The sequence below is a fragment of the Podarcis melisellensis genome (genome assembly GCF_964234715.1).
Source record: "Podarcis melisellensis genome assembly, chromosome: 14".
Classification (NCBI taxonomy): domain Eukaryota; kingdom Metazoa; phylum Chordata; class Lepidosauria; order Squamata; family Lacertidae; genus Podarcis; species Podarcis melisellensis.
This window is the reverse complement of record NC_138546.1, coordinates 44,621,791-45,198,506: the sequence shown is the minus strand read 5'-3', so window position 1 is coordinate 45,198,506 and position 576,716 is coordinate 44,621,791. Positions and strand designations below refer to the sequence as shown.

The following is a 576,716-nucleotide window of genomic DNA, read 5'->3' as shown; positions in this document are numbered from 1 at the left end:
AAATTCAAGAGTGGCTTGTGAGAGCCACGTGGTCTGAAAGGAGCAGTTCACAGCTCCTCTCACACCAAACTAATATGTAGACTGGGGGAGAACTGAGTGAGAAACCTTGATTTCCTATTTCCTCCCAAGATGGTGGAGTGGACTAAGCCTGGCAGGACAGTTTACTCTATGCTATTAACCCCTTCATGTGTTAACTAGACTTAAGCATGTTGGTTGCTTTTCTTGCTTCTAACTTGTTTTTCAGCCATGTTTCTGGGTTTGTCCTTTGGCTCAGATTTGCTCTTTTGTCCTGACTACTGGCTTGTCCCATGGCTCCCAGCTCACATCAGGCTGCTGCATATAGCTCAAGCCTGACACCTGCCCATCATTCCGTTTCCAACAATGTCTAACCAGATCCTGCTTGATGTTTACCAATGGCTAGCATTCAGCCTCTGAGCATAGGGGCCCACAATAGAAAAGCTGCTTTATCACACCAAGAACAGAAGCAGCTGCCCTCCCATGTCCACTCACAAAGTTCCAGTAATTATTAACGATGGATTCTTCCCTTTAATCCGCCCGGCAACAGTGGCCTCTGTTGCAGCCCATAATGGTGCTGTACAGTTAAAAATGTAAAGGGACCCCTGACCATTAGGTCCAGTCGTGACCGACTCTGGGGTTCTGGCGCTCATCTCACTTTATTGGCTGAGGGAGCTGGCGTACAGCTTCCGGGTCATGTGGCCAGCATGACTAAGCCGCTTCTGGCGAGTCAGAGCAGTGCACGGAAACGCCGTTTACCTTCATGCCGGAGTGGTACCTTTTTATCTGCTTGCACTAGTGTGCTTTCGAACAGGGCAGGAGCAGGGACCGAACAATGGGAGCCCACCCTGTTGCGGGGATTCGAACTGCCGACCTTCTGATTGGCAAGTCCTAGGCTCTGTGGTTTAACTCACAGCGTCACCTGTGTCTCGCTGTACGGTTATCAGGTAGCAAAACAGGTGTTGAAGGGCTACATTTCAAACATAGTCAGCAGCAGTATTATTAGTTGTTGTTGTTGGGTTTTGCTTTAAATGTCCTCCCCTGCCACGGGCTTTCTTTCTTAGCAGGCAAGCCTTGGCATTGAGAGAGAAACTGATATTGAGCATATGGTTTATTATGAGGCACTCATCTTTCCAAGGCTCTCATGTTCTGGGGAAGCGCCAGATTGCAAGAGAGAAAGTTGGCGTGCCCATTCGGGTGTCTTTTCCAAAGACATTTGGTATTTTTGAGAGCTACAGCGCAAGATTAGAAAACAAAGGCACAGCAAGGAAAAATGTGATTGTGGAAGCCAGGGCTTCCCTGGACGCTCAGCAAACAGCCTCGGCTGAAGACATCCAGCTGCCTAAGGTGACCCAGTAAATATCATTCCCAACCTTTTCTTGCTGTTCCATCAACCTTGAATTTCTGCTGATGCTGCTGCAGCAGCAGCAGAAACCCAGGTGACCCTACAGACTCTGGCTGCACAATCCTCACTCTGCGGATGGGCTTGTTAACGGAGAAATCTGAGGGCTCTCTTGGACAAAAAAACAAGGACACTAGCCAGGAATACCAGAGCAAAACAGCAGCCAGTAGGCTTGTCTTCATTGAAGACTGTCACGACAGGACTCCCACCTGCCACCAGGTGAAACAAAATGGAAGCCCAGAACAAAAGAAGACCCCAACTTTATTAGTTACTAATCCCCCAAACTACACCCCTAGAACTACACCTCAACTACATCACGACTACATCTTTGACACATCACAAAAAGGAGGGGTTGAGGGAGAGTTGTGGAGGTAACCTGAGTATCTTGTCACCTGGCTGGTTCCTCCTTTCCCCCTCCCCATGAGTCATTTCCAGAAGACAAAGGGGAGCTGGCAGTTTCCTGCCCTCAGAGGGAAGATCTGATCATTGTCCTTTGTTCCAGTCCATGTTGGATGCAAGTCCTTTGTGACCTTGATGGTCTTCTGTCTGGGACCATCAAGGTTGTCATGCCAACTGGGTAGGGCTCCTGAGTATGTGTTGGTACGCTTAAGGGATTATGGCTGTCCTGTATCAAACCATCCCCCTTTGATAGTCCTTCCTTCATGGAGCAAAATAAAAGTGGACCGGTGTAAATCTGACGTACGGTTGATTTACTACGAATTTATAACAGAAATGTCGCGTATGTGTGAGTCTGTGTGTGCGTCGTGTTTGTACAAAATGAATGATTGCAGCGGTGTTCCTGCGACAGACTCCATGTGGAGTTTCTTGTTGCTGTTCGTGTTTGAGAGAGACAATAAAGTTCTTATCTTGCTTCCTGTCTGCTGTGCTGTGTACACCTTCCATGACACAGAAGTGGAAGATGAATCCATGGCCCAATGGGGCCCACACACCCTGTTTCGGCCCCTGCAGAGATTGCAACCCATTGCTTTGCATTGCAGAAGGTCCCAGGTTCCCTCTCTGGCACCTACAACAAAGAGGATAAAGCAGGAGGTGATAGGAAGGTTTCTTCTCTGCTTGAGATCCTAGAGAGCTACTGTCAGTCAGAGCAAAAAGTGCCTGGCTAGATGGACCAATAGTCTGACTTCTTACAAGGCAGCTGCCTACGTTCCTCAGATCTAATTCTGCTTTGCATCCATCCATGCAGGAAGGAAGGTAGAATGCTATTTGCCAGAAGCAGGGCCTTTGCAGTGATGGCTCCATGGATGAAGAACAATTTTCTCTCTTGGAAATAGAGCGATATCTCCTCACCTGGCTTTTGAGGGGGCTGTGAGGCATATTCCCCTTCCCCCAAGCTGGCTTTTGGTTTGGCTGGTTAGGAATTTTGTGTCTCTTAGTTCACTGCTTCCTTTATCTGGCTGAGAGGGTTAAAATGGTTTAGCCTTTTTTTTTTTTTTTTTGAAAAAGCCACCTTAGATAAAATTTAGAATTGCTTAGGGGCAAACATGCCAACTTTAAAGTTGTGATGCCACTTATTTTTTTCACTCGAGGAAAGGTTAATTTTTTAGTCTCACAGCTTTTGCTTATTTTCTCTCTCCAGGTGCTGCTGGTTTCCCATGTAATTTATTTCACTGGAGATGAACAGCTTGTGCACTATCCCCTTCAAGATGGCAAAGCAGAAAAGCAAGACTCTGGATTCTCCTCCCTTCCCCTTAAGGTATGTTTTTCTTGACACTGACTTCTGCTGTGGTGAGGACTGGGAATGGGCAAAACTGTCAATTCTGGTTTCTAATTTATCTCTTTCCTCCAACGGTTTGTGATTTTTTTTTAAAAAAGGAAGACATCACAGAAACATTTGAATGCATTTTTGAGCACATTTCTCTGACTGTATACATTTCTGCATGCAGTTTTGCTCAACGTACAAAATTTTGCAAGAAATTCTGCCCAATATGATGCATCTTTGTATATTATTTTCAACAACACACACATTTTTGTACCCATTTTCATTGCATGTTTTTGCGTTGCAAAATTTGAGGAAGGGTAAAATTTCGAAATACAGTGCTGTTTGGCTGTTGGATTGGAAAGTTTGAATTAGGCAAGGAAGTGCAAATTGGGAATGAATTTTACCCTTAACTCTAGCAGTGACATAGTGTAGACATCATTAACTGACCTATGGGTTTGGGATCTGGTCTTACGAACCAACATTTTAAATGTGCTTAACACAGGCTGAATTGTGCCCTTCACTATGCACTAAATCAGGAGTCAGCAAACTATTTCAGCATGGGGCTGGTCCACTGTCCCTCAGACCTTGTGGGGGGCTAGACTATATTTTGGGGAAAAAATGATGCAAGAACGAGTGGCAGGGGCTGGCAGCAGCGATAGGATAATGAGCAGGGTGCAAAAAGGCTCCGGAGAGGGGCTGCTTAAAATGGCAGCAGCTCGAGCGCTGCTGCGGCTGCTGACACTAACAAAGCCCAGCCTCCTTCCTCCTCTAGTCAGGGCAGGGAGAATTCAGGAGGAGGGAGGGAGGAGGCGCCACTGCCGGCGTGTGAGGAAGAGGGAGGGAGAGGGAAATAATGTGCGCGCTGGCGATCCACGCGACGATTCCCGGACAGCCCACAGGCCGGATCCAGAAGGCAATTGGGCAATTGGGACTGATCCAGCCCGCAAGCCTTAGTTTGCCTACCCATGCACCAAATGGTTATACTATTAGAAATACATAGATAACTATGAAATTATTGTGAGGTTTAATTAGTTAACTGTTGATATTTGGAAGGAGAAAAATAATCATTTCCTTAATAACAATTTCCTTAAAAACCAACTTAGACATAGACACATGAAAAACTTAAAACAATTCCTTATTTCCTGATGAATAGCCTTTGGGCTATAATGTAACTTAAATAGAAAACTATCTTTAGAAAGATTTTTTTTTCCTCCAAAAGCATTTTATTTTAAAAATCCAATTTAAATTAAAAAAATCCGTTTTAAAAAATAATAATCCAATTTTTTTTTAAAAAAAATCATTGGTTTTTATCCACCCTGGTATAGAAATTTAAAAATACATAGCATAATAACCAACAAAACAATACCCTCCCCCCCAGTTTAAAAGACTAAATGCTAGGTTCTGTGGTTGCATCCTAGCAGGCTTTTCAAAACATCCACTTGTTGGATAATATTCTAAAATAGTCACATGCACTCAGGCTTCTCTCTGATCTGGGGTTTGGGGTATATCAGGTAGTTAGCAGGCCTTAAGCAACAATGAAGACCATTTCAAGTTGGAAACAGGGAACCATGTGTTTTGTTGCAGCTGCCATGAGACGCAGTGGTAATGAGGATGGAGAATGAGGATGAATTGGGAACGAAGAGGCGAGGTGAAAAGAGCAACAGCCTACCATGTCGGGGGCTCCAAATCTAACACTGAGTTTTCGTCCCCCTAACAACCCCGGAACAGGTGACTTCCTGAATTCTATGCTGCCCAAATTTCTCCTGCAAATGTATCTGCCTCTCCCTGACACATCCCTCTTCAAAAGAGAGAGCATAAGTTATGCCGGCTTTAATTTCCATTCTTGTGCAATTAATTAGCTAATTTTGCACTGGAGCCTCTTCAAACGGCCTTTGCACAGAGCTTGGTCCAGCCCCCCAGACCCCATGCTGGGGAGCTGCCCCCTGTGTGTGCCTGTGCGCCTGTTTGTGTGCGCATTGTTTTGTCTTTAGAAATTCAAGGTTGGAGAGACATCTCCTGCACTTGTGGATCCTTGCTAATTAATCTCTTGGCCTCCTTGGTCAAGATCAAAGCCGCAGGCAACTGGCAGGGCATTAGCATGAGATTTGTTCAAAGTAAACTGCTTCCTGGGGACGGGAAGACGAGGGCACACGATGGCACCCGTTCCTAGTGTTTTCAAGCGCCAACCTGGTCTTGCGTGTGTCCCCCCCCCCAAATATTCCTAAGCAGCAAGAGAAAGTGAACCAGCTGCACTTCCTGTGACAAGCAGCCCTTCAGGTTTTACCCCTCAGTGGGAAGAGGAGAAGCTATAGGTGACATGGACGGAGGAATGGTAGCAGCTGATGATAGCATCTTCAGTTGCTTTGGATGGTTTAAACCAGGGGTCAGCAAACTTTTTCAGCCGTGAGCTGGTCCACCGTCCCTCAGACCTTGTAGGGGGCCGGACTATACAGTGGTACCTCAGGTTAAGAACTTAATTCATTCTGGAGGTCCATTCTTAACCTGAAACCGTTCTTAACCTGAGGTACCACTTTAGCTAATGGGGCCTCCCGCTGCTGCCGCCGCGCCGGCACCACGCAATTTCTGTTCTCATCCAGAAGCAAAGTTCTTAACCTGAGGTAATATTTCTGGGTTAGCGGAGTCTGTAACCTGAAGCGTCTGTAACCTGAAGCGTCTGTAACCCAAGCTACCACTGTATTTTTTTTTGGGGGGGGGAATGAACAAGTTCCTATGCCCCACAAATAACCCAGAGATGCATTTTAAATGTAAAAACATGTAAAAACATGCTGATTCCTGGACCGTCCACAGGCCAGATTGAGAAGGCGAATGGGCCGCATTAGGTTGTCTACCCCTGGTCTAAACCATTCTCCACACCACACATCATTTTATGCTCTTCTATAATGTCACCCCCTTCTCTCAAGTAAAAAGCACCTTCTATTGCCTCAGTTTGCCCAGGCCAAGTTCCTTGAGGAGGGGGTAAGTTTCCTGCTGGCTTGGATGGTGCCCTCTCCAATGCGACACTCTTCCTTCACAATAATAATAATAATAATAATAATAATAATAATAATAATAATAATAGTTTATTATTTATACCCCACCTATCTGGCTGAGTTTCCCCAGCAACTCTGGGTGGCTTCCAATCAAGTGTTAAAAACAATACAGCATTAAATATTAAAAACTTCCCTAAACAGGGCTGCCTTCAGATGTCTTTTAAAGAGAAGATAGCTGCTTATTTCCTTCACATCTGAAGGGAGGGGTTCCACAGGGCAGGCGCCACTAGCGAGAAGGCCCTCTGCCTGGTTCCCTGTAACCTCACTTCTCGCAATCAGGGAACCACCAGAAGTCCCTCAGTGCTGGACCTCAGTGTCCAGGCAGAATGATGGGGGTGGAGATGCTCCTTCAGGTATACAGGATCAAGGCCGTTTAGGGCTTTAAAGGTCAGCACCAACACTTTGAATTGTGCTTGGAAACGTACTGGGAGCCAATGCAGATCTCTCAGGACTGGTGTTATGTGATCCCAGCGGCCACTCCTAGAGGAGGTGGGTACAGAAAAGCAGGTGGGTCCTTTCCAAATGACACAAGCACCGTTTGTTGTTGCTGTTTAGGGTTAACGCTAGACTGTCACTACCGTGGCAGCTCTCAAACTGCCCTCCTTTACTGGAGAATGGGATGGCTTCACACACAGAGCCTGTATGTTGGACCTCTGCTATAACAAAGGCTGAAACTTTGCCTGGGTGAAGGCAAGCTCTTTCGATCTCTGGCTGCTCCTTGCTCTCACTTGATGGCTGCTTAAGGCTCTGCCGGCATCTAATCTATGCCAGTGCTTTTCACTGACCCTCAGCTTTTAGACCAGGCTTCCTCAAACTTGGCCCTCCAGATGTTTTTGGCCTACAACTCCCATGATCCCTAGCTAGCAGGACCAGTGGTCAGGGATGGTGGGAATTGTAGTCTCAAAACATCTGGAGGGCTGAGGTTGAGGAAGCCTGTTTTAGACAGAGAGGATTCCTAAAGCATCAGTGTTCATTTCAGTGGAGGAATATGAGCTCCAGTGCTGGATCCTTTCCTAATATCTGCTCAGATGAATTGATAATCTTGGCAACTCCCTGCAACGCCCTGCATTGTTCACATGCAGCACTGATTCTGCTCCACTGCAGCCCGTCTTTCAAAATTAATGTTATTTGACTCACTATACACTGTGGGGAAGTAATGACCGCTCCCCACTTAAAACGGGGGGCGCCCTTTGCGTGGACGCGTGCAGCCCCTAGATCTGGAGCTGCTCCAACAGCATAGGCGTGGCTTTGCCTTCCCTCAGGTGGGATACCTGGAGGTCTCTGGCTACCTCAGTCAGTTGTCCAATCCCACCTGGGGGAAGAGTTGCCAAGGAGACCAGGACAGGTAGGGGAGGGATTACCTGCCCACACAAAGGAGGGAGGATCTTACCTGGGAATTCTCACTTGGCTCCAGAGCTTCTCCCACCCTACCCACCCTCAGTCAATGTCTTATTTTGCAGGTTAATTTTCCTCACAGGTTTTGCAGGTTAACTTTTCTTCACAGGTATGCGGGCGCTGCTACGTTAAGGTCGCTGTTAAAGGGCCGGAAAGGAATTTCCCTGCATTGGCAGGTTTCGCCTTTCCCATAGCAAAACGTCACAACTTTGGCAGTATCAGGCCTTTGGCAGAATCCTTTTGTCCATCTTCCTCTTTGCGGCGGCGATACCAGGGTTCCCCGTTAAAGGGGTTTCTGAAGGGAGGCTTTGACCATACGCCGGAAGGTCGTCATTGCTCTCCCCTGCGGCGGCGGCGTTACGGGGGCGTTACGGGGGTGGCTATCTCTGCTTGAACATATGTTCTCCAGAGCTGGCCCATCTCCCCCACACACACTGGATAACCCTGATGCTCCCTAGGTCCCCGGCTGGGGACTGGGGAGTGAGAACGCCCAATGCCTGAGCCAAGGTCTACCCACATTTGAAATTTAATAAAGTTGTGGCCAATTTAATCCCATAGCATGTTGTCTTGAGTCGTTATTCCACATGACGGGGGGACCGCGCAGGATCTGGGGACTCTGCCTGTCCACGCAATGCAACTTACTTAACTGTGCAAATTTTGGAAGTTCAACTATACAGTGGTACCTCGGGTTACAGACACTTCAGGTTACAGACTCCGCTAACTCAGAAATAGTACCTCGGGTTAAGAACTTTGCTTCAGGATGAGAACAGAAATTGTGCTCCGGCAGCAGCGGGAGGGCCCATTAGCTAAAGTGGTGCTTCAGGTTAAGAACAGTTTCAGGTTAAGAACAGACCTCCAGAACAAATTAAGTTCTTAACCCAAGTTACCACTGTAATTACATTTTTCTACTCTGTTCATTTCAATGCAAAGGAAATGCCATGCAAATTGGGACAATGACGAAATCAATTATGCATCATTTGCAGACGGAAAGTGACAACAGTGAATACCAATTGTATTCGCTGGATTGATTTTTTTCTTCCATATACGGGACAAATAAATGAACATCGGCAACGTTTATTAATTGATTGAATTTAGATACTCGGAGATCTCAGGGTGGTTCACAGAAAAGATCACAATATATAAAATCAAAATGAGAACAATAAAAAAATAACACCGCCCCCCAAAAGGAGCCGCATTTTAAAAGGGCATAGGATGTCAACCAGGTCAGCCAAAGGCCTGGTTAAAAAGGAATTTTTTGCCTGGCACCTAAAGGTGTATAATGAAGGCACCAGGCGAACTTCCCTGCAGAGAGCATTCCACAGATGGGGAGCCACTGCAGAGAAGGCCCCGTTCTCATGTTGCCACCCTCCAGACCTCTTGAGGAGGTGGCACATGAAGAAGGGCCTCAGAAGAAGATCTCAGGGTCCGGGTAGGTTCATATGGAAAGGGAAGGTCCTTGAAAAATGTTCACTCCTGCTTCCATTTTTGTTGGAATTCTCCTACATCCCTACTGATCAAAGACCCCCACTCCAAGAATGTTTGAAAAAGGTTCTTTGAGAAAAGAGAAAGAACTGTAAGGAAGCTGTAGCGGACATGGGAACTAGTACAACTGTTCTGGGAAGGAGTATTCACCAAAATATGCAATATTACAAATCATAAACTTACTACTTTTCTTCTGGTGGTGATGCAATTACTTATAGAGCAGAATTGGAAAGGATTTGAGCACCTGAATATCACACAATGGAGACGGAATGTATGGACAGCTGCCCAATCCTAAAAATGAATGAAGAGGGTACATGCCTTGAAAAACACATCTGATGTAGAATATTTTATTGATGCTTGGTACTCCTTCATAAAATACTCAAATGAGCATCCTGTTGACTGGCGCCCTCCAACCACCCACATGGATTTATGGCAAAATCTAATACATTAATGTTCTGTTTAAGGTGGGAGGGGGCAGAGGTTGGCATGGGGCAAACTTCTTGCTTTGTTTATACACTGTTGAAAACTGATAAAAATGTATTATATATAAAAAAAAATAAGAGGAAGGAGGCTTCTGGAAGACCCGAGCAGAAGGGTGGCCAGAATGCATTCCCTCCTTTGCCCATGCACTTGCTAGATTCAATGGTGTCATTGCCTTTATTAAACACACACACACACACAGCTCTCCCTTCTGTCTGCTTGTTTCCTAATTGCTGGTCTTGTAAATTGCTTGATTTATGGCTCCGTTCATCAGTTCTGGCCTTGGGGTATAACATACTTTCCCTTCTAGGCTAGGAAGCGAATAGCGAATTAACAACCCCGTTGAAGGTTCAATAAGGAGCTGAGCGTTTGGGGATCTTTATTGTGTTGCTTTTGCCAAGAGTTGCTGCTTTGTACACACACACACACACACACACACAGACGGCTTTCAGTCCATTGTATTCCTGCAGCCTCTTAACTCGTCTGGGCTAGCAGCTGCATCTTGGATGCTCAATCACACACAGGCGGACTTTGAAGTGTCCTGTAGGAGAAGCCACAAAGGAGCATCTTGGTTTTGCATCCGCTTCCTTAAAAAGCTGGGGAGGGAGCCAAGTCCTTGAAAAATGAAGGATTGCTTTTGTGGGGAGGGGGAGTTCTTCTGCATGTATCCTGATGTCCTCAGCAGGAGACCAGAGACTGAGTTTGGGAGGGGGGGTGGAGTGATACAGCAAAGTGCTGTAACTGAGCCACGAGGAATTAAGCACAAAATCTGTTACCAGAGGCTTTTCTTCTGTTTCAGTCTTTTGCCTCTTCAAGGCCCTTGAAAGCGGGAGTTGTGTGCTGTTGGCCTGCCAAGGACAATTCTGCCTTTGGCCAAAGTGAAGCATTTGGACGGCTCCTTGATTTAAAGGGGAAAGAGCAGAGGATGAGATTTCTCCCACTAAAATTAACGGGACTTAAAAGCAGGGGTCTCGCACATGCACTAAGACAGCTGACATCTTGGGGAAAGTTGATAATGAATAATGTGTGCTGGCAAATTAAAAATAAAATCAAATATTGATGGAACTAGATAAGCGAGGTTCTGTGATGGGAAGAAGACCAGGGTTTTGGTATGATTTGGCAACTGATGAAAATACAAATGCTTCATGCATGAATGTGGGAATTGAACTTTTATTTAACGCCAGCTAGGCTTAATAAATTCTGCTCCATATGCAAGCTTCAGATGCTGGAAGGGCTCAGTTGTAAATGCTCATTTAGTACAGATGTGGCAGGAGTGCCTGGTGACTTATGATTTTGGGATATAAATACTACATATTATAATGTAAATTTTGGCTGCAGTCTTACGCTTACTCCAATGCTGATCTTCCTTAAGACCCTGAAATCCTTAACAATAATCATGTTAATAGTGGCAGAAATTGTGTGGGTTTATTGGGGGGGGGGGAGGAGTCCACATATTCCATCTCTGTGCAAGTAGCTATTAAAGTGCCCTGGAAGAAGGTAGAAATGGGCAAGGTGCCTGGTGTCATTGTGTACAGACATAAGAAATGTGAGGCTCAAAAGGAATTTATTTTTGTGAACGCTGGATTATGTTGTCGGTATTCTGAATGAAAAGGATCTAGCAAGCCTGGCATCAGAGGGTGGCAGATGCCAAGGCTCCAGAAGAGCCCACTTTCGCCATATGCTGTTTTAACGGGCCTCCTACCAGCTCCATGCAGTGGCCCCTGTCTCTGCCCCCCCACCTGCACAATGCCCTGCAGATCAATTCAACTTGCAAGGTGCTGTGTGTTTGCATGTTGGGGGTATTCCCTCCAGTTTTGGGTCCCCCGAAGAGCCCCCACCCAAATTCCAGCTGCAAGTTTGAAAAACTGAACTTTAATTTCTGAGCATGACTGTTTTGTTGTTGATGACATTGTGGAAGTAATTGGAGAATAGAAAGTGGTGTTATTATTATTATAGTCTGTAGTTCTAGCCTTGTGGGATATATTCGGGGGGAGAGGAGAAGGGGACGACAGAGGACGAGATGGTTGGACAGTGTTCTTGAAGCTACAAACATGAGTCTGACCAAACTGCGGGAGGCAGTGGAAGACAGGAGTGCTTGGCATGCTCTGGTCCATGGGGTCACGAAGAGTCAGACACGACTAAATGACTAAACAACAACAACAACAATGTATTCAATAGGGAGTGGACCTGTCTGACCTTAACTGGAAGGGGGTTCCACAGAAAGGGACCCACAATACAAAACACACAACTCCTGGTGGATCTGAGTCGCAAGTGATTCCTCTGAAGACCTTAGCGATTTTGCAGATTTACAGGGAATTTTATTGTAGAAGGAAGTAGAGAAGGAAAGTTGTAAAAGCTGGAAGAGCTTTGATGGCGCTGCATCTCAAAAACTAGTTAGCCTGAAGTCCCCTGGAAGGAGATTGTTATTTACGGATGAGAAAGATGGTCTGTCCCCTCAAGACTGGAGTGAATTTGAATCTATGAGAAAGAATGAGGTTAGGGCTACACGCAGCATCACTCAAAGACTGTTGGAGGGATGAAGATATCCACAGGGAGCTGGGAATTAACAAGAAAGCAAGCCTGCTCTTGGAATACCTTTGTGTCAGTTTTAGCACCTTGGGCTGGACTGTGGGCCACTCAATTATTTACTAAATCAATGTGTAAAATACTCCTCCCAATGGCCCTAATCTTAGCCTCCTGGACTGTAGTGACAGACAAGGAAACAGGAAGAATTTCCCTCTTGGGCAACTTATGAAGATGCAGCATCTGAGTGAGGTCACACAGGCTCTTGAGTAAAGGGAGAAGCTCAGTGCCAGCACACATGCTGGCTGTAGCTCAATGGGAGAGCACATGCTTTGCATGCAAAAGGTCCCCAGTTCAATCCCAAGCATCACCAGGTAGGGTTGGAAAAAGGCTCTTTGCCTGAAACCCTGTAGAGCTGCTGAGAGTCACTGCAGCAAGATGGACCAACAATCTGACTCGGTAGAAGGCTCAAGGTTCAGTTCTCCACGTCTCCACCTAAAAGCATTTTAGATAAGGTTGGATGGCCACCCACTTGTATCCTTGGGGAGCTGCTGCCAATCAGCATATGCTACACTGGGTTAGATGGGCCCATGGTACGTGCCTAGAGAGTTTTCTATACCTATATTGAGAGTGAGAAAGGGAAAAGCTGTCATTTGCGCTTTCCTTCTTCCTGAAACATCCCCATACAGTGCACATAAAGGTGCTTAACCTCACAGTATACCCCCCTGCCCCCTGATACCATAGGTAAGGTAAGGTAAAAGGTAAAGGACCCCTGGACAGTTAAGTCCAGTAAAAGGTGACTATGGGGTTGCGGCACTCATCTCACTTTCAGGCCAAGGGAGCTGGCGTCCACAGACAGCTTTCCAGGTCATGTGGCCAGCAAGATTAAACCACTTCTGGGGCAACGGGACACTGTGACATAAGCCAGAGCACACGGAAACACCGTTTACCTTCCCACCACAGCAGTACCTATTTATCTACTTGCACTGGCATGCTTTGGAACTGCTAGGTTGGCAGGAGCTGGGACAGAGCAACAGGAGCTCACCCCATCATGCGGATTTGAACCGCCGACCTTCCGATTGGCAAGTACAAGAGGCTCAGTGGTTTAGACCAGTGTTCCCCAACCTTGGGCCTCCAGCTGTTTTTGGACTACAATTCCCATCATCCTTGACCACTGGTCTTGCTAGCAAGGGATGATGGGAGTTGTAGTCCAAAAACAGCTAGAGGCCCAAGGTTGGGGAACACTGGTTTAGACCACAGTGCCACCCACAACCCTTAAACATGAACTACATAGAACTGTTGAGTTGGATGGGACCACAAGGGCCATCTTGTCCAACCCCCTGCAATGCAGAAATCTTTTTACCCAACGTGGGGTTCAAACCCTTAACCCTTAATGAGATTAAGAGTCTCATGCTCTACCAACTGAGCTATATGTATAATCATATATCATAACCATGTTTCCATTTTCAGCCTTCTAGTTGCTCAAAACAACACTGACCTCCCCTCCTTGCTATACTGTCCCTTGACTGGATTGCCATTGGTGTAGCCTCTTGACTGCTCCTAGAGCCTGCATTTGGCCTATGTTTTGAAGCTGAACTTATTCCATCTGCTTAACTCTGGTTGTCCTGGATGATGTTGAATCATCACCCTTGCTTGAATGCATTGCATAGGGGGATTATTGCATAGGGGGATAGCTTTCCCCAACCTGGTGCCCTCCAGATGTTTTGGATTATACCTCCCACCGTTCACATCTCACCTGGTCAGGGATGGTGAGAGTTGTAGTCAGAAAAGCACGAGGTTGTGGAAGGTTCAGATAGACTGGCCATCCCAGATGTGTACTGAGCTCCTTAGCCAAAAATCAAACCAAGCACATGAATGTTTACCAGAATTCTCAGTAAGAGCTTGGCTTGCATTTCTATAAAATTTTCAAGAGGCCAGCATCAAACCAGTTAATGTATTGGCGAACAGCGAGGCAAGAAGGCGTGCAGATGCTGTTGAGCTTCAGATTGGCAAAACAAGAACGGCAATGTTTTAAACATGTATTGAGGAATGTAACCAGAGGGCAACCTCCAAGTGGCATCTCTGGAGGAGCCGAGTTTCAGACCAGTAATTACTAGGCCAGCTATAAAGGTTCTGCTTCCCAGGTGTCACATCCTGGAGGCGTACATTAGCTTCATTGCCTTCATGATGAGAAAATGGTCCCAGGTTCCCAGGCTGGATTCAGGGCAACTGGAAATGGGAACCTATCTTTGCAGAGCAATTCCACAGTTGTGCCCTAAAAAACATGCCACCCCAAGGCCATGCAGTCCTGAACTTCTTTTGTGGAAACAAGGGGAGGAGAATTTTCTTATATTTAGAAGGCTGGTACAGAGAGCATCTTAGCAACAAGGAAGAGCCTACACTTACAGCAATAGGCTAGGGAATCTTATATGAACTTAAGAGCCTGCTGGGTCAGTCCAATGGCTCTTCTTGTCCAGCAACCTGTTCTCACAGTGGCCAATCAGATGTCCCAATGGGAAGCCCATGAGAAGACCCTGATATCAACAGCACTCTCCACACCTACAGTTCCCAACAGCTGGAATTCAGAAGCATGCTTCCTTGGACAGTGCAGGTAGAACATATCCATCAATAGCCATTGAAAGCCTTGTCCTCCATGAACTTGTCTAATCCTCTTTTATAGCCACCCAAGAGGCAAAGAAAGCCATGTAGCGATAGTAAACCCAGTTGTTTACCATGGTGAGCTCTGTGTGATCGAGAACAGTGAGGTGGCAACCACAGGTATCCCACTTGAACCCAGGCAATTTGACCTTTTACCAAACAAATGAGGTAACTCAGCCCACCTAAACTGATGAGTCAACAGCCAAAAAACCCCCAAGACTTTATATAATGCCCAATCATCAAGGTACGCAGAAAGATCTAATATCCTGCAACCTGGCAGGATCGGATAACCGAAAAGGAGATAGGGATCAGATACGTTTCCTGCAAAAAATTGATATTATTTGCACCCAAGAGACCTGGTGCCTGGTGGACAATCCCCCATATCTACAGGGATATTCAGCGTACCATCTCCCAGCAGAGAGGAAATCACCCAAAGGACGTGACAGCAGTGGTTTGACCACCTTTGTGCCATTAGATCTATCAGGGAAAGTTGGTGCTGCTGAACTCAGAGTCCGAATTTTTTTTTCTTGCCATTAAAGCTCTGTACAGTGTGTGTGTGTGTGTGTGTGTGTGTGTGATTATTTTCTGCATCAACATCTATCTCCCTTGAAATATACTCAGAGTTGAGAGAGGATTTCATGCTCTTTATTCAGCTCATAGTGGTGAGGAGGAATGAAAGTTTCCCCAAAGTATCTGCTTTATATACATTATTTACACAATGGGCTGCACATGATAGGCTAATTCCGGAATTCTCTTGTAGGCCAATCAGGTTGTGGATTCACTTCCATCTGGAGCTGGATTGGGTGGCTCCTGCAGACCAATCATACTGCTGCATTGTTCTAGGACCAATCAGACTGCTGCATTTTGGATCCTATTGTTCTAGGACCAATCAGACTGCTGCATTTTGGATCCTATTCAACTCAGTACATAATATCCCTCCTGCCCACTCTTCGGTGTTGATGGCTAAAGTCTAAGGCCACCCAAGTTGGTGGCCCTTGCTTCCTCCTTTGTGTGAGCAAGTTCCATAGTTTAACCACATGCTGTGGGAAGAAGCACTTCCGTTGGTCCACCCTGAATTTTCCAACATTCAGCGCCATTGTTGGTCCACAAGTTCTGCAAGAGAGGGAGAAAGATCTCTTCTTTCTCCACACCACCACACACTTTTCTCACATCCCCTCTTGCTCTGCTGGCTCGTGTGTCTCTAACTAGAAAGCTTCAGGACAGTGCAGTTGGCGGGGCTTACAGACCTCCATGCTCTGCAGCTGGTTCTGCCCAAGCAGAACTTCTCACTGGCCCGTTTGCAGGGGATGATGCACTGCATTAGCTAAAGTGGCCGCTACCCCATGCCTCTATCCCCTGGCCTCCTGACTTCCATGGAAAAGGAAAAGTCTGAAGCGCAGAGCCTGCTCTACATGCCGATTCAGAACCCAGGTTGCAGCAGATTCTAAATCATGTGGGGACCCTAAGTGCGAGGGCTGGGACCATTTCCAGCCTGAGGGCCACATTCCTCAGTAAGCAACCTTCCAAGGGCCACAAGTGTCAGAGCAATTGATGTGAGCCTTACAGCCGCACTGAAGGATACACATGAAGCCAGAGGTTTCCACATCCTCACATCCCAGGAGTCTCCACCCAGCCAAGCATGCAAGAGGCACAGACCAAGGACACATTCCAGCCCCACAAAAGCACTCGGTGAGGGGGCAGGACAGGGAGGCGAGAGGTGCGGCTTGGGGATATGGGAGTGGCCTGGGGAGAGTCTTGTGGACCACAGAGGGAGGTCTGGAGGACCGGATTTGGCCCCCTGGTCTGAAGTTCCCAACCTCTGCTATATGCAGAGAACATCTTCTTGCCTAAGACCTTCTATCTGCAAAAAGTTGGGGGGATTGCAATAGTGGGGGTGGGAGCCCCACACTTCCCTTCTTGCATTACGCCTGAACAGGGTTATTACTACAGACACCTACCAGGAAGGGTGTGTATGTGTTGCATTTTTTTGCCCCAGTGCTGTTTTCCTGATGGAAAATCACACAAACACCCCCACCCTCAAAGGTGCTATTTTTCCCTATTAAGACAGTCTCGTTTGCACATGGCCTGTATGCATAAGTTGCATTTTATAGGTCAAATCAAAGTTGTTGTTCTTTTAGGATGCTGGGGTAAAAGTTAACCCCCCAGCCCTCCAGCCCAGATTGCCTCCATTCCCCGCAGGTGCTATTTCTCAAAATTTAAAGATACACGGGCTCCTGTTGTTTCATCTAGTTTGGCTGCAATTCATTATGCATAGTTAAATATGCATTAATCAGGGAGGAGGACAGAAGGACAGTGATTTCATATTCCCCCTGCTGAATGTGTCTGTCAGATACCCACAACATTGAAACAGGTCATTGATTAAGGGCTGGGTGAGCTTAATTACCCATCCAGCTGCACCTGTAACCTGAATTTGAGTTGTAAGCTCAACCTGGCTGTGCATTTTTTTCAAGGGGGCATAAGAAAAGCCCTCCTTGGTCAGTCCATCATCCTGTTGGCCAACCAATTGCCTCTCGGATGCCCACAAGAAAGCAGTAGTCCTGCCCTTGCTGTTTGCCCTCCCTTGTAACTGAAATACAGGTACTCCGAAGCTGGAAGTTTCATATCACTGTTGTGGCTAATATTTGTTGCTAGAGACTTAGGACCTTTCCACTTATCATTTATAGCAGAACTGTTACTGTTTGATGCAATATTTCTAAGAATGAATGTCTGCATATTTGCTCTCATGTCACTATTATTGGGGAGTGAGTACAGGGTTTTCCTTCCCACACTAATATACCCTCATACCCCCCCACAACCAATAAATGCAGAATACTAGCCAAATGATGCCGATATTGTGTGCCAACATGCCAAGAAATTGGGGGGCAATGGCCAGCAATTATTCCACTAGAAATGGTAAGTGCAAAAGAGCCTTTATCCACTCATTTGAAGAGAAATGGAAAACTAATATCCGTCACAGATTAATTCTAATGCTGCGTTTTCTTGTCCCACACCATAGGTAAACTGGTCTGGATTAAATGTAAGGATTTCTGGGTGGGACTGATGGATAGGCAGCCTTGGACTGTCAGTGAAGGAGAGGTGGTTAGAAGCCTTTCTAAATGGAGTCCTTTCTAAATGGAGAGTTTTGATTACAGGTAGGTAGCCGTGTTGGTCTGCCATAGTCAAAACAAAATTAAAAAATTCCTTCTAGTAGCACCTTAGAGACCAAATAAGTTTGTTATTGGTATGAGCTTTCATGTGCATGCACACTTCTTCAGATGGAGAGTTTTGAGTGAGCCAGTATCTACAGCAGGAATGAACTATCTGGTCATCTTCATTTTGTGGGAAGGGGCAGTTCAGACTTGGAAAATTAGTTACTGCAGCCCAGTGCAAATTTTCATGCACCTGGCCAAACTTCTTGTGAATTTTTAAGTCTGGCATTTGGTGGGACCTTGATGACTGATTTGGGCTTTACGCAGGTGTTAGTAATGGAATAAGCTTATTTCCAAGACTCCATGGCAGGACATTTCATACAGGCCTACAGTAGCAGGGCTTTTCCTAGTCCGAGGGAAGAAGGAGTAGCCTGGGAGATGTGTTGTACTTAAAAAGACAGGGCACAGTTAATTCACCATGCCTGAATACAATGCAGCAGCCATAGACTGTATACCAGAAATGGATACGTAGATCACCATGAGATGATCGCACACTTCCCCGGCTAAGTCCTGGCCAAACCCACGCTAGTCACCAAATGAACTTTTCTTGCAGAGAGCATGTACGCTCATCTGTCTAAGATTGAGGTCACCACTGGCAGTGGAAACAGTCCCTTGGTCTGTGTAGCAGGCTATGAAACTGATTAATCGTGCTGATGAATCACAGCAGGCATGAAATGCAATCAGGGGTCTAATGGGGCAGGAGCTGGTATGAGGCTCAGCTCAGTTGCTTTGAGTCAGAGTGAGCCCCCACCCCACCAGAACTTTCCAGCACATGAGATGCAATCAGACTAGGCAGGGGTGGGTTGTTCACTGAGCACGTGGAAGGGGTTTTGTGTGCACAATTATGACGACTTGCATTCCTTTCTTAAAAGTAGCCGGCAACATGTCCTCTAGAGCTGGTTGCGCTTGAGATTAAAAACCAAAGCCAGAGACTAGCAAAAACCATTATCTTGATCCAGATGTGACCAAGAAGCAACAGTTTAAGCCACAAACCAGCCGATAAACTATGTTGGAACAGACTAGTCTGCTACAGGTGACCTTTGATTCGAAATATGGACCTTGCACTGGGACATTCCATGATATCTCCATCCTGGTTCATCAAAGTTCAGTTGATGCATAGAGTTATCATGAGACATCATTTCTGCTGCCATGACAATCCTAGGACAACCCATGGAAGGGAGGAGAATTGTGGTTTGGCTGTAGATGTTTTGGGGTTTTTTATTTTATTTTTTTATTTTAGAGAACCAACCTAATTCTCAGTTCTTGGACTTATCCAAGGGTCAGAGTATCATTTTGGTTCAAAACACATTAATTTACAGTGGAAATGCATACAAAGATGTATATTTCAGGAAGAAATGCATGAAAAAAGCATACAGAAATGGGAGGAAATGGGCATAAAATGTGTGTTTTATGGGAACCGCTTACACCTTAAATGCATTTTTGGGTGCTTTTCAAAATATCAGCAGAAAACAGAATGTAGCAGACTTGTGACAGAACACAGCTGAAAGTGATACAGGCTGGTGCATTAATTCCTACAACACACAGCCCCTGGGGTCACTCGCCATATAATGTGACCTGCGGGGTTTCAGATAACAGCCCCTAATTCATATAATTCATCTCTCTACAAGAACGATGTAACGATAGGGCTTGTAATTTGTTGACACTCCCTTAGTATTAAGGACCTGGCAATTTGAAGACCTGCCCTGGAGTTACTTGCCCTGGTTAACTGACTGTACCCAAAGAATACACATTAATGGTTCCTTGTCACCCTGGGAAAAAGTAACAAGTGGGCTGCCACAGGGTTCTGTCCTGGGTCCTCTGTTGTTCAGTGTTCATATAAAAGTTCATGAATGTTCACTGTTCAGATAAATGACTTGGATGAAGGAATTGAGTGGATGATCATCAGATTTGCAGATGACACAAAACTGGGAAGGGTAGCTAAATACTGCAAAAGACAGAAACAGAATTCAGAATGACCTTAATGGATTGGAGACCTGGGCCAGAGTTAACAAAATGAATTTCATTAGGGACAAATGTAAGATTCTGCACTAAGGCAGGAAGAACTAGGCGCACAAATATAAGATATGGAGGGGGGCACCTGCCTTACTAGTAGTATATGTGAAAAGGATCTAGGGGTGTTAGGTAAGGTAAAGGGACCCCTGACCATTAGGTCCAGTCGCGGACAACTCTGGGTTGCAGTGCTCATCTCGCTTTATTGGCTGAGGGAGCCAGCATACAGCTTCCGGGTCATGTGGCCAGCATGACTAAGGCGCTTCTGGTGAACCAGAGCAGCGCACGGAAACGCCGTTTACCTTCCCGCTGGAGTGGTACCTATTTATCTACTTGCACTTTGACATGCTTTTGAACTGCTAGGTTGGCAGGAGTAGGGACCAAGCAATGGGAGCTTACCCCGTCGCGGGGATTCGAACCACCGACCTAGTGAACCTTAAACTTAACATGAGTCAACTGTGTGATACAGCAGCAAAAAAAAGTGAATGCCGAATTTTAAATTCAGTTCTCTACATTTGCACAGCAATTTTTTTTAAAAAAATCCCTCAGCATATTAGTGTAAATTTTCCTAATAAACACATTTTTGTTTGCATTTTTGAATAATAGACATGTTTTTGCAAGCATTTTCCCCTAATATAATGCATTTTTTCATTAATATAATGCACACTTTCCCCTACTATATATACATTTTTATACACATTGGTTGGTTGGAGAACTACATTATAAATTTTGGAAAAGGATGAATTGCAAAGGGTACCTGCATTTCGGTTTCTGCATTGTTTTGAGGAATGCGATTTAGGTAGTTTCTAATTAAAATGCAAACGAAACTGAATTTCTTCCCCATCCCTACTCAGACATGGTTTTCTTCAACAAGAAAGAGTGCTTTCTGCATATTTCCTGTAGAGAAATATATGCAGCAAATGTTATGTGGTATGCTTAGATAATTTTCACTAGGAAACTGTTTTAAAGAGAGGAACAAAAAAATATGAGAATATGAGGGAAATATGAGAGAGAGAGAGAGAGAGAGAGAGAGAGAGAGAGAGAGAGAGAGAGAGAGAGAGAATATGAATACAATTGCAATGATATTGGAGAAAAAGGATTGAACAAGGTTGGAAGCTAAACATTAACTTGGTGGTGGAGAAAATTACAACACAGGATATTGAATTAGGAGACACAGGGAGGTGAAAAGATCATTCAAATCAATACCATGCACTCTGGGGAAAAAAAGAATGACAGAAGCATTCTCAAGAAGGAGGAAAAAACCCCACCCCAAAACACATAAATATCAGCATCAGGATCCAACCCATTTTATGCATCACAAAGTCATAATTTCCCCAAGCTTTTTGTGAGATAGCGCTAGTAATGTTGCCAAGTTGGTAATTATGTGGTTTTTGTATATAAGCTCCTATTACTCTGGTATATTACAAAGCAAGTATCCCATTCCCAGAATTCTTTGGGAGAAGCCATGACTGTAGCGCTTGAAATGTATGGTGTGAATTGTGAACTCTGCATTAGTATCCTAAGGCGAGGGAGCAAGGGAATCTCTGTTTGCACTGAGTCTTCCATTGAGTCCTCCGGGTCAGAGGATGGAGAATGGCCTTGCTGGCTCATCAGATGACAGCGCCTCTTGGGGGAGTCATACATGCCATTCCCCTTCTGGTTTGGAGTCCTCTTCTTCGTCACCCGTAGAAGGCTCCAACTCCAGGCCCTTGACAAAAGGGAGCTCAGTTTTTTTCTGTTATACTCTGATGAAACTGCAGGTTATTACAATAATCCTGCCAATGTTCTTATCTGTTTTCCGTTTATTTGTAAATATTCAATAAACCATTTCCATTCTTTTATAAAACGTTTGTTATCTTGCTTTCTTATTTTTCTGGTCAGTTTCGCCATCTCTGCATATTCCAGAAATTTTTGTATCCATTCTTCTTTTGCTGCGACTTCTGCTTCTTTCCATTTTTGGGCAAGTAACATTCTTGCTGCTGTAGTCATGTACATGAATAAGTTTCTGTACAGTTTGGATAGTTCTGTCCCTATAATTCCCAAAAGGAAAGCCTCTGAGGATTTTTTTTTTGTACAAAAGCTTTATACAAAAGCTTTGTACAGTAAGCTTTAATCTTACTACAAGACCACCACATATGATAAAAAGAACCTTCTTTCTCTTTGTATTTCCAGCACTTATTTTATTTGGATTTATACATTTTTGCCAATTTACTCGGTGTTGGGTACCATCGATATATCATTTTCTCTGCTGTAAATTTTATATCCATATCCCACCATTGTTCCCATGCTTTCATCTCACAGCTGAATTGTTGAAATGCGCTCTGTGTGGGGCTGCCCTTGGGGCTGGTCTGGAGACTGCCACTGCTGCAGAACGTGGCAGCTAGGTTGCTTGTGGGGGCAAACTACCGCCAACATATAATGCCTCACTTGTGGGATTTGCACTGGCTGCAAGTTCAAGGCTAAGTTCAAGGTGTTGGTACTAACATGTAAGTCCCTTTACAGCCTTGGACCAGGTTACTTGAGAGACTGCCTTATCCCTTAGATCAGGCATCCCCAAACTCAGCCCTCCCGCTGTTCTGGGACTACAACACCCATCATCCCTGACCATCCCTGGTCCTATTAGCTAGGGATGATGGGAGTTGTAGTCCCAAAACAGCTGGAGGGCTGAGTTTGGGGATGCCTGCCTTAGGCGCTCAGTAGATCACTGTGGTCTGTGGGAGAGTCTCTCCTGCAGGTTCCAAAGATCTCAGACAGTAGTTTGGCAGTGGAGGCAGCATTTTCTGTTTGCCTCAAAGAAAAAAAAGTCTTCACCTGTTAATAATTACTATAAGTGGGTCTACTTTGAGCAGGACTAACATTGTCTACAACCCTGAGAGCTAATCTGAATACTGGAGAATTTTCTGTTGACTCAACCATCGTTCCCAGGTGCCGACTATTCTACTTTTTTGTTTTTCCTTTTATTATGTGTTTTGATATTGTATTTTTGTGCTGTGAACCACCCTGAGATCTACGGATGAAGGGCAGCATGCAAATCTAATAAATAATAATATTAATAATACTTTCTGCAAGAGCTGCTCAATAGGTTCCCACCCAGAGTTTTCTTGGGAGCAGAAGAGCCAGGGACCTGCTGAGAACCAGGCTCTAGACTTATCTGCTGCGAAGGCATTTTTAGATTGTGGCTTTCATAGCGTGAGAAGGAACCCCTTGTGAGGGGGTAGCTGAAGCTCCAGAGGAGGATCTAGGAAAGGATCTAGTGTGATTCAGTCAAAAATTCATGACATTGAGCAATTTGAGAAGAAAGGGTTTTGTGTGTGCCCTGCCCAACTTCCACTGATTCTGTAGCACTTATAGGTAAAGGTAAAGGGACCCTGACCATTAGGTCCAGTTGTGACCGACTCTGGGGTTGTGCCGCTCATCTCGCTTTATTGGCCAAGGGAGCCAGCATGCAGCTTCTGGGTCATGTGGCCAGCATGACTAAGCCGCTTCTGGCAAACCAGAGCAGCTCACGGAAATGCCGTTTACCTTCCTGCCAGAGCGGTACCTCTTTATCTACTTGCACTTTAATGTGCTTTCAAACTGCTAGGTAGGCAGGAGCAGGGACCGAGCAACAGGAGCTCACCCTATCGTGGGGATTTGAACCGCCGACCTTCTGATCGGCAAGTCCTAGGCTCTGTGGTTTAACCCACAGCACCACCTGCGTCCCACTAATACTTATACTTAGGAATACATCCCATTGAACCTCATGGGTTTGAACTCTAATGATATGCATAGGATTGCAGAATTCATTGCTACCTCCATCTCCACACAACATTGGGTGTCTTTCAAATCTTTGGACCTGCTTTTGGATACGCCATATTTGCAAGACATTCTTCTTTATCCTGCCAACGCACAGCAAAGCAAATAGATGAAACAAAACAACCCGTTTTTGAAGTGCATGAAATAGCTTCAAAAAGCTTCATTTCAGGCCAGCCCTGAATCCTGAGGTAGATTGAGCCTGCCTTCCCTCAGCAATAAAGCCTGGGGTGAGTGGGTTGAATGCTCATTTCTAGGGGCCCCTGCACAATCCAGATTGGATTTCATTTCTTCTTCATTTGATGCAATAGATAAAGCGCAGCTCTCCAGCTTTAAAAGACCCCCCCCAAAAAAGGGGGGCAAAAGATCCACTAGAAAGTGACAATAGTCATTGAAACAAAGCCATCCCCAACTGATCACAGCAGGAATGGCCCTTCTGTGGATATCATGTCATTAGGATGTCTTTTCCCCAATGATGCAGGAATCAGGCCTTTGGTGTGATGGAAACTCCTTTCCATCACACATCAGACAGCCACCTCTCTATCATCCTCTCAGTGCTTATTCAAAACCTTTTCCCAGTAAGTCTTTTAAGTGGAGCCTTTCATCCCACTTAGTACCTGCATTGGGCTCAAAATTAAATGTGTTTTCATTCATAGAAAGTTGCCTTATGCTGTGCCAGTCCATTGGTCCACCTCGCTTAGTATAATAATAATAATAATAATTTATTATTTGTACCCCGCCCATCTGGCCAGGTTTCCCTAGCCACTCTGGGTGGCTTCCAACAAAGATGAAAGATACACTAAAATGTCACACATTAAAAACTTCCCTGAACAGGGCTGCCTTCAGATGTCTTCTGAATGTCAGGTAGATGTTTATCGCTTTGACATCTGATGGGAGGGCGTTCCACAGGGCGGGTGCCGCTACCAAGAAGGCCCTCTGTCTGGTTCCCTGTAACCTCACTTCTCGCAATGAGGGAACCGCCAGAAGGCCCTCGGAGCTGGACCTCAGTGTCCGGGCAGAACGATGGGGGAGGAGACGCTCCTTCAGATATACTGTACCGAGGCCGTTTAGGGCTTTAAAGGTCAGCACCAACACTTTGAATTGTGCTCAGAAACGTACTGGGAGCCAATGTAGGTCTTTCAAGACCGGTGTTATATGGTCTTGGCGGCCGCTCCCAGTCACCAGTCTAGCTGCCGCATTCTGGATTAGTTGTAGTTTCTGGGTCACCTTCAAAGGTAGCCCCACATAGAGCGCATTGCAGTAGTCCAAGCAGGAGATAACCAGAGTATGTACCACTCTGGCGAGACAGTCTGCAGGCAGATAGGGTCTCAGCCTACGTACCAGATGGAGCTGGTAAACAGCTGCCCTGGATACAGATTTGACCTGTGCCTCCATGGACAGCTGTGAGTCCAAAATGACTCCCAGGCTGCGCACCTGGTCCTTCAGGGGCACAGTTACCCCATTCAGGACCAGGGAGTCCCTCACACCTGCCCGCCTCCTGTCCCCCAAAAACAGTACTTCTGTCTTGTCAGGATTCAACTTCAATCTGTTAGCCGCCATCCATCCTCCAATCGCTTCCAGACACTCACAGAGGACCTTCACGCCTTCACTGGTTCTGATTTAAAAGAGAGGTAGAGCTGGGTATCATCTGCATACTGATGAACACCCAGCCCAAACCTGGGCCCAAACCTTAGCACTGTCTAAGCTGGCTGGCAGAGGCTCTCCGGGGTTTCAGACAGGCACTATCTCCCAGACCTACCTGGAGATGCCAGGGGTGAAACCTGGGACCCCTAGGAACCCTGAGAACTAGTTCACCCACTTCCCAAGGTTCTTTAGGGGAAATAATAATGGGCTTTAAATGCATGGGGTTTGTGCACCCCACCTTGACACCCGTTAGCACGCATCTCCCTGCTGGTGCCCAGCTGGAAGGTGGGTTTGGTGGTAACAGCTGTGGAGCAGGAGCAGGCAGATGGGGAATAAGCCGCTATAGATCAAGGACAGAGGACTGGGGTTGCCCTTTGTCCATAAAAGGAGTCCTTCCCCTACTTACATGCCTATTTAAAAACTCTCCCATGAAAGTGGTACATAAGACAGGCCAGGCAGCAAGGAAGACCTCCAGTCCATCATTTGTGAGACATTGCCCGTTCATTGTCACGGTATGCCTCCCTTTGTTTGTCCCAGGGCAGTTCCCTCCCGCCTACTGTGTGGGACCGAGTATGCTCAGGGTCACCTCCCCACACCCCGCATGCTCGTCTCTTTCTTCTCCATAGTTCCTTAAACAACAAAAGGTGCAGAGATGGGATTTATGCCCTTTTGCCACTGACAGCTCCGTCCAAGGAAGCCTTGGCTTTGCTTTGAAACCCGTTGCTGATCTGTTGACTCCTTGGGTTATTTTATTTACAGCTCTCGCAATATCCTCTGACTTTCTCCCCACTCCCCCCAGCACACAAGCACAATAGCAAATTAAGGGTTGCAGTGGAGAACAAAGAGAAGCTCTCGAGAAGGAGAGGGGAAAGATGACTGTCTCCAGAGGGCAGCTTTTGAGACCTCTCCGGGATTTATAGAGTGCCCTTGTCCTTAAAGGAACAGAGCAGTTTATCTTCAACAATGGCACTCTTGAGGAATTTCCCACAGAATTTTGGCATAGAATCTGGTAGCTCTGGTGGAAATTAAAGGTCTCTGACCCACTCCCAGGGTTTCTGGCAAACAGGTGAGTGGCGGGTGGAGATGCACAAAAGAGGTTTAAAGACTCTCTCAAGGCAAATCTTTTTTTAAAAAAGGTAGTATAAACACTGACAACTGGGAAACACTGGCCTGTGAGCACTCCAATTGGAGAACAGCCTTTACCAAAGGTGTCATGGGCTTTGAAGATGCTTGAACTCAGGACAAAAGGGAGAAACGTGCTAAGAGGAAGGTATGCTTGGCAAACCCTCACTGTGATCAACTTCCATCTGGAAACCTATGTCCCCACTGTGGAAGGATGTGTGGATCCAGAATTGGCCTCCACAGTCACTTACGGACTCACTGTTAAGACTGTGTTCATGAAAGACAATCTTACTTGGCTATGAGGGATCACCAAAGAAGAAGGAAGAAGAAGAAGAGTTTGGATTTGATATCCCGCTTTATCACTACCCGAAGGAGTCTCAAAGCGGCTAACATTCTCCTTTCCCTTCCTCCCCCACAACAAACACTCTATGAGGTGAGTGGGGCTGAGAGACTTCAGAGAAGTGTGACTGGCCCAAGGTCACCCAGCAGCTGCATGTGGAGGAGCGGAGACATGAACCCGGTTCCCCAGATTACGAGTCTATCGCTCTTAACCACAAGGGTGAAGATGCACTATAAAGTAGGTGAGAAGGGAGTCGTGTGATATCTTCAAGATAGACAGATTCGTTGTGGCAAAAGCTTTCGTCCTTGTTGTTGTGTGTACACATACACACGGTAAAGAGTGGATTCAAATATCATTGAAACTCAAGTGTGCAACAAGTCAATGTAAAGCAGAGGAACCTTTTGCCTTCCAGATGTTGCTGAACCACAGCTCCCATCGCCTCTGGCTATTAGCCATGCTTGCTAGAGCTGAGGGCACTTATAGTTCAGCCACATCTGGAGGACCAAAGGTTCTCTGCTCCTGATGTACAACTTAACAGTTTTTGCCAGCTAAATCCTACTCAGAGTAGCCCCATTGAAATTAATGTTCCCAAGTTTGCCATGCCCATTCATTTCCTTGGCTCTACTCTGAGTGGGACTAGCATTAGATTCAACTCTAAATACAATATAAGCACAGCAATCATCCACTAAGACAATCATAGCTGATAGCACAACTTTCCTATACACAACCTGAGAGGCTGGGAGATGAAGCCACTGTCCCTATTAAGGGCTGAATGAAAAATTTTAGTTCAGCAGTTGCATGCTTGAGTTTCCCTTTCATGTCCTTTTGATGAAATTAATGGGCATGACTAATTGTGATCCATAAATTTCAGTGAGTAGAAATTAGTTGGATACAACCCTGAGACATTTTGGATTCATGCAGCAGATACAATAAAGAAGGCTTTTCATTGTAGGGTGCCCGTAGATCCTACAGTTTTATTATTAAGTACGTTCAAAGGAATAAAAGCAACTAAGTTCCATATGTTAGTAGGAAATATGTTGCTCATATATTGACAGCAAAGAACTGGAAGGAAAAAAACAACAACCTCTGTCATTAAAGGAATGGAAAAGAATTGTTTAGAATAAGATGCCGATATATAAAATAACACAATTTGAGACACTCAGAGAGAGAAATGGGAGCAAAAGGGGTGGTTAAATGGAGTTTACTCCCACATAAGTAAGAATAGGATTGCACCCTTAATAGATTATTTTTGGATTGCTTGCACAGTAATGGAGTGGAAGAGTTGGTATTAGAGATATATGAATGTGACAATTTTTGTTTCTTTCCATTTCTCATTTTTCTAATCTTGTGTTCAGTTCTGCACACCTTTGTTTGCAGTTTCTCCTAATATACACATTTTTGCAAAGCAATTTACACTAATAAAATGCATTTTGCACATTATTTCCACTTGTATATGCATATCTATGAACACTTTGGCTCAATATATTTATTTGTTTACACATTGCTTAGCTGGAGAGCTGCATTGTAAAATCTGGAGAAGGGCAAATTCCAAAAGATGGCTGTGTTTCAGTTTGTTGTATGAAAGACGTAGGGTTGCCTTTAAATGCAAACTGAACTGAATTTCTCTTCCCCTCTTCCTTGGTTATGCAGCCTTAATTAGGTTAGATCGTGAGAGGTGCAAAAACAATCTCAGGTTGCACCAAAGGAAGCAGAGGGTTTGTGTCATGAACAGCTGCCTTGGTTTTGCCCTTAAGAATCTTCAGTCATGTTCCCTTTGCTGTGTATTCCTCCTGCACTTTGGTTCTCAAATGTCTTCTCCTGTCCTTTTGCCTTTTTTTTGGGGGGGGGGGGGAATTCTTGAAAACCTTTAAGTATTAAGAATAAATGGTGCAAAATGCCTATATTTATGCAAATCAAGTCACTTTGGAGAAATAGCATTCATTTGCATAATCCTTTCTGACATAAAACTGTGGTTTTATGAACAAGAGGTTTGGGGTACCAGGGGCACAGATTTTAAGTTCTTCTATGCTAAAAGATACCAGTGGTGTGTTAGATCCATAGACAGCTTCCTAAGTCATGTGGCCAGCATGACTAAACAACTTCTGGTGCAACGGAACACCGTGACGGAAACCAGAGCGCATGAAAACGCTGTTTACCTTCCTGCCACAGTGGTAGCTATTTATCTACTTGCAGTGGTGTGCTTTCGAACTGCTAGGTTGGCAGAAGCGGGGATCTCACCCCATTGCACAGATTCAAACTGCAGACCTTCCGATCCATAAGCCCAAGAGATTCAGTGCTTTAGACCACAGCGCCACCCGCTCCCTTGCTAGATACTACCACAGCTCTGATTCCAGCTGGACATGAATCAAAGGTATTTCAATTTATTCATCTATTTAGCTATTCATTTATGCCATATCTATACCACCCATTGACCAAATGTTCTGCACGGTTTACAAAACTTGAAACGCAATCAGAAAAATGCAATGAAAATAAATTAAAACAATATCAATATACAGTAATAGTTATGGACATATCTAGACCACACATTTAACACCACACAGCTTCCTTCAGTGAATCCAGAGAACTATAGATTACCCCTTGCAGATTTACAATACCTAGCGCCCTTAACAAACTACAGTTCCCAGATTCTTTGGGGAAAGTCATGTGCTTTGCATGTGCTTTTAATGTGTGGCATGGATGTGACCTTCACCACCAGCATAAAGCCAGCATCAGCATAAAATGAAAGCAAGCTTTATAGAACAATTCTGCCATTCAAATAATAATCTGCAAATAATGTGATCCATTTTCTGCTTAGCCTTTCAGCCGAAGCAAAGACTACTGCGTTTTAAGTAATTGGGGTCACCAAGCAGGAGAATGGCCTTAATTTTTTTCATGGTAGATGTTTTGTTAGAACACTAACTTTAGGTCATTGATAATTTAATGGGTGCATTAAGAGGGTTCTACGTAGCGGGTGGAGGTGTGGTCTAACCCACAGAGCCTAGGGCTTGCCGATCAGAAGGTTGGCGGTTCGAATCCCCACAACAGAGTGAGCTCCTGTTGCTCGGTCCCAGCTCCTGCCCACCTAGCAGTTCGAAAGCACGTCAAAGTGAAAGTAGATAAATAGGTGGGAAGGTAAACGGTGTTTCCATGCACTGCTCTGGTTTGCCAGAAGCAGCTTAGTCATGCTGGCCACATGACCCGGAAGCTGTCTGTGGACAAATACCGGCTCCTTCAGCCTATAGAGTGAGATGAGCGTGCAACCCCAGAGTTGGCCACGACTGGACCTAACGGTCAGGGGTCCTTTACCTTTATGTAGCTCCAAAACAGACCTGCTCACATAAGCCTGCAGCAGAGTTTCTCCTGGTCAAGAAAAGAAAAGGAATGGAAGGAATCTGGAAGCTGGGTTGTACATGTCAGGACAGAAGTACTTTATTAGGTCTATGTTAATCAGGTTACCAGCATTTAGGTGGTTAATAAGTTGTGTTTGGGCACAGTGCATTAAGTCTTCATTGTCCCCTTAAGAATAATCCAGCCTCCTGAGTCACCACTCCTCTCTTCTTGGCCAGAAGAAACTTTGCAGCTGGCACATGTTAAGAGCTCGGCTTTGGAGTCCTTGAAAACCAGTTAATATGCCAATTACCAGTGTCTGTGCCGAGCATGAATCTGTCATCAAGGTGCAGTAAGATAACACAGCAATGGCGAGACTGGCGCATGTAATAAGCAAGGCAAGACTTTGTGACGGCAATATTAATTTCAAAATACGGTGTGAAGCAACATTATGGGTGTGTTTTGATCAAATCTCTCAATTCCTGGAGCTATTGAGGAGGGGAAGCTAGCAGAGAAATCATGCCATGGAAGCTGGAAAACCGGGGTGATCAAGGTGTTGTTTGCCTTCGTTGTGTGGCTTCCAAAATGTCTGATTCGACCGATGAAATTAAAACGAGCTGAAAAATAGGCAGCGCCCCTGAGGCACCAAGCCTGGCTGAAGACGTAGACTCCCGTCTCCTCAGACATATAATTATCTGCCTGCATTTGAGAGACTTGCTGTTCATTATAATCTTGCAAGGATAACTTCACTCAGGAGGTGTGGCTGTGCGGCTTTGGTAGCAACCTTGGGAAATGGGAGAGGATCCCATCGCAGCAGGACTTGGAGGTAACTGTTGAGGAAGGTGGCTGGTCACACTCCTGGCCGGAAGAAACCTTTCCCTCTTGAAATGGAAGAGCATGCCCTCTTCATCAAACTTCTGCTGCCCCCTCTGAGCCAAACAATAATGTATTTTTATCTTTGGAGTCCTCCCTGAGATCCCCTGAGATAATGGCTAGGACACTTCTGAGGTTGACAGACCTCTCACATAACTAAAATGATGGGGTAGAAAGCAGAGAACCTGCATTTAATCCCCTTGAGGAGAACTTGCTATCAAATCCATATTTTCTGCATCCAGTGACCCAGACATGGACCATAGCTCAGTGACAGAGCACCTACTTTTCCAGCAGAAGGTCCCAGGTTCAATCCCCAGTATCTCCAAGTTGGCTTGAGAGAGGCCTTCAGACAAAGTTCTAGAGAACATCTGCCAGTCAGTGTAGACAATACTGAGCCAGATGCAGCAATGGTCTGACTCAGTATAATTCAGCTTCCTATGCTCCTATAGCTCTCTGGGTGTTGCTGGACTCCAACTTCCCATCAGCCCCGGTCATGATGGGTGATGGTCAGAGATGATGTCATGCCCTGGTTGAATGCAGAGGAATGGTGTGAGGAACCAGCTGGGGAACCACCAAGGGAAGAAGGCTCAGAGCCCAGGGAGTGGTGGTAGGACAACAATGAGTGGTCAGAGGGAGTGGACTGGGAAGACGAGGTGTTGGAAGCTGAGAAGGTAACAGGGCTTAGTGAGCTGGGAGCATCTGTGACAGGAAGAAGTTCAGAATCAGAGGCAGAGGCAGAAGCTGAAACAGGAGGGTGGGAGGAAAGAGGCCAAGAGGCAGAGATGAGTCAGGTTGAATAATAATACTAATACTAGTACTACTAGTACTAGTACTACTACTACTAATAATATTTTTTTATTTATACCCCGCCCTTCCCGGTTCAAAAACTGGGCTCAGGGCGGCTAACAACAAATTTAAAACACTTAATTGTAAAAGCAGCATAAAATACAGTATAAAAACATGAATAACAAGAAAATTCAAAGTTCAAAAATAAATTTTGTGGAAATCCATCTAATAAGCATTAGATAATCCCCAGGGCTAGCTGGCTGAATTAGTCCTACTTGGGCCAACGAGGAGGCCAGGGGAGATTTAGCTGTGGGGTCTCAGAGCGGGTAATCTTCATAAAAGGGGAGGGGGAGGGAAGAGAAGGGAAATAAAAGATCAGGCTGAATTCAAATTAAAGGCCAGGTGGAATAGCTTTGTCTTACAGAGCCAGTGTGGTGTAGTGGTTAAGAGCGGCAGTCTCGTAATCTGGGTAACCGGGTTCGCGTCTCCGCTCCTCCACATGCAGCTGCTGGGTGACCTTGGGCCAGTCGCACTTCTTTGAAGTCTCTCAGCCCCACTCACCTCACAGAGTGTTTGTTGTGGGGGAGGAAGGGAAAGGAGAATGTTAGCCGCTTTGAGACTCCTTAAAGAGAGTGAAAGGCGGGATATCAAATCCAAACTCTTCTTCTTCTTCTTACAGGCCCAATGGAAGGAGGCTAAATCCTGAAGGGCCCTAGTCTCATGGGACAGAGCATTCCACCAGGGCGGAGCCATCACTGAGAAGGCCCTGGCCCCGGCGGAGGATAGTCTGACTTCTTTAAGGCCCGGGACCTCTAAACTATGGTTATTCATGGACCTTAAGGTCCTCTGTGGGGCAGACCAGGAGAGGCGGTCCCGTAAATACGAGGGCCCTAAGCCACAAAGAGTCACAGGTGTCTCCCCTTCCTGCTGCAACAATCCCCCCCCCCCAGTCTGCTAGAACCAGAACAGGCATAAAGCAGGAAGAGAAAAGACAGGCATGCAGGAACAGTCTCTGGTTGCTTGGGCAAAAGGCCCTGGAGACGAGGAGACATAAGATGGCTGAGGAGAGGTGGGGACATTAGACTTGGCAACTGATCCATGGGGCAAGACCCACCAGGGACGAGTTCCTGTGCTCATTAGGCCTCTGCCACATCCTTGCGGATCCTGTTCTTGCTAATAACGAGTTAACTCCAAAGTGTACAATATGATTTACTGCTGGCTCGCTCCTGTCAGATGGTAGGAGCTGTAGTCCAATAGGAACTAGAGGGCTCCAACTTAGCCACCCCAAACTCAGTTCGTGGCAGATAACATTACAGAAGTACAGGCTAGTTCCAAGAGGTGTGGAGCCTTGCCATAACAAAGTGTGGTTTGCTTCAGTGTTCATCATCCATGAAGGAATAAGGAGCCTGCTCCTGCATAAGATCCATATTGCAGCAAGAACATCTGTAACATGAAATGCTTCTTCTCAGGTGCATTGCTACCTTTCCCCAGGTGGAGAAGATGGAGGCGGCAGCAGTGGGATCAAGTAGGTCCAGGCAAAGTATTGCAGGTGGAGACGGGCAACACTGACGTGGTTTGCATGTCTGCTGGTTCACTTGTGGAGCCGGGCTCACTCCACAGCCAAGAAATCTACAGGGCATCCTCTTTTGATGTCACGTCTGTCTTCACTTGGGATGTTTTAAGGCTCCAGCTCAGCAAAATGCTTAATTGTCATGTTTACTGATCGGCAGCTGTTAAAGCCCCCAGGAAGCAATTGGATTAAAGCAGGCGCGCGAAGCTGAGCTTGTTGTTAGCATTGCCAAAGTCGGCTACTGAGCTACCGATGATGGATAAACCCAACTTCCTCCTCCTGTAGGTGAATAATTGGAAAGTCCTGTATAAGCATACTAATACACACAGTGATTCCAGGTTAAATTCCTTGGACAAACAACTGGGCACTGGCTGATACTTGGTGTTTGGGGTGGTGGTGAAGTATAGCACTTTAGGATCAAATGTGGATGTTCATTTTCTTAAGGTACTGACATGTGTCCTTCCTATCTGAAGGTGGACTTTTGGGGCAATTATGTTAAGTACTTTGTGTTTTTAAGCTGTAAACCTCCCTGTGGCCTTCAGGTGAAGGGTGGTATAAGAAATTTAATCAGTGGCGTAGCGTGGGTTGTCAGCACCCGGGGCAAGGCAAGTAATTTGTGCCCCCTAACCCGTGGATTTGCACCCCCTAACCTGTGGATTTGCGCCCCCTAACCCTAACCCCCAGATGTTGCGCCCGGTGCGGCCGGGGCCCCCTCCACCCCCCACACTACGCCACTGAATTTAATAAATAATGCTAACAATAATGAATATTGTGCAAGACCAAGCATTTTCGCTTTCAGTTCAGGCAGTGAGAATTTGATTGAGGAAAGGTTTTTCAGGGATGGGTGGGTGGAATTAAGAGGTTACCGTGCTTATTTTGGTTTCAGGTGAAATATGGTTTACTAGCCATACCAAAAAGATTTGCCTCCCTTCTCTTTTCCTTCTTCTTTCTCTTCCTTTTCTCTTTTAAAAATCTCTAGTTTGGAATTGGAAGGAACTTTTCTGGAGGATCTTGGGCTGGGTTGTAGTTTAACTGGCTTTGGTTTTTTTTTGGGGGGGGGTGGGTTGTTGCTGTTGCTCCTGTCAATTTTTTGTATCTTACGATTTATGTGGAAATAGATGATTTTGGTTGTATACTTTCGGGTGCCTGGTTTATTGTTTCTGGCTACTTTTGTTGCATTGGTTGTTATGTAATTTTTATATGATGTAAGCCACCTTGGGCATGAAAAGATGGCATACAAATAAAAACATTGATTGATTGATTTCAGTTTGCAAGCGCTGTGTTTGCCAAGGAAACAGGAAGGCTGGAGGGGCAGGGAAGAGAATAAGGCTGCAGTCATTATACACCCTTCCCTTGGAGGAAGCTCCACTGAATATGGTGGGAATTGCTTGAGAGTAGCCATGTATCGAATTGCACTGCACATGGGGGTTAAACAACAACAACAATATTTATACCCCACCCATCTGGCTGGGCTTCCCCAGCCACTCTGGGCAGCTTCCAACAAAATATTAAAATACAGTAATGCATCAAACTTTAAAAGCTTCCCTAAACAGGGCTGCCTTCAGATGTCTTCTAAAAGTCTGGTAGTTGTTGTTCTCTTTGACAGCTGGTAGGAGAGTGTTCCACAGGTGTCACTACCGGGAAGGCCCTGTGCCTGGTTCCCTGTAACTTGGCTTCTCGCAGTGAGGGAACCGCCAGAAGGCCCTCGGCACAGGACCTCAGTGTCCGGGCAGGACGATGGGGTGGAGACGCTCCTTCAGATATATTGGACCAAGGCCGTTTAGGGCTTTCAAGGTCAGCACCAACACTTTGAATTGTGCTCGGAAACATACTGGGAGCCAATGTAGGTCTTTCAAGACCAGTGTTATGTGGTCTCAGTGGCCGCTTCCAGTCACCAGTCTGGATTAATTGCAGTTTCCGGGTCACCTTCAAAGGTAGCCCCACATAGAGCGCATTGCAGTAATCCAAGTGAGAGATAACCAGAGCATGCACCACTCTGGCGAGGCATGTGATAATTTTTAGGATTTTCTTTTATCTGTGGACAAGTATATGATAAAACTAATAATGTATAAATACAGGCAATGACTGTTTCGCGCAGGAGTTATGTTCCTGACCTCCGTGTGCATTGGCAGAGTGCACATAAGCGTGCTCCGCCCCCTTTTCAGGCCAGTTCTGGGTTGCAGTGATGCATGCGGTCATGGTCACACTCATATTGGTCAAGCGTAAAATGGTTGTTGCCTGTAATTTTTTTAAAGGGGAGGGTAAGGTGATCAGCTGTGCAAGGAATGAAAACACAGATAACATCATGTCTAATTTTGCCTTAATGAAATTTGATTCTGTTCACATTTTAATTAAAAACTACTTAATTTGCACTTTTTGAACCAAGGCATGCACCAGAAACACAACTCTCCTTTGAAATTGGCACTTCTCCGAATTTTGCATTGCAGCTCACCAACCAGAAAGCTGGTCCAGAGATGCGTCATGGGGGGGGGGGGGACATGCATTAAAATGCAAACAGTGAAAGTGACATACAAAAATGCTGCATATTTGGGCAAGTGGCTTGCAATAATGTGAGTGTTAATCAAAGCTGCATACAGAAATGTGTTTATTAGGAAAAATTTGCACTAAAATGCTGGCTGATTTTAAAAAAAATAACTACAATTTGCAAATGGCTGCAGAAATGTCTAGTAGTAGTAACAATGACAATAACAATAATAATAATTTATTGTTTATACCCCACCCATCTGGCTGGGTTTCCCCAGCCACTCTGGGCGGCTTCCAACAAAATATTAAAATACAATAGTCTGTTAAATATTAAAAGCTTCCCTAAACAGGGCAGCCTTCAGATGTCTTCTAAAAGTCTGGTAGTTGTTTTTCTCTTTGACATCTGGTGGGAGGGTGTTTCACAGGGCCGGTGCCACTACCGAGAAGGCCCTCTGCCTGGTTCCCTGTAACCTCACTTCTCTCAGGGAGGGAACGGCCAGAAGGCCCTCGGCGCTGGATCTCAGTGTAGAACTGAACGAGACTGAGAAAAATCAGAGAACCTGAAACAGACAAATCCATCCATCACTAAAGGCATCCTTCTCCCATACTGGTCCAGTCCATATATATTGAACTTCAACTCACATCCTCCTTGACAATGCTCCCTGGGGCTGATGGGAGTTGCAGTCCAAAACATCTGGAGGGGACTAGGTTGGGGAAAGCTGCTCTATGAAGTGGGTGCCATAGGCCTCAGATTCAGCTCACAGCATATCTGGCTAAAAGATTCTTGGGTCAGAGGGAAATGAGACCCTGCAGAACTGTCGCCAGTCCAAAGTAGGCAATATTCAGCTATGTGGGCCAATAGTCTACCACAATAGAAGCAGTCCAGCAGCAGTCCAGTGACAGAACATCTGCCTGGCATGCAGGTATCAGGTTTTCTGGAGCTGCTGCCAGTCAGAGCAGACAATGTTGAGCTAGATCAGGCTTCCTTAACCTCAGCCCTCCAGATGTTTTTGGCCTACAACTCCCAGGATTCCTAGCTAGCAGAACCAGTGGTCAGGGATGATGGGAATTGTAATCTCAAAACATCTGGAGGGCTGAGGTTGAGGAAGCCTGAGCTAGATGGACCAATTTTCTGGCTTAGGAAGTTCCTGTGTAAGCAGGTGGTGGTCTGTTCCCTTCCCCCTCAACAGAATTTCATATGTAACTTTGGTGCATTTGCAGCAGGGCTGGGCAACCTGTGGCCCTTCGGGTTTCAATGTACGCCAGTTCCCATCAGTTCCATCCAGCAGCCCCAATGGATCGGAATAATAATAATAATAATAATAATAATAATAATAATAATAATAATAATTTTTATTTATATCCCGCCCTCCCCAGCCGAAGCCGGGCTCAGGGCGGCTAACAACAATAAAATAGTACAACATTCTAAAATCATTTCATTATAAAATTAATTCAACTCAAATTGATGGCAACCGTTAGGCTAAAGTTCTGTGAAGATTGCCAAAGGAGGGGGTCAGACTGTGCCCTGACCAAAGGCCTGGTGGAACAGCTCTATCTTGCAGGCCCTGCGGAAAGATGTCAAGTCCTGCAGGGCCCTAGTCTCTTGTGACAGAGCGTTCCACCAGATTGGAGCCACAGCTGAAAAAGCCCTGGCTCTAGTTGAGGCCAGCCTAACCTCTCTGTGGCCTGGGACCTTCAAGCTGTTTTTGTTTGAAGATCGTAAGTTCCTCTGTGGGGCATACCAGAAGAAGTGGTCCCGTAGGTACGAGGGTCCTAGGCCGTATAGGGCTTTAAAGGTTAATACCAGCACCTTAAACCTGACCCTGTACTCCACCGGGAGCCAGTGCAGCTGGTATAGCACCGGATGAATGTGATCTCGCAGCGAGGACCCCGTGAGGAGTCTCACCACGGCATTCTGCACCCACTGGAGTTTCTGGGTCAGTTTCAAGGGCAGCCCCACGTAGAGCAAGTTACAATAATCCAGTCTGGAGGTGACCGTTGCGTGGATCACAGTGGCTAGGTCAGGGCGAGAGAGGTAAGGAGCCACCTGCTTAGCTTGGCGGAGATGGGGGAAAAAACAACAGTGGAACAACAAACTCAGGAGCGCCACTGCTTACCCTCTATCTCTGTTCTACAGCATACATATTTATGTCCCAGAGAGTTCAATGGTGCTTTCCCCCCAAGTAAACATGCAAAGGATTACAGCCTCAGAAACATCTTTTAATTGTCTCATTTAGCAAGAGAGGGCTCCCCCATGGGCCACCAGTACAGGGTACCCCAGGAAATCTTGTCCTTCAGAAAAGTGTCAAATAACCTTCTTGGATGTCAGTCTTAGGCAGAATGCTGCCGCCCACACTGTGCCTTCTGCATTCTTCAGAACTCTGCCCAGGAAGATTATTAACCACCCGTGCAATGTCCCTTCCTTCTCAAAACAGACGGCTGTTATTTGCCTAATTCCAGAAAGGCATTTGAATTCCCGAACATAAAATGCCGACTGGCTCACACGGGTACAGCGTGTGCCACTTGGGAAAGGTTAATTGAAAGAACGAGCAGGCCTTTAAAACACAGAACAAATCCCTTTATTGGATAACATCTCGCCCCCTTCGTTAAGATCAAGACCTACGGTGGAGCTCGAGTGCTGCATGCAGCCCCAGGACAAGATAAGAAAACAAACCACGATGGTAATGGTATACAAGACATGAGCACAAAGGATAAAACATTGACAATACAAACACCTAAAGGTACACACAGCACATCATCAGATCTCTCGGAGTCTAAAAGCAAGGATTTCAATGTGCCTCCTCTGTTCTGTGGAACAGCATCCCTGTTGAGAGATGACAAGAGCACTCACTTCCTGTGCTTCCCAGAAGCAACTGTAGACATTTTTTAAATGTTTAGACAAGCTTTTCCAGCTTGGTGAAAAGGTCTCTGCCTTAAATGTTCATTTTGCATTGTTTTTATCCCTATTTCCAGTTACTTTAGCGCTGTTTTAAAAGCTATTTTTAGCTGCTTTTGTATGTTCGCAAATTGTCTTGACACGCATGCAAAACGTGACCCATAAATAAAACAGTAATAACACACTAGGCGTGTAACAGTTGCTCAAAATACACATCAAGACACTTGTGTCCGTCAAAGGTTCATCAATAGAAAGATGAGACATTTCAGCAATATTTCAAATAAATCTCTTCTGAATAAATCCAAATGGAAGGCAGATCCATTTATTTATTTGAATGATCCCTATTCTTCATCAGAATCATATCGGCAGGAAACAAAAAACCACCTGCTTCCTCCATTTATACCAGTGACAGTGGTCTACATGGTTTGGAACATTACAAGTTACATTCCCTGTGATATTATGCAGATAGCCTCTCTCTGTCACCACTGAGAGTAATCCATTTACTCACAATCCAGAACAACAGCCAGAAATGTAAGGTGTGTGTGTGGGGGGGGAGACAACTGTAATGGCTGAATTCTGTGAATGTTATCCTTAATTAAAGGGGGGGCATAAGAGCCTTGTATGATGAAAGTACAAGAAGTAGCTCACAATGGTAAGATTAACTCATACTGTAGGGGTGGGGGAAGAAAGACAACTGATCATTTATTTATTGAAAAATAGATCAGTTTTGTTGTGTACTGGTGTATTTTTTTAAAAAAATGCAACCAAAGACCGTTAAAAAAAATTTGAAGAACAGCTTAATATATTTATATTTTCTTAATTTGTGGTTGCCATGGATTTGATTGCTTCTTTGTTTTCATCTGTTTTTAATGTATTTTCATGTGCAAAAATTAATAAGGAATACCTGTATGTAACATACAGTAAAAAGGTAAAGGGACCCCTGACCATTAGGTCCAGTCATGGCCGACTCTGGGGTTGCAGCGCTCATCTCGGTTTATTGGTCGAGGGAGCCAGTGTACAACTTCCGGGTCATGTGGCCAGCATGACTAAGCCACTACTGGCAAACCAGAGCAGCACATGGAAACGCCATTTACCTTCCCGCTGGAGCTGTACCTATTTATCTACTTGCACTTTGACATACTTTCGAACTGCTAGGTTGGCAGGAGCTGGGACCGAGCAACAGGAGCTTACCCCGTTGTGGGGATTCGAACCACCGACCTTCTGATCGGCAACTCCTAGGCTCTGTGGTTTAACCCACAGCACCACCCGCATACAGTAATCTAGTAATAAAAATACGATCCATCTTATCAGCAATACCTGTTGATAAGGTCCTGTTTCAAGGGTGGATTTTATATATACACATCTTCTTCTTTTTTGGGCATTGCACTTTAATAATAATAAAAACATTACAGGCATGCTATACCACACCCTCCTAACGCCATGCTACTTGAATGACAGACAGCACAATCCTATACACATTTCATTTCAATGGGGCTTACTCACAGGGAAATGAGTACAGAATAGCATCCTACTTTGGGGTAAAGATGTGGAACTAGTTGCAACTTTGCTTGTTTCAGTCAGACCAGCTACAGTAACAACTCATGTGTAATATTCAGGAATCCCTTGTATTTTATGGGAAGTTACACTGACATTGAGAGTCCCATGGACTGCAAGAAGATCAAACCTATCCATTCTTAAGGAAATCAGCCCTGAGTGCTCACTGGAAGGACAGATCTTGAAGCTGAGGCTCCAATACTTTGGCCACCTCATAAGAGAAGACTCCCTGGAAAAGACCCTGATGTTGGGGAAGATGGAGGGCACAAGGAGAAGGGGACGACAGAGGATGAGATGGTTGGATAGTGTTCTCGAAGCTACCAGCATGAGTTTGACCAAACTGCGGGAGGAAGACAGGAGTCCCTGGTCCATGGGGTCACGAAGAGTCGGACACGACTAAACAACAACAGCAACAAACACTGACATTTGCTTCTTTCGCCAAAGCTTGCTTATTACAGTATAACATAGCACTGAACTGCAGTCATTCCTCCTGAGCCTTAGTCATTTCCCCAGGCAAGCACCTCACTGAAGGCTGGTCAGCTTCTGAATGCGGAACATGGATGTGTGGCGTTTTGTCTTGCAGAGGTATTGGTTTGGTTTGTTCTTGTTTTTACTATGACTTTTGTGGGGTTGTTGGTTTTTTTTTGTATTTTTGTGCTGTGAACTGCCTTTAGATCTTCAGATAAAGGGTGGTATACAAATGTAAACAACAACAATGCCTCAAGCTGCATAATTTGTTGGACCAGCCCTGATTCACTTGTGCTCTGTACCTTAAGCTGTCATCATATGTCTACATAAGGATTTTTTTAAATGTACATAATAGAGCTACAGTGGTACCTCTAGATGCGAACGGGATCTGTTCCAGAGCCCTGTTAGCATCTAGAAGCAAATGTAACCCGTGTCTGCGTGTCTGCATGTGCCCAGGTCACGTTTCGGCACTTCTGCACATGTGCGCAACGTCATTTTGAGTGTCTGCACATGCGCAAGAAGCGAAACCCGGAAGTAACACACTCCATTACTTCCAGGTTGCCACGGAGCACAACTCGAACGCGCTCATCCCGAAGCACATTCAACCCGAGGTATGACTGTATATGTCTTCAAAGGCTTTTCCAAACAAAAAGCATTCAGCAGGTGTTGAAAACAGTGACTACCAACACCAGCACCCTTCATCTAACAACTGCAGGGTGATTTGCAATATATTAACAGTGAAAAACACCCCCTGCGAATAATAATTAAAAAATCCTGGATGCATCTGAAACTAAACTAAAACCATACAAAGTAGACACTTGTGGCAAAAAACCAATTATCCTGCAGTGATTGATTTGGCATATATGGGGTAAGCCTTATGTTATGCAGCAGGATCCAACAGCCATCTCATTAAACAATGTCATGCACAACATTTTGTGACTCTTCTGTCTACTGCCAGTCAATTCTGTGGGTAAGATGCCCACTTCAAATCCAGTAGTTGTAGGGCTGCTGTCCCAGAAAGCAGGGCCTTCAGATAACAAGAAAAAGGTTTTAGAAGAGAAGCAGGAAGAACTTAAACTTCCCAGTGGGTTAAGCTGTTCAACCGTGGCATGATCTGCCTCGGAAGTTGTAGACTCTCCTTTGTTAGGGTTTTTGGGTAGAGGCTGAATGACCATCCTGTCAGGGATGTTTAGCAGGGAATGGGTCTGTATCAGCAAGTGTGAACGAGATGGCCTTTGATTATAAGATTCTAATATTGAAGGAAGTGGGGGAGAGAGAGGGATGGGAATCTGCTGACTTTGTGTGTTTGTGTGTGTGTGTGTGTGTGTGTGTGTGAGAGAGAGAGAGAGAGAGAGAGAGAGAGAGAGAGAGAGAGAGAGAGAGAGAGGCAGTAACACCTTGCCTTATAATCCACTTGAGCTACATTGTGAAAAGCACTGTTCACTTCAACAAAGATGTCAGTATAGAATTTTGACGTGAGTGGTAATTTAATAATTCTTGCCTTAAAAAGAGCGTAATTCCAACTGAGCTTGTTGGAGTTTTGCATGATGCATTATTACCCTCTAAATATAAGTTAGGAGATCAATTATTTAGACGGGTATGTAAAAGGGAGGCTCATCGGCTGAGAGTGGTGGCATGCTGTCCAAGGTATGTTTGAGGATTTTAGAAGCAGGAGATTGAGCCCGCAGGGCTGCAGGCTGAGGCTTTTAAATGCATTCATTAACTATGTCAACCAAAATTGCATCAGGCAACAGCTCTAGATCTGCAGAGGATACAAAACGGCAGGGCGGTGGGGGGAGCAAGTTAGCAGAAGCCGTTTTTAAGGGATGTAGCTGTTTTACAGGAATATCTTGACAGATGATGTAAACGTCAGAGGGCCTGCAGGGAAGGGAGGCTGGCGTATTCTGGGACTCTGGGAGATCTTTATCCAGTTTACATTTGTTGGGGATGTCAGGCAAATTGTACGCACTCTTCAAACAATGGGGCTAGTAATAATGTGGGATGAACAGTCTGGAAGGAGCTGTCACTGGAGTGGGAGAATTACGAGGTAGTGGCATAGAAGCTTCACATTTTCCTAGTTTGCCGCATTATGTACAAAACAGCAAGCCCTGCTGGAACAGGGATGATCTAAAAGTGCAGGCAGATCTCTTAGGGCAACTGGGGCACTTTCCCCACCAGCCCCCAAACTGCTGGCCTTCTTACATTCAGCCATGGCGATGGACCTGCCCCGGGAGCTTCCTCCTCCTTGGTCTCGGGGTTGCCTCTTGTACAGCTCAGCAGAGTCATCTAATTAGTTGGTTACACTCAGGTTGCACCTACCATTTGGGCTTCCTGCCTGCCCTGCCTGTCCTAATGGGCACCAACCACCATTGCTGTCTGGTCCATTATTCTCTTCCTGTGGTTGCGAAGCGAACCAGATGTGACTTGGATGGCAAGTAGAGAAAGTTGTTCGGAAATGGAGGGAATTCCCATTCCTACCCCTGAGAGCCAGTGTGGTGTAGTGGTTAAGAGCGGTGGACTCGTAATCTGGGGAACTGGGTTCGCGTCCCCACTCCTCCATCTGCAGCTGCTGGGTGACCTTGGGCCAGTCACACTTCTCTGAAGTCTCTCAGCCTCACTCACCTCACAGAGTGTTTGTTGTGGTGGAGTAAAGGAAAGGAGATTGTTAGCTGCTTTGAGACTCCTTTGGGTAGTGATAAAGCGGGATATCAAATCCGAACTTCTACTACTACTGCCCTTCTTCTTCTTCTTCTTCTTCTTCTTCTTCTTCTTCTTCTTCTTCTTCTTCTTCTTCATCTTCATCCACTGCCCCGTATTGGAATAATGATTCTTCCTAATGCAGACTGTGCAACAGGCAAATTGTGTACTGCTTTACATTTCAAGAAAACTCTCTAAGTGATTTAACCATCTCAGTTCTGTCACACACACTCTCTCTCTCACACACACACACGTATGCGAGATATTCCACATGCCATTGCTGCCAACAATAATAAATAATGATTTTCGCATTTTAAGGAACATGAGCTATAAATCACAAAACCAAAGCACCTAAGTGCATAAGAAAAAAATAATTGTACATAAAACAAATAGAATAAATAAAAGACACAAACGCAAATCATAAACAAAACATCAGAATATAAGATCAGAATGTAACATAATTACAGTATACATCTATAAACATATCATAAATCAGGAATTCAGGAACACTCTGTATTTATGTGTGGGTGGGTGGGTACATATATATGCCATGCCATAAAATAGAGCCCAAGTCATTCCAAAGAATCTAAATTCCTGAAGAGATGCACAGAATGGAAGGTGCCAAATTTTGTCCTCGCTCAGGGTGCCTTATTACAAAAGTCCACCCCTGCATGTTGCCAGCCTATACAATGAGACCAGGGAGCGGGTGGCCCTGTGGTCTAAACCACTGAGCCTCTTGGGCTTGCCGATCAGAAGGTTGGCAGTTCAAATCTACGTGACAGGGCAAACTCCCGTTGCTCTATCTCAGCTTCTGCCAACCTAGCAATTTGAAAGCATGCTAGTTACAAGTAGATAAATAGGTACAACGGGAAGATAAACAGCGTTTCTGTGTACTCTGGTTTCCATCACGGTGTCCCATTGTGCCAGAAGCGGTTGAGTCCTGCTTGGCCACATGACCCAAAAAGCTGTCTGTGGACAAATGCCGGCTCCCTCGACCTGAAAGCCAGATGAGCGCTGCACCCCATAGTCGCCTTTGACTGGACTTAACCATCCAGGGTTCCTTTAACTTACCTTTAGCCATGAGTGCCAAAACTCTTACCTAGTGTTGCCATGTGGATTCTCTGTCTAAGACAGAGACTATTGGGGCTAAACTATTTCATGCAACTCTATAGAGCTTGCTTTTTGGAGCATGATGCTCTGATTTTGTTCCATCCCATCTGGCTCCTAGTTTGTTTCTGGGCACCAGTGCCGATTCTCCTTTCCAAAGCCCTAAAAGATTTGAGACAGATCTATCTGAAGAGCTACCTGACTACAGATGGTGCTGACCTGCTCCTGAGTGACAGGTCACTGAATCACATCACGCTCAGATGTTGGGTAGCCTGGACCCTTTCTGTTTGGACACCCAGGTGACAGATCTCCCTACTTAGAATGGTAATGTTGTTCCCCTCCTTCTCAGGCTTTAGGCAAATTGTCAAGACCTTGTTTATTTTGCTTTTAGATTGGTTTGACATCTCCTGTTGATTGAGCTGTTGCCATTTTGGTCTGCCCTTGGTTTTATTATCTTCAGGGGCCAAGGGGTGCATGCACAGCCAATGTGGTAGGACAGCACAAGTCAGCTGCTTCCTTCAACTGTGCTGGGAAAAGCTGCAGGCAGCCGTGTTTCCAACACCACTACATGGCTTTTGAGTGGTCAGGGGAAATGGGTTTACTACTAAACCACCACAGAGCAGACTGTGTGATTTAAAAGCATATTTCAAGATGGCAAGGGAGGCTTCTTCACCACAGCCCAGCAAAGAGCCGGCCTCCCAAATGACACCTGCAAAATTGCACCAAGCTGGATCTCTTGGAAGAGATGATCTCCTGAGTCAGGCTGATGAGGTCCACGTTAGTTAAAGAGTGACCAGATGCATTCAAGCCTCTGGCAGCCAAAATAAATTGTAAACTGATGTGGGGGTCCTTATTAAGGTATGTAATCATACAAACAAAATGTGTAGCTGGTTAGAAGGAGATTGCCTTTGGAGGGGTGTAAGAAAGCTGTTAAGATTGTTCTGCTCAAGAGCAGCTTTTCCGGATCAAAGGCAATATCCCATGGTGTATTGTCTAGGGATGCTTAAGGAATTAATACAGTCTATATTTGGAGCGAAGCAACATATTCACACTTTCCAGACTCATACACAGGTTGGAATGTAGTTGTCTTTTGGTTTTCACACATCTTCAAATTATGTGATGCAGTTCTTGGCTTGAAATATGTATCAAAAATCATGTTTTAAGCTTAACTAAATAAATAAGATGCACACACAAATTGTATCTGAGGATAAAGCGAGTGCTTTGCAGGGAAATGTGCCTACAAAAATGTGTCCTTTGATTAAACAGTAGGCTGTATCCAGTGTAGCACTAAGTTGAAGTTACTAGTTAAATGTTTTGTGCCAGCAGAAAGGTGTTGCACAATTGCTGAGCAAATTGCTGGTAACTTTGTGGTGCAATAGATTGCTCAATCTGTTGCACAAAAAATTTCCACTAGTGCAAGTGCTGTGATGGATTCCTCTGGTGTGCAACATTAAAGCACAATCATTTCCTAAAGCAAAAGCCCTTGCACTAGCAGAGAATGCTGGATGCAGCTAATTTTGGGGAATTCATTTAATTAGGATTTTTAAAGAGAAAAACAAAGCTTAAGCTCAAATATCCTTTTTGTGTGTGTCCAAAACTAAAACATTGATCTAAATACAATAAAAACATTGGGGGGGGGGGAAGGATGTACAAATATAATGCACATTTACATGCAAGTTTTTAAAGGTGTTTCTTTTAGGGCTTGTTGCTTGTTTTTTGCTGATCGATGCAGAAACGAGATGGGACAGACTTCTGAATGAACACATCCAAAATGGACACAGACTGATCTGTCCATCCCTATCGGTACTCAACACTGTCCAGCCACACAGGCTTATCTCTGTATGTGGCACATCAGCCACGGGCGAAGATGAAGCACATCAAAACTTTAGGTGCAGACCAGATTATTCTTTGCCCTTATGGGGTCATTTCCCCTTGGATTCACCACAGTTTCCAGCCGGGGGGAGGGGGAAGCAGGGGTTCACCCACCCTCTTCTCTTCTTTATGCAGACACGGGAAATAAGAAAAAGAATGTGTCTGATGCTGTTCAGCTTGCTTTTCCTGATGTGAGAAGAGGCAACAGCAAAGCATCTGCTCTCAGCATGGTAGAGTGCACAAGGCTGATAGAGTTTATTTCTCATTTCTGCTGATGGAGCGAAAGGCTCTGCCAGTTGCAGCCAATTGACCTTGTGACCTATAACTAGGGCTGCTACCTGGCTGATTTTAAAGCCACTTAGCTATTTCTCTACTATATACATCCCCTCCCCTTCTGCGCCTGTGAAAGAAGAAGTGGGGGCTTGTCCTTCGTGCTGAAGAGGAGGCCATTTACAGCTCTGAGGGCAACACCTTGTGTCAAATCAATTAGCATATTGCAAATGTTCAATACAGTCATACCTCGTGTTGCGTTTGCTTCAGGTTGAGTGTTTTCAGGTTGCGCTCTGTGGCGACCCAGAAGTACAGTGGTGCCTCGCAAGACGAAAATAATTCGTTCCGCGAGTCTCTTCGTCTAGCGGTTTTTTCGTCTTGCGAAGCACGGCCATTAGCGGATTAGCGCTATTAGTGGCTTAGCAGCTTAGAAAAAGGGGGGGAGGGAAAAAAGTTGCAAGAACAAGCAAGACGTTTTCGTCTTGCGAAGCAAGACCATAGGGAAATTCGGCTTGCGAAGCACCTCAAAAACGTAAAACTCTTTCGTCTAACGAGTTTTTCGTCTTGCGAGGCATTCGTCTTGCGGGGCACCACTGTACCAGAAAGGGTTGCTTCTGGGTTTTGCAGCTTACGCATGCACGGACGCTCAAAATGATGTCACGTGCATGCGCAGAAGTGGCGTTTCACGACCTGCGCATGCACAGACACAGGTTGTGTTCTGCTCAGGTTGTGAACGGAGCTCCGGAATGGATCCCATTCGCAACCAGAGGTACCACTGTAGTCCACTTTTCCCCACGGTGAAGGATTGCTTTGGAGCAGGATGGTCAGAACTTCTGTGATCATTGGAACACAGGAAATGGCCTCATCCAGAGCCAGAGCCCTTGTCCACCTAGCATTGTCTACACTGACCGGCAGCTCCCTAAGGCGTCAGGCAGGAGATCTCTCCCAAGCCTACTTTGTGATGTTGAAGAAGAAGAAGAGTTTGGATTTGATATCCTGCCTTTCACTCCCCTTCAGGAGTCTCAAAGCGGCTAACAATCTCCTTTCCCTTCCTCCCCCACAACAAACACTCTGTGAGGTGAGTGGGGCTGAGAGACTTCAGAGAAGTGTGACTGGCCCAAGGTCACCCAGCAGCTGCATGTGGAGGAGCGGAGACACGAACCCGGTTCCCCAGATTACGTGACTACCGCTCTTAACCACACCACCACACTGGCTCTCAATGTTAGAACCTGTGACTTTCCACCGCTAAGCCAAAGTCCTTCATTGACAACCACTGTCATCAACTATGGGATGGCCAGCTGCTTCCACCCTTAGGTACCTCTTTGTTGAGGTTTATGTGAGAAGGTACCCGCCACCACAACACGGGCATGCAGAATCACACGCACACGCTTCCATGTAGTGTGTGACATCACACACACTATGTGCAGGTGTGTGTGATGCCGCACTTCCATGTTGTGGCGGCCGGCAGAAGTGACTGCTCTTCTTCCTCCTATCCGCAGGCAGCGAGGCACCCTTTTCCATGGGGAGGGGCTCGGATGCGGAGGAAGAGGAACTCTGCCACCATGTCCAAGCCCCACCCTCCAGAAAAGATGCGTCACTCACTGGCTGCAGAGGACAGAACTGAGTTCAGTGAGGCATCCTTTTCCACAGAGAGGACTCAGACTTGAAGGCAGAGAGACTGCATCTTTGTTCAAGCCCCACCCCCAGAAAAGGGAGCCTCGCTGGTTGGCTGACTGTTGAGGGCAAAACTGAACTGCTTCTCTCTCCCAGCCCCCAAAATTATATTATTGTGGGTGGCCAAGCACCTGTTGAAACACACCTGGGGAGGCCGCTGACTTCCCAAGTCACTGGGGTCTCTCTCCAGTGGTCACTCTCTGGCTATAAATCTCCCTCAGTCCAGAGAGACCGGTGATAAGCGACCCCTCCCTCCTGAGAGGAGCACGCTCATCTTCTGGCATATCACTGTAGAAGAGTCAATCGTAGTTCTAAAACTACTTTATTTACAGTCTTCTATACAGAGAATGGGACATGGGTAGTGCTGTGGGTTAAACCACAGAGCCTAGGACTTGCCGATCAGAAGGTCGGTGGTTCGAATCCCCGCGACGGGGTGAGCTCCCGTTGCTTTGTCCCTGCTCCTGCCAACCTGGCAGTTCAAAAGCATGTCAAAGTGCAAGTAGATAAATAGATACTGCTCTGGCGGGAAGGTAAAGGGCGTTTCTGTGTGCTGCTCTGGTTCGCCAGAAGCGGCTTAGTCATGCTGGCCACATGACCCGGAAGCTGTACTCCCTCGGCCAATAAAGCAAGATGAGCACTGCAACCCCAGAGTCGGCCACGACTGGACCTAATGGTCACGGGTCCCTTTACCTTTACCTTTATACAGAGAATCTATCAGCATGTCTGTGCTCTTTAAGCACCAGTACAGTACAGCATCACAAACAAAAGTGAAACTAACTTCCAGCAGTGCTGAGTCTTCCTGTCTCACGCTCTCTCACACACTGACATGATATACAAAACATAGTGCTCCTACTGGAGCAGCACGAATGGATAAATACCCTAACAGCCCCCACGCCCCCTGGAGTTGGCTCCTATGTGCTGTCCTCAGGCCGACCTTCTTTCTTCCCATAACCCCATATTTTGCCTTTGCTACTACCTTTTGTTTTTTTGTTTTACATCTTTCAACAACTTGGTGGATGTATTTATATGATGTCATCAGTGGGTGGAGTTTTAGAGGGCACAAAAGGACAGGCCTCTGCCCCGAGGTGCCTACAGTCTCAAATTCAGCACAGGAAAAACAAGAGGAGGAGGAAGGGGAAGCCGTATGTGGCTGTTGCTATATTCAACCCTTCTTTCACGGAGCTCCAGGTTGCATACAAGCCTCCTCTATCCCTGTTTTATCCTTGCGGACTGAGAGATAATGACTGGCTCAAATCCACCCAGTGAATTTCATGTCTGTGTGGGGATCTGAACTGGGATTTCCCCACTCCTCTTCTACATGCTACCATACTTGTGGTGTAATTTATTTATAATCAATAAATACACGGCTGTTCCATGTATTCCATGGGTTCCCTGCTTTGGCTGGCTTCTACAATCAAAAAGCAGTGGAACAATAAGAAATGCCACGAAACTCAACCATATGAAAGCAACGAGAGTGACAGCACGGAATTGTCAACACCATCCATTAAAATGTCCCACAAGGATGTGCAGGGCAGCTCGGACAAATTAAAAGGTCTTTTCCTGGTGCCAGAAAGGCATAACATTTTGGGCCAGGCAAGCCTCCCTGTGGAGGACACAGGGCTGGTGCTCAACATCCTTCTTTTACCTTTCTTTTAATGCAATTAATTGCTTCCTGTTCAGTCGCCCTGGCTGTGGGATTCTCAACAAGCCCCTTAATTAGTCAATTCCTGTTTCCTGCAAGCAGGGGGTTCTATGTACTGGCCTCCTCTCTGCAAACAAAAGTATTGCTGCTGTTGTTGCTGTTGCTGCTGATTATATTGCAGTTGTGAAATTTCAAAATTGCAATACAGTGATACCTCAGGTTAAGTACTTAATTCATTCTGGAGGTCCGTACTTAACCTGAAACAGGGCCTCCTGCTGCTGCCATGCCGCCGGAGCACGATTTCTGTTCTCATCCTGAAGCAAAGTTCTTAACCCGAGGTACTATTTCTGGGTTAGCGGAGTCTGTAACCTGAAGCATCTGTAACCTGAAGCGTCTGTAACCTGAGGTACCACTGTAATCAAACAAGAAAAGGGGGAAAGGGTTGGTACTGCGATTATGTACGAAGAAGGCAAAAAACGATGGGTAAAGTCACATCTGTACTCCCCACTAAAACGCATGGAATGTAGGATAGTCACTAAACCTAAGTGAAGGATATCCAGCAAATGGTTAGTATGGAAGTAACCAATGTCTTAAGCCACTCTCTGAAAGCATTTCCTAAAACCTGATCTGCTTGTTTGACATGCCATTCATCTTGATATCTTGTAAGATGTTCCACTACACAGCATGAGAGACTTTGTCAGAAGTTACAAATTAAGCAGCAGGCACAAAGACGTGTGGCGAATGAGAAGTAGCAGGTTTATAGCTAAATCTTAAAACACACACACACATACACAGTGTAAATATCCAGAGGAAATTTAATTAAGTTGAAAAGCCCCCTCTTCCCTCTATTTACACTCCATATGAAGTCTTGCACACAGATTCTTAAGGATTTAGTTTCTGCTCTCTCATTGCCTGCGAGGAGTTCGGGAACAAGAGTGACGTGACAAATTCCAGACTTTAAATAGGCTGCCCTGGGCTTCAGCTGTTCCACACCTCTCTCCCCTCTTCCAGCTGGGCTGCCCAAATTGGGGAAGGGCTCTTGGGGGAGGGAATCCATTTGCCCAAGGCCTTAAGGGTTGCTCTCTAAACTAACTCGTCGCCGTCTTCTTTTAGGTTTATCATCAATGCTAGCAGAATTAACTTGCACATCTTACTAATTTGCTTACTTAATTTGCTTACTTACTTACTTACTTACTTACTTGCTTGCTTAATTTGCTTACTGTTGGTTTTTCTTCCTTTTATTAGGCATACCTCTGCCCTGCCCTTCATCATATTAGGTCTCAGGGTGAGATAAAATACAGAAATTGCAAACTATGTTACATAAGGTAAAGGTAAAGGACCCCTGACCATTAGGTCCAGTCGTGACCGACTCTGGGGTTGCGGCGCTCATCTCGCTTTATTGGCCGAGGGAGCCAGCGTACAGCTTCCGGGTCATGTGAACAGCATGACTAAGCCACTTCTGGTGAACCAGAGCAGCGCACGGAAACGCTGTTTACCTTCCCACTGCAGTGGTACCTATTTATCTACTTGCACTTTGACGTTCTTTCGAGCTGCTAGGTTGGCAGGAGCAGGGACCAAGTAACGGGAGTTCACCCTGTCGCAGGGATTTGAACCGCCGACCTTCTGATCAGCAAGTCCTAGGAACTATGTTACATAGAATCTACTAAAAATGGATTTTAAAACTATAGTTAAAGGCAAAAAAAGAGTTAAAACTACAAAACAAATAAACAGCAGTGTGGGCTAGTCAAGATATGTCTGAGACGAGTCTGTAACAGGCATCAAAAAGATACAAGTGCCAACACCAAGTGTTCATCCACAAATAGGGGACCACCACAGAGAAGGCTCTGTTTGCATCACCACATAATGTAATTTTCCCAGCAGTGGAACACAGAATCACAGAATCACACAGAGAAAAACTTTGAATATCTTAGGACCAGAGCTTGGAGAGTTTATTTTAAAAAAGCTACTAGTTCTGGTTCAAGCTAAACATGTCCAAAAGGAACTAATTCCAGTTCACATTTGTCCATTAACAAGATGAACTACTTTGGTTCACATTCAGCTCACTGTTCAAGTTCATCCAAATTATTCTTGAGAATTTCCCTGCCCCACCCCAGCATTCAGAATATTACAAGCTGTTCTGAGGAAGTATAAAATATACACCATCAGAACATCAAAAGCATCAAACACAGTGGAATGTGAATTGTTTGATTTATTTTTTCCAGCAGTTATTATTTTTAAACTTAAAGGCTCAAAGTGTCTAAAGAAATAACAACAACAACAACAACAACAATATGCTAGAGCAGTGTTTTTCAACCACTGTTCGGCGGCACACTAGTGTGCCGTGAGATGTTGCCTGGTGTGCCGTGGGGAAAATTGAAAAATTCAAAAGATTTAAAAATAAAGTATTTTATAATTTTTCATATTTCTGTTTACTTACTATTTCATAATAAAGAAATTATAAAATACTTTCTTTGTGTTTATTTGATTCCTATTCAAGAGAATTACTTTATATATAGTCAATATAGGCACAGAGTTAATTTTTTTAACATTTTCTAATGGTGGTGTGCCTCGTGATTTTTTTCATGAAACAAGTGTGCCTTTGCCCAAAAAAGGTTGAAAAACACTGTGCTAGAGGAAGAGGAACTAGAAATCATTCAGAATTCCACCCCCAAATGTTCATGTTCAACTTTTCATGTTCAATTCACCCGGTGATTATGGGAATGACTTTCAGGTGCAGCTCAGGGAATTTCGAACGAAGGCATTAAACAGAACTGGTTCATTCCAAGCACTGCTGAGGACACAGGCAGGCTGACCCAGGGAAATATATGGGTCCCAAGCCATTAAAATGAGGATGGGGGATGCCTGGCCCTTCAGATGTTGCTGGACTCCAACTCTCATAATCCCCAGCAAATAGGGTGAAGGGTCAGGGATTATTGGAGTTGGGAGTCCAGCCATTTCTGAAGGGACACGGGTTAAAGGCATTATAGGTTGGTATCAGCCCTTTGCGTTTAGCCTGGAATCTCCCAGCGAATCCACGGAGAATCTCTTGCCTGCTCTCCCTTGCTGAAACTGAGCTCTCCTTATTCTTTTGGCTCGCGTGCAGGTTCTGAAATCTGAGCGGCTGCGTGTTCTTGACTTCCAAAGGGACGAAAACTCAAAGCTGGAAGAGAGGCATGGGGAGATGAGATGGGTAGCCTGGAGAAGAAGAAAGCTGCCCTCTCTTAATGCCCCGTGAGATGGTTTTCCACAACACAGGGGGGCCCTGCTGTGGCATGTTGCTATGGCTGGGCTGGCCTGGCTGTGCCAGCGCAGACTCAGTCAAAAAGCTAATCTGTCAGAACAGAAGGACTTCCCTTTGAGGAGGTGAACATGCTGGGTCAGCTTCTGCTCTGCTGCACTCGGGGAACCCTGCTGACTCCGGTGGCGGCAGCTGGAAGCAGAGATGCAATGCGTTATATCTTCTCTCCACAGCCAGACTGGCAGAGGTTACAACACGCCTGGCTGAGCTGATAGGAGGGTGTTCAGTCCTGCAGGTTTCCAGATTTCTGATTGTGGAGAGACAGGGACACAGAACTTGAAGGATGTAAGTGGATACAAATGTGGACAATGGCTGGTCTGCTTGGCGTGTGGCCAGAGTGGTAACTGGATAGCTAGGCAAAGACTTTGGGACTGTATCTTCCTGTCTTTCGTGACGCTGCTGTTGGCAGGGACCAGATCAGGTCACATGAACCACACAGATCCACAGTTCCCATTCTGACAATGCCATATCACACCATCAGGAAGCAGGGAGGGTCAAAATGTCCTGATTTCGCTTCTCAGAGGCCCTGCTCACATATTACTAGTGGCAAATTGCTAGTGGCAACTTTAATGAAAGTGCCAGCACATTTTTCACCAACTGCAATCATGCTTATGGCTCTTGGAGGTGGTCCGTAGATGCTGCTTTAGGCTGTAACAGATGAATAAATCATCTACAGGTGTTCAGGGAGGTAGCATGGGAACTGCTGTGGCACAACTCCTTTTCTCAGGAGTTCAGTTTTTCACACTTCCACATCAATGCAATACACACACGCACAAATATTTATGTCCTCATGCAAATAGTGTGAATTTTTCCTGATAGACACATTTTTGTATGCAATTTCCCCCTAAAATACGCATTTTTGCAAAACAATTTCCCCCAATTTAATTCATTTATTTTCACTAATACCTGCATTTTTATGCACATTTCACACTGGTCTATGCATTTCAATACATATTATTTGCCTGGAGAACTGAATTGTGAATTTCAGAGAAGCACAGATCTTGAAGGATATGGACAATCTCGAACCTGGTGCCCTCCAGAGGTTTTGGACTCCAACTCCCATCAATCGCAGCCGGCAAGGCTAATTGATAGTGGGAGTGATGGGAGTTGCAACAAGATCTGAAGGGTCACAGGTTCCCCATCACTGCTTTAAGGTGCCACAAGACTGTTCTACCAGTGATTCCAACGCTGAAGGATTCATTGGCCATAGCTCAGTGCTTCGAGCATAAGCTTTGCATCTGTGATTCTTGCCCAATATTATTAACTGGGGATGGCATAGAAGGATTCAGGTTCAATCCCTGCCACCTCCAGTTAACAATATTGGGCAAGAGGCACAAATGCTTTGACTTGGTCTAAGGTAGCTGTTTATCTATGTAGAATATATTCACGTAAGCACTAATTTCATCTCCCCAACGTATCTTCAGTGGGCTTTCCATCTTTTTTAAAAACGCTTTGTATGCATGCTTGTTGGATTTAATGTCCATTTGGTGGCCAGGTCCATTAATTACAACCCTTGGGGGAATACCGATCATGACAACCCAGTTATTAGCCAATCAGTGCTGTACCCAATAGGCTCTGCTGCACAAACAGAATTGGTGTTTCCCCAGGCCAGTCCTGCAGAGGAATAAGCAAGTCTGTTGATAAGATGCCTGGCACATTTCCTGAGCACGGCAGCTACTGTTCTGAGCTTCTGTTTTCTGTAACTATGTACACTGAAGCACACTGTGTGTACGCTGAGGCTCTCATTGAACCTGACCTTTGGCTGAGGATAAGATGGGAGGCTGGAGCGCTCTTTTCCCCCGGAGGCAAATAGAGGGGAAGCAGTGCCTGACACGGCAATTGGAACTCCTACCTACCAAAGGAGGGAGCAGGTTCTGACATCCCCCCAAGGGAAATGCTGCCAAACTGGAAGTCAATAAGAGTGACATGACACAGACTTATTAACTGTCAGAGAGAAGGGGGGGATGGGCGATGGGAAGGAAGGAAGTTCTGCCTTTAACACTCTCAAGGCTCGCTGAACATCTGGCTTCCTTGCTCTGGGAAGGGCCAGATTTCCCCGGCACTATTGCATTTCTCTCTTTTTTTGGTACACTTCTTACACCAGGGCAGCAAAGAGCTTTGGTCCACTTCAACTGTGCAAGCTTCAATTTCCAGTTTGCTCCAGAAGTCCTCTCACAACATTGTGACAGTCTGGAGGCACCCTTACTTCCTGGTCTGAAGGAGACTGTGCTGCCCTGTGAAGTCCACAAAGCCTGAGGATGACCATGGACCAATCCTTGCACAGTACCATTGCAGAGGTATCCCGAGAGATGAGACCGTGCAGCAAAGCAGGAAGATTAGGAGGAAGGAACTTCAATTACCAAGAGAACGCCATTTACTCCTATGAGGAGTAAAAAGCCAGCCACTCACATCAGGAAAAAAGCTTATAGGAATCCTATTGACTTCTCTCTTCCCCTCTCTCCAACCTCCCTTCTCATTAGTATTTTTTATTACTGCAAATAGGGACTTTATGGACTCTTTTTATCACACCCTCTGGAACCGGATCAATATCTGGCAAGGCAACATTCAGCAGAAAGTGCTGACCTTGTTGGGCACTTCAGGACCCAAGGAGGGGGGAAGAGACATTCTCTCTCTCTCTCTCTCTCTCTCTGTGCCTTCCTGCTCTTATTAGCATCTTTTGCTGTGGCACAGAGAAAGATGTGCTTTTCTGCATATTAATTGTGCTATTTCCCTTGACCAAGCTGCAGCCATCTTTGTTGTTGTTGTTGTTGTGCAATGTCGGCCTGTTAGATTGACCCAGCCGCCTTTATGTTTGGTGTCAGTTTCTGATGTGTGGGGCATTGCGAGGTTCTTAGAGGCTTCAAGGCATCAGACCATCAATCACTAAGGGTGGGAAAGGACTTTGAGTCAGTTTGCATTTACAGGCAAACATCCCTAAATTGCACCCTCTGGAACAATATGAGAACCCAAACACAGTCTTGTTTTTAAGATTACAGTGGTGCCTCGGGTTACAGACACTTCAGGTTACAGATTCCGCTAACCCAGAAATAGTACCTCAGGTTAAGAACTTTGCTTCAGGATGAGAACAGAAATTGTGTGGTGGTGGTGCAGTGGCAGTAGGAGGCCCCATTAGCTAAAGTGGTGCTTCAGGTTAAGAACAGTTTCAGGTTAAGAACGAACCTCCAGAACGAATTAAGTTCTTAACCTGAGGTACCACTGTACAGTTTTGCCCTGGCTTTTCAGTAGTGACCTCTATGAAGCAAGGAACTCTGTGAATTGTGGTGTGATGCTGCTTGGGTTGATGTGATTTTAAAAAGAAAGTGCAAACTTCTCATCTGTTTCAGGGAGAGTTTTGCAGGATGGTGTTTTCTTCTCTTGTAATTTTGACAAGTGCCACATGCCCTCCCATCATCCCTAGCTAGCAAGACCAGTGGTCAGGGATGATGGGAATTGTAGTTCAAAAACAGCTGGAGGCCCAAGGTTGGGAAACACTGCCTTAGACGCTGCTTTGGCTGGAAGACGGAGAGGGGTGTGTGAGTGCGAATCCAGTCAACTACTGTGAAATTTGCATCCATTGTTTCACTCGTTTTTGCCTCTGGCCCTGCTCACCACTGCCAAGTGGTCTCTAGAAGGTTGTCCCAAAAGGAATGTGGTTTAAACAAGGAAAGGGAACAGAATAATTGGATTGCAGTAACTGGCTTATAATTCTTGAACCTCCGTGTTATTTGGAGAAGGAACTGCAGCAAGAATCATGAGGGAGTTTCCTGTGGTGATGAAAGACGAGCAAAAAGGATCCCTGTGTATTCCTCTCCCTCCTGCCCAGGGTAGCTGCACACAGAGCTTCCTTTTAAGTAACACATCAATGGAGACTGGAGAATGAGCCCTTGGCTGAGAACAATTTCCCTCTCTTTCTCCCGCTTTTGGGGCTTCCTCATTCAGCATCTTGTCGCTGTTGTGCTAGGATTGTAAAGTGTGATAAAGGGCAGGGTTCAAGATGCGCTGCATTCTCCATCACAGAAACATAGCAAGAGGAGAAATGCTGGTTTTCAACCAAGGAGAGGTTTTGTTTTTGTTTTTTAAGGGGAAATGTTTGTATGATTAGATAGAGATGCAATGCAGGTTGCCATTGCAATATATACCGTATTTTTCGCTCTCTAAGACGCACCAGACCACAAGACGCACCTAGTTTTTGGAGGAGGAAAACAAGAAAAAAAAAATTTCTGAATCTCAGAAGCTAGAACAGAAAGAGGGATCTCTGCACAGTGAAAGCAGCAATCCCTCTTGCTCTTCTGGCTTCTGGGATAGCTGTGCAGCCTGCATTCACTCCATAAGACGCACACACATTTCCCCTTACTTTTTAGGAGGGAAAAACACTTGCTAAAAAGTAAGGGGAAATGTGTGTGCGTCTTATGGAGTGAATGCAGGCTGCACAGCTATCCCAGAAGCCAGAACAGCAAGAGGGATTGCTGCTTTCATGAGAAAGACGGAGGTATCTCGCTTACTTGACTTATTCAGCAGTAGGGATGGTGAAGACTCTACAGTTTATGGGTTGTATCCAACCTAGAGCTAAGTTAATGTCATTAAGCAACACTGTATAGTTTGTTTTGGAAGGGCAGTGCAAGGAAAACACCAGTACGCTTCCCAAAGATGGTTGTGCAACGGACTGCACAAAAATGGCTGTTGTTCATAGGAAAACACAAGAACATTTCAAAGATGGTTGTGGAAAGGATTTCACAACAAGAACCAGCTGTTGCACAACAAGCTTCCACCAGGCATGACTGTTGCACTGGATTGGATGGAAAATGTTGGTTATGACCCTGTGTCTCTGAGAACCGGGGCTGGTGTTTAGAACTGGCATGAGTGGGCATCTGCTGAGGGTCCACATCTTGGCGAGACACCCATTGACAAGACCCCTCTGGGCCTGCCTCTCTTCCCCTTCACCCTGCCAGGCTGCTGGTGCACGTGCCTCTTGCTCCAGTGCAAGGAAAGAGCAATGGTGCTGAGAAGGAAGTGCTGCCATTGCCCATGTGCATTGGCTCTGGCTGGCTGGCAAGCAGGTAGTGATGAGGCAGAGGGGCAGCAGTAGTGACCCATATCATGGGAGGCCACTGAGACTGTCTTACACATGTGTGGGCAACCTAAGTCCTGGGGGCTGGATCTGGCCCAATCACCTTCTCAATCCAGCCCATGGACAGTCCGGGAATCAGCGTGTTTTTACATGAGTAGAATGTGCCCTTTTATTTAAAATGCATCTCTGGGTTATTTGTGGGGCCTGCCTGGTGTTTTTACATGAGTAGAATGTGTGCTTTTATTTAAAATGCATCTCTGGGTTATTTGTGGGGCATAGGAATTCATTCATTTCCCCCAAAAAAATATAGTCCGGCCCCCGACAAGGTCTGAGGGACCGGCCCCCTGCTGAAAAAGTTTGCTGACCCCTGGTCTTGCATAACACCCCCCTAGAAGAAAACCTGGAACTGCTACTGCTGAGAGCAATTAGCAGTGACATGAAGGGAAGCTTGAGGAATTTGATTTCTGTGAATTCCATTGCGCACTGACTTGATCTACAGTTCCCAGGCTAATATGCAGATAATAATAATAATAATAATAATAATAATAATAATAATAATAATAATAATTTATTATTTATACCCCGCCCATCTGGCTGGGTCTCCCCAGCCACTCTGGGCGGCTTCCATAAAAACCAAAAATACAGTAAAATATCACACGTTAAAAACTTCCCTGAACAGGGCTGCCTTAAGATGAGAAAGCCGTTATCCTTCAGATTTCACACTTCCCCGAATTTTTGCAATTCAGTTCACAGATATATTTATTTTTTAAAAGCTGCCAGAATGCATTGTAGTTTAGGATAAAATATGTCTACAAGTGCATTTAACTGAAATGAAATATGTATTTAAAGATGCATGTTGTGATAAAATACATATTTAAATAGGTTTTTAAGCACATTTCAAAAGGAAGTTTCCACCTGCTTTTTAATGAGCAGATTAATGCAGAAACTGGACTGCACAGACTTTTGAATGGGTGAAACGAACACAGCCTGGAAATACATCAATCCCCAATTGTGCCACATTTTACAAGGAAGAAAATCAATCCAGACATATTTGCCCCATTGCTTTCCCTATCATCTGCTTGGCTAGCTCATCCTTCTCTCCTTTATTGACCTATCTATTAATAGTTGGAGAAGCTGTAAGTAGCACCCTTGCCCTAAATCACTGGCAATCTTCAGAACCTCAGCCAACTGTGATTCCAATATCTTTCGCTAATAAAATTGCTTTGTCTCTGGAGGCCTGCTTGTGTACCCAGGGGTACTGAATACTCAATATGTAAATAACTCCCGGAAAGTGGGACTTTGCTGAACCAAGATAATGTGTCTCAGGATGTTCACTAAATATGTTCCTTGCTGCATCTGGTTGAGTAATTCCTGATTTCTGCACTGGGCAATAGCAAAGGGAGGGAATTGAGAAAAAGGAAATTTGAAATTTGGGTAGTACTCCTCCTATAGCTTGATTCAACTTAAATATATTCTGAGAATATAACCTCGGGTGTTGATCCGCACACCACCCAACTGCTTTTCCATTTCCGCTCCTTTTGGGCCTTGATCATGTCTGTTAGCAGCATTGTTGCTGGTAGCAGCCAGAACCTATAAGTGGTACTTGGCTTGTATCATCTCCCACAATAGGTGTCCATGTTGCTATAGTTTACGTCCAGTCATGGCCGACTCTGGGGTTGCGGCGCTCATCTAGCTTTATTGGCCAAGGGAGCTGGCGTACAGCTTCCGGGTCATGTGGCCAGCATGACTAAGCCGCTTCTGGCAAACCAGAGCAGCGCACAGAAACACTGTTTACCTTCCCGCCAGAGCAGTACCTATTTATCTACTTGCACTTTGATGTGCTTTCGAACTGCTAGGTTGGCAGGAGCTGGGACCGAGCAATGGGAGCTCACCCCGTCGTGGGGATTTGAACCGCCGACCTTCGAACCGGCAAGTCCTAGGCTCTGTGGTTTAGACCACAGCGCCACCCGCGTCCCCTGCTATAGTTTAGGCACCAGATAAATGTTGGAAATGCTGGGAAGCTAAGACCCAAGTTTGGGACAAGTACTCTTTGGTGAGGGAACCCCAGCGGAGATTTAAAATAAAAAGCATGCAACAAAGAAAAGCATGGAACTATAGGCTGTAAAACCTTAATGTGCCCTTTCAATGAACCCCAAGTATCCCACGTTTAATGGTGCTTTCCAAAGTATTCCTCTTCCCTAGCATACAGATAGACCAGTAAGTCATAAAATGGTTTATGTACAAAGCTCTTCAAAGGTCAGATTAATGTGGTTTTCCACACAGCAGTCAGAAAACGTTGCACAGAAAATGTTGCTTGCTTACAAAATGGTAAAAGTTCCTAAACTATTGGTATAAGGAAATGTTAGTTTCGGATTCAGGTCTTATCTGAAACAGAAGAGGCTGGTTAAAGCCATGCGGCTGGAGAGAGCAGCTCAGAGCTCCTCACTCACCAAATTCACATGTAGACTTGGAGTACAACCAAAGGCTTGGTTGCCCATTTCCTCCCAAGATGAGGTGATGCGGAAGAGGCTAAGCCTGGCAGGACAGCTTACTCTATGGCATTCACCCCTTCATGCATTAATTAGACTTAAGCATGCTGGTTATATGAAGCTGGTTACCCTACAATAAATAGCCATGTAAGCATTTAGGGGTGTTCAGTGCTTTTCTTCTTGGAAAAAAGGTTGTCGGTACTCCATACCCTTGAGTACCCCATAAAAAAAAGCACTGGCTTTGTCGGATCCAATAGAATGATGCTGCAGGTGTCCTTTTAGGTGATTCCTCCACTATATGCTCGTGTGTGTTTTTGTATTGGGAAGGGCTGTATTTTAGCAGCAGAGTATCTGCTTTCCATATAGGAGACCTCAGGGATAACTGAAGCACATATATTTGGGTTTTCTGTCCTTCTTAGTTTTATCATTGGTGGTGTTTTGATGGCTGAATTATACCTCTTTTTCCTTCACACTTTCTATATGTAAGCCAAGCTGAGCAACTTCCTTTGTGGCGTGGGAAAGCAAGCTATACTTCTTCTTCTTCTAATCAACTAGAATTGCCAGCGAGACAAAGCGGCAGCCTTTTGCGACCGATGTCTGTAGGGATGTCAGCAGCTCTTGTGCATTGCTGCTTCTCCAGATCCTCAGCCCCTTCCCCTCCCTCCCTCTTAGTTCCAGCCCTCATTTTGCAAAGCACCGTCCTGGAATCTTATCACCTTCAACAATGAAATCTGTCACCTTCAAACTGCTTTATTGCAATCTGGGGGCATTAGCCCTGCCTGCTTTCACCCACCTCCAGGCCACCACAGTGTAGCAACACTCCATTCCAGCACATTGTCTGTCTCCCTTGTCTATTGATTAGATTCCTTGCTGACACAAGCACTAGTCACTTGAGGGCCACACTTGACTTATATTCTCAGGGGGCTTAGAGAGATTGCTGTTTTGCATTCCTTTCCCCCCTTTTTGCATGCGTGTGCCCAGTTCCTAAATCCCCCTTTTCTCTCTCCAGTATCCCCCACCCCCTGCATATCCTATCCTTCCTCTTACAAGCAGCCTAGGGGCTGCAAAATCTGCAGATGCTGCAGCAGGGGCTGAATTGTAAAGAAATGCTTTTAAAAACTTCTTTTTAGCCAGTGAAATTTGCAAACGCAAGCCTCAAACCAATTGCCCTCTTGTGAGCAATTCGTTTATGAAGATACCCACAAACTGGAGAAGGCCTGGGTTGTTTTAGGGCGTAAACAACTTAATAATCGGCCCGTGAGTGATTTCTTTTTCAACAGATGTAGCCATTGATCCTGTAGTGCTGAAAATGTAGTGTTCTGTGGGTTTTTCTGTCTAGTTTAGGGATGGATGTGAAGCGCAAGAAGATAAATCGGCCTTGTTTATCTGCTTGCTGTGATCCCTTGTGATTAGAACAATTTCCTTGTTCTTTTTCTGTGGCTTTGACCATCAATCCTGAGATTCTTTTCTCTCTTTTTTTGGTCCTCCACTACTTTGCTTCCTTGCCTGCCTGCTTTTGGCTGTATTTTAGACTACGTGTAATAATACAATTTTTATTATTTTGAATTTGAGATGAAAGTTGCCAGCAGCAGTGCAGAATCTGCCATGGCTGCAGTTCAGGAATTGACGGTCTTATCTAGCATCCAGGACAACCTTTGTTTTGGCTGTATAATGTTCCGGAATAAAACAGTATTAAATCCATACCTGCCAACATTTTGAAATGTGAAAGGAGGAGATTAAGAGTGGCTTCGGGTAGCACAATGAAGCATCCCGGCTAAATGCACATTTGGCCAGTCACTCAACTGACGCATTTTCGGCTGGCAGCCATCCTTTCTGATATCGCGAGGGAATCTCACTAGTGGACAAATTCAGGCTGCACGTGAATCCGTGGCTTGTGCATGTCTCTTTTATGCACCAATAACCCATTTCACCAGGGACAGTCCTTATCTTTTGTTACCTGCTCCTTAGCAAATCACTCTTCCTATTTAGCTCCTATTTTTGCCTCTAAGCAATAACTATTCAATGCTTTGGTAGTTCAAGTTGCTAATGCCATCCTTCAAGGTTTAGGTGAGAGGTGGGAAACCTTGGGGACCAGAGGCAAACGATGCTCTTCAAGCCTCCTTTTTTGGCCCCTGAGACTCTCCCTAGGACATTCTTCTCCCCATGCCACACTTTCCTGGAGTGCTCTTGCCTAGCTGAAATGCGTCCTTGAACTGTGATGGCGTCTCTCGCTTGCCTGGACAGAGGGCATGGAAATGCTGGGGGGTGGGGCCGAGAGCAGCATGACCGTCTGTTCTGTTACGATATGGATGCAATGCTGCTGCAAAGTCCTAGCTTGAAAAGTAAACATGATGTGAATGTTGGGACTGCCCATGGGAAACAGAGGGACAGTCAATTCACAGTGTGAAGCACTGGAATTAGCTCAGAGTGTAATATGAGCTCTTCCGTTTGTTCCTGTCCAGGAAGTACAGGAAGTGTGTGTCTCTACACTGCTGGAGTTTGAAGAGAGCAGTCATGCTTTTTGTAATGCTGCAAAGACAGAAATAAAGGCATGTAAATACGTTTCCGTCTATCTCTTTCCCCTGCCGGGGGGGGGCAGGAAAGAGGGGGGGTGTTCTTCTCATCGAGACCTAGCCTGCGCTTGCTGGGGAATGCAGCCAGGGAGGTCAACAGGGAATCAAGCCGGGTGCCTGGGATGGTTGCCAGTTTCTCCTGATATGGGCTTGAATTCCTGACATGTTTCTGGTGCCACCCACCACTGGATGCAGCCCTGGAAGGTCGCCCATGGGAGACTGTGTCAGGAGGCGAAGGCAGGAATAGGTCAGCGATAAAACACCCCTGTGACGTTAACATATGAGAGTACTGGAGGTGAAATAGTTAAACAGGTTACCCAATCAGAACCCAGGGGGTGGAGTCAGAGGGACTATAAAACCAGCTCTGGGAGGGGTGAAGGGAGGAGTCCGTTGGGAGTTAGGTGGTTGGTTGGAGTGGGAGTGAATTGGGATAGAGTCTGTGGGTAGGTTGAGTTAGTGTAGCAAAATAATCTGAGTCAGGAGCAGTTAGGAGCTAGGAAGACAAGTAAATATCTGAGAGGTGGTTTAGTGAGTGAGAGCAGGTAGCGGAAGTTATGGGTCTGGATAGGCACCCCATGATTGTAATTGACTGATACCATTTATGAAACCACACACTTGTTAAACTGCAATAAATAAACAGAAGTTTATGTTCCAATTTGAATCTGACTGGACTCAGTATTGTACCAGGTGGGGCCTGGATGGTGGCAGCGAGAAATCAAGTGGTGGCACAGGGATCAATAGACGGTGAAATGTCCAGGGACCTTGTGTGATTGCCACAACCCCGTGTCCGGGAAGTTAACTCTTAATTCAAAGAAACCAAAACAGTGCAGGCCTAGTGATCACAGCAATTCTTCCCAGTAGGTTTTCCTGTGACAAGGCAGTTGTGAGGACTGAAGGTCCCTGCCTTCCCACTACTAAGTCTCCTCCTCCATTTCCTCCCCCAGCATCCTAAGGCTCCATCGTCTTCCGTTGCTTATCCCTCTTCATTTCTCTGTGGGTTCTGGCAGACCAGAGGGGAGGGGAGTGGGTCGCAGCAGGAGGGGGAGACTCCCTGGATTCTTCAGCAGCCTGCCTCATTGTTGCTTCTTGGCCCCACTCTTCTCCAGCCTCCACTTCTGCCTCTGATTCTGGACTGCTCTCTGCCACAGCCTCTTCCTGCCCACTAAACCCTGTTGCCTCTTCAGCTGCCAGCACCTCCCCCCTCCCAGTCTCCTCCCACTGACCACTCATTGTCATCCCACCACCAATCCCCTGGCTCTGAGCCTTCTTCCCCTGGGGGTTCCCTTGGGGACTCCCCAGCTGGTCCCTCCCCCACTCCTCTGCATCCCGCCAGTCCGACACAGACTGTGGGCTTTGGGCTGAAAATGTTTTCCCCACAATGGTTCATCTCCTTCGCTAAAGTGTCTAGAAATTCAGCCTCCAAGTGTGTACCTGGGAAGGTGTAGACCAGGATCTGCTTTGTGTGCAGGATTATTATCCTTATTTATTTAAACCCCACATTTTCCGTTGACGGTACTCAAGACAGCCTACAGATAAAAACAATAACTGCTAGAAACATAGGTGGTTGGGTGAGAATCAATCATTAAGAGACGATTAAACTTTAATAGAATTAAAACTACATACATATGCAAAATCTGTTGCAAGCATACCAGTGATGACAATAAAAACAGCACAGCACCAGCCCTTTCATTAAAAGCACTCAGTTCCCCAAAGGCCTGCTGGAACAAGAAGATCTTTGCCTGCCAGTGGAAGCACAACAAGGAGGGAGCCTGTCTAGCATCTCCGGGGAGGGAGTTCCAGAGTCTGGCAGCAGCCACTAAAAAGGCCCTATCCTGAGTCCCCATCAAGCAGGCCTGTGAGGGTGGCGGGACCAAGAGAACCTGGGCAGGATGATATGAGGGAATATGGTCTTGGACCTAAGCCATCTTGGGCTTTATAGGTCATAACCAGTACTTGAATTGTGCCCAGAAACAGACTGGTAGGCAGTGGAGCTCTTGTGGCAAGGGAGTCAAATACTCCCTATTACCAGCTGTGGTCAACAATCTGCAGAAAGCCCCATGTTCAATCTTGGACAACTTCAGTGCAGGTTGGAAAAGACTCCTGTCTGAAGAGCTGCTCCCAGCTAAATGGATCTATGGATCCATGCAGTATTATAAGGCAGCTGCCTAGATACATTTTGAGATTAATACGCACCATGCAGGCTACAGCCAACTATTTCACACACTGCAGATGCAGAGATATATCTGGAACTGCGATAGTATACGATGAGGCAGTTATTCTTTTTATCCTTATTTTCATCGGTTTATCACCTTGTAGCAGAAACGTCTCAGAGTGACTTGCAACAAAAGTCACAATGCAAACAGACAGATTGCTGATAATTCCCAGGTAACAACTAACCAGCGAGCCAGAGAAAAGGATTAAGGAAAGTCTTCACCAGGTACAGAACAGATGCAAATGTTGGCGCTAGGTGAGGCTCCTCGGGGCAGTATTCCATAATCTGGGAGGGAACCACTAGCGAAAAAGTCTTCTCTCTAGTCACCACTCTCTGCACTTTTGCTGGATCATAACCTCAGGGTCTGGGTAAATTCATATGGGATTCCCATGACATATTGAGATACTGACACATGCAAGACTTTACAGGTTGAAACCAGCACTTTAAATATGGCCCGGATACGTCCTGGAAGCCATACATGCAAGCAGGCCAGAATAAATATATTAATTAGTATGCCTGTATGTATATGTGTATATATGTGCAAATTTATATCCCATCTTTCCTTCAAGGAGCTGAAGGCAGTGCACACACTTCTCCCCACTGCCCATTTAATCCCCACAACAACCCTGACAGGTAGGATAGGCTGAGAGGCGGCACCTGGCCCAAAAAGGTAAAAAAAGGTAAAGGACCCCTGGACGGTGAAGTCCAGTCAAAGGCGACTCTGGGGTTGCGGCGCTCATCTCGCTTTCAGGCCAAGGGAGCCGGTGTTTGTCCACAAACAGCTTTCCGGGTCATGTCCCAACTGGGACAGAGCAACAGGTGCTCACTCTGTTGCAGGGATTCGAACCACTGATCAGCAAGCCCAAGAGGCTCAGGTCTGATCTGGCCCAAGGTTACCCAGTGACTGTGTGGGGATTTGAACTCTTGTCTCCGGGGAAGGAGTTTCAGAGTCTGGGAGCAGCCACCAAGAAGGCCCTTTCTTGCGTCCGCACCAAGCAAGCCTCTGAGGGTGGCAGGACTGAGAGAAGAGTCTTCCCTGGAGATCTCAAAACCCAGGCAGGTTGATATAAGGGATAGCTTGAGCCTAAGTCATGGAGGACTTATAGGTGATAACCAGGACTTTGAATTGTGCCCACAAACAGATTGGTAGCCAGTGAACCTGTCACAACAAGGGAGTCATATGCTCCCTATAACCTGTGCTAGGAAGCAATCTGGCTGCAGCTCCTTGAGCTAGTTGACATTTCTGAGCATTTTTCAAAGGCAGCCCAACAAAGAGCATGTTACAGTAATCTAAACGGAGTGTAACTAAGGCAAATGCCACTGTGGCCAAAGCAGACATCTCACAAATGGGCGCAGCTGGCACACAAGCATTAATGGTGCAAATGCACTCCTGGCCACTGCTGAGTGCAGAGACCTCGGCATCCATGTCCAGGAGCACACGCAAATTGCGAACCTATGTGTTCCATCCTCTGTTCTGCCTTCTGAGCACCTCTGTTTTGTTTCAATTAAGTTTCAATTTGTTTAGCCTCATCCAATCCGTTACTGAAGACAGACACCAGTTTAGCACAGGGGCAGCTTCCTCAGATTTAGGCTGAAAGGAGAAACAGAGCTGGGTATACTGGTATCGCCAAATTTTGAAACTACAAAAATTCTTATTCTGTTCCCACAATGGCCAGATACCCATAGAAGCCCATGAGCACAATAGCACTTCACTCTGAAACATCTATAGCAGGCTTCCTCAAACTCGACTCTCCAGATGTTTTTTGGCCTACAACTCCCATGATCCCTAGCTAGCAGGACCAGGGGTCAGGGATGATGGGAATTGTAGTCTCAGAACATCTGGCGGGCCAAGGTTGAGGAAGCCTGATCTATAGTTTCGCTTCGTATAGAATTCCATGGAGGGGTAATTTCATGTTTCTCCCCTCTTCCTTTTCGCTGACCTAAGCAAGCTGCAACATTTGTGCAAATTCCTTGCAGAACAATCCCGTACCCTCCAACATTTCTCCGATGAAAATAGGGACGTCCCATTCCATAATGATAATTTTACTATTTATACCCCACACATCAGACACTCTGGACAGCTTCCAACATATAGTCATACTCATGTTACGTTTGCTTCGTGTTTCGTTTTTTCAGGTTGCGTCCTGCAGCGACCCAGAAATACCGGCAAGGGTTAATTCTGAGTTTCGCCGCTCGTGCATGCGCGGAAGTGCTAAATCGTGCTTCATGCATGCACACAAGTGCCAAATCGTGCCGCACACCTGCACAGATACAGCGCTTCAGGTTGCAGGCTTTTCATGTTGCGAACGGGCCTCCGGAATGGATCCTGTTCGCAACCAGAGGTACCACTGTATATAATAAAACATTAAGCATTTTTTAAAAAACTACTCCATACAGGATTGCCTTCAGACGGCTCAGGGGCTAGATAACTCCATACCCTCCAACATATCTCCAATAAAAATAGGGGCATCCTAAGGAAAAGCGGGACATTCTGGGATTAAATCAGGAACTGGGGTGGCTTCTCTAAATCAGGGATGTCCCTGGAAAATAGGAGCACTTGGAGGGTCTTCAATTCATTCATGTTGCTGCAGAGTATTCTGCTGACTTTAGTTTGGCTTCCACACTGCACTGGGCAAGCTCCTTTTCTTTGCAAGGGACATGTCCAGAGCCAGAAGCAAGCAAGCGGAAGATAACAGCATCCCTCAGGCTCACTGAAAACAGGCCCATTGTGAAAAGCATGTTCCAGCCATGCTGCCTGTTGCTGGCTGGCCCCTGTTCCAGGCTTGGGGCTCTGCCAACATCCAGAGCACCTCATCGCCGCTTGTGATTCCTGTTTATCCCTGACACCATGATATGTCTATAATTATATATAATCTCTCTCTTGTTTACTCTCCTCCATCCAGGTTGAATGCGGCTAAGGGACAGCTCAGATTCGCTCCACTACACTTCCAGAATCTAAGATCAAAGAACAAACTGGAGTCCTATTTGAAAATTAACAAAGAAATCTGATCTCTCCCTCCCAACCTCTTTATTTGGATTATTATAAAAGATGCAGTAGGAAATGACGAATGAAAGGACCCACAAAGGGGAGAAGTCCAGGAGTTTCTTTGGAATCTTGTTTTTATGTTGTATGTTGGATATCTCATTGTAAAACTGTAATTTGAAAAACCAATCAAACAAACAAATAAATAAATAAAACAGGTGTAAAAGAAGAATTCCCTGGATGCCAATATCCACGTATGGGGCAATTACTCTTGAGAGAACCCCAGCCGAGATTTAAAATCACAAAACAAAATTGTAAAGCTGCAATACAGCAGAGCGAAGCATGGAAATATAGCCTGTTTGCGTGCAGGGACCCCTTTCTAAATGAAGGTTAAACACTTTTCAGTTTAGTTTAGGTGCTAAGTACTTATTCAACTGCAATGCTTTTGTGTCCACACCTTTTTTTGGGGGGGGGAGGTTGCAAAGTAAACCTGAACAACTTGACCCTGCCCATGCGACTGCCATGGTCCCGCCCATGTGACCTCATTGGCCCCACCTACCCGACCTCCTTGGCCACAAGCCACCCCACAAGGTCCAGGGGTTACCAGTTGCTACTGATTTAAACTTCTTTTCCCAGTCTTCTGTGTTGTAATGCCAGGCAATGGAAGCTTGTGGAATTGCATGGAATTATTTATACAGTGTCATCCATTTACATTTTTTGCAGCATCTAGAAATTATAACTAAATCCAATAACTGTATTTTAAAAATTGATTTCAGGTTTCCTGTTTTATGCAATACTGCAGTCCTAATCATATCTTACTTGGACATAATCAAGCATCAATGGAACTTATAATAATAATAATAATAATTTATTATTTGTACCCCGCCCATCTGGCTTGGTTTCCCCAGCCACCCTGGGCGGCTTCCATAGAAACCACTAAACACTAAAATATCATACATTAAAAACTTCCCTGAACAGGGCTGCCTTAAGATGTCTTCTGAATGTCAGGTAGTTGTTTATCGTTTTGACATCTGATGGGAGGGCGTTCCACAGGGCGGGCGCCACTACCGAAAAGGCCCTCTGCCTGGTTCCCTGTAGCTTTGCTTCTCGCAATGAGGGAACCGCCAGAAGGCCCTCAGCGCTGGACCTCAGCGTCCGGGCAGAACGATGGGGGTGGAGACGCTCCTTCAGGTATACTGGGCCGAGGCCGTTTAGGGCTTTAAAGGTCAACACCAACACTTTGAATTGTGCTCGGAAACGTACTGGGAGCCAATTTAGGTCTTTCAAGAACTTGCTTCCAAATTAATATATTTTAGGGTCAGGCTACTGATATGAAATACGGAGAAGTTTCTACATAAGAAAATTGACTCACTGTAATTTATGGTGTCTTTGCTTCTGCTTTTGGCTGCTGCACACACGAGGTATGGACCTGTATTCCCACACCGATGAGATAACTATATAGGAGGTGGGAGAATTGTTATGTAGAAAGTACTCTCCTAAGAGTGTTTTGCAAGAGGCCTCCTGTTTTGAAAAATTTGCAGAAGGCACAAATAGGGGTGAAAATGCAAATATGTTGAAAAGGTAACATTAGAATTCCAGTCCTGCAGATTTTTTTTCTCTATAGGCCAGATTCTAGAGAAAATGCAAATATGTTGAAAAAGTAACATTAGAATTCCAGTCCTGCAGAATTTTTTTCCTCTCTAGGCCAGATTCTGGAGAAATCAGCACCCTATGGTTTTCTCCTTTGCTGCTGATGGTGAAACTAGATGTTTTTCAGTAATACATGCCCCTAATCCCATGTTTGCTTTCATAACCAGAAATGCAGGGGGGCGGTGGTCTACCAGAAGCCCCTTCTGTGAATCAGCACAGTTCTGTCTTCATTTTAATATGCAAAACTCCTCTCTAGTTCTGAAACACACTTCCTCTCCTTCCACCGCTCCATTCTTTTCCATAGCTGAAGATATTTCTTTTGCCTGTTCCTAGGGTTCCCTATTGCAGTATTTTCCAAACTTGGGTCTCCAGCTGTTTGTGGACTACAACTCCCATCATCCCTAGCTGGCAGAACCAATGGTCAGAGATGGTGGGAACTGTAGTCCCAAAACAGCTGGAAACCCACGTTTGGGAAACACTGACCTATTGGATTATTGCTGGAAGGGGGCAGCCCAAAAAGAACAGGAAAAAGGCGAAAATGGCGCGAAAAGAGCAAGAAAATGGCAAGCAATCCCAGGAGCCTTTGCACCGAAGCTTGGGGCCCTTCTCGTTGTTTGCACATCCTCGTCCAGAGATGAGGACGTCTGAGAGCCACCATTGCCACCATTCATGAAGAAGAAGAAGAGTTTGGATTTGATATCCCGCTTAATTACTACCCTAAGGATTCTCAAAGCGGCTAACATTCTCCTTTCCCTTCCTCCCCCACAACAAACACTCTGTGAGGTGACAGATAGGTAGCTGTGTTGGTCTGCCATAGTCAAAACAAAAAAATTCCTTCCAGTAGCACCTTAAAGACCAACTAAGTTAGTTCTTGGTATGAGCTTTCGTGTGCATGCACACGTGTGTATCTGAAGAAGTGTACATGCACACGAAAGCTCATACAAGAACTAACTTAGTTGGTCTTTAAGGTGCTACTGGAAGGAATTTTTTTGTTTTGTCTGTGAGGTGAGTGAGGCTGAGAGACTTCAGAGAAGTGTGACTGGCCCAAGGTCACCCAGCAGCTGCATGTGGAGGAGCAGGGAAGCGAACCTGGTTCACCAGATTATGAGTCCACCGCTCTTAACCACTACACCACACTGGCCAGTCTGTTAAGTGCTACTGGGTTTTTTAAAGTGTTTTCCAGATGTTTAGCCTGTGTTTAAAGGTAAAGGGACCCCTGACCATTAGGTCCAGTTGTGACCGACTCTGGGGTTGAGGCACTCATCTCGCTTTCTTGGCCGAGGGAGCCGGCGTACAGATTCTGGGTCATGTGGCCAGCATGACTAAGCCACTTCTGGCGAACCAGAGCAGCGCACAGAAACGCCGTTTACCTTCCCGCTGGAGTGGTACCTATTTATCTACTTGCACTTTGACGTGCTTTCGAACTGCTAGGTTGGCAGGAGCTGGGACTGAGCAATGGGAGCTCACCCCGTTGCGGGGATTCGAACCTCCGATCTTCTGATCGGCAAGTCCTAGGCTCTGTGGTTTACCCCACAGCGCCACCCGCGTCCCTAGCCTGTGTTTACAGGCTGTTTATATGGTGTCCCCCAGTTATGCAATTTGCTTATACCCAGTGGCAGAGGGACCCTCTCCAGCACCCAGGGCGGGACGCCAATGGGCAGGGTGAAGTGCCCGGTGGCGCCCGCGCAGCATCCCATACAGACTGCGCATGTGCGGATCCCGTACAGAGTGCGCATATGCAGCAGCCTGCCACTTGTGTGGCAACTGTATGGGCTGTCGCGCATGCGCACTCTGTAGGGGATGGTGCACATATGCAGTCTGTATGGGATACCACTTGCGCCGTCCATACAGGCATCCGTATGGAGTGTGCATGTGCGGCATCTCATAAGGAGTGTGCACATGTGGCAGCCCATATGGACACCGCGCGCCCTCAGCCGCTCTATAGCTGGGGGGAGGCAGGGGCCATCTTGTCACACACACACCCCTCCCAGAGTGGTACCCGGGGCAGCCCGCCCCCTCCGCCCCCCACTTTGTATGCCCCTGCTTATAACCTCAGTTCCTGGGGATGCAACCCCTGTGTTAAGTGGGGAGCCGCCTCGATTACAGTTTATCCAACAGCTTTAGATTGGAAATAAAATAGTTTAAGAAGATAAAAAATAAAACCAGCTATTTATAAATGTTAGTAGTATGGGGTGAAAAAAAACATCCTGAGCAATGCTGGGTACTGTCTGCTGGTGAATAAATACAGGACAACATTTTATGAGACTGTGATGGAGAGTTGGGGCGTTGGAGGGTCTCTGATGTCGTGACTTATGCTGTCTGACCTCGGACATCTGCGACAAAGACTTTAGGGGTCTTTGCTTTTAGCAGGCTTAGAATGGGTATAAATATTGGCATGCAGCAATTGTGTGCATGCATATAATCACCTTTCAGGTATGCTCTCATCTGTGCATAAAACGAGGAGGGGGGGAGACTTCTCATTCTTGCTGCTTTCACAACAGCCTATAAAGAGGAGGAAATTCCCTTGCAGCAATAGCCAATGCCATTTTATGCCTTTGTTCCAAGCGTCCCATTCCATAAATTCCACATTGTTGGCCCAGGCAGTCACTTAACTCTGGCCATTGTCCTTGGGTGTCTGCTGCTTCTTGGCTGCCAAATACCAACTGCTATATATCAAAACCACAAATAAAGCTTCCTCCTCCTGCCCCCGCTCCAGAATTAATTTCCATCTGATTTGTGCGTGCTTTTTTAAAAATGAGAAATGCTTGTTTTCAAAGATCCTGTGCCAATCTGAGTGGAAATCCGTATTTGGTGGAGTTTGCTCCCAAGTCTATGTGAATATAATTGCTACTAAAAGTGCATCCAGACTATTTTGCAAGAGTGATTCCAGTGCATACTGGAACTTTAGGTGTGTGCGATTGGAATTGTTTAATTCACTTTATCACCCCAAGCTTCTCAGAAGATGATTACAAAGCACTGGTTTCCCATAACATCATGGAAGGGCAGCAGTTACTCAAAGGCTCCACTTGATCATGGATTCATCAAACTAAGAAGGGATCCAAAGACCATCGGTTCCAACCCTCGCTGCCCCCTCTGCTGCAGAACAGACTCATTTGGGCATTAACCAGCATTGAGATGTTCTGTCGCTACTTGTATTGTTCTCAAATAATATGGAAATAATATTGGAGGCACATATTATAGTGGGGAAAGATATATCCACCTAGTATGTATCAGAGGATTGCCAAAGCATGTGCCATCAGGACGCAACATCATCAAAGCTAGAAATCAAGTCATTCCTTATTCAGATCTAGAAATCCCCCACATTGCTTTCTCAGGCATGCGCTGTTGGGTTGGGGCAACGGGCTAAAATGTTTTAAAATGTTTTAAACAGTTCTACTTTTGGTTCCTCTGTTTTGTTTTTGTCAGGTTGATGTTAATTAAATGTTTATTTGGGGGTGGTGATTATTTTAATTTGGGTACAACTGTAAACTGTTTATTATTGTTGTTATTATTGGTTTCTATTGATTTATTGGTTTGTTTGTTGCTCGTATAGGATATTTTGTTTTTTAATGTTTGATGCTTTGTTGTGTTTTCATTTATGTCCTAAGCCATCCAGAGTGGCTGGGGAAACCCAGCAAGATGGGTGACATCATCATCATCATCATCATCATCATCATTATTATTATTATTATTATTATTATTATTATTATTATAACAAAAACCAACCCTGTGTTTTCTTCTGTTTGGAAAGTGATGGGAAAATGCCCTGAAGAGTTCCCAATGAAGGGTGCTGAAAATTATAGCTCTGTGGTGGGAAAACAACAGCTCTCATGATTCTTTGGGGGAGCTATGTACTTCTGGATCCTTTGCTGTTGCTTAAGAGATCTCAGTGGCACAGCCTTCCATCAGCTTCATGTGGTCAACTTCTGGTGCAACGGAACACCGTGACGGAAGTCAGAGCGTGCGGAAACACTGTTTACCTTCCCGCCACAGCAGTACCTATTTATCTACTTGCACTGGTGTGCTTTCGAACTGCTCGGCTGGGGCAGAGCAATGGGAGCTCATCCCATCGCAGGGATTCGAACTGCCGACCTTCTGATCGGCAAGCTCAAGAGGCTCAGTGGTTTAGACCACAGTGCCAACTGTGTCCCACTAATTCTGGAACAACTTCATTGGCTACCACTTAGTTTCTGGGCTCAATTCAAAGTGCTGGTTTTGGCCAAAAAGGTCTTATGTGGCTTAGGACCCCAGCAACTCAAGATATGTCGGTCCTCACATGAACCCACCTAGACCCTGAAATCACCATGGGAGGTTTGGAAGGTTTGAGAACATGAAAACGCACCTTTTCAGTAGTGCCCACCCCCACTGTTGATACGTTCTCCGCAGGCATGCCTGGCACCATATTTATCCAGCTCTTGGCACTAGCCAAAGACTTTTTTATTTTCCCTCTTATAGTGGGGCAGGACCTGTAGTTCCTCCCTTTTTGTCCAGCTGTGTTTTTAGCCTTTTATTTGTACTGCTGTGTTTTAAAGGTTTTATGGTTGTTTATAATTAGTTTTGATGTAAGTCGATTTGAATTAATTTGTAAGAAAAGATCCTAACCAATCTAATAATAATAACTATAGCAATATAATCTAAATGTATGGTGTGGATATAACTCCAAGCAGTTAACCCAATGAATTCGCTGCAGCTGCAGCAAAGAAATGAACACATCCTATACCTGGCAAGGAAGGCCGAGTCATCATTCTTGGTTCCCTGTTGAATGAGGCTGATGCCATGATGTTCTTGTGGCTCCTTAAAAGTGGCAGCAATGCCAACTTTTGAAAATATATTCTTTGTTGCTGCTATTCATAGATGAGATAATTTTTCCCCTTTCTCTGTCACCCAGCAGAGCTATTGGCAGATGGACAAAAGGAGGTAAAACTTCACAGAGCACATTTTCTTTGTGGATTTCACCACCAGCAGATATGCTGAAGATTAAGCAGTTTTAAAAGGCAATTCAGTTGCTTCCACCGTGGCATGGACATCATTTGTCCTCTCCATTTTAAAGGAGAATTGGAAATACATTATTGTTAATATGTTAAGGTCATCAATATTTTCTGTGTGGCCCTCTCATCTTTTTCTGGTTGGATTTGTGGTGTGGGTTTTTATTATTATTATTATTTGATTCCGTGATAGCTTTTTTTTGTTCTTTTTTTGTCTTAAAACACAGTGGGAGGGACTAGCGAGGTACTACTGAAGATTTTTGGATCTCATGTTCCTGTAATCAGCAGTTTCTCACTTGCCCGTTCCTTTAAAAAAAACAAAAGCTGGTTTTTCCTGTTCAATCGTTTGGCGATGGCATTCCTGATATGCTTTAATAACTACTTCAATTACAAGGCTTGTTCTTTGCAGCCAGAGCAATTGTGCCTTCCTTTTTATTTTTTACTTTTTTATGAGTGCAGTTTCACCTCTGGAATCACCAGGCATTCATACAGAGCTCTCACATAGCAGGGCCTATGAAGTCTTGGGTACATATGCCCAGATCAAATGGTCAGTACCAACATTTTCAATTGACTGTTTCACATATTCCTATGCTGTATTCACCACAGTCTAGTTTACTTGATCTATGCACCTTATATACCAAATACAGTACAGGGTTATCAAGGCAACCAGAGAAGGGGATAAACACATAACATATTTGCACACATGTTGTGCCTTTTAAAATAATGCCATATTTGAATGTTGCACCATAGGGTGTGTCAGGGGATGTCTTGTGGGGCAAACACGGCTGGCTTGAGGGATTTTTGGGGGGGGGCGGGGAGAGATATGATACGATATTCTTTATTGTCATTGTTCCATACAGTACAATGAAATTGAAAAAATCTACATAAGACATTCAAAAACCAACAAGCCTGCTATCCCAGGGATCCCAACCTGGTTAGCCCCCTAAAAACTCGGATACCTAATTTTTAAATACAATATACTCCCATAGAGACTCCTTAAACTGCATTTAAAACCAAAATCGCATTTGGAGAGAAACTGTTTCTCAGGCGGCTAGTCCTAGTCTTTAGAGCAGGAAGAGTTCCGCAAAATGCCTTCCATTGGGCCCCTATGACTGTCTCTCATGAAATAATTACTGTAGTACCTCTCCTTTCTTCCCAAGGCAATGGCCCATGTTGTGATTTGAAGCAATATAAGTGCTACCCACATTTGAATAAAATTATGATGCGAGAGGAGGGTGTACACGTGTCTTCATGGGAGAACAGGTCAGATGAGGATGACAGATTTTGCTGCCACTTGCCAGCAGATAAACTATTCCCACCCTGTTATTTTAGTCATGGGAAGTGATTTCGGGGAGGGGTCATGGGAGCACACCAGTAGCTTTTAATGTCATAATGTGAGGGACGACACCTGTTTATTCTTTGTGCATTCTGTTTCACCTTTCCTGCTCCTCAGGGAGTGTGATATGAGACCAGTTTGCACAGTGTCCTCTGCTGGGTCTACATTCATGAGCTGTTTAGCTATTGAGCCAACACCCCTTACCGCTAGGACTCTGCTGATCTCTCAAGCTCCAATATATCCAAACCATGGGCGCTGCCAGTTCACGCTGCAGGGCAAAAACACCATTCCTGTGAGGGATGGAAGTCACCCAAAGTCAGCTCAGAAGTCCTTCGTAGCAGCCTGCCCATCATATTAGCTAAAACAGCTGTTATAAAAAGGGATGTTACTTGGGTTCCTTACAAAGCAGAAATAAGAGGCAAGCGAAGTTGCCTTACACCAGGTCATCGAGCAGAGTATTGTCAACTCAGTCTGGCAGCAGCCCCTCAGGGGCTCAAAGGTCTTCCCTATCAGGGTTGAATGTGAGACCTTCTACTGTACATGCAGAGCACACTGCGCAAACAAGTCAATTCTTTTTTCATTCAGGTTTCTCATTTTTCTATTCTTAAGGAGGGTGGAAGCTTTGGGGAACAGAGGCAAGAAATTGCTGCTGCTTCATCCTTCTGTAGCATCTCAAAACCTGGCAAAACAACTCAATTTTATGAATACACTGTTGGGTTCTGAATTAGGGGTGATTAAGCAGGAAGTGAGAGCTGGAAGTGAGAGTCACTGAGATACAGCACCAAGGGCCTTCTGGCGGTTCCCTCATTGCGAGAAGTGAGGTTACAGGGAACCAGACAGAGGGCCTTCTCGGTAGTGGCGCCCACCCTGTGGAACACCCTCCCATCAGATGTCAAGGAAATAAGCAGCTATCTTATTTTTAAAAGACATCTGAAGGCAGCCCTGTTTAGGGAAGTTTTTAATATTTAATGCTGTATTGTTTTTAACACTCAATTGGGAGCTGCCCAGAGTAGCTGGGGAAACTCAGCCAGATGGGCGGGGTATAAATAATAAATTATTATTATTATTATTATTATTATTATTATTATTATTATTATGAAGGCTGATCTTCGAAGAATTGATTCTTTTGAATTATGGTGCTGGAGGAGACTCTTGAGAGTCCCGTGGACTGCAAGAAGATCAAACCTATCCATTCTGAAGGAAATCAGCCCTGAGTGCTCACTGGAAGGACAGATCGTGAAGCTGAGGCTCCAATACTTTGGCCACTTCATGAGAAGAGAAGACTCCCTGGAAAAGAACCTGGTGTTGGGAAAGATTGAGGGCAGAAGGAGAAGGGGACGACAGAGGGCGAGATGGTTGGACAGTGTTCTCAAAGCTACAAACATGAGTTTGATCAAACTGCAGGAGGCAGTGGAAGACAGGAGTGCCTGGTGTGCTCTGGTCCGTGGGGTCACGAAGAGTCAGACACGACTAAGCGACTAAACAACAACAACAAGCAGGAGAAATGTTGTGCGGGTCATAGTGGATAGTTCAATGGAAACTGAGCTTAGTGCATGATGGCACTGAAAAGTGGAGATTCCAGGAGAGGATTTAATAGGTAAGGGATTGAAAATAAGACAACATTGGCCATTGGGTAGGAGAAATATTTCACCCTGAGGGCCATTTCCCTGTGTGGGCAGCCTTCTAGGGGCCAGGACCAGCTCAAGAGGTAAAGGTAAAGGAACCCCTGACCATTAGGTCCAGTCGTGACCGACTCTGGGGTGCAGCGCTCATCTCGCTTTACTGGCCAAGGGAGCCGGCGTACAGCTTCCGGGTCATGTGGCCAGCATGACGAAGCCGCTTCTGGTGACCCAGAGCAGCTCACGTATTATGTACTGAGTTGAATAGGATCCAAACTGCAGCAGTCTGATTGGTCCTAGAACAATAGGATCCAAATTGCAGCAGTCTGATTGGTCCTAGAACAATAGGATTCAGAACGCAGCAGTCTGATTGGTCCTAGAACAATGCAGCAGTATGATTGGTTGGCAGGAACCACCCAATCATGCTCCAGATATAAGTGAATCCACAACCTGATTGGCTTACAGTAGAATTCCAGAATTATGTGCAGCCCATTGTGTAAATAATGTATATAAAGCAGATACTTTGAGGGGACTTTCATTCATTCCTCCTCACCACTATGAGCTGAATAAAGAGAATAAAATCACTTTGCGACTCTGAGTATATTTCAGCACGGAAACACCATTTACCTGCCCGCTGGAGCGGTACCTATTTATCTACTTGCACTTTGACGTGCTTTCGAAGTGCTAGATTGGCAGGAGCAGGGACCAAGCAACGAGAGCTCACCTCATCGTGAGGATTCGAACTGCCAACCTTCTGATCAGCAAGTCCTAGGCTCTGTGGTTTAACCAACAGCGCCACCCACATCCCAGCTCAAGAGATAGGGGAGACAAATATCAACATCTGCTGCTCCTGGGGATCCTGCTGCCTGGGGCGGTTGGCTCACCTTACCTCTGGGGTGGGCTGGCCCTGCTGGGGGTTATTTGCTAATGGTGCACCTCAACTATTTCCTTTCTTGCTTTCTAAAACCAGTATATCCAGCAGCAGTCTGAAATGGGGGGGAGGGTTAGGAGAATATCAATTTGAACTGTCAGAAGAAAGCCTTTTAGGGAATAATATTTTGCTCTTTTTTAAAAATATTGTCCCAAATAGGTTTTCAGTCATATAAAGCCTGGTGAGTTTCCAAGCTCTAGGTAAAAAGAATCTGACACATTCATAATTCTGCATCTTTGAAGTTTAAAAAAGCCACCTAGGGTCTCTCTCTGTGTGTGTGTTCTACAAAACAGAAAATTCTGGGATCTCTTTATGGAGCCTTACATGCATTTGAGAGAGCTGCTTTTCCCCCTTTGCATCGTTTTTCTGGTTAAAATGACATGCTCATTCCTTCCTGTCTTCCTTCGCAGCTACACTGCTATTTGAACTATGTTATTCAAATAGCTAGAAGGGGGATTTAGATGGGGGGGGGATACTGTCAAGGAATAGCTCTCCAGGGGAAGAGCATTAGCGATGAAATTTGGAAGAGGGATTGGCGTGTGGATAAGTGCAAACTGAGTCAATATTCCTGAGTCAAGTGTCTTTGTGATCTTGTCTGCTGCTGCTGTCACCCTTGTCTTTTGCATAACAGCCCACTAATCAGCAATTTGGTGGTAAAAAAGAGGGATGAGGAGAGGAATTAGATTCAGTTTGCATTAGTCTTCCCTGCCCCAATCCATGGGCCTGCTTCTTGGGAGAAAAGCAATGACAAACCTAGACAGCATCTTAAAAAGCAGAGACATCACCTTGCCAACAAACGTCCGTATAGCTAAAGCTATGGTTTTCCCAGTAGTGATGTATGGAAGTGAGAGCGGGACCATAAAGAAGGCTGATTGCCAAAGAATGGATGCTTTTGAATTATGGTGCTGGAGGAGACTCTTGAGAGTCCCATGGACTGCAAGAAGATCAAACCTCTCCATTCTTAAGGAAATCAGCCCTGAGTGCTCACTAGAAAGATAGATCATGAAGCTGAGGCTCCAATACTTTGGCCACTTCATGAGAAGAGAAGACTCCCTGCAAAAGACCCTGAGTTGGGAAAGATGGAGGGCACAAGGAGAAGGGGATGACAGAGGACAAGATGGTGGGACAGTGTTCTCGAAGCTACCAGCATGAGTTTGACCAAACTGCGGGAGGCAGTGGAAGACAGAGGTGCCTGGTGTGCTCTGGTCCATGGGGTCACGAAGAGCCAGACACGACTAAACAACAACAACAACACAAACTAAAACACAACCATCCTTCAAAAACATGTCTGTTAGGCAAAACTGTCCACAAAAATTTCTATCTTAGGAGGAATCAGCACCAAAATGCTGATGAACTTCCATGTAGCTGAAATGTGGAGAACTGAACTGAAAAGTGGAAAAATGAGAAACGGGGAGAAACCGCTCAGCAAAGTGCCTTTTTTCCTTTTCACCTTCTCCCTTCAGCCCAACTGAAATTAAAACTCTAGTTCAGGTATAGGCAAACTCGGCCCTCCAGAGGTTTTGGGACTACAACTCCCATCATCCTTAGCTAACAGGACCAGTGGTCAGGGATGATGGGAGTTGTATTCCCAAAACATCTGGAGGGCTGAGTTTGCCTATGCCTGCTCTAGTTCCTCAACTCTGCACTTCAAAGCTGCTGTCCACAGCTGGCTGTCCCCTTTTCACACACCGTATATTTTTATAACTCTCAGAGGCAGCTGTAATCTAGGAATGAAAAAGTCATTCCTGCAGCTACCCTGTCATAACACAGCAGAGGTGATCTGGGTGTACATTTCCAAGGCCCTTTAACTGCAATAGCTGCTTTTTTTAAAAAACGACTTCTCTCTCCTTTCTATCTTTCTCTTTTTTTGCTTTCCCATTTCATTCGGTAAACACACTACCCTGTGATTTATAGTGGGAGCTGCACTATTAATATCAAGGGCAGAATCGCAACAGACATGCCAGCTGCAAGGCAGAATAATAAAAAAAAGTTTGGTCGGCCGCAGCATGGATCATGCACTGAGAGCTGCAAGATAATGTGCCTTCTCTTGCCATGTTCGAAACTGGATCGGTCCTGGTTCAGAGGAGCTTCCAACATGGAGGTCTACGGCAGAACGGCCACATTTGGCTAATTTGCTTTCTGCATGTTGCTGTTTATTGCAGGATCACCTCACTCCATATGTGCCCACTTGACCACTTCGATCTGCACAAATTGCACTGCTACAGGCACTTTTAGTGTGACAGCTCCTATACTTGGGAACTCCCTGCCACTTGACAACAAGCAGGCACCTTTCCTGTGCTATTTTCTGCACCTGCTTGAAATATTTTTGTTTCAGCAGACCTTTCCAGACACACACAAGTCACATGTGTTTTATTTCTTCCTTATGTTAATCATCTTTTCAACAGCTGTCTTTATATGCTTCTATCAATAATGTTAATGTGCTACTTTACATTTTTGAAATATTTTCTTACAGTCAAGCGGTATACAAATTTTGTTAAGTAAATCACCCAACTGTCGCTGTCCCATATTTTCCCTGCGCATCTTTTTTTCAGACTGAACATAATCGAATAGAACATTAATGATGTAGCAGGTTAAATAGGTGAGCTTATCACCACACATCTATCTCTTTAAAAAAATATATATTTGTGTACTTTTCAAGTTTATACATTGAACCAACTTCACAATCATTTTAACATTTCAAAACTTGGCTTCCTTCCCCCTCTTCCTGCAGTTCCTTAAATTTATTTTTTAATATCTTCTGCATATCCAAATTAACTTAATTTGCTCATTTATTCATCTACTTTAAATATATACTCTTATAAAACTGCAGGTTATTACAATAATCCTACCAGTGTTCTTATCTGTTTACAATTTGTCTGTAAATATTCAACAAACCATTTCCATTCGTTTATAAAAAGTTGGTTTCTTGGTTTCTTATTCTTCTGGGAAGTTTCGCCATTTCTGCACATTCCACAAGTTTTTGTATCCATTCTTCTTTCACTGGGACTTTTTCTTTCCATGTTTGGGCATGTAACATTCTTGCCGCTGTAGTCACATACATGAATAATTTTCTATACAGTTTGGGTAGTTTTGTCCCTATAATTCCCCAAAGAAAGGCTTCTGGTTTTTTTTTTACAAATGTTTTTTAAGCATCCTTTTCCATTCATTATATATCATTTCCCAGTAAGCCTTACTACAAGGCCACCACATCTGATAAAAAGAACCTTCTTTCTCTTTACATTTCCACTGCACGTCTATCTCTTGGCATGCAGCTTCACTGTTATCTTGCCTGTTATGTTGCCATTTAAAAAGGGCAATCCTGTAAACCATTTCCTGGAAGCCCTATTGAACTCAGTGGGGCGAACTTCTGAATAAGCATATACAAAGTTACACTGCATATCAAAAAACTTTTTTTTTTACAGTGGTCTTTTAATTGACAACTTTTTATCAAATTTAAACAAATTTAACAAACGTGTTCACATAATAATACTTAACTTGCTGCTAAACTGCCTTTTCATTTTTAAAATTGGTCATTTAAAAAATATGTGCTGCCATTCTAGTCTCTGCAGGTAGCACCATTTTCTTATTGTGCTTATTTTCCTCTCCAGTTTTTTTTTTTAAATGATTTTTTTCATTCTACTCTTTAATGTTAAAGTAAAAGTCCTGGTAGTGACTTACATTGAAATAAGTGCTGTGGTGCAAATTTTTTTGTTGTTTAAAAATAAAAAATAAAACACAGGGTTTGTTTTAAAGACATGCTCAGGGGAATTATCGCTTTCCCAGCCATACAGCCATGCTATTCCCACTAGTGTAGATGGAGCACCAGTACACAGACAGAGAGTGCTATTAATCCCTCCCCCCTGCAAAAAAATAATTGTGGAAAAATCCATTGCAAATCTGCATGTGGCTTGCAGCAGAAAAGTAGGTTTTGGTTAGTGCTAGATGGTGTTTTATCTGTTCAGAGATGGGGAAAGGATCTCATCAGAAAACATTTGATCCCAAAGACTCTTCCTCATCAGTGGTCCAGATTGGAATTTAAAGAAGTTCAGATGCTTTACTCTTTACATTTCAATAGGAAGCTACCTGATTTGCACTTCTTGAAGCACTCAAACCAAAACACAGTTCTCCTTTGAAATTCACACTGCTCTGAAATTTTGCAGCCCAGTTTTCTAACTGATGGGACGCGGGTGGTGCTGTGGGCTAAACCACTGAGCCTTGGGCTTGCCGATCTGAAGGTCGGCAGTTCGAATCCTCATGACGGGGTGAGCTCCCGTTGCTCGGTCCCAGCTCCTGCCAACCTAGCAGTTTGAAAGCACGTCAAAGTGCAAGTAGATAAATAGGTACCGCTCCGGCGGGAAGGTAAACTGTGTTTCCATGCGCTGCTCTGGTTTCACCAGAAGCGGCTTAGTCATGCTGGCCACATGACCCAGAAAAACTGTCTGCAGACAAACGCCAGCTCCCTCGGCCAGTAAAGCGAGATGAGTGCTGCAACCCCAGAGTCGTTTGTGACTGGACTTAACTGTCAGGGATCCTTTACCTTTACTTTCTCCAACTGAGCAATGTGTGCAGAAATGTGTATGTTTGTGCTAAACAAAATGCATTTTTTAATTATGTTACAGTGCATTACATATGGGGAAATAGGTTACAAAAATGTGTATATCTATTGACACTGCAGGCAAAACCCATGCATATTAGGAGAAGCTGGCAATGAAATGCTGGTGAATTTTCATTTAAAAAAAAATACTGTGGAAACTAGAAGAACCGAATTTAGGACTGGAAAAGTGAGAAACTGGAAGAAGCTGAAATGAATAGATTTTCCATTCCTGCCTGCACATCATGTTATGAATTTAGACACAGATTCAAGCAGGTAACCAGAGAGGGGAGTTCTTGCTCTTCAAGCAATTTTGTGTTTGTCTGTGGTGGGTCCTCTTTACTGTGTCTGAGTGCCGAAGGCTTCCCAGCAGTGTCTGCAAGCTCTTTACCTGAAGGAAACAAATCTGCCGTATTAAGACAGTCCATTCAGTAGCACACTTGGGCCATGAAAGCCTTCCTGGAAAAGGAAGCTCACAATCACAACAACTAGAGGGAGGGAGGGAGCCTGATGAAGGCAGGGCTGGCCCTCCCATGGAGCCAGGTGAGGTGACTGCCTCAGGTGGCCGAGCCACAGGGGCAGCAGAGCCCAATGTATTTCTCTCTTTCCCCCTTTGTTCCCAATGTTCACTCACTCCTTCTTCTCTGGCGGGGGGTGGGCACCATTTGGTGGTTTGCCTCAGGGGCCAAAATACCTCTGGCCAGCCCTAGCAAACACACACACACACCTGTGTTTAGTGGAAGAAGAAGGAGGAGGAGGAGGAGGAGAAGAAGGAGAAGGAGAAAGAGAAGGAGGAGAAGAGGAGTAGTAGTAGGAGGAGGAGTTTGGATTTGATATCCCGCTTTATCACTACCCAAAGGAGTCTCAAAGCGACTAACATTCTCCTTTCCCTTCCTTCCCCACAACAAACACTCTGTGAGGTGAATGGGGCTGAGAGACTTCAGAGAAGTGTGACTAGCCCCAAATCACCCAGCAGCTGCATGTGGAGGAGCGGAGACGCAAACCCAGTTCACCAGATTACAAGTCTATCGCTCTTAACCACTACACCACACTGGCTAGTTTAATAGAAATAAATCCCAAATTCTACCAGTTTGGTTAAAACAATGAACTCATGATGCCACAAAGTCTTTGCAAATGTAGTTTATTCTCAATTCTGCCCTCTCTGAACCAGCTTGACCATCTCCCCACGAGTGCCCCAGATCCCAGAGTGAGCCACACAGGGCTGTTGCAACAGAAAAGCCTCGACAAGTGGGGTGTGTATCTTCAGAGGCTAAAAATAGGTGCAGCCATTTCTGAGCCAGAGCACTCCCAGGCCACAGCCCTCGCTGCTTGGCACACTCAGTGCATAATTGTAGGGTTAACTATTTTGACATACGTATATCCACTCCGAAAGACATCTGAATGCATATTAGCTGCTGTGCTGGCAGCAGGAATGTTGACATTGCCTATCCAGGGAGCTAATTCTGCCTGCAAGTGAGTGCCCCGAATGGGAGAAATGCTGGACTTCTTGGGAAATAATAAGTATGCATATGCTACAACAGTGTGGTGTAGTGGTTGGAGTGTCAGACTAGGACTTGGGAGACTCGGGTCCCATGAAACTCACTGGATGACCTTGGGCTAGTCACAGACTCTCAGGCTGACCTACCTCACAGGGTTGTTGTGAACATAAAACAGGGAGAAAGGGGGGCACGGATGCTGCCTTGAGCTCCTTGGAGGAATTGTGGGATAGAAATGTGATGCACTATAAGAAAATAAATTTTATCTGTTCACCAACCCCAAGTAGCAGCGTTTGTGGCCCTCATTCTCTAGAAATTTAGGGGCCCATCAAGACTGATGTCCCCTGCATCCCAGGTGCATGTTCACTGTTGACCCTTCCCTTTTCGCCATTGGAAGCAAGATCCAACCAGAAGCCGCAGCTGCACAAACCCAGCAGTGCCCGCAGGAGTGTCACCCCACAAAATTCCGCCACCCGAAGCAGCCGCTTCAGTCTACCTCATGGGCAGGCCGGCCCTGTGTATTCTGTACTATGTCGTTGTTGCAATAACTGTGGGTTAGTGGTGGGTTTGTACTGGATCATCCACACATTGTTCTGCTTTACTGGTTTCATGACGCTTTCCCAGTATTATTACAATTGCCATCTGTGGGGGACACATTACAGCACAATAAAAGCTGAAGAAAGCAAAGCAACTCTGGAATGTTTATGGTACGAAAAGTGACAGGGTTTCAACTACAGGACCTGCACTGATTGGAAATGAAGGTTCGGGTCTGCGCCAACACATTTGCAGTTACAAACAGTTCTGAAAGTGAGATAGCGTATAACTGCCCCATGAGCACAAATCATGAATGTGCAATTTTTTAAAAAAGGATGTCTGGAGAGGCCCTAATTCTGCGCAAGGCAGATGGGTGAAAATTATATCCTCCATATTTGAATTAAACCCAGTCAATTTAATATGTATTTCATTTTTCCAAAGTTAATATAGGATTTCAGTAAGATGGAAAATGCACATGCATTTTACATTCTCCGCCTCTCTCATCCCTCCATGTCTGAGTTAAGGATACCTTTCTGAGAACCCTTTACAGGAGCAGAGACTTATATAATGATTTGACTTTGCCTCTGTTTACCTTCAAAGGTGTTGGTGTCACAGGTATTATAGAGGTGTGTCACGACTAGCCTCATTCTGATTTATTAGTCTCAAAATACCTCTGTACAGGACCAAAACCTGAAAGCAGACTGCTATGTTCAGCTGTCTTCCCAAATGCATTCTGTACCCTGCACCCTCATTCTAGCCAGACCTGTTCCATACATCTACAGCTGGGTGTAACCTTCATTCCAGGTTTTTGGAATAGCTGACTGTCCAGCACTGTGCCATTATTTCTCATTAACAACCAAGTCATACAAGCTGAAAGCAGCATTGGGCGGGGCAGCTGTGGCCTAATTTCACGCAGGTGGCAAGGATGGAGAAGGGAGGGAGGGAGGGGGCATTGCACACTGTTGACTACTTCCCTGCCCACTTTTGACTACTGCCCCAACCACCACTGCTACCCCCCTCCTCTGAATACCCCTGAGGAAGTGTCCAGAAAAAGTTGCCCAACAATGACTCAAAGTGAGCATCACTTTGCATCACAGGTAGGGATGGGATTCTGTTCACATTTAAAGCTCAATCTATCAAATATACATTTTCCAAATGAAACACAACCATCCTTCAAAATCCACATGTATCCGAGTTTTGCAATGCAGCTTCCCAACCAAAGGATGTTGACAAAAATGCATATATTGGGGAAAGTTTGCCTAAAAATGAACATAACAGCACAAGTAGCCTACTTGGGAGACGCATCCTATTGGAAACATGTTTATTTCAGACATGTGTGCATTAGTCAAAACTGCACACAATTTTTTAGTGTTAGGAGAAATTAGCATATGCACCTTTGCTGCAGATCTGTGTCATCTTCATGGCTGATTAATTTCTTCTTATTAGAGATGTGCAAGTGGTCAACCCTACTCAAGACACATTGTCACCCAAGGCACAGTAACAAATTGTGACCCACCCATCAAGTCAAGGTGCACAGTACCCAAGGCCAGTAGAGTTTTTTGCTCCACAAGGAAGAAAATTCCATGAGCACCAACTCCCTCACCTTGATGTTAGTAAAAAGACTATAGTAATAAATTATATAAACAGTAACTTCCTGCCATTTCCTGGCATCCAAAACCAGCCATTTGGGAGGGTTGCCTCACTATGCCCAATGGGAGGGCTAGACCTGCCCCACTTTGCATACTGGTCACATCACTGTGAGTTTTTCAGCATGAATTCTTCCCCTTCCCAGTCTTTCTTGGAGAGGAGTTGTAATTGCCAGTTTGTCTACAGTATCTGCATAAAAATAATTCTCATCAATTTTCAGTGCCATTAAAGAATCTTGTTGCAATGATGACTTAAAGAAACCAATGATCTTGGCTGGGAAAACTGGCACTGCTTTCCTGATGGGGTTGTTTTAATAAAACACTATTCCATTTGCAGTTTTATAAATTGCTGTGTCTCAGTGGCTGGCAAAATCATAGTGTGACCCCTTTGAAGTTCATTATATAATTCTCAAAATCAATAGGCATCAAAAGCAGTGGCAGAAATGCAGGCAAGTCAATATGTCCAGTCCAGTGAAGTCATTCACATTCTCTTTCTCATTCATATATATATATGAGAGAGAGAAACAACACTATCTAGGAATATTTGTTGTTTCAATTAACCTGATTTAACGGCTCTCAAGGCATGGGGGTCAGAGCCTGTAGTGCTGGGTAATTTGATTTTGAGCACCTGTCGATCAGATTTCAAGGGTGGTCAACCCACACCAGAGGTACAAATATTGATGTGTTTAGTGTATAGCGTACCTGTCAGGAAGATGCAATAGTTCACAGTGAAATCCCCTACATTTCAAATCCTCACAGTTTCAACCTTCAGCTTTCTGGCTTTGATCACTGGCCTCAGGGGACAGGTGTGTGTGTGTGTGTGTGTGTCTAAGAAAGGGAGCTAGCCTGGCAATGTGGTCCCTGGAAGGTTTTTGGGTATGGGTGTCACCGAACACCTACACACGCCCCAAATTTAATTATCGTGAAAGGACTGATTTGACATTTTGGGAAAGCTATGTGTGTGGAGAGAATTCTGGTCAAGCATTTTCACCTTTATTGGAAAACCCAGTCGCAGTTTTCTGTTAAAGTCTCGCTTTTCAAACAACTTATTTTCTGAACGCCAAGAATCTGCAGGATGAGAATCTGTTGTGACAGCAGCATTCTGCATTTGGAGAGGGAGAAAATTCTACAAGGAGTTCCCCAGCTTTTCAATGTCAGTAATTCAGTCTGTGTATGTATGGAAGTGAGAGCTGGTCCATAAAGAAGGCTGATCACCGAAGAACTGATGCTTTTGAATTCTGGTGCTGGAGGAGACTCTTGAGAGTCCCATGGACTGCAAGAAGATCAAACCTCTCCATTCTTAAGGAAATCAGCCCTGAGTGCTCACTGGAAGGACAGATCCTGAAGCTGAGGCGCCAATACTTTGGCCACCTCATGAGAAGAGAAGACTCCCTGGAAAAGACCCTGAGTTGGGAAAGATGGAGGGCACAAGGAGAAGGGGACGACAGAGGACGAGATGGTTGGACAGTGTTCTCAAAGCTACCAGCATGAGTTTGACCAAACTGTGGGAGGCAGTGGAAGACAGAAGTCCCTGGCGTGCTCTGGTCCATGGGGTCACAAAGAGCCAGACACGACTAAACAACAACAACAACAATTCAGTCTGTGGCAGTTTCCAGAAATTTACAAACAAAGGTTCTTTGAAAGACTCAAGGTGAGTGTCAAATATGCACTAAGCACAACTTTGGGAAGGGACTTGTGGTTAAGAGGACTACATGCGGAATGTGGAGGTCTTGAGGACCTGTTTATCCAAATATCTCTCACTCTGTAAGCCCACTGCTGTAGCCTTACATGCAACTCTGATAGTTTGTCCCCAAGGCAAGGCTGGGTGACCTGTGGCTCCCCCACAAGATGATGTTGTACCCCAGCTCCCATCACCTTCATGGTCAGTTGTCAGGGAAGATGGGAGCTAGAGTCTAGTGCAGATGGTTTGGGGTTCAAACTCTGGCATCTCTGGCTGAGAAAGATCCCTGTTTTGAAACCCTGAATAACCTCTGCCAGTCATTGTAGAGCATGGTGCCCTCTGGGTGCTCATTGACTACAGTTCCCAAAATCCTTGACCACTGACAATGCTGGTTGGAGCTGGTGGCACCAATCCACCAAAATCTGGAGGACACCATGTTGATTAGCCCTAATATAGAAAATAGATGATTCAATGATGAATAGATGATTATCCATTCTTTATATATTTAGACAAAGCAATCGCCTTTAGATCCATTTTCCACCCCTAACTCTGATTTTTGAGAGTCAGACCCTTAAAAGTGACATTCCTTTCAAGAACAGGAACTCTTATGAGGGGCCTGCATCATCAGCTGCAAAATTGGTTTAAGGGTGGAGGCCCCCTCCCAAATAACTTTAGCTTCAAGCCTCTTTCAAAATTGCATTGTCTGATAGCACAATAGTTGCATAACCCAGGACGGGTTTAGGGAAGGAGGCATGACTCTCTGACAGGGCCCTAGTGTCCTCTCACCTCCTTCCCAAAGTCTAGTTACCGCTTTCCCAGTTTGGGGAAGGGAGAGTGGGCTCTAGGACCCTGTTGGAGCCTTGCATCTCCTTCCCAAAGCCAGGCGCCTCCTTATTTGCCTTTGGGAATGCGGAGCAAGGGCTTGGGGACACACACACACACACACACACACACACGAAATTTTGGCCCTGCACAGAGTGCCATAGTACCCAAGTCTGCCACTTGGGTATAACCTGGTGAATGCTGAGACAGAATTAAAATGATAATGTGTGCTTAAAGGCACAATTCCACATTTCAGATTTGAAGACTAGTTCAACTACTGCATCCATTCTCAAGGGGCTGAGAAAACGTGCAAAACACACTTTAGCACAGAAGTAGTCAACATGGCACCCTGCAGATATTGGTGGAGCCCCACCTCCCAGCAGTCCCAACCTCCATGGCCAATGGTCAGATATGATGGGAGTTGAAGTCCAACAGCATCAGGAGGACACCACATTGACTCCCCCTGCTGTGTTGCAAAGCCCTGATTGCTGCATTATCATAATGAATTAAATGTGCATTCTTACACTGTAATCCTCTGTTTGAAGCCTGAACACAAGGGACTCAGCAATACAGCTGCCAATGCAGTTGTACCTTGGAAGTTGAACGGAATCCGTTCTGGAAGCCCGTTCGACTTCCAAAACATTCCAGAACCAAAGCGCGGCTTCTGCTTGGCGACAGGAAGTTCCTGCCGCCAATCAGAAGCTGCGGAAGCCCTGTTGGGCGTTTGGCTTCCAAAAATAGTTCATAGACCGGGTTTGCGATGTTTGGGAGCCAAAATGTTTGAGAACTAAGCTGTTTGACTTCCACACACAACTGTACAACATTTTAAGTGTGTTTTAAGTGCACTCTACAAATGTGATACAAGGTGGTGATGGTGAGCTTATGGCAAATTCAATATATTTTTCAAACCACTTTAAAAAACAAGCATTTTCACAGCGGTTTTTTTTATATGTGTCTGGATTCCACCTTAATGAACCACCGCACAGAAATTCAAGGGAGATTTAATGATGTCAAAATCCAAAGGGAAGCCAGTCTAGGATATCCTTCCCCCCCTCTTCTTTTGTTTGTTTCAGAATACAAGAAGAGCATGCTGGATCAGGCCAGTGTGGCACATCTAGTCCAGCATCTTGTTCTCACAATGAATGGCCAGATGCCCATGGGAAGCCACAAAGCAGGACATGAATGCAACAGTACAGTACTTGCACCCCCAGAAGTTTCCAGAAATTGGTGTTCAGCATACTGCCTCCAACTATGTATCAGTTTGCAGTTCTTAGTGCAGAAAGTATTGATCTGATGTGTCTTTCCTATTCTACTTAATTCAAGGCGGTTCTGGAAACTTCTCTGTGTGAAAGAAACAAGCAGAAGGTTTACGATGTTTGGGTTATTCCTTCCGAGAAGCTGAGTACAGCTGGCTTCAATGGCTTCTCTTATCTCTTTCTGTCAAGGTCATGCTGACCATAATAAGAGGCCAGGAGGGGCCTGGATTTCACTTTCTATCTCTTTCTCTCTCTTTTTCTTCTGTTGTGGTGGTCTGTACATAGTATGCTTAGACTTATTATAAGTTATTGTCTGCTGCAACTGGATTTCTTATGGACATTCTGAATGCATGGATTTGTGATCATTATGCTCATTTGCCTTCAGTAGCAGTAAAGCTCTGCTGGATGAAATACAGTTGCCTCTGGTCTATTTTTGGGAATCCTGCAACGTGTTTAAGTTGTTACTCTGCTAACTATACATTGGAATCACCTCTGGATCAATATTGAGTAGAATTCAATGACACTATGGAGGTAGAAAATAGTCACTAGCTGGTAGCCATTGATTCCCTTCTCTCCCATAAATTTGTCCAAAACACTTTCAAGGCAATCCAAGCCAGGAGCCATCACTCCATCTTGCAGGGGCCAAGTTCCATAGTTTTAACTAGTCACTGTGTGAAGAGGTCCTTTCTTTTATGTGTCTTGAATCCTCCAAGCGTTAAGAGAGAGGGAGAGAAACATTTTTCTACTCACTCTCTCCATACCGTGCATTGTGTTTTGGTTTTTTTACACATCTATCATGTTGCCTGTTACTTCCCTTTTCTCTAAACTTAAAAGCCCCACATGTTGCAATCTTTCCTCATAGGGGAGTTGCTCCATCCCCTTAATCACTCTCATTGTTTGCAGAAGCCGTCAGACAAAATCCTCAAATAAGAGAGTATCAAGGTGGCTTGATAATGTATCGCAGGATAAGCCTCTTAGGTGATGACATGCTCCTCTACCTGACTTTGCCGAAGGCTTCTCAAACTTGCTGCTCAGGATGAAATTGCTACCCATGGCTCTGTTTCAAGATTCTAAATTAATTATAAGGAATCCAAATTAATATCAGTTAGTGTTCAGTTCAGCCCTCGTTGCTTAATTATATTTAAAGCAAACTCCCTTATCAGTGGTGCGTGTCTAAGTAGAGATATGTATGGGCACATTAAAATCAACAGCAATCAACATGTTTTCTAGACTCAGGCTACATCTACACCATACATTTAAAGCACATTTAGCACACATTGCTTCCCCCATGTTCAGTCATGACCTTTTTGGCTGAATGGGGACATTCTCTTGTGTATAATTGCAGGAAACACCAAGAGTAGAACAAAGTCCCTTTGGCTGCGGGTGCAACTGTCCTGTGCATTCAGTCACTAGAACAGCAGTTTGGAGCATCTTCCTGGTTAGTGAAGTAGTCTCAGATTCTGGAGTGGTTCCACCCACCTAGCCTGGTCATTGGACCCTCCTAAGCAGAAAGAGCTATGAAGGGCTTTCTGTCTAGGCTCAGATTCAGGCTGAGAACAATGGTCTTCCTGACTGGGTGTGTTTCAGAGTGTCACTTCGCTCTCCCTCCTGGTTTGATTCCTTGGCTCTGATTCCATGGTACAACTCTCCTGCCTGCCTGCCTGTCACTCAGCTCTGATGACAGTAAATATATGCCCCAGTTCAGGTGGCCAAACAGGGCTGCAAGCACACACAGAAGGTCATGCAAGGCCCCTCATTCTTGGAATTCCTTTCTCTGGAGATCCCCCCAAGCCTGAGCCTGTGCATCTTCTGAAAGGGATGTCAGATGCATTTATTGAAACTGGGCTAGGATTGAATAATTAACTAGCCATGATGGCTGTGCTTGTCTCTAAAGCTGGAGTCCATAATACTTCTGAATGCCAGTTTCTGGAAACCACAGGAGGAAACAGCATCCTTCTGCTCTGATCCTAATTGTGGGTTTCCCATAAGCATCTGGTTAGCCACTGTGAGAACAGGAAGCTGGGCTGGAAGGGCCATTGGCTAGTAGCCTTTGTTATCCCTCTCATCCATTGGCCTGTTGCAGCAGGATCTCATCTTAAGCCTTCCATCAGCGTCCATGTGTCTTCCAGTTTCAGAGCACTTCATCTTGCCTCTTGTCTATCATCTTCTCTTAGTCTCTTTCATCTTCTCTTAGCCTTTCAGTCCGGACTTTATTCCCTTCACGCACCAAATAGACCATTTGGTGCAAACAGTTAAATATTCCATGAAGGCAATGGATGAGCTGAGTCTCTTCCAGGCTCCTAAAAACCTGCTCAATCCCACTATCAAATAATGCTGGGCTGGCTTGGAAAGATCATTTCATATTTTGTTATACAGACACCAATCTCGGTGAAGTAATTTTTAAAAATCAGTTTTGAAAAGCAAAAATAATCCATTCATATTTTTGATGAGATTTATGCTACAAAAATACAATAATAATAAGGTAAAACAGAAGAGCACAGAAGCTTCTCCTGATATGCGTGCACAGGATATGATGTAATGTAGAGGTGGCCAATCTGATGCCATCCAGTTGTCATGGGACTACAACTCCCAGCCACCCCAGCTGGCATTGGTCAATAGATGATGAGAGCTGAGGTCCAACAGCATTTGGAGGGCTTGCACTGGCACCCTCACCTCTGGAGCAGACAAGACTGGGATAGATGGACTGTCTGGCCTGGCATCTGATGGAGCTTCCTAAGTTCTGGGGTGATCAGATGGTCCTCCTCTGAACTGCTGCCAAAGCTCAAGTTGTGATAGAATGAAAATACAGTGGTACCTTGGGTTACATACGCTTCAGGTTACAAACTCCGCTAACCCAGAAATAGTACCTCAGGTTAAGAACTTTGCTTCAGGATGAGAACAGAAATCGTGCTCCGGCGGCATGACGGCAGCAGGAGGCCCCATTAGCTAAAGTGGTGCTTCAGGTTAAGAACAGTTTCAGGTTAAGCAGGACATCCGGAATGAATTAAGTACTTAACCCAAGGTACCACTGTAGAGTGGAAGGTGAGCTGGCTTGTGAGATCCCAGGACCTCAAGACATTGAACAAAGTGACTGCTCACCCCGCAAAGGACTATGGGCATTTTTTCTTCCGGGGTTTATCTCAAGGGCTGCTTCCCATTTCAGAACTCTTCACTGGTACCATGTGAGACCAATAAAACACCCCTTCCTGTGGTGCCTGCAGGACTGCTTTAAAATGTGACCCCTTTTGTGCGTGTGATCAATCTGCTTGCCATTATGAATGGAAATTTTATGGAGCTGATCAGGGACACTCAGGATTGTTCCCCCATTGGAATCCAGGTCCCATCAGTCCCAGGCAGCATGGCCAATTCAACAACATTTTGACGGCACCATGTTGGCTAACCTGATGTACATCGTAATAGTGTGAAATGGATTCTTGTCTCCTGTCCTTGTCTAATTTTGTGTTCTCTGGTTGGGGGAGGGGTCTTCTTTTTCATTTGTCTTTATTTTGCTGTTCTCTTTAATTGAATGCTTATTGAGAACTGCAGTTGCTCCCCAGTGTGCTACATCTGTGGCTGTCTTTACGGAATACTTATTTCACATATTGTCTTATTCACAACTATAAAACTGTAAAGAGTCAGATTAAAAAAAAGTTGTTTCTCATTGCCTGCAACCGAACTGATCAAACGTGGGCACTTAGGAGTTTGGGTCATGAACTGTCAATAAGTTGGGGTCATGCCCTTGCAAGTAGCTCTCAAACACCCAGTTGGCACTCCAATTCCTGAGAAAGAAACTGGGTGGGTGGTGGCGAAGCACTGGGGATGAAGTTATGGATCAAACCTAGAGGTGGAATGAGAGCATTATGCTGTAAGTCAGCCTCCTAAGGTATGGTTACCAGATTTTTTTCAATGAATCTGGGGACTCCTTTTTTATTTTTTTATTTTTTTGGGAAGCTGAGTAGCAACAGGGAGTCAGTAGTGGGGATGGTGAGGCAAAAGACTCTGGGCCCAAGCACACATACATGTTGTATAAAGGTGCAAAGCCCTTCTTTCGCACCCTGTGAAACATAAATGCGCAGAGTTTTTAAAAAACTGGGAAATGGTGCGCACCCCCCTGTGACTCCTGAGTCTTCCCTGATCTCCTGCCCCCTTTCCCCTTTGTTTTGACAGACTAGGGGAGGCTCGGGAGTCGCAGGTGGGTGGCTGTTGCCCCGGAGGGGTGCAAGGAGCGTGGTTTCTCTGCCAGGCAAGGTGCAAAGCCCTTCTTCTGCACCCTGTGAAAAATAAATGTGCAGAGGTTTTTTTTAAAAAAAAATGGGCAATGCCCACCTGCCCAAGACTCCTGAGCCTCCCCCGGTCTGTCAAAACAAAGGGGGAAGGGGGCAGGAGATATGTACCACTGGACGTCCCCAGTTCCCCTTCAGCAGTGGCGGTGGCAGCGAGCAGCTCCTGAAGCCAGCCAGAGCCATCTGCGCTACCAGGCTGGCTCCAGGCTGCTGAGGCTGCCGCTGCCACGTTTCTTAGGGACAGATTTGCAAATCTGGGGACATTCTGGGGACGGAATTTGTCCGGGGACAGATTTGCAGAACCGGGGACTGTCCCCAGGAACCGGGGATGTCTGGTAACCCTATCCTAAGGTCACATCCGCATTTAAAGCACATGGCTTCCCCCAAAGAATCATAAAAAGGGGAGTTCACCCAACCACAGAGCTACAACTCCCAACAACCTTAACAAACTACAGTTCCCAGGGTTCGGGTGGGAGAGAATCCACATGCTTTAAATGGATGGTGTGGATGTGGCCATTCTACAACATTGTGTAATTTAAGCCTCCACCATTGGAGCTCCTCCTCTGTGTACTCACCCATCACTGTTTGAAGTACAGCGGAGATTTACTTTGGACAGAGACTTCAGCAGCAGCAGCAAGAAATTACTTTCTAGTAGAACCTCATTCCATCCCTTTTCTCCTGGTATTCCAACATCAGATATACTTTTTCACAAATTTGTTTTCTTGAGGGCTCTCAAGGATTTCCCCTCGCCCTTGTTGGCTGCTGTGTCAAGAGTTTTTGTTGTTATTCTTCGTTTCATTTGCTGACAGTTGCTAAACTCCAAAGCGATCTTCAGCGACTGCTTATGTGTATGTTCTTGTGTTTGGCTGTGGCTGATTTGATGGTTAGCTCTCTTGTAATATAAGCCCTCGAAGGTTGTTTTGTTTTTTAACCAAACCCATCGTGATGTCAGTGGATTAAGTGCTGGGTGCAGCCCAGGTTCAACTCATTACTCAGCCACACTGTAGGCTGGGTGACCTTGAGACTGTCACTCTCAGCCTTGCCTGCTTCATAGGGCTTCTGCGAAAGGATAACAGGGGGCCCGTCCCGAGTTCCCTGGATAAAAATGGATAAGATGAATTCTGCTTTAAATCTGACAAGTCGAAATCACAGGAAAGTCAGTTCCTTGCTTGAGAAGGAACTGTAGCATTTAGATCAGGGTTAACAGTGGTTTTCTTGACCACTAATGATGCTGTAAATGATGCTGTCATATAGTTATTCCCACGGGCCTCATCTCGTACACAATAGGTCACAGGCAACCTGGCGCTGAGTCAAGATGTCTGCACTCCAGAGTGTCAGCTCTTTGGCGGATGCATCTTGGGAGACTTGGATCTGAGGAAAATGCTATTGGAATGGTTTATGTTCCCGAAGGGGACTTTACAGAGCTGGAGACCAGGGGAAGGGAGAGGGGAGGGGAGGAAAGATGGGGGCAGTCATTGGCTGCTCTGCAAAAGGTTAAATCTTTGGAGGAGGGAGGGAAATTGACATATTGGAGGGTGGAGTGACCTAGAAAGTCCCAGAGGAAATGATGCTATAGCAAGGACATAATGGCAGATTTGTCTCTCCCTTTCATTGGTTTTACACCGGCAGAAATAATGGTGAAGGGTTTGAAGATAATGCGATGGAAGGAAAGGTGATATTGAAGAATTTGGTTATTGAAGAATGCTTAAAAGCTATATGAAGCTGTTTTATACTGAGCTAGTCCAATAGCCCATGTGGTCTGCCCTTGTCTCCTGTGACTGGCCCCTCCAAGGTTACAGGACCTGCCGTGCTACCTTTCTAAAAACTGGAGACAACATGGATTAAACCATGGGTTCTTCTGCTGATTTATGGAGCATCTCTGATGACGCTGCCCACCCTTCCAACTCCAATTGATCATACCCAGGGACTTCATATACATAGATGTTAGTGTTTATGCTACTTGCCGCAGCCAGAATGTCCAGTGGCTTCCCATTGGAAATCCAACTCACCTCCTTCCCGAGAGGAAGTGACTAGCAAAAAATTGCACTGCCAGAACAACTGACACACAAACAGAGAGTTCTTAATGGTTCATCAAAAATAGACCACTTTTATTTGACTTGGAATAAGTTTTTCTCTTGTGTTGACTCGTCGGCACAGTCCACTAAACCCCCTGCTCCATAGATAAATATGAGGAGAGGCTTTATCGAGAACAAATTCGACTCGCCTTTTTCTTCTTATATGTGATAAATGTATTCTGCATTGCATTCTCAGTTGTTTCCCCCTTCCCTCTGTATTCTCATTTTATTTTTCTATTTTTATTTTTTGCATTCATTATTCTTACTGCATTTTGTATGTGCTTATGTCGATAACCATTCTGTATGAAGAATGGCCACAACAACAACAACAACAGTTTCTTATTTTAAATAAATAGTAGATGTTAAACAGCATTGAGAAGTCACTCTTGAGTTTTTTACTTTGTTGTTTTTGTTTTGATTTACTCAATAAAGTCTTTCAATAATAATAATAAAAATAAATTCCAAAATAGCAAAACCAGCATTGGAGACAAGAATGTACCCTGCAATACCACACAGCACAAAGACCGTGCGGCTCAAACTAGTCTCTCAGTCCTACGCTTTGGACATGACCTTGCAGGTAGGAGGTATACCTGCTGGAATAGCAGCTGATGGACCCTGTTCCTTTGGCCGATGGAATAGCCAGAGCTGTGTTCTGTGAATCCCATCATTCTTGACCATTGGCTGAGCTGTCTGGGGATGATGGGACTTGTAGTCCAACAACATCTGGGGGCTTATGGTTGAAGAACTCTGGGCCAAAGTGCTCTTTCCCCTTGCTTCTGCAGTGGAACCTGACCGTTGGAGCTGGGTGTTTTTTTCCTAGGGACAGGGTTAGAAGAAAACAGGCACTCTGTCATGGCTCCTTCTCTAGCCAGTGAATGGGGACAGGCTGGTCTCCCCCCTTGCCATGACGCACATGCATGGAGCTCATGCACAAGGAGAGGTCCCTTCCAACTACATGCCACTGAAGAAGAACGAGCAGGTCTTTCCAAAATACCTCCGTTGTAAACAGTCCCTTGAAATCTTCTGGATTTCAAAATCTGGCCAATCATACCTTTGTGTTTCATTGCTGTGGTACCGTTAGCATTTGAAAGTTAGCATTCAGTCAGCACAGAATATATTCAGATGTTTTAGAACCTATTTCTGTGCTATTATACACTGTGCCTGCATTGCAACATTGCAAAGCCACGTAAGATTCTTTGCTTATTATTGTACATCCTATTGCCCACCAGGGGACGCAGGTGGCGCTGTGGGTTAAAGCCTCAGCGCCTAGGACCTGCCGATCGAAAGGTCGGCGGTTCGAATCCCTGCGGCGGGGTGCGCTCCCGCTGCTCGGTCCCAGCGCCTGCCAACCTAGCAGTTCGAAAGCACCTCCGGGTGCAAGTAGATAAATAGGGACCGCTTACCAGCGGGAAGGTAAACGGCGTTTCCGTGTGCGGCTCTGGCTCGCCAGATGCAGCTTTGTCACACTGGCCACGTGACCCGGAAGTGTCTCCGGACAGCGCTGGCCCCTGGCCTCTTAAGTGAGATGGGCGCACAACCCCAGAGTCTGTCAAGACTGGCCCGTACGGGCAGGGGTACCTTTACCTTTACCTTTTATTGCCCACCAGCTACAGACTTGCTTTTGTAACTTGAAAAAAATTCTTTCAGACCCATGTGATAGAATTATATCCTATTTGGACCTTCTTCATTCATTTTTAACTATTGACTGGCCAGGGATTCTGTCCTCTTCCTCCTCTGCCTTCATCCTCGGCTAACCCCATAGGAGCTGCCATCTAACAGAAAAGCTATTGACAACCAAACGAAATTCCAGCCCCTTTCTCCCCAGTTGCCTTCCTGTTTAAGGGCTGCTTGTAGAGCAAACTGTACTAGAATGAAGGCAATTTCTTCTGTGTCTTAGGTTTACTCCCCATCCCTGGTGGGCTGTTGTTGTTGTTTTTTGGCTTTTTTTGTTTGGACGAGTCATTGTCAATCTGTTCTATTTTAGCTGTTCTATTTGGCACAAGCTGGGGGGAAACTGGTACATCCCGTCATCTTGATAGTTCCTTTCATATTTTTTGTTATGTGTTTTTCTAGTCCCCGCCTGCTTTCTAGAGAATGGAAAAGTCGCACCTCGCCTCCATGTAGCAGGTGGGCACAGAGCCGCCCTGTGCTAGTACCAGCTGCTAAACAGATTGGCTGCTAGGCAGGGACCTTCCACAGAGAAACAAAAGCTTCTGTCTCCCCAAAGACGATCCTACTCTGTGAATGGAGAGAGTCTAATTTTAATCTCGGGCCTCTTGCTTTATGCAAGTCGCTTGAGTGGCGGGATAAACAGGGACAAGTGGGAAAGAAGGAATTTCTGGCTTGCTCCGCATTAATTTTACACAAAATGTGTGCATGTGTGCCTATGCACTAAAAGGCAGCTGACGGCCTCTTCTTGGTAGATTTGTGCTGACAAATACTTGAATCGTTTCGACACTTTATGCCTAATGTGAAAACAGTCAGCAAGTGAGATAGTTTGTGAGCAGGGGAGGGAATCAGATCCTGTTTGCATCTTAATGAGAAATGACGTCATTCGCTCTCCTCGAACACAGAAACCAAAACATAATTATCCTTTGAAATCTGCACTTATCTGAATTTTCAGGGCAGTTTTCCACCAAAATAACATGTACAAAATGTATATGTTAGGGGACAGTGTACATAAAAATGAATGTATTACCGGTAATTAACTGCAAAACTGATTTCCGAAGAAGGCTTTTCTTTCGAATTTGGATGATGCAGAGACAGAAATTGCTGGAGAAACAGGATTCAAGAAGAAGAAGAGTTTGGATTTGATATCCCGCTTTATCACTACCCTAAGGAGTCTCCAAGCGGCTAACCATCTCCTTTCCCTTCCTCCCCCACAACAAACACTCTGTGAGGTGAGTGGGGCTGAGAGACTTCAGAGAAGTGTGACTAGCCCAAGGTCACCCAGCAGCTGCATGTGGAGGAGCGGAGACGCGAACCCGGTTCCCCAGATTACAAGCCCACCGCTCTTAACCACTACACTACACTGGCTCTTGAGGAAAGCACTCATAGGGCGCCAGCATCTGCTGACTATTTGGGAAGGGAGGAGCTTGAATGTAGGAAGTGACCTATTGCATCAGACGAGATTTCCCTCTAGTCTGGGATCCTGCTTCATGCAATGGTCAGCCATATGCCTCTAGGAAGCTCACAGGTCAGATGTGAAAGGCAATGGCAGAGGTATTCAGAAGACTCTGCAATAAAACGTCGCAGTGTATCTTCACCTCCTAACAGTTGCATTCTTTCTGTTCAAGGAGACAGATGTATGCCTTCCTACAGAATTATGTTAGGTCTTTAGTCAAATCATTCTTCCCTCTGCCCTCTCTGTGTTCCATTTTTCTGTTCCAATTGACACTCAAAGTTCTGGGCTCTTGGTGCATGCTTGATCCTTGTTGGGTTGTTTTTTGGGATATATATATATCTTGTCCCCCCTGGGCTTTTTAAAAATAAGTTGCGTACCTTGAGGCTTAGCTGGACATCCCAAGACTTTCCCTCTGTTCCTTGGTGGCCCCATTTTGGATGCTGATCCTGTCAGCACCCAGCCACTTGAGTTTGCTGTTAGAGGGAATTTAGGGCATGGCCTCTCAGCATGGAGATACCATTTAGCTATCACAGGTATTAGCTGTTGATGGACATATTCTCCATGAATGTGTCTAATCCTCTCTTAAAGCTATTTGTGCCAGAGACCATAACCGAAATCAATAATTCTGATATGTACTGCAGCAAGGCTCAATGAAATGGGGAATCTCATATATAGACTGATAGAGAAATACAACTTTAAAAAATCTATTCATTTTACTCCCAGAAAACATGTTGAGAGGGCAAAAATCAATAGCCAGGTCAACCTCCGCAGGTAGCAAAATCAAAATCAACTCACAGTGTTGCTCAATCTTGGGTCCCCAGATGTCATTGGGCTCCAACTTCCATCATCCCCAGCCAGCATAGCCAGTTGTCAAGGATGATGGGAGTTGCAGTCCAACAACATTGGGGGACCCAAGGTGTTGGCATCAGTGGAGTGAGGTGGGCATACAAGGCTGGATTCAGCTAAAGGGTCCTGCTGGCCAAAGCCCACACCATGACTTCCACTAGCCTAATAGGGTTTGCTCCATCTCTTCTCCTGCCCCCAACTGGCTCTTGGGAGGGAAGGGGAAGAGATGAACAACACAGAGGAGGAAGAGAGGGGACATAGTTCCACAGATGGCGTGATCTCCTTAATGCTGCAATGAAATCCTCCCATAGGGTTGTACGCCATGCTAGCCATACTTGGAGTAGCCCCACTGAAATTAATGGACATGCCCAAAGTAGGTCTATTAATTTAATAGATCTACACTGAGCAAAACCTAGCTGGATACACACTGTGCAGTTCTGAGGCACTGGACTAGGGAATGCAGAGTACTGGGTGGGAGCCAGGAGAGAGGGATCTGAATTTTGCATATTGGTTGGAACTTAGCCAAAATGTTTGCTTTAGGCCTGCAACCTAGAAATAAGATGGGTTAAGACGAACCTTTGACTAATGAATGTTTTAGATGAAGCTATAGATAGATGAAAGAAAAATGGAGAATAGCAATTATTGTTGTTCCATGCACGTTTCTTCCACAGTGGGGACACACACACACACACACACACACACACACACACACACACAGAGTGTTTTTAACTAGCTCAAAGTCAGCCTGTGGTACAATCTCACAGCTGGAGGATGTAGTCCGCCTAGCTGTGTTTCATGTCTTACTGCCCCAGGGGAATGGTTATCTCATGATTACCACCGTACCTCTTGAGCTTTAGTAGTACATAATTTATGCACTGAAGGAGAAAGACAACTAAATTAGGTGACATTATAAAAAAAGAGAGAGAGAGAGAGAGAGAAGCAATTGGAGGGAAAAAACCCTCCAAGCCCCAAAAACAGCACAAATGCCAATTGGAAAATAACGCTGACAATATTATTCAGAAGAGGCAAATTGGAAAGAAAACAAGGATCTTATTTCATATGCTTATGAGAGGGAAAAAGTACCTCTGCAGCTTTTCTCTCATTCTGGAAAACAAGGCAAAACGAGCTTCAGTACTCAGAATTAAATGCGCCGGTAAACACCATGCTCTCCGATGATTTTGTGTAGGAAATGTATGTAATTATAACCAAGAACAAAGGCATATTTCTTTCCCACCTACCTCCTTTCTTTTTCAAAGAATGCCTCCACTTCTTTTTTTTGTCAGACACTCTGCATCCTAGCAATGCATGAATATTTATTCCTTAAGATGCTTGGTACATAACTTTTGTTCTTCTATTATTTGAGAAGTTGCCAGTCAACCAGGACCCACCCACTCTGGAGAAGCAAGTTCCCACACGTGGTTTGTTTTTACAGGGCTTCTATCTTGCTTTCACAAGCTTCGCTTTCAATTATAGTTACGCTTTGTTTAGCTAGTCACCATAATAATGAAACTTGTATTGACTAGCACCAAGACTGATGAACAGCCTTTTTTCTAATTGTTTTCACATATGATTGTGTGGAGCAGGAGACTGAGGAGCCATGTTTTGGACTCACATTCATTGACTGCTAAGGAGTAAAACTAGGAGTGGGGAACCTTTTCCAGTTGCTGGAAACCACAGGTGGGTAGAGTGCTCTTGTGCTCAAATCTTGCTTGAAGATTTCCCTGGGAGAACAGAACACTGGACTAAATGGGCCATTGGCCTGATCCAGCAGGGTCTTCTTATGTTCTGCTGCAGCCAAACGTATGCATTCATATTTCAGGGGCACATGGGGTCAATAGGACTATAGCCAAAGCAGGCAGAAGAATGGATGTGACTCTTCCCTTTGCACAGCAAGCTGCATTGCAGCCATGCAGAGTCAAAGGTTTCTGTACCCAACAGCCTCTCTTCATCTTCATCCGGACAAGCAAGAGGCAGTGTCATGGTTTAAGAACACATTTCAGTCAGGCAAAAGCACCTGACCAGGGTGTGGAGCAGAAACAGCGAGAGGTGCTGCCTGGGGACAGGCCCAAGAGCTGGAGAGAAGGGCAGGAGGACCATACTTGGCCCCCAGGATGTAAGCTTCGCTAAACCTTGGAGTAAACTATTGACATGAAATGAGCCAGTGACAATCCACTTCCCATGGTGGAGGAACAGACCTGCATTCCATGTCTAAAGGTAAAGGGACCCCTGACAATTAGGTCCAGTCGCAGACGACTCTGAGGCTGCGGCACTCATCTCACTCTATAGGCTGAGGAAGCCGGTGTACAGCTTCCGGGTCATGTGGCCAGCATGACTAAGCTGCTTCTGGTGAACCAGAGCAGTGCAAGGAAACGCCTTTTACCTTCCCGCCGGAGCAGTACCTATTTATCTACTTGTACTTTGATGTTCTTTTGAACTGCTAGGTTGGCAGGAGCTGGGACCGAGCAACGGGAGCTCACCCCGTCATGGGGATTCGAACCGCCGACCTTCTGATCGGCAAGTCCTAGGCTCTGTGGTTTAACCCACAGCGCCACCAGCATCCCTGCATTCCATGTCTACTCCACAACTAATGGGACATGGAAGATCAAAGGCCAGCTTCTCCCCCCCCCAAAAAAAAAGCGGGGGTGGGGGAGAGGTGGAGTAGGCTTTTGCGTGCATGGAAGAAAGAGACACACATTGATAAGCACAAAGAGAGAAAACAACTCAAGAAGTACCAAATGTTGATCTCAAAATGTTGAGTACCAAATGCATCTCAGAAGGAATTATTTCTTTCTTTTGAGGCTGGTTTGAAAACTATCATACAAACACTTGGATTTCATCTACACTTATTAATTCATCTATTAAATTGAATATATATGCTTAAGCAGACCTAGTTGCAGGGCAGCCTTCCCCAATTATGTGCTCTTTAGATGCTTTGGACTACATCTCCTTTGGTCCCTGACCGTTGGCTATGCTGGCTGAAGGTGATGAGAATCGTGGTCCAAACCAGTTCAATCCAGGGGGTACAAAATTAGGGAAGGCTGCTTTACAGTAGCCTCCTCCACATTTAAACATACATTCCACCAAATCTTGATAATGCCGACCTTAATACTGACTTCTTTGCTCAGGAGCTTATTGAGTCCAAAATGGAAATGCATTCCCAAGCGCTCCAAAAACATTTCCCCTCATGTTTGAACATACCGAATTTCTTCTTATTTTTCCATACTACTGCTGTGTTGGTTTGATGTTGTCTTTCTGTTTTAATGCTATCATTTCTTTTTATATTGCAGTGCAATATAGCAGTGCTTAGAGATTCCCCCCCACCCAATGAAGTGGTTTATTTATACTAAGTATTTATACTAAGAAAATGCACATTGCTTGGTTCATGGTGAAAGAGGAGGCACACCCACCCTTCATGGGAATTGCATCACCACCTAGTAAACTGATGAACTACTCATTTACAAATCTCACTTTCACTCACCATCAACTAGGCTGGTGTGGCTGATGGGAGCAGGAGCTCAACAACATTTGGAGAACCACAGGCTCCCCATCTCTCTACTGGGGGTCATTCACACAATCCATCTGAGCCCATAACAGTTGTGCTTTTCAGTTAAGCCTGTTGTCAAGGGATGAGCTGGTTTGTGTGAAAGCTGGCTGCTACTGCCAGACATGTGCTATGCCAGTGATAGCCAACGTGGGGCCTTCCAGATGTTGTTAGTCTACAACTTGCGTTGGCTACAACAGTATAGTCAGTAGTCATGGATGATGGGATTCATAGCCCTACAAAATTTGGAGGGTGCTGTTTTGGCTGCTAATGCACTATGTTGAGTCTGATTTGGCTTTCTGCATGCCATTGCAACGGAAGCTTATCAAGCAAATGTGAAAAGCTGATTAGGGTTTGGTTTAGCTTGGCACAGGGTAGACAGCAGCCATCATCTTTTGACTCTGTTGTGGGTTGAGCTGGTGGTGCCATGGGCTATGTGGGTTGCATAAAGAACACAACTGCTACAGGCTCAAATATTGTATAAATGAGGCCCTTGGGAGTTTGAGAGCCAGTGGATGGTATTTATTCCAGGTTAGTCAGCACAAAATAAGCAACACAAATGAAGGGAATAAAATAAACAATTTTGATTAGAAATATGTCAACTAAAACTGACATTTACCCCCAAAAAGTAAAATAAAGAAAATGTAAAATATTCATGAGTTGTACTTGGATATAATTGTGCTTGTTCGTCAGCCAAAGCCAAATACAATGACCAATAGAGTTTGGCTGCTAAATAATTAAAAACTCATGTCTGTTATGAACTGTGGTCTTCTAATGCCAAAATGTAGACTTCCCATGCCAAAATACACAAAATAAATAACAGTGCCCATTTTTGCAAATTGACCCATTGCTGGAGAGCCATAAATACTTAATTACGCTGCAATTGTTATTTGGTCTGCTTGCTTTTTTTCAGTTATTTTTGGCGAACTTTTCCCCTGTGAATGTTTCCGTGGCTACAATCCAGGGACCCCACTCACTCTTTAGTAGCTTGAGTGAGTTCCTAGAGAAGTTCATGGGATTGCTCCAAGGCAAGGGGGTTGTGGGTTGCAATCACAGGTTGATAAGATTAGTTTCAGTAAATTACTGATTCCATCCTGCAAGCCTACACACACATTCCTGGGTACTATTGAAAATCTCCTCTGGGCTCTTTTAAGGGCACATTGCTATCATTTTAGCACTGAGCCTATTGTGGAAACGGACATTCTGCATTTTCAGCAATGGTTAGAATTGGAGGGGAGGCTGTAGGACATTTAGTTCAGAGGCGGGCAGACGTCAGCCTTCTGCAAACAACTGAGTTCTTTGATTATAACCCCCAAGCCACTGAAGTCAGGTGTGTAATATGGGCTTAGTAGGGCAGACACGCTCCTAGAATTAAGAAACAGGATGCCTCTGTGCATGTGCTCAACCCATGAATTTGTTTACAGTATCCAGATGGAGCTCAGTCATTTCACACATAAATCCAAGCCCGATCCCCCCCCAAGCTTTCTTTATTAGAGCAGCCTAATTAAGAAAGAAGAGGCATTTTATTGTTAAACAATTGCAAATCAGAAATTGTTGCTGATGTACTGCAAAGCATCCTTCTGCCTGTGTCTAACCTCTAGCTTGATGAAGCAACTCCAGAGCTGGAGCATCTATAGTGAGTGGCTGCAGGGTCACTGTCTTAAGGCCTCCAATGAAGCAGAGCTCACCGCTCCACAGGCAATTGGCCCCATTGGATTCAGCTGAGGGGGACCCTTCCACAGAAGCCAGATTGGTGCAGCATTCAGTAGCTAGCCTTTAGGTCAGTCCCAAAGCCGCCTTTCCCCTCCTCAGGGTAGGGTTGTGCACAGTGGTGGTTGCTGACTTTGCATTGGTCATTTAGCCACCAGACCCTTAGCCTTCTTGGACCCGGTTTTTAAAGTGCAAATATATGTATTTATTTTAATTTTTAAAATCAAATAAACGTTTGAGCAAAATATCACACGGGGTTTGCGGGAACCCCAAAGCAGGCAGCTTACTTTGAAGTAAAGTGGGGAGAAACAGCATAGAAGGCTATGTATGTTTGGGAGGGTGCTGCACAGCTGGCACTGGTCCGCAACAGGCAGTGGCATAGCGTGGGTTGCCGGTACCCAGGGCCACACAGAGGGGGTGAGAGGGAAATGGATGTAGCACTCATGCACATTTCTACTGCCTAATGGCATCAGTGTCACCTAGGAGATCGCAGCCACAGAGATAGGAAGAGGGATTCTGTCGTCTGGAGAGGTCACTCCCTGGTCTGCATGGAGAAACCGTTTTTAACGGATCCCAGCGAGGGAAGCATGAAGCTGTACTGAGGCAGCGCTGGGTGTTAAAATTTTGCACCCCTAACAATATTGTGCCCCTGTGGCCCCCAATGCAATGCAACTGGCAACAGGGCCTTCTTGGTAGTGTTTACCTGCTTACAGAATGTCTTCCCTGGTGAGGTGCCTCTGTCTCCCTCATTATTAACATTTAGGCGCAATCTTAAAACATTCTTATTTACCCAGGCATTTGATGGCTGAAAGATGTTGTCCTGGCATTACTTAGCTATGAGGGTATTGGGTTGCTGTTAAAAAAAAAAGGCATTGTTTTTGCTGTTGTGTTGTGTGATGCCCTGGGCTCCTTTGGGAGGAAGGGTCTGATTGAAAAAAAGTAATGAATGAAATAGCAGGAGTGGAGGCAGGGGGAAAGGAAAGCTTGTTCCAAATCAGAAAAACCTGCACTTACTCGTTTACAAAAAAACAAGAAGCTGCCTTGTACATAGACCATTTGTTCATCTAGCTCAGCATTGTCTACAGTGTGGCAGAGGCTTTCTAAGATTCCAAATGGTATACATTCCCAGTCTTACCTGGAGATGATGGGAATTAAACCTGGAGCCTTCTGTGTGAGGAGCAGGATCTCTGCACTGAGTTTTGGAACTTTGCCTTACATACAGGTATGTTTGAATGTAAACCAGGTATCTGAATATGCAATGAAACTTCCACAAACATTCCACAGACTGAGGTATCGATGGCTCTATGTTGCTTGCACAATTTGTACAATATGTGCTCTGAGGTACAATTTGTGCTCTGAGTTTTGAAGTGTTATAGTTAGATGTAAACAGTGTACATGTAAGATTATGAGACTTTAAGAAATAATATTCAGCACACCTTCAGCTATGAGTATACCAGACTGCAGATTAGCAAATGTTTTGAGCTGATAAGAAGTGATATGGAAATTCCTTCTTTAGTCTTTGATCTGTGATGGCTCACTGACATAGACAAGTCATAACCTGATACTTCATCGAGGCACTCAAGTAATGAATATGCATGTGTGAAATAGGCCTAATTATCTCCTGTTCCTCAGGGAGGAGGACAGAAGAACATACAGATGTTTCACCTAGCACCACTCTAGAAGGAAAAGAGCAGAAAGGGATTAAGAGTCAGAACCAAATCACAGGTGTTTTTAACTATCAGGATTCTTCCCCCACTTCAAGTTACCACCGCTGTTCACATGGAGGATGGAGCAGGCTTGGACCTGAACCAATGGCTTCAAGTTACAAGAAAGGAGTGATGGGAACGTACAGTCATATGTGGTGGGATTTTGGAAACAGATTGGTATAGAAATATTGGGGATTGTGGGTAGGAAGGTGGGGATAGCTAAATTAATGGTTCTTATTAGTCTGAGTAGCACCGAGTTAAAAACAAAAGAGGAATATAAATGGGTAAAATTGATGGTAACTGCAGCCAGACAGGTTATAGCGAGTAATTGGAAAAATTGCAGAAGAGCTAGGGGTGAACCAATGGAGGAAAAAACTGAATAATATTATAATTTTAGAATATCTAACTGTGAAGATACACAGAATGAAAGGGTTTAAGGTCAGTGAGAAAGAGGAGGATTGATTTGAGAAGATATTGAATTATTTGGGTAGGTTTGAACAATTTAGGGCAATAAAAATGTTAAAGGTTAAATAAACCTTGTGGATGGAGGAGTGCTAACATATATAAAATTGTACATATGGTTGATTTGAATATGTTATTATTGATTATGTATACCCAATGTATCAGCCGCCTGGGGAGGTTTCACTGTTTGTGTTTGGTTGTTGGTAAAAGAAAAAAAGTTACAAGAAAGGAGATTCTAACTAAACATCAGGAAGAACTTCCTGACAGTGAGTGTTGCTTAACAGTGGAATAGACTGGTGGTGGATTCTCCTTCCCTTGAGGTTTTGAAGCAGAGGATGGATGGCCACCTGTCATGGATGATCCAGTCGAGATTCCTGCATTGCAGGGGGTTAGACTAGATGACCCTCAGGACATCTTCCAACTCTAGAATTCTACGAATTACTCTATTTCACCATGTCCTTCCTTCAGCCAGTGCGGGAGAAGACACACCTCCATCTGCTGGCTGAGACTGCTCTGCAGCTCGGCTCAAAAGCAGGGATGAGCAACCTGCAGCCCTCTACCTGATCTCAGGCAGGTGGAAAGGATGGGGAAGAATTGGGGGCGGGGGCAGAGAAAGAAAGAGGAGGTGGCAAAGAGCAGAGGAAGCCAGTCTTTTGGTCCATCTAGCTCAGTACTGCCTATTCTGACTGGCAGTCGCCTTCCAGGATTTCTGACAGGGGTATTTCCCAGCCTTGCCTGGAGATGCTGAGATTGAGCGTAGGAGCATCTGCACGCAGAATAAGACACTCAACCAGTGCGCTATGGCGAAAAGGGAGCTCCCGTCCATTTGGGGGCTGTGACTTCACCAGCCACAAACACATTCTTCCCTGCTCCATCTATTGCCATAGTTTAATTTTAGCTTCATACAACTGTTGCATATCCCCTGGAATTGTGATTACACGAGGCAACCGATGAGTGCAGCAAATAGATAGATGCAGGTGATAAGAAGCCCACAGACAGGCATGCGGGCAGCTTCCTGCTGCCGCCCTCCCAACAATATGCAGAGGGACATGCTGCCTTTGAAAGAAAAGGGAAAACCAGAGACATTTCTGGCTGTGAACGAAGATGCAGATTTTTGGTCTCGGTTGACGGCGGGAAATGCAAAAATGCACCAAGCACCCTTCTTATGGGATTGCTTGCGGTGGTTCGGTTCGGCTTCTCCTGCAAAGGAGGCAGTGTGGGGAAAAGATGCGGTTTGGTAAGCAGGAGGCACCGAGCGGGGTTCGGAGACTCCTGCTGCGGCTCTCTCTCCCTTCCGCTGCCGTCTCCCTCCCTCCACCGCAGCCAATCCTGGGCTGGACACGTTTACTCAAAAGCAAACCCACTGGCTTCAATGGGGTGGAAGGGTATTCACTCTACACGCAAGTGGGCGCGCAGCACAGCCGCCTCTGCAAGCCCAGCCACCCCGTCGCAAGGCCCCCTTGAACCCAGCGCCTCCTTTACTTCTGAGTAAACCGACCCGGCTTGCAAGTCCGCTGGATCTCATAAGCCTTTTTTTTTAAGCCCTCCCGTTCCTATTTGCAGCGGAGCCAGGGCGGGTTTTGCATCCCGCTCCCACGCCACCCGTCGAATCCTTTCCCCCCAACGTTCTCTCCTTCGCCCCGTTCCATCCCACCCCTCCTTTGCGATGGGCGTCGGGGGAAGCGCCGTGCCGGGTTTTCCTTCTCACTCAACGCACTCGAGGCGGAGTTCGGGAATGTCCGTGAAGGGGCGGGGGGGGGGAGGGGAGAGAGAGTGAGTGAGTGAGAGAGGTGGGAAGTACCAAGGAGCTGCTGCTCCGCGCGGCGGCTCGCGTGGCGTGCGGAGGTGCGCGCGCATTCCTCCTCCTCCTCCCGGGCTGCCCCACCCCCTTTTTCCTTTCCTTTGGAATTCTGTCAGCTCAGCGTGCGCGCTCGCGACGATGGCGGCGCGCGGCGGCCGTGTGAGGAGGAGGAGGAGGAGCGGGGAAGGACGGTTGGTCGCGTGAGCGGCGGCCAGTGAGGAGGAGTGGTGGTGGTGGTGGTGCGCGGGCGCGCGCGCGCGCGCTGGGCGCTGTTGCTCCTCCTGCTGCTGCTGCCGCCGCAGCGGCGGCCGTGTATGTGTGTGTGTGTGTGTTTGTGTGTGTGAGGAGAGAAGGAAAAAGGAGCCCCGCTCAGAGCCCGGCGCTGGGACCGGCCCGCCATGGAGTAAACCGGAGAACAACGCCGCCGCCGCTTCTGCCTCTGCCTCCTTTTTATTCTTGGGGCGCCTTGGAAGGAGGACCTGTGACTGAGTCGTCTGAGGAGGAGTTGCCACAGCCGCCGCCGCCGCCACTGAGGAGAGGGAGCCGCCGCCGCCTCCGCCGCCGCTTCTCGCCCGCTCGCCGGGCTCGGGGCTAGCGGGGGAGCGATGGCGGCGCGGGGAGCCCCTCGGCGGCTCCTCCTCGGCTCCTTCTGGGTGGCGTTTCTCCTCGGGCAGCGCCCGGAGTCGAGCGTCGCCGCCGCCGCCGCCGCCGCCGCCAGGAGCAGCTCTTCGCCTCAGCAGCAGAACCTCCCGCCCGCAGGTGAGAGAGAGAGAGGGGGACTCTCAGGCCGGGAGGGGGGAACGAGCAAGGAAAAAAGAGCGGGGGGGGGAGAGAGGCTGCGCGCGCCTTGGTTTGTGGCCCCCTCCCCCTTTTTAAAAGGCTTTGCGTGTGTCCCCCACCCCCTCCGTGGTGGGGGGTGTTTTTTTGGGGGGGGTGGGGGGTTCCGTGTCTGGCATGTTGTGGGGAAGGAGGGCTCCTACCGCGTCAAGTTCCAGCTTTTATCAATAAGCGACGGTGTTGCCGAGGGCCATTTCGGTGCTTTTGGGGGGTGGGGTCTGCGATTTCTTTTTAATTAATAACTTGCGCCGAAAGGGGGCAATTCCCTTCTCCCTCTCTCCTCTTACCCCCCCCCCGCCCCCCCCGTTCTCAAAAAAGAAAAACACAGCCCGCGCACACACACGCCAACAACAACGGGATCCTGTCCTGCATGCCTCTGAGCAAAGGGAGTATTTATAGGGGTGGCTGTGGAGGGTCTGCTGCTGCCGCAGACAGCGAGTGGCCTTGCGCAGCGCGCTAGGAGTGGGCAGTGATTTTTTTCCTCCTTTCCCCAGTCCTGCTCCCTGTGTGTTGTTTTTAGTGTGGGTCTTTTGTCGCTGCTAGCTTAATAAAACAAACAAAAAAACCAAAACCTGGAGATCGAGGCAGCTTTGTATAGGTTGTGTGACACAAATCTGTTCCTCCTTATTTCACGGCGTGTTTTTTCCTCCTCTTTTGTGCTGGGATTTTTGTTTTGCTTTGTTAAAAAGAGGTCAGTTCCACTTGTAAGAGTCTCACACTGTTGGACACGTTTAATGTGCCAGCAGAGGCCACTGCACACCTCCGTAGTAATCAGTTGCTGGTGCCATTTACTACGTTGTACAGGAAGGAGAGGCAGCCACTGCAAAGCCATCCCTTCAATTTGGTATTCATCAATGAATACTTCGCCAGAATTACCCCTCCCCTTTCTCTCTCTGTAGTAATTGAGTTTGGTGAGAGAAATTCTCTTAAAATCAAAGATCCTCAGGTGTGTTCAAGAAGACAACCACCCTACTATCCACAGTGCCCTTCCCCTCGCCTCCCCCCCTTCTCTCCCCGCCCCCACTAGTGGAAGTGGTGTGAGTTGTAATGCCATAAACATGAAACGTGCTTTAACTTCTGTTGGATTTAGCAGTGTGTACTTATGTCCTGCTTACATCAGTGGGATCCTGTGTGTGTTTACTTGGAAGCAAATTGCACTGAGCTCCATGGTGCTTATTCCAAACAATCAGCTTGTAGCCCGATTATGCTTCTGGAAAGTTATTAAGCTGGGCCCTTAGGTGGCTGCTTATACTATCATAAATAAGGTACATTAACAGTCTGATTAACATACTGTAGCATAGCCATGCATGTTATGTAGGTCCAGTATTATAGTCATGAAAGTCTCTTAAGTAGGTAAAACTGACATTAAGATATTGAGGGGGAAAATCAGCTGGTTAATTTTCTTTTTGCTTATTCCAAAAATCTTGAGCTAAAAAGTGTTCTGAAATATACTCCCCACTATTTGTTCAGTTACTGGTGCTAATATGCTGACTTGAATAATTGAAATTGACACTGCTCATTGGTTTGATTGTCCACCTTTTACATATGTAGGTTTTTTATGTTACCTTTTTGGTATGCTTTACATTTGTGTTCTGTGGTTGTGGCCAATAGCAAAACAATTGAAAGTGAATCTGAATACTAGTAGTAGAAATGATAGCTATATGAGTTTCTAGCAATATTCTTGTGCAGTTGTAAAGTGTATGTGCGCAGGGAAAGTTGACTTAAGAGTAACTGCTTTTCTGTTTTGCTGGGGAGGGTGGAATCTTACAATACGTATATGCAATTCAGACTGAGATTCAGTTTGTAAATTACAGAACATGTAGGCTAATGTGTTACACGTGCTGTCCGTAAAGAACAAAATGAGTTGGGTTTCCCCCCAAATGTCTTGGAGGATTACAAATTTCAAAGTATTGATATACTAAACTGGAGTTACTAAAACACCATTTCAGTTGTTGTTAAAAGTGTGTTATGCCTTATGATGTGGTGGTTTATCTTAAGGTATTAAGATAAAAAGTGCATTGAAGCATATTTGAAATAAGTTCTGAAGTGGGAAAAGAGATGTGGGTGTAGCTGTATAAGTTAGCACCAATTTAAGGAAATCTGTTTTTTATCAGTGGTCAATGAATATGAGAATAGAACAGTTTTGTAAGTAGAACATTAAAAATAGGCATTATCATCTATATGCAGTTAATGATGCATGTTCCTGGCTGCTCTGGGAAGTTTCCCAACTCTCAAATCAAGGTGTGTCAAAATATGTAAAAAGGCAATGAAATCCCAACAGCCCAACAGTCTATCCTATGCTCAGCTTGGTTATTATGTTCTGCTTTGCCTCTGTTATGAGATAGACTTCATGTTTCAGCTTTGACTATTTGGATAAATGTCACACTTCTATAAGTTCTTGATGTATCTTTGACTATGTCATCCCTAATAGTCAAAATTTTGGGTATCATAGGACTATCTTCACCAAACAATTTCTACAGAGTTTGTCATTAACATGCTATTAGTGTGCTGCAATAAATACCGGTATTTAAAATAGGCTCCTGTGGAACTCCTCACATCAACCTGTGGAACGGGCTACTGCTGTGCTTCTGCATGAGTCACTGTCCTGGGTGTCTTTTCTTCCATTGAGATTCCCTGGTGGGGGGCAGTTTTGTTGTATCTTTGCTTTAGCAGGGAAGGAACTCATTACTTCAGCTGCAGCAGAATTAACTGCTCTTGGAGGTGGGCTGTCTGACTCATAAGTGGCTACTCTGAGCTTGTCTTCTTTCAGTTTGGGCACACAGCCAGATGCCTGCCATGAAGAGATACTGGGTGGTGGACTCTTCTGATGGTGGGTAATTCTTACTCTAGACATACTCGGAGTAAACCTTTTTCCGATATGTGTGCCTTGACTTATAATTTAGGGAGGGGGAAGTATGTGTTGGCTACCAGAAGTTTCGACATCCCATTATTTAGGGTTACCCTTTGAGTTCCCAATTTTTAAGGAGAATCCAAAAAGGAGACCTCAGTAATAATCTGATTGTTTTAGACTGTGCCATATTTTAGTAATTGAATGGTAGAATAGGCATTTTGAGTTATCTTTCATGTTCATCATTTTGAACAGAGATGTACGGGTGTCTCCTGTGGCAGAAATTTGGGGTGCTCTTGTCCTCTGCCAAAAGGGCAATATGGGAGGGATGGGTTATGCATGGAGGTCAGTGTTTCCCAGAGCCAAGACATCCCAGATGGTTTCCCTTGTTCTTTGGTAGTGTCAGTGAAGCAGAAGAGGATAGGAGATAGGTGAAAGAACTCTCCTCACACATTCATCATTCATCACTGTAGCTGTTGCCTTTATAACAAAGAGACAGTACTTGAAATTCCCCAGGTGCCAGGCATGTTTTGTGACTAGCACAGGTCCGATTGCGACCATGGCGAGATCTCTGGGTGCCAGGTTGGCAACTGACAACTCCATCTGGTTGGCCCCTCCAGCCTTCTTAAGCAGGTAAGCAGAAGAGCTTATTCGTTGCATTTATATTCCACCTTTTACTCCAAGGAGTACATGGTTCACCCCTTCCTCAGTTAATCCCTACAACAACCCTATGAGGTAGGTTAAGAGGTTGTCACTGGCCCAAGGTCACCCAGTGAGCGTCATGACTGAAGTGGGGATTTGAACCCTGATCTCTCAGCTTAGTCTAACACACTAACCACTGCACCACACTGGCTTCCTAGAGTACAGTGGTACCTCAGGTTTACATAAAAGGTAAATACATATAGAGAAAGCAAAATGTCACTTAGAGAAGGATCTGAAATATTTTACTTGAAGCTTGAATTTGTTTTTTTTCTGGATTGTTTTATTTGATGTTTTAATGTGTTGTAAACCGCTTTGAGTTGGTTTTTTTAAGTGTAAGTGCTATAGAAATGAAATGAATCATAATAACAAATTCCATTGGGGAAAAATGGGGCCTAGATATTCCGTTATGGTGACCACAACCTAGATTTAAGGTGCCATTTGGCGATTAGCTTATACTGTATAGCTGACTTTCTAAGACTGCAGAGAGAGCAAAATGCGTAATGGATGAGGTGAATGGGATAGTGGTGTGGAAGTTAGATGAAGCTGCCCAAAGTGGCTGGAGCAACCCTGTCAGATGGGTACGGTATATATGTCATTAAGAATAAGAATAAGAATTGGAACTCTCCTTTCCTCCACCTGTCCAGAAATCAATTCCAAACTTTGTCACACTCTTGCGTGAATGTGAAACATGGGTGAGCTTGTCCAGAAGCTACAATTAGGGTGAAACATGTCCTTAAGCTCTGACACTGAGTGGCCTAACCTTTGCTGATGTGACCCTGCATGATGTAACCCTTCCAGGAATCTGTCACACATGCAGACATTTTGCTAGTCTATATTAAAAAAGCTAGTTTGAAGTACTGGTATTTACACGCTTATGATATTCTGTATCACAGTTTAAGCAAGAAGCAGAATCCAGGGCTATGCAGATTTGGGACTTGGTTGGAAGGGGTAATATATACATTTTCTACACTAACAATGTTTGAGTGATCAGGGCAAGGGGAATGCTCCTTCAGAAGACCATGTTGGTTTGTGGGAACAAAGAATAAGGTGAGATTTGAAGATGCAGATCTGCCGCTGTTGTGTTCTCTGCCTTTCGTGGTTGCTAAGAAAAGGATGGGAATTCATTATTGTTCCCTTGCATCCTGGTGGGATTTTTAGCTCACTTCTTACTGAGTTAATTCCCAGTAGTTTTTCCCAGTCTCCCAAATTAGTTATGCCTTAATAGTTAAGCCATCCTGAGGTGTACTCTTGCTTTGTCATGTTAAACACGTCAGTGAGCCATAGGCATTTGGGTGGGTGAGAGTAGCCCATGAAAGGCAGCCTACTCCTAGTTAAGAGCAACAGGCTATGCAGTTTTGCCTAAATAATAAATTACATCTTTTTCAACTGTTGCATCAGATGAGCTTATTTCTGGGCACACAAACATCAAATGTTTAATCACTTTGAGGTATGTGAAGTACCCCAAAATACCATTTGGTAAATCATAAGGTGATGCATAAAATAAAAAGTCTGGCTCAGTTAGAAATTCTTTTCACATCCAAAGGCCCTTTAAGATGGTAGACTTCAACCTATTTCTTACAAAGTGAAATACAAATGCAACAAACAAGCACTTTGAGAAAATCTTTTTCTCATTATAATAACCATGTAAATTAAAATGGTACATCAGTTTCAGTAAAGAAGCTGTATGTATTGATCACCACATGGCTTTTCGCCATTTTGTTTTTGCTGATTCAGCCTAGCCAATTTGGGATCACACAATGCATGTGACTGTTGGTGCGTTGTAACCAGTTAGGTTTAGTTATGTGCTGACACCACTAGGTTCACATGAAGACTGTGTTTCCATTACTAATTACATGGGTAATCCAGGGTTGTTTTCTGAGCAGTGTTCAGCCCATTTGCACTCTTTCCTGAAAAATAGCCAAAAGGGACCCCCTCTTTTCAAATCTGAGCAAGCTTTTCATGAAGCTGCCCTCCGCCTTCTCCAGTTTTGGCTCAGCGCTGGTGTCTAGCACTGCATACAACAAACCATTCTGCTCATTAGGACTCTTTCCAGCTTCACTAGAAAATCTTCCTATAAACTTTTTTTCACAATTTCTGAAGCATAACTAGACAGCTTTCACAAGAGCATGCAATGAATCTTAGTAGACTAAAGAAACCCCAATAGTCCTTAAATGCAATATTTCCATGACAACTGACAGGATTTGGTACAGATGCTTTAAATGAAATGTACCCCTTTAAATGAATCCTTTTGTTTATCCTGAAGCAGGTTTTCCAAATTCTTCATTGTTGTTTGCTGATAAGCATGAAAAGAGGCCACTAGGTTGTGAAATCACTCAAGTTGCATTAATACATTAATGAGAGTTGTTGCTTGTATGGTCAAAGTGTGTCTTTTTGCAGTTGTGAGGTCATGTGTAACCATTAGATGTGTCTAATATCCAGCTGTGATATGTTTCATAGTTTCTGTTCTTTCTGTAATATCCAGGATATTGGAGGGAAGAATACTGAGGTAGGGGCTTGATCCTTTGCTGCTATGAAAAGGAATGACTTCTAAATTACATGCTGTTAATGGGGAGCAGTGACATGATGAGTGACATCATGAATCTTAGTTACAGGTAGGTAGCCGTGTTGGTCTGCCATAGTTGAAACAAAATTAAGTAGCACCTTAGAGACCAACTAAGTTTGTTATTGGTATGAGCTTTCGTGTGCATGCACACTGTGCATGCACATGAAAGCTCATACCGATAACAAACTTAGTTGGTCTCTAAGGTGCTACTGGAAGGAATTTTTTAATTTTGTTTCAATGATGGGTCTTGCAACTTGTTGGTGTAAATTTGAGTGAAACAAACTTACATTTGAACCATTGAAGGGGCATTAGAGGTATTTAATTCTAGTGGAGCTTTGTCCAGTCTAGTGGCTTCAAATGCTTATCTCCTTTTGTCTGAAAATAGGGCAGATGTTTTTACTGGAGGGTCACCCCCACTATTAATGCTGTACAATACAAAAAATATTATGAAATGCATTTTTCATACCCATGGCTACTCCAAAAACTGAAGTTGTCAAAATGTCCTGTGATATTCTGTCAGTAGCCATGTTGAAGGGAGCTCTTCAGCACTTCCGCATTGTATTTTGCAGAAAAGAAAAGAGGAAGTGATATAGCAGCACTGATTACTGGGCATACCAATATATTCTCCAGCTCCATAAAGGTTGCTCCCAGGCAGAGCAGAGATAATAGCTATAGTAGGTGCTGTAGAACATCAATCTTGGGACCTGAGGCAACAGAACTATACTACCAGGACAGGGAAAGCCCCTACCTGAGGAAATGCTTGTGTGAGACAGGCTCATGCCTCATAGCTACCAATGAAAAGATAGGATGTGAGGAAGCAGTCTCCAATTCAGTGTTTGTCCTTGTTACTGTGATGGGATTCTCGTGGATTGTTGCCAAGTTCATGTTGTGCCCTCTGAAGTGGCAAAGAAAGGAGGATTGCGGGGGAAAGACCCCCGGAATCTACTGACGGTCTCATTTCATCAGGATTTGTCTGCTTTCTGATTTAAAATATCAGTTCTATCTAAAATTCTTTGAAATGTGTTGCAGCTGAAGCAAGGATTGTCTATTCAGGACATAATGACCTTTGCACATTGACATACCCTTTATGGCCATCCTGAGCTGAAGATGCTTTGCAGCTTTTTTATTTAGTTGATGACTACACTTATAGCTATATGTACACACCATAATATAATGTATTTGTTTAATTTTGTTTAATTTATTTTCTAGCTCTTTTTAAGAAGCTCATGGTAGCATACATGGTTCTCCTCTTTTCCACAACAGCCCCGTGAGGTGGCTTAGGGTGAGAGATTGTGATTGGCCTGAGATCACCCAGTAAGCTTCATGGCTGAATGAGAATTTCAACCCTGGTATACCAATACTCTAACCACTACCCCTTATTGGTTCAAGCTTCCTTTCAGTAGCTTGATTCTTTTTCTCATTGGATTAGTTTCTGTGATTTGGATGAAGACACAATTTTGTAATTACTGTATGGCACATTAGCACCTCTCAAGAATATGCTTCAGAAAACAAGATTCCTGGCAGAGACCTTCCTTGCATAGAATAAAAGCTACATCCTGTATATGAATGGTTATGTCCAGGAAAGGTTTGCTTCTCTCTTAGACTTTTCTTCATATGTTGAACTCCTATCTATATTTTTATAGTCAGACTCCACATCCATCTATGTTTCACTTACATAATGTGAAATGGTATTGCTTTCAGTAGCTAAGGAAGATTTCCTACTTAATCTGCAGATTCGGGCTGACAATTTTATGATATTCACTGACTATATTGCTATTCAACTTTACTAAAATATTTTTTTCAATTGTAAAACCCATATGTCTCCAAAATACTGAGGAATGTATGTCCCTGGTCTCACACCCAAAATTTCTTACTCTGTTCATCAAAGTTGAAGCTTTTCTGTTAGTTTCTTATATTCAGATCTGCAGAAATGGTGATAGGAAACCTTTCATATGAAGCCAATGCTATGGATTCTAGTGAGCAAAGGTTCATCCTTCCAAAGTTTCATATAACCTTTCAGATTCTTTCCCCCAATGTATTATTCTTTTCTCTATCTAGTGCTTTCTTGTATTTTTGAGTACCCTACAATGATGCTGTGTCTGTTGTAAATTTCTGGTGCATGATGAAAATAACACTGTGTAAGACTCTGTGTAATATATCGTATTTTTTCGCTCTATAGGGCGCACCGGACCATAGGGCGCACCTAGGTTTTTTTTGGGGGGGGGAATAAAGGGAAAAAATTATTCCCCCCCCAGCCCCAAAGAGCAAAGAAGCCGAGACAGCCAGCGGGATCCATCCCGCTGGCTGTCTTGGCTTCCTCTTTAGCCACGCACAACCTCTCCAGCCGGGAGAGGCTGCGCGTGGCTTTGCCATCCTGCTCGTGGTCTTGGTTCCTTTTTAGCCGCAGAGCTAAAGCAGGGAAGGCTGAGCTTCCCCCCAACCCCAGTCCCTAGAACGGGTCCGGGATCGGGGGTGAGGTTGCGCGCAACCTCACCTTCACTCCTGGAGCTTGCTGCTATCCACAAGCCTTCTGAGCCCGGCGGGAACTCCTGCGGGCTCCCCAGGCTTGCGGATATCTGCCCAAAGCCCAGGGTGCACTGTGCAGCATTCCCCAGGCTTCGGGATGCAGGCTGCTATCCGCAAGCCTTGGGAGCCCAGCGGGAGTTCCCGCCGGGCTCCCAAGGGTTGCGGATAGCTTCCTGAAGCCTGGAGAGCGAGAGGGGTCGGTGCACACCGACCCCTCTCGCTCTCCAGGCTTCAGCGAAAGCCTGCATTCGCTCCATAGGACACACACACATTTCCCCTTCATTTTTGGAGGGGGAAAAGTGCGTCCTATAGAGTGAAAAATACGGTATGTCATATAATATTGTAGATGGAATTGCCTTATTTGATGACAAGATGCTGATGACCAATTGAAAAAATTGATGGTTTAAGGTCTGTGATGGCAAGATTTGAAGTGTAAAGTTTTGAAGTCATCCAAGAAGGCAACAGTACTAGGAACAGTATGGAAATACAATATACTCAAATTTTATATTGTATTACCAGGATATTGTGCCAGACCTATCTGTGAAATGTCTCTTCTCTGGATAAAGGGTGAATAATTTTATCTTCCTGAACAAACAATCTCAAGACCACTTTCTATGTTAATAAGCTTTTCAGGTAATTAAGTGGTTTGGTTTTTATATCTAGAAAATGCTGTTTTTACAAACCAGTTGACATATATAAGAGTGATGGATGCACTCCCATGGCCAATTTGAAATTGGTCTGCTAAAAGCAAACCAAGAAGATGTTCACTGGCTCTTCTCTATTTATGATGCCTCTAGGCTCTTGATACCCTGAAGGTGTTAATGGGAGAGGAGTGGGACCTAAGGGCCATATTGCATCTTAAACCCTCCCCACCTCATGATTATTTGCACTCCCCCCCCCCCCGGTAATTCCAGAGGTGGAAGTTGTGTGGAGGGGTGCAGTCTCCAAATATGCTCTTGTGACTGAGGCATTATGGGAAATCTTTCCTGTCACTGATTGAACCCTCCCTACCGTTGCTTTCACCCCCTCAGATATATCAAAGAATATTGCGGTTAGGACCCACACTGTGACAAGGAAAACAGGGGGTGAAAGTTTACATCACTGGGAAAGACAGTTACATCACCAGGGTCCAGAGTTTGCCTTATGCATACTCCAGGATTGGACATGAATAAAATTGCTGTCCCCTAATGGGTAGACACATGTTGACTTCACTCTGATATTGCCTGGGACATGATTTTCATAAAAATGCTGGGATGGTGGAGAGAGCTTAGATTCAGATTTACTGAAAGGCACACAACTCTCATGTTTGCTGCTCCTGAGGCCTACTGGATATGAACACAATAGCCTTCTCCTCAATTGTGATTCTCATTAATTGGCATTGGAGGCATAATGCTTTTGACACTGAAGGTACTACATAGATATAATGGCTGAAAGTAATTGATAGCCTTATCATTCATTAATATGTCTAATCCTCTTTTATAGCTATCCAAATCAGTGACCATCAATACATCTTGTGCTAGTGAACTGTGTAGTAACTGTGTAGTGAGTGAAGACGTACTGTATTTTGTCTGTCTGAATTGTCAAACATTTTGCTTGATTAGATGGCCTTGGCTTCTAGTATTATGAGAAAGGGAGCAATATATCTCTATCCCTTTTCTGCACACCTTGCATGATCTTATACAGCTCTGTGATGTCTACCCTTATTCATCTTTTTTCCTAAACTAAAAAGCCCCAAATGTTGTAACCTTTCTTCATAGGGGAGTTGCTGCCCTATCGTATTATTTTTGAGGTGAGGCAACCATACCTGTACACTGTATTTCAAGTGTGGGGTGCACCATAGATTTGTATAATGGCATGATATTGGCAACTTTTATATTTAATCATTTCCTAGGCCAGGAGCTGGATGAGAGCACAGGGAGAAGAAAAATGATTCTCTCAACACTTTTTACACAGGCTGTGACCATTTTGCACGGGAGTTCTGTTCCTGAACCCCGTGTGCATTAGTGGAGCTTGGATAAAGCTGTTCTGCCCCGTTATGGATCTGTTACGCCCCCCACCATTCTGCCCTCTTCTGGGTCCAAAAGGACCCATGCATTGGTAGTCACATGTCAATTGGATGTGCACCAAATGGTTGCCAACTGTATTGATCAGGCACAGAACCAGGATGAAGGAATTTTCCATCTTTTATGTCAGTTTTATTATTTGTTTTGGCAGATCTACACAAAAGATAGATTATTAATTCCCATATTTAAATCTGGGGGAAAGTAACAATGGAACCCCTGCTTCCCTAAGCATTTCTTTCTTAGAGCATGTGCATCCAGATATATTCCTGCACTTTATTTCCAGAAGAGTTCAATAATGTTATGATTTCACATTTGTTGGGGTGCTGTTGGTGTTTTGTCTTTGCTTTCTTTCCTTAACATTTCATTATACTGGTGGTATGATGTGGAGGTGTTGTATTGTGGTCATGACATCTAACACAAAGTTCAGCCACAATGTGTAGGCTGTTTGGGAGACCGACTTGAACTTTTCATCTATTCTTGTCAGCGTTTGAATTTAGCAATGCTCCAGGTGCCTGTGACTAAGAGTTCCCTGATTGTGAGCACCTCCAGAAGTATAGTTGCAGTATGTGGTGCCTGACTGAGATGCAGTCTTCACTTCTCATTTCCCTCTGTGGCCCCCTAGTTTCATGCCGTGGCCCTCCATTAAAACAATTTTATCTGTGCCCCCCTTGGAATATCCAGGGGGCCCTCAGGAGGCCATATGGCCCCCAGTTGGGAAATGCTGGTATAGAAGTTAGAATGTCTGTAGGACTAGGACCTAAGAGACCAGGGTTCAAAATCCCACTCAGACATGAAGTTCACTGGGTATTACTGTCCTGTACATGACTAAACTTAAGTCCCACTGTGGTCTTTGTATGGCCTGTTTTGCTATGGCTGTTTATAACCCTCCAAATACCTCAAAATTCAAAAAGAACCAAATGAATTCTCTAAATAAATAAATAGAAATTGCTGCTGCATTTGGGGGGGGGATGGTGACTAGACATTGTGCTTTTGCTCCCATAGCCATGTGCTGAATAACTTTTCTATCCCAGTTTCTAACATTGATGCTGGGCCATCATGGCTGTTCTGCTGTGTGCTGAAGTTTGCTATAGTTAATGGTGCCACATGCCTGGGGTCAAGATTAACAGCTGTGGGGATGGCAGGCAGGGCAGTGCCTCACTTTGACCTGAAAAGAGATCTCTGCAATTTCATTTTATTTTGGAGGGGAAAAAGACTCTATGTGTTTTCTCTTGAACTCTCTATTTTGTGAATTAGATTTTTTCATATGCTGTGGTGCAAAATTGAATTGTTAAAATAGTTGTGGATGTAGAATTAGTTGAATGTTTACTATTTAATTTGTCATATTGTCTTAATAATTATTTTTTTAAAATAATTTTAAAAGGATAGGTGACTTGCTGGCATACAAAGTGAAAATCAAACTTGGTGTGATAAACAAAAATACCATGAAATTTTAAAAAAATCAAAGCTCAGCACTTTTAAAAGTCCAATTTTCTTTACTGTAGTTGGATACATTTTAGAGCATGTTTAGCTACTGTTGGATTCAGTGGGACTTTAAAATGCTTGAATTGGCTAGATCATGCTCTTAGACTTCCCAAAACTGAGCAACCTCCTTATTCTGTTTCCAATATATTCATTTCATTTATACTCCATGTTCTAGCTGACGTATATTTGAGGCCCTCAGTAGGGATCTGGCAAGTGGTTTGCAGTGTGGTTTGGGCTATAAAAGAAATCCCCTGTCTTGAATGGAAGTGATTGCAGCTGAAGAGACTTTTTTCCTTGGGGGATGAGGTAACTTTACTCTGGTTGTGTGAAGTTTTAGTGGATAGAAACCGAAGTATATGTTAATTGTTGATAAATTTCTTTTAATTTTGTATCCATGAACGTAACTTGATCTGAGCTTAGGAAATTGCAGTGTGATCACAATTTACACACATCTAACACGTCTAGTTTCAACTTAACGCAGTCTGGAGCTCTCAAATTTGCTTACTGGGTTCTAAGAGGCTTGCAGGAACTTGGATGGTCCTGCAAAATCTTGTGAGAGCCTCCTGGAGCCCAGTTGAGAGCATTGCAGAGCCCAGTAAGCTAGGCAGAGGGCTTAAAAGCTCTTCTGCTTGCTTTGGGTGGGGTGGGGCATGGCCCACTTGGCACACAGCTTCGAAAAGGGGGAAAATGCTCACACAGGCGGGTCCAAGAGAGTGGTTTGAGTATATGTGTTTTTGTATATACATGCCATCTCTGGAACGTAACCCCTCTGGAAGACATGATCGTACTGCATTTCTATGCTAGAAGCAATCCTTTAGCCCAGGGGTTGTCAACCTGGTCCTTACCACCCACTAGTGGGTGTTTCAGGATTCTAGGTGGATGGTAGGGGGTTCTACAGCACAAGCTGAATCCTCCTTCCATCGAGCACTGGTGGGCAGTAAGGAAATTTCACCATCAAGAAAGATGCATTAGTGGGCAGTAGGTATAAAAAGGTTGACTACCTGTGCTTTAGCCCCTGATTTTGACATGCATCTAAAATTTTGTTGGCACATACAGTAAGCCTGCAACTTACATAGGGGTTATGTTCCGGGGATCATACACCTAAAACCAAAGTGGCATATAGTCAAAGCAAAGTGGCATATAGTTCGATGGTGGATGGGATGGCCAAAGCCTTTTCTCCTGGATGCCCGACCTCCCTTTTTTTGCGAAGTGTGTAAAGCTTAATGCACACAAGTTTAATTTGGCCAAAGTTGGGGGAAGGGCAAAATTGTTGAGCTTTTCTTAGTTTTTCCCAAACTTGTTGATCTTTTCAAAATCTCAAAAAAGAAGTTTTGGAACTATTTTTAAGCTATCTACACTTCCGACGTGGGTTGCCATATGTCCAGATTTTCCCAGACATTTAACCGATTTCTGCCTGGGCACTGTTTCCAATGACCGAATCTCGATTTTTTTCTGGGAAATTCCGGACGTATGGCAACCCTAGCTTATAGAACAGTCACTCTGATATGTTTGTAGCAAGTTTAAACAGTGTTGGCTATATACTGAACTTTGATTCTGATTTGTTTGTGAGGAGGCTAGATGACGTTTCGTCAAAGCAAGTATTATCCCATGCTTTCTACTGCATTTACTCATTACTTTCCTTATTGAAAAATGTCTGATCTTTTGGGAAAGTGGCTTTGTGGCAGAAGAGCTCCCAATTAACTGTAATTGCACAACCTGAATTTGCTGGTATGTGATTCAATCTGACCCCAAAATAGTGAGGCATACACACTTAGTGAGTAAAAACAGCTATATTGATTAACTGAATTGAGGAGTTGAGGAAACATAAGAAGCTGCCCTATATGGAGTCTAATGATTGGCTTATTTAACTTGTTATTGCCTACTATGCACTGACTCCATGTTTTCGTGTAGGGTTTTCCCCCATGTCTTCCTGGATATGCTAGTGATTTAATCCTGTTACTTTGTGCATACATTTACACTATACCACTAAGCTATGGTCCTTTCTCAAAAACATTTGTAGTGTTTCAGTGTAGTTTTGTCAGTAAGGGAAACTTTTCTTCATTCAAATGGAAAGTAAAGGATATATCCAAGGCATGTTCATTGAATGCCAATTTCACGGGGAAATTTGCATATATACACACACGATATTATGCTTCTCATAACATTTCTTTAGATAGTGCATCTTTGAGTAATAAGCTTGGTTTTTGAGAATACTAGATGTCTAAAAAATAATCTGAAGTTGTTCTTTCATGCAGACATTTTTGAGAATACTAGTTGTCTAAAAATTGATCTGAAGTTGTTCTTTCATGCACATTTTATTGCACATTTGGTATTTTAAAGGGAGTGTTGTCATATGAGATACTTTTTCTCCTTAACACATCTTTATGTAAGCAAAGCTGAATCTCAAAATATCTGTTTTATTGAACTTGGTTTTCTAACTATGTCATGATCATAATCGGCTACAGATAGGAGAGTTTGTGCACACTGTTCTCAGGTTCAAATACAGCAGCATAACATGAGGGAAGTGACGTGAGGAAGATTGGAGCATGCTGCTCTTAAGTCTATCTATATGACTCTTCACAACTCTAGTAAATGCTTTCAGATGCCTATTTGTGCCTGTTTGATATGAAAATTAAGTGGCCTTCTTACTGATTTGATATCTTTCAAATCACCTTAAAAAAAATTGGAAGGATATGTTCTTCCAAGGAAAAAATAAGTTGAAAGCCAAATCTAACCGCTAAATGTTCAAATCCTTAAAATGTTTTAAAACTAAATACAGCACACAATGTAGTAACCAAATTAATTATTCTAGCCTTTTAACAATGTGCAAAATCCCCCCCCCCTGAAATAGTTTTCAGGACCCTTGAGTGTAAGTTGACCTCCTCTTGGCTATGGTCCCAACTTAAAAGAATGTGTCACTTCTCTGTGCCAAACTTTCAAAACAGGTATTACTTTACACTTTAATTAACTGCATACATCTTGAAAAGGAAATAAACTAGTGGGCTTTTTCCACTGTGGGCACATAAAGCCTTGCTTCACAGAAGAGAGCACTTAAGCAGGAACAAGGAAGCTTGTGTGAAGTGAGCTAGGATTGTATACTTTAGGGGGGGAAAGTCTGATCTTGGTGTGTAGCTCTTGGCAGTTTCAAACAAAACAGCCAGTGTTCTCTTGGGTTAGAAAAATTATTACCGAAAACAGTCTCCTAAAAATCCATTGAGTGAAATGGCTGCAAAATGTCATTCTCTGAAAACTGACTTTCTTTTGTTAGTAGACCTTTCCCCTAATAGTTCTATGGACTCGCCCTTAATCATTCATATTATTCAGATTTCAATTTAGGGTTGTGGAAACTTGCTTAACTTGAAATGCAAGTATTGGTCTTTTTGCATTCAGTGGAACATATTCCCAGGAAGGTGAGAATAGAATGTATAGAAAACAATATATTAATAGAAAGTCATACTGTACTTGGATCTTGTGCATTCCTACTGACCCATATGCAGGCCTTTATATCCACAGTGAGGAATAGAGAAGGGAAATGGGAGCCCACAGAGAGCTGAGTAAAAACTGGCAGTAACTTTATTGAACAAGTAGCATTAAATACTTAAGAGAATTAGAGGAGGGGTTCTAATTTTAACTGCTTGATAGAACTAGAATGAAGCAGTTACTGCAAGTCAGGATGATCCAGGTTAATATTTGCAGCCTATGGTCACCACACTGCAGTGCATCTGTTTAGTGCAGTGTCTCTCTCAGTCACTGAATTAGTTTAGGTCAGGGGTGCCCAAACTTTTTTCATAGAGGGCCAGATTTGATGAAATGATGAACATGTGTGAGGGCCGACCAAAGTTCCTGAGCTTTTTTTAGGATTGAAGATTGTAGCCCAAAGTTGTTGAGCTTTTTTTTTTTAGGATTAGGCCCCCAAGACTGACTTTGGCCATGCCTGATTTAGGTGCTTCAATGCCTAGTGGCTTAAGGAGCATCTTAAAAAAAGGTTTGGGGCCTTCTAACACCTGTTTGCTTCACTTAAGAGTTAGTGTGGAGTGGGTTGAACCCTGTATGGATAGGGTTGGGCTTAAACTTCTGCTCATCTACAAAGTCATTGTGTTACTTTGGACCAGTCATTATCTCTCACCCTTATGTACTTCCAAAGGTGTGTTGTGAGGATAAAATTGGGGTACGTAGGCAAACACTGTTCTGAGCTTATTGGATTTTTTAAAAAACTATTCAATGGAAAATAATAATTTAGCAAGTCTGTGCCTTGTACACAGTTCACGAGCTTGCCTGGCTTCATTGCCAAGCCAGAACTCCATCCATGCTGCTCTTGGACATTCACACCACATGCAAATTATCTCTTGTGAACAAGTGACCCCTATTGTTCCTGTAGACCTTTAGGTACTTGGGATATAGTAAGGTAGATGATGGTTATTATTATTTCTATATTTTTGGTTATTATTTCCCCCCCTACAAAAATGTATACAAAGTAGTGTGTGTATATGCTTTTTAATACAAACACTATAATCACTATTAAAAAGTAGCCAGTAAAAAGAGCAGCAACTTTATAAAGGCAGCTAAAACAGTATAAAATTACAAGCCAAATATTTGTCTTAATAAATGTTAATATGTCTAAAAGCAGGTAGAGAGGGAAGCCTGTTAGAGTTCTATCGAGGATATTCCATACTTTTGGTGCCATCAATACATTTTCAAAACCCACCTTTTGTGGTCTTGTTTATTATTTATTTATTTATTTATTTATTTAACTACATTTATATACTGCTTGACTGTAAAACTGGAACTGGAACTTGCTTGGCTCTTTACTTTTAATGTCTGCCTTGGCTTTTCCATGAACACCATTTCCTCCATGATTATTCAGCTCCTTGCAAAGTATTTACTGCAGTTTTGTATTCTGATGTTCCCTTGTCTCATGAGCCCACTTCAGGCCTGAACCTAGATCATAGAATTGGAGTTTTATGTTTGTATACAGTGGTGCTTTTACTATAACAATAAGATTGTATTTCTTCAGTGTATTAATTAGAACTTGAAATAGAAACGAAACAGCTTTGTTCAAAAGAGATTGGGTGACTGTTTTTAAACTTTTAATAACACTAATATCTCTTGTTAAGCAGGAATTGCCATCATTCTGGAATAGACCTCCGAAGATGTGTTTGCCTTTGGCAAGCAGGACATCCAACTGTGCTCAGATGCCCTTTCTTGAGCAAATTTTCCTCTGTGTGAATTGCAGAGAATTTGAGAGGTTTATTGCATTGCTGTAAAGTCTGAAACTGGCAGAAGCTTATGCCTGTTCTGAAGCTCAATATAATAAACCTCTTTGACACAGAAGAGGAGTTGTGCTGAGATTTTGGAGTAGATAAAAGCAGCCTGAGTGATTCATACTGCTGCTGTGCTCCAAAGTGCAGTACTGTTTGACGACAATCCTAGTCCCAGCCCAGCAGTGGGATTCCAGCCTGATTTTATTAGAGGACTCCATGGTTGTGTGAGAGAGCCATTGGAGCAGCTGGAGAAGGAAGTGGTCCCTCCTGGCAGCTTCTTCTTCAGGAGCCTTGGCCACTCATAGCGATGGTATGAACTTTTTGAACGCAGCCATTCTCAATGCCAGTCAGTTTATTATGCTGCCTTTCCAGTGGGGACCTCCCTCAGTTTGATAACTGTTGCCCTAGTTGGGATCTTTCATTATGTCCAATGTTAAACTCTCAAAGCCTATGAAATATGGATCCAGTCAACCCATATGCTCTTTAGAAAATCAACACCTTTCAATTGGTCACATATTCTGATAATATCCTTTCATCAGACCTCTGATGGCAGCAGTTCTTGGTTACTAGGTCAGCTTTCTTATCAAAGGATAGGACTGTCATACAGATGTTTGAGTTCATGTACATCTTTCTACTGCATTCTTCCTCTGGCCATCTTGTGACCAAAGCTATGCTAGGGTGTTCCTCCCCAGAAGTGGGAAAACAGTTATGTCATACAGAGAAATAATAAAGTGACTGTGTACTTAAGACTGGATTTCACAATTGCATTGCAGCTAAGCTTGGAAGTGCCCTAAATAATTTAACATTTCTAGTATAATACTAGTGTTATTAGTCAGAAGTATTTTTCTTTATATTTAGCTAGTTGTAACATAATGAAAAGTTGTTTTTTTGCTATGTGCACAAAGTTGAATGAGCCATATGCTTGTACTGCATGGTTCCTCCTTTGTCCTCAAAACCTTCCATTTCTTTTAAAGCAACAGTTTCCTGATAAAGTATGAACTTTGAAAACTGTGGATTTCAAAACTGTAATGCAACTAAGCTTGGAACTTCCCCCACATGTTTCAAAGAAACATGTTTCTAGGGAGCAGAGCTCTTAGCAGGTGCTACTAATGGTTTAGGTAATACCATTAGATTTTCTAGGGTGGTACAGGGATTGTGTTCCAATATGAGAGATAGGAAGTACCTCCCTAACATAGATGTTTATGGGGTAGATAAGGGTTAACTGCTATCCATGATTGGTTTCACATCTCCACATCGAAAATAATCTTTGGACAGCCCCTCTAGTCTGCTTTTTGGGGGGGGGGGGTCAGAATCCCAACATGGAAGGCCAATATATTTCTTAGACTTTAATGGAACTTTTATTTGATCCCTTAGAAGACTTCAAAACAGTGCTGCTGACTTCATCTTTGTGGGTGCTGTCAACAGAAAATCTACATATTTTGCATGCACAGTAGGTATCCTTCACTCCAATCTGCAGTTTAGTCCCAAAATGTGTTTCCAGTTAATTTTGCCCTTGCACACCCACTCCTCTGGAGCAGGAGTGGCACACATGTAGATGTTTGAAAGATGCCCTAGTTGTTTTGGGCCCAGGGACACATTTGGAATCTTGAAATAATGTTGTGGGCACTGTGACCTCTTCTTATATTTTTCCATTCCCTCCGAGTCACTTATTCTCCCCCCATGACAAAGTAAGTATAATTTTTCATTGACTGATTCCTCCAAGGAGATTCCTACTAAATGTTAGTAAGAACTTTCTGACAGTAAGAGCTGTTCAGCAGTGGGACAGATTCCCATGAGAGGTGGTGGACTCTCCTTCCTTGGAGGATTTTATGCAGAGATTGGGTGGCCATCTGTCATCCATGATCGAGATTGATACACTGTAGGGGATTGGACTAGATGACCCTTTGAGTCCCTTTTAGCTCTACAATTCTATGAGTTCATGAAAGCTTGCATTGCTTAAAGTAATGAAATTCCAGAACTAGGATTTAATTGGACCACAAAAATATTTGATCCATGACAAGGTTGACAACAAAATCACCATCAAATCACATAACACATCTGTGGATACAGAAATGTCTTGGGACCTGGTGGTGGCTTTCAGGGGATCTTTTGTAGAAATTAGGAGCTTCAATAAAGATCCATGCCTTGGATCCAAATTTTTGAATAATGGCAACACGTGAAAAGGTAATATCCACATTTCTAACTGTTCATTCAACTGAGATGGATGTGATCTATGGCTTGGTGGATCTTGGTTGGGGGGACCTTGTGAAAAAATTTTTTAAAGAGGATCCTACTGGGGAACCTTTTTTCTTCTTTTTGTACTACATTCTCACTTCTGATTCCTGTGAACCCTCCTTCTTCCCCCTAGCTTCAAGATCTTACCCCTTTCTGTCTTACCCTCACAGTTGCCCCCATCTCCATGAAGCTACTCAGGGACAGGTCTGTGCCTTGAAAAGCATATAGAGCTGAAAGAAGTACTTTTCAAAAGGGGGTTGATGGTGGTAAGCAAGGGGGTGCTTAGAAGCTTTGTGGGTATGAGAGTCTTCAAGGGCACCATTGTGCCTACAGGTGCCATGTTGATGACTCCAGGACTCTACTGACAGACCTAAGACCCTCTGTCATCAGAGCTGCCTCTTTATGACTTTTTTTTTAATGTCAAGGTCTGTGTTTTCATATTGTAAATCACCCTGTGGTTCTTGGATGAAGGGCATTATAGAAATGTTAATGTTACTACTACTACTACTACTAGGGTTTCTGTATCTTAGCTAGATGGCTTTTGCTATGCAGAGCTACCAATCTATCTCCTGAGGTTATCCAAGCATATTTTATTGGGGAAGCTTCCATTGCTTTAGCTTTCTGAGAAAGCTTCTCTAGCAGACATTTGCAGAGTAGCCCACTTCATCCACTGTTAATTCCTTTGTGGGACATCTTCACATCCTCAGAGGATACTTTTGGGAGAATAGTGCTCTAGAGAGTGTTACAGCTGTTTCAGCTCTTAAGGAGATGGTTGGCTTTAGTATCTGCCCAGGAATACACTGATTTTAAAGATGACCATTCTCTCTCAAGGGAAAAGCAGAATAATATAATCATAGAATTGTAGAGTTTGAAGGGACTACAAGGGTCATCTAGTTCAACTGCCTGCAATGCAGGTATCTTTTGCCCAACATGGGGCTCGACTCTGAGATTGAGTCTCATGCTCTCCCGACTGAGCTATAATTCTTCACTTAACTCTTAAGTCTAAATTGGGGGAAGGGAAACAGTAGGTCTAGGTGCATTGTTGCCTGTAAATGGGACAGATTCTGTTTTCTGCTCTCAGTTCTTCAGCTAGTAGCGTTTTAAGACTAGGTGCATACCACCAATGCTAGACTTACGTCTGTGTTGCATAGCCTTGTTTCCATGCAAATGAATTCTGAGACATATTGACAGATGGTGCAGGTATGTTTCTAATTTTTTGTGGAGATCTGAAGGACACTTCATGGGGATGTGCATGATTCCTGATATAGACACTTCACAAAACAAAACTGGTACTGTTAGCACTGAGCCAGACGTTTTTCATTGTTTCCGTTCTAGGAATGGAACTTTGGTGTATTTGAATAGCTTACTTCTCAAGCAGATTATTAGTGTTGGAACTGCATAGACTACATAAACTTCCTGAAAGGAAACAATTGTAAAATATCCAGGAAATCATTGGGAAATGAGAACTTCGGCTTCTGTTCTGCCTTTTTGTACACAAGGTTTTTCAGACAAACTGTATTGTCTTAGGAAAACAAATCACTGTCACTGATTTCATTTTTTTTTCTTTTCTGAATATTGTGAGCTTTGAGCTCTTATAATTCAAACTTTGTAAGCGCTAATGCCTTCTGGAGTAGAGGTTTCATTATGGCATTCAGTGCTCCTGACCAGCTTTTGAGTGAAACTGCTTACATTTTTTGTTTTTTCTGAAAAGCACCAGCAAAATATGTTGTTGAGATCTTCAGGGAAATGGAATATCTCCCCCACATCAATAATTTTTGATCACTCAGACTGGAGTTAGCATTGTTTACCCCAGGAAAATATTCATAAGAAATGGAACTGAAACTGAAACTAGGGTAAGTTGAAAGAAGGGGTCACTTAGAGATAACTTCTCGCCCTTAATTGTTTTTTCTTGTAAGGAGTCTCAAAAAGTGACCAATGATGTTTGTAGTATCTTCCCTTTTTCCACAGCAAAAGCTCTTTCTATTTGTTACTCTGTTGGCTTTATAGATCTTTGTGAGTGTGATGCTTTATAAAGTCGCTGTTGTATCAGAATAACTAGCAAACAAGGCTAGAGGGCAAAATCACCCATCGCTGTCTCTTGTCATTGCCTCTCCATTGAATTATCCTTCTTGTTGCCATTTGCTTTGTCACAAAGTTCTACATCCAAGGCAGTTGGTTATTGTTATTTGCTTTGTTCATGTCTTTCTCAGAGGCCAAGGATTGGGTTTTCCTGATTTCATTATGTCTGTCTCCTCTGGGCAAGCAATATATTGACACTCCAAAGGCAGAGCATCTAAAAGAAGAAAAAAATCAGGGCAATTGGCTCAGCAGGTAACAGGTGCAGCATGGGAAGTAAGAAGCTCCATCAAGGAGCCTTCAGGCACCTGGTTACACATTTCAGGAAGGCGAGTATGAACCTGTTTGCGTCTCTGTCCAACCACCGAGTCAGCAGGTTCTTCTCCCAATATGTGCATCAAAAGGTGGAAGCAGTCAGTGCTCTATTCTCCCTGTGGTCTCTGAGCCTTCTGTATGTGTTTCTGCTGTTTCCTCTGGTGGCCAAAAGAGTAAGGGAATAAAGAGCATCTGTTTTCTTTGTGCCTTCTTTTTTGTTCTTGGAGGCCATAATTTGCCAATTTATTCAATTTGACAGCATCCCCTCCTTGACCTTCATTTCTGAAGATGGCCTTCTGTCTCAGAGATCTATATTTCACCTGGACCTGGTTTGGTTGAAACACTCATGGCTGGCATTTGAAAGGAGACACTTCTCTGAGGAAGGGCTCTCTTCTTGGTATTGATGCTGTGTTGCATCTCATTGTCCTTTGACTGTCAAGCTTCATCAGAGTACATGGAAAGAATTTTCTGAATGGTGCTGTCAGCATAAGTTTGTCCTTAGAAGGCATGCTTTCTGCCAGATGGTTTGACTCAAGCCAAACACCTTAAAACTCTTGGCTTCCATTTCACCCTCTTTTATCAAAGGATCTGGACAAACCACTCAGTTCTAATCATTTTCTTTGCTGTTCTCTTCTGGAAGCTGCTCTGAAAAATGCTATCCAACATCACTTTCCATCCTGGGATCTCCACCACCCTTTGAGCCCCTGAAATCTGCACCTTTTGTGTTTTTCCACCTCTCTCTGAGACTGAAGGTTTTCATTCCTATCTTGGCTGGTTGGCTTAAAGCCTGTATTTCTTTAGCTTACACCAGTCTGAAATTTCTACCTCCTGGTAAGGTATTTGTTCATACCATCAAAGCAGCAGCTACTTTAGCTGACTTTTGCCTAAATTGCTCCACTTCTGGAAATCTGTAGAATGGCTGCATAGGCTAGGCCCAGTAGGCAATTAATTATTGCAAGATTGACTTGTTTGCCTTGGCTGAAGTGGCATTTAGAAAGCACATATTTCAGCATTTCCCTTCTGTGCATTAGGTAGCGCCAATTTTATACAACTTCCCACCATACATGCTTCAGCTCTGGTGTTTCCTAACCTGTGGCTTCCTGAATAAGCAAAGACTGTTCTTACCTGTGGAATGGATTTCTGTGTATATCAGCAGATGACCATAGGGCCTTACCCTACTCTTTTTTTGTGTTGGGGCTGTTGAGTTTATCTTTGGGTATACATGACTTTTTCTGTGTTGATTTCTTTCATTTGTGCGCAGTGAGAGTTTCTGTACGTAGTATGTTGGCTGTTGCTGTTCTCTGTCTGATGTTTTCTTCCTGGCTTGTCATACTTTAAAATTAAGTCAGATAAGGGGAGTGGTTTTTTAAAAAAACATTGAGAGCAGCAATTTGCCTTCATGTCTCCAACTTGTAGTCACCTGTGTATATGCACAGAGATCCCTTTCAAAAGTAAAAATTGGGTTTTTTTAAATTAAACTCTTTGAAAGTTCATTTGAGTTAGTTATTGTTGATAAGCTAGGCAGGGCAACTTGAACACTGAATCCTGTCATACATGTAATTAAAAGCTTGTTGAATTTCAATGTTGTTGTTTTTTGCTGAGTCCTTAAATTTATTTATCCCAAATTCCTAACTTAATGCATATTATTATTCATTGAAAAAATTATGCCCTACATTCCCCCTTTGCTCAAAGCAGCTTACAAATAAAAACCAAATATAAAAGCGCTTATAATCTTATCCTTAAAGCACAAATAAGCAAAACTAGAAATGGCAGCAGTCTACACATTAAGCAGCAACAGAATCAAAACAGCACCAGTGTTTAAAAAGGGAAGTTTTCAATTGTTAGTGAAATACAAATTGTGGAAGGGAATTCCACATGTGAGGCATCACTTACTGCATTTCGTACATTGCCACCAACTTTGCATTAGAAGGGAATGGCATATGCAGAAGGGACACAGTAGCCAGGATTAAAGGCAGACAGACTCACATATGAAGAGATGGTCCTTCAAGTAGCTCCGTCCCAAAGTTTTTAGGGCTTTATAGATAATATGTTATATATGTAACGCTCTTCAGGAATTGCTGTTGCAAAAATATCTTGATTCATTCAGCTGGTTATATTTAGTTATTGACAAGTTGCGTTGCAGCCCAAATTGCCTGACTGTTGTAGATCTAATTCACAGTTCAAAATAGCACTGCAGGAACAAATTTACTTACCTGTGTGAACGCTGTTGAAAATTGGAACCATTATTTTAATGAAGTTAGCTAGTGATGACTAAGTAGTCGAATGATGTAGTACTGATTTCTTCATGCCATCTCACTTTCCAGCTCTGTCAGGAATTTCTGTCTGGGAAGGAAGGCGTGATTGATGGCACAGCTTTGTTACTAAGAAATGAAAGGGAGCTTGGACTAACAGTGTTATCATCCAGTAGTATACTTGCTAACAAGAGACATGTCCTCTTCTGCAAAATTCCTGCAGATTATCTGTCCATAGACTGTGGTGTGTCATGATCACGTATGTAGGCTTTTCACCTAAATGCATCCAGTTTTCACATGTTGAGGACCTTCGGTTAATTACAGGTTCCCAGTCTCCTTTATGGATTAAAAACAGTCATTCTTATGGTGTACTCACAAGATGTCTATTCCTTCATGAAAGTGTCTCATGTATAAATGTTTTATAAACCTGAACTGCTCTTAGTAGTCACGATGACTGAGTTTGGAGAAAAGGTGCTCTTAGCCTAATATGATAGACTGGTATATCTGCTGCTTTAAATAAAGCTAGGAGGCCACCAATGGTCATGTGATATCAGATGGTGGTGATACTGGGGCAGCCTTCAGCTGGGATAATGTTCATTTTTCTTATAATGACTGTATTGAAGTTACTAGCGCGTCTGTTAAGACGCACAACACTAGTTCTACTTAATGCTTACAAGTTTCTTTAATGTTTCAAAAAGTTATTTAAAATGCACGTTTTGTTTGTCTCCATGTCACATCACAAAACAAGGCATGCCAGTGTTATTGTTCTTATTTTTCAGATGGGAACTGAGTCATCACAATGGCATGCAAGAACTGCATGGTAAATGTTGGAATTAAATACAAGTCTCCCAATGGATAATGGTGTCTCTCTCCCTCCCCTCCATCTAAACTGTCATTTAGGGGTTTTTTGCTGGTTGTGTGTACAGTGGTACCTCGGGTTAAGAACTTAATTTGTTCCAGAGGTCCGTTCTTAACTTGAAACTGTTCTTAACCTGAGGCACCACTTTAGCTAATGGGGCCTCCCACTGCCGCCGTACCGCCGGAGCATGATTTCTGTTCTCATCCTGAAGCAAAGTTCTTAACCCGAGGTACTATTTCTGGGTTAGCGGAGTCTGTAACCTGAAGCGTATGTAACCCAAGGTACCACTGTATACCATGCAAGCACGTTCAGTTTGGGGTATAGACAAGTGTTTCGAAGATGGCAGAATTTCTGAGTACAGTCGTAGCTTGGATCCCGAATGCCTTGAAACTTGGATGTTTTGGCCCCCTGAATGCTACAAATCCAGAAGTGATTGTTCTGGTTTGTGAACGTTCTTTTGGAACCTGAACGTCTGAAGCTTCAATTTGGTTTTCGAATGTTTTGGAAGTCGAATGGACTTCCGGAATGGATTCCGTTCGACTTCCAAGGTACAACTGTATAGTATAGTGCTATCCACCGTGCATAATGGCTGCTGTTGGGATAGTTTATTGGTGAGCACCTGGAAGTGGGTGGCGCTGTGGTCTAAACCACGGAGCCTCTTGGACTTGCCAATCAGAAGGTTGGCAGTTCGAATCTGCGCAATGGGGTGAACTCCTGTTGCTCTGTTCCAGCTTCTGCCAACCTTGCAGTTTGAAAGCACATCAGTGTGAGTAGATTAATAGGTACTGCTGTGGCGGGAAGGTAAACAGTGTTTCTGTGTGCTGTGGCACTCATCATGGTGTCCCATTGTGCCAGAAACCACTAGCCACATGAACTAGAAAGCTGGCTGTGGACAAACGCCAACTCCCTCGGCCTGAAGCGAGATAAGTGCTGCACCCCATAGTCACCTTTGACTGGACTTAACTGTCCAGGGGTCCTTTACCTACTGGTGAGCCATGTCACAGAGTTCTGTGTAGCATTGTTGTTTGTTAATTTGGTGCGCTTATATTTAAACATGCAAAGCATTAAGTTGTATGTCATTTTTGAGATTTTAGATTTCCAGGCTTAATACTTACGAAGATAGATTCTTCTTTAGTTACCTGTTTCTGAATTATCATCTTTTGCCTGTGTGTTATGCTGAATTTGTTGGAACAGTATATTTCATTGTGTGTGTGTATTCAGCTGATACTGAGTATTTTAGATGCCTCTGGATAAACTGGTTTTCTTTCTTTATAAGGTATTTACACACTTCTAAAATAACCCAATAATTCAAATTCTTAGCTATTTTTAACCTGTAAAGGTTAGGTCCAGTTGCGGACGACTTGCTCATCTCGCTCTATAGGCTGAGGGAGCCGGCGTTTGTCCGCAGACAGCTTCCGGGTCTTTAACCTGTGAGTGGTGCTATTTCTAACATTCTGTTGTGTGACTGACAGTAAGTTGGACACTTGATTGAACTGTTCTCTGTTAAATTGCTACTACAACTTTAGGAATCTGTTTTAATTCTTAGTTCTTACTCAAATAAAATTAGAGACAGCAGCAAAGCTTTTGAACATTTAAAGAGAAATTAACCTTAACCTAGATGAGCATTCCCTTCCTGTTTGATAAGGCTTAGTTTAGAGCACAGAATACAGCTGAGTAAAGTGAAAAGTGCCTTTCTTACTGCTATGTTTTTGCATGGGTATAAAAAACAATGTATGAGAGTGTGTGATTTTGGGGGGCGGAAATGCCAGAGAGAGAATAATCTCTTGTCACTCCCACCCTAGTCTTCCACCAGAGATTGTAGCTTCTGGGGCTGCATTTGCTTAGTGGAGAAGGAAATCTACATGTGATTGAGCCTCATTTGCAGTAATTCCAAAACTTGACCATGCAAGCACACAGCCCTCGCCCTTTCCTTGTATATCTATCAAACACTTTTTTCTTTTTCTGGAGATGCCTTAATGTTAGTGTGTGTTTTTCCATTTTTAACTTCTCATTTTCCCGAGGGACTTCATAAATATTGTTTCCTCCTACAAAGCTGCTGACATGAAGCAAATATTTCTAATACATTATTCATGTGGTGTTCATTTTTTTGTGTTGAGGAATTAATACAGCTTCACTTAGAAATTCTGTTCCATGGCTGAAATAGAAGAAAAAGATGGCACTGCAGATATTAAATGCACAGTTATTTGATATGTGTTAAAGTTTAATCAACAAAAAAGAAATAGCTTGCGTAAATATATATTCACCTGTTTTGCATGTAAAATTAAGCCAAATCATGGCTTGGCACGAATGAACAAAAATGTGGGTTGTCCAGAGTAAAGATTGTGGTCATGGCTCTAGTTTTGCTGCTGTGATACCATGTGCATTAGGGATGGAGAACACTGTCAGAATACAGCATCTTAACAGACTTAAATTCTACCACCTCTCATTTTAATATTATATTTTATTTGCTAGGGAAGGTTGTATCACAGGTACATAGTATAGAATTATGGCTCGTAGAAGGGTAAAAAGAATACACCCTTAAAATACATGGCTTGAGGCATGCAGTTTTTCTGGATATTTTGCCGTATATAGGGCATACCCACACTACAAACTTCTAAGTCTCTGATGTTACTTACAAGTTTATTGTGGAAACCTAGCACCAATCCAAAATTGACCCAAACCAGAGCAAATCCTTGTCTTCTTTCTGGGAGCCAGTAATTCTGGATCAGATTATTCCTTCATATTAATAGAAAACTGTGGTTCTTAGCTGAGATAACTCATTTGGTAGTGAATGAGACTCTTAATCTCAGGGTTATGCGTTCAAGCTTCAAGCCCTATGTTGGCAAAAAATTCTGCATCGCAGGGGGTTGGACTAGATGACCCTTGTGTCCCTTTCAACTCTATGGTTCTATGAACAATATTTACGTATAGTTTTAGGTAGGATTTGGTCGTATTTAAAGTTTTCTAACATGATTTTCTTGAAAACTTGCACACAAAATTGCACTGTTCTTTGTCTAAGGATTTAGTTCTTCACTTACACAATTTGTACTTTCAGCAGTTAGTCTCACAAAATCACTTTGTTTAGGATCACTGAGCATTTGTGATGTTAATTTGCAATCCTCTCTCTAAGCTTATGTTACTACTATTTAGCACATTGTATGAAGCATTGGTATGAGTTCTAATGCATGCATTATGACATTGTATTTTGTGTGAAGTGCTTGTAAGTTGTTTAATTCTGTGTAACAAAGGATGCCCTTGAAATTGAGATTTCACACAAGGTCTTATTTCTTTACACATAACACTGTTACTTTTTTAGAACTTCAGTTCATGGTGTGTTAAAGTTAACAGAAGGGTATACAGTATTCTGAAATAAGGAATATTCAGTAGCTTGCTAAGTTAACAGAATAACTTTATCAGCACAGAATGCAATACTACACTTTTCCATTGTTTGCCCTAGAAGCCAGGATTCTGTTATTTGTTGCACCTGATGTGCTTTGTTTCATCTTGTTGGCTCATTGCAACCCCCCACCATTATCTCAATGAATACCTGAGATATAGACTGATGTGTCCTTTCCTAGCAGCAGCAGCAGTACTATGCAGCCCAAATGAGATTCAACATGATTTGAATGATACTTTGAAGTAAGTTGTCATACATAATTGTTCTGACCTCAATGAAAGGGAGGCAAGTCACATTGGAAAAACTCTCAACTAGTTTCCCTCTGTTTGTCATGAGAGACTGACATGCTGGGCAGCAGTCCTAGACTTGACACTGCTATACTTCATTCCTCTTAGCAGGACATAACATTTTGGGTGTTGTACAGTATTGTGTTCTTCTTGCGTTAGTGGAAATATTCAGCCACTTGTAACAACATAATGAATGCATATGCATAGAAACATGTCTATCTTTCATAGCATTTACAAAAAGTGAAGCATGGATATGGCAGATACAGAGCTTTTAGTTAGTATCCCAGGTTTTCAAACCACAACACTAATAGTTCATGATATCTGAGTCATGACCAGTTTTAGAAATTCAGGTATATAAGCTAGGCGCCAAATGGCTCCTTAAACCAGGATTACAGTCACCATACTCTGCTTTCTTTTCAGAGTGTATAAATCTTTTGCCTTTTATGGTCACCAAAATGGAACACCTAGTTACCATTTTAGGGCCAGACAGCTTGAAAGTCATATTTTTCAGTATGACTTTTTGGTTCCTGAAATTCATTCTCATTGTACAGATAAAATATAATGGATAGAATTCCACAGGATGTTTTGCCAGTGTGTGAAAACAGTTTAGAACCAAGGATCCCCAGGTATGCACCTCCAGATGGTGGAGACGTGAGGTGCCATCCTGGCACCTGAGAATCTTCTCTTGGTCACAAATGGCCAATAGCTAGGTGCAAAATGCACCTGGCAAATTTCGAACACTTTACTGGGGTGCTGCTAGAAGGCGGAATTCTCAGTTCCTCCTCTGCCCAACCTCCAACAGGCTAGGAATCATGATCCAGCGAGGGGCCATAATGCATAGAAACAAGTTTCAGAGCATGAACTGGGATATAGTCCTAGAATAGGCAGATTAAGAATAGCAGGCTGTATACCAGCCACTTCACTCATGGAGCACTCCACCACTTCTTCCTTATTGGGGAAGGGTGGTAACTATGTGCAGAAATCCTTGCTCCCACCCTGCTCATCTACCCATGGAAGGTAGAGATTGTTTTTGTTTTTTTAAAATCTGCTTCTCCCACTTATTAAGCCTTAAGATTTGGCTGCTAGGGCATTATCTCCAATTTTGGCATTTGGGTTTAGACTTCTGTCTCCAGCTGCAAACTGAATACTCCACTCCTTAGAAAGATGTATCCTGAAACACAACTTTCAAGCCATTGGACTGTGTTAAATATTTAAAGGGAGAGCTAGCAGGCCAAAAAGGAACTGCTGTTGATTGCTGCAAGGGTGTGAATTCTGTTCCTCTCCAAAATAGCTGATTGCGATATTGTGACTTATATCACAGGGCCATGTGCATGCAGTTCTGGTGGCTTCTGTATCAGGCTGGGGAATCATGACCACAGTACCTATTTGTACACACACAATTCTCTGTCCAATGAAGATGTTATTTCCACAGCTGTGGAGGGGCCATATTTTAGTGGTAGATCACATACTGGGATTTCTGCATGTAAAGTATCTCCAATAAAATATTCTATGGTAGTAGCAGTTGGAAAACTCCAGCTGGCACTCAGAGCTTGTACCTTTAAACAAGTCAGTATTGGGTTTAGTGAACCAAGGCTTGGCTTACTCAGTATAAAGCATATTCACATGTTAATAAAATATATACCATTTTACCGGGGTTGGTTCAATATATTTTGAGGGGGGGGATTTGTGTGTTGGGAGTTTTCATTTTCCCATTTTAGTAAACAAGCTTCTAAATTCCGGAGATATTCTTATATTATTACTCATTCTTAGTCTTTAAGACAAGGAGGAAGAATACAAAAATTAAAGTGGGCTTCAGTAACTGAAGTTTCTATATTAAGGAATGGCATCTAGGAGTTTGACACTGCTAATGAAGGAACAGTCTTGTAGTAGTGCAAGATCGTTTTTCCTTTGAGATCCATTGCATATATAAATAACTGTGTTTGGTGCCATCTAGTGGCTGCGATGTTGCATTTTAACAGAGAGAGAACAAAGATAGCAATTTTTATGAATCATGTCTTTGTCCTACTTCCCACACTTTTTGTTTCTAATGAATTTGAATTGTTTCTGACTTGTTTAATGCTACTTGTGTAGTATATTGAAATGAAATCTTGCAGATTCCATTTTTGCTGTTATGACTGGTTTTAGATTAAAAATCTTAATTTTGTTTCTCCTTGATTTACTTTGGTATTTTTTCTCTGCTCTTGAACATGGAGGCTTGTATGATTTCCAGAGTTTTCAAGTTTCCCCGCTCTCTGCAACTTGAAACAACTGCCTTTAAGGCACTCAATTACTACAAGTTGTATCTGTGGGAAAACAGTACTGCAGTTTGCACTAACTACATGCTCATAAGGAATGTAGGCGAAGGACTGAATGCTTCTTGAGAGGCTGTCTGTGGCTTCCTTTTAATCATTAAGACTGAAATGTCACAGACTTTGCATGCTAATTATGAGGTCCTGTAGTACCATTCCAATTAACTGTACTTTTTATAGTGTAGGACAAGGGTGGCTAATTTGTGGCTCTCCAATATATTGCTGGACAACTCACATCAACTCTAGCTAGCATGACCATTTGCAGTGGATGATGGGAGTTGTAGTCCAGGAGCATTCAGCAGATTGTTTACTGTATTTGTAATATGCATTTTTTCTTTTTTGCCAAATTATGTTGCGAAAATTAGGGTGTGCATTAGATTCAATGGTGCATTTACATTTGCCAGCAAATACTTTTTGGATTTCAAGGTTTTGAAGATTGAGGTGCGCATTAGGTTTGATGATGCATTAGACTCAAGTAAATACAGTATTTGTTGAAATTTTTTAGTCACTTTATCTTGGCCTGGGCAACCGAAAGCAACTTACAAATAAACAGACCAAAAAAATTTCACATAGGTACTTTAAAACCAAAAGGGGGGAAATACATTAAACATCACAGGTTAGCCAGCAATTTGATATCTGCTCCCAATGGTATTATTTTACTCTTTGTTCCACTTTTTAAATCAGAAACACGAGTTAAGTGGTTTTGAAAAGAGGCTTTCTTCCAGTGAGCCACTAAACTCTTCTATAATTTTAATATTGTGTTAACAATTTCTCCATGCATCCAGGCCTTTTTGTTTGAACCAGAATTACCAATGTATACAGTGGTACCTCAGGTTACGTACGCTTCAGGTTACAGACTCCGGTAACCAAGAAATAGTACCTCGGGTTAAGAACTTTGCTTCAGGATGAGAACAGAAATTGTGCAGCGGCAGCGTGGGAGCAGTAGGAGGCCTCATTAGCTAAAGTGGTGCTTCAGGTTAAGAACAGTTTCAGGTTAAGAATGGACCTCTGGAACGAATTAAGTACGTAACCAGAGGTCCAACTGTATTTACAAAGTTTCTTGATGGGAAAAACATCTAGCAAAAGTGCTTGTACGAGAGGCAATCTAAATATTCATTACTTCTGTCTAATAGTGAATAGTAATTTGGAAAGCAAAGTTGGGGCCAAGACAAGGCCCATTATTTCTAAAGGAGAATCTAAAAATTTGGCCTTAAACAGTTATTTGCTAGTAAAATATCAACCATGTCAATAGCCGTACTTGGAATTTTTTGTATTAAATACATGCCCAGTGGACTTTGCCTGAGTCTGTTTCCCACTTACTTCCTCCCTCTCCCACCAAGCCCCCTCCCCCCTTTTAGTTTTGTTCTTATTGCATTTACTTTAGGGGTAAATGAAAAAGTCCACCCCCTCCTCCAATACAACAGTATCAAGCAGTGCCAAAATGCAGTAAGACTGAGTATGTATAGTCAGTCTCTCAAAGAAAAACTTAGTTGTAAATAGCTTCTAAGTTACTCTTTGAATACAGAATTCTTTCTCTAATGATTTTTTCATTTCATATAGCATAGCAGGTCAAATCCAGACCACTGTTCCTTATAACTAAGAGCTAAATCTGTCTTGTCTAAAAATTGACAACCTGTATTTAGGTTTCTTGGCATTAATTAAAGAACGTGCTTCTCAGCCACCCAGGCAGAGTACTCTATTGAAAACCATAATTTCTCTTGTTAAGGGAGAAGGGGAGAGGTTGCACGTTTATCCTGGTATCCTAGGCAATTAGTACTCAATCAATGTCATCTGCTTCATCCGTATTATAAAGGGGCATCTACCCACAGACAGTTATTTAAAAACAAGTAGCATTTTTTTCAAGTGCTCCAGTTGTCAAAAGAGCTTCCCTTTACAAATCAACATGCTTCTGTTTTTCAATCTATAGCCAGATGGAAACGCACCAATACTTCCTTTCTCAGGCCACTCAGCTGATATAAGCTTTGTTTCTTTCCAGGAGGATTAGCCTGTTTTGTGTGATTATTCTTCATTAGTGGGATTTTATCAAATTCCTATGATCTAGATGTAAATACAACCTGTGAGAATTAATGGTACATTTTGAATTTGATATGCTAAAAGTGTAAAAGCAAATGTTTGCTTTGTTTCTGAAAACAATATCATTCTAGAAAATGTTTTGTTTATAGAGCTGCCAGGAGAAACACAATATTAGTTTAGATGTTAGCTTTCTTTTTTTGCCCATGAAGCCCTCCAAGCGGTTCTTACAAATATTAGCAACATTAAACATTAAAAATCCACACTGAAACTGTAATAAAACAATTAACAAGATAAAGAACTGACACAACTGGCACAGAAAATGCCCCTTTTATGATACCAATCAATCCTCCCACAGATGGCACTAGTGGCACCTAGAGTATTGACCTGTTTCATGAATGACTCATGGGGCTTTACATAGAATTATAGGCACTGGCCTAATGTCATAAATAAATGGCTCAGAACCACAATACTTTAAGGACTGTCTTTTCACATATGAACTGACCTGGACCCTGTGATCATCATCTGATGCCCTTCTTGGTGTGCCTCCTCCATGAAAGGTCTGGGGGGTGGCAACATGAGAACAGGCCTTTTTTGCAGTGGCTACACACTTGTGGAATGCTCTGCCCAGGGAGGCTTGCCTTGTGCCTTTGTTACATATTTTTAGGTTCCAGGCTAGAGCTGCATTTAGGTTTGATGAGGCCCTAAGCTACTGTAGGTAATGGGGCCCTTTATAAGTCCAGCTGTCCTTTGTCAACAACAAATTGTCGCTGTTTTTTGTGTTGAATATATGCTATATGGTAATTTATGGACTTAATAGGTATCTAAAGCCATTTGAACATAACAAATATGAGCCTACACAACACAAAACACTGTTGCTGTATGTAGGTTTTATTTGTTTTTTTATCTTATATTTTGGAAATGTACATCCAGGTTTTTTCCTTTAGTTTTTTTTTGGAGGGGGGCCCAAGAGAGTGGGGCCCTAAGCTATAGCTTGTTTAGCTTATTCAGCACTGTTCGAGGCAAACACATTTCTCTTTTCCCAAGCTTATTTTAATAAATATAAGTAGTAGTAGTAATATATTTATGTGTGTGGAAGACTGGTGGGAGAAAAAACCCCATAGAAAACAGGACATGTTTCTATAATCTCCTGTAGTGGGAGCGAGACTGTCAGGTTGGGCTTTAGGACCCACCAGGAGCAAAGACAGGAAAGAGATGGAGCTCCCAGAATACCTCAGTCTGCCCTGCCTTTGCAGCAAGCAGTACATGTCTTCTGTTCATGTTCAGTAAAATGTGGCATGTACTTTCAGAACATAAGTATTTGTTTTGATCCCTTCACTTCTGTTCAAAGAGGAAGTGATAAATGCTAAATATGTATATGCTTGGAAATATCAAAACAAATGTTGGAAGGAAAATTCAGGAAATAATTTTCAAACCTGAGTGCTGTCCCCCTTCCAGTTTTTAAGAGAATCAGGAATGAAGTAGATGTCCTAAATAGTGTTCAGCACTTGTTTACTTTATGAAAGTCTATTACAACTTTGCAAAAAAAAAAAAAGTTTGTGTTCAAATGTTTTACATTTTAAATTTGTTCAGTTTAAATTTTCAAAGTTCAGTTTCATGGAGTAAGAACTTGAAATTCTTATCATAGAGTTTGCTGAATGAAAAATAATTAAAATTACACGAGTGACATCCATTGTTTATCCCCCCAGCTTTGCTTTAGCTGTTTAACAATGAGATATGGGTAGGTTTTTTTAAAATGAATGAATGACTGAATTGTTGAATAATTCATTCAGTGTAAGGAACATTGCTGAAATTGACTGCACAACATAGCTGGGTATAACATTTCAAAATCTCAGGTCCCTACCTCAGTTTTTGGAGATCAACACCATACTTTAGGTTTGAGCCTTGTTGAGCAAGAAATGGGAAGGAATGCTCCAATATTTCCCCTTTGCTTAGCTAAGATAGAGGAGACTTCTTAATATCTTGTCTTACCTTTCTCATCGGTCAGTGGAAGTCAGCAATGTTGGAGTTGTTGCCTCAAAGAACCTGGAGCATCTTGAAGTGGCAGTTCCCAAAAGATCAGCCCTCTCTTTGCTGCTGCTCAGCTATATCAACTACAGTGGAACCTTGGTTCTCAAACTTAATCCGTTCCGGAAGTCCGATCGATTCCCGAAACTGTTCGAAAACCAAGGTGCAGCTTCCAATTGGCTACAGGAGCTTCCTGTACTCAGGTGGAAGCCACGTCAGATGTTCGACTTCTGAAAAAATTCAAAAACCGGAACACACACTTCGGGTTTTCGGCGTTCAGGAGCTGATTTGTTCTTCAACTAAGCCGTTTGAGAACCAAGGTTCCACTGTATATGGGAATGCACACATGAGAGTGAGTACAGGTTGGACAGACTTACTTGGGCTATGTCCACTGTGTCCACCCACTGATATGCTGCCCTTGGTGTATCTATAAAATGTTAAGCACTTTGATTTATATTATGTATTTTTTATCTTTATTAACTTTTTAATTAAAAGTTCACCACAAATTCAGTAGAAAAGTGTGAGGGGACACAGGAAGTTGGGTGTGTGGGAGAGGCAATTTTCAAAGTATGCATACTTACACTCCCAGAAGTTCTAAGGTCCGACCTTCTCGTGACAATAAATCAGTGGCACCATACTTACTTTGACTTGTGGGTTGCCATACCAGTAAGGTTGGGTTGGACCCACTGTTCTAATCACATGATTAAAACTACTTAATATATTTGCCCTCCCTTCTGTTGGAAGGCAGTATACATTAAGGAACTGTATACCGAGAATATGATTAACTTAAAATGTGTATTCACCATGTATTCCAGTCAGGTTATTTAGCCCTCGTTCAGTAGAGAACAAATTTCTTAGCAAAGATACTGTTAGTCTTGAATGTTAAGGCTCTGCTGCAATTAAAGGCAAGTTACCTTTGATTAAACTATGTGAAGGCTAAGGCAGCTTGGGGAAAGCTTCATGAAAAAACATTAATGTTCTCATTTAATGTAAAGTATATTTACAAAACAATTTAATTTCTTGTATGACAGACCCTGGTTACACAAAGAGGGATAAAGCTTTTCTAGAAAAAACAGAACATATTGTACGTTAAATTATTATGGAGAGGATGTGGCTTCACTTTAAATTTTCAGTGTGAGAGAGAACATGCAAAACTTCATAAGACTATAAAAATTGTTTTGCTAGATTAGGCCAAGGGCCATCTGTTCCAGTGTTCCAGTGCCAAGAAATAACAGCCAGGTGGCTCTGGGGCTTCAGGAGTTTATATGCAGGTCATGATAGCAACCCCCTGTTTGCCCCCAGCATGTGGAGTTGCATTAATTTGTCTTGGCAAACAGGTATTGGTAGACTTAGCTTTAAAAAATGAGAGAGAGGGAGAGGGAGAGAACGAGAACAATAGCAAATAGATGGAATTTGTCAGGGGACTGATTTGTAAATCTGGGGACTGTCCCCTGGAAAAGAGGAAATCTGGCAACCTTATTTTATAATCTTTCTCTTTGGACAAGACGGGTAATATTTATGGTTTGCAACTCAACAGGACCCTTATACTGGCCTTCTTCAACTTTGTGCCTTCCAGATGTTTTGGCTAACAACTCCCATTGTCCTTCACCATTGACCATGTTGGCTCAGGTAGTCTGGAGGGCAGCAGACTGCAAAAGGATGTTTTATATTATCAAGCAGCTTAAGCCAAACTTTGGACTTACAAGCCATATGCCTCATGGCTTATACTTCTAAGTAACTTTCGTGTGTGTGTGTGTGTGTGTGTGATATTTGTGAAATATATACACCTCTGTAAACATATGCATGCTAAGCACGATTGCCTATTTAACCACCAAGTTCATAGTCCTTTCTAGAACCTATGGTAGTTTCTTCATGAGATGGAAAATGTAAATATTTTTGATGAAGATGATATTGGTTCCGTTACACAGGGTATCAAAGCATATATTTATTTCAAATATTTACTACCAAAAGCAGTTAACATATCAGAATGTAAGGAACATTATTCAATTGTTGTAAAATAAATATTTAGGATATCTGAGAAGCATTTAAAAACTATTCATTTCTCTTGTGTTTTGCAGGACCCACAGTGAGGACTTTTACTCCATTTTATTTTACTGTGGAGCCAGTGGACACTCTGTCAGTTAGAGCTTCATCTGTTATACTGAATTGTTCAGCTTATTGTGAGTCATCTCCAAAAATCGAATGGAAAAAGGATGGGACTTTCTTAAACTTGGTGTCAGATGACCGACGCCAGTTGCTACCAGATGGATCTTTATTAATCAACAGTGTAGTGCATTCTAAGCACAATAAGCCTGATGAAGGGCATTATCAGTGTGTTGCAACTGTGGAAAGCCTTGGAACCATTGTAAGCAGAACAGCTAAGCTCACAGTAGCTGGTGAGTATTTTAAAGTTGTTTCCTTTCTTGTGCTTATCCCATCTCACAAATGTTGGCCCCTCAGTTCCACAGACAACATCCTGCCTGCATTGTATGTGAAGGGATTTTTTTAGTGGACTTTCTGTCTGAGGGGTCCCCCCACCTTGCTATCACAGTGTATTTGGTGTGCTGCTGCACAGGCAACTCCCTAACACACTATCCACACAACAAGGTTCAGAAGTCAGTTGCTCTGCATAAATGATAGTGAAGGGCCAAAGGACTGTTCTTCTTTGTTTCTCCACATGTGTTTTTGTAGGTCTCTACTTTACTTATCTGTTATATTTCATAAATGATGTGGCATTATGCAGACTGTTGCATCCTACACCTCAGAATTTTATTTTGTCACAGAGAATGGAGAAACAAGGGGAAAAGAACCTTATAGTGGTTTTAGATTGGAAAAACTTGACTAATGTAGCTTTTTCTTTCATTTCCCTAATGAACTATAAGCTCCTCTCAGGGTTGTTTTCTTTGCTTAATAAAAAGCTTTGGGTAATGAATTGCTTCCACAACCCAGCAACATTTGCTGCTTTTTAAAATTCAAACATTGCGTGTATTAAATTGTGACAAAAGGAAGAACACAAGGCACAAGTGCTTGATTTTTATCTCCAGTATAATGAGTTTGATGGCCCAATTAGCATAAACGGGTCTGTCCTGGGCTTTTGCCTGACAAACTTGATGGTCGATTGGGGATGTAAGGACTTTAATGGTCCTTAATGACTTGGAATCTCTGCTAGCCTTGGGAATTTTACACCCTTGAGAGTTTGGGGAAAGGATAAGCTGGGTAGCAGGGGAGGTGTTGCTGTATGGTAATCTGATTCAGGCTTATTAGTTAATACTGTATGCTTCAAGAATTCCTCCCCTCCACCCATATCCATCTTGAATATTTGTAAATTAACAAATGGTAAAAAGAGACTAGTGCATTCTCCTTATACAGATTGTAGTATTGCCCCTGTAGCATTGTCTCGCTGCCCATGGAACACAACACCATCATACAATCATGTCATGTCATGGTTTTTATCTTCCCTGCCATCATGATTATTACTGTGAGGAGGAAAAGTGCAATACTTGTGGAGCTTTAACAAAGCTTCAAAACTGGCAGTAGGTTCCTGCTGCTTGGAGCTTCATTCCTTTAATCTGTGAAGCAGTTTCAGTCTTTCAAATTGACTTTGCAAAGATGAAGAAGAGATGGAGGGTGCTACGCATGTGCCCATCAGAATATTTGGTTCCTATCACTCCCTGTGATACAGAAAGCTTGTGGCCTTTGCTGAGTTTAATTGCTTGTATTATAGACTAATTCTTAAAATATTTCCTGGATCACAGTGAACAGAAAATTTTAGTTATTGCTTAAGTTCTATAGAGAAAATGGTTGGTGGATGACAATATTTACCTCATCTAATGAGATGAATCTACAGCGATATGCTACTTACAAGAACCCTAGTTGCAGAGTATTATTATTATTATTAGTTAGATATTTACCCAACACCTTTGTCCAAAGGAGCCTAGTGTAAAGCATTACCTCTGTGTAATTTGCTATATTTTGTGACCAGCTATTATAAAATAGCTGCTATTGCGGAGTAGGAGGGATAAGGCTGAAAAAGATCTACTTTTTCTTGTGCTTTTTCTGAGATGAGCAGCAATTGTCGAAAGGCTTGCCAAGTCAAATAGTTGGATTACGCAAAGGTAACAAAATTTAAAGCTAAAATTGTAAAATCAAGAGGAGGAGAATTCAGACTTTTAGTCCTGCATTAAAAACTATTAAGACCACATGGAATATTTTCACTGCTATCAAGAATGGGGCTTGTTTCACATTCTTTGGGAGTGAATTATACAGTCAGGATGCTGCCATTGGAAAATTTGGAATTTATGTAACAATTTACATAATCATATAAATGCCTTGTATCCTTATAACCTTGTAGGATGAATAGATGCAAGTGGAGGCTAATGCTGAGAGAAAGTGGCTTGTCAGATTTTGTACATGGTAGAGGGAAAAATTTAATATGGTTTTCATGATTTGCAACTGAGCTGTGTAGACTATGTCAATTCTCATTTCTGTTGAATTAGGGTCATCAAATGTGATAGTGATAGTCTTTTGTGGAGTACTAATCACTTGTATACAGCAGTTAGTGGAAACTTTGACTGTTCACTTTCACAGAGTATGTAGTGGTTATAATTCATGGACTGTATATTTAGGGTTGCCATACAAATTTCCTGGACATATATGGAATAGTGCAATCAGCCAAACAAAACTCAATAACTTTGCCCTCGCAAAACAAACAAACAACTTTGGCAAAAAAAGCTCAACAACTGTCACGAAGCACCTTATTCTAATATGGGACGTATATGAAGAAAATGTTACTTTAAAATGGACGTGTGCAATAACTATTGTCAGCAGTAAAGCAAAACACTGTACTTATATGTATTTAAGAATAAATGATAAAAACAATGGCTAACACTTCAGATAGGAGCTAAAAAGCCATAAACCTGGTGTTTCAGATGTTTTTCTTTTTTCTCCATTTTTTATAAACGCATGCTCATTTCATTTTTGTTTTTCCATAATCATACCATGTTGACTTTTTAATGGGAATTTGTGTCCAGGAAATGTTTGGCTGAGACAATAGCCCTACTCTAAAATATGACCTTGTTTCCTCACCTCACCCAAAATATGGAATAACTGAAACAGTTTTATAATATAGGAAACTAAATTTTAAATTTTAGAACTTTGTAATCTTTAATTAAATTATAAAGTTTAATGCCTCTCTGGGCTCCTTTGAAAGGAAGGGTGGGATAATTTTTATAAATAAAAAAATTAAATTCATTGTCCACTTCCCTTTTCTTTTAAGGTCAAATACTTTTACAGTTGATTTATTTATTTAATATTAAAATATTTATGTACTATTCATAAAAAAATCAGGTTCAAAAATCATACAGTAAACAGAACAGGTAACTTGCCTATATCCTGGATATGGGAACCACCCACCCAAGGAACCTTAGTCTTTCCATGAACCTCCCTGAGATCTATGGATATAGGGTAGTATACAAATATAGTAGTAGTAGTAGTAATAATAATAATAATAATAAATCTTATGATGAAGTAAACCTGTGTGTCATCAGTATACTGGTGACACCTTGCTCCATGACTCCAATAACCACTCCCAACTGCTTCATCTAGATGTTAAAGAGCACCGGGAATAGGATAGTACTCTGTGGAAACCCCATTGCACAAGTACCAGAGGGCCAAAGAACACCCACCCAGTGCTACTCTCCGAACCCACCCCTTAAGCTACAAACAGAACTACCATAACACAATGGTTATATCCCACTGAGTGGGTCCAGGATGATACCATGGTCAATTTTTGCTCCCTTAAAGTGCTCCTCCTCCCCAGTTGAGAGAGCCCCACCTCTGCTCTTGCTTGCATGGTGAATAGGAGTGGGATTGGGGCTGGGAAGTGTGAAGCCTACCCTTCGCAGCTGAGTGAGCCCCGACTCCACTCCTGCTTGCACTTGGCTACTGTTACCTGGTCGGTCTTCGGGGAGTGAGGGGCAAGCGGGCAAGGTAACTTGCCTGCCCCCCACACCAATGAAGGCAGCCTGGCCAAGGAGCCCCAAGGTCCTTGCTGCTCAAGCGTGAGTGGCAGGAACACTGGGGCTGGCTCCACTGGGGGCAGGAGCTCTCCCACCCCCAGTGGAGCCTGGCCAAGGAGCCTGAGTCCCCTGCTGGTTGTGTGCGAGTGGCAGGGGACTCGGGGCTCTCTCAGCTGAGGGCAGGAGCCTTTCTGCCCCCGAGGTGAGAAGTGGGCTGGGGCCAGCTGTATTGGACACAGCAGCCCATGAGGTGTGGAGGTGAAAGCGCCTCAGCTCCCATGATGAGAGCTGTGGCAGTTTCACCGGGCACATTGCCGGCTGGAACCAATGCAGCTTTTTTCAACATTGCAGTTTATCACCAAACTGCGATGTTTGGCTGGCGATACACTGTGATGTTGAAAACCCAACATTGCCCAGCCCTAGATGTGACACTTACTTTTGTACAGTAGGCTACTTTCCAACCGTACAAAAAACAGAGAGGTTTCTATACCCCATCCCATCGCTCCATTCAGATAAGCAAAAGGCATTACAGTGGTACCTTGGTTTGCATATGTCTTGGTTTGTATACGTTTTGGATTACAAACACATTAAACCCGGAAGTGCATGTCCTGGTTTGCAACCTTTTTTTGGATTACAACCCATTTTTTTGGATTACGAACAAAAATTTTTGGAAGCCCCATTGGTGAAAGCATGCCTTGGCTTACAACCTGTTTTGGTTTACAAACGGAGCTCCAGAACGGATTATGGTTGTAAACCAAGGTACCACTGTATATCAATTCAAGGAGACATTACAGACAGGCAAAAGCACCTGAGGTGGGTGCAAAGGTCATTGTGGGATGTGACCTGGAGAGGAGGTATGGCCTATAGAGAGCCCCAAAGCAGAGACCTGGAGGGCTGCATTTTGCCCTTGGCCATGAAGTTCCCCACCTCTGCATTAAGGGATGTCATCTGTGCAGATTCCACAGGCTGCCTCATTCCCTAAGACTGTGATTCACTGGCAGAGATATGTCTCCGTTGCATAAATTGGAAACGTGGAAGTAGCACATAGTTAAAAGCCGTCTAAATGGATTTATATATATTTCATCTTAATTGTTGAAAGGGGAGAAGGGATATGTTTTTATATTTTAGTATGGCAATATTTTCCAACTGAAATCAGGAACTTTACAGCTCTTCTACCAGTTTTTAAATTTTGTTCTGCTCAATACAGTCAGTGCATAACTTAAATGATATTATTATTGAGTTAAATATGTAACTTAGAGCAAGTCCATGAGCTAAGTATCCATTATTTCATTCTGGAGTAATGTAATCAAAGGGAGCTTGATAGCTGAGCTTGTGGACAAACCTATGCTTCACAATAGGATATGCTTATGAACAATCCTGGACAGTAGGCTAATGAGTCAACCTATTTTTCATAATGGAAGTATAGTTGACATTCTGCTGCATTGTAAGCAAACATATGACTGCAAGAAAGAAAAAATAAGGAAAAGTACAGATGCACAACCTTACATGTGTTTTTTTTCTTTTCTTTTTAGGACTTCCAAGATTCATCAGTCAACCGGAGTCAGCATCAGTCTATAGAGGAAACAGCATAGTTCTTAATTGTGAAGTAAATGCTGATCTAGCACCCTTTGTAAGGTGGGAGCTAGATCATGAGCCACTCTTTCTCGATGACCGCGTATTCAAATTGCCAAGTGGAGCTTTAATTATTAGTAATGCTACCGATGAAGATGGCGGAACATACTGTTGTATTATTGAAATTGGTGGTTCTCCCAAATACAGTGATGAAGCAGAGATTAAAGTTCTTCCAGGTAAAGGTATATGTGCTCAGATTTTTCTTTCCTAGATTGCAACACACTAGTAAGATTATTTAATTGCTGGCAGATAGGTTCTGTCAAGTTGCTCTTTGTCATTTAAAGTTAGCCATCTCAATGTATTCTGTAGATCCCTGGGAGTTGTACTTATAAAAGCTTACTTTAAAAAGGCTGGTTTTCCTTAAAAAGGACTCTTCAATAGTAACATAATTTTCTTGTAATGAATTTTTTTCAAGAGACTTTTGCCCACATGGTCAAGACAGCAAAGTATGCAGAGATCAATATTTATGCCTATGTCAAATATTTTTGTCTAGTATAGTTATTTACTGGTGGTGGCCATTTTCTGAGAAAAGTTTCTAACAGAAATTGCCTTGGTTATTTCTTAGCAAAGCTTTAGTTGTAATGATCAGTATGTATGAAGAAGCAAGTCTGGAACAGCCTGGACTAGAGCATTGCATCCATAATTACTGTGTTTTCTTAATATCACTTTACATTTATTTTTACTATAATAACCTTGGACTTTCTTATCTCAATATTTACAGAGTCTGAAGTTGTCTCAAATCAGGTGTTCCTGAGGCAGCCTTCTTCACTTACCAAAATTACTGGGCAGAATGCCGTTTTGCCATGTGTTGCTACAGGCATTCCCATTCCTGTTATCAGATGGACACGAAATGAAGAAGAGCTTGTTACAGAAAGGTGGGTAGTTGTTCTGGTGTTACATCAGCTCTTACCTCTCTGCTACCTCTTCCCATCCTAAAAACCCCTACTCTCTGCCATGTTTTATTGATGGAGGAAGCTGATTATTCTGGGAGATTGCCAGGTGGGCTTGTTGTAACTGTGTAAGCACATTAATCACAACTCAATTGGACTAAGTCCGACTTTCCTTTTGATAGTGACTGCTATGTTATATGACAATGACCAACTGTCTGTTCTGTTGCCTATGTAATTATAATATGTTTAATGCATAGATAAAGGCTGCAAAGCTCAAGTGCCTAAAACATTTAATGCTCATATTTGAGAATTCGAGTGCCTTTTTATCTCTGCAAAAAGCAAGCCCATAAAAATTAACTTAGAAGGGAATGTGGTCAGCAGATAAAGGGTTACCTGGGGCCTTCCAGCTGCTCACTGACTCAGCAAAATTTGCACATTGAGCAGCTCAGCAGCTGGTTTTGGAGCTTTCAGTCCCTGAACTAGGCCCTCAGTAGCTTGTCTTCAATGAATATAGCTGAAAGAGTATTTAAAATTTGATATTAAGATCTCATGTGTGCCCTAGCAGTGTGTTTCCTGCAACTGTTGTTGCTGCCAGTACTGAGTGGAAGCTGAAAACAGCACTGTCTGTAAGCTAGATGAAATACTCAGTTCTATGTAGAATGGGTTACGTTAAAGAGGAGATAGTGGCTTGACTTGACCCTTTTAAAGGCCGCTTAGGTCTCTAGAAACTCATATAGGCGATCTGGAGGAGTATGTTTCTGCTGTACTGAATGCTACTGTAACACTTGCTTCTGGATAAATAAATATGTTAAATTGCCTCAGAAAATTGTGGCACAGGCATATTCTGTACAAAAGTTTTAAGAGATTGAATGTCTTTTGATTTCTGCGAAGAACAAGCCCTTAAAAATTGACTTTAGGAAATTTTCAAAAAAACAATTCACCAATCTGTCCTGTTTTGCACAGTTCTAAAAATTATTTATTGCTGGCTGGAGGGACTCTGAAGATCAACGATATCACAGAAGATGATGCTGGAACATATACCTGTATTGCAGAGAATGGAAATGAAACAATTGAAGCTCAAGCTGATCTGATTGTACAAGGTATATAACTACTTTTCAAGAGATTACAGTCAAAACCACAAATTTCTATATCTTAAAATTATGTACTGTTAATGGGGCAGAGGAGGTACAATAATTTCTACTGATCCCTATAATTAAGGGTTAAGCCAGGAACCAACATTCAACATACACTAGCTCAGTGCAATGTAACTGTTGCTTGTTTTGCATAATGTTTAGTATTTCAACAGCTCTTCCTTCCTTCCTTGATAGCTTAGTGAGCATTTGGGGCAGGGTGCCAGAACAAACCAGGATAAAACCAGGGTAGTGGGTTCAGATGTAATGAGAAACCATGGTTAACTGAAGCAGAGATTCATAAGCTAACTTCATATTCTGGTTTTGTGGGCTACACAAGCTATAGTTACTTAGGTTTGAACCTCAACCCCAGCTACCCCCCTTGCCACCCCCCACAGCTCTTTCTACCCACATTCATCCCTGCCTACCCGCCACCCGATTGCCATTCCCCATTCCCCCGCAGTTAACCTAAAAATGCCTCATCCTATCCCTTCAGCAAGCACTCCAATCCCAAGATTCTGCTGTCATGGCCTAAAGCAGAGAGGAATGAACAGGAGAATGTCTTTACCCCCTTCACACCATACTGCTCCGGGTTAAAACACTTTCTGCTCTTGGCAGCAGGATTTCAGGATTGGGGCAAGTTGTGAAGTGATGGGGGAGTTCTGGGCAAACTGGGTGGTGGCAACAGCAATGATGAACAGCCCTTGCTCAGGTAGAGTGAGCATTCATGGGTAGTGGTAATGGCAACACAAGGGACATGGGAAGACCTGCCTAGGCCCACCTGCCTGCTCAATTGCATGCTTGGAGAAAACACAGAAAGGTTGGAGTAGTCTAGTTTCTCACAAAATAAAAGAATAGTGCCTCAGAATTTTGTTTTCTACAAATGCCAGAAACTTGCTTAACCACTCCCCCCCCCCAAAAGTAATCAAAGCATTATGGTTTACACAGTGGAGGAAGCAGCCACCACCCTTCCCCTGCAACCCCCCCCATAAATGTCTATAGGTCTAAGGTGTTAAGATTATTGTGCAGTGTTTTTCCATGTTAGGTTCGTGTGTAATACAAAGGTGTTGGGACAGGGTGGGGGATGTAGTCTGATCTCATTTAGACACTGAAAATAAAATGGATGAATTTCCTTTACGTAGATTATCAGAAGGTGGCATTCATTTAATCGGTTAAACACAGGAAATTACATGGAGACAGACATATGCTGACAAGGTTATAAGTTCACTTTTCAACTGGGGAATACTTTATATTTCTCATTCATTCTACTTGGGTCTCCAGAGTTTCCTGTAAATATTATGACGTAAACTACATGGAAATGGTTGGTTTCCAGTTGAGTGGTATGACATCTTTAAATCTATCTATTTTTAAGAGTTTTGCATTAAGCACAAAATACAACAGACTGAGCAAACATGTTTTGAATTCTGATCATACAGATTTACAGAAGAAAGTAAAAACTTGTACTGAGAGATTTAAAATTTAACTGCATTTTTGCTCCTCCCACTTGAATTAAGCATTTTGGCCCCTGTTGCAACCTGAGTATCTAGACCAGCCTTTCTCAACCGTGGGTCCCCAGATGTGGTTGAACTAAAACTCCCATCACTCCTAGCTAGCAAGGCCAGTGCTTAGGGATGATGGGAGTTGTAGTCCAACAACATCTGGGGATCAAAGGTTGAGAAACACTGATCCAGACGGACCACAGGGAGTCAACTCCCAGATGTGACAGGAATCTCAGTTCCCTCCCAAGTCACAAAACCAGCTGATTCAGTCATGTCTGAATTTCATTTGTCAGCTTGCATACATCTAATTCCCTAACATGACCAGTCATTGGAAGACTACATTAGTGCACAGGGCTAGATGAAAAGCAGGAAGAGAGGTGTGTGTTACCAGTATTCTGCTAGCATTGAACATCATACAGAAATATAATCTCACCAAGCCGCCATGTATTCATATTGAACACAACTTGGGAACACAGCAACAACTTGTAGAACCACATTGGAAGCATCCCTAACCATGTTAAATAATTACCCATCGCCACCCTTGAGCGTCCTCTCTGCCAATAGTGGGCAGAATTTTTAACAAGCAGTTCCCTAAATCCCTTCCAAACGCAAAGTTGTATTCCCAAATAATTTCATGATCAGCTGCATCAAAGCTGCAAATAATTCTAACAGGATTAATAAGATTCAGTTTACTCTATTAGTTCCCTAGAGCAATTCTTCCTGGATTTACTAACTTTCTCTCAAGGAGAATCTAATCTCTTTTAATTTGCTTTTATTTTGTTACATTTTTAGTTAACTTCCTTTAAAGAATAGATGCAGAGTAGTTGCACTTATTTTCCGAAACTGTTTTAAGTTTCTTAACAGCGTTAAGAGACTTAAAACAATGTTATCAATGACACATGCCATTTTGCAAAATTGTTGCTTTTGTAAGGGTTCTTGAGAAGTCCTAAGGGACAAAAAATATGGCTAAATTAGCTGTTGATATGGGTCTAGAATATCTGCAGTAAAGACACTGATACTGAGTTGAGGGAATTGCGTTAGCCCTGCATTTCAGCTTTGTTGTTGTTTAGTTGTTTAGTCGTGTCCAACTCTTCGTGACCCCATGGACCAGAGCATGCCAGGCACTCCTGTCTTCCACTGCCTCCCGCAGTTTGGTCAGACTCATGCTGGTAGCTTCAAGAACACTGTCCAACCATCTCATCCTCTGCCGTCCCCTTCTCCTTGTGCCCTCCATCTTTCCCAATATCAGGGTCTTTTCCAGAGAGTCTTCTCTTCTCATGAGGTGGCCAAAGTATTGGAGCCTCAGCTTCACGATCTGTCCTTCCAGTGAGCACTCAGGGCTGATTTCCTTCAGAATGGAGAGGTTTGATCTTCTTGCAGTCCATGGGACTCTCAAGAGTCTCCTCCAGCACCATAATTCAAAAGCATCAATTCTTCGGCAATATCTTAAAAACTGGAGCTTTATATATTATTGAAGCTTTATACCAGCTGCTGCTTCATGAAAGAGACCGTTTGCCAGTCTTGTAGGAGTATTTTTTGAACAAAACATTTAACGGCTTCCAGCAGAATATTAAAATACAATGATATATTAAAATACAGTACAATGATATATTAAAACATAGTGATGCTTTTGACCAAAGGCTCAGTTGCGGGTGGGAAGGAGATTTAAAAAGTTTTCTTTTGCCTTGGTATAAGAAATGCAACCTGTCGCTTATGCAAACCTACCACAAATGAATGAAAGGCTGTCATAGTGTAAGGGTTGAAAGCAGATGTCTGAGGCTTTGACTTTCTTTTCATGGACTGCATAATTTCCATGTATGTAAGCTTAATAAAATGTGCATAATTTTAACCCATCACAGTAAAATCAATAGTTCATTATATATACTTGTTCTCTGGGTGATAGTGTCACTAGGAAAGGTGAAGTGGAAAGAGTAAACACCCAAGGCTGCTTTGAAATATAATTGTCTGGTGCTAAAACATGTGATTTTCCAATAAAATTGTATTTTATGTAATTGGCTTGTTTGCTCTCTGGTTATCCATTTAACTTGTTTACCACAAACATCTGTACTTGTGCTTAATTGCTATGTGTACTGAATACTAATATAGTTAAGCTACAAAAATAACTTTTAAAAACATTCAAACTTGTAAATGGAGAAGAATGTCTAATGAATTTGAGTATTTTATGTTCAACTTTCACGAAGAACATGGCTTTACTTGCCTCCAACCCACCCGAGTGTACGGAAGCAAATAATCCTATGAAAATTAAGATACAAAACAAAACAAAACTTAATTGTATTAAAGCAAGACCCATTGAGGATGGAATTCAGGCATATGCTTGAATTTAGCACTGGGAATGGTGTTCCCCTCATTAAACAGATTTGTATTTGGACCTTCTCATAGAAACTAAAAATATTACTCACCCATCATGTTATTTGATAAGCAAGACACTTCAGATTTCTGGTTGTTATCTTATGCCTCTTGTTCCTTTCCCATTGCACAATTCTGTTTGGTTTAAGTTGTTCCCCATCTGCAACAGATTATTTTAGTGCTATTGCAGCTTGGTAGCTTAATCCATTCAAATGTTAAAGAAACAGTCATTTGGGGCAGCTTTTATTTAGGTTCTGGTGCTCTGCAATGCCTTCTTTGCCCTTAATCATAATCTCCAGTCTGTTGAAATATAAAATAAATATTTAAAATTAGGGCTGTAACTTCAATTGCTACATTAACCAGCTAAAGTTTTAGTTACTTAACTGGTAAGGCACAATTCTAATTAGGGTTACAAGTTTATTTTTGAAGGCTTCTATGATGAAGAATACTAAAGACGACTTTTCCTTCTAACAATGAGCAAGTTGCTTTTATTTATGAAATTTATCTTGCAATGTACTTGCATCCGTTTCTCAAAGGTATCACTTGATGTATTTTAATTTATTTAATCTGTTAAGAGGCAAAAGATAAGTTAAAAGTTTAATAGATTGTCATTCCTACTGAAATTGAACTACTTGATTACTTGATCTTGAGCAATAGCAATTATTTTTGAAAGCTGGTAATCTAATACATTTCTTTACAAGACATATATAGCTACAATATATATTTAGTCTGCTTCTCTACTCAGTTTTGTCATATGAAATGGTTGAACAGTGTATGCCATATTTGATCAGTAATCTGTAAGTGCTTTTCTTATTTTTATTTAAAGCTCCTCCTGAGTTTCTGAAGCAACCCTCTAATATATATGCTCATGAATCCATGGATATTGTGTTTGAATGTGATGTGACTGGGAAGCCAACTCCAACAGTGAAGTGGGTAAAGAATGGAGATGTGGTGATCCCTAGTGACTACTTTAAAATTGTAGTAAGTATATCTTTAGTATGTATCCTATGGCTTGATTTCCTTGTGTTTTAACTAAGCGTATATAGTGCTAAATTGGGTACATTAATCAATGTATGCTTGAGCCACCAAACTATCAGTTTTAATTTTTCTCTCTCCAATAACTGCATAGTCACAATAGTTTGAACCTAGATAGGCAGAAAGACCCTTTAAATTTAGAGGATCAATTTTGTGATGCGGTATGGTAGAAAATATGTTGGTCATACAAGTTCACCCACACCTAATTATACTTTATCAATAAAAAAAGTATGGCAGACCTTGCCGATGTGACAATAGGTTGCATCCTCATGCTAGGACACTGAAAGCTTATTCTAATGCCTCATGTGAATGTGCTTTGTGAAGTATCTCTCCCATCTTTGGGGTGTTTGTTGCATTCCATTTGGAAAAATGGGCCTAAAAGGTTAAGCATCATCATCACCATCCTTCAGAAGGTGGGACAGGCACTCCTGACCAGTTTCATTTTCCATTGATGGTCTTTTTAGGTCTTTTCGGGAGCTGAGCTGTGTTAATTTAGAACCATTTTCAATTAGAATAGAACACTGTTTAGTACATACAGCATTTCTGTCAGTGCCCATTAATGGTTGACAAACATTGCTGTTTTTCTAACAGTTGTGCTGATCTTGATGTTGTGGAAGTTGAGCACTGAAGTCCAAGAGCTCTTGAACACAGATGTAATTTAGAAGTGTCATGAGGCATAAAAACATTGTTTCCCACGTTTCCCCCACCCTTTGAAGCCTTTGTAGTTTCGACTTCCCCATTTTAGTGAATATTATATTATGCCATGTATGTGTTCTCTTTTAGAATGAGCATGACCTACAAGTTTTAGGTCTAGTGAAATCGGATGAAGGATTTTATCAGTGTATTGCAGACAATGATGTGGGAAACATACAGTCTGGAGCCCAGCTGATAATACTTGATCATGGTAAGAAACTAGGGAAACTTCCCCAAAAGTGGGGAAGAATAATTTCAGGTTTACATTCTTTTCCACAAGGAATTCTCTACTCAGATATGAGTGACAGCTGTTTGCTCATGTTATAAACACATTATCTTTGTAAAATAAAATTTCTAAATGTGTTCTCTTTAGTTTAGTTTGAAACAAACTTTTATATTGCAGAACATTCCTTCAGCCTGTGAACATGATAGATCAAAGACACACCATGATTTGTCTTTACTGTTGCATTTTATAACAATATAATAATTATCAAGGTAATTGGCATTGATAAAGTGAATAATGATTACTTTTCAGTAGTTAAATTACATCTTAGTTATCAAAACTATCAGCTGTTAATAATAATAATAATAATTCCTTCAGTGGCCAGTTAAAGCAAATTCCTTTAAAAACATTTATGATACAATTTTAATATCATTCCAAAAAAACCTCATAACATTTATTAATCACAACCCCGTGTTGCGATTATCTGATATCATTTTAATTAACCAGAGCCCTTGAATGCATGACACTGGATTCTATACATGCAGTTAGTCTCTTGGTGGTTCATCCTTCAGCAGACTCTTAGAAGTGTTCAATAGCCATCCTGCAGGGAGTTTTGTGTGTGTGTTCTACATCATCAGAAGAATCTTTATTTGCACCAACCACTAGTCATATCAATAAAATAAAATAAAATAAAATGTACTGAAGATAGAGGTAAAAACTTAACTATACAAAATATATTCTGGAGGTTCACACTGTGTGTGTGTGTGTGTGTGTGTGTGTGTGTGTGTGAGGGAGGGGGAGAGAGAGAGAGAGAGAGAGAGAGAGAGAGAGAGAGATCACAATGGGGAAAGATTGGGACATATAATCCTATAAAAGGATGGCATCCGTTTGACATATGCTTCTCTTGACAGTGGAGTAGGCTCCCTTATCCTTAGCCTTTCTATTGACTGCCAGAATTGACCTCAGACACATAAAGACTTGTGGCTTTCACACAACCTTTTTGTCACTCATCACCCGAAGATGTTGCGAAAGAAGGCCCAAGAGACCACCATAACCAGCTGGATTAAGGCCTCCATCATCCTGGCCTATGATGCCCAGCATTTATGGCCCACTCTGCCAGGGTAGTGGTGACTTTGGGAGCCTTGGCTGCTAATTCGAGAGATCGGTAGGACAGCCACCTGGGCACCCTCCTCATTTACTACAAAATGGACATTTATGCCTCATCAGAGGCTGCCTTAGGGCAGAGTTTCCTTCAGAAGGTAGTTTCTTCTCAGCAAATGGCTTATAGGTGCTCCCCGCAGTACTTTGGGCTCCGGTAGATCCCATTGTGACTGGATCCAGTCATAACAGGAAAATGGGTCATTGGGTACTTAGCTTGAAGGATTGTTTTCTGATAGACAGTAAGAGCCAGTCACTTCCACACTGCAACTTCCTCTTTCGTTATGTAAGCCTATATTCTGAAAAGGCTTCAGAGCCTTTCTCTGCCTTCCTCATCTCTCTGCCTCTGCATAGTTGTGCATGTTATAAAGTTTTAGTTTTCAAGGTTATTCCGTAATATAATGTTCGTTAAATAGGACTCCAAGGTTTCCAAAGGACATCCTTTAAACTTAGTCACCCAATGGAAACTGGAGAGCTCCAGAAAGTGGGAGCGAGGGGAGGAGACAGCATGCAAATTCACCAGGTGGTTTTCCTGTCTAGGCTAGCAGGACATCACTTGTCCATCAGAAAAAGATACTTCACAGTAAGTACCCAGTGACCCATTTTCTATTCATGATAGTTTTTGAAGCTGGAGAGACATTCCTACAGGAGCACGTTGCTAAGTGGCAAGTTCATCAGTATTACAGAAGCTGTCTGAAGGATTGTATTTCCCTATATGAGCCTGTCTGGGCTTTGAGAATTTCGGGACAGGCCTTTTTCTTCGTCCCTCCATCTACACAGGCATGTATGGTGAGGACACAAGAGAGGTCCTTTGTGGCTGCTCCCAGATGGGCGAACTCCGTTCCATGGGAGGTCACAATAGCACCCTCTCTGCTTTCCTTTCACTGGCGAGCAAATTTTTTTTGTTTAAACAGGTCTTTGGTCATGAACTGGCTATTGTGGCAGAATTTTGGAAGGATGGGTGTTGTACTTGTGCTTTTGAATGGTTTTAAGGTTTTTTTTAAATGTTTTTTTAAAGGGACATGGGTAGTGCTGTGGTCTAAACCACGGAGCCTAGGGCTTGCCGATCAGAAGGTCGGTGGTTCGAATCCCCGCAACAGGGTGAGCTCCCGTTGCTCGGTCCCAGCTCCTGCCAACCTAGCAGTTTGAAAGCATGTCAAAGTGCAAGTAGATAAATAGGTATCACTCTGGCGGGAAGGTAAATGGCATTTCCGTGCACTGCTCTGGTTCGCCAGAAGCGGCTTAGTCATGCTAGCCACATGACCTGAAAGCTGTATGCCGGCTACCTCAGCCAATAAAGCGAGATGAGCGCTGCAACCCCAGTTGTCCGCGACTGGACCTAACAGTCAGGGGTCCCTTTACCTAAGGTTTTTTTAGTGCTGTTTTTCATAGGACTACTTATTTACTTGCTTTTTAATATTTATATTTGTGTATTTTTAGTGGTTTCTTTTAATTTATGCTGCGAAGTGCCTTGGGAGAGAGGTGGGATATAAATGAAATAAATAAAAAATAGAGCTGTGAGATTGTCTCTGTGGTTATGACATGGGGCTCTGTGGCATTCTATTGTAAAGCATGACAGTTCTATTACAGTTTGTCCTATAAATAAGGAATTCGTTAGAGAATCTTCTTGGTATGCTGTCAAAGTCTTTTGGGGGGAAAGAATAAATTCTAAAAAATGTGACTAGATGATTGAGGTTGCTGATATTTATATTTACACAATAGTATGCATGGCTATAAGGGACACAGGTGGCGCTGTGGGTTAAAGCCTCAGCGCCTAGGACTTGCTGATCGAAAGGTCAGCGGTTCGAATCCCTGCTGCGGGGTGCGCTCCCGCTGCTCGGTCCCAGCGCCTGCCAACCTAGCAGTTCGAAAGCACCTCCGGGTGCAAGTAGATAAATAGGGACCGCTTACCAGCGGGAAGGTAAACGGCGTTTCCGTGTGCAGCTCTGGCTCGCCAGAGCAGCGATGTCACACTGGCCATGTGACCCGGAAGTGTCTCCGGACAGCGCTGGCCCCTGGCCTCTTAAGTGAGATGGGCGCACAACCCCAGAGTCTGTCAAGACTGGCCCATACGGGCAGGGGTACCTTTACCTTTACCTTTATGCATGGCTATGCTTGATTTTTCTAAATCTTAAGAAAAGAATTTTTTTAAAAAATAATAATCTTAATGAGGTACTCTTTGCCTTTTCTTCCATTTTATAATGCATAATTTCTGATAGAATTTGTTTCAGGAACAGTGCAGTGTTTATCATGGATTTGTTGCTTCTGAAGGAAGTAGATAAATGTGACTTTTTATTGGCTCTGTGTAAAAACATACTGTGCCTTTGTGTTGCTCTTATGTTAACACTGGTATCTTATCTAAAATACAACATAACTTTGGGTTGAAAGGATAGGAAGAGTTGCTTTCCTTTCTGAATTTTCTTTGTATGATGCATTGATAATGACACACCTTTTTGATTATTGTACATGACAGGAAATTTTTAATGACTTCCTTTAAAACAAAATATGTCATGGGTGTGGGAGGAGTGTTTTTATCACACTTTTATGACTTCCTTTAAAAGTTTATGTTGGAAAAATTTAAAACATTCTCCCTGCCAAAGTGGCATAAAATTTTATGGGTGGATTTGGGGATGAGCTCAGAAAGTACTCATTTCACAAAACTTAAATAGGGCAGTCAACTATTAAACTCTTTGAAAGTGTTTAATTACATTTTCAGAATAGGTTACAAAAATAGTAATGCGAGGCAAACGAAAAACGTGGATATCTGTGTTATATTAGATCAGTCCGTATCAAGCTTGAGATAATCGTGTAATTTGAGAAATAAAAAGGGTCCAATCTTTTTGAATCAGAGTTCTCCTTATCATAGCCTTAGGGCAGCACTGCATATTATGATTCCTGCAGAATACACCAGTGTGGTATAATACTTGCGTTCCCCTGAAACAGTTACAGTGTCTAGCATTGCTATTAATTTAGTGCTCTCAACTTTTTTTCTTGAACTTTCCTATCACCCCGCCCCCTACCCCCAGCCACACACTTTTCCTTTTCAGAGCTTCCAGGAACCTTGAATTGCCTTTGAAATTGATGCAAATGTATAAGTAGTACTTGTGGCAACTAACAATTGCCTCTAGTTGACAATTGAAAATATCGCTGAAAATAAAATAAAAGAAGAAATAATGCAAGATCTGTTCTAATAATATGTTAAGCAGATGCAATTTCTAAGGGGAAATTATTATTGTTGTTTAATATGGTTGTAGAAGCCAGGGTAGTATTAGCCTGCTATTGGAAATAAAATTACAATCTTTCTATTTGGGAACAGATGATCAAATTATGGAGTTTAGTCATAATGGTTATGCTAATGAGTTTTCATTAGGGTTAATGAAGGGAGACGGAGACTATACAATTTTAAAGAAAAAATGATATTTAGTGAATATTGAATTCAGCTCTCAGGACAACTAATTAAAGACAGTAATTGTTTCGCTGTCTCATAAGGAAAAGTATTCTTCGAAAAGATTGTGAATGTGTTAGTGTACAGTAGTAAAACGTTTTGTATAAACTTGAAAATATTTGTTTAGTCTTTTATTGGTGTTGAAACAGAAAAAAGTTACCTCACCATCATACATTTTGCCCTCCTAACCTAGTTGTGCTAACGCTAATGATAAGTAACAACAACAATAATTTATTACTTGTAGCTGGCCCATCTGACTGGGTTCCAACAGAAAAAACAGCACAGTTAAACATCAGATATTAAAAACTTCCTGATACAGGGCTGTCTTCATATGTCTTCTAAATGTCAGATAGTTGTTTATTTCCTTGACATCTGATGGGAAGGCATTCCACAGGGCAGGTGCCACTACCAAGAAGGCCCTCTGCCTTGTTCCCTGTAACTTTACTTCTTGCAGTGAGGGAACTGCCTGAAGAGTTGGACTTCAGAGTCCGGGCTGAACAATGGGGTTGGAGACGCTCCTTCAGATATACTGGGCTGAGGCCATTTAGGGTTTTAAAGGTCAGCACCAACACTTTGAAGTGTGCTCAGAAACATACTGGGAGCCAATGTAGATCTTTTAGAGCCAAGGTTATATGGTCCCTGCGGCCACTCCCAGTCATCATTCTGGCAGCCACATTCTGGATTAATTTTAGTTTCCGAGGCACCTTCAAAGGTAGCCCCACATAGGGCGCACTGTAGTGGTCCAAGCGGGAGATAATCAGAGCATGTACTACTCTGGCGAGACAGGGCGCAGGGTCTCAGCCGTCATACCAAGTGGAGCTGGTAGACGGCTGCCCTGGACATAGAATTGAGCTACGCTTCCATGGACAGCTGTGTGTCCAAAATGACCCCTAAGTTGTGCATCTGGTCCTTTAGGAGCATAGTTACCACATTCAGGACCAGGGAGTCTCCCACACCTGCATGTCCCCCAGAAACAGTACCTCTGTCTTGTTGGGATTCAGCCTCAATCCGTTGACCATCCTCCACCTGTCTCCAGACATAGTCCATTTGCCGCCCTCACTGGTGTCACTCAGAAAAGAGACCCTTTCTCCTGTGTGCTATTCCCAGGTGGTTCAATAATCTGGGCACAGCAAGTTACCTTGGCATAGAAATATCTCCTCCTATTCTGTTTTTCTTTACTTTTTCTCAATCATGTTGTTAAAAGAAAAACCCTACAAAGGCATTTAATCAGTATATTTTTTACTTCCCTGGGTACTTAGTTGACTTTTTGCAATCTGCCCCCACACATCATTTGATAAGGCACCTTCCTCTTGTGTCCCGTATTCTTATCCATTTAGCCTCTATTACTTTGAGAAATCCTGGGCCATTTTCTGCCATTTCAGTGCTTAAATCAGCTTACAAATAATTAAAACATAAGGCAGTAAAACATTGCATAATTTTCTATTCGTAGTAAAATGTTCATGTTTTAGCTAATTTACAATAATAAATACTTCTAATTGAATCTATTCTTAAATTAGATGAGCCTCAGCAGTGTTTATTGGCCAGAGCTCCATATTATCTACTTAATTGAGCTTTCAGTTGCATGAAATTATTAAATAATCTTCTGAACTGTTGGAGTAGAATTAAAAGCAAAAAGAGGCAGCTAATTGCACAATAATTTTAGCTGTACTGCACCATTTCTTTCAAATATCCTTGAAGGTAGATATACATGGAAATATATTGCAGGGATTCAAAATATAAAGAACTATTTATGTAAAGATTCTCTCGAAACAGGGAAGCCTTATTTCTAGGTCTTCCTTAGAATTGATTGTACAAGCTGTTTAAAAATAAATGCTTGCTCTCATTTCTGAATATTTTCATTGGTTGGTTGGTTGGTTGGTTGGTTGGTTGGTTGTGTACATATAAAATGTGTTTGTACACACACATACGCACCCTTCATATTTTCAATTAATTCACTTTCATCTTAAAATACTTTCATCCTTTTTCTATTAATGCTCAAGGAGCTTACAATAAAATTAAAAAAAGAAGTTAATTGTTCATTGTTATTCTTATTTTAATGCAGTGGCACTTCAAATAATTTGTGAAATTAAGAATGCCAGGCTTGCTCTCATAATGATGGCATGCAGCACGATAGCTAGGTGCTGTTTAATCATGAGGAATAATGATTCATGAAGAGAACATGTTACTGGAGTGAAAGATTGAAACTCTTTGGGGGTAGGGGTTAGTGAATCTCCTGTTCATATTCTTCACATGCTAGTTGGAAATGGTTTCAAACTACCTTAGGATTCTCACACTCCTTTAATAGATGAATTCACAACTGAGCAACTTAAAATATGCACAAAAAAATCACTACACCAAGCTAATCAATGTCTATTTTATTCTTATGACTAGTATAAACTTGTTTTTTCAGTTATTCAAAGAAAAATTGAAGTTCTTCTTGAATTATGCTTATTTGATTGCAAATTTAATGATTTTCTAATAAATATTTCAGTGCAAAAAAAGCTTAAATGTCAAACTGATGTTTTCATTCTGAGGTGCTACTTTATCCTCAATTTTCACCCTTCCCTTCCCACTTCCATTATAATGGAGATTTGACTGCCTGCTCTATAGTGATGTCTCCTTTGATATTTCCCATTATTTTTCAGTAGTTACCTTTTTTGCCTGCATGCCAACCTTCAGTTTAATGGCCTTTTTTGTGTGTTCATTTTGTTTTGTTTCCCATCGTGGTTTTGTTTATTTCTTTTTTGGTTTTTTCTGTTTTCTCTTTAAATCGTCGTGATGTATGCCCTTCATATTCCCCAATGTTTGCACATGACAAGATGTTGCCATCCCAACATTACCTCCCACTTCACTGACCAGTGCCACTACTGACCATCTAGCACCAGCTACAAGTGGACCGTTGCCTTCTGCCCCTCGAGATGTTGTGGCTTCCCTTGTCTCTACCCGCTTCATCAAGCTGACCTGGAGAACACCTGCATCCGATCCTCATGGAGACAATCTCACCTACTCTGTGTTCTACACCAGGGAAACCGTAAACAGGTATAATTTACTTTTTTATATAAAAAATTTACAATATAGTAATTTCTTTACTTGACTGTTTTTAAGTTTTAGATTTCTTACCTGTACCACTCCAAAGGCCTGGTAAGAAGTTCAGAACTTTCCAACTAAAATAAAATGCTGTGACTTTTTTAAAAAAAGAAAGACACATTTTATGTAGTTGCTTGGAGATACATGGGCTCAACTTGAATTTTCAGAGTGAAGAAATAAGGATGAGATGGTGTCAGATAACTTGTGGCTTCATCCTGTTTGCCTCTTGCCTTGCTTCTTGTGAGAGTATCTGATGAGGAAAAACCAATTTGTGTCTGTCTATTGCACTCTTAAGAACACACATGGAAAAAATATTATTGAAACTTCAAGAACTGACTTTGCAGATGAGTTGTTTGGACCTTAGAGCCATTGAATCGGCTTTGTTTCTGAATTGTGAATGCTATTCTTTGAGAATACCCTAAAAGTGAGGAATCATGTATTACTAGAAGAATCAAACATGAATGCTGGCTGTCCTAGTTATAGCACTTATTTTGGGAGCTTTGCTTTTGTGGGACATCAAAACTACTTGAGCTGGGAAGTTCTTTAATTATGTTGGAAGCTGTGGAATGCCTATGGTTTAGTGAGAGAGCACATGCTTTGTATGCAGATCATCTCAGGTTTATTCTCTGGCATCTTCAGGTAGGTCTGGGAGAGACATCTGCAACTGTGCAGAGGTCAACTCAAAGAATAACACTTACAGATAAGCAAATCCCATCTCCCTCATCATTACTTTGCCATTACTCTGTCCTGTGAACATTATTCTGAACTAATACCTTCCCTGTGGTGCTGTCATTTACTGCTTATGTGTACCAAATATTTTCTAACCTCAAGTCTTTTCCCATGTGCCTTTTTTTTTTTTTTTAAGGGAGCGTGTTGAAAACACAAGCCATCCTGGAGAAATGCAAGTGACAATTCAAAACTTGATGCCTGAGTCTGTGTATATTTTCAGAGTGGTAGCTCAAAACAAACACGGGCCTGGAGAAAGTTCATTGCCACTTAAGGTGGCAACACAACCTGAGGGTAAGCTTTAAACATTTCCACCCTGTTTGTTGCTGTTGCTGTGGCAGATGGTGATAAAATGTTTGTTTTTATCCTTTTCACACAATGCAGTGGTGGCTGTGCTCTGATTAACTTGCTATATAATTCTGTATGATCACACTTGTATCACTTAAGCCTGGTTCCTTTAAGATATGTTCATGTTATGTTAAAGTCAGTTGTCTATTTTAATGATTTAGAGATGCCCTTGAAGCTGTCCCAGAAACTCCAGTGGGTGCAGAATGCTGCAGCAAGGCTCCTCATGGGGTCTCTGCCATGGGAGCATATTCACCCACTGCTTTTCAAGCTGCACTGGTTCCCGGTGGAGTACAGGTTCAGATTTAAGGTGCTGCTTTTGACCTTTGAAGCCCTTCACGGCCTAGGACCCTCATACCTACAGGACTGCCTCTCCCGGTATGCCCCACGGAGAGCCTCAAGGTCCATAAATAGCAACACCCTAGTGGTCCCGGTCGCTAAGGAAGTTAGATTAGCTTCAACCAGAGCCAGGGCCTTTTCAACTCTGGCTCCGGCCTGGTGGAACGCTCTGCCTCATGAGACCAGGGCCCTGCAAGATCTGATTTCTTTCTGCTGGGCCTATAAGACAGAGTTGTTCTGCCTGGCCTTTGGCTTGGAGCTAATTTTATTCCCTCCCTCTTTCTTTTTTCTTTTCCTTCTCCTCCTGCAATGAGGCTACATTTTAATATTTTAATGTTTCATTATTTTAATGTTGTATTTTAATTTAGTTTTTAAGTTGTAATCATCAACTTGTTTTTATTATTGCTTGTAAGCCGCCCTGAGCCTGGGCTTGGCTGGGGAGGGCGGGGTATAAATAAAAATTATTATTATTACTACTTCTAAGCCTATATTGTAAAAAAATCTCAGCATATTATTAATAGGACAATCGTATGCATATTCACTCTAAATAATTTCCACTTTGTGCAATAGTGCTTAATACCTAGCAAGTGTGTTTAGGATTGCAGACTAATTCTTATGTTGAAATTAGCAGTATTTAAAATATAAGACTTCTGCCTGCATAGTAACAAAGGAAGTTTAGTTTTTGCTGGATCATGTTCTAAGCATGTGTACAATCTAATCTTGCATCGGATAATCCCTTACGGATAAAATTCAATTTAAGTTTATCTTTGGATGCAAATAGTTTTATGGCAATGTTAAGCTTCTTGCACAGTCTCATTATACTTGAGATGAAGCACAAAGTACACTTATGTCAGGAAGAAAAAGAAGTTATGGAGCATAGAATCATAGAGCATAGAAGTCAAATCTGCTTTAAAAACTCCCAAGTTTGAATTATGATATGAGATACCACAATCAACTTAAGCATGGCCTTTTAAAAAACCAATTTAGCATAAAAATTGCCTCTCTAAAACATTTTTAATTGCTAAAGTCTGGCCATTCTTTGTCTTCTATTTTCAACATCCATTTTAGGTTGGGTAGGTTGATTCACATTTTTTTGTTCTTTGTTTGTTTCAGTGCTCATTAAAGATTCACTTTTCCCGTATCTTATTATTGATGTTCAGCCAGGAAATTGGCATATTGGGCAGTTTGAATGCTTTCACTTCCATTTTTTATTAACCACAGGTTAATGTTGCATCTGTACCCTAAATTAGTTAATTTTAACTATAATTTGTTGAAATAAGCTGTGTTCATAACCCATTGGTTGAAGTTTCAATTGTTTCAAAGAAAATGGGTTGCACTTTTTGTGGATTTACATGAAACAACAAGCTGTGGATAATCAAAAATGGAAGCAAAGATTACAGAAGTGGAAGCAAGCATGTTAGCCTGAGATTTTCTATGGCTCATTCCCAACACAATAAATCAAGGTATAATTTAACATCCGAACCAGTGGAAAGGAATTAGCATGATTCAGCTGTGTGCTCAATTCATGGAGAGCCAAATTGGTTCCAGAACATATCCATTCACACTGTTTCACTTAAATTCTGTTTAGGACTGGGGAAAGTTCACGGATTATCTGAAAACTATATGTGACGAACAGACAACGCTAGTGGGTTTTAAGGAGGCTTTGTAATAGTACAAGGTATATTGTAAAAAAGAAACAGAGATGGAAGGTTAATATTAAATTGCCAATAGCATATAGAAAATGCATGAAGATAAGAAAAATGGATGATTGAGGGAGGTGCTGGTGGAAGTTCAAAAAGTAGCAAATTTGTAAACATGGTTGTATGGATTTATTTGTAAAGGAAAAATTTAATAAAAATTTATATATATATATATATATATATAAAACAGAATTTAAGAGCTCTTTGCTTCAGATATGCAATATAAAGTGTAATGAATTTTTTTTTTTTTTTTAGTAATACTTATAATACATCTTGTTTATTTTTCAGTTCAGCTTCCTGGCCCGGCCCCTAATATTCGAGCATATGCAAACTCACCTACATCAATCACTATTAGTTGGGCAACACCTTTATCTGGCAATGGTGAAATCCAAAACTACAAGCTGTACTACATGGAGAAGGGAGCAGACAATGAGCAGGTATGATGCATAGCATAATATTAGCAGAACTTTAGGCTTTTTTTACCTGTAGTAAGATTACTGTTTTCATTATAGTTCTCATTTCAGAATTTGGATGTTATTTTGTTGGATTTTATTAACAAACAGTAGGAGAGAATACCTTTTAATATTTTGCAGCAAATGGACATGTTGCAGTTGCTAGACAAATTCTAGTTTCACTTTTTGAAGTTTCACTCTTTGAAGTATTAAAGCTATTGTAGGTAAACAGGGTAGAATCCAAATGTTTATGGACTCTAATTCCATCACCCCCAGCTAGCATGAACAATAGTCACATATGATCAGTTATTATTTAGCCACCCCGAGATAAACAAATGAGATTCTCATAAACATGTACTAGTTTTCTTTTACAAAAAGCATCCATTGATTTACTTAAATGCCTTACCACTTTTTTATTGCCATTTTTATTTAACTAGATAGCCTGCAGGTCATTTATTTCAACTAGTGTTGAGCCATGGGGGTTTGATTTTGTCAAAACACATTTAACTTTGAAAACAGCCCCCTACCAAATGAATGTCAGGACCAGAATGTTCACATATTCAGGAAGTTCCGCCGTTACTTTCCTGATTGGCTAGAATCATGCACATGGCTAATCTAATTCAAAATAGATTTGCCCTAACTCAAAATAGATTTGTTTGCCTTTGGTGAAGAAAGCATATAGCCAAGCCTGACTGACTTCATAACATTGCTAAGCCATCATATTTGTTATGCCACTGAGGCAACAGCCGCTGGGTGAACAGAGACAAAGAACATTTTCAAAGGTGTGACAAACATTTCAGTCATATTTTGGATCTGAAATGCCTTGGCTCCCGAACAAATCATCTCTCAAACGATCAAAACCCGGAAGTAAGTGTTCCGGTTTTCGAATGATTTTGGGAAGCCAAATCGGAAGCCATGCCTTGGTTTTCAAACGGTTCTGGGAGTCGAATGGACTCCCGGAACGCATTCTATTTGAAAACCAAGGTATGGCTGTATAATATTTTTGATAGCCATGGAGATTTCTTTGGACAGGACTCTGCACTGTGTTTTAATTGTGTGTGTGTGTGTGTGTCGTTTAGACATTTTAAAATAAATAACGAAAGAAAGAAACTTACTATGGTAGCCTTTTTCAGACAGCCATCTAAACCATGGGTATATTATATAGAATGTGCCACAGCAAGTACTGAGCTTTCCCTCCTCACTTTCAATTTCAATTTTAAGTAAACTTCAGTTTTACCGTAGATTCCGGCTTATAAGGCGACTTTTTACCCCTGGAAAAGAGGTTAAAAAGTTGGGGGTCGCCTTATACGTCTGGTATAAGGTGGGTGGGCTCCGCGCTGGGAGAAAGCCACCCGGCAAGGAGCCCGCCACCCACCGCTGCTGCTTCGGAAGCAGCAGCAAGCTGGCAGGCTCAGCTCCGCGCCAGGCAGCTTTCTCCCGGCGCGGAGCTGAGCGCACCCCCTGTTGCTGCTTTGGAAGCAGCAGCAGCGAGCCAGCAGACTCAGCTCCGCGCCGGGCGGCTTTCTCCCGGCGCAGAGCTGCCCAGCGTATTAGGCGACTGGGCATATTAGACGACCCCCCCAAATTACAGCTGCCAATTTGGAGGGTAGTCTAATACGCCCAGCCGCCTAATATGCCGGAATCTACGGTATATTACATATGAACTCTGGGAACTACTGTTTATTTTAACCCTAGTTAGTTTACAAAGCAGGCTAGCAAAGCATAGTTTGATCGCCAGCTTTGTTATCCAACTCGAGTTAGAATAAACCACAGCTCCCCTAATTTATATACGTGAAAGCTTTCACTCTGCTCATGCACAGATGGTAGAAGGAAATGTGAATCTGAGGTTCAGTGTGGCTTGTTCTTGATTATCTAACAATGATCTAGAGCTTATGATGAACAGAAATGAACAAAGCATTCGTAGCAGTAGTCTTTTAATCCCTGGGTGTTTTAAAAAAGATGCATCCCGGTTTACATCTTTTCAAATATAGGACATTGATGTTGGAGGTCTTTCCTATACAATCAGTGGTTTGAAAAAATACACAGAATATAGTTTTCGAGTGGTGGCCTACAATAAACATGGTCCAGGAGTTTCCACACAAGATGTTGTTGTTCGAACTCTGTCAGATGGTGAGTATCTTCTGATTACAAACAAATTGCAGACAATTTCCTAATTTAAATGGATGTTTAATTGCCAAGTTTAGTTTCTGCATTATGGTACTATACAGGAAAAAGAAACACAACAATGGCAGATTCTCCAGCTCTGAAATTACAGAGCCAACTGCTCCCACCAGCCATTGTTAGGTTACAACTATCTTAGTGCAATCTGAATGAATCTTACTTGTTTGACTGATTTCTCCCACAATCTGCCAGTTGCAGACTACCAGATGTTACCACCAGCCAAGTTTTCTCTTCTCTTCATCCTTGCTTTGAAGAAGACTTAGGGCGAATTCAAAATCTTGCACACCATTTTGTGGCATTATGGTTGGCCTGTTATTGGATATTTTCTTATGGGCCAACACAGTTATCTGTCACATTCAGCATTTTATTACTCATTTCTTTCTTTTAATTTTTCATCATTCTTTACTTTCTTACAATTCTTTACATACCCATTGAGGATAAATGTTTTAAGCCAGTACATATTTTAAAGCAGCTGATTTTATTACATCATGATGTGCTGTTGCGATTTGGTTGTAAGTATGATAGAAATTCTTAAATTCACTATTTGGGCTGATTTCTGTTTGTAGAATTACAGCATATTGTCTGGGTTTCTGTGTGTGCAGCAAAGTGATTTCACATTCACAGAATGTTTTCATAGGATCAATGCAATACTAGTAACATGATGAGACTATATCTTATACAGTTCTCCAGTTTGCTCTACACATCTTTAGACTGCAGTTGAAATAAATATTGCTAAAGTTCTTAAGGTGCTGGGCCACTTAGCGTTCTGCAAAAAGGAAATTAAAGAATCAAATACTTCTATGAGTGACCTTACCTACATAGACTGCTGCATGATTCCCTGCCCTGGCCTAGCTGCCTTCCTGTCAGCCTCCACAGATACACAGTAATTCTGAATAGGGTGCAGCTGGATTATTCAACCATGCCCAGTGCGGCAATGCAAAAGAATGCCCTGTCCTCCGAAGAGACTGTATTGCCTCTCTACATGAGTAACTGCTCTGACTGGCCTAGAACCATATCTCATGGTGTGCTTTTCTGAGGTCAAGTAAACTTCGTGTGTGAGGATAAGGTAAAAGTTGACTCCGTCAAGTCTAAGAATGAAACATGCTTTCAATTTTTATTGAGGAATATTCTCTGGCTATCAGAAACTAATGTTGCTGTATTTCAGAGTATGTATATTATATCAATAGCCATTTTTGTAGACTTTAAAGAAATTGTTCTCTTTATGAAATATATATCCTTCCTGTCTAGTTGCTCACATAATTTATATAGAATCGGCAAATAGTTCCTATCCACAAATTGGTGAGGCCCAGACCTTTCTGGCTCCCTGTAAGCAAACTACTGTTCTCAGTCCATTATTGAGTGTTTACTCTCTGATGGTTATATACTGTGCAGTGCAAAGACTGGTTCATGCTGTAAAATATGTAGTCTGTTACTAAGAATCCCATAAATATGGAGAGGCAATATAGAATATCATAAATTATATATAACTTAATTCATTTATATAATTTATTTTGACACTCACTCTTGAATAACTTACTTTAATGTTTCTAGTTCCCAGTGCTGCGCCCCAAAATCTAACTCTGGAAGTGCAAAACTCCAAGGTAAGATACTCTCAGTTTGTTTCTGTAGATAGACTTGAAGAATAGAAGTAGCTCAGATCCTCTAGCACTTGTTTTCCAAGGGGACTCTCCACATGACAATTCCCCATGTATTAGCTCAATTTACAAATTATGGTTTGGATGAACAAGCAAGCATGATGGTGTGTGCACATTATTATTCTTTTTGGCTTAGAACAAACCTTGGCTACAGTTTCTAGTTTGTTTGGAATGACACAAACCATGCCTGGGTATACAGAAAATTCTAAGCCAAACCATGGCTTAGTTCTTACTAGTACAGCAGCAGCAGGACCATGGGAAGAGTGAAGCAGATGTAAATTTCATAGTTTTACTTAGTGTTGTGTGTGAACCAGATCATAGATCTTTATCATCCTGAGTTGCCTGTTTTTCTTAGCCCAAATGCTGAGCCTATGAGCAGTAACGATTTTTTTGTTTCTATGTATCAGCTGGTTCCTTTGGTCATCTACATTTTTTGAATGTTTTGGGCAAAAATTTCAGTTTGCATGCTTAACACTGGAACAGGTATTGTCTAGTGTCTTCTATTCTATTCAGTGTGCAGCTGGTTAAGCAATTCTTTGCTTCAGAAACAGTGAATACAAGTATTTCCAATATTTCAGAGTATCTTTTGGAGATTATTTGGTATGGAAGAGAAATAAAATTCAGAATTGACATATACTAGTGCCTGCAAATTGTTCATGGTCTGCTACTTAATTCCTAAGATGTGAGGGTATAAAAATCAAATACTGTTCTCTGCAGCCTGAACTGCAGAGCTGCTTCGAGATACATCATTTTAATGCCTAAGGTGTTATGTAAGTTTGCACACAATATTGCAGATTACATATAAATTGTTTCCTGAACCAGTCTAATGGAGATTGATGAAGCATGAGAATTAGCATAGCTTAATGCAAAGAACATGATTTATACTGCCTTTTAACTTCCCACAGAGCATTATGATGCATTGGCAGCCCCCTCCTGCAGGAACACACAATGGGCAAATTACTGGCTATAAGATCCGTTACCGAAAAGTGACTCGCAAAAGCGATGTGACTGAGAGTATTGTTGGGACACAACTTTCACAGCTAATTGAAGGTGAGTAGGCATGCATTCTTCATCTAAAAGTAGAGTCAGCTAATTACAGGTTCTTTATTCTAAGCAAGGCTATTTAGCATGTGCTTTTCATAGTAAGGATGGGCAAAGAGATCTTTTCTGAGATGTACAGGCACAGTACAATACCACTGCTAAAGAGTATAGTCTTTATAAGTGGTATTGTATGCTGTTGTTGTTGTTGTTGTTGTTGTTACTTTTAAAATCTCAGAAGAATCATAAACATATAAACAACAGCATAACTGTTGAAAGGGACATAATTATAATATTATAAGCATCCTGTAAGATTAACCAATTTTGGTAACTAAAACCGTTTTGAAAAAAACAACCACCAGTGATGCAGGATGGATACCAACTGGGATAAATGACGTGAGCACTGAAAGTGCCCTACTTGTAAGGTGTGAGATGATTCCCCATCCTGCAGCATCCTTTATTTAAGGGGTGAGGAATTGAATCTATCAAAATTTTCTCCTCCCCCCCCCAACCAACTTTACCACACACCTGTCAGTCAGCTGATACTATAACGAAGGAAGAAGCCGCTATGCTCACCAATCATGTTTGGATCTTTGGCTAGACCATCCTTCTTTGAACGCCTACTTTACGCACCAGTCAATTAATAGGTACTGGAAGTGTGCCATCAGAGAGACTCCCTTTAACTGTTAAAGAGGATGCACGGCAAAAGGTTGCCTCAAATCAAGGATCAGGTATTAATTTTGTACTGCCTCATAAAAGGTGTGAACAGAGACTCATATAGCCACTTCCAAATCTCAAGTGGGGCTCTTTCGTAAACAAACCAACAAAACTGCAGAGGTAGCATTGCCCTGTGGTTGGCTGTTGGGAAGTGCTGAGCAGATAGCTTGCAAAGCACCTTGTGCAGTGCTTCCAAAGCACCAAGAGTTGACTGCATTTTATGGAAGGCCAAAAATAATCTTGGGAATAAAGCAAAAATGGGGAACTTCCAGCCCACAAGTGTGATTAAGCCCACTATTTGACACACTATGCTGTTTTTATCAAGTCACTCCCATCTCTCCTATACCTGATGTCATATATGGTATTAGGTGAGGAGTAAGTAAAAGTGGCTTTGCAGGCACCGCTGATTACCCTTGTCCTTTTGTTCACTGTTGTCTTGGTTGCCTTGCGGTAGTTTGTGTGTTCACTGTAGTTGGTTCATTTTGCCTTTTAAACTCGTTCCTTATTCATCTTGGGTATTAGTGGGTAGTTCCCACTTCTTCTCTTCAGCCCTGTCTTCCCAGACCCAGAAGTGGGACCCAACTGAGCTAGGAATATCCTTCTAACCTGTGCTATCAATATGCAGATGATACCCAGTTCTATTTCTCCTTGTCATTGGAGTTTGGTGAGACCATGCAAGTTCTGGATTGGTGTCTGGCCACTGATGAGTTGGATGTGGTCCTGGTTATGGAATGCTTGCTTTTGTTGGTTACTAGTTTACGTATTTTTGTTTTTTTTATATTGTAAATCACCCAATGATCCTTCGCTGAAAGGTAGTATAGAAATTTAATAATAATAATAATACTCCTATAACTATCCATTTGGCACCAACTTAACTATCTTAGATGCCAAATTAAGTTTATTTTCCTGTGCATTTAATTCGTAATTAACTGTATTTGCCATTACTCAATTTTTAGTAATTTTTTTTGTTCATTTGGATTTTATTGGTTGAATTGTTGTGAACCAACTTAAACTCTTGGTTATGGAGAGGCAAATAAATAAATAGGCAAATATGTTTTTAAAAGACACATAAATTAACTCCCATTTTTCAGAAGTGTAAAATGTTCCATTAAGTAATTTAGAATGCCCCTTCTAACGAGACTTCTTTTAACCAGTTCAGTGAAGCTGAGCTGACCTCTGTGTCCAACCAACTTAGTCCCAGGGTATAGCATGAAGGCACATTCAGCCATCACATTCCTGAAGCTAAGCAGGTTTGAGTCTGGTCAGTGCCTGGATGGTGACCCCCCAGGAGCCACATATATGGCACCTTGAATTGCATGATGAAGAAAAGGCAGGATATAAATGTAAAAAAATAATAATAATATAAGTGCTCACATACATGGAGGAGTAGCATTGTTTAAAATGATGGGAATCTGGTTTATTTAAGGCGGTTCATGATGATGTGAATGGGTTGGGTATCAACTCTCTTTATTTTTTACTTGGATTAAGTACTCTTTGAAGAGGACATACAATGGGTTCCTATTCTGCAGATAGAATATGAGTAAACCCTCTGAAAACAAAGTCTTCCAATTTGCCATAAACAAGTAGCCCACATGCTCTTTTGCTGTTGCCTTACAGGGAAGGTCAATGTAATGTGTCAATCCTGTCACAAACTGACAGATAATCTGTGTGGATTGAATCAGTTGGAGTCCTACTGCAAGTATTGTTGATTTCCATGCATAGCCTCAGGTTATGCTTGAGTAGTCTAAGAGGTGAAAGGCCAAATTGTAAAACACTTAGCTTCCTAGATCTGTGTCACAGTTGACCTAAATTATATCATCGAAAAAACAACTATATAGGATATTCATTTAGGCACACACTTAGTTTCATTTTAATAAGCTATTTAACTATCGGGTTGGATGAATTGTTGATATTTTAATTGGAAGTAATGGCATCATATTCACTGTGGGAGTTTTATTTTCATAATGCTGATTTTTTTTGTATCAGGTCTGGAACGAGGAACAGAGTACAGCTTCCGGGTGGCTGCTTTAACAGTCAATGGTACAGGACTACCTACAGATTGGGTGTCAGCAGAAACATTTGAAAGTGATCTTGATGGTATGGATATAAAGACGCACCATTAATGTTACTATTAAAAATGTGTTTTAACAGTGCATGCACAGGGAGAAATGTGTAGATTCCCCCCCCCCCCTTTGCCGGAAATGAAAAGTATTTGCATAGAGAATTGGGGGTGGGGCAGAGCGGGAAGAGAGAGGGGAACATATCCCTGTTGCTGAGAAAACTAGGCTGACATGCATTTTAATTTGATTGCAGCAGTTTGGGGTTTTTTTGTATATTTACTTATTTATTTATAGGCTTATATACCACATACTAAACAAAGTATCTAGGCAGTGCACATAGCACATCCAGAAAACAGCATAGGAATACTTAGTCAACATCTGGACAAACTATACACAATAGGCAATTGTTGAGCTATACGTCTGAAAAACCCTGTGTAAAGAGAAGAGTCTTGATTTGGCATTTGAAGCAAAGTACTGATTGTGCTTGCATAATATTAATGTGCATATGTTCCACAGCCTCATTTCAGACATACTAAACACTCATAGAATCAAGGCAAATATCAAGTGGCACCCTACCTTTCCAGCTGAACATAACAATTGAGCAGGTATATGAGGTGCATGGCATCCCTTGAGTAAGCTGGTTTCAAGCTGTTCAGGGCTTCATATACCAACAGTTTTACCTTGAATTTGGCTCAATAGCCTATAGGCAGCCAGTGCAGAAAGTGGATGAAATTACACATCCCATTGAAAGTAATACAGAATGGACACACATCTATATGTGTATATGTCTGTTATCCATTTACCTTCCCACCACAGAGGTACCTATTTATTTGCTCGCACTGGTATGCTTTTGAACTACTAGGTTGGCAGAAGCTGGGACAGAGCAACAGGAGCTCATCCCATTGCGCGGATTCTTATCCACCCACAATGCATTATTTTCAGTGAAACAACTGGAGGGAAGACTATTGGAAAAGTTTTGCACTGGTGAGCAATGAAGTTGCCAGTGCAGAATTACAAGACATGCTGTTGTAGCACCTTAGCAAATAGGGCTGTGTCCACACTGCACTGATGGCTTTGTTTTCCTAAATGACATTTCACATTCACTACAGGATCTCTGACTGGGTTTGCTAACAGATGTGAAATATGTAAAAGACCATGGAGGGTTTCTGAAGGCCTTTTCAATTCCCCTCAAAATCAATTTTGACCTGGAAAATATTGTACAATACACAGTGGGTACAGTACAATACAATACAATACAATACAATACAATACAATACAATACAATACAATACAATACAATACAATACAATACACAGCTAGCACTATCTAGTAGCCACAACAGGGGTTTTGTGCTATTTTTTCTTACTCTGTTGAATCCTTAATTATTCAAATTGTTGAAGAAGTGTAGGAACTCAATATTACTGCTTAACAAGCTAATAAAAAGCTTCACATTTAATGTTTAATATAGTTAAATCATGTTCTTTCTTTATTATAGAATCTCGTGTTCCAGAGGTTCCAAGTTCCCTGCATGTCCGTCCACTTGTAACTAGTATTGTTGTGAGCTGGACTCCACCTGAAAACCAGAACATTGTGGTCAGAGGTTATGCTATAGGGTATGGTGTGGGTAGCCCCCATGCACAGACCATCAAGGTGGATTATAAGCAACGATATTACACTATTGAGAATTTGGGTAAGGGAAATACAGTAATACTGATGACTACATTTTTCTTTGATATTTTTCTGAGTAAAAGTATAAAGGCAATGCTGACTTGTATGTGTTGAGAGTACTGACTTTCTATCACCTGATTTTGCTGCCTCCGTCGTCCACACTAAGGGTGTCCAAAAACAATAAAAAAGCAAATATATTATAGGGCATGTTTTTAGCATTGATTAGTTATGAGGCCAGAATTAATATAGCTAAGTTTATCTGGGTCTTTTTTATGTGTAAAGGGTTCATTCTGATTTTAAAAACAACAGTGGATGTATATTTCCCTAGAACAGCAGTTCACACCTGAAAGAAATAAAATACTTTCATTTTATACTCTCGTGATTCATTTTTTTCAGTTGCCAAGTATGGCTGAAACTATTTTACCATCAATTGAAGAAATAACTAAGAATTTGCAGTATCAAATAATATTCTTTTTTCTTTTTCTTTAGATCCCAGCTCCCATTATGTCATAACTTTAAAAGCCTATAACAATGTTGGAGAAGGAATTCCGCTGTATGAGAGTGCAGTGACTAGGGCTTATACAGGTAAAAGATAATGCTTGCCTATTTTGTTGTAGCTCAAAACAAGCAGCCTTGAATCTTGATATTGATGCTGCTTTAATGTATTACAGTTTGTGGTTTATTATTTTTATGTAAATAATATATTAAATCACAAACCATTTTACGTTTGGTCCAAGTCCTTGGATTTACATTATAAGAGCTCCTGTCAAACTTTAATGTTGACCAATGCACAAATTATATGCATTTGTTTACATTGTTTTCATGCAATATTTTAATGCAGAATTTCTCACTTTGCAATCTTCTAATCACAAATACATCCATACATGTATGCTTGTGCCTTTTGAACCTCTATAGACATACATTGACATGTGATGGGTATGTTGTCCACATTACTGCAGAAAACACCAATGGAACGCTGCTGTACCATCATGTATTGTGTGCACTTATTCTAACTCTCTCTGAAATACTTGTTATATTAAATAGGTATTCAGAATAATAAGTATCTAGAGTTAAACTGCTTATGAATATGCTGACTTTAGCTTTTAAGCAGAATAATCTAATAACCCCTGTGATACTTTCCACCTGTGACTAATGTCAGTTTCTAGCATGTCGCTTGGCAGAATTCATCAAAAGAAAACCTTGGGCATTTTTCTGGATCCAAATGGAGGACATTCCTCTGATAGGGATGACACTAACCCCTGGTGGTGACAGTCAGTGTCCTACAAGGCCTTCTGCCTCCACTCCAGCGGGGAGAAGTAATCTCCCTCATCAGATTGGCACTGTCTGTGGTTGGTAAAGGTTTGGGCCTGATAAGTTTTCATGGAGTGTTTTTTTTTTTTCTTGTACTGTGGCCAGTTGGCCAAATTTCTGTAAAGCAGTTTCTGGCTGTGGTGGAGTAGAATGAAGGTTTTTGCTTACCCCACCAATAAACTAGTTAGGTGGGAATATCATTTTCAGAGCAATCTGTGACTGCTCTTTCTCTGTGAACGCTTGGAAGGGGCTGTGTTTTGCAGCTTCCTACTCTTTCTGTCTGGGCTTTTCAGCTGACCATCCCCTGACGGATTGTCCGGTTTGGTCCCACCTTTTCTGTCAGGCATTCCAGCTATTCCCGCTAGCCAGATCACTCATTCTCTGCATAATTTTGGTGGCCTCAGCCACATGCATTTTGAAGAGGTTCAGCAGCTGTTAATTGGGTCCCATTGATACAGTGGTGCCTCGCAAGACGAAATTAATTCGTTCCGCAAGTCTCTTCGTCTTGCGGTTTTTTCGTCTTGCGATGCACGGTTTCCCATAGGAATGCATTGAAAATCAATTAATGCGTTCCTAGGGAAACCGCCTTCAGACCAGGTCCGGGGACAGTCTGCCCCCCGACCTCTTCTGAAGGCTGGGGGGGGGGGACAAGGGCTTTTCTTCCCACTGCCAGCCTTCAGAAGGCTGTTCTGAAGGCTGGCGGTGGGAAGAAAAGCCCTTCTTCCCACCTCCCGCCCCGCAAGCTCCGGGGACAGGAGGGCTTTGCTGCCGACCGCCAGCATTTTAAAAGCCCCTGCTGTCCCGGGGCGATTTTAAAATGCTGGCGGGCGGGAGCGAAGTCTCCGCTGCCCCGAGGAGATTTTAAAATGCTGGGGGTCGGCAGCGAACGCTTCGCTCCCGCCCGCCAGCATTTTAAGATCGCCCGGGGCAGCGGAGAAGTCTCTGCTGTCCCGGGAAGGCAGGCGGGGGGAGCAAAGACTTTTGCCCCCGCCTGCCTTCAGAAGAGGTCCAGGACCTCGTTCCGATGCCTGGCGGCGGGGGGAGAGGTTCCCGCCCTACCGCCCGGCATCGAGGCATCGTTCCGATGCCCGGCGGCGGGGTGCGAGGTTCCCGCCCCCCCGCCCCGCTTCGGAGCAGCGTTCCGAAGCGGGGCGGCTGGGGCAGGTGTTCCCGCCCCCCCCGCCCCGCTTCGGAGCAGCGTTCCGAAGCGGGGCGGCTGGGGCAGGTGTTCCCGCCCCCCCCGCCCCGCTTCGGAGCAGCGTTCCGAAGCCGGGCGGCTGGGGCAGGTGTTCCCGCCCCCCCGCCCCGCTTCGGAGCAGCGTTCCGAAGCCGGGCGGCTGGGGCAGGTGTTCCCGCCCCCCCGCCCCGCTTCGGAGCAGCGTTCCGAAGCGGGGCGGCTGGGGCAGGTGTTCCCGCCCCCCCGCCCCGCTTCGGAGCAGCGTTCCGAAGCGGGGTGGCTGGGGCAGGTGTTCCCGCCCCCCCGCCCCGCTTCGGAGCAGCGTTCCGAAGCCGGGCGGTGGGGGCAGGTGTTCCCTCCCCCCCGCCCGGCTTCGGAGCACCGGGAGAAGCGATCTCCCCGCAGCCCCTTGCTTCAAAAGAGGTCCGGGGGCAGCGGGTAAGAAGCGCTGCGCTTCCCGCTGCCCCCGGACCTCTTTTGAAGCAAGGGGCTGCGGGGAGATCGCTTTTCCCCGCAAACCCTTGCTTCAAAAGAGGTCCGGGGGCAGCGCGAAGCGCTTCCCGCTGTCCCCGGACCTCTTTTGAAGCAAGGGGCGGTGGGGAGAAGCGATCTCCCCACAGCCCCTTGCTTCAAAAGAGGTCCGGGGGCAGCGGGAAGCGCTTCCCGCTGTCCCCGGACCTGGGGCTGCGGGGAGAAGATCGCTTCTCCCCGCTGCCCCTTGCTTCAAAAGAGAAGACCCGCTGTCCCCTGGGCAAGCTTCGTTTTGCGAAGAAAGCCCATAGGGAAATTCGTCTTGCGAGGCAACTCGAAAACGAAAAAACCTTTCGTTTTGCGAGTTTTTCGTCTCGCGAGGCGTTCGTCTTGCGGGGTACCAGTTTCGACAGGAGTGGGGGTTTTCCCTTCTGTTTTTTTTTTGTCATTTAATTTTTTCTGCCCCTTGTGCTGTATTCATATTTGGTGTTTTTTCCTCAGTATTTGTAGAGGGTCTCCCCCAGTATTGGGGCTGTTGGCCTCATTGTTCCCCTTCTCTTACTCTCAGCAGAGGCAGGTTGGTGGGCACGTTTTCTCATGGTGTGAGGGGCCCTGACCTTTTTTATTTCTTTGATGACTTCTCCCCCCTCAGCAGCTGTGCCCCTGCAGGAGTCTGCTGGGAGTGAACTTTTGGACTCTTGACATTTCTGTCTCTGCAGGGTCTGGATCCAAGGCAATGGGTCGGGGGGGTCAGTTACTCACCAGTGGGAGCAGAGAGGGATGAGTGGCATCAGATGCTCACCCATGCCTCCTGCCTTTCCCTCTGGAGAAGAGATTCCCAGATTCCCAATGTTTTCTTTGTTGACTGCATGTTTGAGTGGGCTTGTTTAAGCTGTGGGGGTCATATCTGCCCTGCCAGTTGATCTGGTGAGGGAGATGGTACCTCCACCTGGAGAGGAGGCAGAAGTTTGTCTAGCATCCTGCCTGTCACCACCAGGGAGGTGTCATTCCTATCACAAGAATGTCCTCATCTGGATTCACAAACAAAATCCAAGGTAAGAACTCCCTTTCTTGTTGCTGAACATGTTTCCTAGATCTTAAGTGTTTTTATATTGCTGTTTTGTGAATTACTGTGAACTTGAACACAAGCAGTTCCCTCCCTCCCCACTAATACTGTCTGGAAGATGAGCTTGTCTCCATTTGATCCTAATTCTACCTTGTTCTTCCACCCTCTTTTTAGAGATGGGATGAAATAGTGCTTTAATGCAGCTAATGCTGAGTATCTTAATTAGTAACCAGTTTCAAATGGATATTAAAATTTAAATTCAGTGATCTTTTACTTTTGTAGCAATCTTCTTAGGTGTCGAACTTTGCCTACTCTGCTTATGGCATGTGTTTTAGGGAGGAATCAAAATAATCACTGAAAACTTTTTATGCTGGTCTTGTGTTGCCTATTAACTCTGGCTTTTCTCTCTTTTTCTCCATTTCTCACCTTTCATTTCATCGTATTACCCTGCATTTCCCCCTTTTGTTTCTATTCACATATAATGCCACCTTCTTTCTTTTTTTATTGTAATACCCTACTTTTACCCATCAATTCCCTAGACACTTCTGAGGTTGATTTATTTGTTGTTAATGCTCCGTACACTCCAGTGCCAGATCCCTCCCCCATGATGCCACCTGTGGGAGTTCAGGCTTCCATACTGAGCCATGACACCATTCGAATCACCTGGGCAGACAACTCTCTGCCAAAGAACCAGAAGGTCTCGGATGCCCGTTACTACACAGTACGCTGGAAGACGAACATTCCTGCAAACACGAAATACAAGGTAACCAAAAGGTGGAGTCCAAAGGTACTTGCCAAACCAAATTTAAAACTAACAAAAATTTCTGAACATATGTTTCTATGAGCTATCAAGATAAATGCCCAAATAATGGACAAAAATGGAAATTCAAAACTGCCTTAGAAATTTTTTGTATTAATGCTGTTAATATTGTGAGAATAGAGATATATGGATGAGATCATGCTAGAGACTGTTGTCATAGTCAGGATATTTAATAGAGTGTGTCTCATTCTGTGACCCTTTGCTTTCTCTTAGACTGCAAATACCACCACTTTAAGCTTCTTAGTAACTGGCTTAAAACCGAACACTTTGTATGAGTTCTCAGTGATGGTGACTAAAGGCCGAAGATCAAGTACTTGGAGTATGACCGCACATGGAACTACTTTTGAATTAGGTGATATTGTTGAGCCATTTCTAAATTAGTTGACATAATTTTTTCAGATGAATCATTGCTGGTTTCTTAAATGTAAATGCCATGCTGATTATTGTGTACTGTTGAATTCTTTCCAGTGTGGGAAGATTCTTAAAGTTCTTTGAACTAAAGAGAGAATTTGTATACAATGAAATAGGTTTATCCCGTACAGAACCACAAAACATTTCGTACATACAAATTATGTCTTAATAGTAGCTGCTAATAAATAACATGAAGGTTAATAATTAATGAGAATAGGGGAAATAATTTAATTATTGAGCAAGTAAGAGATCAGAAAAGCTCTGATCTGATCCTTGAAGCATCCATAAGTGCCAAGCTTCTTTCATTTTAATGTTATTTGCTAAAATAGAGATATTTGAAGTTCTGGCAGTTTCAGTAGTCAAATGGCATGAAATGTGTCTGTACACGTTCAAACTCATCTCTTCATCATCTTGTCTGTTTATTTCCTTTACGATATTTCTCTTTTATTGTGGTTAGAAATAAAAACAGATGATTGCCTCTAAATATAGAAAATGTTTTAAGGCATACAGAAAAAACTCTAGCTTCACAGAAGAGAACAACCTTGTGGAGTTTTGTTTCTTTTTTAAAATGTAAGAATTTCTATGCCACCACCATAGGACAGTTCACATAAAACTTCAGACCATTCCTGTAAAAGTATAAATAATCCAAAATGAAGCACAAAATGAACACTCCTTTAAAACTAAACTAAACCACTGAAGATAATTTAAAGTCAGAAGCACTATGCTTTATGCTCGGTCAAATTTTTATTAACAATGGATACAGAATAACTTAATTGTGTTATACCATTTTTTAAATTCTTGGTTCGATGCCAGAAGAAGTGCTTTGAAATTGTGCAGCGTTCAGTTTTGGGTATCTGTCTCTTGTGCAAATCTCATTTGAAATGAGATTCAAGTCAAGAAAACTAAATCATACAACTTTAATTATACCCGAGAAAAGTAAAACTCAATATTTTTCATACTTTTTGAAATATTTGATTAAGTCCCTTAAAAATACAATAGTGTTTGAGTTTTATCAAATGCATATTTAACAAATCATTAAGGAGTGAGAACTTGAATTTTAATATATTCCCTCTAGAGGGTATTGATCCTCTATAAACATCACTGTTCCATATGATTCATTGACATTATTATCAATTCAGTTGGAGAGAGGAGTTCACATTTAAGCTTCGTACCTAGAGATTCATAAGGTTTGCTGTTGAATGGCATGGCAGGAAAGGTTGGTGGTGAGGAGGGAGCTCACCGAAATCCTCTGAAGGCATATGCTGCTCTTCCAAGATACTCCAAATAGAAAGAATATTTGAAATCCTTAGTACTGATGTTGCTTCTTCAGTAGAAAAAAATTTATCACTGCAAGTTAGTAGCTTATTTTTGTAGTTGAATATAGCAATCTTTGACAAAGACTGCTTAAAAGAATAAAACTGATACCACAATCTGTGTTTAATTTAAATATCATTATTGCAGTTCCAACTTCTCCCCCAAAGGATGTGACAGTAGTGAGCAAAGAAGGAAAACCCCGAACCATCATAGTCAACTGGCAGCCACCATCTGAAGCCAATGGCAAAATTACAGGTGAAATTTTATTTGGGACAGTGTAGTATATTTGTGCTGCCATTCAGGTTATGTATATAGGATGAAATCAAGATGAGGGGTTCTATGGAATGTGGATAGAGAGAATTGATAAGAATAATGATCGGTTGTGACCTTGAAGGAAGCGTACAATAGATGAACCTTCTTGTGTTTTGGTTCATTTCCCGCCCTTCCCCCTTTCCCCCCCTTCCTTCGCCTTCTTCTTTCCTTTTTCTTTTTTCTTTCCCATAATGGCTTATGTTCTATGCCATGTACTTTGTAGGTTTTTTTAGCCTTTTCCATTATTATTATTATTAAGGATTTTTCTTTTGTAATTTTGGTTGTTTATATTTATCTGCATTTGTTTAAAGCAAAATAAAAGTTACTAAAAAAAGAAAGAAATCATTTTAAAGGGTTGGAAACAATGATTAGAATGCTTAGTTATCTATGTTCTTTCAGTTTGCAGAAAATTGTGGTGTGTGTTTTTAATTAACTGCATACTGTTTTAATGTTCCAAGAGGAAATGACTGAATTTTAACAATTAGGTCCATTTCCTCTTTATTTTATTTACTGTGTAAATAATATCAAGGTGCCAAATATTAATGAGAAGTGTATAAAATGGTATATTAAAGTATTGGTATCAAATTCAGGCTAGAAGCACATGCATGAAATGACTAGCTTAAGCAGAGTAGTTAGGGTGGGCTAGCAGATTCTTCCTTCGCTTCTAATCACCTTCATGCAACTGCATGCAGCAGCAGAAGAGAAAGACGAGAGGTCAGGTCAGGCTGGTTCTGAGCCAGTTCCACTATCTTCTTCGTGAATCCAGGGCTAGTGTCACTATACTTCCATGTGCTACTGACATACTTCACAGCAGCTTGAGGGAAAAGGTGCATCTAAGTCCCTCAAGCCTCTGAGGCTGAGGCAGGGCTTGAAGGAAATGGGTGGGGGATCTCACTTCTTTCCTTCTGTCCTCCCCCAATACAGTCTTTTGCACATTGCTCTACTATTAGTTCAGACCTACAGAATATTGCCAGCCCTACAGTGTCTGTCTTCAGTTGAACTAATCAGGCTTGGAAATAGGGTAATACAGTACTGAATTTATATTCAGCATAATTATGTGAAAGGTCTGCCCTCTGGTGGAATACGTTTTAAGATTTGTGTTAAAAAGCTGAAACCCATCGCAAAAGGAGCTGAATGCACAATTTTCTGCTTATTCAATTTGTTCTAATTTTAAGCAGGAATGCTGCTGTTATTTTAAAAATGGTCCAGTCATCAAATCATCCCCAAGCTAAGAAATCCCCACTTGTATCATTGTCCTGTGTCCCCAATAAGTAGTTTCATATGGGATTCTCTTCAAAACTTAATAACTTTAGTGAGATTTTCTGTTCTTTTTCAGTCCCACCTTCAGGATGTGGTGTAGCCCAGAGAGTCCTTCCTTTTTGTATGTCATGGTTATGGGATGTATTTGGATTTATGATTTTTCCCGGGAAAGAGTTGTCTAGCTTGATGTGTCTCACTAAACCAACTGGGCTTTAACATTAAAATAGCTTTCCTTGCTGCTAAATGATTCTTTATTTTTAACAAAATATTTCCTTTACTCAAACCATCTAAGCTGCTTCCTGTTACAAACATGGCAGGAGAGAGTACGGGGCAGCACAAAACAGAATAGTGAAGGAAGAGATAGAGAGGCCTTAAGCAATGATTTTGCAATAGTAATTAATTTTGTGAATAATAACCCAGCATGTTTCAAAGTGCACTCTCGGGGGCAAATGATCTACATGTGACTTGTTCCACTATGCATAAACAACAACCCAATTAACTCAAAAATATATTTTCTGAGTGTGGATTGTTTTCTGCAATTTTTCTTTAGCTATGCAAGTCATTTTCTTATGTGAATAGTGTAATATGTGAGTGAGGGATTTCAATTTCAAGCATACCATCTAGTGGAGCTGTTTGGAACTTTCACAACTCACAAAAATTATCACTTAGTATCTGTAGGAACTGGCCTTCTGTGGAAAACCTGGAAGTCTGATACCAAACCAATAGAACAATCCATATTCCTTTACAGTCAATTTGGATTATCCCCAAAGATTTATGAAGTGTAGTATTTTAGCTGTGTAGCAGTTCCTTAGCAATTACTAATTGCTTTCTCAATTAGTGATTTCCCTTCTATTGTAGCTGTAAGCTCTGTTCAGTCATTCTCAACCACGTATATGTGATTACCTTTGCACAAGAAGCAGAAAAGAAACGAGTCTGCAGACATCTCCCTTTTTTTTATACGGCTGTTGGTGTACCTGTAGGCCCCCTCGTGTCAGAGGCTGAATGTCTGTGGCAGGGAGCCTTTTCTCCTTGAAGAGTCCCCACATGATTTAGAACCTGGAATATTGGGGAAGAATACAGTGGTGGTACTCAAGATGCTGCAGGGGAAGAATTGTATGAATAGGGGTGTAATAAACTAATCAGTTGCTTCTGTGGCTTCATTGAGAAAGAATTACAAGGACACTTAAGAAGTATGGGTTTGTCTAGTTGTTTCAAGTATCTATTCATTATATCTAACATTCCCAAATGGCTTAGAGCCCTTGGAATCGTGTCTTCATAATTCATCATCTTATTTTGTTTATTGTGCAGGATACATCATTTACTATAGTACAGATGTCAACGCCGAAATACACGATTGGGTCATTGAGCCAGTAGTGGGAAATAGATTGACCCACCAAATTCAAGAGTTAACACTCGACACAGCATATTATTTCAAAATTCAGGCCCGTAACTCCAAAGGCATGGGTCCTATGTCAGAGGCAGTGCAGTTCAGAACACCTAAAGGTAGGTTGATATTGTTAACTGAATATGTTCTCTGAGAGCAGAAAACGGGAAATGCAGACAAATTTTTAAATGCATTTTTCATGGGTGGGGCCTGTCTGGTTCAGTGAATCAGTACCTGCCAACCTGAAAATGTAAATGTTCCAGTTGCTGTCATTAGTTGTGTCTTGTGAACGGGACAGTATTTTTGAGTACACAGTTTGCTGTATGTTCCCACCTATAGCAGAGTTGTTTGAATGTATACTGTATGGTGCAAATGAGTTCATTGCAAATGTCTGGATGATCGTAAGGGTCTCGTACTTGGGGAGATATGCTGTCAAACTGCTCATCTGAACATTTCTAATATTCATATGGGATATGAGCATTTCTCATTGTAATTTATGAACAAGACCTGAATAGGCGTGGTGTGGGGAGGGTCTTCTGTAAAGTAAGCTGTAGTAGTAGCAATTATTTAATTTCCCATTTATAGAGATTGCTACTTCTGTGCCAGTGAAATTTTTGTCACTCCTTTAGATTTTGTTATCTTTCTCTTGTTTGCTTCTTCCCTGTGCTTGTCCTGGTAGCTGAATCTTCAGATAAAATGTCTAATGATCAAGGTAAACCAATGGGCATATTTTTTGTGTCATTTCCTTTCATGCAAGTGCTATTGTCTTTCTTTCTTCTAACAGCATTTCAACTGTTAAATGCCAAAAAACAAGCTCTTTCGGAATTTAAAGTTTGAAACGCTGTAAATACTTTATTTGCATAGTGTGTTTGGAATGTAAACTCTTTTGTTAGGTAGTGCAAGATGGATGCATCCATGATTGGCACCATGTATGCAAATGCATGCTCAAAGCAGCTGCGTTCCATGTACATAATTTGAGTGGTGAGCCCAGTATGAAAACACACACACACACACACACACACACACACACACACACATCTTAAGAATTCATTTTGGGGAAAGCCTGTTTTTATTGTTGACAGCTGATGTGGGCTGGACATTGGTTAGCTATCTCTCTCTGAGGTCATGTGGGCCCTTCCCCACTTTTCAATATGACTTTTGTGCATGTTTGTTTCTCATCTTTATAAAAAAAATCAGTTGAATGAACGTAATGGTGAACCCTGAACAAGTCATCCCCAAGTATTAAAATATGGAACTGACAATTAAATGCATCAACCTTCAGTTCTTCAGTTTCGTTAGTTCTCCTCATTGAGGAAATACATACTGCAGCTTACACTTTTTGTTATGGCTCTATGCACCCCACATATGTTAGATTGTCTGCAGTATTATACTCATGCATAACACACTACTGACAGAGGAGTCTGCATTTTACTAAGCTGCTTGCTTATCTGTGTCTGCAAATCAGAGAGGCGTTTGAGAACCACACAGGCATAAGGGGTTAATTACAAAGAGGTTTATATCTCATCCTGTCTTGATTAGGTAGTGGCCAAAGAGGCACTTTAAGGCAGTGTGTGTCACAAGATGGTCTTCCTCTTGCTAAAAACTGCATTTTGCAGTTTAACCTATAGGCTGCATAGGTGGTGTGAAAAATGAGGGAGCCATGTTGTCAGCTAGCCAGCTGCATGCGTTGCTGCACTTAGCAGAGAAACACTCCCGGCAGCCAGCCATAAATTCCTTTCTTTATTTCCTTCCGACAAGATTACATGCAGAATAAACAAAGCGACCTGTCTCTCATGACGCGTTGCTCTAACTACTTTCTCTTTTCCCTCTCCCTCGAGACCAACAGAACCAACAGCTCAGCCCCTTCCGTTTTCCCCTGTGACATGGATCCCCCTCTCTCTGAAGCACCCCTTCCTCCCCAGACTCACTATCCTCTTCTCTGTCTTCTGAGGAGGACTCAGTACTGAGCAGTGGAGATCGTTCCCTGTATCCTCTAATTCTTTCCTCCCTCGCTGCCTGCAGTTCCCTGACACATGTGCTCACATGCTATTTGGTTACTGGAGTGGTAGTAGATATCATTGAAGTGTTTTTGTGACTTATAGAAGGAAGAACATCTGCTCCTACATCACACACCCTGAGGGGAAAAATAGTCGGCCTTACTGTCTTTTTCCTAAAACACAGTTGAGTAATCTTTTTAAACCTTTGGGTTGCATTCCCTTATGAGCAACCGACTGGGTGCCACATACCAGTGGTGGGAAGGAGCAGAACAATGAGTGTGGCTCCTACCATTAATAGGTGATATTCCAGCCATGCAGAGCCAGAGATTTCCACATCTTCCCCATATCTCACCATGTTCCATCCAGGCATGCAAAAGGTATTGTCATGGTTCAAGGACATGTTTCAGCCAAGCAAATGTACTTGAGGACGTCATAGAACCAAGCTGATGAGGGATTCAACTTCATGAAAGGCCTGGGAGGCTTCATTCAGCCCACAGGCCAGAGAGGCACCTACATTTAGCATGGTAGGGACTGGCAACTGATGGCCCATGAACAGAATCCATCTTATAGGAGGTCAACACAGGCCCCTAGAATTATGGTCTCAACAGCAGTGGAAGTGAGAATAGTAGTGGTATGATGGAATTTTTCACCTGGCTCCATATCAATTTAGTTGAGTGGAGGTTAACTTTGTATGAGAGTGGAAAGAAAAATAGGCAGAATTGTGTGGCTTCTCCATTCTTTAAATTCTCCATTCCTGAAAACTGACTACCATATTTACTCTAGGCTAATGCACACCTCAGTTTTCAGAACCTTGAAACAAAACCCAAAAAGTATTTGCTGGGGAATGTAAATGTGCCATCGAATCTAATGCACACCTTAATTTTCGCAACATAATTAGACCAGAAAAGGTGAGCATTAGATTTGAGTAAAGACGCTACTTCTTTTTTGCCTTCTTTTGTCCATACTTTTAAAGTGTTCATTAATTTATGTCTGTATATGGATCATGGAACATTTCAGTGACTTCATAATGTGTTTTTTGTGCTCATGCACGTTTATTCCCACATGCTATGTAGCATATGCATTTGTGTCAGCCATAAGGTGACCCTAATGGCTAATGTGCTCTTATTGGCTATGCTGGTACATATCATATTTATTGAGTCATTGCTAAAAGGTAGAACCTGCAGTGGTGGAGGCTTTACTGCCATGGATCTCTGGAAATGCACCAGTAATTCAGACAGTCAGTCAATCAGATTTATTCGCTAAAAATCATTGGGTATTGCAAAACACCAGCAAGTGTATATTCTGTGTATAGGATTATGGGAACAAAAGTAAAAGCTACATGACATGACTTGTGCCTTTGGCACAGTTGGTGGAATCTCCATATTCAGAAGCACTCAAGAAAGCTGTCTGTCCCCAACCCCTCACTGCTGGGTAAACAGTTATTGGCAGCAAGCAAGTCTGACCATTGGAAGCCGTTAACAGAAAAGCTATGGTTCCTTTTTTCTAAAACATTACCTTTGAATATCAAATTGGAACTACATTAAATTTATTTCTAACAGCTTGATCTTATACATGTCTTCTTAGAATAAGTCCAAATGAGTTCAGTGAGGCTTGCTCAAAGGTAAATGTAGTCGTAAGTTACCTTTTAGCAATGCCAGAATGTGTATATTTTAAGTTTCTTTGTGAATATAAAGGAATGTCAAAAAGTACTCTTTGAAACATTCCATCCATGTGTTTATTTGGCTTACAGGCAGGCAAGATCTCTTTCTCGTCTTCTTTTAACTTTTATCTGTTAACTCTGTATTTATCTAGAGTTTCTTCCCTTTTAAAGAAGTTAAGACAGTACTATTTTAACATCAATTTATAGAAACTTTAAAAATTATGAATGTAATTTTAAGATGCAAGCTTATATAAACTGTGTGTAACACTATCAAAATCTGTATAAGTGTAAAACTACAAAGGAGCAGGAGTGCACTTTGGGACAAGAGAATTCCAGCTTCCCATATATGCTAATGGGGTCTGAGCTCTCTTTGACTGGTTAGGGAAGAGATATTCAGCTATGAAAAAGCTGACCCCATGTTTGGTAGCTGTGAAAAGGTTGATTTCCTATTTTGGGGATCATTAGGTAAGAAATAAAGAATAAAGATGCTAGTTTCAGAATGCTTTTCTACAAATCTCTGGTTTGAACACTTGGAATAATATGTACAGTCTGATAGGAAAATATAGAGCTGGAAACGGTTCAGAAAAGGGCAACTGAAGTTATCAGGACTGGAGCCACTCACTTATGAATAAAGGTTAGATATGGGGTATGACAGGGGTGGCACTGTGGTCTAAACCACTTGGCGGTTGAAATCCGCGCAACGGGTGAGCTCGCGTTGCTCTTTCCCAGCTTCTGCCAACCTTTCAGTTTGAAAGCACACCAGTGTAAGTAGACAGATAGGTACCACTGCGACAGGAAGGTAAACTGTGTTTCTGTGCGCTCTGGCTTCCATCACGGTATTCCGTTGCACCAGAAGCGGTTTAGTCATGCTGGCCACATGATCCAGAAAGCTGTCTGCAGACAAATGCTATCTCCCTCAGCCTGAAGCGAGATGAGCACTGCACCCCATAGTTACCTTTGACTGGACTTAACCATCCAGGGACCTTTTACCTTTTACCTTTACCTTTTTAGCTTTGAACAAAACCAAGTAAGGAGGGACATGATAGAAGTATTTGGTTGATTAATTGATTGATTAATTTCCATCCCTTTTTTCCAAGGGAGCCCAGGTCATGAAGAAAGTGCATAGGAAAAATACCCTAATAATACTAGAATTTGGTATTCAGTGAAACTGAATGCTGGAGGATTTGGGAGTAACAAAAGAAAGTATTCAGATATTTCATTCCCACAAAATGTAGTGATGGCTGTCAGCTTGAATAGCCTTTAAAAGGGATTAGACAAGTTCATGGAAGATAAAGCTGGCAATGGCTTCTAGTCACAATTGCTTCCAGTACTGGGGGTAACAGTGTGCCTCTGAAAACCAGTTGCCGGGGAGCAGAAGAGTGCCTTTGCTGTAGGGTCCTACTTTGTGTGCTTCCTGGAGGTATCACATTGACCGCTATGAAATGGGTCTTTGGCTTAATCCTGTTAGTGTTCAGTGTAATCTTCAAACTGTGTTTGTGTGTGCATGCGCACACACAACTACAAGTAGGCAAATGCAATTTGCCACTAGTTTGAATTTCAGAGTGATAGCTGTGCTAGCATGCTTCAAAACAGGGACATGACGTTTAGTTTAGTTTATTATTTTGTGGCATATATTTTAACATGCCAGAGCCCACCTCATAAGATGCAATAAGTGTTTTCCACACAAGATCCATGAAAGCTTCTGCCACAACAGGCATCCTCCCACTGAATTCTCCACAAAGAACTCTAGAGTGGGGAAAGTCTCTTGCTTCATGTTTGGTGAAGTAGATGAGATCATGTTCCCTCTCCCCAGCTCTCTGAAAAAAATGCCGTGATCCATGGGGAAAGGCTAGATATTGCCTTGCTTTGTTCTTCTTGAAGAGAAGTAATGTCTCACTGCATCTACCTCTCTTCAAAACCTTGTGAAGAACAAAATGCAATACCCTTACTACTGAGTTACAAGCAGGTACTGTATTTTTTGCTCTATAAGACTCACCTTTTCCCTCCTAAAAAGTAAGGGGAAATGTGTGTGCATCTTATGGAGTGAATGCAAGCTGTGCAGCTATCCCAGAAGCCAGAACAGCAAGAGGGATTGCTGCTTTCACTGCACAGCGATCCCTCTTGCTGTTCTGGCTTCTGAGATTCAGAATATTTTTTTTCTTGTTTTCCTCCTCCAGAAACTAGGTGCGTCTTGTGGTTTGGTGAGTCTTATAGAGCAAAAAATATGGTATTTCCTGAAGTTTCCCCACCCCCCAGTAAGCATCACCCAAGAACACCCACCTTTCATCTCTAATAGCCTTCTATGGGGTAACTATTGATAGGAAAGTTCTATGAAGTTCAGCCATTCAGGTCATATGTAACTCTTAAGTACTAGGGGGCTCTGACATTACTAGAATACTGTGGCTTGTTTGTTTCTTCACAGAAGATACCAGATTATTCTATAGTTTTGTGTGTATGCATACATACATTTGCATGAATGTTGTTCTAGCTGTTCTTGAGATAGTTGGATAGACACTTCTAGAAAAGTCCTGCAATCTTCCTGGATTGTTTCTATGTGTGTTTCTGTCTAGGATATGTTCTTGTCCATATAAAAACAATAGTTATGTTTTAAAAAGACAGATAAGGCATAAACTGCAAGTAGCTTGACACAGCTTCAATTTTGTTTTCTAGCATTGGGGTCTGCAGGAAAAGGAAATCGGCCAGTGGATGTTGGGCCAGACTATAAAACACCTATGAGTGGTAAGTAGAATTCTGCTGACTAAGGTGTTGAAAGGAAATCATAACATGTTCAAAGAAAAGTTAAAGCATCTTTACAACCATGTAGGAGAGGGTCACGTTGAAAACAATCACTCTAGTATTCCTGGCAGTGCAAGTGACCTCTACAGTACAGCATGTTCTTTTCTTCAGTACAAGTTATAATGTCCAATCTTTTATCAGAAGCAAGACAATCTCTTTATGCAGGGACTGTTCTCTTATATGTAAGGTGGCTAACATGTGGTCCTCCAAATGTTGGATTCCAAACTTCCATCATCGTTTACACTAGCCATGGGACTTTACAAGGGCCTAGCATGTGCTACTGCCACCCGGGGCTCATGCGTGCACACGCAGGGGCGTGGGGCAGAGGGAGCCTGTCCCACCATTCCAGCCCTTGTCACCCATGCCACTGCTTCATGGTGCACTTGCACCACCCTGGCAGCCTCCGTGTAACCCAAGAGCATCACCAGCTCACTTAGAAGTGTGGCTTCCAGTGTTGCAAGGGCCCAGTGGGGTGTGTAATGGCAATGTTGCTGGATGCTGCTGGCTGGTGGTGAAGGAGTGGGCGGAAAGTGCAGTGACTCTGTCTTTCCTCCATCCTTACTCCATTGTTGTTAAATGCACTGCTTCTTTCCTCTCCCCACCCCAGTGTGGTCAGGATGGAAGCAGATTGCTTTTTCTCGCCCACATTTACACGGGGAAGCAACTGAAGAAAGAGAGTGCTATTTCTTCTCATGTGCTGCAGCAGAGGCTGGCAGAAGAGTAGGTGCTCCTTTGCTTGTCTGCCTGTCCTGGCAGCCCTGCATGGCTCTGTGAGGCTGGGATCTAACCGTCCGATCCCAGTCAGCCTTGCAATGTGGCCTGGGGCTTCCAGGGTAGTGTGAGGAGCAAAATGTGCTCTCCCAAAAACTGCGCCCGGAACGACCACCCCCCCTTCCCCATGAGGCCACTGGGACTTCGAACAATATCTGTAGGGCCACAGATTCCTTGCCTTAGATTCAAAACTCCCAATACATTGCCATGTATAATTAAATAATGTTTGTTTTCCTCTTTAGGCAGTAACAGCCCTCATGGAAGCCCTTCTCCTTTGGAATACAATATGCTGTTGGTAATAATAGTGTCTGTGGGAGTGATCACCATTGTTGTGGTGGTAATTGTTGCGGTCTTCTGCACACGCCGCACCACCTCTCACCAGAAAAAGTAAGATGCTTTGGTAACAACTTGTTCTATCTTTTAGGGGCATAGATTTAATTAGCGGTCATTGATTTTGCTTGGGGTCAATAACATGAATATTAAATAGACATGATTTTAGTAGTCTGGTAAAATAAATGAGGAAACCTCCCATAATTGTTGGCTGGGTGTTGGAGAAGAAAGGATCATACATGCCCCCACCCTCCACCTTTTGGATACAAGTATAGAATCAGAATATAACATACATGATGTGTCTAGAATAAAATTGCTTGCACAAAAAGCTGAAGCATGTGTCAGTTAAGTACCTGAAGAAAAAACAGTAGTTTTATGCCAGCCTGTGAATACACTAATATTTTTCTTACGGCTTTCAAAGGAAGCGAGCTGCATGCAAATCTGTGAATGGGTCACATAAATACAAAGGAAATTCTAAGGATGTCAAACCCCCTGACCTTTGGATTCACCATGAAAGACTGGAGCTGAAACCCATTGATAAATCTCCAGATCCTAATCCAATCATGACAGACACCCCAATCCCTCGGAATTCCCAAGACATTACGCCAGTTGACAACTCAATGGACAGCAATATCCACCAAAGACGGAACTCATACAGAGGTGGGCTTAGTATCATGCTAAGTTTATTCATTATCCTATTTATTCATTATCCTTAGACAACTGTGGCCTGTAGATTGCAAAGGGTGGGTTTTGTCGAGATTCGTAATTGTTTAAGTACTTGCCAATTGACTAAGTTGTAGTAGCTGCACTTCGGTTTATATTTATTACAATTTGCATGTAAATCAGTTAGAAAATGGAACCCATAATATACAGCATAGCATTTCTGCTAATAGCATTATTTGCATCACTTAAAAATCTATTGTGAGAATTTATTTTGGTTTTACAGCACCAAACCCTGCCCCTATTCTCTTTGAATAATGTTTCTAGAAAGGAAGACTATAAAGTGTTCTTAAGAATAGAGTCTCTTGGTAATCAGAATGAGTGTGTATGAAAGACTTGTTTCCTTTTCCTGCTTAATGATCTGATATAAAGATGATGGACATAAATGTTTATAGATGCATACATTCTTTTCCTAGGGCATGAGTCAGAGGATAGCATGTCCACACTTGCAGGAAGAAGGGGAATGAGACCAAAAATGATGATGCCATTTGATTCTCAACCACCTCAGCGTAAGTCTAACTTTAGTTATTTCTCACCAAGCTTCCTTGAGTCAAACATTTCACATTCCATCCCGTATTGCTGGGAGTAGGGTGATGAATGTGCACAAAATCTTGTTTCTACTTGAAATAAATGCTAGGAAAGTTTAGAAGAAGAAACATTAGCATTATTATAACAATTATGGAAAGAATATCAAGATTATAAATAGAGAACTGGCAGAACTGAATCTTGCAGTATTTCCATGCCAAAGTAGTATTTGGATGCCAACCTGATAGGAATGCTAAATAGCCTTTTGGCAAAATAGTACACGTTTTATATTTTCCGCTTTTTAATTTTTGTAAATTTAATGTTAAGCCCACAATCTATTTAAAATTTATTTCAGAAAGATAGGTACTTCTGGCTGGGTTGTATTTTTCATAATACTTTGAAGCACAAACTAAGCAGAAATTGACAGCATTTCCCCACTATATTTAAGGTATTTGTAGTCCTTATATTTCTGCACTGTCTTTAAGGTCAGATTTGCTTTCTGTTGGCCAACTAATATTGTCAAATGACCACCACTTATTAGGGCTGGGCGATATATCGTCCAAAACCGGTTTGAAGTTCACGTCGTGATAATTATTTCATAATATTTGAGCTGGCAATATATCACGAATCACAATGTGTGTAAGGACTAGGCGATATCTGGTTTTCAATATCACAGTAACTTACCAGCTAAACATTTCAATGTTATCAGCAGCTAAACCTCACAATATCACCAGCTAAACATTGCAATCTACCACAATGTCTGAAATAAGGATGGAACTATACAGAGCAGAACAGGACAATGTCATGGCAACTGCTACTACCTAGGGGTCTAAAACGGATAAATGACAATATTATCAATCATCACACACTCAGTTTCATCAGCAGGCAAGCCAGAATGCATCCCAACAGAACTTTACATTTGGGGCTTGCCTACCAAATGGTGGCCTTCAGGACAATCCAAAGTATGGTGATGAGTCATAGTGCATACAAACAATCTGGGACTGTCAGGCTGCAAGCAGACCTTCTAGGAGGCAGAAGCAGCTTGCCATGACCACAGTATGTGTTTGTGGTGGTGGAACAATCAATGGCAACTTGCGAGGCCACACGGCAGTGGCGGGAGCTGGCGGCAGTAGCGGTGGCAGCCTACAAGGCCTTGCAGTGGTGATAGTGACGGCAGTAGCAGGAGTGGCCTGTGAGGACTCATGGCAGCGATAGGAGGTAGCGGCAGTAGTGGTGGTGGCCTGCGAGGCCTTGCACTGGTGGAAAAAAGTGGCAGCAGTAATGGCAGTGGCTTGCAAGGCCACACGGCAGTTACAGTAACAGTGGCAGCCTGCAATGCCTCACTGTGGTGACAGGGAGTGACGGCAGTAGCAGGGGCGTGCGAGGCCTTGTGGTGGCAATAGAACATGGCAGCAGTAGTGGTGGCAGAGTGCAAGCCCTCACGGTGGCAGCACAAACAGTAGCGCCCTGCAAGTCCTCGCAGCAGTGACAGAGAGTGACAGCAGTAGTGGTGGCCTGCAAGGACTTGTGGCAGCAATGGGAGGAAGTGACAGTAGTAGTGGTGGCCTGCAAGGCCTCATGGCAGCGACAGGGAATGACGGCAGCGGCATTGGACTGCAAGGCCTTGCAGTGGTGGCAGGAACTGGCTGCTGTAACAGCATTGGCCTGCAAGGACTTGCAGTGGCAATAGGCTTTGGCATCAGAAGTGGCGGTGGCCTGGGAGTCCTTGCCGCAGAGGACGGTGGGGACTCGTAGCAGTAACAGGAGGTGATGGAGGTAGCCACATCCTGCGAAGCCTTGCGGTGGCAACAGGAGGTGACGGCAATAGTAGTGGCAGCCTGTGAGGCGTTATGGTGACACAAGCAGTGGGGCTTGTGAGGCCTCGCCGTGGTGGCAAGAAGTGGCGGTCTGCAAATGGCGGTAGTGGGAGGCTGTGGCAAAAGCTGTGGCAGCCACCTCTGCTTCTGCCAGCGTCTCCTGCCACCACCACAAGGCCTCACAAGCTGCTGCTACTGCCACCGCCGTGAGAAGACCATGCAGGCTGTTGCTGCTTTTGCCACTGCCGCAAGGTCTTGCAGGCCACCACTACTGCAGCCAGCATGACAGGGCCTTGCAGGCTGCCGCCACTTCTGCTGCCACTGCCATGGCAAGGCTTTCTCTGCAAAAACCTGCTCTTTAAAGCTGAATCAGAGCAAACTAAATCCACAATAAACCCGAATAGCCGTTTGTTTTACAAAGTGGGTTTTACAAAGTGGGTTTTCATGGGGAAAGTCTTGAAGCAAAAAAAGGGGGGGCGCTACAACATCAAGCTTTAAAGCGCAGACCATTGCCTAGAAAGAGTGGGGCAAAAGGTAAGTATAGATAAGCCATGTGCTGGGTAAGGTGAACAGAGGCATATAGACAATAAAGATCACAAGACAGGAAGAAGAAAGCAAAGGGGAAAGATGGTGGTCCGGTCCCTCAGGGTAGTGTTGTCGGATTACTAAAAAAAAAAAAAAAGGAAAGGTTGGAGACATCAACAGCCCTTTAGGAAACAACATTTGGAACAAATGAACTACTGTGAAATAATGTGCCCACACTTAGTCACTTTGACCCAAAAATCTATTTCAGAAGTCTTGGCAGCTGTGAAAAGGTTAATGTGTTATTCACCACCACTATGTAGAAACATTTGTATGTAGAGCATCCAGTGTAAAATTAAGTTTTCCTGTTTTCAGTTTTCCTTTACCATGGTGGTCTGTTGCTGTTGGATTTGGTTTTTATTTGCATTTCTGTTTACTGTTTTTGTACTGTGTAACTCTTCTGCTTAGATAATATGAAAACATAACTTTGCCATAGTTAAGCATTAAGCAGAGCCCCTCAGAAAAACATTGCAGTGTATTCCTGGTGTCCATGCAATACCTGAGTCTGGCATTTTTTTAATATATAGATTTTGAACAAATTTGAAGTGTATTTCATTCTGAATGCAAGTCAGTGGTACTTAAGTCTTCAACATGCAAATGCGTGCTCGGTTTGGCCTGGGCTACCTGAGATGTAATAGGCCTTTTTTTTTACTGTGAATCCAAATCAGCTTCAGCCCAATTTCTGACTTACACTATTAATAGACATTGCAGGGATGCCATAAAGTGTTTTTCAGCACAGACCCTCAACATTCTCTTTAGGTGTAACAGTGATCCACACTGTGGGTTTGTTGTATGCTACCCACCCAGTCCAGTCTGCAAAGTTCAGATAAAAACACTGGGTAACACTGCAGAGGAGTTGTCATCTCTCAGCTTAAACACAACATGCAGTAGGGGTCTAATACCTCCGAACAACATTGTGGGGTTGCTGTAAACCACCCAGAATATTCAGTGTGAATTACATTACAGGATTGTCATAAATTCAGTCCCCTCAATCTACTAGAGTATGGGGACAATGCAATGTGTTACAATGCTTTGTAATTTGCAATAGTAAGTTTTTCTTTAAGTTTCACACTGAACAAGAATAGATTTCGAGTAGGAATTATTTTCCTTGCTGCTAGCTTTTGAGGGTATCCCTCCCTTGTGGTTGGGGCAGACAAGCTAGCACCAATTCCCAGTTACATTAAATCTTGGATTTCTCCATTAACTCTCTATAGATACGTCTTGCTTCCATTCCTGGAAGTAAGTAGCATCTCAGTATGTACCAGGAGTGACATTTCTAGACAATTAAATGGTTTTCGCTGTCCTTTTTATATCTTTTTTGTCTCCTCTATCCTTTTAACATCTTTTTGGGGGGAGGGTTTCTCCTGTTTCTATTGGAGGAGGAAATAGGAGAGGGATGGAGGCAGAGGCATTTTGCACACAATGCTAGGTCAAACCATAATTAGAACAAAGGAGCAAGTGTGTATGTTCCTGGGAAAAGGATTGTGGTCACTTTGCTTTTTCTCTCCAGGCCTGCTGTTGCAGTGCTGTTTTGAGCTAAGCCATGGTTCGCTTAGTGTTATGTTCAAACCCAGGCTTGTGATTTATCTCACTTCAGGCAAACAGCAAACTGTAACCTTTTTCACCTGCCACTTCCAGCCAGTTCCACTATACACATGCCCCTGAGATGATTTTTGTGCAAACCTTGGGTTTTTTCCCCAAGCCTGTTGATATTTCCGTCTTGTGCATGTCTGTTTTGGCTGCATAAGGATCAGCACTTAAGGAATGAGTTGAGCATTAGTAGGAATGGTACCTAAATCATGGTTAAAGGTTGGCTGCAAACTAAGCTGTGAAACCATGATTTGAAATGGGTTTGCAAACGATTGCATGTGTGTTGAAAAGACCTTGGTAAAGTCCATTTCTTTGTTTGCCAGATGACAAACCTCTCTTGCTGGTGCCTCCTTATACACTTGTCATGGTGACAGGTTTGATTCACAAAGCATAAACCATGGTTTTACTGTACGTTTAGGAAGCTAAAAAGAATTAAAGCAGCAAACCATGGCCAGAATTTAAGCAGGGTTCATAATTACATAGGCACCAGGCCTTTTTCATTAACTGTTAACTCTGTTCTACGCCCCCCTCCCCCAGGATGGTTTGCTTATAGTTTTATTTCCTGGGATGTTTTCCATTCAGTTGTTCATCCTTTTTACTACCCTTGCAGACTTCCTATTAATCTACCTCAGTACAAAATTCCAAAATGTGAGCTTCAGTGTTTTGCAATATTCTCAGTTTCTTATTAAGATCAGATGCACAGAGTCTCTCCTCAAATCAACCAGAATTCCTGTTTGCTCAGGAAGTTCAATTCTGTTCTGTAACAGTTTATATAACTTGAATTCATATTCAAATCCCACATGTTTAATGCAACAGAAAACATGGATATGATTTTCTAAAATATAATCACCCAGAGAACCCTGGCTATGAAGTGATTCAACTGCAATAAATAAATATTGGAAAAATGGGGGAATTCCTTAATTCCTTCAAATGGGTGTAGAGATGGCCTGTCATGGCAAAATGGACTTTGTTGTTCCAGAACCTTGAGGATAGTGTGCTGGTTTTTAATGTGCTTTTTTGTGAAATGGGTGGGGATGCACTTCTGCATGCATGCTGGTTGGTGTGTGTTAAGCATTTTTTCTGTCTTATATTCATTCGCAGCTGTGATTAGTGCTCATCCCATCCATTCCCTTGATAACCCCCACCATCATTTCCACTCCGGCAGCCTCGCTTCTCCAACCTGCAGCTATCTCCATCACCAGGCAAACCCATGGCCAGTTGGCACATCCGTGTCCCATTCAGACAGGGCTAATTCCACAGGTGAGAAGAATGTCCTGGGGCAGCCATTAGTAAAAGATGCAAAGACAAGAACTTCTGGGACATACTCAAATCCAATTTTTGTGATTGTGTGAGGGGGAGGGATGGGTGTTTATATAATTATGCTAGAGATGTCCAAAGATTTGTTTAGGATGCAATCCTAAGTCCATTTACTAGGAAATAAGTTCTGCTAGGTCAAAAAAGACTTATTTCTAAGTGCATATGTATAGGACTGAGCTGTCTTGTGATCTTTTTTTCCCTTTTCCGTTCTGCAAAAGTGCTTGAAATGCACATGCAAGTCTCGCTTTCTGAACATTACATGTTCCTGAGAAATGGTTGGTTGGGCAAGTGTTCGCATAACGAGCCAACTGTTTCCAGTGTTTTCTGTGTGGAACATCTCATTGCTTTCCCAACAGTCTGATAAAATGAGAGGACTGGAGGAGCATCACATTTTCCTGCTGTGTATCTATAGCATGACCCCCGCCCCGTAACTCTCCCACAGATCTTCCTCCACCTCTGATCTGCGCTGCTGACCTGTTTTGGCAGTGATAGCCCTGCCCCTTTGCTGCTATTTTGGAACCAGTCTGCCTTCCTCCTCCCCTTGCCTGGATGTGGCCAGTGAGTCAGAAGCACTTCTATGTGAACTTGTAAGAGAGGCCAAGCTGAGCAACATGGCAAAGCCTTCTGTGTTGGTGCAGCCGCCAGTGCCTTCCACCTCCTCCTCTTCCCTCCTCTGGTGCCCAAAGCCAGCAGCAGCACCGGTTCCTACTCCTCTAGTGGCTGCTGCAGTGATGAGACCTATCTGCTCAGCTCCTGCAGCAGCAAGGCTGCCAAGGAGGAAGCCAAGCCCTTCTTCATCCTTTTCATCCTCATTGGCCTGGCTGACTCTGTGAGCTGGGCTCTGACATGCTCTCCACTGCTTCTTTGCTAAGGGGCAGTGGCTCAACCTCCATCTCAGCTTTGCTCTCAGCCTTGGCCCACCTCCTCGGTGCCAGAGGAGGAAAGAAGAGGAGGGAGGAGGAGGAGGAGGAAGAAGGCCGCAGCTGTACTAGCAGAGGAGACTCTGGCATGTCACTAAGCTTGGCCCTTTCATGCCTTCATTCTGCTATTGTCGCAGGCTCATGCAGTGTCACTGCTGGTTGGCTGACTCACTGGCCAGATCCAGGCAAAGGGAGGGGGGACTGGTTCAAAAACCAGGGGCAAATGGGACAGGGCTGCCTCTGCTGCCAAGAACAGGCAGTAGATCAGTAGTGTAAATGGGAGATGGAAGAAGATCTGGGGAGGGTAATGGGGGGCAGGATCATGGCAGTGTAGATACACAGAAGGAGAACATTGGGCTTTCTTTTGAAATACTGTAAATTGCAACATTAGGGGAAATCATTCTCACAGGTCCTCGTGTTCAGATAAGTGAATTTTTGCATAACAAGTGTGTGGATAGTGGGACCTCCATGTGTTTGATTTCTTTGTTTAAAAATGACGACACCATTACTTTTCAGTCATGACCAAATGTTTAATTGTATAACAGCGTTAGCATTTTGAGCTCTGGGGCTAGGGTTGTTGGTTCGACGTTGGTTAAGAGACCTTGCAAGTAAGAAGGAAATTGGCTGCTGCTCTTATGCCCAGGAATAAATTTAAGAATGAACAATGCCCCTATCATATTTGGAATCATCCCATCCTAACTTTGCATCTGGATTACAAAAGGAAAAATAATACTACTTTTAAAGTTGTTTTATTCCAAAGGCCCGCCTGCCCTCCCTGTATAATCTGTGGATGGCATTTAATCAAGCACAGTTTGAACATTATTATGGTACTGGTAAGTTGTGTTTAAACAGCAGGATAGTACAGAAGTAGGCTTAGTTTGCATTCCTGAAGTATGTATATTTAATTTTGATAGCTGCTTCTCGAGGGGTTCAGCCAGCTCCTAAAAGCTTGAGGCACCTTATTATGTGTATGCAGCGCTGCTGTTATTCGCGCTTTGGGAAATAACCTGAGAACATGCAGTTAGAGTGACAGACTGTTAGAATTCTTAAAGTAAAATAAATTCTGGGACTCCTGTCTGTAGGTTGCTTATTGTTCTGAATTGTAAATATAGTTCTACTATTACTATTACCAGAATGCTTCTTTTGCCAGTGGCTAAGTTTTCAAGCATATTATGGCAAGCTCATATAAGACACCCACCCTGTTTCTGAGACCTTTATCTTGCTAAAATTATTATACACAGCATTTAAGTCAAATGAATGCTGTTGCAATAAAAGCCTTGTGTGCAAGGGTAAAGCATGGATGAGCATGTGTGCAAGGCTGTAATACAGCAAAAAAAAAAAGTGGGATTCCCAAGATTACCACTCTTATATGGTATTTGCAGATCTTCAGCAAGATTAGATTTTTCTAGTGGCTTGCATATTCTAAATTTACATAATTTATTTGATCCATTTTTTCATGATGCTGATCTAGTTTCTTTAGCTGATAATTTAGATTTGCATGATTCACTGCCTCTTCATAAAGCCTGTGAACAGATAAAACATAGTAGCTTTGTGGCAAGAGCAATCCCCTTGTTTAATTAGAGTACTAATGGCTTTTTATTCTTCTTTTGCAATAGTGGGCTAAAGTAAAACTTACATTGGAGCACCCATTATATTCATTAATTATACAAGCAATAGGAAAATTGGCAGAATTGAAGTATCTTGTAACAAATGTAGATAAGATGCAACTACTTATGAACCATCCAGTTAAGAAAATTGTGCTCTAGCTCAAAGACAGATGAGTACAAAGCAAATTTAAGGGAATTTTAGATAACCAAGTAAATCAGTTTGTGTTTTAATTCACTGGTTATTTGTGTGGCAGTAAGACCATTCTGGGGGGGAAATGGCTGCTCTTTTTCAGAAGAAGATAGCTTTGAAAAGCAGAAGAACCTACTAGCAGACTGTGGAATTACCTAAATACCAGCTTAATGGCTAGGTGTACCTCTGGATGACTTGTTCATTGTCTCAATTGTTTAGAGAATATATCTCACTGGTGAGGTGACCTAACTCCACCAAACATCTCTGGTGAAAGGATGTTCAGAGACGCTGGTTTAGTGCTAGCAGGAGTGTTTTGTTAAAGTAAAAGAGAATGTTCATATTCTTTTCAAACCCAGAATCTGTTCGGAATACACCTAGCACAGATACCATGCCAGCTTCCTCATCTCAGACATGTTGTGCTGACCACCAGGAGCCAGAAAGTGCCACAGGATCTTATCTGCCCAGTACGCAGGAGGAGGAGACGAGCCAAAGCCTCCCTACTGCCCATGTTCGTCCTTCTCATCCTCTGAAGAGCTTTGCAGTGCCAGCAGTTCCACCCACTGGGGCAACCTATGACCCTGCCTTGCCAAGCACACCTTTATTATCCCAGCAAGGTGAGTGCGAAGGAATTACTGCTGTCGAAAGCCGAGTCGTGACTGTAATGCACAGTTTAAAGGAGCTGACAAACTGACAAGTGATGGGCAGCAGAGCTAAGCTGCTTCCTTGATATCTTCAGTAATTGATTTGGATTTGATTTAAGATTTGTATGCTGTTTTGCCAACCACAAGCCTGAGCTCAAAGCGGTTCACAGCAGTAACAAAGCACTAACAAATAAAAAGCAACACTTCGAAATGCAAAATAAATATACAACAAATGAATCAAAACAACAAAAAATCGGGGGGGGGGGAGACATAGAATACCAATCAAACAGAATATATGTTTGGAACACCAGTTAACCTGAGGCAAGAATCAAAACAGCTATCATTCAAGCCAGACCTATGTTTTATGTTTACACGCTCCCCTCCTGTCTCTCACACTCAAAAGGCTCTCACCCTGAGGCACTAATCACTTCTCTCTCCTACCACAGCCTATCAGCCAGCAGTCAAAATATTTATTAACCCCATATTATAAGGGGAAAAATCATACAAACCAGGCATACAACACCAACTTCCCTCTTGCCTCCTACCTGTTTGTGTGTGCAAAATCCGTGACATCAGGTTCTCACCCAGGAGCATCCAACTCTACATTGTTTCACAAGAATCTAAAACATTTCTCCCATCTAGGAAAAATGTATATTCCCATTCAAATGTTTTCAGCACCTTGCTCATTCTCCCAAAGATTCATCCCAGTTGGAGATAAGTTATGGGAACAAGTTTTTGCCTAAGTGAAACTACCCCTTACTTTCTAAGTAGCTTTGAGTGAGGCCTTTCTGAATTACTCTTGACATGGGCCTGATATAGCATGCTTAGTAGCTAATTTCTGTCAAGTAATGCCCTTTAAAATCCAGGGTAGCAGTATTGCATAATGGAGAAGGTCAATGGTATCTCATCAGAAGACTGGGAGACAATTTAGGGACACGTCAGCAATATAAAGTATGGATCTTCACAAGTGTCTTACTCATCTCTCACTCCAACCCTGATTGCAGAAGGCTAATCCTGGTCATATTTGTGTTAAGCCTCTAGCCATCCAGTTCATTCAGTGAAGACTGCATCAATTGGCACCCTAGGGAGAACTCGACCTCCTATGCCAGTCGTGGTACCAAGTGCCCCTGAAGTCCAGGAAACAACAAGGATGCTCGAAGACTCAGAAAGTGTAAGTAGCCTGCTTAGAAGGTAGCCTAACGTCCATCACATACAAAACCTTGGTAGTGAATGAGAGTAAAAATAGAATTCAAATTAAACATATTTTTGAGAACTAAAAGATGGTATAAGGCACTTATGGTACAATAGTTTTTCAGAAGTCTCCTTCGTGGAATAGCTCCCACCAACTTTTTTTGCTTTGCTTTGCCATTTGAGTGAGGCCTTCTGTAAAGATCACTAAACTTCGTAAAAGACGATACTAACCTGATGATAGTGTGTTACCTAATAATACATGTGTAAGCTGCTCACATTGCTACTGTTCGCCAGGCCTCTGCCCATCAGTAACTCTGCATTTCTGCTCTGAAAACCCCTTCCTCTTCAAGAGTGATGATTGTGGTAGGGCTGTAGCTCCATGATAATGCATGGACTTTGAATGTGTAAGGTCCCAGGTTCAGTTAAAAAGATCTGAAGTAGCAGAGCTGGGAAAGAGCTCTCTGACTGAAAAGTTAGCAGGCCCCTGCCAGTCAGAGAGAGCAAAGCTTGAATAGATAGACCAGTGGTTTTTATCTTTTTATAAGGCAGCTTTGTATTTCCATATGAACATTCTCCCGTTCTTCATATAATTTCTTTACAACTTGAAATAGTGCAGCTGGAAGCCATCCAACTGAGCACCAGCCCTTTCTAAAATGTTATGCTTTGCGGTGGACTGATGTACACTATTGGCTTTTCTTCCTCTTTTTAAGGCAACTTGATTGTTAGTGATGAGTGGGTCTCATTCCAAAGATTCCATATCAGATTTGGAAATTTGAGTTCATCTAAGAAAGGAAAAGCTAATGTGATACCTTCCAAGTGTTGTTGTAGTCCAGTTCCCATCTGCCCCACCTAGCCTAGCTAATGGTCAGGGATGGGATATATAGTCCAACAACTTCTGGAGGGCAAAGTGTTTGCTTCTCCTGATTTAAAGCATAGATGGAGTAAAAAAATAAATCTCATAATGTCTAGGAACCCAGGGTAGCCCAGGGTTAGCCAACATGATGTCCTTATTAGACTCCAGATCCCATCATCCCTCTCCATTGACCATACTGGCTGGGGCTAATGGGAATTGGAGTCCAACAACATCAGCAAGGAATCATATTTGTCTACCCTTAGACAATTGGCTCTTGTTAGAGATAACCCTTCATTGCTCAGCTTAAAGAAACTATCTTTCATTTTGAAAAGCCAGGATAAGTTTCTTGTTGTAAAAGACTTGGAACATACAGGCAAGCTCATTGATCATTTTTCATTACTTCTGTTTTCTTGCATAAATATTTTCTCAAGGACAGACTCAACATTTTTACATAGATGGGTCCAGTATTTTAAAGTCTGTGGAAGAATAAGGATACAATATCTTCCAAGTTCAGCTTTTTGTGTATTCCCTTGGAGTTTAGCAAGTTGTCTATCACTTTAATATGCACTCTGAGAAACTCCAACTCATCAAGATTTTTCAGCAAGATTTGGGTGGCAGCTGGAACATGCCTAGAGTACTTCTTCATAGATAGTGCCTTGGGTGCAAAAAGTTGATGATTTCTTTTTCTTTTTCCTCTTTCCCTGTGTCCCTACCTGCCTCCCTAATCACATTCTCTCTCATTAATTCACTGTTTGTCTGGGGGTTGTCTGCATGTTGAATTCTGGTGCTGCATCTCCCCACATCTTTCTCCTTGCATGAAAAATAGGATGGGGACATTTCCATTTCTGTAGTAACGCAATCCATCTAATAGATGTGACTTTGCTGTCATGTTCCATATCCTCACCATATTCTTCCCCCACCCAAAACAATGCAGCTCATCTTGCCGAGTAACCCTGTTAAATCTCCTGCAGAATTATGAACCAGATGAGCTGACCAAAGAGATGGCCCACCTGGAAGGACTAATGAAGGACCTTAATGCCATCACAACAGCATGACCACCTTCCCCAAGAAAGGACTCCAAATCCTGTTTCACAGGTCTTGGGACTTAATCTTGGAGCACAAGGAAATGTACAAAGACTAGGGGACAGCACAAGAGGGATATTCAACCAGCTGCAGTATCAGTGCCAATGCTGGTTAACCAAGTGACTTTTCTATTCATTACCTGAAATGAACCTGTTGGAAAGTTGGATTCCACTTCCTGCTAAGATGTTGCAAGAAATGGCTGAGGGAGACGCGCCGATGTGATGAAATCCAGTATACAGACAAAGAAGTGGACTTAGCATTAATTTGAGTCAGGTTTTGTCTCAGTGCTGTGACCTTCCCTGCATTTTCAGTGTTGGACATTCACATTTATGTACAATTTTATTTGTGTGTTTTTATTTTATTGTATCTTTTTTATTAAAAAAAAAGTGTAACCTGAAGAAAAAGAAATTTGTGTTGTTTCCCACAGCCTAGACAGATGTTTGATTGCTTGTTCTATTGTGTACGGGAATTCATTGCCAGTGTGGAATGTTCGGTTTGTTTTATGTTTTATTTTTTATTTTTAGTGTGTGTATAATTATATCACCTTCCAGCAGTTAATCCATGACCTTGGGGGATGCTGCATCACTATTTGTAAGCTTTTTTATTTTTATATTATAATTATTAAAAGCCTGACTAGATTCTCTCTCATCACTGTGAGATTAGCTGCCTGTTTGGATTGAAATCTAACACTGAGAAACTTTTTGTTTGTTTTATGTTTGCCTTTTCAATATGGGGTGGAGGTAGGCACTGGGAAGGAAGCCACTGAGTGGAAAGAGGTTTAACTGTACAATACAGCTTGATCCATATGAGTAGCCCCAACATCCCTTGGAGAATGCCCAGATGAGCAAATGTAATGTGCAAAGCGAGTGATTCTGAATAGTAATTGCAACAATTCCCTCATCACAGTGATTGGGGAAAGTGCTACAGTTATCACAGGAATGGCCCCTGACTGTGTCTGTGATTATCAGTTTGCACATTACCTCTGCCTGTGTAAGCACATGCCAGGACACACTTGGCATTACTCATGTGAACAAGAAAACCTATTGTGCGGACAGGCTCTAAGTCGTGAAACAGATTTTTTAAAAACAACAACCACCACCTATCATTTGCTTTGTGAGCTACTCATTAAGTGAGTCTGGCTATTAAATGGATGGGGGCTGGAAGCTTTATTGAGAAATGTAGGGTTGTTTAGCATCAGATACCACAGTGTGTCTTGGCAGCAGAAATTTCTGTTTTAATGTTTTATTTGAAAGATAACCTCTTTAACATTTACATTGCATCTTGAGTTTTATTCCAGATCTTTTAATGTACAGAGGTTAGTAGTAGATTGGGGGGGCACTTTTCCCTGTAGTTGTACACCGTCCCATAGGTCTTCAAAAATACCTTCAGTGTTAAACCACAATTAGCAAAACATCTTTTGCAGGCTTATTTATTCTAAACGGAAACAAAACCTAGGCGTACAATGTTTGTGACTCAGGTGCTGCTTGAAAAAAAAAGGGAAGCTAAAAGGAGATGTTATTTCCTTTATACTATTTGCTGCCCAGTTTGACATACCACCATCCTCTCTATTGGGTGGTGACTTAACATAATAAAAGAGACTGATTTTGTAAAAAAAAAATCCCGCTGCTTTTGGAATTCAGGTGTACACTCAAAAGGGTTGGAAGGTGGAAAAGAAGCAAAAGGTCATAATAGGTAGTTTTCTTTAGCAAATTTGTTCTGTGTAAAGCAGTGTTATTTTAGGGTCAGTATTAGCAGTGCTGTTGGAGGAAATAGCCCATAACCCTTGGAGTTTGCAGTGCTCTGATCTGAGGCAGACTTCACTGGATCCTTTAAATTGCCATGTGAATAAGGCTAGAATGGTTTTTATTGCTGGCTAACTCAAGTTTGAAAACACCCAGCCACTGCTCTCTACTGAGAACCAGTATCAGGAGAGAATTACTTAAAGGGATGAAGAGGTAGGGCTAAGGTGGGATGCTTAACCCTTCCCAGCCCTTCCCTTTCTTTCCCTGAAGCAACTCCTTCAAGCTGCTTTCCCTTCACAGAGTTCCAGACTCGTATTTGCTTTCTGGTTTTGTATCAGCAGATTCATCTTGAAGATTTCTTGGAAGCAATTATGGAAAATAGGGATGCCGACAGACTAAAATTGACTAGTGGTTTCTGATGGTGAGCACTGAAGAAATGTATTAATTCATTCTGATTAGCAGCTATAACATATGCATAAGAAAAGCCATTTATTTTTTAAATACTGTACTGAATTTACAGTGGGATAATTAAGTGCCATGTTCACCTAGCTCAGTGTTCTGTCTTCCAACAGTAAACATCCTAATGCCCCAGAGACATTCACAGTCCTAGTACGTGGGTGTAGATTCCTCCCCAGTTTATTCTCATAGGTTAATAGGATGCTTATTTGGGGTTGGGGCAGTCAGCAAAAAGTCCATCATAAGAGCAAACTGGCACACCTGCAAAATAGGCATTGAGTAAAATTAGATGAGGTTTGGGTTGGGGAGAGAGAAGGATTCAGACACTGGCCTGGATCCAATTATCTGTTCTCTGTATGTGTGGTGGAGGTTTTTATTTTCCTTAATACTTTGGTATGCAGAAGGAAGGGGAGAGGTGCCACACACACACACACACGCATGCCTCATAAATCAGAAAGAGCTTCCAGTGAGGGAGAGGAGAATTTTTTAATAGTACATTAAAAGGCCCACAGGTGTTGAAATGCACTTCTCTGGATCTGGGCTATTTGGTATGATCCAGAGCCCTGTATAATCAGGGTGGGCATCTGTAATCAAAAGGGGCTTCCCATTCCTGCGAAAGGGAATGTTCCATGTGACTGTTTTCCTTTGTACATGCAAAGTTCTTGTGAAGAACAGGAAATCCTTTATGTAGGGTCCTCATTGCGTCCACTGAATTCAGTTAGTGCACGCATTCCGCTCCTCAGATGTGTACATTTCTCTTTCATATCTATACCCAAAGAAATTCCATCATGTGTACTCAGTATTTCCCCCACTGGTGGATTTTTGTGAATATATTGCTACTTTACGTCGAACACCATGAATGTCAATATTGCCATGAATCTGGGAATGGGGTGGGGGATATTTTTAATAATAAAACAACTGTTCAAAGTTGGTTTTTTAAGGTTAAAACAAAAAAGGAAACATTTATTCAAGTCAGTGTACAATATGTATTGCACTTTTTCACATTTTAACACTGTTTTTTACATATCTTGTGATTTTAAATTTGGAACATTGTGTATCTTGTAGTGTCATAGCTAAGCTGCTCTGCAGCAGCTTCCTCCAGCTGAATATGGAGAAGGGGGTGGGAAGACCTCTGTATATTGTTTTACAGTTCTGATGTAGGAGAGTTCTGAGGACTGCTGTAAACTTCTTCCTTTCTGTACATTTTTTTCCTGTAGTATTTGCTGTATACTCTATAAATTTTTAATACTGTCATGTTTATTATTTGGTATTGGATATCCAATACACTTTTTTAATCTAATCGAGTTCTGCCTTTGTCTAGAGTTTTGTTTGTGTTTTAAAAAACTTTTGTCCTTGCATTTTAGCAGTGTCCCTCGATGAGCATTTCAGAACACTGAAGCCCCAGTTACGTTCTGGAACAAGGGTGCGGTGTTTGAGAATAATTTCTTTAAATTACAATGTAACTGAACTATTTATAATTATTTTAAGAGGTGGTAGGTAGGAACACAACCTGTTGGAATTCTGGTCCAGAAATGAAGACACTGGAGTTAGTCACATATCCATTCTTCCATCATGGAACCACAAGGTGGTATACATTCCATTCTCAGGAGGGAACCCATCCGTGCATTGACCCGGACACAAACCTGCTTAGCTTCAGCAATATGGTGGCCTCAGGTGCCTAACACAGCTGTTGGACACAGAGCTCAGCACTGTTTCACTGAATTGTTTGAAACAATTGTTAGAAAGGGCTTTGTATGCTGGAAAATGGGAGTTAATTTATATGTCTATTTATTTAAAGTGTTTATATCTGGCCTCTTTGTAACCAAGAGTACAAGGTGGCTCACAATAATTCAACAAATTTAGCTAAATTCAACTAAAGAGCTGGAAAAAGCTACAAAATTCCATTTAAAAGTAGAGTAGCTACAAAGATAGCCAGTCATACTTGTGTCTCTTTGCTTCACCCTCTTCATACCTCTGTGGGTTCTGGGAGACCAAGGATGGAGGGGAGTTGGTCACAGCAGGATGGGGAGACCTTGTCTGGCTTCTTCAGCAGCCTGCCTCCACTCTGCCTCTTGTCTCCCCTCTGCTTCTGGCTCTGTTTCTGGACTGCTCTCTGCCACAGCCTCTTCCTGCTCACTAAACTCTTGTTACCTCTTCAGATTCCGACACTTCTTCCCTGCAGACTGCTCCCTCTTCTCCCTCTGACCTCCCATCACTGTCCCACCGCCAATGCCTGTGCCCCTAAAGGTATCTGGCCTTCGGGATGAACAAGATTTCCCATCCCTGGACTGGAACCTTTGTACTGTGTGGTTCCTTTGTTTTTGAAACACAGGTGACAGCAGTAAGCCAGCAGTAAATTACACCAAGCAAGTTGAAGTTAACAAAAAACAGGATTTGCACAGGAGGCCTAATGAGCACAGCAGGTCATCTCCAGCAGGTCTTGCCCCCATGAAGCAGTTGATGAGACTGAAGGCCCCCACCTCCCCACAGCTGCCCTAGTCGCCTCCTCTCCAGGGTTTCCCCCAAGTAATCTGAGACTGCGCCTGCAGCCTGAGAAGCTAACTTCTCTGCCCTATCCATTCCTCTCCTGGTGCTGGGAGACCTGAGAGGGAAGCTTGTTGCAGCAAGCAGGAGGCAGAGACACCTTGCCTCTTCACCAGCTGGACTCCTCTCTGCCTCTTGGCCTTCGTCCTCTCCCACTTCTGTTTCTGAACTTCTCTCTGCTACAGGCTCTCCCAACCCCCTGAGCCCTGTAATCCCTTTAGCTTTCAACATCTCCTTTCCCCCGTCTTTTCCCTCTCTTCCCATTGACCATTTATTGTCATCCTGCCACCACTTCCCGGGTTCTGAACCTTCTTCCCCTGGGGGTTCCCACCCCACCACCACTCTGTGACTACACCAGTCCACGACAACAGGATTCCTTTCTTTAAAAAATTGCCCCACTTGCAACCTAAAGTGCTACCGCCTTTTCTGCCACTGCAGAATCCCTATTGCTTCATTTCCCGGTGGCCGTACACAGCGGTCGAACTGCAGAGGGGAAGAATAAAATAATACCACCAGACCATAATGATCACCTCAATGAAGACGGAGAGACAGGTTGGACAAGGCTTTTGCTCACCTGCTAATTTTCTTGTCAGGCTGGTGTTTAATTAGCTACTCTCTCCCAGCCATTAAGCCACAAATGAGGTCTCCTTATCATCCACTGCTGCGTTGTCACGGCAACTGGTATTTTTAAGTCATCCTGGGATCCCATTTCCCTTGTACTTAGCAAAAAAATAATCTCAATCACTATTAAGGATAATGGCCCTTGATGCCAGGAAGTGGCTGGAGTGGGGAGAGAGAGAAGAAATGGAGGACAGGAAGTGGAATCTCTGGTCCACTTTGTTGCTTAGACGTATCCCAGCCAGTTCAAGGCCACATCGTAAAGATGCTTGAAAGCACAGCAGAAAGCAGTCACCTGGACTCCCCCTCTGGAAATCAGCTTCTAGATAGATTTTGCTTGGAAAGGCAGTGCCCTCTTGCGGTCTTAACAGGAATTTGCGAAAGAAATCATTTGCCAAATTGGTCTGTCTTATGAGTGGACTATTCAAGTAGCAAAGGGGGGGGTGGTTGCCACCAGGGCAGCAAAATGTACCTACTGAGACACCTGCCCCCCATGCAGAATAGCTCTGGGGGTGAGGGGCATTTTCTCCCCTCTGCAAAACATTACCATGTTGCAGCTCGGTCAGAATCTATGCTTTTGCATTAATCATGTATTTCCCTGCATCTGCTACCTCTGTGTTTCTTCCTGACATCTTTTTCTAGATTGTGAACTGCCTCACTCTTTGTAAAGTGCCATGCTATGGATGGGGCTGTATAAATATGAGGACTGGGCATGGATTCGAATTGGAAAAAGACAAATCAGGCCGGTTCAGAGGGATTCAGGTGTGAGTTGATGTGGGCTGAGACAGATGGACAGGTTGGGTTGGACAACCCAGAGCTATCTGGAGCTGTCGTGGGGCAGCCATCAGAGAGGAAAACCCATCTTCCCGAGAGAAGGTAGCAGGAACCTGACTATTCCCGCTTCTCCTTCCTCCCTGATGCCCCCACCCAAAAGGATTGCTCCTCAGCACTCATCAGAGGCATTAGTCTTTTGGGGTGCTCCCTCGAGGCTCCAATACTTTGGCCACCTCATTAGAAGAGAAGACTCCCTGGAAAAGACCCTGATGTTGGGAAAGATAGAGGGCATAAGGAGAAGGGGACGACAGGACGAGATGGTTGGACAGTGTTCTCGAAGCTACCAGCATGAGTCTGACCAAGCAGCGGGAGGCAGTGGAAGACAGGGCTCTTCTTATGTCCTAATTTGGGGACAGGATCCGAGGTGCTGTGGGTGGCCCCCAGGTTGGCCCGGGGCAAATTGACCTGATTGGAAACCCCACATCAGAACTACAAGGCGGATGTGTACAGCCCTAGCATGTACAGCCATTTCGTGTGTGTGTGTTCTGTGTCTAGGGCCACAGCTCACTGCTTGCATGCAAAAGAGCTGGGTTCAAACTTCAGCATCTTGTGGTTGCGCTGACGGGGCCTCTTGTCTGAAACCTTGCAGAGCCACCACACTGAGCTAGATGGGCCCAAGGGTCTGACACTGGTAAGGCAGGTCCCTGTGTTCCTGACTGCACAAACCAGGACTGCTGCTGGGTTCTCCCTCCATTACATCATCAGTAGTGGTGATAATAGTAATAGTAAAGGTAAAGGTACCCCTGGCTGTTAGGTCCAATCGCGGACAACTCTGGAGTTGCAGTGTTCATCTCGCTCTATAGCTTCCAGGTCCTGTGGCCAGCATGACTAAGCCACTTCTGGCAAACCAGAGCAGCGCACGGAAACGCCGTTTACCTTCCCTCTGGAGTGGTACCTATTTATCTACTTGCACTTCGTGCTTTCGAACTGCTAGGTTGGCAGGAGCAGGGACCGAGCAACGGGAGCTCACCCCAACACAGGGATTCGAACCGCCAACCTTCTGAACGGCAAGCCCTAGGCTCTATGGTTTAGACCACAGCACCACCCGCGTCCCTTGATAATAGTAAGTACATAAATAGCCCATCAGCCCAGTACTGCCCACGCTGTCCAACTGGTTTTCCAGGGTCCCCCAAATGAATCTCAGGCACAACTGCCTTTTGTACCCTCTTGCTTACACAGCCTGCACTTGACGGGGGCTCAGGAGAGAGAAAAGCACATTTCACCTTGTTCCTGCCTCATTTCCTGCAGATGCCATAGGGCTGTGCATGGGGAGGGGAGGAATCCTACCTTGCCCAGCCTGGATGCTTTAAATGCATCTCTTTCCTCTTCCATCTACCCACCCATAAAGGACGCAGCAGGGAGGAAGGGAGGGAGGCGGGCGAGGGTGAAGGAGAGGGCACCTCCCTGCTTCAGGGTTTCCCAGAGCGCAGCAGCGGCCAGCCTGCAGCAGCCGCCCTCGCGCTCAACGCTGTGTTCTGCTTGCCTGGTGTTTCCATGGAGCTGGAGAGCACAAGGGGCTCCGCAAGGCTGGGATCTTCCGAAACAACATTGATGCTGGGGGAGGGAGAGGGGATCCCTGCCGGCTTTGTATGCGAGTGTGTGCCTGAGAGAGGAGGAGGGCCTTTTCATTTATGTACTCCTAAAATCCAGGCTTCATTTACTGCTATGGGGAACCTCTGTCCCAGGTTGAGGTGGGCAAATACAGTGCTACCTCGGGTTACAGACGCTTCAGGTTACAGACTCTGCTAACCCAGAAATAGGACCTCAGATTAAGAACTTTGCTTCAGGATGAGAACAGAAATCATGCAGTGGTGGCGCAGCAGCAGCAGCGGGAGGCCCCATTAGCTAAAGTTGTTGTTGTTTAGTCGCTTAGTCGTGTCTGACTCTCTGTGACCCCATAGACCAGAGCACACCAGGCACTCCTGTCTTTCACTGCCTCCCGCAGTTCGGTTAAACTCATGCTGGTAGCTTTGAGAACACTGTCCAAACATCTTGTCCTCTGCCGTCCCCTTCTCCTTGTGCCCTCCATCTTTCCCAACATCAGGGTCTTTTCCAGGGAGTCTTCTCTTCTCATGAGGTGGCCAAAGTATTGGAGCCTCAGCTTCACGATCTGTCCTTCCAGTGAGCACTCAGGGCTGATTTCCTTCAGAATGGGTAGGTTTGATCTTCTTGCAGTCCATGGGACTTTCAAGAGTCTCCTCCAGCACCATAATTCAAAAGCATCAATTCTTTGGCGATCAGCCTTCTTTATGGTCCAGCTCTCACTTCCATACATCACTACTGGGAAAACCATAGCTTTAACTATATGGACCTTTGTTGGCAAGGTGATGTCTCTGCTTTTTAAGATGCTAAAGTGGTACCTCAGGTTAAGAACAGTTTCAGGTTAAGAACGGACCTCCAGAACGAACTAAATTCTTAACCCGAGGTACCACTATAAATGCTCTTAAGACTTTCCCCATGCCATACACACCCTCCACAGCTGCCTGCTCCCTTGGGTGTTTCTCTGCCTGGCTAAAATGTGTCCTTCAACTCTGGTGATGCCTCTCACTTGCCTGGATGGAGGATAGAGGTAGGTAGGTTTGTGCAGGTAGAATGAAAGGTAAAATGTAAATTTATTGCTCCGCCCACCTTTTGCCTCTAGCCCCGCCCACCCCAGCTTCAGTCTTCAGGTTGCTGAGGGGGGATGCAGCCCCCCAGGCTGTAGAAGCCTCCCTGACTCCTGACTTACACCATACATCTTATTTCTTGCACTTGAGTTGCAATATTGTTGAGTGCAAGTGGTTTATTTACACTTGCTTCCTGGTTTTAATGCTTGAGGCTGTGAATGGTTGTAGTGGTTGTGTGAAATGGATGGTTAGTGTGGCTGGATGTACGGTTGGATGGTTGGTCTGGAATCTTAACAGTGCTCTCCAATTTTCTATTATGTTTAGGCATACGGATATTTTTATGTATTTTGTTATGTGAATCATTTGATGTGGTTTTATTACACTTAAACCACTTTGAGGATTTTTTTTTTTTGGATAGCAAAAAATTTGGAAACAATAACAGCAATAATACCAAAGGAAAAAATGTTTGCACAGATTTCAGGTGTTATCACAAAGAAGAAGGAAACATTTAAAATATCAACTCATGGTGCCAGAAGAGAAGGCCAGGATCTCTCTTGCCATCCATATAATTTTAATTAATGTATGCGTGAGAAGTGCCCAAATGAAAAACTTTGCTTTCCTGCGAATCTTTTGCTGCATTTTAAATGGCTTGCATACCACATGCCTGTGCACGAACACAGGAGTACAGAAATTTTAGAGGCACACTCAGCCACACTTTTTCGTAAAGCTTAATTATATAAAAGGGAAGCACAGGGATCACAGCACCTGTGGCTGCTGCTTCATTCAGCTGCTTGTTCTAAATCATGGGTAGGCAAACTAAGGCCCGGGGGCCGAATCCAGCCCAATCGCCTTCTCAATCTGGCCCATGGACAGTCTGGGAATCAGCGTGTTTTTACATGAGTAGAATGTGAATGTGTCCATTTATTTAAAATGCATCTCTGGGTTATTTGTGGGCCATAGGACTTCGTTCATATTTTTTTTTCCAAAATATAGTCCGGCCCCCCACAAGGTCTGAGGGACAGTGGACTGGCCCCCTGCTGAAAAAATTTGCTGAGCCCTGTTCTAAATGGTCACTGTCCTTATAACAGGCTCCTCTGGAAGAGGCCTATTCACCGGGCATTCATCCTGATCTGCTTGCACAAAGCTTATGCAGAGGTTAGACTCAGTCTGGTCTTTACTGAGCATTCGTTCTGATTGGTTTGTGGGGAGGTTCTATCACAATGACTCATCCTGATTTGCTTGCTGCAGTGAATGAATGATGTACGCAGTGAATGGGAAGAAACAGGGGTGGGAAGTGATACAATACATACATTGTCATACAAACAAACCAGCAAATAAGGAGCAGATACAATCTATGTCCCAGATATGCTTTGTGCAAGCAAAGCAGGATGAATTCTCAATAAACAGGTTGTTTGGAAGAGCCCGAGACACTGTGCTGTTTAACATGTTGCAACAACACCGTGTTGCAATGTGTAAAGGGCACTTAGGAAAGTGAGGAAGGTGGGATTATATAAAGAGTATTGGTGAGGGTAGAGATGGGCCTCTCCCTCACTCCTGTGAGAGTGCTAGTGAAAAACGAAGGTGGCGAAGGGAAAAAAGTGTGCCCCATTTGCCCTAATGCCCTGGCCTCCACCGCATCTTGATACTGTCCTTCAGAGACTGGAAACCTAGCCAAGAAAGCAGATACAGAAATAGACATATTTTACTAAGATTTTGTTTTATTATGTCTGTTTTTATATTTCAAACCCCAACCCTACAGCACTTCCCCACCCCCCCAAAAAACACAACCCCCCGAACTTTTTAGCTACTGGGTCAAACCTAATGGGGGTCTTCAGCTGTGGTTAGTGATTTGGTACCTGCTGCAGCAGAATTCAGAAACCTGAACATCGTTTATCGTCAAACCAAGCCAAAGCACCTGTTTACAATGGGTGACTTTTTCTCATTTCCAAGAGAGGCAGTTGGGAAAGCAGGTGCCTGGGGAAGGGAGGAACAGGGGCAAGGGGGGGTTTACTCTGAATGCAGATGTGACCATCCCAGTTTCCAGGATGTGCTCAAAGATGTGGTATTGCGCAGCACATAATTCCTCACTGTACTGGCCACCTGCAAACTATCCACCTTCATCCCTTGGAAAGAAACTGTTGAGTTCTATCAAAATATCTTGATTACCAGTGGGGGCCGGGGGGGGGGGGAGAGAGAAATCTTCAAAGCTGATCTCTCCATTTTGGTTGCAGGTGCCTTCGTTTGTTCCTTTGGGGGAGTGAGATGGGGCACAATACTCCTCTACACCGTGTAGGCAACACGGTGGTCTGCAGATGTTGCTGGTCTGAGGCTCCATTGACCAGGCTAGCTGGGGTTGAGGAGACTTGGAAGAAGAAGAAGAAGAAGAAGAAGAAGAAGAAGAAGAAGAAGAAGAAGAAGAAGAAGAAGAAGAAGAAGAAGAAGAAGAAGAGTAGTAGTAGTAGTAGTAGTTTGGATTTGATATCCTGCTTTATCACTCCCCTTCAGGAGTCTCAAAGCGGCTAACATTCTCCTTTCCCTTCCTCCCCCACAACAAACACTCTGTGAGGTGAGTGGGGCTGAGAGACTTCAGAGAAGTGTGACTAGCCCAAGGTCACCCAGCAGCTGCACGTGGAGGAGCGGGGAATCGAACCCAGTTCACCAGATTACGAATCTATCGCTCTTAACCACTACACCACACTTGGAGTACAACAACATCTGCAGGGCACCACATGGCGTACTCCTGCTTAAGCATTTTGAAAAGGATGGTGTGTGCCATGGAAGCAATGGGGCCAATTGTATTGTTGCCTTTTTACACGCACCTTGCTTAGCTCCAGATGTCTCGGGGAAGCAGGCGTGCCTCCCTCCTTTTGTCCTCACAACAACCCTGTGAGGTAGGTTAGACGGAAACAGATTGGCTGGCCTAAAATTACCCAGTGAGCTTTGATGCTAAGGGGGGGGGGGGGATTGGAACCCAAGTCTCCCTGGTCTGACTCCTGACGCTCCAACCTGCTACACTCCACAGGCCTAAGTTTAGACATGTTGAATTTGCTGCATTGCTTTTAACCTGCACTTAATCGCAACAACTAACTTTAGCTGCCTATGGCCCCTTCAAGGAAGGTCAGTATTGGCATATATTTTAAAACTAGAATATATATATATATATGTATGCGCAGGTTTGTATGCATATGGATGCATATGTGTTTGCAGCATACACACATTTGTACACACACACATCTATATAACTGTATTATCTGTTTTAGTAGAAAATATCCCCCTCCCCTCCCCCCCACGAGTTCCCTTGAATCTGTAAGGAAGACCGAAGCTTGAATTACACCCTAGTTCCAACCCAGCAAAGCGCTTAAAAGCAGGAGCAGCTGGCTATATTTGGGGGGCAAACATTCAGAGATAACAGGCACATATCAAGAGGTTTTTTTGTGGTTTCCTTTTTTTTGCAAAAACAAAATTTTGGTATAAAATCAAGCGAACTGGGGAAAGCCCAGGGGAGCAGGAAGATTCCACAATACTATTGTTCTGGTGAGTTTTGGCACCGCTACCGATAGCCTGGCTGTCTCCTAACTCTTTGCTCTGGATCCGTGGAACAGCAGAAAGAATCTTGGAAAACCTGGGTAACAAAGAGGAGCAGGACGACTCGGTGGAGAACAAGGTGCAAGAGATGGAGAGGCCATTTCCCCCCTCCAGGTACGCACAGAAACATGTTGGAAGGAGGGTAGGGAAGATGGAAAGATGAAATGGATTGGTACAGGAGCGATGAGGTTGCAGCATGGGATATCTGCCCACCAGCTTGGTTTATCCATTAAGGACTTGTCTTGGGCCATGGAGACCTCTGTTGATCAGGGGTGCTCAAAAATCTACCTAAAGGAGCACACAGGACCCTCCCAGCCTTGCAGGAGTTTTATTGCTCATTATCATTGTACACAGTAAAGTCTGGTTTCTGCAACCCTTTCAAAACAGGGGCAGAAACACATATATGGCAGGGCTGGTGCAATTGCTGAGCGCGTCGTCATAAAAATAGGTATTGATGGGAGGACACCCTCAAACTCTGTGTGTGACACCAGCTGTGATTCCTTGGTGGTGTGATGGACGGAGTGTGATGGGACTGTCAAATACATTTTCTTACTAGATGCTCCCCCTGCCCCCCGCAAGCCCATGGCTTCCACACAACAGCAGGCAGCTCATCACAGCCCTGTTGCCCTGCTAAGAGCACTGCAATGCCCATGGATGTGCCAGCCAGTCTGATGCAAGAAGGTTGGACGTACCTCTGTAGTTGGCACATCACATTCGAAATGAACGGTAAAATGGGAGGTCCCTTGTTCAGTGGGCAAGCAAACGCTCTCATCATTTTGCACTCTTTTGCCGAGCTTGTCTGTTGCTGCTAAAATTTCAGCAGGGCATAACAGGCCCAAAGAGCCCCACTGGCCAACCATGCAATCATGGATACAACGGAAGAACATTGAAAGTATCATGTTTGGCCTCGAAGGAGCTTAGAAAAAACCCACAAAGCTTCTGAAAGCAACAAATGCATTAGGAACAAAGTCTTGCTAATGCCCTTCCACAAAACGCAGCAGAAACTGAGTACTGACATCAAATGTTTTGCAGACCTCTGAATCCCAAGTTTTGCCATGTCCCAGTGTTGATTTCTGAATTTGCTTGCTCCTCCCCCCTCCCCTTCAAAGTCTTAGTGGCGAGTTGACCACTAGGTGGAACTATTTGAAGTTTGCTTGCTGTTTTCTGGGGTGAGTGTTTAAAACCCAAACACAATGTCGTGGTCCTGAGGCTGGAATCCGAAGTGAAGGATGAGCACAGGTTAGGTCGGACAAGGGAGGACCTGTGACCCTTCCAGATACTGTTGGACTCCAATTCCCATCATCCTCCAGCAGCACGGACAATGGTCAGGGATCCTGTGAGCTGTAGTTCAATAGCATCTGGAGGGTGAGGGGTTATTCCCTTTCGCAGCCCCTTCTCTATGTGCCATTCACTATTCCATTGAAAGCTGTGTAGGGGAAAGAATACAAGCACTTGTAGTTTCCCCCCAGTAGGGTTCAGTGCAGAGGGCGAGGTGTTATAGGGATGGAAGGGAATCTGTCAATTTCGGTTCTGTCACCTTCTCTTCTTTTCCCAATCTTAAGTTCAGTTCTCCATTTTGCAGCAATTTGTGATTTGTTTTTAAGTCCTCATGAAAATTCGCCAGCATTTCCCCCAATAGATGCATTTTTGCCTGCTGTTTTGACTAATGCACATTTCTGCAAGCAACCTTCTCTAACATAATGCATTTTTTATGCTGTTTTCACAAAAATATTCATTTAAATGCACAATTTTGACTAATTTACAATTACAATTGTTATTCAGTTAGTTAGAGAACTGCATTGCAAAATTCAGGTAAATGTGAATTTTGAATAATAGCTGTTTTGGTTAGCATACTATTTCAGAAAATGTGAATTTGATAGCTTTGCCTTTAAATGCAAACTGAATCAAATTTCCCCTCCATCCCTAGAGAGGTGGATGTGTGTGTGTGTGTGTGAGAGAGAGAGAGAGAGAGAGAGAGAGACTGAGTGAGTGTGTTTTCAGCAGAAAAACAACAGCAGACAGGGGTGGAATAGGTTTAAGAAACCCCTCCACAAATTTAGTGGAAAGAGGGTCTAGAGGTATGAACCATTTCAATTCTGGCAATTTGTGAAAGTTGTGGTTCAACGTATTTCATTCCCCCTCAAGGGGAGTGAATTCTCGTTTCTTCTTGTATATCTTTCTGAGATCCCACGTGTAACCTCTTCAGATGTAATTGGAAATTTGGCATGTGGACACGGGATTCCAGATCTTATCAACTCAAGAGGTGACCCCGGGATTCCTGGCACCGATTTACATCAATGAGAGATCTGTTTCTCCAAAGGGAACCAATTTTCTTATCTTTATCCTTTACATCAGCTGCACATCTACTCTCTGAGTTGTTCTTATTATTATCACATATTGATTACATTCCTTCCCCCACCCCCTAATCTTTTGCTCCGTGTAGTAAAATACTCTATAAAAGAAAGTGACTCAAAATCTATAGCTCTAAGAATACCTGGTTATCTTTTTTGCTGCTGTTGTTCTCATTATTTTTTTAAACCTCTAATCATAGTTAGCTTGAAGAAAACAAAGGAAGAAAATGGGAGTCATGTAAAAGTCTATTGGGATCTAAAAAGCACAAATGAAATAAAACCGGCTCCTCCAAACTGTGGCCAAGAGGGATGGCGGCCAGGAAATGTAGGTGAGGGGGAGAGGAGGAGAGCATCTCACAAATTGGAGGGCAGTTTCGATCGGATGGGCTCTCGTTCCCCAGTGAGCCCTATAGACCCTTTCCTCCCTTCGACAGCAGTCACGACAGCAGTCAGAGGTGGGGGGATGGCGCAACTGGCCTCAAATGCAGGTGGCGGAGGCAGTGAACCTGAGGACATCTGGCGTGGTAGAGTCACTCGCCCTGGTACAGAGCTGTATGGCTTCCCTAGAGGCCTGGTCCCTCCTCCTGCTCCCCCTCCTCCAGAGAAAGATGAGAAACTAGAAACAGATTCCCTAGAGGAGTGGGGAGAAGAGCCTCGGCTTAAAGTCTGAGCTGTTTCATGGGGCAGAGATGGATGGGAAGCAGAGATGAACTTGAGGTCCTGGCTTAACCGTCCCGGTGGAAGCGGTGGCGGCGGCGTACTCCTGGGCTGAAGGACCTGTAGAGGTGGACTGGAGGTCTGAGGCATCAGCAGAGATCCGTGGGAGCCCCTTGCCCCGGAAGGGGCACACTGCAAAGTCCTGGCTGCAGCACATTGACTAGGAGGGCTAAGGCCTGAGGGTGGGAACAGCGGAGGAGGGGCACCGGCGGGCTGTTTCAAAGGAGACATAGAGGCAAAGGGTGACCTTTCGTGGTGCAACTGAGCTACGGTCGCAGCAGGAGAAGCGGAAGGTCCTAATGCACTTGGCTGGGTTTGGCACGAGGCCGACGGGGAGCCTCCGGAGGCCTGTGCCAGCTGGCTTAAGCTGGAGGGTGGTGGGCTTGAGGAGGGAGGCAACGGAAAGTGGTTCGTCGCTCCCAGGGCTCCAGTTCCTGAGAGCTGCTGCGCCTGGCCTGGCTGGGTGGGCTTGTTGCTGCAAGCGGCTTGCGTGTGGCCAAGGGGGCTGCTGGGGGAATTGGAGGATAGCTGGGGGAAGGCGGTGGATGGCGAACTAGCAGGGGCCTTCTGGAAGGGGCCAAAGCCGCTCAGGAGATTGCTGTCGGGAGCCTGCTGCTGAGCCACCCCTTCCGGGGAATCCGAAGGCCCCTGGTGCAACAGGCCCAGGCCTGCCGAGGAGGGGCTCCCCAAGGGTTGCTGCTGAGTCGAGGCAGCCGACGGAGAGCTGGCCGAAGCCCGGTGGAACTGGCCCAAGCCGGCCGAGGCCGTGAAGCCAGCCAGCTGCTGGATCTGGAAGGAGGACGACGAGAGGGTGTCTGCCCCCGGGGTGTGCTGCTGAGATTGCGTGCTTGAAGGGGAGCCCACGATGGAAGGCCCAGCCGAAGACACCAAGGAGTGAAGTCTCCTCAGCTGCCTCGGAGTCTGGTTCGGGGCCTGCCCCAGAGAACCCAGAACAGAGACGGGCGGGCGGAAAATGGCCGTCGGGAGGCGAGGGTGGTGGGTGAGAGCTATTGCTACGGATGTGGTGGCTGCTGCGGCTTGCAAAGGGGCCTGGATCAGTGGCGTCCAGATAACCGGCGTGGGGGTCGATGCAGCAGCGGCAGCAGCCTGGACGTTATGCGCACAGTGGGCCATCTCTCGGTCGTGCTGCACAATTTGCTGGATGATCTCGTTCTCCTGGTAGTTGAAGACGCCCGAGTTGAGATCGTGCTGGACTTTGTGGAGCAGGATGGAGTTCTTCTTCCCTGTGAAGAAAGCAGAAGAAAATTAAGAACTGCAATGAGGGGCCTCCTAGAAGCCCAAACCAGAGATCGCCAACATTTTGGATGGTGCGGGTGGGTTGGGACAATACCTACATTGTAACCATGAGCACATGCCACCCTATTCTTCTTTCAAGACCAGTTTCAGGGAGGGGAGGAGTGGAAGAAGAGGTCATTGAGTCAAGATCTGAACCCCATTCTCCCAGATCCTAGTTTAAGACTTTCACCAATATACCACATTGGCATAAAGGTAAAGGTACCCCTGACCATTAGGTCCAGTCACGGACGACTCTGGGGTTGCAGTGCTCAACTGGCTCTATAGGTCGAGGAGCTGGCGTTTGTCTGCAGACAACTGGCATGTGGCCAGCATGACTAAGCCGCTTCTGGCGAACCAGAGCAGCACACGGAAACGCCGTTTACCTTCCCGCTGGAGCAGTACCTATTTATCTACTTGCACTTTGATATGCTTTTGAACTGCTAAGTTGGCAGGAACAGGGACTGAGCAATGGGAGCTCACCCCGTTGCAGGGATTTGAACAGCCGACCTTCTGATCGGCAAGTCCTAGGCTCTGTGGTTTAACCCACAGTGCCACCCACGTCCCATATTGGCATACTGGACTACAACTCCCTTCATCCCTGATCGCTGGCCATGCTGAATGGGGGCACCAGGCTGGGGAAGGCTGGTGGCCCTTCTATCTAGGGTTTCTTTTCAGCAGGAACTCACTGGGACTCAGTTCTGGCACCTCTCAGGTGGGCTCCATTGCCATGGTAAGAGAACAAGGAAGGTGTTCACGGTGAGTTCCTGGCACCTCTTTTTCTAGAAAAATAGCACCGCTTAGGTCTGATCCACTGTAGCTGCCCTTAAGTTCTTTTGTTATGTTATTCTCCCTCCATTACATTAAGGACAAACTCGGGGAAGCATTTTCTCATTTCTTATCTGCTGCAAAACAAATGCAGCGGTGGGCAGGAGAAAGAAAGCGTTTTCATTTTGTTCCTGAGCAATGTTCCCGAAAAAGTGTGTGCTTTGTTTTAGAAAGCTGTTCGGAGTTGCACAAAGAATTTGGGCACATAGAAAAGGGAGAGGGTAAGATTTATGAGGGATAGCCAAGTCAGCTGCACCCAGCCTCAAGATCTCTCTCTCTCTCTGTGCCATTTGGGGTGGGGAATGAAGCTATCCACAACTGTATCACTTAATCGCATTTTAAGCTTGCAATTATTAGCATTTTCCAGTGATTAACAGCAGCCTTTGTGTGTCCTTCTGATTCTGTCCTGGTCATGTGCCTTTTGGCTCTGCTTTTGAAATCCAGGCAGCTACAGGCCTCCCCCACCTCAAGTCCTTTTGTATTCTTGCATTGTTCATGGATGCCCACATCATGGAACAGCAGCAGCCCTGTGGTTCTCAAGTGGCATCGCTGGAGAGATTTGTGGAAGCTGAATTTAAAACACACACAACTCCCCTCCCCTCCCCCACTTTGGATACAGCATTGGGTTGGAATAGTGCTGCCTGCACAATTTCGATGGCGCTCTTCTGAATTCACCTGTGTTGCTTCAGCAAATAATAATAATAATAAAAAAATTTTATTTATACCCCACCCTCTCCAGCCAAGACCGGGCTCAGGGCAGCTAACAACCATTAATAAAAACAAGTTGATCTTAATGTTGTATTTAAATCTTGTTTTTTAAGTTGTACTTTAGATTTAAATACAACATTAAGATGCAGCCTCTTCACAGGAGGAGAAAGGAAAAAAAGGAAAGAGGGGGAGGGAATGAAAGGCCAGGCGGAACAACTCTGTCTTACAGGCCCTGCGGAAAGAAATCAGATCCCGCAGGGCCCTGGTCTCATGAGACAGACCGTTCCACCAGCCCAGAGCCAGTGTTGAAAAGGCCCTGGCTCTGGTTGAGGCTAATCTAATTTCCTTAAGGCCCGGGACCTCTGTTGTTGTTTAGTCGTTTAGTCGTGTCCAACTCTTCGTGACCCCATGGACCAGAGCACGCCAGGCACTTCTGTCTTCCACAGCCTCCCGCAGTTTAGTCAAACTCATGCTGGTAGCTTCGAGAACACTGTCCAACCATCTTGTCCTCTGTTGTCCCCTTCTCCTTGTGCCCTCCATCTTTCCCAACATCAGGGTCTTTCCCAGGGAGTCTTCTCTTCTCATGAGGTGGCCAAAGTATTGGAGCCTCAGCTTCAGGATCTGTCCTTCCAGTGAGCACTCAGGGCTGGTTTCCTTCAGAATGGATAGGTTTGATCTTCTTGCAGTCCATGAGACTCTCAAAAGTCTCCTCCAGCACCATAATTCAAAAGCATCAATTCTTCGGCGATGAGCCTTCTTTATGGTCCAGCTCTCACTTCCATACATCACTACTGGCAGGGATCTCTAGGGTGTTGCTATTTATGAACCTTAAGGCACGGCTACCTATGCAGAACATACTCAAAGCTCACCTGCTCCTGTGAAAGTGTGCAGCCCACACATCCATGCACCTTGTCCCCAATGCCACACACAAACATTCCACAGAGACAGTATGAGACCTACCTAAGCCAAATCTACCTAGCACTTCCTCTGGAACTTCTAACCATGCAGAGAATGCGTAGGAAGGGCTGTTGCTCAGTGGCAGCCACCACTGCCTCCTGCGCTGCATGAAGAAGTACTAGGTAAGATAATGTGCTGTTGTTGCACACACATTAAGAACACAGGAAGCTGCCTTATATGGAGTCGGAGCATTGACCCATCTCATTCCGTCTTGCCTACACTGACTGGCAGCAGCTCCTCAGGGTTTCAAATGGAGGCTCTTTTGTCTGCAGCAGCACAACCAGACACCTTCATCTGCCCCAGCTGCAGGAAAACATGGCTCTCCCATGTCAGTCTCTACAGCCACAGCAGGCGCTGTGAGCTTCCACCAGTTTGACTTCAGTCCCAAAGGCACACTCCTCCATCACCACCTGAGACAGACGGATGCAAAGTCAACCCTGGGACTGGACCTGGGACCTTCTGCCATGCAAAAAGGATGCTCTACCACTAAGCTGTGGCCCTTCCCCAAGAAAGGAGCTCTGAATGGTACGTATGAGTTAGGACATAGATGGATGGGTGAGAAAATGAAGGACAGCACACCCACATTTGCCATACTTAGAACCAGGAGCCCATGTAACCTGCATTCAAAAATAATCAAAATTCTGCACCAAGGTAAAGCAAATCCTGCTTTTCAAGAAAAACTGCAAATTTGGTTGATTAGTATAGTTTTTGTCTCTTTCTATTAAAGTCACTTGGAAGAATAAAAAGCAGCCCAAGGCACTGGAGTTCTACTTCCTGCCATTCCACCTGACACCAAGAAATGTTAGGCTTTGAAGATTTCACCCGACACCAGCTACATGTTTAATGGTTTTGTCTCTGCAGGGCTGGGAGCTTAAGTCTTTTGTTCGTCTTTCTTGCATGGCTGAGGGGGAAATGAGTTTGGCTTTGTTTTGTGTATTCAGATTATCTTCTCTCCTGGATTTGTTGGTGGAAGAAAGTTGAAGAACGACAAGGACTAGAAACTTGCTTTTTAATGCATAGAAGCTGAGAACCTCTGGATGCTGAATTTTGCTTCCAGTGCTTCCTTCTACCTATGAGTTTGCATAGTATGAGTTTGCAGATAATTCCATAACCATGTGAGCCACTTACCAATTCTGTCCAGTCTGTCCAGGGCCACCGTTTCAAAAGCCCTCCTCATCATGGGATACTCCTCAAGCACCTCATTAAAGTTGTCCACCGAGAGGGAGTAGAGGCGGCAGTAAGTGTCGGCTCTCACACTCGCCGTCCGCCGGCCACGAGTCAGCAGGCAAATTTCTAGAATGACATAATAAACACAATGGCATTTATTCCTTCGCAAGTGCATTTACGTCAGGGTGCCAGCCAGCAATAAATCACAAGAAGGAAGTGAAGTTAACGCTTTATTAGAAGAAGCAAGGAAGACCTGCTCAGGAGTGCCAGACCTAATGAGTATGGCAACTCTTCTTGGTAGGTCTTGGCCCTAGGAGGCAGTTGTGGAGACTGAAGATCCCCACCTTCCCACAGCTGACTAAATCTCCTCCTTACCAGGTCCTTCTCAAACAATCTGAGACTCCTGACAAACCTGTCTCTGCTCCTCACTCTTCACACCTCTTCTGGTTCTGGGAGAAAAGGGAGGAGGAGAGATTGTTGCAGCAGAAGGGGGAGACTCCCATGACTCTTCGCCAGCCTGACTCATCTCTGCCTCTTGGTCTCGCTCCTCTCCTGCTTCAGCTTCTGCCTCTGATTCTGAACTTCCCTCTGCCACAGACTCTCCCTGTTCACTAAGGCCTGTTAGCCCTTCAGCTTCTGACACCTCGTCTTCTCAGTTTTCTCCCTCTGACCACTCATAGTCATTCCACCACCAATCCCCTGGCTCTGAGCCTTCTTCCCTTGGGGGTTTCCCAAATGGCGCCTCCCACCATTCTTCTGTGCCCAGTAATTCAGAATTGCAGCCAGAGGGTCCCTATTCTCCAAAACCCACTGAATGGGTGGTCTTTCTCAGACCCAGAGCCATATTCCCTTCTGGACAATATTCTGGAGGGTGTATATCACTGATAAGCAGGGCAAGAAGCAAAATAAGGGGGGGCAGTAGGATAGATAGATAGATTTTTTGTTTTGTTTTGTTTTTATGGAAGCCGCCCAGAGTGGCTGGGGAGGCCCAGCCAGATGGGCGGGGTATAAATAATAAATTATTATTATTATTATTATTATAGATTCCACACACATTCATGCACTCCTCCACCTAGGCAAGCAAGCAATAAGGGTCATCAGAGTGCAAAGACACATTCTAGCTAGGCAAAGGGAGGGTGCAAGTCAGTACAGTGGTACCTCTGGTTACGTACTTAATTCGTTCCAGAGGTCCATTCTTAACCTGAAACTGTTCCTAACCTGAAGCACCACTTTAGCTAATGGGGCCTCCCGCTGCCACCGCACCACCGGAGCACGATTTCTCTTCTCATCCTGAAGCAAAGTTCCTAACCCGAGGTACTATTTCTGGGTTAGCGGAGTCTGAAACCTGAAGCATATGTAACCTGAGGTACCACTGTAGAATGTGTGCTTTTATTTAAAATGCATCTCTGGGTTATTTGTGGGGCATAGGGATTCATTCATATTTTTTTCCAAAATATAGTCTGGCCCATTTTCACCCCCCCCAAAAAAAATATAGTCCGCCCCACCACATGGTCTGAGGGACCGGCCCACGGCTGAAAAAAGGCTTCTGACTCCTGCCCTAGAGGTCACAGCTTGCCCCTGGAACCTTGACCAGAGCAGGTTACTGTGAGTTTATGTCATGGTGCTGTTAGGCCAGGAATGTCCTGGGTGAAGAATTAACTCTTTATCGTCAAAGGTACACATACAAGTTAGGGAAAGGCATGTCCATCAGTCCTATGTCTCTCATTACTCCTAGGTGTGCACCTGATGAGACAGAAACTGAAACGGAGAGGCCCGTCCCTGGCTTATGTATTTCCTCCCAGCCAAGCTGTGAGCAAGCGGGCAGAGACAGTGCCTGCGTGTACCTGCTTCTGCTTCTCCCTCTTCAATCCTCTCCTGGTCCTGGGAGACAGTGGAGCAGGAGGGGGGGCAGGAGAAGGGGGTGTAGAAGCCCTTGACTCTGCACAAACCTGATCTCTCTCCCTCCACCTGCACCTGTTTTTCTGTCTCCCATCCTGCAACTTCTCCTGCCCCTGAATCTAGTCTCCCAACCGCTACAGGCTCCTCTGGATCAGGGATAATAAATTATTATTATTATTATTATTATTATTATTATTATTATTATTATTATTATTATTTCATTATTTATACCCTGCCCATCTGGACAGGCCTCCCCAGCCACTCTGGGCGATCCCCAACAGAATATTAAAAATAGGATCAAAATCAAACATTAAAAACTTCCTTAAACAGGGTTGCCTTCAGATGTCTTCTAAAAGTCAGTTGTTTATTTCCTTGACATCTGATGGGAGGGGATTCCACAGGGCGGGTGCCACTACCGAGAAGGCCCTCTGCCTGGTTCCCTGTAACCTCACTTCTCGCAATAAGGGAACTGCCAGAAGGCCCTTGGCGCTGGACTGCAGTGCGATGGGGGTGGAGACGCTCCTTCAGGTATACTGGGCTCCTTCAGGTATACTTTAGGGTTTTAAAGGTCAGCAACAACACTTTGAATTGTGCTCGGAAACGTACTGGGATCCCTTCTTCAAAGTCAGTCTCCAACTCAGCTTCTCCCGGTGCCCCCTCCGCAGTAACCAGCCACCACTCCTCAGTGTGAAGCCAGTCCCTGACATCTTATCACACCTGTTTTGAGCTGCATATTCATATACCGTATTTTTCGCTCTATAAGACACACTTTTTCCCTTCTAAAAAGTGAGGGGAAGTGTGTGTGCGTCTTATGGAGCGAATGCAGGCTGTGCAGCTATCGCTGAAGCCATAACAGCAAGAGGGATTGCTGTGCAGCGATCCCTCTTGCTGTTCTGGCTTCTGGGATAGCCACGCAAAGCCTCTTCGGGGCAGAAGGAGCGATCCTCCCATTGCACTGAAGAGGCTTTGTGTTGCTTTTGCTGAAGCTTTGCGTTGCTTTCTTCAACAACATTTGATTCAAAATATTTTTTTTCTTGTTTTCCTCCTCTAAAAACTAGGTTTCTTATGGTGAGGTGCGTCTTATAGAGCGAAAAATACGGTACATAGTGATGATAGATACGGAATTGTTATACTTGTTCTAAATGTCTGGCTAGAACATTCGCTAGTGCATTTAGTACTGCCTTCTCTGTATTTTCCTATACTCACCAGTGCTGTATAATCTCTCCCCACCCCCCTCGATTCAGTGAAGTATATAATCACACTCCTTTTTTTGGTTCTTTTGCTTATAGGGTGAACTCTCTATCTGGTAATTTCCTCACTGTTCTCACCTTTCTCCTACATAGTAATTCATTCATCTAATTAGCCACTTGGGTTCTGCTATCAAGCATCGTTCCAGGCATGGCTAGTTCATTCAGCGCATGCTAATCACCTCTGCTACACAAGTGGGAACAGAAGGTCATGACACATCTTGCCAAAGCCAAGTCCCTCTGGGGCCGAGGGCTGATGGTGTTTGATCTGACTTACGACCTCATGATCAGAGCAGGTTACGATTGCCTGTCCTGGTGGCATTTGAGCCAAAGGCACTTGTGACTCCCCCTCCAAACCTGATGCCAGGTAGGGATGGAGGAGGAATTCAATCTCGTCCTGCATTTTAATGAGGAAGAACCTAATTTGCATTTTGCAAAGCAACAGGTAAAAGAAACTGAATTATCCTTCGAGGTTCACGAAATTTCTCCATTTTTCGCAATGGAGATCTCCAACTCAGCAATGTGTGCAAAAATTCATATATTGGAGGAATGTGTGCGTAGAAATGGATGCCTATAAAATTTGGCAACTCTTGGCTTACTCAAACTGGCAGGGTCTCGGGCAAATGGGTCTTCCCATCACCTGCTCCCTGATCCTTTTCATCTGCAGACTTTTCTACTGAACTCAAGACTTTCTATATACCAAGTGTGTGCTCAACTAAAACTAGCTTTTATGGCTTGGGTTTTGGCCCCCCCCAAAACCCCTCAAAAGCTCATCTACTCCTCCCTTTCTGAGCCATGAATTCTTCCTTTCTTCTCTACGCAATTTCAATCTGACACGTGGCCCTTTCAAACCCTGGTCAAAGTGAAACTGGCTTCACAATTAAACTCATCTTCAGAATTGGATTTACCAATATGGCATAGCAAGCTCAAGCCAGGGAGCTGATGGTCATACGCAATAGCAACTGAGACAGAAAGAGGTCTGTATATGTGAGTTTGTGTGTCCATCGGTGTGAAGGAGAGAGGAGGGAGAGGAATTTGTGCCTGGCATGGAAGGATGAGCATGATCCCATAGCCCAGACTTCCCTAACCTGATGTCCTTCATGTTCACCTACCATCATGCCTGACCATTGGCCAGGCTTAGCTGGAGCTCATGGGAGTATCTCTGTTGATCAACAACACCTTGAGGGCATCAAGCTGGAGAAAGCTGCTTTCGATCTCTTTCCATCTTTCCAGATAAAGAATTTGATTTCACTTGTAGTGTAACACTTACTATGGACAATATGGACTGATATAAAAGTTAGAGTTTGGAAGAAGATGCAGTTTTAAATATTTAAATTAGGACTCCAGGTAAGGGGGATGGAGTCCTGAGATTCGGATAAATCTCTATATGTGGATATGTATTTGGATTTTTATAATTTTATTGGAAAAATCAAATAAAAATGGTTTTAAAAAAAGAGAGAGAGAAAGCTGCTTTCTCTTGGTCCGATTCCTAGTTCCAGTGTTACACCCAGGGAGGGGTGTGTGCGGAGAGCCCATAGCTGTCAACCTTCCCTTTTTTGCGGGAAATTCCCTTATTCCAGTGCCGTTTACCACTGCTATCCCGGATTGTTAGATATCCCGTAGACTGTCCCCAGGACAGGTGAGGCTGCTGATCCCTTATTTTCAAATCTGAAAGTTGACAGCCATGGAAGAGCCCTCCAAATGTTACTGGTCTACAAGTTCCATTAGCTCCAGCCAGCATAAGCAATGGTGAGGGGTGAGGGGAGATGGGGTCCAGCAATATTTTGAAGACTACAAGTTTCCCATCGCTGCCTTAACCAGGACATTTAGGAAAATCAGCCTAAGGCTGATGCCAGTTAAGGATCTGACCTTTCTAGCACCAGGACTGAGCTGTACAAAAATAAAATCTGTACCATGTTGGGTCACAGCCAGCACTGAGTTTCCAAGGCTACCTTTCTAGAGATCTCTAAATATGAGAAGTTCTTTGAGCTACAGCTACTTTTATAGGTTGATGGTTTACACTGGATTAACTGCCACAGCTTCCTGTCAAGGAGTAGCAGGAATGGTACTTTTGGGAAGATGCATGAAATTATGTGATGCAGTTCCTGGGGAGCCTGGGGAAGAAATCGTGACAGTCTACCACAGACAGGATGAATTGCTCATGACACCTCCTGTTAGGTTTATCGGTTTGGGCTCTTAATGTAATCCCTGCTAGCACCACTAGGGGGTGCTATGTGTCCCACACAGATGCTTCTCCCACAAAAGCAGTGTATATATGTAAAAAGTTAGAGCTAAACCCACTGGCTTGGCTGTTATATTTTATGTTATTTACCTTTTGATACTGGGTGTTTTTGGTATGGAGATAATAGTTCAAATCTAGTGAAACAAATGATTAGGGGGGAAATGGGATTTATGGATAAGCTCACAGCATTATGCAGTGCATTTTAAAAAATGCATTGGTATTATAAAGGTGAGGGTCTGTTGTTCAGTATATTCAAAATGAATTTGGGTATAAATGACTTAGGAGTTTCTATCCAACATTCTCTGTTCACTAATGCAAGAATTCTTGTGCTGGAAGACTGGTGAGTTTTAATGTTGCACAACAGAGGACACCAATGCAACAGTTGTGCTAGTGAAAATTTGTTGTGCAACAGATTCTGCAATCTGTTGGGCAACAAAGTAAACTGCTTGTGCATTCTTTTTGCACAACAGTGTTCTGCTGTGCAAAATGTTTCTGCTAAGTGACTTTACCTTAGGGCTCCATTGGATGCAACTCTGTGACACTACATTTAAAGGTAAAGGTAAAGGGACCCCTGACCATTAGGTCCAGTCATGACCGACTCTGGGGTTACGGCGCTCATCTCGCTTTATTGGCCGAGGGAGCCGGCGTGCAGCTTTCGGGTCATATGGCCAGCATGACTAAGCCGCTTCTGGCAAACCAGAGCAGTACACGGAAACGCCGTTTACCCTCCCGCCGGAGCGGTACCTATTTATCTGCTTGCACTGGTATGCTTCCGAACTGCTAGGTTGGCAGGAGCAGGGACCGAGCAACAGGAGCTCACCCCATCGCGGGGATTCGAACCGCCGACCTTCTGATCGGCAAGTCCTAAGCTCTGTGGTTTAACCCACAGCGCCACCCGCATCCCTAAACACTATAAAATCCATACAGGGCAGGCCTTGCTTACCTCCAAAGTAGGAACCATCAGCCAGCTTGGTCTCTTTGTTGCCTTTGGTGAGAACACTCACCACCCCGTGCTGGATAAAATACATCTTCTTTCCGATCGTCCCCTCCCGGATGATGTAGTCGCCCGGCTGGAACACCTCAAAACGCAGCTTGGTCAGCATGGATGTCACAAAATTGGGGTCTGCGTTGGCAAACAGAGGCATGGAGGCCACAAGTTTCCGGCAGTTGAAGTTGATTATCTCCTGGTTGTGAGAGAGAGAGGGAGGGAATTCAGTAAGCGGTTGTGGTTTTATTTGCTTGTTTAAACCAGGGGTGGTGAGTCTCAGGCCTGGGAGCCTAATGTGGCCCTCCAGACCTCTCAGACAGGCCCTTAAAACTCTTCCGAGGCTGCACCCACTCTCCCCATCCAGAAGAAAGGAGATACAGTGGTACCTCAGTTTTTGAGCATCTCGGAAGCCAAATGTTCCGGTTTTTGAACACCGAAAACCTGGAAGTAAATGCTTTCATTTTCGAATGTGCCTCAAAAGTCGAACGGCTTCCACTGTGTGTTTTTCAGTTTTCTCAATTGAAATCGAAATTCTCCCTTTGTGCCTCGGTTTCCGAATGTTTCGGAAGCCGAACGGTCTTCTGGGATGGATTACGTTCAAAAACCGAGGTACTACTGTACGCTTCTTATTTGAAAGCTGTTGGGATTTTTCCTTCCCTATGTGGACATTCATAGATTTAACCAATCAGCAGGTTAATCAACTTAACACAAAGCTGCGAGTTGATTAATCTGTTGACCTCTTGCTACGTTTTCTTTAATAGGCCTAACTCTTTAGTGTTCCGGACACACTCTTCAGTCCCCAATGGGGTCCCCCCCTTGTTGCGTAACCCCTCAGTCAGATGCTGGCTGCCCCTCTCCTATACAACTCACCTCCCTCAATGGCTCACTCAGCTCTCCCAGGATGCTCTCTTCGTCAAACATTTTGCCCTGGTAGCGATGTTCGTAGTAGTCGTGGATCCTCTGGCGCATCTCAGCTGGGAGCTTGTGGAAGGACATGTACTGCTCCACTTGCTTGTACTGGGTGGGAGGAAAACAAGAAGGGAAGAGGCTTTTAATTGGAGTGTCGAAATGGACCAGGGCATGCTAGACACCCCCCTCTCCTGGGACTGCAGGAAGCCATCGCATAGAGTGTCAGAAGCTGTTTCAGAAAGAGTCAGGTCAAATTGGTCCAGCATCCCAGAAACCTAGTGCCAGCCTTGCCTACGCATATTCAGATGTACGTCCCACTGTGTCCAGTGAAGCTCTGGATTGCAGCCTTGACTGACTTTTATAGGCTTGGCAGCTGAAACCCAGAGCGACCAATCTAATAATAATAATAATAATAATAATAATAATAATAATAATAATAATAGTTTATACCCCACCCATCTGGCTGGGCTTCCCCAGCCACTCTGGGCGGCTTCCAAAAAAATATTAATAGGGAAGGCGCCACTACCGAGAAGGCCCTCTGCCTGGTTCCCTGTAACCTCATTTCTCGCAGGGAGGGAACCATCAGAACCTCAGTGTCCGGGTAGAACGATGGGGGTGGAGACGCTTCTTCAGATATACTGGACCTAATAACCTAATCTAATGATGCACACTCACAATTTTTTAACAAACGCATCCCTAAAGGCAAAGAGAGGGAAATGGGGACTGTGAGTAATTTAAGAAGACTACCCAGGACCAGATTGTTAGTGATGATCCTGGTAAAACCAACAAAGAGGCAAGTTGAAGACTATCAGATGCATAGAATAATCCACCAAGAGTGGTGGTGGTGGACTTGTAAGCAGCGACTTCAGAAAGGAACTGGGGGTCGGGGAAGATAAGGGAAATGAAATCAGAGCCAGAATGTATGCAAGACAAAGGCCAATGATAAGCCCCGAGGCTCCAGTGTTGGACTGCAACTCATCAAGAAGTTCAACTCCATGCATCTGGGCCTGAATACAGAAAATGGTTTCCTTTCCCACCAAACGTGTTAATTAACTCAGCGCTGCCAAGCCGATCGTTTCAATAACTACCATTGCTCAATTATAGTTCATTAACAAAACAGAAAATTTTTTATGTCACAAAACATTTCGGCTTCCAATTGCTTTGAAATTAAATCTGACGATTATACGTCATACATTTGTGAAGTGGACTCAAGGTGATGCCATCATAAAAATTGTTAGCCTTTAGGCTCCTTGCTGCCCGTCCGGAAATTCTTCCTGATAAATATTTATGGGCAGTTGGTTGTTTTAGTACCCAATGAATTATTGCTATGGTTGCCATTATTATTATTATTATTATTATTATTATTATTATTATTATTATTATCATTAACATATATCATATATCATAGAAGAGGATAAGGAGAGTCTGATGGATCAAGCCAATAGCTCCTCTAGTCCAACTACTGTATTTTTCGCTCTATAAGACGCACCAGACCACAAAACGCACCTAGTTTTTGGAGGAGGAAAACAAGAAAAAAAAATATTCTGAATCTCAGAGGCCAGAACAGCAAGAGGGATCGCTGCGCAGTGAAAGCAGAAATCCCTCTTGCTGTTGTGGCTTCTGGGATAGCTGTGCAGCCTGCATTCGTTCCATAAGACGCATACACATTTCCCTTTACTTTTTAGGAGGGAAAAAGTGAGTCTTATAGAGCAAAAAATACGGTAGATCAGCAAGCAGGATCTGAGAGCAACAGTACTCTGTTTTCAGCAACTGGTATTCAAGAGGAACAATGCCAACCACTGATGAAGCTGGAACATTGTCATCATAGCTACTAGCCATGGATAGCTTTATCCTTCAAAAATTTGCCTAATCCTCTTTTGATACCATCCAAATTGGTGGCCACCATTGCCTCTTGAAGAAGCAAATTCCATAGTCCAACTATGCGCTGCATTTCTCTGCCCCGAGTCTTCCAACATTCATTTTGTTCAGTGTCCACTAGTTCTTCTGAAAGAGGAAGGATAAAAAACTTTTACCTTTCCACTTTCTCCATGCCAGGCATAGTTTTCTAAACTCTTACTTGGCTTTTCTCTGAACTAAGAAATCCCCAAAGGAAGCGAGGGGACGAGACACCTCTTCTTTACAGACAAGAAGAGAACACCTAAGGTTGGACATCATCTTGAATTTTCTTCCCTTCATTGAGCTAAAACTAAAACCCATTTTGGGGACAAATCTGCCCACAGCCCTTCTCTTGACTTTCTAGAATATATTCGCTTAGTTGGGAAGGACACATGTCGAATGCATTCTTTCTGATCTGTTAACGGTGGAGATGTTGGGGAATGCCGGTGGGAAGCCACACAGAGTTTTGAGCTTGTTAATAAAATAAGTATTTATTAGACCCATGGAACAATGCACAATTATTAAATTGCATACTTGAAAATGTAGCACATGAGAAGACATGCACCCCGTGGACCTGTTTCGTGTCCCCCCGCGCCATCATTTCCTGCCCTGGAATGAGGCCTCTGTGCAGTGCAGGATATCTAAAAAGCCAAGGCAAATCACAAATCTGCCTGGAAGTCATGACCTCAGAACACCTCTTCTCAGCTATGTGGAGGCTAGTTATAATTGCACAGTGGTGCGGAGAGGCACTTTGCACATGCCCAAGGGCACACTTGCAGAACAGATCTCTGTATGACTAATTAAGAGCATTACCCAGAAAAGACTCATTAGAATGGATGTAGCTTATTACCACATCCCATGGCCCAGGGTTGAACCCTAGCTTGAAAAAGAAGAATTCTAATGCATAACACATCCTGGCTTGGATTAAACTTTACCAGTGTTTTCAGTGTTGCATTTTCATGCATTTTAAAGACCCATCTGTCTTTCATACGAACATAGGAAGCTGTCTTATAATGAGTCATACCGTTGGTACATCTACTGTAGAGCTTTCTGCACTGGCTGGCAGCAGCTCTCCAGGGTTTCAAACCAGGCATCTGTGACGTTAACATATGAGAGTGCTGGAGGGGAAATAGTTAAAAAGGTTACCCAATCAGGACCCAGGGGGTGGAGTCAGAGGGACTATAAAACCAGCTCTGGGAGGGGCTAAAGGGAAATTCGTTGGGAGTTGGGTGGTTGGTTGGAGTGGGAGTGAATTGGGATAGAGTCTGTGGGTAGGTTGAGTTAGTGTAGCGAAATAAGTTGAGTCAGGAACAGTTAGGAGCTAGGAAGACAAGTAAATATCTGAGAGGTGGTTTAGTGAGTGAGAGCAGGTAGCGGAAGTTATAGGTCTGGATAGGCACCCCATGATTGTAATTGACCGATACCGTTTATGAAACTGCACGCTTGTTAAACTGCAATAAATAAACAGAAGTTTATGTTCCAATTTAAACCTGACTGGACTCAGTATTGTACCAGGTAGGGCCTGGGTGGTGGCAGCGAGAAATAAAGTGGTGGCACAGGGATCAATAGACGGTGAAACGTCCGGGGACCCTGTGTGATCGCCACAGCATCTCCTCCAGCCCTACCTGGGGATTCAACCTGAGGCTGTTTGCATGCAGAACAGATGCTCTAACCCAGCCCTTCTCAACCTGTGGGTCCCCAGATGTTGTTGAACTACAACTCCCATCACCCCTAGCTAGCAAGGCCAGAGCTCAGGGATGATGGGAGTTGTAGTCCAACAACATCTGGGGACCCACAGGTTGAGAACCGCTGCTCTAACCCAAGCTAACAACCTGTCTCCTTTCAAACATAGCCCTTCAATTACAGCAATGAAGGGTCAAACATAACTTCCCCTACTCCAGAAGCAGCCACAGACACTAAGTTCTTGAATAGGGCATTGCAAGTGAAAGGAGAAGAAGGAGCAGCTTAATCTTTTCCAGGAGGTGGGCTTCTCCCCCCCAAAAGATACAGGACCCTGTGACTTCACACATGCCCCCCCATTGGAGAAAAGCAGTTGGGGGTTCAGAAAGGAAAATGACTGGCAGCAAAAGTGTTAAATCAAAGTGCTCCTTAGCCAAACTTCTATCATGAATGAAACCAAAAATAAAGGTTAAGGGATATATCTGCATGGAATTCTATATAGTGCACAGTGCCAGATTTATGTATAAGCTAAACAAGCTATAGCTTAGGACCCCACTCTCTTGGGGGCTCCCAAAAATATTAAAGGGGGGAAAAACTGGATGTACTTTGATAAAATACATATTTTGCTGTCTACAAATGGCTTTAGATACCTATTAGGTCCATAATTTACCATATAGCATGTATTCAACACAAAAACAGCGACAAATTGTTGTTGACAAAGGACAGCTGGACATATAAAGGGCCCCATTACCTTCAGTAGCTAAGGCCCTCATCAAACCTAAATCTGGCCCTTCTTCGAATTTTGCAATGTAGTTCCGCAGCCAAGTCATCATGTGTACAAAAATGCACACACCAGGGTAAAGTGAGAAGAAACATGCATGTAATGTAAATGACAGTCAAACATTAACTTGCTTCCAAATGCACTGGGCAACTTAATTTTAAAAGGCTTGCTCTTGGCACCTGCTTTAGGATCACCTCCTTAGAGGTTAGGTAATTGGTTACGTCATAGATTGTTAGTGAAGAAGACCACAAGGTCAGACCCCAGCCCTAACAAAATAATCTGTGGCATTGGGAGTGTGAGGACTTGAAGGTGAAAATTGTGCATTTGTGTATGCACTTACCCTGCACCTGGCGCCCTCCAGAGGTTGCTGAACTACATCTCCCATAATCTGTGACACCGGCGGTGCTGACTGGGATTGATAGGCCATGGAGTCCAACAATACCTGGAAGGCCACAGGTTCCCCTCCCTGTTCTACATAGCAATGCACTGTCTCTTTCTGCTGCCCAACCAGGACCAGGACTAGTGATGGGCAAGTGGCCTGGCAGTTGCCATTGCTGCCATCAGCTGGGTGCTTCAAGAGTTCCTTGCAAATTCTCAGAATCCCTCAAAGGCTGCTCCATTCTCTCCTCTGACTGCTATCCCAGAAAACAAACAAACAAACAAACAAACAAACAAACAAACAAACAAACACAAAAGCAAAACATCACTACATGGAATGGGGCTAAAGTAGGAGAATGCAGGAGTTGTAGGTCAAGAGATCTGGAGGGTACCAAGTTGATGAACTTTGCTGTGATTTAGCAATGGGGGACCTGTGGCCTTCCAGGTGCAAAATTCCTTGTGAAAATTCACCAGCGATTTTGTGTGAATTTATCCTAATCGACCCTTTTTTTATGTGCGGTTTCTGCTGCTGCGCACACATTTTCGCAAGCAATCTCTCCCAATCCAACGCATTTTTGTATGTTATTTTTAGCAATATCTTCTTTTCCACGAAGCCTTGCATATGTGTATTTGTGCACCTTACTTGGCCGCAGAGATGCATTGCCAGTTTTGGAGTGCAAATTTCAAAGGGGCTGCGTTTCAGCTCACATATTGTTTCAGAAAGTGCAGATTTGAAAGATTCAGCTTTAAATGCAAAGGGAATCACATTTCTCCATCCCTCTACACTGTTTCCCGCAAACACGAGTGTCACTCATTTGCTGCTGGGATGGCCTGTTCTAGCATGCCTTGCATGATAACCACCTGATGAAGCCAAAGATCAGGGAGGACGGCTTAATGTATTCAAGGAGGCAGAGTGGGTGCTGATGGGGTTTCCTGGAACTTCGCTGCCTCTTGTCTCGAGACGCCCACAGCTAAGATGGTCGAGAATATTCATGAGTGCTGCCACTAATGGCCCAAGTCAAATGGTTCACCTGCATTCTTAGTGGCTGGAAATCAATTACACTGCTATCAACTAATGGCTCTCTGTTGTAAGAGCACCTCACAATGCTTAACATTGTTCTCTGTATTGGATGTGCCTCTCTCAGGAAAAAGCAATATGGCCTCCTGTCAGCTGCCTAGATGCCGTTTTACAGGCATCTCTAAAACTACAACATTGTCTTTCCAAATACCAAACCGGGGCACTAGGGGCAATAACAGGGTATTGCTAGCTACTTAAAAAGACTGTGGTAGTTGGAGCAATTTGATTGAATTTTCATTTAAAAGCAAACCTACGGACTTCCGGTCGGCGCCAGCGTTAATGGCGGTCCTTGCTTCGAGCTCCGAAGCAGGACTGCTCCGTGAGTTCGGGTCTGACCCGCTACGGCGAGCGGGGGACCCCTAAAATCACAGGCGCTGAAGCCTGTGAACAAGGAGATTCGGTGGGCACCTTTGCGCCCCCCGGTATCGCGAAAGAGCCTTTTTAAAGGCTCCGGAGCAGCATCGGGTGTGAGCGCGGTGCTGAGGATCGCAACCCAGCTCACGGAGCGAAGCCGCGTCGCCATTGACGGAGAGCGCCGATTCCTTCCTGAAACTACCGATTGGAAACAACACCCGTGAGTAAGAACAGCAAACAAAGGGAACGGGACTTTAAAATTTAAGAAGATTTGGCTGAAAACGGGAGAGGCAAAAATTAAGGAAGTCTGCCCCCCGGAACTGCATGATTGACTGAGCAACGAAAAGAGTAAGCTGTGCTTAAAAGGGACGTTTTTATGCTTTTTAACTTTGTTAAACCTGACATCGGAAGAGGACCTCCCCCCCCAATGAGCAGGAGAGGGGGGGAAGAAATTTGACTTAATTTTATCTGCTTAAGAAAGGAGTTTTGAACGGGAAACCTTCCACTGCCGATACCTCTGGCCAGGCTGCCGGAACAGTGAGCGCCTGAAGTGAGCTGTCAAATTTGACTGAGGATACAAAGTAAGATTTATCTGATATAAAATAACAGGGCTTTAGTGGACAAAATTTGCAACATTTTAAATTGCTACAAAGTTTACTTGGACTTTCGCTTTTGGAACTTTGCATGGCTATTTCTTTCCCTGTTTCTTTGTCTTCGTACTGGATACAATGTACTCCCTCTAGAGGCTTAAAAGAGAGACTGCTGCATTGAGGTAGAAACAGTGGGATTTTCCAACTGCAACTGTTCCTGTGGGAACGACCTTGAGATATGAGCGGCCCACTGGATGAAATATCAACAAGATCCAAAGCAAAACAGGCTCAGGCTCAAAAGAAAAGAGGCTCCTTGACAGGAGCAACAGCAACACAGGAAAGAACAACAACGGTATCAATGGATTCAATGACACAGGCTCTACTCAGGATAAATGAATCTTTAGAATCACTTACTAGGCAATCAACAGAGAACTCCAAGAAACTGACTGAATTGACAACAAGATTGGATTTGAACACGACAATAATATCGACTAATACAGATTCTATAAACCGTTTAATTCAGGAAAGTACAGAGACGAGGAAAATAGCCGAAAGCGCGAGGACCACGGCCGAGGAAACCAAAGGGAAATTTGTTCCTATTGCAAAGAAGGTACACGAGCATGATGAAGCCCTGGCCCTCATGGAATTGGAGAGGAAAGGCAAGAATTTGAAATTGAGATTGGTACCTGAGGAGGAGGAGGACAAGCTCGGGGAATTCCTTACAGACAAGTTCCAAGAATCTTGGAGTGAAGAGTTGGGGGAAGAGGAAGAGGATTTTACAATAACTACAGCCTTCCGGATTGGCAGAAAGCAAGGTAAGAAGCCAAGGGATTGCTTAATAACTCTCAGATCCAAGGAAGAAAGAGATAAAATACTGAACCTACATTTCCAGAGGGCATTGATTATTAAAAATTCCCAAATACAGATCTTCAAAGATATTCCTAGATACTTTTTGGAGGTCAGAACACAATTTAAAGACCTAGTCGACTTACTAAAACAAAACAACATTCAATTCAGGTGGGAATTCCCACAAGGGTTGTCCTTCAACTTCAAAGGGAAAAAAAATCAAAATAAAAACAATTCAAGACAAAGAACACTTTTTGGAGAGAAACCGTGAGGACTTTCAGAAAGGAACTGTAGAGAGGGAAACACTGGATATTACAAACCTATCGTTTGGATTGAACCCAGCACCGACCGACGAGGAACAAGAACTTGGAGTAGTGGGTGGGAAAAATACCCAATAACAAAAATGTCTCTGCAACTTCTGAGTTGGAACTGCAATGGTCTAAACCATCCCCGAAAAAGAGACCAAGTTTTTCACATACTAAAGAAAGAACAGCTAGATATAATTTGCTTGCAAGAAACCCATATTGCCAGGATACACAGGAAACTTTTGATAAATAAGAGATTAGGACTGGAATTTGTTTCCTCAGACAAAGTCAAGAAAAGAGGGGTGGTGATTTATGCCAAGGAAAAGTGGGAACCAAAAATGATCTTTAAAGATGATGAAGGAAGATACCTGGCAGTAGAAATTCAAATTCAAGGAGAAAAGATCTTAATTGTTGGAGTTTATGCACCCAATGAGGGGAAGGCAGAGTTTTTCAAGAAGTTGCATGAGACCTTAATGGACTTTATGGACTTTAAAATTATAATGATGGGAGATTTCAACGGAGTTGTCTCCACAAACATGGACAAGGCACAAAGACAAGTAATATCCAAGGATGGGAGACTACCAAAGACCTTTTTCGAACTCACTGACACCATGGACTTGATTGACATTTGGAGAACTAGGAACCCTCTGGAAAGAGAGGGAACCTTCTTCTCGGAAGCAAAAATGACCTGGACTAGAATTGATCAAATTTGGATTTCTAGCAGTCTGGCACCAAGAGTGAAAAAAACAGAAATCTGCACAAAAACCTGCTCCGACCATAATGCAGTCAAGATGGAAATGAAATTAACAACGGCTGGAACCTTCAGATGAAGAATGAATGACACCCTATTTAGAGATGAAGAAATTTATCATAAGGCCCAAAAAATATTGAAGGATTACTTTGAGATAAATTTGAGAACTGAGGTGGAAAAAAGAATAGTATGGGACGCAAGTAAGGCCGTGATGCGTGGATTCCTAATTCAGCAAAATTCTATAAAAAGGAAGAAACAAAATGAGAAGAAGGAAAAGATTTTGAACCAGATAAAGGAAGGAGAAAAGAAACTGAGATCTAAACCGAAGTCTCACGAGATTTTAAGAGAAATAAAGTACCATCAGACGCAATACATGGAATTGATGAATCAAGAAATAGAATGGAAGATAAAGCAAATGAGACAAAGGACATTTGAATCGGCAGACAAATGTGGGAAACTGCTGTCATGGCAACTGAAAAAGAGGCAAAAGTTAAATACGGTGACATCCCTGGAAATAGATGGGAAAATTATCAATAAACCAAATGAAATAAGCAACTGTTTTCAAAGTTTCTTCAAAAAACTTTACGCACAAGGGCCTACAAATGAACAAGAAATAGAAGAATTCGTCAAAAAATATGGACTATCAAAGATTTCAGAACAAAATAAAAGGATTTTGAATGAAAAAATTACAGAACAAGAAATAGAGGGTGCCATCCAGAATATGAAATTGGGGAAATCACCAGGACCAGATGGTTTGACTGCAAAATACTACAAAGATCTTAAAGAATGGCTAATACAGCCATTGAAGGAAGTATGCAACCAGATACTAGAGGGGAAAAAGGCTCCTGAATCGTGGAAAGACGCATTTATCTCACTTATACCGAAGACAGAAACTGAGAAACATCAAGTTAAAAACTACCGCCCTATATCACTCTTGAATGTGGATTATAAAATTTTTGCAGATGTTTTAGCAAAAAGATTCAAGAGAGTTTCGATGGAGGAGATTCATAAGAACCAAACAGGCTTTCTCCCAGGGAGACATATGTCAGAAAATGTGAGGAACATTATAGATATTTTGGAGATGCTAGAGGTGGACATTAATAGGAAGGCAGTTCTGATCTTTGTGGACGCGGAGAAGGCCTTTGACAACATTTCTTGGAAATTTATGAAGAAGACTCTCCATGGGATGGGGGTAGGTCAAGGGTTTGAAAACGGTATAGGTGCAATATATTCTGAACAAAGAGCGAAATTAATTGTGAACAATGTGGTAATGGATGAGATACCAATAGAGAAAGGTACACGACAGGGATGTCCTATATCCCCTTTACTGTTTATATCGGTCCTGGAGGTTTTATTAAACATGATTAGGAAGGACCAGCTGGTAAAAGGAATACAGGTCGGATCCAAACAATATAAGTTAAGGGCATTTGCAGATGATTTAGTGCTAACTTTGCAACAGCCAGAAGCTAGTACCAAAAGAGTTTTAGAATTAATGGAGATATTCGGCCAGGTCGCAGGATTTAAAGTGAACAAACAGAAAACAAAGGTGCTGGAAAAAAATCTAACAAAAGAGGAGAAAGATAGGTTTCAAAGTGAAACTGGGTTGGAAATAGAAAAAAAGGTTAAGTACCTGGGGGTAAATCTGACATCAAAAAATGTGAACTTATTTAAAGACAACTATGAAAAATGTTGGACAGAAGTTAAGAAAGATTTAGACATATGGTCTAGGCTGAAACTTTCCTTGTTAGGCCGAATTGCTGTTATTAAGATGAATGTATTGCCAAGAATGTTGTTTTTATTTCAGACGCTACAGATTCTAGACAAAATGGACTGTTTCAAGAGGTGGCAGAAAGATATCTCTAAATTTGTCTGGCAGGGCAAAAAGCCCAGAATAAAATTTAAGATCTTAACCGATGCAAAAGATAGAGGGGGCTTTGCCCTGCCAGACTTAAGACTTTATTATGAATCAGCAGCCTTTTGCTGGTTGAAGCAATGGCTACTTCTTGAAGACACAGACATTCTTGATCTGGAAGGATATGATAATAGTTTTGGTTGGCATGCATATTTGTGGTATGACAAGGTAAAGGTGTATAAAAGCTTTAAGAACCATATTGTCAGGAAAGCATTGTATAATGTTTGGAATAGATACAAGGATTTATTGGAAAGTAAAACCCCTAGGTGGTTGTCACCAATGGAAGCGAAAGCAGTGAAAAAAATTAACATGGACTCTAATTGGCCTAAGTACTGTGAAATTCTAGAATATGATAGCGAAAGACTGAAGCTACAAAGTTTTGAGAAGCTAAAGCATAAAGTTCGAGACTGGTTACATTACCGTCAGATAAATGAGATGTTTAAGCAGGACAGGAAACTTGGTTTTCAGAAGGAGAGGTCAAAGTTAGAAACAGAATTGTTAGAATCCAATACTAAAAACGTATCTAAAATGTATAATTTGCTGCTGAAATGGAATACACAGGATGAAACAGTGAAATCAGCTATGATTAAATGGGCACAGGATATTGGTCATGACATTATGTTTGACGACTGGGAACAGTTATGGACCACCGGTGTTAAATTTACGGCATGTAATGCCCTGAAAGAGAATATAATGAAAATGATCTATAGGTGGTACATGACCCCAGTCAAACTTGCAAAGATTTACCATCTGCCCAATAACAAATGTTGGAAATGTAATGAGGCTGAAGGTACCTTTTACCATCTTTGGTGGACCTGCCCAAAGATTAAGGCCTACTGGGAAATGATCTATAATGAAATTAAGAAAGTCCTTAAGTGGACATTTGTAAAGAAACCGGAGGCTTTTCTCTTGGGCATGGTCGGCCAATTGGTATTAAAGAAGGATAAGCCATTCTTTATGTATGCAACCACGGCAGCAAGAATCCTGTTGGCAAAGTATTGGAAGATGCAAGAATTACCTACTCTGGAAGAATGGCAATCGAAGGTGATGGAATATATGGGACTGGCAGAGATGACCGGCAGAATCCGTGACCAGAGGAAAGAGACAGTGGAAGAGGACTGGGGGAAATTTAAAACATATCTAAAAAATTACTGTAAAATTGTGGACTGATAAGATGTTAAGGGGTAGGAAACAAAGAACTACAGCTGTAAATCTTAAACCTTAAGGAAATTCAAAAGGGACTTATCTAAAGACTGATTGATGAGTTGCTCGAAAAATGGTAAAACAAGGATGTGGCGAAGGGAAGGCATGGGGAAGTCAATTTTTGTTGTTTGTTTTTGATGTTTGTGTTTGTTTTGTATTGTCATTAATATGTGTAAAAAACTAATAAAAATATTTAAAAATAAATAAATAAATAAAAGCAAACCTACGAATTCACACTTTCAGAAACAGGACAGAAACTGAAAGGCAGCCCATCTTTTGAAATTTGCACTTCCGAGAATTTTGCAATGCAGTTCTGCAGCCAAGTCATGTGTACAAAAATGCACACACCAGGGTAAAGTGAGGAGAAACATGCATATATAGGTGAAAGCAGCCTACAAAAATGCCTTATATTAGGGGAGTGCTGCTTTGCAAAAAAAGGTGTGGCTTAGGAGAAATTCATACTAAAACACTGATGGATTTTCATGAGGATGTTTTAAATCAATCAATCAATCAATCAATCAATCAATCAATCACAAACTGAATTTAAGATTGGAAAAAAGAGGGGGGGAATAGATAAACCAAAGCAATAGATTGACCTCTCCCTAGTGTTAAGGCATGTTTTCATCTCTGAACTTGATTCCGGAGAATAGATAAAGAAAGAGCTTTAAAAAATACATCGAAAAAACTTGACAGTATCAGAACCTTGTACCAGGTAAATGCCATAATTCTTCCTGTTGCCTCTTCCTTGTACACACAGGGCAGTCTCCTGCAGATGTTCAAATGAGGGTGACAGAACAGTTCTGTCAATATTTCCCACTCCAGAGTGGGACAAGGCTAGCCAATGGAGCTGGAGTCCTAAACACCTCAGGACTCTAACTCCCACCAACCCTGTCCATAAGCCAAGCTGACTGGGACTGATGGGAGCTGAAATCCAACAACATCTGGAGAGCACTGCATAGGCTAGCCTTGCCCTAGGGGCATCACACATTTTGCTCATTGTCCTGCCTTGCATTCTTGGCCAAAGCTGAAGAGCTCAGCTATGGCAGCAGATGGAGAGGATAGGATGGGGCGTCAGATAAGATGGCTTGATGAAGAACACACATTTAAGAAGTTCATTTACTCTAGCCTTCACCAAATCTTTTAGACTACAACTCCCATCAGCCCCAGTCAGCTTACACAGAAAATTTGACATTCCATGAAGCAAGTGGTATGGCTAGTTTTGAAATCTCCTCCCTGAGATACTTTTGGTCTACAGTTTTTTAAACGAGGGCAGAAGTTCACAATGTGACCTTCCACTTGCAGAAATAAAGAAATAGCACAGTCAAGGAAGGGCTTACCATGTGATCTTTCTGAATGTGCATTTTAGCTCTAGAGAACAACTCCCAGGCAACCCATCACTGCTGTCTCCAGCAGGGACAAGATGATGCAAAGATGACTTTTTAACACCCCTTCTTTTTCTGTTTCAGATGTTCTGCACCAGACCTTCTCAGTCTGGTGCCCTCCAGATGCAGTTGAACCAAAAGTCCTGCCATCCCTGACCACTGGTGGTGCTGGCCATTGCAAAATGGAGTTGTAATCCAAAACATCTACTGTGCACCTGGTTGGGGAAAGCTCTGGTTGGTCCACTCAGCTGCAAACCTTTTGAAGCCACACTGTTCTGCTTAAAATATCCTTGGATGCATACATGTTCCTAAACTGAATGGTTGGGACTGTAAATCACCCAGTGTCCTCATTTCCAACAAGGCTATTCAGAGTTCTAGCAAGGCCGGCTGGAAGTAAATATTCATTAGGTGTAGGCCATCCGTTGCCCCATTGTCTCCCACAGGAAATTGAATAATCTCTCTTCTCGGTGGCTATATTTCTTCAGACACCCTGGGGAAATAACATTTCTTTGAAACGCATCCAAAGATACGTCTCGTGAGACACCGTTCGATGGATCTGCTTATGCCTGAAAGATATCCTGACACAATGAGGTTGGATCCATGCAGGGCTTTGTTAGCATAACGTTCCTGTTCTCAGGTGTTTGCTTTTCATTAAAACCCACCCTCCTCCTCCTTCCTCTTCCCTTGAGATCTGTCGCCCAGGAATCCATCCATCACCATTATTGACCTGGATCAAGCCAGAAAGGCAAGCTCTACAGCTGACTTCAAAATTGGTTCAAACTTTTAAGGAAACACTCACCTAATATGATTCACATAAGGTAAAGGTAAAGGGACCCCTGACCATTAGGTCCAGTCGTGACCGAGTCTGGGGTTGCAGCGCTCATCTCGCTTTATTGGCCGAGGGAGCCAGTGTACAGCTTCCAGGTCATGTGGCCAGCATGACTAAGCCGCTTCTGGCGAACCAGAGCAGCGCATGGAAACGCCGTCTACCTTCCTGCTGGAGCGGTACCTATTTATCTACTTGCACTTGACGTGCTTTCGAACTGCTAGGTTGGCAGGAGCTGGGACCGAGCAACGGGAGCTCACCCCGTCACGGGGATTCAAACCGCTGACCTTCTGATCAGCAAGTCCTAGGCTCTGTGGTTTAACCCACAGCACCACCCGCATCCCATGATTCACATAGCTTTTTCCTATTCACAGTGCTCTTCCTTTACTTAAGGACACTCTGGGTGGGATTCAACGTAAAGTTAAGTGGGCTATGCATGTGTATAACGAGATCAGTTTATGCAACATGACATTTCCCCTCTCCCCTCCTCCTGTACACCTCCTAAACTTATTTGGGCTTTCCCTCAAACCTCCAAAGCAGATTTAGGGGGCACGGGGTGGGGTGTGTGTGACATAACGAAAAGGTCCCGTTGTGTGAACAGACTTTGCTCCACACATGAAACAACTTTGTTGTATCCCACCCAAATGGTCACTATTCAGGGGTGGGATTCAATCAACTATCAGCAATCTCAGGTTGAACAACTGCAGTTGACTTCTAGCTCTTGGGCAAGGAACCCACCTTCCACTCTCCCCCAAACATTTGTAAGGAAAGTGATAGAGAAATGTGCTGGGAAGTGTAGGGTAACTTTTGCTCAATGTAACATTGTCTAACCTCCCCACAAACATCAGAACAATCAGAACGTTTTGTAAACAAATCATGACCAGATGCTCAGTAAACAGATCATCTGGAAGCAGCCTTATTACCCAGATAATTGTACTGTAGTACCTTGGGTTAAGTACTTAATTCGTTCCGGAGGTCCATACTTAACCTGAAACTGTTCTTAACCTGAAGCACCACTTTAGCTAATGGGGCCTCCCGCTGCTGCCACGCCGCCGGAGCACGATTTCTGTTCTCACCCTGAAGCAAAGTTCTTAACCTGAAGCACTATTTCTGGGTTAGCGGAGTCTGTAACCTGAAGCGTATGTAACCTGAAGTGTATGTAACCCGAGGTACCACTGTATTGTTTTAGTCATTTTGTAAACCACTTTGAGGTTTTCTACAAACAGGCGGTGCATGAATCTTATGAAATGAATAAATAAAATAAGTAAAATTCGCTCCCACTTTGGTTCCAGGCATAATGCAAAGTGCTGCTTCTGATCTTTAAAAAGACCTAAACATGCTGGAACCAGAGCAACTGAAGGTTCTCTTGCTCCTGTGTAAACTGAGGTGAACATCTGACACACCACTTCAGGCACCATCACCTGCAGAGGTCAAATGCATGACTACTGGAGAGAGGACTTTTTCTGTGATCCTAGGAAAAGCCTATCCTGTTTTCATGAAATTTCAGTGGGGACGTTGATTTGTTTGGTTAGTTCATCTGCCGCTGACATTTCAACTGCTGCTCTTAATGTCATTGTTGATGGGCATGACTTCCAGTTCTATTCATATAGTTTTAATGTTTTTTAATGAAATTTTGCTAAGCCATCTTGAACTGCAACTATGGTTGAAAGGCAGTGCCCTGTTTATTATAATAAATCAATGCAAAAAAAGAAAATTGTAATAATGAAGGAAGATTTGGTATCTGAGGGGAATAAATATTTGATACACACACAAGCTAAGTTTGCCCTAGCAACTAGGAAGCCCAAAGAATTGGACATAATTTTGCCTTGCAAAATGGTGTACATTGTGCTGGGGACGCTCTATGGAGAAACCAGATAGATACCAGTTTTTATCCCTCTCAGGGACTCTAATTGAACTGAAGGTTGGAAGATTCGGGACAGAGAAAAGAAAGGACTTCACACAGCATGCAGTTAGACTATGGAATTCTACAAGGGGCAATCATGGCCATCAACTTGGATGGCCTTAAAAGAGGATTGGACAAATTCTTGGAGGAGAAGCTACCAGTGGCTACTGGCCATGATACATATATATTTCTGAATACCAGTTGCTGGAAACAGCAGGATGAGGTGGTGCTATTACACACAGGTCCTGCTTGCTGGCTTCCTAGATCAGGTAACTGGTTGGCCTCTGTGAAAACAGGATGCTGGACCACATGGGTCTGATCTACAGTAAACTGTCAGACCACTATCATCTCCTTGTGTGTCTCCTGCACCGTATTCAGAATGTTATCTCCCTGTACCTGCAACATTTTTCCTCCAGAAAACACACTGCACTACCACTTGTACTGATGCTAAAAAACAACAACATCGCAAATAGGTGGAGCAGGAGGCAGTGACAGGTGGAGCCAACTCATTTTGGTTTTGCCCCCATCTTCATCTCGCTTGCCTAGTTCTGCAAGGGACAACACAGAGGCTGAAGAGGAAGCTGGCTGGCAGGCAGGCAGGGCTACCCCTGAACTGGATGAAAATAAGTAAGAAGGCAGGCAGGTGGCTGAGTGCAGACCGAGGTTGACGGAGAAGCGCCTCACCCACCCTAATGGAGCAGCCTCCAATGGCTATGGCACCATGGCCTCTCTGGTGCAAGCATTTGTAGAACAGCACCAGCAGCAATTTCCCTTCCACTCCTGGATCCAGCATGTTCTGCTAAAAATATATATATGTGCATCCCTATCTCTTGTCACACACAGAGAGACATTTGGCTTTTGTCCTTGCCATCGTCAATTATTTCTACCCACTTATCACTCCTTCCAGGTGCAACACAAAAATTAAAAAGACATGTTTCTGCCCGCAGATCTGAAGTAACACACTGGGGGGGGGGAGGTGGTAAATGTGTTGGAAAACGGCACACTTAGCCGGTCTCGTCCCCCAAGATGTTCAGCGGGACAGATGGGGAAGCACCCCTTGGGCCCAGAATCTTTCCTGGTGGCTTCCTCTAATGCAGGCATGGGGAATCCTTGGCCCTCTAGATGTCACCGAGCTACCACTTCTGACAGACTCCTGTGTAATTATATTTCATTTTAGGCAATGCTAGTGATGTTTGAAGGGACGCGGGTGGCGCTGTGGGTTAAACCACAGAGCCTAGGACTTGCCGATCAGGAGGTTGGTGGTTCGAATCCCCATGACAGGGTGAGCTCCCGTTGCTCGGTCCTTGCTCCTGCCAACCTATAGCAGTTCAAAAGCACGTCAAAGTGCAAGTAGATAGATAGGTACCGCTCTGGCAGGAAGGTAAAGGGTGTTTCCATGCGCTGCTCTGGTTCGCCAGAAGCGGCTTAGTCATGCTGGCCACATGACCCGGAAGCTGTACGCCAGCTCCCTCGGCCAATAAAGCAAGATGAGCGCCGCAACCCCAGAGTCAGCCACGACTAGACCTAATGGTCAGGGGTCCCTTTACCTTTACCTAGCAATGTCTGAATGAGACCAAATGGGTGGTGGGGAACTCAAGGCAGCTCCAGCTTCTAAGCTTTTGAACTCTGCTATTCATAGATACAAATTACGAGCCAACCAAGTTTTATTTTTAAAACCTATCAGAGAACAAGGAAGCATGAACCACTAAACAGCAGATAATGATTTTGGACCTAGGTAGGTGGTGCATAGGGAATATAGGAAGTTACAATCCACAGAGAGAGAGTGATTATTTGTCCACCTTCCTTACCGTTGCCTACTCTGATGGGCAGTAGCTCTTAGGGGCCTCTGGCTGAGAGAGGTCTTTCCCACCAATTGCTACTTTATCCTGTTGAGCTGGAGATACCAGGGGTTGAAGCTGAGACCTTCTGCATGCAGAGCACCACGGCACAAAGGTCCCTCCCCAGAATATGTGAGAGGGGGAAAATCAACCGGTCACAGAGTGCCCAGTTATACCAAACGGCAAAGAGCCCCCACCCCAACTCACAGCCCCCCAAAATAGGAAATCACAACAAACTCAACACCAAAACTCAGAAAAAGTCAACTCAGAGCCAAGCCCCACAGACTGACCTAAAAATGTACCTATTCAACAACACATCGTGGCATGAAGCAATCATAGCCAAAAAGCAGAGGACAAAATACAGACACAAAAAAAGTATTGTATCCACACCCCCCCCCCCCCGCCAAATAGCCATCAGAGTGGAATGGCTAATTTGCTAGTGTAATTTATATGAACAGGAGCTGGCATGATGATTCTGCTTTTCTGCATGCATCCGTACAGTTTTCATGTGTTTTCTTGCTTGTACACAATCAAATTCTGCGGATCGCACATGACAAAGGTGTTTCTTAGTATCCAAGGGGGTGTACACACCTTACATTTAAAGCACAATTAAAGCACATGACTTCCCCCCACGAATTCTGGGAACTGTAGCTGACCCATCACAGAACAATTCCCAGCACCCTTAACTAACTTGCTCAAATGCTCCTTCGCTTGTAGGGTAAAGCTGGGTGTTTGAACACACACACACACACACACACTGCAACTGTCCACAAGGCAGAGTAGCTTACCTTCTCCTGATACTGCCGACGCGAGGAGTCCAAAGACTGGATGAGGGCTGTGGCGTGGCCGATGAACATGGCATAGCAGGTGGCCCCGACAATCATGCTCAGCATAGTGAGCCATACGTCGGACATGCCCACTGGGGCTTGCTGCCCATAGCCGATACACAGCATGTGGCTCATAGCCTTGAACAGCGCATAGGAATATTGCTTCCCCCAGGAGTCATTCTAAAGAGACAGACAGACAAGAGTTACAAGACACAAGGAGGACAAAGCCTGCGAGGACTTTGCAAAACAGATCTGCACATACAGTTGTACACTGGATCCCAAACACCTTGCGAGTCGAACGTTTTGGCTCCCAAGCACCGCAAACCCAGAAGTGAGTGTTCTGGTTTGCAAACGTTTTTTGGAACCCAAACGTCTAACGTGGCTTCTGATTGGCTGCAGGAGCTTCCTGCAGCCAATCAGAAGTCACGCCTTGGTTTCTGAATGTTTTGGAAGTCAAATGGACTTCTGGAACGGATTCTGTTCGACATCAGAGGTACGGCTGTAGCTCTACCACATGCCAGCTCTGTGGTGGTGCTATTATTATTATTTGATTGATTTTGCTCAGCATACATGGCAGCACAGGTCTAGATATGCCACTGCTAGTAAAATGCTCACCAATCCCTTTGGCGCTTGAAAGGACTTTACTGGAAATTGGCAAGGGGCACCTTTGGGCAACTGCCAGGGCCCCTGCGCCTGGCAGAGTCCTGGCCTGGCACTCCAAGCAGTGAGAGGTGGCTGGATCTGTCCACCCCTTTAATTTCCCCACAGTGCACCTGACCTAGAATTGCTTTGTGTGAAAATAAAAGAGTGGGCAGACCCTGTCAAGCAGGCAAGTGAGCTCTCCAGGGTCCACAGAGAGAGGACCTGCTCAAATCAGGAACTGGTCATGAAGAAAATCCCTCCTTTGGAAACAGAGCAGTATTTGGAGATGAGGAGCACCTTTTGCATCCTAAAACGGGCAGGCTTTTACACAGAAGATAGGCACAAACAAATATTCCCCCACAGACAATTATGCAGACATATATGCACACAGATGATCCAATGACATGCAGCTTGACCATGTGCCAGGAATCTTGTGCACCCTATTTTATACCGCCAGTTGGCAAATATACTGTGCAGATGTTACACCATTGATTGCAAAATCCATTTCGCACTATTTTACAAAGCTATTTCCGACTTGGGAGGAGAGGGGGTTGCGGGCTAATCCCTCCCACACACACGCGGGGGCCGGCCTTTGCCCCCGCGTGAACAGGGAATCCCTGGGCGTGTCTCCGACCCGGCCCGCCAATCAGCGGGTCGGGGAGGTGGGGCCTAGCCTATTTAAGGCCAGGCACGCCCGGGGACCGCCCTCTTTCCCCCTTTCCAGCCATGAGGTTTTCCCATCCCACCCACCCTTAGGTTAGGCTAGCTATGACCTTACTATGGACTTTGGTTGGTCGCCGCAAGGGGCCTGGTAGGAATTTTTCCAACTTGGCGCATTTTGAGCCTTTTGGTTTTTTCGCCTACCTCGTAGCAAATGTCACAACTTCCGAGGTAATGGTGGTTAGGCATTGGCAGGGGTTAATTGTTATGCAAATGAATGGGGGGGAAGGAAGCGCCATCACCTTCCCCCCCAATGAAAGGGGTAGTCCGGTAGAGGACTCCAGGGGGCGTTGCCTTGTCCGAAACCTAGGGAGGTAAGGGCCTCCGGCACGCCCCCGAGTGGTGACACCCGTGGGATCCTAGTTGGCGTACTTCAACAGGACTCCCATGGCTTGTGGATAACCCTTCCCGGTCTTCATGCCGGGTAGTCGATAGGAGCCAATGCCTAAAGCCAATACCTTTCAATTCTGTAATCAATAAAGTTGTGGCCTTTTTATGCCCATTAACCTTAAATAATGTGTCCAGTGTCTTCATTTCACATGGGGGAGGGGACTTGCCACGCAACATGTATTGCACACTATTCTGAACCATCTGTTTGCAAAATCCATTTCACGCTGCTTTACACAGCCTATTGCAAAATCTATTGCACTCTGTCAACATGCCTTTCCAAAACAGGTAGGTACCTCTTCCAGAAGACTTCCCTGCATTAAACGGTGTTGCTTTCATTCAAACAGCCTCATGAAAACATGAGCACGCCTTCTCATTCAGCAAAGGGCATTTGCTAAACTTCCAGTACTCTCTTAACAGTATCATCTGGACCTCCTCACATCTTATGATGGGGTATTTCCCCTGAAACCCATAAAATGTAGACTTTTTAAACCTTCCCCTGTGTTAACCACCTTTCCCACCCCACATAATGAGAACGACGAAAGGGTGTGGTCGTTGATTATGCTGGTCTCCCTGTCCTGCTTTTGCATTCCTAATTAATTCACCTGATAAAATAATGATAAATGAATCAACCTTCCCTTCTGAAACACTGAATGGCACCCCTGATGCAGAGATAAGTATGCTGCAGATAAAATGTGGTAATCACACCAGAGCTTGAAACCCGGCCAACTAGGGGTTCTTAAAACAATCAGTTGCTGGCTTTTACAAGTAGCAATACTTACTTTTAACAGTACATTGCAATCACCAACCCACCTTTAAAACGCTCCTTGAATAAGCACAATTCCTAGGAGTGTGCCGAATATTCTCAAATTTCAATTGCAGGGTCAGAAACAGAAATTTTGGATAAAGGATAAAGATTGTCTCCCCAGAAACACTTATTTTATTTATTTATTTTTTTAAAAATCCGTTTGCCGCTATTGTTCCATTTATGTACAATAGTTTTGGCATTACCCCCCCCCCCAAAAAAAACCCCTCCTACTTCTTCATTCTGATTTAGTCAGTCACATTGGTGAGCATCCGGTCAGGGATTATGTAGCAAAAAGATATGTTCTGTATTCAAATCCAGCCATGTAACAACATCACTGGGGGCAACTAAGAGTGAAGGCAGGGCTTCCTGGAGGAATCACATGGATCATAGGAGTCAACTCCTAGGGGTCGAGGTCCCTTTGTCCCCCCATAAAATATTTAAGGGGGCCAGGACTTCCCAAAGTTAATGGGCACTGTGTTTACTACCCCTAGCCGATGGGGAAATGAGCCTACAGGACCTATAAATTCATGAGGGATAAGACTATCAGTGACTACTAATCCTGATGGCAAAGCTTCTGAAAGCCAGTTGCTGGAAGCTGCAGAAGGGAACCGTGCTGCTGTGCTCAGGTCTAGCTTGCGTGATTCCATGGGAATTTGGTTGGCCCCTGTGAGAATAGGATGCTGGAGTTGATGGCCCACTGGCCTGATCCTGCAAGTCTCTTCTGATGTTCCCATGACCTGCTAAGCCCAACTGAAGACTTGGGGCCCTTTTCTCCCCACTGCAGCTCTCAGCATTGTGGGAAGTGCTCCTGTGCCATGTAATAATAATAATAATAATAATAATAATAATAATAATAATAATAGTAATAATAATAATAATTTTTATTTATACCCCACCCTCCCTGGCCAGAGTCAGGCTCAGGGTGGCTAACACCAGTAAAACTACAGTAAAAACATAAAAGGGGGGGGACCAATTTAAAATACGGGTTAAAATGCAATTTAATATGCAGCCTCATTTTAAAAGTAGCCCATAGATCAAAACCATAAGGGCAGGGAAACATAAGGGTCAGAATGAGTCCAAACCAAAGGTCAGGCAGAACACCTCCATCTTGCAGGCCCTGTAGAAAGATGTCAAGTCCTGCAGGGCCCTGGTCTCTTGTGACAGAGCGTTCCACCATGTCAGGGCCAGTACTGAAAAGGCCCTGGCCCTAGTTGAGACCAATCTAACCACCTTGCGATGTTGTCATTTGTGGACCTTAAGGTCCTCTGGGGGGCATACCAGGAGAGGTGGTCCAGTAGGTATGTGGGTCCTAAGAATTTGCTTCTCAAATCAAAACGGAGCAGGATGGAATGGCAGGATCCACTGCTCTGTGCCCCCGAGGCCTCCTCTTTCTCTCTGGCATCAGTGGAAAGTTACCGAGATGTCACCCCAGCCATTGGCCATGCCATCGTGTCACCTTGCAACATCAATCAGGTTCAAGCAAGGTTTGGTCCCTTGGAGAATGGCAAGTGCCATTCAGGCAGGACAGCAAACAGATCAAATGCTGGTGTTGAGTTACCCTGTGAACAGCCTGTTCTGATAGGCACCGTTGTTCCAAATCGTTGAATGGGCAACCCAACAAAAGGGCCACACACACACAAACTCGAGAGCTTCACAAAGAGACACCTGTCCTTTGGCGCCAACCTGTCTAGGCTAAGTTTGCTAACAATGGGGATGGCATAGGGGAGAAAGCCAGGCTTGCTCTCCAATGCCAGGGGGATCCTTTGGTTACCACCTCTGAAACCCTTATCAGTTCCCATCTCCAAGTGTCCTACTAAAGAGAAAAGGGCTGGAATGGAGCCATCTTGAGACCAGGCCATCCCATTGCACAGCTAAGGGCAGTTAAGATTCTGGTGGGGTCTGAAAGCCACAAGTCTAGATCCCTTGCAAAGCAGGCAATGCCCTGGTGCCTTTGGGCAGAGAAGGGCTGCTCTCTCCAGGCCACCCACCCGCAGCAAAGGAGAAATCCAGTAAGAATGAGCGTGTTTGAAAAGAAAGGCACCAAGACTTAAACGTGTGAGGGAGGTGAGTCAGGTTCTCGGACCTCTTTGCTTGCATCCCCTAAGCCCAGACATGTGGAACAGAGATGGAGAACCCTTTCAACTTTGGGGACTGCCTTCCCTCCTGGCCAACCTTCCAGGGGTCACATGACAGCTGTGGTCATGGCCAGAAGCAAATGTGGGCGGAGCAACGAAAGTCATTTGTACCACTGTGCACCAGGCTAGTTTCCACACACACTTGTAGGCAACTCTCTTTTCTCCACCCAGACAACCAAAAGAAATTATCATAATTCAGGGACACATTACATCCAGGTAAAAGAAACTCAGGGAGGGTGTGTAGCAGGGCAAGTAGACCGTGTGGCTGAGGAGAAGGTGTGAACTGATCCTGAGGACCACATTGAGAGGCTTAGAGGGCCACATTTGAGAGCTGGGACTGAGTCTTCCCACTCCTGATGTAGATGACTCAGAGTCACCCATCAGATGGCTGTTCAGAGGCGATCTCCTCTTCAGCCATGGCTGCATGCAACTGCATCCTTGAAAAGGAAGGGCTGTATCCTTATGTGACCCAGCCTCACTGGATTTTATTTGTGCATCTGTTTATTTTTATTACACTCTTAATCCGGCCTATCCTCCATTGAACTGAAGGCAGCACACATGGTATCCCCGTTTTAACCTCACAACGAGCCTCTCAGGGAGGCCACACTGAGAAATAGCAACACGTCCAATGTCACCCCGTACGACCTGTTTATTGAGCATTCATTCCGATTTGCTTGCAGGGAGGTTAGATGACCTTGCATTAAAACAAGTGCTATCCCACACTTCCCAGCTGATTTTACCCACCTCTTTCCCCATCTTGAGAAGTCTTATGTATTGGGGGAGCAGGTTTGTTGCGCAAGACCTCCCCAGTCAACGTTCATTGTGCAACCTGGATTTGCCAGCATGCGATCAAAACCCACCGGAAAACAGTGACAATCCAGAAGTGCCCTCAGCAAAGCTTTGTCCGTGAGCAGGCATTTCAATTCAGGTCTCCCTGGTCTAAGCGTGGCACTCCTGCCACAGCACCAGAGCTGCATGCAAAGGTGGCAAAATGCTTCTGTTTTGTGTGCATCGTCCACAATGTGGATGTGGAGCGCTGATGGCACTTCAAAAATAGATCCCTATTTTAATGAACAGATTGTTCCTGCAGCATTATGACACATCTGTACTGCTGCTTTTATGTAGGAGAGGTGGCGGGTGAGTTCTGGCTTGGCGCCAGGGCAACGATTCCCAAGGGGAACCTTCCCTTCCTGTTAGGAGGTAAGAAGGAGACTCAAAGCTGCATTTCCCAGGGCAGTTGCTTGGCACTGGGCACTGCTGCTCAGAGGAGCTAGGGCAAGGGCTGTAGCTGGTGGAACAGTAAGTCCCTGACATCCCCAGCTAGAGAAGGGCTGAGAGACAGCACTATCTGAAACCTGGGGAAGTTGCTGCCAGCTGGGGCTTATACCAGCTTCTCCCAACCTGTTGGCTTCCGGATGGTTTTGACTACAACTTCTATCAGCATCTGCCGGTACGGCCAAGTTGGAATACTCTAGAACAGGGATGTCCAACAGGTCGATCATGATCTACTGGTAGATCCCTGGGAGGTTTTGGTAGATTGCGGTCGATCGCTGGGTCCCTTTCCTTAGTGTTCGTAAAATCGAATCCAGCCCTATCCCCCTCCATTGTTGCAGAATGGAAGATGGAGTTTACTCAGTGAGGCTGTTTGTTTCCCAGCAATTTGTTGGTGAGTGGCTTTTTCTCCCCCCAAACCCTTAAAAACAGGGCTTTCCTCCTCCCTAAAAAAAGCTAATCAAAGTAGCCCTGTACCCCTACTAAAAAACAACTTTGACCTGAACCCCCCCCCCAAATGGGGGTAGATCACTGCCAGTTTTTAATTCTGTAAGTAGATTGCAGTCTCTTGGGAGTTGGCCACCCCTGCTCTAGAAGAAACTTGTAAAGGGCCCTGAACAAGTTGCTAGGCAACGGAAAATTTCCCCAGCAACAGGTGCTCTTATCAGGGCACACAATCAACTAAGCCTGGGTCAGTGTAAATGAGCACGTGGATGAGTCAGCAATAGGTTTCTGGCTAAAAAGAGGAAAAGACTGTTGTTTCTTCATTTGTTTTTGTTTTCTATTTATTAATGACCAGTGTAAAGTTTTGTAAATAATAAAGGCTCTGAGAAACAGAAGCCAATGGCATTTATTTCTGTATTGGGGATTTCACAAAGAGATAGCTGGAATGCTGATGATGTTGACGTAAATAAGTTAAAGATGCGGGGAAACTTTTCTGTAAAAAGAACTCTGCTGCAGAAAGAAAAGAAAACCCAAGAGTAGATGCCAATGGTCAGGGATGATGGGAGTTGTAGCTTGATAATGTACAGAAGGCAGCGGCGGCTGATTCCCATTGGGGCTGGTGGAGCAGAAAGCAGAGATCCCAGCAGTAGGTGGAGTAGAGCCAATGGCAGACAGAACCAGCGAATGTTACTTTTGTCCCCATGCTCCACCTTGCTGAGGTCTACAAGGGCAACGCTGAGGCTAAGAAGAAGAAAGCTAAGAGCCCCAGCCACCTTCTGGGCTGGTTATATGAAGAAGGCAGGTGGGCAGTACTGAGACTGGTGGGGCAGGACCCATTTGTCCTGATGGACCAGCCTTCACTGATGGAGCCCATGTTAGGCAAGGCTGGTGTGGACCATACCAAGCTAGACAGATTGATGGTTTGCCTTGAAGTGAAGGCCACTTTCTATGGTGCTGGGTCACCCTGTTTTCTGCTTCCTGCCATAGCAGGGCCCTAGTGTTGGTGTTTCAAATTCTTATCATCTCATTGACATCTTTATTACAGCTACATTTACTCCTGCTATAAGGCAGTTAGCAATCAGGCCCTCCTTTGTGTTGCAATCGCTGTCCGAAGCCTGTCAGCAATGTGTCAATTAGTCCATTTAGATGTTCCAATTAACCAATTCGCTGCTGGTCAGGCCTGGGCTATACCCAGGGATGCTGGGATGCTGCCCGGTTTAGTGTGACAGCCAAACAGATGAATGACAGGCCGCTCTTTGGTTACACCATTCCAATCAGATGGTGAACATCTAGCCTCAAACCAGGGGCAGCTAACCTGGTGCTCTCCAGGGGCTGCTGGGACACAACAGAGAGAGCCAGTGTGGTGTAGTGGTTAAGAGCAGTAGACTCGTAATCTAGTGAACAGGGTTCGCTTCCCCGCTTCTCCACACGCAGCTGCTGGGTGACCTTGGGCTAGTCACACTTCTCTGAAGTCTCTCAGCCCCACTCACCTCACAGAGTGCTTGTTGTGGGGGAGGAAGGGAAAGGAGAATGTTAGCCGCTTTGAGACTCCTTCGGGTAGTGATAAAGCAGGATATCAAATCCAAATCCAAACTCCCATAACTGGCTCTACTGGAGTCCAACAACAAGTGGAGGGTCATAGGTTAGGCACTCCCACCTGAAATGGTTGGGGATCAAGATGTCTGCAGCACAGCACCAGAAGGGGGAAAAGATGGACTCGAATAAAATAGACTCCTCGCAATGGAGCAAAGCTCAAATAAAACTAATATCCAAGGTTGGGCAGGAAGCAAGGCTTCTGGGAGATCAGGTAAATGAGGTGAAAGACCGTCCTTCTTATGTCCTCAGGGCTCTGCTATGAATGGACAAATCACTCTGTTTCCACCTCATGTCACATTTAGATGTGTTACTCATGCGTCCATTTCATCACATTTCTGCATTAATCTGAGACTTTGCATTGGCCTGAGATTCTGCTTTGAAATATGTATCAAAAGGTGTGTTTCTAAACGCATGGTTGTTGCTTTTTCAAAGTACACACTTACAAATGCATTTTGATGGATGGATTTTTAGCCAAGAACTGCATTTTGGAAACGTGAAAGCTGGCGAATAGCTAAAATTCTGATCTGAACTTTAGTCTCAGAGGTAGGGTATCAGAGTTTGCAAAATCCAAAGTCCTTAAAACACTCCATGGTCTCAGTATTAGACCTCTTGGTACAGGGCTGTATATAAATTCAATACATACATACATACATACATACATACATACATACATACATATATACATACATACTGACTCTCCCTCCCTATAAACCTAAACCTGCAAACAGTTGCCCCAGGACTATAGCATCAAACAGAAGCACACTCTGGCCTTTGACATTAGCCAGGGGACTAAGAACCACTGGGGAGGCTGACCCCCTGCTTTCCAGGAAGAACATCCTACCACTGGGAAGAGGCACCTACCTGCTCCATTACTTGCTTTTGTTGTTTTTTTCTTCCCTCCCCATTCCCCATTCTGAAAAGGGCCATAGCTCAGGGGCAGATCATCTGCCTTGCATGCAGAAGATTCCAGGTTCAATCCCCACTGGCATCTCCAGGGAGGGCTGGAAGAGACCCCGGCCCGAAATCCTTGTGAGCTTCTACCAGTCAATGTAGTAGACAATACTGAGCTAGATGGACCTAATGGTCTGACTTCCTTTAAGGCAGCTTCCTTTTGCATTCTGTTTATTAGAATGTGAACCTGCAAAGCATATATCTTTTAATATGTGCACGGAGCTTATAAAAGTTTTGGTGTTTTACAAGCAGCAGCAGTACTACCCAAACTGTCACAATAGTGAACGTTAGATGAAGATAACAATAGTTATCAGAATAATTTGGGATACATGGATTCCCCTCCTTCCATCATTATATTCTGTGGGTTTACCTTGTTCTGTAAGCTTCCTCTTTTTGTTTCTTTCAAAAGCACATTTTATTCTTTTCTAGGGGGAATTTCCAAAAATTCTGAAATTGGAGCATGTACAGAACCAACCACACCCTTAAGATATATCAGCTCATTGGCAACCTGCCGTTACAGATGTGTACGTATGTACGTGTGTGTTGATAAAACACTTTTTTTTGGAAAAGAAATATCTTTCTCCCCCCTCTCTTTATAATAGAACTTCGCTAGCTTCCCAATGAAAGTGAAAAATGGGAGTTTCAGGGTGGACAAGGAATAACTTCACATAGCATATATGAAATTCACTGCTGCAAGAAGTGGTGGCCAACAACTTGAAATGGCTTTAAAAAGAGATTAGCCAAATTCACAGGTGATGTGCTAAATCTATCAATGAATGCCAGTCATGATGGCTCTACATTAACTCCGTGGTTGAAGAAGAACAGAAGAAGAGCCTGTTGGGTCAGGCCAATGGCCCACGCTGTTCTCACAACAGCCAGCCAGATGTCTGCAAGCAGGATCTGAGCGCAACAGCCCTCTAGCCACTTGTGATTCCCAGTACATTGCCTTAGCCATCCATGGAGGCAGAACACAGGTGTCATGGCTGGGAGCCATGCCTTTGAAGGCCAGTTGCTGGCCATCACCAGCAAGTCCGCTCTACTTTACCGTGGGGAGGAGTTGCAGTGGACCCCGGCCACGTCAGCGACTGGCCAGCCAATCCGCTGGCTGGTGGGGGAGTGGCCGGGGCCATTTAAGCTGAGGTGTGAGCTGGAGGGCTTCCTCTTGGCTCGCTTCCTCAATCTCCTGCCCTCCCTCCCTCCTTTTTTCAGGTTTTCTTCATTGGCCTTGCTATGGACCGTGGCTGGTCGCCATTGAGGGGCCTGGTAGGAATTTTTCCACTTGGCAAAATGGCACGGGCCCTTTGGTTTTCGCCTACCTCGTAGCAATCGTCACAACTTTGTTAGGTTGGCGGTTAGACATTGTTTGACCTTATGAGGGGGGAGGGGAAGTGTGGCCATCACCTGCCCCCCCCAAGCTTAAGGGTATTCCATTAAAGGAATCCGGGGGTGTGGATCTTGTCCGAAGCCCGGGGCGCCACTAGGGCCATGACACGACCCCGATGGGAACACCAGGGGGAGCTCGAGTTGGTCTGCATCGACGGGGCTCCCCCTTCTGGTGGTTTACCCTTACCGGACTCCCTTCACAACGGGCAGGAGTCAGATATAGTCGGGTCCATTCAATGCCTAAGGCAATACCGCTCACATTCTGTAATCAATAAAGTTGCAGCCAAAACTTGCCCAATAACATTAACCTAATATCTGTGTCCTTGTGTGTGTTATTCTTCGATGAGGGGGTGGCTGCGGGGTCTCGACACGCAAGACACTGTTACTGCCATCGTGCCCTGCACAGGGGCTTCTCAGATGTATCTGAGTGGCTATCGAAGGAAATGGAAAGATGCTGTAGACAATTCTTCGGCTGCTCTTTTGGCATGATTACATTAGGATTATTTTTATGCAGTATTTTACTGAGACACCTTCTGTGCCCTGGCTCATTGATGAAATGCCATGCAGAAGGAGCAACGTTTGTGTTTGTGTGTGTGTGTGTGCAGGAGGAGGTGGGGACAGGGAGAATTAAAGCCGGATGTAAATGCATGCGCAGAGCTCTGTGCGAAATTTGAGGGTAAGGAATTAAAAACAGAACAATAGAAGACTCTGAATCTATCTGCTCCACTTTGGAAATACGTGCAGCTAGTTCACGACACCAAAATCAGAGAAAGGGTTTCATCGTATCAGAAACAGAAGTCTGTGCCTAGGATCTGAACCAGGATAGGAAAGGACCGTGGCTTAATGGAAGAGCACGGGTTTGCATACTGAGGGTCTCAAATTCAATTCCTGGTGTCACATGAGACCCTGGAGAGCTGCTACCAGTCAGAGCAGGCAATACTAGGCTAGATGGAGAAACAGTCTGACCTCTTATAAAGGCAGCTTCCTGTGCGGGTTGCTGAAGGATAACTTAACAAGCAACCATCAATAAATAATATTGCAAAGGATTAGCTGTTTGGTGTAGACAGAGATGTTATTTGGCTTCTAGCTAACAGTGAACCCTGAGTTTTCTGCTGCATAGGGCCTGGCACTAGGAATGTAAGCTGCCTTATACAGAGGAACACCACTGGTCCAGCTAACTCGGTGCTGTCTGGTTGACAGAAGCTATGCTGGGTTTCTGACGGCAAATCTTTCCCAACCCTACTTGGAGGTGCTGGTGATCAAAGCTGGGACCTCCTGAATGCAAAGCACTGAACTACAGGATATCCCGCCTCCCCGGCTGCTCTTTGCAGGAAGTCAATATCATGGCACTCCCTGGAGAATCTGCTTCAAAAGCTGGTCTTTTCTCAAACAGCCCTTGTCCCTGCAGAGATCTCCATCCCATCCTATCCCATCCCCCTAGAGCCAGGAGTTAATCTGTAAAAATATTAAAATAATCAACACCCTCAAAAATTAGGATCCACAGGGGCCTGACAGGACTGGGCAGGGCTTGCTTGTGAGCACAAGAAAACTGAGAGCCTGGGGGATCTGAGGACCAGAATGAAACTCCTTGGCGTGCAACCCCTTTTATCAGGTTGAGCCAGGCAAGTATTTGCTTGCATTCAAGAATTCTCCGTGCTCAATGTGCATTTATTGTCCTTTGGCCCCAAGAGCATCAGTTGCTTCAAATCTCCACTCTCTCATTTCTACTGTGCCACATAAAGCACACTGTAAGCACATTGGAATGAAAAGAGGGAGACTTCAACATCTGTCTGCACATAGAGCTGGGGTAATCCATGTGGTCTCTTTCCAGATGTTCTGGACTACAACTCCCATCATCCCCAGGCAACATGGCCAATGGAGAGGGACGGTGCCATGCAAGAATTCCTCCACAGTCCCATCAGTGACCCACAGCATCAGGGCAAGGACCTCAAGGTCAAACTGGATGTGGATGTGTGGCATGACCTGTGTTTCCCAGTTTGCGGCCTCTTCAGGTATGTGCACCCTGGCTTAGTAACTGGACTGCTGAAAGGGTCCCCAGAAACTATCACCCCATCTGTACTTTACAGTTAAAGCACTATTATAACACTTTACAATGGTGGCTCTTAGATTTTTGGTGTCACAGATCTCTTTTATGAAAGCTACACCAGGAAAATTCACATAAACATGTACAAAATTTTGCACATAGATTATCTTATTCTACAGTATTGGGAAAGTTGCTTTCTTGTGCTCAGTTCACAGACTCCACAAGAGTTCATGGACCACAGGTTAAGAACCCCTGCATTAAACGGTGGTGGCTTCCCCCCAAAGAATCCTTGGAGATGTAAATGTAAAGGCCCTGAGAGCAGTGGCGTAGCGTGGGTTGTCAGCACCCGGGGCAAGGCAAGTAATTTGCGCCCCCTAACCCATGGATTTGCGCCCCCTAACCCGTGGATTTGTGCCCCCTAACGCTAACCCCAGATGTTGTGCCCAGTTTGGCCGGCCCCCCTGCACCCCCCACGCTACGCCACTGGCTGAGAGTTGTTAGGGGACCCCCATTCCCCTCCCAGAGCTGCAATTCTCATAGTTGTGTAATAATCCTTCTTCCCAGGAACCTATGGGAATTGTAGCTATTTGAGGGGAATAGGGGTCCCCCAACATATCTCAGCATCCTTAGCAAGAAACTACAGTTCCCATAATTTTTTTTGAGTAGGGGGAATAAGCCATTACTGTTTAAAGTGGTATGATACTGCTGTAAGTGGGTCCTCAAGGAGCATGAAGAGCCTGCGTATGCCGTTCTGAATTGCCAGTTCAGATCACTCCTTACTTGGCAAATTCACAGCTATAGTTCAAGGGCAAAACTCTACCTTCACAGAGCAAAAAGCATGCAAGTAACAAAAGATCACTCCCACCTGCAGCATCTTGTAGCGTTTCCCCAAAATAACATTTGCATATCTAATATATTTCCCTCTAATATACCTGAATCTGGAAGAACATGAGCAAAACAACATGTCTCTACCTAGCACAAAATCCCACCATGAATGACTAGAGGCCAAAAGTGGCTTGCTGGAAGGAGTGGAGCAGCCAGGCTAGCCTTTTGGCTTATCAAGAGGGGGGAAAGTGGGGGTGCAGGTTGGCACAGTACCAGCACAGGAGCAGAGCCAATGCAGTGCTGCCGCCATTGTGTTTGCACCGCGCTGATCTCCCCACTGCCTCTCCTTCCTGGTGAGCAACAGTGACCCATCTGCCAGGAAGATAGCGTCATGGCTCTGCCCCTCCAGTAAGCCACTTCTGCGACATGCCCTATAGATTTTAAGTTGGGATGAGCAAACTGGGCTGATATTAGCTTAACGCAGCGGAAAACCTTGAGCTAAAAGCCATATATGCATCAGGGTAAACCCATAACACATTTGACGCTAGCTAACCCTCTCCAGACATTCATTATCTGTGAAGAATGGGAGTTGGGGGGGGCAGTCCTCCATCCCACTGCATTAATTACCAATGGGTAATAAACGCAGGAGATAGGGCTAAAATCTCTCTGTATTACCAACACTGTCAATAATGCCTTGTCTACAGTCCCACATTTGGCTATGCAAATGAGCATTGAACAGGCCCTATAATCAACCTCTCTAAACTGCTTGCCTTACAAACATTTCTTAATATCCTTTAGAGGCTGGTCTCACTGTTTTGGAAGTATGAGAAGAGACACGTCATTCCAAATCCTCTAATCGTGTCTGGAGGGTAGTGGCAGCAGCAGCAGCGACTGAGCCTCCATTGCTCCGCAAAAGAGCTTTAGAGTAATCAACGGTGTCTCTTCTTGGCATGAACACAGGGAAGGTATTTGCAGATGCTTGGGAATAAATATGTTGCCAACAGCACTGGCTCGAGAAGGAAAACTCCCACAAAATTTCTGCAGAAATGCAGGTTCCAGATGCTTGGACTAATTTGCAAAGCCCAAAACAACTTGAGCCTTAAGGGGCGGCTGATTCCTTATGCTCCACCTGGATTGCTGAGATCCTCTGATGAGGCACTTCTGGTGGTTCCCCACAGCCAGGAAGTTCAATTTTGGCCTTTACTAGGGATGGAGACTTTCGTGTGGCAGGTGCTGACCTGTGGAAATCCCTAACCAGGACAGGAATAATCTACTTGTTCCTCAGCTATCTTCCAAATGTCTTCTGAAAACTCCATTGCTTAGACAGGCCTTTGCAACAGAGGTCCCGTCTTTGGCCAAATATAATTTTTTTTGGGGGGGGGTCGCACGTGTGACATTGTGCGCATGACATGCATCATGTACCTGCTACATGTTGCAAGTGTGTCACCAAGAGGAGGCCTTGTCCAGTGCCATGTAGCTTCAATGGCTGTGACTCCTCCTCTCTCATGCTCAGGAGAGCCTGCCTTTGATGCTGTGCCGTGCTCAACTTGGTGATTCAGCCGCCTATGCCCCATCAATATTTTTTTTGGAGGGGCTGAGCCCCCTGCTAAGGAATATTGAGGGGGTTGATGACACCTCCACCCCATAGAATTGGCACACCTGCTTTGCAACGTTATTTTTCTTTTCTTTTGAACCAACCACTGTTTACTGGTTTTTCCGTTTATGCTTTTGTCGATTTTATTATAATCTCAGCCCTCTGAGAGTCTCAACGGCCAGAGAGAGAGACCTGAGGGGCCACATTTGACCCTCAGGCCTGTTCCCACTCCTGGCCAAAGGACCAGCAAGATGTTCCTGCATCGTCAATTCTCTTACTATTGAATCAGCTGCGGAAAGGAGGAAGGGAATATGTACATTTCCCCCCTTAGAGATTTCTGGCTGCTATTGTGACAAAAACTAAAGCCAAAATACATCCCTAAAGCACCACTCCTTTCCCATGTTCATGTTCTACATGTGTAGGCTCTGTTTGCGGGTTCTGGTGGAAATTTGGAGGCTGAGAGTTGAGTCAGTGGGCACAGTCTCATTCGCCTTCTCCCCCCACCCCGGTCCACAGTCCTTTTTCAATTTAGCTATGTCTGCTTCCTGATTTCAGAAGGTCTCCTTTCCCTGGGCAATGCCCACCCTGCCAGCCCTGACATGCAGGGGGGGGGGCAGAGCCCAGGATTGTGTCTTTGGAATGTTTCTGCTGCTAACCCTTCTCTCTCACTCTCAAAACCACGGCTCTTGCCATTTACAGCAGCTCCAAATAGCCTCTTCCCTCCAATAAGCTAACATGGAGGTATTTTTAGGCTGTGATCATGCCCTGATCTAGCCCATTCTTTTTTTAGATTACAAATTTAGATTCAACCTCTTTGTGTGTGCGTGTCTGTGTGTATCCAATGCTCGGATCACTTGGACACTTATCACCCTTCTTTGTTAGTTTTTGCCCTAGTTATTATTATTTTACCTCCCTTATGCTACAGAACAGGGAGGGAGCACCTGTGCTTCTCCCAGTGCAATTAGACTCTAACTCATGTCAGCCCCAGCCCCAGTAAGGCCAATGGTCAGGGATGATGGGAGTTGTAGTCCCACAACATCTGAAGGGCCACAGGCTCCTCATCCCTGCTTTAAAGTTAGGGTTCTCCATGTGTGTGTAAGGTAGAGGTCCTTATGGGAACGTGAGCAATTGCAAGGGGAAGGGAGGTCTTGACCCCAGCCTCTGCATGCCAACAACTCAACACATATTTTGATTGGGTTTTGACACAGTGGGGTTGGTCTTCTATGTACAATGCATAAATGGATTCCCCTTTACTGCAATAATTTAGGGGAGTCTAAATGTGGGGGGAGGGCACCCCAGTTTCTGCCACCAACCAGAGGAACAAGAACCACGGGGCGGGGGGACTCCTTTCATCCAAGGAAGGAGGCGAGGGAAAAAGGGAACCCAGTTTGGCCCAGCCTACTAAGGCATAGAAGACACAGCTGCTAGAAAGAACTCTGCTTCTGTTGCCAGGTGACCTGAGGATGGAGGGCCAACTCTCAGCCCAGTTTACCTGAAGGAGCGTCTCCACCCCCATCGTTCTGCCCGGACACTGAGGTCCAGCTCCGAGGGCCTTCTGGTGGTTTCCACACTGCAAGAAGTAAAGCTACAGGGAACCAGGCAGAGGGCCTTCTCAGTAGTGGCACCCACCTTGTGGAATGCCCTCCCATCAGATGTCAAGGAGATGAGTAATTATATATCTTTTAGGGGAGATTTGAAGGCAGCCCTGTATAGGGAAGCTTTTTAAGGTTTAATGTTTTAGTATGTTTTTATATATGCTGGACGTTGCCCAGAGTGGCTGGGGCAACCTAGTCAGATGGGCAGGCTACAATTGTTGTTGTTGTTGTTTCCACTTTGCACAGAGTGTCCAAGAAGATGAGATGCAGCCTGAGAGAATTCTCAAGTGTGCATGGCTGACTTCTTCAAACTAGGGGGGGCTTGCTGAGAGTGCCATGTCTGATGGGCTTCCAAATCCTGGAGATGGACTTCCTGGGATTGCAGAATCAAGAGGAAGGAGGGCACTTAGCATCAAGGATACAAGGACCACTGGGTGGTTGTTAGAGCTTTTGTTTTTCTATTGCTGCAACCCATTGTAAGCTGCCTTGGGAACCATGTGACTGAAAGGCAGGGTCCAAGACTTTAAAACAAGTCGAGCTGAGATCAAGGCATGCAACAGCCCAAGTGAAGGAGCTACATTGCCGGTCAAAAGTGTGCTTCCCAAGCAGCCCAGAGGAACCCAGGCAGGCACGGACAACTTACCACCATGCGATTCAGTGAAACCCAACAGTCGTCAGGGAAGTCCTGGAGCATTGGCACCAGAAACTGGAGGCAGCCGTCCCAGTGACACAGCAGCAGCATCATGCCGATCAAGTTCACGATCCGCACCACGGCGCTTGCCAGGTCATAGGTCATGTGGAAGATCTAGGAGAGGCCAATGTGGAGGGAGGGGGAGAGGGTTACCAAACAAGTAACAAGAGGCGGAAAATGCATGTGCAGGAGATGGGAGCAACACATGAGGCCATGCAACCCAAGATGGAGTCACCCTCTTTGCTTTCATCACATGGACGTTTAATGCCCTTTTTTAGCTGATAGTTCCCCTACTTTTTCTTACCTTACATCCCCTACGTTCTAAAGTCGGGATGGGGAACCTGTAGTTCTCCAAGTGTTGTTGGTCTTCAGTCCCAGTATAGCCAATGTCCAGGGGGGTAGTCTAACAACATTTTAAAGGCAATAGGTTCCCACTCTTGCTTGAGAACTCAGAAGTTTTTGCAATTCCCAGAAGCCCCAGTTCCAGAATGGCTAAGGGCTACCTCAGAAGATGGTGGATGTTTTTAAACAGAGTTTGAATGGCTACCTGCCAGAGATTCTTTAGCCGTGAATCTTGCAATGCAGGGCTTGGCCTAGATGAACCTTGAGGTCTCTTCCTACTCGGGAATTCTATGATTCTAACAATAATAATATAGCCATATTTCCCAGTGACCTCCCATAGCCATGGTTTCAATTGCAGCAGAAGCAAAAAGGGAAGCTACGAATAACTAACGAAGCAGACAACGAACGCAATCTGATGTTTCGCAATGCGATGCCTCTCTCCATTCATATTCCACCCACCTCCCCTGCCAAGCACTCCACCCCCCCATATGGGGGATTCATCTTCAATTCTCATGTGCAGCCTGGGTGTGCTTCACAGATCATCTCCCAACCTGTTAACACATTCTGGCTTTACTGCCTCCTGTGAGAGAATGAAGTGTTCATGAACAAGCAGAAATTCAAGAGGGGATGACAATGACTTCAAGATGAGTCAGGCAAAACGCACGACTCGGGATTCTAGACAAAACGCTCTCCTGGAATTCCTAGGAGCTAATGTGCATGCATTCAAATATGCACAGCTGTCCAAAATCTGTTCAGTCGTCTGATTCAGGGGGGGGGGGCGGTGGGGGTGCCTAGTGGGTACTCACCTATTTATTGTATTCAATTTTATTTATTAATGCATTTCTATCTCATCTTTCCCCTAAGGAGCTCAAGGTGGGGTGAATGGTCCCCCTTCTCCATTTTGCCCCCACAACAACCCTGAGAGGTAGGTTAGACCATGGGTAGGCAAACTAAGGCCCGGGGGGCCAGATCTGGCCCAATCGCCTTCTAAATCTGGCCCGTGGATGGTCCAGGTATCAGCGTGTTTTTACATGAGTAGAATGTGTCATTTTATTTAAAATGCATCTCTGGGTTATTTGTGAGGCATCGGAATTCATTCATCCCCCCCCCCAAATAGTCTGGCCCCCCACAAGGTCTGAGGAACAGTGGAGCGGCCCCCTGCTGAAAAAGTTTGCTGACCCCTGGGTTAGACTGAGAGATGGCGACCAGCCAAAGGTCACCCAGTGAGCATCCTGGCTGAGTGAGGATTTGAACTCTAGTCTCCAATGTCCTAGTCCAACACTCTAACCACTATGCCATGCTGCTGCTGATCTTGGGAGTTTCTATAACTTGTTTTATGCCCTCCATTGGCAACCATTCATATTTTGCCTGGTTAAGAAAAATAATATAAATATTTAGAAAATGTTTGGCTTATTTTTTTAATTTTAAAATGACAGGATATACACAAGCACACATCATTTAAATATATTATATCGGGCTCCAGAACACTTTGGATTTTTGATCTGTTTGTCTCTATTGACTCTTGGCATTTGTCCTTAAGGCTTGTGAGGAGCCACAGTCTAAGGCTGCATAGATACTGTACACTGAAGGCACAATTAAAGCACATGGCTTCTTCCAAAGAATGCTGAAAGCCATTGTCCCTCACAAAGCCCTCCCAGGAAAAGAGTCATTGGTAAATGTCAGGGACAACAGGATCACTGTGTGTGCTCCTGTGGAACACCAGTTTTGTAGAGTACCATTTTTCTTCTATGGTGGACATTATACTCTTTCCAGTCTAGCCTTAAACTGTTAAATTAGGCTAGTTGTATTAATATCATATGAATGTAAGAAGAGCCCTGGCCAATGACCTATGTAGTTGCCAGGATACTACCAGCAGCTCCCAGCTGGTTGCCCAGTAAAATATAAAGACAAGGAAAAGTTTCTTATCATCCTTTTTAATTTCAATATTACAGAGAGAGGCTATAGAACTCAGCCTCTTGGATAGTGGCATTGTCCCATGTGAATCTCCACCCTCCCTCTTTCCCACTTCCTCCTTTGTTACTTCTACGGGTTCTGCTACGTGCCCTGTCTTTGAGCTCTTTGCTCTCCTACTTTTATGGCTCACCGGGTTCTGGGAGATGGAGGGTCTGGGGTGCTTTCTAAAGACACCGTGTCAGTCAGCTGCTGTTCCAGTCCTGCCTCCTCCTCTCCCATTATTTCCCAGCTTTCCCCCTCATCTGCCTCTGAGCTGTGTCCTTCCTCAAACCCCTGTTGTAAATCTACACTGTCTTCCTCTTCCTCCTCCCTGGTAGGGTCAGGATGGGGAGTTGGTCTCCACCATTCCTCCTCTACCCAGTCCCTGACAGTAGTCCAGCATATTCTGTCCCACCAACCTCAGTCTTTCCCCAGCCAGGACCCATCTGCTTGCCTTCTTACTTACAATCACTTTATCGGGTTGCCCTGTCTGTCACCTTCCTCCCCCTTAGTCCTAAATGTTGCTTATTGAAGAACTCAGCAGCAGCGGCAGGATGGAGGCAAGAGTGGAATCATAGAGTTGGAAGGGGAGCACAAGTAGAATGAGTTGGATCTGCCTGTCATAAACACCTTGTTGTTGTTCTTGTTGTTGAGTCGTTTAGTCATGTCCAACTCTTCGTGACCCCATGGACCAGAGCACGCCAGGCACTCCTGTCTTCCACTGCCTCCCGCAGTTTGGTCAAAATCATGCTGGTAGCTTTGAGAACATTGTCCAACCATCTCATCCTCTGTCGTCCCCTTTTCCTTGTGCCCTCCATCTTTCCCAGCATCAGGGTCTTTTCCAGGGAATCTTCTCTTCTCATGAGGTGGCCAAAGTATTGGAGCCTCAGCTTCAGGGTCTGTCCTTCCAGTGAGCACTCAGGGCTGATTTCCTTCAGAATGGATAGGTCTGATCTTCTTGCAGTCCATGGGACTCTCAAGAGTCTCCTCCAGCACCATAATTCAAAAGCATCAATTCTTCGGTGATCAGACTTCTTTGTGGTCCAGCTCTCACTTCCATACATCACTACTGGGGAAACTATAGCTTTAACTATACGGACGTTTGTTGGCAAGGTGATGTCTCTGCTTTTTAAGATGCTGTCTAGGTTTGTCATTGCTTTCCTCCCAAGAAGCAGGAATCTTTTAATTTTCTGACTGCTGTCATGGAGCCTGGTGCTACCTACTGTTGGCCTCTCTGCCTTCTGCCCTACCAGTCCCAACAGCCACTGGCACCGTTGCCTAGTTCACCTGTGACAACCTTCCTTAGCAAATAAGGCCCTGGCGCACAGTAGAGGCATTCATTCCTCTGCGACCCTTTCAAATATAAATGAAATGGACTCCTCCCGCCATGCTTTTCCCTGTCTAGGCGAGGGAGAGCAAAGGGAGGCAGTGGAGGGGATTCCCAGGGTGTGACCCCGTTGCATCCTCTTGAGACAAGGGCATCCTGACTCGACAGCTGTGTTTCCCTGCCGTAAGCGAAGAGGGATGGCAGGAACCTCCTAGGCAGGCTGGATGACTAGCGAGGAAGAGACTCAAGCTGCAGAGCATGTGGATGTATTGGGGAAACGTTGTTGATTTATTTACACAGACAACCCAGCTGGTCTCAAGCAGTTGCCAGGCAATCTCTTTGCTCAAGTGATTGGAATCCACAAGGCAAAAAGAGAGAAGCTCCTCCAGTTCACCTCTAGTGACAGAGCAAGGCCACAGGGACTGGAGGCGGGAGAGAAATCCAGTCTAGTTGCGCTACAGTTTGACAAATCCCATGATCTAGAGTTAGGAGTGAGCAGTGAGGTGGCCAAGTTTGCTGATGGTACTATATTGTTCAAGCCAAGGGTCGTTAAAACAAAAAAGGATTTGCAAAGACCTCTGGAAGGACCTCTCCAAATTGAGGGAATGGGAAGTAAAATAGTGAATATAGTGAATAGTGAATAGTGAATACATTTGCATGTAAAGTGATATATGCTGAGGAGGGGGGTCTTAATTTCAACTACAGTGGTACCTCGGGTATCACTGTTACAGGTTACAGACTCCGCTAACCCAGAAATAGTACCTTTGGGTTAAGAACTTTGCTTCAGGATGAGAACAGAAATCGCACAGTAGCTGTGGGAGACCCCATTAGCTAAAGTGGTGCTTCAGGTTAAGAACAGTTTCAGGTTAAGAACGGACCTCCGGAACAAATTAAGTAACCAGAGGTAGCACTGTATATGCTCATGGGCTCTGAACTAGCAGTGACAGACCAGGAACAAGGTTTTAGGTTCACAGTATATACCTCAAGGAAGGCATCCATGCAGTGTGCACCAGCTGTGAAAAAGGCAAATTCCATGCTATGGATCATTAGGAAAATAACCTGCCATAATGTCATTACACAAATATATGGCGCAACTGCATTCGGAATACTGTGAGCAGTTCTGGCTGGCTCACGTCACAAGAGATGCTATTGAGTTGACAACAGTTCAGCAATCAAAAGGGGATAGAGCAAATCACCTATTGATTATAGAATAATAAAGTAGGAAGGGACTATCTAGTTCAGGGGTCAGCAACCTTTTTTAGCCAGGGGCCGGTCCACCGTCCTTCAGACCATGTGAGGGGCCGGACTATATTTTGAAGAAGAAAAATTATGAACAAATTCCTATGCCCCACAAATAACTCAGAGATGCATTTTAAATAAAAGCACACATTCTACTCGTGTAAAAACACCAGGCAGGCCCAACAAATAACCCAGAGATGCATTTTAAATAAAAGGACACATTCTACTCATGTAAAAACACACTGATTCCTGGACCGTCCACGAGCCAGATTGAGAAGGCAATTGGGCCGCATCTGGCACCCGGGCCTTAGGTTGCCTACCCCTGATCTAGTTCAACCCCCTGCAAGCAGGAATCTTTCACTCCATGTGAGGCTCAAACCCAGGGCCCTCACATTCAGAGTCTCATGCCCCTACCAGCTGATCTATCCCTCAGGCTCTATGAGGAAAGGTTGCAAAATCTGGGGCTTTTAAGTTTAGAGATAAGCCGAGTAAGAGGTGATGTGAGAAATGTATATATTGTCTTTTCAGTTTGTTCCTGCAGAAGAGGAAAATGCTTTTATTAACCATAAAAATCATAGGTCTATAAGAAAATTGCAGCTGGAGTGTGTAAGGCTATAGGAATATTGCAGTCAAGGGTGTTGGAGGCTGCTGCTAGCATATTTCAAACTAGCTGTGGTCAAATGTTCTATAGAATGTTGTTTCTTTAGAAATCATGAAGGTGGGGACTTTTTGAGAAAGATGTTGCAAATTTTTGGAGAAATAGAGTGTATCTTTAGCAACCGTGGCCAGCAGCTTTTTGCAAAACAGGTAGCTGAAACAGGTGTTACACACTTCGGTGAAATAAAGGAACCTAGCCTTATTGCTAAAACACTATGTAAGGGGACAGGTAAAAAGGTAAAGGACCCCTGACAGTTAAGTCCAGTTGCAAACAACTCTGGGGTTGCGGTGCTCATCTGGCTTTACTGGCCAAGGGAGCCGGTGTTTGTCCGCTCCGCAGACAGTTTTTCCAGGTCATGTGGCCAGCATGACTAAGCCGCTTCTGGTGAAACCAGAGCAGTGCATGGAAATGTCGTTTACCTTCCTGCCAGAGTGGTACCTATTTATCTACTTGCACTTTGCCGTGCTTTCGAATTGCTAGGTGGGCAGGAGCTGGGACCGAGCGATGGGCGCTCACCCCATCGCAGGGATTCAAACCGCCAACCTTCCAATTGGCAAGCCCTAAGGGACTTTGGGGAACGGGAAAAATAAGTGGCTTTGGGGGATGAAAGAGGGAGTGGGGGTTGGATTTTACATTGCTATAATAGGCAGATGCGATAGGTGTGAACTTTGAACGCCCCTTCCTAGTGGGCGGCAAAGGAGGGACTTGTGCTCAGGAAAAGGGTTTACACATTCATGCTTTGGTTAAGAAAGTGTTTGCCTGCCTTTTCAGGCCACCCACTTGCAAGTGTTTATTTTCAATAAAATATTGCTGCTTCATCAACTTTGCCCAGACTTTATTATTTCAAAGGAGTCCAGGAACTACCATATTTTTCGCTCTATTGCACGCACTTTTTCCCCTCCAAAAATGATGGGGAAATGTGTGTGCGTCCTATGGAGCGAATGCAGGCTCCTTGGCTTCACGGTGACGTGCCTGTGAAGGAGGGGCGCTGCGCAGAGAGAGAGAAGACTCAGCGCCCCTTGAGCAACGCGCCTGTCCAGCGAAGCCGGAGGAGGAACAGAAGGGTCTCCTGTTCCTCCTCCGGCTTCGCAGCGATGCGCCTGTCCTGGAAGCCGGAGGAGGAACAAAAGGGTCTCCTTCTGTTCCTTCTCCAGCTTCGCTGAAGGGCGCTGCCCCTTCTCCCTCTCTGCACAGCACCTCTCCTGTGAAGGAGGGGCGCCGCGCAGAGAGAGAGAAGGCACAGTGCCCCTTCAGTGACGCGTCTGTGATGGCTTCTGCTTTAGCCCTGTGCAGCCTCTTTGGGCAGGGGGAGCCTTCATCCCGCTGCCCTGAAGAGGCTTGGCACGGTTACCCCAGAAGCCAGAACAGCCACACGGTATCCCAGAAGCCAGATCCCTCTTGCTGTTCTGGCTTCTGGGGTTCAGAATAATTTTTTCTTGTTTTCCGCCTCCCAAAACTAGGTGCGCCCTATGGTCTGGTGCGCCCTATGGTGCGAAAAATACGGTAAGTCCTGTATATCTCACAGGTGACATGACAGAAGTATTTAAAATTATGCAAGGTGTAGAGATGGCGGACAGAGAAATATTTTCCTTCCTCTGGCATAACACTAGATCTCATTGGGCATCAATGCAGCTGAATGCTGGAAGATTCAGATCACCTGGAGGAACCCGGGGTTTCAGAGAGAGGAAGGCTACAGGGGTCTGCTTCCCAAACATGTTCCCTGTGTTGGCCCAGGTAAGGTGCAATCATTGGTCACTGAAGGCCAGGGGGCGGGGCTCTGCACAGCCATCCCATTAGCATCTAGGGGGTGTGTGTGTGTGTATGTAAAGGAGTGGGTCTTGTTTCATTTGGTGCACGGAAAGCTGACAAAACTATTTTACAAAATTCTTTGCTTGCACAAAATAAAGGACTAGGTAAATGTTTCTGGCACATCCCTTCTTCCAGTTCCTTTCATTATGACAAACGGGAACTTAACCGCCCAACAAAATAGGCTGATTTAACCCACTTGCTAAATAGCTCGAGAGTTTTCACACTTGTTTATCTTTTTTTAAAAAAATGAAAGAAAGTAAAAGAAACCAGAAAGGAATATTCGTGTGAAGTGACAAAAATGCTGTCAAATCCATTTTCCATTGCGTAGAAGAATCTTACATAAATCGTAGTATGCAGATCTAAGGCAGTCTGCATGCAGTTTAGAGTGTAATTTGTTTCCAGGGCCGGATTGAACTCTGATGGAGTTTCCCCCCCTTTCTTTAATGGGAGGGAGCATCAAGGCAGCTGCTCAAAAGCCTTCCACAATGAATGCAGACAAGCTTCGGGAGACAGCAGTCGGAATAATCTGCCATTTCCAAGCTTCCGGATTGGCGGGTGTGTATGTTTTAATAGCTCATATATATATACATACATATATATAGGCCAGGAGGAAACTTGTTTTCATACACATTTGTTATAGGCTGAGAATTCCACCACCTCCCTCAAGATGGGGGGGGGGGGGAGAGACGATTTGATAATACAAGAGCATAATCTCTGCTGATTATCTACTCTGTTTTGTTTTTTTTTTTCAAAGATGCTGGAAGCAGAAGCCCTTAAAGAGAAGACAACTGCTGCTGATCTTTTTGAGCTGTTTTAAATAATGAAAATATGGACAGGCAGACAGAATAGATAGCTGGGATTCCAGCACTGCAGGTGGCTGGACTAGATGACCCCCAGGGTCCCTTCCAGTTCTACAGTTCTATGATTCTATGAAATAGAAACAATAAACAGTGGTACCTCGGGTTACATACGCTTCAGGTTACAGACTCCGCTAACCCAGAAATATTACTTCAGGTTAAGAACTTTGCTTCAGGGTGAGAACAGAAATTGCGCGGTGGTGGTGCGGCGGCAGCAAGATGCCCCATTAACTAAAGTGGTGCTTCGGGTTAAGAACAGTTTCAGGTTAAGAACGGACCTCCGGAATGAATTAAGTACTTAACCCGAGGTACCACTGTATATATATACACACAGAGTCAGAACATGGGGTGGCTAACCTGTGGGACCCTCCAGATGCTGTCAGATTCCAGCTCCCACCAGTCCCAGCCAAGCCAATCAATGGTCAGAGTTGGTGGAAGCTGAAGCCCAGCAGCTTAAATTTAACATTTATAGACCAGACTGAAATATCACAAGGTGGTACAAAATTTGCCGAGCCTCTCCTGCCCCTGCTTTAAAAGCCGTAACTGAAAGTAGAAGGGGAAGTTCCTGGGTCCTTCGTTCAAACAAAACAGGGCAGCAATAGGATCCCCAGAGATCATCATTTTGATTTTAACTATAACAGGAAGCACCTCCTACGATTAGGGCAAACCTCAGAAATAACCCAAGCAGGTCATGGTCAGGGCACCAGGGACAGCAGGATTGCTGTGAGATTTTCGTCTGCTTAAGATGAACAAGCTATACTGGCGTACGGCAGGTCAGGGGCTCCGTAAAACTGCTTGGCTGAGACAAGGGCAGCGGCATGTTTCTCAGCTGAGCAGTTTAAAGAAATAGAGGGAGGGACAAGCAGAGTGGGGTGGCGGTTTCACTCAGCGGTGTGTTACTAGTTGAAACCGCCACCGGTCCTGAGTCCTTCTGCCTCCAGCAGCCAGTTGCAGCTTTTTCTCCCTCGCTCACTGGACGCTGGTGATAATAACTGTATGCAGGGATCAGTAAATGTGTCTGAATTATTTCTGCTAGTTATTTCTGCTAGTTACTAGGCCTAGGCGATATATCAATATATCGCCCAGGACCGGTATGAGGAGCAGACCGCAATATTGGCTTCACTCAGTGATATATCGCTGCTGAAACTGCCACCACTCCTAAGTCCCTCTGCTAGCGACTTCCTCCAGGGAGCATTGCTAGTGGAGGGACTGCCGCCGTGGTCTGCCCTTCATACTGGTCCTGGGCGATGTATTGATACATTTCCCAGGCCTAAACGTGTGTGTGTCTGTGTGTGATTGATATTCATTGTTATGCTGGACAAGTACCTTAACATTACGTACACTTTCATTGTTCTGTTTGTTGCTACTGCAGTTTTTCTTGTTATTTAATGCATTTATTTGATGCTTTCAATGAAGAAAACGCCTCGAAGCCACTTACAAATCCATACAATACAAACAGCATGAAAAAATCAGTTAAAAGCAAGATCCAAATAAGAGGAATCTTAAAAGTGCTCATCCGGTAATACTATATATAAAAAAGGAAATCCCCAACCCAAACTAGTTCGTTAAGAAAATCCCCAAACTCGGTTCCATGGGTGACTCTGGGTCATCTCTCTGTGGTAGCTTATCTTAAAGTTTTAAGTGTCTATACGCTTATCGCATTTATAAATTATAAATTTATTGTTTTAAATGTTTGCTTTCCTTCTGGGATTGTACCCCCAGGTGTGTTTTATAAGCTGGTCTCCGACCGTAATAAATTATCTATCTATATCTATCTATTATCGGATAAAAGTAAAGGGACCCCTGACCATTAGGTCCAGTCATGATCGACTCTAGGGTTGCGGCGCTCATCTCGCTTTATTGGCCGAGGGAGCCAGCGTACAGCTTCCGGGTCATGTGGCCAGCATGATTAAGCCGCTTCTGGCAAACCAGAGCAGCGCACAGAAACGCTGTTTACCTTCCCGCTGGATCAGTACCTATTGATCTACTTGCACTTTGACGTGCTTTCAAACTGCTAGGTTGGCAGGAGCTGGGACTGAGCAATAGGAGCTCACCCCATCACGGGGATTCGAACTGCTGACCTTCCGATTGGCAAGTCCTAGGCTCTATGGTTTAATCCACAGCACCACCCGAGTCCCTTATCTAAAGGATAATCTATCTATAAAAAGGGAAATTATTTTGAGACTCTTTTGTAAAAAAAGAAAAAGAAAGAAAGAAAAGAAAGAAAAAGCAATGAATAAATTTGAGGAGGATGAGCCACTGACCAGGCATAATGGAAGGGCATGAGATCCTTGGCATGACAGCCTGCCTTGTTTTTATTTGTGAAGATATGGCGGGCCCACTCCCGAACGCTCCCCACAGTAGTCTCCTGGAGTGTCACATTTTTAGAGTTTTGGCAAAGAGTAATATAGCCACCCACATCCCAAGCTGCTTCCTAGTATTGCTCTGGCTGGCTTGCTTTTCTCTCTGCCCCCCCCCCCCGGCAATACTGCTGCCGCCAACAGTCCCAGCTGGCACAGCTGGCTCCCTTCTAACCACTGCTGTCCCTTGCTATGCCCTGTGCCAATTGTCAATTAACCAGGGCGGATGGGTTCAACCTCCCTCCCCTCTCCCCCAGCATCTCTCTCTCTCTCTCTCTCTCTCTGCCAAAAGAAGAGCCCCTGAGCACAGCAGGCCTTCCAACTGGCATAAGTAAGGAAGAGGAGCTATTGATAGATTCGGTAATAGTAGAAAAGCTACAGTCAAATAATAATAAGAGAAACTCAGGGCGATGGCAATAGTGTGCTCCGGGTATGGTCTTCACACCTGCCCAGTTCATATGGAAGGAAAATAAAAAGAACAGATGTCTACTTGGGGATAGGGATGGGGAAGAAGCCTGATGGACTTTCTGAGATCACAGTCATCCTTCAAAATTTGCCTTTCTCTTAATTTTGAGATGCATCTCTTCAGCGAAGACACATGTGCAAAAATGCATATTTTAGGAAGCATGCATCCATTAATTTCAGAGGGACGCGGGTGGTGGTGTGGGTTAAACCACAGAGCCTAGGACTTGCCGATCAGAAGGTCGGCGGTTCAAATCCCCGTGAGCTCCCGTTGCTCGGTCCCTGCTCCTGCCAACCTAGCAGTTTGAAAGCACGTCAAAGTGCAAGTAGATAAATAGGTACCACTCTGGTGGGAAGGTAAACGCCGTTTCCGTGCACTGCTCTGGTTCGCCAGTCATGCTGGCCACATGACCCAGAAGCTGTACGCCGACTCCCTCAGCCAATAAAGCAAGATGAGCGCCGCAACCCCAGAGTCGGCCATGACTGGACCTAATGGTCAGGGGTCCCTTTACCTTTTATGCATTAATATCAGGCAGCACTGCTCTGCAAAAATGTGTACAGTCAAACCTCGGCTCTCGAACACCTTCTTTTGGAACATTTCGGCTCCCAAACGCTGGAAACCAGTAAGTAAATGCTCTGGTTTTCGAACGCTTTTCGGAAGCCGAACATCCAACGCGTTTTCTGCTTGAGTGCAGGAGGCTCTTGCAGCCAATTGGAAGCTGTGCATCAGTTGTTGGACATTTCGGAAGTCGAACAGGCTTCTGGAATGGGTTATGTTCAATAACTGAGGTTTGACTGTATTTGGGGCAAAATTGCATACAACCATGTGTTTATAGGAAGAAATTCCCACTGACATGCTGATGAATAGTCATGAGGATTAAAAATGAAAATCACAACCTGACATGGAAATGCGGAGAAGTGAACTCAAGACTGGAAAAATGAGAAACAGAGAGAAACCGAAATTGGCAGATTCGCCCATCCCTACATGGGATCATCGCATCATCACCCAAAGGCCTGATGATTCTGGTGGCCATTTCTCTTTGATTCCTTTCTTTCCTCTTCATCTATTAAAGGGAGTTTTCTTCCTCCACAGCTGGGGTAACCCATGTATTGCCCTCCATTTAAAATTGGACTCCAGCTCCCATCAGCCTCAGCCAGCATGGCCAACAGCCAGGGATGAGGGGAGTTGTAGTGCAACAACATCTGGAGGACATCATGTTCACATTGTGTAGACAATGCTCACCTAGCAATAAGACTTGATACATAAAGCAAGTCCCCATGTTGACTGATAATGATGAGTCAAAAAAGACAAACGCTGACAGCCCAGACTGGTCCTGTCTAGTGACACGTACATGTCTGGAGACTAAAGATAAGAGAAAAGCACTTTGCGATAAGGTTCCTTTTAGAGCACTCCATCTCCTCTGAGACCCTGAGGTCCTTCCGCACAGAGTAGGACAGAATACCAAGGGTCAAAGGAGAACGTGCTCCTGCATTTGCATTCCTGACACTTCAGAGGGCAAGTTCAAGAAGTTCGTGCCATGTTGTGTGGATACTGGCCTTATAGGAGAGATCACACGTGGCAGAATTGAGTCTGGGAGTAGTGCAGTGGAAAGGAAGAGGGATGGCAATGAAGTTTATTCAGTTGCACAGGTGGGGTGTTTAGAAAGTAGCTTCTTTTCTTCTTTTTAAATGTCTTTGGGAAAGTTCCTTCTTCAGAGCTTAGACAGCCCAAGCTGGGCTCTAGCTAGGGCTGACAGCTTGTATTTGGGTGTCACTAATCAAGACATGGTCTTCATACCCCACCAACAGAGGTGGACAAATCAAACTATCAGATCACCCAGACTATATTACACACATGTCAGACCCTCCAAATGTCCCTATTTTCCAGGGACATCCCTGGTTTAGAGAAGCCATCCCAGTTTCTGATTTGATCCCGGAATGTCCTGCTTTTCCTTGGGATGTCCCTGTTTTCATTGGAGAAATGTTGGAGGGTATGGAGTTATCCGATCCCTGAGCCGTCTGTAGGTAATCCTGTACAGGGATGCTTTTTAAAATGTTTAATGTTTTATTATGTTTTTATATATGTTGGAAGTTGCCCAGAGTGCAGCTTCCAACCCAATAAGATATGTGGGGTATAAATAGTAAAATTATCATTATGGAATGGGATGTCCCTGTTTTCATCGGAGAAACGTTGGAGGGTATGGCGTGTCTCCACCTTGAACTTAAGGGCTCTGGGAACAACTGACCTTGTCTAGCCCTGCCTGGTCACTTCAATCCTCAGGTGAGACATTCTTAGTATGCTTCTGATATCTCTCTAATGTCTGCTAAAATAAGGGCTTTTAGTGTGGTGGCATTTGCCCTTTGGAATCTTAATGAACACCAGGAGCTGGAAATTAGGCACCTACTTGAAATTCCTCTGTTCACCCAGGCTTTCCTTGACTGGTAATCTAGCTACGTTGATGTATTAAACTGATCCTCTGATTACCGGTGCATTTTGTACTTGTTTTGGGAGTGTAATTTTAGTATCAATTGATACTGTTCGCTGCCATTATCTATTTCTTTCCTTGATGCCGGCAGTATAGATCTTTTGCAAACAAACAAATAACATTTGAAAAGAGACAATCAGAAAAGTCCTAAAGCTGGATAATATTCGAGATACTGGCAAAACTCAGGAAGATGGTTATAATCTTAAGAGACTATTCCAGAGGTTGCCAGCCTGCAGCCATATATATGCCTGCTGGTGCCTTTTATGATACCCACTGTAAATTGTATAAATGTGCTTAATTTCTCTCTCTCTCTTTGTACGGTAGATGGATCAATTAATTCCTAGTGCCAGTGGCTTTCTGGAACAGCTGTTTACTAGCCACAACTAGGTGCCTTAATTGTCCAGTCAGTCGAATTCTTACTTCTCATCTTGCTGATTATTGAAAACAATAGTTAGAGAAGATTAGATTTGCATCCCACCCATCCTCTAAGGTGCTCACGGTGGTCCATAGACCCCCTCATTCCATCGTCACAACAGCTCGTTGAGGTTCCTGAGGCTGCGAGCTGGGGACTGGGGACTGACCTGAGATTCACTCCCTAAGCATCCTGCAAATCTGAACCCAGGAGGTTTCGCTAGTCTAACATTTAACCATTATACCGCGTTGGTTATAGTACACGGGGATCTCTTTTTATTCTCCAGTGCGAAATTTATGGATTATGTGTGATTATACAAAGCAGTGACTGGTGGCGTCAAGAATCTAAGTCTTTTAAAGTTCACGTTCCAAACTATGAATGACATTCATTTGCTTGTTTGCTTGCATTTGAGGCCTGCAAAAAATGTGAGAAGTAATAGTTTGCATTTCAAATTCATTTCGGCTCCCAGCAGGAGAAAAAAACCATGGTTGGATGGAGAAAACTGACTAATTGTGTCTTGGTTTTCCTTACTCTAAGCTCCAGAGCTGAACTGCATTGAACTTGTGATACTTGGATTTGCTTGGGATGGGGGAAGTGTTTTAGTACTGATCCAGATCCAATTTCAGGCAAGGGTGAGATCTGAATATTCATGATCTCATGCAACTGCTGTTGGTCCTCACAACTACTCTATGACTACAGATGCTGGAAAATTCCTATGAGAAAGAAAAATTGCTGCAGTTCACATGCTCATCTGTGGTCAGGAACAGAAATTAGCTGAGCAAATACGATCAGCATTATTTATGTAATTCATGAAGGGCTTTTTTTCTTACATTGTTTTTTTTTTTACATTTTCTTTACAGTGAAATGAATGTAAGTGACGTAAATAGCTACATAACTTGCATTAATCAGAGAACAAGGAGATGAGTGGCAGAAGCTGAACTGCAGCAGAAGGGAAACAGTGCTGGCTGTGACTAATATAGCTCAGAGTGGAAATGGCTGCCTTCTTACATCCATCAGTGATTCCTCAATGCACAAAGTCCTGAATGCTGACCATACAATTGTACAAAGGGCAACAAAGTGCTCTTGTTCAGGGTTCTGGTATGTCCCACAGAGAAACTTACGGCCTTCAAATAAAAACATCTTGAAGGTCCTAGGCCACAGAGAGGCTAGGTTGACCTCAACTAGAGCCAGGGCTTTCTCGGCTGTGGCTCCGACCTGGTGGAATGCTCTGTCACAAGAGACTAGGGCCCTGCGGGACTTGACATCTTTCTGCAGGGCCTGCAAGACAGAGCTGTTCCACCAGGCCTTTGGCCAGGGCACAGCCTGACCCCCTCCTTTGGCAATCTTCGCGGAGCTCTGGCCCAATGGTTGTCATTTGTTTGATCTGAATTAATTTTATAATGAATGATTTTAGAGTGTTGTGTTGTACTGTTGTACTGTTTTATTGTTGTTAGCCACCCTGAGCCTGGCTTCGGCTGGGGAGGGCAGAATATAAATAAAATTTATTATTATTATTATTATTCTAGCCAGCCTGCCCTGTCTTCTTTCAGGATATTCCTTTCCACACCTGGTTTTCTGTTGCCCTCTCCAAAAGGGATACTCAACATTCTGTGGCTACCTGAGCACGCTCAGCTCCCACTGGACTGTTTACCAGTATCCCCCTTTGGGATTTATTTCCTAAAGATGTTTTATGCTATTCCTGCAAACCTTGCGGTCCCCCAGTGCCTACCAATACCTCCCTCTTATGAGTAGACAGTAGCATTTTGGCTGCATAAGGATCGACAAATGAGCTTGCTATGAGTAGCCAGATACAACACAACAACCGCAAAACATTTTGCTAGCATAAAGTGAAATCAGATAATATTTGGAAATAGCAGCCAAATAAGTGTAATTAACTTCACTGTGGGGGTGGAGAGCAAGGGGGGCGATTCCAGACTGACTTGAACTCAGAAACAGCAGATCCTGAAGAATTAAATGCCCTGTAGACTGTAATGGAAACAGGAGATGTGGATAAAGACTAACACATCCATTTCCTACTCTACCAGTCCTTGATGCACCATGGACACAAGGGGGCACCATTTCTGGTTTCCTGGCAGCTAGTCACAGATGCGGGGAAGGGCTCTCCATCAAAGGATGCTCTTGCACACTGAGGCTGATTCAGCTCAGGCTCTGCCCAGCTGCCAGAGAAGTCACAAAAGACGGAGCAGCTGTTTGCTGCGCTCCTGCAGTGTGGCGGCAAATGCCACGTCCATTGGTGATGGCTCATTTGAGCCAACTGCTCTCATTAAGAGCAGCACACGCCGCGGAAGCCGATGTGTGCAGCTACTTCCTGGCCTTTTATCGGGCAGCATCCCAGCTTGACCCAAGAGTGTAAAGACGAGCCGTGCAGGATCAAGCCCAAGGACCATCCTGTTCTCACAATGGACAACCAGTTGCTCCAATGGGAAACTCGGAAGAAGGAAAAGAGAGCGACAGCTCTCCCTCCAGTTGCATAGCTTCAACTTTTCCCTTTTCTTGCGAGGAATCCTATTCGGAATAAGGGAATTTCCCTTTAAAAAAGGGAAACGTTGACAGCTATGTCCAGTTGCCATTCCCAACAACTGGTATCCAAAAGCATACTGTCTCCGACCAAGTTGAACAGGGTAGGGCAGCGCCTCAAGTGATTTCATGGGCAAGCTTTGCATGCACGCACATGCCAGGGCCACATCCAGTTAAGGGCTCAATCCTGGAAACATAAAGGACATATGTAAGTTAAAGAGCATCGCTGATCATGTGTGAAGTGCACCAACTTCATCCCTGAAGAAACAGAGCTAGGCTTGCAAAGGGAGTAACTGAGCTTTCGGGAAAGGAAGCCCTCTGATTCGTGCAATGCACAGAGGTTCTCGGCTACCCCAGTGCGCATGTCTATACACAAATAGCAAACTAGTCCTTAGTTTCAGTTGCCCTTGTGGAGCTGACTAGGGGGGAAGATGAGGACAACATAACTAGGATTACTTGTATAACTCAGCGGAAAGGAGGAAGGAGCCACAGCCAGAATTAGCTCTGCCTCTTATTGCCACTGGCGCCACCTGCTGTTGATCTCCCTGCCTTTCACCCAGTATAAATCATCTCTCCAGTGGCCTGCATACTGCAGCCTTCCTGGGATTCCACACTTCCTGAAAAGCCCACGATGTCCTCAGCAGGGCTTCATTCTAATCACAGAAAACTAGGGAGGCATGCTCTTCATTCAGTTCTCTGCAATTTTTTTAAGTGCCTTTTTAAACTGTTAAGTAAATCAGTGCAGAACTGTGTTGTTGTTTTTAAATAAAAAGGGTAAAAAGAAGAACTTTCCTTAAAAATAACAAGCAAGTGCATCCATCTCAATTTCTTGGTAACCAGCCTCCCCAGCTTCTCACACTTTAGGTAAAGCCCAGCTGAAGACTTCATGATGTAATTCCTGTTAGCAGAGTAGCCAGAATAAAACAAAAGGAGTCCAGTGAGAAAAGAAACTGGTAATACTTTACTGAGCTAAACTGAACAAAAACAGTATATAACTTGAGGAGAACCTTATTTACAGGCCTAGATGAGGGCAGGGAGAAATATGCAACCACACATAATGAGGCAAAGCTCATTCAGAAGCACTTTTCCTACCAACTCCTTCAACTGTCAAACCTCAGCCTTTCTTCCCCACTGACAGCTAACGTCCAACTGAATAGAATCACCAAACAATCCAGACCAATAACAAACATAACCCTTTAAGTTACTAACTGAATGGTCCTGTGCTGTTGTACTTCCAATAATTCCTCCATGGAGAATCAGGAAGTGAGGGAAGCTGTGGAAACTGCGAAGCACTAGAGAAATACTTAATGGAAATAAACATGTACAAACCAACCTCTGCCATCTTTGCAACAGTAAGGTAACTCAACCCCATGCCCACTGAAGTTCCAGAGCAATTCTGAAGTACTGTGAAAATGAGGCAGAAAAAGAAGAGCCTCTTTTACGAGGGAAGAAGATGTTAAATAAGTTGAATAACTGTTTTGGCACAGTACTAGGGCATCCTCGGCAGACACAGAATGTTTAGTGAGTGTTGGGCGCCAGCAGGAAAGGAAGGGGAATGGAATGGAATATCCTGGAAAAGGGGCATGGTGGCAAATTGTGAGACACTCCAGACTTTTCTTGCAGGTCCAGTTATTTTCTTCCAGACAAATTGGCTTCTTAGTAAGCTATCTCCAACAGAAGCCAAAAACAGTAAGGAAGGATGTCTTCTGGCCAGTTTTCAACAGACTGAGATATTTACTATTCTTTTTTAAAGAAGCTGAACATTTTCAATGCTAAAACAAAATTAAAAAAATCCTTCCAGTAGCACCTTAAAGACCAACTAAGTTAGTTCTTGGTATGAGCTTTCATGTGCATGCACACTTCTTCAGATACACTGAAACAGAAGTCACCAGACCCTTCTATATAGTGAGAAGGTGGGGAGGGGTATTACTCAGAAGGGTGGTGGGAATGGGTGATTGACAGATAGCTGTGATGAGCCTGTTGACGACTCTTAACGACTGCAATAGGTCTTACAGGAAAAAGCAAGGGGTGAGAAGGTGAAAATGGCTTTGTCATGTATAATGAGATAAGAATCCAATGTCTTTGTTCAGACCAGGTCTCTCCATGGTTTTAAGTTTGGTAATAAGTTGCAATTCAGCAGCTTCTCTTTCCAGTCAATTTCTGAAATTCCTTTGTAGTAGAACAGCTACTTTGAGATCTTGTATAGAATGTCCTGGGAGATTGAAGTGTTCTCCTACTGGTTTCTCTGTCTTGTGATTCTTGTGTTTCTTTGTCTTGTGACTATGGCAGACCAACACGGCTACCTATCTGTAACTGGAATTTTCAATGCTCTCACCCCAAACGGCATTCCAGATCCTGAGATTCCAGGGCCCAAACCTGAGACCCCATGCAATTTCACAGGTGATTCTTCCTCCGGGCTCCCTCCTACCACTCAGCCTAGAGATGGAGTTTAATTGGGAGAGAATTCTCCCCATTCCAACAGTATGCAATAATTTGGACCTGGCTCCTGCCAGGCTGAAGCTTGCAAGCTACTCACATGGTCTTCTTTATTTATTTATTTATTTATTTATTTATTTATTTATTTATTTATTTATTTTTGATGGGCACCCTCGCCCACGTGGAGATTCAAGCCCCACTGCCCGCCATCTGGAGAGGGCAAAGCAAACTGGAGATTCCACGTCAGCCCTGCAGGTCTGGCAACCCTACCTCAGTGACAATGCTAGGGGAGAGCCAGATCTACAATGGCACGTGCAAACAAGTCATGATCCCCTCCTTCCCTTTTTCGGATCATACGCCATTGCCAAAGGCTTTCCAGCAGGTGGCTGAAGAGATCTCCCTTTTCACCCAGGCCAGCCCAAGTTGTTTATATCATATCATAAAATTGCACTGCAATGATCCATTGCAATGCTGCATGAGAGTCAGGGCTGACCCAGAGCTTGGATTCACAAAATTGAGAAGCACGTTGAAAGGCAGTCTGCCCAGCCCTACTGCCACGTTTGGGAATCCCCTCTGCTCACCCTGCTGTGAGGAACCCTGGACTTCAGGGAAATACAGTCATACCTTGGTTGACGAACGACTTGTGAGTCGAATGTTTTGCCTCCCGAACGCTGCAAACCCGGAAGTGAGTGTTCCAGTTTGCGAATGTTCATTCAAACCCGAACATCCGGCATGGCTCCCGCAGCTTCTGATTGGCTGCAGGAGCTTCCTGCAGCCAATTCATAGCTGTCAACTTTCCCCCTTTCTTGCAAGGAATCCTATTCTGAATAAGGGAATTTCCCTTTAAAAAAGGGAAACGTTTATAGCTATGAGCCAATCGGAAGCCGTGTTTCAGATTCTGAAAGTGTTGGAAGTTGAAGGGACTTCCAGAATGGATTCCATTTGACTTCTGAGTTACAACTGTATAATCTTTCAGAGAATCATATAATTATAGTGTTAAATATAAAGGACCCTGAGGATAATCTAGTCCAACTACCTGCAATGCAGGAATACACAGCTGTCCCATATGGGGATCAAACCTGCAACCTTGGCTTTTTATCGGCACCCTGCTCTAACCAGCTGCGCTGTCCACACTCCCCGGATTTCTCCCTCTCTCAACTTATTACCTGCCTTGCTCTTATAAATGAGATCTAAGGTGGGTAAACAAAAAATCAAATTAAAAGTCAATGGAAATCAATATAGAATTAACCAAGAGCGTATTGACCCCGCAAAAGGAAACCCCTCAGAAACCATTAAGAACCCACCAGGAAACCATCAAAAGTGACAGGATAATCAAGAATATTGGCAGCAAATTCAACAGCCGTCAGGTTAACTGACCCTTAAGGGCCAGATCCTTAACATATATTGAAACTATAAAATGACAACTCTGACCAGCAACAAAATGGCGCAGTGCAGAAGTCTTGTGTGTTCAGGATCCCAGTCATTCCCTTCCCTTCCTGGTTTTATTTATTTATTTCGTGAAATTTATCTGGTGCTTGATTATAAACACACACACTTTTAGGAGGTTAACAATCAGATAAAGCAATACATTCACAAGCCTACTTTAAAACATACAAAAGTTAAAATACTAAAACAGATTAAAACCACCTCAACTTTCTAAGCATCTGGATAGGCTTGTCTAAAAAATAATGTTTTTTCGTGGGCACCGAAAGAATACAGTGAAGATCTGCTTGATCTCAATAGGCAGGGAGTTCCAAAGGGTAGTAGCACTGAATGATCAAGTTCTTACAACTGTGAAATGGGTACGAACTATGTGTCACCTTCAGTAGTGCCAATTCTGCTGATCGAAGCAGTTGTGTGGGCCCATGTGGGTAAGGCAATATCGTCTTCCATTCCTCCAGGGGGACAAAAACAGTCATCATTCCACGGCCACTAAGCATGCTCAGTCCCAACTGTTACCTCCCTTAGGCCCTCCCCATAAACATTTTAGTATTTCTGCAAACATTGGCGTTCTCCCAAGCCTGCTGGTCCTTTCTGCTCGTGTGTGACAGGTTCCGTTTTGGCACATAAGCGACAACCCTCACACTCGAATGTCAGTAATGGAGAGAATGATGGGGTGAAGTGGGGCTCCTTAGAGGGAAAATCCATGAATTTAAGTGCTGAAGTCATCAGTAGGTCATCTTTTCTGCTCACCTGCCCAGATGTGAGCATGTAACACTGTCCTGTTTGTGTTTCCCCACAACTGGTACTGTGTACACACCATACATTTATTGCACATTTAAACCCTATTCCCCCTAAATGAATCCTGGGAACAGGAGTTTTGTTAAGGGTGCTGGGATTTGTAAGGGTAAACTACAGTTCCCATGGTTCTTTTTATGGGGGGAGGGGTTCGAATGTGTTTTAAATGTATGGTGTGTACATTCAGAGGCATGCAAGCTCTTATGATGGAGCCACCTCCAGGAACAACTATTATTTTTATTATTTTTATTATTTTTATTATTATTATTATTATTATTATTATTATTATTATTATTATTATTGTTGTTGTTGTTGTTATTATTTCCAAAATCTTACTTGGAAAATCAATACAACCCAGGTGGTTAAGAAAGCCCAACAGAGACTCCATCTCCTCAGAGTATTGTGAAAGAATGATGTCAATCAACATTTGATGATCTCTTTCTACCGGTCCACAATAGAAAGTGTCCTTTCATACTGCATCACGGTGTGGTACGCTGGTTTGACGTCAACTGATAGGAAGTGCCTACAAAGGGTGGTGAATACAGCATAAGATATTATGGGCTGTCCCGTGAATCCGCTGGATGAAGTAGGGGAAGAATGTTGCCTCAGGAGAATGAGGAAAATTCTCAGGGATGATTCACATCCTGGCCAGCACTTTCTTGATCTCCTGCCCTCAGGCAGAAGATATAGAAGCATGATTAGTCGCACCAACAGGGTAAAGAATAGCTTCTATCCGTGGGCTGTTAGGGTGCTGAATGAAAAGATAACAACAGGGCAACTGACTTTCGGGTTTGGTGGGTGTGCGTCAGTAAACAAGGGGAATTAAGACTAAGAGAGCTGAGTGGGGGGGTGCTCGTGTAATCTCACTGTATACAAGTTGTACATGTGACAATAAAGTATTTCTTCTTCTTCTTCTTCTTCTTCTTCTTCTTCTTCTTCTTCTTCTTATTGTCAGGGGCTCAGGAACAGAGGCACAGGAGAGGGAGGAAATGGAGAGCGAGGGGGAGGAATCCGAGGGCAGTGTAGGGGGTGACAGTGGCCCGAGGGATTCCTGGAGTCTGTCCAGCGAATCGGAAGACTCGCAGAAGGGAGCGCCGATGGCCAGGGCAAGGGGGGTGCCAAGGGGGACACCCCAGAAGGAAGGGGCCAGCGGGGACTCCCAGAGCAGCAGTTGGAAATCAGGACCAGCTTCCCCACCAGAGCGCAGTGGGGGGGAGGAGTCCCAGGCATCGGGACCAGTGTTCCCACCACCAGCGAGAGGAGATGAGTCAGGATTGACCACGCCTCCATCGGAGAGCGGGGAAACGGTCGAGAGGAAGGTTGCCGGCTGGGCGTGCGCGCCAAGTTCAAATGTACAGGCGAGCGGCACAGCAGATAGCCCGGATAGGGAGCCAGGTCCTAAAGCCCGCCGAAAGGAGGGGCAAGAATCAGGGGGGTCAGCGTCAGAAGAGTCCAGAAAGGAGGAGACCCCGGGGGGCAGAAGGACCCAGAGGAGGAAAGAGCAACGGAAGAGGTGGAGTAAGGCTAGAGTCTTAAACTGGTGTACAGGGGGCGGAGACTCAGATGGAGCTTCGCCGGTCTAGCTTCTAGACGTAGAGCTGCACGCTGTGGTTTGGAAATGGAAACTAATCGTCAATAAAGACTTTTGTACGTTACTACTGACTAGTGTTGGTCCTCTGTGAGCTGGGACCTAGAGGCAGCCCTGACAATTATTATTATACTGCCCTTCATCTGAGGATCCCAGGGCAGTTTATAATATATCTTCCTTTCCACGTAAATATCTTCATTTCCATGTTGTCCACTATATCAAGAACAGCATAGGAATTGTATAGGAATTTCCCTTATATTCCTTTTGCACTATGGTGTTATTTTAAGGATTAGCGGAAGCTGAGAGACAGAACAGCCTTTTACTAAAACCCGGTCAACTCTAAGAAATTCAGCTGTTCTAGAATAAAGGTTCAGGAATATGCTGCATTCTGAATGTACCTGTCCTTGGGGTTTAAACTGAGCCAAGGATGGTGTACATACGGTTGCATGCAGTTCTTTATATAATGAGATGAGAGGTAAGCAGTCAACAGAAGGCTTAGGAAGAGATGGAGACAGGTCTGTCCAGGAGCCTGTCATTTATCTGCTGCAGGAGTGAAGAACCTTTCCCAGTTCAAGGGCCACACTCCATCCAGGGCAAACTTTCTGAGGGCCACATGCCATTTGTGGGTGGAGCCAGAGACAAAAGTGGGCAGAGCAACAGGTGTGAATTTTACCTGTGTATATTAGGCTACTGTCTACACATGCACATCCACACATCTTTCTTCCATCCAGAGAAGCAAGGAACATTCAAGGACACATTCCAGCCAGGCAAAAACACTCAGGGTGAGAAGCAGGGCCGGTGAGGGGTGTGGTCTGGGGAGAGTTCCAAGGGCCAGACAAAGAGGACTGGAGGGCCACATTTGATCCCCAAGGGCCACATTTGATTCCCCACCCCAAATCACTGGGTAGACAAGCTAAAACACAACTGAGAAGACTACACATTTCTCTGTCATAACTGACGAGAGGAGAAAATCCTAAAGAGAGAATGCTGTGCCTTGCCAGGGAGATTCAGAATTGTAAGTTTGTTCTCTAATTTTATTCCTTTAGCTTGCATATAATTTAGATTTGCATACTGTAAGTTATTTTTATTTTGTTGTTGTTGTTTAGTCGTTTAGTCGTGTCTGACTCTTTGTGACCCCATGGACTAGAACACGCCAGGCACTCCTGTCTTCCACTGCCTCCCGCAGTTTGGTCAAACTCATACCTCATTTTAATATTCCATTTTTTCTATTGGTGGAAAAAGAAGAAGCAACCTTTCCTTTTAACAGTTGCCTGTTGTGGTCTGCCAAGGAAATCCAGCATTTTGAAGTTTGCTTATGTTGTTGTGAGTTTTGGATGCTATCTTTTGTTCCTTCTAGGCTGCTGAACTCTGGTTTGTGATGGTCTGACGACAATATGCATATAAAATAATCTGAATCACGTCATGCACACTTGGCCCACTCAAAAAACAAAATGAAAACCCCAACACAGGTTGTATTCAGTGCTAGTCCTACTCCATGTAGACCTACTCTGGGAAGTGATTTGGGTTCATTTGCTTCAATGGGTCCATTCTGAGTAGGTAGGTAAAGCTAAAGGACCCCTGGACGGTTAAGTCCAGTCAAAGACAACTATGGGGTTGTGGCGCTCATCTCGCTTTCAGGCCGAGGGAGCCGACGTTTGTCTGCAGACAGCTTTCCGGGTTATGTGGCCAGAAGGACTAAACCACTTAAGGCACAACGGAACACAGTAGAAACCAAAGCGCAACGGAAACCAAAGCACATGGAAATGCCATTTACCTTCCCACCGCAGTGGTATCTATTTATCTACTCACACTGGCATGCTTTCGAACTGCTAGGTTGGCAGGAGCTGGGACAGAGCAATGGAAGCTCACCCCGTCACACGGATTCAAACCGCTGACCTTCCAATCAGCAAACCCAAGAGGCTCAGTGGTTTAGACCACAGCGCCACCTGCGTCCCCTATTCTGAGTAGAGCTAGCAATGGATACGACCCTACAGCCTCACTCTGTGCCAGGTTGTTGCCCGATCCTTCCAAGAAATTTCTTTCATGTGAAGGCTCTGGGAGGGGACTTAATAAATCAACATATTTCGCCCGTAGCTGGATTTTCGGTCCTTGCCAGCTTTGTCCCTCGCTCTCGCCCACCATCGCCTTCCAGCAACCCCTCTGGCTTGAATGTGTTTGCATGAAAAGAGCCAGAACTGATTGGTCAGCCCACTCTGTTGCTCTTCAAGGGATTGCTATCTGCATAAAGCACAAAGCGGCTGCCTTTGTCCATCTGTGCTGATGTTGCAGAGCATTCAAGGGCAGCCCTGCTGAGTCATCTACTATGACTCTGCAGCATCAGAGGAGCCTGGCTTAGGCTGCCACACACACACACAGCCCACTCATCGACCGCAAATCTCCATGCCCACGGCCAGCAGGTGGAATGCAGGTGGATCCCGCAAGGTTCTCCTCCAGCGGTCTATCTTTAGTCAGCCCACACAACCTATGCCTCCAGGTCAGGAGGAGGCTTGGAGATGGGGGGCAAGCGGGGGGAGGACCTCAAATAAACACAGCCACACTTGTGGGTCTTTCCCCCCTGCCTCAGCCAAACTGCAGCAGGGTGGGAATTCTGTATACAGAGGCATTATGCTGTAAGAGGGCAGCTTCTGTTTCTGGAGAGAGCCACGTGCATTTTGCAAAAACAAAAACAAAAAATACAGACATGCAAACAATTGCACAGGGTTCATTCACCCAGCTGAGAATTGCCGGTTTGCTGTTGGAAAGGGGAGGGAATCGTCCCTTGTTCATGGGAATCCCCACTCAACAAATAGGAACCTAGAGGAGGGCAGAATTAAAAAGGTCTTCTCTTGGCATCCAAACGGTATCAAAGTAGGCACAGGTCAATTCTCTTTAGGTTACTTCACATACAAAATAAATAAATAAGTCTCTTTGGGGTTCTGTTACTCTTACTGCACTTCACAACACAAAAAAAAACAGCCACGTCATGGAAAAAGTCTTGCCTGTGGTAACTTCCAGCAATGCGCCACACACATCATACATTTAAAGTACTCTCCCCAAGGTGGGAACTGTAATTTGCCCCTGACAGAGCTAATTCTGAGCACCCTACAGTTCCCAACATTCATTTTTTGGGTGTGGCAGCGAGGGAGATGTGCTTTAAATTGTAAGATGTGTAGGAAACCCATGTTGGCTCCAGGTATTCACCAGCAGGTGCAGGTTTGGTCTGTCGGTGAGCCATCACAAACTGTCCTAGGAAGTTAGCAGAATTCAACATGGGCTTTACCTGAAGCCATTATGCCTGGCAGTGCTCATGAGAATGAGCCTGGAATGAGAGGGGAAATGTTGATTATAGGTTAGTAAAGGGTAAAGGGACCCCTGACCATTAGTTCCAGTCGCGGACGACTCTGGGGTTGCGGCGCTCATCTCGCTTTATTGGCTGAGGGAGCCGGCGTACAGCTTCCGGGTCGTGTGGCCGGCATGACTAAGCCGCTTCTGGTGAACCAGAGCAGCGCATGGAAACACCGTTTACCTTCCCGCTGGAGCTGTACCTATTTATCTACTTTGATGAGCTTTTGAACTGCTAGGTTGGCAAGAGTAGGGACCGAATAATGGGAGCTCACCCCGTCGCGGGGATTCGAGCCACCGACCTTCTGATTGGCAAGTCCTAGGCTCTGTGGTTTAACCCACAGCGCCACCAAATACAACGCAATCAGGGCTGGCATCAGCAGCTGGCATCCTTGGGCTGGCAGTCAGCTGGCAGTCAGGGCCCTGGCAAAACCACTGCTGGATGTCAGCCCTGCCCACTTATGATGGGTGGCTTGGTCTTGAAATTGCCTCCCACAAGGCCCCAGAACACCCCATGCAGCATCACTCTGGTGCATTGTGGGAAATTTAAAATGGTAGTCAAGGGAACACTGGCGGAAGGGGCCCATGTTGCTGAGGTCCTCTATTACTGACACAGGTGAGCACTAATAAAACACCACAAAAAGCAACCGCTATGCAGTTTTGTTAACATTCTCTCTCTCTGTGTGTGTGCCATTTCACCAATGCACAGAGGTCAATGTGCACAGACCTGAATATGATACGATGGAGTCCCTAATTCAAGTATGTTTTCAGGTTGGGGCAATTTCCTGTCTGTTTGGAGGGGAAGGCATAGAAAATCTCATGTGGTTGCTCTTGTAGAAAGAGATAGTTGTGCTCAGGAACTACTGGAAGCTCCAGGGAGCTAAATTGACTAGTTAACGTGTTTCCCTGGAGAGCCAACTTGGAATTCCTGCTGAGCCGAAAATTAACATTGAAAACGAAGCAGAAAAACAGTCTACTGACTGCAAGATGGCAAATGGCACCTGATCCCACATCCCAAGGGGATGAACCTTCGATCCAGGTTTCCCAAAGATGTCCTCTTGGCAAGCAGCTTCAAGTCAAAGGATCCCCTCGGGGCATTTCAGTTTTGCTAGAAAATTGTGGGTTAGCAGATCAGGACGGAGCTCAGGAAATACATCTCCAGGAGTCCGGCAGGGGATAATAATATGTTTTCTCCAAACCAGGGGAAAGTTGCCACATTGATTTGTACTTCATAAAACACACATAGACACACAAGGCTAACTTGAATTCATTAATCTGACAAACGGGATAATTATGTGTCCTGAAACTGTCTCTGAAACAGCTCTTTTTCACAGCGGTGTTCTGAAAATAACTTCATCAATATGGCTCTCACCCATTAAACGTTCACACCTCTTGGTACCCAAGTCTGGAGCAAAGCTGAGACTTCCTTGGAGAGGTTTGCAGCACAGGGGGTGGAGGTGGATAAGGCTCACCACACTTGCCCTGAGACTACGGAGTTAAAAGAAGCGGCACATTCTGGTCACCTGGAGAATGCAACATAACGGGATGTATCTCTTGGCCAGAGAAAAGATAGTTACAATACAGTGGTACCTCGGGTTAAGAACTTAATTCGTTCTGGAGGTCCGTTCTTAACCTGAAACTGTTCTTAACCTGAAGCACCACTTTAGCTAATGGGGCCTGCTGCCGCCGCTGCACCGCCGCAGCACGATTTCTGTTCTCATCCTGAAGCAAAGTTCTTAACCCGAGGTACTATTTCTGGGTTAGCGGAGTCTGTAACCTGAAGCGTTTGTAACCCGAGGTACCACTGTAATGGGAAACCTCAAGCCAGGGGGGCAAATCAAGAAGCTACAGGCAGTGATTTGAAAAGCAGATACCAGAAGAAATTATGGGTGTCTGAGGCACAGAAAAACATAATAGTGCATTAGCATAACATCATAACACAATTGTCATAATAAAAACATTCTGTTGCCCACATCCTGAACAACATAATGTTGTTATGTAAAGTGGTTTAAAACATTTATTTATTTTTTGCAACAAACATCCAGGCTGACACTATGCATGCTCATTCGTAAGCCCTGCTAAATTCTACAGCATTTGCTCTGAATACTATGTGCACAAAATCACAGCCTAACTCAATCACTTCCCCTCATGTCTGGAGTCTGGGAACGGCTAGCTGTTCCATCTGCGCCTCGTTCATCCAATTTTTTAATTTTTGCAGGAACCACCCACCGCAGCACACGGCAGAGGTGCAGCCTATTGGAAAACACATCCCCAAAATAACCTGCTTTGCAATACAGAGAAGAGAGAGACGGAGACAGAGCTTGTGACTGGGGTGGAATTGGACAGCAGCTGTTGCTAGCTGGAAAATCTACAGATGTCAGCTCTTCAGCAGTGGAGTCAGCCTTCAGCGAAAAACACGATGCATATTTACTGGGGAGTAAGTCCTACTGAACCCTGTGGGATTTCTAAATGAATGCTGCATCCTCGGCCAAAATGGGGACCTCGGCTTTACTGTTCTGTTTGCAGCTCCACAGTTAAAGGTAAAGGTAAAGGGACCCCTGACCATTTGGTCCAGTCGTGGCCGACTCTGGGGTTGCAGCGCTCATCTCGCTTTACTGGCCGAGGGAGCCAGCGTACAGCTTCCAGGTCATGTGACCAGCATGACTAGGCCTCTTCTGGCGAACCAGAGCAGCACACAGAAATGCCGTTTACCTTCCCGCTGGAGCGGTACCTATTTATCTACTTGCACTTTGACGTGCTTTTGAACTGCTAGGTTGGCAGGAGCAGGGACCGAGCATCGGGAGCTCACCCCGTCGTGGGGATTCGAACCGCCGACCTTCTGATCGGCAAGTCCTAGACTCTGTGGTTTAACCCACAGCGCCACCCGTGTCCCAGCTCCAAAGTTAGGAGCATGAAACATAGGAAGCTGCCTCACACTCAAATCAGACCCTTGGTCCACTGAGATCAGTACTATTGACATTGGCTGGCAGCAGCTCTCCAGAGAGTTTTTCCCAGCCCCTATCTAGAGATGCCAGGGATTGAAACTAGGACATTTTGCATGCCAAACAAATGCTCTACCACTGAGTGGTGTGTGTGTGTTAATTTGGTGGTTTTGTGGGAATTCCCTTTGAACAGAGGCAACGTTTTCACCCCACTCACCTGGTGGTCACATTCCCCAGTGATGGTGGGTCCCATACTGCTCTCCCCCCCCCCCAATGTCTGAGTATTTGTTCACAGCAGATGCTGACCCATTGTAGCAAATGGGGCACTGCCTGTCAAGGACTGTGCTGCGGATGGCAGCACTGAGGAGCAATGGTGGGAGCCTCCCCTGCTCCAGATCCAGATCCTGAATCTTCCCAGGAGCAGGAGGGCAGTATAGATTTGGAACAGTGGTTTGCAGAGGGGCATAGTTCAGAAGGCAGAAGCTGGGAAATACTGGATGGGGAACAGCTGGGAGAAGGAACACTGGAAGGGAGAGGGTTAACAGATTCGCAGTCTCTAGACAGCCTTCCTCCACCGCCCCCCCCCAAAGTCGAGAAGAGCCCAGAAAGTGACAGAACAGAAAGCACAGAGGGGACAAGCTCAGATTACGAGACGTAGAAGTGATGTAGAAGTGGGTGGACTCCTTAATTGGGAGCACCGCCATTACTCGGAGATGTGTTCTTTGTTCTCTCGCTGTGATTATTAAAGTTTCTAACTGGTAAGAAGACTCCTTTTCCTTTGTTCTGCTCATCTACAGCCACGGGGGAGGCAGGCGATTCCCTGAAGCCTGACACTGCCCCATCTGCCTGCCTTCTCAACTTACACCCAGCCAGGGGGTAGCACTGCCTGTTGGCTTCCTCCTCAGTGTGGCCCCTGTAGAACTCAGCAGGGAGGAGCATGGAGGCAAGGCTAGCCTAAGTTGGTTCTGCCTGGCATTGGCTCAGGCTCTACCTACAGTTGGGCTCCTTGCTTTTACCCTGATTTAGCTAGGTGTTAGTGCCACATAGCCAAACAGAGTGCCAGCACTCAGGCAGCTCCTGAGCTCCCCCCCCCCACTCCAACCTGGAGACAACCTTGCTGGCCTCCCCAACCCAACCCATGCAGGCAGCATGCAGACATCATTTTAACTTCCCACAATACCCTCAGCATAGCTCTGCCTGCTGTCAGCAGGGCTAGGTAGGCTCACTTAGCTGCACAAATGTAAGAGGGGACTCTGAAGAAGTGGCCCTTCTGCAAGCAGCCTCTGAAGGAATAGGGCTTTCACGCATTTTTCATTGTGTATCGTAGAACAGTGCCTTTTTGCTGTAAAGGATCTCCAGTGTAGGAGGGTCAAAGGTTCAAGGGAAGGACTGCAAGGATATGTTTTTCTCAGGATGTTCCGCACAAGAAGGCGAAAAGTTTAAACTGGGGTGTTTTGTTTTGCACAGGAGGGTTAAAAGTGCAGCCTGGGAACTCAGCAATAAGGAGAAATAGAAACTTCACCAATATTCTGTTTTCTTTCTGATTAGCTGCTAAGCAGTTGGGAGGGGAGTGAAACGATTTTGTATGAAGGCAGAAAATAGGGTAATTGGTGGAAATAGTTGTAGAATTAGAAACCGATGTGAAGATGTGGAAACCGGAACATAATGAGAAACCAAAATGGACAGATTTTCTCATTTCTAGTGGGGCGGTTTATCACTCTCCCCACCACACATACTTATCACCTTCAGGTTTCCTGCCCTGCAGGCCTGCAAAAACATTACAAGGCAAACTGCTTTGAGAACTGTGGGCTTGCTTCATAACCAGCCTTTCCACCCATAGCTCTATATAAACTCCCCCTTTCTTCCTAAAATCAGACCCTGATCACTTTAGCGCTCCATCCTGCCCCAGGCGATTCATTTCCCTGCCGTATCAGCTCTCCTCATTGAAAGGCACAACATTAAATTCAAATTGTTTCCACAAGGCACTTGTGGCGTCGAAAAGCACTTTGCCTTCATCCATTTCATGCCTGGCTCCCAGCCGAAGCCATGAAGCTATTCAAATATTTGCCTTTACTTCATAGTTCATTATGTAGCCCCCATCTCTACATATATTCTTTTCAAAATTAGGCATTTTCATGGCCCAGATGGAAAGCTTGATTTCTGCTACCAGAGTGGAGAATGGGGAATTTCCTGCTGGGAGCAAAAACATAAATAAACCCATGTTCATTTGGGGAGTGGATGAACGGGAGCAGAACAGCCACCTCCCCCTTATCTTAATAACATAAGAAGAACCAGTGGCCCATCTAGTTCTCACACGATGCCTATGGGAAGCCCACAAGTGGACCCTGCAGTTTCCAGCAACTGCTTCCCAGAAGCATAGTCCTCTTGACGGTGGAGCTACAACACAACCATGGTTCTCAGGGCTAGTTCAGCTGAGAACCATATCCTTCACGAATTTGTCTCATCTTCTTTCAAAGCCATTTGAGTGATTAGCCATCGCTGGTATTTGTGGAAGTGGATTCCATAGTTCAACTTCTTCTTTGGCAATCCCTTGTAGCCGAGTAAGATTGTCTTCCATGAACACAGTTTTAACAGTGAGTCTGTAAGTACTGTGGAGGCCAATTCTGGATCCACACGTCCTTCCACAGTGGGGAAATAGGTTTCCAGAGAGGAGTTCTTCATGTCTGCCAGGGGTTTGCCAAGTGTGCCTTCCTCTTAGCATGTTTCTCCCTTTCGTTCTGAGTCCGAGCATCTTCAAAGTCCACAACATCTTTGGTAAAGGCTGTTCTCCAATTGGAACACTTGCAGACCAGTGTTTCCCAATTGTTGGTGTTTATACTACATTTTTAAAGATTTGCCTTGAGAAAGTCTTTAAACTCCTTTTGCTGACCACCAGCATTACGCTTTCCATTTCTAAGGTCGGTATAGAGTATTTGCTTTAGAAGACGGTAATCAGGCATCCCCCCTTCATGGATCACTGCCTTGCCCTGGCGAAGGGGTTTGCATAACTCAGAGAAGCTATGAGCTATGCCGTGCAGGGCCACCCAAGATGGACAGGTCACAGTGGAGAGTTTTGACCAAACGTGATCCACCTGGAGCAGGAACCGGCAAGCCACTCCAGTATCCCTGCCAAGAAAACTCCATGGACAAAGACAACAGGCAAATAAAAGATATGACGCTGGAAGATGAGCCCCTCAGGTCGGAAGGCGTCCAACATGCTACTGAGGAAGAGCGGAGGACAAGTACAAGTAGATTCAGAGCTGATGAAGCGGCTGGGCCAAAGCTGAAAGAACGCTCAGTTGCGGATATGCCTGGAAGTGAAAGGAAAGTCCAATGCTGTAAAGGAAAATATTGCATAGGAACCTGGAATGTAAGAACCATGAACCTTGGTAAGTTAGATGTGGTCAAAAATGAGATGGCAAGAATAAATATTGACATCCTGGGCATCAGTGAACTAAAATGGACGGGAATGGGCAAATTCAGTTTGGATGACCATCATATCTACTACTGTGTGCAAGAATCCCGTAAAAGAAATGGAGTGGCCCTCATAGTCAACAAAAGAGTGGCAAAAGCTGTACTGGGATGCAATCTCAAAAATGATAGAATGATCTCGATACGAATCCAAGGCAGACCTTTTAACATCACAGTAATCCAAGTTTATGCACTGGTGCTGAAGAAACTGAAATTGACCAACTCTAAGAAGACTTACAACACCTTATAGAAGTGCCACCAAAGAAGGATGTTCTTCTCATTACAGGGGATTGGAATGCTAAAGTAGGGAGTCAAAAGATAAAAGGAACAACTGGCAAGTTTAGCCTTGGAGTTCAGAACGAAGCAGAGCAAAGGCTAATAGAGTTCTGCCAAGTGAACAAGCTGGTCATCACAAACATTCTTTTCCAACAACACAAGAGACGACTCTACACATGGACATCACCAGATGGGCAGCATCGAAATCAGATTGATTATATTCTCTGCAGCCAAAGATGGGGAAGCTCTATACAGTCAGCAAAAACAAGACCTGGAGCTGACTGTGGCTCAGATCATCAACTTCTTATAGCAAAATTCAAGCTTAAACTGAAGAAAGTAGGAAAAACCACTGGGCTGGTAAGATACAATCCAAGTCAAATCCCTTATGAATACGCAGTGGAAGTGAGGAACAGGTTTAAGGATTTAGATTTGGTGGACAGAGTGCCTGAAGAACTATGGATGGAGGCAGCAACTAAAACCATCCCAATGAAAAGGAAATGCAAGAAAGCAAAGTGGCTGTCCAACGAGGCCTTACAAATAGCGGGGGAGAGAAGGCAAGCAAAATGCGAGGGAGATAGGGAAAGATACAGGAAATTGAATGCAGATTTCCAAAAAATAGCAAGGAGAGACAAGAAGGCCTTCTTAAACGAGCAATGCAAAGAAATAGAGGAAAACAATAGAATGGGGAAAACCAGAGATCTGTTCAAGAAAATTGGAGATATGAAAGGAACAAAGATTGCCATAATAAAAGACAAAAGTGGAAAGGACCTAACAGAAGCAGAAGACATCAAGAAGAGGTGGCAAGAATACACAGAGGAACTATACCAGAAAGAAATGGATGTCTCGTATACCCCAGGTAGTGTGGTTGCTGACCTTGAGCCAGACATCCTGGAGAGTGAAGTCAAATGGGCCTTGGAAAGCACTGCTAATAACAAGGCCAGTGGAAGTGAAGATATTCCAGCTGAACTATTTAAAATGCTGTTAAGGTGCTACACTCAATATGCCAGCAAATTTGGAAAACTCAGCAGTGGCCAGAGGATTGGAGAAGATCAGTCTACATCCCAATCCCAAAGAAGGGCAGTGCCAAAGAATGCTCAAACTACCGCACAATTGCACTCATTTCACACGCTAGCAAGGTTATGCTTAAAATTCTACAAGGCAGGCTTAAGCAGTGTGTGCACCGAGAACTCCCAGAAGTGCAAGCTGGATTTCGAAGGGGCAGAGGAACCAGAGACCAAATTGCAAACATGCGCTGGATTATGGAGAAAGCTAGAGAGTTCCAGAAAGACATTTACTTCTGCTTCATTGACTATGCAAAAGCCTTTGACTGTGTCGACCACAGCAAAGTATGGCAAGTTCTTAAAGAAATGGGAGTGCCTGATCACCTCATCTGTCTCCTGAGAAATCTCTATGTGGGACAAGAAGCTACAGTTAGAACTGGATGTGGAACAACAGATTGGTTCAAAATTGGGAAAGGAGTACAGCAAGGCTGTATATTGTCTCCCTGCTTATTTAACTTATATGCAGAATTCATCATGCGAAAGGCTGGGCTGGATGAATCCCAAGCCAGAATTAAGATCGCCGGAATAAATATCAACAACCTCAGATATGCAGATGACACAACCTTGATGGCAGAAAATGAGGAGGAATTAAAGAACCTTTTAATGAGGGTGAAAGAGGAGAGCGCAAAATATGGTCTGAAGCTCAACATCAAAAAAACGAATATCATGGCCACTGGGCCCATCACCTCCTGGCAAATAGAAGGGGAAGAAATGGAGGCAGTGAGAGATTTTACTTTCTTGGGCTCCATGATCACTGCAGATGGTGACAGCAGTCACGAAATTAAAAGACGCCTGCTCCTTGGGAGAAAGGCGATGGCAAACCTAAACAACATCTTAAAAAGCAGAGACATCACCTTGCCAAAAAAGGTCCATATAGTAAAAGCCATGGTTTTCCCAGTAGTATTGTATGGAAGTGAGAGCTGGACCATAAAGAAGGCTGATCGCCGAAGAATTGATGCTTTTGAATTATGGTGCTGGAGGAGACTCTTGAGAGTCCCATGGACTGCAAGAAGATCAAACGTATCCATTCTGAAGGAAATCAGCCCTGAGTGCTCACTGGAAGGACAGATCGTGAAGCTGAGGCTCCAATACTTTGGCCACCTCATGAGAAGAGAAGACTCCCTGGAAAAGACCCTGATGTTGGGAAAGATGGAGGGCACAAGGAGAAGGGGACGACAGAGGACGAGATGGTTGGACACTGCTCTCGAAGCTACAAACATGAGTCTGACCAAACTGCGGGAGGCAGTGGAAGACAGGAGTGCCTGGCGTGCTCTGGTCCATGGGGTCATGAAGAGTCAGACACGACTAAACGACTAAACAACAACAACAACAATCAGGCATCCGAACAACATGGCCAGTCCAACAAAGTTGATGTTGAAGAATCTTTGCTTGGACACTGGTGATCTTTGCTTCTTCCAGTACACAGGCATTTGTTCGCCTGTCTTTCCAAGTGATGTGTAAATTTTTTTGGAGACACTATTGATGGAATCTCTCAAGGAGTTGGAGATGGCATTTATAAGTGGTCCATGTTTCACAAGCATACAATAAGGTTTAGTAGCACAATAGCTTTGTAAACAAGCTGTCAGGGAACTGACATCTAAAGCGCCGGAGGCGCAAAGGCTCACTGAGGGTGAGAGAGCAGTAGCAGCGGAAGAGGGAACCAGTAGAGGGCGAGCAAGAACTCCAAGGGAAAGTGAGTCGGAGGGATGGCTCAGAGACGCTTCAAGCGAAACCAGTGGGGAGGTCTCAGGACCTCCTATAGGGACACCCACACCTCGACGGAAACTGTCACGCCGAGAGGCCAGACGACGTGTTTCCGTTAAGGAGCTTTTATGTTGGAAACGTTTCCGAAAGCAGCCACTTTCGGATTCTACTAGTGATTGACGCAGCCATGCTGGAGGGGCTCCGTCACAGGCAGAGGTTTGAAAGCCTGATCAAACTCTGAGGGACTTGCATTTTACGCACAAGCAGCTCATCGTCCCATCACAGCAATCCGAAAGTCACCGAAAGCCAGCTTGTGCAGGGAGAAGCATCATGAGCAATCCAGCCGGAACCGGGGAAGCAGGAGCAGCTGGAGGAGGTCCAAGCCTGGAAGAAAGGTACAGGGCGTTGGAGATCCAGTTGGCGCTGCAAACGGCGAGGCTTGAGGAGAGGAGGGCTCAGGATGCAGAAAAGGGAAAGGAGAAAACCACCCCGCTCGCCAGAAAGGTGCCAGGATTGGTGCAGAAATTCGGGGGGGATCCCAGGAACTATCATGCCTTTAGAACAGAGATGCAATACGCTCTAAACTTGCAGTTTGATGACTTCCCCGATGAGGAATCGCGAGTGGCGTATGTGATTGGCCATCTCGAATCCGGGGCGAAAGATTGGGTTAGACCCCTGATGGCAGCGAATAATGAGATCTTAAAGGACACGAGGAAGTTTTTTCGTGCCATGGACCTGATGTTTTCCAGCGATATTGAGCAGGGGGTGGTGCGAAGGCAGTTAATGGCTTGCCAGCAAGGAAGCAGATCTGTCCGTGAGTACTGGACTGAATTTACCATGTTGATTCACAAATTGGGGTGGGACCTATCGGCGGAGCCCATCCAAATGCTTTTCGAAGAGGGGCTTTCTTCAACCGTCAAAGATGAGCTTTCCCGGGGCCCCAGGGCGGAGTCTATGGACCAGTTAACCAAATCTGCGCTGGCCATAGGAGCGCGCCAGGAGGCGAGGGCTATGGAAAAGCGGGAAGGGAAAGGAGACCGTTGGAGGGAGTTCCGCATTCCAGACATTCCAGAGCCACCTTTCCCGCCGGCAGAGCCGATGGAAGTTGGAACAGCGCGGGCGCGCGCAGTTTCAAATCCCAGTGAAGGGCGGAAAAAGGAGGGAAAGAGCGCCAAGAGATGTTATCTCTGCCAACAGCCAGGGCACTTTGCCAGAGTTTGCCCACAAAGAAAGGAATGGCAAGGGATGGCAGGAGCTGTTGGGGGAAAGGAAGAGGAAGGCAAGGAGCAAGTAAAAGCCAACGCCTGGCTGCCACCGTTGGGGCACAGCAGCCAGGCCAAAGAGCAATGAAAGTGCCCATGCCAGAACCCCCCAGACCCGCTTTAGTGATAGAGGTGTTACTAGAACTGCCAAACGGACACCCACTAAAGGTCAAGGCGCTTTTGGATTCAGGCAGCTCCTGTAATTTCATGAGTAAGGAGTTTGCAGCTGAGCACCAGATACAGACTATCCCTTTAAGTAACCCCTTGCAGGTGACTACGATTGACGGCAGAGAGCTGTTGGGGGGAGAAGTTAGCCAACAGACTGTCCCGATGATAATGAGAGTGGCAAGGCACACCGAACAGATAGCGTTTAATGTGGCCATCCTGGGAGGAGCGCCCATCATTTTGGGGATGAGCTGGCTGGCGCTACACGATCCGCTAGTGGGCTGGCATCAGAGGGTGGTCTCCTTTGGGTCAGCGCATTGCCTAGAACACTGCAAGGAGGGGAAGGTTTCGGGAGGAGACAGAGTCACCCTAGCGGGGATGGAAGTGATGGACAAAGGGAAGGTGCCCCCGCAATACGCAGATCTGAGCAACGTATTCAGCGAAAGGGAAGCAGACAAACTGCCACCGCATAGACCCTTTGACTGTCAAATCAACCTACTCCCAGGGGCCCAACTCCCAGTAGGCAAGCTGTACGCCATGTCAGACAGGGGGATGCAGGAGCTGAGGGAGTTCATTGACAAAAACTTGAAGCGAGGTTTCATCAGAGAGTCCCGAGCGGTGGGGGGCAGCCCAGTGTTCTTTGTGGACAAAAAGAACACAGACAAACCGAGACTGGTGTGTGACTTCAGGGCCCTCAATGCAGTGTCGGAGCCCCTGGCTTTCCCTATGCCCCGAATTGATGACATTTTGACCAGAGTAAGGAAGGGAAAGATTTTTACAAAACTGGACCTGCGGGGGGCGTACAATCTGATACGCATAAGGAAGGGAGATGAATGGAAGACCACCATGTTTACCCCGTTGGGAGCCTTTGAATACCTCGTTATGCCCTTCGGTCTACAAGGGGGCTCCGCGTGTTTTCAAGCTTTTATAAACCACGTTCTGGGACCTTTGCTCTACAAGAATTGTGTGGCCTTTTTAGACGACGTGTTGGTGTATTCGGAAAATGAGGAACAGCATGTGAGGGACGTTCGAGAAGTGTTGGGCAGGCTGCAAGCCAACCAGCTGTGGGTGAAACTGGAGAAGTGCCAGTTTCATACCAAGGAGGTGGAATTCCTGGGGTACCGCTTGTCAGACAAGGGATTGGCCATGGATCCAGGCAAGGTCCAAGCGGTACTGGAATGGAAGACACCGAAGACCAAGAAGGACGTGCAAAGATTCTTGGGATTTGGGAACTTTTATCGGAAGTTCATCAAGAACTTTGCCCACTTGACGGCGCCCATCACCGACTGTCTCAGCAGCAAGAAGAAATTTGTTTGGACGGCAGAGGCGGATCGAGCCTTTGAAGAACTGAAAAGGGCTTTCGCCTCGGAAGAACAACTTCTGCATGTGGATTTACGAAAACCCATGAGAGTGGAAACAGATGCATCCGACCGGGCGGTAGGGGCGGTCCTTCTTCAACCGGGGAGGAGTGCGTCGGAGTGGAGACCGTGTGCCTTCTTCTCGCGGAAGCTGAATAAGTCCGAGAGGAATTACACGGTGTATGACAGGGAACTACTTGCCATTCACGAAGCATTCCGGAGGTGGAGACATTTATTAATTGGGGCACAACACAAGGTGCAAGTGTGCACCGACCACAAAAATTTAGAGTATTGGAGAACAGCTCGAGTGCTCAACCAACGACAAGTGAGATGGGCACAGGAATTCTCCAAATTTAACTTTGAGATTTGTTATGTGCCAGGCCCAGAAAACGTCAGGGCGGACGCGCTCTCACGCAAACCAGAATATTGGGAAGGGGAGGGGGTGATCGAAGAGAGACATGTCATCCCGGAGGACCGCTGGGTGTGTGGGGCGGCGATGGTGGGGCAACGAGAACTGGTGGAGGAAACGGAAAATGATGAATATGCCCAGGATAAGCTCAGAGGTCTCAGGGGGGAGGGTGAGAGCCCCGGAGGTTTTGAGGAAAGAAATGGGGCATTGTATTACAAAGGGGCACTGTATATACCCGAAGGTGAATTGAGGGGGAGAGTACTCAAGCAGTTGCATGATAGCCCCACGGCGGGACATTTTGGGCAACACAAGACCATGTGGTTGGTTACCAGGGAATTTTGGTGGCCTAAGGTGAGGGAAGATGTAAGGGAGTATGTAAGAGGGTGTGACCAATGTCAGCGAGCCAAAGGGGAAAGAAGGGCGCCGGCAGGGTTATTAGAACCTTTACCCACACCAGAACGGCCTTGGGAAGCGATATCAATAGATTTTATGACGGATCTGCCAAGGTCCAAGGGGAAAACAGCCATCATGGTAGTAGTAGACCTGTTAACTAAGATGTGCCACTTTGTAGCATGCTCACATGCAGTCACAGTGGAAGAAACGGCGAAGTTGTTTGTGGAACATATCTTTAGGTTGCACGGGGCTCCCTCGAGGGTGATCTCAGATCGAGGCAAACAATTTACTTCCAGGTTCTGGAGGAAGCTCATGAGCTTGTTACACGTGGAAGTCAATTTTTCAACTGCCCGGCACCCTGAAACCAACGGGCAGGCGGAAAGGGCAAATGGCATTCTTCAACAATATCTTAGGTGTTATGTCAATGACAGAGAGAACGATTGGGTCGAAAAGTTGGCGTTGGCAGAATTTGCCTACAATAATGCGGAGAATGTGTCCACAGGGATGAGTCCCTTTTTGGCTAATTACGGGTGTCACCCCAGGGCATTTCCAGGGGAAGGAGGGGAGAGATGGAGCGTCCCAGCGGCTGAACATTTTGTAGAAGAGATGGAAGCCATCCATCAGCAGCTCCAGCTCAACTTAGAAAGGGCTAAGGCACAATATAAGAAGCAGGCAGACAAGAACAGAAGGGAAGGTGAAACCATAAGGGTGGGGGATCAAGTGTGGTTGTCAACCCAAGGGTTGCCGTTCAAAGGGGGTTGTAAGAAACTGAGGCCCAGAAGATTGGGACCCTTTGAGGTGATTCAGCAGGTCAACCCGGTAGCTTTCAAACTCCGATTACCCAATCACATGAAATTGCACCCAGTGTTCCACAGGTCGTTACTGTCACCATACAGGGGAGGAGGTGAAGGGGAGCACGTCAGGGGACCAGCCTTGGAAGAGAGGGAACGCCGCAACCATGTAGCGGAAATCCTCGATTCCAGGTGGAAAGGAAATCAGGTGGAGTATTTAGTGGCGTGGGAAGGGGAACCGGAGTCAGAAAACACCTGGGTAAGTGCGCAGGAAGTCAATGACGAGGTTTTAACAGAAACGTTCCATCAAAGGTTCCCGAGGAAACCTCAGCCGATAGCAAGGTTTAGGAGGGAGTATTTCGGCACCACCGATGAGGAAGAGGAAATGGAAGGGTTCGCGGAGTCGGAGTTGGAAGAGGGAGTGGACTCTGATGACGAAGAGTACCTAGAGAGTAGGAACAGCAACAAGTGGAAGGAAGTGTTCGCGACGTCGGAAGATGAGGGAGGTTCTTTCAAGGGTTTTACCTCCTCACCGCCAGTAGGAGAGGAGACGGGAGGGGGTGAAGGGGGCCCTGGAGGGGAGGTGGATGTCAGGGAACTGACATCTAAAGCGCCGGAGGCGCAAAGGCTCACTGAGGGTGAGAGAGCAGTAGCAGCGGAAGAGGGAACCAGTAGAGGGCGAGCAAGAACTCCAAGGGAAAGTGAGTCGGAGGGATGGCTCAGAGACGCTTCAAGCGAAACCAGTGGGGAGGTCTCAGGACCTCCTATAGGGACACCCACACCTCGACGGAAACTGTCACGCCGAGAGGCCAGACGACGTGTTTCCGTTAAGGAGCTTTTATGTTGGAAACGTTTCCGAAAGCAGCCACTTTCGGATTCTACTAGTGATTGACGCAGCCATGCTGGAGGGGCTCCGTCACAGGCAGAGGTTTGAAAGCCTGATCAAACTCTGAGGGACTTGCATTTTACGCACAAGCAGCTCATCGTCCCATCACACAAGCATTTTTGTTTCCTTGTGAATGTTTGGTCCTCAAACACTCTGCACTTCAATCAGGAGAAAGCTGCACTCACAGAGCTTTCTATTTCTTTCTCTGTGGCTAGTTCAGCTATGCACTGCGTGAAATATGTTCAGACAGATATTTCTGCAAAATAGGTAGGCAGAAGGTGGCATTTTGCAAAGGTGATTTTAAAGGCCTGATGCTACAGCAAGCATTTATGTGGGCCCTTCTCTCTATCCGCCAGAAGACAGACCATAAACAGTGGTTTGATTGGGGGCAGGTAGCATTTCAACACAGAAAAGTTCAAAAATAACAAGAGAACAATGTCTAAAACATTCAAATCATGAAGCCTCACAGCCTAGAACAACAAAAGTACATAGATACACAACTCCAAAGGGATAATAAAGTATTAACGCATACAAAGACTGAGGGTAGTATTTCACCCTAGCTTTACATCCCATATATGAAACACTAGGTAGAATCCCTGCCATCTTCAATTAAAAGTACAGTGGTACCTCGCAAGACAAAATTAATTCGTTCTGCGAGTTTTTTGTCTTGTGAATTTTTCGTCTTGCGAGGTACCACTGTAAGTCCCACTGAACTGAATAGGACTGACTTTAACAGTTTTAAGAAAAAGGAAACAAACTTGCAAGATGTTTTCATCTTGCGAAGCAAGCCCATAGGGAATTTCGTCTTGCGAGGCAACTCAAAAAACGAAAAACTCTTTCGTCTTGCGAGTTTTTCGTCTTGCGAGTTTTTCGTCTTGCGAGGTACCACTGTATCTGCATTGCACACAATTCCACTTGTAGTTTTGGGATTCTTAGGATTCCTGGGGGTTAATGACAACTTACAATTTTTGTCAGCTCCACTTGAGACTTTTCAAGTCTCTGTTTCGGTCAGTACTGATCGTACCAGATTACCTGAAATGCTGGTGTGATTCTATTTAAGACATCTTTTTACAATTGTCTACATGGTTGTACATGGCAACATGGCAGGTGTGAGGAAAATGCCTGTAGGGCCAATGCAATAAGTCCACGCATCAGAGCAGAAATGCTCTTGTGAATCTATTGCAATAAGTCCATGCATCACTATTGTGAATCTTTTGCCCCAAATATGCAGAACACTTGAATGAGTTGCCACCTTCCTTCATAACTACTTAGGCCACATTCACACCATACACGTAATGCACTACGATACCACTTTAAAAAGTCATGTGCAACCCCCCCACACCAAAAAAAATCTGAGAGCTGCAGTTTGTTAAGCTTTCTGAGAGTTGCTAGGAGACCCCGGTTCCCCTCCCAGAGCTACAATTCCCAGAGTGGATTAACAATCAAGCTTTCTTCAAACAACTGTTAGTGCTACCACTATGCGAGTAAACAGCCTTTCAGGGATTGCACATGAGTCTGAAGGGATGTTTATGCTCGCAAGGCTCGGCTCTGTAATTCATCATGGAAGCTGCATTGCAGTCCACTGTTGCAGCACACTGTCTCTGCCTTGCTCTTGCAATGACACTCTCCTGTCCGTCAGGGAGGAGCAACCACACTAAGGCTTCCCTTGCCGGTGTGAACACCCAACCTTAGTAGCTCTGACCTTCTGCAATCGGGAGCACAAAGGGGGATAGGTGCGGAAGAGTGGGCTGTGGAAGAGGGCTGTGTAACTGACGCATAACTGATAGTTCTCAATTCAGAGGGGCAGGGGAAATGGACTTCCCTTCTTTTGTTCTGTTGGAGAAAAGGTGTGGATTTGGAGAGCTGGGGGCAAAACCTATTACACTTCTCCATGCTTCTCCTGGGTTGACAGCTTCCATATTTCCTTAGCAAAGGTAGCACTAGACACAGGGGTGGTGTCTGTGTGTTTCTTGGCGCTGACAACAGGCCACCCCAACAAGGGCTGGGTAGGGCAGCTGGGAGCTGAGTTTTGCTCACATTCAAAAATGGCACCACTGAAAGGATGACTGGTGGTGTGGCTGGGTTGTGCCAGTGAAAGGCCCTTCCATGCCCAACCTGACTGAGTGCTGATACCATCTAGTCAGTAAGATGCAGAGAAACCTGGAGAATATCAAGCCCTGGCTGCTCTAAACAGGCTCTCTTATAAGTACTGGTCTTCAGCATCTATAGCTCCTGTTACTGGACCACTACTGAGATACATAGACAGTGTTCTTAGTTCATAGAATCATAGAATCATAGAATCATAGAATCATAGAATCATAGAGTTGGAAGAGACCACAAGGGCCATCAAGTCCAACCCCCTGCCAAGCAGGAAACACCATCAGAGCACTCCTGACATATGGTTGTCAAGCCTCTGCTTAAAGACCTCCAAAGAAGGAGACTCCACCACACTCCTTGGCAGCAAATTCCACTGTCGAACAGCTCTTACTGTCAGGAAGTTCTTCCTAATATTTAGGTGGAATCTTCTTTCTTGTAGTTTGGAACCATTGCTCCGTGTCCACTTCTCTGGAGCAGCAGAAAACAACCTTTCTCCCTCCTCTATGTGACATCCTTTTATATATTTGAACATGGCTATCATTTCACCCCTTAACTGCCTCTTCTCCAGGCTAAACATGCCCAGCTCCCTTAGCCGTTCCTCATAAGGCATCGTTTCCAGGCCTTTGACCATTTTGGTTGGCCTCCTCTGGACACGTTCCAGTTTGTCAGTGTCCTTCTTGAACTGTGGTGCCCAGAACTGGACACAGTACTCCAGGTGAGGTCTGACCAGAGCAGAATACAGTGGCACTATTACTTCCCTTGATCTAGATGCTATACTCCTATTGATGCAGCCCAGAATTGCATTGGCTTTTTTAGTTGCCATGTCACACTGTTGGCTCATGTCAAGTTTGTGGTCAACCAAGACTCCTAGATCTTTTTCACATGTACTGCTCTCAAGCCAGGTGTCACCCATCTTGTATTTGTGCCTCTCATTTTTTTTGCCCAAGTGCAATACTTTACATTTCTCCCTGTTAAAATTCATCTTGTTTGTTTTGGCCCAGTTCTCTAATCTGTCAAGGAGTTTATAGAGAAAAATAAAAAACATAATATCAGATATCTTTTTTTATCCAGCATTAGTCTAAATAAGAGAAAAACATAGTGGGAAAGAAAATGAAAAGAAATAAAAAAGAGAGAGAGGTAAGGAGACAGAAAAAGCTTAAAATAGAAAAGATAAAGTTCAGAAACTAAAGAACTTCCCATTCTTCATCTGTCTGCCATATATAAGCTTGGTTTAATTTTTATTAATGTTTTGATTGCTTTTAACTAATAATCTTATTGCTTTATTCTATTCGTAAACTGATTTGAGGTTTTATACAATCAAGCAGTATACAATAGCACCTTGGTTCCTGAACAGCTTAGTTTTTGAACATATCAGCTCCCAAACGCCGCAAACCCGGAAATAAGTGTTCTGGTTTGTGAATGTTTTTCAGAAGCCGAACGTCCGACACGGCTTCTGCTAAAGTGCAGGAAGCTCCTGCAGCCAATCGGAAGCCGCGCCTTGGTTTTCAAACGGTTCCAGGAGTTGAACAGACTCCTGGAACGGATTAAGTTCGAGAACCAAGGTACCACTGTATAAATTTTATGAAATAAAGCAAATACATAAAGAAGGGGCTTTTGTTATCTGAAGGCAAGTACAGTATTATTTGCCCAAGGCAAATTTTGGGACAATATTTGACACTTCTATATTCCTTTGAGACAAAGGTTTCATCTACTCAACTGTCGATTCATTCATGGTGTTTTATTTAATCTCTTTGTTGTTCCATATGCTAATCAAAGTAGATAAACACGTCTTAAATGAAAATATGAATACGAAACCTTTGAGCTCATGGTACCGTAATAAAGTTTAGCATACTTAATGGGTGAGGGGTGAGTGAGAAGGGAATAACAGGAACTTTAAAAAGAACCAGGCAGATGTCAAACTAGTGGGGTACACTTTGACTTTTTACTAGGACCCCGAGGGTCATCATCAAGAACCCGACGCAAAATAATGTGTGCAGGGGGGAGGGGGAGGTGGGGCCAGATAAAAAATGGTGGCCCAGGAATGTGACTAGATGCAAAAGGATAACTCGGTTTTGCTTTGTTTTGCACCAATTGCTGCATCTATGAGCCATCCACTGGGATGCTCTGCACATACAATTACAAATCTACATCTGGGTTACTGCAGACCAGGGATTCTAGCAGTGTGTTTTGAAGAGAGAAAGAACAGATTTGTTGTTGCTGCTTGTTTTAGACCACGGGGAGTCAGAGAAACCATTCCCAACACACTGCAAATGATCCAGCTGTCTGCTGGCTGATCCCAATCTACCCACCCTGGGCCTAGAGTGTAGATGGCAGCAGGAAAACCCACTGGTCAAGACACTTCAGCTCAAAATGTGCAGCCGCCTGGCCCCAGGGCCCTTCCCCTTCCCCTTCCTAAGAGAAGCCAGGCTCCTGCTCTCAGGATGGCCAGCCCATCTCTTGCTCACCTCCTCCCACTGATGGATGTAGCGTATGAGCCTGGAAAGCCTCAGTAGCCGCAAGAGGCTAAGGATTTTGGTGAAGCGCACGATCCGCAGGGCTCGGGCCGTCTTGTAAACCTCCGAATCGATGCGCGTCTCCACGATCAGGAAAATGTAGTCCACTGGGATGGAGGAGATAAAATCCACCACGAACCAGCTCTTGAGGTACTTCATCTTAATCCTCTGCGGGTCAAGGATGATCTCCGTGTTGTCTTCCACCACAATCCCGGTGCGGAAATTGAGGACCAGGTCAATGAGGAAGAAGGTGTCCGAGACCACGTTGAAAACAATCCATGGGGTGGTGTTCTCGTCCTTGAAGAAGGTGATGCCCACCGGGATGATGATCAGGTTGCCAACCATCAGGAGCAGCATTGTCAAGTCCCAGTAAAACCTAGTCAGCAAGACAGAGAAATGGGAAATGAGAGAAGGACAGACCTGTGTGGCTGTCAGGCTTCAAGGAATCGGCTTCCTCCCCCTTTTGGCAGTAGATAAGCAGAACAAAGGGAAAGGTGTCTTCTTACCGGTTAGAAACTTTAATGATCACAGTGAGAAAACAAAGAATCCATTTCCTAGGAATGAAGGTGCTCCCAATTAAGGTTTCCACCCACTTCCTCCCTGGTCACCCATGTCACTACCGCGTCTTGTAACTTGATCTTGTAACTACTGGGCTTTCTGTGCTGCCACCTTATCTGCTTTTCTTGACCTTGGGCTGAGCAGATGAACACTTTCCAGAGACAGTGAGTCTGTTAACTCTCTCCCCCAGTGCTTCTCCTCCTAGCTGTACTTCCCAGTACTTCAAGTACTTCAGAACCTTCTGAACTATGTTCCTCTGCAAACCGCTGTTCCAAATCTATACTGTCCTCAGTGGCATAGCGTGGGTTGTCAGCACCCGGGGCAAGGCAAGTAATTTGTGCCCCCTAACCCATGGATTTGCGCCCCCTAACCCTAACCCCCAGATGTCGCGCCCGGTGCGGTCGGCCCCCCTGCACACCCCCCACGCTACGCCACTGACTGTCCTCCTGATCCTGGGAAGATTCAGAATCCTGATCAGGAGCAGGGGGAGGGGGAGACAGTGCAGCCCTCCTCAGCACGGTTCCTGACAGTTGCCTAGTAGAGAAAGGGCTACTTAGATTTCAGGCTTTGGGGATCAGCTTTGCTTTTCATTAGAACCCCCAAAGGTCCAAAGACTGGAGAATAAGAACATAACAAGAGACCTGCTGGATCAGACCAAAAGGATAAGTTGCCCAGTAATCTGTCCTCATAGCAGGTCCCATCAGTGGTTGCTGGTGCTCATTTCAACTGGTAGGGCATAAGGCAGTGGGTGGAGCCAAACCCATGACAGGCAGAGCCAACTAATTCTGGTTTTAGCCCCATTCTCCTTCCTGATGAGGGCAATACTAAGGATGGAGGAAGTGCATAGGCAGTTCCACCCCCCAGACTGGTTGTAAGTAGGACAGCAGGCAGCTAGCAGCTGGTTGGAGGCAGAGTAAAGTTGGCAGGGCAGTGCCCTATTTGCCCCAAATGAACCAGCCTCCTTGGGGTGCAGTCAAGAAACCCCTGTATCTCTTTCTCCAAAAGGGTAGGGGTGGAGCCCAGAAATACAATGGGGACTGCAATTATTGCTACCTGTCTTCATTCGGACAGCCATAGCTTTACAGCTTGCTAATCAAGTGGCACGGGACATGGGTGGCGCTGTGGTCTAAACCACTGAGCCTCTTGGGCTTGCTGATCAGAAGGTTGGCGGTTTGAGTCCCTGTGATGGGGTGAGCTCCTGTTGCTTTGGCCCAACTCCTGCCAACCTAGCAGTTCGAAAGCACACCAGTGCAAGTAGATAAATAGGTACCGCTCTGGTATGAAGATAAAGGGTGTTTCCATATGCTGCTCTGGTTTCGGTGTTCTATTGTGCCAGAAGTGGCTTAGTCATGTGGGCCACATGACCCAGACAACTGTCTGTGGACAAACGCCAGCTCCCTTGGTCTGTAAAGCGAGATGAGGGCCACAACCCCATAGTCATCCGTGACTGGACTTAATTGTCAGGGGTCCTTTACCTTAATCAAGTGGCAAAGCTGAGTGAGGGTTTTTGTTTTTTGCTTACTAAAAAGGTATAAACTTCCTGTACTTTATACAAGACTATAGCCAGAGCTATTCCTCCACAGGTGTGGGAAACCTTTGGCCCTGCAGATATAGCTGAACTACAACTCCCATCACCCCTGGCCATTGGCCATGCTTGCTGGGGCTGATGGAAGACATCGTGCAACAACATCTGGAAGGCCACACTTGATGTACACATACACAGACCGGAACTTCTAGAAATTGCATTTCAGAGTGCTTGGCATGCTTAACACATTACCAAATTGACAGCGAGCTGCAATTTATTTCCCATGCTTAGTTTTCTCAAGGAAAACATGTTAGATCAATGGAAATGCACTTAAATTATTAGTTGCTTAGGGAGCCTATAATACACACACATTACTTTCAGTTAATCCCCTATAGCTACTCCATCTTCCAACTTATTTAAAATAGATGATGGGATTTGTAATAAGTATAGCTTTCAAGAGACTGCAGGTCAGCCGCCAACCAGCCGCCACCGCCGTGACATGTAAAAACTCAGAAGGCAACAATATCCCAGGAAAGAGCTTCTCAAAGAAGATTCACGTACCACCATATCTTAAGAAAGCAGGGATTTCACCAATATTTGCCCTATGCTTTGACATTAAGCTAATCTTCTTTAGATGCCCAGCATGTTACAGGAAGGGTGCAGATTGCATTTTCTCCCCCTACCCCTTCATAATACTGTCCTCGGGGCCATACAATGAAGCTGAATGATGGAAGATTTAGGACAGGCCAAAGGCAGGAGTTCTTCACACAATGGCACAGAGCTGAAGCATGGAATTTGCTCCCACAAAAGAGACTGATGGACATCCACTTGGACGTTAAAAGAGGATTAAACAAATTTGTGAGAAGCTAATGATGGTTTGCAAGCCACAATGACTGTGTTCTGCTTCCATTGTTGGAGGCAATCTACTTCTGAATGCCAGTTGCTTTAAATCCCAAACGCGGAGAAGGCTGTTGTGCTCAGTTTCTTATTTGGGGCTTCCCATGGGCATCTGTTTGGCTGGCTAGGATGATGGATTCAGATGGACCACTGGCCTGGATCCAGCAGGCCTTTTCTGATGTTCTTATTACAGCATGTCCCTTGTGAACAATCAGTTGACCACGGACAGCACTTGGTAGCTTCTATTAAATACTTCCCCCAATAGTCCTCATGACAAGAGGGATGGCCTCTTAAAAACAGACTATCTATAGGCACGACACTTTTTATTGACCCAAACTGATGCCACCACAAGATTTAAGAGCCTGTCCTATCCTTGCCCTATTAACAAAGATGAAAGCTTTGTGTGAAACTTGGCTTCGTCTCAAAGAATGGTCTGGGTTACAGCTTGCTGTTTGCCTGAAGTGAGGCACAGCATGAACACAACATGCTAAGTCAAACCATGGTTTGGTTCGCAGCAGCAAAGCAGGAAGGCCAGGAAAGGAGCTCAGCAGCTGTGCTCCCCTCTCAGGAACCTGTGTGTTTGCACTAAGCCACAGTTTTGTTAAAAGTCTTGTGTGACAACCTCTGCTTTCACCTAAAAGAAGCAGCAGCAAGTCTGTTGCCCTCATACAGATGTAGAAATAGATATGATAAAATCTCAGAAGTGTGTGTGAATAAGATCTGCAGTGTTCAGGTGCTGGAACTTTGGTTCTGACTCCCACTGGTCACAACTTGGCTTTGACCATGGGTGCAGTTTTTAGCCAACACCCAAGATGAAAGATATTACTAAAACAGTTGTGGTTGAGGTTTGGGGTTGTTGAGGTTTAGGGTGTTATTCTTTTACAAGGCATTCTATTAAATTCTGACCTAAACACACTGATCAGTCTACTCCCAGTAAATCTTTTTTTGCTGTTTGTTGGTAGAGCAAGTGCCTTCTTAAATCTATATTTATCACCAGGCATTCCCAAAAAAGAAAGAAGTACAAGTCATTATCCTGCTAACTGAAATATCAGGAATCTCTAGAGAGCTAGTTTGCTCAGCACACTCGTTCAGAAACTCCATTGCCCTAAATTTGAAATGTTACATGCCTATTTTTAATTTTTTAAAAAGAAAGCCCTGGCTTACTTTGCTCTCCTTATTTTGTCATCATCAACAACACTGGCCAAGAGAGCAGGGAGCTGGTGGGGAGCCTAAAATGCTACAGATTATTTATTTCTTTAATATATTTACAGGCCACCTTTCTGCCATAATGGCTAGCAAAGTGCTCTTGTGTGTGTGTGTGTGTGTGTGTGTACACACAACACAAGTTTTATTCATCACGACAAATCCCTCTCATTGAGAACACCTTTTTCCTTCCTTTTCTTTCACTTTTTTCTTTTATTCTTCAGTTCTGTATTTTGTACCCTTATAAATTCATATACAGTGGTACCTTGGGTTACAGACGCTTCAGATTACAGACACTTCAGGTTACAGACTCCGCTAACCCAGAAATATTACTTTGGGTTAAGAACTTTGCTTCAGGATGAGAACGGAAATCATGCAGCGGTGGCATGGCAGCAGTGGGAGGCCCCATTAGCTAAAGTGATGCTTCAGGTTAAGAACAGTTTCAAGTTAAGAACCGACCTTCGGAGCGAATTAAATTTGTAACCAGAGGTACCACTGTATATATAAATATGGAAGCTTCCTTTGTTCCTATGAATGACTGGGTTGGAACTCACAAAAAAATGAAAAGAATTGTGCCTGTCCATTTAGCCTCATTTTCCTGGTTCTACAAATGCTAAAAACATAACTCTTTTTAAATAAATTGAAAACAGGGGATCTGGAAACAATAGGTTCTATCCTGTGCCAGTCCTACTCAGAGCAGACACATTAAAATTAATGACCTTAAGTCACACCCTTTAATTTAAATGGGCCTACTCTGAGCAGGGCTGGCACTGGATACAACCCAATGATTTATCAGGAGGCAAATCCCTCCTTCTGTGAATGTCCAGGCAAGGTATCCTTTTTGTAGGCTTTCTGGAGGCATCTGATCAGCTTCTGTGGAAAACCGGGTACCAGACAAGATGGACCTTTCCTTTTGCTCACACCCAGCAGGGCTCTTGGTGTGTTTCTTAAATCGCTGACACAAGGAAGGGTTTAATAGAGACTGTGGACTGCAATACATCAAGCTGGAGACTTATGCCCTGGAAAGATACAGTCAGCTCCTTGGCCTTCAGAGATCTGCACTGCCACAGGGGCAAGGAAAAGGGCTTCTGGCATAGCCAGAGCCCAGCAGAATAGTCATTTCCTCTGTGTGCCTTTTCCCCACCTCTCCGATTAATGCCTCTAGATGGAAGAAGAGCCCCTTGCTTCTGTTGCCAAGTCTGGAACGAACGTTACCAAAAGAAAAAGAAAACACACACACACACAAGAGCCGAAGGCTAAACTCTCTTTCACCCCAGCTTCTTGTACTACAGACAAATCTTTATTCTTCACCTCTGTGCCTAACCCTGGAGCCATTCTGTGTGTTTAATAAAAGTGGATGTGCTGTAGCTCTGAGCATGCATTTCTGCATGAACCTAATGCGCCAAGGGAGCCAGGTCTGTCATGAGCCCCATGGAGATGTCATGGAAGGGATGGTCAGATCCTGAGGAGGAATGAGAAAAGCTCATGGAACTGGAGCTGGACAACCCTGGGGAGGAACCTAGTGGGATGGGGGAGACAGAGCTGGATCCAGAACTACACCCAGGACTGCAAACCTGCTCCTTCAGGGGGAACATGATCCCAGCCAGGGGCCAATACCTCAGACATGGGAGCTGCTTGCTCAAAGTGCCTCTATCTTGCCAGGATTCAAGCACAGCTTGTTTTTCCTCATCCATCTCACCACTGGGTCCAAACAATGGCCCAGGGACTGCATGGCCTCTCCTGGTTCAGACATTATGGAGAAGAACATCTTCAGCATGCGGGTGGCAGCTTGCTCCAAAATCCCTAATGACCACTCCCAGAGGCTTCCTATAGATGTTAAGTATCACTGGTGATAAAGATAGTGCCTTGCAGCACCCCGTCAAGAGGCCAAAAGGCGCTGTTCCAATGCTATTCTCTGGACTCCATCTTGAAGGTAGGATTGGAACCACTGTAAATACCCCAATTCCCATTCCCTGGAGCCAGTCCAAGAGGATACCATGGCCAATGGCATCACAAGCCAGAGACTAATTAAGGAGCAGGTAATATGCACAATGGGACACGGGTGGCGCTGTTGGTTAAACCACAGAGCCTAGGACTTGCCGATCAGAAGGTCGGCAGTTCGAATCCCCGTGACGGGGTAAGCTCCCGTTGCTTGATCCCAGCTCCTGCCAACATAGCAGTTTGAAAGCATGTCAAAGTGCAAGTAGATAAATAGGTACCGCTCCAGCGGGAAGGAAAACGGCGTTTCCATGCGCTGCTCTGGTTCGCCAGAAGCGGCTTAGTCATGCTGGCCACATGACCCGGAAGCTGTACGCCAGCTCCCTCAGAAAATAAAGCGACATGAGCACCGCAACCCCAGAATCAGTCACGACTGGACCCAATGGTCAGGTGTCCCTTTACCTTTAATATGCACAATATGTACTGTCTTCCCCTGCCTCTCATTCAGGATGACTCCCCAACATACCAAGCTTCTCTTCAACCAGGCTCTCGCCTGGGTGAGAGTCACAGGCCTGTCTCCCAAAGTTCCTGGCCTTCAATTCTATATTCTGACAGTGCGGGCTCCCCTGCCCCATGACTCCCCAAAGGAGCAAACCCCTTTGGGGACAACCCCGCTACTGCAGACAGGGTCCTTTGCTATCGTCAGGAGTTCCTAGACCACACAAACATCCCAGCTCTAACCACTCAGCCAAAAATCAACAGTCAACTCCGTCTCCCAGGGAACTCTGATGATGGTAGCCCTGTGAGGAAAATGGGAATGGTAGCTCCATCTCAGAGTATTAGTATTTGTAGTAATGTACTCCCTCATTATGGGATGCGGGTGGCACTGTGGTCTAAACCACAGAGCCTAGGGCTTGCCGATCAGAAGGTCGGCGGTTCAAATCCCCGCGATGGGGTGAGCTCCCGTTGTTCAGTCCCTGCTCCTGCCAACCTAGCAGTTCGAAAGCACCTCAAAGTGCAAGTAGGTAAATAGGTACTGCTCTGGCGGGAAGGTAAACGGTGCTTCCGTGTGCTGCTCTGGTTCGCCGGAAGTGGCTTAGTCATGCTGGCCACATGACCCAGAAGCTGTACACCGGCTCCCTTGGCCAGTAAAGCGAGATGAGCGCCGCAAGCGCAGAGTCATCCATAACTGGACCTAACAGTCAGGGGGTCCCTTTACCTTTACCTTACTCCCTCATTAGTATTTGTAGTAAGGATTCAAGTCTTATCAAATGCATGTAGGTTTCTTGTTTATCTGAACAGCGCCCCCTCCTTTTTTTGTGGATGGCAAGACAGCCTTGGAAACAACACAATTGTGCTCTTTGAAATGCAAGGCAAACACATTTCCAAAAAAACCAAGAGAAAGGGCAAAATTGTGATTTGGTGTTGCTGCCCACGCCAATGCGAGTGTAGGTGGCATTCAGTCTTGGTAACCGTTCCCAAAACATTCCAAAATGGGGACACTGAAGGAGAATGCTATCAGAAGTCACCAGCTGAAGTCCTTGTAAACAGACCACCCAAAACATATGGAAATGTATGGGCAGATTCTTCCAAAAACTTTAAAACCAGGCTTATCTCAGCAGGATGTTCCACTGTGATGGGAATAGGGGCTCCTAGCAACTGTCCTGGCCCTTACAGTTCCCAAGATTCTTTGGTGGCCAGCCGTGACTGTTTATAAAGTGGCATTGAACACATTACTGAAATTTATTGTGCAGATGAAGCCTAAGTTATGATGCAACAAGTCTTGCTACAGAAAGTCAACACGGCTCCTACAACTGTAAAACTTGCACAGGTTTTCGCAGCTAGCCTTTTCAAGTTCTTTGAAGATGTCGGGAAGAATAAGGACAAGGTGAATTCCAGTAGACCGGAGCTGAAGAACCTCTTGGACTCTCTATGAGTGTTTCTTAAATTTGTGTCCCCAACTGTTGTTGGACTACAACTCCCTTCATCCCTGACTATCAGGACCAGTGGTCAGGGATGATGGGAGTTGTTGTCCAACAGTAGCCGGGGACTCGGCTTTGAGAAACACTGTGGGCCTAACCAGCCCACAAGACTCTCCCCAGTCACACTTCATACTGTGGGAGAGGAACCACAGATGGGAGAGGAATTGCTGCTTCCTTACATCTCTATTTGGAGAGCTGCTCAGAGTATGCAATTCTGGGATGGTTTAAAGTGAGCTTCTTATTATGTCCCTAATAACACAAAGATCTTGTCGCTTGGTACAGACATCTTTTTTTCCCTTTTCAATTTGTTTTTTCTGGCTCATATTTATGAGACAGAAACTGGATGGGTAATTATATATAACAGCTTGACACGGTATAGTGAATAAGCAAATGCTAGGATTAACATTCTGAGCAAAAAACAGGCATTCTAATTATTGATAATGTTAATTTCTAATGGAATACGGTTCGGAATAGAGAGAAGGTGACTGGGTGATGCACAGATTGCTCCAAATGTTCCCAATTCAGGTTGCCACAGAGGGACCAGTCAGCTTCCTCCCACAGATGCACTATTTCAGCTGTAGTTGTGTTCTAACTAGACTGGGATATTGTCTTTTGATAAGACCTTTAGTGCAGCCCTGCCTTCCCCACCTCATATCCTTCAGATGTTTCAGACTACAGTCCCCACCTTCCTTGATCACGGGCCCTGCTGGCTGAGGCTGCTGGGAGATGTAGTCCAACGACACTGAGAGGGCGCCAGTTCAGGAAGGCTAGTGCATCCAGACAGCCCTATGAGTAGGTTTAGTGACAATCGTGGGACGTTCCTGGAGAGCACATGTAGCCATTGCACCCTGTGGAAGCTAAGCAGAACCACGTCTGTCCACTGCCTTGAGTTCCATGATGGATGAATGTTTGGTTATAAATATACCAAACAAGCAAGACAAAATAAACGACTCGCAGCTTTAGATTTGCTTAACAGTTTTTACAAACAAACAAACCACCCTGATACGGAAGGGCAACGCCGTTTGACAAGTACATTTAATTCACTGAACTGCACTTTGTGCTTCTCAACATCCCACACGTTCCAAGGCTGCCGATTACTAATAGATTCACCCCCGATGTTTTGTCTGATTGTTCAGAGCAGACTCATTCACATTACACATAGCAAATATGCACCCACGGGCAGGGAATGCTGAGACACAAAACAGAACAGCTGCCAATTACATAGTTGTGGCACAGCGCAACTGGCACTGGATCAGCACACATTTTTCTTTTCTCCTACTCTGCTTTCAGCAGACAGAGCTGAGGTCTGTGCACAGGTCTCCAGCCGGGACAGGGGATGCAAAGGAAAATCCTTTCTAGCCTGAGAAGCAGGAGCAGTCAGCCATAGAAGGATCAATCACGTTGCTAATTCCATGTTAAGGATCATTGGGAAAGGGGTGGAAAATGAATCCGCCTTTATAGAAATCTATGGCACTCATGGAATACCATTTCTAGCCACTGCACATCAAGAAAAATGCTGGAGAGCTGAACAACATGTAGAAAGGGGCAAAACGACCAGGGGACTCCTGGAAAATGATCAGGGGACTCCTGTACAAAGAGAGATTACAGCGCTGGAGAAATTTCATTTAGAAAAATGGTATGGGGGGGCACATGAAATTATTTATGGTGACAAGAGCAAGTCAGCAGTAAATCTCACCGAGCAAGTTAGGGTTAACTCTTTAATAGCAAAAACAGGATCTGCACAAGAGTGTCAGGCCTAATGAACACAGAAACTCATCTTCAGCAGGTCTTGCTCCCATGAAGCAGTTGATGAGACTGAAGGTCCCTGCCTCCCCATAGCTGCCTGAGTCCCCACCTCTCCAGTGTTTCTCCCAAGCAATCTGAGACTGTGTCTGTGTGAAACTAACTTCTCCTCTGCCCTCTTAATGCCTCTCCTGGTTCTGGGAAGCCAGGGAGAAGAGGAGCTCCTTGCAGCAGAAGGGGGAGACACCCGTGCCTCTTCACCAGCCGGACTCATCTCTGCCTCTTGGCCTCCCTCCTCTCCTGCTTCTGATTCTGTACTTCTCTCTCCCACCGACTCCCCCCGCTCACTAAACCCTGTTACCTCTTCAGCTTCCAACACCTCCTCTTCCCAGTCTTCTGTCTTGGCCACTCATCATCCTCCCACCACCAATCCCCTGGCTCTGAGCCTTCTTCTCTTGGGGTCCCCCAGCTGGTTACTCCCATCATTCCTCTGCATCCAACCAGTCCATTACGAAGTTTGAAGAAAGTGGGTGGAGAGCAGTGTTTTCCCCTCTCTCATACTAGAGTGTGGGGTCCCTGGAGGAAGCTGATTCCTCCATAAAGGGGAACATAGGGAGCTGCCTTATGCTAAATGAGACCATTGGCCCATTTAGCTCAGTATTCTCTACACTGAGCTCTCCAGGGTTTCTGGTAGGTTTCTCTTCCAGCCTCCCTGGAGATGCCAGGGATTGAAACTGGGACCTTCTGCACACAAAGCAGATGCACTACCACTAAGTACAAACAAGAGGTAGTGCTTCACACAAGCTAATGGTGATGGCCCACCAGCTGAGATGGCTTTTAAAGGGAACTAGACAGATTGATTGTATCATTGGCTTTATGCTAGCTCTGAGATCAGAGGCAGAAGGATCTGGCCATCATGGGAAAGAGGGTGCTGGACTCCACCCATCCATTCACATGCTCAGAAACTGCCATGCATATGGCAAGGCTCATCTTAAGTACCCATCAATATAGGCTTTTTGTCAGAAATCAAGGCATACTTGGTAAGGCTTTCCCACATCTATCGTTGGAAGTGCCAGAAGCTAGATATTTTCCCCTCCTGGAAAATGTATTTCTGTTTGATCTGCCCCACCTTGCACCTTCCCTTGAGTGTCTTTGCCTAGCTGGAATATCTCCTTGAACAATGATAATGCATTTTGCTTGAAAGGATGAAGAATAGAGAGTGGTGTGTGGAAATTGGCTGCTGTACAAATGTAACATCTACATTTGTTGCTCTGACCACTTTTGCCTCTGCCTCCTCCAACCACTGGCATGTGGCCCCCAGAAGATTGTCCAGAAGAAAATAAGGCCCTCCGGCTGGAAAAGGTCCCCCAACTCTGTACTAACTAATGTTGCAGTAGGATTCTAACCTTTCAATGTTGCAAATGCAAGAGTTCGTATTGAAAAAGCAAGAAGGAGAGAACCAACTCAAATAACAATTTCTGTGCAATATTGTAACTTTCTACAATCACACAACCGCGGGATTCACAGTAAATTAGGTCACAAACTCGTTGCTACCACTCTGTCAGATTTTCCTTATTTAATTAGAGAAATGAGGGGATTTTTATTGGAAGCGCAGCATGCAGGGAGAAGACAATGGACCATCTCCTCCCCTGCTATGATGTCAATGAAAATTGTCCATGCTGCAGTTAAGCTAATGAGGGATGGAAAACACCTCCCATTTTTCCTAATCCTAACTGCAGCATGGAGGGGGGAGGACTTCAGAAAGCAGGGGGTCCTACTGATGCAAGCTCCACCCACCCACCCACATGCTCAGAAACTGCCATGAATTGATCTCTGGAGAGTCACCCCGATAACAGAAGGCAGATCACAGCTGCTAGCCTTGGGCCAGTGGAGTGAATTCAGCTAGCTGAGAAGACAGCTTGCTTCGCTCTTGGCCAACACAAGAGCCATCAGGCAGGACAACTCTATACCAACCCTCTCCTTGGTTGCCTACTGAAGTGGGGGGGTAGGGATTGGGCTTTGAGGAGCCATGTTCGTGGTGCTTGTTGCCCTACGTAACTATCCTTTTGGCATCAAGAAGGAGATGAACAAATGGATCTTGAAAGGATGATTTGAACTGTGAAGGCAGAAGTCCTTTTTCATATAACTTCAACACCCAAAATCCATACACACACACACCAGCCAACACATACATACATAGGAATCTGCCTTATATTGAGTCAGACCAACTGACCACTTAGCTTACATACACTGACTCTGGACAGTTTCCAGGAGGGCTCTCTCCCAGTCCTAGCTGGAGACACCTGGGATTGAACCTGGGCCCTTCTGCATGCGATCCAGATGTTCTACCACTTGGCTATGGTTCTTTGGATTAATTCCAGGAGTGAAGAAACACCTTTCTCTTCACCACTGAAAGGCTCATTGGGGGAGAGGAACATTAAAGCCCCATTATTTATCCGTTGACCTTACCTTGTTATTGTTAATCAGGTAAGAGAGGCAAACCTCATTCCCATTTTACAGACTGAAAGCCAAGGAGAAAGAGAGAGAGAGAGAGAGAGAGAGAGAGAGAGAGAGAGAGAGAGAGCGCGCGCTATGGGTCTAACGGAGTCTAAGGCCAAATCAGAATTTGAATTGAGAACTCTTTAGCTTAAATTGCAAGCTACTAGCTTCTGGTTTTAAATACAATATACAGAGCTCAAGAGAGGAAAGGCAGGCTACATCTGGCTCTCTTCCCCCCTGTCTAGGTCTGATTGTTCATATCACACACTTATTAATGGCTTATCTGAGCTAACAAAACAAAAATGTAATCATGCCAAGCCAGAGGGGAACACACGGCTTTGTTTGTCAAAGCTGGCACTGGCAAAAATATATCTCTTTATTAGCATAAGGACTCATAAGCAGCTTCTTTAGAAATCGTCAAGCACCAGGGAGAGACATGTGTTTTGCCATTTGGAAGCTGAAGGCAGATGAAAACAAATCAGACCATCAATGCTGATGGAAGTTATTGTTGTTATTTTTCTCTCTCTCAAATCTGAAACGGGGGGAAAAAATGGAGGTTTGCCTACCATTATGAGGCGGGCTTTACAATCTCTTGAATTTCATTTCCAAGCCCCAAAGGATTAGATGACATCTAACAGAAGATGCCAAATCATGGAGCATTTGTGAGCTGATTTAAATAAAAAGGCTTCTTCTAAAACTACTCTTACACCTCATTGTTCAAGGTGTAGTCCAGGTCCTCATTGCATCAAGAAGCACCTCCTTCTGTAGGAGACATAAGCATCTCTCCATCTGTTCATTGTGGGGGGGCCCTCCATATTCCATCCATTAGATCAAGGATGGAGAGACGTTGTTCAGTTTGAGGGCGAGATTCTCTCATGGACCACAGTCCAGTGGTGGGCAGGGCCAGATGCTATGGATCTGACTCTTCCTTATGTACAGCAAGCTATATTTCAACCACAGGGAAGTCCGAGGGTTTTATATACAGATCCTCCAGGCAGGCAGTGTGCCTCATCAGATTTCAAGGACACATGCCAGTCAGGCACAAGGACCTGAGGGTTGTGTGGAGCAGGGTTCATGATGCTCAGGAGAGTCTCAGTGGCAGGACAAAATATCATGGAGGGTTGCATTTGGCCTGAGGTTCTTCACACTTGCTCCACAGGGAAGCTACAAGCCACAGTGGCTATGTTCTGCCTCTATCAGAGTCAGCATGCTTCTGACTGCCAGCTGCTAGGAATCACAGGTGGACAGAGTGCTGTTGTGCTCAGGTCCTGTTTGGGGTTTCCCAGAGGCATTTTGCTGACCACTGCAAGAGCAGGATGCTGGATGAGATGGTGGGGAAAAGGTAAAGTACCCCTGGATGGTCAAGTCCAGTCAAAGGCAACTACAGGGTTCCAGAACTCATCTGGCTTTCAGGCTGAGGGAGGTGGTGTTTGTCCACAGACAGTTTTTCAGGTCATGTGGCCAGCAGGACTAAACCACTTCTGGTGCAACGGGACACTATGACGGAAACCAGAGCATATGGAAATGCTGTTTACCTTCCCACCACAGTGGTACCTATTTATCTACTTGCACTGGAAGAGGAGGAGTTTGGATTTGATATCCCGCTTTATCACTACCTTAAGGAGTCTCAAAGCAGCTAACAATCTTCTTTCCCTTCCTCTCCCACAACAAACACTCTGTGAGGTGAGTGGGGCTGAGGGACTTCAGAGAAGTGTGACTAGCCCAAGGTCACCCAGCAGCTGCATGTGGAAGAGCGGGGAAGCAAACCTGGTTCACCAGATTACGAGTCCACCACTCTTAACCACTACACCACACTGGCGTGCTTTCGAACTGCTAGGTTGGCAGAAGCTGGGACTGAGCAACGGGAGCTCACCCCATCGCGGGAATTTGAACCACCGACCTTCTGATCGGCAAGCCCAAGAAGCTCAGTGGTTTAGACCACAGTGCCACCCGCATCCCTATGAGATGAACTGTGACCTGATGCAGCAGGCTCTTCTTGTGTTTAAAGACCTGTTTATGTGGTTCTGTCTTACCTTGTTTTTATCCTACCTGAAAACACCGGAGCTTTGACACTATTCCATTGTTTCATCGGCTATTTCCCACCTTTTAAAAATGCAGGTTGTAATTCCTAAATGACTTATTGTTTTAACTGATATTGCTTCAATTGCCTGTTACTATCATTATTATTGCAAAGTGCTTAGAGAAACATGGTTTAAGAGTCATAGGCAAGCATTGGACATAAACAATACAAACAAAATGAGGTATAGCATTCCTAGAAACATACAGCTTCAGAACTTAGGTGACAAACTATCTACACGGTGTTGCTCTGGCTTTTCCTTGCACCTAGAAAACTAGCAATTGAGGGCTGTAACTAAGATAAAGCCCCTAGTTCAATTTGCAGCTTGAAATAAAGTCCAGACATTATTCCTATATCCATAGTCACACCTGGTATGGAAAGCTACCAAGACTGCCAGTTTCAGAACGACAGACTGTGCTATATTACTTCCGACTGACACATATATTCTTTTTATTTGAAATAGAAGAACATATCTTGCCTTCCCAAACATTTGGTCCATAATCAGCTTGAACTTCCCCTTCCTCTTCCCCAAGACATCCAGCCCCTTTTCATCAAAGTGTGGTTCCAATTCCAAATGTCTTTCCACCCACCCAGAGACATGTGCAATGCTTCTGATTCCACATTTATTATCTTCTGTTGAGAGGGTAAATATTCCTACAGGCAGATCCTGAATAATGACATTTCACTCTTGCCCACTTACTCCCTGAGACTCAAGGAAAACTCGATTGCTTAATTTGAAATGTGACAGACACTTTTCAATTGTCTCTGCCTCACATACCTCTGCATGTGCCTAAATCCAGGGCAGCCCTATAGGGAAACACGGTGCACCACCCGCTGCCACAGGAAGGTACGGTGGGACCCTCTGCCACCGTGGGGAGGTGCAGCAAGGCCCTCTGCCACTCCAGATATATATCATGATATATCAAGATATCATGAAATTTAGCTGGTGATATATCATGATGTTGAAGACCACATATTGCCCAAGCCTACTCTATATGGCCGTCTGGCCACACACTCGCTTGAGCCACACTCCTAACTAGTTTTGCCTTGCACCTTCCTTGAATGTTGTTGCCTGGGTGGAAAGTGTCCTTGTGTCTCTGAGGATTCTTCTTGCTTGTCCGGATAGAAGCTAGAGAAGGATCTGTAAGTGTGAGGAATGTAGCCTAATCAGTCTGAAAAAGTTCTTCACCCATGCTCTCTTTGAATGGTTGTCCCATCTGCACTATAAATTTAAAGAAGTGTCCTATCACTTTGAACAGTCAAGGTTTCCCCCAAAGAATGCTGCAAAGTAGAGTTTGTTATGGCTGCTGAGAGTTGTTGTTGTTGTTTAGTCGTTTAGTCATGTCCGACTCTTCGTGACCCCATAGACCAGAGCATGCCAGGCACTCCTGTCTTTCACTGCCTCCCACAGTTTGGTCAAAATCATGCTGGTAGCTTCGAGAACACTGTCCAACCATCTCGTCCTCTGTCATCCCCTTCTCCTTGTGCCCTCAGACTTTCCCAGCATCAGGGTCTTTTCCAGGAAGTCTTTTCTTCTCATGAGGTGGCCAAAGTATTGGAGCCTCAGGTTCAGGATCTGTCCTTCCAGCGAGCACTCAGGGCTGATTTCCTTCAGAATGGATAGGTTGGATCTTCTTGCAGTCCATGGGACTCTCAAGAGTCTCCTCCAGCACTATAATTCAAAAGCATCAATTCTTTGGCAATCAGCCTTCTTTATGGTCCAGCTCTCACTTCCATACATCACTACTGGGAAAACCATAGCTTTAACTATATGGGCCTTTGTTGGCAAGGTGATGTCTCTGCTTTTTAAAATGCTGTCTTTTAATATGCTGAGTGTTGTTAGGAAACCCTGATTCCCCAATTCCACAGTTCTCAGAGCTCCCTGGGAAGAGGGATTGATTGCTAACCACTCCAGGGACGTTGGAAATTGAACCTGAGACCTTCTGAATGCAAAGCATATGCTCTGCCACTGACCTATGGACCTTCTCAAATCACACCACACACTGCAGCAGTTTCTAAATCTGACCACAGGACTGCACTCTATTGATTTAATGATGATTCAGCCTTTGGCAGCTTAAAAAAAAGAGATGCATTTACTATGTGATAATGAGCACTCAATGACTTCATACACGCTGGTTTCAGTATGGTCCAGGAGGCTGTATATTTTAGTTAACTGTCTTGAATTATTGACTTGACAGAAGTGAATTGTTCTGATCGAAAAGGATTAGGTTCCATTAATCTTAAAATGAGGCAAACCAGCCCATCATTTTTGTTAAAGGATGCAAACATGGCCCATAGATTAATATCTTCGCCAAGGAGGAAAGTAAGGTCCAAATGTTGTAGATCATCTGCGACAGTGGGGTGGGGGTGCAGGTGGAATTTGTGGGCATTTCAGAAGAGCATGAATACTCAAGCAACTCATGCGAGGCTGTAAGAAGAACATGGCAAGGTATGGGCATGGGCGAGACCTTCCTTGTCATGTTCCAGGTAAGGCAGAAGTCTAGCGAGAGCTGATCGGCCAAAAATACCAGAGCAGCTAAGTTTCACCTGGCAGACAGAAAAGCAGATGGTGCCTGGATAGCTTGATGTACCAAACCAAGGTGATCAGCAGTTCAAACTACAGGGCAGCAGGTACCGATATCACCACCAAGGGCTGCAGGACCTTGGACAGCTCCAAAGCAGCACCTGGAAAGAGCGACAAGCTCAAGCACTCTCTCCCCTTCTTGCTGGCCTGAGTCTTTGCAGTTTGTTAAACCAGTTTTCCAATGTAAGACCAGGAAGCTGTGGTTTATGTGGTCCACCCAAAAAGGGCTTGCAAACTATGGTTTGATCCTGATGTGCAATATCAGCACCCTTTCCTTGAGATGTCTGACTTGGCCACAGTGACATGTGCCTTTGTTAGATCCCATTTGGATTACTGAAATGTTCTACATGGAGCTGCCTTTTGAGAGTGCTCAGAAACTCCAGCTGGTTCAAGGAGCTGCAGCCAGACTGTTGACTGGGGCTGGTCATAGGGAGCAAATGACTCCCTTGCTGCAAGAGCTCCACTGACTAGCAGGCTGTTCCTGAGCAGAATTCAAAGTGCTGGTTATTACCTATACAGTGGTACCTTGGGTTACAGACGCTTCAGGTTACAGACTCTGCTAACCCAGAAATAGTACCTCGGGTTAAGAACTTTACTTCAGGATGAGAACAGAAACCGCGCTGCAGCAGTGGGAGGCCCCATTAGCTAAAGTGGTACCTCAGGTTAAGAACAGTTTCAGGTTAAGAACGGACCTCCAGAACGAATTAAGTTCTTAACCCGAGGTACCACTGTAAAGCCCTACACCATGGGTGTAGAGGGCCAGATCCGGCCCAAGCACCTTCTAAATCCGGCCCGCGGATGATCCGGGAATAAGCGTGTTTTTACATGAGTAGAATGTGTCCTTTTATTTAAAATGCATCTCTGGGTTATTGGTGGAGGATAGGAATTCGTTCATATATTTCCCTTCAAAATATAGTCCAGCCCCCCCCCCCAAGTTCTGAGGGACAGTGGACCGGCCCCCTGCTGAAAATGTTTGCTGACCCCTGCTCTACACGGCTTAGGCCTGAGTTATTTGAAATACTGCATTTCCTCATTTGAACCTGCCTGGGTTTTGACATTTTCAGGGGAGGTCCTTCTCTCAGTCCCACCACCCTCACAGGGACTGAAAAGTACAGGGCCTTTTCAATGGCTGCTCCCAGACTCTGAAACTCCCTCCCTGGAGATGCTAGACTGGCTCCCTCCTTGTTGTCCTTCCACCGGCAGGTGAAGACCTTCTTGCTCCAACAGGCTTTGGGGGCTGCTTTTAATGAAAGGCTGGTGCCATGCTGTTTTTATTGGCACTGTGGTCTAAACTACTGAACCTCTTGGGCTTGCGATCAGAAGGTTGGCGGTTCAAATCCCCACAACAGAGTGAGCTCCCGTTGCTCAGTCCCAGCTCCTGCCAACCTAGCAGTTCAAAAGCACACCAGTGCAAGTAGATAAATAGGTACCACTGTGGCGGGAAGGCCAACAGCGTTTCCGTGCACTCTGGTTTCCATCACAGTGTTCCGCTGTGCCAAAAGTGGTTTACTCCTGCTGGCCACATGACCTGGAAAGCTCTCTGTGGACAAATGCCAGCTTCCTCCGCCTGAAGCGAGATGTGTGCCGCACCCCATTGCCACCTTTGACTGGACTTAACCTTCCAGGGGTCCTCTACCCTTACCTTTTTTATTATAATTACTGGTGTGGTTTTAACAGATTTTCAATATAGTTTTAATTCTATCAGTGTTTGTTTTTTAATTATTGATTTTCTGTTTTTTGCCGTTCCTATTTTTATGTGTGAGCCACCTTGAGTCCTGTCAGGGGAAAAGGTGTGGTATAATTAATAATAATAATAATAATAATAATAATAATAATAATAATAATAATAATATAGGTCAGAAGCCCTGACTTTAGATGCCATTTTAAATAAGCTAATTCACTTCCTGCTGTTCTAATGCATTAGAAGTAATCTCAGGGTTCAAATAAGTTTTGCCTATGACCAGACTATAATACAGTGGTACCTCGGGTTAAGAACTTAATTCGTTCTGGAGGTCCATTCTTAACCTGAAACTGTTCTTAACCTGAGGTACCACTTTGGCTAATGGGGCCTTCCGCTGCCGCTGCGTGATTTCTGTTCTCATCCTGAAGCAAAGTTATTAACCCGAGGTACTATTTCTGGGTTAGTGGAGTCTGTAACCTGAAGCGTCTGTAACCTGAAGTGTCTGTAACCCGAGGTACCACTGTATTAGGTCTCCGAATAATGAGGGACCATTTCAGCAAACAATGGCGATTTAAAACCTTCTCATATTAAACAAACATTTTGCTAAGTCAGGGGTAACCGACGTCAAGTCCACCAGATATAGCTGGACCCCAATAACCATCTTCCTTGAACACTGGGCCATGCTGGCTGGGGCTGCTGGGTGTTGTAGTCCAAAAACATCCATGAATGCAGCACATTAGCCATCCCTGTGTTAAGTGATGCATGGCCTAGGTCCCAAGGCTCAGCATAAGAAGCAATTGTCTGCTCTGATAGGCTCCCAGTCTTGCAAGAATCTCTTTCTGCCCCTGCTACAAAGGAAGGACTGCAGTTCAACGGCAGAACATCTGCTTTCCATGCAGAAGGGCCCTAGATGGCATCTCCAGGGCATTGGTCCATGGCATCTCCTGGAATCCTGAAGACCCATCCCCAGTCAATGTAGGCAATAATGAATTAGATGGACCATCTGACTCTGCGTAAGGCAGCTTCGCATGTTCCAGGACCCAAACTGTTGTTGTTTAGAATGTTTAGTCGTGTCCGACTCTTCGTGACCCCCTGGACCAGAGCTCGCCAGGCACTCCTGTCTTCCACTGCCTCCCACAGTTTGGTCAAACTCATGCTGGTAGCTTCGAGAACACTATCCAACCATCTCGTCCTCCGTCATCCCCTTCTCCTTGTGCCCTCCATCTTTCCCAACATCAGGGTCTTTTCCAGGGAGTCTTCTCGTCTCATGAAGTGGCCAAAGTCTTGGAGCTGCAGCTTCAGGATCTATCCTTCCAGTGAGCACTCAGGTCTGATTTCCTTCAGAATGATCTTCTTGCAGTCCATGGGACTCTCAAGAGTCTCCTCCAGCACCAGAATTCAAAAGCATCGATTCTTCGGCAATCAGCCTTCTTTATGGTCCAGCTCTCACTTCCATACATCACTACTGGGAAAACCATAGCTTTAACTATACAGACCTTTGTTGGCAAGGTGAGGTCTCTGCTTTTTAAGATGCTGTCTAGGTTTGTCATTGCTTTGCTGTGGCGAAGGGGCTTGAATAACTCAGAGAAGCGATGAACTATGCCGAGCAGGGCACCCTTCAACTAGAGATGCCAAAGATGCAAAGCATGAGCTAAGCTCTCTTGCACACCAAGAGTCATGACCCAGGACAAACAAAGCAAAGAGCTCATCTTCTAGCTCCACCCACCCCACCCCATGATGAGAAGGTACCAAGCTGAAGTCATATGTCAATGGCAAGTCAGTTATCATTGCAGCTATTAGCAATAGCCCAAATGCTGGCACCAGAAGGTTAAGTGTCAAAACTCGGCCTAATGCAGCATCTGCTCCTTGGCTGCTATCAGCAACGTCTGCGACTGTCTCTTCTCAGCTCCCACTCACGCCCCAGGGGGCTGCCAGCATGCCTCTGCTCTGCTCTGAGATTTAGAGAGGGCTGGTGGAATTTGCAAAATGGGGACAATGGAAAAAGGCCATCGCAATCACCTTCACCCTCCAACGGCACCCTTTAAACACCAGCTACGTTTTTTTTCGAAAGCAGGGCAGCGCACCATTCCAATGGTGATCCTGATGGGTGGCTGTGGAAATGGACCATCTTGCTATGAAATTGTGGAGTGTGTGGGAAGCAAGCCACTGTTAAGGGTGGAGACGCTAAGTCTGTCATTATGGTTCTTTTATCAATTCTCCCAGGCATACTGGAGAGATAACTTGCCACATTTAGAGCATGAGAATTTAGAAGGTCTCTGAAATCTCTTTGGCAAGGAGTATATACATCTGCACAGATCATGCGTCCTAGCCAATATTAGTCCTACTCAGAGTAGACACATTGAAATTAACACACGTGGTTAGCTTGGGTCCATTAATTTAAATGGGCCTACTCTTGAGGGATGCGGGTGGCGCTGTGGGTAAAACCTCAGTGCCTAGGGCTTGCCGATCGCATGGTCGGCAGTTCAAATCCCCGCGGCGGGGTGAGCTCCCGTCTTTCGGTCCCAGCTCCTGCCCACCTATAGCAGTTCGAAAGCACCCCTAAGTGCAAGTAGATAAATAGGTACCGCTTTATAGCGGGAAGGTAAACAGCATTTCTGTGTGCTGCGCTGGTGCTGGCTCACCAGAGCAGCTTCGTCACACTGGCCACGTGACCCAGAAGTGTCTCCAGAGTAGAACTTAGTTGGATATAACCAACTTTCAAGCAGGGAATATCAAGAATAAGAACAAAAAAGCAGTCACAAACATTTGCCAAATGTTTATAGATATTGATAATTTTCAGAACGCCTTCTCTCTTCAAGCTCCTTATAACAAGTGAAGGTATAGGTGTAGTAGGAAACTGAACAAAGCAGAACAACTTTACTGAGGAAACTGTACAAGAAACTGTGTATAATTCAAAGAGAAAGGAACAGAGAGGTTTTGCCTTTCTTTCTCCAGAGCCTTGTACACAGCAGGAAGACACTGAACCAAACATACACAAGGAAAAGCTGCCTCAGAACAATGCAGCCAATCAGAGCACATGCTACCTCAGCAAACATCAAGCCCTAAGCAACACCTTCAGCTGTCCCTCTCTTGGCTAGTTGGCTTTAACACTAACAGTGTTAACCCTTAAGCTGCGCATGGAATGATCTGTACTGTTGCACTTCCAACAGTAACGTGCCCTGGGAAGGGTGGACAAACAAGATATTATCAATCAATAAATTAAATGAGCCTTGTGTGCACATATTTATAGAGTGGTTAAGGGTAAAGGTAAAGGGACCCCTGACCATTAGGTCCTGTCGTGGCTGACTCTGGGGTTGCGGCACTCATCTTGCTTTATTGGCCGAGGGAGCTGGCGTACAGCTTCCGGCTCATGTGGCCAGCATGACTAAGCCTTTTCTGGCGAACCAGAGCAGCACATGGAACACCGTTTATCTTCCTGCCGGAACGATACCTATTTATCTACTTGCACTTTGACGTGCTTTCGAACTGCTAGTTTGGCAGGAGTAGGGACCGAGCAACGGGAGCTCACCCTGTCGTGGGAACTCAAACCACCAACCTTCTGATCAGCAAGTCCTAGGCTCTGTGGTTTAACCCACAGCGCCACCTGCATCCTTTATAGAGTGGTTAGAGAGGACAAAAGAAGGATGGGAAATCTGAGCCACTCACCTGGTGCAGAGAGGTGTGCAAGGCTACCTGCAGCATTGACTTAGTGCTTCCAGCTGACTGTGTATTATCAGGCAGCATGACCAACATATGCTAATTGTGGTTATTCACACCCCCCCCCCACCTCTGCCCCTTTTGCATACTCTTCTCAAAACCACCTGGCTTCTGCTTTTCCACAGTCTAGATTAAACTAAAAAAAGAAAAGTCACAGCTTGCTTTTTTGAGTCATTGTCTGCTGTGCTTGATAGAAACCCCTTGTCCTGACTTGCAAAATAAATCTGCTCAATAGGAGAAAACAGCAGCAAGAGCAGCAAGCAAGAATGAGAGGGCTCATCTGTGCGTGAGGCACAGCATAGGCAATTCAGCAAAAAGCACTCGAAAAATGCAGAAAGTTTGCCCCTAGGGATAGGGATGAGGAAACAACTACTCCCCAGGTGCTGTTGGACTCCAACTCCCATCAGCCCCAAGCAAGCACAGCCAATGGTTAGGGATGGTGGAAGCTGTAGTCCAAGAGCAATGGAAGGAGCACAAGCTACCCATCCTCCTGCTGGGGCTTTATCCCCAATTTCAGGTTGCTTTAAGGTTAGTTGGTGCATTTACAGCCTTCACCGGGATGTGCGAAAGCAAATATTTCAGAGATGTGTCATGTCAAGTCAGACCATTGGTTCTTTCAACAGCTTTCTAGAGCTTGATGAATCTGCCTGCAGAGGGCTGCCCTTGCTCATCCTACCTCCAAAGATGGGGGTGCCAGAAGGTGAGGTAAAGGTAAAGGACCCCTGGACGGTTATGTCCAGTCAAAGGCAACTATGGGGTTGTGGCGCTCATCTCGCTTTCAAGCCAAGGGAGACGGTGTTTGTCCACAGACAGCTTTCCGGGTCATGTGGCCAGAAGGACTAAACCGCTTCTAGCACAACGGGATGCAAACCAGAGCACACAGAAACACTGTTTACCTTCCCGCCACAGTGTTACCTATTTATCTCCTTGCACTGGTATGCTTTCAAACTGCTAGGTTGGCAGGAGCTGGGACAGAGCAATGGGAGCTTACCCTGTTGTGGGGATTCAAACTGCCAACCTTCTGATCAGCAATCCCAAGAGGCTCAGTGGTTTAGACCACAGCGCCACCCGTGTCCCTGGGAGTGCCAGAAACAGTGCATTGGCAGATGATGAAAGAGCCATACTTCCATCTTGCTCAACAAGATAGACAAATCTGTCCATTTCAGTTCTCACCATTTCTCATTTTCCAATCTTAAATTCAATTATTCACATTTCTGCATTATTATTAATCCTCACGAACGTTTGCCAGCATTACAATGCGAGCAAACAAAGTTTTAACGTGCACATTTCTGCAAGCAATTCCCCCTAATATAATGCATCTTTGTATATCCCCCCTCAACATGCACTCCCCCCACCATACACGCATAGAATGCATTTTTGGCAGCAGGGTTCAGTGGGAGAACAGCATCACAAAATTCAGAGAAGTGTGAATTTCTAGGGGTAACAATGTTTCAGTTCACGTGTTGGTTCAAGATGTGTGAATTAGGTAGTTTCTCATTAAAGTGCAAACCAGAATTGAATCTGTTCCCTGTCCCTGGTGCTGGGTTCAACCTCCTAGCATTTTTGTGAACAAGTTGGGAAGGATATAATTTAACAATATATCTTCTCCTGCCTCCCTGAACATTCCCACAATTTTCAATTAAGGAAGGCATGTGGAACCTGCAACCCTCCAGATATTGCTGGTCTATAACTCCCATCATTCTTGAGCATTGTCCATGTAGGCTGGGGAGACTCTATGGCCCTCTGGCTATTGACTCCAGTCAACACGGCGAATGGTCAAGAAGGACAGGAGCAGCAGCCCAATAAAAGCTGGAGCCACAGAACCCCCATCCCTTCTCCTAACAGAAGACATTACAAGCAGCTGTTTTGAGCTGCCTTGGGGGCCAATATTGATAAATTTAAAAAGAAGGGATATAAATGTTTCCAATAAAAGGAAAAACCTGTGAGACAAACTTCAGTGAGCTTCAGTGATATACTCCCAGCTGGGCAAGTATGTTCAGATTTATGGACATGCATCACAATGCTTGCCTACAGGTAGACATGGCTATATGGAACAAAATCCAAACTTAGCATGCAGAGAGCAGTGCAGTGCATCACCCTTTGATTATGTCAACTCCAGGCTACAATTCTAAGGCGCAGAGTTGCATTAGTCATATGGCCTGCCATTAAGTGCAAGTATTTTTCTTCACGAATAGCCAGGGCTGGAGGGTCCCAATCTGGGGACCTTGAAAGATTTGTCCCCTGGATCAGGAAGAAAACACCTGTTAGAGTGAATATGTTGCTTACCATTTAAAGAGTCTTCAATGATCACAGCAAAAGAACGGAGCAGCCATTCTCAGAATGAAGGTGTTCCCAATTAAGGTTGCCACCCACTTCCCCCAGTCACTTCCGTGCATTGCAAACTGATCTCGCAACCACTGTGCTTTTTGTGTAGCCACCTTATCTGCTCTACGTGACCTTGGACTGATAGGCTGGACACTTTTCAGAGAGAGAGAGTCTGTTAGTTCTCTCTCTTCCAGTTCTTCTTCACTTTGCTGTTTACCCCCCAGTTCGTCCCAACTTTTGTCTGCAGAACTATGCCCCTCTGCAAACCACTCTTCTAAATCTATACTGCTCCACTGCTCCTGGGCAATTTCAGGATCCTGGTTAGGAGAAGTGGGGAGGGGGAGGCTCCCACCATTCCTCAACAGAGCAGTACTCCTCAGCCTGGTCTCTGACAGAAGGAGTTTTCCCTTCCCACCACCATGTGCAAATAGGCTCGAGGGAGGGGGCTGATCTGGATGATGACCATATGAGGTCGCAAAGGCCTAAAGCCATGCCAAGGTTCCACTCCAGATCAGCTCTTTCTCCTCCCCAAGACACTCTCACACTGGCTATTTATAATAAGCACCATGTGTAGCTCTGGCCCTCCTCAGCCAAAAGAAGCTCCTTGGCCAATCTTAGAGGATGGCCTGGCTGAGACTGCAGGAAACTGTCTTTTTATTTAGCACGTGTGCTGTGCTCTTCAAGAATTCAGTACATCTTTCAAAACCAAATTAAAATGATAAACGTTGGAGGCAGTAGAGCCCATTTATGCCAACTAAGAATGTTAAACATGAAGTATTGGCTCTGAACTGATCCAATCAGTCTAAATGAACCTAGACTGAACAACAATGTTTGATGTTGGTACTTGCAATACATATTGCATCTTAAAAATTTATAATATTTACATTTTAAAGATAAACATCAAGTAGCTTGGGCTGAAGTGTGCATCAGAATCAACCTGGTCCTAGCTCTGTTTCTCTGGGATAGAAATTATTTAAATGGGTAGATTCCAACAATGTGGATTCTCTACTGAACACTCTACATGGGTTTTCAGAGCAGCGCAAACTGCCAAGAGCATCATCTTGCAACACTGGATGGAAGGATATCACCATCATCAATTCATCAGTGGACTGAGGAAACAACTTTGCTTTTGATCCATGAGCACAGGAGCAAAGGAAGCTGGTTTTACCACATCAGACTCTTTGTCCAATGGCTCCATCACTGAGCTTTGGCCCTGTCCTGCAGTGCATTAGGGGTAAGAAAGAAATTGGATTCAGTTTGCATCTGAAGGCAAATCTATCTAACTCATACTTTCCAAAACAATGCATGAACTGAAACACAGCTATCGTCTCATGCCTCCAGGTTTTGCAGTCCAGTTCTCAAGCAAAATCACATGTGCAGACATGGACTAAGGTAAAGTGTGCATATATTAGTGAAAAGACATTAACTCTGCCAACGCTTCACTTTCTGTAGGAAATTAAAGAGTCCCATTTGCAATGAACATGTGTGGAGATTGCTTCTCAACTTTAGTAAACAAAGCAGACCATGCAAAAATAGCCAATCACAAAGAATATGTTGTGACATTTGGGGTTGAAAAATACTGTATTATGACTGCCACATTCCCAACATGCAGTTTGGTTTCATGTGTCCACTAAAATTGGGAGACTACAGGCAATATTTGTTTTGCACAAGGGTTACGGTATGTTCTGGACGCCCATGCACATTGGTGGGGCCCACATAAAGCATTCCGTCCTGGCCTGCCGCCATTCCACCCTTTTGGTTATGTTCTGGTGATGTTTTGGGGTCACGTCCAAGTTTGCATGCAGTCATGTGCAATTGTGTAAAATTGTGTAGAAAAATGCACATCTTAGGAGCCATGGGCATGAGAGTGCATTCAAATTTTTGAGTGAACCATTTATGAAAAGAAAAATATGCAGTTTGACATCAAAACAGGGCAAACTAAACTTTGGGTTGGAAAAGTGAGAAAGCGGGAGAAATCCAAATACTGTAGACAGATTTTTCTGTCGCTGCTTCATTCCCATTCTGCTGACGGAGGTCTCTGCTACATCAAAGAGCATCCTGCCAGTGCAAATAAGATTTTTGATGTCTCTTATTTATTTTGCAGATTTAGAAACTCCTTTGCAGCTAAAAGCAACCAAAGTAGTGTACAAAAAGATAATATAAGACACAAAAGCTGCAGACTCAATTACCTAAAAATAATAAAACAGTTTCTACAGGTTCAGGTATGGAAGTGAGAGCTGGACCATAAAGAAGGCTGATCGCCGAAGAATGGATGCTTTTGAATTCTGGTGCTGGAGGAGACTCTTGAGATCGGACTGCACGTAGATCAAACATATTAATTCTGAAGGAAATCAGCCCTGAGTGCTCACGGGAAGGACAGATCGTGAAGATGAGGCTCCAATACTTTGGCCACCTCATGAGAAGAGAAGACTCCCTGGAAAAGACCCTGATGTTGGGAAAGATGGAGGGTACAAGGAGAAGGGGACAACAGAGGATGAGATGGTTGGACACTGTTCTTGAAGCTACAAACATGAGTCTGACCAAACTGCAGGAGGCAGTGGAAGACAGGAGTGCCTGGCGTGCTCTGGTCCATGGGGTCACGAAGAGTCGGTCACGACTAAACGACTAAACAACAACAACAGGTTCAGGTAGGTAGCCATGTTCTACCTGAATCTAGAATCATGGAAGGCACCACACTGAATTTCTTCAGGAGTACAGCTAACATTACAAAAAATGACACGCTTTGGCTCTTTAGGATTTCAAGCAGGGAATCTCTCCCAGCCATATCTAGAGATGGCAGTGACTGAACTTTGAACTCTTTGTGTGCAAGGCAGATGCGCCACCAGTGATCTCCAGCTCCATAATACTAACAAATAATTTTTACTATTACTTTACAAGGAACGCTCGTCAACGTTCAGAATCACTTACATTTTCTTATCCCTGCTAGCCAGAACTCAATGCAATACCCATTTTCAGTAAGTTTTTCCCCTCGAGATTTCCTCATACCGAACCAAACCCCTTGGAATAGCTCAGTACAGTGGACGCTCGGGTTGCGAACGTGATCCATGTGGGATGCACTTTTGCAACCCGCAGCATTCGCAACCCACAGTGGCGAGTCTGCACACGCCCAGGTTGCGATTCGGTGCTTCTGCGCATGCGCGACTGCCGGAACCCGGAAGTAACCCGTGCCAGTACTTCTGGGTTTTGGCGGGTGTGTAACCCAAAAAAACGCAACCTGAAGCGGCTGTAACCCGAGGTACGACTGTACTGTCTCTTATGGCTGGCAGCAACATCCCAGGGTTTCAGAATGGGGGTATTTCCAGCCCTACTCAGAGAGGCCAAGGATTGAACCTGAACCCTGCAAGTGAGAGGCTCTGATCATTCCCTGAACCCTTGAAAGGGAGACTTAGAAAGGATCGCCAGCCAGTGTCGGAGGCAGAGATACCATCTGACTCACTGATCAGCTAAAAAAAGAGAGAGAGAGGAACCTTTTCCACATTCACGCCAGCTGAAAAATACCGAATGACACAGGGTCTTAGCTCCGTTAACACATTGGGTTCATACATAAATGTATGCTCAGAGCTACGATACATCCATTTTTATCACATGCACTCCAGGGTTAGGCACATAGGTGAAGCATAAAGATGCATCTGTAGTATCACTAGCTGTGTCATCGTGGGGTGAAAGAGAGTTTAGCCTCCGGCTCTTTGCTTCTTCTTTTTTTTATGTCCACTCTAGTCTCGAAACAAATTCACAGAGCAAATCCTGAGCAAGTCAAAAGCCAAGTCTGTCTGTGTTCAGTGGAACTTAACTCACAGGCAGGGAGTAACATATCCCAATATGAAGGCCAGGTTTGTTAAGCTACTCCACATGCATCTTGGGTGTCAGAGACCGTGCTGAGGAGGGCTGCACTGAGGAAGAATGGTGGGAGCCACCCCCTCCTCTTGATCCCAATCCTGAATCTTCCCAGGACGAGGAGGACAGGATAGATTTGGAACAGTGGTTTGCAGAGGGGCATAGTTCAGAAGGCAGAAGCTGGGAAATACTGGATGGGGAACAGCTAGCAGAAGAAACACTAGAAGAGACAAAGTTAACAGATTCACAGTCTCTGGATAATATCCAACCCCCTTCTCCAAAGTCCCGGAGAGCTCAGAAAGTGGCAGAACAGAAAACACAGAGATTCCATGCTCAGATTACAAGACGTAGGAGTGACATGGATTCATAGGGACGGAGGGAGGAGTGAACTTGATTGGGAGCACTGCCATTTCTAGGAGATGTGTTCTTTGTTCTTGCGCTGTGAAGTTCCTAACTGGTAAGAAGACTCCTTTTCCTTTGTTCTGCCTATCTACTGCAACGAGGGGGGGGTGGAGCCAATTCCCCGAAGCCTGACATTGGGGAAGGGCCCTAGCTCAGACGTAGAACATCTACCTTGAATGCAGAAGGCCCCAGGTTCAGTCTCTGGCATCTCCAGGTAGCACTGAGAGAGACTTTTGTCTGAAACTCTGAAGAGCCACTGCCAGTGAGTGTGATGGCCTGGGATTCGGACTTGGATGCTGAACCTGAGGGATCCCAGCCTGCACAGGATTCTCTGCCTCCAGAACCAGCTAAGCCAGGGCTGGGGCATGAGCCTGAAGGGTCCTCACCTGTGCTGGATCCTCGGGTGCAGGCATCAGCTGAGTCTGCTCTGGCTCCTGAGGTGATGGAGGACCCATTGCCTGCAGGTGCTCCACTCTCAGCCCCGTCAGAGGACGCTGAGGTTGCCTCTGGGTCCTGTAACCCTCCAGCCTCTCCTGAGCTACAGAGAGATGGATGGAACTAAGTTCCCGCAGGAGGAGGCCTGCTTGCCTCCAGGCCAGGAGAGGCGAGTCACCAGAGGATTGGGGCAACCCCATGCCTTGGGGCAGATAAAAGCCGGCCAGCCCCAGTCCCAAGTTGCGGGAGCAACATAGTTGGTTGCTAGTTCCTGCCTGAACCCTGTTCTGCTTTTCTGCCAGAGCTCCTGACCCACCCTGGCTCCCTGCTTGCATGCCTGTTCCTGACTTCACCCGACTCCCTGCCCTTCACCCAGCTTCAGCTACTAAACTGCCTCCATGTTGCACCTTTGACCATGGACTGGACTTGGACCTCGCCTCTCGCTTAACCCACGGGACCAGCACAGTCAGTGTACATCATACTGAGCTAGCTGGCCAAAGGTCTGACTTAGTATAAGGCAACTTAATATTTTGCTATTTAAGAGGAACAGCAGCCTTGCAGTGTAATGCTAGAAATGTCTATCTAGAAGTCTAATAGCACTTGTTCTTGGCTTAGGGATTCTATTACAGCCTTACAGAGCTGGGCAGATCTGTTTCTCCTTTTTCCAATCTTAAGTTCAATTCTCCTCATTTGCTTTCTTTTTTAAGACCTCACAGAAATTCATCTTAGCAAGAATTTATCCCAAGACACATATTTTTGCATGCCAATGTGCATAATGTACACATTTTGCAAAGCAATATTTCCATTGATATTTCTATTTCTATTCTAATGCATTCTTGTTTGTCGTTTTCACTGCTATATGCATTTTTGTCCATGCAACTTGAGTGGAGAATTGCATTGCAAAATCTGGAGAAGTCCAAATGTCGAAGGATGGCTGTGTTTCCATTTGCAGAGCGTCTCAGCAAATGTGAGTTATGAAAGGTTTGCCTTTAAATGTGGACTGAATCAAATCTCTTCCCCATCCTTACCCTGTAATCTCTTTCTTACATCTTAAATATGGACATCCCTCTTGGTGTCTTTCTAATTGAATCTGGAATAATCCAGGTCAGCCATCATAGTCACATGGGAGAGGAAACGGCTTTTGTTTGCCATGCAAAAAAGGAAAGAAAACCCCTTTATCACAATATTAAAAAAACAAAACAACCCGAAGCAGCCCTGACTGGCAAGAGATTTATCTGCACCTTCATTTGCTTCCTGCTTCCATCTAAAACCCAAATCCAAGAACAGAGGGCGAAGATCAGCGCTTTACGCCAAGTGAGCTAAAAGCAATTTGCTAACATGGCTTGGTTAACACAGATCTGGCTTGACACCGGAGTGCTGCAAACTCTGGTTTCTATGCCAAGACAACTCAAGTCCAGTACATGGAACAGTGTTTAGCACTGATTTCATTTGCCTAACAATTTCTTCTGCTTTAACAATAAATCAGAAGAGCTAAAGGGAGAAGCCCAGGCAAGGCAAAGGGGCTGCAGTGGTTGGAGCAGAGCAAGAGATGCTAATAAGCTCCGGGTTCCTTGCAGGAGTGGCTGGCGCCCCTGCGGTCAGTGTCAAGGGCTCAATCAAACTGCTTGCAGGTGCAACTGTCTCTCTCAGCAGTGACCCTACAGAGACAGCAAATGAGAACTGAACCCTCCGTTCTCTCTCGATGGCCCTCTCAGGCAGCCACTTATGCTCTGGACAGCGACTCAAAGCAGGCTCTGCCACAGCCCCGATATTGCTTCACATGCAGCATTACCCAGCAGCTGAGTATTTGATGTTTTTTTCTCTTTTTTTCCATTGGAGGGTTGAAACGGTCTATTGGGTATGGGGAACCTTTGGCCTCTAGAAGTTGCTGAACGACAATGCTCAGGGCTCCCTTGGCAGAAAGGGCAGGATATAAATGTAATTAGTGAGTAAATTAATAAATATGCCTGTCAGCTCCAGCAAGCAGGGCTAGTGGCCAGGGATGATGGGTTGCAGTTCAGCAGCATTTGGCAAAACAAAAATTCCTTACACCCATTGTATAAAGGTACAGGTAAAAAGTAAAGGACTCCTGGATGGTTAGGTCCAGTCAAAGGCGACTACGGGGTTGCGGCGCTCATCTCACTTTCAGGCCGAGGGAGCCGGTGTTTGTCCTCAGACTGCTTTCCAGGTCATGTGGCCAGCATGACTAAACCACTTCTGGCACAATGGAACACTGTGACGTAAGCCAGAGCACACGGAAATGCCATTTACCTTCCCATCACAGCAGTACCTACTTATCTACTTGCACTAGTGTGCTTTTGAACTGCTAGGATGGCAGGAGCTGGGACAGAGCAACGGGCGCTCACCCCATTGCGGAGATTCAAACCACCAACCTTCTGATCAGCAAGCCCAAGAGGCTCAGTGGTTTAGACCACTTGGTAACCTGTAAACCAGGGAACCTGTGTCATGCGCATACGCACACACACAAAATCACACAATAAGAGAATCATACTTGCTACAAATGTGCTACCAGGAGCCAAGCTAGAATTTGGTTTAACGGTCCTACTGAACCAGAGCTAGTGGTTTGTCTCCCCTGGACTTTGTCTATAGAGAGACACCACAAGACACATAATGCTAAACCAAACCATGGCATAGGTCCTGGAACAGGGAAGGAACAAAGCAGCTACTATTTCTGCAGCATTCTTGCTTGTTCATGCTAAGCCATAGCTCGGCTGAGAGAGTGTTACTTGCAAATCATGTCCAGCATTTTAAAGCAGAACCTTATTTTTAAAGTCAAGGAAGGATGCCCATCACTCACCTCCTATGACACCTCTGCCAGAGTCAACGGACTCCAGTTATGTTTTGGCGCAGCATATAGTGAGTCCAATTTGGGTGCAACTGCAGTTCCACAATCTTAAACTGCTCTTTTCTCTGCTGTTCTCTTCTCTCTTTCTTATTTTTGTAAGAGAAGGTTGTCAGTATTTGTAACATTTGAAACTTGCAAAGCACCCCGGAATTGTTTTTGGCAAAAGGAAGTATAAAAATGGTTTAAATAAAAATAAACAAACAAACACAGAGCTAACCAAATTGTTTGATGATTTTGTTTGTTTGTTGCCTTATTTATATGGTTTCAATAGGATTATCATGACTGCAATGTTTGTTGATGTTTAATGCTTTGGTTACTCCTGTGAGCCACCACTTTGAGTTCTGCTTCATTGTTTCAAAGGCAGTATATAAATATTAAAAGTAAAGGTAAAGGGACCGCTGACCATTAGGTCCAGTCATGGCTGACTCTGGGGTTGCGGTGCTCATCTCGCTTTATTGGCCGAGGGAGCAGGTGTACAGCTTCTGGGTCATGTGGCCAGCATGACTAAGCTGCTTCTGGCGAACCAGAACAGCGCATGGAAACGCCGTTTACCTTCCCGCCGGAGCGGTACCTATTTATCTACTTGCACTTTGACGTGCTTTCGAACTGCTAGGTTGGCAGGAGCAGGGATCCAGCAACGGGAGCTCACCCCGTCGTGGGGATTCGAACCGCCGACCTTCTGATCAGCAAGTCCTAGGCTCTATGGTTTAACCCACAGCGCCACCCATGTCCCATATAAATATTAAATCAAACCAAAATTATCCACACCAATGAAGCGCATTTGGAACTGCTGGTCAATTGGTCATAAAGCAGAAGGCAGAACAGTCTCGTTTGCCGTCACTCCAGAAGGCATGACGAAAGCCAGTGTGTGGAAACAGCAAGGAAGCAGTTTTCAGTTTAGTGGTAAGAGACTCTACCTTAGCGGTAAGAGCTTTTTGGCTGTGGAACAGACAGCCTCAGGACACTTTTTTTTGCTGGACAGCTGTCTGCATCTAGCAGAAAGCTGGATGAGTTTATCTTCAAGGTTCCTCCCATCTCTCATGATTCTTAATGTTTTCTAGCATGTCTTTATCCCAAAGGACAATAAACCCTCTTGGTTTGTAATAAGTGTGGGACAGACAGCTGCGAAATAGATCAGTCCAGCATACAGAGAAAAGACATATGCGATCAGAGATGGGGGCTTTGCAGGGTTGTTGACATGAGAACAGGAGCACAAAATCAGAACACTGCTCCATCAGCAGTTCGAATCCCCGTGACGGGGTGAGCTCCCATTGCTCGGTCCCTGCTCCTGCCAACCTAGCAGTTCAAAAGCATGTCAAAGTGCAAGTAGATAGATGGGTAGCACTCCGGCAGGAAGGTAAAAGGCATTTCCGTGCACTGCTCTGGTTTGCCAGAAGCGGCTTCGTTATGCTGGCCACATGACCCGGAAGCTGTATGCCGGCTCCCTCGGCCAACAAAGCAAGATGAGCGCCGCAACCCCAGAGTCATCTACTACTGGACCTAACAGTCAGGGATCCCTTTACCTTTTAATAATCTAGGATTGCACATAAAAGACTGGACTGGGGAAGGAGAGAAAGTCAAGAATGTGAATCTTAAATGCCAGAGACAGAATGAGAGAAAGCATAACTAGGGGGGTTTGAATCCCCTAGTTAGAATGAAAGTCAGTTAGAATGAAAGACAGAGAAACAGCAGGCACATCCCCTCATCCGCTACCTAACCTTTACTTTATCCGGTAGCTCAGGATAACGAGCCTGGAGGTCATTTTAAATTCTGCATTGTTTGCAACCCAGGTCAGCAACTAATTGTGGCTCCAGGAAACTTTGCAGAGCTGGCAGGTGGTGGCAGGACAGCTCTGTTCCCCTGAAACCCCCACCCCACCCATTATCTCCACTCTCCATCGCAGAGTGAAGGGGGGAGGAGCAAACTGGACAGGGCTGGAGTCCTCTGTGCCTCTGCATTACAGGAGAGAGAAACAGAGTTGTGCACTGCCTTAGACCTAGGCGGTATGAAGGAAGAACGAAGTCTGTGCAATGGCAACTTTTGCACCCCACTTCAAGAATGTAAGAAAAGCCCACCTGGATCAGACCAAAGCCCATCTAGTCCAGCATTCTGGTCCCACCAGAACATATGGAAACTTATGGGTGCTCTTTTTTGTATTGATTGCTCTTTCTCTCCACTCCGCCCCGGGGCACGAGGGTGAAGGGTGGGTACAAAAATCTAGCAATAGCAAGAATAACCTCCATAGCTCAAGGTTAGAGCAGTGTTTTTCAACCTATTTTGGGCAAAGGCACACTTGTTTCATGAAAAAAATCACGAGGCACACCACCACTGTGTGCGGAGAGGGAGATGTCAGAGCCCCGCTGCTCTCTATGGGGAATCGGCTGAGAGCGGACCACCTGTTCGCTCTCATCCGATCCCACCCGATCTGATCCCCACCCAGGACGGATGGAAAATAGGGTGGACACAGTCCGGCGCCAGCCTAGTGGCCGAAAATTTGACTTTTTAAAAATCTTTTGAATTTTTCAATTTTTCCCACGGCACACCAGGCAACATCTCGCGGCACACTAGTGTGCCGCGGAACAGTGGTTGAAAAACACTGGGTTAGAGCACCTGCTTTGTATACAGAAGGTCCCAGATTCAATCGCTGGCATTTCCAGGTAAGGCTGGGAGAGAGCCCCTGCCTGAAACCCGAGAGAGGCACTGTCAGTCAGCACAGGCAGCACTGCGGGAATTATAGGGACAGAACTACCCAAACTGTATAGAAATTTATTCATGTAGGCGACTACAACAGCAAGAATGTTACTTGCCCAAAAATGGAAAGAAGAAGAAGTCCCAGCAAAAGACAAACGGATACAAAAACTTACGGAATATGCAGAAATCGCAAAACTTACTGGAAAAATAAGAAACCAAGATAACAAACTTTTTATAAAAGAATGGAAATGGTTTATTGAATATTTGCAAACAAACTGTAAACATTGGCAGGATTCTTGTAATAACCTGAAGTTTTATAAGAGTATATACTTAAAGCAGATGAATAAATGAGCAAATGAAGTTAATTTGGATATGCAGAAAATATTAAAAATAAATTTAAGGAACCGCAGAAAGAGGGGAAAGATGTCGAGTTTTGAAATGTTGAAATGATTGTAAAATTACTGAAATGTATAAAACTGAAAATTATAATGAAATAAAAAAGCACAGGCAGTACTGAGCTGGACAGACAGTCTGGCAAAAGGCAGCTTCTTAAGACCCCGCTCGCACTCATCTTCAACTCATACTCAGAGGAATCGTGCCTCTAAGAATGAAGGTGGACCATAGCCAGGATAACTAGCAACCATGGATAACCTGATTCTCTATTATTTACACCCATCCAAGTTGGTGGTCACCGCTGCACCCTGTGGTTTCAAATCACATCATTCTGTGACCTCTTGCTTCCTTCTCCCACAGCCTCATACACCTCTTGAGCACGGAGCAAACACTGAAAGTGGTGGATATGGGGCAAAGGGACTCACAATGCGGGAGCCAGCATGGTGTAGTGGTTAAGAGCGGTGGACTCGTAATCTGGTGAACCGGGTTCGCTTCCCCGCTACTCCACATGCAGCTGCTGGGCGACTTCTCTGAAGTCTCTCAGCCTCACTCACCTCACAGAGTGTTTGTTGTCGGGGAGGAAGGGAAGGAGATTGTTAGCCGCTTTGAGACTCCTTAAGGGGAGTGAAAGGCGGGATATCAAGTCCAAATTCCTCCTCTTCTTCTTTACTGTGTCTGGGACTGAAAGTAATCACTGCTGTGGCACTTACTGTGCATTCATTTCAGTAAGTGCCCATCCTTATCCTCTGGGATAGGACAGAAGAGACCTGCTGGATCAAACCAATGGTCCATCTAAATCAGCTTCCTGTTTCTCACAGTGGCCAATCAGATTCCTCCAGGCAGCCCACAGAAGGGGCTTGAGGAAAGTAGACCTTCAGCACTGTTTATCCTCCGGAAGTCAGATCTTGACGGCACTGTGTATCTGAATATGGATGTTTGGCTTTGCTATTGTGTCTAATTGAGCTCTGTTTGCTCCCTAAACCTGTGGAACACACACACCCTTTCAAAGCAATCCAAGCCACACAATGAGTTCCATAAATTACTGTGTAAAACTGTGCTTTTGATTTCTGAAATGACTGACAAGAGCTTTCACTGAGCGGGAAAAAGATGAGATAAATCCACTCTGTCCACAACCACCAGGCACAAGTTTATAGATCCCTCTTTTGTCACCTTTTCTCCCTAAACTCAAGAGCTACACAAGCAGTTTAGCCATATTTGCTTCACAGAGGAAGTCCCTTTGTCATTTTATCGATCTTTCTCAGCTCTACAACATGGCTAAGGGATAGCAGGAGAACCATACGTTTATATAACTATAAATGCCAGTATAAAAAAATAAAATACTAGAGGAATGCAAAAAATATGCATCAGGGTATTAGAGACTCACAAAATTCAAACACATCACTTAAGGCAGGGAGGAGGAATCTGTCACCCTCCAAATATGCTTGGACTTCAACTGCCTGACCACTAGACCATGCTGCCCAAAGCTAGACTTAAAGGGACTCCAAAGGAACCACAGGTTCATCATCCTTACTTATGGTCAGGAAGGTAGACTAGGGCTGCACAGTTTCATGGGAGCAAAACCCCAATGAACTCCACCAGATTGATTTCTGTGTAAACACGCGTAGGAGTGCCCTGCAGCCAGTAGATTACGCTTTTATTAGTCCCAGTTCTGTGAAAACAACATGCTCCCTTGATCATCACAAAACTTGGAAGTGCCATGGCTACAGGACTCCAGAGTGGAACTGGAGCTATCAAGGAAAGATAGCTTTGGGCCAGAACTACAGGTGAAGAAGAACTGGAGAGGCAGTGCAGCATAGTGGTTAGGGCAGGGGCCAGCAAACTTTTTCAGCAGGGGGCCTGTCCACTGTCCCTCAGACCTTGTGGGGGCCAGACTATATTTTGAAAAGGGGGGGAGGAACGAATTCCTGTGCCCCACAAATAACCCAGAGATGCATTTTAAATAAAAGCACACATTCTACTCATGTAAAAACACACTGATTCCTGGACCCTCTGTGGGCCGGATTTAGAAGGCGATTGGGCTCCGGCACCCGGGCCTTAGTTTGCCTACCCATGGGTTAGGGTGTTGGAACAGGACTGGAGAGAGATAGGTTTGAACCCCCACTCAGCCATGAAACTCACTGCATGACCTTGAGCCAGTTACCATCTCGAAGCCTAATTTACCTCACAGGGTTGTTATGATAAAAAGCGTAGGGGACGGAAGGACCATGCATGACACACTGAGATCCTTGGAGGTGAAGTTGAGATATAAATGTAATAAACAAGTGAAAATATGGAGGAAAAGTTGTGAGGTAGCAGAACAAGCCGTTTAAAGACTATCCCTTTCCAACAAGCCTTTTAAGCCTTCATCCCAGTCTGTGTCTGTTTTGGATATGAAATTGTCTACATATGATTTTTTTTAAAAAAATTGTTCTTATATCTAGGAGGAGTGTAACTCTGAATGCCAGCTCTAGGGTGGGGAGATGTCAGAGGATTGAAACTGGAAACTTCTGCATGCAAAGCAGACACTCTACCACCGAGCTGTGCCCCCTCCCCGCTTTGGGGAGCATAGGATTATTGAAAAAGTGAAGCCATTCATTTCAACAAAGTCCGACACAAGGCGCTTACAATGCAATGAGTTAGCTCCTTGCTACGAAGCAATTGTGTTCCTCCCATTATTTTGAGAATTGCTGCCAAAAAGGTGTGAGCACATTAGGCATACTTTAAATAATATTTTTTTTAAAAAAAAAATCTAAATCTAAAAAAGACAAGACCTTAACAAAACAAAAGTTGAGAGTTTTGCAAAATTTCACAGAAGCAGAAGCTTCCGAGAAGTAGTTTTAGGTTGGACTATACACATATTAGGACGAGGACTTGCCAATCAGAAGGTCAATGGTTTGAATGCCCACGATGGGGTCAGCTCCTGTTGCTCTGTCCCAGCTCCTGCCAACCTAGCAGTTCAAAAGCATGTCAAAGTGCAAGTAGATAAATAGGTACCGCTCCGGCGGGAAGGTAAACGGCGTTTCCGTGTGCTCTGGCTTACATCATGTTGGCCACATGACCCAGAAGCTGTCTGCGGACAAACGCCAGCTCCTTCGGCCAGTAAAGCGAGATGAGCGCTGCAACCCCAGAGTCGTCCATGACTGGACTTAACGGTCAGGGGTTCCTTTACCTTACCCCTATACACATGCACACACTTCCTAGGGAATGAGCCCTGATTTAAAACAAGTCTCTCCTTCAGTATTTATTCCGTTTATATCCTACCTCTCCTCCAAGGAGCTGAAAATGGCATGCATACTATGGCCACTTTCCCATTTTATCCACACCACAACAACCCTGCAGAGAAGGTGAGACTGGGAATGAGTGACTGGCCCAAGGTCACCCAGCGAGCTTCATGGTTGAGTGGGGATTCGAACCCTGGTTTTCCAGGTCCTAGCCTATCAGCCTAACCACTTCACCATGACAATCATCCTACACTTGTATCAAGCATTACTGCCAAACACACACAGTCCCTTGCTACATTCTGCTGACAGTCCTCATAGGAAGGAAACTGCCTTAAGGATTGCATTGCTAATGTATGTCAAAATCTGGTTGCATGAATGCACACATGCACACATACACAACTGTCCAATCAGACAAGCAGGGGACACTTTCAAGGCCACACTCCAGGCAGGCAAAAACATTCAGAGGGTGCAAAGCAAGTCCAGGGAGGGGTGTGGCCTGCAGAGGGGGGCGTGGCTCGGGAAAAGTCTCAAGGGCCAGATAAAGATGCATGGAGGGCTGCATTTGGCCCTTGGGCTTGTGGTTGTCCATCCCAGCTTTAAGCTGCGATGTGACCTGCAAAACTCCTTCAGTCAGCCGTGAGTTTGGGAGCCAGGACAGTTGCAAGCACCACCTTAAATGGGAAACAAACCAGACTTCCGGGTCTTTCTTCAGTGTGCGCTATCACAACCAGATACCACCAGCCTCACTATTGGTTCCTGTACTCCTAATGGCTCCATTTCCTCCCAGACAATACAACAAAGGTGTGGATGTATGCCAATTTGTAGGGCATAATTAAATTAAACTAACCCCAAGCTGCTGTGGACTGGTGTTGCTTAACCCAAGGGTAGCTGATCTATGGACCTCAGGATGTTGTTGGACCAGTGTCCATCATCTCCAATCACTGGCCATACCGGATGGGACTGATGGGAGTTGGCAATCCAATGGCAACATGCAGGTCACCCCTTCTGTGGGTCTGCATCCGCTCTGCATGCAGAATGTCTGGAGAGCTTCTGTCAGTCAGTATAGACCAGGTTTCCTCAACCTCGGCCCTCCAGATGTTTTGAGACTACAATTCCCATCATCCCCGACCACTGGTCCTGCTAGCTAGGGATGGTGGGAGGTGTAGTCCCAAAACATCTGGAGGGCCGAGTTTACCTATGCCTGGAGAATACTGAGGTGGGTGGACCAATGGTCTGATTCAGATTACAGCAGTTTCCTTTGCTGTAAAATTTATTTATAAACTGTCCTGAATTTACTGCCGGTCCAGGATTGTTAGATGACCCTGTGATCCAGCGCAAAGAATGGGTAGGGGTGTGGGGAAAACATTCTGTCCACATCATGCCTCGTTTTGTAAAAACCTTTATCATCTCCTCCACTGCCACCCTGCTAAAGTGTAAATTCCAGAAACCTGGAACGCCTCTCCTCTTTATTTCCTCTTAACGTTATTGTGTAAGGCGGTTGTAATTAAAATCAACATAATAAGGCCCAGCTCTTGATTGCGCTAAATCATTTCTTATTGATTGCAACATATTACATACATATTTAGTAGAAGAAAGTTTGCCAGGCTCCAGTTAATTCAGAAACGTTTGACAGCACAGCCCCCCCCTCCCTCTCTCTGCTACCGAATATGTACTTGAAAGAAATTAGCTATGAAGTTAATTCATTCAACAAAAACAAAGGCTCCTCCCTCTGTGATTCCCACTCACCAGAGTTAAGGACAGCTTTTTTGGAAATAAATAATGGCTTAATTGGTTAGTCTATTTTAAAACTAGACCTTTGGAGAGACGTTCGGCTGGGTGCAACATCTCTCTACTCTTTCACAGGGAAACAATCAGAGCAGGATTTGGAGGCAAAGGTCCAGGGGGAACCCACTCAGCAGAATGAGGAGGGGGCAACATGCACACCCTTGCAAGGGCAGCAGGGCTGGCTTAGCAGCTAAAGGCAGCGGGAGGCGGGAGGGACCAAAGTCTAAATTTACTTGACTGCACCACTGATTGCTCATTCTATAAAGGAGACACCCTTTGATTCACACATATCCCTGTCTCAGGATGCTGCAATGCTAAATACCTAGGCTATGCCACCAAAGGCCCTTCCGTCCAGGCTGTTGGGACTGAGGAGGAGATCTGGGGAGGAGAGATTTCGGGATGACTCTGCAGCTGCAGTCCTATCCACACATGCAGCCAGATCCCCCACGTTTATTCACAAACATGTCCCACTGAGTTTCACCAGGCAAGTCCCAAGAAGGGAATTCTACAGTTCTTGCAACCTTATTAGGAAGTAATTGAACACAAGGGTCTTACTTCCGAGTAAGCACGTCTGTGATCTGTTCAAAGAAGTCACAATGACTCTCTCCAAGGTTTGAGGCTTTGCAGTTGGTGCATCAGGTGCACAGAAATAAGGGCAGTAGAAATTTCCCCGTCACCTTGTCCTTTTGGAGTCATTGCACACATACATCTCATTCATGGGCTGTATCCAAGCCCTACTCAGAGAAGACCCATTGGAATTAAAGGACCTAAGTGAATTGAGTCCATTCATTCCAACAGGGCAGGAGTAACATTGGTGACAACCCATCATTTTGACGCCAGAAGATGGAGAGGTTGCTTTTCAAATGTGAGAGTTGAAGGATGTTGTGATGTAAAACTTTAGTGGTATCTTCAAGGAGGGATTCATCCTCCTCCACCAGTGATGCCCTCTATGCAACTGGGGAAACTGGGGCAGATGGAGTCTCTGTCAGGACAAGAGTTTGGGGGCAGAGAAAGACCATTCAAAGTCAGGGAAGGGGGTGCACAGCTGTTGCCCGTGTTAGCCCTACTCAAAGTAGGCTCATTGAAACGAAAGGACCCAATCCATTCATTTCAGTAGATCTGCTCTGAATGGGACTTAGTTGGATACAACCCAATGTGTGCATCCCGACTCCAGTGGCGTAGCGTGGGGGGTGCAGGGGGGGCCGGCCGCACCGGGCGCAACATCTGGGGGTTAGGGAAATCCACGGGTTAGGGGGCGCAAATCCACGGGTTAGGGGGCGCAAATTACTTGCCTTGCCCCGGGTGCTGATAACCCACGCTTTGCCCGACTCCAAAATTAATATGCGCCAACTGCACGGTGACTTCAAAAAGGCAACTTGACTGGGAAACGCCTCCCGTGTATGTTTTTTACACCTGATGCGCCAACTGCAAAACCCCAAACGCTGGAAAGAGTCACCGTGACTTCTGCAGCCGTCTACTCTGAGTAGGACTTCGTTAGCTCGAACTAAAGAGGGGGAGACTCCCACGGCTATTCAGTGCAGAGCCCCCCAACCAGTGGCGTAGCGTGGGGGGTGCAGGGGGGCGGCCGCACCGGGCGCAAAATCTGGGAGTTAGGGTTAGGGGCGCAAATCCACGGGGTAGGGGGCGCAAATCCACGGGTTGGGGGGTGCAAATTACTTGCCCCGGGTGCTGACAACCCATGCTACGCCACTGCCCCCAACTGCCTAACTGCATCGCTTAGTGCCAAACGTTACCTGTGGCTGGGTAAGGGTGGGGTGGGGGAGGCGGAGATAGGGGAGGGGCTTCATCCTCCCCACTTTCCCCTTTTTACCTGAAATCGCTGTACGGGTGGATGATCCAGAAGCCGGCGGACTTAACCCTTTCCTGCTCCCTCTCCACGGCCTTTTGGCTGCCAAACATCCTCAAGGAGAATTTGTTGACCCCCGGCTGCAGCATCGCCCCGAATTGCCTCTGCATGAAGCCAGCCTGGCCCAGCCGCTGCTCGTCGTCCGGGGTGATCTGGTCGGCGCCCCCTCCCGCTCCGTCGGGACCCCCGCCCCCTTCCACTTTCACGAAGGCGGACGCAGAGGGAGGAGGCGGAGGGTCCGGCGGGGACGAGCAGGACGAGGCTGCCGCCGGGGTCGAGGAAGCGGGGGGTCCCAGCTCGGTGTCCGACAGGTCCGGGGGGCTGCGCTCGTCGCCGGGGGACGCCGCGTCCCCTTCGCTGCTGATCAGGCGGCGCTCCTCGCCCGAGTCGTGCGGGTGGCGGCTGGCCAGAGACGAGAGGCTCCCCTTGAAACGCCGGCAGTCCCCGTTGGTGCTGCTCTTGCTGCTGCCCCGGCAGCCCGGCGCCCCCGAGGCAGCCGACGAAGCCGCCGCCGCCGCCTCTCCGCTTTCCAAGAGTCCGCCGCCCGCATCCCCGACGCCGGGCCTCGAGGGCTCTCCTGCCCCTTGCCCCCGGGCTCCCCCTGGCGGCGCCGACGCCAAGGGCCTCAGCTTGATGCTTTTGCGACGGGCGTCCTTGTCGGAGCCGCCGCCACTGCAGCCGCTTCCTCCTCTTCCTCCTTCTCCACCGGCTTCTTCGTCCTCCTCGTCCATGATCGACGCTTTGGGGCCGATCTGCTGCGGGAGGCTGTATAATCGCTTGCGCATCGACGGCGGCAGCCTGTCCATGGCCGCGCGCTCGGGGAGAGGTGGGGGAGGGCGGGGGAGACCTGCTTGCAGGCCGGCGGCTGGCGGTGGGGACCCCCTCGGCTCTCTTCCGCGCCTGCCCAACCCGCGCCCTCCTCAAGGAGCTTCTAAAACGGGGTCTCGCTCAGCTCCGCAGCCAGAGCGCCACACCGAGGACCACCCATCCTTCTCCTGTCCTCCCGGGGTTGCGCCGGGTCGAGGATGCAGCGCTTCCGAAAGGGCAGCGGGGTGCGCCAGGCGGAGAGCCCCTCCCCGGGCTGGCTAGCTGGCGTCCCACTGAGCCGCCGCCGCGGTGACCCTTCCGTCCGCCGCCTGCTGCTGCTGCACAGCCCCCCGGGGCAGCGGGACACCCAGCCGGCGGCTCCTCAGCGCTCGCCACGGCTGCATCTCGGCGGCGGCGGCGGCTTCCATAGGCGCCCGGGCAGCCGCGTCTCCGGCGAAGCAGACATAATAATGAGAAGGAGGGTGATCAGGAGGCGGACGGGGAGGAGGGACGGAGCAACACCTGCTGAGGAGCCGAGGAGGGCGATCCCCGCCGCCGGCAGCCCCCGCGCCACAAGGGCCCCTCGCCCCTCCGCGGCCTCGACGGCGGCCCGCGATAAACAAGGAGCGCGCGAGCAACCTGCAGCAGCATCCAGCGCCCGGGCGCCGCTTACATCACTGCTGCTGCTGCTGCCATCCCTGATTCCTCATGCAGGCAGCTCCTGGTCCTGGGAATATTCATGAAGCCAGCTGATCCGATTGGGTTGCCATAGGAGCCACCGCTGCCAATGGGCTCTGCCTACCTGAGCTGGCAGCCGGGCTTCTTAAAAGGGCAACGCCTCGGACGCCGGGTGGGCGTGCGCGTCTCGGGCGCGGGCTGGGGCGCCTCGGCTGCTGCCTGGAGCGGGGGATCGCGGGCGGAAGGACGAGGGAGCGCAAGGAAATCCAAAAGCCCCTGATGCTCACCCCTCTCTCTCTCTCTCTCTCTCTCTCTCTCTCTCTTTCTCTCTCTCTCTCTCTCTCTCTCTCTCTCTCTCTCACACACACACACACACACACACACTCCTTGTCCCTCAAGTGCTATCATTTGCTCATGGAAAGCTGCAGTGCTGCGCTCAGCTAGGAGTAAGCCCCATTGAAGACCCCGGAACTTACTCCCGAGTAAAGGCGGGCAAGGTTCTTGGCTCTCCACCTTCGCCAACCTAGTGCCCTTCAGATGATTTGGACTGCAACTCCCGCCAACCTCAGCAGCCACAGATGTCTACGTTTCGTGTTGTCCTGCTTTTGTGGCGCTGTAGCCCGTGCAGACAGCAGAGATGCAAACGCAAAGCGGGCTAAATCCACCAGTGTGTCGAGACCATGCTGCACTGTACGTGCCCACTGCAAATAAATAAAAATTATTTTAAAGTCTGCAGGAACCCCTGGTGAAACTTACATCTGAGTAGACGTGTCTATAGAATGGCAGGAGCGCTAGGACCGAAGCCTTTTGTCTCTGTTGCAGCGGCACAGAGCTTCATGGTGGTTAGTGCCCGTTGGGGCTGGTAAGATGTAAGGCAGGAGGCCAACAGTAGGTGGAGCCAGAGCCAATGGCAGGTGTAGTCTAGTTCTGTCCCCATCCCTGCTGAATTCGACAAGGGCACAACAGAAACCAAGGAGGGGGAAGTGGACAGGCAGTGCCACTTTCTGGACTGGTTGTAAGAAAAAAGACAGGTCACTGGGGGCTGGCTGAGTGCAGATTGAGGTAGGTGGGGCAATGCCCCGTTTGCCCTAATTGACCAGCTTCCACCAATGTTGTGTATTCAGAAAGTAAGCCCCCATTGCATTCAATGGTGCTTACTCCAGAGCAACTGTGCCTGCAATTGCAAACCTCAAGTAGAGTCTTCTGCAATGTTAAAGGCTTAACTCAGCTGCTCCCAAGACAAGCGTTCATTAACCTGATATCCTCTGTATATTACAGACTGCAAGTGCTGGCTGGGACTGATGGGAATTGTAGTCCAGAACACCTGTCAGGAGGCAGGTTGATGAAGGCAGTTCCTGGAAATTTGGGGACCAAAAGGTTTTTGCTGTCTCTCCCTTGCTCTTGCAATTGTAGAGTCTCTTATGAGGAAATGAAGATAATTGGTCAATGCAAAAGAATAAAAACAATACCCAATGCAGATTGGAAATCTGGCCTGATTGACTGGTGCATCAAATCAAGAAGGAATCTTAGAAAGGATCCTTTGAGTCCATCCTTTCCAACCTCTGACATAAGCACATCCTGTTTCTGGCGCCTTAAACCAGAAATGCATTGAAAAATACTGTGCATATGAACATCACCAACTGCTTTATACTGAGTCAGACCACTGGTCCATCTCTGATTGGCAGTGAGATTGGTACGTTATATCCTTCAACAGAAGGCATCAAGGATGACAGGGATGCTTTTAAAAATTAATTTATATACTACTTAATGTCAAAATAGTCTTCTAAGAGTTTTACAAATATAACAATCAGTTGCACAAACATTAAAATACAAATTATCATATTTAAAATGTGCACTTTTATTGTATTTGTTTAGCAAAATTTATATCCTGCTAGACTAAAAAACAAACAAACAAACCCCAAGTGGTTTACAACAATATAAAACAAAGCATTACAAATATTGATTTAAAAACAGTTAAGCACAGGTAATAAAAATATTTAAAATATGATTTAACACAACACAAGCTAAAAAGAAATAAAACCCGTTGAGATAGGCTTGCTTAAACAAAACTATTTTAATCAAAAAGGGTCGAGTTGTTTGCCTGATGATAATAGGCAGAAGGTTCTAAAGTTTAGGTGCTGCTAGAATAAAAGTTTGATTTCTTAAAATGGCGGAACAAGTATTATGTGCTGCCAGTAAAAGTGCCAGTTCTGCAATAAAAACAATCTATGAAAACAACTCCACAATTAAAACTGGAGACTCTGTTTGAAAGATCAAGGGAATACCTGGGAGTTTTGGTAGGCAAAGGATGTGCTCTGCCACTGGGAATGACCTCTCCCCACACAGCTATTTAACCTGGTAAACTAAGAGAGCAATTTGAATCAGAACCTGAGAGGCTACTGCTCTAAGTAGCATCTTCTTTTTTAAAGGTTTAATTTAGTGTTCTCATTTATTTCCCAACTTTCAGTATATTCAGTGTGTACTGTATGATTAAAAAAAACCCCAAAGCATCAGAATTAAAAATTGACGCAGAAAAATGAAGACAATTGTATAACTGATGCACTAAGATATGGAAAATGCTTAAATAAAAACAAAAATAAAAAATTGCCACAGATTGAAATAATCTTTCAAGGAGGCAACAGTTCTCAGTAGCTCAATGGAATAGCATAGTCTTCTCTGCCCCCGAAAGCAGATGGACCTCTCTAGTGGTATAGCATCTCAAGAGGTAAGGTAAAGGTAAAGGTACCCCTGCCCGTACGGGCCAGTCTTGCCAGACTCTAGGGTTGTGCGTTCATCTCACTCTATAGGCCGGGAGCCAGCGCTGTCCGCAGACACTTCCGGGTCACGTGGCCAGTGTGACAAGCTGCATCTGGCGAGCCAGCGCAGCACACGGAATGCTGTTTACCTTCCCGCTGGTAAGCAGTCCCTATTTATCTACTTGCACCCGGAGGTGCTTTCGAATTGCTAGGTTGGCAGGCGCTGGGACCGAACGACGGGAGCGCACCCCACCGCGGGGATTCGAACCGCCGACCATGCGATCAGCAAGTCCTAGGCGCTGAGGTTTTACCCACAGCGCCACCCGCGTCCCTATCTGAAGAGGTACACAGGGTCATCTTTCAGGAGATGGGAAAGCTTATCTCTCATCAGGCAGCTGGGGGGTGAATGAATGCTAGAAAGGCAGGACTCACCTTATGGTCCAGCAACATTAATATATAAACATCTTCTGGACGGGGGGCGGGGAGTGAAGCCCCTCCAGCTGAATTTGCTACTAGATACAGTGGGTGAGTAATTGCGCAAAGCTTACATTTTGACCCATTTCCCCATGTGCTCTTTCCAACCTGGAACAATCCATCACTAGGCACTGAGAATAAAGCAATTATGTGCAAAAGGGTGGATTGATCGGGCTGTATGCACTTTGAATGATTTATTAGAGGGAGGAAGTTCTTCTCTGACCTTATTTACAACGGGCTGAGAAATATCAACTGGGAGGAAGACTTCCATGGCAGGAATGCAATTGCATAACGTATTAACTAATATTTCTGGACCAGACGTTTGTGCTATATCACCTTCTCCGGACATCGTATAGACAGGCAGAAATCAAAATTGTGCTAAGAAAGCTCCAAACTCACGAAGCTGAATGATGTGAGCCCAGTGAAAACGAATAGTATTTGCATATATTATGGGAAATTATGAGTAATAGCGTACATGAGAGAGATTTGTAAAGTTGGGGGGAAATTGAAAAGGGAAAAAAAAGAATATTTTCCTTCTCCTATAACACCAGGACTTAGGATCACCCTGTAAAATGGGTGAAATGGTAGATCCGGGATAGTCAAAGGAAGTATATTTTTCCCCCACACTGCAAACAGTTAATCTGAGGGACTCCTCGCTGCAGGATGCGACAGCTTTCAAAGGGGATTGGCCAAATGCATGGAGAAAGAGAGACCTGTCAATGTCCTATCAGCTATGACAACTCAAAAGAACCTCCATTTGCAGGAGGAGTGTAACTGACTGCCAGCTGGGGGGGGGTGGCAAAACAGTAAGAGTGAGCTGCTGTTTGCATGCCTTGCTCGTGGTCTTCCTTAGAAGCCTCTGCCCTGGTTGAAGCAGGATGCGAGAGTAGACGGGACTCTGGTCTGATCCTGCATGGCTCTTCTGTACAATGTGCATGTGATGCTCTGCTTGCCAGGATGACACTCCCATGTGTTCACCACTGATAGACCGAGAGTGCATGCAGAATGTCTCTGATCTGACTACATAGAAAGCTGCCTTATACAGACAGAGTCAGCCCACTGGTAAATCCAGTTCAATAGTCTCTGTCTGGAAGTGGCTCCCAAGAGTTTCAAGTTGGAGCTTTCCCCAGCCCTGCCAGGAGACACTAGGGACTGAAGCTGAGACCTTCGACATGCAAGGTAGATGCCCTGGCAGCGAACTATATCCCTGCTGCTGTTACAGAGGCAAAAAGAGCCATACCTCTCTGTTGTTCTTTTGCTTCCCAAAACAAAAGCTTCTGCAGAGCCTCTTCACAAATCCTGGGAAATAATGTATACCTTTTCATAAGGCTCCTTTCCCCCAGTAGGTTTCCACTTCCGAAGATTTGCAGGTCTCGCTTAACAGGATTAGGTGAGAGGGTTTATTTTGAAACGTATGGATCTAAAAATACCCAGTTTCTGGAGTTTTGTGAGTAATTGGGGGGGGGATGGGATTCTAGAAGCAAGGAAGAGAGCGGCTGCCTTTTCTCTTCACTTGAGCACACTTTAGGGGGCTGTAACATGTTTGCCAGTACCACACCTCCTACCTAACACTATACGGGGGGAAAAACCTAAGAATGGCAAATGTTGTCATTAAAAACATGATCCCCTCCCCAAGAAATTGTACCTTGAAATCTTCACAACACCCACTTACTTGAGACCAAGCCCCATTGTGAGCAGCGGTGGAGGACATGTGATCCCCCCATATGTTGTTGGACTACAAAGCCCATCAGTCCCTGCCAGCATAGCCAACAGTCAAGGATAATGGTGCGAGTTGTACTGACTGCCTGTCCTAGCTCAAACAGCTGTTGCTCCAGACTTGGTTCCTTCACCTGAGCAGATTAGATCCTGGCCATCTCGGGCCACATTATCTGTCTTGGACCCTTTAGACCTTGGTCTGTGTCAGAATCCCTGGTTGTAGCCTGCCTTGGGGGAACATTGACTTCTGGCTGGAGATGTGTGGGATTGTAAATATGACATCAGGAATCACAAGAAAGAGTACCAGTAGGAGAACACTTCAATCTCCCAGGACATTCTATACAAGATCTTAAAGTAGCTGTCATATCACAAAAGAATTTCAGAAATAGACTGGAAAGAGAGGTTGCCGAATTACAACTTATTACCAAACTTAAAACCATGAAGAGACCTGGTCTGAATAAAGACATTGGATTCTTATCTCATTATATGTACACGATAAAGCAATTTTTGGCCATCTCATCCCTTGCTTTTTTCTGTAAGACCAATTGCAGTCCTCAACAGGTTTACCACACCTATCAGCCAATCACCTGTTCCCACCGCCCTTCTGAGTAATACCCCTCTCCACCCTCTCACTATATATAAGGGTCTGGTGACTTCTGTATCAGTGTATCTGAAGAAGTGTGCATGCACACGAAAGCTCATACCAAGAACAAACTAAGTTGGCCTCTAAGGTGCTACTGGACAATATATATATATTTCTACTGTGTCAGATGAAGTGAAGGACATGAGCTGATAATGCAGGTGAGCTGTGCACAAGCAAGCTGCAAGAGCTCTATGGAGGCTCCTTTTATTGACACAATATGCAAACCCAGGCAGATACATTTTGGACTGTGTCCTATACACATCTTCCAGTCCCGAAATCGTGGGGTAGCACAAAGTTATTTTGGCACCTGTTTCCACTGCGTCATTTTCCCCTTGCACCATGTATGACGAAGGAGACAAAGGTCTCAGAGACAAAGGTCACAGACAGGACACGGCAGACTTCTGAGACCGCAAAAGGTTAGACAGAGGGCAAGATGTTCAGACAGCTGTGGCTTTATCTGTGAGGGGGAGTGTGCCCCGCACCCCAAGGTCACACGTGCAGACAGCTGAGGCTGCCCATGGGAGGGAGAGTGCTCCACAACCCAGTGATCATTCCTACAGTCAGACCAACACGGCTACCTACCTGAATCTAGGATTGTACTGTTAGTGTATTTTTTAAAATGTTGATCCTGCAGGGTGGACAACCTCTGGCCCTCCCATTTGTTGTTGGGTTGGACTAGGTGACCCTCGGGGTCCCTTCCAACTCTACAATTCTATGATTCTATGACTCCAACTCCCATAAATCTCTGGCCATTAGCTGAGGGTGATGGGAGTCGGAGTCCAGTAACACCTGGAGGGCCAAAGGTTGTCCATGCCTGTGATTCTGCATTCATGTCCCCTGATTAACCCACACCATGCTTGGCAGGAGAGCTATAACAGGAAGATGATGTGAAGAACTCCTTAAATAGGATTGTTCACATGATCCTCCTATTTTGGGTAGCCCACATGGGATCCTTTCGGCATCAGAATGGCACTGAGATCATCCTGGTCTTACATGCAATCTGGCCAATCCGAGGATTTAAAGCCAGCCTCAAAAAGTCTAGCTTTTCAAATTTCAAATATGACATGAATGATCTGTGTGACGTTTTTCATCGTGCTGCTTAAAACAACTTATTTGTTTCTGCCATTAGCCTGTACTTCTCTGCCTTTTCCTGGCACAAAGATGCATTGATGGATTAAGCTTCCCCTACTGACGCGGGTGGCGCTGTGGTCTAAACCACTGAGCCTCTTGGGCTTGCTGATCAGAAGGTCGGTGATTCGAATCCCCACGACGGGGTGAGCTCCCGTTGCTCGGTCCCAGTTCCTACCAACCTAGCAGTTCAAAAGCACATCAAAGTGCAAGTAGATAAATAGGTACTGCTCCAGGGGGAAGGTAAATGATGTTTCTGTCCACTGCTCTGGTTTCGCCAGAAGCGGCTTAGTCATGCTGGCCACATGACCCAGAAAAACTGTCTGCGGACAAACGTCGGCTCCCTCAGCCAGTACTGCTCACATACAAATTGAAAAGCACACACTTTTCCGTTTGTATGTGAGCAGTAGATATAAAATAGCACAAGTACGGTAATTAAAATTAATTGCAAAAACAGGGAAACTTCCTTAACATAACTGTGGAGATAGAAAGGTCTTTGTCGTGCACCTGCGGTTCAACAGGGAGAGGGGCCTGTCTAATCTTAGCTAGGAGGGCGTTCCACAGAGTTAGGCCCACCATCCTGAATATGCACAGCTTCTGTTGGATTTGAGCCATGGGGGACCATTCCCAGAGACTCCTCTAATGATCTCTGTGATAGGTGGTCCTTAAGGTATCCTGGACCCAAGATCTGAAGGGCCTTCGAAATTAAAACACATCCCTTGAATGTAGCCAGATAACATATCCGCAGCCACTGGAGGCCAGCAGTAGTCTCTTGCGACATGGCTCTGCCTCTGTTAAGAGTTCTAAAGCTGTCCTTCCTAACCTGGTGCCTTCCATCGGCTGCTGGCATGTTGGTCAGGGCTGATGGCCCAACAACATTTGGAGGGCACCCAGTTGGAGAATGCTGCTGTAAAGGATCCTTTGTTTTAATAGATATTTATTAAAGTTTCAAAAATTATATAAAAACAAAACAAAACAACAATACAAACAAACACAAACAAAAAACAAGTATAATTTCATTCCCTTATTTTCTTATACCTTACTTCCCCGACTTCCTCATACCTCCCCTTTCTGTATTCCAATTTCTAATTATTAATTCAGCAAATCCTCTCCCTTATTTTCCATTTAGTTTTTAACCTTTCTTTTCTATTTACTTAAACCATTACAGCTGGGAACCACATAATTTCTAAACCAACGTCATTCTAGCATTCATTAATTTTGCAATGTTTCCTAAGATAGTCCTTAAATTTCTTCCAATCTTCTTCCGCTGTCTCTCTTCCCTGGTCTCGGATTCTGCCGGTCATTTCTGCCAGTCCCATGTAGTCTATCACCTTCATCTGCCATTCTTCCAAGGTGGGTAAATCTTGTGTCTTCCAATACTCTGCGATGAGTATTCTTGCTGCTGTTGTAGCATACATAAAGAATGTTCTGTCCTTCTTTGGCACCAATTGGCCGACCATACCCAGGAGAAAGGCCTCTGGTTTCTTCAGGAAGGTATATTTAAATACCTTTTTCATTTCATTGTATATCATTTCCCAGAAAGCCTTAATCTTTGGGCATGTCCACCAAAGGTGAAAGAATGTACCTTCAGTCTCTTTACATTTCCAACATTTATTATCAGATAAGTGGTAAATTTTTGCAAGCTTGACTGGGGTCATGTACCACCTATAAATCATTTTCATAATATTCTCTCTTAGGGCATTACATGCCATAAATTTCATACCGGTGGTCCACAACTTTTCCCAGTCAGCAAACATAATGTTATGACCAATATCTTGTGCCCACTTAATCATGTAAAGGATCCTTTGGCCTTCCAAACATTACTGAACAGTAGTTCCCAAAGCCCCTGGCCATTGGCCATGCTTGCTGGTCCTGAAGGGAGCTGGAGTTTGGCAACATCAGGAGGACTAAAGTTTCCTCCCACCTGCTCTCATGCAACTGGCAAGAGTGATAAGCAGGAAGAAAAACCAAATGCAAGCCAGAAAGGGAGAGAAAATGACCTTCCTTCATTTTGGCTATAATGAAGTCCTCTTTGCGTAAATTACAGCCCCTTAGTGGATAATGTGAGGCACTGCTTTATGGGTACATAACAAAGGGGAACATTGCGACATCAGAGTCTGGAAAGATGGAAAGAATCTGGTAATCAAAAGCCTGGCTTTCTGTATAATTTATTTTTTTAAAAAAAGATGTCTAAAAGGATTGTGTCTTAAAAGGTTCAGGTCTGCATCCCTGGTAGTGTAGAAAAATCTTATGAGAATGCAAGTCTTTCTTTCTTCTTTCTTTCTTTTTTGAAAGAAAAAAAAAGGGAGTGAAAGAACCCCAAACCTTGAAAACACATGTAGTTATTTTGATTTAAAAGCAGCATAATTTTTATTACAAGGCTTTGAGCCCACCTTCCCACTCCAGCAGAGGAGCACGGGAGGCATCTTACAATATTACAAAACGGACAGAAAGAAATACAAGCAGCATTGTAACAAGCAAGGCTGGATTATCCATGGGTGTCTCGCCTTCCTTTGTGGGGCTGAGGAGCCAATCAACCTCCTATGAAGAAAGTAGGGAAACATGGAATTAGATGGGCCAGGATGGCGGCAGCTGCCTTTCAGTGTTCTTAGCCCACAAGTGAAGCCAGAGCTGAGATTTGCTATTTGTTTTTCTATTCATTCAGAGTGATGTAGCTGTTTCACCCTCAAACCTTAGTGATAAAGTTGACTCCTTACACAAGACTTGAAGATGAACCTTGACTTGTCAGAACGGCAACAACTGAACAACTTGTATATATCGAGTTCAATCCGAGGGATGTCTTTTCCTGGGGAGCTCAGTTGATTCCCCATCCCTTTTGGCAAACTATCAGACCATCTCTATTTCCCCCAAGCTTTTTGGTGGTTTGAACATTGCAACAAAATGGTTTGTTGTTGTTGTTTAGTTGTTTAGTCGTGTCCAACTCTTCGTGACCCCATGGACCAGAGCATGCCAGGCGCTCCTGTCTTCCACTGCCTCCTGAGGCTTGGTCAAACTCATGTTTGTAGCTTCGAGAACACTGTCCAAGCATCTCATCCTCTGTCGCCCCCTTCTCCTTGTGCCCTCAATCTTTCCCAACATCAGGTCTTTTCCAGGGAGTCTTCTCTTCTCATGAGGTGGCCGAAGTATTGGAGCCTCAGCTTCACAATCTGTCCTTCCAGTGAGCACTCAGGGCTGATTTCCTTAAGAATGGATAGGTTTGATCTTCTTGCAGTCCATGGGACTCTCAAGAGTCTCCTCCAGCACCAGAATTCAAAAGCATCAATTATTCGGCGATCAGCCTTCTTTATGGTCCAGCTCTCACTTCCATACATCACTACTGGGAAAACCATAGCTTTAACTATACGTTAAATGGTTTATGCTGCAGTTTTCAACCTTTTCAGACCAGGAATCCATCTTTAACCAGAGCATGCATTTGGTTACCCAAACCTTCTCCTTTATTTTGCAATATATTTCTAAGGTGGTAGCATTGTGATTGTAATTCACCTTGGAGCAGGCTGTGACCCCCATATTGGTCCTGATGCACCAGCCGAAGACCAGGCAATCCTATTATATCTACTCTGAAACAAGTTACACCTAGTTCAGTGGGGCTTACTCCCAAGCGAATGTTTGTAGGATTGCAGCGTTGGCGTTGCTCTGGGTTCTTTAAATGCACTTTTTCTTTTAAGTTTTCACTCTGTATTGAAATTCCTCTTGGTGGCTCTAATAATAATAATAATAATAATAATTTATTTATACCCTACCTATCTGGCTGGGTTTCCCTAGCCACTCTGGGCAGCTCCCAAAAAATATTAAAAACATGATAAAACATGATAAATTTAATTAATAAATGCTATAGAGTGGTCCCCCTGTGCCTTTAGCAGCAGCTCAACATGCAGACTTAAGCAACTGAAAACTATTTTCTGACATGGATATAAATCAGAGAGGGGAAATCCATGTTTCAGGCTCTTAAAAACACAAAAGCTGTTCCATTTTCAAAAAGCGGCAACCCCGAGGAAAAGCCTGGGGAAACCTTGGCATAGTTTGTCACACAAGTTTTATACAAACAGGTGAAGTGGAAAGAGTGACACTTTCTGCAAGCCTCGTGGCTTCATTGGGTGGGCCTATGAAAAGGATGGCACAGCCTGTCCCTGCCTAGGAGTGCCCTCTTGTGAATGGAACAAGGACTTCCCAACTTTGCATTATCAAGCAGAAGACGTCCAAAAGCTGGAGGCATTGGCAGGCACACTGAGCCTAGCTTTCGAGTACTGGATGTGATTTGGGAGAAGCAAATACTTCCATTTATTTTATTTTATTTTTTAAGGACAATTCTCTAGATGTCCTGGTGTATCAAAGCTTGGAATCCTATGCTCAAAATCAGGAGGCAACTGTGCAGTCAGCTGATAAACAAAGGCCTGGACATCCACAGTGAAACCACACAGATGCTGTTTTCTTCCCATTAGTCTCCAAATTCAGGAAAGACTGGACTGCTGAACCCTCAAGGCATTTTTTTTGCAGGAGGGAGGCTTTGATAGTAGCAACAACTGCACCTGAAGTCATCCCATATAATCAGCCCAAGGGTTCTCTCATGGGCAGCTTTCCAGGGCCCCACATGCTTGGGCAGGCAAGGCCGAGTGGCGGACGTGTATTTTGGGGGCCCTGTTTCTGGTTTTGCCGGAAGCGGCTTAGTCATGCTGGCCACATGACCCGGAAGCTGTACGCTGGCTCCCTCAGCCAGTAAAGCGAGATGAGAGCCATAACCCCAGAGTCGTTTGTGACTGTACTTAACTGGCAGGGGTCCTTTACCTTTACCTTTTTTAACACTAGCTGACTTGGGAAAGAAAGAAGCTTGAAAAAGAAGATCCTACAGAAAGTTACTCAAGAAGGAATCAGGGAGGGGAAAATAGATTGCCTTTTTGTCTATCGCCCCTGGTGAAGGTAACTTATTGCAAACATTGTTGCTTTACTCCCAACACAGATGTTTATACCTTGGGAGGGAGTTCCACAAGTATGGAGCCACCACTGAGAAGGCTTTGTATCAAAATGAAAATATTCATTTAACTACACACATATATAGATTTGTGAGCTTCTTAGAGGCCTGTTCCTCTTCTTCTGTGCATTGATAAAGCACTCTAAACAATAAATGATAATAATAGCGGGCAACCAGTGGCCAATATAAATTGGTGCACCTATGCGCTCCACTCTGGCTACAGCCTTGGAGCAGGCTCAGCAAGCCCACTTTCTCAGTGAGAAAATTACCCCAGTAGAAGAAGCCACATCTGTGTTTTCTCTCTTGCATTCGTTGGGACCAACGCAGCAATCATCTTAACAAACAAGGCCTAAGGCTGGAGATGAAACGGAGTAAGGCAGTTGTAGCCATTTCAACAAATCCCTTTGGTGCCTCAAAGAAACATGTTAATGGGATGCAATGTAGTTAATCAAGGGCTTTTTCAGAGGGAAAGTTTTTGTTAATCTGTTAAGGCAGCAATGAAATTATGTTATGAAAGGCTTCCTCAGAAGTAGGGATGAACCACATTCACATTTCTAGGAAGAGGAGGAGGAATCTGTAAAGTTCAATAGTTTTGCTTGTAAATACCATTTTACTTTATTTTTTAAAATGTAGCTATTTTAGTTTATTGGTCATAAAACTGCACTAGGATGCCATTGATGGGGAACACCTTATTGCTGCCATCCCAGTGGGGTGCAGCTACACTTGCCCAGGAACAATCAAGAGCACTTTAAGCTCCCAAACAGTCCTTTGCAGCCATACTTTCACCTGTTCCTCGCCTGACATACGATATTATTTCAGGTGTGGTGCAGGTGGGCATGGTTTGTGGTAAATGGCCTCTCTGACCTAATTAGGGCCAGAGGTTCTCCACCACTGGAATAGATGAAAATCAGTAGGTGGGCCATTGGCCTGACTCAGCCGAAATCATCTTTCTTTCTTTCTTTCTTTCTTTTTCTTTTTATTAAAGATTTTCTTGATTTACAAAAGTGTGTGCAATGTCTCTCTCTCATATTCCCCCCCCCCCATGTAACATTTTTACAAATCAGTTTCATTTGTTGGGACATTAGGAAAAATAGGGGGGAAGAGGGGGGAGATGAGTGGGGGTGGGGTAGGTGGTGATGTTTCTACAGTGGTGCCTCGCAAGACGAAATTAATCCGTTCCGCGAGTCTCTTCGTCTTACAGTTTTTTCATCTTGCGAAGCACGGCTATTAGCAGCTTAGCGGCTATTAACGGCTTAGCGGCTTTAAGAAAAAGAAAAAAAAAACTCGCAAGAACTCGCAAGACGTTTCGTCTTGCGAAGCAAGCCCATAGGGAAATTCGTCTAGTGAAGAGACGCAAAAACCGAAAAACGCTTTCGTCTTGCACGTTTTTCGTTTTGTGAGACATTCGTCTTGCGGGGCACCACTGTATTATACTTAATATATGTGGGGTTTTGTGTCAGCATCGCTTGTGCCGGTTCTCTGCTGTTCATTTGTGTTCCTTTGGTGGTGAGAGAGGTTGGGGTTGGCCTGGGGTGTGGCTGTTCATTTGTGGTTGGCTGTGGTGGTCTTTGTTTTCGTGTGTGAGTGGGGTGGGTGGGTGTTTTGGATCAGGTTAGCCATATTGATTTGTATGCTGTTGGTGGATTTTTCTCATTGTCTTGCTGGGCTGTGTATGTGATAAAGGGGAGCCATACCGGGGTGAAGGTGTCTTCTTCTGTTTATCCCCATGTCAGTTTCAGTTTATTGTTTAATATTTCTAGTAGTGCTGTTTCCCATACTATTTGTTGTTGTTTTTCAAATTTTTCAAATTAATTTTCCATTTTTAACACAACACAAAATAACAAACAAATAACAAACATATATAAAAGAAAACAAACATACATTCAGAATTTCTTACAGTTAAAAATCCAAATTCATTCCATTTTAGGTGACTTCCTCAAATCCTTCCTGACTGATTTTCATTAAATTTCATTTTAGCAGTTTTCCAATATCCACTTCTAATAATATTTACTTGTTCAGATTACTAACTTCCTTTCTTTTCATAATATTCTCAATCCATCATCTTTTACATTCAACATAATTTAATCCTAAAACAAATTTAGTACTTGCAAGTATTTCCTCTTATATTATATTATTGTATTTTACTAAATATTCCTTAAATTTCTTCCATTCTTTTTGATGTTCCTCCTCTCTCCGATCGCAGATTCTTCCAGTAAGGTCAGCCAGCTTCAAGAAGTCCAACATCTTCATCTGCCTATCCTCCACTGTTGGTATTTCCTGTGATTTCCAATTTTTGGCAAGTAAAATTCTCGCTGCAGTTGTAGCATACAAAAACAATCTAACGTCTTTTGGGGGCAATTCCATTCCTATTGTTTCCCATACTATTTGGTACCATTGGTCCATGCTTACTCCTGACAGGTCTCTCCAGTGTCTGGCTATGATCTACCGTATTTTTTGCTCTACAGGATGCACCTGACCATAGGGCACACCTTGTTTTAGAGGGGGAGAACAAGCTCTCTGCGCAGCTCCCCTTCAGCGAAGCGGCAGGAGAAATGGAGCCCCTTCCATTTCTCCTCCTGCTTAGCTGAAGGGGCGCTGTGCCTTAGCTGAAGAGGCACCTACCCTTCAGTGAAAGGAACCCGAAGCTTCCAGAGTGCAGCGGGAGCTCCGGCCATGCTCTGGAGCCTTCAGGTGGCTATCTGGTGCACACCGACCCCTCTCGCTCTTCAGGCTTCAGCAGAAGGCATCCCGAAGCCTCCGGAAGCCTCCCAAAGCTTGTGGGGCTGGCAGTGGGGAAAGCCACCAGAGCTGGTTGGGGCTGGCGAGGGAAGCCTGGGTTCCCCCCCCCCCAGCCCCAGGGACCACACATTCTCTCCATAAGACGCACAGACATTTCCTCTTAGATTTTAAGAGGAAAAAAGTGTGTCTTATGGAGCGAAAAATACGGTAAGTCATCTTTCTATGTTCCTGTTTTGGAGAAAAGGGCTGTGGCTCAATGGCAGAGCATCATTGCATTAAAGCAGATTGTACTAGATGACCTTTGGGGTCCCTTCCACCTCTACGGTTCTAGGATTCTATGATCAGTTTTGCATGCAGAAGGTCCCAGGCTCAATCCCAGCCCCTCCAGGTAGACCCAGTAGGGACACTTGTCTGAAATCCCAGAAAAGTGCTGCCACACAGTGTGGACTCTGACTCCGCATAACAGGCTTCCTCAACCTTGGGTCTCCAGATGTTTTGAGACTACAGTTCCCATCATTCCTGGCCACTGGTCCTGCTAGCTAGGGATCATGGGAGTTGTAGGCCAAAAACATCTGGAGGCCCAAGGTTGAGGAAGCCTGCTGCATAAGTCAGCCTCCTGCGTTCTTAACAATTGTGTGCAAAAGAGCTGAGGAAAAAATCCTCCCCACCAAATGATTTTCCTCCCAGGTCCCCAGGTCTCTCCTCATCTTTCAGCCGGTTGCCTGGCAATGCTGGCCTTGATTTGCAGGGAATCCCACACAAAGCTATCCTCTCTGGTGATCTCGCGCTTCTCAGCTTTTGTTGCCAACCTCAGACAATGCAGTCATTTATTACCTGCTAAATATTTGCATGCTCCAGCAGTCCAGGGTGGGGAAAGATCAAAAACAGATTTGGAGGAGAACCACACACACAAAAGCACACAATTACTTCCTGGAAAAAAAAGATAGAGGATAGCGGGCCTCAGGCACCACAAGGAACTTTCTTTCCGACAATGAAACATCCATCTCAGCTGCAGCGCTTTGATGCTTTGTTCTCTGAATAGTCCAAGCCACAAAACTAAAATTCATCTTTTTAGCTTGGGAGAAAGAAGCATAGGCATAGCCACCAGCCCAGCCCTGCAAAGCTCCTTCCCAGCCGAGTTGATAATTGCATTTCTCCCTCCCTAGCCCAGATTTGTGCCATTTGCTTTAATGGAGAAAGTTAAAGTCATTCTGGGAGTGATACAAGTATAATGGGTTTTGCAAAATGTTTATATGGGGAGGTGTAAACACCAGCTGGGAGAAGGGTGGCCGTGTGCCCTACTTTACTGGGGACAATCCTCTACTCAAAGGGCTGTCAGAGGAGAGTTCTCTGTTTGAAGGTAACGACCTTTGGAAGCACAAAGCTTCTTACACAGAGGCTATACTATGTCCAGTCCTTTTAAAATTAAGATTTTCAAATACAGCAAACAAATATTGCTTCTACAGCAGTAGAGTGGACGCTCAGGTTGCGAACGTGATCCATGCGGGATGCACGTTCGCAACCCACAGCATTTGCAACCTGCGTCTGTGCCTCTGCGCATGTGCGGGTTGCGATTCAGTGCTTCTGCACATGCACAAAGTGCAATTTAGAAGTAACCCATTCCAGTATTTCTGGGTTTCGGCGATCCGTAACCCAAAAAAACACAACCTGAAGTGGCTGTAACCTGAGGTATGACTGTATACATCTTACCAGGTGTGCAGCCTGGGAGTCATTTTGGACTCTCAGCATGTCAATTCTGGAGGCGCATGTCAATTCTGTGTCCAGGGCAGCTGTTTACCAGCTCCTTCTGGTACGCAGGCTGAGACCCTACCTGCCCATGGACTGTCTCGCCAGAGTGGTACATGCTCTGGTTATCTCCCACTTGGACTACTGCAATGTGCTCTATGTTTGGATACCTACAACTAATCCAGAATGTGGCAGCTAGACTGGTGATTGGAAGTGGTCACCGAGACCATATAACACTGGTCCTGAAAGACCAACATTGGCTCCCAGCACATTTCTGAGCACAATTCAAAATGTTGGTGCTGACCTTTAAAGCCCTAAACAGTCTTGGCCCAGTATACCTGAAGGAGCTTCTCCACCCCCTTCATTCAGCCCAGACACTGAGGTCCAGCTCCGAGGGTCTTCTGGCAGTTCCCTCACTGCGAGAAGCCAAGTTACAGGGAACTAGGCAGAGGGCCTTCTCGGCAGTGGCGCCCACCCTGTGGAACGCCCTCCCATCAGATGTCAAAGAGATAAACTACCTGACATTTAGAAGACATCTGAAGGCAACCCTATTTAGGGAAGTTTTTAATGTTTGAGGTTTTATCATGTTTTTAATATTTGGTTGGGCACTGCCCAGAGTGGTTGGGGAAACCCAGCCAGATGGGCAGGGTATAAATTATTATTACTACTACTACTACAACTACTATTACTATAGGGACGCTGGTGGCGCTGTGGGTTAAACCACAGAGCCTAGGACTTGCCGATCAGAAGGTCGGTGGTTCGAATCCCCGCAAGGGGGTGAACTCCCGTTGTTCGGTCCCTGCTCCTGCCAACCTAGCAGTTCAAAAGCACGTCAAAGTGCAAATAGATAAATAGGTGCCTCTCTGGCGGAAAGGTAAATGGCATTTCTGTGTGCTGCTCTGGTTCGCCAGAAGCGGCTTAGTCATGCAGTCATGCTGGCCAAATGACCCGGAAGCTGTACGTCGGCTCCCTCAGCCAGTAGAGTGAGATGAGAGCTGCAACCCCAGAGTCGGCCAGAACTGGACCTAATGGTCAGGGGTCCCTTTACCTTTATCTTTACCTTTACTATTAATAACTGTGGGTCCAATGGTTGATAAGGCAGTTTCTGCACGTGCTCAGGAAGAAGTGAGGGGCAGATGGGGCTCATCAGCCTGGGAAAGTGGCCCATCAAGGAGAAGGAAATCTCTGACCCTAAACCTCTACTGCCTGTAGGATATCTTTGGGAGAAGAAAAGCCTAAGGAGTAAACCCTACACAAATACAGAGGGTATTCAAGCAGGGAGGGGAACCTTTGGCTTTCCAGGTGTTCTTATTATTCCTGATCACCGGCCATGCTGGTTGGGGCTTGCAAGAATTGAAGCCGAACAACAGCTGGAGGTCCCCAGGTTCCCCACCTTGGTTGTAAGGTAAGTCAGCACTGGTTATCCTTCTGTCCCCATCTCATGCTATTTCACAAGACAATGGCACATACCAGAGTTCAGCTATGGACTTCCTGATCCACAGCTTTGTCTCTTGGTTATCTACTCTCTAACCCGTGGGTAGGCAAACTAAGGCCCAGGGGCTGGATGCAGCCCAATTGCCTTCTCAATCCAGCCTGTGGACGGCCTGGGAATCAGCGTGTTTTTACATGAGTAGAATGTGTCCTTTTATTTAAAATGCATCTCTGGGTTATTGGTGGGGTATAGGAATTTGTTCAGTTCCCCCCAAAAAATATAGTCCGGCCCCCCACATGGTCTGAGGGACAGTGGACTGGCCCCCTGCTGAAAAAGTTTGCTTTCCCCTGCTCTAACCTGCTGGTGTCTCCTCTAACTCTGTGTCCAGAATAGAGACGGGCAAATTGGTCCATTTCTGTTTCTCTCTGTTTCTTATTTTTCCAATCATAAGTTGTGTTCTCCACATTTCCATATCAGTTTGCAATTCTTTCTTTTTTTAAAAAAAATGACAATAGCCCATCATTAATTTCGTGTGAATTTCTCCTAACAAATTTCTTTATGCAATTTTGCTTAACAGACACATTTTGGCCCAGCAATATCCCCGAATAAAATACATTTTATATGTTATTTTCACTAATATACCTTACTATATACATTTTTGTACACATTACTTGGCTGGAGAAATGCACTACAAAATCCAAAGAAGTGTGAATTTTGGAGGATGTCTGTTTCAGTTTGCAAATTGATTCGGATGGTGGAGTTTAGGTAGGCTTGCCTTTAAATGCAAAGCGAGTCGAATTTCTCCCCTTCCCAAGTCCAGAATTCTGTCCGCTGCAATCATAAGAAAGGAACAGTCCATTATTCACAGTCCTAAAAATAGCAGTTCTTCTCGCATTCAAGTGTATCCATTTCCAAGGATGAAGTCGCCAGCTCCAGCCTTTCGCGCTCTGGGTCCCTCTCTCCCTCCTCTTTGTCAAGGAAATGCGAGGCGATTTAGAGACACAAACTACACCCAGTTGTCAACGCCATGTGAACCTCAGGGAGGAGGGTTACTGCACCCCTCCCCTGGCAAGGAACAAAAGATCTGATTAATACTGACTGTGTTGACACAAGTGGGTTATTCCGTAGGATTCTCTGTGTGCTTAACTCCGCCATATCCGACAGGGAACCATTACAAAGACGTCAAAGAAATTCTTCCTGCAAATTAAAGCAAAACCTAGTTAGGACTGCAGAAAAATGGTCTGCCCACAATTTTTTTTAAATGAAAAAATAATAATACCATGAGGGTCAACAGGCCTCGCAGACATCCTTGTTATTACAGGTTCATGATAATTTGTGCTCAGGGATGGTATCAGGGCAGTTTTGCAAGATCCCTCTTTCAATATTACGGGGAACCAGGCAGAGGGCCTTCTCGGTAGTGGCACCCGCCCTGTGGAACACCCTCCCACCAGATGTCAAAGAGAACAACAACTACCAGACTTTTAGAAGACATCTGAAGGTAGCCCTGCTTAGGGAAGCTTTTAATGTTCAATGCATTACTGTATTTTAATATTTTGTTGGAAGCCGCCCAGAGTGGCTGGGGAAACCCAGCCAGATGGGTGGGGTATAAATAAATTATTATTATTATTATTATTATTATTATTATTATTATACTGTTTCTGCCTGCCAAAATTATGGGGCAGAGATGCTGCTCCATTTCCAACCAGTCCATGTCTCGTGGCTTCCTGATGAAATCCTGTAACTTTTTTTTACCACAGATATTCCAGTGCAGAACTGCCCCTCCAGACAGCAATAATGCAAGGCCACTGGGGAAGCATCACAGAACAACTAATAAAGTGGAATTATGCATGTATGATCTAGCCTAAATCTGCCGCTAATGCGCTATTACTGCATCAATTACATGTTTTAGAAAACACCCAAGCACAAAAATACCAGTCTTTTGGGGCCCGCCATGCAATTGCCTGGGGGGCTTGTTCCTTGTTACGGATTCAGAAGAAAATAAATCTCGTTTTTCATTGCTGCTAGCTCCATGGATTTTTTGCTTAAGGTTGATGTGCCTTTCCTCACTTTCTTCCCAGCTCTCCTCTGAATTTTGGGGAAATTCAGCATTTTTGGAAAACGCAGCTTTTTGCAAAAGATCAAGTCACGTGCAGAGAGTTTCATGCATTTTTTATAATTTCCTTTTGTATTCAGAGGTAAGTATTTTCAAACAGCCCACTAGCAGTGTTTCAGTCTTATCTGGATCAGGCTCCAATATGCTGGCTCTCATCCAGTCCATTACTGAAGGGAGACAAGAGTCCAGCACCTCTATTGCCTCACCTGCAGATGTAAAGAAGTAGAGTTGTGTGTCATCAGCATATTGCTGACAATGTACTCTAAAACTCCAGATGCCCCACTCAACAGTTTTGTTTAGATGTTAAATAGCATAGGGTATAAAACTGAGCACTGAAAACTCCACATGGAAGGCTCTACGGCAGGGGTAGGCAAACTAAGGCCCGGGGGCCGGATCCAGCCCAATCGCCTTCTCAATCCGGCCCGTGGACAGTCTGGGAATCAGCATGTTTTTACATGAGTAGAATGTGTCCTTTTATTTAAAATGCATCTCTGGGTTATTTGTGGGGCGTAGGAATTTGTTCATTTCCCCCCCAAAAAAATATAGTCTGGCCCCCACAAGGTCTGAGGGACAGTGGACTGGCCCCCTGCTGAAAAAGTTTGCTGACCCCTGCTCTATGGGGCTGAAAAGCACTCCCCCAAGCATCACCCTCTGGGAGCGATTCAGAGGTTCATTGTGGCAGCTTCTATCTTTTGGAATATCCTCCCAATACATATCAGACAGGTTTTTCTCTTTCATCATGCCTTTCAAGTGCAGATTTTTATTCCAGTCTGTTTCTGCATTGGTTTTTAAACTATTTTATACGTGGATTCCTTTTTCCTTTTTTTGCTTGTTGATGCTGTTGTTGTTAAATCACTTCAAAATAAAAGGAAGCAATTACTGCATGGAAATAAATAAAGAAATGAATGAATGAAAATAGCATTCTAGCTTGTTCAAGCTATTTGGGCACCAAAGGAAGAAAATGCCACAAGTGTCTCTCCTGACAGTAAAAATACAATGAAACAAAAATGCATTTTAAAAAGCAATTAATTTGCTGCCCTTTTGTGAGGCCCGAAATCAGATGACTTAAGCCACTGCTCTACTTTTCCAAATTATAGGGCCAGCACTGAGAGGCTTTCCACGTTCTCAGCACAAGCCATCAAGCCGTCATGGGGTTAAACAAAAGAGCCCTAAAACTAGGGCATACAAAGAAAGAAAGACTGGGGAAGATGGAGGAAGCACACTGCGCACGACAGCAAGTGGTTACTCCAGAAGGAATCGGCTCATAAGCCACCAACTCTCAGAAGCCAGGAGCATCAAAGATAGACACTGGAGGGACCTGTCAGCAGTGAACATGGACCGCTGGTATCAAACTGTATGGGAAATAGCCTTACTAGAAAAGCTAACCAACAAACTGAAGCTAACACAGGGACAAATGAAAGAGGACGCCTTCACCCAGTGTGTCTCCCCTTTAACACACGCAGAGCTCAATAGGACCCTCCAAGTGTCCCTATTTTCCAGGGACGTCCATGATTTAGAAGAGCCATAGCAGTTTCTGATTTGATCCCAGAATGTCCCGCTTTTCCTTAGGATATCCCTTTTTTCATTCGAGAAATGTTGGAGGGTATGGAGTTATCCAACCCCTGAGCCGTCTGAAGGCAGCCCTGTAAAGTGGTACCTTGGGTTACATACGCTTCAGGTTACAGACGCTTCAGGTTACAGACTCCGCCAACCCAGAAATAGTACCTCGGGTTAAGAACTTTGCTTCAGGATGAGAACAGAAATTGTGCTCCGACGGCACGGCAGCAGCAGGAGGCCCCATTAACTAAAGTGGTGCGCCAGGTTAAGAACAGTTTCAGGTTAAGAACTGAGCTCCAGAATGAATTAAGTACTTAACCTGAGGTACCACTGTATAGGGAAGTGTGTTTTTTGTAATGTTTATGCTTTATTATGATTTTTTATATGTTGGAAGCCGCCCAGAGTGGCTGAGGCAACCCAGTAAGATGTGTGGGGTATAAATGGTAGAATGACCATTATGTAATGGTACGTCCTTGTTTTGATAGGAGAAATGTTGGAGGGTATGCAAGACAACAAGAACCCACTGGCAGCATACAAATTGATGTGGCTAACTTGCCCCAACAACCAACACCCTCACACATGCAAACAAAACTCACTGAAGGCAACTGAAGGCAACTAACCAGGCCCTGCCCCCTGCAACCTCTCTCACCGCGAATGAAAACTAACAAATGAATAAAAAGAGAACCTTCCTACCAGACCCCACATGACACGGATGCAAAAACCTTGCACATAAACTATGTAAGGGAACGAAAGTTTACAACCACCCTTCTCTCTCTCCCTGGTTCTCTCCCCCCATCTCTCTTCTCCTTATTTTGTATACAGCATCAATGTCTCACATCAAATATAACTGATCTGTAGGAAGGACTTTATGATCTGAAAGCAGAGACGATGGATGTCCTTTTGTAACCCAAGATAATCTTTAATAAAGACAAAACCTTTCCCAGTACGTTTCTGAGCACAATTCAAAGTGTTGGTGCTGACCCTTAAAGCCCTAAACAGCCTTGGCCCGGTATACCTGAAGGAGCATCTCCACCCCCATCGTTCAGCCCGGACACTGAGGTCCAGCGCTGAGGGCCTTCTGGCGGTTCCCTCACTGCAAGAAGCCAAGTTACAGGGAACCAGGCAGAGGGCCTTCTCGGTAGTGGCACCCATCATGTGGAACGCCCTCCCATCAGATGTCAAGGAAATAAACAACTATCTGACTTTTAGAAGACATCTGAAGGCAGCCCTGTTTAGGGACATTTTTAATGTTTGATGTTGTATCATTATTATTATTATTATTATTATTATTATTATTATTATTATTATGCTAGGAGTCGCCCAGAGTGGCTGGGGAAACCCAGCCAGATGGGCAGGGATAAATAAATAATAATTATTATTATTATTATTATTATTATTATTATTGCTGTTGCTTTATTCCCAACAGTCTCTCTTGCTCCACTACTCAACTAGTAGCTCCAAAAGAGAGCACAGACATTTACAGGTGCTATCTTCCCTGCTCCCCCAGAAGCTTGGATGAGGGGGGTATGATTTACCTCAGAGTGAAACCGTAAGAGGAAAATTATTAAGCAGCATTTTGTGTACAGGCAGTCCTCTGTTCTATTACAGGCTTAAAAGCCCCAGTTAGGAAGTGATGGGCACTCTCTGTCACGTGCAAAGATGCATCCTTCTGATCTCTGAGGAAAACTCTTTAGCGGAATTCTCATTTCCACGCAGTACGAAAATATAGTTGCCAATGTCAAAGTAGCTTCAGCTTCCTGCTGGCTCTCCAAAAGCACCGTGGGTAGAAAGAGATGTCAGCGTAATTGCTACAATGGCTGTCATATCAGCAGTGCAAGGAAACTGCCTCCCATTCGGCTTCATTCATAAAAACGGTGCCATCCTGTCTTCAAGTGTGTGATTCATACCGGATGCCATTCATTAAACCGCAGCACTAGTTGGGCTGTGACATCCTCGCTGTGTTCAAGCATCTGAAGGGCTGGCTGGCACAGAGAAGACGGAGCACACTTGCTCTCTGCAGGACTGGGACCAATGGGTGGGCATGGCAAGGAAGCAGGTTTTGACTAAGCAGTAAGTAAGAGAAGAAGACTCTCAATGGCAAGAGCTATTTGGCGATGGAATCCTTGAGAATTGGTGAGCTGCATTAAGCAGAAGTTGGGCAAACGTATGTCAAGGCAGCTGTAACTGCAGCCTGTATTGCAACTCTTCCTTTCATCAGGGTAGAAGCAGATTGGACTGGAAGCCAACAGACCCTCCAAGTATCCCTATTTTCCAGGCTGATGGGAGTTGTGTCCAACAGCATCTGCAGGACCACACATTCCCCACCCCATGTCTTTTCCTTATCCTATGTTATTGCTAAGAACCAAACATGTCCTCAGATCAAATGTGACCATTGTGACACAGAAGCACACCGCCGATTACAGCATAATTCTTTTAACTATTATTTTAACATCATCATTAAATAAAAATTAAAAATTGTATCATATTGAATCAGCAAACCCCAGCCAGTGGAACCACTCCTGTGTTTCAAAGCTGGCACTGGTGGCGACTGCACCATTGTTGTAGTTTTACTGTTAAATATTGTGATGTGATGAAGCTTCCTTACGGCAGGGAAGGGGAAGCCGTGACCCTTCCAATGTTGTTGGACTCCAACTCCCATCAGCCCCAGCCAGCGTGGCCCACAGTCAGAGATTGTGGGATTCATAGGGATGCAGGTGGCACTGTGGTCTAAACCACTGAGCTTCTTGGGCTTGCCGATCAGAAGGTCGTCGGTTCAAATCCCTGCAACGGAGTGAGCTCCTGTTGCTCTGTCCCAGCTCCTACCAAGCTAGTAGTTCGAAAGCATGCCAGTGCAAGTAGGTACTGCTGTGGCGGGAAGGTAAACGTTGTTTCTGTGCCCTCTGGTTTCTATCATGGTGTCCCTATTGCAGACAGACAGACATAAAACAGGTGGCAAAGAGAGAAACATAGGTTGCTCTGTTCACTTATCCCAAGGCAAATAGGTCTGGATGCATTTTTGTCAGCTGTTTAATCATGCTGGCCACATGACCTGGAAAACTGTCTGTGGACAAACACTGGCTCCCTTGGCCTGAAGCAAGATGAGCGCTGCAACCCCATAGTCGCCTTTGACTGGACTTAACCATCCAGGGGTCCTTTACCTTTTACCATAGCCCAAGGGTCTCAGGAGGACCACACATTCCCCACCCTTGCCATAGACAAAGTCAGCCCATTAACCCACCTCCCTTTGTATCATCTGCACCGGCTGGAAGCAACTGTCCTGGGTTTCCAGACTGGAGTCTGTCCCTTTCAAATCCAGAGATGGTGAGGATTGAACTTAGGGCCCTCCAGATGCTAGGCATGCACTCAGCCACTGACCTATGGAAAAGTGGGGCAGAGAGGTTTTATTAAATATGTGTGATTGCAGAAAAGACTGAATGGAACAAGAGTTTAAAGTTATCGTGACCTTTTATATTGGATCAGGTTGTTACAATTAATGTTTGAAGTTTTATTATGTTTTTATATGAGTTGGAAGCATAGCTGTCAACTTTTCCCTTTTCTTGTGAGGAATCCTATTCGGAATAAGGGAGGGAAACGTTGACATCTATGGTTGGAAGCCATATGGAAATCTTCAGTCCCTCTTTCTAGGCTCGTGGCCACAGAAGATGATGGTTCCCTCCACCTTCCTTAGTGGGTTGGACCAATCAAGCTGTTTCCACTCCATGTTTCAGGGACTGGGGAAAGAGGAATGGTGGAGACCCCCTCCCCAGCCTGACCTTCCAGGGAGGAGGGAGAGGAATACGGTTTAGATTTACAGCAGGGGTTTGAGGAAGGTCACAGCTCAGATGAAGGGGAAAGTTGGGAAATAATGGGATAGGAGGAGGAGGAGGAGGAGGAAGCATCAGGGGGACAACAGTGTCTTTAGAAAGCATCACAGACCCTCCATCTCCTACAACCCGGGGAGCCTTGAAAGTAGGAGAGCAAAGAGCTCAAAGACAGAGGACATGTAGCAGCACCCATAGGAGAGACAAATGAGGAAGTGGGAGAGATGGGGAGTGGATATTAACTCGGGACAACGCCATTACCCAAGAGCAGGGGTCTGCAACCCACGGCTCCGGAGCCGCATGTGGCTCTTTTACACCTTTGCCGCGGCTCCGGGGCAGATACTAGCGAGGGGAGGAGGCGCATTGTGCGCCCTGACACTCCCCACTGTGGCGGGCGCTGTACTGGCTGTGACGTCGCATGGGGGCGGTGCGTGCGTTAGTCACGCACTGTCCCGACGTCACCTTCCCGCCCGCCCGCTACATTGTAAGGGGCATGTACGCTGGTCACTGCATTGAAAGGGGGCATGTACGCTGGTCACTGTTTTGAAGGGGAGTGAAGAACACACACCAAAAAAAATGTAAGTTGTTAATTTAACGTTTATTTCTATGAGGAGGAGTAATTCTGAGGGGTCAAACAAATAAATAATAAAAAAGTGACAAATAAGTTATTTTTATAATGACGAGTTTTGCGGCTCCCAGGTTTTTTTTCTCTTTGGAAATGGGTCCAAGTGGCTCTTTTTGTCTTAAAGGTTGCAGACCCCTGCCCAAGAGGCTGGGTTCTATAGTAAGGTTTCCAGATTTTTTTCAATGAATCTGGGGACGCTTTAAATAAGCAAGTAAATACATGCATATATACATACATACTACACGTTCGGGATGTTGATGCTGCAGCAATGGTGGTGGCAGAGGGAAGGGAGGTTTCACACTGCTTTTCGGAGCAGCCCCATCCCAACTCCTACTTGCATGTAAGCAGGAGTGGGCGGGGATCCCTCAGCTGGGAAGAGAGGCTTCCCGTTGTCTATCTGAGAGATCCCTGCCCCCTGCTGCTTGCATGCAAGCTCTGATACAGCATGAAGTCACCCTTCACAGTTGAGAGACCCCCGCGCCACTCCTGCTTGCATGCAAGTAGGAGTTAGGAGGCTGCTCCAATAGGCAGCATGAAGCCTCCCTTCACAGTTTAGTTGCTGGGGTCAGGGAAGGTGCAGGCAGCCCGGAAGCTGCGTCTTAGAGCCCCTGCACCACCATCATATGGGGACTTCCGAGCAGCTCCTGAAGCCAGCTAGAGCCAACTGCTCCGGGCTGCTGAGACTGCCGCTATTGCATTTCCCGGGGACATTAGATGAAATCCGGGGACATTCCGGGAATGGAATTTGTCTGGGGACTTATTCACAAATCCGGGGACTGTCCCTGAGAAATGGGGACATCTGGCAACCCTATTCTATAGCCTCTCTGTAAATACTGAATAAAAAGAGGACAGTAAGAAAGATTCCCTTGTCTTTGTACGTTCCTTGCAACTGGCCGGGAGTTGCTGAGAGCCGCCTGACACCATGATAGTTTTGCACGAGCTCTATCACAGGTCTGTCCCACCCACTTTTTCTGCAGATTTTAAAAAGAAATGTATGGAGAATCCAGATTTCCATTCTTTTCTGTAAATGTATACATTTCTGTGTACTCACACACACAACTGAAACCACGCTGAAAATTTTGAAGAAACCAATCTGCGTATAAGCCTGAGACTGGTGCATGAGTCTAAAATGCAGACCAGATTTCTCCTCCATCCGTGTGCAGTCTTAGCCCAGCACACTTCTCCAGGTAGCCTAAAGCTCTACCGCTTTGCTGCCCGGGCTGTAGCTTCTGCTCCAAAGCATCCAGGGAAAGCCTCGGGTTTTGTGAGGCACAGGAGGATCTGCTTGTGTGTCACCTTTTCTGCCAAAGCTTGCAACTCTTACATGGCACGAAGGAGCAATTGTTGCTAAATCATTAGTGGAAAGAGCTTATGTTTGCTCCTGCGATAGGAACAGCTGCTCTCTTCGTGGGAGTGAAGTGTCGTTCAGTCACAAGTTCTGCGGCTGGGGTTTGCCTCTGGCATCTTTGTCTACAAGGCTGCAATAAATGCAAAAGGTTCTGTCTTTCCCCTTTGCCTCCAATCAGCAGCAGTGGATTGGACCTTCTTCCTCTTCTAGATAATTGTCAGGGACTACCAGAACTAGATCTGGGATCTGACAGATCTGTTTTGTGCTGCTTCCTGTGGCAAGCATTTCTTAACTGAGAAAAAAAAAGTTGCACCCAATTCACTCAGTAAACCCATTGCAATTACCGAACATGACTAACTTATGTCCATTAATTTCAATAGGTCTACTCTGAGTAAAACATCATTGGCTGCAACTGAAGGGAAAATGCATATTAATAACAAGAGGGAAATCCCTTTTATTGAGAATTGCCCTTTGACTTTGTTTTGCAGCGTGTTGGTAAGTAGGGAGAAAAGGACTAGGGAAGTTAGTAGTTTGTGCTATTTGTGCTACAGGATGAGCTGGCTGTGCAAAATATCTAGCTTGTTGCAAAAGTCAGTGCTTGGGTATCTTGCAAAAAAATGACAAAGTTGAGGACAATGGACAGTTGTCAACGTGTTGATCAAGCTGACAGGCTGCTGAAGACTGCCTTGTCACAATGCACCTGCCCCAGGAGTTGGGGTGACGTATGCGATGTGCCATAAAATGTCATGTATGCTCTAGAATGCTAATGGTTGGATGCTTTGAACCGTTCCAGGTTTTGTGAAGCTATAATGGTTTGCTTTCACAAATTTCAGTGTGGTCCGTGCTCCTTGCACTCCACCTGAGCACTCAGTAAACTGTTTTCCCCTACAATGATGCCTCTTCTCTAGGGCCCCAGCTGTCGAACAGTAACAATTCTTGGACACAACCTATAGCTTCTAATAACATAAGAAGAGCCTGCTGGGTCCAGCCAATGGCCCATCTCACCCATCATTCTGTTCTCACAGAGGCCACAGGCAGGATTCAAGCACATCACTAGGTCAATAAGGTAAAGGTAAAAGGAACCATTAGGTCCAGTCGTGACTGACTCTGGGGTTGCGGCGCTCATCTCGCTTTATTGGCTGAGGGAGCCGGCGTACAGCTTCTGGGTCATGTGGCCAGCATGACTAAACCACTTATGGCGAACCAGAGCAGTTCACGGAAATGCCGTTTACCTTCCCGCCAGAGTGGTACCTATTTATCTACTTGCACTTTGACATGCTTTCAAACTTCTAGGTTGGCAGGAGCAGGGACCGAGCAACGGGAGCTCACCCCGTTGCGGGGATTCAAACCACCGACCTTCTGATCGGCAAGCCCTAGGCTCAGTGATTTAGACCACAGTGCCAACCAGGGTGGCAATTTCAAAAGTCTATATAAGGGCTTGCACACCATGTTTCTGGGTTCCTTCTCCCTCCTGCGTGTGAGGGGAGTACCCTGTTGCAACAGCTTTAATAAAGATCAGGCTTGGTAGCTGCTTTGCTTCTCAATATTCTCTGGTTGGCCTCTGTTATTTTCTCCTACTGATAGGGAATCTACATACAGATTCTATACGGGCTCTTGGGTACCCCATAAGGGAAAAGGAACAGGTTTTTTTTTCTTATAACAGGGGGCCTGCCATTTTCATCTAGCACCTTCCTCATGCATGCTTCCTTAGGAGTAAGTCCTGCTCTGCTCCACAGGAGTTGCTCCCAGGCAGGAGCGCCAAAGGATTGCTACCTTAAGCTCAGCTTCTGCCGCTCTTCCGTGTGACTGTTTGGCAGGCGTTATGTAACTAGCCAAGGAAGAACTACTCCGATAATGCAGTTTTTTTAGAATGGGGGGATTATTGCTGCTTCTCTCCTGCTGTGGCACCTCGCCAAATCCCTTCCGGTCCCTGGACTATTGACCCGGTGTTGTGAATGTCTCCCTCGCAAGGCATTGTTCAGAGAGGTAGGGAAGCTTCAGAGTGCAGCCACCAGAAAGGAGAGAGGTAAAACAAAGCAGAGAACAGCGAACAAAAGAAAGAGCCCAAGAGATAAGTGGAAGAATGGAAAGGCATTTTATTACTTCTGCTAAAGCAGAATCCCAGGGCTTGAGCTGAAACTGATCTCCTGATATTATCTTCTCAGTCTCTCGGCTTCTAAAGATGTCCCAGCTAATCTCCCAGGGGACCAGAGCATCAGGCCTGCAAATCGGTGTGCCTGTCGGAATAGGAGTTGGAAGGTCAGCTGCTCTTGACACTTCCATCAGCTTTCTTTACCAGTTCTTTAGCCGCTGGCCAGATAGCATGACAGAGAGTCTTGCGGCCTCTTAAAAGAGGAACGCCTTTATTACGGCAGAAGCTCCCTCAAGTGTTGCTGCTCTTGTTAATTAATTAATTAATTAATTAATATACCGCTTATGTGCTGGAATGGCTTCTAAGTAGTTTGGATATTATGAATTTGATTTTAAAAATTCCTCCCTAATCAAAACACTCAATGAAACAACCCCACCAAAGCATTAAAACACCCATCTTTTTATTACAGTGGTACCTCGGGTTAAAGACGCTTCAGGTTACAGGTGCTTCAGCTTACAGACTCCGCTAACCCAGAAATAGTACCTCGGCTTAAGAACTTTGCTTCAGGATGAGAACAGAAATCACATGATGGAGGTGCGGCGGCAGCAGGAGGCTCCATTAGCTAAATTGGTACCTCAGGTTAAGAACAGTTTCAGGTTAAGAACAGACCTCCAGAACGAATTAAGTTCTTAACCCGTGGTACCACTGTATTATTATTGCAATAAAGCGAACAGGCGGAAGAGCATAACAAAACAGTTTATTGTTGTATTCATTCATTGATTCCCAAAGGTGGTGTATGTAGGTCTCCTCCTGCCCATCACAACAACCCTGTGAAGTAGGTTGGGCTGAGAGGCAGTGAGTAACCCAGCATCACCCAGTGAGCTTCATGGCTGAGTGGGGATTCAAACCCTGGTCTCCCAGGTCCTAGTCCAACACTCTAACCACTATACCACACTGGTTCAGTTGAAAAAGCAATTAAAACAATTACATCACAAGTTCAGGGGAAAGCTCCCTTGTACAGGTGTATCTTCAAGAGTGCCAGTCCTGATGGGGCTTCTCATATTTCACCTGTGTGGGGTTCCACAACACTCCTGCTGTCGTAGTCCCACAAGCTAATAATCATCAGACATATTATTGCTCTGTCATATATGATGAGTTACGGGGGTTAAATATAAACATGTGCTTTGGTGGTGTAAGAGTTGTCAAGAGCAAAGTCAGAGGAAAAGGAAATGCAGAAAGTACAGAGACAGTGATGATTATAACATAATTAACAGTAGTCATTCACAGAACAGTTGTTGATAACACAGACATTCTGGCATTGACAGTCAAATGGCCATGTATAGTGCGGTAAATGTCCTTTTTCTCAATTTAGTCCACAAGTGATTGCATCAGTGCTTTTTTTCTTTAAAAAAATGTTTAGGGGTATTCTCATTTTCCTACTCATATTGAAATACTGTCCCTCAATGAGGCCAAACTTAGATTCACAAAATGTTTAGGGGTATGCATTGTCAGGAGCTCAGCCTACTCTTGAGTAGGACCCTGGTAGAGACACATGCCCGACTGGCATGTTCCCCCCCTCCTGATTGATCGTTCGGGAGCTTCAAAAGCTTTCTTCTGCCCAAACATCACAGCAACTAATGCCAACAGACATCGGCACACATAGGGATCCGCAGAGTTTGTGCATCATGCGTAACAGACCTCAGCAACTCAGCATTTTGGCTAATCTACTTTATTTACATGTAAACACACACGGAGCACTCTAACATGGCTCCCTCTCTCTCTAGCATCAGACAGCAAAGAGAAAAAGAACAAAGGACAATAGTCCCACTTCACAGAACACAGTAACACAAACATCCTGTCTCTGTCACTTCCCACTCTGTGGACTCAAAACATATACCATCATGTGATAGACAACAATCCCATGACTGCAGTCATGGAGCAGGAATTCTAACATGTGTACCCCTGCATCCCCCCAGAAAAAAAGCACCCAATAGCGCTGAAACTAAACTAGAAATCATGTCGTTTCTAAACTAGAGGCAATTCATATTCAAAACCACTGTTTCCAAATGCAGATATCAAGGCTAACTGGTTTAGGGAAGCAAGAGGCAAGCCAGCTCCCGCAGGCCTGGAGCTGAGGCCAGTCTCTATGCCAAAGAATAAATGGACACAAATGTGATATCAAAACTGGCAATTAGCGCTTTCCAAAACAGTACACAAACCTAAACACAGACAGCTTTCAAAATTTGCAGTTCTCTGAATTTTGCAATGCAGTTTTGGGGCCAACTTACGGGTGCAAAAATGCCTCTAGTAGGGTAAAATGTGAATACAAACACAAACGTCTATGAAAATAACAAATAAAAATGCATTTAAAAATGTGTCTGTTAGGCAAAACTGCATGCAAGCATATGTCAATTAGGAGAAATGCTAAAATGCTGGTGTATTTTTAGGAGGTGTTGTTTTACCATCACAAAATATTGGCTAAATTGGGAGGAGAACTGAATTTAGGTTTGGAAAAATGACAAGCTGAAATAGACAGATTTGCCCATTCCTGGGTACGATCCATCAAAAGTCCAGTGCTTTTCAATGGGAGAACTGAGGATATTTCTCCTGTTGAAATCAGTGGGATTTTTACAGTGGCTGCATGTTTCGAGAGCTGGTCTTGCACTCTATTTGCCTGTATTTTGTTTCTGCAGCAGACGCCCTCAGAGGGAGAACTCACCTGCTTCTTAAATAGGTCAGTCAATATGCAAAGGGGAATTGGAACTGGCTATTGCAGGTAAGAAAAATCGAGATTTTCAGTATCTGCTGAGGCAGCCCATTGGGAAAACAACATCAAAGAGGGGAGGGAGGAAGGAAACCATCCACTTTTATGAAAAGAAAAATAACAAAGGTGAAGAAGGAGAATAATAAGCTATAAATAGTGCAGACTCGACCTTTTTTTCACTCAAGCCATTGCAATGGTTTTGCAGAATTTACTTCTATAAAAATTGATTTGCTGTCCCTATTTCTGTTTGACGGAGGCTTCATTTTTACTCCAACTCTTGCCATGCTGTGGCTGATTAGCTGTATGGAAGGTGATGTCAGCAGGCCCGGTGGGTACTGGAGCTGTTGACAGTGTAAACACAACCGCGCTAGGAGAACCAATGGTCCAACTCAATATAAGGCAGCCTCCTATTCTTCAAAGGGACGCGGGTGGCGCTGTGGGTAAAACCTCAGTGCCTAGGGCTTGCCGATCACATGGTTGGCGGTTCGAATCCCCGCGGTGAGGTGAACTCCTGTCTTTCGGTCCCAGCTCCTGCCCACCTAGCAGTTTGAAAGCACCCCTAAGTGCAAGTAGATAAATCGGTACCGCTTTATAGCGGGAAGGTAAGCGGCGTTTCCGTGTGCTGCGCTGGTGCTGGCTCGCCAGAGTGTCTCCGGACAGCGCTGGCCCCCATCCTCTTAAGTGAGATGGGCGCACAACCCTAGAGTTGGACATGACTGGCCCGTACGGGCAGGGGTACCTTTATCTTTACCTATTCTCCGAAGGATTGTACTTTTCTTTTATACACATCCAGTATTCTCATTCTCTCTCTCTCTCTCTCTCTCTCTCTCTCTCTCTCTCTCTCTCTCCCTCCCCTATTATGGATTTGGGGTTTGCCTCTTTAATTGACAGCTCTACTTGTACTGCTTCATTTCAGAACAAGATAGGGAGACTTGCAAATGCGAGACAACCTTGCAATCTCATTAACAAAGAGCATGGAGTTGCTATTAAAGTTGTCAAAAGAATAATGGGCGTCAAGCAAAAAAAAGCCAAAAAAACGGTACCCACGGCCTATTAACAAACAAATTGGGGTAGACAAGTTGGCTCCTGCCCACTCTTGTTTTCTGTCTCCAGCATCATTTATTTATTAGCACCAGGACAAGGCTGCATTTCACGCAAAATCACCTCGTAGGGTAGTCACAAATGAACAAAAAGAGCCTTCCTTATCTGGAGAGTGAATGTTGTTGTTGTCATAATGGTCTTGGGCTCTGACTTTCCCTCTGCAAGGATTGTGGACTTGGAGTAGCGATGGCTGGTACCCACTGGTACTGGCAGGGCCAAATGCAGGGAGGCCAGTGGTAAGTGCTAGCAACAGACAGACACAACTAGTCCTAGTTTTGTCCCCATTCTCCACCCTGCTGAGTTCTACAGTGTGGTGTGGTGGTTAAGAGCAGTGGACTCGTAATCTGGTGAACTGGGTTTGCTTCCCTGCTCCTCCACATGCAGCTGCTGGGCTAGTCACACTTCTCTGAAGTCCCTCAGCCTCACTCACCTCACAGAGTGTTTGTTGTGGAGGAGGAAGGGAAAGGAGGTTGTTAGCCGCTTTCAGACTCCTTAGGGTAGTGATAAAGTGGGATATCAAATCCAAACTCTTCTTCTTCTTCTACAAAGGCAGCACTGACACTAAGGTGGAGGGAGCTAACAGCTAGGAACAGTTGTATATAAGAAGGTAACAGAGGGAAGGCAGGTTGAGGTTGGTGGGGCAGTTCTTGTTACAATATGGATGCAATGCTGCTGCAAAGTCCTAGCTTGAAAAGTAAACATGATGGGAATGTTGGGACTGCCCGTGGGAAACAGAGGGACAGTCAATTCACAGTGCGAAGCACTGGAATTAGCTCAGAGTGTAATATGAGCTCTTCCGTTTGTTCCTGTCCAGGAAGTACAGGAAGTGTTTGTCACTACACTGCTGGAGTTTGAAGAGAGCAGTCATGTTTTTTGTAACGCTGCAAAGACAAAAATAAAAGCATGTAAATATGTTTCTGTCTATCTCTTTCCCCTGCCGGGGGGGGGGGGGTAGGAAAGAGGGGGGGTGTTCTTCTCACGTTTGAGAAGAATCGCCGATCGAGACCTAGCCTGCGCTTGCTGGGGAATGCAGCCAGGGAGGTCAACAGGGAATCAAGCCAGGTGCCTGGGATTGTTGCCAGTTTCTCCTGATATGGGCTTGAATTCCCGACAGTTCTCCCTAATGGACTAGCCTCTGTTGACTTGCAGGTCTAATCAGAGAGTAAGAGCGGAATTGCCCGGGGAGTCCCCCACACCCTCAGAAGTTCCAGCACATGAAGAAATCATTCTGCCAACACCTTTCTAGTCTGAGGAGGTTGCACTGCTGTGCTCTGAGGACTCCAATCCAGAAGCTACAACGGAGCTAGCATCTCCCATGTGCCTCGGGAGTTCCTGGCTGCTGACCCAAGCAAGGCTTCTTTTACTGGAGTTAAGAACTCAGACCAAGCTGTAGCCCTGCTTCAGGTTCAGTCTAGGGCTGCCAGCTGCTGAAGCAATGTTCTCAACTTGCCCTGGCTGGAGCTGCACACAGAGCTGGCCACCCAGAACTCCTGGCCTTATCTGTCTCAGTGGAACAGGTCTCGGTGTTTCGATTTCTGGAAATGGAGTTGAGAGATGACCTAACCTGGGGAGAAAACAGCAAAGACCTGATGAAGAGAGCACAGCAGAGGTTATATTTTCTGAGACTCCTCCGGAAAAATAATCTCTCAAAGGACCTGTTGATGGCATTTTACCATTGTGCTGTTGAGAGCGTATTAACTTATGGTCTGTGTTTGTGGTTTGGGAGCTGCACGGTCAGGGAAAAAACAGTGTTGTCCAGGGTTGTAAAGACTGCAGAGAGAATAATTGGGTGCACTCTTCCCACCTTGGATCAAATCTATGCTTCCAGGTGCCATAAGAAAGCTGCAGAGATAGTGCAGGATAGTGCACACCCTGGAAATGATCTCTTTCAGCTTCTGGCTTCTGGAAGAAGGTACAGGGTTATAAAGACCAGGACTAGCTGCCTGAGAAACAGTTTCTATCCAAATGTGATTTTGGTTTTAAACGCAGTGTAAGGTAGTCTTTATGTTGGTATATTGTATTTAATTATGGGGTATCAGAGTTTTTAGGGGCTGACCAGGCTGGGAAAGCTGGGATAGCAGGCTTGTGGGTTTTTGAATGTCAGATGTAGATTTTTTTCAATTTCGTTGTTCTGTATGGGACAATGACAATAAAGATTATTGTATTGTCTGTTGGAGCCATTCCTTGGATCTGAAGAAGTACGATCAAGCATCCTATTTGATCCTGGACCCATCTGGTCCAGTATCCTGTTCTCATGGTGGCCAACCAGAGACTCCCAAGTAAAACCTGCAAGGAGGACCCTTGCAGCATTTCCCACACTTTCATTACTGAAAAGGCTACAGAAAATTGAGCAATTGCACAGCCTGATTAATAACCTGCTCTTTTTATTAGCATGTATACGTGTCATGGACATTTTGCCAGCTTATTTTTAACACGGTCGTTTGCCCTTCAGATCCAACTCACGACAAGTGGAAAATGAAAGGTTTAAGTTTTACAAGGGGTTTCCCCCCCCCCCCCCATTTATCATCACTGGACTGATCTCATCTGTTCAAGGACTCATTTGTCCAAGATTGAGAGCCAGAAGAATTTGCCTTAAAAAAATCCACCTAGCCATAAGTGATGTAATGTAACTCTTCCATTTATGTCCTACATACATCATCCTATATTCTAATTCTGATTCAATTCCCTTGAGTGCCGTTGCTTCTGCAGCCAAAAGGGTAGCAGGCCTGATGAGGAGACAGCAGTAAATTCAGAGTAAGCCAGAGGAGGAGGAGGAGGAAGAAGATGCTGACTGTCTGTCAAGGAGTGGAAATAGCTGGTGGTCACTTATTTCTTCCGTGTCCAGAATGGAAATCAACCCAATTGATATTCAGTTGTCACTGCTTTCAGTATGCAGGCAATATATCTTTGATTACGTGTCCTGCCCTCAATTTGCATTGCATTTCCTTTGCATTGAAATGAATGGGGTAGAATAAAATAATGACAGCGTAATTTTTGCAGTTTACATAGGTATGTATGCGACCGCATTGCACCACAGTGGACAGCGATCGTTTTCAGCAGATGATGAATTGTAGCAGAATAGAAACAGTGCTGCGTGAATTGAATCTAACACAGATCACCCTCTTACTGCCCAGATGAGAAAACAAGGGCCAGAGTGTGGCCTGCCACATGTGCTGGGCCAGTGACATTTGTGACAGCCTTATGGTCATCGTGGCAGTCATGAAGTCCCAAACCACCCGCCTTGGCATGGATGTTGAAGTCCCCTGGAACCAGCAGTCTGGGAGTCCTCAACACTGCCTCTGAGACCAGCTCAGGCAGATCAGGCAGGGAGACAGATGGTTGGGGCAGCGAACCAGCAGAAAGGGTTGTATCCAATGTCAGTCCTGCTCAGAGTCAGTGGTGGTAGGTAGATTAGTGGGAGAAGGGAAGAGACCCCAACCAGGAGGTGGAGCCAGACCCACAGGCAGAACCAACTCATTCTAGTTTTGTCCCCATCTCCCTCCTGCCTACTGAGTTAAGGGGAACACTGAGACTAAAGAGAAGGAAGCTGGCAGGCTGTAAGTAAGAAGGCAGACAGGTGGGGCAGTGCCCCTTTGCCCTAATAAATCAACCTCCAGGAAATTGCATCAATCATTGTGCCATCCAGCAGAGCTTTTCCGGGCAGTGTGGGGCCTCTTGCAGTCTGGCCTTAAGGAGGTGGCAGAACTGACAGTACAGTAGCTCACTGTGACTTGTTTGCAAAGCGTTTTGAGGATCATATTGCTTGCATTCACTGGGATCTTGACTTCACTGTTACAGCAGATGAATTTCAAGGGGTGTCCAGAGCACTGTCTAGTCTTGTTGCATTGGATGAGTTTCAGCTAGTAAGGCAGGGGTTGGCAGCCTGTCGCCCATGGGCCACAAGTGGCCCATGGGGGTCATTTAAATGGACCCTGAGCCAACCCTGAACCGAGCCGCCCGCTTGGCAAGTCTCCACGTTCTGCTCTAAACCTGCGCAGTGTGGAGCAGGGACTCGCTTCCACAGTGCCAGAAATTGTGTCTGTGCAGATGCAGACACCAGAAATCGTGTCTGCACAGACGCAGCCTGGCCCACGAAGCGATCTCTGCAGGAGTGAACCGGCCCAGGCGAGGTAAACCTTGACGGCCCCTGTAGTAAGGCCTGGGGATTTGGACATGGTGCTTGAATTGGTCAGGGCAACCAGTTGTGCTCTGGAACCTTGCCCCTCTTGGCTCATAAAAACAGCAGAGAGAGGGCAGTTGGCTGGGCTAGGCAGGTGATTCATGCCTCCTCCTGCTTGAAGGAGACAATAAGACCCCTCCTGAAGAAGCCCTCCCCTTCTTGGGCAAGGTTCCTGAGTGGGTAGTTGCAGGCCTGGACCGGGTGCTATTGGAGGAAACTTAGATCTATTTCAGTCATGGTTTTGGAACAGAAACTGCTTTGGTTGCCCTGCATGATGACCTCTGTCAGAAGGGAGACAGGGGAAATGTGCTCCTCTTAATTCTCCTTCACCTTTCAGTGGCTTTTGACACCATCAACCATGATATCCTGTAGCCTTCTTGAGGTTCACCGATTGGGTCTGTGTTGCTCCCGAACAGGAGGAAGTAAGTCAAATGACACCAAGGGTTGCTCCAGAGAAAGAGTTCTTTATTTCTGCTCTCCGGACCAGCAGAAAGGCACTTGTGTGGTCAGTCCACAGCAAGTCCAAAGAAATGAGAAATTTCGTGCAGTATATATATCCTCCAGGCACCCTCTCCCCCTTCCCCAGGAATCCAGCCACATCAGCTTGTACATGCAGGTTGACATCACAGATGTTCCTGCTCCAGCACTCTTAACCATAAAAGGGTATTCCTTCCTGTACTTCTGACCATAAAAGGACCTTCCTGTTCCTACTCTTATCTTGAAGCAAGAGGTCACCATCTCCAAGAGCACCCTCTGGCGCTGTTCCCAGACTAGGTCTGTGCGTCTTTTGTGGTCAGGATATAAGATAAGGCACAGACGTGTCTTCCCTGTTCTACTGGTACAGTCAAGGCCATACAAACTGATAAAGGAGAGGGCTCTGTGCACTTGTTTATACAGCTGGGTTTCGGCTCAAGAGCATAAGTTAAAGCATTTTGGCTAAGGAAAAATAGGGATTTTGGTTCAGTTTCAAACTGCCTGCACAGTCAGTTTTGGGGTTTGGGAAACCCATTCCTTCAATCCTTCTTGAGCAGCTGTGCTGGTCCCGGGGGGAAGGTTACTGCTACCGTAGTCAAGGTTCAGTCCTGAGTCACTAGCCTGGAAATAGTCCACAAGGTGCGAGGCGAGGTCCAAAGCAGGGAGCCGGGCAGGGACAGGAACACTCGAAGATCAGAAGCAGGAAGCCGGGCGGGGAACAGGAACACTGGAGGAACAGGACTGGATGCTGGCCGAAACAGCTCTTCAATGACGACGTTGCTCCCGCAACCTGGGACCGGGCTGACTGGCCTTTATCTTCTCGGAGGCCAGGGGCAGTCCCGGCCCCCAGGAGCCCCGCCTCCCCTGGCCTTAAGGCGAGCACTCCTCCTGGGAGAAACCAGTTCCCTTCGCCTCTCTGCCCTAAGCCTCTGCAGTTCAGGAGAGGCTGAAGGGTTACTGGGCCCAGGGGGAGACTCACCTGCAGGCACTGAGTCCTCAACCACCTCTGGGGCCAGAATGGATTCACCTGGTGCCTGCTCCTGAGGATCCGGCCCAGGTGCAGGCTCCTCAGAATCAAGGCCCTGCCCCAGTTCAGCCGGCCCTGAAGGCGGGGACTCCTGTGCAGGCTGGGATTCCTCCGGTTCACTCTCAGACTCGGAATCCCAGGCCATCACAGCAGCTGTCGGAGTTAGGGATGGGTAGCACTGCTTTCCAGTTGTTCCAGTCCTACTTGGATGGTTGTTTCTAGGTGATGCTTAGGGAATGCTCATCGGCCCCATTAAGCCTTCAATATGGGGGTTCCTCAGGGTTCAATTTTATCCACTACGCTCTTTAACATCTACATGAATGCTGATTGGGGTTATCTGGAGGTTTGGAGTACATTGTTAGGAATATGCTGACAACACACTGATCTACTTCTCCATTGCATCTGAAGGTGAGGCAGTGGAAGTGCTGGAATGGTGTCTTGCCTCGGTAATGGACTGGATGAGAGCCAACAAACTGAAGCTCAATCCAGATTAAGAGTGAGGCACTGCTAGTGGCTGCCCCTGACTGCAGCTGCTATCATCCCTGACCACTGGAGCCCAGCATCATCTGGAGGAAAGCAAGTTGGGGAAGGCTGGTGTAAATTGTCAATTGTCCCCAACGTAAGATCTCACCGCAACATAAGGACCTCTTTCCGCTGCAAAATGAAAGCTGCAGAGTTGACTACTATATCAGCCAAACAAATTCAATACAGGGCAAACAATTTGGCTGGGATAGCAGAAAATTTAGCAAGGATGACATCTGTCACCAAGGGCTAGTTTTGCTTATGGAGACATAAATCCAAGGAGACAAACAAAATGCTGCCGTTTTGGTATGTGTAGCTTTCTATATTTGGCGTCTGAGGTCAGGATTTGTTTTTTTTTATAAGGCAATAATTTATCCACAAATGTTCAGCAGCACGCAGGTGTTTTTTCTTTAAAAGCGGTAATTCACTTTGGCTTTGTAGAAGAGGAATACCAAAGAACATTCCTCCTTTTATTGCATTAAATGTGGGGGGTGGGGGCAGATATTTAAGGGGCTCAGGGGCAGCCCAATCCTCTAAGTCCACCTTTAGCTGTCATAGTGCAGTGATTTCTACTGCTTTTGTGAAAGCAACATCCATCACATGGCAAAAATTTCCTCTTGCATTAAATTTGAACCCCCCCACACATTGCAAAGCAATACAGATTGAAACACAACCAGCCTCAAAATGCCCATTTCTCTGAATTTTGCAATGCAGCTCACCAACCAAATAACATGTATGAAAATGAATGCACAAGGGTAAAGTGTGCAATAAAACATGTATCAGTGAACATACAATACAAAGTGCATTAAGTTATGGGAATGCATTGCAAAAATGTTTATATTAGGCAAAATTGCGTACAAAAATGTGTCTATTGGGGAGAAATTCACACTAAAATGCTGGTGATTTATTTTTTTTTAAATGAAAACTTAAGGGGAAATGAGTAATGGAGAGAAACTCAAATTGATAAGATTCATCCATCCCTACTCCTGGCAAATTCTCCATTTATCCATTAAGTGCTGTGGTCTAAACCACAGAGCCTAGGGTTTGCCGATCAGAAGGTCGGAAGTTCGAATCCCTGCAACGGTGTGAGCTCCTGTTGTTTGGTCCCAGCTCCTGCCCACCTAGCAGGTCGAAAGCATGTCAAAGTGCAAGTAGATAAATAGGTAACACTCCGGCAGGAAGGTGAACAGCATTTCCATGCACTGCTCTGGTTCGTCAGAAGAGGCTTAATCATGCTGGCCACATGACCCAGAAGCTGTCTGCGGACAAATGCCAGCTTCCTCAGCCTATAGAGTGAGATGAGTGTGCAACCCCAGAGTCCTCCATGACTAGACCTAATGACTTTACCTTTATTTTATTTTTTAAAGATATTTATTGAAGTTTCAAAAATTATATAAAAGAAAAACAATAATACAAAGAAAACACAAATAAAAACAAAAACAAGTATAATTTCAATCCCTTATTTTCTTATAACTTACTTCCCCAACCTCCTCATACCTCCCCTTTCTGTATTCCAATTTCTAATTATTTAATTTAGCAAATCCTCTCCCTTAATTTTCATTTAATTTTTAACCTTTCTTTTCTTTTTACTTAATCATTACAGCCAAAAACCACTTAATTTCTAAACCAACATCGTTCTAACATTCATTAATTTTGCAATGTTTCCTAAGATAGTCCTTAAATTTCTTCCAATCTTCTTCCACCATCTCTCTTCCCTGGTATCGGATTCTGTCAGTCATTTCTGCCGACTTTACCTTTATTAATGTTACAGAGCGATCCACTCATCCCTGATGCTGTGCCAAGCTGGATAGACTGGGTGAAGGTACTGCTCTCTAAAGCAGTGTTTTTCAACCACTTTCAGCCACTGCGCAGCCATCCTTCTTGCTGTTCTGGCTTCTGAGATTCAAAATATTTTTTTTGTTTGTTTTCCTCCTCCAAAAACTAGGTGCATCTTGTGGTCTGGTGTGTCTTATTGAGCGAAAAATACGGTATATGGCTGACCAAAATGCATCCAGACCCATTTGCCTTAAGGGATAAATGAAAAAAGCAACCTGTTTCTCTTTGTCACCTGTTTTATGTCTGTCTGTGTTTCATCTGAACACACCCTCTTCCTCCCAGCACAGGTGCAGATCACTTGCCCCAGAAAATTTCTCCCCACCTCCTTACATTGCTCTGTCTTGTCTAGTTCTTCCTCCCACTTGCTTTTTCTCCCTCCCACCCTGATAATCTCTCCACACCTGAAATCGAGCAAACCTTGAGGAAGTACAAATTGAAGGGCATTCGGTACTTAGAATTCTTCAGCCCTGGAACTTGAAGGGGAGAAAGCTAAGCGATCTTGCCAATTTTTTGCTCTCTTCGTCTTTTGCTTCCTGTCACCCACTTTCCAAACCTACTGCCCGCACCCGCCCCCGCGAAAGAATTATCCTCGTCAAAGAAACATGAGAGATAATCAGTGGGATTACGGGCTTTAGAGAAAAGATTGATAAAAACCAATCGGTTAACATTCACTCAGTTTATATTGAATTTTAAGGGAAAGGAAAAGATGAAATATTTTAGAACTACCGTTTTGCAAATGGTCATACAGCAGTTCCAAGGACACTGCCCAGAGGATTATAGGGGTTTAAATAGAGAAATATACTTAAGTGAGACCCTCAATATGTTGTCATGTGTCCTGGCCTCTAAAAGGAGTGCTCCTGTTGAGGGTTTCCACCAGCCTTGTAAGTCCACCAGAATAAAAGCTGCAAGGGGTTTAAAGCTGCTAAATTTATCCCTCCCTATTTTTGCATCAGTCATTTCCAGCTGACACTGAACAGTTCATGTCTCCTGCAGGCCACCAGTAAGTTCAGTTTTCACTCGACTATGTTTTTTCTTTCTGATCGCTTTTGGGTTTCCCTTTTTAAAATGTTATGTATTTCTCCATAGGTCAGGGTTCATCCAAGGATGCAAATACGCTTTTCATTTTTCATTGGCCCTGTTGTGGCTCCAATGCTGCTGGCACAGAACCACAATTCCAAGTGTTTAAAGTCCTAAACAGCTTCAGCCCTATATACCTGAAGGAGGGTCTCCACCCCCTTTGTTCAGCCCAGACACTGACTGAGGGCCTTCTGGCAGTTCACTCACTGCGCAAAGTGAAATAACAGGGAACCAGGCAAAGGGCCTTCTCAGTAGTGGTGCCAGCCCTGTGAGATGAACTCCCATTGGATGTCAAGGAAATAAGTAACTATACAGAGTCGGTGGAAGAAGATTGGAAGAAATTTAAAGTTTATTTACAGAAACATTGTAAAATTAAGGAATGTTAGAAGGATGTTGGAATGAAGTTATGTGGTTTTAGCAGAAATGTTATAAAGGATTAAGAAAAAATAGACTGTTAATTGGTGAAAGGAGGGAAAGTAAAGTTACATTATATTAAGATAAATTATAGGACAAAAACTGGGAAAGATGGAAAGGATTTGCTGAAATAGCTAACCAAACTAGAATACAAAAAAGGGAGGTGTGAGGTGGTCAAGGAAACAAGCAAATGAAAGATAAGTTATGGGAAGGTTTGTTGTGTTTTTTTAATTGTTTCTATTTTTCTGGTTTTTTTGTTTTCTTTTTCTTTTCTTTTTTCTTTTTCCTTATTGTGATGTGTTGTCTTGTTTTTGTTTAATTTGGTGTTTTCTCTTTTTTCTTTTTGTAACCTTTAAAACGTTAATAAATATTATTTTTTTAAAAAGGAAATAAGTAACTATACAGGCTTTATAAGACATCTAAAGACAGTCCTGTATGGAGACGTTTTTAACGTTTAACTTTTTATTATTATTATTTATATGCTGGAAGCCACCCAGAGTGGCTGGGGCAACCCGGTCAGATGGGTGGGGTATGTATGTATAAAAATTATTATTATTATTATTATTATTATTATTATTATTATTATTATTATTATTATTATATTTCCACATGACAAACAGTGCTGATGCATTAGATTTTGTCGACAGCAATTTCTTAATTGTGGTCTTTCCCTAACAGCTTGAGACAACAACAAAACACAGGTGCAGGAAGACAAGAACTGCAACAAGATCACAGGCAACTTCTGGGCAATGATAGTCATGTGGAACATGATAAGCAAGGCAACATGGTAAGTAGAGTGGTACTGTAGTAGTGCTTATAGTAGGATCAAGTTCGAATCTCCACTCAGTTGCAAAGTTCATTGGTTGACCTTGGGCTGGTCACAATCTCTCCGCCAACCTACCTCAAGGCTGAACGTGAAGATATGGGGAAAGAGAAGAGAGCAATTCAGGCAAGTCTGGATAGAGTTCTGGTAAAAAAAGCTGCTTCGTGTTTTCATGCTTACAATTACTACCGGAAATATTGCAAACACTCATATATGTGTGTTATGATGGATAACAGAAAAACAGCCTCAAAGTCAGGCTTTTATCAGTGTTTTATTTTTAAAAACAGGTGAATCCACTTTTTTATACACATCATTGCACTTCAACAAGTACACACATCACAAGTTCATGCATCTACAGGTATGCCACAATCTAAGAACCCTGTTATGTCTGTGACTCTACAATCAATCTTTAAATCAACATGAAAACTTAATGTCAAACGGAAACAAACCAGTTGCATAGAGTATCACCATGCTCTAACATTAGCATTTAAGCAAAGTAAATTATAAAATTCTGCCTGAATTGAATGTACAAGAAGAATGTGAACACATCAGTGCAAAAGGATGAGAAATTTACATGATTTAACAAAAAAAATCACTTAAAAAGTAATCATAATATTTATAAACTAAAGATTTTTACTGCAGCTCATCACCACCAATCAAACTATTCCAGTTCTTGCAGTCTTTGATAATATAACCAAGCCTGTCATTATAGATTAAGCCCTTAGAATAATTTATGTAACTTCTCTTAAGTACTGGACATAATTCACTTATCTCTCAGACATAGAATATAAGGAATGAATTCAGCATCTTAAAAATCAAACATTTACTGTAATTTGGTTTCCCCTCCCAAAAATATAAATATATACTGTATATATTTTAGGTTTTGCTGTACTTTTACAAAAGTTATCACTAGATGGCAGCAGTGCATCTTTGAGCTTTGCTAGTCTTAACCAGCTACATTAAGTAAAAAATGCTGCATGCATGATTGGACTTTTTTTACTTGTAATACTTAATAGTCTCAAAGAAAAGAAAGCAACAGTCACAGCACATCAAGCCAAAAATTGTTTACACCCTCTATACTGAAGCATTATTAAATGTGTTGGCTAGGTCATCCTTACTGGAGAGGCTAAATAAGGCATGCTTTAGACAGTCATTGTTGCTCACTTGAAAAGAAAAAAACATCAGAGATGGGACTGGAGTGTGAAAACCAACCATTTCAATTATCCAATTTAGCCGGTGATATTCCCTTCAGTCTCTCATTCTTAAAGCTCTGAAAAATGAGAACAATTCAGTGGTTAACTACATCACAAATATGTCATCCAAAAAAGCACAGGAGAAAACATCTGAAGCCAAGGAAACTGAATTTATATCTGTTTTTAATGGTTCTTTACCATATGGTATCTAATCACCTGAACTACCAGAAAGGAAAGTTATGTAGTAAAAAATATGTTCAGAAAGCGCCAGATAAAAATTCCAAACTGTTTACAGTTTGCTAACATGTTAATTGCTAAATAGTATTACAAAAACACAGTATCACATGCATGACAAAAGTCTAATTCTATTTGTTCACCGTTGTAATAATTGTTTTCTCAAATTGTACCTTATGTGCGATGTAAAATTATTATTATTATTATTAAGAAGAGGTATCACACAATTAGAGCAGGACGATAAAAACATTCAACCACACTGAAAGCTCAACAGAATAAAAAGGTCTCAAGAGCATGCCTGAAGCGTAAAGGGAACCGACTGCCCTGTCAAGAGTTCTATAGGCTCATGTGGAAGGAAGTGGTCCTTCAGATACTGTGGTCCCAAACCATTTAGGGCTTTGCAGGCAAGAGCCAACATTTGAATTAAGCCTGGTCACAAACTACAAGCCAGAGCAGATGAAACAAAACTGCATTCTGGAAACAAGCATGGCAGCCACATTTTGCAGCAGCTCACATTTCCAAATGCTTTTCAGAGGCAGGCTCACATGAAGCACATTACTGTGAACCAATCTGGGTGTGACCAGGGCATGTATAAGTGTCCATATTTGTTTTATCTAGGAACAGCTGGCTCACCTGTTGAAGCTTTGCAAAAACCACTCCTGGCCATAGCCAACACCTGGCATCAAAGAGCAAAGCTAGGTCAAAAAGTACTCCCTGATCTATGCACTCGCAGGGGAAGTACAACCCCCTCTCAGAAAATTGTTTCCAACGCAACTTTTCTAGTTCTTCCCAACTTCTAAACCACTTTAGAGTCTGTCCTCTGCAGCTACTGGTGCCTTTGCGCACTAATTTCAACAAGTATGTTGAGACCTATTTCTGCAATAGATCGGATTCCCTCTCTTGTCTAGTTAAGTTTGTCCTTCACTTCTTTACCTAGGGTTTAAAAAAGTCACAATACAATATATATAAATATATAGTTGACAGAACTCAGATTTTAGAGACAGGCTTACATTAGCATTATTTTAATTTGTGTTTCTCTGGCGTAGATTTTTGTCTTTATGGTTGTTTGTGGAGTTGGTTTTCCTAGAGAAGAAAAAAAGGCATGGAATTAAACTTGTGAAAAATAAAGTCAGCATGAATAAACCTTTTTAAGATACTGAATGGAATGAAAACAGCACAAAAGAAAAGCAGCATTTGTACAAAGGTTGCAAGAATCTTATGGATAGAAAAGTGGTCAGATTCCGTAACAGTCCCTTTATAGCAGTCAGACAGCTGAATGAACAATTTAGACTTTTCACACCGCACATCAGTTTATGGGCGATTATGGGCAATGACTGGTTCAATTTGCATTTCCTTGCTTCTCAGCCTTTAATAATTGGCCCAACCTTATATGTCAACACTATTTATTGATGGCGTCATCCTTTGGATTCCTCCTGGCTATGTCAACTGTTAAGCCACCTGGAAAGGGGCTTGTCACTTTTATACTTTTAACACAGGATTGCTCAACACCAGCAATTCTATTGTGTTCACTGCATAATCCATCTATGATGCTAATCTTTCCACAGTAACTTAATAAACAAGTCTGTTAAATTATTATGGGATTTGTAAGGAACATGTTGCACTGGAATAGAGAAGTTATTTTCTAAGCAGGCTTTGCTCTTTGCAAATTAAAGAACATTAAGAACTGCCCTGCTGGATCAGACTTAGTTGAGCATATTGCTTTTCCAGTGGCCATTCAGATTCCTTCAGGAAACCCAAACTTTGAAGACAACAGCCCACCCTGTGCAAACTACCTATGAATCTGGAGATTATGCCTAGTACTGTAGCTATCAAAAGGAATTTGATGTATTCTATAATGGTGAAATTGCTGTATTCTTTTTTTATAAACCTTCTTCCTCACTTCTCTATAAAACAGCCAGTTAAAGATAAAAACAAAGTATTAGTGTTAGTTGAACAAGACAAGACCGACAACATGTAAAACAGCAAAAGCCACACTGAAATAAACCCAAACTCAGAAATCCAATCTTAGCATTTGTATACTGGAAAAGTTTTATCTGTTGCATGCTCTTAACTTTGAACTGCATATTCTATTTTTATATTGTTCTGTGATTAAGTTATTGTGCTGGAAAATTTTGAACTATTTCTGTTTCTAACTCTGATATTGTATTTTATAGGGTTGCGTTTTGATGTTTTGAAAACATTATGTAAGGAGCCTTGTGAGGGCAGTGTGTCCTGAAAGGTTTAGTAAAGGTGTATTAAATAAGCAGCAGTGCCAACTCTCCAAAGATCAGTTCTTCTTTACTCTCTGAATTCAGCATCAATTTAGGCCACTGGCATTCCTATGATTTATTCTAAGGCCTAACGCAGTAATTTTTCAAACTGGGTTTTGAGCTCCCTGGGTTCCTTGGATGATTCAGGGGTTTCTGAATGGGAAGTACAATTGTGCCAGAGAAACTTCCTTGGAAGAGAGCTTGTTCATCATTACCAGTCCTCCTTTGCAATGTGAAGCCATGGAGTGTAAAATGCAAGCTTAGCTCACACAAGGCAGTAGCAAGGTCTAAAACACTTGCCCAAAGCTCTCCAAGACCCATGTGAATGCTCTTTATTAAATTTAAATTTATTTAAAATATTTATACCCCACTCTGCATTACCCTAAATGAAAGTAATTCATAATTACATAAGAATACATAGTGTGAAATAAACCAACTGAACAAAAACAACATATAAAGCTATTAAAACAATACCAAAACACATCACTAACAGGAGTTTTAAAGTGCTTAGGTAAACAAAAAAACAATTTCCCTAGCACCTGAGCAAAAAAACTGGGCCTCCTTGGGGATGGCATTTCCACAGTTGAAAAAGACTTCCTTGTTGACACCTGTTTCACCTCTGACTGGGACAATTTAGCAGAGATCTTGGAATGCAGGCAGTTTGATACACGAGCAGAGGTTTCATCAGGTACCTGGGCCCCAGGTGCTTATGGCTCAAAAATTCAGAACTGCCAATTTTTAACTGAGCTTGAAAGTGAGCCTATGGAGCCAGTGAAGCTCTTTCGAGGCTGGCATGATATGGTCAAAACAAGGCATGTTAATCAAAAATAATTTTAATAATCAACATTTAATTATTTGTACCCCACTCATCTGACTGGGTTGCCCCAATTCTAGAAGGTTCTGGAAGATGTATCTCTGTGTAACTGAAGCTTTTGTAACACCTTAAAAGGTAGTTCCACAAGTGATGCAGTGCCTTGGAACCGTGGTAGACAGGTGATCACAGGATGGGTTCCCTGGAAGGTGGAAAAGTCTAAAAGTCATTGCCTCCCATATGAAAAATATGCAGTCAGTTATGAAATACTTACATTGGCCCAGCTGGTTCATCATCTGCAGCAGGAATTCATTGTGATCCAGTGAAGGAAAGAGAGAAGGAAAGAAGAGTCTAGTTAAGAATCCATAGTAAACTTTTACTGGGCTGCAAACATTATTATCTACATACAGCATTTCTTTAAAGGCCATTCCATTTGTATTGCAAAGATTCATGAAGTTATTTTTTCTGGCTTTGAGTTTAGATGACAAGTATGTTGTTCAAAATGATTTCAGTTAACACTTTTAATGCTCATCATGAAAAACTGCAACTGTAGTGGACAGATTGTTGCAATGTGGTCATATTCATCTTGTCCCCAAGTTCCAGTGGTTCAATCTTAACAAGATAGATGAGAAGACAAACCAACATTTCAGTTGTAAAATCCTGCTGTTTTGTTTCTAAAAATAAAGGTTTCCCCCCGCCTCTTAACTGCTGATGGACAAAACACAGGAAATCATATACCACCCTAGACCATCTTTCACACACTTTTGCCTGATCTCTTAATAAAATTAAGTTCCAGAAAGTGGAAGAGGCAATTTTGACTGATACTAAAAAGGCAGTCCTTCTGATAGCAGCAAACTTCTGTGATTCCATGTATATGAAAAAAAAAAAGTTTCTGGCAAAACAGCATAAAGGTTACACTAGTATTACAGTTCACAGAGACTTCAGCTTGCGAGATGGGAGAGCCAGAAAGTTGTCCCATTTTTAAGGTATATTTTTTAGAAAATAGAAAAAAGTCAACATGTGGCTTTTCACATAGGCTTCTTTATGATCAACTGAACATTTCATTGATGCTTTAAAATGATGCAGTACATTAAACAACAAAAATGCATTTTTTGAACAAGGAAAATCCCAATCCATAAACTTGTGCAAAAACTTCTGTAGAACTTCTACGGATGACCATGTTTTCTGCATTTCATCATTTTTCCAAGCTAAAAAAAACTTTCTCTAAAATCTTTGTTATTATTTTTTAAACTCAGCAGGATTCCACAAGGGGTCTTAGGGCACACAAAGCAGTTATGGAAACTACAGTCTTAACAGTGTTGGCAACCGCATGAGCACACACTAGGAGTAATGTTGATCAAAGCTGAACATTACTCCACCTGTACCTTCGAGGCAACGGATAGGCAAAGCCACCGCCAGCACAGTTATCAGAACAAAAATAAATAAATAAAACATTCAAAATAAAGAGAGCTAACCACAAACCAACAGCTTGACAGCCAAAATAACACACTAGCAACACACTAGTGTCCACAAAAGTCTGTTACTAACAGTAAACTATCAGAACAAGGTACAGAAAGAACTAGGACTAGTAAGGACAACCAGACATCAATGTGCTGTATATACAGTGGGGATATACAGAGACACATCAGGTATTGAAACATAAAGCACATTACAGCAAAACTAAGTCTCCTCTCAAAATGAACACCTTTCAATTCCCAAAAGATTTCAGAGGCACCCTAGGCTATAGACTCTACATTATAAACGGTAGATTTAAGAGCCATTTACTAGAATCTGTGACACCTTGGTGAGAGTTTTTAGGTTTTTGTTTTTTAAAAAAGAAATGAGCAGGGTTAGTAGTACCACATTAAAGCAGTCATTCTACTCAAATCCTTGCTTTGGTCACGACAGCCTACAAAAAAGACGCTTGAAGTTCTTTCCCCTATGCAGTTCTGAAAAAAAAAAATGCAGGCTCCTGTCCTTCTCTTAATCATTCTGCAAGCTCTAATTTGTACCACCTGAAACATTGATCCTCAAGCATTCTGGGTGGTAAAAGACAGCTTGAAAGCAGAGGTTTTATTGAATAAGTTTAACCAAAAGGTTTTGCACTTTACAAAATAAAGTCAGGTGAGTGCTCTGGCACTTATGCATTAGGTGCTGAAGCGTGGCCTGCACTGTTCACATGCGACAATCCTATTGGACTGGCAGGACTTCCACCACCTCCTTCTGTGTCCAGTAAAGCATGGTTGTCAAGTGAAAACCTTAATACACCACTAGCTTGTGGGTCAGTCGCTTGAGCATTACAAAATCGGCCCCAGCACGGTACAATACGTGACAGACAAAAGGACCGAATCCTAGAGAAGTCGACCAATAAAAGGGAGGAACAGAACTACAGAAAAATGGTACAAATTAGAAAATGAAATTCAACAGCAAACTTAAACCCAAATTAGTTGTGAACGTGAATGAGTAAAACTAAGAAAAGTGTTAACATTATGAACTGTGCATTGTATAGACTGAAGCGGAGATTAAACAAACTCCAAAGCATGCAGATCTCTCACTTACCACCATTTTTAAAGGAATGATGCAATTGAAGGGGGGAAAAAAAGAAGTCATAGTAACTGACAAATAACAATACAACTCAAACAGCATGATCTAGTAATAATCTAATTTGCTAGTAGTTGAGCTGGTGGACACACAAGACAAGATGTGCCTCTGTAGTCCAATCTGATGGGTGCAGGTCCAGAGTAATGTACCTTGCCCATTTTTTGGCCGCTGATAAATATGCTTCCATCACGGAAGGTACTCTGCCAACTTCTTCATTAGATTTGTAAACTATAAAAACCAACTGCAGGCACAGGATACATGTGCATTTGAGAGATATTATATGCTCAGCAGTTCTTAAGGGTCATATTTCAAAAATTAAAAGCATGCATTGTGTAGCTTAGTGGTGGTGAAGGCATTGAACAGCGTTCCTACCTGTCTGAAATTCTGACTTCTAATTTTACACTTTTGTGTATCTAAACATAAATACAGCAACTCTGAACTAGTTTGAAGAACAAAGGTATGCCCCCCTTTAAAGTCCCTTAAAATCCTCTGACGTAAGGCCCCAATAACTTCCTAGCTGCCACTTAAGAATATTTCTAAAAAGAAACATACACCAACTTTATCTGTAAATTCAGATTTTTAAAAGACATGTTTGTAGTTGCTTTGAGAAAATTATAGTTGAAGAGCAAGAAAAAAGTATAAAGATCAAAGAAATGGATAAAACGAAGTGCCTCTATTTTGTTCACCAGCATCTGTACCAGAGAAACAATACAAAATGTAAAAGTGAGAATCCATGCCAAGAAGCCAGAGCACACAATGCATTGTCTTGTGGTTGTGTGATGGAACAGCACTACTCATTGACTCTCCCCACCGGAGGAGCTAGATATGCAGCAATTGTTGATGAACACTATATATATATATATATATATATATATATGCAGGTTTTGGTGTCCTCGGGTGTCTTCCCGTGTAAAAGTTGGGGTGTCTAGGCGACGTTTCGACGAGGTCTCACTCGTCATCTTCATGAAGATGACGAGTGAGACCTCGTCGAAACGTCGCCTAGACACCCCAACTTTTACACGGGAAGACACCCGAGGACACCAAAACCTGCATTCCTGTACCCGTGAAAATCTACGAAAGCAAATATATATATATATATATATATATCTATATATATATATATATATATATATATATATATATATATATATATACACACACAGCTTTTGTACCCTGCTCTTAAGCTTAGAAGGCTCCCAAAGTGGCTTTCATGCTATCATTTAAAACAAGACAGCCCTGGCCTGCAAGCTTCTACTTGTAACAAACAGCAATCCAAGGGCTAAAACTGCTCCCCCAAGTCTTCAAATAGCTGGCGGGTGGGTGGGTAAAAGAGGATAAAAGTGACAGAAGCAGGAGAAAATTAACAAAAGGAATCACCCACTTCTTAATGCCTGTATATGCATTAACCACCATCCCCCTTAATAGGAAGGGGGGGCAGTGTTGAGAACCAACACCAGCAGAAGTTCATTCCTTCTGCAGTTGTGCTCCTGTTTGTGCCCCCATTTTCACATAGTGCAGTCTGGATTTACTGTGAAACAGCAAGATCCACCAGGAATGGGGACGGGGGACTTTAACCTCACTCCCTGCATGGGTAATCAGTAAAAGTAGTTGCCAACTGAGATGTTATATAGAGGGGGAAATATTGATGAAAAGACAGAGTACGTTAAGCTAAAATGAAAGCCCTAATTTTGTGGATGCTATGCTGAACCAAATTCTGAGCAAGAAACAGGCAGGTGCCTGGGGTAGGGGGAGAGAGAGGGTGGGTGGCAGCTGTAAAGAAGTACCCTGGAAACCATTAAGATATGAATTTGAAATGTTTCTTCGATTAGCCACATTATTGGTTAATTTTTTAAAAAAATTAACATTTCAGGGGTCAAAGAAAATGTCTGGCATCCAAAATATATTTTGACTTTTGGACTATTTCCCCAGTTGCAAAGTTCTAGCATGAACAGTGACTGAAACATGCATAGGATTCAATCACATTACCCATTTGTGGGTTGCACTTTCCCCCCCACAAAAGTATGTTTCACATAAAAACAAATGTCCAAATTTTAAAATGCAATGATCCTATGCATGCATTGGCTGCTCAAGTGTACAAATTCCAGATCAGATTTTTTTTCAAAGAGAGAAGCTACAGAAGGATAGTCCATAGACTTTAATTGAGATTATCTCCCCACCCCCCAGTTCCACAGCATTCTAACATATATAGAGGGGGGGGGGCATTTCAAGAGCAGCCAAGCCTGCTCAAGATTAACACCAAGCTCTACCTTCTACATTGAAGAGCAGAAATGCTTTCAACTCATTTTCCTGTTTGATTCCAAGAATCACATCCCTCAGCAACAACACTGGAAATAAAATGAGTAAGCTTGAGAACTTCCTACAGTAAGTACTCTAAGACTTAACACAGCTGAAAGTTTTAACATAAAAAGGAACTGTTGAGAGATACCATTAAAGGGCTTTTGAGAAACATTTTACAACAGCTTTTGAGTCATTTTTTTTTAAATCAATGTATTAAAATGCCTGGGATACATAAATGGCATTCTGTTGAAGAAGATATCCAAATACCAACCAGCGCAACCCATCTGAAAGAGAATGGAGGGACAAATCTCTAGAAGTGGCAACGTCTGGCCACAGTCAGTCTAAATAGATGTGAAATAGCACCTACCAGAACTAACAAGTTAGGGAAGCAATTAGCAAAGCTATGCTTTTGGGGCTGCTAGCATACTAGAACTCCTAGGCTGCAAGCAAAATTAGTTCCTATACTTTCATTCATGAAGTATAGCTACCTTTTGCTAGGGAGATTAGACATGCACAGAAGTGAAGGATAGGAAGAAAAGGGGGGAAGAGAAGACAATTAAAAGTTTTCTTAATGTTACTATTTATAAACTATGATTAAGGCAAAAAAATGAATATCAGAATGTAAGTAGGACAATGGAATGAGACTGTTGCACATCCAGCGCAGAAGTACACACATGAATTTTTATTAGACAAATTAGGTGTAATTAGGTGTAAGTTCACAAATTAGGAAAAATAATAATAAAAGCAGTTATCACAGCTTAATTAACTAAAATATATGAAGAAAAAGGATTCCAAAGTAGAAACCACATGTTTGTCATGTATATCTGGATAAAAATAAGGAGTCTTTATTTTTTTACTTACCCCCCAAAACACATACTTTAAAAAGTGGGAGTGTATGCCTATAAACTAATCCAATAAACAGCATTCCTTCCATTAAAATAATCATATTGGCATGTTGCACAACTCACTATGATTGAGCAATTATTACTGTGTTCTTGGGGAGAAGGGAATCACCATAAGAGGGAAATGCCACATGCCACCATGTAAGCAACAAAGGCTACATTCAGACAATGGCCATGTTTGGACAATAAAATCCTATCTTAATGAGACAGGATAGGCACAAGTTCCATGCACCCCTTGGCAGATGTGGGGAAATAAACTGGAAGCTGCAGTTAAAAACAGAGCTTCTCAGTATGTCCAAACTGGGAACTATGCTTAATGGTTTTGAAGCAAGTCGGGATTCATGAGCCCACTTTAAAGCATGGCTTTATATCCTGGCTTGTCTGCAAGTCATAGTTTCTTAGTTTGAATTTATCAAGAAGCTATGGTTAAATGTGACTTCCATGCTCATGTGTGAGTGCATGGAGCATGATCAAATCCTGGGCAATGTAATTACACATTTTAGCACTGCTTAAAACCCCTTTGCCCCCCCCCATCCAGAACGGAAAGAAAAGCAGCCAATAAAAAAGGCGCCAGTCATGTAATAATGATCTCAAGTCATGTAGAAAGCTGAGGAGGATCATATTATGAGAGGCAGTTGTATGTTTCAGTCACTTAGTAACACTGAATTTCCAAATGACAAGCATCTTGCTGCCTCTGTGACCAGCATATCACAGAGAACAGGCTGCAGGTTCTTCATGTTGGAGCTGCAGGCAAACAGCACAGATGTGGGGGTGCTTAGCTGTGCTTATCAAGGTTGGAGTGGCAGATTTCTTTCTCAAATCCTGCCCCCAAAGCAGTAAATTCAATGATGCATCATCAGTAGAGCATAGAACAAGAGAAGAAGCCGAGAATGCATTTGTCACTGTGGAACATTGTACTTGCAGGAAGTACAATGCACATTCACTACTGGGGGTGGGGGGAGTTCAACAAGCATAGCAGAAGGCCAAGTGCTTCATTTATTAATCTGCCAGGATACCAATTTTCACAGAGCATAATATACACCAGTTTCTATGGGGAGGAAACGTAAAAAAATAAGGGTGTGGTAAACAGAAACCACTGACTTAAGTGGATCAACTCGATGCAATTTTGTTACAGGGAACTGCTTACCCTTAAACACAGGAAACATTTGTTTTGTTTGTGGCATATATATCCCACCTTCTTCAACGAGCTCCAGGTGGCATACATAGTCTTCCCCCCTCCCTATTTTATGCATACGAAAGGTTCATGCACCAATTAGGCATTCAAGTGCCAAGGTAAAGAATACTCAGCCACGTGTAAATTAGGACACCAATTGCAGCAGCATCACTCAGGCGGTAGCATCTCTCAATTGAATCTGAAGCTAGCCTACCTCAGGTGAACTGTCACTAGATGGGTAAAAGGAATATACTGATCCTGGCCTGATTCACAAAACCATTTAAAACAGTGTTATAATGAGTTGAAGAACATTTCCGACACAAGGTATGTAACTTCTTATTAGAAGTCATAAGGCACCAATATAAGAAAAAGACAGAGGAAGAAACCTTTTTGAGTAATCTTTCATTAGAAAACTGGCTGTTCTAATTTTGTTGCTCTGGATTATGTCACTCTTTACAGTAGTATGTAAGATGTGCATAGAGAGCTGATGATAGACTGGTCAGGCTAACAGGTTAACTACATGACATCAACCCAAGGGTTCTCTTCTCCCGTTGCAAATAGATGATTTTGGCCATCTTTGCACAGGCCAGTTAGCTCTGAAAAATGAAATTTTATGGTTGAAACTTTATTATTTTGGGAGGGGGAAAAAGAAAAATGCTTGTGAAATCTCTAGCAGGAGTGAATCACCAAGCAAAGGTCTTCTTCTGAAGCAGTAACTGAAAGTCAAAGTCAGCATGAACATAGCGCAATTCAGTCAAGTAACAATGAAACATTATTCTTTTGCTTGAGGGAGAAGCAAAGAGAATGATCACAATCTATGTTTGGAGTGTGAAAGGATACAAACAACATACACCCTTAAGTGTTTTTCAGAAATCAATAATATGTAGCTAGTGCAAACATGGTGCATGTTGGTATTTGTTTAAATGTATTTCAAGAAACCTCCCTTCATGTGATTATGCTGATGTGCAAACAAGATATTGCAGGTAAAATGAAGTATCCATAGGCTATGTACCTCTGGCAGTAATGGTAATGTTCTTGGTGGAAGCAACCTTATACTGAGTCAATTGGTCCATCTACCTCAGTATTCTCTACACTGACTGGCATCAACATTCTAGGTTATCAGACATGGTTCTCACCCAGCCCTAACTAGAGGTGCCCAAGAATGTAACTGGGACCTTCTGTATGCAAAATAAAAAATAAAAAATGATCTACTACTGAACTATGATCCTTCAAAGTTCATAAGCAAGAACCTATACTCATATGCAAGAGTATTTGTAACATGGAAAAAGCTTTGCCAATATATGTTTCACTTTGCTACATTCATCAGAAAGTATATTCTATTCTTTGTTTACTTTCTGATTATCATCCAAGGGGGTTGATACTGACATTCCTGTACAACAAATTACAAGGACATTTGGACATGAGGATGGACCTAGAATATTAATAAGAAATCAGCCCAAAAAGTGAAAAACAAATATAAATCACCTGTGGGAAGAGACAATATTATAAAATATTCACATCACCTGTTACAAACGCATGAAATCAGAGGTTATCTTAGAACTGGCCTGGTTAGGCTGTAATCCACAAACCAATTGAAATGGCATATGCACTTGATCCATTCAGTTAACTTAACCACCGGTGAGGAATGCATTGGATAACTCAGGTTACCTATCGGGCATGAGCCCACATCAGCAGACTATCCACAAGGATAATGATTCAAGCTCTCCTTTTGTTTTATTGACATTATCAATTATTGGGATTGCTAACTTGGCTTAAGGAATAATAATAAGAAGAAGAAGTTTTATTTATATCCCGCCCTCCCCAGCCGAAGCCGGGCTCAGGGCGGCTAACAACACTAAGCTAGCTTCCCTTTTATTCCCCTCGTGAATCAGTCTAAATTTGGATGGCTTTCCTCACAGCAACAGTTGAACAAACAAACAAAAATATTTATGAAGCCAAAAGGAAAAGGCAGCCAACTCCTGACAGGTACACAACATGAAACCTACTCCCGTTAATGAAAGGGGTAATGCAGATACTGGGATTTCTTCAAAGCATGCAGCCTTGATGTTTCAGAACTTCTATTAAGCTTAGAAGGAAGCATCAATTCCATAGCTAGGAAATATTGCTATGTCAAAATAAGGATTCCAACTGTGAGCTATTTGGCCAACAGCAACAGGATGCCAACCATATCAGGCAACAGCCCCCCTTACCCGCTTTCCCCGAGTTCTCAAATAGCTGAGAACACAACAGGGAAACTCATGTTTTCACACACTTAATTCCTGGCACATGCATCTTTCTAAGAGTGCATTAAAATGAACCCAGCACAGTGTTGGCAAATGCTTATAATCTGATCAAACAGTAACCAGCATCTTCCAAATAAGGCCATGCACAACTATTTTCATGCCAGACTGCAAGCTGCAGCCAACCAATCTGGCTCTAGACCTGGTTGGGTCTTGTTAAGAGGTGGTAAAAAGCTTTAGCATTAATCAAACACTTCCCTACAGAGAAGCCATCTGCAGAGGAAGCGGCAATCAAAATAACACAGCTTTCTCCTGCTCCTAGCCTTTGGCCAAGTGGGAAGGACTTGCACAAAGACACACTTTTCCACGTTAGTATGCCCGCGCGCCCACACACACAAGCAATCTTCTCAGAGCTGTTCTATAGCCATCCTGCAGTGTTAGCTCTACATAACCATAGACACACATGCCTAGTAATACCACTGCTAGTTGCACTTTGAAGAAGCAAAGCAAAAGGAAAAGAAAGGTAATATCTTTGGGCCTGCTTAAAGTTGCTTGTATACATCTGGGGCTAGTTTCCTCCAGTCTCAGAACATGCAGTCCACTTGAACGAGCATGTCAGGGTCAGTCTTCCTGTGTGGCCACGCAGACATTTTTACAGCTGGGAGAAGCAAAATTTACACTGTAGGGTTTTACTCAAAAATTTTGACCTTTTTTGCTACAAACTTACCCAAGAAGCTTCCCTTTGAGCACCAGACATGTTCCTCTTAAATAGGTGAATGTTTTGACAAGTTAGCTGTGCAAAAACAGGACTATAGGATGGAATCCATTATGAGATCTTAGACTGAAGCACTAGTTATGTCTATGATAGTAATAATGCTTTTTTACCGTGTCCTATACACCCTAAGCAGGCCAGAATTATTACATTTTATAGGCAGCATTTACCCCTATACATTTCCAATAGCTTTTTAAAAGCATTATACTGCCCACATGATACCCAATATCACTCACCCCTGATGAGGCAATGAAAAGTTATCTTACACAAGACCCTCCAGCTGGTGTGTCCACCACTAGGTGTGCTTCCATAATAATATTTGGTTAATTTTTGTTTTAATTTTGTTACAAAATATTTCTAGGGTGCCTTTCCTTTAAGGTTATACCTTTTTAAGGTGGCTTAGCGTATGAAAAAAGGTGATTTGGGGGATTCAATTCTAAGTTCTTGGCTTGATGTATGTGTGTGTGTGTGTGTGTGTGTGTGTGCGCGCGCGCACACACACACACACACACACACACATACATACATAATTACAAATCTGGGTGTTTTAAAAATAAAGTGTGAATGAACAACAGTTCTCTCACTACAAAGAGTTGCAGGTGCTTTTAGGTAACCAGTCTTTACACTACACATGCAAAAGGTAGCCTTGTGAGCATATTTGATTAAACATCTGTTTTGTTAGAAGTATCCAAAATGTTGTTCTGCAAGACACCACAACGTTGAACTGAGAAAAGCAAGCTGCATTTGAGCAAAATCAACTAAGTAAGTTCTAATGTTACCTTTAAAACCATTAATTCCCCTAGGATTATTTCAAGAGGCAACAAAAACCATTCCATGTAATATGAGCCCTCCCTCATTTCTTAGTACTGCCCAGCAGCTCAGCTAAGCAATGCTTCCAAAATGATCTCTGCTGAATACAATTTCAAGTTATCTCGACTACAAAGACACACATAACCAAGCAGACTCCTTGTTCTGCAAACCACATTTTATGAAGTTGAAATCATGGCCCTATACTTAACCTATTATGAGGCAGAAGAGAGGCAAAGTTTATTATGTAGCCTGCAGCACTGTGGATTTCTGAACTACTGATTTATGAGGTTCCCACATTTTGAAAGGAAGTCTCCCTGAAGCAAAGAGGAGGGGGCTGGCTCCCCTAGGAAATAGTTGAGAAAACACTCTTACCGTCAGGGACCTCATCAGGCCGCTTCCTCTTCTCATAAACCACAATGATAACAACAAGAATTATAATCTCCGCCAGAATCCCCAAGAAGGGCCACAGAGGAGCCAAGTGACTGCGAACACGCAAGATGGTTTCTTCAGCCTTCCAGCCAATCGAGTTGGTTGCATTGCATTCATACACGCCAGGATCCTCATCGATCTGCAGGTTCACTATGACCAGTTCAGTGTAGTTCTCTTTATTGGTAATGAAGAAGCGGCCAGTAACGTTTTTGATGGGCTAAGGAAAAGCAGTAAAAGAACAAAGGCCGAAACAATAATTGTTAGCAAGTGTTGTAGATAACTGGCTCATTTACTATCCACACACACATTTTAAAAATCATTCTTTGTGTTCTCTGCCATGCAGGCTTAACACCAGTCATATGGGAAGGAGCAAAGTATGACAGGCTTCTTACAGTAACAATTCAAGGATTTGACTGGCTTTCTTCTGAGTGTTTAAACATATAGCAATGCCAAGGTTAGGCCCTATTACCACCACCTGCTGGCAACAGTGCAATCACATTTCAGTCACAACCTCTGAGACTTGTATCGTTCATGCACTGCTATAAACTCTCCAACACAAAACCCCAGAGTCTCGTCTCAAAGGGGAGCCCCCACAGACAAATCTGTAATGTCCAAACCACAAATCCTATGAAGGGAGAGACCCACATGCCTCAAACAATCCCATGAAATATGAGCAACTGTTTCTTCCACTCCATAAAATTGACAATATTCAGTCACAATCCTCCTAGCCCAATACAAGCCACTCTGAAAAGCACTATGCCCCATCAGAAATCTGAACAGATTAAATTGTCTCTGCCACTGTCTCAGTTTAAAAATTCAGAAATCCTCAAATGATGAACAAAAGGAAAATATCCTCCTACCTGTAGAATCAAACACCCACTGTCTGTGCCATTCACCTAATAATCTCTTGAAACCAGCTTTTAACTTTCAAGGAGGACAATGGCAGCACAAGATCTGTGTCCCTGTGTCCCAAATTCTTCCTAGCCACCCAATCAGCCCTCTCATTCTCAAAGATGCTCACTCAAGCAGCATTCAACAAAACCAAACCAGAATACCCATTAACTGGCTTTCCCCTACCTTTTTGCAGCTTTGCGGTGAAAAATAGAATTTGTATCACAATAAAATAAAATTCCAGGCACGGACAGCATGTTGATTAAGCAGGGTTTAGATCAGGCAGAATAAGATAAAGAAGACCATACTTGCGAAGGACAATGCTTAATTTGAGACGTAGCATTAAAAAAACCCCTACATATCAGAGAGGCTAACTCTCATAATAATTAGTAGAACTCAGACCTGAAATAAATTACCTAGATTTAAAAGCAACACATTCAGACTTTGATTCAGGGACCATTATAACAAGGGAGCACAGATGCTTTGCATGTAGCAAGTCCCAGGTTTGATCCCCAACATCTCCAGCTAAAAGGAGATCAGTTGTAATGCTGGGAAAGATCTCAGTTTGAGTCCTTCAAGATTTGCTGTCCACTGGAAATGATACAACTGGTATTATGTAACTCATCGTAATGTGTTTTATCTCCTAACTGAAATGTCAGCCAGCAGCTCAGGCTTGCCTAGTAGCATCACATCTTATACTCACCTCAGAAAAGCCATTATTCTTCTTATACCATGTCCATTCAGGATATGGGAAGCCTACAGACTTGCAATACATCAGTGCTTCCTGTCCTTCATTCTTGTTCTCACTTCGTTTGTGCCCGGTAATATCAGGAGCAGCTAATACACACACACGTACACAAAAAGAATACAACACTCTTAAAAAATTATGTTTTAATAGTAGGTTCAAGATAGAGTTAAAAGCTTTGATTATGGTAAAAGCTTCAATTATAGATTGTCATTATCTTGTGGTAGGTTCATATTTTACATTAAGTTTTCCATGTCACCAGCTCTCGCAGATTTCTCCCATTAGAAACTGTTGTATTTATTTAGCAGTAGTTCCTTCTAAGTCAAAAACGAACTGGGTCCTATGAACTTAAAAGCCAAGAGAGATGCAAAGAAGATGCATAGTTCATGGACGGTGAGAACTAAATGTCTCTAGTTTGTAAGATGATCTCTAATTAGTTGCCTCTTTGACGACATCAACTAAAGTACAGAAGAGCAAAAGAAACAATTGTTAGATAAATTTTTAGGAAAGCTTATTAAATTTGTAAGACCCTGAATACTAGTTTAAGATAATCAACTGTATAAATATTCTCTTTTGTATTACTGAATCAAGATTTTTAAAAGCTTATTTTAATTATTAATAATCATTAACGATGGGAGCTGAATAGAGAAAGCATTTATATAACCAATAAGATGTTATTGATGTTATTCTTTTAAAGCATGGCAAACAACTGTAAGATGTAGCAAAGGAATATGAAAATAACTAGAAATGTTTATATATGTATAATGTATAAACACTACCATCATTATTTAATATACTGAATTAATTCTCAGGTGTGACTCATAAGACATCCTGAATTATGTTAGCTTTATCTATTTTAAAATCAAGCAATTTATTGTGAATAGCCAAAAGCCTTTACAATGTACAGCAGAGGATAAGAATAACACTTTCCTCTGAAATTACACAACAGGACCTGTAAAAGTTTACAGCATAAAAGTTTACAGCATAGGGTTATAAAATTAGGAATCATTAAGCTATCTAGAATGGAGATTCTTAGCTGCCAGAGCAAATTTGGGTGTGTAATCTAAAGATCTTTATCAGCTAAGAGTTCAACTGTCACTTCCTGGGGGGATCTGCCTGAGAAACAGTTAAGAATAGATGATGAAAAACTTTCTCTGGACGTTGTGTATAAGGCACAAATCAGCAGGTAATGCATTATATCCTTGACTTGATTGCATCCATAAATGCATTTGCGTTCCATATGGGGAATTCCCAGATATCTCCCCTCTAAATATGCTGAGGTTTATCTAATGGGACCTGCTAGGGCCTGATCTGTTAATCCAGCCAGAGTCCAAGCCCCGGTCTCTGACACATATCAAATACACATCACAGCATACCAGGAATCCTGGCTTACTGTTAACATGCAGCTTGCTAGTGCACACTGCCCATTCACTCACATTTCATTCCTTTTTTGGCAAAACTGGGTAAAATAAACCAGGAAGCCACAGTTATATTTGCCTTCCCATGACATACAAACCTGGCATCCTGGTCTGTAGTTCCCAAACAAGCCACGATTAAGCCAATATAGCAAGTGGTGAAGTCGGAAAAAATTTCTGGCTTATCTGGAGCAACAAACTGGATGCAGGGTTTGTACATCATGGGAAGTCCACCTTAACTGCTGCTTACTGGTTTATTTTACCCAATTGCATGAAGGAATGAAAAAGTTACGTGCACCAGCACACTCTTCATTCAGTAAATGAATGGTGTGTGAAAGTGGCCTTTGTAGCCTTTTCTCTCTCTTTCCTTTTTCTTAAGAGACACCACTGAGTAATAGACCTGCACATTTAGGGATATGAAGAGTATATAAAAGCCAATATTTCTAGTGCATAAGAAATAATTATTCAATATATCTTTTGTATATACAAGGAAACTTTTCACACCAGGAAAACTAACTGGACACTTATAAATGTATATTGCTTCTTTTCTAAACAAGTCTGTAAGTTGTCTCCAGAAGCATCTGCACATCTATGACTCATGTTTAATGTGTAATTCCAAAACAACTGAATGTCTGACCTACAACAGAGTGAAGAGTAAATGTTGAATTTAAGAAAGAAGGGGACACACACAAATTATATTTTTATAACATTCTACTCAGAAATGTATTTGTTTAAACCAGCACAATTTTGACACTTGAAAAGATGAACTTTCATGTGAAGCAAAGAACTTCTTCACTCTTGAGGACCCCACACCAGCACACTTGCTCCTGCCTAAGCAGGTCCACTGCCACTCACTTGGCCAGTTCTTTAACTCCCAAGACCTGTTGTAGAGTAATACTTTTGAGAGATTACGTGAGATCAATGAACTGCCTGAGATGAACCTTCATTAGCAGATGGCTTGGTATGCTTCAGTTACCACCTCTAAAACCCATTCGCTTTCAAGGCAGCTAATTTTGTCACACGTGTCCTTCTAGGCGACTGCTAGGGCCTGATCTGTTAATCCAGCCAGAGTCCAATCCCAGGTCTCTGACACATATATCAAATACAATGGAAGTTATTCAAGGGCCCATTCATTCTTTACTACATAGAAAAGAATGCAGAATCATGAAGATTTGCAATGTTTTGGTTTTTTTAAAAGCTCACTACATAACCACAAAAATATAGTCACTGAATACCCGCAAAAATATAGTCCACAAAAATATATTGCTGCTTGTCCAGTGGGCAAAATGATGGGCGTTGTAGACCAGCAATACCCAGAGGGTCACAGGTTGCCAGTGGGAGGACATGAAAAATGAAGGACTAATAAATTGTGATTGAATCCTAAAAAGACACACCCTATGAATGGGTGGTTCCAAGTTCAGAGATCTACAGCTGACATCTGTGAGAAATTTTTGTTCTGATGAAGTATGAAACAGGATGAAATCCAGGACATATTGTCTAACAAACTGAGGTGTTCGGATAAATTGTTATTAATAGTCAGAAAAACTGGGAGTACCTTGAAAAAAAGCATGGCTGAGTGGCATGCATATTGAACAGGAGAACTCACACAGACATTTTATTGCACTTGTAAACATGCTAAATCTCATCTTCATTGTTTTAGAGTAGTGGAAAATCCTCATATTTTTTCCAAGAAGACCCATGCATTCAGAAGGGTTACAAATAGAGGCAGGAGGAGACAAATAAACACACACATTTGAAGAATCTAAAGTTTGAAATGAAAGGACCAAAGGGAAGAGACATGGTCACATTGAAAGTTGAAGATATGGAAGGTTGCAGTCTGGACAACAATGCTTTTCAATTAAGTAAAGAGATCCTCAAAAAGGTTTTTGTAATAATCGGGTTTAGATAAAGTAAGTGAACAGAGTTCTAGTTATCCTTTGAAAAGCAATAAAATATTTTCAGAAAGCTGATTAGTTGAAGAACCTGAATTTGTAGCGAAAAAGGCAAAGAAGCATCAAAGATCACGGACAAGTTCTTGTCATAAAATATCAACGGGAGTTAAACAGAAGCAGCTGAGAGAGGAAAAAAGAACTTGCATTTTATAACAATTCAGCAAAGCATGATCATTCAACAAGAAAGGATAGCAAATTGAAGATAAGGCAAAGCCTTTGCTAGAGAACCAAGTCTAATGAGTGTAGAAATTATAGTTAGTACAAGAAAGTAGTCCAGGTGGCAACAGGTGAAAAAAAAGTCTCTGCACAAAACCCTGGAAAGTAGGAGTTAGAAGCATGAAAATCAGCTGATGAGCCCAAGAAAGGGAAAGAAAGAAGGTGCTGGAGGATGAAACAAACCATTAAACTTTAAGGGGGACGGAAACCTAAAGATGGTAGAGAGAAAATTAAGAAAGTAAATGGCACTGTGCTGAAGCAGAGATGGGGAACTTCAGTCCCTGGGGCCAGATGGGAACACTGTGCAAGCAATTGAGAGAATTGAGTTATTAATTTAGACTTGGTAATGATTAAGCAGTCATGTGGATAAATACAAAATCTATGGGAAACAGTGTACTTAACTTTTTCAACTTGCTATGTGTAACATTTACGATTCAAAGTTAGAGACTAGATTTAATGTTCTGTGCCCTATTGCTCTTTACAGCTCTAAATGATCACCATTTAAGCATCAAGGTAGTGATGACTTGTCATGCCAAGCTTTTCACGGTACTGTTGAATTACTTTCTGCCTCTCTTAAAAGAGAAAGTAGTTTGAGCTCCTTTGAAATGTTGTGGGGCAGAGAAGGGGGAGCGCCTGGGATTCACAGAGTATTGGACTTCTGCAATACTGTATGATACTCTCTTCTAGACCCAATGAAGATGCACAATAAGATCTTTACAGGAGAGTCTTTTACATTCGCTCCTGAACTGGCCCCACCCAAAACTCTATTCTGAACCTAAGGAGAGATATGACATTTTCTACAAGGAAAGACATTCTGAAGAGAGCTGAAGCTCGGAGAGACTGATGCTTAGCAGCAAGGAAAACTGTTTTGGCAAAACATAGTGGGCAGCCCATTAAGCAGGGTAAAAGAGTACAGCAAGGAAACAATACCAATGTACATACTATTCTAAGAATACAAAGTTTTCTGTGGGCAATTTGACTAAGAAATTCAACAGACAATCCAAATTTGTATAGACATGTGTGGAAGATGACCACTCATGCAGTAAGATGCAACTGTGAGATGGCAAGAACTAAATAAAGTGATTCAAGAATAGTGATACAAAGAAACAATTAGTAGAAATTAAGCTTTTTAAAAAAGGAAGCAGAAAATAAAAATAAAGGCATACCTTTCACTTCTATAGTGGCATTTGCTACAGGGGAACCCGCAAATACGAACACACACAAATATTCCCCTGAATCATCTGCTCTGGGCTTTGGAATTCTGAAAAGAAAAGAAATGTGGATCCAGATAGTTAGCTCACAATTGGTAATGATTGTTACATATAGTTTAAGTTTTCTTCTACACAAGAAAATGCAGGAGTCAAATAATTACGCATGGCACATATTTAAAGCGGGGTCTTTTCTAATTTTGTGCATTTGCTTGTTGGTTTAATGTAGCTTACTGGGAGATGCTTTGGTTGGGAATTAAATAAAACCTTTCTAGTGTTCAAGATGGTTAAGAGTGATTTTAAATCACTTGCCCTACCTTTCTGCAGAGCAACCTCACTAGTTTATGAGTTATGGGCATCACTAGCAATCTGGTAAGTGCTTTTATAGATCCTTGTTGACAAACCATTTGTCTCTCAAAGATACAATGCCACAACTGAGAAAGTTCTGCTATGTGGAAAGCAGAGCCCCTGTGCTGGTTGAAGTTTAAAGCAGGGGCTTTAAACTTCAACCACGTCTTTAATCAATTTCACATCCACTAAATCCCCCCCCCCCCCCCAGCGATATACTGTAGTTATTAAGCACACATCAGTTAAAAAGACTGTTTTCCCCTGATCTGAAGTTACGGACTAGAATATGAATATTTCTAAAGTGACCAACAGTGCTAACCAAGTTGTATTTCAGCTTCTAGTCTTAAACTCAAAATTAGTGTGCTGAGTCAGGCAAAATTACCCAACTTTAATATATATTGCAACTCAAGGCACAGATCCATATACTTGAATTTTAAACACTGACAAATATTATACGTTGCCCCAATGATCATTAAGACCAGACAATACTCTTGTGTGAAGTCACTGCCATGTTGAAGATGCTAGTAGCAAAGAAGTAGCTACTATTTCTAAGCAAGGCTGATACCTCTTTAAATCACCATAAACTGGAGTACACCCTTTGAAGTTCTATAGCAGGAGCTAAAGGTACCCAAGGTTCTGTCAGTACTATGCTCTAAGCATGGACCAAACCTTGAAATAAGTTGCAAAAAACTGGGCAGCAACTGCTAGCTCTAGATTTGATCCACAGTTGGAACAAAGAACAACCCAACTGCCTGATCTGGAGCATAGAACAGAAATATGCAACCCTAGCATATAGTATTGCCTAGATTGGACTTCTCACATGGTACAATTTAAAAGAACTGCACCAAGGTAACTCAAATTCTATATGAGTCCTACACATACTACAAACTGAGGAGGTTTGCATGTAATTATGTTGCAGAGTTTACTTTTATTATTAAAGGAAGATGAGATAAATTATACAAAAAAGAATATTTACAACACAGAAAACACAACTTCTGACCAGCAGAAACTGTATTATTTTGAACATTACTCCTGATGACATAATGCTCAACATGAATCCACAGTAATGCGTCTTAAATGTCACCTAAAATTTATTAGCCACACATGTCAAGTTTCACTGGAAAAAGTTTAGCTATACTGTAGCTTCATTCATTTTTTAGGGACAATACCAAAGCCACTTCAAGGCTTACCTGTACTGGGTAGTGTCTGTGTTCTCTCTAGTATCCGAAATCTCTACACCATTTTTCACCCAATAGCTGTCAGTGAGAGGGCTGGGAAATGTTGTGAGGTTGCATTGTAGTGTGATGGGAGGTGTAGATTGTGGAATGATGATTGTATCATTACTGGCATTGATCCTGGGCTCTAAAAAAGAAGGTACATTAAAAAGAAGAGTAATCAGTTTCTGCACACTAAAATGCCCTACACATCACAACTAAATGGCAGAGGAACTGGGAGAGGGAAGAGAACTACACATGGAACACAGCTTCACTAGCTTAAGAGACATCAAGAAAGTCATACAGCGAACAGCTGAGCAGCAGAGAAAGGCAACAAGGACCAGTCCCCCTATATGAAAAGGGAAAAAAGAAAAGAATGAAATACATTCTGGAGTTTCTCATATTTAATATAATCACACGTAAGGTTAAGGTTAGTAACATTTACACCTTATCAGACTCAGCAGTGGAAGAGGCATAGTTAACAGCTATGCAAGCAAAATAAGCTCCATACAAGTAATAGCCAATTCACCATTGTGAAGCTTTGACATGTACACATAACATCAGTTTGAAACACCTTCATCCTCATTTATGCAAGCAACATTCAGCCTATTCCACTAAAATAAAATAAAATACAGAGTTGTATCCAATATAGCGCTAAGTAACTTGTTTCATTAGCCCAAGGATTTACACTTGCGCAATGGAACTGCCCTCACCCTACATGCCCCATAAATCTGTTCTGGGGGTTTCCCCAACCCTCTAGATCAGGGGTCAGCAAACTTTTTCAGCAGGGGGCTGGTCCACTGTCCTTCAGACCTTGTGGGGGGGGGGGCGCGAACTATATTTTAGAGGCGGGGAAATGAACAAATTCCTATGCCCCACAAATAACCCAGAGATGCCTTTTAAATAAAAGCACACATTCTATTCATGTAAAAATACCAGGCAGGCCCAAGAAGTAACCCAGAGATGCATTTTAAATAAAAGGACACATTCTGCTCATGTAAAAAGACGCTGATTCCTGGACCGTCCGCAGGCCGGATTTAGAAGGCGATTGGGCCAGATCCGGCCCCAGGGCCTTAGTTTGCCTACCCATGTTCTGGATCATAATTGGGTTGTGCACAGTGGGAAGAGAGGATTTGAAAGTTGAGTTGTACAAGCATAAATCATTGTGCTGATGGGACGCAATAGTTGGATACTGCTGATATTTTGGATGCTCTCATATACACCATTATAGATAAAATGCTGTTGCTGAAACAGGCAAATATCCTATTAAAGATATCAGTAAAGCACAATAAGCTGTGTCTCTGCTAAATCCCTGTATAGAGTTTTCCAAACTGAGTTGCCAATGCCAAACTTCCAAGAAGCTAACGAAGAAAATCATGTCATTATCAGACACTTAGATTGCATATAATACTTACATAACTTAAAAATACCAAGATTGTATTATGGTATCATAATACAATCTAAGAGAGATCAATGCACCACTTTAAATCACAGCCACACACTGGTGTTTTGTTTTTAAATTACATGGCAGGTTATGATAGAAATAGAAGAAAATTATGTTTGCATGCATATGCACATGCAAACAACCCCACACAGTATCTAGGACTAAAGAGGTTACTCTGGAACAAGCAGCAACTAGTTCAACCAAACAGGCATGGAACAAATCCATTTGCTCCAGTACCTTAACCTCAAATATTGTGATATCACTTTGGATCCCTCCAACATTGTTCCTTGACCTTTTTAAATTTGCAATTATGGGTTCATCCACACTGTATTTTATAGTGTGCAACTAAAACTGGTGCTTGCATACTAATGCATCACATATTCAACATGAAATTACAACAGAGGATATGTGAACAACAATTTATATATAGTGAAGTGTCCTTACAAACACAGCCTTGGTTTATGGGGACTCTAAGTTTTATATACCATAGAACTGAAGTGCATCAAGTTCAGTTCCCAATAACAGTTTTCATTTCAACATTCAAAGGAAAAAAGAATGGGAGTTCTTCTGATCCCTCTTCGTTATACTTTTAAGTTTAAAACAGACATTCTTTTGAGACATTTCCAGAATAAATCTAGCCATGGCAGTTAAGCAGTGTGTAGATTTTTTTATTGTTGGATTTTTAAGCCCTTCAGGGCTCTGGGGCTAATTTATACAAGGCATAGGAGATCCATAATCAGGTCTCCCAATGTTTTTATTCAGGTTTTTTTCTTCAGTCGGAACTCAACAGAATTCTGTTCTGCACCTCTCAGGTGGGCGCCATTGGCATTATAAGAGAACAGGGTGAGTTCAGGAACCTCTTTTTCCTAGAAAAATAGCACTGTTTTTACTTTTATTACTATGAAGTGCTAATAGGCAGCAATGAATGTTTATTCTGAAAGGTTCTACAAAACTTGTTTCCAGCTTTAATATGGTATGGCATCACATCAGAGAAGATTTAAAAGGTCCATCTGCATAAACATTCTGAAAGCAACGTATTAACTGAAAGGAAGAAAAATTATTTCAATAGTTGTTTGCATTTTATGCCTCCATTAACAAAATCTGTCATTTTTGCCAGTCTACAGTGAGAAATTGCACTGTTTTAAATGTTTCATTTATTTTCCTACCCAGTTGCCTGCCTGCCTTTCCCTTAAGAAAAATAGTAAATGTCAGAGTAAGTTAGATTTTTAAAAATAAAGTTTTTGTATTTTCTATATCCTGTTCAGCATTAAAATGTATTGGCCCTTCAACTCTGTCCTGCAGCTACAGCTACTCATGTATAAGGGTCACAGGGTTATAACATGGCAAAACACTTTTAAAAGCAAGTAGCACGTCTATTTTTGAAACACCTCTTTTCATACCAGTCTCTCATTTCATGTAATACACAAATCCACATTATTTTATAATGTGGACTTTAAAAAAAGCTGTGAGAGACTGGGAGACCTAGAATGACATTGCCCATATGGATAATCATTTACTTCTGGTTAACTGTTGCGTGGGGAGAAAGTACAAGCAGCTTTATAGAAGAGCAGTGAGGAGGGAGACTGAGAAGCACAAAAGGTAAGGGCACAATTCGGGGGAGTTAAAGGAGATGGTAGGGGGGATGCCTCAGAAATTATTTTCAGGGAATGGAAGGTGGTGGTGGAATTTCTATCCCAATTTAGGATCGCATGTAGGAACTGATTTAGGTACAACTGTGGCCCAAACAGGGTTTCTAGTGCAGGATCCTCTTGAAGCCCCTCCCTTGGTGCTATGACAGGTGTTATTATGCAGACTTCATTAAAGAGGAGAACAAGAACTCTATAAAAGGTGAAAGTGTGTTTTAATCTGGTTTATAGTTCATAATTTATTTTAAGACTGATATTTAGGAGACATACGTTTATTAGGAAATATTTTCCTTTTCCTTTCATTTGGCAACATGTGATTGTCAAAGGGCAGCATTCAGAGCAATCAGCAGGTATTTCCCAGGATTCCTCTAAGTCCAAGAGACAGAGCTGTATTGCATTCTCCCAAATTGCAAGTTATTTGTTATGCTTTTCCTACTGCAACCTGAACACCAGAAATCTAAAACTCAACTGAAGATGAGAGCAGAACATCAGCAACTAAATGTCCTCCCAGCTCCATTCTTCAGGTGCTGTTACCTTGATGTTAAAAGGTTACACATTCTTGCTACCCACAAACTGTGATCAACCAAACTCACTCATACAGTTGAAGCAATAAGAAAAAAAATAAAATGAATAGCAGTTCTAGATCAAAGATACTTGGTGAGCCAGTTATTACTGCATGTAAAAAATGATGCACTATCAATACTTGAAAAGGACACACCCAGATCTCTATTAGGAAAAGTTGTAAATGTATGAACAATGTTCGAGTGACTGTTAAGCAGGAAAACGTGGAAACCAAAGCAGAAGGAAGGGGGCAGAGTAAAGATGCACAAGACTTTGAGAGATATCAAATGGCATAGTTACTAGTTTGTCTCTTGGAATTATCCAGCTTAAACTGCAGAAGGATTTTTTAGCATTGTTTTGTCACAAGGTTGTTATCTGTATTTTGGAAGATTCTAATTACCATAATTGGAAAGAAGCATATTTATAAATCTGAGCTCAAAACATGAAGCCAGTACTGTAAGTCAAAATATCCCAATCAAATTGTTTACCATCTACATTATTAGCTTTACTCATGACTTGTATGTTGACACATAGAGCAATTTTCCATTTCATGTAGGAAGATTCTGTAATCCAACGCAATATGCTGGCTGCTTTCTTTTAATGTATTTTTTTTACTGCAAGAGCTGTTACCTTACATAGCTTTACATGCTTCCACATCACTGTCAGTTTTACATAACTGGGACACCCTTCAAATGCTCTATAAAGCATAAGTCTCAAAGTTACAAATGAACACAAAGCATATATTCCTGATGTACAGTATTAAAGCTTTGAGTTTATATGAAAGTTATACACAACACTGAAAACTGCATTTCAGAAACCCAAGTAATCCATAACAGAGAAACTGGACAATGGCAAAACAGATGGAGCGTGATATTTGACTAAGTTTTACTCAGCATAGACGTACAATAATTAATGGATCTAACTTAGTCATGCTAATTAATTTCAGTGAGTCTACTCTGAACAAAATAGTCCTCTTCTGTGTGTGTTTTACTGTCTTTGTAGGGCCTAAAATGGCTGGCTTCTACCTACGTCAACTCTATTACAGAGAACTACAATATTGTCTTGCTCGTCACTGTCTTGGCAAAGCAGCACTGTTAAGTAGGTATGCTGGGGATGGCAATTGAAGCTTTGGCTTTATCAGTTCCTTGTCAGCCAAGCTGCCTGCCTGCCTATGTTAGCCACTACACATTATCTAGAACCTATTTGTAACTAATGGTGACCCTATTGCTTCACCTTATATGGACGTGCACTTCTTTGACCAACACCTCTTCCTTCCACCCTATATTTAACACAGTATTTTCTTACACTTAAACCATAGAACTCTGTACCCACATTTGTTCCCTTGCTAGGCTTGTAGTTCCAACCATTTCTTTTACTGTGGTATTACTCACTGTTGACCCTAAAATGTACATTTCTTTGAAGCAGGTACTGTATGTTACTGACAAGACACTACTGTAAAAGACCATGACAGCACTGTATAGAAGTGTAATTTCTGGCCTGGACTACCCAAGACTCTATTCCTCAGGCAGAGGGACCACAGCTACTAAGGCTAGTTATTTTCCAATGGTATGTTGAGAAGAAATGAAAGAAATGCTGGTGAGCTAAAGGAAGAAGTGCCTAGAAAAGAAGAAAGCCATAACTGCACAGTCATCAACATACAAATTTCACACAAGCATGACACCTTCTGCCATGCCAGATTCTTCTTTTACCCTTTGAGATTCTTTGGCATACTTCACTTCCTCCCATCCACATTCCCAGCTACTTTGTTCTCGAAACACATACACATCCCCCCCCCAATACATGTCTATGCAACAGATATGTACACACAAACCCAGATGTTACATTACTCACTCATATGCTCTTTCCAGACAAATTGCAATATTAAATGAAGTAATTATTTCTACAAATTTTTTATTTTTTGTGTGACTATTTTTCTAGAACTGTTCTATTTTTGTGTTAAGATAGGAAACTTGAAGCTATACTTTTACCGACATTATGGAATGAAGTTTGCAAATAGGTTGTGCTAAGGACTATAAATTAAGAAAAACAAAGGCTCAAAATTTTCAGGTGGAAGAAACGGCAGCAAAAATGTTGCATCACAAACCCTGTATGTTCTCTAAGATAAACTGGAGGAGCTTGTTCAGGAGTCATTAGATTTTGATGAATCATAAGCTGGGGTACCGTGAATGGAGTTGAGGTTTGTCTGAGGTGAAGCGGGATTGGTGCTAGAGCATTCAAGTCAGAAAAATGAATTCTGACAAGCTTCATGGTGCCTCAGCAATCCAGACATCTACTTTTGCTGCAGGTGAGGATCTACTGAAAGCAAAAGTATGTCTCCAGGTTTATCATATATAAGGAAAATGTGAGAACGTTTGGGGGGGGGGGAGCAGCATTGCAAAAGCAAAACCTATTATTTATTAAATTTATATACCACCCTTAATCTGAGGATCACAGGGCAGCTCACAGTACAAAAACACAAAAATACGTAACATAATAACAAACAAAACAATAATTTTCCCCAAGCCATCAGAATGTAAGGGGGTTAAGGGGGTTAATGTCAGGGAAGAGTTAGAAGTTTTCAGTTTCCTTTGTAACCAACAAGTTTAGCTTGTAATGAAAGTGAATGACTTTACCTGGATAGCTCATCCTTTTAGACTCTTCCTCCTCAAAATCAATTTTTGAAAGCTGCCTAGCACAAAAGTCCCTGAAATGATTCAACTGCAATTTGAATGTTTTGTTTGTTTCTTTGTTTTGACCCAGGAGCACCTTTTGTGTCTGCAATTTTTAGACCAACTTTCCATAAAACACTAGGGGAAATTGAAGAATTCCTTCTTTTTTACACACCAAAAAACTGCTCTTCTGAAATTTGGCAGGATTTATGCCCTGGCAACCTTGCTTGCAAATGTCACCCAACTCCTACACAAAATAAAGTTACAATATTTCTTGCTAGAAAAAGGTCCAATTTCACAACTGCCTAATACGAAAAGGCCTTGGACCTATTTGCCTGCATTTGAAAAGCTTTATCCAGAATGGAGGGGCAAGTGAATTGGCTAAAACGTCACCCACTTCTCTCAAAAGCTATAGCCATTTTCTAATTTCCCAATAGTGAACTGGAGGCTGGGGAACAAAGCAGACTCAGACCCTGAAACAAACTGAGTATCCTTCCAAGAACCTTGGACAGCAAGCAGGTCTGAACTGAAGACTGTGGTTGGTACGTGTAGACCTTTATAATTTTAATTTGGTTGTCAGCTTAGCATGAGCTGATGTGGGAGACATAGCAGAATAGTGGTATAACTCTTCTGATGAACAAGACAAATGAGAAATGGGATCTATGGGAAAGATAATATGAAAAAGTTATAATAATAACCTTACCAATATTTTATCTTGGTTATTTCGGAGACCAAATTCCATTCTCTAACTGGCTCTGCTCTCTCACATTTTCACTACAATAATTGCCTGTTTTACAGAAGAAGACTGAAAATAGAATGGCCTTTTTTCTAACATTGGCTCGTGAAAATATTCATAGCTGAAAATGTACACAATACATATTTGACAGTTCTTCACTGTAAATCCCAGCTCATCCTTGTACTTACAGGCTGGCTTGGGCATGTTATTTTCTCTGCCACAGCTCACCCATTCCCAATGAGGGAAGGAGCCATTCACGGAAGGGAATCAGGAAATACTGCCAATATTAATTTAAAGGAAGTGGTGGCTAAATACATTAAATGAAACCAAGTTGAACAAGAAGATGCCCATTTTAAATCCTGCAACTGTGAGAGGACTTTCTGTTCTTCAAGTTATCCATCAACATTTTACTATAGCCAAAACGTTGTGTTTATCACAAGTTATCATTCCATTCAGCAGTGAAAGACACTTGATTCTTCCTGCTTTAACATTCTCTTAAAATTCTTATAAATAAATAATATCAATAAATACAATCGAACCAAGAATTTGATCATCTACTTCTGGTTTATCTACCACTGCCAGGAAGAGGATGCATGCTCTTAAACCAATGATCAAAATGTCACAGCTTGGGGACACCGGGTTTGTAAGACTGCTTTCCAAAACACTGGGTGAGATCAGAATACAGTTTAATAATAAATGGAAGCATAATGTGTTTTATGTTATTGTGGGCACTCCCTCCAAGTGTAGAGTCTCATGAGTATGTGTCATCTAAGCTGTAATAGAAAACCAAAATGGAAGCCCAGGATGTGATGCTTTGGGACACAGCAGCAATTCTTAGAGGGAGGTAAATAATATTTTAAAACAATCTGACTGAGTAAAAATTCAGCATAAATTTCTATCAAAATATATAATTTGTTACAAGATGGACAGCTCAATGGTAGCTTAACACTGCAAATGAAATGTGTATGTGTCAGTTCTATTCCTGCTTACTTTATAGCATTGTCTAATTGATTTACCTGTCATTTGTACAGTGGAGCCATTAAGGACCCAGCTCACATGGCATATAATACGACCAAGCCCACTATCATTCAGCTTTCCATGTAAAGATGCTTAACGCATGCTACAAGCATGAGAAAGGGGAGATTCTTGGCTACCACTTCTACATGATAAGTAATGACTCACTTTTATATCCTGGGGCAAAAGCATCCGCATCAGTAATCAAAGGACCAACTTTTGAGAGGTCTGGGCATATACATATATGCTATTTATAAAAGTAAAGTGCTGTGACTTGAAGGGAAAATCCAGGCTTTCACATATAACAGAATTCAAATGGGAAGGATTTATACAGAAGTCTATGAACTCAAAATCATGTGAAAAAGAAAGGCATTCCACGAGATCCCAACAAAAGAAAAAAAAATGGTTAGAAATGGTTAGATCAGGGAACAACACAAAGTAGAAAGGCACTCAATGAAGAAGCCAGCATTAGGATAGCAGGAAGCCTAATATAGAAAGTAAAAGGGAGGTAACAAACAATCCAATACTGGGCTTGTTTTCACAGAGGAACTAGAAGACAGTTCCAGAGATTCTCCCCAGTCCTTTGATCCTAGGAAGGAGGAGACACAGTAAGAAGGTGGCAAACACAGTAAAGCACTACAACCAGAGGAATAGTTTTGGGTTCAAAACCAAAAAATGTGACAAAGACAATGGGTGGGTTATACCAGGGTCACAGGAGGGGTAAGGGTCACTTGACTGCCTCTAGATACTACAGTACTACCACTGTAGGGTGCTGAACTCACTCTGAAGGACGCTTATGGTAGCCTGGGCTCGTATCCACGTTATGGCAGGATTTTGCCTCAAGTCATTCCTTCTGGGATCGTTGCTCGCCCTGCACTCATAAGTCCCAGAGTCTTCCAAGATAAGGCGAGTAATTCTCAGCACGCTCACGCCATTCACCCCGTAGGCAGTGTTAATGGTGACACGGCGCTTTCGAGCACCATCCCATAGCTGTTTGAAAGATTCAGCCCGGTTGACTTCAGCATACCACCACTGGATCTCTGGAGTGGGATTCCCAACCACGTCACAGTACAGCTCAAAGGCGTCCCCCGTGAGTTTAGTTTCTGACATGGGCGACTTGACAAACCCAGCTAGAGGGAGGGGCAGCAGAAATGTAGTGACAGACCAGCAGAAAACAGATCTTATAAAGAATAAAGCAAATGAATTGCAGAAAAGAAAAGAAAAACAAAGAAAGACATGCTCATCTGCAATAGCGGCTATTACATGACTTTTAGAAGAAAAGAGACAGAGCTTATAGCTTGCAGAAAGCTTTTATTTTGTTTGCAACCTTGCAAAAAGCTGAGCTCTCGGCAGATGAGGCATCAGGTTTTAACAATTTTACTGTCTATGAGAATAAACTGGATTGGAATAAAATATTGCATCTGGAAAATGCACACATTTTCTCTTTACTTTCTAAAATGCCTAACAAATGGCTAGCGGGGCATATAAAATGATACTTCAATAACAATTGCTTTTGTTGAACACAAATACATTCTCTTATTACAACTTTTGGGTTTAAACGCAGGTATTAGGAAAAGCTGTCCATCATAAGAAATGCTCTGCTATGACCTCAACATGATGTATCAGGAATTCAGAGATATAAAGTGACCTAAATTTCCTGCAATGGCCAACAGCCAGATATTCTAAGTTGCAATCCTACCAGTACAAAGAATATAATATTACATTTATTTAAAAGCTATTGTTCCACAGAACCTATCTAAAAAAGATTACACAAGTTCTCATGCTACAATGTTTTTAATTTATGAACTCTATGTAATTGTATATATTAGACAAGCTCTCTGAAAATATTGGTCATTATTCATGATATTCAGTTTCCTTTAAACAATTTTGATAAAAGTGGAACAGATTTAAAAGGTATTCTCCATACACAGATTTCTAGGGAAGACTGCTGATCACACAAACTATGTAAAGAGACTTATTAGAGCTCTGTATCAGTCATCAAGTCCTAAAGAACCAGCTACTAACAGTTACAACCAGGGTCAACTCCACTCAGTGCTACGCACATGGGAAAAACCTGAAGCCCTAATTATTCTTCACATATACGATGTAAAGTTGTTTTGACAAAAATAAATCCATAAAATAAAATCCATATATCACGTTACACTCCTTTTATTCAAACAGCCCCATAAACTGGATTGTCAAGTAAGTTCAAGAGAACTGTTATACATATGTTTGTGAAGGAACTACATAGCCCTTCTAAGAGTTGGTTTTGTCAGATGGCCATTTTTTCAAAGGAATGTGCTGGGTTGGGTCAAATATCTACCTGCCCTCTGGCACCCTGTGACCTGCTTCCATATTCCTGCACATCCATGCTAGTCTTGTTCCTCGGCTTGGCAAAACCTGAACATTGTTTGTTGCCAATTTCCTGCAGTATAATAAAGTTGTCTTTAAAGACATGCTATCATTCTACAAAACAATAGCTAATACCAGAAAACATGCAAAACTAGAGAACCAGTGAGATACTATTCAATTTTATTTTTTTTACTGGATATGACACCACCACAAGTAACAACAATTTGTATGCATGAAGCTCACTGGCTAACCTATTGTCCAGCACATATCAACAAGTAAGAGCAGCTCTCTAATTCTGCAACATTTTTTATTCACTAGAAGCAGGGGTGTTGTCAGTGGATGGCCCCAGGGACTCAGGTTTTTTGCACAGGGCCATTTATCTCCTTCCTCTTACTTCTCTTTTTTAAACTCATGAAAAAATGTTATTCACAGGGTGGATTTCTCCCTGAAAATCAGCCTATAATAGCATCTATACTTACAAATTAGCATATGCCTATTTGTGCCATGAGCCTGTGCCTCAACACCCAACCAGCAGCCTGAAGGCATATTGTGAACTGAGATGCTACCCATCTCCTCCCTCTTTGAATCTGCTTGTTCCCAGCAGCTCTGAAACTTAGAGCTTGCCTAGTTCTCTTTGAAGAGTACCAAAAATGAGACATTCACATTCGAGCAGCTATCCTTCCAACTAAACCACAGACACACACTATTATGTAGCAACAGTTATATGTTCAGTTTCCCATAGTCTTACTCTGATGTTAGAATACCAAGCCTATGGACTGGGTATTTCAGATTGCTTTCCCCAGTCTCCAGACTTTAAAATATAGGCATATATTAGGAAACCTACTCTTTGCAACTCCTGTAGCCAAGCTGGCACCAAATGTATTACTCTGTTTTCCTCTGGACTACATCAGTGAGAGTGAGAGAGAGAGGTCATCTGGGCAGCCCAGGACCTCCGTACATACCGCCCTAGCTTGCCACTCGGGGTGATCACTTTGGCCCTGCTAACATAGCGGTTTGACTTCACCCCCAGAGGCGCACTCCATGGTAACTCAAGGCAGTATGTCAAAAACTCCTTGTTAAGTAAGTCTGGATCACTTTAAAGACATCAACCTCTGTACTTTTCTTGATAGAAGTTTAGATTTGTTTATTTTCTAATGGAAAGGAACGCTGTAATATTGTACAATTTAGTCACCTGCCAAACATACACATTCATGCAAGAACCATGGCTGGCATTCTGACTTATTAAAAATTAAACATTATGCTGGGGTTTTAATAAATTCAGCAGAAGTTTGAGTAATTTGTTTAAAATTTGTATTTATAAGCAGAACAAAAGGATGAAAGGTCCTCCAATGCGAATATAAATCCCAACATTAAAACATAATGTGGTTCAGTTCTCAATTTCTACCTAGATGGTCATGAACTGGGTCACATTATGTCTTCTTAATAAATTTATAATGTGACAAAAAGGTATCATCTTACTGAGAGCTTTTCTGGATAACATTAATGCTGCAGAAACATAATACATGCCTGTGCTGCTTTCCTATCATGCTGAGCCATTTCCATTCAGTTCTGAAGAAGCTGCTAAAATATACATAGCCTAAATATAAACACAAATGTATTTTTCATCTCTTAGGTTCCAGCTCAAGTACTAACCTTTGCATATGATTTAGGCACCAGTTCAATTACTTCTAATACATTTCATAAATACTTATGCAACTTATATGGCTGAAGTGCAACTCCTTAAATCAGAAGTGAGTATTGTTTAAAAACAGTTTATATGCATGCATTAATACCACAATCTCCAGGACTCTGTCAAGCCATGCCTGACCAATGAGAAGAGTAAATATCAGCCTCCAAAGTGATATTTCTATGCCAGCACACAGAAATGAAGCAGCAACATTCTAGCATCAATAAGCTTGGATCTTAAAAGTTAACTTAAGGAAGTTCACAGAAGGAAAGTTTCCCATCTTCTCTTGCCTACTGAAGCCACCTGTAAAAGCCTCTACAGAGCATAAGGGAGAAGGCTCTTCTGAATTGTGTGGGATGGGGTGCTGTGGACTAAAGGGCTAGTAGAAACTTGTCATATGGACTTACAGGTTGTTGGAAGCTGTTAACACTCAAGGCAATTCGTTCAAATAATTAAAAATAACAACGAATATGCCTCTAAATGGTTGGGGGAATCTGGGTTCATTTTCATTCTCGTCTACATAGACTACTTTTATTATTTTTTCATATTTTAATTCTAGTGACGCACAGAAGGCTAAACTGAACTTCTCCAAAAGAATTCAGTAATGTTTTTAATGTCAGCACCGTAAGTGACAAGCAGCCCAGTCAGCATCGGGATAGAGATTGAGGAAAGCCCAGCACGTGGCAGGAAGCAATGCTCGCCGTTTGGCAGCAAGAACATCCTCTCATTGAATGTGGTAGAAACACTGCCAAGCTGAAGCATCATTTTGAAATCTGAAAACAAAGCTGTAACCTAGTGCTACACACTTACAAAATTAAGTCATGACGGCTGTTAAAGACATAGGAAGAGTTCAAAAAGACTTCATAGATTCCGGCCCTTGCAAATCAAATCACCAGAGGCAATAGCCCCAACTCAGCAGTACACATGCCCCCTCTATGCAACACATACGGTAGGTCTTTGGCCAGAAACAGAATGAGAGACGTGCACTAGTTCTGAACAAAAGAAGTTACCTTAAACCGAGTCAGACTACAGGTCCCTATCAAAACTCAGTATTGTTTTCACTGACAGGCAATACTGTCTCTCCAGAGTCTCAAGCAAGGGTCTTTCTGAGTCCTACCTGGAGATAAACTAAACCTGGCAAAAGTAGAAGGTGCTCTGTGTGGTGGTAGGGAGAAGAAAAGCTGGATGGAACTCTAGGTCAGACCCAGCAGAGCTCACCTTAGCCTGTGCCTTTTTCCTTTGAGGAATTAAAAATGATGATGATGGCTATGTCTCCATTTATAGCCTTCCTTCCTCCCAAAGAAGCCCAGTGTAGGTCTGAGTTGGCTGGTATTGGGGAAAGTACTCTTTTAAGCACCTGGGTCCCAAGCCATGTAGGGCTTTGTATTCCAGTACTATTATCTTGTATTTATGACAAGTGAGACTCCTCCATCAAAGTATAAGCAATTGTAATGGGTCTGTCTTCTGTATTGTGTGACTCTTGGCGCCTTCCCTCCTTTCCTGCAGACAGAAGCTGCCTTATTTTTTCTTTAGAGTTGATTTGATTTTGGCCTTTGTGTCACACCCTTCATAGCAGCTCCCCTCTCCTTTCCTTCTCTTTTTTAAGAGATCCAACTTTCGGGTTTCAGTATTGGAGAAGTAGAAAATTGAACTTTGTTCATCTTAAATCATATTTTGCTTTTCTTTCAATCCTGCTCCTTTCCAACCCTACCAACTTCTGAGACAAAGTAATTCCCTGCCTTAATTTGTGCTGTTCCCTAAAAGATATTTATAGATCAGTTATATTCCACTGAGCCTTCACTTTTTGCAAATTTAGTTCTTACTCTTCACCAGTCTGTTGTGATCATTTTATACACATGTTGCCTTTATTAGCATTTTGCCCAGCTTTCTGGATAGCCTATCACCGTAGCTTATTCCATGGCAAGCCACAGTTCACACTACCCATAGCTGAGAATCAATGCACAATTTGTTTACAACATTTTCATGCCACAGAAAAGACTGTACACCTTCAAAACCAAAGATATATTCTGATCTCATTTTGAACAGTAGAACTTAAAACAGTGCTGATAGAATGCACAGTACCCCAATATAGTATTTTGAATCTGAAGTGACCAGGATAGAGTGGGTTGAAAACCGGGGCCCATTTATAATTCTTATAGTTCTTTGTTTTATTTATTAATCTTTCATTTTATAGTTCTTTTGTTTTATTTGTTTTATTTAACAGAATTTATATACTGCTTAATCATCAAAACCTCTAATCAGTTTACTTAGCTGATTATCAAATCTTCTGCCTTGAAGAATTCAGTAATGAGTCAAGTCCAAGCCAGTGAGAATAATACAGTGTCACTGGCATGTACTGTAGTAACAAAGAGATTTCTGAACAGACCAGTCTGGACAAGTGGTGTTCTCAAGCAGAGTTTTATTAGAGATTATTTAAATAAAGATTAAACTGCATAGGGGCTAGAGCACACCCATGTCATCCAGACAAATTAGGGGAAATAAATACGATGCTGTCATTATAATATCTGCATAGGCAAAATCATCACCAGCTTCAGGAGTTATAAAAAGTTGTTTGCACAGGATTGTTGTTTGTTTTTTAAAAAAAAAATATTCAATTGGTTATTTTCCAGCTAGAAACAAAAGACAATAATTAAGTTCATTTCAATATGACAACAACCAAAGGCAAAAATATGAGAATTGTAATCTTCCAATTATTGTTAATAATAGGAAAAAGAAAAACAAACAGCAGCATCTGATAGTGACCGTTAACTAAAATACTAACGCACAAAGAGAGAGTCTAATAGTCCATTTCAGTTCAGAGATACTGGCATGAAAATGTATACAGATACTGCAAAAGCATATGGGAAGGTTGCCTCAGCAAGGAGACACCCAGATCAATGCCTCTTGCCCCATCAGTGCTGGCAGTCTAGGGGCAAACCTAATGTTCCACAAGAAAACAGCTATGGGCAGAGTAGCTTGGACTTCACCTCAGTGACAAGACACTCAGTGAGGTAAAAGGACTACGTCCAAGGCTTTAGAAGAGCCGTAGCAGGTCTACTAGAACCCAGTGTCACCTAACCACCACTGTATTAGAAACTGCAGTACTAGCCAGATGGTACAGGCCGCCATTTTAGACACAACCAATATGTGTGTGATTGCGCGCACATGCAGAGTGCTGAACCCAGCAGTGACCCGGAAATGTCCTAAAAGATGCCATTAAAAGGACAGAACATAGGAGAAACAGGTTGTTTGCAGGCTTTTACAGAGTTTTTTTCAATTACAGGTGATTTCACAAAAGCATGTGATGGCCCAGAACACAAGACCCATGTAAACTCGGGGTTGCCTGTATCAGCAACGCTTGAGTGCAGTGCGGTATCAGCAGCCCCTCTTCTGCAAATTGTTGTGGTATCACAGATTGCAAGGCACAGGAGGAAAGCCTACACTCTTCCACTCTCAGAGCCACCCTCAGCCCATAGTAGCTTCTTTTTCCTTCCTAAAAGTAACTACTAGCAAATGCGAAGTAAACCATGTCTACATCAAAGACTTGTCCCAAAGAAGAATGGAGAGTATACCTAAAGTAGACATTTTTAAAATATTGGGAAAGCAAACAGAGCTAATATTTTCTGTTCAAATCAGTGCTTGGTTCTGTTATTTAAGTTCAACTGATAAGGGTATTCTAAAGTTTAGAATTTGTCCTACAACTTGGTTGCCTGCACCATATTGTGGGTTTTCAGTGGGGATTTTATCTTTGCTGTACATGGCTCACAACAACAGAAGCTGAAAGATCCAAATGAATATTTTGCTTTACTGTTCACTCTAAGTCTTTACTGACTTCCAATTCTACTTTCACAGGGGTGTGTACATGAGAAAATTATGGTGGCTTTACTGTCAGCAAGGTTCTTCGGGCAGTTTCCAGCTGCAATCTAAATAGCCATCAGTTATATAGGAAAAACCCAACCCACTGAAGGAAAAAGCCTGAGGGCAGGGACTAACTTACCACTGATTTTTATAATTCACTCCAGGAAAGTTTCCAGCTTAAAAACCAGGGAAACACACTTAAAATCAGGCATCCTTGGCCCTCCAGATGTTTTTTGGCCTACAACCCCCATGATCCCTAGCTAGCAGGACCAGTGGTCAGGGATGATGGGAATTGTAGTCTCAAAACATCTGGAGGGTCAAGGTTGAGGAAGCCTGCTTTAAATAAAATAAAAGGGGAGGGCACACCACATTCATCCAATCTACATATCACAGGTGCCAATGTCTGCAATATTAAGAGGTTCACAATGGCAGGCACCTTTATATTAATTAAGGCAATGACTTATTTAGCAGTTGGATGTTTTTTGAAGACTGAAAGTTAACTTTCAGAACAGCCACTCTTGGAACTGAGTGCGTTCTTACTTTTAATAACCATCCTAATCACTGCAATAAAGAATTTGAAACCCTTCTCTTCCAAGCACAAAAAATACAAAACTTGTGCTTTATGAACTGTGCATGCCAACAGGGGGTTTTCAAGTCCAGCTACAGCCATTTGAATGCAGGCACAGGGCTTCTTCAGCCTGATTCCCCTTCCATGAAGTAATATATTGCCTCTCCTGCAGGCATCTGCTCACTATAACAAAGCGAATGTTTGCAGAGGTCCAGTCTATTTTATCCTAACAAAGTCAAATGCCATCACTTTATTCAAAGCCTACAGACACATTCATCATTTAACTCAAATGTGAAGAGACTGTTCACCTCATTTCACCTAAACAAAAGAGACAGCATAAAAGATGAACACTTCAGAAAACAGCTAGCATAAAAATCTCCAGATCTTTATTGTCAGGCAGCATGTCTGACAGAAGTAGAATATAGCCAAATTACACAACTGTGAAGTTATATAAGGAACGAGTTCCCACTAATTTTCTGAGACATTTCTACACTTACTTCCAAATCCATGTCTCCAACCCTACAATTCTCTTCTACCTTAAATGGGGTTGCACTAACCTAGTCCAGATTTTCAGGCATTGCTTCTCTTCCATTCTTACTTCCTTTTGCTAGCCAATTTTTTCTCAACAAGATTGTCTGAGTCAAGGTTCAGAAATTAAGTACTCACCTAAGCTAAAACCCAACAGCCCAAATTACAGGAAAAACACAGTAACCGAACTGCTGTACATAGCAAGACAAAAAATATTCATACACAGGGTCATTTGACTTCTTTAAAAGGCTACCCAAAAAGCCATTGTGCAACATTAGAAGATACTGTCCATTCAAATATATTTTTCATGTTAGGGAAAAAACCTATGCTTCTACACCAATAAAACAGTTTACAATGCCATTTAACTTACATCTGTTTTTATCATGTAACACTGCCCCACAAGTACACACCTACTGAGCAAAGATGATACTGGATTTTATGTCTAAATACATGTTCATGCTCAGCCTTCTCAAGTATGCTAAACTTGCCTTTAATCAACCTGTGCTCTATTGGCTTCACTAACAATCATTATGCACTTGGTGCAAACCAATGTCAAGGAGGAGACATATACAATGCTAGATTTCTTACAGCACTCTTTAGAAAGAAAAAAAATCCAGGGTTTCCATCACAGACCTATCAAAAGAACGCTTTAGTTGCTAAGAAACTAAAAAAGCAATTGCATTATAAATCATTTAAAGAAAACCAAAGATGCAGTAGGTGGATAGAGATGTACCAGGAGAACCGCACACACTGTTCAAAGTGGCACACCCCAAGAGGGAGGAATGGCTACCTAAAGCTTGCACCTACAGACTCCTTTTGGTTTGGAATTAGATGTATCTAAGGATTTTAACAGCCCTTTGTTTCTAACTTGATATGTTAGGTACTATGACAAATTATCAAAACGAAAAGCTCATGATGGGAGAAAACAAAAGGCTGTATGAGAGTTATGAAGTGCTCACTCATTAAGCATGTATTGACATACTCTGCCAAAATCCTATTGCAAGTTCCCTCAATCCCTACCTTATCATGTTCACCAGACTGTGAAACAGCAGTTTCATTGGCCATCTGGAGTAGCTCATGACTACATGTTTTGGATCCTTGGTTTTCTTCTTCCACTCTCTTCCCTGACCCACCCCAAGGCTTCCCTCTTCACAGCTTTCTACAATTCATATTCTCTCAGCTGCCATTTTCGTTTATATCATTTTTATTCTTCCCCTTCCCTCTGCTCCAATAAACTTAGGTCAGGACACGCTGCCCTGCCTCCCCCCTTTAATCCTCACATCAGCCCTCTAAGTTATTATCCTTATATTGCAGATGAGAGACACAGCCCAGCTAAAGGTCAGTCAGGAAGCTATACGGCAAGGTGGAAATTTGAACTAGGGTCTGCGTAGTCACAGGCCAACATTCAAACCACTCTGCCACACTGATTATCAGCAGTCCTTGAGCACGCTTAATGCACTTCAAGCAATTACCTTATTATTCTTACAAAGAACTCTACAAGATAGAACAAAACTGCTCTTTATATACATATATTTAATTTAAAGCATTTGTATACCACCTTCCATAAAGTATCCCCCCCAACAGTTAGCAGTCGGTATTTTTTAAAAAATAAGAAGAATCCACTGTAAACAGCATTAATAATTATAACAATAGAGCTTGTCTGATCCAAGGTCACCTGGTGGGGGTCCCTTCCTGCAGCAGAATTTGAAACCACGTCCCTTTGGTCATCTCGGGCTCAACCCCCTCCTTCTCTTCCACAACCCACCACACTGCCCAGGCTTGCCAGCCCTCCCGTCCCCCCCAAGCTAACAAGCTACCCTGCTAAAGCAGAACCACCAGAATGAGTGATGAATGGGAGGCCGCCTGGCCCAAGGTCACTGCCAAGCTAATCCAGTGGGCTGAGCCAGCATTTGAACCCAGCTCCCGCAGGGAGGTGCTCCTCCCCTCCCCCTCCCTAGGCTCCTCCCCCCCCACACACACCTGAAACGCCCCGCCCACCGCGCGACAACCTCCCACCCCTTGCGGCATCCCCCGCCGCGGAACCGAGGCGCCCCCTCCCCCCCGCCTGTCAATCACCGCCTCAGGCGGGTTTCGCTCTCGGGTTCGCTTCCCGCCGCCGCCCCCCCCCCGCCCTCCCCTCACAGGCCCCGGCCGCCCTCTCTCACCGTTCTGCGCGCCGGCCGGCGTCGGAAAGAGGCTCCCCGCCGCGGCCAGGAGGAGGGAGAGAGCCGCGGGGAGCGGCCCGGAGCCCCGCAGCAGCATCCCGGTCCGCAAGCCGGCTGAGGAGAAGGAGGGCAAGGAAGGGCGGGAGGGAAGAAAGAGAGAGAATGAGAGGAGGAGGAGGGATGAAGGAGCGCGAGAGCGGGGGTGGGGGCGCTCAGGCAGCAGCAGCAGCCGCTCGCTCGGTCTCCGCCGCCGCCGCCGGGCGAGGTTCCTTCTCCGCCGTCCTTCCCGTCGCCTTCGCCCGCCTTTTTCCCTCCCTTTTCGCCTCAGCGCAGCCGAGCAGCTCCTTCTACCGCAGCGCCGGAGCCTCGCGAGACTTGGGCCCCCACTTCTCGCGCGAGGAGGAGGAGGAAGGGTGGAATCTGCAGGGCTTGAGGGAAGCGTGTGGGCGGGGCGAGGGCGCGGAAGCTCCGCCTCCCGCCGCTTTTTCCCAGGGGGGCACGTGACGAGGCGAAGGGAACCGGTTCTGGAGCAAGTGCAGAGGCGGCGGCTGCAACCTCCGCCCGCCTCCCGCCTTTAAATATATATATATATTTCCTCCCACTATATTCCTCTGAAAAATATATATTTCCTCCCACTAATATATTTTCCTATATATTTTCCTCCCACTATATTCCTCTGAAAAATATATATTTTCCTCCCACTAATATATTTTCCTATATATTTTCCTCCCACTAATTCCTCTGAAAACACCCCAACCCCCATATACAGTATATATATTTTCCAGAGGAATTAGTGGGAGGAAAAACTCTGCAATAGGAATAAATGAGGAACTGGCCAGCCGCAGAAACGCCCGCGGACCTCATCCGGGGTTCTGCACAGATGCTCGTGGCAAATTGGCGTGAGATCATGTGAATGTATTTGTATACACGACTGGGAAATGAAGGCGCTGGGTGGCGGCGGAGGTGCCGCCCTGCAAGCAGCCGTCTGTGTGTTTTAAATGGCTTATAATTATTGGGGAGAGGGGTCGGTTGGGGGGAGATCTGGGCTCCAACAAACCGAATTGGAATCTGGATTTGTGGGGCGGAGCTGCATCTGACATAGGCTTGAGGCAAAGGGTAAGATTCTGACTCTCTCTCTTCCCCCCACCACCTCCCAGTTTCATGCAGAGAAGCTGCCTGAATTGGCAATTGGCTCTTACTTCAGACAGCATTTTTTCAACCAGACAGCATTTTGCACCTGAGAGCAACCGGGTAGCTTAGGAGGCACAGTCTTCCAATATCTTGCTAGTTCCTTGTCATCTCCAACATGCGAGCCATTGCCACACTCCGCCTAATGGTAGGACTGGTCCTGACTGGGGTGAGCAGCAACCCTGTGCCTGAGCTTGGCCACATCAAGCTGCAGGTGAGGACTTGTTCAAGACAGCTTTGCAAAATAAATAAATATCATTGTGCATGAAATAAGAATGTGTGTGCAATTGTGGAGACTACGCTCGGTGTTGGTTCTTGGTCTGGTCCTACAGGACTCTTAAATTCAAGGGGGAAAGGTAGGCTGGGTGGAGACTCATAGGACTGAATGATGCCTACTATAGAATAAGTAAACTGTAAATAGTAAATAAGCATCTTGGGGAAACCTAGACTGTTAAAACATTTTTTGAAAGTGGCCTCATATAAAGCATGATGCAGTAATCCCGTCTAGACCGGGGATCAGCAAACTTTTTCAGCAGGGAGCTGGTCCACTGTCCCTCAGACCTTGTGGGGGGCTGGACTATATTTTGGGGAAAAAATAAAATGAATGAATTCCTATGCCCCACAAATAACCCAGAGATGCATTTTAAATAAAAGGACACATTCTACTCATGTAAAAACATGCTGATTCCTGGACCGTCATCTACCATTTTGCTAGATGAGGCAAAAAAATAAATAAATCCAAATATTAAGCTTGCTCATTATTTTGTGAAATTTTGGTTAATTGCAAAAAAGGGATCTGTGAATCTTAAAATCTTAACACTAACCCAGCTGCCACCCTAGGATGCTTAAAGAACCCAGTTTAAGTTCTGTGTGTCTAAATCTCTAGACTGCAGCTTGTCCCCTTTAATTTCTTCTCGGAAACAGCACACGTGTCACTCAGCCTGATTTTTTTGAGGTGTCTTGCACAATTTGCAGGAATGCGACTGAATTCCACAAAAAAATATCAATAGTTTGGAAGCCCCCCTAGAAGACTGGTCTTCAATGGGTGGGTCAGGACCAGCTTGTGGGTCACAGCCTGATCCAAGCTGGGTCGCAGCAGGAGCTTTACCTCCATGCACATACATGGTAAAAGATTAAGAAATGGGTCCCGGGGGGAAATGCATGTTTTGGTTAAAAGTGAATTATAGCTCTGAAAGGGTTGAGGAAATGGTTAAAAACATTGAGCAGTTAAAAAACAACAACAAGCAAATAGCAGGTATTAAAAACTATTTAGAAGATTATTAAAATCAACTCTTGCACAAAGAAATAACGTTTAACTTCCATGTGCCTTGAAAGCCTTGCCTGAACAAAAATATGTTAAGCAGATACCAAAAAGAGTACAGTGAAGGCTCCTGGCAAATGTCAATATGCAAGGAATTCCAAATTAGAAAAGATCAGTTTCTTACCATTTGCTGACCCTCATTGTTTCCCCAGAATCTGTTCCCTGAAACATGCTACCCACTTGTGCCTATAACCAGCAACAAATGTTTTGTGAAGATGCTGAGGTGGCCCAAATTGCTTAGACTGAGGATGCTTTTCCTGAATGATATGCCTATAGAGTCCTTGCTTTTCTCAAGATTTTTTCTCTTGTCAGTTAATCCTCACCAAATGTCTGCAGAAACCATGTGGGGAAAAACAACAACCAAACAATAAACACCCATCGGTGTTTCTCATTCATGTTCCAGGCAGGGAAAATATATCTGGACACTTCACAGTGTATCTTGTAAGAACGTGGATGTACAATTCTTCACAGCCACTTCTGCATCTTCCTGCTGTTGGCTGCTGAACAGGAATTGCTCTCATTTCTAGATATTTACCAGCACTGAAAGAAAGCTCCTGCTAGGAGATTGCCTGAAAAGATCTCCATCTGTTTTGTAGGAGCAGACCTGCAGACAGTTCAGCACAAATGAGCCTGTGGGGAAGAGCTCACAAATACTATAATATAGCCAGGTGCCTCCCTGCTTGAAATTAATAGATTAGATCTCTAAATTTCAGTGGGTCTGAGCAAAATTACTTGGATACAACTCTTAGACTGCAGTTCAGTGCACTTACTAAGAGTAAATCTGATTGACACTAATGGGTCTTATTTCTAAGTAAGCATGGTCTGGATTGCGATTTTAGTTACCGTATTTTTCGCTATGTAAGACGCACCAGACCATAAGACGCACCTAGTTTTTGGAGGAGGAAAACAAAACAAAATAATAATAATAATAATAATTTATTATTTATACCCCGCCCATCTGGCTGGGCCTCCCCAGCCACTCTGGGCGGCTTCCATAAAAACCAAAAATACAGTAAAATATCACACGTTAAAAACTTCCCTGAACAGGGCTGCCTAAGATGTCTTCTGAATGTCAGGTAGTTTATCGCTTTGACATCTGCTGGAAGGGCGTTCCACAGGGCGGGCGCCACTACCGAGAAGGCCCTCTGCCTGGTTCCCTGTAGCTTCGCTTCTCGCAATGAGGGAACTGCCAGAAGGCCCTCGGCGCTGGACCTCAGCGTCCGGGCAGAATGATGGGGGTGGAGACGCTCCTTCAGGTATACTGGACCAAGGCCGTTTAGGGCTTTAAAGGTCAGCACCAACACTTTGAATTGTGCTCGGAAACATACTGGGAGCCAATGTAGGTCTTTCAAGACCGGTGTTATATGGTCTCGGTGTTATATTCTGAATCTCAGAAGTCAGAACAGCAAGAGGGATCGCTGCGCAGCCTGCATTCGCTCCATAAGACGCATACACATTTCCCCTTACATTTTAGGAGGGGAAAAGTGAGTCTTATAGAGCAAAAAATATGTTAATTAATTATAGTTGTGTTTTAGTTTAATTGATTTACGGAGTAGTTCAGTTTGCACACAAGCACAAGGTTCACTGAATTAAACCTAACACTTTCGGCTTTCTTTGTTTTTAGGTGAGAGAGACCTGTTATAGTAGGTATATTGTCCAGCTGGTGGCCTTTGCTGGATGGGCTTCAGAGGGATCGGAATTCATTTCACAGAGTGGGGCAAAATACATTAGTGCAAACAGAATTGCACCTCACAGGCTCACCTTTGACACTTTCAGGATGCAGCACTAGGTGGTGCATAGAGACTTACTTGAATACATGATAGGATAGGACTGAACTTGTGAGAAGGACATATGGGTAAAGTAATATTTTTTTCAAACAGCAGGAATGGGATATGTGGGAAGATAAAATGGGGCCATATCTGGAGTCTCATTCCCCTGGGGAAGGAAGACCATTCCAAATGGAAGTATTACACCGCAATTACGCATATAGCCAGTGCTTAATTGGGTGGGGGAGTTGCAGGTATTCACCATGAAGTTGTTACAGTGAGGGCCACACTGAACATTTTTGGGGGGAGTGGGAAAATGTGCTGGTACTGTGTACCCCCCGAAAAAAGCACTGCATATAGCCCATCTAAGATGATATAAAATCATTTACTGAGTCTGAGAACATTTACTCTCCAAACTACCCTAGCCTAAATCATTTCTCCTGAATTCACCATTGCTATCTTTGGTTCACTTACAGTTATACTGTAGGGAATTCATACAGAGCCTTTCTTAAATCATTGTATCCCCGGGTTTTATGTGTTTATGTGTTCTCTAACACAGTGTTTCCCAACCGGTGTTCCGCTGCACACTAGCGTGCCGCGAGACGTTGCCTGGTGTGCCGTGGGAGGGAGGCGGGCGAGTCGGGCGGCGAGAGGCGGGGCGGCGGCGGCATCTCCTGCTGGATGCAAATCCAAACATGGCGGGCGCCTCCCTCGCTCCTTTGTAGGCGGACCATCGAGAGAGAACGAAAAGGAGGCGAAAGAGCGAGAGAAGGCGCCTGCGCGGAAAGAGGAGCGAGCAGTGCGCCTGCGCGCCGCAGCGCCCGAGTGCAGTGAAATTCCGTGAAGAGGGGAGGGGGGGCTGGAAAAGAGAGAAAGGAAAGATTTTTCATTTAAAAAAAAAAAAAGGAAGAGGGAAAGAAGAGAAAAAGCGGCAGAAGCTGAGGGGAAGGTTTCCGTGAGGGAGAGAGAGAGAGAAACGCGGGGCTGGCGGGACCCCTCCTCTTCCGCCACGCGTCGCCCGCCACCGCCTCAGAATCTCCTCAGGAGCGGCGGCGGCTGCTCCCCCTCGCCCCCTTCCTCCCCCCCAGCCCCCTCCCAACCCCCAGACAAGGGACGCGAGGTGGCGCCGCTGAGAGGACGGGAAGGCCCCCGGCGGCGGGGTCGGCTCGAGCAAGGAGGGGCGAGCGCTAGCCGGCTGGCTCTAGCCCGGCAGGAGGAGGAGGAGGAGCACGCCGTCGCTTCCACAGCGGCTGCCCCACACTCCCCTCCCCGGGCACCGGCGGGGAGAATGACGGAGCTCCAGTCCGCGCTGCTACTGCGGAGACAGCTGGCAGGTCGGTCCGTCCGTCGGTCGGGGCAAAACACACCACAGCGCAGGCAGAGGCAGGCAGGCCCGTCTCTCCCTGCCCCCCCTCGGACCTGGCCGGCCTGGGGTTTGCACCCCAAACATTCATGTCCACCCCAGCTACACAAGCCACACCTTGCTCTCAGTTCGATCTGTCAAATAACTCACCTATCATTCACATAAAGAACCTAGTCTATCCTCAAACGTCAGAATGTACCTCCTCTCTAGCTTCCCCCACTTCATCTAGGCACTTTCAGCCCTTACTTAACCCACCCCAGCCTGCTTACTCTTCCTTCATTTGCTATAAAAACTAAATACAGAGAGAGACTGAGAGCTGTTGACGAAGAGCTACGTGTGTGTCTTTCTTCGATTCCAGCCAGAATATCAGCTTTGTGTTCAGCCAAACAGGCCCAGGTTGCGCACTGAATAAAGTATTTTATAATTTTTCATATTTCTGTTTACTTACTATTTCATAATAAAGTAATTATAAAATACTTTCTTTGTGTTTATTTGATTCCTATTAAAGAGAGTTACTTTATATATAGTCAATATAGGCACAGAGTTAATTTTTTAAACATTTTCTAATGGTGGTGTGCCTCGAGATTTTTTTCATGAAACAAGTGTGCCTTTGCCCAAAAAAGGTTGGGGAACACTGCTCTAACACACACACACACACACACACACACACACACACACACACACGGTTCTGATTTTTAGGAAGTCTTTTTCTGCTTTAAAACATCCTGTCCAGTGTGGAAAGGCAAGATGCTGTGGGGGCTTTTATCTGAACTCTTCCTTGAAAACTGATAGCATTTTTGTTTGCACATTCAGATTGTTTGTTGCTGTTCAATAAGACCTGATTTGCCCCCTGATTACTGAATTGAAGCTACTTATGATTAGATATTAAAGAAGGATCTAGGGAAGTCCTAGGAGCTTCTCAATAAGGTTGCCACGTTGTTTTAGCAGGGTTCCTACATCTTTTTGGGCAAGCCCTTGTCTCGGGGTAGAAGCTTTCAGGTTTGATCTCCAGCACCTCCAGGTATGGAATGACTCCTGCACGAAACCCTGGAGAATTGTTAACAGACAGTACTGAGCTAGAAGTTTTGAATCAGCATAGGACAGCTTCCTATTTTCCCATATCGGCAGTTTGTGACGGACAGAAGTTCAACAGGTATTCTTCCTCATCACTGCACCTCCATGTCGCAGGATTCTTGACCTCCTGGTTTTTTTGTATGTCAAGAAGCTGTTAAAGGGGAGAGGGGGGGCAGTGAATAAGGCATTCGCTGCTTGAATTCTCCTTAGAGTGAACTTTTGGTAAGCAAATTGGCCTGACTGCTGCTTCCATTCTTCGTCTCCCCCAAAAGGACTGTTTTTCACACTTCAGCTCAAAGCAAAGCAATTATTTGACTATTTAATATGCATAAAGGTAAAGGGACCCCTGACCATTAGGTCCAGTCGCGGATGACTCTGGGGTTGCTCATCTCACTTTATTAGCCGAGGTAGCCGGCGTACAGGTTCCAGGTCATGTGGCCAGCATGACTAAGCCACTTCTGGCGAACCAACACACGGAGTCACAGTTTATCTTCCCGCCGGAATGGTACCTATTTATCTACTTGCACTTTGGTGTGCTTTCGAACTGCTAGGTTGGCAGGAGCAGGAACCGAGTAACAGGAGCTCAGCCTGTTGTGGGGATTCGAACCGCCAACCTTCTGATCGGCAAGTCCTAGGCTCTGTGGTTTAACCCACAGCGCCACCCGCGTCCCTTACATACATGTTCACAAGTTCATGGATGCAGAGGGGAAATGCAATTCATGGTATTCAGAGGGCTAATGCAAAGCATGCATACATAGGGGTAAGGCAGAGGAATAGGGGCCTGTCACACAGGCAGCTGAAGTGGTAGGCAGCGCAGCAATTGCAGCTCATGGGCCTATCTATGTCACTGAGCAGCTTCTGAACCACACAGTTGATTGCCTTTCCCTGCGTCCTAACTGTACATTGATCTATGATGGAACCAGCCAACCAGAAACGCCAATACTTTTGCTAAACGTTTTTAATTACAGTGAAATAAATACAATCAAGCCGCAGCATCCTTTTTGAGAGGCGGCTTTTGCCAACTGGTCAGTACTGTGGGTTGCAGCCAACTAAGTTATACTTGGGGCTTAGTTAGTCAGTGGGTCTGCTCTGAGTAGAACTAACATCGAATACCACCCTGAGATTCTATGTTGTATCCTCCAGCACCCATTCAGTGGCTGACCACTTAAAGCTGGTGTAATGTTCCCAGGGTCCTGCTCCCAGGTGGTCTCTGACGTCAGTCCACCTGTTGCTCCGCTAAATCCAGACTTCCCCCATAATATCTGCTGTCATGACCTACAGACTTAAACCAAAATAACTGTTATAAGGATTTTAAGTTTCTTATATATATATATACACAGTGGTACCTCGGGTTAAGTACTTAATTTGTTCCGGAGGTCCGTTCTTAACCTAAAACTGTTCTTAACCTAAAGCACCACTTTAGCTAATGGGGCCTCCTGCAGCCTCCGCGCCACTGGAACACAATTTCTGTTCTCATCCTGAAGCAAAATTCTTAACCTGAGCTAATATTTCTGGGTTAGCGGAGTCTGTAACCTGAAGCGTATGTGACCCGAGGTACCACTGTAATAGATGTTCATAAATGTACCAAGCAAACACATACAAATATGTAAACCACACGTCTGAAACCCACAGAAAAGTCCTGAAACCATTTTCTCTCTTCCAAATTGACCCCAGATATTTCTCTGCAAGATTGAAGGAAATGGGGAGCCTCCCCATTGTCTCTTTGCTCACAAATCCTGTCTCAGGGGCACATTTAAGATATGAATAGGGTGAACCTGTGACCTGGATTCAGGAGTTGAGTAGTTATCATAACAAAAGAGTGGCCAGAATGCCCAGGTAATCCAATCAAATAACCTAGCAGACAGGAAAAAAACAACGCACTCAGATTTCTGTTGTAGTCCGCCCCTTCTCTGATGTATTAAGGGGGTAGTCTTCGGCTACACCCCTTCTGTGATGTAGGTATGATGTATCTGGGGGGTGGTCTTGAGCTACAGGGTGGGCAATTTAAAATGTCTCTATAAGGGCTTGCACACCTTTGTCCTGGGTCCCTCCCCCCTTCCTGTGTGGGGGGAGCACCCTGTTGCAACAGCTTTAATAAAGATCAGGCTTACTAGCTGCTTTGCTTCTCAATATTCTCTGGTTGGTCTCTGTTATTTTCTCCTACTGATAGAGAACCTAGAAAAGGACTCTATATGGGCTCTTGGGTACCCCATAAGGGAAAAGGAGCAGTTTTTTTCTCTCAGAACATAACAAAGATTTGTCCTGTGCCCTTTTCCTTTAAAGTTCTGGTTAGCAAACTCTTGGGGATTTCAAGGCTTCACTGGATATATTAGTTTCCAAAGTGCCACAAAGGTGTGATCCATGCACATGCAAATTTCCCATATTCTACCTTCCCAAATTCAACTCTTATAGATTAATACAGTGGTACCTCGGGTTACATACGCTTCAGGTTACATACACTTCAGGTTACAGACTCCGCTAACCCAGAAATAGTACCTCGGGTTAAGAACTTTGCTTCAGGATGAGAACAGAAATCACGCAGTGGGAGCGGAAGGCCCCATTAGCCAAAGTGGTACCTCAGGTTAAGAACAGTTTCAGGTTAAGAACAGACCTCCAGAACGAATTAAGTACTGTACTTAACCTGAGGTACCACTGTATTTCCAAAACCTTTCATCCCACACCACTTCTAAACTGTGATTCTGTCTCAGACGTTCAGATTTCTGCCCCCACCCTACTAAATCATGATTGTATTCAGTGTTTTAATTCCTGCAGATCAGTGGTAACAGTTCGCCACATAATTCTGAGCCACACCATGGTTTAATGTGCGTACCGAAAGGATGGAGAAGAGATTTACTTTCAGTATCCTTATGGGATCTGAATAAATTGCTCCTTGTAGGATCTGAAATTAGACAGGAGGCACGCAAGAACAAGGCACTGCCTCCTCCAGCCTCTTCAACATCTCCTCCACCCAGCTGAGATTCTGGGCTGGCTGTGGCTACTGCTGAATCAGGGCATCATGTGGTCTGCTTACAAATGAGTTTCAACATGTCTGCAGGGCTTCCTCCATTCCCTGCTCCTCCGCTCAGAAATCAGTCAGCAGCAAATGACTCAGATCCAAGATGCTTCAAAAGGAGCTCGTTTCTTCCTCATGAATTTAATTCATAGTCTCAGCCACAGGCAGTTTTTTTTTAAAGGACCTGGCAGCAACTATAGTTATATGGCTGCCATGAATGGCTTGGTGGTGGGAAGGTTTCCTCCATGCTTTCCCTCTTCTGCTCTTTTAATGTCAAGAAGTTTATAAATTCAGTTGTGGAAATGGAACATGGGCTGTTCATTCACTTTAGTTCATCTGTGTTGTTTTCCCACCACTCTCCGAGACCCAGATTCCTGATATACAAGCACACGTGTTCCTTCACAGGTAAAGGTAAAGGGACCCCTGACCAGTCGTGGCTGACTCTGGGGTTGCGGCGCTCATCTTGCTTTATTAGCCGAGGGAGCTGGTGTGCAGCTGGTCTTGTGGCCAGCATGACTAAGCCACTTCTGGCGAACCAGAGCAACGCATGGAAACGCCATTTACCTTCCCGCCAGAGAAGGTATTTTTTGCCCTATAGGACGCACCGTCCCATAAGGTGCACCTAGTTTTTTGGGGGGGAAATAAAGGGAAAAATTATTTTCCCCCCAGGCGCAGGGCTGGGGCGGGGGAGGCCCGCCCGAGCTTCCCCCGACCCCAGCCCCCAAACAGGCAGCTCTCTGCAAGCCGTGGGAGCCCAGTGCTGGCTCCCGCTGCTTGCGGAGAGGTCCGCGAAGCCTGGACGCGTTGAGCTCAGTGCATGCAGGCCACTCTCCGCAAGCCTTGTGAGCACTCCCGCTGCTTGTGGAGAGGTCCGCGAAGCCTGGATGTGCTGAGCTCAGCGCGCGCAGGCTTCAGCATGCAGGCAACTCCGCAAGCAGCGGGAGCGCTCTGACCCCTCTCGCTCTCCAGGCTTCGCAGACCTCTCCACAAGCAGCGGGAGCGCTCCCGCTGCTTGCGGAGAGGTCTGCGAAGCCTGCATTCGCCCCATAGGACGCACACACATTTCCCCTTCATTTTTGGTGGGGAAAAAGTGCGTCCTATAGGGCGAAAAATACGGTATTTATCTACTTGCACTTTGATGTGCTTTCAAACTGCTAGGTTAGCAGGAGCTGGGACTGAGCAACGGGAGCTCACCCCGTTGCGGGGATTCAAACCGCCGATCCAGATCTACTCTGGAAGGTCGGGGGGAACCTCCAGAACACGTTGACGGGTCATGAAGGGAGGCAGAGAGTGCAGGAAAGTCCCATTGCACAAGCAAAAATTATTGTGCTGATGGGACAGATACTTAGCACCGCATTCGATGTGGGCCATTGTTCCTAAACTTGCATCTATGTATAAAAATCAGCACATGCCATTTTTTATAGAAATGGGCATCTTCTTTGTTCGTCCTTTTTGTACAAGTGACCTTCCTGGGGTTCCAGCAGATATCCAAAGATGCTAGGCCTGATTTGGAGCCCATGCGATGGGAGCCTACGATAGACTTTACTGTATGGGAATTGGAAAGCTACAACATTTGCCCACTGGATTCCTAAAGCATTTCCCTTGGTTTATATAACACTTCTTGGTGGTCGGGAGACTTGCCAGTGGGCTGGAAGCACGCAATAGAATCGCCCCAACAGGGATGGCTGGGAAAGTCAGCTCCCCTTCTGACTCATAGAGGCCCCACTGCTTTTAACATCTCTTGCGAGGGAAATTGTGGAGACGATGCTTAGCAGAGGGTCAGTGGCTCATTGAGAGCAGCACGGGCTGTAAAACTGAAAAGGGCTAGAGGAAAAGGCGAAGCACACTGAGTAATATTGAGCATTTGGAAAGTGATGCACAGAAAGCCCTGTGTAATTGGGTAAATATGGCAATTCTTGTTGATGGTGCAAACAAATGCATAGGATATGGTGTGGAAGGAAGGGTAGCTGTACAGATTGGTAGGTTTAGAGATAAAGCATCAGGTCCTTGAGCAAATGGCAGACTTTTAATTTATTATTATTATTATTATTATGAATTGTTATTATGACATGTTAGTTGCTTATGACACAAAAAGGTCTCCAAAGAAAATGCTTTGGCTGCAGAAACCCCAATCTCTGTAATCCACTAAAAAGCAAACAAACCTGGCACTGACAAGATGTCAGTGATGGTGCCAGGTGGACCTCACTGGGGAGAGAGTTCCACAAATGGGGAGCCACAGTCTGGGACCTTCTGCATGGAGCCCTTTCCCAGCCCAGCATTACAGTAAGGTAAAGGTAAATGGACCCCTGGCCGTTAGGTCCAGTCATGGACGACTCTGGGGTTGCAGCGTTCATCTTGTTTTATTGGCCAAGGGAGCTGGTGTACAGCTTCCGGGTCATGTGGCCAGCATGACTAAGCCGCTTCTGGCGAACCAGAGCAGCGCACGGAAACACCATTTACCTTTCCGCCGGAGTGGTGTCTATTTATCTACTTGCACGTTGACGTGCTTCCAAACTGCTAGGTTGGCAGGAGCAGGGACTGAGCAATGGGAGCTCACCCCATCGAGCCACCTGCGTTCCCAGCATTACAGTAGTCTGGCCTTTTTGGTGAGCTTTGAGAAATGCTGTGTCTGAAGAGCAAGCCAAAATAAAAAAAATCCTTCCAGTAGCACCTTAAAGACCAACTAAGTTAGTTCTTGGTATGAGCTTTCGTGTGCATGCACACTTCTTCAGATACACACAAGCCACAGATTTCAGTAAAGCAAGGAGCTATCTATGCAGTAGATGGCGATAGCGGGCCCTATTTTGATTCTGCATAGGTCAACTGGCAAAGAGGGGAACCACAGTCCAGCCAATGGGAGCCTCTGCAGGGAGGAATCCTTGTGAGATCATTTCAGAAAAAGGCCTTCCTTACTCACTCATCGGCAGGAGACAATAGCAGGCTAACAGCTTCTTTGTCTGCAGACCAGGCTTCCTGGTTACTTTCTGCAGCTGTTCCTAGGAGACAGATTTTTCAGCAGCCTCCCTGTCCTCTCTTCCCAACCGGAAAAAGAATATAATCAAAGGCATGAATAGGGTGTTTCAAAATCAGATAATCACAAAATAATTATTTTATTTTATTAAATTGTGCAGCATATTCAGTTCTGCTCCCGGAATTACTACAGCAATGCCACAAATATAGTCCACTGTGATTGTCTTTCTGTTGCAAATCAGGGAAGGGCCAATTTTGACAGATCATGAATTACAACAGCTCTGCAATGCAGACCCTTGTCATTCTCTCCATATTGCTGGTTTGTGAGCTTGAGAAACAGTGGTTTATTGTCTACTATACATTTTGGGAAATGGTTTGTACATTTGCTCCTGATAGGCTCAGCCTCCTCTGAAGGGTTCCCAAGGTGGGCGTGGCAGGCTTTGTAGTCATTTGAACACCAGCCACCATTTTGAATCAAGATGGCAGACTCAAGCATCACGATGGTGTGACTTTGCCTGATTTTTTTGGCACCATTTTGAATTCCAGCAAAACCACATGCATTTTCTTCAGGGCAAACTTGTTTAACCTTGTAGCATTGAGTGGATACCATGTATCATACTGTTTCCTCTGACAATCCAATACAGAAAACTGTGGAAACTTCAGAAATAATCGCCAAAATTCAACGGCTTGACTGATTTCCTTGGTTCAAATGGCTAATGACTCCTCTGGAAAAGGGGAATCCAGGGCTCCCCCTGCCTTCATAATCCCTTAGGCATAAGGTCACATAGAATTTCCAAGATGGCGCCGAGGTAAGACGCTCTTATCGGAGCTCAAAGAGATCTTTTAACTAAATGTTGCTGGCTCTCCTCCTTCCTTTGGATTTTATTTCCTTTCACTATTTCGCTGTGCTTTTGAACATCTTATCTTATCCTCCTCGGTGCCGGGACTTAACTAAGTTAATGAAGTTTTAACGAAGGGTCTCGGACATTCCCTCCCGGGCATTAAGGCACTCCCTTCTAGTTTCTCGTTGACTCCTCGTGACAAACTTATTCCAAGGATCTTTAAGGACTTCCAATGGGCTTTTAACTACAAATTCATAAAACCACAAATTTCTCCCACCACCTCTAACTTCGTGGACCCCCAAACATCTCAGTTGTTTTAACAAACAGAGAAGAAGGGGGGGTACTCCAAAGGAGTGCTATAATTGGACTCAGTTTTAAACTCCTCGCAGCAGCCCAGCCAGGACTGAATGAGAATTAAACGAGATTGCGACCTGAGAACTTTAGCGCTTTATCACTCTATTTAGAAGTCTGATCTCATTGATTTAAGAAGAATCTAGCAATGAGAAGAGCCAAAAGACTCAGGTGTCTTGATACAGAAACTGACACAGAGCCCTCTGGTTTCAAACAGAGTAATCTAGATAATTACCTGCTACCTCAAAAACAGCACGCATCTCCTCCTAAAACCTTCCTCAACTCTTTACATGGAAAGACAACTGAAGAGATATCCCTAGGAATAAATGAGGACAAGGCTACTACTCCCATAACCGAGGCACAAGCACTAATTGATAGAAAGGTGGAGCTGCTGGAGGAATGCTGCCTATTGACTGCTCAAACAGTTCAAAAATCTTTGAACAATTACAAAACATCTCCAAGAAGCTGGATAACCCAGATGAAAGGAGGCAACTCACTCCCTTCTTGCCATCCTTAACAAGCCCTGGAGATAAACAGAACAAATACAAATCTATACCTCTAAACCAGCCAAAAACCAGAGGAAGCCCCCCTCACTCAATCAACCTGATACTGAGACCATGTGAGATTGTTCTCCACATTTTTCCATATAGAGGGCCCCTACCTTACTGGGAGTCATCTTTCTGGGCCAGACATCATCTAAATCTGCTCCTAGGCCTTGAGGGTGGAAGCATTGACTTAAAAGCAGTCAAGAGGCTCACTAACGATGGATATTCCAAAAAAGTACTACTAAGATTTGGTAGCCATAGAATTCCAACTAAAATCTTAAGGGAAAAGACTCATTTAGCCCAGAAAGGAATTATTCCGCGTCGACACTTTGAAGATATATCACCCAGACCATTGATTGCACCTAAAAGACAGAACAAGATGAACAAGGCCATTCCACCAGAAGCCGACATCTGCCCTACTCCCGTGGAAGAACCCAGTAGATGGGAGAAACCGCAGCCAGCTATCCGGGAAATCACGCAAGAAAAATCCAAGCTCCCAAACCATGCGACTGTAGCATCAAATAACAACCTCGCCCTTGACACAATAGACTGGACAGTCCCAGAAGAAGAAGATCTGCTGAGTAACTTTACCAAGTTACCAGATAAAGAACAAATAAACATACTCAGTAAATTGACGAAACTACAGGCCAGATTGACCGAAATTCACCAACAAGGTCAACAAAATGCAGTAGAAACAATACACAATCAAACTTTACACTTACCAGCCTTTTCCCCAAAATGCATAGTCAAAAAGAGAACTACTAATGGAACTTTCAAATGTATAGATGCAGAGCTTCAAATCCAGCCGCCTTTAGAATATGAAATGGTAAGGAAAAACTCCAGTAATGAGACCACAAATTCCTGGCTGAGATATCAAATACTAGCTCCAAACGAAATAGGTACCCCTTATTTAAGCACTACAAAGGACTCTAACATTGCCGAACAAAAGATGACCTCCAACAGACCTGACACACTGAGCTCAACACCAAATGAGGCCAAATAAATGGAAGTAGAGACTGAAAACAGCCCTACTGTCCATAATAGTCCACCAACCACAGAAATTTCTCAGGAACAAGGAACAGTTAAGGAAGAAAATCAAGAAAGGGAGGAAATTTTAATTCCCCGCACTTTAAAAAAGAATCTAAAAGATCCATCATTATGTTCCCCACCGAAAGCAGCGACAAATGGCTGTATCTGCACAAGACAAAATCCCTCGCTGGACTTAATGACAGAACTAGAATGACTAAATGCTGTCAACCAGCCACCAACTCAAAAACGGATCCTACGCTTGCTGTCCTGGAATATCGCAGGGTGGGGAAACAAAGACGGAGACCCAGACCTAATGAACTTCTTTAAAGATTTTGAATTAATACTTCTACAAGAAACATGGTCAACTAGAGATATTAAAATCAATGGATTCACCTCCTATACGAAACCCGCATTGAAAACAAACGCGAAGGGTCGGCCAAAAGCAGGGTTCTGTTGTATGATCAAAGACAACTTAGGGTTTGAAATCAAGCAACTAGAAAAATGCTTACCACTTGCACAAGCTCTACTTTTAACCCAAAAAAACGATACTTTGCTACTTGTAAATGTCTATATCCCCCCAACCAAAAACAACAGCAGCAGTGAAAATTGGTCACAACTAACCTTTTATATAGAAAATTTGACCGATAAATACCCAAATGCCTCATTGATAATAGCAGGTGATTTTAATGCCAGAGTGGGAACCAACAATGAACAACTATGTAGCAAACTAAATTGGAATACTGATAATGATATCGTACATGCCCTGAAAATAGGACGATTCTCCAGAGACAGGGTTGTAAACAACGAAGGCTTACGCCTACTTGAATTATGTAACAACTTTAATTTACAGATTGTGAATGGTTCAACAAAAGGCGATAGAAGTGGGGAGTTTACATACTTCTCCCCCCGAGGATGCAGTGTCATCGACTATATTCTTGTCCCTTATAATATCATAAATTCGATCATGGACTTCAAAATTGGAACGCGCACCGAAAGCGACCATCAGCCATTATCGTTGTCTATTAACTTAAAGGACGAAACCAAAATAACTAAGCACAATATCATAGAACCTTCTCAATACAAACAAATGACCCAATTAAAATGGTCCCAGGAAATGAGTGCAGCAGTGGGGCAAAAACTTACAGCCAACCTGAGAAAACAAGTACTATCCAACTTAAAGACCACTAATTTCTACAGTGATATACCGAAAATTTATAATGAAATCTTCCAAATGTTCGTAGAGCTTGGTACTCCACCTACAGTTTGGGTACTTAAACATAGCGCTAGCCCTTGGTTTGATGATGAATGTTTCCAGCTAAAAAGAAAACTGCGCCAAACATTTAAAAATAATCGCACTAAACTAGAGCCCTCTTATCTTGATGAAAAAAGAAAATATCACTACATTCTGGCCGAAAAGAAACAGAAATACGCAACCCAAAAATGGCTACAATTATTCGACTCAATTCAGAGTAAAAACAACAAAGCGTTCTGGAACTTAGTGTACGGAGGATTGAAAGCCGAAAATCAACTAACTCTACCACCAATTGAAGAATCCAAATGGTCCCAATACTTTACATCTGTATTTAACAATCTACACAGTGAACTTAAAGGAAATGAAACCACTAAAAATAAAATTAATAAACTCCAGGAGTGGCCAAGGGTAGAGGAAGAGGAAATTAGAGAGATAGTTAAAAATTTCAAATCGGGGAAATCTCCTGGGCCAGACGGTCTACCAATAGAACTATTTAAGACCTATATAGATTGGTGGGCAGAACCCTTAGCTCAACTGTTTACTCTCATAGATAAATATGGGATAATACCTGAGATATGGTTAAGATCAATAATTATTCCAATCTTTAAAAATGGCGACCCAAAAGAACCAAGGAATTATAGACCGATAAGCCTATTATCAGTGATAGGGAAAATCTACGCCAAGCACCTCTTATCTAAACTCCTTACCTGGATGAAAAATCTAAATTTACCAGGGAAAGAACAAATAGGTTTCTCCAAAGGTTGCTCTACACTAGACCACTGTCTTATACTTATGCACTTGGTTGAAAAATACAGATTCCAAAGGCAATCTAAGATATATGCTGCTTTTGTAGATTTTCGTGGTGCATTCGACTCAATCGATCGCCCAAAGTTGTGGAGGAAACTCGCAGAATTAAAAATTGATCAGCGCTTATTGATTCTAATGCAAAATCTACACTCTTCCAATACCTGTCAAGTCAAACTTAACACCAAAGGTCACCTTTCATCAGACATCCCTAACTCGAAAGGGGTAAAACAAGGGTGTATCCTTGCCCCCTTTCTATTTAATTTATTTCTATCAGACTTGCCAGATTACCTTCAAAAAATAGAATCACATGCCCCTAAACTTAATCAGAAACCAGTTCCTCTCTTATTATACGCAGACGATGCTGTCCTACTATCATTAACGAGGTTGGGTCTGAAACGTCTTATATCTTCACTGATCCTTTACTGCGAATGCAACAAACTCTCTATAAATTATGAGAAGACAAAAATTTTGGTCTTCTCGAATGGTTGGAAATTAGAGAAATGGAAAATAAGAGGGCAAGAAATCCAACAAGTGAAAATCCATAGGTATCTGGGAATCTTATTCCAGAGCAATTTAGGGTGGGCAACCCATCGCACAAACGCCATAAAACAGGCAAAGTGCACTTCATCAGCAGTTGCCCGTTTTTACTATCAGAAAGGTAATCAATTTATTCCTGCGGCCAATCAGATATTTCAAACAAAAGTGCAATCCCAGATATTCTATGGAATCCCGCTATGGGTCCAAGCATATAACAGTGATTTAAAAAAGATTCACTCCAGCTTTCTGAGACGTATTCTTGGACTCCCAGCTATGATCAAATATGAAACAATGTGTGCAGAAATAGGCATACACACAATGGAATATTGGGCATGGTCCACCTCAATAAAGTACTGGTTACGCTGCCATTTTCGCTGCCCTCCATCAAGTCTGCTCGCTGATTTGCTCAATGACTCCTATAAATCAAGATGGTATCAGCACCTCGAAAAAAAGATTGAATCTTTAGGCATCGAGCTGGAGCCCCTGTACAATTCTAATGAGCAATACATTTTCCATAATATCCTAACTAGACTAAAGGATGTCAAGAGACAAAATATTATGGCAGCTGTAAACAAAATTTGCTCCCCCATATTCTATGATTTAAATATCTTAGATAGCAGAGCCAATTACGTCACTAAATTAATAATCCCAGCCCAACGTAGGGCTTTTATGCTGGCCCGTTTGAATGTTTTTCCCTCAGCATTTGTCAGGGGAAGATATCAAAACATTCCTAGAAACAAGAGATTCTGCAGATGTTCTATGAATGTCCCGGACACTGTAGAGCATATTCTCTTTCATTGCCCATTGTACAGTACGCTCCGTCAACGCGTGCTGTCCCCTCTCTCGGGTGGTCTGGAACCCCAGCAAGGTGAATGTGTGGGACTCTACCTATCCGACGTTGACCAAAGGGTAACGGCGGGGGTAGCCGAGTTTTTGGTAGCAGTCCTCCAAGGAGCAGGTTAACAAAGAAAACCATTGACTCTATATGTATATATATATGTATGTATGTAGCTAACTGCTGCCCTTTTATATATATCTCAAGGCCTTTATATGTTATTCTCTCCTCTATGGTTTTATTCGCATAATGCCTAATAAAGGTTTGATAAGTAAGTAAGGTCACATACTCCTTGCCCTTCCATGAAGTGCAACCTTAGCCTCACAATAGGAGGCAGAAAGCACATAACCCAGACAGAAATCTGGGACAGGATGGTGGATTGAATCCTGAAAGCCTTGCAGCTAGGGGGCATGTGTAAACACATTTATTGTTCTTTGGGGAAGAGGGTACTTAAAAGGTGTTGGGACCTGGGGTAATTGACAGGGGTGGGTGATGCTCTTATGTTTCTACATGCCAAACACTCCTACTTTGTGACATATTTGTGATGTATTGATGATGCTGTTGAAAAATGTATTATGGGAAATTGGGAGAAGTCTTAAAAGTTCACGCAACCCCATGCTCAGGGTTCCTACTCTGTGTGTTTGAACCTTGTTGCAACAAATAAAGATCAGGTCTACTGACCACTGTTTCGCTTCTTTGACTTGGCTGGAGACGCCTTCTTTTGCTGACCGGAGAGACCTGCGGCGGTGGCACCCCGACAAGCTGGGTAGCGGAGTAAATTCGCACCCCAGGATTTTTCCTCATCAGGCCATATACTCTCATTTTCCTTTCAGAAGGAATGCACTCATACCATAAATTACAAACTGACGAATCATGAAATGCACAATCGAATCAATTGCGAACTATCAAAGAGGAAGCGCAAATCAATAAATGCACATTTAACAAGAAATAGTCAGTGGCAGACGAATGTACACAGCTATTGGGATGGGAGTTCCATGTGGAAGACAAAACTCCACGTGGTTGAGGGAATGTTCTTTCATATGTGGTGGACTTGTAAAAGGGTAAAAGAGTATTGGGAAATGATCCATAATGAATTGAAAAAAATGTTTAAAAGTACTTTCCCTAAAAAACCAGAGTCCTTTCTGTTGGGGATAATTCAGACTGAAATCCGAAGGTGTCAAAAAAGGTTATTTATGTACGCCACTACTGTGTCCCAGGTCCGAGCCAAAGAAGAATGGCAACTTAAGTTGACAGAATATGCGCAGCTTGCAGACTTAACATACAGAATAAGAGAACAAGGAGAACATATGATTAGAGAAGATTGGAAAATGTTTACTGAATATACGGGAATTAACTGTGTGCCGTTGAAAACGCTGGCAGCATTAAGATAAATTCAACAGTGTAAATAAGTTTTGATGGATGTAAATAATGGAATGCTGAATGGTAGAGTTTCTGTAAAATATGCAGGGATTTATGATATGTAAAATGAACCATGGAAAGAGAAGAGGGGAAGTCATGGATATTTTAAGAATGTAAAAATGAGTACAGTATTTTAAATTGTAAAACAGAAAACTTAATAAAAATTATATACAAAAAAGAAGACATCATTCCAGTTGTCCTATCACGGGGCACCACCAGGGCCAGATTTAGGTGTAATGAGGCCCTAAGCTCCTGAAGGTAATGGGGCCCTTTATATGTCCAGCTGTCCTTTGTCAACAACAATTTGTCGCTTTTTGTGTGTGTTGAATATATGCTATATGGTAATTTACGGACCTAATAGGTATCTAAAGCCATTTGCACATGCAGAATGTAGGCACTCTATATACTGAAATGAGCAAACCAGTGATATTTTAGGGAGCAGGCGGGGCCCATGACTGACATCATAGGAGCTTACAACACAAAACACTGTTGCTGTATGTAGGTTTTATTTTATTTTATTTTAATTTTACATTTTGGAAATGCACATCCAGTTTTTCCCCCCTTTAGATTTTTTTGGGGGGTTGCCAAGAGAGTGGGGCCCTAAGCTATAGCTTGTTTAGCTTACACGTAAATCTGGCACTGGACGCTCCGTGGCATCTTCCAGCCTTGCGGCCGGTTGGACTAGATGACCGCCCGGAACCCCTTCCAATAATCGGATTCCCCGATTCCATTCGCACGGCGGCAGCCACATGGCGCTCCGGCCCCGAATCAACCCGGAAGCCAGGGGGGCTGCGCTCCTCTCCCCGCCTCTCCCTGCCCAGGCTCGCTCCCGCGGCCTCCTCCTCCTCCTTCCCCCGGCCGGGAGCCGCGCACCGACCTCTGCCCGCCGGAGGGAGCTGGGGGCGACGGGTGCTGGGGCGGGCAGGGCAGGAAGACGGTCCCGGGCCGGCGGCGAGACGCGCCCTGCGCCTAGGGCGCAGCAGAACGGAGGGCGAGCCGGAGAAACGGCGCGCCTTTGTCCGAAAGCGGAGTCGCTCCCGGGAAGGACGGACTCTGGCCGAGTAAGTGCCTGCTTGGCTGTTGGGCTGAATGGGGGGAGAGAGAGGGAGCGACACCCAGGCGAAAAGAGGCAGACAATCCGCCTTTCTTTCCTTCTTTCGGCCCCTCTTCCCTTCCTCCAAAAGCGTTGCCAAAAGGATCTTGGATTCCTGCAGAACTTTTCGTTTTTACTGGGCGTCTTCACTTGGACGCGCGCGCGCTCTTACACTGAGTTGCTTTTTTAAAATGCTTTTAAAGACTATCGCTCTTTCTCTCTCTCCAGTGTGACCCACAGGGGTGCCAACTTGAATAAAATATTGGGGAGAGGGAGAGAAGATAAGCCCTGCCCCACATATTGTAATCGATTACAAGGCGCACACTGCTACTGGAATGGCAATGTCCATTAACTTGGGGGGGGGAGGCCCCCTCAAATATTATATGGGGGAGAGGGACATAGGCTGCTAGGAATTGGCTCAGAGAGAGAGGAGGGGGTGTACAATGTTACCCATACCCAGAGCATACTCACTGAAGTGAAGGAACCTGGTAAAGCTGGGTTCCTTGATTTCAATAGGTTTACTTCAGGCAGGTCTTAGATCGGATGCCAGCCAGATTACGTTATATATGCCACTTGCCAGCTGCTTAGGATACCTCTTTAAAAAAGGAGAAATCTGAGACAGGATCTGTCAATGTCCTTAAATATTTTGCTTCTTTTGTGTTGATAAGGATACAGGACTGTTTTGCCTCAACTTTTTTGTATCTTCTGGCCAACAGTTGAGATTGGCCAATACATAGTGGTTTGTTTGTAGTGCTTAATGGGTTTCAGTGTGATTGGCTGTATTGTTTATAAACCAATAAAGATTGAATTGGAAGAGGGGGGAGAGAATGGCCAATACAGAGGGCACTCCTATGCCTTCTTAAGTTAACTCTGTAGGATGCAGTTGGGTCTACTTCTGAGTAAAGTAGCTGTATTGTTCAGCCACCCTTCCCTTGTGGGTGAGTGGTGCTTTAGATCAAGAAAGATCTATCTCTTTGCCAGCATTGCTGCTCTGATTAACAAAATAAAATGGACCTGTGTGTGATGGGAAAGAAATGGTGGCAGTGCTGGTCGAAATATGGATGTCTGGTTTTGTGTTTGAACTATGATTCCTTCCGGACGAGGTGTTTGCTGACTGATGGGGAAGTTAGACGACATTCTATCATGCAATAGTAATCTCATGCTTCCCAGAGCATCCCCCCATCTCGTCACTTCCCTTATCACAGAAAGTCTGAATATATATATATATATATATATATGCAGGTTTTGGTGTCCTCGGGTGTCTTCCCGTGTAAAAGTTGGGGTGTCTAGGCGACGTTTCGACGAGGTCTCACTCGTCATCTTCAGGCTGGTGCTTTCGGCTTCTTGTTACTGGAACAGAGCAGGATCTCAGTGTTTGAGTTCCTATAAATACTGTTGAGGGGGTGTGGTGTATATATATATATATATATATATATATATATATATATGGAAGAAGGTTTGTTGTGCAAGAGCTCCAATTGTGCAACCTGGATATTTTTCTTTTTGGTGGGGTGGGGACCCTGCAGTCATGTAGTCCAAGTGTTTCCTAAATTGTGGTACGGATGCCCCCAAGTGTATACAAAAGGCTTTTAAATGGTATTTGCCCTACAGGGTATTTGCCCTAGTCTAGATAAAATAGTGTCATTAAAACTACCCCCAAATTATCTTTGCTTGAGAAGGCGTATGCAGGTAAGACTAAACCTTCAAAAGACGTACGTAACTACCTCAGGTTTGGGAAAGATTGCTGTCGCTCTTAGGACTTTTGAAGATGGCATCATTTGTTTCTGTATGGCAGGGATGTCCAACTGGTCGATCGTGATCTACTGGTCGATCATGGGGTGTCCCTGGTTGATCCCGGTTGGATCGCTCAACAACTTTGATGAAGCTTCCCCCCTTAAAAGCTCAACAACTCTTGGCAATCCAATAGGTAGATCACTGCCAGATTTTTTTTTATAGTGGGAGTAGATCGCAGTCTCTTGAAAGTTGTACTTGTCTGCTGTATGCCATTTGCAAAGTTCTTCCCCATCCACAATTTGAGGATCTGAAACAAGTATGTCATCACTTCTTGGGGATGACTAAACAACTGCTCATCAGTCGTTCCCAAGTTTTTATTTTTCCAGTTGCCGCTTGAAAATTGCTTAACGGTTTTTAGCCTGTGGTAGCAATTGTAATGTGCTAGATGGTATTGTATTAAGTTTGCTTCTTTTATTTTGAATTCCAAAGAATTTGGATCACAGTGGGTGGCACTGTGGATTAAACCACAGAGCCTAGGACTTGCTGAGCAGAAGGTCGGCAGTTCGAATCCTCGCGACGGGGTGAGCTCCCGTTGCTCGGTCCCAGCTCCTGCCAACCTAGCAGTTCGAAAGCACAAAGTGCAAGTAGATAAATAGGTACCGCTCTGGCGGGAAGGTAAACTGCATTTCTGTGCACTGCTCTGGTTCGCCAGAAGCAGCTTAATCATGCTGGCCACATGACCCAGAAGCTGTCTGCGGACAAACGTCAGCTCCCTCGGCCAATTAAAGCGAGATGAGCACCACAACCCCAGAGTCAGTCACGACTGTACCTAGTGGTCAGGGGTCCCTTTACCTTTACCTTTACAATAAAAATATAGTATAGGAAACAAAAGAAGCAATAAGAATACAATTAAAAATCAGCATGAATATTCAATCACAAATCCACAGAAATGCTGTGGACCACATGAAGGAAGCTCACAGGCCACTGGTGGTTCATGGACCACAGTTTGGAAACCGCCGCTTTAAAACCCTTTTGACATTAATCCGAACAGCCACACACACCCCTAAACTGTGCACACTTAATTTTGCAATGCCAACAAAGCATGCAAATTAAAGCTGCAGCCCGTACACATAATTGTGTCTCAGTAATTTCTGCTGATTTCAGTTATTTATTTTAGCGTATATAGAGCATTATCACTCCACTCTTCAGCTGAAAAGGCTCCCAGAGTGGCTTGCAGAAGATCAGTAACATACAAGCTTTTTTGCTCATGGGTTAGCGGTCTAAAAGACTCAACACAAAAGAAAAAGGGGATGGGGAGGGAAGAGGAAGGCGAACAAACTCCAGTGGCAATTATTACGTGGCAGTTCTTATAAAAAGCCAGCTTGGATGGAACAGTTCAGGGAGAAGGGAAGCCCCAAGGGAATTGGCCCCCTAGCCTACTTGGTTGAGTGAGCCTCCCATTTTTCTTCTTGCTACAGCCATGCAGAACGGCACCTACCATTTTAGGTGTAGGGAAGGACTTTGAGCTCAGTATTTGAGCACCCGCTTCAAATGCAGTCCTAGGTTAAATCCGTTTCCTCAACTCCAAGAAGAAAGTCCAGGTGTTGTGAAAGACTTGGTTTGGCCAAAGCATGGAAAAGATGTTGCTAACCAATACAGGGCATGAGATATATAGGATAACAAATTAAGCACATTAGGATTAAATGCTAATTTGGAGACCCTACAATTTTAAAAGGCCAAGGGTGTGACCACCTGTGCAATGGGTGGATGAATTATTATTATTATTATTATTATTATTATTATTATTATTATTATTATTATATTTATTTATACCCTGCCCATCTGGTTGGGTTTCCCCAGCCACTCTGGGTGGCTACCAACAGAATTAAAAGCACAATAAAACACCAGACATTAAAATCTTCCCTAAGCAGGGCTGCCTTCAGATGTCTTCTAAGAGTCAGATAGTTGTTTATTTCCTTGATGTCTGATGGGAGGGGGTTCCACAGGGTGGGCGCCACTTTTTTGCATCAAGCAAACAGAGAATGCCGGAGAGAATTTGAAGAGACATCTATCCAAAGATGGACGTGAAACGCTGTCAAAGAGGAATGAATATGCTTCCCATATCTGAAACAGCTCAGTCTTCCCCAGTCTGGTACCTCCCAAGTATTGTTAGACTTCCATCAGACCCAGCCAACAAGATCACTGGTCAAGGATGATGGGATTTGCAGTTGGAAACATCTGAAGGTACCTGAAGGGGGAACCCTGGGCTAGCAAGTGTATTGATGAGTGTGGTGTTGACAATGCTGTAGACGACAGATCTGAAGAACTGGGTACCACTTTGGGAGATGTTTCAGATGCTGCCCAGTGGATATAAGTGCTCTGTTGCTGGCTAATGCAAGAGGCTGTACTGTTGGGAACCACAAGAGCCGGTTTACGACCCCCCCAGTCCAGCCTACAGAGGAAACCAACCAGCTCTTCACTTGGTTACAGTGATGAACACCCTCCCCCCATTCAATTACTGATAGAAGCATCCTATTGCTTTAGTGTTTTGGAGAATCGGGCCCCGTGAGTGTAGTGTTGCCTGGAAGATGTAGATGGTTGCAAGAGTGCTGGGAAGTTTTAATTGTGGCCCTGGGCTTTCAGCCAGAGTCGTGGTGTTCCAGGATGACTGATGCTCAGGGCAAGTCAATGATAAATTGTGGATGCTCTAGAAACAGTCTCCCCCAGGGACGCGGACTTATAAAAAATATTGGGGGGGGGCCCGGGAAAGCTCATGAATAATAAATAAGCTCATGAATATGCAAATAAAGTGGCGCCGCCTCCTCGTGAGCGAATGGGGAGAGCGTGCTGCGCCTATTAATCAGCTCCAAAGGAAATTGGGTGGAGCTTTTGCTCGGGAGGGAGGGCAGGAGGCATGCAGCCCGCCCCTCCCTGTGCATTTTGGGCTGGGGGAGGGGCGGCGATGGCGCTCTGCTGGAGGGGCGCCGGAGATTATTGGGGGGGCGGAGCCCCCCAAACGAATTTTTGAGGGGGCTCGGGCCCCCTCAAGCCCCATGGAGTCGGCGCCTATGGTCTCCCCTCCCGCTTTCATAAAATGCCTTATACGAAGTCAGACCTCTGCCCCATCCACTCCACACCAGGGCTTAAGAACATTAGGCCAAATTCATCCCCCCCCCAATCTTCTCTATCTGGACCTCTGATTAGGGCCTCACCCCTTCTTCCTAGGATACACATTTCACCCTGAGAATATTTGTACCCCAAAGAGGTTCTCTTTCTCTGTGTGTGGCCTGGCTGGAATGTATCCATGAACTCTGATAATCAGGGTGGATTTGATTTAAATCATGATTTAAATCACTAGTCAGTAATACTTGATTTAAATCTTTTTTTTTTTTTTACAGAAAGACATTCCTGTTGGTACAATCTTAATATTTACAACCAGATGAAGGTTTCATTTTTGCAAGAATAAATTTTCAGAGTAGTTTTTTACAGTTATATCAAAAATTACTGATTTGGTTATACTATTGGAAATACATAGATAATTATGAAACTATTGTGAGGTTTAATAAGTTAACTGTTTATATTTGGACAACTTTTCTGCTGTACTTTATTGGAAGGAGAAAAATAATCATTTCCTGAATAACATTTTCCTTAAAAACCAACTTAGACTGAGTTTCAGCACACATGAAAAACTTATTTCCTGATGAATAGCCTTTGGACTATAACGTAACTTAAATAGAAAACTATGTTTAAAAAGATGTTTTCCTCCAAAAGTATTTTAAAAATCCGATTTAAATTTTAAAAAATCTGATTTTTTAAAATAAAAAAAAAATCATTGATTTTTATCCGCCCTGCTGATAATAGAATAAGAGAACTATAGAGTTGAGAGGGACCCCCTAAGGTCATCTATTCAATGCAGGAATCTCAGGTAAAGCATCCATGACAGATGCCTCTTTGCTTGTCTGGATGAAGGACAGAGGTGTGTGTAGAATTGTACAGAGGTTTAATCTGTTGCTCCATGCACTTTTGCCTTTGGCCATGCCTGCCATTGATCCCTGGAAGTTTACCCAGAAGGCAACACAGCCCCCATGTTACAAATGTATTCCCACCAGTGGCTGTATAGAGTTTCAGCCTCTATAGAGTTTTCCCCATCTGTGGCTGGAGATGTGAGGCATTGATCCCTACCCGTACCCCCAACTTTTAATAATAATAATAATAATAATAATAATAATAATAATAATAATAATAATTTATTATTTATACCCCACCATTCTGGCTAAGCTTCCCCAGCCACTCTGGGCGGCTTCCAACAAAATATTAAAATACAGTAATACATCAAACATTAAAAGCTTCCCTAAACAGGGCTGCCTTCAGATGTCTTCTAAAAGTCTGGCAGTTGTTCTTCTCTTTGACATCTGGTGGGAGGGTGTTCCACAGGGCGGGTGCCAGTCCCAAGAAGGCCCTCTGCCAGGTTCCCTATAACTTGGCTTCTCGCAGTGAGGGAACCGCCAGAAGGCCCTTGGCACTGACCTCAGTGTCCGGGTAGAATTATGGGGGTGGAGACGCTCCTTCAGGTATACTGGACCGAGGCCGTTTAGGGCTTTAAGGTCAACACCAACACTTTGAACTGTGCTCAGAAATATACTGGGAGCCGATGTAGGTCTTTCAAGACCTATGTGGTCTTGGCGGCCGCTCCCAGTCACCAGTCTAGCTGCCACATTCTGGATTCTGCCCATCTTCTGCTACTCCCAAGAAGATCTGTGTCAACAACAGGATTGTTGCAGCACAGTGGAATTCCCTTTGATTTCAGTAGTGCTGCAGTTGCTTCCTGCCTCGTTTCTTTCTCGCGTCCATCTCCCTGTCTGCTGAAAGAAACAGAACTTCCTCCATCTGCATGAAGGGAAGGAGTGAAGGAAGTTTGAAGGCACTTCCTCAGCTGAGTGGAACACAGCTGGGTGGGCAATGACAAAAATATAGCTGGCTTGGTAGGGAGTTCTCTCTCTTTTTGAGAAGGGACACTTGGGAGGATAGCTTCAAAGAGATCACTTGTTCTTTAGAGGTGGGGAACTTGTGGCTCTCCAGATGTTGTTGAGCTACTACTCCCATCATCTCAGACTATTGGCCATGCTGCCTGGGACAGATGGGAACTGGAGTCCAGCCAATCACAATTTAGGGCCCTATTCAATTTAGCAAGGGACGCAGGTGGCGCTGTGGGTAAAACATCAGCGCCTAGGACTTGCCGATCGCATGGTTGGCGGTTCGAATCCCCGCGGCGGGGTGCGCTCCCGTCGTTCGGTCCCAGCGCCTGCCAACCTAGCAGTTCGAAAGCACCCCCGGGTGCAAGTAGATAAATAGGGACCGCTTACCAGCGGGAAGGTAAATGGCATTCCGTGTGCTGCTCTGGCTCGCCAGATGCAGCTTGTCACGCTGGCCACGTGACCCGGAAGTGTCTGCAGACCGCACTGGCTCCCAGCCTCTTAAGTGAGATGAGCACACAACCCTAGAGTCTGTCAAGACTGGCCCGTACGGGCAGGGGTACCTTTACCTTTACCTCAATTTAGCAAAGCCCAGTAACAAACTCACAAAAATTGATGCTTTTGAATTATGGTGCTGGAGGAGACTCTTGAGAGTCCCATGGACTGCAAGAAGATCAAACCTATCCATTCTTACGGAAATAGGCCCTGAGTGCTCACTGGAAGGACAGATTGTGAAGCTGAGGCTCCAAGACTTTGGCCACCTCATGAGAAGAGAAGACTCCCTGGAAAAGACCCTGATGTTGATAAAGATTGAGGGCACAAGGAGAAGGGGAAGACAGAGGATGAGATGGTTGGACAGTGTTCTCGAAGATACAAGCATGAGTCTGACCAAACTGCGGGAGGCAGTGGAAGACAGGAGTGCCTGGTGTGCTCTGGCCCATGGGGTCACGAAGAGTCGGATATGACTAAACAAGTAACAAACTCACAACCAGCGTAGGTATCATTCGGGTCCTTGGGCTAATTCCCCTGAAGAATCCAGCAATTGCTTTCTCCTTTAGCTGCTTCTGAGCCCTGTCATTTTCTCACATTTTCAAGGCAAAATCGATACGTTACTTTTCCAATAGGTTGCATCCCTATTTGTTTCCCTGGAGGATCTGAAGCACACACGCACAAATTCGATCTCTCCTTGTGGCTTGCAGTAGAAGCCTCCAGCAATAACTTCTTCCTCCTTTAAAAAAACCTAAAAACTAATTCCAGTTCTTGGAGTTAGGTAATATGCTGTCTTATTATTTTATATAGCTGAATTTAATTCCTCACACCCCTCTGCTTTATGACCAGTTCTAGGAGAGCTTGGGACACGGGTTGCGCTGTGGGTTAAACCACAGAGCCTAGGACTTGCCAATCAGAAGGTTGGCGGTTCGAATCCCCACAAAGGGGTGAGCTCCCATTGCTCAGTCCCTGCTCCTGGCAACCTAGCAGTTCGAAAGCATGTCAAAGTGCAAGTAGATAAATAGGTACCGCTCCAGCGGGAAGGTAAACGGCGTTTCCGTGCGCTGCTCTGGTTCACCAGAAGCAGCTTAGTCATGCTGGCCAATAAAGCGAGATGAGCGCCACAACCCCAGAATTGGGCACGACTGGACCTAATGGTCAGGGGTCCCTTTCCCTTTTTAGGAGAGCTTGCTGCCCTTTCTTTAGCCTTCTGGTTCTGTTGTCGGTAGAGTTACATGTCTAGTGTGTTGGGGGCCTGGCGATGACTTCATCCAGTAACCCTGAAGCATTTCAGACTTGACAATTACAGTGGTGTGTTGGCGAGAAAAGGCAAAACCAGGAGAACTCTTGGAGGAAGAGGCTGCATCATCCTATGGCTTAAAATACAAACACAGACAAGCTTTTATAAATAGATAGTTCCAGGGTTTATATAAAAATAAATACACACGCCACAATGAGAATGATAATTAGAGTGCCAGGAATCTGTGGGGAAAGGGCAGTGGCTAGAATTAGGCAAGTCTTTGATAGCTGTCTGTGTTTTGTAGAATGTCTAAGGTGTGGCTAGGCAAACTAAGGCCCGGGGGCTGGATCCGGCCCAATCGCCTTCTCAATCTGGCCCGCAGACAGTCCAGGAATCAGCATGTTTTTACATAAGTAGAATGTGTGCTTTTATTTAAAATGCATCTCTGGGTTATTTGTGGGGCGTAGGAATTCGTTCATTCTCCCCCCCCCAAATATAGTCTGGCCCCCTCAAGGTCTGAGGGACAGTGGGCTGGCCCCCTGCTGAAAAAGTCTGCTGACCCCTGGTCTAAGGGATCTTCCCAGGCAAGTTTGAAACAGTAAGGGGACACCTAGACCAAGTTTTTGACCTAGAGGGTTTTGCCTACAAGCTGCCCCCAAACTGACCATGCTCCTCAACCTCCATTCTTTTTATATATACCCTGCCCATCTGACTGGGCTACCCCAGCCACTCTGGGCGGCTTTCCACAAAACATAAAGGAACAAAACAAAACATCAAACGTTAAAAGCTTCCCTATACAGTGGAACCTTGGTTCCCGAACGGCTTAGTTAACAAAAAAAATCGGCTCCCGAACGCCACAAACCTGGAAGTAAGTGTTCCAGTTTGTGAACGTTTTTCAGAAGCCAAATGTCCGTTTCGGCTGTCAGCATTTTTCCCGGGGCCAATCAGCCAATCAGAAGCTGTGCCTTGGTTTTTGAACGTTTTGGAAGTCGAAAGGACTTCCAGAATGGATTGAGTTCAAGAACCAATGTACCACTGCACAGGGCTGCTTTCAGATGTCTTCTAAAGGTTGTATAGTTACTTATGTCATTGACATCTGATGAGAGGGCATTCCACAAGGTGGGTGCCACTACCGAGAAGGCCCTCTGCCTGGTTCCCTGTAACCTCACAGTGAAGGAACTGCCAGAAGGGCCTCAGTGCTGGACCTCAGTATCTGGGCTGAATGATGGGGTGGAGATGCTCCTTCAATGTATATCTGAAGGAGCATCTCCACCCCTATCGTTCTGCCCTGACACTGAGGTCCAGCGCCGAGGGCCTTCTGGTGGTTCCCTCACTGTTAGAAGCCAAGTTACAGGGAACCAGGCAGAGGGCCTTCTTGGTAGTGGCGCCCGCCATGTGGAACACCCTCCCACCAGATGTCAAAGAGAAGAACAACTACCAGACTTTTAGAAGACATCTGAAGGCAGCCCTCTTTAGGGAAGCTTTTAATGTTTAACAGACTACTGTATTTTAATACTTTGTTGGAAGCCGCCCAGAGTGGCTGAGGAAACCTCTTCTTCTTCTTCTTCTTCTTCTTCTTCTTCTTCTTCTTCTTCTTCTTCTTCCTCTTCCTCTTCCTCTTCCTCTTCCTCTTCCTCTTCCTCTTCCTCTTCTACAGGGCTGAGGCTGTCTAGGGCATTAAACATCAGCACCAACACTTTGAATTGTGCTCAGAAACATACATTACAGAACCATGGCTTTCCCCAAAGAATCCTGGGAGCTGTAGTTTGTTAACGGTGCTGAGAGTGCTAGGAGAACCTCCCCACAGAGCTATAATTCAGAGTTGCTTGTAAAGAGAGACTGATTGTTAAACCACTTTGGGAATTGAATCTGTTTGGTCACTCTTTGGTTATTTAGCATGCTTATATTTCACATTTCTTATGTGAATAATAAGTCTCTTAATAAGTCACTTCCTCTTCTCTGGGGTGGAGGCTTTAATTGCCTTTCATTTGCATTTGCCCCGCTTTCCTGTTTATTCAAAACACACACAGAGAAATGCTTAGATACAAATCAGAGGAAATCAGTAATTAAAATCCCCCTTCCAAGGGGAATAAGAACTGCCCAGTTAAGAGGCAATTAATTGGTAATACCATTGCTCCTCTGAAGAGGACACAGTTAGAGACAGAATAAACTCATGGAGGAAGTTTCTAATTAATAGTGCAGAGGACCTTTCATGGCAGAATAATCTCAAGGAGGAAGTTTATAAGTAATGGTGTAGGAGACCTTTGAATGGAATTTGCCTCAAAGTCAACATGGCAGATCTTGGCATGGAGGTGAGCAGTCATGGAGATTGTAGCTATATTAAGTGTTATGAGGATCTGCTGTGTTAATTCTGTTTCCAGTTGTCTGTGTGAAAGTTAGCAATATTGGCTCTTGGGCTGAAAGCAACATTGACCACCTTTCTTAGGTTTTAACATAATACCATCTACATTTCTTTAGGGGAAGATACCAGAATATACATTGTAATTTAAAATTGCATACCTCTGGGTCTGATGCATTACTTCTTCTTTTTTATGTCCTGTTAATGTGCCTGTTTGCATAGCCCTGATTACTGGTTTGTATTAGCAAGTAAATTAATGATTTATTGGTTGAATGACAACAACTATGCTAATTGAGACAACAGCTCCCACAATTTCTGGCATAGATGTTTAATGAAAGCCATACTCTTGATTTGCCATCTGGATCAACCCAGAGAATAAACTTGGGATTTTCTGTATTGGAAATACATCTAAAAAAGAAAAAAAAATGTGTTAAGGTTTCTGTTACTGTATGTATTCTGTTTCTGATTTTTATTCTGTTTGGCTCAAGGCTAAAGCAGCTAAAGTTGATTGACATCCTATGCCCTTTTAAAATGTGGGGCTTTTTTGGGAGGGATTGTTGTTTTTATATTGATTATATATTTTGTGGTTTTATATTTTGATTTTGTTCTGTGAACCACCATGGGAGTGCCCTGAGACATTACAGAAAAAAAGAAACTCTCATCCTGTATGATGGCAGCATTTGTGCGGCTGCTGGCCCACGAACTGGTCTGTGGTTTAGTCACAGAATCACAGAGAGTTGGAATGACCCCAACAGAAATCCCAACTAAAGAGTCCCTGACAGATGGCCATACAATCTCAGTTTATAAACCCCAAGGAAGGAGAGTCCACAACCTCCCAAGGGAGACCTTTCCACTGTCAAACAGCTCTTACTGTCAGAAAGTTGTTCCTGGTGTTTAGTCAGAATCTCCTTTTTGTAATTTGAGCCCATAGATTCAGGTCCTGGCCTCCAGAGCAGGAAAAAACAAGCCTGTTTTTCCACATGGCAGCCTTTTAGATATTTGGCTATCAGATCTCCTCTTAGTCTTCTTTTTTCCAGGGTAAACATACCCAACTTCCTCAACCAATTTCTCACAAGGCTTGGTTTCCAGACCCTTGATAATCCTGGCCATCCTCCAAATGTAAATGTTCCGGCTTGTCAATAATTTTCTTGGATTTGTGGCACCCAGAACTGGACACAGGACTCCAGGTGTGGTCTGACCAAGATGGGATAGATAGGTACTATGTAATTCCCTTGATCTGGATACTTGACTTCTGTTGATTAGACCCCTAGAACCTTTTCACATGCACTACTGTCAAGCCAAGGGACACGGGTGGCGCTGTGGGTTAAACCACAGAGCCTAGGACTTGCCAATCAGAAGGTCGGTGGTTTGAATCCCCGCAATAGGGTGAGCTCCCGTTGCTCAGTCCCTGCTCCTGCCAATTTAGCAGTTTGAAAGCATGTCAAAGTGCAAGTAGATAAATAGGTACCACTCCGGCGGGAAGGTATATGGCGTTTCCGTGCGCTGCTCTGGTTCGCCAGAAGCGGCTTAGTCATGCTGGCCACATGACCCGGAAGCTGTATGCCGGCTCCCTTGGCCAATAAAGTGAGATGAATGCCACAACCCCAGAGCCGGTCACGACTGGACCTAATGGTCAGGGGTCCCTTTACCTTTACCTTACTGTCAAGCCAGGATTTCCTCATCCTATATTTGTGCATCTGATTTTTCCTTTGTAAGTATATAACCTTTGTCCCGACTGAAATTCATTTTGTTAGTTTGGGCTTCAGTTCTCCATTCTGTTAAGGTGGTCTTGAATCCTCTCCCAGTTTGGTGCCACCCACAAATTTGATTAGCGTTTTACAAAAAAGCATTACAACGTTTGGGCAAGTTGCAAGCTTTAAATTAAATAAAAATAAGACAAAGCTGTTAGTTAAAAATTTACCAGAACCAGACAAAACAGAGCTATACCAGACCATAGAAATAGAGATTCATACAAAAGTTAAATACAGTGGTACCTCAGGTCAAGAACTTAATTCGTTCTGGAGGTATGTTCTTAACCTGAAACTGTTCGTAACCTGAAGCACCACTTTAGCTAATGGGGCCTCCTGCTGCCACTGCACCGCTGCTGCACGTATTCTGTTCTCATCCTGAAGCAAAGTTCTTAACCCTAGGTAATATTTCTGGGTTAGCGGAGTCTGTAACCTGAAGCGTTTGTAACCTGAGGTACCACTGTATCTAGGAATTTGGCTTACAACCCAGAATATTAATATTTTCAAGGACAGTTATGAAAAGATTTGGAACTAAATAAAAAGGAATCCAGAGATATGGGGTAGAATGAATTTATCATTATTAGGAAGAATTGCAGCAATTAAGATGAACGCATTGCCAAAAATGTTGTTCTGGTTTCAGTCAATACAGAAAAGCATTACACCGTAAACATCCATAGAACCAGTGTGATATAATGGTTATTAAAGTGTCAGACTGGGACCTTGGAGACCAGGGTTGAAGCTGACTGGATGTCCTGGGGCTAGTCATTGCCTCTCAGCCTAACCTACCTCACAGGTTTGTTGTGGGGATTACATGAGGAAGGGGGAGGGACCAGGTAAGACACCTTGAGCACCTTGGAGGAAGAAAGTTGAGCTATGAATGCATCAAATAAACCGATAATAAAATGCACATTAGAACAGTCCCTTTGGTCAGGCACAGTGAGCATCCTTTGCAAATTGCACAGAACTGGGGGAACATTCCTGGCTGAGTTTCAGCAAGCGGAAGCCTGGCACACAACTTATTGTGAGACAAATGAATCTCCTCACTGTCTGGATGCTTCCGCCGCCGGCCCCCCCCTTGAAAAAACCTCCACAGCAAATGGGAGGAAGAGCAGCCCAGCTGCAGCTACTTCCTGAGCTGGTAGCTCCTTCCATACTTTTCTGTCTCCAGAGCCCCCAGGAATAGTATGCCTGCAACTGTTTTCAAAAAGTATTTGCAGTGACAACTGGGTACAGTGGTACCTCGGGTTAAGAACTTAATTCGTTCTGGAGGTCCGTTCTTAACCTGAAACTATGGATGGATTTCCTCCTAAATTGATTCTAGAACTTTGAATTTATTGTTATTCACACTTTTATACTGTTTTTTGTTGTCTCACAATTAAGTGTTTTAAATTTGTTGTTAGCCGCTCTGAGCCCAGTTTTCTGAATCAGAAAGGGCAGGGTATAATTTATTTATTTATTTATTTATTTGTTATTATTATTATTATTATTATTGTTAACCCAAGGTACCACTTTAGCTAATGGGGCCTCCTGCTGCTGCCACACGATTTCTGTTCTCATCCTGAAGCAACGTTCTTAACCTGAGGTACTATTTCTGGGTTAGAGGAGTCTGTAACCTGAAGCGTCTGTAACCCGAGGTACCCCTGTATTAGACCCATCAGGGTCTGCCAAATAATGGCCAGGTATTTAAAGCACTATTTTAGTAGAACAGGGGGGGGGGGGGAGAACGACTTTGGGGCTTTAAAAAGCCCAAGTTATTTAACAGTTACCCCCCCCCCCGCAATGTTGGAGTTGAATTCTCAAGCATTGTAAACCAGGGGTGCCCAAACTTTTTTCAAAGAGGGCCAGATTTGATGACGTGAACATGTGTGAGGGCTGACCCAAGTTTTACAATTTTACCCAGAGGTTGTTGAGCTTTTTTAAGGATTTAACCTTAAAGTTGCTGAGCTTTTTAAAAACAATTTTACAGAACATATACTGTCACGGGGGCCTCATTAGGCCCCCATAACGGGCTTTGGCCATGCCTGTTGTAAACAATTCCATATAACTTAACAACATAATGCAAATACAAGATGTAAGTGGGAACATGGTCTAGAGAATGAATCATTCTTTCCATTTATCTCAGAAATTCAGGAAATAGCACACATGCTTACAAATTCTGAAATAGAATGAAGAAAACAGGCACACCAAGGAAAGTAGTCTGTTTTCAAAAAGTAGGCAGGGATATAGTGCAGGGGAGGGGAAAATGTATTTTATTTAGACCTAGGGGTCTTAGGAGACCATATCAGAAGGTGGTGGCCTCTCTTTCCGAAGGTTCGTTGGCCAACTATTAGGGACTCCTTAGTTGTGATTCCTGCTTTGCAGTGGGTTGGACTAGATGACCCTTGGGGTCCCTTCCTGTCACGGCTGAAATGGCCGCTGTTTCTTTAATGCTTAAAAAAGCTGGGTCAGCATGAGTCAGCGGCCTGCACCGGGTTGTATATATAGAGTGAGAAATGTTGGGTTGGTTGGTGAAAGCTGATAGTGGTGATGTGTGTACAGTTGGTCAGTTGCTTTTGCAGAAAGACTTTTAAGAATAAAAGCAGAAAGTACTCTGCCCGGATACTCTTCTGGTGGACTCTTTTATGCCGACATGGGTCCGAGGACCAGGCTGAGGCGACAAAGGGAGGTCAGAACCCTTTTGCTTTTTACAAACACTGACACTTCCAACTCTGCAGTTCTATTTTTTTATATATATAATAATTTTTATTAAGGATTTTACATTACAAGAAAGAAAAAATAAAAAAACAGAAAACAGAAAAAATATCCAACAAAAATTGTTAAAAACAATCAATCTTTTCATCTCCTTATTTTTCATTTACTTGTTTCTCGGACCTCCTCGTACCACCCTTTTTTGTATTCCAAATCAAATTATTAATTCAACAATTTCTTTCCCTCTTTTTGCTACCCAGATCTTATTCTTAAATTATTACAATCTTAGATTTTTACTTATATAAACCCATTTTTTCATATTCCTTTAACCCATCACAGCTAGAAACCACTTAGTTCCAATCCAACATTATTCTAAAATTCCTTAATTTTACAACATCTCTGTAAATAGTCTTTAAATTGTTTCCAATCTTCCTCCACTGACTCTTCTCCCTGGTCTCGAATCCTGCCGGTCATTTCCGCCATTTTCCAACTCTGCAGTTCTATGATTCTATCATTGGTATACTCCATTGGTATACTCCGTAAAAGCCTATTTTGGCATTAAGCAGGATAGAAATTCCATTAGTAGTAATAATGTGTGCCTTACTGGCCTTTTGGCAATCTCCGACACAGCCAACGGGTCTTGCAGAGAGAGACTTTGTTTTGTTTCAGAGTCCTTGTTTTGTATAGTGATGCTGACTTGGCGACATCAGTGGGGCTGGGGATGCTGCATGACCACGTCTTCCACCACCCCTGACCATTGGCCCTGCTGGCTGTAGCTGATGAGAGTTAGATCCTGACAGTATCTGGAGGCCCACCGGTTTCCCAGCCCTGCTTTACAGAGAGAAGCTCCCTGCCCCGAAGAGATTCCAATCTAAAATCCGAAAGGGTCGGAAATGATTTATAATGAAATGAAAAAGGTATTTAAATATACCTTCTTGAAGAAACCAGAGGCCTTTCTCCTGGGCATGGTCGGCCAATTGGTGTCAAAGAAGGATAGAACTTTCTTTATTTATGCTACAACAGCAGCAAGAATTCTCATTGCAAAGCACTGGAAGACACAAGATCTACCCACCTTGGAAGAATGGCAGATGAAGGTGATGGACTATGTGGGATTGGCAGAAATGACTGGCAGAATCCGAGACCAGGGAGAAGAGTCGGTGGAAGAAGATTGGAAGAAATTTAAAGACTATTTACAGAAATATTGCAAAATTAATGAATGTTAGAATGATGTCGGATAGAAATTAAGTGGTTTCCAGCTGTAATGCTTTAAGAGAATATGGGGGAAAAAAGGTTTAGAAATAGGTTAAAATTTATTGATTTGCGAAATAACTTGCTGGGTTAATCATGAAATTGGGAGGGGGGAAGGGGGGGATGTGGGGAAGTCCGGGAAAGAAGGTAAAGAAAGTAAGGGTATAAAATTATATATGCATTGTTATGTCTTTTTATGTGTGTTTGTCTATATAAAATGTGAAAACCCAATAAAAATTTTAAATAAAATAAAATAAAATAAAATTTATTGATTTGCTGAACTAACAATTTGAATTGGAATACAAAAAAGGGAGGTACGAGGAGGTCTGGGAAATAAGTTAATGGAAAATAAGTAACGGAAACTTTATGTGTTTTTAATTATTTTTTTGTATTTTTGTTATTTTTTCTTTTTTCTTTTTGATTTTTATTGTATTACTATTGAAAACTTTAATAAATATTCTTCAAAAAAATAAATAAATCCGAAAGGGTCATTGGGACTGCAGAGGGATAAGCAGAGGCAGGATGTGTGATCATTTCAGGGGTGGTGAAGCTGTGACCCTCCATATGTTGTTGGACTACAACTCCTCTCAGCCCTGACCATTGGACCTGCTGGCTTGGACCCTGGGGAGTTGGAGTCCAGCTGCATCACAGAGCGACAGGTTCCTCAGGTGTGCTTTGCCCCATCTTCTCTAGAAGTCCCTGAGGGTTATCAAAAGGAGCTGACTAATCCAGAGATGGAATCGTCTTTTGAGGAGTTCATGGCTGATTTTTTTTTGTTCCTTTTTTTTCTCCTAGGAAGGTGTGAAGATTTGCTCTCCCTAAAATTGCATCCCAGTGCTCCGTCCCGAAGGGAACAAACATTGCAAGAAAGATGTGCTTCCAGTTGTGGATCGCTGGTCTTCTGCTGTCAGCACTGGCTGGTAAGGGGTTGGGATGCTTGTGGGTTTTGCCTCGGCAAGATTCTGTCCTCCATTCAGGGGCCTCTGATTTTTCAGGAGCGAGACCCAGACCTTTACACGTATTTCAAAATATTTCCAGGATTTTGCAGGCTGGAAGAGAGGGGAAATCGAGGTTTCCTGACCATGCCCTGCTCTCTTTAGTCTTACGTTTGTCCGCTGGTTCACAGGTGGCCAGGGATGAGAGAATCTCTCATCTGAGACCCTGGACTATGGCTGTCAGAGTAAAAAGTACATTGGTACCTTGGTTCTCAAACGCTGAAAACCTGAAAGTAAGTGTTCCAGTTTTCGATCGTTTTTCGGAAACCGAACGTCCGATGTGGCTGTCGGCTATTGTTTCCGGGGCGCCTGCACCAATCGCATTGAACATTTTGGAAGTCAAAAAGACACCCGGAACAGATTGAGTTTGGTGCTTTTGTTTTTGCTATTTATTTTGCGTTTTTGTTTTTGCGGCTTTTTCGGTTAATTTGTTTTTGTGACTGTGCGGAACCCACTTCAGCTACTGACTGATTGATTGTGTGACTGCGGAAATGGAGAAAAAAAACCCATCCAAAAAATGACCATCATCAGTGCAGGTAAGAATTTTTGTTGTTGTTGTTTTTATCATCTACAATACTCTCTTATTTATTTTATAGTGCAGTACATTGATTATTGCTTTCATTTTACGGATCAATGGTCTCATTAGTCTTTATGTTAAATTGCTGTTTTAGGGGTTGTTTTTAAAAGTCTGGAACGGATTAATCCATTTTGCATTACTTTCTATGGGAAAGCACGCCTTGGTTTTGGAACACTTTGGTTTTGGAACAGACTTCTGGAACGGATTAAGTTTGAGAACCAAGGTACCACTGTACTGAGTTAGGTGGCTTATGAGCCTGATTCAGTGCAAAATAGCTTCATACATTAACTCAGGACTGAGGAACTCCAGGCAAAGGTACTAAGTGTGGTTTGCAGCCTTCTGCACGCAGAGGAGATGCTCTAACCCAGGGGTCAGCAAACTTAATGCGCCTTGGGCCGGTGTCTCCAGCGCCGATTGCACGGCGGGCCGGTGGGCGGGGGAGCGCATGCCCATACGTGTGTGCATATGCTATTTCTGGTGCACTTCCGGGTTGGAGGAGCACTGGAAATAGCTTGTGTGCATGTGCATGGGCCTCCTCTGACCCAGACGTGTACTGGAAATAATGCTTGCGCATGCGCAAATAATGCTTGCACATGTGCACAAGCTATTTCTGGTGCTCCTCCAACCCGGAAGTGGGCAGCCGCGCAGCGCATTGCCGGTAAGAGTGGGCAGTGGCAGTGGGTGGTGGGGGTCACCGCAGGCTGGATAAACGAGTCCCTTGGGCCTTATCTGACCCGTGGGCCTTAGTTTGGAGACCCCTGCTCTAACCACTTAGCAACAGCCCATCCCTCATCTCCTCCCTTCCCAGGTTGAAAAGGAATATTACACAGGGTTTTGCATGTAGCTGAATAGAAAGCTCAGAAAGCCAAAGGGGCAGCCCTCCTCCCTGGAGTTTATGCTGGCGTGGGAGACATCTGGAGGCAGAGATTTAGGCGGAAGCAGGAGGGGCCGAGAGCTAGACTTGGCAACATCCCCTGCATGTTCTCTGCTTGTATGCTGGTTTTGACCTTTAAAGCCCTTCACAGCCTAGGACTCCTCATGGGGTCTCTGCCATGGGAACATATTCACCCAGTGCTTTTCCATCTGCACTGGCTCCTGGTGGAGTATAGGGTCAGATGTAAGGTGCTGCTTTTGACCTTTAAAGCCCTTCACAGCCTAGGACCCTCGTACCTACGGGACCGCCTCTCCCGATACGCCCCACGGAGAGCCTCAAGGTCCATAAATAGCAACACCCTAGAGGTCCCGGGCTGTCAGGAAGTTAGATTAGCTTCAACTAGAGCCAGGGCTTTTCCAACACTGGCCCCAGCCTGGTGGAATGCTCTGTCTCATGAGACCAGGGCCCTGCGGGATCTGATTTCTTTCTGCAGGGCCTGTAAGACAGAGTTGTTCCGCCTGGCCTTTGGCTTGGAAACGATTAGATTCCCTCTCCCTCTTTCTTTTTTCCTTTCTCCTCCTGTGAAGAGGGCTGCATCTTAATGTTTTAATGTTGTATTTTAATCTTGTTTTTTTAAGTTGTATTTTAATCAACTTGTTTTTATTATTGGTTGTTAGCTGGTATTGGCTGGGCAGGGCGGGGTATAAATAAAATTTTATTATTATTATTATTAAAAATCTGGCTTCACTTCGAGTCTCCGAGTCTCCCTTCTGACCTGCTGATGATCCAGCCCTGACGCTCAGGGGTAGATCATCTGCTTTGTATGCAGAAGGCCCCAAGTCCGATCCCTGGAGATCTCCAGGTAGGGCTGGGGGAGACGGCCTTCCCACAACCCTGGAGAGATGCTGCCAGTCCGTGCAGGCAGCACTGAACCAGGTGGACCAATGGTCTGAGTCAGCAGAAGGCAGCTTCTGATATTCAGTTAGCTGTATGACTGGGTTTTTATGTAAATTTGGGATCCGTCCAGGATTCACACACACAGGAGTAGCCGTACTCTGCAATGAGGTTCAGTTCTCAGATAGAGAACTGTTCCTCATGATTTTCTTTCATGATGCTCAGCACTGATAGACAATTCGCCTTGCAGCGACTGGATTCATAAAATCAGATCAAGGGTGACATCTAGTGTGCAAATGGAGGAACTTCCAATCTCCCTCCCCCCCCCCCCCCGCTACATAATAAGGCGACTTGGGGAAGTCAAACTCGGAATTGCTTAGAAACAATAACAAGCCTGTTTAGTAATAAGCACTATGGTTAGTCAGACGCCTGTGCTTCCTTCCTCGCAACCCTGCTCACCAGGCGAACTGAAAGGGTTCCCTGTAATTTCAGATTAATCAATCAGTGTTTCTTATAGAAATATTTCTGGCAGTTAAGGGATGCGGGTGGCGCTGTGGGTTAAACTACAGAGCCTAGGACTTGCCGATCAGAAGGTCAGCGGTTCGAATCCCCGCAACGGGGTGAGCTCCCGTTGCTCGGTCCCTGCTCCTGCCAACCTAGCAGTTCAAAAGCATGTCAAAGTGCAAGTAGATAAATAGGTACCGCTCCGGTGGGAAGGTAAATGGCGTTTCCGTGCTCTGGTTCGCCAGAAGCGGCTTAGTCATGCTGGCCACATGACCCAGAAGCTGTATGCTGGCTCCCTTGGCCAATAAAGTGAGATGAGCACCGCTGGACCTAACGGCCAGGGTTCCCTTTACCTTTCCATAGGCAGTTGCTTCTGAACTTACCACAGTTTTGCTGGAGAACATGCCTCTGCTTTGGGTCACGCAGTGCATGATTAAACGATGGAATTAATTATCACAAGGTGCATTTCTCTTTCCAATGCAGCAATATCGGTCTTTTGGCCCTAGTAAGGGCACAGAGAATCCATTTACGTTGTCCAGTTGTCAAATCCCATATAGAGGGTATATAGTTCAAAATAAGAATAGTCTCTGAAAATTTTAGCTTTTCCGCACAGTCATATTTATATAATCCACTATGTTCTCCCAAGACTTAGTAAGTGCAGGACATTGTAAAAACCTGTTTTAAAGAAGCATTATCCTTATTACACCTCCAATAAAATGCTGTTCTAGACAGTCCTGTTCTATACAAACGTAGTGGAGTCCAATAAATTCTAAAAATTGTTTTTTGTTGTATACCGTATTTTTCGCCCTATAGGGCGCACCGGCCCATAGGGCGCACTTTTTTTGGGGGGGGGGAATAAAGAAAAAAAATCTTTTTCCCCCCGAGCTTGCCGGGCTGGGGGCGGGGGAAGCCCGAGCTTCCCCAAACCCCAGCCCCCAGAATGGGTCCGGGAACGATGACGAGGTTGCGCTCAACCTCACCATCGCTCCCGGAGCTTGCTGCTATCCGAAGCCCGGGGAGCGCGGCGCTGTAGCCCGCTGCACGCCCCGGACTTCAAGCTGCAAGCACCTATCCGCAAGCCTGCGGAGCGCAGCGGGAACTCCTGCTGCGCTCCGAAGGCTGGCGGATAGCTTCCTGAAGCCTGGATTCACCCCATAGGACGCAAACACTTTTCACCTTCATTTTTGGAGGGGAAAAAGTGCGTCCTATAGGGCGAAAAATACGGTAAGTTGTAATTTAAGGTCCATTGACACCTTTGCTATAGAAATTAAAACCATTGCCCATTGTCTAGTCAATCCTGGTTGACAGGTAAAGTATACATCCTTTGCTCCACCCACTTTTGCCTCCGGCCCTGCCCACCCCCGGCAAGTGGCCCCCAAAAGGTTGCCCAGAAAGAAATGCGTCCCTTGTCCTGAAAAAGGTTCCTAGCCTCTGCTGCGGTGCTCTTACTCAGATGGCACAATTAGATGAATTCCCAGAGGATAGCTCCGTTGGTTACAGCCTGGTGCTGATAACGCCAAGATTGCAGGTTCAGTCCCCATATGGGACAGCTGCATGTTCCTGCATTCCAGGGGGTTGGACTGGATGACCCTCAGGGTCCCTTCCAAGTGTACAATTCTAGGATTCTAGGTCATTGTTTGGCTTTTAACCGTGATGGCTGAATAGAGACTCTGTGTTCAAAGGTAGAGTACCACTGAATACCATTTTCTCTGTGTGAGTGTGCATAGAGGTCAGGATGTGATTCCTAGAGCAGGGATCAGCAAACCTTTTCCGCAGGGAGCTGGTCCACTGTCCCTCAGACTTTGTGGTGGGCCAGACTACCATATTTTTCACTCCATAAGACACACTTTTTTCCTCCTAAAAAGTAAGGGAAATGTGAGTGCGTCTTACGGAGCGAATGGCGCTGCGCAGAGAGGGAGAGCTGCACAGCGCCCCTTCAGCGAAGCGCCTCTCCTGGCTTCTGCCTTAGCCTTTATCCCACTGCCCTGAAGAGGCTTTGCGCGGCTATCCCAGAAGCCAGACCCCTCTTGCTGTTCTGGCTTCTGGGATTCAGAATATTTTTTTTCTTGTTTTCCTCCTCCAAAAACTTAGGTGTGCCTTATGGTCTGGTGCGTCTTATAGAGCGAAAAATACTATATTTTGAAAAGAAATCTCTCCCCCCCCCCACGACTCTTCCCTCCCGTCGCCACAGCACTGAATGAGCCCCAGTGGCTGCTTACCTGTGCCTTGCGAGTGGCAGGGGCTGGCGGTGGCGGAGGGACGATGAGCAGTGCGAAAGGGCTGGCTCTGGAGAGGGGCTGCTTAAAATGGCGCTCAGGTCAAAATCGGCTCAACAAAGTCCAGCCCCCTTCCTCCTCTAGGCAGGGCGGGGAGAAGCCAGGAGGAGGGAGGGTGGAGGTGCCGCCGCAGTGTGTGTCTGTGTGTGGGGGAATGGTGCAGCCTGAATGATCAGAATCCCCACACCGATCCACGCAGCGATTCCCGGACCGTCCATGGGCCGGATCCAGAAGGCAATTGGGCTGGATCCGGCCCCTGGGCCTTAGTTTGCTGATCCATGTCCTAGAGCAGCGGTTCTCAACCAGTGGGTCCCCAGATGTTGTTGGACTACAACTCCCATCATCCCTGAGCTCTGGCCTTGCTAGCTAGGGGTGATGGGAGTTGTAGTCCAACAACATCTGGGGACCCACAGGTTGAGAAAGGCTGTCCTAGAGGACTCTGTTTGCCCCCTATGGGAAATGGGATGGCAGGCTTGGGCAGGCCTTCTGTCTGACCCAGCAAATCTCTTCCTTAGTTTTTGCCCGACGCTGTCCTTTTTTCAGGCTCCCCCTTCATCTGGCACAGAAAAGAGAGGGTAGATCCATGCTGCAAAAGAAACCTCAAGCCTTTCCTTGTTGCTGTCACTCATACTTGATTGATGGAAGGTGGTTGCGGGCTTTGCACCTGCAGTTAATGCTATTGTCAGTGTCTAGTCGTCCCCATGCTGATTCGTTGCTTTTTTAATCAGGAAAAAGTTGCAACACCTCCTGTTGGGCAGCAGGGGGCAGCAGTGTTCTGCCGTGGCTCCTGACTCCTTTTGGTCCTAGTGCTGTGTTCTGGAGCCGAGAGGATCACACCGCTTCCTAATGCCACACATTTCCCCTTTGATTCCTTTCCACTGGATCTATTCCTGTGCACAGAGGGGCTGGAGGGAATCTGCATTGTGTAGGTAGTGTCATATTTAAGGTTAGCCTGGAGGACCACATAGTTCCATATCAATGCAAGCAGGCCCTGCGCTGCCCAGGTGACAAGACCCCTCTCTTGGCCTCACTGATGTGGCCTAAAGGAACAACAAACCCCTGTGTTGCAAATGTAACACAACAAACAACACAAGCAACATGATGACCAGTATGCAGTGGTACCTCAGGTTAGGTACTTAATTCGTTCTGGAGGTCCGTACTTAACTTGAAACTGTTCTTAACCTGAAGCACCACTAATGGGGCCTCCTGCTGCTGCTGCGCCGCCGGAGCCCGATTTCTGTTCTCATCCTGAAGCAAAGTTCTTAACCCGAGGTAATATTTCTGGGTTAGCGGAGTCTGTAACCTGAAGCGTATGTAACCTGAAGCATCTGTAACCCGAGGTACCACTGTACTAAGATAGCATTGCAATTCTTATTGCATAATATACATAATTTAGTACAACAAAAACAAAATGTGTGCACTTGTAAATTCTCTAATATGGTTACATATCCTTATGACCACTGCTCCTTGTGCATTTTTCTAATCTATGGGTTGTGCTGAAGAAGATTCCAGAGAAACAGTCAGATTATTCGTGATCACTGTCCTACATTGTTATTCACTTACTACTTCGGCACTATGAATGCCTAAAAAGTTTTACCGCTTAGCCCACAGGATAGCATCTATTACTTTCTTTCAACTATAGACTTATTATACTTCTACGGACTTTCAAAGATTGACAGACGTGTGTTCATTTGATTTCAAATATATTAGAGAATTTACAAGTGTACACATTTTGTTTCTGTTTTTCTTGTGCAGTGGTACCTCGGGTTACATACGCTTCAGGTTACATACGCTTCAGGTTACAGACTCCGCTAACACAGGAATAGTGCTTCAGGTTAAGAACTTTGCTTCAGGATGAGAACAGAAATTGTGCTCCGACGGCGCGACAGCAGCGGGAGGCCCCATTAGCTAAAGTGGTGCTTCAGGTTAAGAACACTTTCAGGTTAAGAACAGACCTCCAGAACGAATTAAGTACTTAACCTGAGGTACCACTGTACTAGGGATGCGGGTGGCGCTGTGGGTTAAACCACAGAGCCTAGGGCTTGCCAATCAGAAGGTCGGCGGTTCAAATCCCCGCAACGGGATGAGCTCCTGTTGCTCGGTCCCTGCTCCTGCCAACCTAGCAGTTCGAAAGCACGTCAAAGTGCAAGTAGATAAATAGGTACCGCTCCGGTGGGAAGGTAAACGGCGTTTCCGTGTGCTGCTCTGGTTCGCCAAAAGCGGCTTAGTCATGCTGGCCACATGACCCAGAAGCTGTATGCCGGCTCCCTCGGCCAATAAAGCGAGATGAGCGCCGCAACCCCAGAGTCAGTCACGACTGGACCTAATGGTCAGGGGTCCCTTTACCCTTACCACTGTACTAAATTATATATATTATGCAATAAGAATTGCAGTGCTATCTAGTATACTGGTCATCGTGTTGCTTGTGTTGTTTGTTGTGGTCCAAAGAAAAGCAGAGCAATACATTTGGCACCAGCTTGTGCTGAAAGGAGGTTTGCAGGGCACCATCCCACCATCTCAGAGACTCCACTCTGGATTTGTGAAGGTTTTCCTCCATAGCCTTCTTTCTCCTGAAGATAATCCACGAGGCAGCGAAGGTTTAGGACCAGAGATTTTCTTCTCAGTGGGCTCCCTTCCCAGGTTGATGAGCCCCATCTGCCCTTCACTTTCCACTGCACAAAGGGGAGAATCTGCCTTCTTGACTGTTGGATTATCCACTGTTGATCTCATCTGCTCCATCTGCCAGGGCATGCCTTCACCTGCAGCAGGATTCCGCAACCCACCAAGGTTTTGAGACCCAACAGCTATCCTCACCTAGTTTTGCCATCCAGTCAGAGCCATTTCCTGGGTGTGGCCACTGTCACATGCTTCTGGAAACCACAGGCAAGAGCTGAGTGCAGGGTGGGGGCCAAAGGTGGACAAACCACCCCAGAAGGAGCACGGCTGGGCTCCTTTGCCCCCCACCCCACCAAGCGGGAATAGCTGCCCTGCTTCCCAGCTTTGACTTGCTGAGTGAGTGCAAGCTGTGGTTGGCGTCCAACAGCAAACTCTGGTTTGCACAAACCAGGATGCAGCTAATACAGGCAATTCAGCCAAGAGAGGAGGCTGTGAGCAAGAGCACAAGCCTTGTTTTGGACTCACAGCTATCCATGGAGGCGCAGGTCCAGGGCAGCTGTCTACCAGCTTCACCTGGTATGCAGGCTGAGACCCTACCTGCCCGCAGACTGTCTTGCCAGAGTGGTGCATGCTCTATTTATCTCCCACTTGGACTACTGCAATGCGCTCTACGTGGGGCTACCTTTGAAGGTGACTTGGAAACTGCAACTAATCCCGAATGTGGCAGCTAAACTGGTGACTGGGGGCGGCCGCCGAGATCACATAACACTGGTCTTGAAAGACCTACACTGGCTCCCAGTACATTTCCGAGCACAATTCAAAGTGTTGGTGTTGACCTTTAAAGCCCTAGACAGCCTCAAAGCCCCAGGATACTTGAAGGAGCATCTCCACCCCCATCGTTCTGCCCGGACACTGAGGTCCAGCTCCGAGGGCCTTCTGGCGGTTCCCTTATTGCGAGAAGCAAAGCTACAGGGAACCAGTGAGAGGGCCTTCTCGGTAGTGGCACCCGCCCTGTGGAACGCCCTCCCATCAGATGTCAAAGAGAAAAACAACTACCTGACATTTAGAAGACATCAGAAGGCAGCCCTGTTTTTAATGTGTGACATTTTAATGTATTTTTAATCTTTGTTGGAAGCCGTCCAGAGTGGCTGGGGAAACCCAGCCAAATGGGCGGAGTACAAATAATAAATTATTATTATTATTATTCCAGGGCTTGGTGTTTGTGTAGCCTTCCCTTTTGTTGCCGAAATCTCACTGCTGTGTGCCTTCTCTCCCCGCTTGCCTCCTCGCAACCAGGAGCTGTCGAAATCGTGGTCCCCGACGATCCCGTGGTCACCCTCTTTGGCCGCGACGCGACTTTGCGCTGCTCCTTCTCCCCGGATGCCAACTTCAGCCTGGACCAGCTAAGCCTCATCTGGCAGCTGACGGACACCAAGCGGCTGGTGCACAGCTTTGCGGAAGGGCAGGACCAGCTGGCCAACCAGGGGAGGAGCTACACCAACCGCACGGCTCTCTTCTACGACCAGCTGCCCAGGGGCAATGTCTCTCTGCTGCTGCGCCGCGTCCGGATTGCGGATGAGGGAAGCTTCACGTGCTTCGTCAAAGTCCAGGGCTACAGCAGCGCGGCCGTCACGCTGCAGGTGGCAGGTGAGAGGGAGGGCACCAGGGCTCCCCAGGGGCCATCGGCCACCCTCCCTCCGGGAGTCCCGAGGCCAGCGGTTCTCAAGCCTTCCCCCTGGGGACATCCTTTCAGAATAAAAATTTGCTCACCAACATTTTGATCGATAAGAAATGCATTGTAAGACAAGCAGAAACAGCCTCTAGCAGTGCTCAGTTTGTAACACAGAACACAACTACTTTATAATATGATCACAGGACATCTAGAAAGTATAAAACCGTACAGCTACATATTCTGCAAATAAAAAATAATAATATTTTGATACTATATTGTACTGAGTGCATGTTCTGGAAGTTGGGCAATAGGGGCAGTACAGGATTCCTTTTGGTGTACCGACCTCCCCGCTGCACCAAGGATTCCCTGTCCGAGCTGCTTCAGGTCGTGGCGGATGTTCTCCTGGAGACACCTAGCTTGGTTGTCCTAGGGGATTTTAACATCCATGCCGACACGACCTTACAAGGGGCCGCTCGGGACTTCGTGGAAAGCATGGCCTCCATGGGGCTGTCCCTGAATAAGTTGGGCCCAACTCATAGTCATGGACATGCCTCAGACCTGGTATTCACCTCTAGTGACGTGGGTGATCTGACACTAAGTAAAAGTGAAACCAAAGAAGTGCCATGGTCAGATCACTTCCTGGTGCAACTGGACTTCTCCGCGACCCTTCCCCTCTGCAGGGAGGTGGGACCAATTCGGATGGTCCGCCCCCGCCACTTAATGGATCCAAATGGTTTCCAGAGAGTGGTAGGGGATGCTTTATCCCATGTTGATGGCCTTTCAGCTGATTCCCTGGTGGCCCGCTGGAATGCGGAGTTAACCAGGGCTATTGACTGTCTGGCTCCGAAGCGCCCTCTCCGATTGCATGGAGCCCGGACAGCCCCATGGTTTTCTTCGGAGCTGAGGGCGATGAAACAATCGCTGAGACGGCTAGAGCGTCGGTGGCAGAAAACTCACTCCGAATCTGACCGGACACAGGTTAGAGCTCAACGTCGAGCCTACCAAGTGGCGATAGCGACGGCGAAGAAGACTTTCTTCACCGCCTCTATTGCATCTGCAGAAAATAGTAGCAGGAGACTCTTTCAGGTGGTCCGCAATTTAACGGAACCACCTTTACCACCGGGGCTTGTAAAGACCCCAAGATCTCCTGCAACGATTTTGCAAAGTTTTTTGCAGATAAAATCACTCATATTCGGAAGGAGCTAGACACCACCGTGGGAGCGGGGCTGGGGCGGGAGAGTGCTAGAGCCCTGTCTGGTCAAGTTGCATGGAATCAGTTTCAATCCGTTACCCCCGAGGATGTGGACAGGCTGCTTGGACGCGTGAAACCAACCACCTGTCTCCTTGATCCTTGCCCATCCTGGCTAATAAAAGCAAGCCGGGAAGGGCTGGGCGATGGGCTCTGCGGGGTGGTGAATGCTTCCCTCTGTGAGGGAACATTCCCAGATCCGCTGAAAGAGGTGGTGATTAAACCGCTTCTTAAAAAACCATCTTTAGACCCAGCCAGTATGGCCAACTATCGCCCAGTCTCAAATCTTCCATTCTTGGGCAAGGTGATTGAGCGTGTGGTTGCTGAACAACTCCAGGCACGCCTGGAGGATGCGGACCATTTGGATCCCTTCCAATCGGGGTTCAGGCCTCATCATGGGACTGAAACTGCCTTGGTCGCACTGGTTGATGATCTCCGGCGGGCTAGGGACAAAGGTGAGAGCTGTTTCCTAGTTCTGCTGGATCTCTCAGCGGCCTTTGATACAATCGACCATAACATCCTTCTGGACCATCTAGAGGGGCTGGGAGCTGGGGGCACTGTTATACAGTGGTTTCGCTCCTTCCTCCTGGGCCATGTTCAGAAAGTGGTGGTGGGGGATGATTGTTCAGACCCTTGAGCCCTCATTTGTGGGGTACCTCAGGGTTCCGTCCTCTCCCCCATGCTTTTTAACATCTATATGAAGCCGCTGGGAGAGATCATCAGGGGGTTTGGACTGGGTGTCCATCAATATGCAGATGATACCCAGCTCTACCTCTCTTTCAAATCAGAACCAGTGAAGGCGGTGAAGGTCCTGTGTGAGTGCCTGGAGGCGGTTGGAGGATGGATGGCAGCTAATGGATTGAAGCTGAATCCTGACAAGACAGAAGTACTGTTTTTGGGGGACAGGGGGCGGGCTGGTGTGGAGGACTCCCTGGTCCTGAATAGGGTAACTGTGCCCCTGAAGGACCAGGTGCGTAGCCTGGGAGTCATTTTGGACTCACAGCTATCCATGGAGGCGCAGGTCCAGGGCAGCTGTCTACCAGCTTCACCTGGTATGCAGGCTGAGACCCTACCTGCCCGCAGACTGTCTTGCCAGAGTGGTGCATGCTCTATTTATCTCCCGCTTGGACTACTGCAATGCGCTCTACGTGGGGCTACCTTTGAAGGTGACTTGGAAACTACAGCTAATCCAGAATGCGGCAGCTAGACTGGTGACTGGGGGCGGCCGCCGAGACCACATAACACCGGTCTTGAAAGACCTACATTGGCTCCCAGTACGTTTCCGAGCACAATTCAAAGTGTTGGTGTTGACCTTTAAAGCCCTAAACGGCCTCGGCCCAGTATACCTGAAGGAGCGTCTCCACCCCCATTGTTCTGCCCGGACGCTGAGGTCCAGTGCCGAGGGCCTTCTGGCGGTTCCCTCATTGCGAGAAGCAAAGCTACAGGGAACCAGGCAGAGGGCCTTTTCGGTAGTGGCGCCCGCCCTGTGGAACGCCCTCCCATCAGATGTCAAAACGATAAACAACTACTTGACATTCAGAAGACATCTTAAGGCAGCCCTGTTCAGGGAAGTTTTTAATGTATGATATTTTAGTGTTTTCTGGTTTCTATGGAAGCCGCCCAGAGTGGCTGGGGAAACCCAGCCAGATGGGCGGGGTACAAATAATAAATTATTATTATTATTATTATTGTACTATGCCCAGTATACCTGAAGGAGCGTCTCCACCCCCATTGTTCTGCCCAGACACTGAGGACCTCCTATGAGGGCCTTCTGGCAGTTCCCTCACTGCGAGAAGTGAGGTTACGGAGAACCAGGCAAAGGGCCTTCTTGGTGGTGGTGCCCGCCCTGTGGAACACCCTCCCATCAGATGTCAAGGAAATAAGCAACTATCTGACTTTTAGAAGACAACCCTGTTTAGGGAAGTTTTTAATGTTTGATGTCTTATCATGTTTTCAATATTCTGTTGGAAGCCACCCTGAGTGGCTTGGGAAACCCAGCCAGATGGGCGGGGTATAAATAATAAATGATTACTATGATTATTATGCTATACCACACTGAAATGTTTAAATGTTGATTGACCTGGACTGGGCAGAAGAGGAATGGTGGAGACCGTCTCCCCATCCTGACCCTTCCAGGGAGGAGGAAGAGGAAGGCAGGATGGATTGGCAACAGGGGGTTGACGGAGGTAGCAGCTCAGAGGCAGATGAGGGGGAAAGCTGGGAAATCATGGGCGAGTCAGAGCAACACCCAGCTGACACGTTGTCATTAGAAAGCATCCCAGACCCTCCACCTCCCAGAACCTGGCGAGCCTTAAAAGTAGGAGAGCAAAGAGCTCAAAGGCTGAGGGCATGTAGCAACACCCGTAGAAGAGACGAATGAGGAAGTGGGAGAGACAGGGGTGGAAATTCACTCGGGACAACGCCATTATCCAAGAGGCTGGGTTCTAGAGCCTCTCTCTGTGAAGATTGAAATAAAAAAGGACGGTAGGAAACTTTCCCTTGTCTTTATACTTTCCTGGGCAACCAGCCGGGAGCCGCTGACAGCATCCTGACAGGTACATCACGCACTTTGAGAACCATTGCTAAAGGCTGAGTCCTGGTCCCCCTCCCCCATCTTACATTTAGTCCCTTACATTTCTTCATCAATTTGCAATTCTTTAAACAGAAAAAAGATCACAAAGATTCCTTAGCGTTCCAGTGAAACTTCTTTGCTAATATATGCATTTTTTTGCAAGCAATATAATGCATTTCGAATACAGTGGTACCTCGGGATGCGAACAGGATCCGTTCTGGAGCCCCGTTCACATCCTGAATAGAATGTAAGACGTGCATGCATGGGTCGCATTTTGCCGCTTCTGTGCATGTGCGTGACGTCATTTTGAGCGTCTGCACATGGCGAGCGGAGCGCAACCTGAAAGCTAAAGCACATTCAACCTGAGGTATGACTGTAATGTGAGTTTTTTTCAATGTTACCTTTGTTGATATATGATAAGGGATGTACTTGCGGGCTGAACAGCATTCCACCACCTCCTCATCTTCCAGCCTTCTACTCCAAGCCCACCTTGAACCTGGAGCCCAACTTGAACCTGGAGCCCAACAAGAACCTGGAGCCCAACTTGAACCTGGAGCCCAACAAGAACCTGAAGCCGGGAGACCTGGTCAGGGTGATATGCCACACCTTTTCTGGCTACCCTGAGGCGACGGTGCTGTGGCAAGATGGCCGCGGCAACAACATAACGGAGAACATCACCACCTCCCAGGTGGCCAACGAGGAAGGCCTCTTCGATGTGCGGAGCATCCTGCGGGTGGTGCTGGAGCCCAGCAGCACCTACAGCTGCTTAGTGAGGAACCCTTTGCTGCGGCAGGAGACCCACGCCTCTGTCACCATCACAGGTCAGCTGGGTGGGAGCAGGGAGGGGAGGATGGCTGGGGGCTGGCATGCTGCTGGGGGGTTCTGTGTGAGAAAGGTCTGGCTGCTGCTCAGGAAAGCCATAGAATCAAGGCCAGGTGGGGAAAGGGAAGCAAAGAACCTAGAATTCTAGAGTTGGAAGGTTTGCCTCTTGCCAGGCCTCTGCAATGCAGGAATCACAGCTCAGGAATCCCTATATATAAAATTAAATTTTCTGTTTTACAATTCAAAATACTCATTTTACATTCTTAAGATATCCATGACTTCCCTTCTTCTCTTTCTATGGTTCATTTTACATATCATAAACCCTGCATATTTTACAGAAACTATACCATTCAGTATTCCATTATTACATCCATCAAAACTTATTTACACTGTTGAATTTATCTTAATTCTGCCAGCGTTTTCAGCTGTACACAATTATTTCCCATATATTCAATAAACGTTTTCCAATCTTCTTCAATTCACTTTCAATATAATATTATTATTTTTACATTTTGACTTCCTATCCTTAGATCCGTGATGTTCCTGTTGTTTTCCTTTATCTGCTGCCACAGCTGCCATTTATTGTATTATAACTTATGTCACAGTCATTCATTTGTTCTCCTTCCTATTATTCAAATCCTGCTTGTGATTACATTTGAGTATAGCTTTTTTCTCACATAGTCAGAAAAGAACCTCCAGCAAAGTTCCCATCTTTTTGATCTCTTATTTTTGCTGTCAGCTTCTCCATCCCTGCAGAGTCTATTATCTTTCACTTGAAAACCCATTTTTCTTTCATTGGGACTTCTTTAGAAACCTCCAGTGAATGAGCTTCAAAACCTTCAATGAAGGACAGCTCACCAGCTTCCGAGGTGGTCAGTTCTACTGTTGGACAGCTCTTATTGTCAGAAAGTTCCTCCTAATGTTTGGTTGGCTAGTGGCCCATCTAGTCTTGCGCCCTGTTTGGATAGACAGGTGTTTGTAGAGAAACTAGCCAAATATGCAAACATAAAATTTATAGCAGTTGCTCTGCATAGTAGTTCTGTCTCTGCCCCTACCCACCGCCTGCTTGTGGCTGTCAGGAGCTCAGCCTACACTCGAGTAGGACCCGGGCAGAGACACATGCCCGACTGGCATGTTCTCTCCCTCCTGGTCGATCTTTCAGGAGCTTCAAAAGCTTTCTTCTGCCCGAACATCACAGCGACCAATGCCAACCAACCGGCACACTTAGGGATCCATAGAGTTTGCGCATCATCCGTGACAGACCTCAGCAACTCAGCATTTTGGCTAATCTACTTTATTTACATATAAACACACACGGAGCACTCTAACATGGCTGCCTCTCTCTCTAGCATCAGACAGCAAAGAGAAAAAGAACAAAGGACAATAGTCCCACTTCACGGAACACAGTAACACAAACTTCCTGTCTCCGTCACTTCCCACTTTGTGGAGTCAAAACATATACCGTCATGTGAAAGACAACAATCCCATGACTGCAGTCATGGAGCAGGAATTCTAACAGTGGCCTCTGGAAGGTTATCTAGAAGATAGTGTGGCCCCTGGACTGAAAAAGTTTCCCCACCCCAACTTTCACCCTGCCTTGGCTTTGAAAGCTGAAGAGGTGACCTCTCTCCCTGACTCCCTTCCTTGCACTTGGGCACAGGAGGGATTTTTTTTTGGGGGGGGGGGTCTTTTGTGTTCCCTCCCATGATCCAAGACAGAATTTCTGAACAGGTCCCTGTCCTGTTGCCTGATTCAAGCCCTGCATTATTTGGGCTGCGGTTAACTCGGTGCTCGAAATTTCCTGTCTGGCTGTCGGCAGGCACTCGGGAGCGGATGTTTGATGGCTCTTGCAGGGCTCCGGGATGCTGCTGCTGCCTGGTGACAAGCTCCAGGAATACGAGCACGGGAGAGGGAGATGCTGAAACAACTCATAAATAACGGCAGCAGGGACACTTTATTAAGCGCTGTTTATTGTACACGACGCTCCTTCGGCAGGGCTGCTTCTCTGGCCGTTAATGTCTTGATTCTGTGTAAGAGTTTTCGGTGCTGTTTATTCCAGCCAGCCTTAGTGGGCAGGGAGGCTCCTAGAACTTTTGCAGTGAAAGGGATGGTTTGAAGGTGGGAGAAAGTGGAGAGGAGAAAGGGCTGAGCGCAGGGTATCTCGTAGTTCTGGACCAAACACTGTCATCCGGGTGCATATGGAAGGAGTGGGGTTATTTGTTGTTCAACTTTCCATTCTTCTCATCCCTGACCCTTGGCTTTGCTGGCTGGGGCTGACGGAAGTTGGAATCCATCTGTCGACCTGGGTGATATGTTAGTAAATTGTCTGAAACTGGTATGGTGTTCATGCCATGATACCAGTTTCAGAGATTTTGAGCTGGCAGGGCATTGTAGTGGCCTGGGAGCCATGATGTATTCCCAGCTCAAATTGCCTGCAGATGGCAAAGGTGCAGGCAGAGGTGTGAGTCAGGGAGGGCTTGCTCAGTAGGGCTTGGCGATGTATCTTGGCTGCTTCTTCCTCCCCTAAGGTGGGGTGGAAGAAGCAGCCGAAATACATCGCAGACATCACAACATATTAGCATATCTCGGTGTTTAGCTGCTGATATATCGATGCTGAAAACCAGATATCGCCCAGCCCTAACCATCTGGAGGACCATGGATTTCTCACCACTGGTGGACAAGGAACTCATGTGCGTGCACACTGCTCATTGCCATTAGTCCAGCCAGAACACTGGGCCTGAGGCAGCTGCCTCACTTTTTTCTAATGACAGAGCTGGCCCTGCTTTGAGAGCTGGTGGGAGGGAGCAAAGTTTCAGAAACTATGACCACTGAGAAGGCCCTCTTCTTAACCCTTGTCCCCACCCTGTTTTTGAGGTTCTGCCAACCTCTGAATTGCCTCAAGGATGCTGATAAACCACCACCACTTCCACCAGACTATTTCTTATCAGTCTTGGTTTTATATATAAAGTGGTACCTCAGGTTACATATACTTCAGGTTACATATGCTTCAGGTTACAGACACTGCTAACCCAGAAATATTACCTCGGGTTAAGAACTTTGCTTCAGGATGAGAACAAAATCCTGCAGCGGTGGCGCAGTGGCGGCGCAGCGGCAGCAGGAGGCCCCATTAGCTAAAGTGGTGCTTCAGGTTAAGAACAGTTTCAGGTTAAGAACGGACCTCCGGAACGAATTAAGTTCTTAACCCGAGGTACCACTGTATAAAATATTTATTCATTTACAAATTATCAGTCTTGTTTTGACTACAGCCTTGTTGGAACTCACTGTTGGTGATTGCTGTTAGAAGGACTGATGGCCAGGACTTTGAATTGTGTATCATCTTCATCATCAATTGAATTTGCTAGTTTTTTTATGTTGCCCAGGGCAACCCAAAGTGACTTCCAACCAACCAAAAGACAACCCCCCCCCTCAACTGCCACATAAATACATTAAAACCAAGATGAGATTGAAATAAGCAGACCCTGTCCACTTCAAAAAGCCCACAGATAGTTAAAGGTCAAAGCCTGGTTATAAAGGAAAGATTTTGCCTGGTGCCTAAATATATACAGTGGTACCTTGGGTTAAGAACTTAATTCGTTCTGGAGGTCCGTTCTTAATCTGAAACTGTTCTTAACCTGAGGTACCACTTTAGCTAATGGGGTCTCGAGGTATTATTTCTGGGTTAGCGGAGTCTGTAACCTGAAGAGTCTGTAAACCGAGGTACCACAATATAATGACGGTGCCAGACGAGCCTCCCTGGGGAGAACATCTGTGGAGACGGGGAGCCACTGCAGAAAAGGCCTCTTCTCATGTTGCCACCCCTCTCATGGAGGAGGCAAATGAAGACGAGCTTCAGATGACGACCATAGGGTCCTAGTCGGTTCGTATGGGGAGAGGTCATCCTTGAGGTATCGTGATCCTGAAATGGATTAGAAGCCAGCAAAGCTGTTGCATGTTGTTGGCTGCATGGAATTATCCCAGGAGTTCAGAACTTCCCCTCTGGCCCTATTAGCACAGCATATGGAGGAACTATGCACCAGTTTGAGGATGATTCCTGAATCTAGCTGCAATCGCTGCTGAGACTCGCTCTGTTCTTTCCCCCTCTTGACAAATATAACTTGTAAGTTCTGAGAGACAGGGGCCTGTCTCTTTTGCTTATGCTGAGAATTCTGTGCATTGATGCTCTCTCTCTTCCCTAATCTAGTGCCTTCCATATGTTAACTGAGCTACAACCTCCCATCATCTCTGACTATTGTCCATGCCGGTTGGGGCTGATGGGAGTTGAAATCCAACAATATCCAGATGGCGCCAGCTTGGGGGAGCCTGCCTTCTATAAGTGATAGAATCATAGAATTGTAGCGTTGGAAGGGACCCTGAGGGTCATCTAGTCCAACTCCCTACAATGCAGGAATCTCAGCTAAAGCATCCATGACAGATCACCATCCAACCTCTGCTTTAAAACCTCAAAGGAAGGAGATTCCACAACCTCTGGTGGGAAACCTTTCCTTGGCTCAGATCACAGTCGACTGCTTAGTATAGCATCTTGGATTTTAGACTGATGTTGTCTACCCCTTATAAAACTTTCCAGAGGCCAAGCATGCCTGTGCTTGTCTTCTCTTTTAAAAAGGGTCTCCTTTATAATATTGCCCTGTGCTAAACCTTATTGAGTTTCAGGTTAGGATCAATATAGCAGTTCAGTCCTGCCTATATTTGCTTAGAACAGCTGTTCTCAGCCTGTGGGTCCCCAGATGTTGTTGGACTACAACTCCCATCATCCCTGAGCTCTGGCCTTGCTAACTAGGGGTGACAGGAGTTGTAGTTCAACAACATCTGGGGACCCACAGGTTGAGAAAGGCTGGCTTAGAACAACCTTCCCCCAACTTTTGACAACAACTCCCACCATCCTTGACTATTGGCCATACATGGGTGTTGGAGTCAAAAACATCTGGAGGGTCTGGTTGTGGAAGCAGGTCTTACAGTTTTCCAGGTAAATATGTTTAGGATTGCAGTTTTTGCAATAGAAAACGTGGATCGGTGGGATTTACTCCTTGGTAGGTATATATAGGATTTCAGCCTTACATCTTTGACAGAAGTTCGATCTCCCTGTGAAATTCTGTTCACATGACTTCCCCCTAGTTCTTCCTTGTGGCTTCCAGTTGTTGTCACGCCATCTCAACTTTTATAGACACCCTGAAGCTCTTTGTAACCTTGTTCACTTGCAGGTAACATTAATTAGTGTTTAATTATCCTTGGCACAGCAATTGCTGGCTTGTGAAGGAGGGTCCCTCAAGGAACATAAACCTTTTGGCTAAATGCATGGCGCCACTTGAATGGCGGTGGAGAATGGCTGGGCATTGCCACACCTGGCAAAACACCTTTTCTTGGGTGCAGCCTAAACAGTATGGCGGCCACGGCTGTTAAAGAGATGCTTATGGTAGCCCTGTATCGCAAAGGTGCAATTGTGTGTGTATGTGTGTGTTTGCATTTGTCCTGGAACTCTATATGAAATTCTGTACCTCTCACATTCTGCAACCTGAAAACTTCAATTCTGCCATGGGAATACGTTTTATGTAAACTTGGCAGCATCACAGATTTGTTTAATCTCTGTGGTTTTTTTAAAAAAAACAGTTTTACTGTGGTTCTTAGTTTAAAAGTAAAGGGACCCCTGACCATTAGGTCCAGTCGTGGTCGACTGTGGGGTTGCGGTGCTCATCTTGCTTTATTGGCCGAGGGAGCCGGCGTACAGCTTCCGGGTCATGTGGCCAGCATGACTAAGCCGCTTCTGGAGAACCAGAGCAGCGCACGGAAACGCCGTTTACCTTCCCGCCAGAGTGGTACCTATTTATCTACTTGCACTTTGGCATGCTTTCGAACTGCTAGGTTGGCAGGAGCTGGGACTGAGCAATGGGAGCTCATCCCGTCGCAGGGATTCGAACTGCCGACCTTCTGATTGGCAAGCCCTAGGCTCTGTGGTTTAACCCACAGCACCAGCTGCGCCCCTGGTTCTTAGTTTAGCTGCCTTCTAAATATCTGAACCAGGAGATGGTTGGGCTGAGCACTCCCGTATCTGAGCCGTGGCCTGCCTTAGGGACTGCTGGTGAGAAAGGAAGGGCACTCTGCACACATTTAAAAGCATTTCCTTCTTTTTTGCCTTTAATTTTATTTTACAAAAGTGCCAAAGATACCTTGGCAAACACATAAAACATCAGGATACTCTCAGAACAATATATGGGCACATGAGCTGGACGGATTATATTTTGTCCTTGTATCTATCAATGGACACCAGAAATCTCCAGCCCTATTTGAAAGCTATACATTGGTGCAAGACCAATGCTTGGTGCATGACCAATGAGTAGTCATGCCCTGAACACCAGATGTGCTCACTAGCTTTGCCCCTAGCACCCACCCCTTGTTTGGGGACGCCATTGGGTAGGGCTAATCTGTACTTTGGAATGGGAGAGAGGTGGCAAACCTGAAGAAGCGTCTTTACCCCCATCGTTCTGCCCGGACACTGAGGTCCAGCGCCGAGGGCCTTCTGGCAGTTCCCTCGCAGCGAGAAGCCAAGTTACAGGGAACCAGGCAGAGGGCCTTCTCGGTAGTGGCACCTGCCCTGTGGAACACCCTCCCAGCAGATGTCAAGGCAATAAACAACTATTTCACTTTTAAAAGACAACTGAAGGCGGCCCTGTTTAGGGAAGTTTTTAATGCCCGACGCTGTATTGTTTTTAATATTTGGTTGGAAGCTGCCCAGAGTGGCTGGGGAAACCCAGCCAGATGGGCGGGGTATAAATTATAAATTATTATTATTATATTATTATTTTTTGTAAGCCTGAATGTCACGTTCCCTTCTGAGCATGCCAGTGGTGTGAGAGGCAAAAGTGGGCAGAGTTATGCATCTAAGTTCAACATCTCTTAAACAGGCTGGCTTCTACTTGTGCACTGCCCTTTCTCTCCCCATCCTGACAAGCAATATCAGAGTTCCAGGACTTGTTCCAGCCAGGCGAAAGCATTCCAGGAGGATTCAAAGCAGGGCTGGTGAGCGGTGTAGCCTGGGGAGAGTCTGGAGGGCCTGAAACAGGATGGCCGCACTCGGTGGAAATATTGGTGCATATGAGTTTGCACAGTTCCAATCCTTCTTCCCTTGGCCTCTTCTTGGCGTACATGGAATTGCTGTCTTTGCAGGAGATTGGTCCTGTTTTAAAGGGCCTTTAGCCGAGACTCCCTTCCCTAGCAAAGTGTGACAATCAGCATCTATTTGAATTTATTAGCATAATTATTTAAAGGTTAATGAAGTGTTTTACGAGGTAATTTCAACCTGCTGTTTCCTTGCCTTCCCTGGTGTATCCGCTGGCCCTGTAGAAAGGCAGCAATTGGAAGCACCCACTCGCATCGTTTGGCCCCTGACTCCCACAATCTGAGCGAACCGTTGTCACTCCATCAGCTCTTATCAGGCGGGGGATTTTGGCTCCTGAACGTGCAAAAGTACACAACTGACTCCAGTTTTGCAGGAAGTGTCCCCTTATTCTCCAGCTGATTCTGTTTCTTCCACCCAGCAGCCCTTTAATGAATCTTAAGAAGGTGGGCAGGTGTGGAGGACTCCCTGGTCCTGAATGGGGTAACTGTGCCCCTGAAGGACCAGGTGCGCAGCCTGGGAGTCATTTTGGACTCACATCTGTGCATGGAGGCACAGGTCAATTCTGTGTCCAGGGCGGCTGTCTACCAGCTCCATAGGGTACGCAGGCTGAGACCCTACCTGCCCACAGACTGTCTCACCAGAGTGGTGCATGCTCTGGTTATCTCCTGCTTGGACTACTGCAATGCGCTCTATGTGGGGCTACCTTTGAAGGAGACCTGGAAACTACAACTAATCCAGAATGCGGCAGCTAGACTGGTGACTGGGAGCGGCCACCGAGTCCACATAGAACCGGTCTTAAAAGACCTACATTGGCTCCCAGTATATTTCTGAGCACAGTTCAAAGTGTTGGTGTTGACCTTTAAAGTCCTAAACGGCCTTCGTCCAGTATATCTGAAGGAGCGTCTTCACCCCCATTGTCCTGCCCAAACACTGAGGTCCAGTGCCGAGGGCCTTATGGCGGTTCCCTCACTGCGAGAAGCCAAGTTACAGGGAACCAGGCCGAGGGCCTTCTTGGTAGTGGCACCCGCCCTGTGGAACACCCTCCCACCAGATGCCAAAGAGAACAACAACTACCAGACTTTTAGATGACATCTGAAGGCAGCCCTGTTTAGGGAAGCTTTTAATGTTTGATGCATTACTGTATTTTAATATTGTGTTGGAAGCCGCCCAGAGTGGCTGGGGAAACCCAGCCAGATGGGTGGGGTATAAATAATAAATTATTACTATTATTCTTCTTCAGAATTCTGGACATCGCCATCTGCGTGCAAAGCTTATCTATTCCATTTGTACCATTTGAATTTGCTTGATTTCTCCTGCTCTGGAGGGTAGGACTCGAACCAGTGGCTTGAAGTTACAAGAAAGGAGATTCTAGCTAAGCACCAGGATGAACATTCTGGCAGTAAGAGCTGTTCGAGAGTGGAATGGTCTTCGGGAGGTTGTGGACTCTCCTTCCTTTGAGGTTTTAAAGCAGAGATTGGATGGCCATCTGTCATGGATGCTTTAGCTGAGTTTCCTGCATTACAATTCTATGATTCTGCCCCCACCTTTCTTCCAAGAACCTGAAGCATCTGTAACCCGAGGTACCAATGTACTTTGTAAAAAGTTCCCATTCTTCTTTAAAGTGACAGTTGTCCTTATCTCGTAGTTTGTATGTCAGTTTAGCCAATTCTGGGGCAAGGATGTTTTTCAGATCCCAGGGCCTGATGCCAAAATCATTGTTAAATGTGGGGTGATTGCAGGCTGGACAGTGCCTGCCACCCCAGTACCTGGGGATGAATTGGCAAAGTGAGAAAAATAGATCACAAGGAGGGGGGGGGGCTGCAATATCCTCCTCCCCCAATCCTCCAAACGCTTTTTGCCCTGACCTACACCAGAGTGGCACCAGAATTACAGTGGTGCCTCGCAAGACGAAAATAATCTGTTCCGCGAGTCTCTTCGTCTAGCGGTTTTTTCGTCTTGTGAAGCAACCCTATTAGCTGCTTAGCGGATTAGCGCTATTAGCGGTTTAGCGGCTATTATAGGCTTAGCGGCTTAGCGGCTAAAAGGCTATTAGCGGCTTAGCGGCTTAGAAAAAGGGCAGGGAAAGCGAAAAAAATCGCAAGACTCGCAAGACATTTTCGTCTTGCGAAGCAAGCCCATAGGGAAATTCGTCTTGCAAAGCGCATCGAAAAACGGAAAACCCTTTCGTCTAGCGGGTTTTTCGTCTTGCGAGGCATTCGTCTTGCGGGGCACCACTGTATCAGGCAGGACAGTGACCTTGATAGTCTTCAACTTGCTCAGTGAGTTTCAATATACCATACTTTTCAGTGTATAAGACTGTTTTTTTCTTTAAAAAGCATGCTAAAAAATGGGGGTCATTCTATACATGGGTAGTACATAGGGTGGACGTTTGATTGGTTGCTGCCAAGGCAGTCAGCGGCTGTTGTGCGTGTTATTGGTTGCTGCGTCAATGGGTGGTGTTGATTGGCTGACACTCCTGCAATGGGGGGGGGGACAATTGGCAGCTTCTGCCGGCGATGGGACAGACAGGAGGCGGACTTATTGATGCGTGCAGGTGAGCGATTGATGCGTGCAGGTGAGCTCAACAACCCTGGGCGATATGCCACAAAAAAGCTGAACAACTCTGTGCCCTCTCCCCCCATTTTATTAAATTTGAGTCCCCACAAATAGGGGGCGTCTTATACATGGCGGCGTCTTATAGACGGAAAAGTACGGTAGTTTCATCTTGCTCAGTTGAAATATCTGGCAGGATCTGTGGGCTTCTCATGTGATGGCTGTGTTTAAAAATGAGGGTGGCAGAAAACAGGGGGACATCAAAAGAGAATAACAAAAAATTATTTATATGCTGCCCATCTGGCTAGGTTGCCCACAAAGGAGCCCACAGTTTCTGGTGAAGCAGATTGGTGGTGATCATTACCTTGTAGGCCAGTGCAGAACATTGTCAAGTACATTTTCTTAAAAGCTATAATTAAGAAGCAGCCTTTCTTGTCCTGCTGCCTATTTAGCAAGCAACTGAGTGCTCACATGGGTTTGATGGTGGTACTGGAGAGCTGTGGAGAAATCGGCAGGACTTTTGCGAGGAAGCTACCCCCAGCTCCGATGCAGCCCAAATCTATCAGCTGCATACTGGAACTTCCCTTTGAAAGTAGCAAAGCAGTTAATATAGATTTTAATAACTGGTAAAAACTCTGGAAGAGCGATCTGAAGTTTACAGCATGTTGCTCCTTGAAGGAGAACTACTTGAAAATGATTTACAGGTGGCATTTAAGATGTTCAAGACTGAATCAGATAAGTGCTGGAGATGCAATGAGGTAGAGGGTACTTTCTTTCATATGTCATGGACCTGTAAAAGGGTAAAAGAGTATTGGGAAATAATTTACAATGAATTGGAAAAAAATAATGTATAAAAAGCACTTTTCAAAACAACAACAGCAGAGTCCTTTTTGTTGGGGATAATTCAGATGGAAACCCCCAAGTGTCAAAAAGGGTTATTTGTGTATGCCACTACAGCGGCCCGTGTTTTGCTAGCCCCAAAATGGAAAACGAGTGAGGTCCTAACTAAAGAAGAATGGCAGCTTAAACTGATGGAATATGCACAACTTGCAGATCTAACTTATAGAATAAGAGAACAAGAAGAACCTTCATTTAAAGATTGGAAAATGTTTATTGAATATATGGGGGAAAGTTGTGTACACTAGAAAACGTTGGCAGCATTAAGATAAATTCAACAGTGTAAATAAGTTTTGATGGATGTAATAATGGAAAACTGAATTGTATAGTTTATATAAAATATGCAGGGATTTATGTTATGCAAAGTGAACAATGGAAAGAGAAGAAGGGAAGTCATTGATATTTTAAAGTTGTTTAAATGAATATTCTAAATTGTAAAACAGAAAATTTAATAAAAAATATAGGTAGGTAGACAGACTGATAGATAGTAGGAAAGCAGAACATCTTGCACAAATTCTGCTGGAATATTTCCACACATCTTAAATGGGACACCTGTTAGGATCTCCTTGTCTAAAGTGAGATTTGGTATATGTGCAGATGACCTTGCGGTAACCCAATGGATTTACCTGTTTCCCTTCAGAGACATTTCCCTCCTTTGCTTCCCATCAGTGGCATTGACAGAGACTTTACCATCTTCTCCCTGTTTTCTCCTTTCCAGGTCAACACCTCCTGTTTCCCGCTGTGGCTCTCTGGGTGACAGTAGGATTGGCCATCTGCCTTGTCATCCTCCTGGTTGCCCTGGCATATGTGTGCCAGAAGAAAATTCGCCAGAGCTGCAAAGAAGAGAGAGAGAGAGCTGGTATACATAAATATAATCAAAGTGAAAGAATGTCTTTGTGCAAGTCCCCATTGGAGGGTTTGTAGCGCTGTGTCACAAACCTGGGTTTGCGTGAAGTCAGGGCAGGGTAGGGGAGCAAAAGTGACAGCGTGGCATGGGACCAAGAAGGAAGAGACACCAAGAAAATCTATAATAATAATAATAATAATAATAATAATAATAATAATAATAATAATAATAATGATGATGAACCTACTGAAAAAGAGGGACGCGGGTGGCGCTGTGGGTTAAACCACAGAGCCTTGGGCTTGCCAATCAGAAGGTCGGTGGTTCGAATCCCCACAAAGGGGTGAGATCCTGTTGCTCGGTCCCTGCTCCTGCCAACCTAGCAGTTCAAAAGCACGTAAAATGCAAGTAGATAAATAGGTACTGCTCCAGCAGAAAGGTAAACGCCATTTCCGTGTGCTGCTCTGGTTTGCCAGAAGCGGCTTAGTCATGTTGGCCACATGACCCAGAAACTGTACGCCGGCTCCCTCGGCCAATAAAGCGAGATGAGTGCCGCAACCCCAGAGTTGGCCGCGACTGGACCTAATGGTCAGGGATCCCTTTACCTTGCTGAAAAAGAAAAAAAAGGAAAAAAGAAGAAGGAAGAGACACGGAAATTGTGGTTTAAAACAACGGGAGAAGTTTGAGTAAAGTACTATGGGGTATTTGAGGGTGCCACATCCTTTATCTCCTGCACATGAGATAGCTGAGGAATGGAAGATGCAGAAGTTCTGAGTACAGCGAGTTGGGAAAGATGCTGAAAGGAGAGAAAAAGAGGATGTTTTAAACAACAGCAGAGGTTTGAGTAAAGTAGGGATGGAAGGACACCGAGAGGGGGAAATGGTGATTTTTAAAAGTGGCAGATGTTTAATAAGAGCGAGCAGGGGATGAAATTGAGGAGGAAAGCGGCAATTTAAAGCAAGTTTTTAGTACAGCGAGGAGGGAGTTTGGAAAGGCTCTGTTGTGTTAGTTTCTTGGTGTTAGTTTCTGAGTTGTACCCATCTCTGCTATTTCTCGTTGCTAAAAGTGGCTTGTTTGCTTGTTAAAAACCAACCCCTCAATGTTTCTGTAGTGTGGACCAGCTTTCTCCTGCCTGGTGTTACTAGACTACACCTCCGGTGCTATTTTTCTGGGGGGAAAGAGGTGCCGGAACTCACAATGAATTATTCTCTTATAATGGCAATGACACTCATCTTAGAGGTGCCAGCACTGTGTTCTGGCAAGTTCTGGCTGAAAAAAAAAGCCCTGCCATTAACCCGATCATTGGCAGGGGCTGATGGGAGTTGGAGTCCCACAACAATAGGAAGACCATATGTTTTCCATCCTTGATCTGAATCTTAATAGTATCAGTGAGTCTAGTACTACACAGCTCTACCTGGCCTGGAAACGGGGATATTTAACCACTGGATGGCAGTGTTTGGTTTTTATTTTTTAACCTTCCTTTTTTGCACTTTTTTTTCCAGCAAGAGAGGAACAGGATGAAGGAGAAGGATCCAAGACAGGTTAGTCGGATTTTGTATCTTTCTGGCAGCCCCAGAGCAAGAACTCTGGGGTGGGTCATGTGCTAACAACTGTAGCTTGCCAATTTACGCATCCTGGCCAATGTGAAACTGCGCATGGGGAGAGCAGCCTGTTTCTGATTGTATGTTCTGGACAGAAAAGTCTAAAAAATAATACAGCGGTATCTTGGCTCTCAAACTTCTTGGTACTCAAACAACTTGGAAACCAAACACTGCAAACATGGAAGTAAGTGTTCCGGTTTGTGAACATTTTTCGGAATCCGAATGTGCTCTGTTTTGAGTGCTATGCTTCCAATTTGAGTGCCACACTTCCGTTTTGAGTATTATGCTGAGGTCTGTCTGTTTTTGCTATTTATGTTGCGTTTTTGTTTTTGTGGCTTTTTTGTTTTGTTTTTGTGACTCTGTGGAAACCAGTTTAGCTACTGATTGATTGATTGTGTGGCTGCAGTACATGGTTTATTGCTTTCATTTTATGGATCAATGGTCTCATTAGATAGTCAAATTCATGTTAAATTGCTGCTTTAGGCATTGTTTTGAAAAGTCTGGAACGAATTAATCCATTTTGCATTATTTTCTATGGGAATGCGTGCCTTGGTTTTGGAACGCTTTGGTTTTGGAATGGACTTCTGGAACGGATTAAGTTTGAGAACCAAGGGACCACTGTAGTGGCAGAGCACTAGATTGGGTCAATATTATTCCCGCTGTTCAGGCTAGGGGTTCCGTTGAATTTGAAGCTGGAGCAGCGCCATGTTTTTCCTTCTATCTTCAGTGTTTAGGCTAGGGGTGCTGTTCCATATGTAGCCAGAATGGCACGACACGTGCAGCTTTCTTCCAACACGGAGTGCTTTGAGAGCATCACCACCATGGATGCATGCCTAACTTGGGTGCCACTTTAAAGAGCTGTGGCTTCTCCTGAAGAATCATGGGAACCGGCTTGTTAAGAGTACTATCAGTTGTTAAGACACTCCTATTCCTCCCCCACCGAACTACAACTCCCAGAATGGTGTAACCATCAACCCCTGTTCCCAAGGAATTTCTGAGAACTGTAGCTCTGGGAATGGGTGTTTCGTAACAACGCTCAACACCTTTTGCAAACTATAGTTCCCAGGAGTCTTTGTGGGGGGAACCAGGACTGTTTAGAGTGTTATGATACTGCTTTAAGTGTGTGGTGCAGATGGGGCCTGTATTAGGATGCACACTATTCTTCTGACGTAAATTTAACAGATTTTAATAGGGTTTCTTTATATGATTGTAGCCCATCCTTGTGAAGGAAAACTTAGAAATCCTATACATCAGGGACATTCAACTCCCAATGGACTGGGATCTACTCACAGTATTAAAAAAATCTGGCAGTGATCTACCCATTGTCGTGAAAACACTGGCAGTGTTCTACCCAAAGTTGTGGAGCTTTTTTTAGTAAGCCAAAGTTTTGTTTTCTGTTTCTGCTTTTTTGTAAGGAGATTGTGCTATAAAAGCACAATAAATAAGTGTGAGTGGGGGGAGCTGTGTCTGAACCCTGGAGAGCTTCTGCCAGCCAATAGCGAGCGAGATGGACCAGGGGTCTGACTCTGTCCAAGTCAGCTTCTTATGTCCCTCCCACCCATCGATATTGACTTGGAGCAGAGAATTCCTGCAGCAACTCTCAGCCACGCAGGCCTCGGATAAACTGGATTATCATTTTAATAAAGTGTGATAGCTGCACTCGGCTGTAATCAAATGGATTAATTATAAGCCTGGTGATTCCCTTTATCTGCTTCTGAGCACAGCAATAGACACATTGCACATAGATTGCCTGGTTTCTAATCTTTCCTTGAGAGTGCGGAGGCTTCAGGCATCGTCGTCTACCTGTGTGACTGCAGTAATCGGGGGGGGGGAGGGGAGGGAAGCAGGCAGTGAGGTTTGCAGATTTGTCCCCCTCCTTTTGAGAAGTACTCCTGTTGTGCTTCACATCCACATTAGGCAGCGGAGCACAAGGATGCAAATTGAGGGTCCGTAGCTCTGTAAATTCTCTGGTTCAAAGGATCTTCAGGTAGCAAGCGGTGGGAAAGACCTCTAACTGGGAGCTGCTGCCAGCCAGAGCAGGAACCAGTAGCCCAAAGGGGCAAATAGTCTGCCCCAGTGGGAGGCAGCTTTCTATGTTCCTACCGGATTCCATTTTGAAACCTTAACTTCTCGTTCTACTCCTGTGCACCACGCAATTCATTACCTCGAATCACAGGCGCTGCGTTGCCCCCAAGATTGGGGGGCGGGGGCGGGCGTGTATGTGATGTCACCCGTGTATGTGATGTGTGTGTGAGAAGTTGCATGATGTCAGTACGTTTCCGAGCACAATTCAAAGTGTTGGTGCTGACCTTTAAAGCCCTAAACGGCCTCGGTCCAGTATATCTGAAGGAGTGTCTCCACCCCCATCGTTCTACCCGGACACTGAGGTCCAGCGCCGAGGGCCTTCTGGCGGTTCCCTCACTGCGAGAAGCCAAGTTACAGGGAACCAGGCAGAGGGCCTTCTCGGTAGTGGTGCCCTCCCTGTGGAACGCCCTCCCACCAGATATCAAAGAGAACAACAACTACCAGACTTTTAGAAGACATCTGAAGGTTTAGGGAAGCTTTTAATGTTTGATGTATTAAAGTATTTTAATACTTTTTTTGGAAGCCTCCCAGAGTGGCTGGGGAAGCCCAGCCAGATGGGTGGGGTATAAATAATAAATTATTATTATATTATTATCTGCGTCTTCCAACGCCATGGAGACCAAACCGGTGCAGCCTTGTGGAAGGCTGCACTGGCCTGCGTGGTGTCAGGAGACCCCTTTCCACTTTCTCTACCCCACAGATAGTTTTGTGCCCCTCTGTCCTGCACTTTTCTGAACCTTTTCCAGCTCTAAAGCAGCCTTTCTGAGTTGGGTCTGGGGAGGGAGGGAGTCTGCTGTCTCTCCGGAGTGGGGTAAGACACACACGTTTGGGCTCCGCAAGAGTTGGAGACAGAAAGTCATATTCTCCACGATTCATGCTAGTCTGTTCAGTACATTTGCTCAGCGCTACGCCCTAGGGCCTAATAATCTCATGTGCTGTGCTCTCTCTTTCTCTTTCCCTCGACAGCTTTGCAGCCTCTGAAGAACACGGAAAACAAAGAAGGTAATGGAAAGTCTCCCCTCAGTGGTTGCTACCCGTGTGTTGAGCTGCTTTGAAGTGAAAAGCAGCACGTTGCAGTCAATGTGCAGATTGTCACTTCCACAGGTCAAGCACGATATGCGCACCTTGACAGAGCTAATAACCCCCAGATCTTTGATCTCCTTCTTTGCCTCCTCTTGATGGTGGTGGTGATTGCCCTCTCTGCCCCACTTGATGCCAGAGTGAGGGCAGGAAGCATTGCCCTCTGTCTGAATTGGCTTCAGTTGTCATTGCAAAGCCAACTCAGAGTGAGAACGTATTTTGGGTAAAAAGAGAGAAAGTGCCCACACGATGGAGCCCTGTTGCAGAACCGACTTTGTGTGTGTGATATGGGGGGGTGGGGGGCTGTTTGAAACCTGCAAATACATCAGTAAATTTGGGTAGAACCTTCCCCCTTCCCTTATTCCTCCCCTAATCTCTCTCTCATCTACCTAGTCCAAATGTTTTCCTCTCCCTTATCACTACATGACGCATCAGCGATGGGCTTCTGAACATGGCCCCATAACTGCTTCACCTTGTAATGGGCCTGCAGGAGAAAATGCATACATCTCCCCTCTTTTTTCACTTTGGTCACTGTAATGGTTCTAGGGGTTGCTCGTGCGTAAGTTGCCACCACTCCTGGCTAGGTTACCTGGTTGAACCCTTTCTGTCTGGACAGCCCTTCACTTCGTGGCTGTCTCAGTCGCTGGCAGAATCCGTCAGTGGGCGTTTCTTGAACTTCTTCCAGCAAAGAAGTTCTTTGACGCCAAGTCTCCTCCTACTCTCTCTTCTGCGCAGGGAGGGTGTGGGCAGCGGAGCACCCATGCTCTCCCCGCTGGTCTCCAGCGAGGAGTCCTGGAGCCTCCTCTCCGATTCCCCCATCTGCCCTCCTTCTCCACTGGTGTTACGCTGATTTTCTTCCCCAGCAGATGGGCTGCCTCTCTCCCTACTGGGACCCTCTCCGGCATCCCTCTGGAGCCTTCCCTCCGCCTCTGGCTCCGATGGCAGTTCCCTGATAGTCACTTACCCATTTTCCACGTGGTTTCATTTCCTCCCCTCCTTTTCTTTCCAGACATTGGAGAAGAAATTGAGTGACCAGAATTGGAAGGGAAATGCAGTTGTGCTACCACGAGGCTCACATGGCAAGCTGTGATCCTGCTCCTGCTCCTCCATCAATGGACTGCCGAAAATGTGACAGACGCAGCATGCACAGAGACCTTTCACCTGGTGCCTGCTGCAGTTTGCTGATTTTGGCTTTGACCCCCCTACCTTCTCCACAAAGATACAACCCTGAACTCTCTCTGTCCCCGTGAGATTCTCTTCTTCCCATTAGAAGCAGATCGTCGCTTACTGATGACATCTTCCCACCGCCAACCTCCCAGGACTGGGATGCTCCGAGTTCCCATTCCATAGTCTTACTGGGACGCTCCAAGAGTTCAACCATCAATGACCCTGTCAACTGATACAAAGGGAAAGGGAATGACTTCCTGCTTGAATGAGAGTAATTTGGACAAACCACGTGTACTGTAAAGAAAAGGGGAGAACTCACAGATCAACTTGCCACTCTAACAGAGGAGATCATGGCACTCAAAGCTGTTTTGAGGGTCAGTTTTCAGTTGGATTTGCTTGTAGGCATGCCACCTGTCCAATTTTAGATTAGCACAACTGGAATTGTGTTGTGTTCTCTCTTATGTTTGCTGGAGGCTGGGAAATGACCATTGACTTTATAACAGGGGCAGGGAGCCTTTCAACCCGAGGGCTGTATTCCATTCTTTCAGGGCCCACATGGCCCTGCTGGATAGGGCTGGGAGCAAAAGTGAGAAGGGCAATGGATGTAAAATTTAACTTTGTGGGCTAGCTTCACATGCACCTCTCTGGCCTTCATCCAGAGAAGGAAGAGGCACTGTCAGAGTTCCAGGGCACATTTCAGCCAGGCGAAAACACACCAGTTAGATGTGAAGCAGGGACACTAGGGGTGTAATGTGGAGAGTCCTGGGGGCCAAATAAAAATGACCGCAGGGCCACATTCAGCTCCCAAGCCTGACGTTCCCTAACCCTGCTTTTTAACCTAATGGCAGTAGCTGCCTAGAAGCAGGAAGGGCCCTTCACTCAGGGGTGTAATGTACACATGCTTGGCAAACAGAAAGTCAGTCACAATCCTTGATGGCTCCACCTAGAAGAGTGTTGTTAGGAAGCAATGCTAGGGAAGATCTCTGTGGTAGATCCTGGAGAGATTTGGATCCCTTTGGAATCAGCGGTGCTAGACCGGGTGGACCAGTAATTGACTCAATGTGGGAGAGCCTCCTATTTTCCTAACTGAGCATAACTAAGAGATGCACAAGAAGGCGTTATCTTTTTTGAAAAGAAAAACCATGTGAGGTGAATTGCTCTTTGAGGTCTCTTGGAAGAAGGGGATAAGATTCAGCACTAAGTCCTACTGGATGAAGCCATAGGCCCACCTCTGGGCCAACCAAAGGCCTGTGGGGAGCAGGGCAGCCACAGCACTCTCCCCACATGTGAGTCTCATGAGTTGTTTCTCAGAGGCTAAGTCCTTGTGGCACTGCAGGTAGAAGCATAGCTATCACAGCCAGTAGCCCTTGAGAGGCTTCTCCATGAATTTATCCAATTGTCTCTTAAAGCCTTTCAGGTTGGTGGTCACCCCTCCATTTCGTGGGAACGAGCTCCATAATGTGCTGTGTCAAAGTCCCTCCATTTGCCTGTACTGAATTTTCCAATATTAGCTGAATGATGGCCTCGAGTTTCTAGTGTTATCTTTGTGAAGCTCGCCTTCAGATGTCGGTCTCTTCTCCCTCTCAGCCTTCCTTCCACAGCTGGAAGACAATCATAGGCAAAATGGGGAGCCTCTTTCCTGAGCTGAAATAGGAATGTGGTGCTGGCAGTGCCTTTACTCAAACGACGGCCCCACTTGCTGAATGGTGCTTACTCTCAGCCAAGTCTGCATAACATTTCAGAAATCTTCTCCCCTTTATACCTCCCAACTCAAACCGAAAGCCTTTATTCTGTGGAATGGGAATGTTTCAGAATTGAGCGCATTTCTGTTCTGTTGATGTTTCCTGTACCTGGGGCAAAATGGCATATTGTGAGGTTCCTGAAGGTGCTCATATGATTTTAGAGCCCACTGCAATCTCCAGCTGCTGTTGGCCATGTCTGGGAGCGAATCCACAACTGTGGGGGTGAGTGGAATTTGCAGAGATCTCTTAATATTAGATGCAAACAAAGGGAAAACTATATGGCAGAGCAACTGCTTTGGCCCAGCAATTGGGCTGCTTCTTCTTCCTCTGTTGGGAGAGAGAGAATTTCCATTCACTGTTGACAATGGAAGACTTTGGAGCCATGTTTAAAGATTCTGCTTTTGGTTTGAGCATTGCAACACAACAGGGTATGGTGTTTTGTATGCACCCGGGTAGCCTTATTTTGCCTTTTGCTTGCTTTCCTCCCAGTTAACCACCTGGTTCACTGGAGATAAATGTCTTTGTTTTTTTTCCTGAGAGAGCATTCGGTTCTGTCTCTTTGGTGTTTTTTAATATATAAAAATACTGGACTGAAAATGGATGGCTAGTCATGGTACTAGCGAGGGGGAATCTGCTGGTCAGATGGCTCCCTCTACCCCATAAGCTGAACCAAAGAGTAAACTTGGCTTTATTGCATTTCTGATTAGATTTCTACCCAACATAGTCTACATTACTTAGCATGTTATTTGCAAATCTGCAGAGATCTGGTTTATTGGGGAGGGCAGGGTTGCATTCTCCCTTTTTATCCCAACCCCCAAAGCCAGGGTAGCTGCCATGGTGCTTTCCAAGTGTTTGGAACTACAGTTCCCACTGGCCTCAGCCAGTGTGCTCAAGATTGATGGGAGTTGTAGCACGGCAACACCTAGAAAGCACCGTGTTGCTTACTGCTGATGAAAGAAGTTGAGCTGTACAGCTGGGAGACACTGAACACTTCAGAAGTAGAGTAGGTATTAGAAAGTTTGGGATAAGGGCTGAGGCAGTCTCTGTGGACCGCTAGATGTCTCATTCTCACATTTCTTGCTTTCTAAGTCATATTTTCTAGGGATTTTCCTCTCACTCACTCAAAAGGGCTTAGAAACTTGCTGTGGTTTTTTTTAAAAAAATAAAAAAGTACATTTGAACTTTTTAAATTAATTAGCTATTTAAAATGTTAGAATTTGGAGTCTTTAGTGCCTTTGGAGAGATCTAATAAACATTTGGTTCTTTTGGGCGAATGTTTCCTTTGTGCATGGTAGAGGTGTGAGATAACAACAACAACAACAACAACAACAACAACAACAACAACGGCAGCAGCAGCGGCAGCAGCAATTATTTATACCCCACCCTCCCCAGCCAAGGCCAGGCTCAGGGCGGCTAACAACCAATAATAAAAACAAGTTGAATGAATACAACTTAAAAACATAATTAAAATACAACATTAAAACATTAAAATGCAGCCGCATCACAGGAGGCGAAACGAAAAAAGAAAGAGGGGGAGGGAATCAAATTGACTCCAAGCCAAAGGCCAGGCAGAACAACGCTGTCTTACAGGCCCTGCGGAAAGAAATCAGATCCTGCAGGACCCTGGTCTCATGAGGCAGAGCGTTCCACCAGACTGGAGCCAGTGTTGAAAAGGCCCTGGCTCTGGTTGAAGCTAATCTAACTTCCTTAGGGCCCGGGACCACTAGGGTGTTGCTATTTATGGACCTTGAGGCTCTCCATGGGACATACGGGGAGAGGCGATCCTATAGGTACGAGGGTCCTAGGCCGTGAAGGGCTTTAAAGGTCAAAACCAGCACCTTAAATCTGACCCTGTACTCCACCGGGAGCCAGTGCAGCTGGAAAAGCATTGGGTGAATATGCTCCCATGGCAGAGACCCTGTGAGGAGCCTCGCTGCAGCATTCTGCACCCGCTGGAGTTTCTGGGACAGCTTCAAGGGCAGCCCCGCGTAGAGCGAATTACAGTAGTCAAGCCTGGAGGTGACCGTCACATGGATCACTGCGGCCAGGTCGGGGCGGGAAAGGTAAGGGACCAACTGCTTGCTGCGGCGAAGGTGGAAAAATGTCGCCTTGGCTGTTGCTGTAATCTGCGCCTCCATGGAAAGGGAGGCATCAAGGATTACACCCAAACTCTTAACAGAAGAGTGGTACCTCGGGTTACAAACACCTCAGGTTGCAAACGCTTCAGGTTACAGACTCCGCTAACCCAGAAGTAGTACTTTGGGTTAAGAACTTTACGTCAGGATGAGTACAGAAGTCGTGTGGTGGCGCCGTGGCAGCAGCGGGAGGCCCCATTAGCTAAAGTGGGACCTCAGGTTAAGAACGGTTTAAGGTTAAGAACGGACTTCTGGAACGAATTAAGTACATAACTCGAAGTACCACTGTATCTGAAAAGGTTGGAGAGGGGGGTCAATGATTTCCCTGTCCAAATATTTCTGTGGGGTTCTTGCCTATCCTCTTGGCCTCAACGAGTGCATGATCTGATCCTTACAATCAGAGGCAAATACAGTAGGCCCTAATAATAATAATAATAATAATAATAATAATAATAATAATAATAATTTTTATTTATATCCCACCCTCCCCGGCCAAGACCAGGCTCAGGGCGGCTAAGACCAGATATATGATACATTAAAAACACAAAATCAAACAACTGGTTAAGATACAATTCAAAATCACATTTAAAATCAGAATAAAATTAAGCGGGAGTCCACGAATCACAAATGTAGGGGTAAGTAATATTAAATGTTCACCAGGCCCAGCTACCCGTGCTGGTCCCATATGGGCCGACAGAAAGAGCCAAGGAGGCCACTTGCATACAGGGTCCCATAGAAAGAAAGCAGGGGGTCAGACTAGGCCTGGACCAAAGGCCTTGCGGAACAGCTTCATCTTGCAGGCCCTGCTGAAAGATGTCAAATCCTGCAGGACTTAGCTGCAAACTTCCATTGCCGGGCTACATTGAAAACGGCTTCTCCATGCGAACCAGGATGAGACCTCTCCAGGCAATGGAACAACATTAGGCAATTGAATAATAATAATAATAATAATTTATTATTTGTACCCCACCCTGGTCTCCCCAGCCACTCTGGGTGGCTTCCAACACGATTAAAAATACATTAAGATGTCACACATTAAAAACTTCCCTGAACTGCCTTCAGATGTCTTCTAAATGTCAGGTAGTTGTTGTTCTCTTTGACATCTGATGGGAGGGCGTTCCGCAGGGAGGGTGCCTCTACCAAGAAGGCCCTCTGCCTGGTTCCTGTAGCTTTGCTTCTCGCAGTGAGGGATCCGCCAGAAGGCCCTCGGTGCTGGACCTCAGCGTCCGGGCAGAACGATGGAGGTGGAGACACTCCTTCAGGTATATTGAGCCTTTGAGGCCATTTAGGTATGCACATGCGTACTCCATCCATTCCCCTCCCTCCCACTACCCCCCTCCGTGGTGCCACTGCATGCCATTTTCTTAACTAAGGAATGTGGGATTTCACAGTTTGAGCAGGTAAAAATATATTTTTTCCGTAATTGGATGTTTTATACCTTTGGGGTGGGGGTAATGTATTCTTGCCTGCTGGAGGACTTGCAATTCAACAGTAAATTTGCACGGGGTGGTTTATTTTGAATGCTCACCATCGCAAATCTGAATGAGGCCATTTTTGCAAGAGCATCCACGCTCTGTCTGGGCCTCTCCTGCACAGCAAGCAGGGTCTGCTGACAGGCAGGTGGCAGAATCGGTCCATCTGTTGGATGAGAGAATTCCAACTAGAGCTGAGGCAAATTCAGACGGGGAAAGAAAAGCTCTTGGGCAAGCTTTGCTAACTTGAATTCAATTCCAAAACCTTTTACGTATTCTGCCTCCCCTCAAAATGTCCCCAGTTATGGATGTTGTGGGATCACGTAAAATTTTGGGATACAGAGCCTTGTTCATCTTGAGGGCCGCAAGGGGAACATTTCAGGGGCCACATGCCCGTGGTGCATGGGGCCAGAGGCAGAAGTGAGTAGAGCAATGTGTGTGTCTGTTACCTTTGTACACTAGGCTACATTTCAGAGAGGCAAAAAGATTCCTGCTTTGCAGGGGAACTTGTCAGTCATGGCCAGGAAAGCGTTCTTCCCGAGACTGGTTATAACCTGTTAAAAGGTTATAATTATGGTCTTCAGTATGATACATCTGTTTGAGGATGCACATGTGTCAAATGAGATGTGACTTTAAGCACATGATTCAGAAACACAAACTGGCCACATATTTCCATTTACCAAAAGGCAGCTATGATCTAAATTGGGAGAGCAGCACAGAGCAGACAGAGTTCAGCCCATCTCCTGCTGCACCTCAGCCCTGATTTGGGTTGGGGCTCCTGTGGCTGCTTTTTGTAGAGAAGGCGATGTGACGAGTCCAAGCACATTTTTATTTTTAAAATGTTGTGCTTCCAAAAGTAACATGGATTAAATGTCCTGGAGAGATTGTAATTCTTTTGTGTCAACAAGAGAATGTGAGGGGGGTGGCGTTCTTTTCTAGAAGCCCTGCTTTTGGTGTATGGAAATTTGGAACTGATGCTTTTTCCATCATGTATATAAATGGTGGGGAAAACCTCAGTTGTCTGAAGTTAATGTGAAGGAATACTCCTCCATGCTCAAGGCCGTGAAATCAAGATATACTATGTCCACAGCAGCCCCCTGATCTACCAAGCTTGTACAACAAAAGAAATGAGATTTGTCTGGCAAGACTTGTCTTTGAGAAACCCATTCTGGGTCTTAGGAATCAGAGCATCATTTTCTAAGTGCTCACAGACCTGCTGGGCTGCTGCTATGCCACTCTTGGGACAAGGCGGGTTTGGGAGGGTGAGGGCTGCCCCCTATCTTGGGTTGGGGGGGATTGCTCCTTCTCTTGGTGTGAGGAGGGTTTGGGGGCTGCCCTTTCTATTTGGGGTGACATGAGTGCTGCTCCTTCTGTTGGGGGGGTGCTCCTGGGGGAAGCTGCCCCCTTCTCTCATGGCGGGGGGACCTGGGAAGGGGAGGGAGTCGGGAGGAGCTGCCTGGCCTCAGGGTCTTCCAGGCACACTCTGGGGTGAAAGGGAGAGAAAAAGAGAGAGACACTCCATTCATGAAATTATTTCTGTACTGCTTTGTCTCTCTCACACACATTCATTCTTGGAAGCTGTTTACAGCAATCCAAGCCATAGAAGGATTAAAGACAGGCATGCATTAACCCTTTGTGGAGGGCTGTGTCATCCTCTTGTCATGAATATAATGCAGGGGGAGAAGTGCATGGTTACGAGTATATAGAAGTACAAACACAGCCCCATACCCCAAAAGAAAGAGCTACAGAAAAATGGCAGTTGCCCTTTGCATTTTAAACTCCCTTAGGAAACAGCCTCTTCTATAGGAAAAACAGTGTAAGTAGCAGGCCAGGCTCTGCAAAACACTTGTCCACACCTCAGCCATCAAACAGCAGGGGGCAAAGCAGAGACACACACCTTGTGGAAGTTGTTATTATTAAATGTATTTATTAAAGGTATATACTGCCCTTAATCCACAGATCACAGGGCATTGATGGCATAAAAATGCAACATAAAAGCACAAAATACATGAGAAGAGCAAGAACAAAAAATAAACCAATAACCCACCCCATATAATAATGTTATTAATTAAGGCCTATAAACTATCTTTTATGAATAAAAACGCTATAAATGTTCAAATAAAATGTTTTTAGAATAAAATACCTAAAGAAGGTTATCTACCCATAAATATAGGACTATGCGAACATATAGGACTTGTGTCTCTACTGTGGAGGCCGGGGACGTATGGCAGCCACATGACCGTCAAAGATGGGGTCTTGCTGTAACAAGAGAGTCCACTGCTAGCCGATTTTGACACCTTCAGCCAACAGCTCCAAGTCATGTACATGGAGCCCATGAGGACCCAGACTGCCAACCGCCTGATCAGGGAGCTGAAACAGGGGAGTCACTTGTTGGGGAAGTATGCCAGTGAATTTCAGCTGCTGGCACAGGAATTGGCCTGGAATCAGGCAGCTCTAGTGGACCATTTTCAAGAAGGGCTCTTCGGCCACTGACTGTAAGCAGCATGTACGCACAATGCTGCAGAGATTACAAGAGCATTGCCTGCTCACCAAGCTCTCTGACTGCGAGTTTGACAAGCCCACCGTTGACTTCCTGGGCATTTCGGCCGATGGCATTGCCATGGACCCTGGTAAGGTGGAGACTATTTTGTCCTGGCAGCCTCCCCATAACCCCAAGGAGGTGCAGCGCCTGCTGGGATATGCGAACTACTATTCTTCGTTCACCCTGCACTTTGCTCAGGTGACAGTACCTCTACCACCCTCCTTTGGAAAAAGGCCGTGTTTGTCTGGGACGGTGCAGCTCAGAAGGCATTAGACGCCTTGAAGGCTGTGTGTGCTTCTCAGCCCATCCTTTGGCAACCGGACCCGGCACTGCTGTTTGTGGTGGAAAGTGATGCCTTAGATGTTGCTGTAGGGTGGTGCTACTGCAGGCTGACCCACAGCCTTCAACGTTCTACCCCTGTGGGTACTGCTCCCGAAAACTTCAACCGGCAGAGCGGAATTATGGCATTTGAGACAAGGAACTATTGGCTGTTGAAGTGGCCTTTGAGATGTGGCCTCATTTGTTAGAGGGGGCCAGTTATCCAGTTGAAGTTTGGATAGACCTTCGGAACCTAGAACATCTCCAGTCAGCCAAGAAGCTGAATCAGCCCCAGATCCGATGGTCCCAGTTCTTCGATTTCAAGGTCATCTATATTCCCAGCAGCCAGAACCAGTGAGCTGATGCTCTTCTTATATTCCACTGGCGGTTGCGTATTTAGATGCCTACTTGAACTCCAGGCAAGCGGGGATTAAAGGGGCTGGAAACAAACTATCATAGTCAACTTCTGAATGCCACATCTTCAGACCAGAGCACTTGAGCTTTGCCGAAGAGCCACGTCAGACTCGGAAGAATAATAATAAGAAGAAGTTGCTGATCTCAACAGATGGAGGAGATGGTTTGGGAGGCCTCTGAGGTGTATCTCTCCCATTGTTCCTCGTCTATCTCCTGTAAAAAGGGCAGCCCAGAGGGGAGGGGTTAGGGACCTTTGAAAACGAGGGCAGCCATCGCAAGGGCGTGCATCCGTCCCCATCACCCAGTGGAGGAGCACTGGCATAGCAACCCCTGCTGGTGCCTGGGGCGGGTGGGGAGTGTACTGGTGTGCACACCCCCCCACCATGGGGGTGGGGCATCCCAAGTGGGTGGGGCACACCGCACAAGCGAATGCCTCCCTCCTGGGAGGGACGCAACTGGTGTACACCAGCCCAGTGCTGCTGGAAAAAGCATTGTGGGGTGCGCCACTGGGAAGGTGCTTGGGACTCGGGAAGGAAACCTGCAGGCCAGTGCATGCCAGTCACATCCCTGCTGGGTGTCCCTTCCGGGTGCCCCCCTGGTGCTGGGCCCACTCGCGGCTGGGAGGGATGCAGCGGCTGGGGCACCCTGCTGGGTAGCACATGCCAGTTGCGTCCAGAACTGCTTTTTCAGGCACCGCTGGGCCTGCTGGGTGGCAACTGAGGCTGGGAGGGAAGCGGTGGGTGGATGCTACCTGCCCAGGCTGTGCACCACCTGCATCTCGCAGTGCACCCTGTGCTGCATTTTCAGGCAGTTCTGGGCCTGACTCCTGGAGGGCGCCCTGCAGCCCCAGTGCCACCCACCCTCTTCCTATGCTACTGCTGTGGAGCATCCCAGAACGGGCTCTCTTCCAGCATAAGGGCCCCATGGAAAACTTCCTAGGGAGCACTTGCTGACTGTGGGCCAGGGCCCAAAGATGAGGCAGCCATGGATGCAGTTCCCACCTTTGCCCTGTTGGCTACAGTCCTGTCAGGCCAAAAGTCACCCACCCACCTCCTCCTCTTATCCCAGCTCAGGGGTCCAAACAGGCAAAGACCCTCAAGTGGAGTGTGGTGTCAATATAGGGGGATTGTGGGGTCTCTCAAAGACCCCTCCTCTGGTTCTCCTCCTCCACTGGGTCTTTCAGCTGCTTCTTGCTCCAGAGGCATACGTGGCCCCCTCTCCCTTGCCCGTGACTCCAGGTGAGCACAGGGGGTGGTCCTGCAATGCAGGTGAGCACTGAGAAATAGTGGGGTGCATGACAGGGGTGTTTGAGGGGTGTAGCAATGGAGCTCAAAGTGAAACCTCTTTAGTTTTCCCAGTCTGTGTGAACAAAGAGGGGCTAAGGGATTGGCAAGGCTGGAGACCCTGTCCGTCCATGCCTACTGTCACTCATCCTTTTGGCTTTGATCCTCCCCCTCCAACACACACACATAAAAAGCTCCCCCCAATGCATCCTCTCAGGCTCTGGATTTCGACACAAGATTCAACTCATTGCCCTGCCTCTCATAGCCATGTGCCGATGTTGGAAAGTGTTCAGAGGAGGAAATAGGTCTGGCATACCAAGGGTCTGCCCCCACCCTTATTTCTCTGGCCTACCAGGACACCCTTTCACACCCAGACTCCTCACCTTCAGCCTCTCGAGGTCCTTTGAGATCCGGGACATGAGGTCCTTGATGGTTTGCTTGTCTGGCCGCTCCACCTCTGCTGAGAGACAGGGAACCTTCATGTTAAAAGGGTCAGCCTTTGAGATGCCACCAGGCTCTTTGCAAACAGGCAGCTGCTGCCCAGGACGCTTCCTAGTCTTGCCTCCTCTAGCGCCCATGAGCTCCCTGGGTGGCTGAGATGGCACAAGCCAACTCTGTCCTCTGTGGGCCAAACCATCCCAACTGATGCCCACTCTGGCCCTGTTCTCCAGGCCCAAATACCCAGGCAGGGAAACCTCAGGGAGGACACCCACCACCCACCAACCCCTCCCGTCAACTGGGCCCCCTTGCCCGGGCAAGGAGGCCACAACATTGCCCCCAAACCCCACTGGAAATCACAGACGTACCGCTCTGGGTCACACTGGCATCTTTGGTGGGAGCCAGTCCTCCATCAGACTCAGCAGATTTCCTGAGGAGCATCCTCAGGAATGATCCCCTGGGGCTTCCCCTGGGGTGGGGGGGGGAAAGAAATGTCACGACCCCACAAGTGGGCTGAAGCCTGCCTCTCCTCCGACCTGGGGGAATTCTGCCACCTTCCAGGACACTATGAGGCTGAGGGGAAGCAGGACACCCAAGGGGACAGATGGACCACATGGACCCTGAAGGAAAGGAGCAAAGGCAAGAGCCCAGCTGCTGCAGAATCAGGCCCAAGAGGGCCCATCTTGCCCTGTTCTCACAGGGGCCACCTTATGCCCCAAGGAAAAGCCTCAAAGCGAGACCTGAGTGCAAGAGCAACCCCCTTACCCACTTCTGCTCTCCACCAGCTGGTCTTAGTCGGAGGCATTGACTGCCTCCGCCAGGGGAGGGAGAACACAGCCATTGGCAGCCTCCCCTCCCTACTTGGAGGGGCCCTGGAGCCTCCCCACCCCCACAAAGGATGCTGTGGTTTTTTTTGTCCCATTTCCCTCTGCCTGTGACCCACCCAGGAAGAAGCCCTCTGGAACTTGAGTTTACCTGCTTTTAGCACCTCGTTTACCGGGCTTTGAGAAGGTGCCCCCTCAGCTCAGCGCCCAGTTCCTGCACATCTCTTGCACAGGCCTAAATCCACCCCTGTGATGAGGAAGAACGAGTAAATAAGGTGGTGCTTTCTCTGAATTCTCAGCCTACGTATGGTGAAAGCTCACACCCAAATCTGATTCTGAGCTGAAGAGAAGGGAACAGAGGAGCTGCAACCTGGTTCTGTGTTGGAAAGCAAATGGGGTTTCAAGAAATGGCAGAGTGAAGGGTCTTCTGACTTCACGATCCACTACACCAGGGAGAGGGAAACTCTGGGCCTCTCCACCTGGCTCCATTCTGGGCAACCTTTTGGAGACCTCAAACCATTAGATAGCAGTGACTGAGGCAAATGAGCAATGAATGTAAATTCCACCTTTGTACATTAAGCCAGTTCCCCCCCCCACACACACACACTCACAAAGCCCTGTGTATCCAGACCCTCCAAGTGTCCCTATTTTCCAGGGACTGGACCCTGATTTACAGAAGCCACCCTGGTTTCTGATTTGATCCTGAAATGTCCCATTTTTATTTTGGATGTCCCTATTTTGATTGGAGAAATGTTGGAGGGTCTGACTATGCCCCGTCCAGACAAGTGAGATGCATCACTGGTGGACAGTTTCCAACCACCAGGGAGAAACAGCTGGGGGAGAAGGAGGGCCAGTGAGTGGTGTGGCTCTGAGGAAAGGGGCTGTGGCCTGGGAAGAGTTCTGAGGGCCAGAGAAAGGGAGGCCTGGGGGGCTGTGTCTGGCCTGAGGTTCTCTGCTCCTGTTCTGCATGGAGGGAACTCTTTCGGAACCAAGGCTTTGCCATCCTCCCAGCAGAGAAATGTGTCCAGCATGTCCTTGGCAAAAACGCAAGCAGCCTGTAGTTTGAGACTGGTGCAGACTGAGGATCAGACAGCTTAGCTGGAGCTGGTAAGAGTTTGGGGCTGCCTGCTGTCAGAGGCGCATTTAAGGAAGTACAGCCAGTTCTGTTGCACTGGGTGCAAAGCCCTGGGGGGTGCCACTGGGGGCTTTGCAACTGTGATTTAGGATGGATCACAAGAGGTGGAGTGGTACCAAAAGTATGTGTTGCAAGGGCACCACTGAAATTTGAGACTCCAAGGTCTGCCACTAAAAAGGGGTTGTGGCTCAGGGGCAGGAATAAGGTTCAGTTCCAGGCATCTCCAGGCAGGAATGGGATGTCCCCAGTCAACGTAGACAATACTGAGCTTGACGGATCAAGGAGTCAGACTCAGCTTTTGATGTTCCTGTGCCGGTTTGTAAATAAATACAACTTTTGTAAAATGTCAGAAGGCTCCAGTAACCTCATTCCATAGGAAACCAAGCCAGGCGACCACTGGCCACCTGAAATTTATGCACTTGCAGAATTAGGACTCGTGTAACAATAGCATATTTTTGTTTTAGAAATCAGACATGTGGGCAGACCTTAAATGGTAGGTCTGGAGATTCCCTTGCCCCCGGTTAGAAGCTCAAGCTCATTATCTCCCGTGCACACCATCCACTTGCTGGGGGTTGGACTAGATGACTCCTGTGGTCCCTTCCAACTCTGCAATTTGATGATTCTGCAGAGGCACTCATTCCTTTGCCCCGTTTGTTGATCTGCTTGCCCAGGCACATCACAAAGCCAGCCAAGGTTACCAAGCAGCAAATCAATACTTCCTGTGGAGTAGCCATAAAAATATTAGAGTGCTTAAGTGCTGAAATACCAAAGTCCTTAATAAAAATGCAACAAGACACCAACAAGAATCTTAATGAGGTATCATTCCACTGGAGAACATCTAAAACTTTAGAGCGATTATGCAGATTTTGGGGTGTGTTCCCCCCACCCTATTAGCCAGTGCACAAATGAGAGCTTCAGAAAGGATTGTGCAATAAACAAACAAATGAATAAATAAATACTCTTTAAAATATGCTGCATATTGTATGTGGAGCTATTTATTTATATTTTATTTATTGTATTCATAGTCCACCTTTTCTTCCAAAGAGCTCAAGAGGAATGTTAGGCATCTGAAGGCAGCCACCTGTATTGGGAAGTTTTTAATGTCTGACATCCTATTATGTTTTTATATATGCTGGAAGCACACAGCCAGATGGGTGGGGTATAAATAATAAAATTATTATTATGATTAGGCTGTTAGGCAGTGACTACCCAGTGTCACCCAATGAGCTTCAGTAGCCAAGTGGGGATTTGAACCCTGGTCTCCCAGGTCCTAGTCCAACACTCTAACCACTACACCACACTGGCTCTCAGTGTGGCACCACCCAGAAATAGCTGTGAAGTGTTGGTAGGTTTGTGGTGAGGAGGAGCCCTGAACTTTGCAGAAGTACAAAAAATATTTAGGAGGCAGGAAATGATGCAGTGCTGACTGCCTTTTTTGTGGTGTGAGTGGCGGGACGATGACAGAAAACCAGAGAGCTGGGGAATAGAATGGAACCCTGAATAAGTTTACTTGGTATAGCATCATCATCATCATCATCATCATCATCATCATCATTTCCTTTAGGAATTACTTCCCACAAGACATCCCAAAGCAGCTGACAATATAATAACTTGGGATTGTATCCAATGGTAGTCCTACTCAAAACAGACCCATTGAAGGTTCATTAATTTCAATGGGTCTACTCTTAGCAGGACTAGCATTGGATACAACCGATACATAAAACAGTTCCATATACAAATACAATATAAACACCTAATTTTCAAAAATCAGTTTAAAACAGCAGCAACACATGCATAAAAATCCATTCAAATCCTAGGCAGATACTGAATGGGATAACATTTTTAGAAGGCTTATTTTTCAACAAGAGGAAATTCTCCAGCGGATGTCAGAAAGGCAAGGGAGAAGGAGCTTGTCTGACATGCAGTAAGACAGGGCTACGGTAGCTGGAAACGTTTTTTTACATGGCTGCAGTTTTTAACCTGGTGGTTTTTGTCACGATAGGGCTTGTGCAACGCTTAATTTAGGGGAAAGTGCCATGACACATGTGCTAAGGGGAGATGATCACGTAAGGAAACATTGGGGAAATGGAACAAAATGTTGTCTGAATGCAGCCCCAGTGCACAATGGATGTCCTGATGTGTGGGAATGTTGAGGACAATAGGAGAGGATATATTGATTAATATTATCCTTCCTCACGCTAGGGAGCTTGTAGCAGAGCACATTCCCATGTACATAGAAGGAAGCTAGTTGACTGGATTCCTCAGTATCACTTGAGTTAAGCAACCCATTCTGGTTTGTCCAGATGGGATTTGTTCCTGGTAAATCCCCCTTTGTTCCCTTTTAAAAGAATAGCGACACAGTAATCTTCTTTTAAAGTAACGATAAGCTTTACTCACATTCAGTCCGCAGTGTGGTCCTGAAGGCAGGCTTTAGCTTGTAGTTACAGATACAGAGCAAAGTGTGGGTTCATCCTCTTGTGAGGAATGAGCCCCTGTGCTGCTGGCTGAGAGCAAAAAAGCATCAAGATAGTACTAGAGGAAGAGTATCAAGAGAGAGATGGCGGTGTGACCAGGCCCAGACAGAGGGGGGCATATGGGACACTTGGCCCAGGGCTCCAACTCCAAAGGGGGCTTCGCTCAGCATATTCACAATCATTTTGTCTTTATATGCAGATACGGTTCAAGCCTTGAAATAAAATTATTTGTCAGCATACCTTTTGTGAAAATTATCTATATACTTACTTATTTATAAGACTTCAGTTATCCCCAGGATAAAAAGGGGGGGGCATATTATCTACCTGGCCCAGGCATCTGCCTGGCTCTGCAAGACCCTGTGTGTGACCAGCCCTTTTATGGGGTCTCACAGGGTCACGCCTATCAGATTCACCAGCCCCACTGAAGAGGCTCCTCATGAGGCCGGAGGAACATTGCCCAGCTGTGGGGTGTGAAGGCTGCTCCCCGCAAGGCCCTTTCCACCTGGCCTATGGGGCTGGACCCACACTCACCAGCCCTACTGAGGAACATTGCCCGGCTGTGGGGCGTGAAGGCCGCTCCCCGCAAGGCCCTTTCCACCTAGCCTATGGGGCTGGACCCACACTCACAAGCCCTACTACGTTAAATATGTATTCTGTAGTTGACCTTTGTAATGTTTTATTTTGAAATCTTTAAGATAATATTTTATTTTTGTGTTCTGTTGCTTTGACTGTACACTCTATATTTGACTTTCTTCAGATTGTCTTATGTTTTATTGATTTCATATGCTGTAAACCGCTTTGAGATTCTTCTTAAAAATATAAAGCGGTATAGAAATTAAATTAAATCTATCTATCTATCTGGTCACACACAGGGGGAAGATGCTCCAGAGCCAGGCATGTCTAAAGTCCATTTCGGGGGCCTAATCTGGCCCACCGGTCGGTTTAATCCGGCCCCTGTGGCATTTTATTTCCTGGGAGAAAATCCTAAAAAAATCTCGACAACTTCATTCCTAAAAAAATCTCAACAACTTTGGGGTAAAAATCATAAAAAAGCTCAACAACTTCAGTCCTAAAAAGAACGTTGGTTGGCCCTTTGGTCAACCCTCATGGCCCTTCACTTCCTCAAATCTGGCCCTCTTTGAAAAAAGTTTGGATACCACTGCGAGACCAGGTGTGACAAGAAGTCCTCCTGGCTGGAGCAACATTCCCCTGTGTGTCCACTCTGGGCAAACAGGAAATGTTGTATTTGACAGCTTTTGTAATGTTACATCCCACATGATGAAACAGACAGGATGGCCTTTCCTGCAGAACGCTGTGATAACAGAGATGATCTTTTACGCATTCTGGCTCCAAACTGTACTGGAACAATAACACCTTTATGCAGCACTGTAAATGTGAACTCTCAATTGTTTTCTAGTGAGAGTAGATATATCCCTTAGAACTTAGATTCCAACATTTCTGCTTCGTGGCCAAGGCAGTGGGGGATCAGAAAGGCTCCACTGTGGTCAGGTGGATGTGGCACCCCAAAGTGATTTGATTTCTAGCAACGGGACAGGAGCCTTCCCTGGACAGGACAGAGGGCCCAGGCTCCCCAAGATGCTTATTTTCTTGCTGCTTCAGCTATCGGGAACACCCATCATTAAATGAATCGTTTTTCAAAAAAGTGTTTAAGCCTTAACTGTTTTGAATGCAATGCATATTAAATACAAATACATCAATCTAGTACCATTCTAGGCACAACAATTCCGTTCCAAATAGTACTGCTCGTCTCAAGGAGTCCTTCTCCCCAGATGTCATGTTGCCCTTTGCAAATTCAGCTTGAAGGTTTTTTTTGTTTTGTTTTTTGCAAACCGAGGCGGTAAAAATTGGCTTCCGGCACATAATGAATAAATCAGTTCCATTTAACAGATAGGAAATCTTTTGTGAGTTGGATCAGCCAGAAACTCTGTCCAAGAGTCTTTATCCGGCTTAATTCCAGGAGATTTGTCTAATGAGAAAGAGGCTGTTTTTTATTCAATGTGCCACAGGTGTGCTTTCTGGGACCATATTCTACATTAGCGTATCATCCTTCAAGCGTCATTTGGGACTTTGTTTAAAGAAAGAAAGGAAAGCTGGAAAGGCATGCTGCATCTGCAAGAAAATTTAATTGCTTTAGCATTTCTCCAAACAGTATTGATGCTGAAGATGTTCTCAGTCATGGCAAGAATTCCGGGGCTTTTAATGGTTTCTGAATCTATATCTTGTAGTCTGCTTTTGGATATGTACTTTCCCAGATCAAGCTCATCTGTTCGGAACTAGCCCTACCATGAGGTGGCCTGAGGCGTCAGAGGGATGTTTTCTGCAGCAGCTAGTTTTAGGATATAGGTTTTCTCCAGAATCCTAAATAAAGTGATTTATGACCGAAGCAAGTATTTTTTTTAACACACACACACACACACACACACACACACACTCACATGTGAACCAGAGCACACCTAACATTCTAAATCCATTCAAATTTATTCAACACCACTGACCTTCTGGTCCACTTTGCTGGGATGCAATTTGGAGGCCCTGTTTTACAGTGACACCTTTCCTTCCTGGAGAGGCTTCAAAATATGTGTACATTCGTCAAAACTACATATAAGAATGTGTTTATTAGGATAAATTTGCACAAAATTCTGATGATTCTCCATGAGGATATATATATATCTGTCAGGATGCTGTCAGTGGCTCCTGGCTGGTTGCCCAGGAAAGTATAAAGACAAGGAAACGTTTCTTACCATCCTTTTTTATTTCAGTCTTTACAGAGAGAGGCTCTAGAACCCAGCCTCTTGGATAATGGCACTGTCCCGAGTGAATTTCCACCCCTGTCTCTCCCACTTCCTCATTCATCTCCTCTATGGGTGCTGCTACATGCCCTCTGCCTTTGAGCTCTTTGCTCTCCTACTTTTAAGGCTTGCCGGGTTCTGGAGTTGGAGGGTCTGAGAAGCTTTCTAATGACATGTCAGCTGGGTGTTGCTCTGGCTCTCCCATGATTTCCCAGCTTTCCCCCTCATCTGCTTCTGAGCTGCTACCTCCCTCAACCCCCTGTTGTAAATCTATACTGTTTTCCTCTTCCTCCTCCCTAGAAGGGTCAGGATAGGGAGATGGTCTCCATCATTCCTTCTCTGCCCAGTCCCTGACAATATCTCTGTAATCACAAATTGCTTCAGAATGTGGAGCATTGAATTTAAGAGTAGAAAAATGACCCAGTGAGCCTCATAGCTGAGTGGGGATTTCAGTCCTGATCTCCCAGATCATGATCCAATGCTCTAACCGGTAGAGGCTGATCTGTTGGGGCAAATGGGGCACTGCCCCACCGGAACCTGCCTTCCTTCTGACTATCAGTCCAGGGGGTGGTCTTGCCTGTCATTGGCACTGACAGGACTTACCGCTGGTCTCCCTGCCTTCTGCCCCACCAGTCCCACTAGGCACCAGCCACCACTGACTCTAACCACTACACCACACTGTCACTTTGAATGTTGTATTTGAATACAAGAATGGCCCGAACCCACTGGATTCAATTAGGAATGAGTATTGGTCCTTGATAGTGGTACATGTAACATTCTCAGAATTTGAAGGCAGAAAGGAAGGGAAGGGAAGGGAAGGATATATGCTCTTAAAAATGGAAAACAAGAAAGTTTGAACATTTGTAATGCAATGAACAATGTAGAAGCGAGGAGGGGATATTGCCGGCATATGCTGGAGAAGAAAACAATGTGCTAAAGCAAACACGGCCTCAAAAGACACAGTGTATTAGAGTATTTAATGATCCGGAGGAGCTGAACATCTGATTTACAAGCCAACAAGGGAGAAGGGGAGAGTCACGGTCTGGAACAAGATGGTTTATATTGGATTAGAGGAAGGGAAAAAATGTGCTTGGTGAGAGCAGCCAAAGAGATGTTCTTGAAACAAATGACAGGTGCTCCTGTGGTTAACACCTGCTTGCCAGCTAAGAGGGTGTCAAATTCACAATTGTCCTTCAGCTGCCAAGATCACCTTGTTTCGTTAGATGACACATCTGTCTTTTGAGCAAAGGAGATGTTTGTTGTTATGGCCAGAAACCTTTTATTTCAGAATCGTCCAACATACATTCAGTGAGAGGAAGGATTCGGAATCGACGAGATCAAAGATTTACAGAAGATTGGGAGAAGTTTACTCAATATTTGCAAAAACTAAGTGATAACCAGATTACATTTGTAAGTTTTAAGGAAGCTCTGTGATGTGAAAATCCAATAATGAGTATAAACATTGAAATTGAAGTTACCAGTATAAATAACAATAAGTAGGACTGTGTTAAAAGTTATAAAATGAAGGAAGTTCAGACAAATTGAGGGAAGTCAAAAATGGAATTAAGAGGTAATTAAGAAATTTGAATGTACAATTCTGTTTTCTTTTTTTGTATTTGTAAATCAATAAAAATATAATTCAAAAAACCCCCACATACATTCAGTGAGAAGGGAGAGGGTTCATCTCAACACCCTAAAATAAAGCAGATTCCAGCCACGTGAAAGAGAGGTTGTGATGGGGAGCTTAGGGTGTAGGCCTTGGTAAGATGGGGGTGTTAACGTTCCTACTTTATCTGTGAAATGTTCTTGATGATATTCCCCTCAACTTTCCTCCCAGGAGTTCAAGATGGTCCACTCGCATCTAGCTCTTCCCATTTTATCCTTGCAAGGTAGTTTAGGCTGGGAGACAGCGACTGGCCCAAGATCTCTCAGTGAGGTCCTTGGCAGAGTGGGGATTTGAACCCTGAGTTCCCAGGTCCTAGCCCCAAACTCTACACCACACCACCTTTCCTGCTGGGCACTCTTGCTGGGGAAGGACAGACTGAGTCAATGGAGGTCTTATGGGAAGGTGCCAGCCTTGTTGCCTGGAAGGTCTCTTGACAGAGGCACAATATCCTGATGCGGGCATTTGAATGATGCTACTAGACTAGGTTCAAGGTGTTGATAAGGACTGCCTGAGCCCTTACATCCCAGCTTGATCACTGAGACCATCTGAAGAAGTGCTGTCATTGGTCCCCTGTGTTACCAAGGCCCAACAGGCTTCAACCAGAAGTTGGGCATTTAGTGTTGCTGGTCCCGTGCCGTGGAACACTCTTCCAGCAGAGATGCGGCAGGCAGCCTCACTTTTGACTTTCAGCCATCTTTTGAAAACTTTCTCTGCCGCTCTTTAATTTTGATTTTTCATGAGTCACTCGCCTTAATGACTATCTGTCTTTTTATTTTTAGATTTGTTTTTATTAAAGATTTTTGTGTGTTACAAAATAAACAGGGAAAAATCCATATAGCGTCTCCAATTGCAATTCATTGAGTCTTTTTCACACTTCGTTTACACTTGGCATGAGACACTATTGTCAGAGACCATTGTGCAGTTGGAGGAAAAGAGGGGAGAGGTTGAAGAGGAGAAGAGATGGGGTGGGGGAATAATGATCTTTTGTTCTCTTGCATAGTGTTTGGGCAAGGTTTTTGTGTTAGTGTCAGGTTCTTTTTTTAAAAATTGGTGTTTTATGTTTTGATGTTGGAGACTGCCCTGCAATCTTATGATACGCCAGCATAGAAATACTTTGATAAATGAATGAACGATTGAATGAGCAAATGGCACAGCCACTCTCAAAACTAGCATCTTTTTGCCTCTGCACCTTCCCATTTCTCCTGTCCTCTGCTTACCACGACCAGCATTTCATCATCTCTCCGTTTGCAGACCCCAACAGTCAAACAGCCACATCATTAGGCGGCAGCACAAGCTTGGCAGCAAAACATATTTGGAAGCATTAATAATGAAGCCGGAATCTTGTGTACATTATGCTCATTCACCTGTGTCCTGGGCTTGCTGTAAGTGGCACATTACAAAGGAGCATTTGCAACGCTCATTAAGTATCCCCCAGGCTAATTAAATAATTAAAAGAAGATAATTTTCTATACAGTCCAAAGGCCATTATTAAGTTCTTTTTAATTGACTGGATCCTAGGGCAGCCTCCCCCCCTCTGCTTTTGTTAACTCACTGACTGCAAGTCATCTAAGATGCCAAATGAAATCTCCTTTATCAGCAGCGCAGGAGCAATTCAGATGCTGTTAATATATTTTCAGCACATAGGAATATAGGAAGCTATTATTCAGAGTCAGAAAATTGCTCCATCTACCTCAATATTGTCTACACTGCCTGGCAGAAGCTGTCCAAGATTTCAACCTGGGGTTTCTCCTAGCCCTGCCTGGAAATGCTGGAGATTGAAGCTAGGACCTTCTGCATTCAAAGCAGAAGTTCTGCCACTCAGCCATGGCCCTTCCTCTTATGCCATTGAGCTTACGGTCATCAGGTAACAGAGCTTTGATAGGTAAACAAATGGATTCCCCCAGGATTGCATTAATAGCTCAGCTACAAATTGTGGGCTGCAAAGCACCATAATCATTCTAAGCTAGCATGTGCCCAAAGAGGCTGGCTCTCAAGGTTGGGTCGGTCCAAGACCTTTTGCAGCCTCCATCCCACATATAGAATCCAACTATGTGGGGAATTATACTTGGGAAAGGGTCATAGCTCAGCATGCAGAAAGTCCCAGTTTCAATTGCTAACATCTCTGGGCTGGGAGGGCTCATCTGCCTGAAATCACTGTCAGTCAATGTAGAGTGTAGAGAATCCTCAACTGGTTGGGCCAGTGGTGTGATACGGAATAAGGCAGCTTCCTGAGTTCCTTTTCTTATTTGTGTCTACATTGGCATATGGATCTTACTTCAACATTGGTGAGAGAGCAGCAACCTCCACCACAACTGCCGGCAGGCTGTCTTAGGGGTTTCATGGGAAATAACATCGTTGAGTCAGAAGGGACCTCAAGGATCATCTAGTCCAGCCATGGCCAAACTTGGCCCTCCAGATGTTTTGGGGACTACAACTCCCATCATCCCTAGCTAACAGGACCAGGGATGATGGGAATTGTAGTCCCAAAACACCTGGACGGCTGAGTTTGGCCATGCCTGATCTAGTCCAATGCCCTGCCAACATAGGAAACCAGCTACTACCGCAGATTTGACCATGCCTTTTCCTTATCTAGATGGAGGATAGTGGTGTGTGCGCGCGTGCATATATATGACTACTGTACAAAGACAAAATTTGCATTCCTTGCTCCACCCACCTCTAGCTCCGCCCATCACTGGCATGTTGCTCTCAGTAGGTTGCCCAGACAGGAATGTGGCCCCTGGACTGAATCCCCACACCTGATCAGGTAGAGAGAAAGTGCGAGAGAAGATGGAGTTGCAGCTGCTCAAAGAAGCCAGACAATGTTATGGGCCATAATCGGAGCTGCAAAAGCACATTCGTCGGTATTTTCTCTCTTTAGTAGAGTTTCTTGGTCCCGGAAGGCCATGTTGATGGATGGAGCGTAATGGCTCTGTGTATTCTACAATGCACCACCGATCAATAAGGGATGCCCGCTAGGTGCTGGTAGCCCCTTTATTAACTTATACATTTCATTCCACAACACGGTTGGTGTTTGTTCAAGCCCTCCTGCCACACACACACACACTCACTATATTGTTTTATTCCTCCCACTGGGTTCCTTTGAAAAATGAGCTTCTTAATGATAGATTAGGAGTGGAGGGCAGCCACAGTCAGCTTGGCACTACCCTAATTAGTTTTATTGCCATCAGTCCTATTCAAACTGAGCATGTAAAGTAACTCTTCATGCTCCTCAGTGTTCTCCTCCTCTCTCTCGGAAAGGAGCAGCAATGCAATGTTTATTTATTGCATTTATATCCCACCATTTCTCCAAGGGGCACATGGTTCTCCCCCTATTCACTAATCCCCACAGCAACCGGTGAAGTTGGTTAGGCAATAATCAGCCCAAGGCCATCAAGTGTCAAAAGTGAGCTGGCAATAAATCACACCGTGCAAGTTGGAGTTAACTCTTTATTAGCAAGAACATGGTCTGCCCAGCCTTGGCGAAGTGTCAGGCCTAATGAGCCCAGCAGCTCATCCCTGGTAGGTCTTGACCCATGCCATAGCTGTCAACTTACAGATTTGAAAATAAGGGACCAGCAGCCAAAATAAGGGATTTTAGTCATCCAGCTGAAATACAAAGTTAAAAGGGACCAGATAATTTGGGAGAGCAGCGCCGGTTTTTAGCCCTTCGTTTCCAGAGGTTGCTGCTCAAGACACCAGCTGATGAAACACCGCAATTAAATAACTACAAGCAGCAACCACTTTTCGTGCAAAACGAAGTGCGGGAGGAAGGGGGGGGGAATAGTGCCCGAAGTAAACCCGCAGATCAGACCATCTATGCTAGTCTACCACTACAAATGTATGGGAGAAGCACTTGCGGTCCTTCCTCTGCTTTCTCCCTCTATGGTTAGCCCTTGAAACACCTGCCCACGCCTCCTCCTCCTCCGCCTCCTCCTCCTCTCTCTGAACTGCTTTCTCTATGGATGCCCTCGCTCTCCTCCCAAGGCTCCTCAGTCCCGGTGGGGAGGGGCTCTGGGAGGGGGGGCGAGGCTGGTTAGAGGAGGCTGGAGGGGGGCGGGCCGGGCAGCCAAGCAACACAGTTGGATCCTCCCTCCTCCCTGGCCGGCAAGGAGGGAGGGAGAGGAGCTGCTTCCTTTGAAACCTGGGAAATTTAAGGGACATCATCAATAAGGGACAGCAGCGGGACACGGCACTGGGATAAGGGAGTTTCCCACCAAATAAGGGGCGCTTGACAGCTATGCCCCATGCATCAGTTGCTGAGACTGAAAGTCCCTGCCTCCCTACAGCCATCTAAGTCCCCTCCCCTCAAGGGTTTCCCCCCAAGTAATCAGAGACTGTGCCTATGTGAAGCCAACCTCTCCCTTTGCCCTTTTCATGCCTCTTCTGGTTCTGGGAGACAAATGGGGAGGGGAGCTTGTTGCAGTAGGAGGGGCAGACACCCACGACTCTTCACCAGACTAACTCACCTCTTGGCCTCCCTCCTTCCCAGTGGAGGTGTGTGTGTGTGTGTGGGGGGGAGAAAATATTGAGGGGGCTGAGCCCCCAGAAGATTATTGGGGGGCCCATGGGAGTCTGGCCCCCTAGAGTTGGCACCAATGCTTATGGCCAATCAGGGGTGCCTTTGCCTGTCATTGGCTCTGGCTATATTGACCGTTGGCCACCCTGATTTCCAGCCTACCAGTCCTAATGGACACAAGCCACTCCTGCATGTGACCACGGCCATAATTGTATGCTTCCATATCTTTACCCACCTCAAATTAAAGATATACTATGCAGCACTATGGGTTAAACCACAGAGCCTAGGGCTTGCCGATCAGAAGGTCAGCGGTTTGAATCCCCACAATGGGGTGAGCTTCCATTGCTCAGTCCCTTTTTCTGCCAACCTAGCAGTTCGAAAGCACGTCAAAGTGCAAGTAGATAAATAGGTACCGTTCCGGCGGGAAGGTAAACGGCGTTTCTGTGCACTGCTCTGGTTCGCCAGAAGCGGCTTAGTCATGCTGACCACATGACCTGGAAGCTGTACGCCGGCTCCCTCGGTCAGTAAAGCGAGATGAGTGCCGCAACCCCAGAGTCTTCTGCAACTGGACCTAATGGTCAGGGGTCCCTTTACCCTTTACCTTTTATGCTGCAATCATGTACCTGCTTTGGCACTGGGTGCTGTTTGAAGCATCCTGAAAATTTCATGGCAGCCATGTTGCCACACAAATGACGAAGAGCTGCAGCAGACTGCTCCTGCTTTGGCCAGAGGCAGAATTAGGGCAGTGTGGCCAGTTTTCCTGCACTGGGTGCTGAGCTGAGAAGGTGCTGCTGCTCCAGGGCACCACAACTATGACACAGCGCATGCGCAGAACGGAAGGCAAGAGGTGAGGAGGGATGGACTCTGCAGTTTGGCTTCACACAGGATGACACTGAAATGGGAAAGACCCTGCTTCAGCTCTGGAATTTATTTTAGGAAAGTTGCTTTAACTGGAATGCAGGAGGAGTCACATGGAGGGCAGATCAAACCCACAGAACAGAGAAATGCTCTTGCCTAGACCTGGGTGATGGCAGACTGGCATTTTCCAAGCAACTGGAACCTGTGGTTGGAGTGGGGGGAAATGAGGTACACCACAGCCTACGTGCTACCTTGAAGGAAGGCACCCTTGTGCTACTGATGAGTAATACCTACCCATTTATTCTGCTGGAAGCTGATCATCTGGAAAGTTCTCCATTGCCAACTCCGTCAGGGGTGGGGTGGGTGGATTTTAATGTGCCATTAAAACTTTAGTTGACTAATTGCATCAGTTCATTAATTTAAACCTTGCAGCCCCAGTAATAATATGGTGTGGTTTTTTTAAGCAGGTGGTAAGAAAAAGTACTTTTCAAAGATAAAATTTCCCAAAATTGCATAAAAGAATGTGCTTCAGGAATGTTTTAATAAGAGATGAGAGAGCTCCCGCTGCTCTTCCCCAGCTACTGTTGGCTTGGCTCAGAAATCAGCTGAGTTATTGCCACAAAAATCAGGAGAATACCCCAGTGTGTTTCTAAGCTATTTCAAAGCCACCTGTGAGCTGCCTAATCTCCAGCCAGCAAGGCACTCCCCCAATACCATAGCTCCTGTCTCATCTCTTTAAACCAGGTATGGGGGGAACCTATGCCCCTCCAGATGATGTTGGCCCCCAAACTCCCATCACCTATAGGCAGCCTCCGACAGAGGGGACCAAATTTGGCCAAAACACCACACCATGATCTGTGTTAAAAATTTCATTTAATGCACATTGGAAGCCAACAGAAGCTTATACAGAATGACATGCTTCCTCTTGCTTGTAATATGGATGCTTCCGCATGCCTTGGCTGTGTCACCATCAATGCTTCCCGGTCTAGGATGGAGCATTTGCTAAGAAGCTGCAAGGCCTTCCATGGCAGGAGGCCATTTCAAACGGGCCAGTGAAGAGTCAGTGTCCTTCTCACAATTGGTCTTCTCATGGTTATGCAATTAGGTTTGGAAGGGTCCCATCCACACTGCCCATAAAATAAAATAAAAATAAAAATAATTGATTTATACCCCGCCCTTATGGTTGGGCTTCCCCAGCCACTCTGGGCAGCTTCTAATAAAATATTAAAATACAGTACTGCATCAAACATTAAAAGCTTCCCTAAACAGGGCTGCCTTCAGATGTCTTCTAAAAGTCTGGTAGTTGTTTTTCTCTTTGACATCTGGTGGGAGGGTGTTCCACAGGGCGGGTGCCACTACCGAGAAGGCCCTCTGCCTGGTTCCCTGTAACCTGGCTTCTTGCAGTGAGGGAACTGCCAGAAGGCCCTCAGCACTGACCTCAGTGTCCGAGTAGAATGATGGGGTGGAGACGCGCCTTCAGATATACTGGACCAAGGCCATTTAGGGTTTTAAAGGTCAGCATCAACACTTTGAATTGTGCTCGGAAACGTACTGGGGGCCAATATAGGTCTTTCAAGACTGGTGTTATGTGGTCTCGGCGGCCACTCCCTGTCACCAGTCTAGCTGCCACATTCTGGATTAGTTGTAGTTTCTGGGTCACCTTCAAAGGTAGCCCCACATAGAGTGGATTGCAGTAGTCCAAGCGAGAGATAACCAGAGCATGCACCACTCTGGTGACACAGTCTGCGGGCAGGTAGGGTCTCAGCCTGCGTACCAGATGGAGCTGGTAAACAGCTGCCCTGGACACATAATTGACCTGCGCCTCCATGGACAGCTGTGAGTCCAAAATGACTCCCAGGCTGCGCACCTGGTTCTTCAGGGGCACAGTTACCCCATTCAGGACCAGGGAGTCCTCTGCACCCACCTGCCTCCTGTCTCCCAAAAACATTACTTCTGTCACATGGCTTTAAACACATGGCTTCTGGCTTTAAACACATGGTTTCTCCCAAAGAATCCCGGGAACTGTAGTTTACCCTTTACACAGCTACAGTTGCCAACATGCTTCACAAGCTACAGTTCCCAGGAAGCCCTGTGCTTTACAGGTCCTTCAAATGTGAGGTGTGGATGGGACCTTAGTTTCACGGGACTCACATGCCTTGCTCCTTGCTTCCTGCCCCTTGCCTGGAGCTTGGAAGAAGAACCCTTTCATAACATGGTGCTCTCAGGATTTCTGGACTCCGTCTTCCATCAGCCCCAGCCAGCATGGTGAACGATCAGAGCTGATGGGAGCTGCAGTTCAAAATACCTCAAGGGCACCAGATTGGGAAATGCTGGTGAAAGCTGTTATTATTTTAGCGCAGTCCTTTGGCATTTTCATCAAGGTGGTTAAAGGGCTCCTGAATGATTTGACCCTTTGTAGGCTGGCACAAGATGTGGGGGGCAGTGCCAACAAACAGCAGGGCTGGGGGGTGTTTAAAAATTGATCTCGGCATTCCCATACTAAATAGGTACAGAAGAAGAATCATGCATCGGTGCTGTGAATTATTCACACTGTTGTGCATGTTCAGGCAAATTGCTACATGCCTCTCCTCTCCTCTTTCCCCTCTTTTATTACGGCACTATTTTAAACCCAGGGATTACGTCGGGTGGAATTAATACAGAGCAATATTTTAAAACTCATTTGTTCATAGTGGAGTAGCTGATGAGATGAGAAGATCAGAATGTGCTGGCTGGTGATCAGATAAATGCAAATACCAGGCTGCCAAAGATTGTGCATAGAGAATACGGAGGCAAACGGGTTTAAGGTTTTAGGAGACACTTGGGCTATTAAAGGCGAAAAGGAAAAGGAAGGAAAGCAAAGCAAGCAAGCATTAGTGGCCAAGTACTTAAAAGGCTGAGAGTGAAGACCTATGGCACATATTCACATAACATTTGCATAGGGAGTTTAATTTAGATTGGGGGGTGGAAAGCAGAGAACCCAAATTGGGGGGGGGGAGCCAGAGCCAAGGACAGGCAGAACCAACTAAGTCTAGTCCCCCCACCCAATTTCCTTCTCCCTGCTGAGTTCTATCAGGGGAACACTAAGGAGAAGGAACCTGATAGCCAACACTACTCCATTGGCCTGATTGTAAGAAGGCAGGCAGGTGGCGGTTGGCTGAGGGATCATTGAGGTTGGGTATGGCATTTTCCCATTCACCCTAATGGACCAGCCTCCACTATATGTCTAGATCCGTGGTTTCCAAGGTGGGGCACACGCCCCACAGGGGGGCAATTTGATTGAAACTATTGAAACTAACATTGGCCTGAGTTCTTGGTGTGCTTTTTTCCAGATAAAATAACCAAGCATATAGAAGAATAAGCCTTACGGAAGTAGAGTCAGCATGGCTTCTGCAAGGTCATGTTCTGTCTCACAAACCTATTAGAGTTCTTTGAGAGTGTCAACAAGCATATAGATAGAGATGATTGAGTTGACATAGTGAAATTCGACTTTCCAAAACCTTTTGACAAAGTACCTCACCAAAGACTTCTGAGCAGGTTGGGAGGGATGTAGAAAGTGGAGTCCACCAAGATTTGGCATTAAATTATTCAGGGTAATTAAAATAGAAATAGACTGTGAAGAGCTCCAAAAGGACCTCTCCAAACCGAGTGAATATGCAGTGAAATGGCAAAAGCTATCCAACGTAAACAAGTGTAAAGTGATGCATGTTGGAGCAAAAATATCTTAATTTCACACACATGCTCACGGGGTCTGAACTGGCCTGAGCAAGAATGGGACCTTGGGGTCATTGTAGATAGCTCAATGAAAACATGAAACCTGTGGTTGGCAACTGTGGAAAAGTCAAGTAGCTCCCACTACTTTTTTTAAGGAAGCCCCCAACATCTCTCTTAAAAATGGGACAAAACAGGGACGGTGACTTGCTAGAAGCGTCGCCATCCCTCTGCTCCCCAGGCAAGGCACTTGTGCCTGAAGGATGAGCTTTTTAATTAAGCAGTAATATTATTGCCCTTCTGCTTTATGAGACTGTAATACAATTGTGGAGTGGATAAACTTACATGGCTGGAGGCAGAGCACTTCATCACGAGGGGATTTGATTACTGCCGAGCAAGAGAATGGCAAATAATATCATCACAACGGGGAGACAAGGTCACTTGCACTCATTTCCTCACCCCTTCCTTTTTCCAATAATGGCAAAGATGCTGAAACCTCTGTCTCTTTGGATGTCACGTGACTACAGCTCCCATCATCCCTGCCTACTGGCCGTGCTGACTGTGGATGATGGAGCCTGGAGGACCACAGGTTCTGCACCACTGTTTTATGAAAGGGTTGTCAGGCAAGAGCCACAAAGGGCGGTGCTTTATCCCTCAGTGAGGAAATTGAAGTGAGCAATCAGCGATTAGGTAAAGGTAAAGGGACCCCTGACCATTAGGTCCAGTTGTGACCGACTCTGGGGTTGCGGCGCTCATCTCGCTTTATTGGCCAAGGGTGCCAGCGTACAGCTTCTGGGTCATGTGGCCAGCATGACTAAGCCGCTTCTGGCGAACCAGAGCAGCGCACGGAAACACCGTTTACCTTCCCATCGGAGTGGTACCTATTTATCTACTCGCACTCTGACGTGCTTTTGAACTGGTAGGTTGGCAGGAGCAGGGACCGAGCAACGGGAGCTCACCCTGTCACGGGGATTTGAACCGCCGACCTTCTGATCGGCAAGTCCTAGGCTCTGTGGTTTAACCCACAGCGCCACCCGCGTCCCCAACCAGCGATTAGTTTGAGACAAAGATTGTTCGAGACCAGACTTGAAAATTGTTTTTGTAGGCTGGAGCTGAGCCCTGGTACACATCAAATAATAAAGGGAGCATCTGATGTATCTTCGCCCACATATGAAGACAGGAATTGGTGGATTGAGTAGACGAGTGGGTCCAAGGCGATTTCTACACATGCTGTACAGGGAAACATGGGAAGGGAAGAAGAAGAGTTTGGATTTGATATCCCGCCTTATCACTACCCAAAAGAGTCTCAAAGCGGCTAACATTCTCCTTTCCCTTCCTTCCCCACAACAAACACTCTGTGAGGTGAGTGGGGCTGAGAGATTTCAAAGAAGTGTGACTGGCCCAAGGTCACCCAGCAGCTGCACGTGGAGGAGCGGGGAAACGAACCCGGTTCACCAGATTACGAGTCTACTGCTCTTAACCACTACACCACACTGGCTTCTGTCTAGGAGAAGGAAAACTCTGATTCTAAACTTCTGCTGCCTTGCAGCTCTACTGATTCTTGAGAAAAGCTGTGGGAGTAAACCTGAGGAAAAATCCTTACCCACTGCCTTGTGCTGCATCTTCTGGAGAAGAAAAGGCAGAGGAGTAAACTCCACACAAATCTGGAGTGGAGTCCTTGCAGCAGTTGGAGGGACGCCTCCTTCCAGCAACTCCTGCAGCCAAGCTAGTGTAACTAAAAATAAATAAATGTGTTGAGCATGAGCTTGGGAAACAGTCCTGAGTGGTCAGGAAGTTCATATATCACACTGTGAGCTTTGGTTGTCCTATTAAAGGTATCCTTTAACTATGTACGCGAATTTGGCTTTAAGAGAGAGAGAGAGAGAGAGAGAGAGAGAGAGAGAGAGAGAGAGAGAGAGAGAGAGAGAGGCGCACCAATCAACAGTTTTCCTCTCCCCCAGAGGAAGCTACAATTTTGCTGATAAGATATCCGTGTTGCTAATGTAGCACCATGGGGTAGCAGAGAGAGTGAAAGTTAGAAATATTTAAAAGGACTCTAGGTGCTCTGTGCCTTGAAGAATATTCATGCCCCCAAATGATTCTGTAGCTCTGGTTATAATAGCATCCCCCCCGCCCCCTTAAAAATGCATCATTCTCTTTGCTCCACGTCCGCAGTTTTTGAAAACAGTTCTTGGCGAGTGGGAGGGGGGACAGTTTGGGGGAGCTGTGAGGGGGGAAATGAGGAAAATGAAATAAATATTTCATCAGCAGCCAGCCTTTCAAAGGCACCAGATGAGTAGCCTAATTCAATCAAACATATGCTTTGAACAGCCGCCTTGTTATTTTATAAATATGGGTTTAAAAGGACATGTGAAGTGAAAGAACATCTGGTTAGAAAGAAGCGACTTGGCTCTTTTTTAATGTCTCGTCCTGATCACTGTGTGTAGTTTTGCACAGCAGTCGGCACTTAGGAGGTGTTTGCCACATGCAGAGAAATGGAAAAGGTGGAATCCAGTGTGGGAAAGGAGACTCTTCATTGAGCCTGAGCCTGTTTCCCTTTCCTGCTCTCTCTTCCCTACTCAGGGCAGTCCTTACACCAAGGATACACCCTCCGGATGTTGTTGAACTCAAATTCTCATCAGCCCCAGCCAGAAGACCTCGGGCAGAATTTTCTTGTCATTGGACTACAACTCCCATTATCCCTGACCTCTGGTCCTGCTAGCTAGGGATCATGGGAGTTGTAGGCCAAAAACATCTGGGGACCCAAGGTTGAGAAAGGCTGATCTAGAGGCTCCTTCAGCTCTGTGGTGGCCAAATTACCTAGACCATAGCTTTGGGCTTCAGGACTTTAAGGCCCCAGGGTGTGCATGCTACTCATGTGTGCCAGCCTCCTGTCAACTGCCGGCCAGCATTTCATTCCAGCCAGTTGGCAGCAGCTCTTTGTCAGGATCAAATGGGAAGGATCTACAGAATGAAGCGAACTGGAAGAATAATGTTAAGCCCGTCACCTGCCTGCCTCTTTCTGGGTGTGTGTACATGCTCACAACTCACTTCCAGCAAGAGCTGTCAGGAGTACACTGTAATTTACCTCCCAATTAAAGCAAGAGGAATCCAAAGAGCAGGCAGGTAATTGATGGACGTCAGGGCAATAAGGCCTCATTTCCATGCAAAGCAAGTTTTAAGGTTTGGCTGCGGCCGGGAGAGCAGCAAAGAACAGAGAGAGCTTGTCTTACATTAGAACTCTCTGATTTAATAATCTGTCTCACAGAAGATGGAGCAAGCTTGTTTTCTGCCGTTCCAGAGGGTAGGACCGGAACAGATGGATTCAGATTGCAAGACAGGAGGTTCTGGCTAAACATTAAGAAGAACTTTCAGACAGTAAGAGCTGTTTGACGGTAGAAAGGACTCCCTCGGAAGATGGTGGCCTCCACTTCATTGGAGGTTTTTAAACAGAGGTTGGATGGCTGTCTGTCTGGAATTCTTTAGCTGTGGTTCCTTGCGGTCCTTTCCAATCCTACAGCTCTATGATTCTGCAATTCTAATTAAACTCACACATTCTCTTTTTTTTAATAAGATATTTATTGAAGTTTCAAAAATTATATAAAAACAAAACGACAATACCAACAAACACAAACAAAAACAAGTGTAATTTCAATCCCTTATTTTCTTGTAACTTAGTTCCCCGACTTCCTCATACCTCCCCTTTCTGTATTCCAATTTCTAATTATTAATTCAGCAAATCCTCTCCCTTATTTTTCATTTAATTTTTAGCCTTTCTTTTCTTTTTACTTAATCATTGCAGCTGAAAACCACGTAATTTCTAAACCAACGTCATTCTAACATTCATTAATTTTGCAGTGTTTCCTAAGATAATCCTTAAATTTCTTCCAATCTTCTTCCGCCGTCTCTCTTCCCTGGTCTCGGATTCTGCCAGTCATTTCTGCCAGTCCCATATAGTCAATCACCTTCATCTGCCATTCTTCCAAGGTGGGTAGATCTTGTGTCTTCCAATACTTTGTGATGAGTATTCTTGCTGCTGTTGTAGCATACATAAAGAATGTTCTATCCTTCTTTGGCACCAATTGGCCGACCATGCCCAGGAGAAAGGCCTCTGGTTTCCTCAGAATAAACTCACACATTCTCAAGGGAGGGAAGGCGGATGAGCCTTTTGCATCAAAATGAGGGAGGTGATGAGCAGAGATTGGCACCCCCGCTACAGACAGAGGCGTTAACAGGCCTGGGGGGGGGGGCTTTGCACGCAACCCTCTGGGGGACCCCAAACTCTGGGTTGCTTGCCATTGTTTTCCCCAACTCTGGTATGCTAGCTAAGTTCAGTCGCCTTAGTCTATATCCAAGCCAACTAAAGCCCAACAATTATGAACAACACAGCTATTACCCTTGCTCACCTTTGAGAGCTGGTGTGGTGCACCCTTTAGAGCAGGGGTCAGCAAACGTTTTCAGCAGGGGGCCAGTCCACTGTCCCTCAGACCTTGTGGGGGGCCGGACTATATTTTGAAAAAAAATAATGAATGAATTCCTATGCCTCACAAATAACCTAGAGATTCATTTTAAATAAAAGCACACATTCTACTCATGTAAAAACATGCAGATTCCCGGACTGTCCGTGGGCCGGATTTAGAAGGTGATTGGGCCGGATCTGGCCCCCTGGGCCTTACTTTGCCTACCCATGCTTCAGAGCAAGTATGGCAAACCTCAGGTCCTGGGGCCAAATGTTTCCCTCCAGTCCTCTCTCCTTGGCCCTTGGGACTCACTCCAGACCACCCCTCCTCTTCTTTCTGGCCTGCTCCACAGCCTCCTCCAGATCCTTTCTAGAATGTGTCCCTGACTGTTTGGGGGATTCTCTCCTCCCCTGGTAGCATCAAGGATCAACAAGAAAGTTCATATTTATGGTTTTATTCAGTCATTGTGGTGCAAGACAAAAAATCCAGTCCTTAACTCCATAGGGACATTGCTCACTCAAAGCTCCTCCCCTTCTTTCCCCACAACAGCCCTTGGCTCTATGGGGGGCCTCAGGAGTCAAATGTTGTTGAGTCGTTTGCTCTTGAATTCTAACTGAGTAGCGAGTACGCGGGAATGGTGGCGCTTCTATGCTTTCTAAGGACGCCTCTGCTGGCAGTTCTTCCCCTCTTTCTCCTAACATCTCATGACTTGGCAGCTCCGAGTTCTGCTGTAATTTAATCCTGTCTCCCTCTTCTCTTGAAACTACTGGATGGGGGGCACAATCCCCTCACTCCCCCTCCTCCAAGGGAAGCAGAGGAGGAAATGGCAATCGCCAGTCCTCCTCTTCAGTCCAGTCCCTGACAGTGACCTACTTCTTAATAATGCCTCTTGCTTGCTTGACTAGAGAGATGTACATGTAGAAGCCCCTGACTTTGGCATGGCTGGAGTGAGGCCTATCATATAAGGATAAGATTTGTATCTGTTGCTGTCAGAGCTGCTTCCAGGTCCCAGCTCACAGAGGAACAACGCTAGCCGGTAGTAATGTACAAAAGTCTTTATTGAGGTTCAGTTTCCATTTACAAGCCGCAGCGTGCAGCCCTACGTCTAGACACTAGATCGGCGAAGCCCTGAGTCTCCACCCCCTGTACACCAGTTTAAGACCCTAGCCTTACTCCACCTTTTCCGTTGCTCCTTTCTCCTCCGGGTCCTTCTGCCCCCCGGTGTCTCCTCCTTCCTGGACTCTTCTGACGCTGACCCCCCTGACTCATGTCCCTCCTTTCGGCGGGCTTTAGGACCTGGCTCCCTATCCGGGCTACCCACTGTGCCGCTCGCCTGTACATTTGAACTTGGCGCACGCGCCCAGCTTCCAACTTTCCTCTCGACCGTTTCCTCGCTCTCCGATGGAGGCGTGGCCAATCCTGACTCATCTCCTCCCGCTGGCGGTGAGCAGCCTGATCCCGATACCTGGGACTCCTCCCCCCTACTGCTCTTTGGTGGGGAAGCTGGTCCCGATTTCCAGCTGCTGCTCTCTGAGTCCCCTCTGGCCCCTTCTTCCTGGGGTGTCCCCCTTGCTCTGACCCTGGGAGCCCCTTTCTGTGAGTCTTCCGATTCGCTGGAAGGACTCAGAGACCTCAGACCACTGTCATCACTTACATTTCCTTCGGATTCCTCCCCCTCGCTCTCCGTTTCCTCCCTTTCCTGTGCCTCTGCTCCTGAACCCCTGACATCCATCCCCCCTCGAAGCCCCCCCTTCCCCCTCCCCTTCTTCAGGTGTGGGTACTGGGCGCTCCATCGTTGTGGGGGTGAGTGCCGGATACAGTTCGTCTCCCGTGGTGTGCATCCAGCTGGATAAGTCCAGATCGTCCTCCATGTTCTCGTCGACATCGATCTCCTCTGCTTCCATCTCTTGGCCTCCGTGCTCGAACCCAAGGTCCTCTCCCAACACGTCCATGTCCGTCTCCCCCCCTGTCGCCTCGGGGGATGCTTCCTGCCAAGGCCCCTCCAGCAGCTCCCTGCTCCAGCCCCCCTCCGGTCGATTGTCCCACCAATAAGAGCTGTCTGTGGCAGACCCCGAGGGTGATCCCTCCGGGGAACTTGTGTCGGGTGCTGGTTCCTCGTCCAAGGAGAACCCCTGGAACGTGCTGGCTGAAAGTGTGGGTGTGAAAAGATATTCGTCGAAATAATCTGCTGGCATAGGTCTGTGTGGGAAGAGTGCGTGGAACTCATCCTTGAGGTAGTGCTCCTCCACCTCATAGTATGGCACCCAGCAGTTGGCGCTTGCCAGGGTACCTTCCCTGGTGAGGAGATACTCAACCCCCTCTTCCCCCCATCTCGAGTCTAAAATCTCTGTGACCTCGTTGATGGGCTCCCCCCTTGGCGACCCCCTTTCTGTGGGCGTTTCCCTGAACTGGTCTGGTGCCTTCCTTGGCTCCTGAAATCTGTGAGGTGCCTTGTAGGGCGTGAGCACTGATCTATGAAAGACCGGGTGCATTCTGGATCCCTCCGGAAGTGTCAACCGGAAGGCCACTGGATTGACCTGTGCCTCGACTTGGTAAGGCCCTAGCTGCTTATGTCCTAGCTTCTTCTTCGCTAACGATCTGGCCGGCACTGCCTGGGCTGCTAACCAAACCCAGTCTCCCACCTGTATGTTTTCCCCGGCCCTTCTGTGTTTGTCAGCCTGCAGTTTGTATGCGTGCTTTGCTAGTTCTAACTGCCTTCGGAGCTGTTCGTGGACCTCCTGCAACTCTGACGCGAAGGTGTCCGCTGCCTGTGGCTCCCCCTCCCCCACTCTCTCTAATCCCGGGAAGGTTCTGGGATGTCTCCCATTGTTGGCGAAGAACGGTGTCACCCCCGTGGACACGTGCTTCGTGTTGTTGTAGGCGAACTCGGCGAGCGGCAGGTAGTCCACCCATGTCGCAGACTGCTGGTTCGCGTAGCATCTTAGGTACTGCTGCATGATGGCGTTGACCCGCTCCGCTTGTCCGTTGGTCTGCGGGTGTCTCGCCGACGCTAGGTTGATCTTGACGTTCAGGATGCCCATCAGCTTCTGCCAGAAGTTCGAGATGAACTGGCGCCCCCGGTCGGACAGGATAGACCGTGGTAGACCGTGAACCTTGAACACGTGGTCTATGAACAGCTTGGCGGTCTGTTCCGCTGTGGCCACTTTCGCGCAGGGAATGAAATGGGCCATTTTGGTGAACATGTCCACCACCACTAGAACTGCTGTCTTGCCCCGCGAGCTGGGTAGATCCGTGACAAAGTCCAGTGCCACCCTCTCCCACGGTTCGAGCGGAGTCTGCAGCGGTTCCAGCAGTCCCGCCGGCGGTTTGTGCACTGGCTTGGCCCTTTGGCAGGTGTCGCACCTCGAGACGTAATCCGCGACTCCCCCCCACATCTTGGGCCACCAAAAGTCTCTGGCTAGTAATTCTACAGTCTTCTCTTTGCCGAAGTGCCCGGCGGTGGGTGCGTCGTGCAGCTGCTGCAGTACCTTCGCGCGGAGGTCGTCCCCCGGTACGTAGAGGGCCCCTTTGCGGATGAGCAATCCGTCGCGTATCTGGAACTCGTCGTCCTTCGCCTTGCCACTGTGCACCTCCTCCATCTTGGCTTGTGTGAAGGGGTCCTCCTGCAGCGCGCGACGTACAGCATCCAGATCCACGGTTGCCGAAGCGCATGCCCACGCTTTCGGTGCGAAAATGTGCTTTGCCGCTGCCGGAGCCGCCTCCTCGAGGTATTGCGGCTTCCTGGACAGTGCATCCGCCATGACGTTGTTGTCGCCTGGGATGTACTCTATCTTGAAGTCGAAATCCGCAAAGAACTCCGCCCAGCGTATGTGCCTCTGGTTCAGGAACCTCGCCGTGCGCCAGTACTCCAGGTTCTTGTGGTCAGTGCGGACTTGCACTGTGTGTTTGGCTCCGATAAGGAAGTGCCGCCACGCCTTGAATGCTGCATGAATGGCCAGCAACTCCCTGTCCCAGATGGTGTAGTTCTGCTCCGACTTGCTGAGCTTCCTGGAGTAGAAGGCACACGGCCTCCAGTCCCCATGCGGGTCTTGCTGCAATAGGACTGCTCCCACGGCCCTGTCTGAGGCGTCCGTTTCAACCCTCATCGGTCTGCTGGGATTCACATGCAGCAGCTGCTCTTCGGACGCGAAGAGATGCTTGAGCTTCTGAAAGGACTGCTCCGCCTGCTCCGTCCAGATGAACTTCTTCTTCTTGGAGCTGAGCGTGTCGGTGATGGCCGCCGTCTGCATAGCGAACCCCTTGATGAACTTGCGATAAAAGTTTGCAAAGCCGACAAACCGCTGGACCTCCTTCCGATTGCGCGGGCTCTTCCAGTCCAACACTGAGCGAACCTTGGCGCTGCCCATGGCGAGCCCTTTGTCCGATAATTTGTAGCCCAGGAAATCCACCTCCGTCCTGTCGAACTGGCACTTCTCCAGCTTGGCGTAAAGCCTGTGGTCCCTCAGCCGCTGCAGGACTTCCCTGACATCGCCCTCGTGAGCCTCCTTCGACTCCGAGAAGATCAGGATGTCGTCCAGGAAGCAGACGCACTTCTTGTAGAGGAGACCCGCTAAGACGTGGTGCATGAAGGCTTGAAAACAGTGGGAGCCATTTTGTAATCCAAAAGGCATAACTCTATATTCATAGGTGCCCAGGGGCGTAAACATGGCCGTTTTCCACTCGTCGCCCTCCCTCACGCGTATGAGATTGTACGCTCCGCGTAGATCCAACTTGGTAAAGATGCGACCCTTCCTCACCGTCGCCAGCAGGTCGTCTATCTTGGGCATGAGAAAGGCTGAGGGCTTGGTTTTCGAGTTTAAGATTCTGAAATCAACTACCAACCTCTTCTGGGGCGTGTCCCGCTTCTTCACAAAAAACACGGGACTGCCCCCTACCGCTTTGGATTCTCGGATGAATCCCCGCTTCAAATTGTGATCTATGAACTCCCTGAGTTCCTGCAGTTCATCCTCAAACATGGAATATAGTTTCCCCGTCGGCAGCGTCGCCCCCGGCAGGAGGTCAATTTTGCAGTCTTAGGGCCTGTGGGGAGGCAGCTTGTCCGCTTCTTTCTCGCAGAAAACCTCCAAAAACTCTTTGTACTTGTTGGGTACTGCTTGCAACATGGTCCATCCTCTTGTCCCTCCTCTTCCTGGTTAGTGAGGATGCAGTGTTCTGCACAGTAGGAGGAGCCAAAGGTCAGTTGGCGCTGGTACCAAGCTAATGCCGGGCTGTGCCTGTCCAGCCAACTCATGCCCAATACTACAGGCATGTCCGACAGTTGGGTGACATTGAAGCTGATGACTTCCCGGTGATTGCCAATCTGCAGCACCATCGGTGGCGTTTGCTTCACCACCTGCCCCCCCAGCAATTCCCTGCCATCCACCGTGACAACCTTCAGGGGCAGCGTGGCTGGCAGGAGCGCTATGCTGTGTTGCTTAATGAAATCCAGTCCTATAAAGTCTGCGTTACTACCAGAGTCAATGGTAATGGGCACTTCCATTGTGAGTCCATTGGGTAACTGGAGCGATGCAGTGAGTTGCACCACTGGTTTGGGCGGGAGAGGGTCTGTGGGCTGCAAAATTTCTGGGGACTGCTTCACTGACTCGTCTGGCTGGGCCCCAGTGCCTCTGATTCCAGCCAGACCATTTCGTTTCCCTGCTGTGTTGCATTCTGCTGAACTGATTCTGTTACTGTTGCTGAAGCTGCAGTGTGCTTGTGGAGCCTCTGGGGACACTCTTTCGCCATGTGCTGAGCACTGTCGCAGATGTAGCACTTCCTGTTCCCTCTAGGAGGCTTCGCTTTGACTGCTCCCGGTGTTAAGGCTCTGGTTGCTGACTGAGCCCTGGCGCCTCCAATCTCCATTGGTTCTTCTCCCTCTCCCTGCGGAGGCGTGGATTGCATACGCGCTGCATCCCTGGGAAAGAGGGGAGGTGCTCTCGCTGGTGTGCGTCCCCAATGCCCTTCTTCTTTGCCCCAGGGACGCTCTTCCAGCCGCACCCCAATCGTCAGCGCCCTCTGAACAACTTCCTGAGTGCTTTGGGGTCTCTCCCCCCTTGCAATCTCGTCTTTCACAACTCCATTCAGCCCTTCCCAGAAAAGGTCTCTGACTGCAGCTGAATCTTTCTCCCATCCCAGCGCATTCACCAATGCAAAAAAGCGGGAATGATACCGCCTCACAGAGGCTCTCCCTTGTTTCAGTCCATGAATCTCTTTTCTGGCGATATCAATGTCTATTGTTGATAAAAAACACGAATCCATCGCTTTAATGAAGGCATCCGCACTTCGGAGCGCCGGATCCTTATCTCTCCACAGATTGCGCAGCCACGATTTAACTTCTCCATGCAAATGAGATAATATAAATCCCACCCTCTCCTGCTCATCTCTAAAGTCTTTATCCAGCAATTGCAGCGCAAACATCACGTCTGCTCGGAAGTTAGGGTACTGCTGCAAATTCCCATCAAAATGAGACACAAGGCTGCCTCCTCGTTTCCCCAGCCCAACCCCCTCCGGTTTGGGGGGGGTGCCCCTGCTTGGTAAGCACGTCCAACCTGGCTTGGAGATCCTTGCATGCAGCAGCTGCTTCGTCTTCCCTCTTCCTCGATGCGAGTATCTCCTGGTTGAGTCGCGTCACTGCATTTTGCAGGTCTGCCATTTGCTGTTCGGTAGTCATCTTGCCTTGCTTTTGTGAGCTCGCGAAGCACCAATTTCCTCTCCTCGCTGCGTCCACTCACGTTGCGAGGTTCTTGGTGAAAAGTGAGACAGGGCTTACTGTCAGAGCTGCCTCCAGGTCCCAGCTCACAGAGGACCAACGCTAGCCGGTAGTAATGTACAAAAGTCTTTATTGAGGTTCAGTTTCCATTTACAAGCCGCAGCGTGCAGCCCTACGTCTAGACACTAGATCGGCAAAGCCCTGTCTGAGTCTCCACCCCCTGTACACCAGTTTAAGACCCTAGCCTTACTCCACCTTTTCCGTTGCTCCTTTCTCCTCCGGGTCCTTCTGCCCCCCGGTGTCTCCTCCTTCCTGGACTCTTCTGACGCTGACCCCCCTGACTCATGTCCCTCCTTTCGGCGGGCTTTAGGACCTGGCTCCCTATCCGGGCTACCCACTGTGCCGCTCGCCTGTACATTTGAACTTGGCGCGCGCGCCCAGCTTCCAACTTTCCTCTCGACCGTTTCCTCGCTCTCCGATGGAGGCGTGGCCAATCCTGACTCATCTCCTCCCGCTGGCGGTGAGCAGCCTGATCCCGATACCTGGGACTCCTCCCCCCTACTGCTCTTTGGTGGGGAAGCTGGTCCCGATTTCCAGCTGCTGCTCTCTGAGTCCCCTCTGGCCCCTTCTTCCTGGGGTGTCCCCCTTGCTCTGACCCTGGGAGCCCCTTTCTGTGAGTCTTCCGATTCGCTGGAAGGACTCAGAGACCTCGGACCACTGTCATCGCTTACATTTCCTTCGGATTCCTCCCCCTCGCTCTCCGTTTCCTCCCTTTCCTGTGCCTCTGCTCCTGAACCCCTGACAGTTGCCCTACACATTATGGCCATGTGGCCTATGGAAGGTTCCCCATGTGGCCCTCAAGTTGATAAACTGCTGGGCCCGGGGGTAACCCGAGAACCACAGTCCAGGCCTGGTTCCAAATTCAAGGGTTCCGTGAGGAGTCAGTCTGACAGGGCCAAGGCAGGACATGAGGCAGGAAACCAGGCAAGGTCAGGCACCGGATCTCAGGCAGGTTCTGGCAAACAGCAACATTGCTCCCGCAACCTGGGGTGGGGTCCAGCAGCCTTTTATCTCTGTCGGGGTAACGGCCGGTCCTGATCCCCCGGTGACTCACCTCCCTGTCTCGCCTGAAGGTGAGCACTCCTCCTGCGAGTACTCAGGTCTCTCCTTCTCTCAGACCTGAGTCTCTGCAGCTCAGGAGATGTCGGTGGGTTACTAGACCCAGAGGCCGCCTCAGCCTCTCCTGACCCAACTGGTTGTGGAGCAGCTGTGGAGCAACCTGCCTGAGATCCAGTTGGAGGCAACGAGGTCATCCCCACACCTGGAGCCACGGAAGGCTCAGGCCCCTGACTCAGCCCAGCTGGTGCTTGTTGCAGGGGAACCTGTGCAGACTGGGGCTCTTCAGAATCAGGCCCCAGACTAGATTCAGCTGCCACCTGAGGCAAAGGACCCGGTGCGGACTGAGACTCCTCTGGCTCTGAGCCTGAGCCCAAGTCCCAGGCCATCACAAAAATGTTCCCCATCCCTGACTTTAAGCATTGGACTTGGACCACAGGGATTTGGGATAAGTGCCCCCTCCCACTTGCCAATTGTCCCCCCCAAAAGTCACCATTCCATCGCCCGAGCAAGTGCTGGTCCCATGTTTCAGAAGCTCCTTGGCAAGACCCTCCCAATGCCTCCCTCTCCTAGAAAACCCACTGCTCTGATCCCCAAGTACTGTTCCTCTTCCTCCTCATGGACTTGCTTGCAAGGCAGAGAACCAATGAGCAAGCAAACAGCGACACCCGCGGTTCCTCTTTCTCACCACCAGTGTTGCATGGGCCACAGGAGGAGGTGGGTGAACAAGCCAACAGGTTGCAATGGTGAACAGGAGGACCAATTCCACAGTAGGCTCCACTTTTGGAGTGTGGACCCTTACCTTGGCCCTTACTCAGATTTAGGAACTCAGCCAAGAAAACACACACTTCCCTTGGGAGGGCTGTGCACTTCCGTGTGGTCAGTATATGGCTCATAATTCTTATTTTCATAGTGCACGCGCTCCACTAAAAGATTTCATTTTACAGCCTGGAGAGAATGCATCAAGCACGACTGACAGGACAGCATATAGGTAATGAGCTGAGAAGGGAGCATTTTCCAGTGCAATTAATTCTCAAGTGCTCTGCAGCAGGGCTAGGATCTAATATTTGTTTTTTTGCTCCACCGGATGAACTGAAGTTGATACAAACAATTACCTTGCAAAGATCCATACGTAGAAAGTCCTATGGATTAAGGTGTCCAGCTAATTAATGGTTTGTAGTTGCTTTATCGCCTGCCTTTACAATGATTCATTAACTTTAAATGCATTTGCATATTACTAAAATGGAAAGGCTCATTCGAGATGTTGAAGGAAGCGTTAGATAGCATCACTTAATATACAAAAGGGATTACCATTGTTAGAAGGAAAGGTCATATTTGAAGGCGCCCTGGAACCAAAAATAGACTCAGATATAAACAAGGATGTCCTTATCTCTCTGCTGTCCTGATCACTGTTTGTGCTCACAGATTAAGATTCTCTCCCTCACCTACGTTGACCACTAAAGCTCTAATACAGAAAGATGAGGCCAACAGGAAATCCAGGTGTACATTAGCAGCATTACCTAAGGCAACGTTTTTAGCAGGGATTCATGAGCATCCTTTTGCTCCCTCTGCCAGGAGCCTAACAGGAACGTAAGAACATAAGATGAGCCCTTCCAGATCAGACCTTGCTGGTCTAGTATCCTGTTTTCCATTGTAGCCAACCAAATAGATGCCGATGGAAAGCCTAACAGCAGGGCATGAAGGCAATAGCTCTCTGCTCCTGTTTCTCCCATGCAACTGGAATTCAGTGGTAGGGATGGGGAAGGAATTCTGTTTGCATTTTGCTGAGAAACTACCTAACCCACATTTCTTGCACCAATACCAGAACCAAAACAAAATCGTCTTTTGAAATTCACTCTTTTCTCAATTTTGCAATGCAGTTTGCCAACCCATGTCTATGAAAATTGCATTGATTAGAGGAAAGTGTGCATAAAAATGTATTAAATTAGGGGAACTCGCTTGCAAAAAATGTGTATAATGTCGAGCAAATTTACTTTCAAAAACATGTATTTTAGGAGAAATTTGCACTAAGGTGTTGATGAATTTTCTTGAGATAAGACCGATTCTTTTGACAATGATTCATTACGTTTGAGAGTTTTAAAATGTTTTTATACATTATATTTCTTATTGCATTTATATCCTACCTGTTCTCCTAGGAGCTCAAGGTGGCCCACTTCGTTCTCCCCTACCTAATCTGATCCCCACAATAACCCTGTGAGGTAGGTTCAGTTGAGAGGCAGTGACTGTGAGCTTCATGGTTGAATAGATATCTGAACCCTGGTTTCCCAGGTCCTAGTCTGACACTGTATCCATGACAACACACTGACTCTTACAGTCTTATATTTCTGGCGCTTGATGTGTGGAAGTAATGCCATCTGCCCCCATAAGTCTTTCTTTTTCACTGAAAGTTGTGCATGCTCAGTGAAAACAGAAAAAAATCCTCTGTGTGCTCAGAGACGTATTTAATATTATTCCAGCAGGCTAGAAGAAATAATCTTTGGCTAACAAACAAAGCCACAAATGTTAAATTTTCTTTCCCCCCTTTCTTTTTAATGCCTTTGCTTTGGACTTGATTTTTGTCTCTTGATGGCTTTATTTTCATCTCAATCTGTTGCATTTTATATTTTATTTTTGTATTATTTTGGCAGCTGTGTATATGATGTCTCAGGTGATGGAAAAGTGGAGTGGAAATATTTTAAATAAATGAAAAGACCACAACGATTTGTTTCCTCCCAATAATTGGCATAAACACCTCCTTCTTAGCTTCAGAAGTTAAAGACATGGCAAGTCTTAAAGCTGAGACAAGGGGGTGCAAGAAGGAAAGTAAGGAGAATCCCATTTGGGATTAAAGATTGATGCCCGATACATTGGGGGAGATTCTTCACCCCATCTTGTCCTCTGGAATTTTGTGTCGCGCAGAGCATCATTAACTGTGAGAATGAACAAATGTGAAGAATGGCTGTACTTATGAGGGAGAATGTGTTTGAGTCTCCAGGGTTTAGACTTACTTCACTGCCTGCATCTAAGCTCCATTAACACTAAGGAGAGGCTAGCCGGATGAGATGTGCAGCTAGACAGGCGTGTCATCGTGGGAGGAGATGTGAAATTGGGAGTGAGCTGTAAAAAAACAAAACAAAACCCCCTGAAAGTTAAATCCCCTATCTATTGTCGCCAGCAATTATTCATAAAGTGTTTTTACTTTGCAGAATTCTTTGGCATTCTTGTTAATGTTGCCTCTACAAATACCTTGTGAGGTAGGACAACAGCAGTCTCAAGGAGGGCTGCCCCAAGATGTTGTCTTGCTGGATATAAATTTAACCCAATTTAATGCATTGATTTTTAAAAAATTATATTCTGCTATACTCTATAAAGGAGATGCGGGTGGTGCTGTGCTCTAAACAACAGAGCCTAGGGCTTGCCGATCAGAAGGTTGGCGGTTTAAATCCCTGCGACGGGGTGAGCTTCTGTTGCTGGGTCCCAGCTCCTGCCAACCTAGCAGCTTGAAAGCATGTCCAAGTGCAAGGAGATAAATAGGTACCACTCTGGCGGGAAGGTAAACAGCATTTCCATGCGCTGCTCTGGTTTGCTAGAAGCGGCTTAGTTCTGCTGGCCACATGATCCGGAAGCTCTATGCCAGCTCCCTCGGCCAGTGAAGCGAGATGAACGCCGCAACCCCAAAGTCGTTCGTGACTGGACTTAATTTACCTTTATATGCTATAAAAATCTATGCCAGTTGGAAACAATATATCGTATTTTTCTGTGTGTAAGACTATATTTTTTCCTAAATTTCTGAAGTTTAAAATAAGGGGTCTTCTTATACACAGATAGTGCACAGTGTATTTTCTTAATTTTGAGTCCCAAAAATTAGGGGTTGTCTTATACACAGAAAAATACGGTAGATGCAATGGATAAGATACAAGATTCAAAAATTAAAACTAATCGCAAACAGCATTTAGCCCACGAAGGAGCGTAAAATCAAGTAAATAATCATAAAACACAGCTGACAGCCCAAGCAGTTCCTAACTCAAGAGAAGGCAGTTGTGAACAAATAGTACTTTAGAGCTTGCTTGACTGGCTGCAATCATAGAATTGTAGTGTTGGAAATTATTATTATTATTATTATTATTATTATTATTATTATTATTTGTACCCCGCCCATCTGGCTGGGCTTCCCCAGCCACTCTGGGCAGCTTCCAAAAAAATATTAAAATCCTCTAATACATCAAACATTAAAAGCTTCCCTAAACAGGGCTGCCTTCAGATGTCTTCTAAAAGTCTGGTAGTTGTTGTTCTCATTGACATCTGGTGGGAGGGCGTTCCACAGGGCGGGCGCCACTACCGAGAAGGCCCTCTGCCTGGTTCCCTGTAACTTGGCTTCTCACAGTGAGGGAACCACCAGAAGGCCCTCGGCGCTGGATCTCAGTGTCTGGGCAGAACGATAGGGGTGGAGACGCTCCTTTAGGTATACTGGGCCAACGGTCATCTAGTCCAAGCCCCTGCAATGCAGGTGTGTACTAATGGGGTGTTATATATTGCAGCTGGAACAAACTTCCACAGGCATGGGGTTACAGCTGAAAAGGCCCTGCCCGCTCCTCCGCTCAACAGCTCAGCTGCTCGCACATGAAATGCACTGTCAGCCTAAAATGCCCTTGAGATTGTAGCATCATTCAGACACAGAGGGGTGGGAAGTGTAGTATTGTGACAGCTGCCTCCATCCCCAGTTTAATTAAAAAACAAAACAAAACAAAAATTACTGATGGAGAGGTGTCTGGCTGGCTATTAGTACACTGTAGTGAAAGAACAGCATTCTACAAATCCTCAGAAGTGTTTTCATTATTATTTTACAGCCTGAAGGCCTGTTATCCTCTTATTGAAAAGGGAGTCTCAGGGCCAAGCTGCATTTGGCACTGATTTTCATGAATGCAATTCATGCAGATTTTTAAAAAGGCCCCAGGGGCTGGATAGCTCAGTTGGTTAGAGCATGGTCTGAGAATGCCAAGCTTGCAAGTTCGATCCCCATACAGGACAGCTCCATATTCCTGCATTTGAGGGGGTTGGACTAGATGTTCCTCAGGGTCCCTTCCAATTCTATGATTCTATGACCTCAAAAGGGGTCCCAAGAACAGAATGGGTGAGTGTGCAGAACACGAAATGCTCGCTCTAATTTGAATTATCCAGTTGTCTAGTGGTCGGTTTTTCGAAAGCAGTTGAAAGGGCCCTGTAGGGATTGCATGCATTTCACGAGATTGTTCTTTAAAGGTCAGCAGAAACGACATTGGAAGGAACCACCAGGAGTATATTTATAAAGGTTGTATCACCAGCTGCAGTGAGAGGGCCTGGCGAGGCGGGGCAGGTGTCCGTTGCACAAACGATCTGTTCCCATGAGAAAGGTCCTTGACAATTGTGTTTCCTTGACTCATCCAAGGCGGAGGTGTAAATATCAGGGCTGTCTCGATAGTAGGGCAAGTTCGGATGCCGATGACGGGTGCCATTTATCAGAGCCAGGAAAAGGGGAAGGCGCGTCAACCTTTGCGATGGCACAGCTTGCGGGCATTTCTCTGATTCAGGAGACAGAGCAGGGGGTGTCCTTCTGTCTCTCCTGATCTGCTTCTCCCATGCCAATGAGACAGCCAAAGGCTACCGTCACCCATGTGGTGCTCTCCAAAGATGACTGAACTCCAACTTGCATCAGCCAAAGCAGTTTTAGTTCAACAGGTCCAGTATACCTGAAGGAGCGTCTCCACCCTCATCGTTCTGCCCAGACACTGAGGTCCAGCGCCGAGGGCCTTCTGGCAGTTCCCTCACTGCGAGAAGCCAAGTTACAGGGAACCAGGCAGAGGGCCTTCTTGGTGGTGGTGCCTGCCCTGTGGAACACCCTCCCAACAGATGTCAAAGAGAAAAACAACTACCAGACTATTAGAAGACATCTGAAGGCAGCCCTGTTTAGGGAAGCTTTTAATGTTTAATGACAATTGTGTTTTAATGTTCTGTTGGAAGCCACCCAGAGTGGCTGGCCAGATGGGTGGGGTATAAGTATTGTTGCTGTTGTTGTTGTTGTTCTTATATTTGCCCATCCCTATCTGTGGCAGAAAAGCCTAAAATCCACCACTCCCAAATCCTTGTGAGTAAAAATACAAGAATAATGAATCAAACAACTAAGAAAATTGCTGTCCTGTTCAAGGCACTGAAAATGAGCTGCCTGAGGTGGTTGCATCATTCTGCCAAATGCTAGGGCTGGTCCTGGGTCCAGATTTGCAGACAGCCATGAATGGATCTCCAGCCATCTGGATGAAAGCCTAGAATCTGAAAAGCCTACCTACAGAACATGAAGCACAATCACTTCATTTGACACCCATGTATGCATCTATACATTCAGTAGGGGAATCATAGACTGATAGGAAGCTAGAACAGCCAAAGTCCCCTGGGAAGCGGAGGCACTTTTGACTCACCTGTCTCTGGTAGCAAACAACCATGCTATCTCATTAGGGAGTCTTACAGTGTCCAAAAGGACTTACTTCCTAGTCAGTGCCTTTAGGATTGCAGCCCCAAACTGTCAACATGGGGGAGGGGGAGATTGGTTGCAGTTCTTTGGCAGATCAATATTTACCCGGGCCTTTTAGAGGAGAAGCACAGTTATTATTCTGCTTCCATTGCTGCCTCTATTTGTCTGGTTTCTTGGTTTGTGATTTTCGGATCTCATCGTGGCTGTTTTATTTTTCCCCTTCGTAAGCCTCGAGGATCATGGAGGTCAGAAGGGTTGGCTATAAAAAAGTGAAGCAAACCGATAAATAAATAAAAGATGGCGATTGTGGCTGTCCATCTAGCTTAGAGGTGGTCCACTTATATATTCTAGTTTCAGACAGCAGTATGTGGGGGGGGGGGGTTGGTGGGCTGGGAGTGTACTTTTGCAGCACAACCTCGCTCGCCAACAAGCCGGCAGCCTCTGCAAGAAACTCAACAAGAGGCAAGCAGGAAAAGGCAGCTCAGAAGTGTGTTCTCTGAACGTTCCTTTGAAACACGAAGGGAGGCAAAGCAGGGCAGGTGCCGTGGGAAAATATTTTTCAGCCCAAGGGTCTTACGCCCTTTGGGACAACCCCCTCTGAGAGCCACATGCCAGTGGGGGGAGCAGATGCAAAAGTGGGCAGAGCAATGGGTGTGAATTTTACCTTTGTACAATCCCACACGGGATGCGGGTGGCGCTGTCGGTTAAACCACAGAGCCTAGGGCTTGCCGATCAGAAGGTCGGCAGTTCAAATCTCCGTGACGGGGTGAGCTCCCGTTGCTCAGTCCCTGATCCTGCCAATCTAGCAGTTCTAAAGCATGAAGTGCAAGTAGATAAATAGGTACCACTGCGGCGGGAAGGTAAACGGTGTTTCCGTGCGCTGCTCTGGTTTCGCCAGAAGTGGCTCAGTCATGCTGGCCACATGACCTGGAAGTTGTATGCCGGCTCCAGTAAAACGAGATGAGCGCTGCAACCCCAGAGTTGTCTGTGACTGGACCTAATAATCAGGGGTCCCTTTACCTTTACAATCCCCCACACAATCCTGCATACCTTTCCATCTGCAACCCAGCAAATATGACCAGAGTTCAATCACCCATTCTAGCCAGGCAAACACATTCAGATTTGTGAAACAGGGCCAGGCATGGCCTGGGAAGATAGGAGGGTCAGCTAGTCAGGCTTGGAGGGCCACAGTCATTCTCTGCGCCTGAAGTTCTTCACCATTGCAGTTCTGTATAGTATCTCTCACTCTCTTCCTGCTCCTTTCAAGCACACACATTGAAGACCATTTTAGTTTCCTTCTGCATGAAATTGTGGGCAGTTTGTTGCCTGCTTAGTCTTGATTAGCAGGTTCCACACAGGTTAGTAGCTAATGATTTTTTTAAAAAAAGAGGGTTCTCTAATATACCATTGACCATGGTATCCTTCTAGAGTGGCTGTCTGAGTTAGGGGAGGGTGGCACCACTTTTGTGTCAGGGACTGGGCAGAGGAGGAATGGTGGAAACTGCCTCCCCAGCCTGACCCTTCCAGAGAAGGAGGAGACAGTTCAGAATTACAAAGGGGTTTGAAGGAGATCACAGCTCAGAGGCAGATGAGATGAGAAAAGCTGGTAAATAATGGAGAGGAGGAGGAGGAGGAAGAAGAGGCACCAGGGGAGAGACAGCTGAGGGACACAGTTTCTTTAGAAAGCATTTCAGGCCCTCCACCTCCTCCCAGAACCTGGTGAGCATTGAAAGTAGGAGAGCAAAGAGCTCAAAGGCTTTTCAGCACCCGTAGCAATGACTAATGAGGAAGTGGGAGTGGAAACTCACTCAGGACAATGCCATTATTCCAAGAGGCTGAATTCCCAAGCCTCTCTCTGTAAATATTGAATAAAAAGCAGATGGCAAGGACTTTTCCTTGTCTTATCCGTTCCTGGTTCCTCTGCCGCCTGACACTTTGAGGTGCTTCTGGTCCTGCTTGGATGGTCGTTTCCAGAGGGTAATGCTTGGGGAGTGTTCTTTGGCCCCATGGAGTCTTCAATGTGGGGTTCCTCGGGGTTCAATTTTATCCCCTATGCCATTTAACATCTACTTGAAATCACCAAGTGGAGTCATCTGGAGGCTTGGAGTACCTTGTCAGCAATATGCTGACGACACACAACTCTGCTTCTCCTTTACATCTGTAGCTGTGGCAGTGGATATCGCTGTCTTGACTTGGTAAACGACTGAATGACAGCAAACAAACTGTATCTCAATCCAGATGAGACTGAGACACTGCTAGTGGGCAGTTCCCTAGACCAGTTGTGTGCTGGTCCTGGGGGAAGGTTACCATTGACGTAGTCAAAGTCCGGTCCTGGGTCACTAGCCTGGAAACAGTTCACAAGGAGTGGGGCGAGGTCCGAAGCAGGAGGCCGGGCGGGGACAGGAACACTGGAGAGACAGGTCTGGATCCGGGCAGGAACAGGTACTCAACAACGACGTTGCTCCCACAACCTGGGACTGGGCTGACTGGCCTTTATCTTCTCTGAGGCCAGGGGCGGTCCCGGCCCCCAGGAGACCCGCCTCGCCTGGCCTTAAGGCGAGCACTCCTCCTGGGAGAAACCAGTTCCCTTCGCCTCTCTGCCCTGAGCCTCTGCAGTTCAGGAGAGCCTGAAGGGTTGCTGGGCCCAGGGGGAGACTCACCTGTAGGTACTGAATCCTCAACCACCTCCAGGGCCAGTGTGGATTCACCTGGTGCCTGCTCCTGAGGATCCGGCACAGGTGTAGGCGCTTCAGAATCAAGGCCCTGCCCCAGCTCAGCCGGCCCTGGAGGCGGGGACTCCTGTGCAGGCTGGGATTCCTCTGGTTCAGCCTCTGAATAGGATTCCCAGGCCATCACAAGTTGGCTGGGAGGTTGCCTGCTTTTGATTGGGGTAACATTCCCAGGTACACAGCTTGGGGGTAACTCCCGGATCCTTTTCTGTCGCTTGAGGCTCAGGTGGCTTCAGTAGCATGGAATGCCTTCCATCAGCTTCGGCTGGTGAACTAGCTGCACCCCTATCTGGACAGGGAGAGCCTAACTACTATGGTCTATGCTCTGGTAACCTCTAGATTAGATTACTGCAACACATTATATGTGGGGCTGCCTCTGAAGATGGTTCGGAAACTTCAGCTGGTGCAGAATTCAGTGGCCAGGTTGCTCATCGGGGACAAGATGGTTTGAGCACATGACGCCAATCCTGGCCCAACTGCACTGGCTGCCAATTAGTTTCTGGGCTCAGTTCAAAGTGCTCAGGACCACAATACCTCAAGGATCGCCTCTCCCTATAAGAACTAACCCAGACCCTCCACTTATAATCTGAAGCCCTTCTTTCTGTGCCTCCTCCACGAGTGGTCTGGAGGGTGGCAACATGAGAAAGGACCTTTTCTGCAGTAGCTCCTTGCTTGTGGAATACTGTCCCCAGGAAGGCTCTCCTGGCACCATCATTATATATTCTTTAGGCACCAGGCAAAAATGTTTGTTTTTCACCAGGCCTTTGGCTCTTCATTACCTGTGGTCTCCTTGCCTGGGTGTTATTTGTTTTTCTTTCATGCTGGTTTTAACATTTTCACTTGTTTGCTTATACTATAGTGTAAGCCACTTTGAGTTACCTTGGAAAATGTGATCAGTAAATTTAATAAATAATAAACGACCACTTTAGCAATGGGCAGCCTGGTTGCCCTATCCTTCTGGCAATGATGATAACCATCTCTATCAGTGGGGAAGAATAGCAGCTTAGTGGCAGAACAAATGCTTTACATGCAGAAATCCCCATGTGCATTTGTTGGTATTTCCTGATAGGGCTGGGAAAGTTTTGTGTCTGTAACCTTGAGTATTTGCTGCTAGAGGGTATATACAGCAATAGTCTGACTTGGTATAATGGAGTTTCCTTTACAGTGGCACCTTGGGGTAAGAACTTTATTCGTTCTGGAGGTCCGTTCTTAACCTGAAACTGTTCTTAACCTGAGGTACCACTTTAGCTAACGGGGGCCTCCCGCTGCCACTGTGCCGCTGCTGCATGATTTCTGTTCTCATCCTGAAGCAAAGTTCTTAACCCAAGGTGCTATTTCTGGGTTAGTGGAGTCTGTAACCTGAAGCGTCTGTAACCTGAGGTACCACTGTACTTCTACTGGACTTTAAACCCACATCCTTGGGGCTGATAGGAAGGTGTCCTTGTGAACCACCAGGCCTACTGAGACAATAACTTTGGACATGAGTGACTGTGTCCACACAACCTGGCCGGGCAGTATAAGGAACTGCTAAAGACCTTCACTTATGGAATGAGAGGACCATGAATGGAAGAGAGAGGTTCACTAGGCTTTGCTAAATCATCTTTGCTCCATGTCTCATTTTATCTTTCCTCTTGCAAAAATAATAAATAAATCCTTGAGTAAGCAAGTCAAAGCCTGACACTGGAGTTAGCTAAAAATACCAGCCCACAAATCCTCTCCTAGTCTTGCACTGGAAGAGCTGCCTGGGAAAGTAGGTCAGGATGAATCACCCTCAAGTTCCCTCTGCTTCACCCTGCTTCAACCTCTTTGGGTCTACTTTAAAGCTGCTTTCAAATGAAATGTCACCCCACAGCTTTCTCTTTGTCTTAGTTGGCGGTGGCATGATGAACCCACCATGGAATGGCTCCCTCATCATCATCAGTCAATGGGCTTTGGGAGGCAAATCCATAAGACTTCCTAGGGGATTCCTAGGGGTGACAGGTCTCAAAAAAGGTAAAAGAGAGTTCTCCTAACTCAGGGGTGGGGGAATCTGAGGTCCAGGGGTCAAATGCACCCTTCCAGGCCTCCCTATCTGGCTCCCAGGACTCTCCCAGGGCCATGCCTCCTTCCCAGGCCACACTTCTTAATGGCTATTCTCCACACCCTCCTCAAGGGCAGCGTGGAGTAGTGAATAGAGTGCCAGACAATGACCCAGGAGACCAGGGTTCAGATCCCCACTCAGCCATGAAGCTCACTGGGAGATATTGGGCCAGTCACTGTCTCTTAGCCTAACCTACCTCACAGGGCCCAAGGGGAAGTGGGCCAGTGGCGTAGCTAGCTGCTTGGGTGCCTGTGGCGACGTGCGTGGCCTGCAGCTGGGGGCGGAGTGAGCCTCTCTGTGTGGAGCCTCTCTGCAGCCTCAGGAGAGAAGCTGCAGGCCCCACGGTGTGCCTCCCAGTGCCCCCCCGCCTGACCTAGCTATGCCTCTGCCTTCATGCTCACCTAAGTGTGGATCTCCAAACTCTTCCCCCTCAATTCCCAAAGCCCTTCCCCCATTGCTCTTGCTACCATAGGAGCCAGCGGCTGGACTGTGGCTGGACGTATGCTGGTGGTGGCGAGAGGAATGCAGCCCACTTATGGCCCTCGTATTTACAGGTCTGCCTCTCCTGGTCTGCCCTGCAGAGGACCTTAAGGTCCATGAATAACCATAGTTTAGAGGTCCCGGGCCCTAAGGAAGTCAGACTATTCTCCACCTGGGCCAGGGCCTTCTCAGTGATGTCTCCGCCCTGGTGGAATGCTCTGTCCCATGAGACTAGGGCCCTTCAGGATTTAACCTCCTTCTGTGGGGCCTGTAAGACAGAGCTATTCCACCTGGCCTTTAATTTGAATTCAGCCTGATCTTTTATTTCCCTTCTCTTCCCTCCCCCTCCCATTTTATGAAGATTACCTGCTCTGAGACCCCACAGCTAATTCTCCCTTGGCCTCCTCGTTGGCCCAAGTAGGACCAATTCAGCCAGCTAGCCCTGGGGATTACCTGATTGATTTTTTATTCTTGAATTTTATTGTTATTCATGTTTTTATACCGTATTTTATGCTGCTTTTATAATTAAATCTTTAAAATGTTTTAAATTTGTTGCTAGCTGCCCTGAGCCCAGTTTTTGAACCGGGAAGGGCGGGGTATAAATAAAATTTTATTATTCTTATTAATTATGGAGAGGGGAAGAAATGGGTCCGGATGGTAAGTTTCTGGCTTGTTGCAGAGATCCAAAAGCCGCTTGTTAGGGCAACGAGCCTCTAAAGGCAGCTTCCACCATGCAGTCATAAACCCTGAGCAACCCAGACCCAGCAAAAAGTATTAACTCACTCCCACACCGCCCCTGACAATACCAGAAAAGCAGCCCTCATGGAAATCTGTCCCAAGCAGCCTCAGCCCTTTTCAACCCGACCAAGCCTTGGAAACTTTCTAAGTGGCTGAAATCTGGCAGAAAGATCCCCACCACCCCTCCTGCCCTCCAGGGGGCGCCTCGCTCTCTGCCCAGCTGGCTGCGCAGGAACTCTCCCGGTTCCTGCAGAGGGAAGCGGCTTTCCTCATCGGAGATGTACTGTGCCAAAGTGAGCAGGCAAGGAAGACAGAGAGGCAGATTCCTGGAGGAGAGGGCTGTCGAAGGCTACTAGCCATAAAGGCTGTGCTCTGCCTGCAGTAATGCGTCTGGTTTCTGGAAATCACTCAAGGCGAGAATGCTCCTGCGTAGGAAGGGACGTGCGGTGGGTGCAGGGGTTATTTTTTGTCACCCCCCTCAGTGATGACACCTGTGGCACCCCACACACCCCGCACCCTCCTTCCTACGCCACCAAAGGGGGAAGAACCATTTTATTATCATTACCTCTTTGGAGGAAAGGGGGATGCAAATGCAATTAGGTGGGATACAATCAATTAATTTTGCGTAGTCCATTTTTGTTCTTTGTCAATTTAGCTTGGCAAATTTTGTGTCATTTTGCAACTGTGAGGCCATTTCCTGCCATTTATTTATTTTTTAAATAAAAAGTGCACCTGAAAATTTCATTTAAACAATATGAATTTTCTCCTAAAATATGCAGTTTTTCATATTTTATTTATTTAACAAAATTTAAATGCCATTGGATCGTAAAGCGACAAAACGGAAATGCCATCATTGGTTTGCAAAAAATATGTGCATTGAGAACTGCATTGCAAAATGGGGAGAAGCGTGGAAGGCAACTTGTATTCCAACCTGAGTATGCACACAAGTAGTGAGCACATTTGGCTGGTTTGCTTAAAATCAAGAAAAGGTCCTTCTTGGATCGGCATGTATAATTTCCATTTCCATCTTTCTCCCTCTTTCTGCCCATTCCACAGTCGTGCTTTCGTTGCTTGCAGAAGTGATATTGCTTGCTCCGTCTCCCTCAAGACTCCTACTCCCAGGACGTTTATCCCCTTTGCCCTATGGGTGGGCCAGTACTGGAGTGACTTTACTTTCCCCTAAAGCATTTGGAAGCCTCATAAGCTCTTTCTCCTTCATTTAACACTGAGAATCATAATCCCAAACCATGCAGAACAAAACAGTCTCTCCCTTCCTCCCTTCTCATAGCTGCCTCCAGAATTTCAACGTCTAACTTTCCCTGTTTTCACTTTTGCTATTGAAACAGAAAAACAACTGAACAAACCTCTCCCTCCCGCCCTCCGATTCCACTCACCACATCACGGTTTCTCCTTTCCCACCAGCAGTTCAGTGAGCCATGTTTTGTGTATCTGGCCCCCCTCTCTTTTCCTT

At 44.8% G+C, this 576,716-nt stretch overlaps 4 protein-coding genes and 1 long non-coding RNA gene across 15 annotated transcripts; 3 read left to right on the top strand and 2 right to left on the bottom strand.

Moving 5' to 3' along the window:
- Nucleotides 1-111,344: 111,344 nt before the first annotated feature.
- Nucleotides 111,345-216,526, top strand: NEO1 (neogenin 1). 8 transcript variants are annotated; one of them, XM_081887587.1, is made up of 29 exons: nucleotides 111,346-111,539; nucleotides 148,930-149,247; nucleotides 154,401-154,676; nucleotides 155,222-155,375; nucleotides 156,354-156,490; nucleotides 161,213-161,367; nucleotides 162,205-162,325; nucleotides 169,760-169,979; nucleotides 170,893-171,047; nucleotides 173,426-173,574; nucleotides 175,581-175,719; nucleotides 177,322-177,371; nucleotides 178,331-178,475; nucleotides 181,167-181,277; nucleotides 182,736-182,930; nucleotides 183,398-183,493; nucleotides 187,473-187,696; nucleotides 187,967-188,105; nucleotides 189,626-189,733; nucleotides 192,359-192,553; nucleotides 193,114-193,146; nucleotides 198,762-198,830; nucleotides 199,901-200,045; nucleotides 200,410-200,648; nucleotides 201,125-201,217; nucleotides 206,324-206,482; nucleotides 209,613-209,870; nucleotides 210,932-211,068; nucleotides 212,768-213,013. In XM_081887587.1, exons 1-29 carry the CDS (start codon nucleotides 111,386-111,388, stop codon nucleotides 212,807-212,809), a joined length of 4,416 nt encoding a protein of 1,471 aa, XP_081743713.1. In that variant the 5' UTR covers nucleotides 111,346-111,385; the 3' UTR covers nucleotides 212,810-213,013. The 8 variants fall into 8 exon arrangements, with proteins under 8 accessions (XP_081743718.1, XP_081743717.1, XP_081743713.1 ...); XM_081887589.1 differs by having other exon boundaries at nucleotides 111,349-111,539; nucleotides 169,820-169,979; nucleotides 212,913-216,526; XM_081887585.1 differs by having other exon boundaries at nucleotides 111,349-111,539; nucleotides 212,913-216,526.
- An 11,468-nt stretch (nucleotides 216,527-227,994) lies between these two features.
- Nucleotides 227,995-365,596, bottom strand: HCN4 (hyperpolarization activated cyclic nucleotide gated potassium channel 4). 2 transcript variants are annotated; one of them, XM_081887610.1, is made up of 8 exons: nucleotides 363,936-365,596; nucleotides 321,680-322,103; nucleotides 276,305-276,466; nucleotides 259,227-259,445; nucleotides 240,677-240,823; nucleotides 239,762-240,002; nucleotides 233,392-233,556; nucleotides 227,995-229,721 (listed from the first exon to the last, which is right to left on the bottom strand). In XM_081887610.1, the coding sequence occupies exons 1-8, from the start codon at nucleotides 364,775-364,777 to the stop codon at nucleotides 228,115-228,117; spliced, it is 3,807 nt and encodes a 1,268-aa protein (XP_081743736.1). In that variant the 5' UTR covers nucleotides 364,778-365,596; the 3' UTR covers nucleotides 227,995-228,114. The 2 variants fall into 2 exon arrangements, with proteins under 2 accessions (XP_081743736.1, XP_081743737.1); XM_081887611.1 differs by lacking the exon at nucleotides 259,227-259,445.
- Nucleotides 365,597-409,103: 43,507 nt separating this feature from the next.
- NPTN (neuroplastin) lies at nucleotides 409,104-452,189 on the bottom strand. Of its 2 annotated transcripts, XM_081887761.1 has the most exons (9): nucleotides 451,803-452,189; nucleotides 441,427-441,774; nucleotides 432,551-432,722; nucleotides 430,971-431,065; nucleotides 426,180-426,313; nucleotides 424,529-424,802; nucleotides 413,634-413,655; nucleotides 411,289-411,361; nucleotides 409,104-410,121 (listed from the first exon to the last, which is right to left on the bottom strand). In XM_081887761.1, the coding sequence occupies exons 1-8, from the start codon at nucleotides 451,897-451,899 to the stop codon at nucleotides 411,301-411,303; spliced, it is 1,203 nt and encodes a 400-aa protein (XP_081743887.1). In that variant the 5' UTR covers nucleotides 451,900-452,189; the 3' UTR covers nucleotides 409,104-410,121; nucleotides 411,289-411,300. The 2 variants fall into 2 exon arrangements, with proteins under 2 accessions (XP_081743887.1, XP_081743888.1); XM_081887762.1 differs by lacking the exon at nucleotides 441,427-441,774 and having other exon boundaries at nucleotides 451,803-452,182.
- A 12,515-nt stretch (nucleotides 452,190-464,704) lies between these two features.
- LOC309356404 lies at nucleotides 464,705-471,375 on the top strand. The gene is made up of 2 exons (XR_014162770.1): nucleotides 464,705-465,276; nucleotides 470,976-471,375. It is a non-coding gene; the product is annotated as an uncharacterized lncRNA (long non-coding RNA).
- Nucleotides 471,376-472,962: 1,587 nt separating this feature from the next.
- CD276 (CD276 molecule) lies at nucleotides 472,963-525,112 on the top strand. Of its 2 annotated transcripts, none has more exons than XM_081887806.1 (8): nucleotides 472,963-473,175; nucleotides 490,482-490,606; nucleotides 499,719-500,069; nucleotides 504,386-504,736; nucleotides 516,038-516,178; nucleotides 517,670-517,704; nucleotides 520,816-520,851; nucleotides 521,939-525,112. In XM_081887806.1, the coding sequence occupies exons 2-7, from the start codon at nucleotides 490,558-490,560 to the stop codon at nucleotides 520,828-520,830; spliced, it is 942 nt and encodes a 313-aa protein (XP_081743932.1). In that variant the 5' UTR covers nucleotides 472,963-473,175; nucleotides 490,482-490,557; the 3' UTR covers nucleotides 520,831-520,851; nucleotides 521,939-525,112. The 2 variants fall into 2 exon arrangements, with proteins under 2 accessions (XP_081743932.1, XP_081743931.1); XM_081887805.1 differs by having other exon boundaries at nucleotides 472,966-473,175; nucleotides 517,666-517,704.
- Nucleotides 525,113-576,716: the final 51,604 nt, after the last annotated feature.

What these genes read in the sequence shown, in the direction of transcription:
- NEO1 (XM_081887585.1), top strand. Translation starts at nt 111,386, where the DNA reads ATGGCGGCGCGGGGAGCCCCTCGGCGGCTCCTCCTCGGCTCCTTCTGG. An exon ending in AGACAGGGCTAATTCCACAG is followed by an intron (nt 206,483 to 209,612) that starts GTGAGAAGAATG and finishes TTTCAAACCCAG; the next exon opens with AATCTGTTCGGAATACACCT. An exon ending in TGCTCGAAGACTCAGAAAGT is followed by an intron (nt 211,069 to 212,912) that starts GTAAGTAGCCTG and finishes AATCTCCTGCAG; the next exon opens with AATTATGAACCAGATGAGCT.
- HCN4 (XM_081887610.1), bottom strand. Translation starts at nt 364,777, where the DNA reads ATGGACAGGCTGCCGCCGTCGATGCGCAAGCGATTATACAGCCTCCCG. An exon ending in CACCCGTACAGCGATTTCAG is followed by an intron (nt 322,104 to 363,935) that starts GTAAAAAGGGGA and finishes CTTGCTGACTAG; the next exon opens with GTTTTACTGGGACTTGACAA. An exon ending in TTTCACTGAATCGCATGGTG is followed by an intron (nt 259,446 to 276,304) that starts GTAAGTTGTCCG and finishes CTGTCTCTTTAG; the next exon opens with AATGACTCCTGGGGGAAGCA.
- NPTN (XM_081887761.1), bottom strand. Translation starts at nt 451,899, where the DNA reads ATGCTGCTGCGGGGCTCCGGGCCGCTCCCCGCGGCTCTCTCCCTCCTC. An exon ending in TACCATAAGCGTCCTTCAGA is followed by an intron (nt 432,723 to 441,426) that starts GTGAGTTCAGCA and finishes CTTCTTTTTTAG; the next exon opens with AGCCCAGGATCAATGCCAGT. An exon ending in GATGAACCAGCTGGGCCAAT is followed by an intron (nt 411,362 to 413,633) that starts GTAAGTATTTCA and finishes TTTCTTCTCTAG; the next exon opens with GAAAACCAACTCCACAAACA.
- CD276 (XM_081887805.1), top strand. Translation starts at nt 490,558, where the DNA reads ATGTGCTTCCAGTTGTGGATCGCTGGTCTTCTGCTGTCAGCACTGGCT. An exon ending in CGTCACGCTGCAGGTGGCAG is followed by an intron (nt 500,070 to 504,385) that starts GTGAGAGGGAGG and finishes CTCATCTTCCAG; the next exon opens with CCTTCTACTCCAAGCCCACC. An exon ending in GAACACGGAAAACAAAGAAG is followed by an intron (nt 520,852 to 521,938) that starts GTAATGGAAAGT and finishes TTTTCTTTCCAG; the next exon opens with ACATTGGAGAAGAAATTGAG.